Source organism: Dromaius novaehollandiae, chromosome 1, assembly GCF_036370855.1.
Source record: "Dromaius novaehollandiae isolate bDroNov1 chromosome 1, bDroNov1.hap1, whole genome shotgun sequence".
NCBI lineage: Eukaryota > Metazoa > Chordata > Aves > Casuariiformes > Dromaiidae > Dromaius > Dromaius novaehollandiae.
Genome location: NC_088098.1, coordinates 29,822,869 through 30,399,584, shown reverse-complemented (window position 1 = coordinate 30,399,584; position 576,716 = coordinate 29,822,869). Strand labels below are relative to the sequence as shown.

Here is a 576,716-nt window from a genome sequence, read left to right as displayed (position 1 = left end):
GCACAGCTCTCTTGGCACCAAACCTCTTCCTTTGGAACACCCTTTCCACACCCACTCCAACGGCGCCTCTACGCTCTCTCTTCCTCTCAGCCCTAACCCTAATGCTAACCCTAACTCTAACCCTATTTGGGAACATGTTTTTCAGGCCCCACCTGGCACCAGGGTCCCTTAGGTAACCCAGATCCAAGGTCCTCCCAGCACAGCTCTCTTGGCACCAAACCTCTTCCTTTGGCACACCCTTTCCACACCCACTCCAACGGCGCCTCTACGCTCTCTCTTCCTCTCAACCCTAACCATAACCCTAACCCTAACCCTATGCCTAACCCTAATTGGGAGCACGTTTTTTAGGCCCTGCCTTGCCCCAGATTCCCGTAGGTAGTCCAGATCCAAGGTGCTCCCAGCACAGCTCTCTTGGCACCAAACCTCTTCCTTTGGCACACCCTTTCCACACCCACTCCAACGGCGCCTCTACGCTCTCTCTTCCTCTCAGCCCTAACCCTAATCCTAACCCTAACCCTAATTGGGGACATGTTTTTCAGGCCCCGGCGGGCACCAAGCCCCATTGGTGGCCCAGATCCAAGGTGCTCCCAGCACAGCTCTCTTGGCACCAAACCTCTTCCTTTGGCACACCCTTTCCACACCCACTCCAGCGGGGCCTCTGTGCTCTCTCTTCCTCTCAACCCTAACCCTAACCCTAAGCCTAACCCTAACCCTAATTGGGAACAGGATTTTCAGGCCCCGGCTTTTGCAAAGAGCCCCGCTGTAGCCCAGACGCCAAAGTCCTCCCAGCACAGCTCTCTTGGCACCAAACCTCTTCCTTTGGCACACCCTTTCCACACCCACTCCAACGGCGCCTCTGTGCTCTCTCTTCCTCTCAACCCTAACCCTAGCCCTAACCCTAACGCTAACTGGGAACATGTTTTTCAGGCCCCGGCTGTTGCAAAGAGCCCCCGCTGTAGCCCAGATCCAAGCTTCTCCCAGCACAGCTCTCTTGGCACCAAACCTCTTCCTTTGGCACACCCTTTCCACACCCACTCCAACGGCACCTCTACTCTCTCTCTTCCTCTCAACCCTAACCCTAACCCTAACCCTAACCCTAACCCTAACTGGGAACACGTTTTTCAGGCCCTGGCTTGCCCCAGGTTCCCTTAGGTAGCCCAGATCCAAGGTGCTCCCAGCACAGCTCTCTTGGCACCAGACCTCTTCCTTTGGCACACCCTTTCCACACCCACTCCAACGGCGCCTCTACACTCTCTCTTCCTCTCAGCCCTAACACTTAGCCTAACCCCAACCCTAATTGGGAACAGGTTTTTCAGGCCCCGGCTGGCACCAAGCCCCATTGGTGGCCCAGACGCCAAAGTCCTCCCAGCACAGCTCTCTTGGCACCAAACCTCTTCCTTTGGCACACCCTTTCCACACCCACTCCGACGGCGCCTCTGTGCTCTCTCTTCCTCTCAACCCTAACGCTAACCTTAACCCTAATTCGGAACACGTTTTTCAGACCCTGTCTGGCACCAGGGTCCCTTAGGTAGCCCAGATACAAGGTGCTCCCAGCACAGCTCTCTTGGCACCAAACCTCTTCCTTTGGCACACCCTTTCCACACACACTCCAACGGCGCCTCTACGCTCTCTCTTCCTCTCAACCCTAACCCTAACCCTAATTGGGAACAGGTTTTTCAGACCTGGGTGTTGCAAAGAGCCCCCGCTGTAGCCCAGACCCCAAACTCCTCCAAGCACAGCTCTCTTGGCACCAAACCTCTTCCTTTGGCACACCCTTTCCACACCCACTCCAACGGCGCCTCTACGCTCTCTCTTTCTCTCAACCCTAACCATAACCCTAACCCTAACCCTATGCCTAACCCTAATTGGGAGCACGTTTTTCAGGCCCTGCCTTGCCCCAGGTTCCCGTAGGTAGTCCAGATCCAAGGTGCTCCCAGCACAGCTCTCTTGGCACCAAACCTCTTCCATTGGCACAACCTTTCCACACCCACTCCAGCGTCGCCTCTACACTCTCTCTTCCTCTCAGCCCTAACCCTAACCCTAACCTTAACCCTAATTGGGGACAGGTTTTTCAGGCCCTGGCTGGCACCAAGCCCCATTGGTGGCCCAGACCCCAAAGTCCTCCAAGCACAGCTCTCTTGGCACCAAACCTCTTCCTTTGGCACACCCTTTCCACACCCACTCCAACAGCACCTCTGTGCTCTCTCTTCCTCTCAACCCTAACGCTAACCTTAACCCTAATTGGGAGCACGTTTTTCAGGCCCTGGCTTGCCCCAGGGTCCCTTAGGTAGCCCAGATCCAAGGTCCTCCCAGCACAGCTCTCTTGGCACCAAACCTCTTCCTTTGGCACACCCTTTCCACACCCACTCCAGCGGCGCCTCTACGCTCTCTCTTCCTCTCAACCCTAAAGCTAACACTAACCCGAATCGGGAGCACGTTTTTCAGGCCCCGGCTGGCACCAGGATCCCTGTGGTGGCCCAGATCCCAACGTCCTCCCAGCACAGCTCTCTTGGCACCAAACCTCTTCCTTTGGCACACCCTTTCCACACCCACTCCAACGGAGCGTCTATGCTCTCTCTTCCTCTCAGCCCTTACCCTAACCCTAACCCTAACCCTAACCCTAATTGGGAACAGGCTTTTCAGGCCCCGGCTGTCGCAAAGAGCCCCCGCTGTAGCCTAGACCCCAAAGTCCTCCCAGCACAGCTCTCTTGGCACCAAACCTCTTCCTTTGGCACACCCTTTCCACACCCACTCCAACGGCACCTGTACGCTCTCTCTTCCTCTCAACCCTAACCCTAACCCTACTTGGGAACACATTTTTCAGGCCCCGGCTGAGACCAGGGTCTCTTAGGTTGCGCAGACCCCAAAGTCCTCCCAGCACAGCTCTCTTGGCACCAAACCTCTTCCTTTGGCACACCCTTTCCACACCCACTCCAACGGTGCCTCTACGCTCTCTCTTCCTTTCAACCCTAACCCTAACCCTAATTTGGAACAGGTTTTTCAGACCCAGGTGTTGCAAAGAGCCCCCGCTGTAGCCCAGAACCCAAAGTCCTCCAAGTACAGCTCTCTTGGCACCAAACCTCTTCCTTTGGCACACCCTTTCCACAGCCACTCCAGGGGCGCCTCTACGCTGTCTTCCTCTCAACCCTAACCCTAACCCTAACCCTAATTGGGAACAGGATTTTCAGGCCCCGGCTGTCGCAAAGAGCCCCGCTGTAGCTCAGATCCAAGGTGCTCCCAGCACAGCTCTCTTGGCACCAAACCTCTTCCTTTGGCACACCCTTTCCACACCCACTCCAACGGCACCTCTACTCTATCACTTCTTCTCAACCCTAACCCTAACCCTAACCCTAACCCTAACCCTAATTGGGGACAGGCTTTTCAGGCCCCGGCTGGCACCAAGCCCCATTGGTGGCCCAGACACCAAAGTCCTCCCAGCACAGCTCTCTTGGCACCAAACCTCTTCCTTTGGCACACCCTTTCCACACCCACTCCAACGGCACCTCTACGCTCTCTCTTCCTCTCAACCCTAACCCTAGTCCTAATCGTAACCCTAACCCTAACCCTATTTGGGAGCACGTTTTTCAGGCCCTGGCTTGCCCCAGGTTCCCTTAGGTAGCCCAGATCCAAGGTGCTCCCAGCACAGCTCTCTTGGCACCAAACCTCTTCCTTTGGCACACCCTTTCCACACCCACTCCAACGGCGCCTCTGTGCTCTCTCTTCCTCTCAGCCCTAACCCTAACCCTAAACCTAACACTAACTGGGAACATGTTTTTCAGGTCCCGGCTGTTCCAAAGAGCCCCCGTTGTAGCCCAGACCCCAAAGTCCTCCCAGCACAGCTCTCTTGGCACCAAACCTCTTCCTTTGGCACACCCTTTCCACACCCACTCCAGCGGCGCCTCTACGCTCTCTCTTCCTCTCAACCCTAACCCTAACCCTAACCCTAACCCTAAGTGGGGACAGGCTTTTCAGGCCCTGGCTGGCACCAAGCCCCATTGGTGGCCCAGACACCAAAGTCCTCCCAGCACAGCTCTCTTGGCACCAAACCTCTTCCTTTGGCACACCCTTTCCACACCCACTGCAACGGCGCCTCTACGCTCTCTCTTCCTCTCAACCCTAACCCTAGTCCTAATCGTAACCCTAACCCTAACCCTATTTGGGAGCACGTTTTTCAGGCCCTGGCTTGCCCCAGGTTCCCGTAGGTAGTCCAGATCCAAGCTCCTCCCAGCACAGCTCTCTTGGCACCAAACCTCTTCCTTTGGCACAACCTTTCCACACCCACTCCAACGGCGCCTCTACGCTCTCTCTTCCTCTCAACCCTAACCCTAACCCTAACCCTAACCCTAATTTGGGACAGGTTTTTCAGGCCCCGGCTGGCACCAAGCCCCATTGGTGGCCCAGATCCAAGGTGCTCCCAGCACAGCTCTCTTGGCACCAAACCTCTTCCTTTGGCACACCCTTTCCACACCCACTCCAACAGCACCTCTGTGCTCTCTCTTCCTCTCAACCCTAACCCTAACCCTAACCCTAACTGGGAGCACGTTTTTCAGGCCCTGGCTTGCCCCAGGGTCCCTTAGGTAGCCCAGATCCAAGGTGCTCCCAGCACAGCTCTCTTGGCACCAAACCTTTTCCTTTGGCACACCCTTTCCACACCCACTCCAACGGCGCCTCTGTGCTCTCTCTTCCTCTCAACCCTAACCCTAGCCCTAACCCTAACGCTAACTGGGAACATGTTTTTCAGGCCCCGGCTGTTGCAAAGAGCCCCCGCTGTAGCCCAGATCCAAGGTGCTCCCAGCACAGCTCTCTTGGCACCAAACCTCTTCCTTTGGAACACCCTTTCCACACCCACTCCAACGGCGCCTCTACGCTCTCTCTTCCTCTCAGCCCTAACCCTAATGCTAACCCTAACTCTAACCCTATTTGGGAACATGTTTTTCAGGCCCCACCTGGCACCAGGGTCCCTTAGGTAACCCAGATCCAAGGTCCTCCCAGCACAGCTCTCTTGGCACCAAACCTCTTCCTTTGGCACACCCTTTCCACACCCACTCCAACGGCGCCTCTACGCTCTCTCTTCCTCTCAACCCTAACCATAACCCTAACCCTAACCCTATGCCTAACCCTAATTGGGAGCACGTTTTTTAGGCCCTGCCTTGCCCCAGATTCCCGTAGGTAGTCCAGATCCAAGGTGCTCCCAGCACAGCTCTCTTGGCACCAAACCTCTTCCTTTGGAACACCCTTTCCACACCCACTCCAACGGCGCCTCTACGCTCTCTCTTCCTCTCAGCCCTAACCCTAATCCTAACCCTAACCCTAATTGGGGACATGTTTTTCAGGCCCCGGCGGGCACCAAGCCCCATTGGTGGCCCAGATCCAAGGTGCTCCCAGCACAGCTCTCTTGGCACCAAACCTCTTCCTTTGGCACACCCTTTCCACACCCACTCCAGCGGGGCCTCTGTGCTCTCTCTTCCTCTCAACCCTAACCCTAACCCTAAGCCTAACCCTAACCCTAATTGGGAACAGGATTTTCAGGCCCCGGCTTTTGCAAAGAGCCCCGCTGTAGCCCAGACGCCAAAGTCCTCCCAGCACAGCTCTCTTGGCACTAAACCTCTTCCTTTGGAACACCCTTTCCACACCCACTCCAACGGCGCCTCTGTGCTCTCTCTTCCTCTCAACCCTAACCCTAGCCCTAACCCTAACGCTAACTGGGAACATGTTTTTCAGGCCCCGGCTCTTGCAAAGAGCCCCCGCTGTAGCCCAGATCCAAGCTCCTCCCAGCACAGCTCTCTTGGCACCAAACCTCTTCCTTTGGCACACCCTTTCCACACCCACTCCAACGGCACCTCTACTCTCTCTCTTCTTCTCAACCCTAACCCTAACCCTAACCCTAACCCTAACCCTAACCCTAACTGGGAACACGTTTTTCAGGCCCTGGCTTGCCCCAGGGTCCCTTAGGTAGCCCAGATCCAAGGTGCTCCCAGCACAGCTCTCTTGGCACCAAACCTCTTCCTTTGGCACACCCTTTCCACACCCACTCCAACGGCGCCTCGACGCTCTCTCTTCCCCTCAACCCTAACCCTATCCCTAATTGGGAACACGTTTTTCAGGCCCCGGCTGTCACGAGGGTCACTTAGGTAGCTGAGATGCAAGGTCCTCCCAGCACAGCTCTCTTGGCACCAAACCTCTTCCTTTGGCACACCCTTTCCACACCCACTCCAACGGCGCCTCTACGCTCTCTCTTCCTCTCAACCCTAACCCTAACGCTAATTGGGAACACATTTTTCAGGGCCCGGGTGTTGCAAAGAGCCCCCATAGTAGCCCAGACCCCAAAGTCCTCCCAGCACAGCTCTCTTGGCACCAAACCTCTTCCTTTGGCACACCCCTTCCACACCCACTCCAGCGGTGCCTCTACGCTCTCTCTTCCTCTCAACGCTAACCCTAACCCTAATTGGGAACATGTTTTCAGGCCCCGGCTGTAGCAAAGAGCCCCCGCTGTAGCCCAGACCCCAAAGTCCTCCCAGCACAGCTCTCTTGTCACCAAACCTCTTCCTTTGGCGCACCCTTTCCACACCCACTCCAACGGTGCCTCTACGCTCTCTCTTCCTCTCAGCCCTAACCCTAAGCCAAACCCTAACCCTAACCCTAATTGGGAACAGGCTTTTCAGTCCCCACCTGGCACCTAGCCCCATTGGTGGCCCAGACGCCAAAGTCCTCCCAGCACAGCTCTCTTGGCACCAAACCTCTTCCTTTGGCACACCCTTTCCACACCCTCTGCAACAGCGCCTCTACGCTCTCTCTTCCTCTCAACCCTAACCCTAACCCTAACCCTAACCCTAACCCTAACCCTAAATGGGAACATGTTTTTCAGGCCCCGGCTTGCCCCAGGGTGCCTTAGGTAGCCCAGATCCAAAGTGCTCCCAGCACAGCTCTCTTGGCACCAAACCTTTTCCTTTGGCACACCCTTTCCACACCCACTCCAACGGCGCCTCTGTGCTCTCTCTTCCTCTCAACCCTAACCCTAGCCCTAACCCTAACGCTAACTGGGAACATGTTTTTCAGGCCCCGGCTGTTGCAAAGAGCCCCCGCTGTAGCCCAGATCCAAGGTGCTCCCAGCACAGCTCTCTTGGCACCAAACCTCTTCCTTTGGCACACCCTTTCCACACCCACTCCAACGGCGCCTCTACGCTCTCTCTTCCTCTCAGCCCTAACCCTAATGCTAACCCTAACTCTAACCCTATTTGGGAACATGTTTTTCAGGCCCCACCTGGCACCAGGGTCCCTTAGGTAACCCAGATCCAAGGTCCTCCCAGCACAGCTCTCTTGGCACCAAACCTCTTCCTTTGGCACACCCTTTCCACACCCACTCCAACGGCGCCTCTACGCTCTCTCTTCCTCTCAACCCTAACCATAACCCTAACCCTAACCCTATGCCTAACCCTAATTGGGAGCACGTTTTTTAGGCCCTGCCTTGCCCCAGATTCCCGTAGGTAGTCCAGATCCAAGGTGCTCCCAGCACAGCTCTCTTGGCACCAAACCTCTTCCTTTGGAACACCCTTTCCACACCCACTCCAACGGCGCCTCTACGCTCTCTCTTCCTCTCAGCCCTAACCCTAATCCTAACCCTAACCCTAATTGGGGACATGTTTTTCAGGCCCCGGCGGGCACCAAGCCCCATTGGTGGCCCAGATCCAAGGTGCTCCCAGCACAGCTCTCTTGGCACCAAACCTCTTCCTTTGGCACACCCTTTCCACACCCACTCCAGCGGGGCCTCTGTGCTCTCTCTTCCTCTCAACCCTAACCCTAACCCTAAGCCTAACCCTAACCCTAATTGGGAACAGGATTTTCAGGCCCCGGCTTTTGCAAAGAGCCCCGCTGTAGCCCAGACGCCAAAGTCCTCCCAGCACAGCTCTCTTGGCACCAAACCTCTTCCTTTGGCACACCCTTTCCACACCCACTCCAACGGCGCCTCTGTGCTCTCTCTTCCTCTCAACCCTAACCCTAGCCCTAACCCTAACGCTAACTGGGAACATGTTTTTCAGGCCCCGGCTGTTGCAAAGAGCCCCCGCTGTAGCCCAGATCCAAGCTCCTCCCAGCACAGCTCTCTTGGCACCAAACCTCTTCCTTTGGCACACCCTTTCCACACCCACTCCAACGGCACCTCTACTCTCTCTCTTCCTCTCAACCCTAACCCTAACCCTAACCCTAACCCTAACCCTATTTGGGAGCACGTTTTTCAGGCCCTGGCTTGCCCCAGGGTCCCTTAGGTAGCCCAGATCCAAGGTGCTCCCAGCACAGCTCTCTTGGCACCAAACCTCTTCCTTTGGCACACCCTTTCCACACCCACTCCAACGGCGCCTCTACGCTCTCTCTTCCTCTCAGCCCTAACACTTAGCCTAACCCCAACCCTAATTGGGAACAGGTTTTTCAGGCCCCGGCTGGCACCAAGCCCCATTGGTGGCCCAGACGCCAAAGTCCTCCCAGCACAGCTCTCTTGGCACCAAACCTCTTCCTTTGGCACACCCTTTCCACACCCACTCCGACGGCGCCTCTGTGCTCTCTCTTCCTCTCAACCCTAACGCTAACCTTAACCCTAATTCGGAACACGTTTTTCAGACCCTGTCTGGCACCAGGGTCCCTTAGGTAGCCCAGATACAAGGTGCTCCCAGCACAGCTCTCTTGGCACCAAACCTCTTCCTTTGGCACACCCTTTCCACACACACTCCAACGGAGCGTCTATGCTCTCTCTTCCTCTCAGCCCTAACCCTAACCCTAATTGGGAACACGTTTTTCAGGCCCCGACTGAGACCAGGGTCTCTTAGGTTGCGCAGACACCAAAGTCCTCCCAGCACAGCTCTCTTGGCACCAAACCTCTTCCTCTGGTACACCCTTTCCACACCCACTCCAACGGCGCCTCTACGCTCTCTCTTCCTCTCAACCCTAACCCTAACCCTAATTGGGAACAGGTTTTTCAGACCTGGGTGTTGCAAAGAGCCCCCGCTGTAGCCCAGACCCCAAACTCCTCCAAGCACAGCTCTCTTGGCACCAAACCTCTTCCTTTGGCACACCCTTTCCACACCCACTCCAACGGCGCCTCTACGCTCTGTCTTCCTCTCAACCCTAACCCTAACCCTAACCCTAACCCTATGCCTAACCCTAATTGGGAGCACGTTTTTCAGGCCCTGCCTTGCCCCAGGTTCCCGTAGGTAGTCCAGATCCAAGGTGCTCCCAGCACAGCTCTCTTGGCACCAAACCTCTTCCATTGGCACAACCTTTCCACACCCACTCCAGCGTCGCCTCTACACTCTCTCTTCCTCTCAGCCCTAACCCTAAGCCTAACACTAACCCTAATTGGGGACAGGTTTTTCAGGCCCTGGCTGGCACCAAGCCCCATTGGTAGCCCATACCCCAAAGTCCTCCAAGCACAGCTCTCTTGGCACCAAACCTCTTCCTTTGGCACACCCTTTCCACACCCACTCCAACAGCACCTCTGTGCTCTCTCTTCCTCTCAACCCTAACGCTAACCTTAACCCTAATTGGGAGCACGTTTTTCAGGCCCTGGCTTGCCCCAGGGTCCCTTAGGTAGCCCAGATCCAAGGTCCTCCCAGCACAGCTCTCTTGGCACCAAACCTCTTCCTTTGGCACACCCTTTCCACACCCACTCCAGCGGCGCCTCTACGCTCTCTCTTCCTCTCAACCCTAAAGCTAACACTAACCCGAATCGGGAGCACGTTTTTCAGGCCCCGGCTGGCACCAGGATCCCTGTGGTGGCCCAGATCCCAACGTCCTCCCAGCACAGCTCTCTTGGCACCAAACCTCTTCCTTTGGCACACCCTTTCCACACCCACTCCAACGGAGCGTCTATGCTCTCTCTTCCTCTCAGCCCTTACCCTAACCCTAACCCTAACCCTAACCCTAATTGGGAACAGGCTTTTCAGGCCCCGGCTGTCGCAAAGAGCCCCCGCTGTAGCCTAGACCCCAAAGTCCTCCCAGCACAGCTCTCTTGGCACCAAACCTCTTCCTTTGGCACACCCTTTCCACACCCACTCCAACGGCACCTGTACGCTCTCTCTTCCTCTCAACCCTAACCCTAACCCTAATTGGGAACACATTTTTCAGGCCCCGGCTGAGACCAGGCTCTCTTAGGTTGCGCAGACCCCAAAGTCCTCCCAGCACAGCTCTCTTGGCACCAAACCTCTTCCTTTGGCACACCCTTTCCACAGCCACTCCAGCGGTGGCTCTACGCTCTCTCTTCCTCTCAACCCTAACCCTAACCCTAACTGGGAACCAGTTTTTCAAGCCCCATCTGGAACCAGGGTCCCTGTGGTGGCCCAGATCCAAGGTGCTCCCAGCACAGCTCTCTTGGCACCAAACCTCTTCCTTTGGCACACCCTTTCCACCTACACTCCAACGGCACCACTACGCTCTCTCTTCTTCTCAACCCTAACACTAATCCTAACCCTAACCCTAACCCTAATTGGGAGCACATTTTTCAGGCCCTGCCTTGCCCCAGGGTCCCTTAGGTAGCCCAGATCCAAGGTCCACCCAGCACAGCTCTCTTGGCACCAAACCTCTTCCTTTGGCACACCCTTTCCACACCCACTCCAGCGGCGCCTCTACGCTCTCTCTTCCTCTCAACCCTAACCCTAACCCTAATTGGGAACATGTTTTTCAGACCCGGGTGTTGCAAAGAGCCCCCACTGTAGCCCAGACCCCAAACTCCTCCAAGCACAGCTCTCTTGGCACCAAACCTCTTCCTTTGGCACACCCTTTCCACACCCACTCCAACGGCGCCTCTACGCTATCTCTTCCTCTCAACCCTAACCCTAACCCTAACCCTAACCCTATGCCTAACCCTAATTGGGAGCACATTTTTCAGGCCCTGCCTTGCCCCAGGTTCCCGTAGGTAGTCCAGCTCCAAGGTGCTCCCAGCACAGCTCTCTTGGCACCAAACCTCTTCCATTGGCACACCCTTTCCACACCCACTCCAGCGTCGCCTCTACACTCTCTCTTCTTCTCAGCCCTAACCCTAAGCCTAACACTAACCCTAATTGGGGACAGGTTTTTCAGGCCCCGGCTGGCACCAAGCCCCATTACTGGCCCAGACACCAAAGTCCTCCCAGCACAGCTCTCTTGGCACCAAACCTCTTCCTTTGGCACACCCTTTCCACACCCACTCCAACGGCGCCTCTGTGCTCTCTCTTCCTCTCAACCCTAACCCTAACCCTAACCCTAACCCTAACGCTAATTGGGAACACATTTTTCAGGCCCCAGCTGTTCCAAAGAGCCCCCGCTGTAGCCCAGACCCCAAAGTCCTCCCAGCACAGCTCTCTTGGCACCAAACCTCTTCCTTTGCACACCCTTTCCACACCCACTCCAACGGCGCCTCTGCGTTCTCTCTTCCTCTCAACCCTAACCCTAACCCTAACCCTAACTCTAATTGGGAACAGGCTTCTCAGGCCCCAGATGTCGCAAAGAGCCCCCGTTGTAGCTCAGATCCCAAAGTCCTCCCAGCACAGCTCTCTTGGCACCAAACCTCTTCCTTTGGCACACCCTTTCCACACCCACTCCAGCGGTGCCTCTACGCTCTCTCTTCCTCTCAACCCTAACCCTAACCCTAATTGGGAACACACTTTTCAGGGTCCGGGTGTTGCAAAGAGCCCCCGCTGTAGCCCAGACCCCAAAGTCCTCCCAGCACAGCTCTCGGCACCAAACCTCTTCCTTTGGCACACCCTTTCCACACCCACTCCAGCGGCGCCTCTACGCTCTCTCTTCCTCTCAACCCTAACCCTAACCCTAACCCTAACTGGGAACAGGTTTCTCGGGGCCCGGCTGTTGCAAAGAGCCCCCGTTGTAGCTCAGATCCCAAGGTCCTCCCAGCACGGCTCTCTTGGCACCAAACCTCTTCCTTTGGCACACCCTTTCCACACCCACTCCAACGGCGCCTCTACGCTCTCTCTTCCTCTCAACCCTAACCCTAACCCTAACCCTAATTGGGAACATGTTTTCAGGCCCCGGCTGTCGCAAAGAGCCTCTGCTGTAGCCCAGACCCCAAAGTCCTCCCAGCACAGCTTTCTTGGCACTAAACCTCTTCCTTTGGCACACCCTTTCCACACCCACTCGAACGGCGCCTCTACGCTCTCTCTTCCTCTCAACCCTAACCCTAACCCTAATTGGGAACAGGCTTTTCAGGCCCGGCTGTAGCAAAGAGCCCCCGCTGTAGCCCAGACCCCAAAGTCCTCCCAGCACAGCTCTCGTAGCACCAAACCTCTTCCTTTGGCATACCCTTTCCACACCCACTCCAACGGCGCCTCTACGCTCTCTCTTCCTCTCAACCCTAACCCTAACCCTAATTGGGAACACATTTTTCAGGCCCGGCTGTCGCAAAGAGCCCCCGCTGTAGTCCAGACGGCAAAGTCCTCCCAGCACAGCTCTCTTGGCACCAAACCTCTTCCTTTGGCACACCCTTTCCACACCCACTCCAACGGCGCCTCGACGCTCTCTCTTCCTCTCAACCCTAACCCTAACCCTAACCCTAACCCTAATTGGGAGCATGTTTTTCAGGCCCCAGCTGTCACAAAGAGCCCCCGCTGTAGCCCAGACCCCAAAGTCCTCCCAGCACAGCTCTCTTGGCACCAAACCTCTTCCTTTGCACACCCTTTACACACACTCCAGCGGTGCCCCTACGCTCTCTCTTCCTCTCAACCCTAACCCTAACCCTAATTGGGAACACGTTTTTCAGGCCCCGGCTGTCGCGAAGGTCACTTAGGTAGCCGAGATGCAAGGTCCTCCCAGCACAGCTCTCTTGGCACCAAACCTCTTCCTTTGGCACACCCTTTCCACACCCACTCCAACGGCGCCTCGACGCTCTCTCTTCCCCTCAACCCTAACCCTATCCCTAATTGGGAACACGTTTTTCAGGGCCCGGCTGTCACGAGGGTCACTTAGGTAGCTGAGATGCAAGGTCCTCCCAGCACAGCTCTCTTGGCACCAAACCTCTTCCTTTGGCACACCCTTTCCACACCCACTCCAACGGCGCCTCTACGCTCTCTCTTCCTCTCAACCCTAACCCTAACGCTAATTGGGAACACATTTTTCAGGGCCCGGGTGTTGCAAAGAGCCCCCATAGTAGCCCAGACCCCAAAGTCCTCCCAGCACAGCTCTCTTGGCACCAAACCTCTTCCTTTGGCACACCCCTTCCACACCCACTCCAGCGGTGCCTCTACGCTCTCTCTTCCTCTCAACGCTAACCCTAACCCTAATTGGGAACATGTTTTCAGGCCCCGGCTGTAGCAAAGAGCCCCCGCTGTAGCCCAGACCCCAAAGTCCTCCCAGCACAGCTCTCTTGTCACCAAACCTCTTCCTTTGGCGCACCCTTTCCACACCCACTCCAACGGTGCCTCTACGCTCTCTCTTCCTCTCAGCCCTAACCCTAAGCCAAACCCTAACCCTAATTGGGAACAGGCTTTTCAGTCCCCACCTGGCACCTAGCCCCATTGGTGGCCCAGACGCCAAAGTCCTCCCAGCACAGCTCTCTTGGCACCAAACCTCTTCCTTTGGCACACCCTTTCCACACCCTCTGCAACAGCGCCTCTACGCTCTCTCTTCCTCTCAACCCTAACCCTAACCCTAACCCTAACCCTAACCCTAACCCTAAATGGGAACATGTTTTTCAGGCCCCGGCTTGCCCCAGGGTGCCTTAGGTAGCCCAGATCCAAGGTGCTCCCAGCACAGCTCTCTTGGCACCAAACCTCTTCCTTTGGCACACCCTTTCCACACCCACTCCAGCGGGGCCTCTGTGCTCTCTCTTCCTCTCAACCCTAACCCTAACCCTAAGCCTAACCCTAACCCTAATTGGGAACAGGATTTTCAGGCCCCGGCTTTTGCAAAGAGCCCCGCTGTAGCCCAGACGCCAAAGTCCTCCCAGCACAGCTCTCTTGGCACCAAACCTCTTCCTTTGGCACACCCTTTCCACACCCACTCCAACGGCGCCTCTGTGCTCTCTCTTCCTCTCAACCCTAACCCTAGCCCTAACCCTAACGCTAACTGGGAACATGTTTTTCAGGCCCCGGCTGTTGCAAAGAGCCCCCGCTGTAGCCCAGATCCAAGCTCCTCCCAGCACAGCTCTCTTGGCACCAAACCTCTTCCTTTGGCACACCCTTTCCACACCCACTCCAACGGCACCTCTACTCTCTCTCTTCCTCTCAACCCTAACCCTAACCCTAACCCTAACCCTAACCCTATTTGGGAGCACGTTTTTCAGGCCCTGGCTTGCCCCAGGGTCCCTTAGGTAGCCCAGACGCCAAAGTCCTCCCAGCACAGCTCTCTTGGCACCAAACCTCTTCCTTTGGCACACCCTTTCCACACCCACTCCGACGGCGCCTCTGTGCTCTCTCTTCCTCTCAACCCTAACGCTAACCTTAACCCTAATTCGGAACACGTTTTTCAGACCCTGTCTGGCACCAGGGTCCCTTAAGTAGCCCAGATACAAGGTGCTCCCAGCACAGCTCTCTTGGCACCAAACCTCTTCCTTTGGCACACCCTTTCCACACACACTCCAGCGGAGCGTCTATGCTCTCTCTTCCTCTCAGCCCTAACCCTAATCCTAATTGGGAACACGTTTTTCAGGCCCCGACTGAGACCAGGGTCTCTTAGGTTGCGCAGACACCAAAGTCCTCCCAGCACAGCTCTCTTGGCACCAAACCTCTTCCTCTGGTACACCCTTTCCACACCCACTCCAACGGCGCCTCTACGCTCTCTCTTCCTCTCAACCCTAACCCTAACCCTAATTGGGAACAGGTTTTTCAGACCTGGGTGTTGCAAAGAGCCCCCGCTGTAACCCAGACCCCAAACTCCTCCAAGCACAGCTCTCTTGGCACCAAACCTCTTCCTTTGGCACACCCTTTCCACACCCACTCCAACGGCGCCTCTACGCTCTGTCTTCCTCTCAACCCTAACCCTAACCCTAACCCTAACCCTATGCCTAACCCTAATTGGGAGCACGTTTTTCAGGCCCTGCCTTGCCCCAGGTTCCCGTAGGTAGTCCAGATCCAAGGTGCTCCCAGCACAGCTCTCTTGGCACCAAACCTCTTCCATTGGCACAACCTTTCCACACCCACTCCAGCGTCGCCTCTACACTCTCTCTTCCTCTCAGCCCTAACCCTAAGCCTAACACTAACCCTAATTGGGGACAGGTTTTTCAGGCCCTGGCTGGCACCAAGCCCCATTGGTGGCCCAGACCCCAAAGTCCTCCAAGCACAGCTCTCTTGGCACCAAACCTCTTCCTTTGGCACACCCTTTCCACACCCACTCCAACAGCACCTCTGTGCTCTCTCTTCCTCTCAACCCTAACGCTAACCTTAACCCTAATTGGGAGCACGTTTTTCAGGCCCTGGCTTGCCCCAGGGTCCCTTAGGTAGCCCAGATCCAAGGTCCTCCCAGCACAGCTCTCTTGGCACCAAACCTCTTCCTTTGGCACACCCTTTCCACACCCACTCCAGCGGCGCCTCTACGCTCTCTCTTCCTCTCAACCCTAAAGCTAACACTAACCCGAATCGGGAGCACGTTTTTCAGGCCCCGGCTGGCACCAGGATCCCTGTGGTGGCCCAGATCCCAACGTCCTCCCAGCACAGCTCTCTTGGCACCAAACCTCTTCCTTTGGCACACCCTTTCCACACCCACTCCAACGGAGCGTCTATGCTCTCTCTTCCTCTCAGCCCTTACCCTAACCCTAACCCTAACCCTAACCCTAATTGGGAACAGGCTTTTCAGGCCCCGGCTGTCGCAAAGAGCCCCCGCTGTAGCCTAGACCCCAAAGTCCTCCCAGCACAGCTCTCTTGGCACCAAACCTCTTCCTTTGGCACACCCTTTCCACACCCACTCCAACGGCACCTGTACGCTCTCTCTTCCTCTCAACCCTAACCCTAACCCTAATTGGGAACACATTTTTCAGGCCCCGGCTGAGACCAGGCTCTCTTAGGTTGCGCAGACCCCAAAGTCCTCCCAGCACAGCTCTCTTGGCACCAAACCTCTTCCTTTGGCACACCCTTTCCACACCCACTCCAACGGTGCCTCTACGCTCTCTCTTCCTTTCAACCCTAACCCTAACCCTAATTGGGAACAGGTTTTTCAGACCCAGGTGTTGCAAAGAGCCCCCGCTGTAGCCCAGAACCCAAAGTCCTCCAAGTACAGCTCTCTTGGCACCAAACCTCTTCCTTTGGCACACCCTTTCCACAGCCACTCCAGGGGCGCCTCTACGCTGTCTTCCTCTCAACCCTAACCCTAACCCTAACCCTAATTGGGGACAGGTTTTTCAGGCCCCGGCTGGCACCAAGCCCCTTTGGTGGCCCAGACGGCAAAGTCCTCCCAGCACAGCTCTCTTGGCACCAAACCTCTTCCTTTGGCACACCCTTTCCACACCCACTCCAACGGCGCCTCTGTGCTCTCTCTTCCTCTCAACCCTAACCCTAACCCTAACCCTAACCCTAACGCTAATTGGGAACACATTTTTCAGGCCCCAGCTGTTCCAAAGAGCCCCCGCTGTAGCCCAGACCCCAAAGTCCTCCCAGCACAGCTCTCTTGGCACCAAACCTCTTCCTTTGCACACCCTTTCCACACCCACTCCAACGGCGCCTCTGCGTTCTCTCTTCCTCTCAACCCTAACCCTAACCCTAACCCTAACTCTAATTGGGAACAGGCTTCTCAGGCCCCAGATGTCGCAAAGAGCCCCCGTTGTAGCTCAGATCCCAAAGTCCTCCCAGCACAGCTTTCTTGGCACCAAACCTCTTCCTTTGGCACACCCTTTCCACACCCACTCCAACGGCGCCTCTACGCTCTGTCTTCCTCTCAACCCTAACCCTAACCCTAACCCTAACCCTATGCCTAACCCTAATTGGGAGCACGTTTTTCAGGCCCTGCCTTGCCCCAGGTTCCCGTAGGTAGTCCAGATCCAAGGTGCTCCCAGCACAGCTCTCTTGGCACCAAACCTCTTCCATTGGCACAACCTTTCCACACCCACTCCAGCGTCGCCTCTACACTCTCTCTTCCTCTCAGCCCTAACCCTAAGCCTAACACTAACCCTAATTGGGGACAGGTTTTTCAGGCCCTGGCTGGCACCAAGCCCCATTGGTGGCCCAGACCCCAAAGTCCTCCAAGCACAGCTCTCTTGGCACCAAACCTCTTCCTTTGGCACACCCTTTCCACACCCACTCCAACAGCACCTCTGTGCTCTCTCTTCCTCTCAACCCTAACGCTAACCTTAACCCTAATTGGGAGCACGTTTTTCAGGCCCTGGCTTGCCCCAGGGTCCCTTAGGTAGCCCAGATCCAAGGTCCTCCCAGCACAGCTCTCTTGGCACCAAACCTCTTCCTTTGGCACACCCTTTCCACACCCACTCCAGCGGCGCCTCTACGCTCTCTCTTCCTCTCAACCCTAAAGCTAACACTAACCCGAATCGGGAGCACGTTTTTCAGGCCCCGGCTGGCACCAGGATCCCTGTGGTGGCCCAGATCCCAACGTCCTCCCAGCACAGCTCTCTTGGCACCAAACCTCTTCCTTTGGCACACCCTTTCCACACCCACTCCAACGGAGCGTCTATGCTCTCTCTTCCTCTCAGCCCTTACCCTAACCCTAACCCTAACCCTAACCCTAATTGGGAACAGGCTTTTCAGGCCCCGGCTGTCGCAAAGAGCCCCCGCTGTAGCCTAGACCCCAAAGTCCTCCCAGCACAGCTCTCTTGGCACCAAACCTCTTCCTTTGGCACACCCTTTCCACACCCACTCCAACGGCACCTGTACGCTCTCTCTTCCTCTCAACCCTAACCCTAACCCTAATTGGGAACACATTTTTCAGGCCCCGGCTGAGACCAGGCTCTCTTAGGTTGCGCAGACCCCAAAGTCCTCCCAGCACAGCTCTCTTGGCACCAAACCTCTTCCTTTGGCACACCCTTTCCACACCCACTCCAACGGTGCCTCTACGCTCTCTCTTCCTTTCAACCCTAACCCTAACCCTAATTGGGAACAGGTTTTTCAGACCCAGGTGTTGCAAAGAGCCCCCGCTGTAGCCCAGAACCCAAAGTCCTCCAAGTACAGCTCTCTTGGCACCAAACCTCTTCCTTTGGCACACCCTTTCCACAGCCACTCCAGGGGCGCCTCTACGCTGTCTTCCTCTCAACCCTAACCCTAACCCTAACCCTAATTGGGGACAGGTTTTTCAGGCCCCGGCTGGCACCAAGCCCCTTTGGTGGCCCAGACGGCAAAGTCCTCCCAGCACAGCTCTCTTGGCACCAAACCTCTTCCTTTGGCACACCCTTTCCACACCCACTCCAACGGCGCCTCTGTGCTCTCTCTTCCTCTCAACCCTAACCCTAACCCTAACCCTAACCCTAACGCTAATTGGGAACACATTTTTCAGGCCCCAGCTGTTGCAAAGAGCCCCCGCTGTAGCCCAGACCCCAAAGTCCTCCCAGCACAGCTCTCTTGGCACCAAACCTCTTCCTTTGCACACCCTTTCCACACCCACTCCAACGGCGCCTCTGCGTTCTCTCTTCCTCTCAACCCTAACCCTAACCCTAACCCTAACTCTAATTGGGAACAGGCTTCTCAGGCCCCAGATGTCGCAAAGAGCCCCCGTTGTAGCTCAGATCCCAAAGTCCTCCCAGCACAGCTTTCTTGGCACCAAACCTCTTCCTTTGGCACACCCTTTCCACACCCACTCCAACGGCGCCTCTACGCTCTGTCTTCCTCTCAACCCTAACCCTAACCCTAACCCTAACCCTATGCCTAACCCTAATTGGGAGCACGTTTTTCAGGCCCTGCCTTGCCCCAGGTTCCCGTAGGTAGTCCAGATCCAAGGTGCTCCCAGCACAGCTCTCTTGGCACCAAACCTCTTCCATTGGCACAACCTTTCCACACCCACTCCAGCGTCGCCTCTACACTCTCTCTTCCTCTCAGCCCTAACCCTAAGCCTAACACTAACCCTAATTGGGGACAGGTTTTTCAGGCCCTGGCTGGCACCAAGCCCCATTGGTGGCCCAGACCCCAAAGTCCTCCAAGCACAGCTCTCTTGGCACCAAACCTCTTCCTTTGGCACACCCTTTCCACACCCACTCCAACAGCACCTCTGTGCTCTCTCTTCCTCTCAACCCTAACGCTAACCTTAACCCTAATTGGGAGCACGTTTTTCAGGCCCTGGCTTGCCCCAGGGTCCCTTAGGTAGCCCAGATCCAAGGTGCTCCCAGCACAGCTCTCTTGGCACCAAACCTCTTCCTTTGGCACACCCTTTCCACACCCACTCCAGCGGCGCCTCTACGCTCTCTCTTCCTCTCAACCCTAAAGCTAACACTAACCCGAATCGGGAGCACGTTTTTCAGGCCCCGGCTGGCACCAGGATCCCTGTGGTGGCCCAGATCCCAACGTCCTCCCAGCACAGCTCTCTTGGCACCAAACCTCTTCCTTTGGCACACCCTTTCCACACCCACTCCAACGGAGCGTCTATGCTCTCTCTTCCTCTCAGCCCTTACCCTAACCCTAACCCTAACCCTAACCCTAATTGGGAACAGGCTTTTCAGGCCCCGGCTGTCGCAAAGAGCCCCCGCTGTAGCCTAGACCCCAAAGTCCTCCCAGCACAGCTCTCTTGGCACCAAACCTCTTCCTTTGGCACACCCTTTCCACACCCACTCCAACGGTGCCTCTACGCTCTCTCTTCCTTTCAACCCTAACCCTAACCCTAATTGGGAACAGGTTTTTCAGACCCAGGTGTTGCAAAGAGCCCCCGCTGTAGCCCAGAACCCAAAGTCCTCCAAGTACAGCTCTCTTGGCACCAAACCTCTTCCTTTGCACAACCTTTCCACACCCACTCCAACGGCGCCTCTGCGTTCTCTCTTCCTCTCAACCCTAACCCTAACCCTAACCCTAACTCTAATTGGGAACAGGCTTCTCAGGCCCCAGATGTCGCAAAGAGCCCCCGTTGTAGCTCAGATCCCAAAGTCCTCCCAGCACAGCTTTCTTGGCACCAAACCTCTTCCTTTGGCACACCCTTTCCACACCCACTCCAACAACACCTCTACGCTCTCTCTTCTTCTCAACCCTAACCCTAACCCTAACCCTAACCCTAACCCTAATTGGGAACACATTTTTCAGGCCCTGGCTGTACCAAAGAGCCCCCGCTGTAGCCCAGACCCCAAAGTCCTCCCAGCACAGCTCTCTTGGCACCAAACCTCTTCCTTTGGCACACCCTTTCCACACCCACTCCAGCGGTGCCTCTACGCTCTCTCTTCCTCTCAACCCTAACCCTAACCCTAATTGGGAACACACTTTTCAGGGTCCGGGTGTTGCAAAGAGCCCCCGCTGTAGCCCAGACCCCAAAATCCTCCCAGCACAGCTCTCGGCACCAAACCTCTTCCTTTGGCACACCCTTTCCACACCCACTCCAACGGCGCCTCTGTGCTCTCTCTTCCTCTCAACCCTAACCCTAACCCTAACCCTAACCCTAACGCTAATTGGGAACACATTTTTCAGGCCCCAGCTGTTGCAAAGAGCCCCCGCTGTAGCCCAGACCCCAAAGTCCTCCCAGCACAGCTCTCTTGGCACCAAACCTCTTCCTTTGCACACCCTTTCCACACCCACTCCAACGGCGCCTCTGCGTTCTCTCTTCCTCTCAACCCTAACCCTAACCCTAACCCTAACTCTAATTGGGAAAAGGCTTCTCAGGCCCCAGATGTCGCAAAGAGCCCCCGTTGTAGCTCAGATCCCAAAGTCCTCCCAGCACAGCTTTCTTGGCACCAAACCTCTTCCTTTGGCACACCCTTTCCACACCCACTCCAACAACACCTCTACGCTCTCTCTTCTTCTCAACCCTAACCCTAACCCTAACCCTAACCCTAACCCTAATTGGGAACACATTTTTCAGGCCCTGGCTGTACCAAAGAGCCCCCGCTGTAGCCCAGACCCCAAAGTCCTCCCAGCACAGCTCTCTTGGCACCAAACCTCTTCCTTTGGCACACCCTTTCCACACCCACTCCAGCGGTGCCTCTACGCTCTCTCTTCCTCTCAACCCTAACCCTAACCCTAATTGGGAACACACTTTTCAGGGTCCGGGTGTTGCAAAGAGCCCCCGCTGTAGCCCAGACCCCAAAATCCTCCCAGCACAGCTCTCGGCACCAAACCTCTTCCTTTGGCACACCCTTTCCACACCCACTCCAGCGGCGCCTCTACGCTCTCTCTTCCTCTCAACCCTAACCCTAACCCTAACCCTAACTGGGAACAGGTTTCTCGGGGCCCGGCTGTTGCAAAGAGCCCCCGTTGTAGCTCAGATCCCAAGGTCCTCCCAGCACGGCTCTCTTGGCACCAAACCTCTTCCTTTGGCACACCCTTTCCACACCCACTCCAACGGCGCCTCTGTGCTCTCTCTTCCTCTCAACCCTAACCCTAACCCTAACCCTAATTGGGAACATGTTTTCAGGCCCCGGCTGTCGCAAAGAGCCTCTGCTGTAGCCCAGACCCCAAAGTCCTCCCAGCACAGCTCTCTTGGCACCAAACCTCTTCCTTTGGCACACCCTTTCCACACCCACTCGAACGGCGCCTCTACGCTCTCTCTTCCTCTCAACCCTAACCCTAACCCTAATTGGGAACAGGCTTTTCAGGCCCGGCTGTAGCAAAGAGCCCCCGCTGTAGCCCAGACCCCAAAGTCCTCCCAGCACAGCTCTCGTAGCACCAAACCTCTTCCTTTGGCATACCCTTTCCACACCCACTCCAGCGGCGCCTCTACGCTCTCTCTTCCTCTCAACCCTAACCCTAACCCTAATTGGGAACACATTTTTCAGGCCCGGCTGTCGCAAAGAGCCCCCGCTGTAGCCCAGACGGCAAAGTCCTCCCAGCACAGCTCTCTTGGCACCAAACCTCTTCCTTTGGCACACCCTTTCCACACCCACTCCAACGGCGCCTCGACGCTCTCTCTTCCTCTCAACCCTAACCCTAACCCTAACCCTAACCCTAATTGGGAGCATGTTTTTCAGGCCCCAGCTGTCACAAAGAGCCCCCGCTGTAGCCCAGACCCCAAAGTCCTCCCAGCACAGCTCTCTTGGCACCAAACCTCTTCCTTTGCACACCCTTTCCACACACACTCCAGCGGTGCCTCTACGCTCTCTCTTCCTCTCAACCCTAACCCTAACCCTAACCCTAATTGGGAACACGTTTTTCAGGCCCCGGCTGTCGCGAAGGTCACTTAGGTAGCCGAGATGCAAGGTCCTCCCAGCACAGCTCTCTTGGCACCAAACCTCTTCCTTTGGCACACCCTTTCCACACCCACTCCAACGGCGCCTCTACGCTCTCTCTTCCTCTCAACCCTAACCCTAACGCTAATTGGGAACACATTTTTCAGGGCCCGGGTGTTGCAAAGAGCCCCCATAGTAGCCCAGACCCCAAAGTCCTCCCAGCACAGCTCTCTTGGCACCAAACCTCTTCCTTTGGCACACCCCTTCCACACCCACTCCAGCGGTGCCTCTACGCTCTCTCTTCCTCTCAACGCTAACCCTAACCCTAATTGGGAACATGTTTTCAGGCCCCGGCTGTAGCAAAGAGCCCCCGCTGTAGCCCAGACCCCAAAGTCCTCCCAGCACAGCTCTCTTGTCACCAAACCTCTTCCTTTGGCGCACCCTTTCCACACCCACTCCAACGGTGCCTCTACGCTCTCTCTTCCTCTCAGCCCTAACCCTAAGCCAAACCCTAACCCTAACCCTAATTGGGAACAGGCTTTTCAGTCCCCACCTGGCACCTAGCCCCATTGGTGGCCCAGACGCCAAACTCCTCCCAGCACAGCTCTCTTGGCACCAAACCTCTTCCTTTGGCACACCCTTTCCACACCCACTGCAACAGCGCCTCTACGCTCTCTCTTCCTCTCAACCCTAACCCTAACCCTAACCCTAACTGGGAACATGTTTTCAGGCCCCGGCTGTCGCAAAGAGCCCCCGCTGTAGCCCAGACCCCAAAGTCCTCCCAGCACAGCTCTCTTGGCACCAAACCTCTTCCTTTGGCACACCCTTTCCACACCCACTCCAACGGCACCTCTACGCTCTCTCTTCCTCTCAACCCTAACCCTAACCCTATATCTATAGTAGGCTTTGGTTGACAGTAGTAAATACTGGGTTAGATCATTATACTGGTATAGCTCCACTAACTTTGATGAATTTACTCGTGGCTCATACTCATGTATGATTGGATTCAGGTTCCAAATATGTGTTATTGATAAGCATGCACAGTTCAAACCCGCAGGGGTAGTTCTGTAATGGCAATTGGAAAATACATGCTGTATCCCCTGTTTAAGAAATTAAATTATTTAGAGAGTTTAGTGAAGTAGGAAAGAAGACCCTGGAATTATGTACAATTTTTATATTTTTTTTTTGCAGGACTGTCCACTGATTTGAAGTGATGTTTCAATTAAATTGTGACTTCCATCTGACACCATATTGGAATCATCATTGCAGAAGGGAAATATGTCAGGGATACCAAAGTTCCAAGCTTTTTATAACTGTAGTATAGTTGTGTGTTAAGAGCAGTTCATTTAACATCTGGCTAGTGACAGATGTTGCCAGGCTATGTTTTTCCCACTGGCATAATAATATTTTACACCATGAAGTACTTGGCAAGATCTCAAGCTTTGCAAGGTTCACAGGGAAAATAACATACATGTGTCCTCCATTTTGCCAAATTCTTTGTAATTTCTGCAACATTATTTTCACAGCCTCAAATATTGTAAAGAAATTTGTTATTATAAAATGTTCCTTGCTTCAGTTGAAAATATTAAGTATGCTATGGAATCTTCCTTTGTATTCCTTGTGCATACGTGTGTAATAGCCTTTAATTATATGACTGAAAGGTATTTTTCTGACTGGGTTTCTGCTTGGTTCAGTATACTATGTATAGCTGAATAAGCAGTTATTCAGTTTTGTTTTTCTCATGTTTTTCACTGTGTGCTCCTATGCATTATTTACTGCACACTATTCAATCCGTTCTGAATACATAATCATTTTCCTCCTGGATTCTCTCTATTGCTCTTGAATATCTGGCTGTACACAAGCATTAATTAATTGATTATCACACCATATTCCTGAGGTGAGGGGATGCTATCACACCCATTTTACAGATAAATAAGGAGGCACAGTGAAATTATTAATCTATTTGGATGGTCAAATTGACATGCAAAGGACATGATGTGTACTTGAGGAACTGAGGAATGGAAAACATTATATTCAAGTACTACCCTTACTGAATTCAGATATAAAAATCTTTTGTTCAGGTCCCTGCTCTGCTGATATGCTTTTCTCCTGGTGTGGGGAAAATATATCTAGCTGGAATCACCTATCTCTGCCTGGAACCCTGAGATCTGTTTTGAGACCTTTGCCTTTCAAGCTAAGAAACTGATAGCAGTCATAAGTCGTCATCCCTTTGTGGGGAAAGGGTACAGATATTTGCTGACAGCAATGGCTTAGTGAGACCTGGGAACATTTTTTTCTCTCTCAAGCTCCAAGAGTTCAACACCTAGAAGGTATGTAGCATGTGTGAAAACTGGTTTCCTTTTTCCAAAGGGTTACAACTTGGCCACGTGAGGGTTAGATTTGCAGAAGGATAAAAGATTCATATCCCAGATATGAAATCATCTCCTGATGCCATCTGTCAAATCTCTACTTCGAAAGAGGAGAGTGAATGGAGACTACTGGAATTTCTAGTGAAAGCTTATTGTTTTTTGGACAACTTTTGTTTCCCCCACTCTTTAGGGAACCACTTAGGCTGGTCTTTCAGAAAAACAACAAACCTTTGCTAGATCAGAAACATTTACAATCTCGACCTAAAATGTAAGGCTTGGCAAAGTATAAGGAACTAGGAACAAGGAAAGTAGTGAGAAGCCTTTATGATAGGCAAGCAAGCTAGTGGGCATTTGGCCCCATTATACCTGCAGAACTGAAACCTAGTAGAAAATCTGCTGAAATTCTGTGCTCTCCTTTTTTTTTTTTTTTTTTTCCATTTCTTTCCTTTTTTTCCCCTGACCTTTCCTAATATGGGCAGACTAGCCAGGATTTGATACGTGCCATGTTTCAGGCTGAGTATGTGACAGGGACACTCTTTCTTATTTTCCCTGACATACGTCTTTCCTGGACTGGCAGTACCCCTAGTATTCCCTGTCCTGAAGCTTATGGGAAACCTGTGTAGGGCAGCTTGTAGCTGTCCTGTACAGTCTCTCTGCCAGAGAAATTCTGTTCCTGTAGCTGAAAGGCTTTTTTTTTCTAATCCCTGCTCACCACATCGGCAGTATTCAGGGAGAATCAGATCTTCTAGGGAGAATCAGATCTGTTTCTAACAGGAAGTAATAACAGAATGCAATAATGCACTTAGGGGTTAGGAGGTGTTTTTCAATCATTTACAGATGGAAGAAAAACTGAGTGGAAAACTGACTTATCCAAGGTGGTACAAGGATTTTTCCTGGCTAGGAATAAAATCCCTGCCTTTTGCTTCCTGTGCTCTAACCTCAGGAATCCTTATCCTGAACAGACTGGGTACTCCTTGCTGAAGCAGGACTGTTGCACATACTTCTGACATCTATGTTCTGTGATTTATATACAGTTCCAAATTATACTCTTGTAGCTTTTAAATATGTATTGTAGAAAGTGGCAAATTACTTCTATTCAGAATTAAAAAAAAAAAAAAGTTGCTCTCTCTTGTTCTCTTAATGCTGTCTTCCTAGAGGTTTTTATTTTCTTTCCAAATCACTGATGTGTATTTCCATTTATAGTCACATGCTTATGGGCTTTATCCTGCCATCATTCCCTGACTGCAGCCACATGACAGCATAACGATAGTGAGAAAGCCTGCAGGTTTTCTTACCAAACTGCTGCAAACCATTTAATAGATTGGAATAAGTGGCTAACTTTCCACTTTCTTATGTAAGATGATGAACATAGATTATTTATAGAGGCTGCTCTCTCTAAATTTGTTTACTGTCACATGGAATACATGTCTCTTTCACATGTCTCTGTGGAAACTCCTTGGAAAAAATCAACCTACCACCAAATGCTAAGAATTCACTGGTCCTGTTGTGTGTTTTATTTTACAAAGATAAAAAATTACATATTTATAATAAAACAAAGTGGAATGAGTAGTTGCATATATATATATATAGATAGATAGATAGATAGATAGATTTTATCATGCTTATATGTTTACATTTAACTCATGGCAAAGGAAAATCATTAAATACCAAATTAATGTAATGTAAGTTAAAGCTTCATTTCAGTGTTTCCTAATAATCCTTTGCATTCTCAGAACAGGAGATATTTAAAATAGATAGTCAGAATATCCTTCCAAAATGAGGAAGCAGTCATACAAGGTAAAATTTGTTTTGCCCTCTGTATCTGGTGTAAATAACACTGATCCAGTGCTCTCCTTGCTCTGTCAATGCTATAGCCCTGTGCCTGTGGGGTACTTGGTCCTGACTTGGACTTCTAGGGAGTACATCAACAAGAGCCGGTGCTATTTGAATAGATAACAGCATTTAAATCATATTCCAAAGAAGGCTATGATTGATGGGAAGAGTTCTTCCCTACAAAATGTTCTCCTCTAGAGAATATCTTTTGATTTATATAGAACTATCACCTTTTAGTCCTTACCTGCTGCTAGGGTGGAGTTCCAGCTGCAAGTAGGCACCATGAGAATTGTCAGAAGAATGGGGAATCACAGCTCCCACTGGGCCACAGCCGAAGGTAACAGGGGCCTAGAGGAGACTCTTCCCCTCTTGACTTCTGCTTCTGTTCAGGCTGATATCCCTGACTCCAAAATAAAATAGAAGGAGGAACAAAGTGAACAGAGACAATGTGGCCAAGGGAAAACGTTTCTGATTAATTCCATGTCATTACAAGACTCCAAGCCTAACCAGTCGTGTGTATTTGTATGTCATGAGGTCTGACCATCCCACTCGGCCACATCCCTTTCGGGGGGTTCAGGAGCCTGTAAAGGCCCAGGCTGGCTGTTCTGCAGTGTCCAGGCATAGCTGAGCAGCACCCACTCTTTTCCCATTGGGTGTCCCACGTGGTAAAGAATATGGTGTTGAAAGCAGGAAATGAGCTAAAAAGTGGTGTAGAATGACTGGAATAAATTGGCTTGGGCTAAGAGAAAATGTGAGGAAGAAACAAGTAACGAGCTAGTGTTACAAAAACCCTAAGTTAAGCTCAACTGGAATGAGCTAATGGACTTTCCTGCAAAAATGGCTCTAATTGCTTTTCCCCACCATAACAAAATAGCCTGAAAGGAATGGGACAAATAGGAAGGAAAACAGGTTTGGGAGCTGGCTAGTCTGCTGAAAGGAGGAGGATCCCAAAGGGCCAAAATTCTCAGTATTTCAAGCTCACCACGCAGACTGGTCTGTCACTCGCCAAGTGGGAAGAGTGAGCAAAGTTTTCCTGAGCTCTGAGATAGACTGGAGCAAGCTTTGTGTTCCCATCCCTTCTGTGTTACATTTCCCATTTACTTGACAAGTAGGCTATTAAGGGTGCTGATATTTTTTAGCGTCATCTGAAAAGAATTGTATAGGAGAAAAAAAGACAAGACTGTGCTTTTCTCAGAGATGTCCAGTGGATGTGTTGTTGGAATTGTTTAGTTGTTCTTAGGTACGCAGGTATTTTAGTTCATGTGCAAAAATGAATGCTCCATCACATGATCACATGGAAAACTATACATGGCATTAAGAAATAAGCTATAATTGTGTGTCACCAGCTATGAATGCTCCTTAAGAACTGACAATTCCTATCAGCAAAAAATTGTCCAAGACTTCATAGTGGAACATGTGAACCCTGAAGGAACCATTAGAGGCAGACTCATTAGCAAATGCTCATTTCTTTAAACTACAGACTGAGTATGTTGACAGTGAAACTTAATTGCCAAGAATGTATTTTGTTTAGAATTACTGAACCAAATACCGGGAGACTTTTACAGGGAAGTACACTGTCACACCATCTTTCTTATTTAAATAGGGGCCATTAATCATCATGCTACAAATTCAAAGCTTAGCAAGAACTGTTCTGTTATTTTAACTGTATACATATATTGAACTATAGTTGTTTCATTATTCTTCTCTCCTAATGTGGTGTTAATATTTTCCTCTCTATCTCCCACTGTTAGGTCTGTCATGTAAGTGTATATTATCAATGTACAAGGCCTAAGTGTGAGCTTAAAGAGCTGTACTGAGTTGTAGTAACTATTTGCTTAAATAGCAGTAAAGATATGCCTGAAATAATGTAACTAAAATGACATGCTTGCCTGTTTCTTTGTCAGTGTATGTCTTCAGAAGGGAAAAAAAAGTCAGAAAAATTGAATATAAAGACATCAGCTCTGCAGAATATGAAAGCAAATGTATGCTAGTTGCTCCGATCAGTCTGACATCCGTAGGATTACTTGAAGTTACACTTGAATACCTTCTTGAATTGAAGCCTGAAATCTTAAGGGTAGATCCTGTTAAGACCTCTGCAGCTGTGGAGAACTGAACATGGTTATGTGAAGGAACAAAGAAGCTCAGCAGAACCATCTCTGATATTTTAGGAAGCAGCAGATGAAATTAAATACTCACAGTTGAGATTTTCCTTTGTACTTGAGATTCTCGTTCACATGCAGGGCTGATAGAAAACTAACTCCAGGCTAGAGTTTTAAAAGGAGTTCTTCATTTCAAGTTATGACTATTCATAATACCCAAGATGTGACAAACTGTATCAACTCAAATGAGTACTAGTAAAGACTACACTGTTAATGAATATGTTGATTTACAGGTTTCTCCCTGCTGTGCATTGCATATCCTTTAATGGGAGAGGTCTGTGTTTTGGGGTCACATTGTTAGGTACAAGTAGTCTATCATTTATGGGATGATTTTTCAAAGGCACAGAACAGAAAAGAGATAGGAAAGTCAGTGGGAGTTGGTGTCAGGGACTCTTGTCTTTGAAATTGTTCCCTTGTGTTGGTTTTTTAGCAATGGATAAATATTGTCTGAGAAGTTCAGTCTATTGTTTGGCAAGTTAATATTTTCTCTTTGCCCATTAGCAAATATTTGACTCATGCAGCTCAAATCATTAAAAGTGTGCTTCAAGCATGCACGTGTGTGGAACTAATTTTTGACTAGTGTCCTTACCATGTGAAAGGTTTTAATGATTAGGAGGCATAGCATGAGTCACTTCATAATGCAAGGTTAAATAAGGATGACCCTTACTGGGGTTTGTGTTCTCTCAGAGAGAAGGAGGTCACAAAACAGGGTTTTCTCTGTTGCTCTGTAAGTTGACCTTAATTTTGACCCACAGCAGTAGCCTCTGGTTAGGCAATAGGGAATTTCAGCTTTATACTTAATTAATTTCTAGTCATCTTTTGACCAGGGTGCTGGCCTTACTACTTTTGTAGTAATTTGTGATACTGTCAGTTGCATGACAAAGTGAAGTTGATTTGAATTAAAAGGCTACCAAAAGCCACTAAACTCATGTCAATTATAAGCAATAAATCTAAGGATGTTACAGAATATGTGGTTTATCTTGTAACTAGAAATCTTTTCTAAAAGCAAGCGTGCTTTCTATTGCATATCATATGTGCTGTCTTTACTGTTAGTTTGGCTTTTTAATTATAGTTATTCTACTGTGTTCTGTATAACATGCTGATTCTTCATTAAGAAATGACTGTTAGCAAAGGCAGGGAGAGTGGCTGCGTTCAGTAGTTTCAAATGTGATTCTGAGCAATATCTTTGTTCCAAATGCAAAATAATTCTCTGATGAAAATTCTGCTTTCAACACTGCTGTCCCTAGGTAGAATGTGCCTCGTTTGCTCACAGAACAGCTGTGTCAGCACAAGTCTCAGAAGATACCCTTTTATCCCTTCAAAGCTGGTATAGGCTGAAGCGTAGCTGGTATAGGCTGTAGCTGGAACTGCTTGTAACTAGCGTTGCTGACTTCCATAAGGTTGTGTTTGCTTATATCAGCTTATCTTCCAGTTCAGACAGGGCAATTTTATACTTTTGCCTTGCAGATTAGAGTTCTCTTCTCTCTTCTGCAGATAACTACTTCATAACACCTCCAAAAAGAGAAAATGAAGAAGGAGATCAGTGAACTGAGTGGAGGTAGGTGTTGGACAGAGAGAGCAGCTAAGCAGCAGCCTCCTGTTATTCACACCCCAGTCAGGCCTTGTCTCAGCGGTCAAAATGCTGTGGCACAGCATTTTACACTCAATTTGAAGAGCTTCAGGAGGATCATGGCCCAGGATGGCAAGGCTGAGAGTGATGGCAGTGTGTTGCTGGTGAGTCTGGCCCTAGCACTGAGCACCTTAATGGGCATGGTGACACTGAAGCTGATTAAAGGCAGTATCAGGGAGAACAGTAACAACGAGATGCAGGGAACTGTGGTGGCGAATGGGAAGAAAGGCCAACAAAACCTGCTTTATAGCACCATTTAGTCTTGATGGAGGGCGACTCAGGGGCCGCAGGGGCTGCCATGGCAGGGATCGGCCATGCTCCTCCGAGGGCTCTCTGGGAATTGGAGGGGACCTGACTCACTGGAAACCCAAGGTGGGAAGATGGGGTCTTCAAACAGCTTGTAAAAACATTCATGGACCAGGCTGGAGAGAGGAGTGCTATTAAGAGACAGCAAATGGTAAAGAAGGCGCAGGGCTCCCTTACGACCACAGTGGGCCACCGAGAGAGGCAGAGCTGCTAGAGGTGAACAGGCTTGCAGGAGTCAGGAGGCCCCCCGCTTTGATGAAAGTTGTGTGAGAGATTAATGCAAGGATAAAGCTAACTGAAATTACATGGAATTCAACAGCCAAAAACCAAAATAGTATTGTTTCCTCCTTCTGGCAGGAAGAAATGAAATGCAGAAAAATGTGGCTGTTTCCTGATGCAAAGGAAACACTAGTTCAGTATGATTTCTAAACATGAAACCTAGAGACTCATCTAGCCAAATTAAAAAGCCATTCAAACACTGGGCCCTTAATTGAATATAAACATGTCAAAACTTCATTCTGTCTATGAAAAAGAGGTTTTAGTTTAATGTGTGTATATGTTCTCTTTTTTCCATAGAAATGTAAAAGGTATGTAGATGAAGAATTACTTCAAAATAAAGCTTTTATTCTCAGAAGAGTTTAGCATTTATTTAATTCGGAAAAATCTTTAAATTATATTTCCATTCATAAAGCAATTCATGCCATATCCATTCTATAATTGTGTCATTCACTGTAGAAGGGCAGGTTTGGGGGGCTATCAGAAAGACCCTTTTCTAGCAGTCTGTGTATTAGGGAAAATAACCTGAAATACATTGCAGTATTTGCAGAGAGTTTGTATTATTATAAGCTATAAATTGTGTGAATTGTTTTTAGAGGAAAAAAGTATTAGATAGTTCAGTGCTCATATTTCACTTCAGCTAAATGGCAAAAATAATGCTATTTTGATATGTCACTCTGCTTTGTGATCTCAGACCACACTTGTGTTTGCAATCAAGAAGCTGAATGTCAGCACTCTGCTTTTTCATTCAGATAGGAAGGCAGAGGTCCTGTTGAAGGCTGTTTGGAAATGTGACCTACACATCTAGAATGTAAGTGATAATGCATTTTTAAAGACAGGAAGGTAAAGGAGAAATTGAGATTCAAACTAAGCTATCGCAGTTAAAACATAATGGCAGCTGGGAAAAGGGTCATGGTTTAATGAATTATTTTGCTGCAAATTTATGCCTTGTGCCTGTAAATACATAGGTAGATAGTTAATGGAGAATTGGTAAAGTACAATGTATCTCAGAGTAAAAAAAACCCACACCCAAGTAAGTAAACCTTTCTTTCTTCAATTCTGAGAATTTTTTTTCTCTACAGAGGTAAACACTGAAAAATATATTTCATTCTCTTTTGTCTATTTTTCCTTCTTCCAAAAAAAAAAAAAAAAAAGAAAAGAAAAAAGACAAGACAGGTTATTTTTTCATTTGGAAAAAAATTCAGAAAATTTAAATCAGAACTATTTTCCCAAATGCTGTATTTCAGTTAAGACAATCGGTTGTATTACTTTGGCCTGATAGTTGTCTATCTAAGTATCTAAATATATGAAGGGCTGGAGCTTTATTCATTGTCTTTGATTTCTTTGGGAGGAACTGGGTATCAGAGCATTAGTCTTTAGGCCATTGTTTGTTCTTATGAGAAAATTTATACACAATGATAACCAAAAGAAAGCTTTCCATCCAAGTCTTTCAGCTTTATTACCTTGTTTAACCACCTGTTCTTTCCCCAAACTTCAGTTCTATCTTTTTTCCTAGCCCTGTTTTATCACTAGCAGGCTTCTGGGATGCTGATCTTCTAGTTCTGACCTACTCAAGCCCATCACATTTTCTACCTATCTTGTCTTTCTTTTCTTTTTCCCTTTATCCCTTTCATTATTTGGTACTGCAGTTATCTCTGCCTCTAACACATATTTAACCATCGCCATCACACGTTGTGCCCTCTTGTTAAATACCTGTAAAAGGACTGCTCTAAAAAACTAACATTGTATGATGCATTTTATCTGGTTGTGAGCATGCTGGCATTAGATCTTGTGGCAATTAAATGTTCTCAGATTATTGCACGTATCAGTTGTACCTAGTCAACTCTGTGTGCTTTGTCTCTGTCTTTGGAAATTGTTACAGATTATGATGGACTGGGAAGTTCTGGGTATTTGGCATACTCAAAAAGGGGGCGCAGGCTCAAGCTACCTGAATAGTTACAGAAAATTCATCATCCTTTAAAATAAAGAATTCCACAATTTGCTTGAAAGGTTTTTCTGCTTTATGCCACAGAACTAATAGTCCAGCATAACTTACTTACTTAGTCTAGACTGCTGGAATGCTAATTAGTCTTAGCAGAACTAAGAGCGAACACAAATGGTTGTGTTTTGTTTTCTCTTTCTCTAGTAAGGGACTTACCCTTGTTGAGAGTATCTCCAGTATCATGACTGACGTGACACACCACTACATATGAGACTTTCTAGCCTGCAATGATTAGGCGTGGGAACACCTGCTAGAGGAGCTCAGCAGGGCTTTCCAGAGATCTGGCCAGGAGTCCGAATCTCTTTGTGGGAGGGCCTCTAAACAGACAAGTTGCAGGAAAAGTCTCCAGATTTCTTCCTGGTAGCTCACATGACTTGCAGGATGCGCACTGGGAATTGCCTTACGATGGTAGTAGCTGTTCTAGCAGAATCTCTTAAATGGAAGAAATGCTTATTCAAGCAAAACCAAAAATCCTTACTAGCAGGAAAGCTCTCAATACAACTACAATATAATAGTCCATTTTTTGTAGCATCTTGCATGACATTCTGTGCAAGCAAGTGTCTGAGATTTTCCTGGTTAGAAATGTGCAAGTGGAAATTAAGCATGATATCATCCACACAGCCTACCCAAAATAGTGCACATGTCTGTGTCTGTGCGAGAGGAAAAGGTAGGGAGATGCTGCAGGCGGGGAGTGGAGGCAGCTGGTGATGGGGCCAGTGTGCAGCAGAGGAAGGTGAGGAGCATCTGGGCTATGTCGGTGGTAGGTAGCGCCTGGCAGGCACCTGAGGGCTTGCTTGCAGCACTGAGAGCGTGGCCAGGCTTTCGGTGGGTGGCATAGATGCCAAATGCACCCAGAAAACTTGAAGTGGGGATTCCTAGTTCACAGGGCAGCACCACAAGCTAGGGATCATGTCAAGATGTTTTTTTATTTCCGCTCTTTATTATAAAAAGCAATCTTTTAATGGTGGATTTGACATCCCAGCTCAATGGAAGAAGCCCTTTCCTGTCAGGAAGAGATTTGCACCTGGGAAACCTTTCATGGAAATAGGATGAAAAATGGATGGCACTGCTATCTTGTACCTCTTAGAAAGCCTCCAGTATAGGACAGTTATTCCTTAAGTCAGCTCATATGTTTGTTTAATTTTTAAGAGATTCTATTTCTATTTCATTGTCTTAATAGCCACAAATGATAGCCTATTGGCAATTTTAAATGGCTTTTCTTCCACAAGATGGCACTACAATCCTTTCGATAATTACAAGGGACAGTGGAGAGCATTTTCTCTTTATCTCTTTCTAGATACAAACTTTCACAGCATCCGCACAAAACAGCTCTTTGAAGAGATTGTTTCCTATAGCTTTCAGAGGCTAACCAAAAATGGCATGATAGGTGCTTTAACTGTTATTATTGACTGTTAAGGTCAAAATAATTACCCCTGCACTTGAACATGACCAAGTGCTATTTAATTACTGAGCACATAAAACCAATTCAATTAAACAGATTTACACAATAAATGAGGGATTTTGTGGTGATACACTTTATATGCAGCACAGAATGTTGCAATGTAGAGATGGCCTGATACAGTAAATTCCTTTTGTGCGTGCTTAACGGCAGTCTCCTGCTGCCCAGAAGGGTGGGGTGTTTGGATGTGCCTACTTGCTTTGCTGAAGCAAGATCTTAGACCACTCTAGCATAAAGTCTGGGAGTTTCAGCTTCCCAACAATCCCCGAAGTAAAATTAACTTCAAAAGCAATGTTGGGTTTTGTTGTTTTTTTCCCCAGTGGCCCAGAATTTTCCATATAGTTACCAACTGGGATAAATTCTGTGAAGAAATGCAGAATCCCAGGTCAGAGAATGAATCAAAGATGGCAAGGTAAGAAAATAAGATGTGCCAAGGACCACAATTCACTGCTCAAAGTGCTTTCTTCACAACTTTGTGGTAAACTTTGTAAGTCAGAAAGCTCCATGAAGGATTTCTTTTTATATACATTCAAAGGCACTCAAAGATTGTTTTAAAAGGTTAACTTAAAAAATGCTTTATTGTTACAGATTTCAGATACAATGTCTGCCATCAGTATATAAGCAGTATATAATGAAGGCTATTAGGACACAATTTTGTTTAATTAAGTAGAAAAAGATATGCCCAAATGTCTCATTTTTGTTGCAGCATTGACTTCCAACAGCTGCATTAGGTAGGATATGGTTAAGGTGCCAAGTGCAGTTGTGCTTAGTGCTGTGCTTCTGCATGACCTTGGTGTTGAGGAGATGCAGAGCAGAACAAAAGTAGTAGTTTCTCTCTTAGTGTCTCAGCCCCCATCTCTGAAAGCGGAATTACAATTCATCCCCACTTCTTCATCTAGATAGCCCACCTATTTTGAACATAAGTGCTTCAGATGACAGACTGCTTCTGATTCTACACGTTTACTCCACTAAGTCTCATCTTCCAGCTACTACTGTGACACTGTTAACATTGTAATTAAATAGTGTAAGAAATTAACTGGGTTGTGAATTCCCTATTGGTCTTGTGTTAGATAAGGGATTGTCTCATATTTATTATACTAGTTCAGTGTTACACACTGTTTTTGTCTAGGTGCTTGTTAATTTGGGGAAAGTCTTTCTTTCCTCAGAATACTTCATCTAGCCATTTTGCTCTAACAACAACACATTTCTCTGGCAATTGAAAGTGTTATAAACAGGCTTCTTATGTACCTGAATTACTGTCAACAGTAAGGACAGGAGCAAGCGAGGTTAACAGGAGCTACTCTGACACGTACATCAGTGAATACAGTCAACTACATGCTCTGTAATAGATAAAAAAGTTCAACTTTTAGGTAATTGCTTTCATAAAGTTTATCTTTGGTCATTAAAATCATGCACTGTTAATGTGTGCAAGCCACGATATTTTCTAGTGTAAATCTTTCCGGGCAAGCAGACCATGAAGCTTCCTCTGGCGGCAGGTGAGGGCAAGGAGCCACTGCAGTGTGCCTACATCTCTGCGATGTGCTGTCCAGCCACTCTGGGCACCATTCGCTGTTTCAGGATTCACCGCCCATATGTATAGGTAAACAGCAGCTAAAAATTGTGTTAGTAAACAATCTCTAAAAATTCTCAGGCTTAGAAGTAATAAATGACCATTTTTTACCGGTCACCTTGTCTTGTCTCCCTGTTTTGCACTGGATGAGGAAGAGGCTGCCATACATGAGACCTAGTGGGAAAGAGCTGAGGTAGTGTCAAAAACATGTCCACTTGTTAATGAAGCATGAAATAAAACTGAATGTTGTAGCAAGAGAAAATTAATATTTGACCACGAAACTTTCCGTTGTATAAACTGGAGTAAGTTAAGTTACAGTGTATCCAGTAGAGAGCTTTCAATAGATTACATTGCTTCAGTAATCTCAGAGAACTGAATTTTCTGTATATCTGATGTCATAGAGCCCGTAGCAGTGCATACAGCTAAGCCGTCCTGATTATAAAAGGCCATTTCCACTGATTTTTATGACCTAGCTAAAGTCTGTTTTGTTTGAAATTCTCCATAATAGCCTCTCAGTGAAATTATTTTAACAGTTTCAGCTAAAGCAGTTTAACCATTCATTGAGAAAGATTGTTTTGCCCTGTAGTCTAGGGAAGAATGCCAAAAACTGAGGAGGAAGCTGGAACTAACTGGGCAAGGATATTGCAGAAATTTTAGATGGCTCTAAACTGAAGACTGAGACTTGATATTACTTGGCGAGAAGAGACAGACCGAAGAGAAATTGAAGGGAGGAAAAGACTTTTCTGGAAAGAGTCTGACCCAAAGATATGAGGTTGCTCATGTCTCTTTCTCCCCTCAGGTTCATAGCTATCTCTGATGTTTCTTAACAGTCTGCAAATTCTCTGTCCGTTCTGTTCCTGAAACTGTTACTGGCTACACAGCACTTCAAGGCAGTGTTACCTGTGTTTTCTGAGACTCCTCCTCCCCTTTCGAATACTTCCTTCTGCAGGATTTGTGGGACGCACTGAGCAGTGCATGCTCAGTATGAACTGCTACATGTGCTTGGCAGCACCTCATGCTCCCCCTCCAACTCCAAGTTCCTTGTCAGGCACTGAAGAAGATATCCAGGTTCCCCAAAATACAGCTCTCCTCAGATTAGTCAGTGATTCTCGCCCAGATGCCCCATGCATATACATTATATGCAGAGGATTGAGTCTAAGCAGGGATAATGAACCATCATATTTAGAAAATGCATTGAGCTTTGAAAATGTTTACTGTGCATGAAAAGAAAACACCCACACAGAAGAACATTTGATTTAAATAACGTGCATTTGTTTTTACTAATGACTTTTCTTCCCTTGTGCTCCTGATGATTAGCTACCAAGCAATAATGAGAAGTTCACCAGGGCCCAGACCATTCCCGTGCATGTAATATCATTAGGTTTATTAATCATTAGGCTTTTGTATTCTCCTCCTTCACCAGAGCAGACCAAGCTACAAGCTGTTATGTCACCCATCAAACACTATCCTCTTTAAATATGGCTCTGTGTCACCAGAGCCACACAGATTAAGAAGTGCCTGAAAAGCCCTTGTTCCATTTTATTTCTTGTCAGTCTCTGCTTTAAAAATGATAGCTCCTACAGCCCTAAACATACATTAAATGAAGTTATTATGTCTGGAGGCTGAAAATTCATACTCAGTGACCTGAGTCGGGTTGTTGTTGCGTCTCTCATCTGTGAATGCCTTCTACGCTAGCAGAAGAACCTTTTACCAGGAGCTTCTGGTACTATGATATAAATATGCAGAGATAGTGAGTAAATGTTTCTAAAATTACAGAGTATTTTATTGTGTGTCCAATCATAAAATGGCTTCAGGAATTATTGGTTGAATTTGCATCACTTGGACAGATTTTGCAGGAAATTGATAATTCTTACTTTAATTTTTCTTTGCATTGTTTTTGATTAGGTCCAGGAAGGTCATTAATTCAGTTTAGCCAATTAAGTTCTGAGGAACTGCATCTTTTCTCCTTGAACCAGAGTAATTACATTGCTGTACTACCATTTTCAGGCTCCCCTGCTAATAAAAGCCTGGAAAATACAGTCACAGAATACTTGTTGAACATAAAATACTTGGGAATCCAGCAATCTAAACACACGGCTTTCTTAAAGAAAGGGGAGTGGTAAGGAGGAGGGTGTTCACCAGCATGAAGTTAATTGAAAAGCACATATTGGTTCTTGCTTTGCTTTTGCTGGTCTATTAAAAAAAAATCTACAAACCCTCCCCTTGCATCAGGGCAGCAGGAACAAAACTAGGCTCTGGGGTAATCCTCAGAATGAGTTGCAGCCAAAGTGGAAAGCCTGAGAAAACACATCTGAGCACTTCACTTTTTCTTTTCTTCAACTATTCTCTTTCCCTTATCTCCATTTGGGATAAATTGGGAAAGCCACAAAAAACAAAATTACTGAAATGAGCACAAATATAGAAAAAAAGGAAGCTGCAAAAATACAAACCAGTCAATGTAACCACACCAGAAGGAGAAGAATTAAAAGAGTGTATTAGAAATTATGACTTTAATTCAGCTAAAAATGTGATTATCATTTGGGGTATTCAACCATAGTGGCTGAGAGTCCTTCACTGAATGAATTGTAAGTGCTTGAGGCTTTTTATAGTACAGTATCTGTTACCATTTCTATAGGATCTGAAAATGGGCATAGTTCACAGCTGGTCTTTTCAGTGGAACCAAAAATAGCCAATGTTGGGGAAAGGAGCATGGAGGGTGGCAAAGCAGGGTCCTGTGGCCTTGAGCCTGCAGCACTGGGTGAGAAGCTGCTGTCCCCACTGCTGCAACCTGCTTCCGAGGTGAACATATGCTATGCAGTGCCCAGAAGAGCAAACAGCTCATGGGAGGTGGTTTTTAACAGTGCAGAGGGTGCAGACCGTCCCTGTTGGTCTTTGGCCCTATAGGTTCCTCAGTGGATCCGCACCTAGGGCTAAGAGAAGCTGTAGATTATAGCTAAGGCTTTAGCAGTTTGGATTAGAGGAAAGTGAGGTCTCCAGATGATGTGTCTTTAAAGTGCAGTGCACTCTCAAGTTCTCAGAGTGCAACACTCCCACTTTCCCTGCTAGGCCTTGCTTCTACTCCTGCTCAGTGTAGCCAGGTTAATGGTGCCTTGGGTTCATCTAAATGTCCTGTTGTCTCAACTCTGATACACTGTAGACATATTCTTTGCCAGTTATGGTTTCTTTATTTCTGAGAGGGATTCTTTGGGGAAAGTAGAGCTCTTACAATTTCATCAAAGTGATTAGCAAGAGAAATCTAGTTTCACCTTCTCTAGGGCTTCGAAGACTTTAATCCTTTAGCTTGCCTTGAAGGTTTTGGTGATTTCATGGTAAGAAAGATGCAGAGAATGGTTTCACAAAGGCGACTGGGCTGCAGAAATGGCTATCCAGATCATAGGACAAAATTGAACAGAATTGAACAGAAATAAGCTCTCATACAGGATCTTTGTGAACTATCACTTGGTACCAGAATTCCAGAGAGGGAAGAGAAGTTGATACTAGGAAATGAAGTGTAGCACTGTATTGCTTTTTGATGTCAGTGTAAGGAAATACTGGTTCTTGAAATCATTCCGTTGCATAATAAAAGCTCCAATTAAACACTTTAAAATGACCAAGTTTTTGAGAACAGTCCCATACATCTCTGGCAAGTACAGGTGATTCATTGCATAGGGCAAAGCTGGTGGTGGATCTTGGATCAATTTTCTAACTTTACCCTAGGAAAACCTTGCTCTTCCTTATGATGCACTGAAGAGAGGTAAGCATCTACATCCAAGGTGGTCATCTAGACTTTCTTTATAGAGAGAAATGGGGTCTTCTAAGATATTACTAATCTCACTCTGAAGCTGACATCTAAAACAGGTCAGACAAATCAACCCCTAGAAGTGTCTCTTTCAAATAAAAGGAGCTTAGTATGATTAGCTTAGATGCAAGAACTTTTATTGCAGATATCTCAAGTGAGGTGAAACAAATCCTGCCTATCCATCTTTCTTTCCTGGACTGTCTTGTAGAAGACTGAGAAGACTTCTCAAGAGGAATTGCATCTCTCTACTTTATTGCTAATCCCTATAGCTCTACTGGACAGCATTTCCTGGGCTCTGCTTTGAGATCATTGGTTGGCAAAGCAATAAGAACTCGATTCTGTAGAATGTTCAAATTTTCTTGAATTGTTTTCTATAAGAAGCACAAAACAACTTATTTTGCACAATACTTTGTTGTTGAATTGTTAGTCATGGTCCATATTAACAAAAATCTATTCAGATAATCGATTCTTCTGTGACAAGAGTAGAGCTGAAAAAAATTACATGCTTTCCTCCACAGGAAGATAAAGCTGCAATCCAATCAAGTGCAGGCAGTGGGGTTGTGTTAGCTCACAAGATGTTATGTCCTCGGACCAGCAATATGGGTGCCGCAGTAAGTCATGCTCATGGCGAAGTAGGGTGGTTACAGCCCCTCTGAACTTTCCTCTCTATCCATCCACTAAATCCATACCTGCCTTAATCTTATCAATGGAAAATCAAGCTATGTGAGAGCTGAAACAAAAAAAATAGTATGCTATTCATCAATTGCAATGCAGGAAAAATTCCTTTTTTATGGAAAGGAATTTTGTATGTCAGCCACTCATTTTGCCCTGCAACCTGTTCATCCCATAGTTACATAAATGAAGCACCGGTATATTTGTTTTGAGTTCCAAGATGTGCCATGCCATGCCACTGTGGCACCATGTACATATCAGCCCATTCCAAACAGTGATTGTAATCTCATATGAAACATCATAAATTTACACATTATAAGCTTACACAAGAGTATTGACATTACCCCCAGATTTTTAATCAGTTCTGTGTCATTTTCTAAGGCACAGAAATACTTACTCTGTTTTCTCACATGCAACATTTATATGACTTAGAAATCTAAGCAGGCAGAATACAGACACAAACAGTGGATAACTGTATAGACACTTAGCTGTCAGACAGAAGATCTGAGATGCAAAAATCTGGACATCCAGGGGATGCTGTGATGTGGTTTTCTTAATATTCCTAGCAACAAGTGTACAGCATGTAGAATATATACTAGAAGATGAAACAAAGCTCTGCCTTCCTAAAGAAAATAGAAGTTGCACAGAATGTTAACTAAATTCTTCTTTTTTTCTTTTTTTCTCTTCTGCAAAGGAAAAAGCGATTTTTTTCCTGCTCTCCTAAAAATAAAAGATTGATGAAAACGATGCATGACATGCACATCAGGAAAATGCACCCTGACATTTTTGCACAGAATATGCATTGCATGCTGACAGATATTGGCCATAAAACTGACAGTTTTGGTGCAAGCTGTTCCTGCCATGACTATAGGGAATAGATAGCAAAAGGGAAAAGTATAATTTACACTATGCACACTTGAAATGAACCTGACAAGCTACAAGGTGGCTCAGTTGTTCCATGTGAATGTACCATAAGGTATCTAAAACTAGTTCCCTTTGCCCTTTATGGCACAACATTATACTTGTAATGTGGTGAATTGGTTACAACAAAAACACAATCTCATTTACTGATCTTCACATGTAGTTTATTAAGGTGTGGGTCAGTGAGTTGAATAGTCTCTCTGTGATTCCATCTCTCCCCAAAACATTTGTAGTGCAAGACCACATTTCCTTCAAAAACTGACATGAAACAAGACTGCTTCTTTATGAAAAGATTAACAAAGGTGACCATGTTGTGTCTGCATAGTTCTAGAGACTTTCTACAGGAAATAAAAATGGCAGCAGTTCTTGTAGCAAATTAAACATTTGGCTGCACAGAATGTATATCTATTAATTTTAAATGAGAGTACATCCAAAAAAATCTTTCTTGTTGTATAAAGGTTATCATCAAAGCTGTAATGCATTCAAATTCAATTCAAAATGTCATTTTACTAATAAATTCCTATGCTTTGAAATTTCAAAGAAGTGGAAAGATCTTTAAAAGGCAATGATTAAATATGCAAATCAATCCTTACAGCCTTTTTTTTAGAAAAATGTACCTTTTAGAAACCTATCTGCAGAGAAATCTTACTTTTTTTCTCATCTTATTTTTCTCCTCTGCCTCTTCTATTTTTAATGATGGATTGCTGTACAGTAGGCTGAACAGTACGCAGCTTCAGTCTTCCCTATTTAGATTAATCTAGGGAGAACATTAGATTTCTAATCTTGGGCAGTCTCACTTCCATTCTCCCATTGCTTGAGGGCTTACCTCCTGTCACCTCAAGCTAAATCCTTCTCATTTATTCACATGAACCATCGACTTTCATGAGACTGCCAGAATAAATAAGACCAGCAGGATAAGGCCCCGTATTTATTTCAGTAACACCTTTTTTCATTGTGTTATGCAGAATGACACTAGGGTTCTGCTCTTCACATCCATTAGTTTCTAGGGGAACAACTTGATTTTTGTTTTCTTATTGCTTCAGATATTTAGTAAAATTGCAAGAAATGGATAAATGAAGAATATCCTCCAAACCCAATTCAGTTTTGAGGTATCTTTGTTTTCCTTGGCATTATGTTCTGCCCCAGTTCTGCTCAGTTATCCCTGAGGCCGCTTTCTTTTTTGACTTTCACATGCCTGTTCCAAGTTTGGCTCTTCTCTGGAGCTCTCTCAATGGGCCATGTTTGGAAAGGCACATGTCCGATGGAGGTAAGTAGAGCTAGTCTGATGAGGTAATGGGGATCAAGGCTAGAATTTTGAAGCCTACCCTGAAGCTGAATGAATGTGATTCTTCCAGTGAGAAGCTGTCACTGGCAAGCATCAGAGATCTGTAAAAGGGCTGGAGTTCAGCTGCATCCTTTGCTGTTCATCCCACTTGAGTGCAGGGAATGAGTTCTGCAATTATATAGCAGAAAGTTGGGATTAGAGTCATAAAACAATTTAAATGCCCATAGAACAACTTGTGATCCTGAAGACCTCACCTTTTGGGGCCTCTTTATTTGAAATTAGCATTTCTCTGGACCCTGAACTATGCATGTACCCTTTTAACCCAGCAGCCCTCCTGCACCTCGATGGCCAAGAAAGCTACTGTGGTCCAGACATGCTACTTACTGGAGCTTGCAGCACAGGCAGATGTGAGGTGGCTGGCATTAGATCTGGCCATCTTTCCCTTTCCATCTTTAAAAGCCCTAAGTCCAAATAGAAAAGGCAGCTACTGCCCAAGGCACAAGGGGAGGCAGAAATGTGGAGCGGGGGCGGGGGGAAGGTATTCTGAGCCAACAACTAGCTCGGAGTCCTGGTGTTCGACCAGGTTGCTTTGTTTATTACTAGAGCAGTGGCTCCCCAGCTTTTTTAACAGTCCATATGGCATCTGCCGCCTTCTGCTTGGTAAAAGGGACCCAGGACAAGATCAGTCTTATCATGCTCTCTCCCTCCTCTTCTCTCTTTACTGGAGCTGCAGTGCTAAGTGTCCCAGCACTGACGCTGCCTCTGTGCCTCCCTCGCAACGAGCAGCAGAGCGCCAGCACCAGGGCTGTGAGGCAGCGCCGCACGGCTGGGGAAGGAGGGAGCGGGGCGGGGGAGAGGCAGCACAGCTGGTCCACAGTGCACACGGAGACACATGCATGGAGCATTAACCACCCTGACTTTTGCCTTTTCCTTATGCAGCTGGTCGACTTGTAGCACTGTGGCTTGTTAAAGAGGCAGAAGCCATGCTGGAAAAGGGCAGGGGTGCTGCTGCTGCCTCCCCCCATCTCTACACTCAGTGTTAGGATGTCTCACTTGGAGGGACCCCCTCTGCCAAGGAGGCTGCTGCTAGCTTCATGCAAGCAACAGCAGTGGGAATGCAAATCCTCTTCTGGTCTACCCTGCTCCCTCAGGAGATGATACAATCTGGGGGCAGCTGAATCTTCAGAGCTGCCATCTGCTTCCCACAGAGCTGTGAGAAATGTATGAAAGAGACTACTGCTGGTCAAAAACACAGATGACAGATGAGTACAAGGAAGAAAATCTGCTGAGCAACCCAAGAGAAGACAAGTTTCTCTCCTCACAACAGAATGCAGTAATGATCCTAAAGAAATCGAGGCCATGTAGTAAGCTGTTCAAGAATGTTATTCTGAATGATATTGAATTACAGTCTGAGAGCTAGAAGATACATGCAGAAGATCGTTCCCCACTTTTCTGAGCTCTATCACTACAGCAGTTTCATCTTGGTTACTTTCTCTAAGAGCATTAGAGACACTGTCTGGCCACCTTCCCTCCCCCACCACATGTCACCCAGAAGGCAGAGGTATCCTGTCTTATGGACTAATATCCAAAAGCATCTTCAATGTGCTACTAATTTGTTGCAGAGCAATCTATCAAGAATATGAGCCAGGAGGAGGTAGGAAGAAGTGGGAGTGGAGGGGAGAAGGAGTGACGCTTATCGTCATGGCAACATTTCCCCACCATATTGCTGGCCAGCACTTTACAGATGTGGCTTTAAAAGCAGCAGGACAGACCCAAAGCATCCATCAGCAGTGTAACGTGTGCCCTGGTGGATGCTGGACAAGGTATTTGCAGTTTAGCTACCCTTGCAAAGCTACTTGTGCATTGCAATCAATAAACTACTTCAGCCCAGTACTCCAAGCCACTTGCAGCAACCTGGATACTATATTACTGATGAAGACAAATGCAGGATATCTGCAGACAGCAAAATCTGTTATGGGGCTGTTCTGCATTCTAATGCTTGATTCTACGTAATGTATTTTCTGACCTTGAGCTCTGCATTTATTTTTGAAGAAGCCTGAGAATCAGTTTCAAATTATTGGAGGGATAGTTGTAATCTCCATTTTCTTCCAAATGCATTGCATTCAATTGCCATCTGTCCTCTCAGACACCTCCTCTATTAAATGGTCACAGAAGATGAATAACAGTCGTGCAAATTCTTCAAAATTGCATTACATGTTATTCTGCTCCTTATTAATGTTCTATGTTGTTTTATATATGATAACCTTGTGAACAGTAAGATGAAATGGCATCCACATGGTCTCTACATATAGCTGAAAAACTACACAAGTGTATTATTAACATCCAAGGGAGGGGGAAAAAGACAACAAAAAACAAGGAGCAAAGAAGAGAAAGTACTTTTTGAAAATTAGGTCAGAAAGTAAATGAAGAATGTTATTGGTATATATTTGGATAAGCTCTTAGTTGCCAAGGTTTTAAAGATCTCTGTAATTCATTTAATTGTCAAATGTTCACCTTCTTCTAACACCTACTGTATGCTAATATGTCTTTTTCTAATGGCTTTTATTCAGAGTTATTAAATATACAGCAAAATGAACTCTGCAAATTTTGTTTTGCCTTTACTGGCTCCAAATACAGCGTACCACAGAGAACTCTGGGATCAAGGGAAGACAGGTTTTTCTTCTACTATATATTTGCTTTGTAGGTTGGACCATTGTAGCATTTTCACTATTAAGATGGCATGTTCCATATACCATATTCTGAGTACCTTAACATTATGGTAAACATTACATAGATATATAGGAGCATGTAGTAGGCAATTAAACAATTTTTATTTTAATAATATATTATTAAAAGTGTGCTATAAGTGAAACTATGTTCTGTACCACTTTTCTGAGTACTTGAGAAGACTTTCAGGTTGTGAAACCTGCTTCATCCCATAGTTCCTGGTGGCAATGATAGAAGGATATTTGCAATTTTAATACAGGAATTGTGATTCTGCAAGTCTCTTGGGGGGGGGGGGCTCCCCCTTTCCTTTTCCACAGCGCACACAGACATCAAGCTGGGTCAGGGTATAGTTCTCTCTCCCTCCATTTATCACAAAATTGCCACCAAGCCCAATGCTCAGAAACCATGGCTCAGACTCCAAAAATCTTGAGATTGCCTACACTTGAATTTTTAATAAATGAATTTCAGGTATCTTCTCATTTTCTTTTTAGCTTCAGAGTGTTTAGGTACATCCGAGTCATATTTTCAAGCTTTTGTCTACAAACATGAGTGACAAATGCCTTTTTTTTTCTTTAATGAGAGCTGATAGCCTCCTGCAGTTGATTGCTGCTAGCAGTGGCCTTCAGAAAAACAGCACACATCCCAAGAGTCAAAGGAAAATATAAGTGTTGCTGAGATGGCTGTCACATTTCTCTGCTCTTTAGGCTTTTTTTAAGATAATTGCATAATCATGAAGAGCAAGAAAAAGTGTTGGTAAGTCAACCAGAGATTTATGGTGGGAATAAGAGGTACAGGAGCAGAAGCTTTCTGATGAACAGAAGGCACAAAGTAGAAAATATGTTTCTATCAGAGCCATCTGCTGTGGATCTCCCCAGGCTCAGTTGTGTATATGGGTGGAGATCTCTGTAAAATGATGGAAGAAATACATATTAGTGGGAGATTATGGGAGTTTTTAACTTGCACATAGAGATTAGAAAGTTTTCTACCAGTAACTGTAAGGTCCAAGTATTCTTGGATGTAAAGGTCTGCACATGCTTCTGCTACAGAGTTGCTATACCAACAAGAGATGATACTGCTTCAAAACCTTACAGACCTATAGAGGAGCAAAGATGATAGAAAATAATCTTTGATCCAGTGATTATAAATCAGTTAAAATAGGTCTGAAACTAAGGTTTTGGATTCAGAATGGCAATTTTTTGTCTATGAAATAAGGCTCAATGGAGTGAGGAGCTCAAGAATTTCAATGTTAAGGAGGCATGGAGTTAATTTAGGTCAGAAGTGCTTATTATTTCATAGCTTGACTATGTATTCCCAGCACAAGGGGAAAATGGTGGGAAAGGAATACTGATCAGCCTGGCAAAAGTAAGCACCCCTCAAAAAGTGTTTAGGAGTAAGGAGAACTGTTAATGGAAAAGGAACTGACAGTAAAGAGAGCTATGTCTCAAAGGTCATAAAATGCAGAGATAAACTAAGAATGTTCAAAAGCCCAGCCACTGAGCCACTGAGCTGGGCCTAGTGAAGAAAATTAAAATAAAGAGCAGGAGATACTAGAGCCACTGAAATAAAAAGAGAATTAGAAGAGAAGAAGTGAGGGAACTGCTGACTGACAGATGGAAATGAAAGGTTAATCTAGGTATGGCCAAACACTAAATGAATCCTCCTCCCAGGATCTGGGAAGTGGATAGTGCTAGGATATGACTGAGAATGGCAGGGTGATGGAAGTCATCCTTTCCTGAGGCAAAAGCAAAACAGAGGGCACGTTTGCGCAGCATTATTGCAGTCAGGCATGAAGCAGCTCTGCCGCTGCTGAGACCTGGCTGGGTGGGAGCGAGCTGCAAAGCAGGCACTTTGGAGCTGCATTCGCGCAACACTGGCACTGAGCTAATGTGCCCTGCTGAGAAGGGCTAACAGGGCCTGTGATTATCTACATCTTTCATCTCTACTTTTTTTTTTTCCATTTGCTTGTTCCACAAGGCAGCATGTTTCTCCTTGAGGATGACAGGAGAAGAGGTGCCAGTGGAGGACAAGTGTTGTCCCAGTGTCTGCTGGGGAGCAAAGGAGCTGATGAGCTTCTGTAGTGTCAGGCTGGAGAAAAGTAATGTTCAGGGCATGACTAGTGGTCCCAGTCCTACTTCTTTTTCATTAAAATTTAATTTCATTAGAATATTTTTAGCAAGTATGCCTGTTCAATGATATTGGGGAGCATTTCTGTCAAAGAGCACTGAGAGACTTTTAATGAAAGGAAAGAGTGTTCAGAAAATCTCCCAATATTGGCAAGAATGACGAGTGGTGAGACAGGCATGCTCATCAACCAAAAGAGTTAGCAGGACCAGCTCACAGCCACTATCTCCTGCACCCACTGGCAGTGAAAGCAGGAGCAGGACAGCATCAGTGAAAATGGAGGCAGCAGGAGAAACTATGAACACCACTATTAGGTTAGACAGGGTCAACAACGGCTCTGTTCACGTGCACCCAGCACATGCACTGCTCCTGGGAGAGGTGCAGCCCCCAGCAGGGGTGCCTCCAGGTGCCCGGCCTGGTGCTGCTGCCAGCCTGTCAGAGACACAGGAATCTGCCGGGTTGCCTTTCGTGTGTGGGCACAGCCCTGTTGCATGCATGCAGTGGCTCTGACAGCCCAGGATCTGTGGAGGTTGCTATATATATATATATGCAGCTGTCCTCGTTTCTATAGAGCAGGAAAGTGTCAGCTCTCTGGGAGCCTCACTACTCCATTTTAAGTGTCAGGCTGATGGCCAGTGGGGCTCTCCAAGCCTAGATCCCCAGCTGCCCATGCTGAGTGTTGGATGGACAGTGCTCATCTTGCCCCACACTCAGCGATGGAGGAGACGATGTGGTCAGAGTTTTTGCCTAAGGCACGGTTTGGGAGTGGGGAGTCTTTACCATATCTATTCTGGAACATCATTAGCTGTTTTCACCCCAGAAAAGATTTTAGGGGGGAAATAAAGATGAGGAAGCAAATAAAAAGTGGGAGTGAATTTATCTAGATTTAAGGAAAGTGTTGACAGAGGGCATGCCTCACAGGAACTAATATTTGAGTTAAAGATGATAGGGGATTAATTCTAAAATTGTCGAACAGAGGAGCTGCAGGATGACAGGAGAACAGACTAATAGTTACGTTCCGTGGAAGGGCAGCCTTAGGCCCAGGCTGGGTTGAGGTTTTCCTTAGTGACCTTGGTCCAAGAACGAGATGAGTGCTTACAAAATTTGCAAATGACACAAAGCTGGTACATATTGCTAATACAGACCAGAGGAAGACTTGATTATCATGTAGGAAAAATTAGATGACCTTGTTGAATAGCAAAATAGAACAGCATGAAATTTAATAATCCAAAGTGCAAAATCATGCCCTTCAAGACTAATCACCAGAACTTTTGCTATAAGAAAGGGGTTCATGAACCGGAGGAAGGAGAGATAAATTAATTGGTTGACCACAGGATGGCCATGAGTCCCCTGTGCGATATGGTTGTGAAAACAGCTAATGATGTTCCAGAATAGATATGGCAAAGAATTCTCTGTGGAGACAGGAAGGAATAACTAGCAAGGGAAAAAGTACTGGGTTCAGAATATCATATACATCTTCGCTCACCTGTGTTTGAAAGATACTTTAGACGGTAACAAATGAAGAGCAGGGCATGTATGTGTGGGTAGGAAAGGTCAGACTGGATAGCAGTGATTAGCATTTCTGTGTCATGTGCCCTTCATTTCCTCCCCCTCAAGCTTTCATGCACTTAAAATATTTGCTGCTCTGCATTTATAGTGTCCTGATTGAGTTAATCCCAGCCCCAAGGGGTAATCCTAGTCACCTGAAGAGGTGATGAAGTGAATTCCCCTTTCCACTGAATTATAACTCAGATATAGGGAAGGGAGATTTCCCTTCCTCTGCTTCACCACAGGTTGGCTATGAGCAAAGAGAGGGTTTGGGGGCAGACACATGGGGTCTCCCCATAGTCCTGAGAAAACAGCCTGCACCTGTCAGCTGTGTCTTTCTGAACTAGCCCCTCAGGTAGAGCTGACCCACGAGGCTGAGTAGGTGGGACAGATGCGAGCAGAACCCGCGCTGTGGGGCTGGACACCTGCAACGCCAGGGAGGGACCAAGGTGCTGGCCCAGCCGCACAGTGCCCTCTCACACCCGGCCGCTGGGATGTCTGAGCTATTCCACATTACATCAGTGACAGGAAAGAAAGAGGACTGCGTGCACTGTAAGATTTTCAGTGCACCCCGGCCACACTTGCGCATCAGGCCTGCTTTAGAGATTTCTCTCCTCTTCCTCCCTCCTTTCACACCTACCCGTTCCATCCAGGGTCAGAGGAGGGAGAGGAAATGCTTCAGGGGGTTGGCCAAAGTGAACTTTCAACAAAACCCCTCCCGTCAGGACTGTAGTCTGTGAAAAATATCTTGCAATAAAAGCAGGCTGTTCATTTTCCTCTACGCACAGTAAGCAGAGGCTATCTTTAATGTGTCATCAGTCTTTTTTATGAAGAAATATAAAAGCTCCCACAGCAGGAGTCCTCTGGCTCTGAGGCTGGGTGAAGGAAGGCGGCTCTGACAAACTGCTTAGCTGGCCGCACTGCTCAGAGCCATCTGCTTGCCAAGATTTTTCTCAGAGGGGCAGACACTGTCCTTTGCAGTGGTGATATGTCACCATATGAATTGAGCACTACTAAGAGATTCAGAAATATTCAGATAAAATGAAACACAAATATTTTAAATAGATAAACAGAAGACACTACATACTGTCTGCTGTTTTAAAATTATCCACTTAGTTGTAAGTAAGCAACAAAGCATTGTGATTCTCCTCTCATAAATGCAAACCAGCCAGGTTCTCCCATAATTGGTTCAGGACCTGTTAATGAGCAGATGCAGCTTGTTTTATAGCTGTATCTCTGCAGTTGCTCTCGCTAAACATCTTTTCCTGTCCTGTTGCTAGTTTTGCAACAAGTCCCAAGAGTTATTTACAGACCCCCTTAGTTTTATCTAATTTAACAGCTTTGTGTTGTCAGCAGTTTTGCTGTCTCATTGTACTCCCTCTCCTCCTGGTCATTAATAAATAGATGTGGATGGAGAAAGAGCGAAATTAATCCTAGCAGTGATCCTCCAGTACAGTCCCCGTGGCATCACACTGCTACCACCTTTCCATCCCAGTGATCTGCCATTCATCCCCATCCTTTTTTCTCTCTTTCCTTTAATCCATAACAAAGACTTTATCTCCTACCCCAGGGTTACTGAGTTTCCTTAAAAGCTTCATGTGAATGATATTATCAAACATCTCTGTAAACGTATATCCACTGATTCTCTTTTATTCAATATTTTACTAACTCTTTTTATAACATCTGAACAGGCTAGGAAAGCACAATTTATCCTCATTGATAGGGATATCAATTTATCTGTGCTGACTTGCATTTTATTCATCCTAATTTTTTTTCTCTCTCCTACACAGGTGTTTTATAACTAGCTTAAATGATTTTCTGAGCTATTTTCCCCATTACTGAATTAAGGTTCTCCAGTTTTTAGTTCTCAGGGTGAGCCTTAAGAGCTTTCTAAAAGATTGCTACAATGTGGGCCATTTTCCAGTTATTCAGTGGAGTGGCTATTTTAATAAGTTACATATCTTTAATGATAAATTATGGTAGGCTGGAATTGTGTTTCATTCTTAGGATTCCTTCAGAATCTCCAATGAATTCCGTTTGGTCCCATGAATTATTGGAACCTTTATTTCTTGAGTTGTCACACCACCATTTTAATACCTTTTATCCAACAGGGCTTCAACATCATTACATGTAACTTCAGAATAAAGATTCACCTCCACTCCCTCTTTTATGACACCCAAATAAATCATTTAGCTTCACTGCAATTTTTTCTCATTCTGTGCTTTCTTCCTTTACACTTAGCAGCCTAGCAGGCCTAAGTATAATAGTCAGCTTACCACATGTGATTTACTTGTATCACTTCCTATTATTTATCATCATGTGTTTGACTGTTTCTGTGTACCTTCTGAGCTGCCTCTTACTGTATGAGTTATATCTTGCCTGCCAAATGTGCCATTTTATTAACAGTGCTTTAACTGGGTATCCATTTCTGAAAGGTGCTTTGGGGACCAAAATTAATTCTTGTACTCTACCATTTAATTATTCTGTGCTTTCCTTTCTTCCTTCATTCTGAACTGAGGAGATCTCGTAAAGCACAGGTCACAAATAGCTCCCACTTAAAGTGATAGATCATCATTTTTAACTTTACTTATTTCTCTGGAAGAAAAATCTTGCTTTAAATGCTGATATTTTACATATTGCTTGATTTACTTAGCTGTAATGTGATTCCTTTTAGCCATACTTGTCATTCTATCAGCTTGAAGGGAGATACGTAAATGAGGGTATCATAATTATTTTTATCCTAATTATTGTGTTTGGGACCATACTTTCTGAACCAACCCTCGTTGTTACTAAGCTAATGAACTCTGTTACTCATACTCTTTTTTCACGCTTAATCATTTCGATCCGTAGGTCTGTATTTACAGTATTGGATTTGTTTTTCTAGGATCTAGAATTTGTGTGCTAACAGGATTGTTCTGGTCAGTTCCTACTAAACACACTAATATACTTGAGTTCCTGTCAATGGTTTAGTTGGTGCACTTTACTTCCTACCTTTTTCCTTATCTAGGAAAAATGGTCATCACTGAACATCTCTTGAGATTTCCTTCTAAGAAAGGTTATTTATTCACAATTTCTTCATTTATTCCCAACATGATAATGCTTTCTCAACCATCAGTATACCTACATGCCTGTATCTGTGCACCTTTCTGTTGCTTACCCATCTGTATTTTAGCAGCCTGGCTCCCCTTCCTCATCCAAGAATAAAGCAGTAATGTTATTTTAGATGTTTAATTTATTTCCTAAAGTTTTATTGCTGTTAGTATTCAAAATGAAGAATGTAAGGAATTCCCATCTTCTAATTTTGTTCTCCCTGTGTGATTAAACCCTAAAGTTATTGATAGTCATCTGTCCCCATTAACAGTCTAATTCCTGTAGGTAATCAAGTACATTAAAATAGGAGATTTCTGTCTTTACATGTGTTTGAACAAGTAAGGAGTAAAGCCACAAGTGATGATCATGAGAAATGTCTAGTGCTCAGACTTTTGAAAAACAGGCCACTTAGATTAGGACTAATCAAGCATTTTATGGTGAAATAATCTGCTAGAAATACCTCAAGAGCTGGGCACTCACTAGCAATAGAGATAGCTCAGAACGAAGCATCTGCTGTAATCAGATGAAGCAGGCACTTGAACCCAGTCTGCCTGGCCCTAAGTGCATTTTTGCTATTAGAGGGACAAGGAGTGGGATCTAAAATATATGTTAGAATTTGTCTATAGATGTTATATTTTAAAAAATAATATGGGTTCAAATCTTTCTCTTCCTTTTGTTTGTTCAAAAGAGGGAATAATGAGATGTTTACTATCACGTCTAGTAATGAATTAGCTCTAATAGTTAATGGAGATTTTTTTAATTTTGTGGCCTTAAAAGCAATATTAAAATCATACTATTTTTAAAATGCATAATGCACATTTACACTCTGGAATTGCTGATCAAATTTAACAGACTGTTGGGATCTAGCTACTTGGAACTCGCTATTTCCTATTGCATCTGTAAGACTAACCCAGCAAAACCTGGGGTTCAAGGTGGAGTGCGAATTTCTTTTTTATGATGATGCAAATAAAGAGGTTTCCCTTCAGCTGAAGGAAGATTTGGTGAGGCTGGCACTGGGCATGTTTACACAGTACGCTGAAGCAGGGTTCAGAAATCCCCAGACTTTGCCATGCTGGAGTACAGTGCTGTTCAGACTTTCTTTCTCGGGTCCAAAAGCCATCCAGCATGTCCCAACCTCACGGCACCTGTGCTAACACGATTTTATTACAAATCTCCCAGCAGTGGAGGCAGATACAGCTTCAGTGTCTGCCCCACAGTGTAGACAGGCCCCCTAGCACTTGGATTGTTCCCTTTCTTCTACGTTTTTCACTCCAGGCAATAGAAACCCAAGGTCATTTAAGAATTGGAGTTTGATGATATAGTAATGCTACTATGAAATGCTGTGCTCCTTAAAGGCCTTCTTAATTACGTGATGGACTGATAGAATCATTGAAGCTATTCCAGTTTGCCCAATAAATATTCCTTTGGATACGGAAACGGCACAGATCAAGTTTGAATAGCCTATTATTTGTCAGACAGTGTAAGAGATCCTGTGATACTTTCTCTCCCAATATTGCAGAAGTAATTAGACTATACTAGAGACTGTTAAATTTGTACTTTTGAGGTCACAAGCACATTTTAAAGCTTTTTTCCCTCTCTGTACAATGCAAAAGCCAAAATCTGGCTTTGTTCAACTGAAAACTAAATGGTTGGATGACAGGTATTAATATTCTGTTCCACTGCAGTCCCACTCATGACACACCAGAGGGGTTATTTTTGTTTGAAATTGTCTATGTTGGATTTGGGGAATTTGTGGATAAGGCAGTTTGTACACGATAAAAAAGCAGACCCTTTTACCACAAACTGCCACTCTTTCGAAGCAAGCAGGGCCTGGGAATGGCCTCTGCAAGGGGGCCCCAATCCAAAGTTGCCAGGAATCTTTGCACTGACTCCAGGGACTTTTACAAGTCATCCTTCGAGGCATTCTGACCACCACGGCAAGCTGCAAACATCATCCCCTAATTTCTGTGTCGAACCCGTAAGGATACCATGTTCCCCAAAATGGTGTCTGCTTTTAATGAAAATAAAGGGTGGAGAATTCATCAATCAATGATCAATTTGTGGTCGTTAACTAGTTACGCCATCAAGTATGGATTTCTTCAGATTTTATTCTCAGCTACTGGATTTTGTCCTGTCTTTATTTTCCACAGCAGAGAGCCTTCGACTACCAGAAATCACCTCTCCAGATTGCAGATGGAATCACTGTATTCCATTAGATTGCAAAAGAAGAAAAAAAGTGCACCCATCCTCTTTTACTGACTTCTACTCCAGCCAGTGTCTGGCTCCAGTGAGGACTGTGTAGATTTTTTTTTCTTTTTCGGAAGTATTACGGAAGTAAAACATACCAAAGTAAAGTCTTCCCGTGCCAACTTTTTTATCATAAATATTTGTGATGGATATGCTGATCCCTTTTTAATAGGGGTAATATTTCAGAAGGCAAGATGATCAAATCACTGAGTACATTTGGGTCAAGATAATTTAACTATAATCTTGCTAATTGTTATGGTAGCCTGGTTTGACAGAACTGAAATAATTAAGTCCTGATCATGAACTATCCTTTCCTTACTTCATATGGTTTCACATGCCGATGTGAATACAATGCCACAACTTCTAGCTGACATTTTCTATGAAAAGACATTTTAAGGCATTATAATGTGTGAAGGCTGTCAGCAGGGCAGTCTATCACTTTTACCTTACATCAAAGGGATGTGCATGTGCATCCTGTTGGAGGAAGAAAATAAAGCTAGTATAAGAAACAAGACTCTAGCAAGGAAGGTTAATGTGAGCACCTTGTAACTCTGAAGATCAAGGTTCAAATTTGTGAAAAGCAGAATGCAGACTGCACCCCCAGCCTTTCTTCCTTGCCCCTGAATCAAATAAGAATCTTTTGGAAAACTTCTGAAAAATGCCTTCATCTCTACCTCTCATTAATGTAATCACCTGCATTTCTCTTTCTGCTCTCAGAAGAATTCACTCATAATTCTAGCCTTGTAATTCCCAGCACTTTTTCTATGTTCTGCTTTTCCACTTCTGGCTGCACCATTCAACTTGCCAAAGCTGAGATGTAAGATGTAAGTTGTGAAGCATCCCCAAGTGAAGATGGTATAAAAAATGAGGAAGACATGAAACTTGGAGAGACATAAAGTGCTTTCCTTTGGTAGCTATATCCTTTGTTTCACAGCTCTATTTTTATGATGGTAAGTAATTTTTGAAATTACAAGTGAAGCAATAGCAAATTTGTATGAAACATTCATAACTTTGTAACTAAAATCAGTGATGTGTCTTCAACGGATGTGTGTTAGAGAGGAATGCCTTTGATGCCATGGCTCTTTAACTGGGCTAGTATTGTCATGGTAGGTGTGCGGCTTAGTCAGTTTGACAGTCTCTGCTGGGCCTTAGCCAAGTGCTAAATTTAAATCTTAAGGTCTCTCAGGCTTTCCTGGTGAGAAACACATAGTACATTTTTGAGATGGGAAACCTGCAACATGCAAGATTTTAATACAGATACCACTTCTGACCCAGCAGAAACTGCAAGACTGACAAACTGCAAAGAGGAGTTTGGCCAAGAAGTGTGTGTGCATCCACATTTGTGTATGAGAAAGGGAGAAAGGGGGGGGGGGGGGGAAGAGGGGAGAGAGAGAGAAAGAGAAAGAGGGGAGGAGCATGAGCATTAGCGAGCTGCTAAAGGTCAGAAAGCATTTGGAGAGTCAGGGAGAAAAGACTATGTAAGAGAGGGAACTATAAAGAGGCTAATGAAGGTGCAAAAGTACATCAGCTGATTTATATAAATAAATAAATAAATTGATGTGTGTATGTGTCGGAGGGAGACAGTGCCACAGGTCAAGTTCACATAGCTGGTCAGGAAGCTCACAAGCAAAAATTCTAATAAACACCTGAGGTTTATTCAAGAACTGGAGAGTATCTGAGGTTTGTTTCTCTTTCTGTTGAAACCTTCATTTAGAAAACAAGAGAAAATGAGTTTGGTGGTCTCACCTTAGTCCCACATGGCATTCTATACATCACACAATGACGGTATGGGTTTTACACGGGGAAGTTTTCATATAAGGAAAACCTGGATTGTAATGATGTAATAGTGCAGATAGGAGTCCACACTGAAGGGTATTAACAGAAACTCCTGCAGCATAATTTGCCTGCATTTTCCCTGACTGTAACTAATAAGAGGCCTCATCCTCAGCAGTATCAAATTTACTCACATTAAAAAGCTGCTTCTCTATGACAACAGACTATTCTCCTTATTCCACTTCAAAAAGTAGTAATTATGGAACATCATGTTTTACAAATATTTTTCTGTACAAATGCTGCATTAAAGCACTATAATGTTGAGTAAACATCTACCTGTGTTTTGCAATATAAGGAAGATTGTTTTTTATACTCTAAGAAAAAAGTTGCATCAGTGTTTTATAAGTAGGTCAGTGACAATTCTTTATGTATTTCTTAAATTCACATGGACTCTCCAGGTCCTGGGGTAGAAATACATGGCTAAAACTACTGTGAATAAAATATTTATGTTTTTCTTTAAAAATAAATAGACCCAGTTAAGCTGCAGTAGGAGAGGTAACGCTTTCTGAGTGCAGGACTGTCATCTGCATGTTTTAAGAGATTTACTCAGTTCAGTTTATTAGCATATAATTAATATGAGCATAATTAATATGAGATTCCCATTGCACTGAAATCATTCATGAATTTGGGGCTTGCAAGACATCCCTTAACTTTTCATTTGTCATGACAATTGTTGTGAATAATACTCATTATTCAGAAGACCTAACTATTTTTTAGAATCTAGTAGGGGGGGTTCTGGGGTCAATATCAGAACATTCATTTCATCCAAAAATCTTACTGAAATGGAAACATTTACCGCCTGAAGACTGTTCATAAGTAGGTTGTACTACAGCGCATCAATTTGGTTTGCTCCTGTCCATCTGCCTACTAGTCCTGCAGGCTCACCTGCCTGCAGGGGGGCAGGAACAGCTGGGGCAGGAACATCACCACCAGGGCCCTGAGCACATTTTGCTGCCCGAGTCCAGGGTCAGCACGTCGGAAAGCCTTTTCATTTATATTTGTGTGGCACTGTTGACATGTTCATTGCTGTGGAATTACAGGATGTCATGTCACCCTGTATATTTTGTAAAGAGGATTGTTTTCATTCCACTATAAATGTGGAAATATCTCTCACTGGTTGGTATTCAGAAGAGAGTCCCATGAAAAATCAATGCAAAAGATTAGTCTTGTTGCCTACAGCTCTTTCCTTGGGCAACGTTTGCTTTAGTGTTTATATGGATCAGAACTATGTTAATGCACAAAAAAAGAAGATATGTCTAAGATATCCAGGTGTGGCAGACAGATGAGTGAACTCTTGCCTTAAATATTTCTTGGGTGCTACCAAGGGGACGGTCTCGTCTGCTGCGACCCCCGAAATGGTCTCCCTGCGACCACCCGGGACACATCGAGCCTGCGCTGAACCAGACCACGCCTCATCCCACCCACCATGCATATGCATGAAGTTTCTTGGAATCCTGTGGAGACTTTGGGACTTGGACTGTATAAAAAGGGGACCCACCTACCACCAAATGGGACTCCCACCGCCAAGACACCCAGGGTGAAGAGGACCAACGGGACGCCACTGGATCCATAGGTGGTGATCTCTCTCTCTCTCTCCCCCCTCTCTTTTGATGAATGTTGGTAAGATCTGTTCAAAACGTGCGGCACAGGACTTGTTTATCTAGTTGAAGTAATCGTCACTGAGTTATCATATTTAACTACATGCCTTGTCTTTTGTGTTAATGAATCATAAAACTGGTTGACTGGTGTTGTTTCACCTTAACTCAGTCCAAGAGCATCGCGAATTTGGTCGTTGGTCCCAAGGGGAGGGAGGTTGTCCTAAACGACTCCTTTCGGGCCGTGACAGCAGGCTCTGGAGAGCCTTGAAACCTGCTGAGAGCCTTACAGGTTAATATCTGGAATGGGTTGTTTTAAGCAGGGACCTTGTTTAATATATAAAGCACTGGAAGATCATGTTTTCATCAGTATGTGGTTCTTACTGGATATGTATATGCTGTACCATTTTCTTCAGGCTTCCACCCTTTGCTAAGCACGGAGGAGATTACAGTGAGCCTTGGTGTGATGCATATGTAGATTTCTGGCTCAAAGACATTGTTTGCATCAAAGGGAAGAGCATCCTGGGCACCTCAAGACATAAAGAGTATTTTCATTTCAGTATATCCGTAATACCCAAATTTAGAAAGTGACATGTCCAAAAACACTGTGAAACTGTGTGTTTCTAGGGAGATCAGAAAGCGATTCCCCTGGATAGAAATATGTACTAGTTTTAGGCAAATCTTTGAAAGGTTACTCTCTACTCACCAACACCATATTTCTTGTATTGGTAGAAATTCTCATTCAGCTGTTCACTTGCCTCTTGGTTAGCTGAATTATGTCACTATATATACCTCACATAATGGAAATGCAGCTCTATGTAATGGGTATAATGTGGCTACATAGTGCTAACAGGGAATAAAGTAGGTTGGATAGAGTTGGATGAGTGACTTCTCATGTACGTGACATGAAGATGAGTGGCTGCTCCCCAGAGATCTAGTGCAAGAGAAAGGGGCAATTACAGAGGAGGACTGCAGCTACTTCCCAGGCTTCCTCCACTGAGCAATTAGGAGCAATTAATGGAAACTGTCCGCAGCTGCTGGCAGATTCAAACAAATAAATGCAGATGTTTGCCTATTTTCTTCTGTTCATTTGCATGCCTGGCTCAAGTGGTGGTGGGGTTCATTATGCACCATTATTGCTCTGGATTATGAACCTATTTCTTCCCAAATTAATTGCTTCTGGTTCAGTTATCTGTAACCAATGTGATTGAAAGAGCGTGAAAGAAGCCACCAATGTGTGACTCTTGTCCATTAATTCTCACAACGAAACACATCTTCCATTAGCTTGCTCTGAAAGCAGGTGGATTTCCTGAGTTCTGAAGCACAGCTCCACTTCCTCAGCGGGCTGGAGGCAAAGTTTTCATGCAGGAGAGGTGTTAGTCTGTTTAGGATGGGGCTGTAACGTCACTATCTCCTATGTCTATTTAAGGTAGAAACTCGGGTATATTGTGGCGCTAGTTATGCAGCTGATATTGGCACTGTTCTCCTTTTGGTTTTTGGGTCAGTTGCAAGGAGAAGGAGTTGTCGAAGCATCTCTTCATGTGACCTTATCAACCCCAATACCTGGAAGAGATGGCTGCAGCTCTTCTAAGATTACGTGGGCCGTCAGAGCTGTGTGTGGACACCCATGGTGTGTATTTGGGTTGACAGACGGATTTCATTTTCCCACTCTCATTTTTATACACTCTTCCCTCCCTTTTTTTTATAGGGAAGGTGACTTTCACATTAGCAGCTGATTGCTCTTTATGCTGCTTAGGATCCGAGTAGGTCAATCTAGCCTGGAAAGGAGATTTGTCGCTGAGCCCCATGGTCTGCTTTGAGGAAAAAAAAGAGAGAAAAAAACCATCTTCCCGTGAGTCTTTGGAATTGTTTTATTATTTGTAAAGATCACAGAGAATAAATTGATGATGGTCAATAAACAGTACAGGAAATCACAGGCTGACATCAAGGTCTTACTTCCATGCACAGGAAATTGGCAAAAATTTGAAAAAAAAACCCCCGTTTTCATGCAAAATGTGACTAACAGGCAACAAGACATTTCTGCCTTGCACTTCAGAGTGCTTACAAAAGAGCAGGTAAGAATAAGGCTATTCTTAGCCCCCTTTACAGGCACGAAAAGTAAGCCACGGCAACGTCACTTGCAGGGGGCCTGCTGGGGAGCGGAAGACCGCACCGTTGCGCGGCTGCAACATCTCCCTGCCCCAAAGGGCGAACGGGCACCTGCCGCTGAGCCCTGCACCAGCAGCTGTGTCCCCGCATGCTCCTGCCTTAATGTACTACCAGAACCGTTCTGTACCCCTCTCTTCCCCCTCTCAAGAATAAAATTGTTTTTATTTCAGCTCAAAGATCAGACCGAGATTTCGCCAGAGCCTAGAAAATACTGTCCCGGGACGGGAATTACAGCGATTACTCCAACATGCGCACGCAAAACAAAGCGGAGGCAGGCGACCCCCTGCCACCCAGCAGGAGGCTGCCCGAGGGCTAATGTCCAGCGCCGCCCAGCCGAGAGGAAAAGGCACCGGGGGGGACCCGCCGCTTCCGGGGCCCTCCCGGCCGCTGAGCTGCCTAACGGCTTCCCTCAAACTTCCCTAACGGTTTCCCTTAAACGGCCCCGCCGCGCGCCGCCTCAGACGAGGGCGCCCCCCGCCGCGCCGGCGGCCGCCCTGCCTCGCCCCGCGCCGCCCCACCGGGGTGTGCGGGCCGCCCCCCGCCCGGGGCCGCCCCCCGCCCGGCTCCGTGGCGCTGCGTGGGCGGCGGCTGCCCTCAGCGCCTCGCCGGAGGGCCAGGAGCCGCGGCGGCTCCGCAGGCGGACGGGGCGGTGCCTGCCCCTCCCCTCCCGGCCCAGCCCGGCCCGGCCCGGCGGAGGCGGTGGGCGGCTCCCGCGGGCCGCGGCATAAACCGGCGCCCCGGGTGTCCCCGCCGGGTGGTGGCAGGTTGCGGCGGCCACTCCCAAGCGAAGGGGCCGCGGCGCGGAGCCGCGGCGCGGCCGCCCCCCTCCCTCCCCCCCATTGTCTGCCCGCGGGCGGAGGGCAGCGCTGCCCGCCCTGCGCTTTGTGTGCGCCGGCCCGGCGGCGGCCGCCGTGATGCGCGCTGCGGTGCGGTGGGGGGTCCGCTCCTCCCGGTGAGAGACGGGGCGGGACCCAGCCGCTGCCCGGAGGATTTTCCGCGCCAGCTGGAGAAGCGGGACTATGGACTGAGCGCCGCGGAGTGCCATGGAGTCGGGCATCGGCGCCAGCACGCTCTGCCTCCTCCTCTGCCTCCGGGCAGGTAGGCGGCCGCCGGGTGGGGCGGGGGGAGCCGCGGCGCTGCCCCGGCCGCAGCGGCCGGCTGCGGGGCGGAAAGTTGCGGCGGCGGCGCGGGGGTAACGCGGAGTTTGTGGGTCAGTTGCAGGTTTCGGCGTGGACCCCTCGCTGCAGATCGACGTGCTGTCCGAGCTGCAGCTGGGCGGCGCCGCGGCGGGCGTGCGCCAGGTGCCGGGGCTGCACAACGGGAGCAAAGCCTTCCTCTTCCCAGGTAGGGCGGCCGCTCCGCCGGACCGGCTCCCTCCCCTCCCTGCCCCCTTCCTTTTTCCCCCCTTTTCTTTTCTTTTTCTTTCTTTCTTTTTTTTTTTTTTTTTTTGACGGAGAGGCACTTAATTAAAGTACAGCAGGAGCGGGGATGGCAGATGGCTTATTTTGTGAGTCGTGGGGCGCAGCGATGATTAATAGCACCACCCACTCCTCCGGCTTCCTCGGGAGGCGCCGAGCAGGCCGCCGCGCCGGCGGGGGCAGCGCCCGCCGCGGGTTCCGCGTGCGCCGAGCGGGGCGCCGGAGCGAGGCGCTCCCGAGGAGCGGGGCAGATGGCCTAGGGCACAAGCAGTGTGCCTCGCCCAGGGAGGGTGACCCTGGTGAGCCGCAGTGTCGCACCCCTGTGAGGAGACAGAATGAATTTTGGCCTCTTAGTGCTTGTGACTTTTTTTTCTTTTCTCATGCTGGGGAAGGAAAGTAGCAGTCGTGTTCCCCCTCTCAAAAATATGCTTAAGAGGATTATTCCAAAATAAGAAAACACTCATTATACCGAAACTTACACAGGTTGGTAAAATGACTAGCAGTTCACAGTTGAACTTACTGGGGTAGGCTGCTCATTCTGTTTGCTCCTTTCAGTGCATTTTTTTAAGTTACGCTTTAATGGTGTATTGACACATGAAGCTGGAGTCAGGAATATGTTTTCAGGGAAAATCTCTGTCCTCATTAAAAAAAGCCTAAAAATGACCTTTAAAAGCAAGTCTCTTATCTGAAAGCTAATGAAAGTTTTTTTAGAAACTTGGCTGAATAAGAGTAAGAAACACAGCTCAACAGCTGGTGGAGTCAGAACAAATTTCTGCATCAATTTGTAGTTTTAAAATATGGGGATGTGATTATTGGCTTCTTGTGCCATGCTAGGCGTTTCAGCTCTGATCTGGAAGAATTTCTGGTGCAACAGGCAAGAGGCTGTGTTTCCCATACAGAGCAGTTATAATTTCAGGGAGATAAGAGCTGGAGAGAGAATTTCTTTCATGTCTGCATTAATGAGATAATTTATCAGAAGCTAATAGTTGCCAAAGGCTTTAAGGTGATCTCTATAGTGGTGTTCTTCCCTGGTATAGCCAGCATGTGTCACTGTGGACGCTAATGTGGAAGCTCATAGGCAAATGCATTAAGAAACACTGGCACATGCTGCTGTTAAACCTCAGTGGTGGGCTTGCTGCTTCAGAACAGACTTCTGTGAAGAGGGCAACTGCTTAGAGTGGCAGCATGTTTGTATGGCTGCGTGGTTCATGTCCCAAAATAGCTGTAGTGCATAAGGCCCCCCTACAGCATCAAAATAGAAAAAAGTCAAAACTCCATCTGATTCAGTGATAATAGGATTGGAGGTTTGCAAGAATAAGTATTTTTATTGTATGTTTTCCTAGTTTTGGGGTAAAAAGATTACTAGGTTACTAAAGAACCTTTAGGTTTTCTTTTTTTCGGTTGTTGCTCTTGCTTTGTAAAAACAAGTATGTAATTCCCAAATAGTTTGCTAATTTAGTCATAACAAAAGAAGACAGGACTTTAAATTTACACACAAACCTTTTCTTTTGTTCAGAGGAATTGGGGGGGGGGGGGAATAACAAGGACAAAAGCACTTTGGTCTAAAATGGTGGTTGAAGTCAGCCAGTATCCTTTGGGAAGTCTTTAGCACCCTGCAGGATTTGCTACACTTCTCATGTTACTGCATAATTGGACAGCTGACTTTGGTAGAGTAAATGGAGTCTTCCCTGAGTATATAGATTTTCATTTTCTAACTTGCATTTAGGAATACAGAAATTTCCATGTTCATTCAGACCACTTTTTATTTTGCTTTTAGAGCTAACACCTTGGGAACATTGCTGCAATGTATGCTTTTTAATGTATGTACTTGCAATGTGTAAATTCGAAATGTATGAACTGCTGACTTCAAATTTATCTTTACCTTTTTTTACTTAAATCAAAGCCTTAGTCATTAGACTCAAGTTACTTGTCTAAAAAGACACAAATGGCTTTAAATGATCTATGAACTTATTCTCAAAGCTTTAAATAACGTTCCTTTTTCTTTGTTTTCTTCAGAAATTGAATATTTTCTTGTACAGCATACATTTTTGTGTCACTTCAGTATTTTGCCCTTAGACCTTTTTCATAGACATGTTCTTAGCTTGCATAATCCCTCATTTGTAAATCCCTTTCAGATGATTTGCTGTTGTTGTGCTTCTTACTGGCCAGAAGTTCTTGCTGGCACTGTCAGCCTGAGAAAGGTTGAAACTCAGAGTCCTCTTACATTCTTCTGTGCAAAAAAATCTTCCTTTATGTACACTTAAACATGCAAAAGGGCTAAATGGAGGTCTTTGTTTTAGAAAGTAATCGTAACTGTTGGCAGCTCAACCTGCTGACATTTAACAGACAATTAAAATTGTACCTGCAGTTAAAGCAGAATAGTCTCCTTCCTTTTCTAGGTGAAAAGTCAGTTTTGACTGGGTAGAAATTGCTTAATTGGGTGCAGTATCAATTTTCAGTATGAGAAATTGTTCCTGTCTAATTGGCTACTCTGATAAATTCTTCTTTCAATAATTGATTTTTTTTCAAAGGAATTTCTATTTCTGGACCATAAAGCAGAGTACATGCTTCCTCAGTGAAGGTACTTTTGTTCTGTTATAGTCCATTCAAGAGACCTTACGTTACTCCTTGCACAGTTTCTGATTTAGAAATAAATCTAGCCATTTGAAATTTGCAGTCAAATTTGCATACAAAGTAAAAGACTTGTGAAACAGTCTTTTTTGCCTTTGACTTCAGTAGGATTAGATACCATGGTCTTGAATTTTAAAGCTTTTTAGATTCCTGATGCTCCTTGATTGTAGTGGATGATAGCACCTGAATACCACTGTAATCTGGCCCTATCTAGCTACAGGGATTTCTTTTGCTGTAGAAATGTGATTTACAAAGTAATTGTAAAATGTTCTAGTGTAGCTTGTGGGAAGATATAATTATGAGCAGGAAATAGGGGGGAAGTCTTCCAAAAATGTTAATGTTGCTATATATGAACATCTGCCAGCACTTCTAGCCAACAGATTATTATGTCAAAATATGTTGAGAAGAAAATTATTCTTCTGGCCAGAGTATCAGAACAGAAATCAGAAGATCTATGGCATAAACTTCTTTTTGCTGGTGACTCTTCTCATAAGTTATTGACATTCTCAATGCCTCAGTTTTTCCCTTTACAAAATAGGGATAACATTTAAAGTAACACCTAAATCAGATGGGTGGACTGAAGTGTAATAAATGTGTTTGAGGAAGGCTTGGAGTTCCTTTTGGACACATGCCAATTATTGTCATACTTCTTTCTTTGTAAATATACCACATTAATACAATTAGAGCAATACCACATTAATACAATTAGAGCAGATAAGTGGAGATGAAAGTAAATGTAACCATTTTCCTATGAAAAATATAAAAAATTTAATTGATGCAAGAGTACTTGTTGCACATGTAAGTGTTTGTCAACCTCTTGTGAATTTTCATAAACACAAACAACAGGCTGGAGAGCATTAGGGTTTTTTGGATGTATCAGGAATATGACTTAAGTCTGAGCATGTAATTAACATTAAGCACATGAAAACTCCCACCGAAGCCAGGTATTGCAACTTGTAATAAGAAATTGCTCTGAAGTATGTGAATCTAAGTAAGGGCTGTAATAGTAACTTTGTTTCTTTCTGACAGTCCTCTATGCAGCAACTTTTTCTCACCCTCCTTTCTAATTTCAGACTCCATATTACAATTTTCTTTAAACTGCCCCTGCAAGTAAATACTATGAATCAAACTAGCTTTGCCCAAAGAATTTGTGCAGTAGTGGGCACTTCTTTCAACCACCTCCAGCGGCTGTGTAGAGTGGAAGGTTCCCACTAAATCAGGTGGAGAGAGGCACAAAGCATCATGAAAGCAAGGTGATGTATAAGGAAAATATGCACCCATCAAAGGAGAGAGCATAACGGGAGGATAGAGTAGTAGAGTTAGACACGTGCAAATGCAGGAACTTCTTATTTAAGGCAAAAGTAAAAAGGCATGACAACATGAATATGGGAGAGCTTGTGTATCTTTGGAGTGAGTTCCAAATTTTGTATTCAAATAAGCTTTTTTGCCAGTTAGGATATGTAAATTTTAACATAGTTATAAACAATGCTTATGTAATCTTGATGAGGAGGGACAGTGCTGGAGGCAGTATGTGGTAGATTATGATGGGGAACAAGAAGTGCTATAAAACACCAAAGAGCTGATTTAATCTGTCAGTATGATGCATGAAAGGACTTAACTGTACTGATTTTTCTCTTTTTTTTTTTTTTTTTTTTTTCCCCCCCCCCCCCAAATTGGGTCTTGCTGGCATAAACTACTGGCAGAAAGTAAATCTAAAACAGGCCACTTCATGTAAGTGTTTTGTTACATATTGCTGCATGGCTAGATGATTAGCCCAGTACTTTAAAAAAAAAAAAAAAAAAAAAACTAGCAAGACAATATTATTACTCATATATCCAGTATCTCTTGGACAGACCCCTGGCTTCTGACCCATGGTATCATCTCCTAATATTACTAGAAGAGCTAGAAGAGCAGCTTTAAAACTAGATGGGAGTAAACTTTCTCCTATTATAAAAATAGGATTTAGATTGGCTATGCATTTCACAGGCTTTTTTTCTTTGCCAGCTGTCACTGGAACTATGGACAGATGCTCTCTCCTGGTTCCAGCTGAGCCTGCTGAAAATGTTACTGTTCCCAGCTGCTTGTTGCTGCCCAGTAGCTAGAGGTTACTGTCCCCACAACTCTTCTGAAGCAAGAGATCATATGATCACTCCCTAATCTGCTGATGGCAAAGCCAGCCAGCTTCTGGAGCTAACCTGGCTGCCTGCAGTGATGTGCATTAGTGAGTCCCATAAGAACCCCTTCCTCCAGTTGTGCTAGAGAGCAGAGTCCTCTCCTAGAGGAGCTGTAGCAGACAGCTGGAGGAGAGGATGCTCGCGTCACCAACTGGTATAGACATTCACTTTACAGTCAGCTATCTGCAATGCTTCTTGTCTCGCAAGCAGTCTGGTTTCTCTCAGAATCAACGAATCCTCAAAATGTGGGACCTCCAGCATAGAGGTCACCTGTAAATATTTAATATTGCCAGACCTTTAAGGGACAAAGGAAAACCCCTGTCCTATTGTTTTGGGAAAGACTGAAATAACTCCAATACTTACTAAAATGAAACTTTTCTTCAGTGCTAGAAATGTCTAGTGTAACCAGTTACTGTGACAACTCAGTAGCCAGAGAGATCAGGATCTTGAAATACCTGGAGCAGCAGCTTACGCTTCCCACCGCTACCCTCTTGGCCCTTCCACCTTCTGCGCCTTTCAAAGCTGACTCCTACACCTCTGCGTTTGCTGCTGATAGTAGCTATTGGGGTAGAGTGCAATTTGGGTTGAGATTACTGCTGGGATGGGGCTAGAGGAGAGAAACCTGCAGAGCTGGGCGACTCCTGCTTCTGCTGAAGCTTGTGAAGTGGGGATGGCTGCTGCAAGGTAGCCTCTTGCTCCACAAGTAAGAGCTGAATACTTGGCATCTGCCTTCTCTTGGCAGTAGCAGCAGGAGGTGGTGTTTGGGCAGCATTTGCTGCTTGAAGAGTCTGCCCAAAATGTAGGAAGTGATATGTGAGAATCCTGTGTGCAGTTCCTATCCTGAGCCATGCTGAATTAACGTGCACAGAGAGCTGTCATGTATGGTTAGGCAGTAGATAAGTACACATTCTTTACTGCTGAATAATGATAAATATATCTAATATTGGAGATTGTGTTGTGCTGCATGATAAACATTACCATGTTAGCTTATTTATAAAAGATGAGAAAGCTATTGAAAGAACAATATTGTTGGCTTGTGAATAAGAAGAAAGAGTATAAGGTAGAACTGGAATGTGAATGTGGACCTAATATACTGCAGATGCCAAAGAAACTTGGATTTCTAGAGAAGAGATGCCTGTAATTCCTGTATATAGTCATTAATACCTAGTTAATGCAGAATAATGTTAGGGAATGATAGAAAACTTGGCCTGTAGCATTTAGAGACTGTAATTGTCTAATGCTGAAAGTTTCAAATAATGTCTTTGAGAATGTGCATTAGTCATATAAAGCATTGTGAAGGCTTAAGTGTAGAAGCAATAATGTTGTTTTAAGGATGGCTCTAAAAATGATGTCACTGTTCATTGCAAGAAAAGAGATTTTACATAAAAACTTTCTGTTTTGCTCTGTATGTTTTATTTTTCCTGCAGTGGGCTTTTTTGGGGGGGGGGGGAGGAGAAGAAATAAACAAAAATTAAATATTCCCTCTGAAGTCCTTGGAATTTCTGCAGGTATTGGCATCTCTTGTCATTTATCTAAGTATAGGTGCTTGGCACCTTCTGGTGTATCCAAACAGCTTAGACTCTGCAGGAAGACCAAGTGTGGGGAGAGAAGATAGGTGCTTGCTGATGTGGTCACCATAACTCATCTGCCACGATCCTGGGGGGAAATAATGCTAAACAACATGGTTTCCACGGCTTTGGTTCAGCTTAATGGGCCAGCTAAAGCTTCCTGCCTCTGCCACTCTGCCCTCCCCAATAAATTTATACCTGCATTCAGTAACCAGCTAGCGTGCAACTCCTGTTAGGAGGAATGTCATATTTTGCAAGTAGTCTCATTGACTTCAGTAGGATTTGTTGACCTGATGTTCTTCACAGCCAGGTTGCTTCAAATATCTGCAATAAATAGAAGTCTCTGGGGCTCTTTTTTCTATTGGGACAGTATAGTTTTGAAATATTTTTTCTATGACAGTTTTGTTTTGGTTAATTCAAATGACCATGCTCCATGTATACATACACTCAGTGTTGCCAAAACCAATTCATACTTACAAGTAACTGCAATTCTGGCTGTTAGTATCTGAGATATTTTACAAGAGGCCTGACTGCAAATCTAATAACAAAACCCAAACTAGGGTAGTATTTTCCCAGGGTTCAACGTGGCACACTTATTTGGAAGCTGAAGGCCAGTATGAGGTGTGGCCTCAGGGCATATGTGGAAGGAAAATACAGGAAGACAAATCTTGGTGTGGTGCTACAGGGGTGAGCTGCTTGTGTCTGGAGAAGGGGAGCCAACCTCTCCTGCCAGTGTAGCAGGGTGCAGTGGTCTCAGCTGAGGTTAAATGTTGTGCTGGCAGTGAGACCACATCTGTTTTGGGTGCCGGAGAGAACCTGGCACCTTGCTGCATGTGTGTCATGAGAGGAAGGGGACAGTGACTGTTCTGGGCAGCTGGGTAGCTGTCAAGCACATCTTTCCATATTGCTGGGGGAGGATTAAATTAGCAAAGGGTAGTGACGTGGAAAGGCAAGGTCTTGCTACCCTTATGTAACTGTTTTGTTGTGACATAGTTCTGTGGTGGTGTAAAGTAGCTGAGACTAGCTGGGCAAGGGTTTTTTATATTTTTATTATTGCAGCAATGTTTGCTCTCCAGCAAGGTTTCAGAGAGGACAGCAGTATTTCCTATACATTCCTTTATGTTGTGGATTAGCCTTAGCGTCTGTTTCCTCCCCTCTTGTTCACACAACACTAACCTTTGCTTGTGAGACCTGGGAAATAGGTTTTCTATGCTCCCCTTACTGCTTGCGTTCTTCTAGCCTGTATTCACCAGGGCATAGGGATGCTGGCTCAGAAAAGTAAGAATGGTTAATTTTGCTGCTTCTGCTGCATCTTAAGGAAGGTGCAGAACTGAGCTCGTAGCTTTTTTAAAACCAGTGGATAAGAGCTGGAGATTATATATAGCTGTCACGGGAAACTACACTTTCATGTAGTTACTCTTCAGTTCTCTATATGTTGTCATGTTTGGTTATATGCCAAAGTACAAATCCACTGAGCAGCAATGTTTTCCTACCTTAATTTTTAAGGTAGAGCTGGGTATGGGGTGAAGCATTAGACAGAACTTTGAAAAAAAATCACTGAAAAATTGCTTGTCACTGAATTCTTCTGTCTGTCTGTTTTTCTAAATCCCTCAACATTTTGTCTCAATGTTTAAAATGTACTGGTTTGTCCATCTCCATGTTATCCAACAACTTTTCACTGGAAAATCTGAGGAAAAAATATGATAGGGATACTTCTATTTTAAGTTTTTGCCCGGTCACATTTATTGTTTTCCATGATGAATATCTATTATGACTGCTCACTTGGATATTTCAGGCAGCTCTCACTGGACTTAAACATCTTCAAGTTTGCCTTAAATTTTTAAAGTCATGTTCCCATTCAGAGAGTAATTTTTTTTTTCTTTAGAACACTTTGGAAAAATTGCTGTAGCAGTCTTTAATGTGCAAGAACTCTGCAGAAAAAAAAATTCAATATTTATGTTAAACAGTATCTTTTAGTTTGCTTTTCTTTTTTCGTGCACACTTTTCTCATGTTCCTGGTGACTTCAGAGACAAATAAGAGTTTAGAAAATTGACTTCTGTGTTTTGCCACCTTGGGAGATGCTACTCGCAACTCTGTACTGCAGGAAGGTGCTAAAGTAATGGGCATGGTATAAAAATATGACTGCACTAAAAGAGAATTCTGAAGATGGTGTTCAGAAGGGTTTTAGCAGATTAACATATCTGCAGCAGCAACAATATTGTTATGATAGACCATAATGTTTCCAAAGGAGCCATTACAATCAATATTGCTAATGATCCATAACTGAGAACTCTTTTAGTGGAATTTGAGTGACAATTTTCCCTCTAAAAACATAGAGACCTACAGTTTGAGTTGTTCTCTGTTAGACTGGGTAATGTTTGTACTATTTGCCCAGTATAAATGCTTATATAATTTGACAATGGTAATGTCCTTACTGTTTATCTGATCAAAAAGTCGCTGTAAAGAAGGCACGAGCCAGCCTTGACTCCATGGTTGGAATCTAAGACTCTCTAAATACAACAGCATAATGAACCAGAAAGGTTCCAAGGGAACTTTTGTGGTTTTGAGGTCAATAATCTGTGTTTTAATAGCTCCCTAAACATGTATTTGTGTAATGGGCCATGGCTGTTCCAAAGGTGCTCTAAGATTTCCTGTAACACTAGTGAAATATCTCTTGAACTTGAAACAGTCTGCAAGTTTGCTCAGTACCCATTCAGGGAGTGGGATAAACGTGAGGAAAAACATGTGTACTCTGCTCAGTAATGCTCTTAATCTCCACGTACACCATTAGCATTTGAAGTACAAGTAATGCATGTTGTAGGAAGATCTGGAAGGTGGTTTTTTTTTTGTTTTTTTGTTTTTTTTGTTTAACTGTGATTGTGTCTGGGTTACTGCATTCACTTCTGGGTTTCTCCATTTCCCAAAAATACCTAAAACGGCAAACCTGATACAGTAAAAAGGCCTGGCTTACTAAGACAGATTCTGAAAGAACTATGTACAGCTTGTCCAAGCAAAGACATAAGTGTTGCATGTGTCTAATATTAGAAGAGTCTCAGAGGTTTAGAATGAAGGAGTTTAGTATTCAAACAGCTAGAACTAAAAGTAACATAATGATATAAGTGGAGAGGATTTAAGATGAAAGAAGACTTTTCTACCACTTCCTTTCAGTAGTTATTCCAAAATATAAACTAGCTCACTATGAATCTCCATAATTTTGATTTTGTACAAGATAGCTAATGCTTTTAGAAATGTTCTTATTTCATGCTATGTTGTAGTCATTGTGAGACATTCAGTTAATAAGCTGAAGACAAAGTAGATGATCCTGTAAGTCTTCCTATAGTCTGGAAATCTGGGTTGTTCCAATATAGGGGGAGATTTTCAAAGGCATGGAGTATCGAGCACATAATACTCATTAAAATCAAACTGGTGCCTTTGAATATTAAAATAAATACTGAAACTCTCCTTAGGTGCTCTTGACTTTATTTTAATGGTGCTCAGATAAAAACAAGCCTACAAGAGCAAGGAAATCAGGGTTTGTATGCATTTCTAATTTTAACTCATCCAAGTTTATAAATTGTGCATGTATTTTAAAACCTGTGACTAATTCACTGGGGCTAGCAGCCAGATTCATATAAAGCATGGATCCATTAATATCTCACTTAAAAACAAATTTCGTGCAGAATCTGAACTTTTGACTTCCTTGGTATCTCTAGGAATTGTAGCTTGAGTCACAGCGTGTATCACAAAGCAGGTAATTACTTTACTTTGAGATTCGCAATTCAAAATTTTCCTAATGGTTTTCTTTTCCTAGCATCTAAACAAATACCAGATTAGCAGAGATTTTTGAGAGTCCTAGTAAGATATTTTGGTGATCCAGGTGCTATTTCCCTCCCTTCAGTCATGACCACTGTGCCCACTGGCACCGTTCCCCTCATTTCATCAGTACCTGATTTCTCTTTATGGTTTGTTCTCCTACCTTCTCTTTCCATCTGCTGCTGTTTGCTTAGCCCACTGCCAGAGACCTGTGGCTAGCAACAGAATTGTTGGATGTGTCTGACATGGTTCAGACTTCTTTTTTTTCTTTTTTTTTTTTTCCAATGGTGGCCTTGCTGTGCTGCTTTTGTTGCTCGGATGGAGGTTTGGGTTTTCTTAAAAATAAATAAATCTAAGTTGGTGACTGACCCTTTTCTTCACTCAGAAATTAACCTTTCAAACAGACTGCACCATTGTGGTTATCTGGAAAATAAAGATCTATTTCATATTAATGCTTTCTTAAGCTCACCATTGTATACATAGACTGAGAATAATTAAGCTTTAATGCTTAGTTTGAGCCAAAGGCTTTTGTACCCCTGAAGTGAGTACAAAAAAATTGTACCGCAAAAGCTAGGATGAGAACTTCCAACACTAATCCCATTGCAAAGAGGGAGAAATCATTAGGTTTCTAATAGGGTAGAAAAAAGCTAAACCCTCCAGGGCATCAGGAAATGCAGGCCTCAGGTGGTAGCTCCTCTGGAGTAGCCTTATAGGTCCCAGGGAGAGGAACTATTGAGAGAAAATGACTGATCAGAGACCATTAGTAGGTTTGAGTCTTACTGTTACTTATATAACAAGAACCAAGTGAGGAAGAGATGCGGCATGTTGGTCGAAGGATATAGGAGCGTCTGCACCCAGCAGCATCCTTGTCCAGAGGTGCCCTGGTGGCTGCTAGTCTCCTACCATCTGTCATCCCATGATCCAATGCACCATCCTGGCTGTGACCAAAATCAAGCCAACAAAGAAGTGTTGAAACATGATACATTTGAGAAGCTTGAATTGTGCAGTATCTTCTGAGAGGAGGGTAGTTCATACAATCCAACTTGATCAACATACAGTGTAATCTGCTTGTGTGGTTTATTAATGCCTTTAGTTTGCACTTCATTGTTTGTAATTAATTCCACTTCTTTTACCTTTTGATAACCTACTTTTTCATTTGGAAACAGCTAACAGCACTGCTTCCTCCTGTGGTCTTCTCCCCATGGTGTGACTTGCATAACTTTATAAATCCTGGCCGTGCTACATGATGAGGAAATAAATTCAGTCTCTTAGAAGTTCTCATGTGTCATGCCTTTATTGCAGTACCAGTAGGACTGGAAGACAATATATTATTTTTCTTGTGCTCTTCAGTCTGTGTCCCAGTGTTAACAGCATTGCTTGGTGCAATATTTTTGTTTGTTGTTAGCTCAGTTTGGTGCAATGTGCTCATATGACAGTATGCAGCCAAGCATAACTAGGTGCATATGCCACAGATGGCAGCGGCAAGGAAAACAAGACAGGCTTGATTTTTCTCTGCAGGTTTCAAGGTGTTCTCAAAGCAGCTTCTAGAAAGCTGTTTTGTTCGTAAAGGGGTGAGTGTATGTATGTGTATATACATATACATTTATACAGTTATACTAGCTGCAACCCTTTAAATGTAGCCAGAACCTAACTTAAAATGAAGAAGCAAGCAGAAATCCCACTCTTCACTAGTTCTGTATCCTTGTTCAAACATAATTGGTTTTATATTGGTGTTGGCCCCAAACAATTTAAACAACTTCGTTGCAAGTAGCAGCACTTGGTATTACCTACTAGGGAGCGAATAAAAAGTCTTCAGAATTTGAAGAGGGATTGATAATAGTGTTGGAATACAGACTGGGGAGAACTAGTAATCAAAATCCTATTGCATCTTATAATTGATAACTCAAACTATAAATCAGCAGAAAACTTTACAATAATAAATATCGGATGCAGAGCTTTACAACACACTTTAATTTCCGAAGAGTTGAATGTCTATAGCAAGAACAGAAATTGTCTTTTATCTTCGTCATTTTGTTATCATGTAATATGTCCCCCATTGAGTAGCACCTGCTCTCTGGGTGATCGTATCTTTCATGGTGACATTTACAGTGAAAGAGAGTATTTCTTGTAGGCAGGGAACAATGGTTTTCTGTCATGTACGCATTTAGAAATGCCTGATAGTACTTTTGCATGGTGCTTCTGCTGCATTGGTGCACTCATTACTTTTCCTTTCAGAAATAAATGCTCAGGAGTGCTCGTATGTTGTTACTGATTCACTGCTAGTAGATTTCAGTGTGAATAAACCCCATCTTCGTTTTCTGTGACAGTTTGGGAGTTAGTTGTTTTGGTAACAATCTGGAATGGCAGGATCTGTTTCAGCCTCCAGTGTGAGGAATACAGACTTCTAATCTAAAGCCTGAGAAATGTAAAGCTCAAGTTTTCTTAAAATGAGGTTTCTCATCCTTTTATTTGCTAAAGCTTGAAAAACTACCTATAGAAATATGCTATTTTACATACTGCAACTAGAACTTTCACTGTATTTATTTATATTTTTTGCCCGCCGAGTCCGAAAGTCATGAAACCCTCAGATGTGGATCCCTTGTATTTTTTGAATGAGTGCACATGACTTGTTGCTGTGATGCCAGGCTGCTTTATCTTACAGTAGATTGCTCCTGTTTCTAGCCCTGGTGGTAATCCTTTCCTTGCCAAAGGGACCACAGCCTGTTGCTCAGATGGATTTTTACAGTGGTGCAGATCTAGCCACTTGATGTCTCTGAATTTGTTTTCCTGCATTGTAAGTATCGACTTAAATGGAGGTGCTGTAGCTGTTAGAACTATGCTGCTGACAAACTGAGGCTCACTGCTACTGAAATAATGTTTCCTTGATCTGTAATCTAGAAAGGAAATTGCCCTTAGCAGCAGCACTGTTAATTTGAGAACTTCACAGGGACAGCTGGATTCTGCTTGTGCAGTAGGTGGCTAGGGGTGGAAGAAAGGATCCGCCTTTGCCATAATAAGATATAGCTAAATGTTTTTACCACAAATAATTGTTTCATGCAGTAAATCCTAATATCATCAGGGGTTTGGCCATGTTTGAGTATGTTTTAGTGGCTAACACCTGACCAATTGTTTTTGTAGACTTACAAGGATGCAAAGGAGGCCATTTTAGTAGGGGAAATCGGTAGTCGGACTGTGAGAAGATAGGCTCAGCATTACAAAAACATTCCGCTCGATACGACTTTCCCTAGTTTCCAGAAGCTGCCAGTACATAAACTTGGAGGCTTAATCTAGTCACTACAAAAACATTCCGCTCGATACGACTTTCCCTAGTTTCCAGAAGCTGCCAGTACATAAACTTGGAGGCTTAATCTAGTCACTAGTATAATGAACCGCAAGCTAGCATTGAATCATCTTTTCTGCAGAATGCTTCTAGGCAGAAACAGATTTTCAGTGTTTTTATTTTACAGTGAATGCATAATATATTACAGCCATAGTTTGCCCTGGACTGCCTTGGTTTTGCAAACTCTGTCCTAAAGTCATCCAAGTCAGTGCCAGGAGCTGGCAGAAATGACTGAGGGCTTGCTGCCAGTCAATAATCAGATTCTACCATATCATGTAGTGGGTTCCCCCCTCCCCTCTATTAAATACCTTCTGTTTTTGTTTCATTTGGTGTAGTTGAAAATTTTGAATATCCCTTTATTTAAAAAGAAAACAAACAAAAAAAAAAGACCTTAACAAACCAAGCAAAAATTACCTGGGGACTTTGACCATGGAGAACAACACATTACTAACAAAGCACTTTGAATGAAATCATGATTGCTTATGCAAATACACAAGCTACTGCAGATTGGAAAAGGGACTTAAGTGCTTAATGATGGTTTGGTTACTTCAGGCCAGAAACGTTGCAGTAGTATTCAAGCATGTGTGTCCAGGTGCAAAGTACCTTACTTTCTCCTCTTGTTCCACACTGGCTTTGTCTTCTCAAGCTAAGCCAAAATGACTTTTTTTTTTTTAATGTTACATTTAACATACCTACAAGCTATATATTTGTGTGTAAGCCAGAGTCTTGGCTGGAAGTAATATGCTTAATATTTCTGAGGCTGTCAGTATGAACAGTCAATATAATTGGGGGGAGAAAACATGAGTGTTCAGAGACAGGTCCTTCTACAGTCTCAGTGTGTTGTGACTCCCTGTAGTGTACAGTTGTGAGGCTTTACAAGTATAGCCCAGGTCTGCCTATTTTAAACTGGATGATAGCCTTTGCTGGTTGACACATCCAGTATGTAGTTGTTGTTCAAAGTAAGGAAAGCTGCAGAGGAAAGGTGATTGGAACCTCCTGCAAGAACAAACTGACACTTTTGCCATTGCTTTTATTTGATGCAATGGTTTGGCTTCAAGTCAGTTTTGATTGTTTGGTTTATTTTAAGTGCATTTTGCCCTCCTCCTTCCCTTGCTCACATCCACTGCAGTTCTTTCTGCTTGCATTTTTGTTTAGCCACTACAGTGGAGGTAAGACTGGAGGCGCACAGAAATGGGGCAGACAGCGTCCTGCAAGGGCAGGCACAGCCTGTGGGGTATCCCAAGGCCCTGGTCATTCAAACTGTGAGGCTTACTGGAGTCCTTCCCTGCATTCACAAGTTTTTGTTCTGTGGAAACAAGCTGGTAGCCAATTTAAGGAGCACCCAGGTGCAGGTGGGTCTAGGAATACCCTGGCTGGATGTTGGCATATGATTAGATCTCAGTATTCACCCAGCCTTGAACTGGGCATTGCTCCTGGGCCTGTCAGGTTGCATATAGCCCTTTGGAAGGGTGTGAAACTCTGGGCCCAATGGGAGCCTTGTAGGGCCAGTATTTACTCTCTGTTTTAGTCTTTTATGGTAGAACTTCAGAAAGCTTCCTCCCAAACTCCTCTGCTTTGATCTCCTAGAGCTTAGGAGAAACTAAATCAGGTTGGTGTGGTTTTGAAACATTATAGCTGCTCCTGTTCTGCTGTTCTTCCTGGAACATGTGGGAACATAGTGGGAAGGAATGAACAAATGTATTGGACAAGTAGCTCAAAATGTTTTATCAACTAATGTCTTATGTATCAGTTCAAATAGTCAGCTATATAAAGGAACTAAACTAATCAACTGTCCCACTGCAGTATCTAAAGCATATCATAATATTGCAGGGTTTTGGTCTAATAAAGATTGTTTTACTTCTTTCTATTTTCAGCTTTCATTAGTCATTGTTACAGGAATGTGACTCAGGAATTTGGATGCTCTGTGCTCTACTTAAAAACCTGTTGTACCTTTTCAATCTTGTAAAGAGTCCGCACGTGGATTGGCTTCCCATTCTGCCTCTTTAGCTAAGAGAAGCTGTGCCTGCTTCAGCTACTTAGATGAAAGCACAATGTAAGCAGTCTCAAATATTGTTGCCCTTTGTAGGCTGTGTGAAATTCCTAGTTAAGAAAACATTAGCTAAAAATTTTAATAAGGAGAAGTGACATTGTGAATTTATGCATATGACACTGATTCCACATAGCTCAGTTTTGTTTTATTTTCCTGCACTAGCCTTATTATGTTCTTGAGACTGTTTTTACCCTGCAGCCTTTCTCCTTTGCTCACAAACCACTAGGATTAAATTTGGGCAGTTCAGCAAACTTAGTCAGATACAGAGTTGATTTATAGATGCTGCTATTAAAAGCTGGTTGTGTGCGCATGAAACTGGAACTGTGGAGCCCAATTAATTAGAATACCCCCTTCAGAGGTTCTTCTGCAGAAGTCTGAGGGTTTTGTAGTTCAGTTCATACTATATGCTTAGCTCTAGATGCACTTAAAAGCATACCCGTTCTTAAGAGAAGGTACACATTCCATTTAATAACTGTTTTTATTGTGAACTGGAAAGCATCTGTGATGAATGGCTTGCCTTTAACCATTTTTGCATGTTGTCTTTTCATCATGTAATTTAACATGCTGGTGGAGCAACTCTTTTTTGGAGACAAAAAGGATTAATTATAGCTGGCTCAGTTCCCTGATACAGTTCCTCCTATGTTTGTGTGAATCCTTGTGCTATGATAGGTAAGAGGGGAAGGAATGACAAGCTGATGGCAGAGGAAAAAGGGTAGGATTACCTCTTTCTGTGGCACCAACTGGAACTGCTTTTGGACCTTTGAGTGAGTGCTGTTGAAAGATGGACTTACTGTCCTGGCTATAATGCAGTAATTACCACTTCATGAGTCTAACTAAAATGGGTGTGTCTACACTTAGGTATATAACACCTCCAAGAAACACATGGTTCTGGTGTTCCCTGCAAAGCAAAGCTCTGAGTGCAGATTTTCTGAGAGGTGAAATCTATGCTGGGTGCTGAGCCTGAGAGCATCCTACTGTTTGGGCTTGCAGTTGCAAATGCAGTGCAGAGCAGCCACTGAGCATGCCCTCTGAAGGGCTGAGGTTCTTTAAGTCTTATGGTCACCAGTTTTTTCACTGAGTGTTCAGGCTGCTTTGTTAGATCTTAACCAACTTGGTTTTCTGTGTCTGCAGTTGGCTGATCATCTCATAACTGGCTGTGAAAGCTTAGTTCTGACCACTTCCCACTTTTTGTCAGCATCCCTTCTGGAACTATATCATATAAACTCTCCTCAATTACTGTGTGCAAACTTAGCTGAATTAATTCTAATTATCTTCAGCAAGCTAAGGCAGCTGGCTTGGACTGCAGCAAAGAAATGCTCAGGTGATCAGTTCTGCTGAACTTGCTGTGGGGCAGTTACTCTAGAAGAAAGGCAGAAACAAACAGCTGGTGAGGGAGATGAGGGGAGATGGGGCATCACAAACTGCCACTTCTGGGAGATGTGACTGTAGCCTAGCGTTTAATTTCAACTTCATACTAAATGAAATACCTATCACTGATGACCACTTCACTGACCATTTATTCTCATGGTATGAGAATGTTGCATATTCTGCCTTCCCACAGCCCCCTACCCCAGTCTATTGTGGTATTTTCAGTACTTTTGCTAACTTGCATGTCTCAAACCTAGCTCCCTTGCTTACTCCATCAGTATTATAATTCCTTCTAAAGGGCATTTTCATGCCATAACTTTTAAATTGAACAAGGAACAGACATGCATTGTATCTTGAGATTGGATTTTTGTTTCTTTCATTGTCACTTTACACTATGGTTTTATGGTGGGTTAGAAGTCAAACATATGTAACGTTCTGGGAAAGTAAATCCACTACGTAGGTATCACGGCTAGAGGTGAATTTCTCATTCAGACTGCTAGATCTTTCCGTACTCTTGTACTCTAACATGAAAAGATTTAGGCCTTCAGTTTTGTGTATTAAATTAAAAATGTTCACAGTAACAGTTTCTGTTCATGCAACTGTTGAAATAATAAATTATGTGAGATATGCCAGTTTGGTGTATGTTCCCCCACAAGTTCTTATGGAAGTAGTCCTGTTCCTGTAAGGTATTTTCCTTCAGTCCTAAAATGATTGCCAGAAGTCAGATGTCAAAACCAAGCTTGCCTCAGTATTTGTTGAGCATAGTAGGTGGTCTATCAGGCAGCTACATTAGTGTTCAGTGGTAATTGGAATGAGGGATTTGCACTGTTGTGTTAGTGTAAAAAGAATGGATCTAGTGGATCAAGGACCTTTCAGTGGCTTCTTTTAGAAATCCACCTGATACTGGTCCTGAGCAAAGGGTACTATGCTTCGTCAGTCTAGTAGTAACTTCAAAAGGCTGTGTAGGTTATTTGGTACAGTAAGTATGAACTGACTTATTTGCAGTAGCACCTCCAAATGGCCCTGTGTTTTGGCAATTTAATATTTGGGCAGGTAACATGACAACAGTCTTATATCCTGCTGAAAGCCTGTATATTAATCCACTCTTGAGCAGAGTGGATAGTATTGAAAGGTACGGAGAAGAATAATACTTCTGCCTGTATTTGAAATGCAAGTCTAAGGTCATGATGAAGGGACTGTAGGGTGCCCAGTTATGGTTTTATAGATAAAGGGACAGAAAACTCTCCACTCTATTGGGTAATGATTCACAGAGGGGACATGAGTAGACCTGAGAAAAGACTCCTTACTTGCTGAGGTAGAAATAACTGTTTTTTCTGTGCCTCTCCATGTTAGTGTAGTGATGAAGAGTGGAAGGGTTGTGGACAGATGCTCTTGATATCTGGGGTTTGTTTCCTTGCTAAAGCATAGTTCATCTGTAGCAATGTGTTGCATTCCCAATAACTCCACTTGGAATTAACGGAAGATAATCATCTGTGTGCAAACAGAAGTGGTCCTATATAATGGCAGCTGTATTCCCATTAGCAACCAATGAAAGACAGTATTTGGTAAGATCATATTAACTTGGTAGATATTATTTCTTTTCTAACTGAAAAATTGTGGATTCTATTTTTTAAGCAAAAATAGTGTATGTGGACCACTTTCCTCCTCCAGCACAAAACATTTATGAGATTACCACTGTTAAGATGTGACAGTAGTTAAAGCCAGGAATGATGCAGAGGGATATAAGAGTGTAATGGGGCAGAGATGCACCCTAATGTCTTCCAGGATTCACGACTGTGCAGAGAAGACTTTCTAGGTTCTTAGTGATCCTTGGGAAAAGGTGGTGGTTCCACAGTTCTCATCTTCCCTCTTACTACCATTTGAGCATGTTGAGGGGAACCTGAAAGAAACCAGTCACACCCAGACAATGGAAGCAGAACAAGAACAGTTAAAGAGTTTTCTGCTCTTCTGCTATTTCTTGACATTCTGATGTGTCTTTCTCTTTTCTTTTTGTTGGCTTTTTTCTCTCCCACCAGCTCTCTTCCTTTCCCCTCATCTTCTCATCTCCTGTTTTCCTATCAAACTCACATTCAATACATTTCCCTCCAATCATTTTCTGCTGCCGTATTAAACACTAAACGTTTCGTGTCCAACTCAATGTACATCCATAGATAGCAGTATTTATTCAGTACTCGCAATGATTCAGTAGATTCCTGCATGCTTATTCTCTAACTTAGAGTGAAACTTATGGGACCAAACACAATCTGTTGAATGAGGGACTTGTGCAACTTCTTTGCTATCACGTTAGTGTAGATGTGTGCTTTATCAGCTCTGTATAAGTGACAGGTGGGTGAGAGATGATGTGGAAGCGAATTAACAATCATCATAGCCCTTCTTCACCCTTCACTTTCCTTCTAGCAACTCTGGCAGTGTTTCAGTTGAGGGGGAGTCAGCCAGAATTAACATGGAGTGAAAAAGTTCAGGGTGTTCAAGGTATATACTTTACACCTTTTGTTTCTAGGATCTTATCTACTGCAGTCAAGGCAAAATATTTCTATCACGAAAATAAAAAAGAAACAAAGGAAGTTGGAGAGACAAGAGTGTTATTATGATGTAGTAACAATTAGTACAATATAAGCAAGATTTCACATTTCCAGTGGTCTCAGCTTGCTCTTGTTTTATTGTCATCTTCATCTAGTTTGAATTGCACTGATCATCTTGACTGAGACTGAGATTGCAAGCCCTTCAGGCAGAGGAGCTCTACTCATCAAGGCAGACTCTTGACTATGCATGCAAGCATGTAAACAAAGCCTTAGTACACCTCATCAGATCTTCAGTCATCAATCAAAATGAGATTGTTTTAGTTTCAGTGTAAACATTTAATGTGGCTGTGGGCCCCAAACCAGACTGTGTTAAGGGCTCTAATTATGATGAACCTGCAATAGAAAAGGATGTTGATTGGGCTTCCTAAGGTGAGAAGACAACCTGCAGACAGGGTTGGAGGATGTGCTTTGCACCTAAAAATTGGTCTCTGTATGCTTCTAAGCGAGTTCCACGTTTGCATTTTCCTGTATTCTTCTGTATCATGATAGGGAAGTTGCTGCTAAGAACTTGAGTGCATAAGAGCTCGTGATAATGATTAGAGAATATGTTCCATGTGTGTCCTTCCTCTGCTCTGTCTGGTGGGAATAGACTGTTTATATTGCTGGAATTGTTAATGCAGTTAAACTATCTTCCAGCATGCAAACCAACGTCATTCCACTCTGTTAGTGTCCCTTGGCTAAAAATGAACACTTTGATGTAATTGTATTTGAGTTGCTTTATAATTTATTAACAGCTCCATTAAAATACCATGGATGTCTGCTACAATGAGGGAGTTGCACAATCCACAGTAGAAAAGACATGAAGTTTCACAGAAAAGCTTTAAAGTGCTTTTTTTTTTTTTTTGTTTTTCTGTTTTTCCATTCTCTTTTGGATTCTTCTTTGTAAAGAAAAATGGATCCAATTCAGCCTGATGTGACACTGTGTAGGAGCTTGGCTAGGGCTTCTGGGGTATAGAAATTATTGCCTTTCTTAAATATGTATTACCAAATATTCCTGTTCAGTAAGCCACAATAAACTGTTAGCTGTCAATATGGTGCAGCATTATTATAGATACAGCTTAAAGTATAAACGAGTTTTTGGAACAGTGCTTACTGAGAGCTCAGCTCCAGTACTGCCTACAGAAAATGAATGCTTCTATTGCAGTTAGCTCCCTGCTTGTACCTGTCCCTGAATGAGTGTCCCTGAGGTAGAGCTGGATGGTCAAATTGCAATGATAAGAAGCTTATGAATTGATTTAATTTCTACACAGTTGATTATATACTCTAATGAATTGATTTTATGCATTAAAAACATAATTACACTAGAAAAAAAATTAATATATTGTGGAAAACCTGAGAATTGTTTATTTAGCGTTTGACATCTTATTTAGTAAATTATCTCTCCAGAGGGCTGAAGGTTGGGCCTTTTGTATTCTTATCTTCTGTGCAAATTCAGCAGAAGCATTGTTTCAGTCTTGGTCATGTGTGGGCTCTTGAAAGCAAAATCGTTTTTTTGTGTGCAGTTACTCTGTGACAAATGTACATGACATCCTGTGCAAGCAGCAGCAACGTTATTGTACAACTGGAGTATATAGTGATTAATTTTTGACAATATATTTTGAGAGATGGTGAATTTTAAAGCTCACTTACAACTCTTACTTAAAGCTGAGTAAATTGTCCCTCAAGAGCTGCTGCTTTTTGTTTTTTAAAATTAATTGTGCATAGATATTAAACATAGCATTTTTGTAGATGTCATAAAATAGTTGCTGAGGTCCCATTTCACAGCTTGGGCTCATAGCCAGTGTTGTCACTCTGCAAGAAAGTGCAGAGGAACTGCACTGCTAGTCGGTCTCTATTTTGTATGAGATATTAAAGGTACATATGGCCATCTGTGGAGAGAGTAAAATAGCTATGACCCTGTCTTTAACAAAAAAAAGCAAAATAAAATGGATGTCTTAAATATTTTTTTCATTGAAATGACTCATTTGATATAAGACCTGGTGTTCAAAATACCCTGGTCCCTGCTTTTGCTGCTTTTGCCTGTCTCTGCATTGTGCCACCAAGATATAGCTCGTTATTTTGTCAACTCTTTCAGCTGAGGGTGTAAAGTAAAATAAGATTGCGTTCTGAGTGTCTTTTCTGTATCTTCTTTATAGATACTTCAAGAAGTGTAAAGGCATCTCCGGAAACAGCTGAAATCTTTTTTCAGAAGTTAAGAAATAAATATGAATTCACAGTCTTGGTGACCTTAAAGCAAGCCCATTTAAATTCAGGGGTTATTCTTTCTATTCATCACTTAGATCACAGGTAAGTACTGTTACCTGTATGCTGGTAAATGAAAGCAGATATGTCTGTACAGTCAGAAGTTGAACATAAATTAGGGGAAAAACTGTTGTGTAGCAGGTCATTTGCAGATACTTATTGTGTGTGTATGTGTGTGTGCGCATATTATACAGATTCATAAAAATTCACAAATCCAAATCTGCCAAGTGAAAGTGGAACAGCTGTCACTCTTTAAATGTCTCTTGCCACTAAGGGCATGAAAAGCCAGTTCTCTCCGGTTATAACCATAAGGACCACATTCTGAGCTGGTGTAAAACTGTCACATCAATATAGCTACACTGATTTGCAAAGCCTGTGGTCCTGGCCCTATAACTTCACTTGTTCACCAGTTAGCTTTTAAACACTGAAGATGGGGGGGGTCGGTCTGTCTGTCTGTCTCCCCCTCCCCCCCCCCCCCCCCCAGGTTGTGGGCGTACACCTACATTGAATGGCAGAATGCTTAACTGGAAATTCTGTCAGGCTTTAAAGGACTAAAGCAAACGATACTGAGCATTTGAGGATTAATTCTTTATGACAGGATAACAACTGCTAGAGATGAGTTATTCTTTATATTTCCATCTGAGTAACAGCTATTAAAGATAACCACCTTGTGATTCTGTAATGGAGTAAAAAGGAGCTTAAAAATGTGCACTTTCTAAGCAGTTATCAGCACAAGCAACAGATGATCTCTGCTTTCAGTTCATGGTCCTATTATCTTCCTCTGTACAGTCCCATGATACTTTTTCTTGACAGTCTCCCTGCAGAAGAAAAGAAAAATTAAGACAAAGACAGATGTTTGAGGGAAAACAAAATATCCGTTGCTCTTATGAATATACAAGTTTTCATTAACGGGCCTCAGTTTTGTGCCAGAAAATGGTACAATAGTAGCTTTGTACCATTTCCCAGAGGCCCCATCTTCTGCAAAATCTTTTAAAAATGTTCCCGAGGATCATTATGCCAAGTTTATAGAAGCATCTTTAAACAGTGCAGGGGAGTGCTTGAATGCCTCCTAGATTATGTTTATTGATCTTCTTATCATAGAAAAGCCAAGTGGCTCCTCTGTTAATTCTTACCTACTTCTCATCTTCAAGAGTGGGCAGTGTGTAATGGACAGAATTGGGCAGCTGTGATTGAGTTTCTAATTCAGACTACATTGCAATGCAGAAACATCCCAGATGAAGTCTATTCTGTCACAAGTGACAAAGTCTGTCTGCAGGGCCAGCTGTGCCCTATCAAAGCTTGCTTTTGCATTTGTGAGAAGAACACAGGTTGGTAAGAGTTGGCTGTGCTACAGATGTGACTAACACAACTATATACTGAAATTTGAAAATGCAAGATGAAGTCTGTGTGCCAGAATAGCTGCAGAGGAGGGGAAAGAGATCACCAGCATGAAACTGAGTTTGGAAAAGAGTAACCATAGTCTTTTTGAGAAGCACATGACTTTTAACTGTGACTGGTTTCTTGCCGTTTTTGGTAAGTTGGGAACTTGGATTGTCACCGAGAAGGTGTGTGCTGCCATAAGGAAGGTTCTTGCCTTGTATTTGTTCTGGCTTATGGACTGAAACAGGTAATTGGTGGCTCTGTGGACAGGGACAATAGAGAGCACGTGTTCATGTAGACATTCAGCTTTCCTTGCATTATGTTAACAAAAGGGGCCTTTTCTTTTTCCGTCATCCGTCTTCTGTCTCTATCACATTCATATGTCAGATTTGCCAAGGTGTAGCTGTAGAAGTGGTGAAAGAGATCAGGAATATGAAACTGTCTATCTAGAAAAGAGTAATCATAGCCTTTCTGAAAGGAGGCAAGGCTTGCTAGAAAACCCTTCCTGGCCTCAGGACTGGCATGAAGAAGGAGACATGCCAGAGTAGAGCAAAAAATGTAGGGTGTGTTGAGCAAAACTTGACAAACATGACCTTGCAGAGTGGCCAGCTGGAAGGAAAAAGTGCTAGTCAGTCAGCAGAAGAGTGATAGTAAAGTACAAAAAATGTGTTCAACAAAATTTAATGAAAGGGTTGTGGAAGAACTTGGGGTATCCCTTGGGAAAACAACCAGTCCTTGCAGTAAGTAAGACTGGACAAATAGACCTGCTGTTGGTCTTATGAGATCAAGAATACATTAGATTGGTTCTATCTAGCTATAAGAGAGAAAAGAAGAGGTTAAAGCAGTGCTGGTTTCCAGATCATGTGGCCATACAAACATAATATTTAGTGACTGGAGTCTGTTTCAACTATATCATCTGCTTATGCTCACTTAAAACATGATTGTAAAAAGGATGACGAATAGGACTGAGAATCTAATTAATGTATATTGGTATATTCTTAGGAATGAATGATTAGATTTATTGCAATATAGGAACAGCATCCTTTCTACCTTTTCAAGAAAAGTCAGTCAAGACTTAAATATTTTCAGGTTCTGTGGATACATTTTCATTTCCTCTTTCTGTTTGTTGGCATCTTTGAATTTCTAATGTCTGACTGCAATGAAAAGCAAGAAGCCTGCCCTTTTTTTCCGAGGTTTCTAACTGAAAGCAGTAGGTTTGCATTATCTAAGTAGGTATTTTAACTATGGATGAATAACTTAATGGCATCACTGAGTATTTTTGAGGCCTTTTGACTCTTAATTGTGGAAACTTTTTATACCCTGTTTCTATGTTAAAATGATAGATGCATGAAAACTGAAGATAATACCTAGTTCAGACCCTTTTGAAAAAAATTCCTATCACCATTTTAGACAACATGGTATCTTTATTTTACTATACGCTATTAAGTGATGTCCAGTGTTTTCAAGTTTTCTCTGGAGGTGTGTGCTTTGTTTTATTTTTTTGGCCTTCTTGCAAGCCTCTGGATGACCAAACAAGAAAGGAAGAAAAGGGCCTACTAGATTTATGCTAATAAAGATTCATTCATCAGGGCAGGTTTGGATAAAGTAACTAAAGAACAATCTTTTTTTGAGTATTTTATTGCTTTCTTGTGGAGAATATTATGTAGTCTGATGGAAAAGAAACCTGAATTGGTTTTAAAAATGATAGGCCTAATCTGATCCCATTACAGTTAATGGAAATCTTTCTTTAGTAGGTGTAAAATCAATCTCAACAAGAGTATGGTGAGAGAGAATTTGTGAATATAAAATTAGATATGCCCTTTAAGCTTTTAATAAACAGTTTCTGCTCTACAACACTACGATGTACAGAATACTGTCTGTGTGCCATAATGGTGTTTGTCTAATTTATTGTGCTAAACAGAGGGCTGACTTAGTTCAGTGCTGATGATACTGTAATTAGGCTAGCATCTATAACTCTTGTTTAGTATCTCTTATGGTTTCCATTTTTCTTTACGAATGACAATAAAGGTAGCTGTATTTAGGAGTTAAAAGGCAACATTTATAAGGGTTACATTAAGTAACTGCTGTTTCAGGGTCAGATTTCCATCTCTTTTCATCATCTGTTTCCATCTCTCTCTAAGCTTGCCCCTTTCTGGCCAGGGACTTGTGTGTAACAGTCCATAGTTCTTAAACAGCTTCAGGGAACTCTCCATGTTGTAAGTCCTCACCACTGAAAGGAGAAGCAGCGACACAAGACCTGATTCTCCACTCCATTGCACCAGGTTTAGCCTTGTACAATTCCTTTGAAGTAGAAGAAGTTGCACTAGTACTTAACTGTTGTGTTGCAGGATAGAATCAGCCCTAGCTGTGTTTTTGATTTACAAGACTCAGTACTAACTCTTGCTTTTCTGCAGTGAGAAAATAGGATGGTGGATATAAGGAAAAAGGATATAACCAATCATCAAGTAGCTTTTCCCATATTTTATCTTACAGTGGTTTCATAACACCTGAAGGTTCTAATACCTAGGGTAAAAGAAAATCAAAATGTTTGTCTGAAAACTGGAAAAAGCATGTTCATTGATTTAGTGTCTTGGAAAATATTTCGTGCATTTTGGAAAACGAATGAGAGTAGAAACTCATCTTCTCTTTGCATAACTCTAGGGACTTCAGTGGAGATATGCCAATTTATGGCAATTGAGGACATCTCCTAAATTAGTTATCTCTTAATTTTGTAATTTTACTTAAAATGGTATACTTGAGATTGAAAAGTAAACTGTTGTCTAGTCCTCTGGGTTTTTTTGTTCGTCTTTGCTGGTTTCCTTTCAGGGATAATCAATAGCAAATACTTCCACTGAGATAGTCATGCAGCAACTTAAGACTTTAAGTCTTAAGAGTGATCCTGTCAAGTTCTTATGAAGTTTTCCCTCTCCATATGGTGAATGCCGTTCCTTGGGTATCAGATGCAGAAATTGTCCGTATAAATCTGAGGCTTAAGTGTTTGGTGAGGCTGGACTGTTGCTGTCACTACAAAAAGTAGCTTTCTAAAGGATTTACTGAGGATAGTCATCTACTCCACTAAATGCTCCTATTTTTATTTTACCAATTGAGTATTGAAGCTGTCTTCCTTCTCCTTTTATGATCACTATGCTTTTCTTTAACACTTTCAAATCTTTTAAAACTGATTTTAAAGTGGATCTGAAACTGTATCTCTAATGATTCCTGTCTACTTTGCCTGTATTCTACCATGGAGACTTTTTTCCCCACTGACCAGAGCACCCAGAGTTTTCAGGTGGTCGTAGTCTTGGATACAGCTGGGAAGAGATACTTTCAAGAAAATACTGCACAACAGTAACTGTTCAAATGGGTTTCATGCAGCTAAATACTTATTTCCAGGCACATTTGTGTATGGCATATATTTGAAACATGGAAGTTATGAATGTTTACTTGAGAGGATCACCTTGACTACATATGGTGCACTGTCTAAAATCCCTTCTACTTTACAGTAACAGGGTAAATATTTTGAGTGATGTTAAGAATGATGCCTTCAGTCTGAGTGCAGACACTGTTAAACACTGATTGCTGTGTGTGCTTGCTCTCAGCATTTGGTTTAAGCTGCATTTTCTTCACTTCTGAATTCATCTCAGCTTCATCTTGATGAAGGAATCGGTGGAGAAATAACTTTAATCTATGACAAGTTTTTCCATATGTTAGGCCTCACTACTCCATCATATTTTTTCATTTAAGTGGCAACAGTGAAGCAATATAATAAAGCTTTTTCCTTCATGTTATATGGCTTTATGCAACAAATGCTATATTCATATCTCTTTGAGATGCTTCATTTTAGGGACCTTAAAGGGTGAAATCATTGGATTGTAGTTTAACCATTCTTTCCTTTAGCTAATGTGTTTTTTTTATCCTGAAACAAAGTACTAAAATCAATAGAATATTGTGGAGCGGCATTCCCTAGACTTACGTACATCTGCTAATTTATTCAATTACTGCCTTACATAGCATTTGTTTTCATAACACCTTGTGATTATCTATTGTCAAATATGCAGTACTATACAGTGGTTTCGGACCTCTTTCAATGTCTGCAAGGAAATTATCTGAGACTATTTTCTATGGATACAAGGAGATAAATTGCCAGAGGTAACCTCCTGATGCATAAATTTCATTGTATCATTTGACTGTCATATTAAAGGAGTCCTGGAACTGTATGTTCCCTGCTTTTGAAATATGAGTGTCTGTATTTCTGGATTGCAATATTAAGCCTCTTCTATCTGACAAATTTGGTGTGGACATATTATACTGAGGAAAAACTTTAGCTGTAGAGTTATGTTGGTTTTGTCTGAGGGGTGCTCCCTGCCCCAGTAACTTGCAGAGTTTACATTAGGTGAGAATAACATGGGATTCATTTCCAAATGTTAAGCTGTATGTGGCTGTTTCCCATGGCAAGAAAAGTCCTAGCCTATTTCTGCTTTCTAAACTGCTATATGTGGATGTATTAGTGTTCTTTGAGAGACTGGGTGGTTGTAATGCTCTGTACTTTCTTGCAGTAAATCTTAGTTAATGTTTCTTATTATTGTCGTAATAATTATAAACCTTCTAAAATTTGTTTAAAATGTAATCAGTTGCTTTTGAATCTACTTGTTCTAGCATTTTAGAGCTCTGCTAGGGTCAGCCATGTTTCCTTCTGATAAAGTTTTCATGTGTTATCACAGATGTCCAGAAAAAAAAAGTATTTTCTTTGTTCTTTTTATTCATTCTGATGCTTTTTTGAGCACTGAAGAAAATTGTGAGACAGAAGATTCTTTATGTAGCCACTGACAGTTTGGTTGGGCTCTTTCCTTCACCCCAAAAGAGAAAGATTCCTTGTCTCAGTTTGGGAGATTATCTTCTATCCTTGAGTATGTGGTTGAATGGAAGTGTTTGTAAGGCAGTTGAAAAGTTTTGTTTTATATTCAGTTTAACCTCTTCATAACATTGGGAATGACCTATTAGTGTTGTTTATAAAGGAAGTTATTAAATTGATTGATGCCCCGTCACTGTAGCCTGTTTTCTTTGCTTTAGTTAGTTTGTGCTTCCTGCCAATAAAAAAAAAATGTTGGCAATAAAATGTAAATTGTTCAAACTAGTGAATGTACGCCTGTTAGAAGTACTTTACTGTAACTTTTGCTAAGTCAAGTTAGGTGAGCCTGTCTACTGAGGTAAATCGTTACAGTACCAACTAATCCAGTGTGATCTGTTTGAGAATTTGTTCCAAAATGCTCCTATGAGACCAGACCCTGTAGTTTGAATTCAGTCTGTAAGACTAGTGACAGATTTACTTGAATAAGGGATGAAAGATTTGTCCTGGACTATGACACTGGAAAGTACAGATGAAATAGGTAGTTGAAATGTGAGTTTTGACAGCTGTCGTTATTCTTGTACTGTTGTTTGAAAGGGTTTCTATTAACAGATAAGTAATAAATATCTTTATCGTGTTAGGACAGGAAACAGGAGGAGTTGAGTTGAAATTGTTTTTTGCTTCTACTAATATATCTGAAAGTTGTTCATTGGGTTCGCAGTCATTTTGCTCTCCATTGAGAAAGTCTGTCAAGAAATGGAGTCACAGAGGGCAGAAAGGTTTCTTCCGTTTCTTTTTCCAGTGTTTGATCTGAGAAATTCTCTTCACTCCTTGATTCTGGTAGGAAAGGAAGCTTCAGAGAGGCAAGACTGACATTAATGAGACTGACAGAACAGAAAGAGAAAAAACATATTGATAAATGGGGTTAGTGAGGTAAATGGAAAGTATGAGAGCAATTGCTGAAAGACAAGGATTCTGCTTCAAACAGTATTTCCTGGTTTTGGAATTTGATTTCATATTCGCAGCTCAAACTGGGACAGTGTGGACAATGTGCCATAACACCAGATTTGAATTCTTACAACACCAGAGCAGTACTTTCCAGGAGACTGGCTCTTCTTGGACTGCTATGGGGAGCTCAGTGGGACCTCAGCTCCTGCTTCTAGCTCCTGCTGAGTTCCTCCAAGTGCTGGGGGAAGGCTGGCTAGGAGCCCTGGCTTGTCAGCTGTGAGATTAGAGGGTCTTGGATTTCTGGCTTCTGTGACAGGCAGGGGCTCTTGGATCATAGCTCTAAGCTCAGCAGAAGCTCTGAGGCTCTGCACGTGGGAAAGGCAGAATTTTGCCTCCCTGATTCAGTGGTATAGCTGAGTTGAGAATTTAGGAGGTGGGCAGAAAAATCCCTCGAAGGAAGCAAGTTCTTGCCTTCAAAGCTAGCAAAGGCTTCTGGATCACAGCAGCCCCACTGAAATCAGATAAGGGACTAGAAGATCTTGACAGAAACAAGATCCTATTTGCATATTTTTTTTCTCCTGCATGCTTTATTAGCTTGAATCAGGTACAGACTTTGAGGGGGAGAAGGCTGAAGATTTGAGCAACCTGGAGTGTGATTGTTTCCCAGATTCCTCTGCATCATGGTATTGCAATTCTTGCTCTCCCGGCTGCTGCCTTGTCCTGGGGCTTCTTTCTGGCCAGAAAGAAGGTGCAGTGCTGTGTGGTAGCCAGGAGGGTTTGTGCAGGTGAACGTGTAGAAATGGTGTGTCTCTTACACAAATGCCCTGGTCTCTTACATGAACACCCTGATGTGGATGATGATCCCAGATGCATGTTGCAGCATGGGGCTCAGTCTCCCATTCACATCAGGAATGTACCTTCCCGCTTTCCAGCTGTCTGTCCTCCATAGCTGTCCAGTGTGATGAGCAATGGTCATGCTGGAACAAGCTGAAATGATTGGCCTTCTTGGGAGGGAGTGAGGGTGGCAGTGGAATAAACAGTGGAAGAGATGTAAATGCTTGAATAATCAATAATACACTGGCTGGAGTACTTAGAGACATCTTCCTTGCACCATTAATCTTTAGTCTGCCCACTTTGGAAGAGGAACTTGGGTGTTTTGCATCTGAGACAAGTGTCCTGAGGAGTATTGTTTTCTTTAATGCAGGAAAAAGTTTCAGTGGCAGTGCTTGGCTATGGCTGTGCTAGTAAAAACAGGGCACAGGCTTTGAGCACTGGCCTGCTGTTGTCTGCTCTGTATAATTGTTAGCATCTTCATTGGCATGGTCTTGTCCCCTGCAATTTGCACCTTCCCAGATGATGCTAGGTCATGGTCTGTGAAAGAACATGGGTCAAGGACTACTCCCAACAGGTAGTACAGAAAAATCCATCCATTTCAGGGAGGAAGTGGGAGAGCACGCTCACATGGATGTGAGCCATGATGGAGCACCACTGTTAATACTTGTCTTCAGGGCCAGGGAATGGGCCATTGCTGGCTTTATTTATTAGTATAGGCATAGGACTTGAGACCAACTTACTGAGCTTAGGTGCCTATTGTACCTGATTTATTCTTTTTGATTAATAAATGATTAATGAATTCTATGTAATGGAAGAGCCTCATCAGGTCAACTGGTTTTACTGTCCAGTTGCGGGTGCATGCTGTTTGGATATGGGAAATACAGGTCCAAATCTGCAGTCCCTCTGGTTTTAACAAGTAGTTCATTCTGGACACAAGTCTTGCTGTTAGAACATTTCTTTCTATCAGAAGACTTGGTTTTAATGAATTGGCTTTTTTGAACAGAGGTATCTCATGTCAGAAAATTCCCATCCAGCTCTAAAAATATATTTGGAAAAGGAGTGTACAAAAACTGAATTGGTGGCTTTGCTGCTCACTGTGCATTTGTATTAAGTGCTACAAAATTATCCAGAAGGGTGAAGACCAGCACTTTATTTATCACTCTGGCTAAATTGTCAGTCATTGCTTGACTAGGTAGACCTGTAGGGTAGTCAGCGAAAAGAGCAAAGTCAGTAAGGCCAAGCAGTGTAGTGAGAGATGAGGACTAGGTTTTTACAGCTACAATGCAGGTACAACCTGGCATTTAAAATTCATCTGAGGATAATTTGATGACATACTGTTTCAAGGGCTGCAACATAGAATAAAAACTCATGCTTAATATTTAAGAACATTAAAAGTTCTAGCTCCCACATGGGGGGGGGGGGGGGGTGAGGAACCAAAGGCTTGGTCTCCTGGATGCCTGGTTATCACACCATGGAAAATAACAAATAATGCATTGTTGAACATGATAGCAATGTAACGTGGACTGCTTCAACAGCTTCTTCCGTACTCAGTAGAACAGGATTTGCTTACTGCTGTTGTAGCCATAGTTTACAGTGAATAGGGTCTACTGAATAGGATCTTTTTTGTTATATTTCATATAATTATACCCAAGTAAAAACAACTTTGGAATTAAAGATCTTCAGATAAGACTTTTATAAGTAATGGAGATGAGGATTTTTTGTTGTTGTTCTTTACATATTCCTCTAATTTCTTTGGCTTTCCTTTTTTTCTTAGAATAGATCAAATAGCTGCGGAACACTGTTTTCACCCTGTACCTATAAATGTGAGCAGTAAAAATTAAAAAAGAAAAAAAAAATTTAAACAGCAGATATGGTAGCTTGTCTTCAGCTTCTAAAATATTTGCCTATGTACTCTGAGCTGAAGTAGATTTCTTTATTAGCTGTCTGGAATAACAGCGGGCAGTTGCAGTATGCCTTTTCTGTCTGAGCAGGGATGCCAAATAAGCGAGTGAGGCACTGAAGATCTAGAGTTACCAAAATGGCTGGTGGTGGTGATGAGTGGGAAGGGCTGTGCACCAGGACCCACTGTTGCTTCACCTCCCCAAACTAGCCTTTTGCTCTGCATCTGGACTTTAACTCCACAGTCCCCTTCAGTGTGTCCCAGCTAGGAGCGCGGGTCGTGTGGAGGCTTGGGCGATGTGGAGAGGACAGCCTACGTGCCCCTAAATGGGACATGCAGTAGCGCACCAGCACTTCTTGGCTGCACACTTGGGATCTGTACACAGCAGTTCCTGTGGATCAGCGTGGGGCAGCAGCAAAAGCATCGCTGTTGTCTGTCTCTGCTTCCTCCGGGGCAGTTGAGACAAAAACTCCTTCCTCTGATGAGAATAGGCTCAGCCTTAGGGCGTAAGGGATTGCAGTCTGGCTAGTTTCCAAGCAGACTGGCTGATCTGACTTTGGCCTTGGCAGCTGCCTTTGAAACAACTGTGCCTGCACAGAGTGATCTGCAGAGATGTTACAACCCTTTGTTCAAGTTGGCATTTTCTTCGTTGTATGTCAAACATAGCAACCCGAAGCACGTATCATCTCCCTACAAAGTTAAATTCCTTTGACCAAAGGATATGTGTTTTTTCGAGGTTAAAATCGGGCAGACTGATATTGATTAAACAGTGAGCCTACATGCTGTTAGTGAAGGTAGAAGCAGGTTCTCCTGTTGCACAGTGCTTATCACTGAGGTTTGTTTTTACTTAGAGCTATTTGTCTTTCCCAGCATAGCAGGGTGTCTTGGAGCTGCTGGGAGGAGCAGTAAGGACATTAGTATTGGGAATCCTGACTGCCCTCCCTGAGACGAGTGGTTGGGGCTGGGAGGGGGTAGCTAAGAAACCAGGGACTCGGCTGACGGGATTCCCCTGAAGCTCTTCAACAGTGAGATTCTTGGGAAAGACAGAGGCACAATGCAGTGATCATTTCCCTTGGGAGCAAGTCCTTTAGGAAAAGAGATCACTGTCTTTCCTCTCTCAAAAAATGAATTATCGTAAGCATATAGAGACATTTAAAACATTTTTGTCACTGTAAATGAGCACTTTAAAGCCAGGTGTGGGCATTAATGCTTCACTTACTTTCCCAAAGGTTTGGGGGAGTCTGAGAAGCACGTGTCCAGGGGCACTCTGTTAGGTGCCTGTAGGCTGGCAGAAGGCACTGCGTGTGTAGTCTCAGAGAAGGCAGGAGCAGCCCTGCTGGGGCTAGGCCGTGCATTTCCTGCCCTGCTGTGTGACAGTCCTGAGGCTGTGCTCCATCTTCTGAAGTGGAGAAAAGCCAGATCTGTTTAAGTCTGGGCAGTTATATATGCAGATGTTTAATATCAAGCACAGTATTTTGAAAATAATGAAGCGGAAATGACTAACCTTCACTTCCCAGTGTTTCTGTGTCACAGCATTAGTTCAAGCTGAAGGGAATATTGTTTCAGCTGTTGTTCCACTTGCTTTTCTGATTGTGTTTTCCTGCTGCTTCTACAGATTATTAGTAAACCGTAAATTATGATTGTTAATGGCTATTTTCTTTTTCATTTTGCTGCCCTTATAGTTGACAAGATGAAGAGGAGGAAGAGTGCATAAGGGATTAAGCTGGCTACCATAGTTCTATATACATGCGTGTAAAAAGGGAAGCTGCTGTTTTTTCTTCTCCCCTTTGCTGAGGAAAAACTTAATTCTGAGTATGTTACAGGCTTACTTGTTTATATTGCCATTGCTGGCAAATAGCTTCCTCAAAGCTCAAAAACTAGTCTGGGGACTTTTTCTTATTTTAATTTGATTGGTTTCATTAAGTCATGTGAAAAGCAGCGTTACCAAAGTGGGTGCTAATACATAATCCTCTCTGCATTTAGACAGAGTGTACATTCTCTCTCCGGCAGTCACCAAGCCTTTAGAAGGTAGATGCACTTGTTTACAATTTACCAAACAGAAGAGATTACCTGTAGATCTCAAACTAGTGAGTTAGTTGTAGCTGAAACAGAACACCAGATGTCCTGAGTTTTTTGCACAACTTCCTATAGGAAGTTTTCCTTGGTTACTGTGGCATCATTAAATGTCAGCATCGTCTCTCAACAGTTCTGCTTAATTTTCTGAAATCTTGCAGCCATGTTTTGTTTATTTAGCAGTTCATGTTTCATTCTGAGATCTCATTATCCCATCTGTATGAGGGGCAAAAATCAGTGTTTGTTTTATACCTTGTGTACTGAATGTATGTTTATTTGTTTCCTGCATGCCTGCTTGCATAGCTGTGTGTTGGAATCAGTTTTGCCATTGACTTTGAAGAGAGCAGGAGCTAGCTCTTGGTTGTACCGGGAGACAATGTTTCAACATATCCATGCCTCTTTTCTCTGGATTATATCTGCAACTGGGTGGAGAAAAGTTGCTGAAGGAGTCCAGTTCTGTAATGTTCCCTTTCTTTGTTCAGTTGAGAGTGACCTTATTTTTTTATCCTTGAAGCTTGAGTTATGAAGGAGGTTATTAAGTTGACTGATGTCCTACCACTATTGCCACTCCTCCCCCCTCCCTGCCAGACTGTGAATTAGTTTACACTCCTTGCCAATGCAAAAATTATTTTGGGGACATGAGGTGGTAAATTATCTGAGATTATATTGCTGAATTTAGATAACTGCTTTGTTAATACTGAGGAGGAAGGGGAAACTGCCCTTTGGCAGTTTTGCAGAAGGGTGGTAATTCTTGTGGTGTTGCTAGGCTCACTTCACTGTAAAAGACCCAGAAGGAAGGAGAGAGATGCAGTGAGCCCAACCTTCTCCTAGGGGCTAATGATTGATTAATGAAAGATGAGGAGACCGCATCAAAACTGTCATATACATGATAGCTCTTCATCTTCAACTATCTTATGCAAGACTGAAGATGAGGACACCACATCAAAACAGTCTTGAAAACTACAATAATTGTCTTGTCTATTCTTTATTAAAATGCATCATCCTAAAACACACATGCACACAGATTAACAAACCACCACTATGCTTAACTGCAGATGTAGTAGCAAAAATGTACAAAAATGAATTGTTCATTCACCGAGTCTTTGTGAATTTCACAATGTGCTATGTTTTCCTTACTCTTGCAGGGTTGTAGAAGGTTGTAGAATGCATATGATTTAAAGAATTTCCACTTCTGTGTTTGTGTTCTTGTTTTAAAAACTTTAGGGGAGGGGGACTTTAAAATGAGAAACTTTAGTATTTAGAAGAGTATTTAGAATTTAGAAGTATTTTTGCCATGGAAGCTTGTGTTCATTGTCTGCGGATCTGGTGTATGTGGTGTACCCATCTTGGCATACCGCAATGCACTTTTTTTAACTATATATATCTATATATCTATATATCTATATATCTATATATCTATATATCTATATATCTATATATCTATATATCTATATATCTATATATCTATATATCTATATATCTATATATCTATATATCTATATATCTATATATCTATATATCTATATATCTATATATCTATATATCTATATATCTATATATCTATATATCTATATATCTATATATCTATATATCTATATATCTATATATCTATATATCTATATATCTATATATCTATATATCTATATATCTATATATCTATATATCTATATATCTATATATCTATATATCTATATATCTATATATCTATATATCTATATATCTATATATCTATATATCTATATATCTATATATCTATATATCTATATATCTATATATCTATATATCTATATATCTATATATCTATATATCTATATATCTATATATCTATATATCTATATATCTATATATCTATATATCTATATATCTATATATCTATATATCTATATATCTATATATCTATATATCTATATATCTATATATCTATATATCTATATATCTATATATCTATATATCTATATATCTATATATCTATATATCTATATCTACCACAAATACCACATATGTATTAAAATGGCTAAGTGAGTGTGTATATATACATATATAAATTGTTCTGAGGAGTCTAGCAGCTTTTGATTTTGAATTTCTTTGGAGACATTTCATTATGAAAATAGGTGTTACAATGTATCCAAAAGCAAACAAGTGTCCAGCTTCTGTTCTTGCTTGCCTCTTGGGTAATGGCTAATGATGTTCCTATCACAGCACTTGGTGTTGTCATTTGCGTTTATGCATTTAGAGTATCCATACTTTACTTTCAAGATATAATGCAATTATTTATAATAGGCTAACTGTATTTCCAGTGAGACCGTGTTATGGAAAATACTGTTAAAGGAAAAAAGACAATTAACTTGGGATCTTGTGTGCTGAAATAGTAGTTGGATGCTGCTGGTATACCTGATTTAGAAGGAGGTTACAGTACAAACCTGTAGAGTGTCAACTTTTGTCTTTATAATTCCTTCCCTTTTTTTTCCTCCTCTCCTGTGAGAAGTTGTGTGATGTAAAATGTTACTGTGCTGACTAGAATGGTTCATGAAATGTTGCATTTTGATGTAGGTACCTGGAACTGGAAAGTAGCGGTCATCGTAACGAAATCAGGTTGCATTATCGTTCAGGCAGTCATCGCTCCCATACGGAAGTGTTTCCATATATTTTGGCAGATGATAAGTGGCACAGGCTTTCCTTAGCAATCAGTGCCTCTCACTTGATTTTACATGTGGACTGCAATAAGTAAGTAAACAGTATTGCTTCATAGTAAGTCACATTTGGAACACTTTAGCTCTGAGTAAATGAAATGATTATAACTCAATCTTTTTTTTTTTCCCCTTGCCTTTCAAATAGGATTTATGAAAGAGTTGTGGAGAAGCCCTTCATGGACTTACCTATAGGTACAACCTTTTGGCTGGGACAGAGGAATAATGCACATGGCTATTTTAAGGTATGCATTCCCTGAAAGGAGGAGAGTGAATTTGGATTAAAAATGGCTTCAGCTTATTCTTCCCTGAGGCAAATACTCTGTGATATAAAGGATTTGTCAACTAAGGCTGATTTTTGGCTCAGCTGAGTTGAGGTAAGTCTTACTGTCACAAAGACATGTAGACTGGATACGAGATGATGCTTGCCGTGTTACTTCTCCAGCAGGAGTTTGGGTGGAACAAAAAAGCTATACCTTGCAGACCAGAGATGGGTAAGAGTCATGTATGTGTAGCACAATCTGTTGGAAGGACTCAGCAGAAATAAAGCTGCATTGATCAATTTGTTAGAGTAGGTTGAAAACAAGTTACTGGTAATCGTAATGCAGTTCTTATGCTATACAACACACCATGGCACTATCAGATGCAGTGAACTTCTTGTTAGTCATTCATTCAGTTCTGTTTCCATCAAACTGGCATTCCCTGAATAGGTAAAACTGTACAGCTAGATATATAAGGCTCAGTTTTGCCAAATGCCACTGCCAACAGCAGTTTAAGCCTGGGAAAAGTCAATGGCCAAGTGAAACAGAGTCATAGAAATAGGTTATTGTCTGTTTTACAGCTAGATGTGTCCCCCCCCCCCCCCCCCCCAAATATTATTTCATCAGGGTGTGGATATGGAGTACAGTCTAGGGGACTCAGTTTCATTAGCTCTGTAGAGTTTAATTTTTTTATAACATACCAATCACTGGTATCACATCATCTTCTGGGGTAAGAAATTAATGAGATGACTAGCATCAATGAAGAGAATGCTTCTTCCCCCAGAGGAAAAAAGTCTGAATGTGCCTTTTGCTCACTGTTTCAGCTTTAATGTGTATATATAGCAAGAACCTTGTGTATAGCAAGGTTAGAGTGAATTCTATGTTTGGACTGGAGTGTAAATTTTATGACTCTTGAGTCCATTAGGTAGCCTTCATTGGTCATGGCCAATATCTGTGGTTTGGCTTTGGCTCTCTCTGGGGCTGCTTTGACAAATGATGGCATCCCTGTGGATGCCTTGCAGCACTGCAGTCCCATTTACTTCTGTATCGACTTTTTTTTTCTTTCTTTTTTTTTTAACTTAAGCTGCAAAATGTAATTGATGCCTGTCACAGGCCCAATCACGTTGTTAAATATGGCCTGCTAAATCTTTTCTGGGATGAAACACTTTGACTCTGACTCTCACTGCAAATTCTGTGCTTCTGTGCTAAAATCAGGTTTTAGGTGTTGAAATACTGTACTCTATGCTTGAATGCTAATTTATATGCTTGGTAGGTATGATGTATGGAGGTCCAGTGAGGCACTCAGATTTGAAAACTGAAGCATGAATTTATTTTTATTCTTTACTTTAGTATGTGTTTCCTTTTCCTGCAAAAAGACTGAGAGGATGCCTGGTAAATGAGTTGCAAAAGTGTATCTCTGGCTTAAATAAACAATCGAATGTGAGAATAAAATCAGCAAATATTAGTGCATTTGTTTAAACTGATTTCAGACCCTTCCTTTTTTCTGTGTTTACAATTAATATATTTTTAATATTCCTTTAATTTATCTGTGTCTTCCTAATTCTTGGTTTGATTAAATTCTTCTTTCCCAAGTCATAGTCACTGTGAAGGAGCTCATTTGGTGTAGAAAAATAAATAGTCCACTTGTGGATGGTATTTGTTTCTTTGTTTCTGGGAAAGATAAAATGAACTAAAATACAATGAGAACTGTGCCTCAGCTGCAAATATAAGCCAATTTAACAGAAATAGAATAGGGAATTGTTAAAATAACATCAATATGTCCAAAATACAATGTTCTAATTGATTTCTCCAGTATAATGTAATACAAACGGTCTGACCACATCCAAAAATGTGACACACTAAGAAAATGCATCAGTGTAGAAGACAGCAACTTTCAGTCTGTCTTACAGTTTTGGACTGCCCATATTTTTATTCATTCAGTGTGGGATATCTACTGATCTGGTTTTCAGAGGTCTGGGTTCTCAGTTCCTTCTGAAAATCGGACTGCTTTGAGTGTATCTCAAATGGATTGTCTATATAGCAAGGTACTCAGAATCTTTAGTCACTCTGGAAAATGTTTTTCTGTATTCATTTTGGACCTAATCTTGCTCCACTAAAACAGAGTGCCAAGATTTTTGGGCATATTCACACTAGGATATGTTTATACCTGTGTCATTTTAAGTGCTTAAATCTGAGAGGGCAATTCTGGCTGTCTGCTTTCTGGTACTATGAAACATTTGTAGGTACCTGACAACCAGTGGTGCTTTAGTTCAGGAGCCTGTGCATAGCCTTTCATGTACTATCAGAAATTCCTGATTTGGGAGCCCATGTGGGCTAAATGTCACAGCTCTCTGTTACCTTGGGGAGGATGAGGAGGAATCTGAATTCCTGGTAAGTGGCAGTGTCCAGCTTGCATCACAGCTGATGTGTGATGAATAAAGGTCCTTATGTAGGCTTTCTTGTTAATTAATAACTAAGTGACTTGAATGCTTGGCTGTGTAATCAGAGAAAAGGTGTGTTTTAAGCTCTTTGTAATTCCTTCTTTTCAGGAAAGTGCCATAACTTGAGTTGATATGAGTTTGAACTTTGACACTGAGGAGAGCAGGGAAGTGAGGTGAACACCAAGAGCTAATGAGTGTGCTCTTGAAAGAGGTCTTTGCTCCTGATTTCCAGCACACTTGCTCTGGGAGGTCCTGATGTGAAGTCCTCTCTTAGCCATACCTATTTTACTATTAGCTAATAACTGCAGCTCCTTGCATGGCATGGAGAAGTGTCCAGTTACCCTAAAACATTGCTTTGTTGTTAATGGGAAGGGTAGGCATGTCACTTAAGTGTCCTCTCAGTTGCCCTTTAGTGACCCCCTGCTCTTCTCAATAGGTCACTTAGGCTATTAATGCACCCTGAATCATGCACTTGAGGTCAAAATTCTGGTTCTTAGGCTTTGTAACAGAGATACTGAATGCCTTGTGTAGTTGGATGAAATATGGCCTTTTGCATTTAGTTTATATTTTTCCTAGTGTCTTGAAACATTCCCTTCATAAGCATGCTGAAGCATGTTGTAATTACTTTGCTTTCTCTTCTAAGAATGAGTGTAAGATACAGGGAAGGAGTCATGGATGAAAGGGACATCTGGAGCATATATGACAGGATGGCTCATTTTTAAATAGATATTTGGTCTTTGCTTTCAGAGAGGAGCAAAGTGGCTGCTAATTATATCTTAATGACTAAGCATGCATGTAAATTCTGCCTGTGAGCATGTGATCTATTCTTCTGGGTGAAATTGGGCATTTCCAGATGGCATATTTAAATTACATGCTAAACTTTCTGTTCTGTTAAACTCTTGCCAACATGCAGGTCTGCAACTGTATAACAGATATAGTTTCCCAGCATTCTCCATGCTTTATGAAGAGATCCACATCAAAATCATAAAGGGTTTGCATGAATGTTTTTTGAGTCAAATTTCTTTAATCTTAACTTCTGTTTGACAGTTTTAGTTTAGTAAAAAAATTGCATCTTATTTAAGAGTTTCAAAGTCACTGGAACTGTTCTTTAAATTACTTTTAAAGGTCATTTTCAAGCTTTTCTGCAGTGGCTAACTAAAAATAACAATGAATTCAAAACAACCAACTCTTGCCACATAATTATATCTTGACATTTAATCTGATGTCTTCAAAAGTGATCCTCTGTCTGTACATGTACATCTATCCATTTCACTTTCTCTTTATTCTTCTGTCACTGCATTGGGTCCAGACAAGAAGCTGTGTATTCATAAATACTGCTTTTATCAGACAGCTTTTCTGTTTGGGCTTTAATATTTTGTGTGGTGAAAGGAAAATATAATTTTGACAGGTAAAAATAATAAATCTTTTCTTTTTTTCCTCTCTACTTACAGGGAATAATGCAAGATGTGCAATTACTTGTCATGCCTCAAGGATTTATTTCTCAATGCCCAGATCTTAATCGCAGTAAGTCTATTAATTCTTGCACCGTAAAATGAAAGGTGTGCTTCTTGCCTAATTTCTGTCCTGCAAGCTTTCTTAAAACCTTGAGATTCAGTGTATTGATTGTCAGTGTCCACATGATTGAACTTATTGTGAATACATCTGATGAATATGTATTTGTAATTGTAGCATGTCCAACTTGTAATGACTTCCACGGACTCGTGCAGAAAATTATGGAGCTGCAAGACATTTTAGCCAAAACATCAGCTAAGGTAATGGTTAGTAGGAGGCATGGCACAGGAGAACTGACAGCTTAATTGCTGTCTTTTTAGATTATTTGTGTGTTTGTGTGGATGTGCATGTGGGTGTGTGCAAAATATGCCTGCATGCAAGTGTATATTTGTATGTTTGTATTTAACTATGCCTAGCATCCAGTTCAGGGAACTTCCTTATATTACAATTCTTGAAATTTTTTTAATCATACGTTCTAATCGTACATTTTAATAGTAAACAGAATTCAAATCCCTGAACAAGGAAAGGGGCCGTAAATATTTAAGCTCTATCTGTCAGGCTAACAATTCAATAAAACTGGACTGAAGCAGGTTGCTATGCTTACAGTGTTTATTGCAGCAAGGTTTATTGGTCCAAGATTTTTCTAAACCTGAGCTGCTAAGGGAACTTTCAGATAAAGTATATGCAAAACAGGCAACTGAGAACCCTTTTTTCTTTTGGAATATCATGCTGAAAACATTCATGACTGCCAGTAAGCATATACTAGTTAAAAGCATTTCTTAGCGTCTGTTCCATAGATGTCTTCAGGAATGCAATTACCTGGCTAATTTGATACACAAATTATAAAAAAAAGTCTTAGCTCAATTGGAGGAAGAATTGCTAGCATGTTAGTTTTAACTTTACCTCTAGTTTTGATTCTACTCAGATTCAGGTCTTTTGTGTATAACCTATTATCTGTAAGAAGCTTATGTAGACCAAGATTCCTGGTCAGTTTACATATACAAAGATGACAAATCAGGGGCCATATCCATCTTAACCTACTCTTTATCCCATGATGTTACTGATGTTGGTAGTGAAAGATAGAATGCATTATGTCTTGCTGCTTAATTTTATTCTCTGAATGACTGATCATTTAATCATTTCATATTTGACAATAACCATTTTATCTTTGACCGCATATCATACATGCGTTTTCTTGTCTATGTGCTTGATGGGGGGGGGACAGTTCCAATTAGATTTGTAAGTGGTTTCCACATTATTGTAAACATAAAACCTACTTTTCTGAACTATGTATACAGCTGTCCCAAGCTGAGCAGAGGATGAATAAGTTGGATCAGTGCTACTGTGAAAGGACCTGCACAATGAAAGGCACGACTTACAGGGAATTTGAATCGTGGACAGATGGTTGTAAGAACTGCACTTGCATGGTATGGCTACAGTTTGAGTAGAGACTCAGGAACCCTAGCGTTTGCTTTAATTACAGTTTTATTGAGGCCAAATAATGAGAAGACTTCCAGTGTGTAGTCTAGATAGTAACAAAGTGTTAGAAAACCTGTTCTAAATCTAGAATACTATTAATTGATAAATTTTCCTGTTATTTCAGCAGTGCCAGCATGTGTAGCTATCCCAGATTTTATGCCTGCATAGGCAGATGCTACGCAGTATATTTTTCTATCATGTTATTCCCATGCACTGAATTGCAAACAGTTTCTCGTGATAATTAATTCCCTGGTTCTTTTATCACTACAAACACAGCTTTGTTCTTAGCAAATGATTTAATAGATCCCTTGTGTCTGATTCCATTTAGTTTCCTTTGGTTGCATCTCAATAAGTAATAAAGAGTAAAATGTCAGGGTCATATGCATGTTCTATTGTATCACAAATAAAAAAAAATGTGAAGCAAATGGAGGACTTCCTAAGGTATCAGAACTCCAGAAAAGGTTGCAAGTATGCTTTCAAATACTGAACCATGGTATCTTGGTTAATGAGTTTTAAATGAATGGGCGTTAATTCCGTTTGGACTCATTAAATGCCTAATCCAAAAGACATCAGAAATTGGTGGAAAGGCTGCCATTGCCTGTACTGCAACTTAGATTAGTTTGTTGCTATCTGTTTTGCTAAGCTGTTCTCCTTAAGCATATTTTTATATGTTTCTAGAGGGATAGTAGCTTTGTTTTTAGCAGTTGTAGTTAGGTAGAAGATGATTTAATGCATAGTATCAAACCTGGCCAATTGCTACCTAACAAATGCATTCAAATCATTTTAAATGCAGTCTATATTTTGTCTCAGACTTTTCTTGAAGCTATGATATTATCTTTTAAAAATATGTTTGCTTATGTAAAAATCAGAAGGTAGAGTATTGCTTTATAAGGCTTCTATATTTCAGGCTAATTTGTCAATTTGCTGGTGACTAGCAGAAAATACATTTTTAACCTGCAAAAATAGATTTGCCTCTTAAACAAAAACACCAAACACTTAAATCACTATCATCTCAAACACATCGTACATGTCTAAAACATTACAAATGATATTTCAAAGGTATAGTTTCTATTCCTGTAGCTGTTAAAAGAACCATGTTAAAATGGCTTTTTGGGTGTTGTCAGAGTTTACTTAAAAATAGCTTGCATGCTCACACCCTTGAGGAAAATCTCTTCTCTTGCTAAATGTAACTATCAGTTAAGCACTTTTTATTCTTCTAGAATGGTACTGTGCAGTGCGAAGCTTTGATTTGTCCCTTCTCTGACTGTCCACTTAATTCTGCCCTGGCATATGTGGATGGCAAGTGCTGCAAGGAATGTCAATGTAAGTTCTACTGTGGTGCTTCCTTCTAATGAATGGTTTGAAATCTGTGAAGACAATGAACCTTTTAGTAAAAATATCCCTGACAGAATTGGTCAGGCAGATACATATTTGGGTTTGAGGAACAGGAGAATTCTGTGAAATATTTTGAGAAATTGATAACCAAAATGCTTTCATTTTACAGTTGAGGCTATTTTGCTTAAGTTCAGTTATTTTTCTGGAAATGGATTTCTTATGAATGCTTTAGCAAAAATGTTGATGTAAAAAAAACAAAAACAAAAAACCTGCAGACTTTACCTAATTTATCTTCTAGTGAAATCTGACCTAACAGCTAGAGACTTCGAAGTAAATGTCTTGCGTTTTTGACGAGTGTTTCCAACACCTCTAACCTGAAGAATGTACTTTCCATTGTACGTTACAGCATTAGAAATAGAGATTCCAATTTATGATTCTTGATCTGTAATTAAGAGAAAAGCAAACTCCTACTAGACACAAGAGACCAGCAAAACCCAGTCACCTAGAAATGTTCTTTCAGAAAAGGTCAGACAGAATTATACAGGAAACTGAACAAGGGTAATTTCATGTTGTCATTTAAGATAGGTGATTACTTCTCTGGTTTCATAGGATTTTGCATTTGTTGCAAGTAGGGTCAGAGAAGAGGAATTTGAGGTTAACCAGTTATCTATCTAGATGGACCATATATAATATTTCAGCTTGATTATGGATGAGTATCACATGTGATGGATATTTACTTTAAGCTAGGGTGGGAGCCATTCTTGAAATTCAACTTGAGATGTGTACACTTAATTCTGTAATTGTTGAGGCTTTTCTGTGTGGCTTCATCACTCTTCAGCTGCTGTGTAAAACTTCTTACAGAGTATAGAGAAATACATAACTGGTTTAAATGAGATGTTGTAAGATAAAATTCAGGGAGACAGTTTGTAGTCCATTTGTTTTGCTTCCACAGGAGTTTATTAATACTTAATTGTATTAGAAGTTACAGAAACCACACAGTTTTAGGAAGCCTTATTAACTTACTCTAGATTAATTCAGAGGAAACTAGAATTCAAATGCCCCATCTACACAGATTTTTCCGTGCGTATTATATGGCTCAGAGAACTGGTAGCTCAGGGATGTAAGATGCACAGAGTTCAGGCCTCTGTTCAAATCTTTGACCATTTCAATGCAGTTTGAGGACTTGATCCTGTAAAGTGCTTTTCTGTAGTGTACTGCATGTGACTTGAGTTGGGGAAGCCTGCATCAGGTATTAGTGGGCAAGTGCTCACATCATAAAAGACTCCATATGAAGTTGTTATTTTTATTGGGAGTCTTGACAAAGGTCAAGAAACGAATGGGCATATGGACATTGACATTGTACAGCACTAGTACTTCTTGCATTTAAGATGTAGCTGTGCTGCAGTACAATATGATTACTCTGATAGTCCCTTTCTGATATTCTTAATATTAGCCAAAGCTTTTGAACTTCCAGTGCTATTAATCTGTTGCCACTACATAATTCAATTTATAACTAACATGCATGCATAAAACTTTCTGACAAACTACCAGAAAAAATGATTAGATCATAAAATAAAAATTTATTTTCAAAAAATTATCTCTAATTTCATCTGGAGTATGTGAAGTGTTTTGGTTTAGTATGTGTTTTCCTCTTTTTTCTTTTTTTTCTTTTTTGTTTCAAGAGGCTGACTTTCTCCAACCAAAAGACTGAGAGTGCAAACTGACAAGATATTTACTTTCCAGTGAAAGAGTGTAAAAAGTGAAGTTAGAGACATTACAAACTGTGGGACCTTGTCTATTCTCCAGGCCCATTTGGTGGAAATGCTGAGTTGTCACTAGTTTATTTATATAGTGCCAGCTGTATCCTGCCCTCTTGGCATCTTCAGTTCATGTCCTGAGTTGATTGCAGTCAGTGACCGTAGTTCTTGCTCAAGGGTTCAGATTTGAGTTCTTTAATTTGGGTAGTTTCTCAAAATAGCTTTTTTATTCTCGTTTCTTAGAACAGTGTCAGGGGACATAGCATCTGACTAGGTCATGCAGGCTGAGCACAGATGGCTTATAATTGGGAAAGAAGCTAATAGTTGCTCCTTAGGCAACACTCCCCTATCCTTAGCATTAGATGATCATAAATGGTGAGGAAAAAATAATATGCCTGATATACTGTTCTTTGAGTTTAATGTTTGTTGCAAGACAGAACGTGTATGGCTATTTCTGCTTCCTTCCTGTTATGGTGCCTTGTAACAGTTGATGCACAGTTTCTGCCAAACTGTCGCATGAGTAAAGCTGTCTAGTCCATGGTAGCTGTGGTAGCCTTGCTCTGTTGCACCCAGGGGTAAATTCTTCCCTTTCCTTTCTTCTGCTGGTATGTTAACAGAGCCATCAAACTGAGAAGAACAGGGTCTGATTTAATGACAGGCAGCATAAAAGAGTAGAAATGTACTGTATTGAAGACTTAGAGTGACTAGCAAGCAGGATTCACTGGTGGATGTGTTGTGTGTGGGTGTGTGTATTTTTTAAACTTCAGGATAGATTCATTTGACTTAGCTTTACCACATATAATTTAGGAATGTAGTCTGAACTCTTCACTTATACTACTAAATAAAACAGGGCAGGTACAGTCCTGTGGCCCTGGAGCTAGCAGCACTTTGTGGCTCACACCTATATGGCTATGCTGTCCTTCTCTTCCCCCAGCAGAATATCCGCACCCAGATGGCTGTTTGGGAAACAGGCTCTGGCAAGTGCTGTTCCCCAAGCCATGCCTAGCATCGTCTCAAAACATGCTAGTTGGTCCAAACGTTTTCATGAAGTGTGCTAAAACTCAAACCATGTGGATGATCACAGACCAGTGCTTAAGCCTGTGCCCTGCCCAGTTTCATCTACAGGTATGGCTATCACCAGTTTGCCTTCTAGGTGCTCTCGGCAGCTGGTTGGTGATTGGCACCTCAGGAGGGCACTGATACGAAGGGGTGGCTAGAATAGTTGGACTGAGTTGCCTTATGGGGGTGTGCATCTCTAGCTCCAGTGACTACACAGGGAGCCCAGATGGTTCAGTTGGGTACCACACTTCTAGAAAGCTAAAGTTTGGTGAGATTAATCTTTCTATCAGTTACTGATGGATATCGGTATATCAGTCATGTTGTGTATAGGAATAGGAAGTGCTGGGTTTTCAAAGGTTGGCTCTTATATTAAGCAGTTGTGCTAAGAGACTTGTGAGAACCTACCACACTGCCAAGCCCTGGGAAATTAATTTCAGCCTACTATTTAAATGATTACAGTGCAGTTTTGTCGTATCTCCCTGGGTGACATTTTCAGTGCTTAAGAGTATGAACTTCAGCACAACTAACTATGTTTTTTTCTTAAATGTATACTTAATGGAAAAACATTTAGTATAGAATCTTGTAGAAAATTTCTGATACTGCATTGACTTTAATTCTTCATGTATGCTGAAAGAGAACAAAGTCAACAACAAACGCTCACCTTTTCCCCAAACTCCATACCTTTGAGGACATTCAGAAAATTTGGTCTATTTTGTCTACTGTGAAGACAGATGCTGCTGTCAATCAGAATGACAATGCATGCAAACTATCATTCTGTTTTCTGTTAGCCAGAATGGGTTAAAAGTAGTACAGTCTTCCGAGGCACATAAATTGGACAACGTATTGGATGTGTTTCAGCTACAGGCAAGCTATTCAACAAAGCTCAGTCAAGCTGCCGAAACATACATCTTAGATCAGTGGGAGCCTCCTGCAGAGACTTGTTTGGAGCTGGAAATCAGAGAATTTTCTTTCCTATTCCCAATGCCATTTTAAGCCTAACTGAGAAGGTATGTGCAGGAGCCCATTAACTTTTTTTTCCCCTCTGCAAAGACAAATGAATTGTGTGGTGATAGGCACTGATACAAAACAGGGAGAGATTAAGTTCTTCTACTGACCCTATAAAATATAACTTTACACCATGGACTTGGCTTAAAAAGTACAAGGAGAAGTTCATTTATTTTAAGTGAGTTGTGAAAGGACTGCCAGTGTCTTAGTAGCTGAGGCAATTGGTACTTGGTCAGCAAATCTTTTTATGGTAACTTTCTTATTAGTCAGGGTATTAACACTATGGCATCACGTAAGTAGCCATGTGATGTATGTATTTCTTAAATGGAGCTAGTGTATTTTTAACAGCCTAGCTGATTTTCATTTTTTTTAATGCCAGCAGTGTGTACCAGTGTCAGACACAGTAATAATTCCCAACTCCATGACCGATTTCCAGGAAGAAATTGTTCTATTCTCATCACTGTCCTCCTCCCAGTGACATTGCAGACATTTACAGACCTAATCTCAAACTACTTAAATATGTCCCAACCATTTTCAGGGGAGTTGAAAGTCTGCGCCATCATGACCAAATACGCAGGTTGTGATTTTTCCATGCGCTGTTTTTCTGAAACACATCTGATGGTTTTCTGGTACATTGTAGCCTCATCTACACTCTAACACAAGTATCTTAAGCAGCTGTAAAAAACACAGGACTGTATTGGATCAGCTCATGCTTCCTTTGCTAACAAGTGTGTGTGTGTGTGTGTGTATATATATATATATAGGGGGAGAGAGAGAGAGCGTGCGCATGTAAATGGGTTATATGATTCAGAAAGGGTTTCTGAGCAAGATGGTTAAAAACATGCATATGGACTTGGTACTTCTTAACATGGATGGATTTCTGATTTGGTGATCTGTCTTGCTAGCTTGCAGGAAGACTTAATACTTAGAAATTAAGAGGATTTTTCCTTTCCTCTTCATAATGCTTCAGTTTTTCCCCAAAGCTCCAGATACTTCTACAAACTCCCTGCCCTTTCAGCCTGCTGACACAGAGAAGGAGCTATAAAAGCCTGTCTGCTTCTCACTTGCACACCACTTGCCCATCAGCAATAGTACAAAATATTTATCTAGAAATGTAAGGAATATAGATGAAGCTTTCTAGCAAATCCATTAATGTTTGTCCAGGTGGACTTAAGCATTACAGATCTAAGCTTGTGCTGCTCACTAAATCTCATCTTCTCCCCAAGCTGCTACCTTTCTTCTTGTCTGAAGAAGCAGTACCATCTTGCCTTAGATGTATCTATGGCAGCATTGCATGCCAGCCTCAGCCCCTTTCATCAGTGTGCTGAAGGAACTTCTGTTGCATTTAATGTGGCATAAGAGAAGAGGCTGCAGTTCAGAGAGATCTGTTTGACTGCCAGGATTAGTCTGTACTTGAGTGCTGAATTACATCTGTGCCTGCTGAACAGGCCATCTTACCTATACTAGCTAAGTCGGAGTCCAGCAGCCTGGAAACCAAAGACCATCTCCAGTAAGCATGGACATGGCCTGCATGTTCATGCTGTAGGGGAGACAAACTCCCTTGTTCATTCAGGATGAGAGAATTATGACTCGTAGTGGAGAAAAGAGTTGTTGTAGTTTGTGGAAAACTGCATGTGTAGGGCAGAAAACTGAGTGTAGTTGGTGTTCAACTGGAAGTTATGATCAAGGGAGACAGGATAGAGAGAATGTGTGGATTCAGAGACAGGAACAAATGATAGAAGTATGTTGAAGCAGCTCATACAAAGTAGAGGAGTACGAAGCTCACACAACAAGAACACTGATACTAAAACCAGTAATAACTAGCTAACAAGATCTGTTGGAGCAAGGGTACCATTAGCAGTATTTATATATGACAGTGGAACTTAACTCTCTTTGAAAGCAGGGGAAGCAGTAGAAGTCACATGAAGAGAACTCATTAGAAATGATGATGAGGTGGGGCATGGTTCCTGTCATCACTTGTCCAGTTTTGCTCCCTGCAATTTAATATAGAATTAATATGGGACCTGAAATACATTAATTAAATCAGTGCATGTAGGATTTGAAGATGAAAGCAATTGCAGAGTGCTGACAACTGGACCTTCACAGAGACTGCCTACAGTAAAAAAAAGCCTGTACTGATCAGACTAGTCTGCGCTCTTGGATACCACTGGTCACAAAGTGGTGATGTATTTTTGTATGGTATCCAAGGAGAATCAGTGGTTTTAGTTGGTTGTTTTGCTTTCTAAGGTAGATCTCAGAGGGTAAATCATAGCATACATTCTTACTTCTCCCTATCTGTGTAGAATTATGTCAGATTGCAATATCCTTCAAAGAGGATGTGAACTACTAAGGGATACTGTGAAATACTTTACTACTTACTTATGACTGCATGTACATGATTTTACGGTTTTCTGTTCCAACTATAAATTCATACATCTGAAGTCCTAGCTCCTGACAACACATTAGTTTTCTAATAACATGCACTGTAGGTTATTGTAGCATAATCTTGTGGAGAAGTGTTAAACATCGCTAACCCTGCAGATACTCAGGATTAGGTTAAAGGAAGGCCCAAGTCTATTGAAATCAGGGCTTCCCTATAGAGATTTTAGACTAAGCTGTTGGACTATTGACTAGATCAAAACTATGAAGAAGCTGCATTGAGCCTAATCTCTTTCTTTAGCACTGAAATAATGCTCTTCATTTGTCAAAGCTTTTTTTAAGGACATTTTAGAATATAGAGGACAAGAAGCATTCTGTCCAGTGCAAAGGATTGGTTGCTATTTGATCATAAATATTAATATGCAGCTTTCTTAAGATACTGATGCAAACAGAGCATAAATCCTTTTATTTTGAGGTGAATTTTTGAAAAAAATCAGATAAATTAGCCTACTTTCAGAATACTACTGAAACAGGTCAGGAATGTAGCTGGCATTGGGTTATTCCCTAGGACTGTGGCATTTTTTTTTATATCCTCCTGCATTCAGGATGCAGAATTTCTGAATGCTAGTTAGTGTTTTAGCAGAGCAGTGTCCCTTCAGACTCTGCTTTTTAGATTTTCTGTACTGAAATGATTCACATCAATTTTATTCCTCAGGCCTTTGAATCACATACAATAATAGTATTACATTATAATGACAGATGAAGAGCATTGTATACAAGCTTGTAATACAGAGATGAATAACACTGTATTTTACTGCCTGTTAACACAGGTTTATTACTTCAGCAACTATATGTCTCCAAATGAAAGGCAGTGTTTTTATTAATTTAGGAATAGCACAAATTTTTCTAAAGACATTTTTGTGGAAAGTGTCTTTGAACTCATGCAGGTTAACAAAATTGGTGGAGTAATTGTAGATTTACAAAGGCATAGCAGAAAAGCGTAACTGATACGTATATCATCTCTGCAACTCCAGCACAGCCCATGTGATCTCAGGAAGCTTAACACTGAGATACTCCAAGAATGTCCTGGGTGCCTTTTCTGTCCCAAACTCAAAGCCACTTCAGTTGAAAGCCTCCACTTGATTTCTGTAGACAGGGCCGGTCCCCAAAGGCAAATGAAGTTGCGAAAAGACCCTTGACCCAAACTGCTCAGTCTCTGCTGTGTTTTTCCTGCTAAAGCTGCAGAAATTGTCTGACTATTCTTATAATCATAGCAATATATTTAGTTTACAACTGCCATATTTCCAATGCTGGGATTGATATGGGCTCTTTGGTGCAGAGTTTGTAGCCTCCAATGACCTTTGTTTTTTGTAAACTGGGCAATATGCCTGTGTGAGAGGGAGAACACTGAGTGTTTGCACCTGTACGTACTTGCAGTTCCTTCCTGAGCCGGAAACCCGCTCCTCATATGTCTGTTTTATTGTGTAAATTAAAATACACCTTACAGTAAGTGGAGTTCTCCAGAATATCTTGCTTCTATGTTTTTCCTCTTTCCTCATTTCCTTTGGGTTTCATTGTTCTGAATAAGCACAGGAGAACAGAGGGAGTTAGCGCACTGTGTCTAAATTGAATTTTTCGTGCATCAAAGTGTGTGGCTGCCTCCTAGGCTACTTGCTTTTTAACTATTCTGGGCTTCATGCGTCATGGAACTCAACTGGAAGACTGGAGATCTGCAGGCAGTGTGTCAATACATTAAGAGAATTTCGGTTAATGGTAAATAACTCAGTTTTAGTGTTATTGCGTGCCTGAGGAATCAATTATAAAATCAAATGTTTTAAAATACCATTACTCATTAAAATACATTAGTGTATAGCTTTGTGCACTAAAGAAATGGAGGTATAATATTAGTAATTTTATATTTTACCAGTAGAGAATTAAAAATATTTTACATTAAAATCTTCCTGTAGAGCCTACTTCTCTTCCTTCTCCCTAACCCATCCTATTTTGCCAAGAGTGTCTGAGAAAAGAACCTATTCTTTTCCTTTTCATCACATTCTTACCAGGGAGCTCACAAAATATAAAATCCCTGTAGCAGCATATTATTTTATTTCCAGTGCAAATAAAATCTTAACATATGTTAGATATGAATATTTTGGCTTTCAGACAACTGGGAATGGATGGATTGGCAGCATTCCAGTTCTAGTGTGTCACTACCTCAACTTTAGTAATGCTAATTTCATCAGAATTTAACTAGTGAGGTGGTTATGAAATAATAAGAAAATTCTGGTTCAATTTCTAATTGCAAAAATCATGTAGGATATTGGTGTTCATGTGCCTATGTGGTGATTTCAAGATTTTTTTTTTTTTTTGCACCAGTAATGAGCTAATGTCACCCTGCACCTGTGTCATTGGAATTTTTTTTTGTCCCCTAACAAGAAGCACATTTACAAGCTGCTGATTTGGCAGGGATGTTCAAATTTCTGCCTGGACATCTTGCTTTGTGGATTTTGCATATTTCTGTAGTACCAGTAACAATGATACTTAATGGGCATGTGTTCTTGAAAGGGCAGAGGTTGGCTTTAGGTGAAAACACCGAAACTGCAACATTGGGAAAAGGCCACAGCACATCATGGAGGTGGACAGAGCAGGCTATCAAATAACTAAGCAAAAGAGCTCATTGAGGCTTCTGCAGTTTTGTGAAGAAGGCTTTGTGCTGCACTGACTCCTCTTAACAGCAGGTTTGCCATGTTGATAAAGGTTATCTGTGTGGAAAGTTGGCCAAGAGGAGTTGGTGCTAGGAGTCATGGGAGTGTTTAAAAAAAAAAAAAAAAAAAAAAACAGTTGTCCAGCATTGCCTAGGTAATGTGGGAGGAATAAATGGGAAGGATGAGGAGATTGAAACTCTGTTTAAAACAAAATACTGTAGTACAACAAAACAAAAACCCTTAAGAACCCTAAGGATTGTGATTTTTATTTTCCTGAGAGTGTAAGGAAAGGCTGCTAAAATACATGTGAAGTTAAATCGGTGGGATTAACATAAAATGATCTGTAATGTTATCCTTTATTTTTCTTTACAAAAAATAATGATTTAAATCAGTGTTTTTCAGTCTTTGATTGCAGGAGTTTGAAAATGTTGCAGGGATTTAACCTTCTACTGCTTGGTTTACTTTTCTTAGTCACCACTTGTAGATACCTAATAGTATACAGACCCTCAAGGCTGTTACTGATCACTGTTTCTACATCCATTGGCTCATAAAATGCATTCTGCCTCAAACCCTGCCAACTTTTGTGCATGGGAGGCATGTCTTCAAAGTTGAAATCTAGATGGATATGGTGTAACTGTCTATTCTTACTTCCCTCATCTGTTCCCTTAAAAATAGTCAATGCAGTCCTCTTCAGGGGAATTAGAAGAACTTCTGCTATTTTACTTCCTTTCTTCACTGTAGCCAGGCACAGGACTGTAATTGTAATGATTCCCATATTTTAAATTGCTGGTCTGCATCTCTGCCAATTTAAAGTGTGTGTTACTGACTTTTGTTGTTGCCTTTTTGGTACCAATTTCCATTAAGAAGAAAGCTCTGTCCACTCATCTAGGAAGGTAGTTAGCCAACCTAAGGCTTTCTGTACGGAGTAGCTGACTATTATTTTGTCCTACTACTTGTTGAAAAATTATATGAATAACTTCTGCTTGTAAATGAAAATTCTGGTACTCTCCTGTTTGCTCTAAGTAAGTTTAAATAAACCTTTTTCAAACCCAATTTTGACTGGTTTCCCAGGTTTCATTTTAATCTTGTTTAACTGGTAACATTTAGTTCAAAATCCCCTAAAATTATTTGACATTTTTTCCTAACAGATGAGTAAAACTTGAAAATATTAGCTTTGCTGTTTTGCATTTTCTTAAGTTGCTGTGAAGAACAGCACTCTTTTACCTTAATAATTTCTGATATATATATTCTGATATTTCTGATATATAACAGAACGGTATTACACTGACATCACTGTTTGTAATAAATTGGGACAGAAAACACCTGGTTTCAATGATCAGATTTTTTTCCTGTTCTGAAAATAAAGCCAGAAAATATTCTTAACTCATCTGGCAGATAGGCAAAAAGGCATCTGCAAATAGGCAGAAACTTGTATTTTTCTAGTGAGTGATTACTTCAAATGCTTTGGAGGTAGGGAAAGATAAACTGGCATGATTCTCTGTATATCATTTTGGGAGATGATACCACTTTGGAAAGAGCTATAAATTCTGGTATTATTTCCTTAAGCTGTCTCTTTGAATGTGAACATAACTTAAAGTGCAGCATCCTCTCTAGGCCAGTTTTACAGGGTTGTGAAGTGGGAGTTTGTTTTGTACATGCTCTCATTGTAGATGTTTTCATATCTGGAAGCCTAGCAGATCCTTGAGGCACCTAAATGAGAAATAAAATTTGAGTATAACATAGGAGATGAGAACAATCCTGCAAATGGATGCTGTGAAATTCAAAGAAACTTTTTAGTAGGAGCAGAATGATGTCAGAATGCTTAAAAATTTGTCTGTGATCTTTTGTGGCTCTGTATGTATACAGTTGTTAGTATGGCAGAAATGCATAACCAGATTTTTTTTTTTTGTCACTGAGTTTTACATTACATTATTGCAGAGTTGCTGTAAAGAAATGTGGGAATAAATACATGCACTTTAAATATAGAAATTTAAAATAAATATAGGAATAAAGGAATCACAACCTCATATTTGGTCAGTCATGCATAGATTAAAACATCTTGCTAGATCACCCATTCCACACATTTGCACCCTGTGTCTTTGTCCTGTTTCCAGTGTGACAGCTTGAGCTCTGTGAAAGCTTGAATCTTGGTGTGAGCAAACAAATTAAAGATTCTCACCTTGGCTTCTCTTGTACTTAAAAATCTAGTTATGTATCTTGCAACATCTTTTTTCATTGTCTGGGAAACTATTTACCAATATGATTTAAAGCAGGTCTCAATCATTCTTTTTTGCTGATAATTGATCATAGAAAGAAAAAGCCCTGTCCTTCAGGGTTTTGAAGACTAACTTCATCATCTAAAGGTATCTTGATAGGGCTCAAGATCTGTTAAGTAAAATCCCAAGGAAGTAGTATAAATAATATTCTGTAGAACAGAAGAATCATTCTCTCTGGGAGAGTGACAGTCCTTTGCCAATACTCCCCCTGCCCCCCTACCCTGCCAAAGCTTGAAGGTCATATCACAAAGCAGATGAGATTCTGCCTTTTGGAAGGCGTTTCTTACCAGACCATGGTTGACTTGCAAGTAGATAGATGCAGTGAACAAATTCATTTAATTTTTTACTTGTTACTATCAGTTACTTGTATGGTAGTAGCATTAAAACCCTCAGCTTCGAACTGAGAGCTGTCACTGTAGTTACTGCACACTGAAGACAACACACAGGCCCCTGTTCTGCAGAGTTTACAGCTTAAATGCAGGATGAGATGAGACCTATCTCATATCTGGGGTGCAGAGACACAGAGCGGGGAGAGTAAGGGAGGACTGAGGGGAGCCATTGTGCTGTCAGACTTCTCTTAGGTCTGTATGTGCACTTCTGGCTGGCTAGTCACAGGCTCAGAGTTGGAGCTGTTGGTGTTATGGGCTGTATCTAGTCTTCATATTCAGGAACATCTCCTCCAGGAAATGCACATGTTGAGTTACTGATACTTGTTCTAGACTTGAGGGGAATGTTTCTTTTCTTTTCTTTTCTTTTCTTTTTTTTTCCCCTCCCCCAATAACTTTTCTCTCAAGATACTTCCCCCCCCCCCCGATCTTTTTCTCTCTTTTTTTTTTTCTCTCTCTCTTTTTTGGTCAACTCTTACAACAGTAGAACTTAGAAGGCAAAAAGGGAAAAGAGAGGCCAATTTGACTTTCCCATATAATTCAGTATTGTAAAAAAGTTATTGTATATGTTGAAAGCACATTGCCAGCATTATTCTTGCTTGCTCCTTTCTTTTCTTGTGAATACTGAAGTATTGTTCATGTAATGAGGCAATGGGAAGTGAATTCATTTTCTCAGTCCTTACAATGCTCCCTATAACAAAGCTGGGTAGTTCCAAAGGAGATGGGACTTATTCTTGCCAGGACAACATCCCAAACTTCTTATCCATCAGGTTTGTTCATCATAATTCCACTGTTGCTTTTTAATTTTATTAAATTTTCCCACTAGACCTCTGCAGCTAATGAAAACAAGGTGTTTGGTGGTAATATATCAGAAACAGATTCAAGAACTTACCAATACAAACTGGTCTTTTCTTTCTGGTATTAAGAGCTTGAAAAATGAAAAATACTGAGAACAGATTTCATAAAATTCATTAAGCATCTTGTCTTAATGTTATTTAACCCATTTCAGTCATTGCTGAGAGTCTTAGTGAAGAAACAAATTACATTTAAAGATGAACTTATTCCTCTTCTACACCATTGGAATTGCAGCGTTGTACTTTGTCTTCTGCAGATTTGACTCTAATAGACTATAATTAAAAAAAGAAATATTTTCTTAAACTGCACTTTCTGCACTCTTGGCTTCCATAGAAATGGAATGGTACATAAACAGAGGGGAAAAAATTGATTTGGTTGACACATCTGTAAGACAAAAGTAATGCAGCTCTCCTAGATGCAGACATACACTACAACTCCATATAGACACTGTACAGCGCTGGCTGCACAAGCATGCAAGGTCTCAGTCTAATAGCTGGAAAGGTCCTACTGAAAACAATAGGAGTGTTAATACAGATATTGCATATCTTCTGCAGAAGCAGTGACTCTAAGGCTTTCCCTCAGTGGTGTATTTCACAGACAGAAAAAGCAATATTCATATTAATAGTTTTTATGAACTCCAGTTTACCATTTTTCTATAAATGGGTCAGAGCTTTTCTGTGAATGGGTCAGAGTGCATCAGCTTGATGCACTCTGGAGAATTTAGCTGTGACACAGCAGAGCGTGAGCATCTGGTCCAGCTACTTTTTCATTTTTAAATATTTCAAATCCTGAACTGCCTCAAGATGTGAAATAACCTATTGTTTAGGAATGCGCAACAGATAATAGCAGCTTATAACTTTTGGCAGCCTTGAGAAAAAGGGGCATGATGTTAGGCATGCAGGGGGTTTTATTAAATTTTTTTTTTAGTTTCTAACTCTATGGTAGCACTTGCTTTTTTAATTATTTTTTTTGTTTAAATCTACTTCATAATGAATGTTGAGAGTGAGTATATATCAAGTTTGGTAAGCCAATTTGTGTAACTGACTTTAATCAAGATTTCAAAAAATGTGTTTACCTTGCTGTCCATTTTAAAAACCTTTTGCTGAACTACTGCTGAGGACTTAGTTCAGGTGCATTCAGTGGAGTTCTTGGGGGTGTTTGTTAGTGCCCAACTAATCCCCTCACTTCAAATCAAGTGAGGAAGATGATGGGTCTCAGAAGGGCAAAGGGAGGGTGGGCAGGTTTGTCATACAGAAATGAAAACGGAGAGAGGAAGAGGTGGGAGTGTAAAATTTGCTCAATTCCTCTGTAGACCTAGATGCAGAAGTACAGGTGTTTTGAAAGAGCTGTGATCTAACAGCAGCTATAGATGTGACACTCCATCTGCGCACTAATCCACTCCTCCTGGGATCTGCACAACACACTAGGCTGCCCTGTGTCATTATGCAAATAAGGCATATGTGATTATTAATGTAATATCCCAATTAACAAGGGGCTGCCATTTAGAGGGGAAGGGAAAGCACTTAGATTTGGGAGGAAAATAAAGATGCAAAGATGGAACTATATAGAACTATACAATACCAGGTGACAGGATGCTCTGCCTTTGCCCAAGAGGCATGTTTGTCAAAGGCGTGGTGCAGAATTCCTCTGTAAGTGTGGTGGAAATTGTCCAGGTCAAAGGAGGGTCTGGTTGAGCATGGGAGCGATGGGGGGAGCGATAGGATCCCTGATAGTCATTCAGATATGGGTGTAGTCTATGGGCACTTAAATAACACTTGGGCAGACTTTTGGTCAAAAACAAAATGTTGGCAGTGGCTGTAAATTTTTGGACCCTGTATGGTTTGGGTGCATGGAACCATCACTTTAAAGTTCTTTTTACCCAAATTTATTAGATTACTCTTTTTGGATAAACTGAGTAGCTATGCTAGCTGTGTAACTCTTTTTTTAATGCTGTCAAATGAAACAAAGTATAAAAATCTCTGAAAGTGCTGTCCTTCAGGGAGACTCACCCTGTATTTGCTCACATGATGGCCTGTTTGCTCAAAGGCTACAGAAAACAGCCATCTCCCTGGTAATGCACAGCAGGGTTTTACGTCTTAGAAAAATTATGCATAATTGGTGCACTCTTTTTGATAGTTAATCTTAGCAAAAATATAGGTAGTATCCAAATAAAATGCTTTATTTTTTTTCCCCCTGTTTGATGGAAGACTCTGGAACAGGATAAGAGTTATCCTGTATCAGTGCTGTTTCAGGAGTAGCCTCATCATACTGATGGGTGGCCTTAACTTATGATGTGACAACAGAGAATGCAACCTGCTTTTTATACGGTAGATTACTACTGATGGATGATGACTATATCTCTCTCATAAATTTAAAATAGTGATTAAAAAGTATGCAGGCTTTTAGCAGATCTTCATTACTTTCTGAAATCCCTAACACTTGGTCTTAATTACATCATCAGGTTTTAACTTGCTGCCTTATGGATCCCTGTTACTTGAGACTTTCTGATGGGGCTGTGAGGTGTTTTAAGGAGGTGTCTGTTTATTGTTCTACATTACACCATTTTCCTATAAACAAAGTTCTTCGGAAAAGCCCCTTTTACAGTTAGCTTCTAGCAATACCAGCTCAGAGAAGATGGAACTGAAGTAGAAATTTTGCTGCCATTAGTTGCTGCTAGCATTTGGCACAATACCTCTAGTAAGAAAAAATTCAATCACTACTTTTGAGAACAGCTGACATAAGGGGTCCATCAAAAAATGTCCAGTCCTGCTTTTATCAGCAGGCATGTAATGACGGGTCCATTAGAGTTCAGTTGGCCTTGCAGACTGTTATGCTATTTATAGACCTTTAATTGAACTGTTAATACAGTAGTCATATAAAAAAACGTTAACTTTAATTGCTTTTTTTCTCTTGACACCCTCTTGCACTTTTGTCTTAGCATTTGATTTTATTGTTTGATATTCTGCTGTGAAAGTTGTTTGAGTACTGAATGGCCAACATAGTTTGACAAATGGATAGCCATTTTGATTGCATTAGTCATGCCTGAGTTTTCAAAATCCTATGTTTAGAATCCAGAATATCCCAGTTCTGTTTAGCAAGCAGAATATCGTCCATTACTCTAAAGCCAAAGTTGTGCATGTCTATCAGTATGTATTTAAGCAAGTTAAGTTGCTATGTGATGTTAACATATAATGACGTTTTTAAGAAAACGTGACACCAAATACATTGTCCAAATTCCCTGTGTATAGATATACTTCATTTACACTACTTCAGATAGTGTTGTTGCTTTTTCTGTGGATGTAGACAGAATATCTAATTTTGTCCTAATTAGTGTTTGCCAGCATGTTAATAGCATTGTATATGCTGAACAGAGTAAAAAGGAAAGCAAAACTAAAATTAGTAAATATGAGGACACTGCAGTCAGCCTCAATGTGAGGCTGTAATGTGTGATTATAACATAGTTTCCTAAGTATTTTGATCCTACAACTTCACAGCATCACAGAATGGTTGAGGTTGGAAGGGACCTCTGGAGATCATCTAGTCCACCCCCCCTGCTCAAGCAGGGTCACCTAGAGCATGTTGCCCAGGATTGTGTCCAGATGGCTTTCAAACATCTACAAGGATGGAGACTCCACAACCTCTCTGGGCAACCTGTTCCAGTGCTCAACCACCCTCACAGTAAAGAAGTTTTTCCTTATGTTCAGATGGAACTGCCTTTGTTTCAGTTTGGGCCTGCTGTCCCTGGGTACCACTGAAAGGAGTCTGGCTCTATCTTCTTTGCACCCTCCCTTTGGATATTTATACACATTGATAAGTTCATCCCTTGGTCTTCTTTTCTCCAGGCTGAACAGTCCCAGCTCTCTCAGCCTTTCCTCATACGAGAGAGACTCCCATAATCATGTTAGTAGCCCTGTGCTGGACTCGCTCCAGTAGCTCCATGTCTCTCTTGTACTGGGGAGCCCAGAACTGGACACAGCACTCCAAGTGTGGTCTCACCAGGGCTGAGTAGAGGGGGAAGGATCACCTCCCTCAACCTGCTGGCAATGGTCTTCCTAATACAGCCCAGGAGGCTGTTGGCCGCCTTTGCCACCAGAGCACGTTGCTGGCTCTTGGTCACCCTGTTGTCCCTGAGGACCCCCAGGGCCTTTTCTGTGAAGCTACTTTCCAGCCGGTCCATTGCCAGCCTGTACTGGTGCATGGGGTTATTCCTCCCCAGGTGCAGGAGTCTGCACTTCCCTTTGTTGAACTTCATGAGGTTCCTCTCTGCCCATCTCTCCAGCCTGCTGAGGTCCCTCTGGATGGCGGCACAACCCTCTGGTGTTTTGGCCGCTCCTCCCAGTCTTGTATCATCAGTAAACTTGCTGAGAGTGCACTCCGTCCCTTCATTCAGGTCACTGATGAATAAGCTGAACAATACTGGACCTCGTATTGACCCCGGGGGACACCGCTAGCTACAGGCCTCCAACTTTTTGCCACTGATCACGACCCTCTGAGCTCGGCCATTCAGCCTGTTCTCAGTCTGCCTCACTGTCCACTCATCTAGCCCGCACTTCACCAGCTTGCCTATGAGGATGTTATGGGAGATGGTGTCAAAAGCCTTCCTGAAGTGGCAGTAGACAACATCCACTGCTCTCCCCTCATCTACCCAGCCAGTCATTGCATTATGGAAGGCTATCAGGTTGGTAAAGCATGACTTCCCCTTTGTGAATCCATGCTGACTACTCCTGATCACCTTGTTATCCTTCACATGCTTGGAGATGGTGTGCAGGATGAGCTGTTCCATCACCTTTGGAGGGATGGAGGTGAGGCTGACTGGCCTGTAGTTCCCTGAGTGCTCCTCCTTGCCCTTCTGGAAGACTGGAGTGAGATTTGCTTTCTTCCAGTCATCAGGCACCTCTCCTGATCTCCAAGACTTTTCAAAGGTGATTGAGAGTGGCCTAGCAATGATGTCCACCAGCTTCCTCAGCACTCGTGGGTGCATCCCATCGGGGCCCAAGGATTTGTGGGTGTCAGGTTTTCCTAAACGATCTCTAACCTGAACCTCCTTGACCAAAGGAAAGTCTTCCTTTCTCCAGACTTTCTGTGTGGTCTGCAGGGCCTGGGATTCCTGAGGGCCAGTCTTAGCAGTGAAGACTGAAGCAAAGGCGGCATTCAAAGAATCTGTGTATCCTTTGTCACCAGGCCCCCTGCCCCATTCAGTAGTGGGCCTGCATTTTCTCTGGTCTTCCTGCGTATTTAAAGAAGCCCTTCTTGCTGTGCTTGACTTCCCTTGCCAGATTAAACTCCAAATGGGCCTTGGCCTTCCTAGTTCCATCCCTGCATACTCGGATGTTTTCCTTGTCCTTTCTGGCTTCAGGATCTGCTACTCCCTGGTAAAGGTTTAAACTTTTTCACAGACTTCCTTCTGCAGTAGTTTGAGGGGTGTCCTTCCTTTTTCTGGAAGAGGAGAGAGGCACTGGACTGAGCTCTTTCTAGTCTTTGTGACCTGTCTTTGTGGATGCTATACAGACTTTTGGTTAGCCCTAAGACTCTCTCTTGGACTTTCTTCTGGGGCTCTTGAATTTCCATATTTCTTAAAGTCTGGCTGCAAACTCTTCCATTCGTGAGATTTGGGGTGTTCTGGCTCACTGTGATATTACTCCTTGAAAGTGTTGTGCAGGCTGATATTATGCAGGATACTTTTTTGTCACTATGCCCTTCCTTTCTTTTTCAACATCTATTCCAAGAGTTGGCTTTTCACAAGTTGGCAATGTATTAGACAGTTTGAAAAATTAAAGAGCTGCAGTTGAAAAGAAATAAAGGAAAACTGAAGGTAACAGCAGTAATGGTAATTAATATAGGTTACTCAATAAAAACTTTTAGATATTTTTAAAATGTCTACAAATTTTAGTCTGTTTAAACAGAATAGATAAATTTGTCTGTGAATGAATTGTAGTGCAATTGATTTACATCTCCAAATTGATGATTAACAAATCAGGCCTATAATGTGTAATCTAGAACTTTAAGATGTTAACCTACTCCTCTTATTTCATGATTATCTTTACTTGATGAACCTTGACTGTGTCCTAAGCAACAGAGAGAGATGTCAGATTTTCCACACCTAGAATTTATACTGCTTAGCCTTTATACTTGGCATAATGTAATTACAGTAATAAACCCTTTAAGAAAAAGGAATACAGTTTGCTGTGAAGGTATTTTGTGTAACCCTTAAATCCCAAATGGGAACTTCAGTGAGCAATCCAGTATGCACTTTTCAGCACTGCTGTAAAACTTGGTACTGCCAGGATATAGGACTGGCATGTGGTGAGGTGGCGGTGTAACATCAGGCCTCGGTAAGCTATTCTGTCATTTGGACACTGGACGTCTGATCCTACTTCTATTGAAAAAAAAAAAAAAGAAGGAAAGAAAGGTTGCTGAAGGCCAATTCCTGCACAGTAAAATTCAAGTGCTCTAATATACTTTAATAATAATGGTAAATAACTTGGAATTAAGATACACATATAGAACTCTTTTATACCTGTGTGGGGTGGTGAAACCTCAAAGGGCTATTATAACAAATAATAAAAATGCAGCTTCAAAAATTACCTTTCATCATAGAACATTCCTCATCAAGAAACTGATTATCTATTGATCTGTCACTCTCACTGCTCTCATGTCTCTATTTTTTTCTCTTCACCTTGGAGCTTTTCATACAGGCTGCTTAGAGTGGCTTCCTTCCATGAAATCTCTTCTAGTCTGAGCTGTGTTTCTGTGCTTCATCCTTACCAAGGCTGGCAGTTGTATCTTCCTAGTCATGACCTGAGACACATCTGTTCTGTCCTCTCAATAGCTATCAGTACTCCATATTGCTGCACCATCCTTCACCTTTTATTTATGTGTGCTTTTGTAGTTCTTTCATCTTTTATTTCTTCTCTGAATTTTTTTCTTGTGATATCTGGACTCCTGCAGCTGAATTTGGAATATTCTTGCAGCTGAACTGATGTTTTTATAGGTTTTATGAACAGAGTACCAACACTTTCTGACAAAATCATTGTGATATTTTTTATTTTCTCCTGAAGCGGTGTGCATATTTGAAGGCAGAACCTACTTTGAAGGACAAAGAGAAACTGTGTATTCAAACTCAGGGGACTGCATTCTGTTTGAGTGCAAGGTAAGAACACTGTGGCTGGAAAATTTTTTTGTAGCATGTTAGAAATACTAATGTCTCACTGAATTAAACTGTTGAAATGCAGGGAGGTGTGCCTTGGGAAGTGGCAGCAGAAAAGGCACTTCAGGGTCCTGTGTTTATTTTGTCTTGCTGAGTTCCACAGCAAGTTTTGCAAATAAGTTTTTTTTTGTAGTTGCAAGCCTTGATTATGCAACCTGACAATTGAGCTGCATTCTCTCCTCCTTCTACATTGTGACTGTCGTATCGTGACTGTCATCAGTAATGAAAAACATCCAGACTGCATTATGTTGCTATTTGCACATGCAGCGTTGTTCAAAATTATGTGCTCAGTTACAAGGGATGCACAAATGTAACGGGAGCATAATTTGGAATAATTGTTAGTGGCTGTGAATACGAAATGGAAGGAAAAAAGCTGGCATGTCAGGTGTCTGATTACGTTTCCGCTGTTGGAAATCTGGGGGAGTCACTGTTTGATTTGCAAACAACGCACCTGATGCCTTACCTTGCCACGTTAGCAGCGTTGCTTTTCAGAACACAAAGGCAGGTTAAGGACAAGGCAGTGCAGCCACAGGGCGATGCCACAAGCTCTGCCTCCCCTTGTTGGGCATGGACCATTGCTTCCCCATGGAGCTGCATGCCTGGTGTGGAGCTGAACAGCTGCACATTTCTAGAGCAGAGAGAGGGGGGGGGGAAATCCCAAACATGTTCTGTAGCTGCGGTGGCCCCAGAGGAGTGTAACTGCCATATTCAGCAGCGTACAAACTCCCCTGGGCCTAGGCTGTAGGAAATCCTGACTGTCAGACCCAGAGTAACTGGATTAAAATCCTTCCTGACTGTGAAGGCCAGAAAGCTGTGGCAGATTTTGCCTTGACTTCAGGGCCGGGACTCCTCTTTCAGGCCTCCTAAAAAATCTTTCCCTTCGGTAGTGTGAAGTGTATTGTGCCTTTCCTGTCTGGTCCTGGGGGGAAGTGGGTCAGAGCTACCTACCAGACCATTTTTCTGGAGATTTACAAACTTCATTTATACAGTTTTGGAAAAAAGTATTTTAGAAAGTTTAACTGGTGACTGTTGTCTTCCTGTTGTTGGTTTTTAATCTTTTTGAGCTTAATTCTCTGAGTAGGTACTTTGAAATCCATTTGAAAAAGGAGGGAAGATGCTGACCTGAAATAATTTTGGAAACACTGCTGATTCAGCTGTACAATTTTTGTATTTTCAACATGACACTTGGGACATGAATTCTGTGATTAGTAAATATACATATATAATTAAGAACCATCAAAAGTTATATGGTGTTGCCTTGTGTTTCTTACTGCTGGTAAATATGATATTGTATGAGCACAAGCCTTTGACTGTGCTAGCGCATATTTTGTTGATTGTGCTTGTTTGCTGGTGGGCTGCCTGATTGTAGTGGTAGAAATACTGTGCAGCAATTTTGGCTGATTAAAATTCTGTTTTTCAAGGACTGAAATACATACGATTTCTAATGAGCAGCCTTGTGAATGATGTTTCAGAGCAGAAAGTCTGCATACTGTGAACTGTGTGGGTCAGTTAGGAAGCTGTATATGGGCACTATGTTATTGCCACCACAGTCCTCATAAAGGATGTAATTAATGACCCTGCTCAAGAGACTTGATGGGGAATGGCACAAGTAGAGATTTTAAGGTTAAAGGCTACTGGTGATGTTAGCAAGGCAGCGTAGCAAGTGTCGTCTTTTGCTTTCAGGTATGCGTAATCCTAAACATTGCGTCTCTTTTTTCTTTGCTTTGCTTGGCTTTGCTTTTCTTTTTTTCTCTTGCTTTTCTGACTGCTGCAGTTGGATCCCTTATAGGCATGCGCTTTTTCTGTTTAAATATTATAAAACAAGTGAAAGAAAAAATATCTTTCAAATTAGTTCGTAAAATAATTAAATGTGATCTTGAGTACCCTGATATAATTTCTATTGAAGGATTTGTTGTCTTTGGCTGGACAGGTTGCCGGGTTTTGTCTCTTCTGGTGTACAACCACGCGTCAGTGGCTGGCTTGCTTTTCTGTGTGTTCAGGTTAGGGTTGGGTTGGGTTCTGTTTCGAGTTTGTTTGAGATAAAGTCTGAGAAGTAATTTCGACATTGGCCATTGTGCTTATCATGTTTCATCTTTATATTTTATGCTTAAAAATAGTTTAAAATTAAATGTTACACATGCAATAATAATACAGGCAATGGCACATTCATGATTTTAGACACTGTTCATGTATGTGGAAATAACAGGGTCCTAAATTCAGTGAGCTCATATTTTAACAAGATTGCTGATTTTAATACAAATGCCACCTAGGAAGATGTTTGCCTTGACTTCTCTCTTTGTCATATCATGACTAGAGCGCTGCAGGATACATTCCTTAGAGCCCTAGGGAACCTGAATGCTGCACATCTGCAGTATCCTGACTGCTAAGGCCAGCATTTCACTGTGATCATATTGCAATGACCGTGCGTGTGACCCGCACTGAGTGCCTGAAGATACTCAGAGATGATCTTGGCCATGGCCATTTACAGAGAGCTGATACAAGCTAGGAAACCCTCTTTTTCCTAACAGGGAATCAGTACCTATTTGCTTTAATGTTACTACCACAGTTGAGATCAGAGATGTTCAAGTTCGATTTTTATTTGATTTGTATGAGGACCCTTGATGCTGGGATCCTCTGCCCCAATTTTTGAGAACTAATTGTTACCCTTTCAGGCATTATTTTAGGAGAAAATTTTGAGGCAGGTTGCTTGAGAGTTAAGGTACAGGAAGAGTGAGAACTGTTTCCACATTTTTGCTTGCTTTAAAATGTTTGAGTATGGGGAAGTTCCTGATGATTTTATTGTGTTGAGTTTTCCTTTCAAACAGCTCTCAAAGGCACCTGGAGTTTGGCAGAGGCAACTTCTTGTTTGTAAATTGTAAAGCTAAAACCCAAATAAAGTTAAAGCATCATTCAACTTTTTTCTCCTCCCACAATATTAATGAATTACCTTAATTAAACAGGACCACAAAATGCAGCGTACTCCAAAAGACAGTTGTCCAACTTTGAATTGCCCGGAATCACAACAGATCCCCTTATCTCACAGTTGCTGCAAAATTTGTAAAGGTAAGATAATAGCAGGATCCATATAAGCTCAATATAATTTTCTGTTCTTACAGGTCATACAGACTTTTTTCTGAACATTTGAAATAGGGTACTCCTAAACATTATAATCACTGTAGACCTTGTAAAGCTGAATACGTAAAGTCTGCATCACGACATCTGAAAATTGTTAATGAAGTGTCGAATAGTGTAAATTCTGTGGAACATGTTTGTTGGCATTTGTGTGTTTCATTCTAGCCAAAAGTGGGTGGAAATCCACAGAAGCCTGATACATAATTAGTGATTTTATACCCTTCCTCCATTCCAGTGGCCAAACAAATTGAGATTGGAGAAACGTCTGTGTTCCCCAGCATCTTTGATGTCTCTTTCTGACAATGTTTTGTGCTGTGCAGTTGTTCATAGGGTGCAGTAAATGGATATTGTTCACTTGTTTGTTGTTCTACTTTGTACCCAGAAGTGGAAGATTTGGTGAATACTTTTGTATGCTATGTACCTCTGTTGCACCCAGACAGATCCTTAACAAAGAGGAGAGATGAAAGAAATGCTCTGTGTCTTGAGCCTGCTCTCTTGATCTGGACTAATACCATTACCTTCAAGCTATGAGCAATTGCACTTTCAAGAGGCTACGTCTGTTTCTCTTGTAGTTAAATCATGATAAATTGATACCTACCTTGAAATAAGCCAGCTCTTGGGCTGGCTTTAGATACACTTCAGTGAAGAGTGCAGCTATACTGGTTTCGGTGCTACTCGGTGGAAACACAAAGATTAATGACATCAAGCAGAGAGATAAGAGCAAAATAGACGAAAAGAACTCAACAAAAGTTGATAGATCTTGAAATCTATCACAGTCAAAATGAATTTTCAGGTGATAATTTTCTGTAAACTCTTTAGTGGCTTAAAGAAAAGAGTTCTATGTTTGTTGCACCTGGTGTAGCTTGAAAGTTTTAATGTATGTCAGATTAGTGCATTCTGAACATTTTCAATCCTACCTGAACTGTGCTAGTTTTGACTCTCATGAGCTATAGGTTTCAGTCTTTAAACAAAAAGCTGTTGTACAGTATCATTCAGCAGTGTGTATTTTGTTGATTAATATGGCTGATAGGTGAGTGTAAAGAATCTTAAAACCCACACCACTTCCTGGGTAATATCTACATTCATAATTCTGCAGTACTAAAGTGTGATACGAGCCAGTCTGGGCCAGGAAATTCAGAACTAAGACACTTGCTTTGTCATTAACTCAGGCTTCGATGAGGAAGACAAGAAAAGGGCAAAGAGCAGATATTGCCATGGATGTGGTCAGAGGTTGCTCTTAACACACATACTGTGCCATATCTTTGAATTCTGCTGTTGTCAATGATTTTTTTAAAAGTGTAGCGCTTTTAGGTTCTTTATGTCCTGTATCGGATACAGGACAGCATTGTGGTAGTTATGACGAATTACAATATTCAAGTAGCATTATTGAAGCATATCCCTAGGAGGATATGGGAGCAAGACAGAGAGAAAGACCGTAGCAGAAAATTGAAAAACATCTGCTTCTGTCACAGTAGGTCTGTGACGTTTGCACCATGACCATGTCACTGATTCTAAGCTCCGTGCATCTTGCATTTACTCGCTCTTCTGTTTGTCTTGTCCTGCTTTGCTTGATTGCTGTTCCTTCACACTGTTCATGAACTGCTCGAATGCAAAACAACCCTCTGATTTCAATTCCAAGCAAATGCTGCCATTTTCCTGATTGAAATGTGCATGTAACTGAGCTTCTGGAAAGTGAGGAGTGGAAGCTCTTTCATAGCAAAATATGAAGCAGAAAACAGGCAGTGTGATGAAAAGTAAAGCAATCTTTATAGCCAACAAATATTTGGTAGTTGTTGTTTTATGAGAGACCTGTGTTTCAGCCTAATTCCAGCTTGGATTCTGGAGTTCTTGCTGTTACTCCAAGCCTGATCCCCTGAACCTGACCCACATTCTCCAGTTCCCCTACGAGACATTTTAGACATGGAAGTAGTTACTGGAAAGGAACAATGAAAGAATGCTGCTTCACCAATTCTTGTGATTCAGTTAAAGAAGAAAACTTTAAATAAAGTCACTGAGAAAACAGTGAAGGAGACTAGCTTCACACTTTTTTAGACAGATGTGGAAGTTGTGGAAGCTTCAAGTCAGTTACTGTAACTAGCTTGAATTCATCATAATAAAGGAGGATTTAGAGGTGTTCAGCAATACAGCAGCATTAGATTTCTTGAGAAATTGGGAATTAAGGAATTAAAAAAAAAATCTACTGTGTTGAAAAACTCACTTTAAATCTTCTAGCCTGGAAAAGGAGTTCAGAATCTCAAAAATTTGTAATTAACGTGCAATGGAAAACAGTTCCACTTGGAGGGGGAGGAAAAAAGATGAATGCAAGAAAGAGGGATGGCTAAAAGGTGACATTTTAAAAATAAATTTCTCTGAAATGGAAAGGAAGAGGCAATCAGGGAAGAGTATTCGATCTGTGGAGCTTGAAGGAAAAGGATAAGGAGAAGAGAAAAGCAAAATAAGCCAATGTTAACCAAAGATTTTCAGTGAAATGTGGAAGGATTTTACAAATACACCTGGGAACAAAAAGTGCTAGGAAAAAGAAGGTAATTCCATTAGTAAATGTGCTACTGAGTATCTAAGCTATTGAGCTCTTTTTATAAAAAGGTGCAACCATAAAAAAGAAACTGAAGAAAAATGTGCAATTAAGAAATGTCCTGTAAAAGTACTCAACAATGACAAGGAGACAGTAAGGGGATTTAAGTAAGCCACCTATCCGGCTGCCATCAGATCAATGGCATAACCTGAAATTGAATTGAAGACCTCAAGACAGTCTGTTCTCATGGCCTTTACTACTCCTTTCATCTGCTGCATGCTTGGTACAATTTATTTTTCTATATCTCATGCACAATAGAAAGGTATTCTTTGACCTAACTGAAAAAAGATAGGACTGTCTTTGACAAGGACGTTTTATAATCCTTAGATTCTTTTTAACCCTCAATCGTATTTGTTTTTGTACAGGCCATGACTTTTGTACTGAAGGACATAACTGTATGGAGCATTCTGTCTGCCGAAACCTAGATGACAGAGCTGTCTGTAGCTGCCGAGATGGTTTCAGAGCCCTTCGAGAGGACAATGCTTACTGTGAAGGTAGTACCTTTTAAAGGTGGTTAGCTCCACTGTATAAATTACTGTGGGAAGAATGTATTAATTTGTGAGTTCTCAAAGTGATGGGTCCATTGAATGCAATGAATTAAATGTGCAGCATAGTAATCAGCTAGAATAATTCTCTCTCCAGTTAAGTGTTTTTTTTTTTTTTAATATGATCGGTGTTGAAGTTACTAGTTAATATGGCTGAGTTCTTGAATTAGAAGTACGCTTCCATAGGAAAATCTTGCCTTTCTTTTCATGATATTCTGCGAACAAATGGTACAACTAGTATGCTATCAAGCTGTTCTTACAGTAAAGCTTAAGTGTTGTCAGCAGCATGGCCTTTTACCAATCAGCAGTTCAGTTCAGATTTAGCCTGCTAAATTGAAAGCTAAGCATCTGTGAGTAGAGTCTAAGGTACTCTGTGGTCCCATCTAATGACTGGATTGTTCTCTGGTGATGCACAATTATATGCTGTGAATCAAGGCCTTTTAAGATGATTCTTTTGGCTGAACTCTGCAAAAATTAATGCCTGCCGCTCACTTGAATGAGTAGTTGCATTAACTTCAATGGGAATGCTTATGTGTAAGTTTACATGTGAGAATTCATGATTGTTTTCAGGAATGGAGTGTACAACTAATTCAGCTTCACATACATGTCTGTTTAATGTTTATTGTAGGCTTTTTGGTGGAAGCCTGTTGTCAGGAGTAGAACTAAAAACCATGCAAGAACAAATCCCTTGCCCCTCATCATATCCAAGCAGACATGTGACATGGGGACTTGCTGTACCGCTTATTCTGTGTTGCAGCATCAGCCACTCTTTATCACATAGTCTTTGGAGATGGAGCAGAGGTTTAGGCTTGGATCTGAATTTCTGGGAACTCATCAGCCATTTCCCTTTTGAAAGGATCACTAAAGCAAAGGAATTACAGTGAAATCAGGCTCTTTAAGAATGTTTTTTCCACAGCTCTATTGTTGCTCTGATGACTGCAGAGAGGGCAAACAAGTCATGCTCTTAGTGATCTCCACATCACTCCAACCAGTTAGAGCTTGTTGCTACCTACATGTGGAACTTGCCAGGCATATAATAAGCAAAAAATAGGGAGCTGCTTGATCATCCTGTGGTGAAATGTTTTAGATGAGGGCACGGTAGAGTATCATATGTGAGATCGATGCATCCATACTGTAAGTGGATTTGCCAGTTTGTGCAGTACCTGAATCAATATGATGATTTTGGGGGAAGGTTTCTTAGCCTGAGTGCTTCTGTATTTCTTTTTTATAGTGTAGTGTTTAATAAAAACATTCCATATTTCCCAGTGCCTTTCAAATTTATTCTGTTTTTATAGAAACATATAAAACTAATTAACGTTAAAAGTATGTGGCACATCTCCAGATATGTGTCTTTGTCTTAAAAGTTTCCACTAAGTGCTACTAGTTCTTTTTTCTGTAGCTCCTCATTAATTCCTTCTTCTGTATCATGTTGTCCAAGCTCATTACAGAAAGAACTGTGAATCTTGTAGAATTCCCTCACACTTTTCAGTGTAAAAAAACAAATGTTGGAAGAGGTCTGTCACTTCTATGGTTTACAAGACGGCCTATGAAACATGGTCTTTATTAGAGAAAATCATATTATTAGGAATTCTTGAGGTAGGAAGAAAGAATACAACAAAGAGCAACTATAAAGATGAATTTATTAGTAATATTCAAGAAGCAGTAACGCTTTAGCAGCATCAGCTTTTTAATTCAGTTCTTTGCTTTCATAATTTTATAATATTAAAACTATTAAGATGAAGCAGTACAAGGGATTTTGTTGTCGTGTTGCTAATCAGCTTACAGAATGGCTATATTTTTCTGTGTGTGTACATATATGTATATATGTATCTATGTGCATATATATGTACATATTTTATATATGTGTGTGTGTGTATGTATGACAGATAAATAGTGAATGGTGGGTAAGAAGTACCCCCTCGCTTGTGAGACTGGTAGTTCCTTGCAATATTGTCAGTCATTGTTCTCTTCCTGAAGTTTTTGTTCATAGCCTCATTATCTCCAGCCCTGGAGTTATTATCGCAGCCTCCTCAACACCTGTTCAAATTTCTTAAAAACAAAACACAAAGAAAAAGCTTACCCCGCTGACCCCCCCCCCCATACACACCAAAAAGACCAACCCTCCAAACTGCAAAACCACCACCAACAAAAAACTGAAACCCAACCCCCCCGCAAAGCCCAAGAAAAAACCCAGGGTTTCTTGAACCCTTTTTTCCTTCTCAAGAGCTCATGTTGTTCCTCTCCAACCTTCATAATCACCGTTTTGCTTTTCTTCTGTGCCACATGAAGTTGAAGTTTCTCATGTTTCTTCAAGTTCTGTGTAATTCTACCCTTTCACATTTTCCTATCATTATTTCAGACACTCTGCCCAGCCAGAGATACCAACTTGGATACCAGATTCTCTCCTAACTTTCTCTTTTTTATTCTTTTAGTCCTGTTTGTTTAGAAAAACAGCAATAGCAAAACCAAAAAACCCAACATATACACAGGAGCAAAGGAGGTTGGGGGGAACTCCTGGAAATTCATTCATTTGACAGTGAATTTCATTTCACAGTTCATTTGAGATGCTCTTGATGAAGACTGCTTTTTGGCAGAACCGTATACACACACCAGTAAGTCATTCAGTTCCCTCATTTGGTTATCGACGAAGTGATAATTGCCACCCAGCATGTGATCAGCCTTGCTGGCCCTGTGAGCTATATGCTCCTCCATCTTTTAAGTGTGAGAACCTGGAGGCATGTACTGCTTCTCCAGGGAACAAAAGCCCCCTCAGCAATTCACTGCAGGGAGATGACAGTGGGTCTCCTCAGCTGTGTGATTGCAGGGTGACCCTGGCAGCCCCAGCTTTCTCACAGCCAAGGATGAAGGTAGCTCTGCAGGCACAATGATACAGCTTTGCTGCCAGTTGTGTAGCATAACCACAGTGCAGGAACCGTGCTTGAGCTATACACATTTTGTATATGGCTCAAGAACCACAGACTGGCCTTCCCTGACTGAATGTAGAGGTTGCATGCTGGAAAGATAGGAAATAAGTTTGCAGATTTGAACCTGAGGATTGTTTTTGTGGAAGGGAGGAGCATGGGACCACGGAGACTGAAATCCCAGTGTCTCTTCAGACAGGGGCTTTTAGTACTGTATCCCTTTTCCCAGCCCAGTTGTCTCTTACAAGGGGACTGAGTCCTTTTTATTTCTGGGAAGTGTCTTGATATTTAACAATGTAATAGCGAAGGGCACAATAGTAATAATATAATGCTGAGTCCTTTTTAGAGCCCTGTCTCTCATCTTGAAAACCCAAAATGGTTCCAGTCTCCCTCTCTCAACACATACCCTTTCTTCAGAATGCCATTATTGTGGTTTTCCTTACTAGTAATACCAAATGTAGAAATGTTTCAGACAAGGTATTTTGTAATGACTGGGACCCATGGATGTAATAACTGTTTTTATGTTTGCACTTCACAAACTTAAGATATACTGCAAAATTGGATGTTACTGATTCAATGTCAGAGCCAAACTTACATTCCTCATTCATGCCCGAGCACTGCCAAAATTAAAAGAATAAATAGAAATAATAATGCTGCCATTGGAAGAACTTCATAAAGCAGAAGAACAAAAGTAAAAATATTCAAAGATGGCTTCAGTATGCGTGTAGGAGAGCTGCATGAATTTCATCTGAATGATGGAAGACTTTGGCTTCTGTCCTAGAAAGAACTGATGCTTTTCCAAAACTATGTGATGTCTCTAGATACTGCTATGGCAGATACCTTTCTGTTTTATAATAATGATATTTGTTAATATTTATGTCATGTTTAGTTTTCCCTTGGAGAACTGTTAAAAGCCAGACTTTAAAGAGTTGGGACTTCTTCATTTATATGCTGTTACAGCAGTGCTGTGCTACAGTTAAGTTTGAGAATAAGTTCCACTTAAAAGAAACCTTATTCTAAGTACTCTGAAATCCATTTTCTACCTCAGGTTGTTACGTGGTTTGAGGTACCCTATGGACAGGTTGGGTATGGAGTATGCTGTGCTGTCCAGATGTAGGTGTTTTTGAATATAACATCCTTGGTATATAGCCTACCTAACATCAGCATTTTACAAACTCATATCTTCTAATGATGTGTAATTTATTTGGCCCAAATCTACACCTGCAGTCCTTTCAAACCGACACTGGCCCACTGGGAGTTATCTGAAATAGTTTTCAGTGCCTGCTTTATGGTGGTGGAGTTATGTTGATGTTTTTAAGGATAAAGTGTGGGACTCTCAGCTACAACAGGATAAACTGATGCATCTAGGAGAATGAAATATAGCTAGTTAGCAAGAGTAGGCATCTGCTGAAACAAGCTGGTTTGCAGATAGTCTGCTGGTGACTTTAGGTGTTCTTCTCGGATCCGTGAACTGAAGCTGTTTTTGTGCACCATGGCGTGCACCTTCGGCTGTTCTCAGATGTGTGTGTGAGGAGGAGGTGTTACTTGTATCTTTTGGAGACTGGGCTTGGAGGGAGGGCTTGAAACCAGAGTTTCTAATTTCATACCAGTGCTTAACTCTCTATGTGCAAAATCTGGTTTCACTTCAGAGCATTGCCAATGATCACTGATTACACGGAGAGAAGAGTAGGCTCAAGACAGGAGAATGCAATAATCTTTTGTAAGCACTGGGACCAAGTGTGATCACAGAAAAACAAGTTATTTTGTTATTTATCAAGAGAATTCTGCCTGATGCATAGGCCCTTTTACGTCTACAAATCACAAATTTACATTCTCGTTGTGTGGACCATAACATTTATTTTCTGATATTTAGGAGTTTTGTTATTGTAGCAGTTGCACAGTATGCAACCTAGCTAACCTGTACTAACAATGTTTGGGAGTATTTAATGTTATTAAATACACTTCAGTGAAGCCATATTCCATTTTTCCTTCTAATTCACTCCTTTTCCTCAGTAACTCTCCTAGTTACTCTTCTGTTACCATGGTTGTCCTAGTTTCAAATTCAGCAGCTGAAATGAGACCACAGACTGAGTGACTTTGTCTACATTTCAGAATTGTATCAGCTTCACTGAGCGGAGATTTATGTCACCTGATTTGAGGTGAGATGGTGTTCATTTTAGAGGTCTGCATTTGAACTAGCTGTCTTGATTTCAATTATTGTCAGTGGAGAGAAGTAGGAAGTTCTGGGTATGATTCTTCTCTTTCAAAAGTAATCGTCCAAAGTAGATCAGAACTATCACTTTGCTGGGCTTCATCAGGATTCCCTTAGTTCAGTGTTTGTGTTCTCATTCTGGTTGGAAAGATTAACTAATGGGAGTTGCAGTTATCCACGCGTTTGGGTAAAAATACAAGTAGGCAAGCACTGCATTTCATCGTTCACCAAATATGTAGAATCTGTTGTTAATCTTACTGCTTCTCACTGTTCTTAACTATTGGCTAATCAGATTACAAAAATGAAGTAAATTTGGATGAATTAGATGCTCTCATTCTGCTGAAAATTACCCAGAGCTGGCTGCTTGGTTTCCTTAGATAACTTTTAAAACCTCCGTCTACATGGGCAGTACATGTCTTACGATATGTAGTGGCTCAATCCCCAAGAGCTGCAATGATCACACAAATGCTAGATGTTAAACCAAATTGGATTTAAAGTAAAGATCCTTTCATAAAGTATGCAGAGCAATAGTAACCACAGTGATTATATCTGCTTTGATACTCAAACCAGTGTGACATCACTCGAGAGGCTACATGCGTTGGGATATCGCCATTTATTCTTCTTTATTCATTTATTCTTCTCTTCCCAAGAAGAATCTGAGATATATTTGTAGTTTCAGTACAAAAATAGTCTCTCCTTATTCTCCTTAAAAAAAAAAGCAAAAACATTAACAGAACAGTTGCAAGTGTTTCTAAGTTTTTGAAAATCAGCATTGAAAAATGCTGAGAATTGTCATTAAAAAAAAATATTGTTTTGTAATTCAAATTTAAGCACTTATTCCTAACCCAATGCAGTGCTGAAGAGGGGGAGAGGTCATGAACTGGAATTTCAGTAAGTTATTCTCATTTTTAGAATTCACTAATTAATCATATACAGCATCCTTTTTATTCTTGGTGTGCAGCTACATCAGACTGCTTAGTTGGTGCGTAAGGAAAGCCCCCCTGGGATGTCTTCATGTCTGACAGATAACTATATATAATTACTTGTTTTATCTTGTATACACTACCATATGAATTAATTATAAGATATTAAATAGTAAGAAGGTGCAGTTTGCCAAGTAAAACATTGCAAGATGGCAGACAATATTTGTTTTCAAATGTTTTCCTGTGTGTTTTTTTTAACTGTGTAATGTCTGTAGGGTCCAGTAATGTTTTTATAGGACAGTGATGAAGATTTCAGTTTCTTTCAAGTGTCTCACTTGCACTGGTAACTGTTGAACTATATCTCCTACTTGCACGCTTTAACAAAGACAGTTTTATCTCAACAGTCTGTCTACCCATCCTTTCCAAAAATTGGGTCTAGTTGAAATAAAAACAAGCCAACTTTTTTTTTAATCACATTAAAAATTGCATTTCTGAAATGCTATAATGTTGAACTGTGCTCTTTAACAGCTATATAGAGCTTGTGTCAAGGAATGTAGAACTTGAGTGACTTTGCCTTTATTTGAATAGTATTTTCTGTCTTAACAGTCCATTCTCATTCTGCATGAGGTGGACAGAGAAAACATGAACTTAAGCAAAAGTCAGAAATGTGATAATCTCTGAAGGGAAAAGCACCAAGATAATGTGCCCGTGCATGAATGTGTGTGTGTTCTGTGTAGTTTCATTATGGGCAGAAAAGGGAACACACCTTATATGAGGATCCAATAATTAGAGTTTATTTTTAGTCTCATTAATGCTTTAGCCATTTAGTGAAGCAATAGCAACCTCTTATTAGTCCAGTTACATCAGTGTTAATGTTTATAATCCAACTCACTCAGTTTCTCTTAGGGACCATTAATGTTTCCATAAAATCAATAGACACAGGTAACTGCCCCTTGCCTCTGGTGTTAAGTTCTTACCCCTCCTTTGTGGTCTCACAGTGGGTTGTGTCCCAGGTTCTTTGCTGGGAGCAGTATGATGTTGATGGTGGAAGGTTTTTTTCTCCGTGGTCTTGTGTACACTTAAGATTATTTTTTGGTTTAAACCTAGTACATAGGGGTACATTCTTGTAGTGGATTACCCTCTCTCCTCTCCTGTTGATCCACAAGGTTAGTTATATTGTGATTAGGTAAGTTTTAGTCCTTCTTTGCATGTGGTATGTTTTCTTTTAGGGGAGGAGAATTGCACAAAGACAAGCAAAAATAAAAAGGCTGAAATAAGTTACGTAACAATGTAATTAAAACAAGCAGAGGGATAGACAACATACACCTGACCATTGGGTCTCACTGGAATAAAAGTGGTAATTAAACCATAGGTTTGCCTGGTGATGAAAAGCCTAGAAAGAGTAGTGGAAGAGGAAGCAGGAAGGGCTGTGCCAGAGCCCTCAGATATTTTGTCCTTCCAGACAGGACTTTGTGCTCTGAGGTGAGAAGAAGGGCGTGCACCAGTAGAGGCACACAGAAGCACACTGTTGTGAGCATGCAAGATACGGAGACAAAGTTGTAGCTGAAAGTGAGGGGAGTGTGAAGAGAACAGGAGCTCTGAGATATGGTTAGGGGAAGTGAGAGAGACCCTGCCGAGAGCATTTTCATTGGAGCAATAAATTGGGGGATTTTAATGCCCTAGACACTTGAGGGAGTTGGAAGAGTTTGAGGTTGAGTCAGTGTGTTTGGTGAAAAGAAAAAAACTGTTTTCACAAGTGAGTGAGCTGGTGGGAGCTTGCTTCAAAGCTGTGGAAGAAGAGCCTGTCCTTGTTCTTTTAAGGGGGAAGAGCCGAGGAGGGGAAGGGTTGAAGACTGGGGGAGGAATGTGGTGAGTGAGATCTGAAAATAGGAGTGAAGTCAGTCAGGTAGAAAGTTGGAGGGGGGAAATAGCAGAGAAAGCTTGGTGTCAGAGATAGGTGGGGAAAAGACTATTGTAGGTGAAGGGAAGACAAGGAGAAAGAAAAAAGACAACTTTTTTTTTCTTTGCAATCCTGTCCAGGGTGCAGGAGCTGGATAAGCTTATAGAAGAAAGTTTAAAGCTGCAGTAAATGGCTAGGCTTTAAACAATAGCTACAGAAAAAATGGCAAAACAGTGCTTTGTGGAAAGAAGTAAGGCTTTAAAAGTAAGACTCTTTAAAAAGACTTGTACTATTTCAGAAGTCACATTTACCCTTTTCCCTGGTAGTAGTTGCTATGATCGGTCACTGTTTGTTCTCCACTTTTGTAGTCCCTTAGTGGGTGTGTAGCATCTGCTGATTTTATGATGCCTTTTTTCTGGGTCAGGATCCAAATGAGAAAGTGTCAGCTTTTCCCAGCTTGTCCTTTTCTATATAAATCAGGTCAGTAGTGATAAAAATTAGGATCTGAAGGATCTTTTTATATTGAATGTTGTTACTGGCATCCCTCTTTGGGAATCTCAGCAGAGAGATCCAAGAGGGCACAGGAGCGGTGAGCAAATCGCCCCCTTCCCCTGAGCGACGGAGCCTTCAGCTTGGGACAGAGGTGCGCCGATGCGGCTGGCTGGGAGGGCTGGCCTGCTCCGTGGGTAAACCTGGAGCTTTATGCTCCTGGGCTGTCAAGGCAGAACCATTCATTAACACAAAAAAGGTGGGTTTTTTAATTGTAAATCTAATTTATTTTGCTGTTGGATTCAAGGCACTTTTTGACATGCTTCTCAATGAAATTTAAAAAAAACCAGCTTTCAGTGCTTCTGTTTGGTGTCCTCAAGGGGTATTGAAACTATTTGTTGCTAAAATCCTGCAAAAGCATCTCCCTACCCATCATATGCCTCTGTGGGTGTGACCAATGAGATCACTTATGCTAGACACCGTTGAGTTTTAGAGGAAGTGGCTGGAGGCAGGGCATTCCTCTGAAAGTAGCCTTCCCTCTCCTCTACAGCCCAGATTTGCTGATGTAGTACCAGACTCATTTGTTCTGGCAGGCTTTTGTGGTGGATAGAGGCAGTGATAGATAGTGAGGCCCAAGGAGAGACTTTGTTTGTTAACATCTGTGTTATGAGGCTTTGGTCAGTAATGATTTATAGATTACAAGTCAAATTCTCTTCTTATTAATGGGATTATAAAACATAAATGGGAATTTCACTCTGGGGAAGCAAACTTATTAGGGTACAGAAATACAGAAGAAGGGAAACTCTTTTTGGGTTATATATTTTGTATAAATTTTGTTTAGGTGTTTGGGGGGGGTAAAGGCAGACTGTTGTGGTTTTTGCAAGTATAAATAAACCAATGCCAAATACTTCTGTACCAACCAATTTTCCAGAAATTCCTCTTATATCTGTTCCACTGGGAATAGAGCAGGTTGATCTCCATGACTACATTGTGTCAGTACATCACAGCTGGTGGCTCAGTATCACATCACAGACTTAAAGCAGACAAGTTTTTATTGTTGAATGTGCAAAACCATTGGAGTGATGCATTCACCCTGTTGAACTGATTGACTGCAGGATCTTATTGGGTAAACAGTAAGACATTAATGTACATTAATTTGTCAGCAAGGCTTTTTGGCAGGGTAAAATTAAGATAAATGTTGTAGGCTTGCTTAGATTTTGAAATGCATCAGGTTTTCTATTGTATTGAGTGCATTTGTGTCTAAAGCTGAAGAAAAGTCTAAACCAGTGTTTCAACCAATAAGCAGGGTAAAAAGACTTTTATACTGGTAGCTTTTAAAGAGAACAAATGTTGGCCTCCTCCCCTGCCGCAGTTCAGTCTTCCTTGATTTGTAATGCCTAAACCTAATGTATATGAAGCTTGCATATGGGGTACTAAAGGGGAGAAGAATCACTGGGTTTTTAGTGTGGTCACTCACTGCGTCTAGTTGTGCAACTGCAACTTGCATTTGACGTTTATCCTTTCTGTCTGGACTCTTCTGTGTCCAGCAGCAATGTGTCATTTTGTGCTAAGGTTGCAAACTCTTTTTAAAAGCAGCTTCCTGTTAAACATGTGTCCATGGTGTAGGACAATGCTGTTTTGACACCTGATTAGGGTATAATAACATATAAGTTATAACATGTAGTATAATAACATATGATAACAGTAGTAATAATAATCATTTCTTTTGCACTTCTTACAGGCGTTTTAGAGAGCTAGGTGGAAAAAAGAGTTTTGTTGTCTGGTGCGAATTTAGAAATGCAGACAAATCTTTTCAAATTAGTGGTTTAAAAAAATCAGATTCATTCAAATGAAACATTTCAATGCGAAGTTAACCTGTTCAGTTTTTTGTAGCAATTGAACAAGCACTGTTTTGAAATAAAAGTAATTTTAAATAAAACATTTTGCAAAACCTCAAGATGTGGTACATTAACAAAAGGAAAGCCTTTTTTTTGGAATATTTCCATATGAGGAGGTTTGAACCCAAGTAGCTTTGGCTTTAAACATTTCTTTGTAAAATTTTTAATAAACATTAGAATTTGGGGTCTCCTGTGGCTTTTTACTTGCCAAAACAATCATTAGTATAATTTTCAGAAATGTCTGTTTAATATTTTTGAGGCTTTAGATCTTTAAATAGAATTGTCTGAGGGTGCCAAAGCGTGCTCATGGGCAGTCTGACCCCAGGAATATAAGACGAGTAATTATATAAAGGCTGATATTATTAAATATAAATTTACACCATTGATTTAACATGGAGTTGTGAGCTGAAATTGTGAAAGACACAAGTTGTATCATTTGTGGTAGTAGCAGTGGTGTATGTTGTAACTACTGACTGGTTTTGTGACCTGCACATTTGTTTCTACAGAACTTTGGTACTTCGGGAAGTTTGTGCTACTTTCAACTTTCCGTGGAAAACAGCTGCCTCTATTGGCCTCTTGAGATAGCTTTACTTTTTTACCTTTCTTTGATGGTTTTCAGAAAATGTATTTCCTTAGAATGCTTGTTGTAAATAAGTGTTTGGTGATTGTGTATGTATGTACATGAAAATTCCTACTGCTTTTCTAAACCAGCACCCTCATATTGGTATGATTTTTTTCCCCATGCCTGTAGAGCCTAGAAGAAAAGGAAGGGAAGGAAAATAGCTCAAGTGTGTTGGTCATGAACCTTTAGGTTTGTACAAAACAGACTGGGCCACCAACACTGAGCACTCAGGTCAGCTACTAAAATACAAAGCCTGCCCCTAGATTCTTCAGCAGAATCCGTGAAACAGTGCACTGTGCAGAACTGGAGAAATTAGGGTCAGATAAACTGGGCTAGAAAATAGAAGGGTTTTGTCAAAACTGAAAAATGAGTATGGAATCACAAATGTTCAATGTGCTGCATTGTTTCATGCTGATAAGGCAAATTTTCATGTGGTTAAAGGGGAAAGCAGGCAATGAGTGCGGCTGGAAAGTAGTTGTTTGCTTTAAGGCAGCTGGGAAGAGGAGGAGGAACTGGGAGATGAGCAGATGACGTAAACGGGAGTAAAGTACAGCAGTTAACATTGTTGACATTTAGAATCACAGCATTAAGAAATCAACCCTGATATGAGTTTATAATTCCAGGCTATTGTTTTGAACTATCAGCAAACTCTGGAACACGACACTTTGTTCTGGAGGTTTTCTTTTCAACTCCAAAAGCTGTAAACATCATTGAAAACAGGGAGCAAATCAAAATTGATGAGCAGGAAAAAAAAAAAACCAGCAATCCACCCTTTTGATTTTTAACCCACTTCTGTAATGAGGTTTGGTGACACATTGCATGATAATACAACTAGTTGTAATGAGCATCTCAGTGATACTGGCTTTATCATTAGGATTACAGGAACAGCATGCTACTAATCACTTCCAAATTAATACAGTTTTTCTTCTGTGCAGCATAATAGTGTGCAGAAGTTGCTATGTTATTTGTGATGCCCTGTCTGTCTTTTCATTTAAGTATAACCTGCTACAAGAAGTAGGCCTAATTTTAAACCAAAGTGAGTACCAAAACCAGTCAGGTTTTGAAGTCCATGCCTGCAGTCTGGAGTTTGCTCTGTGACTCCAATAGCACAGCAAGTGTTCCATCCCAAGTTGCATTTTTTTTCTATCAGAGCAGATCTTTATATAAATCAGATTCTTTCACGTTCCTTTCAGATATGGCTATCTACATATATATGTAATAAATTACCAATTGGTTACTTTATAGTTAATAAGAGAAACTTGTAATAAGATCCGGTGTCTTTTCAGAACTTACTGTGTTCATTACAGTTCCTTCCCAAACAGCAATACATGTTAGATCAAAGGCATATGGTATGCATGTAGTAGTGTGTTTTTATCTATGTATTAATGACTGCAATGACTATACAGATACACTGATTGATGACATTGCAGCGCTGAGGCAGTTGGTCTGCTGTTTGGCCCCCGCTTCTGTTCTGATCTTATTTAAATCATAGGAATAACAGCATAGGCACTTCAAAAGGACTTAGGAAAGATCTAAGCCAGTGTAATCTTTGTAACTCCAGTAACAGCTGTTCATGAAAAGCTTGTGCTGCTCCTGTTGTTTGAACACTTCAAACAGTTGTTTTAAGGAAGAGCACAAAAAAACTTTCCAAAATGCTTGGCTGTTCAAGTAATTTCTTAGTCCAACTTAATATTGATGGAAGTGAGTAGTACAAAGTATTGGGAGATCCTGAAGACCACAACTGAATTTGACTCATCTTCCTCTTTGCCTTATTCACAGATATTGATGAGTGTGCTGAAGGACGACACTACTGTCGTGAGAATACCATGTGTGTAAATACTCCAGGATCCTTTATGTGCGTCTGCAAAACAGGATATATACGCATTGATGATTATTCGTGTACAGGTAAGAGATGTATATTTGTGAAAGGAAATAACAGGATGGTGGTATTTAGGAGCATTGATATGATTCTGGTATGATTAATCAGATAGTTAATATCTATTAGATTAACACTGTATGTAGACATTTTGTGAAACAGAGTAAATGCTAAAATAATTACAAGGGTACAGTGTGCACAAAAGCTAATACATTTTACAGATTATGTATATGTTGTACCATTTGCGTGAAACTGTAAAGCAGTCTGGGTTGTCTCATAGATGCATGCTTTTGGATACAGAGAGAGAAGGTAAAGGCAAGAGGCTGAAGGGGAAAAGAAGAGAACAAAAACAGTGCTGTAGGGTACTCAGTTTCATATGGTATCTTAGTACATCTTAACTTGGAATATAGCAATGCTTCTGCAAACTTCAGAGTTAAATTTCCTGCATATTAGGTATAGTTGTTTCCTTGTTTTGAATTTGCCTATAGCAGGGAGATTCCCTGGCTGAATTCTCTGAGTTCAGAGGACAAGAAATCTGTCTGCTTTGTGCCACCGGAGTACACCGTCTGTCTTGTCTCCAAACCTTCCCTTCTGCTCCGCTGCCACTGGATGTTCTAGAGGAAGCATTGGGTTCATGCTGACTTTCTGTGTTCTAGTCTTCTGTTACTGCAAAGTGTTTTAGGTTTATGAAATGAAAATTGAACGTTTAGAACTCTCTTTATCAGAGCCAGGCTGACTATAAGTGTTCCTTGGAGGAATGTGTTTTTTCGTACTAGACAGATAAAGCAAATATGATTCAAAGATGTGGCACGTTCTCTCAGTGAAGAAAAACACGTGTGAACAAAATAATACCTCTATTTTATTTGCACAGGGGAATGCATTAGCTCTTTATATAAAAGGATATGTGTTTAGTAAAACTTTCTTGGAGTTCATGTTATTCACTAATACTGGCTAGAAATAGATGAGAATATTTAGAATGAGCAATAACTGTAAAATTCATTTTAAATTTACTTAATTCTGTTCATTCTGTTTTGGTGTTATTGGGCATCAGGGTATGTCTTGATATAGAAACACCTTCCTTCTAAACTAGCATAATTTCTTTGCCCAAACGTGCACAGCACTCAGGAACGTGGATTTAAAACCACCTATGTGTGATTTATGTGCATACTGCCTTGTATGTACTTGACATTCCTCTCTCATATGCTGGTAAGCATTATTTTACTTCAGTGAGCTCTGTTCTTGAAGGACCAAGTTTTAGGCTGCTTGCAGCAGATCTTTTTCAAAGCAACCATTATGTTTCTGATCACTGCCTCATGTTTTCCACACTCTCAGTTGAGCAAAAGTTGTTTTACTACCTACTGAGCATGAATGTTGGTATTATTTTAGGACTGAGTTTATCTAAATCACGGTGATGACTCTGTGTGACTCGGCTTTGTTTCCCTCAATTTACCATTCTGTTTGAACTCTACAAACAGTAAACCATCATAAACATGGGGGCATTTGGTATATCTGTAAAAATAATAAAGGTATTTCTCAATACTCCACACACAGCCACCCCCATTTTTGCTGAAATCTGATGTTATGAAATTGAATGAACTTTAAAAGCTCTTGACATGCTCTATCAAATGGATGTAAAACTTGCTAGAAATCCATTACAGACCTCACATTTCAAAACGAGTTTGGCTCCATATTTGTAAATAATAGCTTCCAGTGGAATCAGCCTGATGGATGACAAGATGATTTCTTTTCCACCTTTTCAAACAGGAAAAACTAAAATAAAAGAAAGTGAAATCTTAAGACATCCTCAGGCTAGAGGAACTTCTAAGTGGTGTAGTGTCTCTCTCTCTGTCTGAGCAATGCCACTTGGTATTGTTTGGAACATATTTCCTTGGCACATTTATGCTATGTGGAGTTTTTCTGGAGTTAAACTGTAGTGAATTTTGAATATTATGAAGCAACCATGAGAAAGTAATGCCAGCTGGATGGTAGAATTTCCGCTAATGACAACCTGACATAATTAAGTATATATGTCACAGAAAAAATGGTTTTGCTTTTTTCCTGGTCCCACAATTACTCTGGGCATCTCCACTGCAGCCATTTGTCAGTTAGCGAAATATGTAGAGTTACGAGAGTCTTGTGTGACGTTTCCACCAAATGAGAAATGATTGAAAAGTTGATCATGTTTTAATGACTGAGTGAAGCACAGGATACTTTTAAAGTCATTTGCGTTGATCAATAAATGGCAGTTTGCTTGTTTTGGTCTATATGACTGGCACTGAGAGCATTTAAATTATAGCAGCGCATTTGAGCAAGTGGCAAGGGTATATAATTTCTATAGTTTTTTTCACCTCTGGTTAAGTATGTGCTTTTCACTGGCTTTGGCATCTATTAAAGCTCCTAATTTCTGAGACTTTCATGTGCACTCATTTGTTCAGATATAACTCTGAGAGGCAAGATGAACATAAAATAATGAGGGTATGTTGCTGTGGCTTTAACATGGACTTTGTAAAGGTTTCACACTACCTAATTGCTTAACATTGTCTATTCTGAAGAAACTTGCTGTGTTCTGACAAAGAGCAACTCTTCTGTGTAGTAAAAACACTGAATTGGTTTCCATTACTTTGCTGAAAGATGTGTATATTAATTAATCCATGCTAAATAATAACAGGAAAGAGTTAATGATGATAACAGTTCCGTGCTGTCCTACAGACAGTCCAACAGGTTAACTCTAGGCAGTTACATTTATCTATAGCGTATCTTCACCCTCCCCACCAACAAACAAAAAAAAGCTCCAAATGTTCATTTACTCCATGCAGACCCATCACTTTCATCTGCCCCTTATGATTTGTAGAAAGCAATGAGTAAAAGTCTTTGCACTTTGAGAATCCAGGTAACCTCCAGCTTGGCCAGCTTACCTCACTGTGTGCATCCTGAGCTTTTGGACCATTCACTGCATCTGGAAATGATTTTAGTTAGGCTTTGTTTTTTGTCATGGTGGTGCTAGCTGTGGGGGTCAAGAGAATGAGCCAAGTCTTTTTATCTGGCAAAAAAGCCGAACAGTAAGGAGAAAAGCCATCATGAGAGACCGAGAGACATAGAGCTCTGCGAGCTGAGGAAGTGTTTTTGAAAGGTTCTGTGAAGAACCTGTTTAGCTTGGCATGTCTGTGAGAGTAAGGCTGTGTACTGTCCTTAAGAGAATTTTCAGGTTTTCCATTTTTCTTTTTCGCTCTGATAATCAGGCTTATTGTAGAAGCTGCACATAATAGCTGATGTATTCCATTGTGGGTACAAAAAGCTGGTGTTTACATCTGGAAAAAATGAGAAGTGGGAAAGACGTCTGTATAAGGAATGATCATTTAAAAAAGAATTCTGGCACTGATATACAAAATATTTTTAAAATCATTGGATCAGATAGGCTTTGTTTTATGTGATTCTTGCAAGAATTGGGTTTTGTAGGACATAGCTTTTGCATTGCTCCTTTCTGTTTTCTCCAGGACAGCTGGTGCTAGGAAAGCTGATGCTTTCAGCTATTAGCTACTGTAAAAGGGTATTGTAAATTATAAAGATGCCTGTTGCCAACAACTTGTGAGAACCATGCTGCAGAATTGTCTCATACGTCGCTCTCTTGTATGCAGAGAGGATCCTGAGCTGTCTTGGGGGCAGCTTGGTACTAGCAGCATGCTACAAAAGGGACCCCATGCCCAGGATTCTAGTTGATGTGGTCATGTAGTATGCAGTCCTGTCCCAGCCTCTCGGCGCTTGTGTACAGAGTCCAATGCACTTTTAGTTTTGCCAATGTCTGCAACTAAATTTATTCAGCCTTCCTGTATCTTTTATAGAATTTAAAGTGTTTGGCAAGTCTTTGTTCACCTTATAGACAATTTGAGTTTATTGTAAACTGGACCAAAAACTTTGGTAGCCCAACTTTGGTAGCCCACCTTTTGGAGTGTGATTAAGTAGGAAGAAAATGTTCTGTAGCTCAGCATTAATATGTCATTGATTGCACAGGGTAGCTGAAGCATGGGAAGGAGATGTTGAAAAATTATAGACAAACCTTGATTAGACAGGTATTATGTGAGTGATGTCCATGCAGCTTGCTGGCAGACTAATGTAAAATGCCTTGTTGTTCCATTCTGATACATATATGCACGCATATATAATTTAGCAGTCATTGATCAAACTAGAAAAGAGGCATAAAATCAGTGACATTTAGGGGGGCTTTCTCCTACGTGAGACATTTGAAAAGAAATCTGTGCTATCTATCTATGTTAAGAGTCCTGTGCACAAAAGACTGATTTAGACCACATATAGACTGTTTTGGAAGCAGCTAAGTCTCTTTCTTCATGGCATGTTTATTGTGAGTATTACAATATATCTGAATTACATTTTGATTTTCACAACAAAGGGTGTAATGAAGACATCAATTTAAGATTTTGTTATTTGTGCTCATCTTGGAAGCAAGTATCACAGGGTTAGGCTGACTTAGTCATCACCACGTTTACACAAAAATCTATTGTTTGTGACCGATTTCATGTTCAAAAATCAATCATAGCAATGAAAGGGGAGATGAGTGCTAAGCTACACCCATATGCCAAATGGGTGCACAAACTGCAAATTAAAGGCATAAAAATATGCTCTAGGCTACCATACTTCCTGTATATTCATATAGTCTCATTCTCCTTCCACTTTGTCTTGCAAAACCTAAAGCGTTATGGCGCTGCATTGGGGGAAGGAAGGCAGAAAATGGCATCATTCTCTGCTGGAGGAGTTTTGGAAGTTAGCAGCATGCTGCACCATCACTGGTTATATCTGAATGCCCTGGTATTTTTCTGGAATAATAATACTTACACCCTTACTCTGTCTAGGATTTAAAACATGCACAGGCTGTTTTCTTGGCTGAAAAAAAAAAATCCTCCTAGAAGCAAGGATTCAGCCGGTGTCACCTCTAGGTCTTTCAGGTTGCTGGGTAGTCCACAGCCAGCAGAACAGTGCTCTCAACAGCATGATACATCCTCCTTCCTGCACAATTTAAAAAAAAAAAAAAAAAGGAAAAAGAAGAAGAAATGAGAGCCTTCTTTTTCACACTTTGTTCTAACAGTGCGTTCTTACTATGATTAGTGGATGATTAATCATGTCTGCTCAGAACACATCTTTTGTTTCCTGCCTTGGGACCACTCACCTATCTAAGTAACCCATCAAAAAAGGAATGGAAGAAAGAAAACCCTGTGAGATTCTTAGTGTTGTTTACCCCTTAGATCATGTTCAGGTAGAGAAAGATGCATGCAATGGTGCAGAGAAAGCACAGATCTTCCCAGGCCCAGACAATTTGTTTAAAGCTCTGTTTCTGTGCGGTCTTGCAGGCCACCTACTCTTTTTCTTCACTTTCCAGCCAGCTTGAAAAGGGGGACCCGTTCTGCCAGTAGGTGCCTTCTGAGAGGATTCCCCCAAGGGCAGCTTTGTGCTTCACTCTCAGTGGTGCCGGAGCGTGGCACCAGGGCTCCCCATTGATTTCAAGGCAGAGACCCCAATATCCTAGAACCATATCTTCAGCTGACTCTCTCTGCATGTGTGGTCTTGCTAAGATAATGAACAATCCCAGGCAAGGCAAACGCTTAGTGTAGACTATGTTAGCATCTAAACCAGGCTCTGTAAGTACCTCCCTCAGTAAGTAATGTTTGTGCATGCCATAATCTATGGTGTTTGGTAGATTCTTTTCCATGCTCCCCTTCTCTTGCGTGCTGCTCCTTTGCATGCTCCCTTGTTTGCTCGCCCGCTCTCTCGCTCTCTTTCCCTCTCTCTCTCTTTTTCTTAAAAAAAAAAAAAACAGAAGCGGGTGATCTACAAATCTCTACCCTGACATCAGCAAGGTTTTAAAATTACGCTGCAGTTCAGCAGCAAATACTTGTGAATTCTTAACTGATTAATTATTAAAATGTATCAGGCCTGTTGCAAATTGTGGCCTACTTCTTCAAAACGTGGCGGAGCCACATGACTAACTTTATCCATCTCAGCAGTTGCCCCGAACTATGTGGGACTACTCCCATGTGCAGAGTTAGTCACTTACATAAATGTTTTAAATGCTTGCAGACTTTGTAACTCTCTTCATAACCATTTTGCTAAATCCATTCCACATGATTTTGTCTTTCTTTTTTGCTTTCATTTGAGCCAAGTGATGCTGAATTTTTGCTGCTACTTTCTTTTAGAAAGAAATAGCTTTGAAGTCAAAAGAAACGTCAAAATAAGTGGAGATTCCAAGTCTGTGAGGCCACTATTATGCATTATAGCTAAGTACTGTCGTGCTTTTGTTTCTGGATTTTTTTTTCTAGGCTTTCAAAGAAGATTGTGAAGGGTTTTTATATACAGTTTCATGACTGTGGTGGGAATAGTTACAAGGTACATTGTTCTTCAGTGAGGCATAGTTGCAGAGTCTAAATAAGCAGGAGGGACCAAGCATTTCCTCAGAAACAAAAGGAATGGAGGGAGCAGATTGATGGCTTTGGTATTTTTTTTTCTTTCCTTTCTCCCTGAGTTGGCCATACAGAAGGTCTATTGAAGGTAAAGAAAAATGAATGTCAGACTCATTGGCCTTTAGCTGAGTGTATCCAGCTGGACTTTGCTCTTGCCTCCCCTGCCCTTAGCATATCTAAGCCATTTACGTGTCTCAGAAATTATTCTAACAACATTTTTTTCCTAAGTGTTGTCAGTGGATTCAGTAGCATTTAATATTTTTGTGGAATCGCCCCTCATAGGAGATTGAAGTCTAATAATTGTTTCCACATAAATTGCCAAGAAGCATGGCAGTAGTAAATCGAGTGACACCTGAAATATTAATTCTTTGGAATGCTGGCGACTCTGCATATTTTTCAAATCAAATTAAATCGCAAATCTGTTGCAAATTGGAAGGAATTTCAAGAACAGTGTTAAAATAATTGAGGGTCAGGGGAGATTGACTTGACATATGGGAAAGATTTAAAGAGAAAACTACACATTTACCTATGTAACGATGACGGATGTGTAAAAAGTAGGGAATATGATAACAATAATACTAATAATTACTTGAAGGATGTCAGTAATTTGTGGGAAAGTGTAGAGGAAAGGCCTACATGATTGCAGATCAATGGACTGTATTTTTTGACCTTAATTTATTACATCTGACCCACAACACTGCTCTTTGATGATATTGTGGGTTGACTTTGAAACAAAGGCACTTGGTCATAGTGGAATGTTATGTGTAGAAAAACAATTGTCATATTTAGCCTGCTCAGTACTTGTATATATGTATCTCACCTATTTTTGTGCCTTTCTTCCCACGCAGGCATTACTGTGTTCTCATTCAGGTTTTCTGACATGCCAAATCATTATGTTTTATTTTGTATTCGCTTTGTTCACAGTAATCAAACCTCTCCTAAGCCCTCATATTTGGTTCCATTCTTACAACCAGCTGTGGCTTATAAACCTACAAATCTGCTTGGATCTCAGCTAATGTCAGTGCGTAGTCTTCTGAAGATCTGGGGCAGGTGGTACCTCTCCTACAGAGAGAGACAGATCTTCTAAAGGCTGCACTGGGGCTCTGGGAATGTCCCCACTTAGGTAGGTATCTGTTGGCGTTGGTATCTTGCTAAGCATTGATACGTGCTATCTGCACATTAGCATTGAGTCTGGAGATGACTGGCTTATTGTGTTATCCAGAGAGGGGAAGACTATGTGTTTTCTGTTAGAACCACCAAACTTCCATCACTACTTTTGAACATGAAGCGTTAAGGGTAACCTTATAGTCCTCAGTAGAAATAGGAGTTACATTTAGAGGCTTCTCTCCTTCCTGTCTTTGGAAGTCTCAGCATTAGTTTTGCACATATGATACAAAATCTGCTTTATGTGAGTGCCAAGTTTTCACTGTCCTTCTAGCCAGGAAATAAAGGTATTAGCTTTGTCATACAATGTATAGCCAAAAGTAGGGTCTTGCCGCCTTTTCCTGCATTCATGCTTTCTTTACAATGTAAGCCTTCTGAGGATGTCTGTGAGAAAATAGAGGTTGTGCCATTATAATGGTAGTGATGCCCATTGCTATTCCCCAAGCTCAGATGTCCCAGCCTGGAAACAACTAGTCTGGTACTTGAAATTTAAACAGGCACTGTTTGTGATCTGTTTGTGACTTAGATCCCTAGACTAGAGGTTTTGCTAGTTCCCCATTTGCTACTCTGTGCTTCTTGCAAGACAAAACCATTTTTGAGGGGACAGTACCGTTCTTGTCACATAGTTTTTCAGTTTGCTTTTTATGTTTTTGTTACCTTGGTATTCCAGCACACTTTAGATGAATGGTTCAGTTTCCTTATGAAACTGAAGTTCATAAAAGTGCATCTGACCTTGGTCTTCCATGCAGGTTTCATTGGTTTATTTTTGACTTGGGAATCCATCAATTGTTTGGGGCACTAACAGTTTGAAAAATCACCTATTTTACTGTATTATACAACAGAAATGATCTTTAATAGCAAAGATACTGCAGAAAAAGTTTTGTTGATTTGCTTGTGAGGAAACTGAAAGTAAAATGAACATTTTCAGTCCATAGGGCACTGGAATTTTAACAACAGTTAAGGTTCCAGGCATGCAAAACTTTTCTCCCAGGTATTCAAGAAAAGTGCTGCTAGGGGTTCTGACATATGACTGGAAGTGGATTTGTACTGGTATACATTGGTAGGAGATGGATTCCAGTTAACCATGAAGTGTGGGTATTTTACAATTTAGTTATTTTTGCTCTAGCTGTATGTTTCAGTTCCCACAGATGAGTTCTGGGAAGCTGGAAGGGAATGCCTCTCCTTACTTAAAATTAAGAGTAAAATCTAGTTTACCTGTGAGAAATGTGGGCTATGTCTTAGCACCTGCACCATGCTCTTGGATTGGTATAATTGCCCAGGTTTCCATGGAGGAAAGCTGCTATAACACTGATGGAATCCAGAGTTGAATGAAATTATCCAGCTTCTGTGCTTAAAGTTGCACGCTCATTCTTACGTAATTAACAGTACAAAATCGACCTGCTTTTTCAGACAGATAAGGGCATCCACAAGTCATCATGAGGATAATAGGAATTGATGGTACTGACTACATGGGTAAATGAGGCCACTTTTTAATAAGTACCTAAATTTGGCTACAAGATGCAACTTTATTCAGAACTGCTGTATACTCTTCACTGCTGCAAAGAAGCTTAGAAAAGAAAAACAACCATCATGACTTCAAATTGCTGTCATATGATTATAGTATAGCAGCTTTGTTATTTTCAAATATAGTAATATGAGACATTATGATAATAGTAAAAACAATGTGGCTAATTTCTTCCTGTTTTTCACTTGATATTTTTATGAAAGCAGCATTTCAAGTTATCCTCAAGTTCTGCAGCTTGTACAACAGCTGAGCTCATTGACTCTGTTTAAATAAAGCCTAATAATGATTGTACAGGATGGTGCAAGGGATAGAGCAATAAATAAGCATGCTCAGAGTGGCTTGTTATAACATCAGTGTAGTGAAATCCTATGGCTTGAGTAAGGAAATGTTTTAGTCAGCAAACCACGAGAGAAAACAGGATGAGCAATTCTGGATTTGTAATGATGTGGGCAAGATGAACCATCTGTCTTTTCCATCTCTGATGTTCGTGATTTCTCTTTCCCTTGCCCGCCAGTGATGTTAGCAGCAGTGCATACACATGCCTTATAAAACAGTATAAATCTCTGTGTAATCTAAAACTCACTAAAGTAATGGTGTCTGGCTATACATTCAGCATTGCCATTAGCAATAGACACTCTGAAAGTTGGCTTGTATGCACAGAACATTTTCAACTCAAAACCCATTCGATTCTAGTTTCCTTCACTGGGCATACTTTCCTTCTGCTTCATAGAATTTCAGCTCACGTGAAGTGCTCAGGCCTATTTCAGGAAAAATTCTGTCCTATGTTCTACAATTTTAACTTTCTAGCTGTAGGATAATTTGCAAAGCTAATAGAGGGTTGATCGTTCAGACTGAGCTTATTGCTATGTAACTGCATTACTAAAATAACAATGAAAGTCATTATTATATGTCTGCTATATACATTTATGCATTTATACATTTATGCTTTATTTGGATTGAATCAGGTTATCATTGACATTTTAGTTCAGAGGCTGTTTTAACTTGGAACCAGACTTTTTGTCTTTTTAGAGCATACTTTTTAGGTTCCATTTCCTCCTTAGTTAGTGACCCAGTTCAGAACTGTTCATCTGGCTATTCAATTATACCAGGATTGCTTTCTCAACTGATTAAAACCCAACATGTTTCAAGTGGTTTTGATAGAATGTGATTTGGGTTGGTAAACAGAACATGTATTCATTTGACAAATGCATGTATGAATGTATGCTCTTGCATATTGGATGTTTAATTCTTTTACAGAGATAATTTGTTTACAAAATATGTAAAAGGGTGTTACTGGCAAGTTCAGTGACACTGTACCATTGCATAATAGAGCTAGATTCCCTGTTGATGTTAGCAATAGTCTGTCCAGAACATAGTAAAAGTTGTTATATCAAGTGCAAGTATCTAGCTACTTTGCATTTCTACATCTTCTGTATACTATTCAAACTCTGTATTTATGCAGGAGCAGACATCAGAATTGATTCTTTTGTTTTACATAGAATGTATTTCATGTTCTTAGAGTTGTGAGGAAGCTTTCCATTTATAAAAGAAGGTACAGATATCTACTTGAGAATATACTCAGTTTGAAACAATACCTCAGAAAGGAGTGAAGTCTATCATTCATCTAAAAATTCCGAAACATAACATTTTCAAACATTAACACTGCTTAATATTTCTCTCAGGTGTACATCCCATTTCTCAGTGTTCTGAATCCCTCCCCAGCTCTCAAGCATCCACTCTCCCTTGACAGCTTCTACAATGCAGTTATGTGCTGTGTCAGTACAGTACAATTGAAAAGTAAAAATGTAGTGCAATTAGTGAAATTAACAGAGTATATTATGAAAATAGGCAATCTAACAATACAGTACTGAGTGAATTATTCATTTTCATAACTGATTGCATTGAATCCTGGTATTAGAATCTTCCTGAGGCTGACTCAGGAGGTGGGAATCAGTCTGAGAGTTTAAGACACCTAAGTGTACATGTCTTCATCTAAGCTCACATAATAAACAGAGATCAAGGACACAACTCAGTTGGGCACAACTCAGTCATCCACTTGCAGGTTCCTGATGCTATTTGAGATGATGTAGGGTACCTCAGTTGTCATCGTGGGATTACTAGATCTGATACAACACCTACAGTGTTGGTCTTATGCCTTTCTAGAGTGATAGCTGGGTGCAAGCAGAGACTTGAGACTCCAGTAAGTGGCAACTCAATCTAATCCTAGTTATCTATTTTTCATTTGCTGAGTTGTTGTACAGGCTGCCCTGACTGAAATGGGAACTTAGAGATCTATAGCTCGATTTGGTTTCCCAGTTACAGATCTAGTATTATTTTAGGTGCTGTGGTGTATCCTGCCTGGTTTACAATTGCTGTTACAGCCTTTCTGTAGAGTCTTCTTATTCTGCCAGCCTGTGCTGATGCCTTGGATAGATACCACAGGATGCCAGATTAGGTGTGATTCAGTAGATACAAGTGTGTTTAGGTGGTGGAATCCTGCCCATAACACACAAGCAGACATTCAAATTTAGGCATCTTAATCTGGAGCTGAATAGCACCCAGACTTTCTAGCAACCAAACAGCAGCATTAGGGTAAAGTAAGGGTTGGTTTGCTTTTAAAGAGTTTAAGTCCAACAGATGGGGTATTGTCTGTACCAGACTTCTTCATCTGTTCATCCCAACTTTATGAACTGTGGAAATTAGTATGATGGTAGTGAGAGAAGATGGCCAATACTGAAGGAGATTCCTGTGGTTCCTGAAGATGGTTCTTGCTTTGGTCAATATTACATCTGTTGGTAAGGTAATGTGAGAGTATTTGAGAAAAAAAAAATTCAAGCTGTAATTTCTGGAGTCAGTTACCTGGAGCCTTTCCATTAAGTATTTTAGGGCTTCCTATCTGGAAGTTTTAAATTATGAAGTAGTTACCGTTCTTTGTTTATCTAAACATTACTGCCTTGGCTTTGTCACTAGACTAGTACATTAACCTGGACTTGTTCTAGCTTATACCACCTGAAAACTAATGGAATAAAGCTTTTTCTCCTTTCAACATAACCCTTTTGTCCGTTAGTCTGTTCATTCCCGTGGAATTGGGAGTGACTGATCTGGGCAAAGAGGGTTGAATTCGGGCTGCCGGTTATCACCTGTCGTACCTCTTTCTGTTGAGCATACTGGAGCCGGCACTTAACTACTCTGGAGAGCAAGCAATCCAAAACAGTTTCAGTTCCTATGATGTTCAAGATCAAGAAAGTATTTATCAAGAGAGTATTGGTTCAGAATACCTATAGCAGTGGACCTCAAAGAGGTACCACTGTTAAATTACCTGTGCCAGGTAAGCCATACTTTGATACTACAGAAGTGGACATTTGTCTTTACAGTTAGTTACCTGGTAAAAATTACCTATTAATAGCTCAATAACACATTAAAATAAATGGTGATCAAACAGTACTAACTGCACATAAATTTGTATGGAGTTTAACTTCATAACTTTGGAGCTGAATTCCTTCTAAGTGACTGATATGCTGAATACTGATGGAAGCAATAATAACTTGCAATTTCTTAGAACTTGGCATCAGTTATCAGTTTATTGCTTAATTGTCTTAGTTGCTTTTGGTTTTTCGCAGTCTTTATCCTAAGTTGCAAATTTTTTGATCACAGGCAATTTTAGAAAATTCAGCTCCTAATTGTGGCTGCTTCTGTTTTTATTCCTCAGGGCAAATACCTACCAAATGTCACAAGCTTATGTGGAGGGAGGTTGTGGCAGAGAAACACAAATGCAATTCTGTCTCCTTCCATTATCTGGAATTGGTCACAGAATGGCTGAGGTCGGAAGAGATCTTTAGAGATCATCTAGTCCAACCCCCTCCCCCCCCCCCCCGCTCAAGCAGGATCACCTAGAGCACGTTGCCCAGGACCCTGTCCAGATGGCTTTCGAATGTCTACAAGGATGGAGACTGCACAACCTCTCTGGGCAACCTGTGCTCTGTTACCCCCATAGTAAAGAAGTTTTTCCTTATGTTCAGATGGAACTACCTGTGTTTCAGTTTGTGCTCGTTGCCTCTTGTCCAGTGCTGGGCAGCACTGAAAAGAGTCTAGCCCCATCCTCTTGAACACCCTCCTTTCAGCTATTTAAATGCATTGATAAGATCCTCTTCACTCTTCTCCAGGCTGAACAGTCCCAGCTCTCCCAGCCTTTCCTCATATAAGAGGTGTTCCAGTCCCTTAATCATCTTAGTAGCCCTTTGCCGGACTTGCTCCGGTAGCTCCATGTCTCTCTTGTACTGGGGAGCCCAGAACTGGACACAGCACTCCAGGTGTGGCTTCACCAGGGCTGAGTAGAGGGGGAAGGATCACCTCCCTCAACCTGCTGGCAATGGTCTTCCTAATACAGCCCAGGAGGCTGTTGGCCGCCTTTGCCACCAGAGCACATTGTTGGTTCTTGGTCACCCTGTTGTCCCTGAGGACCCCCAGGGCCTTTTCTGTGAAGCTACTTTCCAGCCGGTCCATTGCCAGCCTGTACTGGTGCATGGGGTTATTCCTCCCCAGGTGCAGGAGTCTGCACTTCCCTTTGTTGAACTTCATGAGGTTCCTCTCTGCCCATCTCTCCAGCCTGCTGAGGTCCCTCTGGATGGCGGCACAACCCTCTGGTGTTTTGGCCACTCCTCCCAGTCTTGTATCATCAGTAAACTTGCTGAGAGTGCACTCCGTCCCTTCATTCAGGTCACTGATGAATAAGCTGAACAATACTGGACCTCGTATTGACCCCGGGGGACACCGCTAGCTACAGGCCTCCAACTTTTTGCCACTGATCACGACCCTCTGAGCTCGGCCATTCAGCCTGTTCTCAGTCTGCCTCACTGTCCACTCATCTAGCCCGCACTTCACCAGCTTGCCTATGAGGATGTTATGGGAGATGGTGTCAAAAGCCTTCCTGAAGTGGCAGTAGACAACATCCACTGCTCTCCCCTCATCTACCCAGCCAGTCATTGCATTATGGAAGGCTATCAGGTTGGTAAAGCATGACTTCCCCTTTGTGAATCCATGCTGACTACTCCTGATCACCTTGTTATCCTTCACATGCTTGGAGATGGTGTGCAGGATGAGCTGTTCCATCACCTTTGGAGGGATGGAGGTGAGGCTGACTGGCCTGTAGTTCCCTGAGTGCTCCTCCTTGCCCTTCTGGAAGACTGGAGTGAGATTTGCTTTCTTCCAGTCATCAGGCACCTCTCCTGATCTCCAAGACTTTTCAAAGGTGATTGAGAGTGGCCTAGCAATGATGTCCACCAGCTTCCTCAGCACTCGTGGGTGCATCCCATCGGGGCCCAAGGATTTGTGGGTGTCAGGTTTTCCTAAACGATCTCTAACCTGAACCTCCTTGACCAAAGGAAAGTCTTCCTTTCTCCAGACTTTCTGTGTGGTCTGCAGGGCCTGGGATTCCTGAGGGCCAGTCTTAGCAGTGAAGACTGAAGCAAAGGCGGCATTCAAAGAATCTGTGTATCCTTTGTCACCAGGCCCCCTGCCCCATTCAGTAGTGGGCCTGCATTTTCTCTGGTCTTCCTGCGTATTTAAAGAAGCCCTTCTTGCTGTGCTTGACTTCCCTTGCCAGATGAAACTCCAAATGGGCCTTGGCCTTCCTAATCTCATCCTTGCATACGAGGATGACATCTCTATATTCCTCCCAAGTGGCCTGTCCCTACTTCCACCTTCTGTACACTTCCTTCTGTTTGAGTTTTGCCAGGAGCTCCTTGTTCAGCCATGCAGGTCTCCTGCCCCTTTTGGTCATTGTTGTTTGAAGAATTTAGGGCTTTGAGTTAGAACGAGTGAAGGAAAAGAGAATTCACACGCTCATTTTCTATGGAGCTCAACCACAACACCACTTCCTATCACAGATGGACCTCTCCTGGTTCATCATTCTACAAATGATCACGGATTGCAAAAGATAGACTGCAAAGATCAAGAAACATTATAGGTAGCCTTGAGGACAGTTTCTTTGAAGTTGTAAGGATCTTTCTGGATCAGGAGATGGGAATCTGCTGCTGTCTTGCTGAGCCAGCCAGAAGGGAATGCAGTTTAATAGAGGGAAGTTGGATAGCTCACAGCTATTGTGTCTGAGCCAGCTGGTGATCTTGTCCTGCTGGCAGAGCTTAGCTTGTCCTCAAAGGACTCCAGCCAAGGTCAGTGGAGCTACTGCATGAGAAGAGACAGTTTTTAAATAGGAACAGTGGAGTTATTTAAGGTTATGTGGTTAGTCAGCAGTTTTCTATGCATTCACAATAAAAATCAAGGTCACTATAGCTGTGACAGAAATTAGCACAGGTTTTGAAGGCAGTAGATAGAGCTGGCAGTATATGGTCATCATGTTTTAGTCTGTTGGCATTCTGCTGTTGAAAAATATTTCCAATCATAAGGTAACGCAGTCACGAGAAAAGGCTGAGGATGAGAAAGATACCTGCCTGTCTGTCAAGCCTCATAAAAGGAGATATGAATTTTTTTAGTTTTGTCCAGTGCTTCAGAGGCCTTTTCTTTTAATATTATAGCTAAAGGGCTTTTCTTTTAAATGAATATGGAATTTTCCTGTTTGGGCATATAGGAATCTCTGAATTATTTATGTTCAGACAATCGGCAAGTATGGAAACTTTTAATTCTTTATAATTTGATTTCCAATGCATGCAACACGGCAAGTCCAGTAAGCAGTGACTCCTGAAACAACTTGTAACCATCCTTTGTTTTTTGTGAAATCTTTAAAAGACCTACCCTGCTCTATGCTAAATGGCAAATTGTTTCTTTAACTCTTGTTTTATACTGGCAGTCAACACTGAAAGTCATTGTAATTTAGTATTTGTCATGTTTTGGAAATCCTGTGTAGGCTTGTTTCTGGGACAAATCTTACCGATAATATTCGCTTTTGTTAGTGTTTTGTACTGATTATTTTTGACTTACTGAAACAAATTAACTTTGCATCGAACTGTTTTTTCAAACTGAAAGCTTATTGCTGCAGCCAAAAGAACTCAGAAGTAGCCTTTAGGGCTACAGACCTCTCTTCCAGTGTGTGCTGGAATAGTGGCCATACTTAACCATGTCGTAAAACCTGTTAACCGCAGCAGGAGCTGCGTACTTGCTAGTGCTTCTTTGCACATAAATTATGCTGAAATCTACCCTGAAACGTCTTGGCTCACAAAGTAAACATATTGGGCTTATCCACTTCACTGACTCACTCGGTATCTGTGTTCCTATGTGTAATCCCAAAGAAAGGCTTATGTTTGTCGTTCTGCGTGTCACTTCTACTCTGCACTGAAATTTGCTGATGATCCTGCAGCCAGACCGTGGCTGGGCCTGCACAAATGCATAGCACCAATAATTTAGAGAAAGCTAAGCTGGTGCTTTTTCTGTCTTTGTATTGCTGTCTAAAGGTAGTTCCAGCTCCAGAACTTGCCCTGCCTGAGTTTGTCGGTTCACCTACATGAACAAAGACGCCCGAGCAACAGTAAGGCCTCTCTGTGGCAGTTGGGAGAGGCAGGCTGACAAGGAGGCACAAATACTGCCATACTGAGAAAAAAAAATATCAGAATACATCCCCGAGGGGTTGTTCTGGTGATGCTCAGAGAAAGACTGGCCAAATCGTCATCTTTAATTTGAAAAGTCAGGTCGATGTAATAGGAAGCATTACTGTTTACACTGTACAACATAACAGGTACAACTGCTTCTCTGCAACATAATCCCAAGGCTTTGGGGTGAAATTTCACTTTTATTAGTTAAGATGCATATCGTGAGGCAGTATTTCTGAAAACATTGCATTTCTAAAAGATGCTTGATTTTTTTTTTTAAGGCAATTCTCAATATACAGAAGTGTTCTATCTTCTCATAATTTTTTAGAAAACATTAGTGGTTTTGAGGCATCTTCAGGTCTGAACTAGAAAACTGAAAACAGAAACCATTGCAAAAATTGTAGTCAATTTACGTTCCTAAAATTAGCCCCCTTTATGATTTATGTAGTTGGATGTGCAAAAATGGAGGCCTTCCCCACCAAATCACTAAAAACAGTGTGAAAGTCTTGATATTTCTCTTGCATTGAGAGTTGTATCAACAGGCTTAGAAATAAAAGAGCAGGGTATTCTACCTAAAGGTTTATAGGAGTTTTTCTTTTCTTTTTTTTTCTGATAAGCTTCTAAATCCTCTCACAAAGACTACAGCGGTTGTCTACAGTCCCTGTACGTTGCAGTCTTTTTAGATTGCCATGCATATATTCATAGAAGAAACATAGCACGGATTTTTACCTAATTTATATTTTAAAAGTGAAAGGTATTCCAAGGAAATACTTGCAGCCAGCTAGCTTGATTAGCCTGTAACTCACAGTGCTATCAAAGTCACTGTTGTCTTCTATAAGTGTTCTTTAAAATTTTCATGAGAAGTCATATCTTAATATGTTTATCACATAATTTTTACCTTATTTACTTATTTGCATTTTTCCTTCATTTTATTTACCTGTTTCAGTGAGTGTGTCTTGTAATATATTAATAAAACAAATGACCATCTAATTTACATGGAAAGCAGATTTTCATTATAAATGCTTATTTTCTAACGCAAAACAACATTAAAGTGGTAGAGTGTGTTGGACTGTTTAGCCATGTAATAGAAGATGAATTTTTACTGTCCTCACCATCCCAAATATCTGTCTTGGCAGATATGGAAACTAATTCTTAAATACTTACTAAGTTAATGTTGAAGTCACGTGCAAATGGAGATTTGGATTGGACTAACAAAGATAAGCAGCTCTGAATCTTATAAACCAATCACCAGGGAAAATACATTGTCAGCAACAGGAATTACAGCAGGTAATTGTGTCATTTACCCTGTTACAGACCACTAAATGTGACGAGTTTGGAACATAGCAGCTGTCACACAGTGCTAACTTTGATATTCAGGGGTTTGGAAAACTGTGGAGTCTTTTAGTGATGGTGCATTTAAAAAAAAAAAAAAAGATAAAGATTTCACAAGGTTCAAAGTGGACATGGATGGTCAGTTCTTGATTTCTGGAAAGGTGGCTCCATCAAGAGTAATCCCTTTTAATTGTTTTCTTGTGCTTTTAATAAGTGTGGAATGCGTGCATGTTTGGTAAATTGAATTCATTACTTTCCTTCTAGCTTTTCAGAAGGTGGAGCTGGAGGTGGAATTCAATGTAACTTCTAGCTACATCATTTTAACGTTTGTGGAGTAAAAAGAGAATGTGGTCAATTGTAGCCTGAACAGGGATTTCATTATGTTGTGAATATGCTATGATTATTCACTTACTACCCACCCTAAAGTTAGTGTGCTCCAAAGTTGTTTGCAACATCTGAACATCCCCTTTCCAAAGGGCAGACCTGTAAAACAGAGGAACGCAAAGCCAAATTCATCCTGGGATGACAATAGTATTACAAAAATGGAATATATGACTAGGATTTGCTTTGTTTCTTAACTCTATGGTTTAATTCTAAATTCAAAATTTGTGTTTCAAGCAATACTGAGGACTTAATATCAGTCTTGTCTCTGTTTAATTGGGTAATTCATGGTGCCGTTAAGTAGGACAGAAGATTTGATGGTAGAATTTTTCAAATATGTAAAGTTTGTTAACATGCACTTATGCAAACATTTAGTTATCAATATAAAACACAAATACACGTATTCATTTATGTAAGTACAGAAATCATTATTTGTAAGTGTGCTTGGCAGCAGCGGTTAAACTTTGGCAACAAAAATACAGTGTGGGCTGCAAGATCTACCTATGAAACGAGTAAGTTAGCCTGTGTTGCAAGGAGGAAGAGGAATGTGAAAGCCAATTTCATTGCGTCTCCATTACTGTGCTGTGCTGTGCTTTGCTAAGAGCAGCGCAGATGTATCCTGCGGCAGCCAAGCCCGCTTCTGCAGCACCGCTGCCAGCTCTTGGCATCAAGGGCTGTGTCTAAACTGCAGAAGCCAGGGAGCTTGCTGGCTTCCAAGGCTGGGTCTGTGTGCTAGCGCTTCCCTGACGCTGTGATGTGCTGAGAACGGGCTGTACCGTTCTTCCCGAGGCACGCTCGTTCCCAGGAAAGACAGCTTGGGTGCAGAGGTCTACTGTGCATAATAAGCTCTAGGGAAAATTAGGAGCATCACTAGAGACAGGCCAGAACTAAGGGCAAAGTATCAGTATCATTCTGCTTTCCCTTCACTGAATCTTCACTGAACCTTCACTGGGGACATCTCTGTCCTCATTTTCAAGTAGAGACCCCTTTCTGAAATTAGGTGAGCAGCACTGGAGGAAGTCCCCTCCCCAGTGAGTTCAAGTCCTACAGTTGCCTTATCAAAAATAGTGCTGCCCTTCTAGATACCCAGTGAGTCATCTGTATTCCTGTGGCACACTACCACTGGGGAGCTAAGGTGAACCATCTCCTGTATCAAGAACTTGCTCTGCTGCATAAGAGAACAGATTTTTTTCCCTAGTATTTATGGTTAGATAAGTTGCACCAGAATCCTGAGGACAGCAAGAGCAGGATCAAAGCAACATCCACCAATGTAGTGTGTCTCATTTTCTTCACCTATCCTCCAGTCAAGCACTGTCCTCCATCATGGCAGGGGTCCTGTATGGTGTAACTGCAAGTTCCCTGGCAGCCTCCTGTAATAATGAGCTGGCCAACTCTGGTCATGATGATATCCCAAAAGAATAGAAAAGTGGCGCCAACTGTTTCCAGAGAGCTCTGAGTACTTTTATAGTTTATCAAACCAACTTTGGACAGCACTTGATTGCTGAGACATGTAGATCATCTGTAAGTTGTCAACCGTGAGATATGAGAATAGACAGGAAGCTATGAGCCTTAGCAGCTTTCCTGGTTCCCCTGTATAACAAAGATGTGCAAGATGGAGGCCAAGTATCCAATACACATATCTCTTGCTGGTGGCAGACTTGTATAACATGGAGTCTTTTGGTAGGGAAACAATATATTAAAAGAGTTGGCATTAGGAGAAGTAGTAAAATAAACAGTTTTCAGCTGGCTGAGGAAATTGGAGTAGGATATTTACAGTTCTAGGCTGGCTGTTTTTCTACTAGCGATAAAGTAGGAATCACTACTATAGATGCAGAATTTGCTCTCATTGTCACTTTTGACAGCATTATAGAAGATTTTGAAAGCATCAGTTTATCATAAGTACCTGGGAGGTTTACAGTACAGGTTGGAATTGAAAAAGATTTATCTAGGAACAAATAATGTATCTGCCTAGATTAAAAAAAAAAAAGAAAAGTAAAAGGAATATATGGAGAAACACAGGCTATGATGAAATATCTTTTAAAGGATAGAGACATTGTTTAAAAAATGTCAGTGATAAAAGAGACAAGATATTAAGAGATCAGTTTGCATTAAGGCAAGAAAGAAATGGGTGACAAGGTCACAGACCTGATGTCTAGGCTGAAATCTCTTAAGGTGGGATTTTCAAAATCATTTCAGATTTGCATTACAGTCCTGCCATTGAAGTCAGTGGGAGTTGCAGTCTTTCCCTTAGGGGAAACAGTTAGACCTCTGCTAAGTGCCTTAGAAAATGCTTCCCTTGAACTTTTCCCTTCAGGAAGGAATATAGAAAATGGCAGACATGAAGGAAATTAAAGCTTATTTTATTTTAGCTGTTATGTTACATATTCTTCAACAGATTTCCTCTGCTTAAATGGTTAAAAAGTGTAAAAAGTCATAGGATGTTATATGAAGCAATAATGATTAATATTAAAGTAGAACCCTCCATGAGAGGAACATGAATATTTTTCAGTATTGCACCTATGAAATGGGAAATCACAAATAAAATACAAATTTTGAAGATGAGGAAACGTAGGTGGGTTAAAGTAGGTTTAAGTGGTTTGCTCAAGAGGTGTGGAGGAAGGTGGAGTGAAGCAGTGGTAGACCTGACTTGAAATACGTATTTTAGCCATCGCCTTGTCCATTGCACCTGAGATGGAGAATATTTTTGATCTTCCCTGAGTTCTAGGAGATCTTAATACTGATTTCTTGTTGAAGAGATACCACAGGAAGGATGGACTGGTTCACATTCAGCTTGTGTGTTGCGCTTTTCAGTTTAAGATCTGGGTGGGACTATACCCTGCTTAGAGCCATAAAAGCCATGATTAGTTATATAGTTTAGAATTACTAGTGTACAATGCAGAAAGACTTGTAGATAACAGTTATATATTTCTTCAGTTTAGGAGAAAAATCCAGAATTCCAGTTTTGGAATAATCAAAAAATAAGAGAGTTTTTATATGAAAATCACTTGCATAATGTTCTGTAAGAAAAAAGTCTTAAAGTGTAATTAAGGGTATAGAAAAAAATGTTTATGCCTCTTGCACACTTTGTTGTGTGAAGTAGTACTTCTGTTTTCTTTAGAGGAAAGTCTGTTGTTGAATAATTTAAAAAAAAAAGTGAAAATCTTAGAATATGTTTTCAAAAAACTCTTTGCTAGGATTAGAGTATCCTCTTCCTTATTTAAAAAAAAGATGTATTTGCATATCAACATGCAGCATTTTTCTTGGATTTTATCGGCCTCAGAATCTTTCTTATGTTCTCGTGTTGTTAAAGAACACGGCATACTTTAAAAGTTTTGGTTCTCCTAGTGAGTAAAGAACATAGAAGTGGGAGATGTTTTGAATGAGGTGACAAAATTAACCTCTAAAGTGTCAGGATTTCTGTTTATGAAACAAAATTATGCCAGTTAAGACCCATAAAGGTATTACCAAAGATCAAGGTAGCTAAAATTATAATTAAAAACACAGTTATAGGAGTGAGCAAGACTCAAAGTCAGCCTCCTGGTGTGATTCAGCTAACTCTTTATGCTGAGATAAGCCTCCAAAATAAGTAGCTCTCCTGGTGTTTGTCTGTCCAGCTGGTTATGGGCAAAGGCTATGCAGACACACAAAAATAGATTCTTTTTAGTAAGCCAACAAAATATCCTCATTTGTAAATACTTCTAATCTGCTCTTCTACAGGTGTCAGCCACAGAGCCCCTATGCTGGACCAAAGCCCATCAGTCAGATAATTGTCCATTTGGGGGGCTTTTTTGCAGACCTGCTTTGAGATAAATCAGTGTCGCACAGTTCCAGTTTAATTCACATGACATGCCAGACTTCACTTAGTTTTAAACTGAAATAGATTGAGCTGCACACATGCAGCTCCCGAATTCCAGCCCAATCTTGTCTGTCTCTAGTGTCCTCAGAGTCGCAGCCATCTGAGCTTTCTCCAAAGCGCTCCTGACCTCAGAGACAGCCTCAAGGAGAGCAGGCACATGTTCTTGGTATTGCGCTCTCTCGATCAAGTATTTTTCAGCTGCTCTTACTCCTTAATCAATAATTGCTAATAACATAGGTTCCCCTTTATATCTTCTTAGTAGTATAAATATAATGCAATCCTGGCACTTTCTCATAATGAATACGAAAAGGGATACCGTGTTTTCTTCCTAAGGTTTGGTTACAGTTCTCTTGTTTTTCTTTTTTATCATATTAACACCAAATATAGAGTAAGTAAATAAGCTAATAAATAAAAGAGAGAAGTAGACATCTGGATAAGATGATGGCAGCTGTTATCCCCAAAGAACAACAATGGACCAAGTAATTACAGTCAGAAACAGCATTTCAGAATGCAAGATGGTCTCTAAGCAGCCCTTGAGAAAAGAACATGCACATGCCAGAGCTATTTTTATTATCAACATAATTAAGAGAAGAAAGTAAGAAAAAATCTGGACACAAGTTCAAAAAAAGAGTTGTTTATGACTGCAGTGAAGAAAGAAGTAGAAAAAGAGGACCAAGAGCAGCATGGATAAGGGACATAGAGGAGTGGATGAAAGTGAAAATCAATCAAGAAACAAGATTAGCAGTGAATAGACAGTTGTAGGGAGACCTTGCCTATCATATCCCCAGCCTTGAATTGAGGGCAACTGTTGGTGGTCACTGATGCTGAAGTCATGAATCATTAATTAACTAAGGGTGAACCATGTGATGGTAACTGAGTTTTTAAAGGGTGGGTTCCATTTTGCATTTAAATTGTGGATATTTTTAAAAAAATGTAACTTAAGTATATGGAAAACCAAACCATATCATCAATAAATTTCTTCTCTTTGAAAACAGTGTTCATATACTGAGACTTTAGGTAACCCTGCTAATTAGAGTTTAAACTAGTTAATGTGAAGTCTTTAAAGAAATTAGCCATCTGTCACTTCCCAAATGATCTTAATTGAATAAGTCTTCTGAACTATCCATATAATTAATGCAAATTTTTATCTTGTACAGGAGCAATATGAGGAAAAAAGCTTGCAATTAAGATAAACTGTGAGTGGGTATTTAAGTGTGTAGGGTAGTGACGATTAAAGTAAATCTTACCTGTTATCACTGCCATGTCAGATTGCCAGCAGGTCACCATGTTTCTGTTTATTATACTAAGTCAATTGGAAGGAAACAGGAGACAAAAAGTAATTGGAACTCAGGAATTCAGAGACATCTTAAGGAGAAAACATCTAAAATATTCATTTAAAAAAAATTTAATTTAATCCTGGTCCACAAATTCCTCACTCTAAAATGAAAGTCTGTTGCATGGCATTACAAGATTCCAACTGGAGGAACATGTTTTATTTATATATTTGGGTACTTTTATGCTTTTCTGTGTTTTAAGTGTGGTCTTAGCTCTTAATCGCCCATGTTGGTAATGAGTGGTTTGGAAAAACTGTCAGCATAATATTCCTCAACCATTAGTAACTGATACAACTCAGGCATAATCCTGTTTGCTGTCGGATTGGATTCTGTTTGTCGGTTTCTTTTTTTTCTTAGATGTTTACAAAATTTGGATGCGTGAGATAAACATCAGGAAGTTGGTAAAAGCTTACAGTACACAAGCAGAATAATGCATAGCAAATACTATATAGCTTTTCTGTTTATTTTCAATCGTGAAAAACATGCTAGAAAGGACAGAGGGACTGAGTGCTCGCTCCATAGCACTAGGAAAATATAAAGAGAAGACAGGTGATATACCTCATGGACAGCATGTTACTTGGTTCTGCAGGAATCTCCAGACATAATGAAATTGGTAAGAGAGATGCCCAGCTGATAAGCATTGTAATACAGTGTAGGAATTAGTGGGTCTACATCAGTTTATAGCAGCAGTCTCTCCTTAGGACTCCGTACTTCACTGTGAATATCTTCCTGTTAACCTTGATTGTCATGAGATACCATACGCTTAATTTACGTTCCAGACCTTAGAGAATGTAACTGTCTCTTTTTTGGTATAAGCTAGTAACATTTTTGTCAGACAAACCATATGAAATATTCTGGAGGAGTATTTCATAATGAATCAAAGTAAAATAAAGCATGTGTGAGTGTGTGTGTGTATTTTTATAAATATATATATTTATATGTACATGTGTGTGTATGATCTGTTTGCTACACATACAAATACATAGGTGAGTAAATTAATTGTGTAGTCATGTGCTTTCTGCATTTCTTTAAGTCATCTGTGTCTTGAAAGCTATTTAGTGAAACATTCATATGCACTTACTGTGGAGTAATAACAAATTTTGGAGTTGAAAAATTTTTTGCATGTAGCAAGACCTTATTCAAGAGATAGTTCAGCTAATACGAATACTCTATTTAAGTCTTCAGTCAATTCCCAGACCAGAGGTTTTATGAATTTTAATACTGTTGAGCATGGAGCCCTGGCCAGTGCAAAATGGATTTTAGATATATTAGATAATGTAGCTTTAGAAGTAATCATTGAAACCAGTACGTTTGGTCTTTCTGGAATATGTGTTTATGCAAATTCAGGTTTGTGAACATTACAATCTCTCTGCAACAGTAATTTTTATTTTTTTGACTCTGTAATACTGTTGTACCTGGCCTGTCCCCATCATCATTATGGTGTGTACTGAAATGAGCATAAGGATTTTGTTAAATCTGTGTCACATTATTTCTAAAGATGCTTGAAACAAATAGCCTCAGCGTTGCTCCTTGGAGCATCAGAAGTATATTTGAGCAGTATTTACATTTCTAAACAATGCAAATAATGTTTCCATACTATTTTTTGAACTTAAAATAGAAGACACCATATTCTTAGTTTTCTTTAAATTATTCTTTTATAATTGCTTTTTTACTTCTTTGTAATGTATAGTCATACCTGCTTACGCAATTTCTGGTTTGCTGTCGAAGATTACTGAGCTGAGTTTCTGCAATGCCCTCTTTATTTAAAGTGACTTTTCAAATGTTTGATTAGAAAGGGAAACCAAAGCAATAGGCATGAGTTAATGAACAGTTATCAAGAGAGGCACCCTTTTTATCACAAATAAATACTTCTATTTTTAATAAAACTGGACAGACATACCTTGTAACAAATAGAGAGTTATGGAAAAAGCAGTTTTTGATGGTTTCTCGAAAATGGCTGTGGATAGTGTGCCATATATGTTTTGGGACTGAATGTAGTAAGATGCTTTGTGTACACGATTTTTTCTGTGTAGTTTAACTGTACAAATGTGTAATCTGTCCACAACAGAGGTAGTCTTCAAATGTAGGCTGTTTGCTCTGCTACCTGCTACTGAAACAAGGAATATGAAGAACCAGTGCATTTAATTTTTTTTAATTGTTGTTAATTCAGATGGTGTAAGGCAACAAATCTAGATGGGATTTGAAATATCATTGCTGATTCTTTCCATTGCTACCATTTTAAAGTGTCTGTTTCTTTAACTGAATCACAAGTTTTCCTTTTACTCAGAGACATTTTCCTCCAATTTAATGACATGTAAACTTCAATCCCAGAATCATTTACCAGGACCATGAATTTTTCATGAGTCACTAATACTTGATTTAAAAGAAAAATAGACCTGAAGTTTGAGCAGATAGTCACAGTTTTAGAAACGCTGGCTTTTTCGATAATACTACGGTTTTGATTATGTGCAGGACCCTGTTGCTGAAATGTTAGCAGGCATCCTCCATGAGCTGTCTTACAGGAAGATATGAGATGCCAAAGTTTCTTACTGCCAGAGTAGGGAACAAGGCATATTGTCTTGGAATCCAGGTTCTGTTGCTTAACTGCTAGAAGGTTAACTTTATCTGTACCATACACTTGAAGAAAAAATCATCTTAAAAGACTTATTAGTTTGTCTCTGCTCAGAGACTAAATATTATGAAAGTACAGTAAAGTGTAACATAATCCTTTTTTTTCAAAGGACAGTGCAAATGGTCTTCAAGGCCACAGTTCTGCAAGGTGGAGTTATGCATATGTTTAATACCTTGTTGTATTGGAAACCTGAGAGTAAGTTTGCTTGGCAAAAAGGCTGCACCAGTTGCCTTGCCTTTGGATGCCTGCACAGGCATTCAGAGCTGTTGCAGGCATGTGCTTAGAGCTGTTCCTTTTAATGTGACAGCCTGTGATTAGCTGCTTTTCTCTCATACACTCTTCTGCACAGTAAAGAGGTGTTGTGTGTGCCAGGGATGCTGTTACATCCCCAAGGACTGGGGTGGCTGGTTACATTCCTTGTTCAGCATGATACTTAATTTGCCAAATTCAGTGTTTTGAATCAAGTCTACCAGTGTGATGTATTTTTATATATACCCTACCTCCTGACATACTGGCTTTGCAAGATATTTTGGCCTGCTGAATGCATAATGTTTCTCACATTTCCATAGTTAATTTCCTATTGTATGTTATATAGAACTTTTAAAAATGAGAAAATAATAAGTATTTATTATTTAAATAGCATACCATACTTAAATAGCATCACAATAGTAACACAAACCAACAAATCCAGAGTATTATTACAGCATAGATGATACTTGTAGCTAATTTATGTAATCATGACTTTTTTTTTGTTTTATGGACTGATCTAACAAAAATACTGTTTCAACCAGCATAAGAGATTTCACTGTGGCAGGCAGTCAAGAGTCGAATATTTTAATGGGAGTCTAGAAGGGCCGGATCATTTGGTGAATATTAACAGCTTCAGTTATCCATGCTGAGAATAAAGTAAATAAATCTTATGCTTCAGGATTGAGGCCTGCAGCCCATGCTCTGCTGCATTCAGTTAGAGACTTGCTCAGAAGGGATGAGGGCTGATAACAGCATTATTGGTGATGTTAGAGGCACTTAAGTCCATGTTTATAAGTGCAGTATCAGGTAAGCGTTATTAAAAAAAAACCCTCAAACCCAACAAGAAAAAAACCCTTGTGCAGTATTTAAAATTAGTTAGCTATATTTTGGCCATTTCCCCCCCTTTTTTAAAACTGGTAATTGCCATTGCTAGAGGTCAATTTACAGCGATTGACGGATTAGAGATGTAAGTCCATTTTGCTAGTTTTATACTCCTATAATTTATGGCCAGTATTGAAATAGCAAGCTGCACATTTACATAGTGATTCACAAATGTTAACAAATTAATTTGCACAACCATCCTGTGGGGAATATGTAGGATTCAGCTCTTATTTGTAAAGTGGAAGTTTCAGAGCAATGTGAAATACCCAAGGCCAGGGAAGAAAGAACATCCGATTCCAGATTTAAGGCTTGGGTCAGAAAAACAGAACAAACATAAGCTGAACTAATAAGATTTGCTAGACAGTGGACAGAATGATGGCTATGGAAATCTTACTTGCAGGTTAGTCCACATCTGCTGATTGAAACTGAGTAATTTTTATTTTCCCCAAGATTCCAGAGAGTCTGAAATTATTTATGGTTACATGAATTAAAGAAAGCACAAGGAAGATTTCCAGAAGGCTGAAATATTTCATTCTGATGCGTTCAGACTAACATATTTCATTTCAGAAATGCTGGATCACTTTATGTGACCTTTTGAAATGATAGTTTACAGCATCTTATTTTGAAATTACATTTTACATTTTTTTTAAATTGCAAGCTAAAACATTAAAATGTTGAGTAACCTAAACACTTACAGAATAATTTTTTTTGTTTCAGATTAAGGAGTACACTTCAGGTTAACACAAAATCATATTGTCTTTATTGTTCATTTAATCCAAAAAGTGGTATTTCCCCAGAATGTCGAAGTTTAGTCACCAAACTGAAGAGTCAAACCCATTGGACTCTGGTGCTGGAACACCTCATGATGAAAGTCCCATACTCTGAGCAGGAGGTAGACCTTTGTTTTCAGTTTACTTAATTCACCTGAATAAAGACAAGAGCTGTGTACACAATGAAGTGAAGGAAAGCGTGGGCTACATTTTGAAGTCCTGCCTTCTGCTAATCATATTTTTTGCAGTTTGGAGTGTGCGACTCGCACCATTAGTCAGCTTTTCAAAGGAAACCCTGTGAATCCCGCTTAAGATAAATCGGCATGAATTAATTCTATAGTAGATCTAATGTATGGATTTGTAGTATGCTAGCCATTTTTTTGGCAAATCTTTACGATTACATGGTAGCCAATATGGAAAATATAATGATGGTAGCTCCCCAGTATTGAAGTGGAGTTATGCTGCAACACACTTAGCATATACAGGTATGTGCTAAAAATGTATACTCTTGTTTATTCCATGGTTACATGTTCACCTAGCCCTGTCTTCAGTAACTGCTGCTGTGTTTGTCTCTTTTTAACATTGGAACCTATATAAAGCTTTTATTTTGTTGTATATTCAAAATTCAAGAGCATACTATTATTGTTTCACTTTTCAGAGCATGATGAATGTATCACAAACCAGCACAACTGCGACGAAAATGCTCTCTGTTTCAACACTGTGGGTGGGCACAACTGCGTTTGTAAGCCGGGTTACACGGGAAATGGGACCATATGTAAAGGTAAGCTGTTGAAGACCCTGGGGTTCAGCAGTCTTTGAACTGGATGAGTTAATGCCAGTCTGTTCACAAACCTTGAAGAAGACAGACAAAATGCTAGACATTTAGGTTCAGCACCTAGGAAAAGGTCTTCATGAGTGGATATAGAGACTTTGCATTTTACAGCATTCATAGTAATTTGAGGATGATGCAAATATAAATAGTATGTTCTAAAATCTGGAGTAACTACTTTTCACTTCTGTCCCAAGGTGAGTTTCCATAAATGCTTCCCCATTCAAGAAAACTCAGTGTTACCAACAAAATTACAGTTGTGCAAATATTGTCAAATCTACATTCTCCACTGTCAGTCACTTGCTATTTTGCTTGGATGAACTGAAGATTGTTTGGTATGTTGTGTCTCTCCATTGTAAATGAGAAAAGCAGTAGACATTCGTACACAAAACCTTTGCTACCCTAGAGCTGTTGCCCTGTTTTCTAACATTGCCATCCACTGGTGAACATTAAAAATTATATTAATAGTCTTAGATGCTTTTCCGGAGATACAGTGCTGCTTTTATAATTCCTGTTGTATTTCACATCAGAGGAGGTAATACTTGGTACTTGGGCCCAAATTCTCAGAAGTCCTCAGACTCCTAGCGTAGGATTTAGGGATATCTAACAGCATAGGTAGTACAGCTGTAAGTGAACTGGCTCAGAAATGAGAAGTGATCTAGCTGCAGCAATGGCATACCTAGGATCCTCTGAAACTGCACCTCAGTCCACCCATCTATTAGGTGTTAGAATATAAGAGACCTGAATTAACACTGATGATATTCCGTAGATACATTCTGCTGCTATTTTTTATTTTAGATCTTGGTTCTATGCAAATTATTGAGGCTAAGCAGCCCAGTATTTCTATAATTGCTAAACCTGATTAAGATCTTAGCACTAGCTACTCCTTCATCTTATTGCCAGTATGTTTTTTCTGTATATTCATAATATATATGAATTCTTTGTAAAACACAGTAGCCATGCCTACTTCCAGTCAAACGCATGCCTAGAGGAAGAGATGTCAGCCAATACCCCTATTTATGCCATTATCCCTCTTTTGGGATGTGGGAAAAACCACCTCAGGCTAAGGAGGTTCAAACCCAGTCACTCTGCTCAGAAGAGCACCTAGTCTGTGCGACTGAGCCCTGTGCTGTGCTTGGGTATAGTCCCCAGTCCTTATGTGTGTCACTTCACAAACAAGTAGTTGAGACTTCTTTGGGTCAAAGAAAAGGTGCCTAACCATAGAGCAGTGTCAGCTCTTCTGTGTCCTGGATGAGAGCTCTGACTGTAGATCTAATGTTTCAGAGAGCCTTTAGCCCCATTGTAAAAGAAAAGTGTCCCTCCCTCCCTTCTTGGTATTCAAAAGACAGTATGCAGGAGAAGGCTCTGAGACTGTGTATCTTTTTCTGAGAAAGGTACTTCCCTACAGCCGTAGCTTGGATACTGGAGTCCTTCAAAGAGGTGGATGCACCTCTTGACCACTATGGGTTTGGCAGCTCTCCTTGCCCATGCTGCCAACTGATGCTTCAGTCTGTCTCGTGCCAGGAAGCTTAGGTGTCCCACTCAGTGCTGTGGGTCCTACTTCACAAGCCCTGTGCCTGGAAACTGAGTTGGAAAGGTCAACTTCATAAAATTCATGTTCTCTCTTAGGTCCACCTTAGGACCTTTTCAGTGATGCTGCCTCACGGAGCAGCTGCACACCAAACCTCATATCTCTTATGACTGTTTACAAACGTAGGGGTAACCCCAATGCCCTTGGGCAGAATTCCACTCTTTGCATTGGTGATAACCTTCATCCACCTAGTTTTGCCTGCAGTTTTCCTCTGCAGTTTCTTGTGAACACAGCATGGCTCACTCCATAGTACAGATACAATCAAAGCAATTAAACAGCTGCCATATTTTATATCAGAGCTAGTTGCATTTCTGTGTCAGCAGAAGGGATTCTTGTAGGCACACACTTGTTGACGGCTGTATCTGGATAATGTTGCACTGAAATATGTGAGCACAGCTTCTCAGATTCCAATGTGAATCAAAGAACAAATCCAAGGATGGACCTCAAACTGTAAATGGTACAAGCTTTAAAGCTCTTTAAAATCCCTTGAGACAAAATTAGTATTTTTATTATTTTGATCTAATTGCTGAATTTAGGAGTCAGGTAGGCCTGTTAATTTAGTGCTTAATTGTGCCTGTTGGGTTCAGGCCTTTATTTGGGAAGCAGTGAAGAATAGCAGTGACTTAAGCAGGGTCTGTTGCTATGGAAGACGTTCCCTTTCACTGCTTTCCAGTGCATGGGAAGGAGCACATATGTGGGCTGTTTTCTTCAGATGATTTACTCTAATCTCCCTCTTCATCTTGTCAGACCATCTGGCCGATGAGGCAGGGGGGCTATAAACCATCTCTTAGTGACCTCTATCCTTAGGTGAAAACAGTATCTGTGCTCAGCACTACAGGACTGTGTTTTGTGTCACTCTGCTAGAGGCCCATGAACACCTGCCAAGTTGTTGAGCGTAACTTTACTAATTCCTTCTTAACCATATATTGTGCTTTTATTATTTCAGCATTTTGCAAAGATGGTTGTAGGAATGGAGGAGCCTGCATTGCTTCCAATGTGTGTGCCTGCCCGCAAGGCTTCACTGGGCCCAGCTGTGAAACTGGTAAGATTATAATTGAATTTATGATGAAGGTAATCCAAGAAAGATGCTTGAGGTAATCCAAGAATAAAGGAATGTTTTAAGTGTGTGCCCTGAAAAAGGGAGCTGCCACTAAGTTACTCACTTTTCTTATATGCCTCTCAAGAGAATATATTACAACAGTTCTAATTAGAAGCATATTGACCATAGAAATTAGAACATGGGTTTTGACATCTCGAGTTCTGATATTCCATAATTAAGAAGAATATTGTACACTTGCTTTTCACCTCTAATGGCAGATAATCTGACATCTAGAAATAAATCCAAATAACTGATTACTTCTATGCGCTAAACTTGTGGCTGGCTCACTAGCCGACCTTCCCTTGCATTTTTATTTAAAGACTTCTTTAATTAACTCAGCAGTCTTTACTTACTGCAAGACAGGTTTCAGTGTTCCTATTATTCTTAGTTTCTCTCACAGGCATTCTTTTCTCTTCTTGTTATCCCTGAGAACGGCAGTACCACAAAGCCTTATTTTAAAGTTTTATTTTAAATCTTGGTTCTATGCAAATTACAGTAGCAGGCACTTTGCCCAGCAGACTTTGTAGAATGTTAATATTTAGCATCTCAAGTGCCTGTAAATAATTTCTCAAAGTTCAAATGAGTAGTTCCAGCACCTTTATTTATTGCTGTAGAATTTTCAAATGCATTCTAACAGTACATGCCTTCAGGAGGTGAAGGGAAAAAGCTCTCTTAGATTAATTGGCTTCACTATGCCTAATAAAAGGGCAGTCTGCCACCTATGATTGACTATTGTTGCCATTCTATATTGCCTTCAATAAATCTTACAAACAGAGGAAAGGAGGTCATTTCAGCAAGTATTGCTTTCATCTTACTTGTAAATATGTCCAGTTTAATGAAAAACACAAACTGATCTGAATTCTGTATTCTCTGATCCATTTGAGAGGTGAGAAATGTGATTGTTTTCATTCTTCTGTATCTGAATGGATATTACCATAGCGCACATGAGGGGTGCTATGTGAAAAGCAGCATCTGGATTGTTGATCTGTTTCTAGAAAACTGTCAAAAAGGCAAGTTTTCAAGTATTCCTTGCTGTTTCACAGACTGGAAATGTTGTGGTGCAGAATATCAGGTCACTTCACAACAGTGTTATGTTTTTACTTGGAAAAACTTTTGCGCTAAGGTAATGCTCAAGTATAAAAATAGCTACCTTGTTTTAGTGGTTTGTCTTAAATGCTTCTTGCAGCATTCTACTGTTATCAGCTAAACAAACTGAACGCACAGTTTCAGGGCTAAGATTCATCTTCCCTAGATTTACATTTACCTATCTGACTTGTGTAGATTAGAAACTTACTTGCTTTAATCTCCTTGCATAGTCAATAAGGAGCCACTGTCAGAGGTAGGTCTTACTAGCTTGTCTGAATTGCTCCCTGGAAGTCCTGTGTCTGCTCCCTTGTTCAGAGAGGAACCCATGGCCCCTCTGTTCCCAATTTAGGAAGTTCAGATACAGGCCTAAACTCAGGTGGAGTGGATTCAGGCTCAAATGCCTTTCCAAAGCACTTCTCAGTGGTCTAACTGCCCTTCTCTTCTACCCTTTGTGAAATGCATAGGAGAGGGACAGCAGAATTCACTGGGTTTGAATGCCTTTGGAAACTGCTTTCTGAATATCTAATTTCAATGTTTAACATAAAGTTAGCATCGTAGTTTTGACTCAGAGCTAGTGATACCATTGTGATTTGGAGCCAGTGTGACAGCCCCAAACCGGTTTTATAGGTCAGTTTTGCAAGATGAGGCCCATCTCTAGTCCAGTGGACCTCCACAAAAATAGAGTAATTTTTTCTGCTGGTAAAATTAAAATAATGTTGGAGGTCAGTCACAGAGATGTAGATCTCGTCAGGTGATTTGGATGCTAATGTGCAGTAGTGGGATTGTGAGTGACTTGCACATGGCTTTGAAACACGTATGCTCTGAAATACCCTCAGAGTGGCAAATGGAAGAGCTATCCCATTCACAAAAAAGCAAAGCTGGTTAATTCCAAGATTGAATTTTCATAAACATGGTGCCCTATACACCCACTAAGGAAAATATGAGCTTCAGACAGTGTACTCCCAGTGAATATGACCGTGTCCAGTAGGTGCTTCTTGTTAGGATCAAGTGATCAAGCCATACATATTACAAATAATTCATGGTGGAAGCTTCCCTTTATGAACAGTTACTTTATCTCCAAAGAAGATATTACCCTTCTAGGCAGACATCTTTAGTTGTGATCACATACAAGGAGGGAGGAGAATTGATTTAAAGCTGTCAAATGTATTTTTAAATTGCATGTTACTTACTTCTGTTTATGCCACATTATATTTAAGAACTGCTTATTGAAGAGTCTTGGTATTCTTAACTTAAGATAAAAGTTTTTTCTAACATTTAAATGGAATTTTCTGTATTTCAATTTGTGCCCATTGACTCTTGTCCTGTCACTGGGCACCACTGAGAAGAGTCTGGATCCATCTCCTTTACCCTCCCACACAGTCATGTATTTATATACATTGATAGGATCCCTCCTGAGTCTTCTCTTCTTCAGGCTAAACATCCCAGCCCTCTCAGCCTCTCCTCCTATGTCAGGTGCTCTGATTTGTTAATTATCTTCATGGCTTTTTGCTGGACTTGCTCCAGTAGGGCCATGTCTCTTTTGTATGGGAGAGCCCAGGACTGGAGCCAGCAGTGCAGATCTGGTCTCACCAGTGCTGAGCAGAGGGGAAGGATCACCTCCCTTGACCTGCTGGCAATGCTTTTCCTAATACAGCCCAGGAGGCTGTTGGCCTTCTTTGCCACAAGGGCACATTGCTGGCGCATGTCCAACTTGTTGTCCATGAGGACCACAAGGGCCTTTTCTGCAAAGCTACTTTCCAGCCAGACAGTCCCCAGCTTGTGCTGATACATGGGGTTATTCCTCCCCAGGTGCAGGAGTCTGCACTTCCCTCTGTTGAACTTCGTGAGGTTCCTCTCTGCCCATCTCTCCAGCCTGCTGAGGTCCCTCTGAATGGCAGCACAGCCCTCTGGTGTATCAACTACTCCTCTCTATGTTGTGTCATCTGCAAACTTGCTGAGGGTGCACTCTGCAGCGTAGTCCACATCATTAATGGAGATGATAAACAGTATTGACCCCTGGGTGACACCACTGGAGACTGGCCTCTAGCTGGACTGTGTGCTGCTGATCGCAACCTTCAGTCTGGCAGTTCAGCTAGTTTCCAGTCCACCTTATTGTTTATTACCTAGCCCACACTTCATCAGCTTGCCGATGAGGATTTTATGGGAGACAATATCGAAAGCCTTACTGAAGTCAAGGTAAGCAACATCCTCTTCTCTCCCCTCTTCGCTGAGCCAGCCTTCTCATTGTAGAAGGCTAGCAGGTTGGTCAAGCATGATTTCCCCTTCATCAATCCTTGCTGACTACCCCCACTCACCTTCTTGTCTTTGATATGCTTGGAAATGGTTTCCAGGAAGATTTGCTCCATCACATTCCCAGGGATTGAGGTGAGGCTGGCTGGCCTGTAGTTCCCCAGATGCTCCTTCTTGCCCTTCTTGAAGATATCAGTGACATTTGTTTTCTTCCAGACCTCAGAAACCTCTCCCCCTCAAGGACTGGCAGCTGTCATTGCGAGGCCAATCCCTTAGCACTTGCAGGTATATCCCATCAGGTCCCATGAACGTGTGTCTTTCCAGTTTGTTTAAATGTACCCTAACCTGCTCTTCCTCCACTCAGGGTACATTTTCCATGCTCCAGCCTTTCCCACTGGTCTCAGGGACCTGGTATTGCTGAAGGCTGGTCTTACCAGTAAAGACTGAGGCAAAGAAGACATTGACTACCTTGGCCTTTTCCAAGCCCTTTGTCACCAGGTCCCCTGCCCCTTTCCGCAGTGGGCCCACATTCTTCCTAGTCTTCTTTTTGCTACTGAAAAGACCCATGGAAGCCCTTCTTTTTGCCTTTCATATCCCTCACCAGATTGATCTGCAGATGGACTTTGGCTTGCCTAACCCCTCCCTGCATGCTTGAACAGCGTCTCTATATTCCTCCCCAGGCCTGGGAGGGATGATGCTGTCCCCACTTAGTCCCTGCTGATGGGCCGATGCCCAGATTCCTGTTGTAGAACCAGGCCATTGACTTAGAACAGGAAGAAACCAGAACTGGAAAAGCTGGGGTTGCTGGTGTTCAGAGCACCACCTGAAACTTTTGGTGAGGCTGAGACCAGCAGAGACCTGGTCTGTTTCCTTGGCACTGTGTGGGTTGGGAAGATACACTATTTCACCATTGATCTATGAAAGATGTATATGGGAATGGTTGGTGATAACAGACCAGTCCTTTTGGCACCAGTTCAGGTAAATAGTTGATGAACTGGCTACAGCTGTTGGCTTAGAAGCTAAAAGATACAGCCTGGAAATTAGATTGGGCTGGAGGTGATCAGACTAGAAGCCCCTCTGAGCCTTCCAGTGGAGTGGAAAGGAATCGGTGACTGATGGGGCACAGCTGATGAGAAGTGGGCAGCCTGATTCTGATGGGGAAGTCTGAAATCTTCTGGAAAAATTATCCTGAGATTGAACATGATTTCAGGGCAGGCCCATTCACCCATGGCTCAAAGCAGCTTCCTAGTTCTGGTGGATTAGCACTGGAAGCTTGTTCGTGTTTATGGGCATAGCTGTAACTCTTCACCTTACTGACATACCAGCTGCCACGGAAGGGTTATATCAGATTCCTAAATACAATGCAGTTTTTCAAAGAGAAAAGAAACCTTGTGTAACTAAGCACTGTAATGGGCATTACATTTCCTAAAGTTTTTTGCTTCCCAGTGGATGCTTCTGGAGTGTCAGTAGGAACCACTGCTTTCTTGGTAACATAAGGGTGAGAATCAGCTAGGACTGTATGTTAGTCAGCTATTATTTCCGTGAGAAGAGGCAGTCACTGTGAATGCCTTGCAATTCACAGAGCTGTTGCAAAGCTTTAGAACTATTTATCTATTGGAAGCACTGTAGATTAATCGTGGCCCGAGCCTTGTTGAAATGGATCAATGGAATGAGGAAGCAGATGCAAGAATCATGTGCAGATATTTCAACCTCTGGCACTTTTTGTTTTTATTGGTAATAGAACATAAAAATGAGACATGGGAGAATTCCTGTTTCTCTTCCCAAAGGAAGTAGGCTGAAGCAATGTTAATGCTGGAGATGCAATCGTTGGCTCAGGAAAGGGGAGGGGATATGTGTGAAGAGATTTTCAAGACTTACAAGACACAGTAGGAGTTAACCTGGTAGAGCACAGTCTTTTTCTATATAGAGAGCTGAGATTACCAAGGGAATCTGAAACTGTTTGTGCCTGAGACACATTTTCAAAATACCCGACTTACTACTACCTTGTTTTATTACAAAACCATGATTTATTCAGTAGACATTTTAGCTATCTTAAATTGTACTTGGAAAATGTTTTGTATAAGAATCCAGCATAAGATGACTTCGTTAGAGCTGCTTGACACTGCTCTAATTCCCCTTTAATTGGATGACAGAACTTTAAAAGTGGATTTTTCTCCTACTATATATGTATATATGCTAGTGCGTGTATACAAGACTACTGATTTTTTCTTTTTGCCAGCTTCTTTTGGAGTTCCCACACTCATTTTGTGTTTTGAGTATTCCCCTGAACCATTTTTAATTATGATGTAAAAGCAAATAGCAAAGTTTAACTACTAGTGTTTTGAAATAGTTTTTGTAACAAGTTGGATGGAAATATATGGCCTTTTTGTGGATGATAGGTTGTAACTTGCATTTTCCAATAGTGAACTTTCCTTGGATGTCATAGGAATCTTGTCCACCTACTACGTAACAATCTGTGGCAAACTACTGAAAATAAACTGGCACACAAAACTATTGTATTTGAAAGTAGCAAGCTTAACTTACAGACTCTACATTCATTCAGCCATAAATTATTAGTAACAGTTTGCTTAATGACATGGGCAACTGAATTTGAGATCACACTCTTAGCAGAAATAGCCAAATTTAAGGAAAATACATTATTTGGCTCTTCTCCATGTTTTTCATTTTTTTCATGGATGGAAAGCTCAAACAAAAAATAAGTAAGCTTTGTGAATACTTCATGGAAAATGAAAAAAGTTAATATAGCTAAAACAAATTTTTCTAACTTTTCTTAACATTTGTGGTTCAAAATATTAAAATACAACTCAGATTGACTAGCTATATGCTGCAGATCAGATCTCTAATGTTTTGTGCCACTTTCTGTACAAGCTAAATGTTTAACATGTGTGACTGTTGATCTTTTCAGCAAATGCAAATTAATTTCTTCATGTGCATTGACCATGATAATAGCAGGCTTCAGCTTATTGCTGTTCCAAATGAAGCTTGTGAAAATCTTTTAATTCTGATACCCTAGTTGTTAGGAAAATAGCTTTATTGATATTGGATCGGAAGTCATTGTCAAAGTAAGCAGAAAGCTTTTTAACTTTGCTGGTATTTCTAATACCTGATTAAGTATTTTAGTACTTTTAACATCACAAGAGAGTTGCTTCTGTTTAAGCCCTTGATTGCTGGTGTTCAGCTGAAACAACCACAATCAACTTGTGGCCAGATAGGCTCTGAAAGTTAAAACTGTGAGACAAATGGCATTTGAAGCCATTGATCCCACTGTAAAAGAACTGGAATTACTTTTGGCAGAACTCTTAAAAGTTCTTGGCCCCTAATCTAATGAAAACTGTCTGGAAGATAGGAAAGTGTCATGACAGGAACTTTCCCAACAGCTCCAGAGCCTGCCATTTGCTCAGCTCTATATTTTAAAATGAAAACTTAAATTGCTGATAGTGGAATGGGGATTTACTACAATAATGCTAAGAGGCTCAATTTCATGGGCCCAGTATACAAGGTCCTGCACAAATAGAGTAATAGTAGTGCCCTTAAAGAGTTGATAGTCTAACCGGACCAAGCAGGCTGCATGCTGGGATAAGTAAGTATAACATACAAGCTGCTTGAGCAGAAGGCATATTGGGATTCATGATTTATGAAATCCTCAGGGGTTTGTTGGGCTTTTTAATGAAGGAGGAAACAAAAGAGGGGAGCAGGAGGAAGGTGGTGGAGTGAATAGTAAGGGGTGGGTTGTCCAGAGCAATAGCTGTACGAAGAAGTGCGACTGTCTTTGTCCCTCTGCCTCTTCGAATGTCTGCTGCAGCTCATTCATTTTCACATCTTGCCTGGCTTGCTCCCTCTGGGATTTTTTGTTCAGTTGATGGTGTTTCTGCGTGTGCTGGAGATGGTGGTGGTTGTTTGCTTTTTTACAGTGCCGCAGGTCTGAAGCGAGAAGTGGTGTCCTGGTGTCCTGAGAAGTCAGATTCCCAGTTTTGGGGAGGCTCCCAAGTTTGAGGCACAGGACTTAGAGAATACTTTCAGCCAGCAACGCCTTAGTGGCATTAAAAGCCTGACTTGAATTTACAGAAGTGAGAAGATGTTACACTTATTTACAGATCCTGGATGAAATTTTAAAAAGCGAATAGTGCTTGAGCCTCATCTGCAGTGTACAACATTTTAATAGATCCTAATGTGCAGTGAATTGGGATTCATCACATTCTGAAAGTCAGACTTTTAGAGTTACTCAAGTCTGGCATTTCAGCTTATGACAAGTCATTTCCAAAGTCTGTAGGCTACTTGAAACTTTTGCCCTCAGTGGAAGCAAAAACAGAACAACCCCTTTCCTCCCTCCAATTAAAAAAAACCAACAACCAAACAAAAAACAAACCACCCAACAACCTAGGACAAAACCCAAAAACCCATGCTGTAATCAACCATGCCCAAATTGTGGTTTGCAGGCAGCAGGGACCTATCTCACTTGCTGGGCTGCATCCTTGATGGACACTACAGTTGTCCTGAAGTTGTGCCATCAGGTCACTGTCACATTGTCACATCCAGGTCTCCAGCTGTGTAAATGAAGAGAGATAGTGGAGCTGACATGGCCAGGTTGTCACAGGACCTAGCTCCATGCCCAGTCTAGCCCTGGGGAGCCACAGTCATTTCTCATCCAGAAATTATTCCCAGAGCGCTCCTCATTTCCTTGGTATGTCTTCCAGCTCCCTGCCCTGTGGAGATTTGGGTATGTTGCATATTGGGTCAGGAAATTTGGCCTTTTCTGCCATAGTTCAAGTGTATGTACCAATCAAAGATACAGAGTTCTCAGTTTCCTGTTTAAGCTGATTTAGCTAAAACTCTTAACAGTAAATATCTGACCGTACTTTCTATTCTCAGGGGCTGAATCTCTGAAATAAAAACACTTCTGAGTTACTGTGTGCACCTGCATTTAATTAATATTTTCTGTAGTTTCCATTTCAGCAGAAAGAGATGGGACCCAGCTGCTAAAAATAATGAAATGATTTTGCTGAGGATGCTGAAACATCTTGTTTTATAACTTGCATCTGAAGAATACACATCTTCAGCATTGTTACATGAAGTCACTACCCAACTGCACTGATTGAGGTTAAAAACACGACTGTATCAGAGCCTTGGTCTTCCCAAAGTTGGTAGTTTTTTTTATGTCAATTATGGGTTTCAGAGGCAGGAGCAATGTTCTTTGAACTATCCTTGGTTTATCTAGGTAATGTATATCACTAGTCTGTTTAGTGATGCCACATCTACTCTCTATTATTCCGTTTAAAAGCTCTCTCACTGTAGGAAAATCAGATAGTAAAAATATAGGCAAACTCATGGGAAGAATCCTATGCCATCAGCTTCTTTGTCTTCTTTAAATGTAGTAGATAATTCTACTTCAAAAAAATAATGTTATTGTCACTGATATTTTTTCAATATCTTGGTACAGAACCCTGATACTGAATTTTGAAATAAACACTTTGTTTTGCACTCCTACCACTGAACTACAATTATGTAATATGAAACAAGCCTCTGTACCTATAATTTTTGGTGGCTTGAGAAGTTAGCAGGAAGCAATTGTATGAGATGTTTCCTTACAAAGCCATTCCAGTATATCAGTCATCTGATTCATAACATTTCTGCTCTTCTTGTAGTTGCAAAATTTGTAAATGCTTCCAAAATAACCAGTGATTTTTGTGATTTGAACAAGCACTAGTAGGGTGTGGAATAAAATCACCATGTTAATTTGCATGGTTGACTTAATGTAGTTTTCCTGTTGCCATGGGTGAAATGAGTGAAAGCCATTAAGGTTTACCTCCTGAGCAACTGTGGGCAAGTAGTGCCTAGGAGCAGCGATTCAAATCCTGAACTGTGCCCTCGTAAACCATCTAATCATCTAATCCAGTATCTTGGTTGTGTCCCCAAGTCTTTTCAGTACTTGGAGAGAATTTCCATTCAGTTTTTTCTTCTTCTGGCTTGCCTCAAGTTCAGATAAATAGTTTGAGGACAGTCATTCTATGAATTTGAACCTCCACGCTGCTTACTTGCCCTGCATTGTTTTGTTGGGTAGGTCTGGTTTTGTGATGTACTTGTTAGGGCACAGTATATGTTAACTACTATTTTAATTATATATATTGCTAACTGGTGATTAATACACTAAGATTTTTTGGCATACATGTACAGAAATATCCTGGGTTGACTGGCTGTTCCAGCCAGATGGGCCTAGTTTGTACTATGTCAAATCTGAAATTCCTAGAAAGTCTTCCAAAAATCGTGTTTGGCTGATGCAGAGCAGAGAGTGCAAAGCAACTTTTGGTTCCCCCCTTTTTTTTTTCTGCACTCCTATGATATACTTTACATAAAATTATGAGGTCAGGAGCTACAGTCCTCACAGCTTCCATGCTAATTAGAAGCTTTGTTCATGTGATGCTTCTGGTGGAACAGATGAGACAAAGAAGGAAGGTACAATATGGCCTTGATTTCTGTGCATTTTCAGCTCCCTGAGACTGAGCAGGGAGTCATTTTTTTGTACCTCACGGGTTGAAGCTCCATAGGCTTTACTGAAAAGCTGGTACTAAATCAAGCAGAGTTCTGCTGATGATTGGTTTATTTTTCTTACTTGTGATCTTAAGTCTTCAGTAGTTAGCCCAAAGTATTTTATTCAAAGCATAGAGTATTTTAGAATTAATGACTCTCTTGTCCTTATTTTTCTCCATATTCCTCATCTGTTTTGTTTTTTTGACAAACCTGATAAAAGTAATTGTTTTTCTAACCAACCTCCCTTCTCATACTTTCATCTCACCAAAACTAGCCCTTCTATTCAGCTGATACAAATTGATAAAGTTCTTGCATGTCTGGCCTTTTTTCATTGCATCTGATCCCGTTTCTCTTATTTGTCTCTGTCAAGTAACAATAATAATGAGCTGTAATGAGTCATGCTAAAATGTCCACTTGAACTGATGCAGAAACAACATTTCGCAATTGATGGTTAAGATCATTCTGGTATCTCTGACCAACCCTAAGAAAAACATGGGCAGTGAGGCATATTGTAGTGCTGACTCTTTAATATAGTTCTGGAAGTCAGACTTTGAGTGAGCCAGAGTCCTGTTAAGCTAGAATCTAGTTGAAGGAACTAAAATATGCAATGTGGTCTCAGCTTTATTTGTAAATCATTTTCCTTCCCTACAACTAATTAGTATTCTAGGTGAATAGCTGTCCAGTCCAACGTGTAAAAATAAAACAAGTTGCTACTAATGTTTGTACTTTTACAAAGTAGGAAACATACCAGGGTTTAATAAAAGACAAGCTAGGGTTGGTTTTCAAGTGAGGCTTTACCACCTAAGGATCTCAAGTGTGGTGCATTTTTCTAAGCTAATTAAAAAGTGCTCATGAAAAATATCTTGAATTTGCCTGACTCTAACGTCACTGCAAGCATTTAGTATATTACTTCTTAAGGAACACTGAGCACTAAAGAGGCAAATGCTGCAATCTCTGCTTTTTTAATTGGGCACCAGTTGCTCTCATGAACATAGGCAAATAGACTAGAGCAAACACGGGCAGAAGCTAAGTAGAGACAAAGGCTTTAACTCTCTCCTGGCTGTACTTCTCTTTTAACAGAGATCTCCTTTAGCGCTGAAGTCTAGCAGAGGTGGGGGACAGGACGGCTTGTGGAATGTGTGAGACAGCAGCAGCTTTACCCCCAAGGGTTGCAGGTGGCAAAGGGCATGTCCCTCACACAGTCCAAACTGTACATGCTCGAATAGACAAGTGAAGGTTGAAGGAAAGGTTGAGGAAGTCATCCTGACACAAGGTGAAAGCTGATGAATGATTACATTTTGCAGGAGGAACATCCCAGATTTGTGTTTGTGTTTGGAAGTCAGTAAACTACGAACCCTCTGTAGAGTTTGGTTAGTAATCTGGCAGGGAGTAGGTTACAAAAGCAGGTTGTCTAGGCTGCCGTCCTATCTCTGTCCCCTATGACTTGTCTGAGATTTCTCCATTGATTCGTATAAAGGGTGTAAACTGGCTGTTTTCTTCCCTCAGCCCAAATGAGTTCAGAAGAGCCTTTTCAGAGAGCAAAGAGCAAGAAACTCTTGGACGGAGTTTCTGCTGAGGCTGGAGTTTCTGCTGAGACTCTGCTCCGAGAGCCTCCAGATTAGTTTTTCTCAAGAAAAAAAAGGGGGGGGGATTCAAAGGATTTCATTCATAAGATGATTTGCAACTTTTTGTCATTTGATGGTTGTAGTCTAAGAGTAACTTTAGGTTCAAAAAGAATTGTCACTTAGAAAAAATACTGCGTATTCACAATACTGATAAAAGATAGCCAACTGTAAGTGTTGGCTGAACTGGCATTACAACTGATAATTCCATCATATTTCAGCTAACTACCAGCAGATAAAAGCAGAGCCTTCATATTTGTTGGGAAGTTCAAAACAAAAAAAAAAAAGAAAGAAAACATGATTGCCAGTCTCAGAAATTGTAGCAAGGAAGAGTTCAGCTAACACCTGGACAATGAAACTTTCCTACAAGGAATGCTCTATTTTAACAATTTTCCAAGTGCTAATTAAGGCTGCAAAAATATAGATATATGCAGCCAGTAGATGCATTACAAACATGGCACATATGATATGGATATGCTGTATACAGGTGAAATTATGAAATTCAATTTGCTGGTGTAAAAAGTAGTTTCCTGTACCTCCCTCTCTCTAAATATTTCCTCTGAACATATACAGTAATATAAAGTTAGTTACACATGCTGATGCTGTATTCAATCACTGTTTCAATTATGCATAAAATTAAATATCCTCAGAGTCCAGTAGAATTGTACAGGAGACTTTTATATTTTTACAGGAAATAGTACTTGTGATCTACGTTGAGAGTTCTGCTTAAAAAAAAAGGCAACACAAATTAGTATCAGTATGCTGGTGATGAGTTGTACAATATGTCTGTGCTGCTGAACAAATAAGGCAAGGGAGTAAGGGCAGGAGGTGCAGCTCTCATCTGTACAGCTGAACTCTGCTGCTGCTCTCTCATCTCCCCAAAACACATTCGTCTTGTCCATAGTTCCTATTCCCTGGTCTGTTGCTTTTCCCCAAAACATGCCTGGGCAATGTCACGTGATACTTACGGGGTTAGTACCATTACTAAAAATTCTTCCCCCAGAGCTCTTTGTAGGCAAAACAAAACAAAAAAAAAAGGAAAAATGGCTGATACGAGCACTTTCTCCCTATTTTACAGAGCTGGAAATCAAGACACAAGGCCAAGTTGGGTAGATGACAAGGTTTGCATAAGAATAAGTCAGTGACAAAAGTCTGGATAAGATATAGGTCCTCCCATTTCTGCTCCTCTTGCTCTTCTGTTCGACTAAGTCAACATCCGAGAGAAGATACAGAGGATTTTTTTATCATATTACTCCAAAAGGAAAGCTCAGCCAATTCATAAAAGCTGAGAAAGTATGCTTCCTTTGACTTTTAGAGAGGGCTTTTATAAAATTGTCAGCTCATTAAATTGCAGAAGAAGCTGTAAAGTTTCTATACTGTAAACAGATAAGATCTGCAACAAGCCAGGGGAAAAGCCAGGGTTCTGTGGGTGAGATGCTTTTTGCCTGGCTGCAGAGTCTGGCAGAGAGGTCACACTAATTCCAGTTATCACCTGTATTTTTCTGAGATATGAGAAGTGAACTCAAAATGAGAAGAGAGACGATGGCTGGTGACTTTAGAAGTTTGGAAAGTTTTACTTTGCTTCACATGTTTTACTTCTGTTTATTCATAAAACTCTGACAGCGATTAAGCAAAAGTGTCCATATGGAATTTGGTGAACTTTCTGGATTTAGGCATGAACCTTACTACAGCATCCTTTTTGTTTTGTAACTTTTTCTTTTTTCATTTTCCTTGCCTGACACACTTTCTTAGTTGTATATTATTTCTTTTTCCCTCACACTTTCTTAGTTGTATATTATTTCTTTTTCCCTCAGAGTATTTGTCAGTTTAAATAACAAAAGACATTTTTTCTCTGCTGAAGAGCCAAATACTAACACTTATCTTTTTGTGTCTACTTCAGCTTGTTGCAACATTTCATTCCTATCTGTAGCAGCTTTTAAAAAAGCATTTGAGAAAACAGAAAAAGGAGAATTTTAAAAGAGAAGTTTGAGGAGACAGGATTTTTTGTATTTTAGTACAAAAATAAAAATGCATCTTTGGAGGATTTTAGTGCATCCACAACTCAGCTATTATTTTACTGTGGGAAAGAACCTCCTTTACTAAACATGCAAACTGAAATTTCGGTTAGGTTCTTAAAATACTGTAGGCTATAAATAAAATGTGAATAATGCAGCTGGACAGTATTATAATAAAATTTCCTTCTGTTATATAAGGAAAATGAGGATGACCTTCATAACTCAGTGCAAGCTCTCCCTTTTATGAATTATGACCTATTCAACTATTAGTGGAATTAAAATCTATAACACCGCCAATCATTGCACCATATCCCTACGGAGCCCTTTCTCTTGCTGTCAACATGAGGGAGTCTGCAATCTCTGCAGATAATATGCCAATGATATGTTTATAGCCCAAGCAAAGAAATAGTGTGTTTACTCCATTTCTGTGGTTCAGTGGTTTTGTATGACCTCTACATGATTTTACACTTGAAGAACAGCAACGTAGTTTGATGGTCACTGGCATATGGGCTGAGAGTCACAGTAGTAGGTCACCAGTAAGAAAATGTAGGTAAGACTGTTTTAACATTAGGCATGCACACACATAATATGTGTGATACCCTGACCAGCAGCAGAAGACCAAGCTCAAATCAGGATGTCAAATTAAATCCAAGACAGAAGCTTGAGTGAATTGTTGTTTGTTTGTTTTCCTTTAATGTCCTCTGAACTTGAGTCGTTGGAAGTTTTGTTTAATTCATACTAGAACTGAACTTGAACTAGGTTTTTGCAAAGCTGAACCCAAACTAAACTAAGAATACACTGGTTGAATCCCTGGTTCAAATATGTAGAAGTTGTTCTTGCACCTCACAATTATCAATGACTTGATTCCTCACCTGATAAAATTCAAGGTCTTCATTCAGTACATGGAGCAAGTAAGGCCTTCCTTCTCACTCTTCACAAAAGAAAGCACCTGACAAAATTAATTTTTCTCTTTTCAAACAGATTAATATAGCCATTTTCTTTAGAACTCAGCTATTGTTATCCAGTAACTGACAGTATTTTTAGTGATCAGCACTAGTGCATTAGTCTTATTTCTAATCTGTGCAAATCGAGCTACATAACTTCGAAAAACTAGTATGTAACTAAAATGAATTTACCTGTGTATTTCAAGGTATTCAAGTGGTTTTGGTGTCTTGAGGAAGATGATTATATTTGTTTCTCAAGGTAGGGCGAACAAGGGAACATAAGCATGTACTATTTTTAAGATGAGTTGCTATACTGAGAATTATGGCCAAACTGAAAGCAAACCCACATCTTATTCAAAATCTGAAAACAGAAACCCAGTATTGTCTCAATTTATCTAACTCTCTAATGAGGATTGGCATAACCAGTTTCACAGGATCTCATGGAAAAATATATTCCTTACATTTTTTTTTAACTATTCAAGCATGTACCTAGTTCATCATGGCTAATTAGGTGTTCTGAATTATCATGTTCAGTTGTTACAAATGTCATATCCTTTGATGGTATTGGCTGCATAATGAGAAGCTGTCATAGTTTCAGTTATCTGTGAGGTCTGTGATTGATCAATTTCTGATAACAAAGAATTGTTAACAGGGCTGCATGGTGAAGCAGTCAGTGGAAAATTCCCTTTCATAATGTTTCTATCTAATTTTGGAGCACTGCCACTGCCACATATGAAATAACAACATGATTGAATTTCCTTTTGCTGGCATTTAGCAGGACCTATGGGGGTGTGCAGAAATCAATGGGGGATCAGGAGTCTGGAAAATTACATACTTGGAGAATTAATGAACCATAATTCCATATTACATCCTCAATCACATTTTGCTTCCTTTTCATTAATGGAACTAAATTAGTTTTCCATGGACAGGGTACTCAAAAAAATGCAATCATGCTCTTGCTAGAATAAAAAAAAAGAGCTGTTTTAACGATAGGTTTATTTTTTCATGCAACATGACAGTTGGAAACTTATAGTGAAGAACATATCTGCAGCATTGACTCAACCTGTTGAAGTAGTTTTAAAAATTACTTTTGTAGCCCTTGGTCTAGGGTTCCTGCCCTTTGAGCCAGATTATGGTTTTAGGCTGACTGGGCCAGAATTTCTGCTAGAGTCATGGAGGTATAGAGATAGGAGCAGCAACTCCAAAGGCATGCAAGATGAGATGCATTTCTTCCTGCACTGGCCTGATCCATTTTCCAGGGAAGCAGGGGAAGGAAAGACCATGGTCTTCACTGCTCTCTGAAGACTTTATCTGAGATAGCCAATGTTTCTCATGCTATACTGAGAAAATCCTTCTACTCATGAAATTATGCTATGCTAGGATAAAAGGATAGGTGACTCCTCTCTTTCCTATACCCCATAGGCCAACTGTAGTCTGGTCCTTCATAATTTAAACTTACAATTGAATGAAATGTTGGAATACAAATACAGGGAAACTCAAGAATATTCCGTAGTTCAATGGGAACTTTGTGAGAGCCCATACAGTGAAAAGCGTGTTACAGTAGTCAGGGTGTGTCATCATATCTTTAAAGAGTTACTGGAGGCTGAACAAATCGGAGTGAGATTCTAAAGAAAATCAGGTTCTGGAACTTTTATTAACCAAGGAAGAAAGTTCCTTTGGGAATCAGCAGCAGCAGCAGTGTTAGAAGGAAGCAGTTGATCAGTCTTTACAAAACAGATTTAAAGTGCATTCTAAACAACTTTGGTTTTCTGATATAACTGGTATCTCCCTGAATTGTTTCAGCAGTCTCAGCTTCTATATTCTTGTTTTTTATCCTTCTGTATGATGTTTATATGCCTGCAATATATAGGAATGTAGTGAGATGGAAGTCCCAAAGGCAGATATTTTGTTTTAACAGTGAGATAGCTCTAGTATATTGAACCAGTTTCAGGCTGTTATGTTTCTTCAGTGGGACCTGATTTTTACATAAGTTCTCAAATCAAAGGTCTGATTGAACAGCAAGGTCTTCTCAAGTATCATCATATTAGAAATCTGCTGTCACATGAAAACCAAACAAAACACTTTTTTCTTTTTAAGTGTAGAGATGGGACTCTAGAATTTGCAGTAGAAATAATGAATCCTTTTCACAGCTACTCCAGAAAATTGAGTTATGACAGCAGATACATTATACAGTATAATGAACTTTGATTTTGTCCTACTGAATAAGGCTGAAGCCTTTTCTCTATTGTGTACATACTTATTAAAATCCTATAACTCAGACATCCTCTTAATCCTACCAGACATTCTATTACATGAACATAAGTCTGAAAAGTCGGGATGTAGTCTTTTATACTGAGGCTGGACATAGCATCCTTGAAAGTAAGTTGACATATGCAGAAACTTACTGCAGTCTGAGTGTTCCAAGTGTACCAATGAAAAAGCACTGAAGGTTCATCTTTATGAACAGCTTCGTAGTTCGTATGTCCCCTAATTGCTTACTTCTTCAGTGATCTGTGTTGAAGTGATACTTCTTTCAGCATATGCACTTTATTTATGCTGGGCTGGGATATAGGGCTGGGATGTGGGTGGCTCTGGAGGTTAGCCTTAGACTGGGAAGGCTGTTGCCTTTGAAATGAGATTTCAAACTTAGCCTAATGCAGTAGTGGCTGAAAGTTATGGAATTTGCTGGCTGCTCGTTAGTCTTTAAAAATCTATCTGGTGATGATAACCCAATTAGCACTGGGCCAGATTACTTCAACTGGAAGTCTCTATCGCTTGGCAGTCTTAGCTGACTACTATAAGCTATACTGTCCCAGAAAAACTTCCAGAATGGAAATAACTAAATTCTAAATATTCACAACTTTGAATCAGCGGATGTTTCCTTCTTGAATGGAAAGGGCTTTGGGGGCTTTGGTTTGGAACTGGATGAAGAGGTTTATGAAAGAAAGGATTTTAGAACTAAATTGTGCTCTCCGTCTCTGTAACCTTGTGCTTGATGGTGGCATACAGACTTTTCTGAGAGCAGGATCTGGTGATTAATATTTCAATCTTGAAGTGAGAGTGATGTAAAATGGTATAATTCCCCCTCCTCTTCCCCCACACGGTGGTTCTTTGTTGAGTGCAGCCTGGCCACATGAGAGAGCTTGGGCCTATCGCTGGATGAAAGAGCACAGCTATCTTTCAAATTGGCAATTTTATAGCACTTTTGATCTTCAAAAGCTCTTATTGTACAGAAATTCTCTAATAATATTCATCAGGCTGCCGGCTTTTCTTTTTTCATACTGTACCAGTGGATAATTTGCTAATGATCTTATTTGACTCTTCAGGGAGCAGAGTTTTCTCAGTCTCCCCAAGAGCAAGGGATATAATAGCTATAACTGTTGCCACAGTTCAGAAAATGAGTGATTCAGAGGTGCAAAGAAGGTGATTTGGAAGAGCAAGTCTTTTTTCCATCTCAAGCGAAGCTAGTTGTATACCATCCTTACTTTCAAAAAGCCAGGCATTGTAACTATTTTATTAGAGTGGCGTTTCAATTAGCAAAAATTTGAGGTGTTTTTCCAGTTGAAAAATGGGTAACATAATATGGAAGTAACCAGGTTGGCTGATTTTAGTTCAAGAAGAAAAACTGAATATTTTAAAAGCAAACTGTGTGCAAGATAAATGTGTAATAATAAATTATGCTGTTTTGTGGCAATAGGATATGTATGCTATTGCTATGAGTGCATTCAAAATTCTGTAGCGCAGACAGAGTCCTCGTGTTCCTGATGTTTCATAGTGCTCACCAGTATCACACTTGCCTGTTCTCCAGGCACATTGTTTTAAGAGCAGAAATCACAGATCTTCTGTCATGCAAATTCCTCAGGGTGGAAATGGAGCCGGACAGGAGGTGCTGAAGTGCTGTGCTGCGCTACCAGTTGTGTAGCTGCTCTCCAGTTTGGGGGTGAAGGTTACTTCCAGGGATTGTCTCAGTATTACTTTCTGTTCCAAAGGTGGCTACTTGCACCAGTGGGGTGGGAGATTTGGAATGTGCAATTGTACTGTTTGTTTAAGAAGGAAAAAGAAAAAAAAATGAAGAAAATACTGCCTCCATGATAGTCAATGGGAGTTCTGCCATACATTTCAATGGCACCAGGATTAAACCTGTAGACTGCATGCTTTGAACCTTCACACAGATGGGACTGACTCTATTTTACCTCCTAAATGAGATGCTTTTATTTTTTTTCTCCTTTGCCACAGCTTCTTATAGCTAATAAAAGAAAAGAACTTGCATACTCAGAATAAGATGTCCATTTTGTGTATTTGCTTGCAAATATCATCACCTGCTATTGAAAAAGTGACATCACTTCTTTACTTGTACTTTGAAACTTTGTTTAATTTCTTTCAAAAGTGAAAATATAATGCCTTTTCAGCAACCACCTTCTATAGAGTAGCATTTCATTTTTTGTGTCTTTCTAGTACAGCATCAAACAGGACTTCATTAGTGCTGTTAATGTTCCATATAGTCCACTGATATACCATAGCCACTGGCTAAGCAAAACTTCAGTCAGTTTTTCTTCTCCCGTCAGCTCACACCTCTGACTGAGCAGCTGTGAGATGATTCATCGGGGAATGTTTCACCATAGGAAAGAGAAAGATTATTTCTGGCTGCTTTGCCCATACTAATAAGATCCTTTCAGTTGTAGATCCTTTCACAGCACTTCCGGAGCCATGCTATGCCCATTTGAAAATAGAAATCCTTTTATGCAAATGTCAAGAAAACTTTCCATGAAATCAGTGCTTTAGTTCTGCAAAACACGTTTCTGCTGCATTTTCTTATTTAACAGAGTCGCAACAGTTATTTTATCCCTTTACAGTGCAAGTCTCTGTGAGAGTTAACGATCAACGTTATTTGGAAGATTTAGAACAAAATTTTGTACGTAACATTTATTTTCTGGAACCCACCAGCACATGCTGTAAAATCTTTTGCATAAAAAGTTAGTGGTGAGAAGAAATTTTTTGGACTTCTTGTTTGCTACAAAATCATTTAAAGAATAATGGACTATTCAACACCAATGCAGCAGTGGTTCCAATGGAGTGGTTTGCAGGCAAGCAATCTGTCAAGAATATGACATTTCTTAAAGACCAATGGTATGCTGCCATCAGCATTTTATGGTAGGCACTCTTACATACTCCACTCAACAGCTTTGCATGCAGCCATAATGAAGCTGAGGGAATGTATTTCTTTGTTTTTTGGCATCTGATGAAGCATTTCATCCCAAGTAATATTTCTTGTGATACAGGTTTGCCAGATAGTTTGCAAATAAATACAGAAGAGCTACTTTGTTTGTCAGTTTACCAATACTGACATGACATTCAAGGTTTGTTTTCCTGAATAGTCAGTGAGTTCATCAGAATGTATTCAGCCTGTGCCTGCAGCACGCTGCTCATAATCATAAAGCTTACAGATTCACAAATAAATTGTTCTGAAGAGAGGAACACAGGCCGCCTTTAATTCATATCTGTTACTTTGACTTAAATAAGACTTTTTCCTCCTCCTCGTCACTAATAAATAAATTCCACTTTCCAAGAGGAGAAATATATGCTATCCAGTGTCTTAATACATGTTACTAGGTAGTGAGTATAAAGGTCTGAACAACAGCTCTCTGCTTTTTCAGCCTCAGACTACACGCTTCATTGATTCTGTGGGGCTTGTAGCTTTGGCCAGTCCCAGCAAGTTATTCTCTATTGAGGAGATGATCTCAAGCCTTTAGCTTAGTGACTTAGATCATGCCTACCAACCAAGCTATCTTTTAGCATATTCCCCAATGGTATGCTAAGTTCTAGATTGTAGACCTTTCTTCTTTTCCTTTCCTTTCCTTCTTTTTTTTTTTTTTTTTTTTTTTTTTTTGAACAATCTGTGGGTATATAAGTGAAAAACAGTAGATAAGGCATAGACTGCAAACCAACCTTTTCTCACTCCAGCAACATAATTTTCATTGATCTTCCTCTGATCTCTCAAACACTTCTGTAGTCCCCCAGGCTCCTGCCTGCTCACAAGAAAAAGGCCAGAGTTTATACTGAGTTAGAGATGCACACACTGAACAGCTGAAGGTTGTAAAAGTTTGGCATTTCTTAGTCCTGCATCAGGAGTTATTTATTATATGATTATCCTGGAATTCACTGTAGAGTTGAAAATTCTGTGTTTTAAACCGGTTGATACCGATTAATTAATTCCTGATACACGTTTGATGCAGTATTCTAACAAGAGTACTGTTAACTTTCATCATGATAAATACTGATAACGTACACCAGGAGCACCTAGCCAAAGAGACTCTTGATAGAAAATTGGGCTGAGACCTAGTAATGAAAATTTCTCATGAATTTTCCTCAATTAACTATAAAGCTTTTAAAACCCAATACAGTGATGAAATGACTGGTTGTTCTAAGACGACTGTACCAGTCTTGTAATACAAAAGTGTAGTGTCAGAGACCAATTGGCTTGTAAATAAAACACCCCCAAACAGATTACCTCCCTCTCCTCAGGGTATATAAGAAAAAGTAGAACTTGAAAACAAATGCAGATGACTGAGGAAATACCTCATAGTTTATGCAGGTGTCCCCCAAATACTTAATAACGTTCTTTCCTGCAAACATGAGATGAAGCATTTTGGATGGGTGAAAAGGCCTCATTTTCTTTTAAAAGTTTATTTTTGAACAAATTTCATAGGAGACTTGAGTGAGTATATCTGTATCTGTGCACTAACTGCTATGCTCTATCTACATACTTATATTCTCAGAAGATAGAATTGTGCCCTTATTGTGGTTCACAATTGATTTTTGTAGCCAGTGTACATTTTCTCCTATGAAAATAACAGATGACATAAATGGGAGCCAACAGGCACTATGAGCAGAATTTCAATGCATTTATACATATAATTTCAATGGTCATGTCATGTCTCTTCATTGCACCTGCATCCCAGAGGATACTAGATGAATGGCTGGTGTACTTTTAACAGTTTGAGTCTTAAATGAAATTGTTATTTTAATATTCAGTTCTAAAGATTCCTGATTGAGTCTTTACTTGGCCAGAAGGGGCTTATGAGGGCATGAGGGTTTATTCAATATTCAAACTCATAGGGTTTTTTAGAGCTTTTTATTTCTGAAGGACAACTTTAGGATGTAAGCATGCATGTTTGGAATCCTGACTACTCTTTTTGGTAGTGAGAGGGGAGGCTAACTCTTGGCATAGCTGGCTGCAGAGGCACTGGTATAAGTCAACAGGAACATCACAAGACAGGGAAATGCCACTAACCTAAAATTGATGTTACCAAGAACACAAATGAGTACTGGAATAAAGATTTAATGTTTTGATATGCCCCCGGAAACAGTCTTGGTTTATCAGGCAGCCTGCACTCATCGAAGGGTTAACCTCCAGAAACACAGCCTGACTCCTTCTTTATCCTCTGGGCAGATAAGAGATAACACACAGATGTACAGATAACATTATCTGTTACACAGATAACAGATAATCTATCATGTATTGTGACAAAATGAGTTGCTAGTGTGTAAACAATAAATAGGATTAGCAGAACCTCCATTGTTAGCTGGGCCAATGCGGTTAACTAAGACCTTCTATGGAAAAGATTCAAAAATTTACCACAAATAATTCTGGAAATCTAAGTGTTAGTAATTAGAATACTTCTGTGAAACTCAGGAATACTACAGACATGCTTCTTCCATTGGGCAAGTATAGTACGTTCCTCTAAGTGAATTTTCTTTTTCTTTTCTTTTTTTGTTCTTACTAAACAGACATTGATGAATGCTCAGATGGCTTTGTTCAATGTGACAGCCGTGCTAACTGCATTAATCTGCCTGGTTGGTACCACTGTGAGTGCAGAGATGGCTACCATGACAATGGGATGTTTTCACCAAGCGGAGAATCCTGTGAAGGTCAGTATCTGAAAAAGATGGTGCAGTGTTATGGCTTGCATTACAGTAACATCTACCATTTCTAACTGGTAGTGGGCCCTGCATCAATGAAAGTTAAACTTTGACCTAAAGAAATTGTAGTCTACGTAAGCATGGTAAACAAGAGACAAAAAAAGAAAGTATAAGTATTCCTAATTTATAAGTGCAGCATTGACCCACTGGAAGATTCAGTGACTTGCTAAAGATAATACGTGAAGTCGGGAGTAGTGCTTAAAACAGAATCTCTCTGGCACTACCTCTGCTTCTGTACATGCCCCTTGCATAAGGAGCTGGGAAAAGGAGCTCATAATCACTGATCAGTCTCCTCCCATCCTCTTTGCACAGCTAAAGTCCTAAGGTAGAAGAGCTGAGGAATTTTTTTTTCCCTCTTTCTCCCAAAAAGGGGAGCAAGGGTTGTTTAATTTTCTCTGAAGGCTGGCTTTTCTCTGCTAGATAGCTGCAAAGGAAAGCTTAGATACAAGATCAAATTACTGCATGATAGGAGGTAATCATTTGATCTTCAGTTTGTGCTGAAGGCTAAACTAATGCAGGTGACCTCACATTTACCATGGGCTGATAGCATGCGCTGTAATCTGTCACTCTGCAGTAACCTGGTCATATGTCAGATTTTTTACGTGTGGAAATGGGTATCAATCCAGACCCCCATTCATCCACTTTATTTCTTGCATACTGAAATAGGCTGTGTTGCACATCTTTCCCATTGCAAAGAATGATTATGCAGCTGTCACACCCCTGCCCACACTCAGGTTATTACCACGGTGCTTTTCCTGTGCATAGACCAACCACTTTTAGAAAGCTGCAGTTTGAAGAATAACCTTACAAGCTGGAAAGCTCCGTGGCCTGGGGACAGGGAAACATGACATGGGAGAGTAGCAGGGACAAGGAGATGGGAAGATTTTCCTTGTTTTATGAATGACATAAGAGGGAACAGCAGCTTTTTAAGTATAGAATTATTTTCAGACACAGATCTCTTAGTATGAGATTCTTCTGCTTTTAAGGTTTTACATACTGCTGTTCTAAAAAAGGAGAACAAGCCTGTCTGTTTTGTCATGGACTACTTAAGGCAAAATTAGTAGTCTTTCTTCCTTCTTTCTCTGAATACTTAAATGTTCAGTGCTTACACAGTGTAAGCCTCCCCACCTTGCTGTTTAAATTCGTGTTGGTGGGCAGTATCAATCCCAAAGGGAAGGCATTGAATTAATTTTAGTAAGGCAGACACACAGACTTTTCTCTACTGATAGGAGGAATGACCTTTGCAGGATCCCCATCACCAATGCTTTATTTCAACACATTTTCACCACAGCTGAAAGCCTGTATTCCCAGGAGGAACCAGCGATTTGAATCAGCGACTGCTTTCATAAATCCAGCTTTCTTTGTTAAGAACGAACTAAATGTCACTGTTAGCTGGCCAGGTGTTAGAGCAGAAAGGTGCAAAGACTTCTGAAGAAGCTGTGATTCCCCTGATTGTAAGGTCATTCTTCTGTCACTCTCTAGGCACAAGTAATACTGTAGCTAGGCTTTTGTGGAAATACTTCTCAATACCTACCCCAAGATTTATCTTCAGTTTCAAGATCCCATTTGTCTTGTGGGTTTAAGATAGTGGTTTGGCACATGCCGTCTTAAGAGATACATGGTTCCTCACCCAAAGTGAAACTTCTAGCAGTACGTCTGTTGCTAAGATGTGTGCAAACAAGCAAAAATCAAGCAACAATTTCTAAGCAAATGAAAAGCCAAGGAAAAAGATTGTTATATGTATGCAGAAGTGGCAATTAATAATATATCTTGGCCTTTTCCACAAGGCGTCAGCAGCTCTTTTAAAAATATACACAGAGGCTAACAAGTGGTTAGAATTATTTCACAGATACCAGGAAACTATCTTCAAGTTGTTGCTGACTCTAGTCACTAACGATGGAACACTTTCAGGCTGATTGATTGCAGCTCTAAATTTTGGAATATGTAACAGCCTGAGATAGGAAGGAAGGTTAGATATTTTATTGGCGTCTTACTATATCACTTTTTATTGGATTGAAGCCTGTGACATTGTGCCTTGAGCAGAAAATAAAATCTGAAAATAGGTATGAAGAGACAGCCTCAAATCTATTGCAGCTGAACTTTCAGTGGCAGAGCATAGTAGTGCAAAAGCAACCGTTTTCTCCACTGGCTGGTCCTTCCACTGTTAGAGATTCCCCTACTGGTTTTAAAGACAATTTGGCCGTTTCTTATGTTACTTCTTCCATCTCCCCTAGGTTAGAGGTGATTAGATTGAGACGTTGGTAGGTGGCCTTTCAGACAGTCACTGTAACAGGGTAGCAGCTTCCAGGCTATACTAATCTCAAATCTCAGTTTTCCGTGTTGAATTGCATGAGTTTCCTCCTGCAGCCAGGATTAGTCCGTGCTAGGATGTCTCTGGCTTTTGCAAGCCCTACAACTTGCAGAGTTATAGAAGATATAATGCAGAACTGCACAGAAGAGAAATTGGTCCTACCTCAATTTCTTTCTTGGTGGAACAAGGAAGTAAGGCCTCATGGGGCTTAGGAAATGTCCTTGAAGGGCTTGCCCTTTTTTCTTTCTAAGAAGACTAGTTCAGTACAGTGTTTATATAGAGTGCATAACTAGCTTATTGCCTTTGGCTTCTCTTCTTTTATAAGCTTTTGTTGCTTTGAAGAAAGTTCCCTCTTTCTCTGCAGAAATGCTTTAAAAGCCAAGGAAGTCTGGATTCAAATGTTTTCTTTCTTGATTGCTCTGTTGGGTCTGTCAGTGTCCCTGGGACATCTACCTGTAGTATTACAGAGAGCACTTCTGAGATTAGTGTGAGTCACCTCCTTGTCTCCTTCAGCAAAGCCTCCATTTTTAAAAGATGCAGATGGAAACACCCCTATTAAGATCACAGAGGCACAGGAGCTTTTCTTTAAGAACCTTCTTTTAACAGAAGATGAAAACTGCCCCTTACGCATTTTGCAGGAAATGGTTCCATTAGGACCTCTTGCTAGAAATTCCTAGCTAGAGGTGGACTCCCTGGTAGCGTCAGACTTTGTCAGTGCTTGATAATGAAATAAGCTGCTGAATTTCCTGCTTTACACATATATTGACCTTGGTTACTGCTGCTTCTTTGGCAAGACTGAGAATATTGAGTATTTAGACTAATGCTGTACTTGAATGTAGAAATTTAGAATCTTATTTTACTTGGTACCTAGAAACGATCGAAGACCTAGAGATTCCTTTGCTATTAGTTTTGCTTCACATTATATTCCTAGGCAGACCTGTAGTCCTAATAACAATGACCGGGAGAAATGATGTGAAAGGCAGCTGCAGGGCTTTAACGCCTTACCCCAGTGCTTGCTGCTTCTCCCTTGGAAATGGAATTATGTTATTCATCATCTTATTTCCAGGAAAGTGGTGAAAGATCTGCTGCTTTGTCTGTGTGAATTGCATGGGTTCAGGAGTCTCAAATTTTATAGAGATATAAATATAGCATTCAGCATGGTATATTACCTTCCTCTTCAGCCCCCTACGGCTTTTCTTTACACAGTCATACGGGTGCTCTAAAGCTTGTCTCTCACCTACTATTTCATAAAAGAGAGCTAAGCTGAGATAATAGATTTTGCAGTCTCAAGCCTCATTGTATTCAAAAATTGGAACCTCTGAGGGCAAAATCCTAAAATAAGAACATTTAGGCCCAGTTACCATTTGCTCTTCAGTTCTGTTTAAGATCCTGATTCCTTTGAATCTGTGCCCCTCAATGTCTAAAAAGCTTCTAAGATCAGATGAAGAGAGCGACTGTATTAGTTCATACCAGAAATAGTGCAGGATGTACCTCATCAGGTGCTGGACATTTTGCACACTTCTGTGTCAGAAGAGTAGCTCACCTAATTAATGAAGTCCCTTTGGACTTACCAGAAGTATCTGACAGATACCAGCTGTTGCTGATATATAAGGTGGGAGCAAAATATCTTCACTCTCAGCAGACATCAAATTCTTTAGATGAGACAGCTGCAAATTAAAGCATTGGAAAGCATCAATCCAGAATGCCCAAGCTAATTCAAAAAGAAGATCCCAGACAGAGCGGTAGGGCCCTCCTTGAACAATTTTTTCCACAACCCAGAGTAATGAGTGATGGAGGCTAATTACAGACGCCAGAATGCTCCTCAGTCTTATTGAATGAACAAAGTCCAAAATGGCCACTTTGGCATTCACATCTCTGGATCTAGGAGGCAGAGGAATTCCTTACCATCAGGATGTCTGATTTTGTATCACAGTATATCCAATGTACTAGCAGGTTCATGAGATTTCACTTGCTTCAAAACCACTGTCAATTCATAGTTCTACACTTGGATCTTCCTACAGTCACAAATAAATTATTCACAATTCACTTGCTATTTGAAGAATGGTTACATCAGTCAATAGATTGCTTTGGGGTAGACAAGAACAGAAACCAAACTTTCTATCTAAAGGAACTTGGGCTCCCTAACAAATACACGCCTTACTGTTTTGCCTTAAGCAAAAAATACTCTGGGTGTCCTTATAGTTGCCCCCTTGCTGAGGTAACACTACTCCCCAGAGCTGAGGTATCTGAGTTACTTCAGTGGCTTCAGGGCAAAGGAAGCATCCACTGTTCCAGCCCATCCTCCAACAGCCTATTTCTCCTTAGTAGAGATGCACAGCCCTCTGACTGTTAACGGAACAATTGTGTTAGGAAACCTTGTCTGGGGGAGATGCTTTCTGGCTTTACATGAATGTCGTGAGTGTAAGTCTGCATGTCTTATAAGAGGATGGAAAGTAGAAACTTACAGTCAGTTATATCAGAATACATCTCTGAGCTCTTTGTCACCACCTATCAAGGTGTGCATTTTTTTCTTATTGTGCTTTGTCCACATTCCTTGCAAATTGATTGAGAGTTTTCTCATCTATAGTTTTCAATATTTTATTTGGGTTTTTTGTGTCTGACAGAGTATTGAATTGACCTTTTTTTAGAGCTATCCGCAGTAGCTCCAAGATCTCTTTCCATAATAGATCTAAAAGTCTGATTTAGTTTTTGAATGGGTATTGCCCCATGTGCCTTGTATTTGGATCTGATTTGCCATTTTATTGCTTACTGAGTCAATACCACAAAATATTTCTATATCTTCACAGACAGTTTTTGTTTTCAGTACTTTATTATCAACAGCCTTTTTCATCTCACTGTTCATCCATTCCTCCACATCAATTTTAAGCATAGTGAACAGCATATGTTCTAGCACAGACTTTTGTGGACCTCCCCTGGGACAGCTGTCCATTGTGACAGCTTGACCATTTATTGCTGCCTTTTATTACTTACTAATTAACCAGTTATTAATCTGTGAGCTGAGCTCCTCTTTTATTCCATGGCAGATTCATTTCTTTAAGAACATGTAGTATGTAAGGGAGATCATCAAAAGGTTTTGAATAAAAATATACAAAGGGGATCTAGATGATATAATTAACATAATTCCCCTTTTGAAACTAAGCACTATCACAGTGAATTTTTGCAGCCTTTTTAATACCTTTAAGAGTGTTGAATTTGCATACATTGTGGTCATTACTGGTCACCAGTACAGAGTAGTTGTTCAGTAGTGACAGTTTGTATCAGAGCCTGCCCACTGCTCAGGGCCAAGTCAAATGTTGCTTTCTCCCTTTGGGATTCTTTGACTATCTGCTCCAAGAAACAGTCATTAAATCTGTTAAATGTAGTCCTGGGTCACATCCTGGTGTAGCACTAACCCAGTCTATGTGGGGCAATTGAAAATTCCATTTTTTATGGAGTTATCTACCCTTGCAGACTCTCAAATTTTAGAAATGGAGTTTAGTCATTCCAGTTATTGTCACCCTTTTGTATACCTCTAGTCATGTATTTTTCCTGTTGAGGCATTAAATTAATTACGATACATTTAACTCCTACCTTTTTTTAACATATAGCACTGCTTTTGCATCCAGGGGTCTCTTTTGCCATTGCAATACAGTTGTACCCTGGGATGATAATATTAAAAGGAAAATCCTTAAAAATGTGCCAGATAAAAGCTGTTGCAGTTTTTAATACGGATTAGATAAGTAAGAATTGGTTCTTAATCTAGCACTAGATAACTAGTGACGTTTTGGTTGTTTTTCTGAGGCAAACCTTCAAGTCTTTTGAGACTCAATGTTCTAACATCAAAACACTCAAGCTGCTTGATTCCTAGGCAATGTGTTGTAAATAGCCTGAAGTAAATTGATATGTTTTTAAAAAAATTATATGGGAGTGATAATAATAAACCTCTGCGACTCAGTATGCTGGAAATATGCAACCCGTAATCCTCCTCCATCCCACATTATAATCAGCAGCAACAGATGCAGGGGCCAGTGTACACTGTCCGTATAGGTACGGAGTTTGGAGAGCTGGTTATAGCTGTAAACAAAATGTCAGTAGCATAATTCACCATCTCATGGAAATCCAAAGGAAAAGAGCTGAGCGAAGTTTTGCTTGGGGTGGATGACTTGTGCATAAGTTCTTTGCAGATAATGACGGCAGTTTGTTGTGGATGCATGATGCCGATGAGAATTTCATGCATGTAAGTTGGTGTTTCTCTTGCTGCATGATAAACACATTGCTGTTTTTGATTAGCTTAGAATCAAAGCCTAAATAGCTTCTGCTTTGACCTGGGATATATAAATAACCCTATCCAGAACATTCATTTTCATCAATCAAACAACTAAAGTTGGGATTTTTCAGAAGTGCTTGGATAAGCAGCAAGTCAACGATAAAACCTTGATCATTTTCAATAACAGTGCACTAACCATTACTGAATGCTCTTGAAAAACATACCCCAGAAACATTTTCCCCATGATCAAGTTATGAAATGCACTTGTACATAAGCACCAAACACAGGCTTAGTGTTTATAGGGTCACTGCGTGTTGTTTAAAGGAAACTGTTCTTATTTACATGACAGCCGAGTTTTGTCCAAGTATCTCATATAATGTGGTTGCTTTGAGTTGACTGGCCAGTTTGAGAAGTGATATTACTTGTTTGTGACATTAGCTATGTAAAAGCCTTGTAAAAACACGTGTTTTAAACAAATGAATACAGCTATCTAAAAGCTGTTTATTAAACATGGCTTGAATAATAAAGAGAATCCTGCCGTTAATCATTGTATTTAAATGGTGGGGAGGGGGAGGAATTGTTGTTCTCTTCATTGTGTAACTTAGATTGTGTTACTTTCAATATAGAGTTAGAGAAAACAGAAAAAGGGGAGAGTAGCTCTTCCATCCCTCTGCTCTGCCCAGACCAGCATCGCTCAACCATTCCTGTTAAATGGTTGTCTAAAAATCTTTAAAGCTGGAGATTCCTCAGCAGCCCCTGGCCGTCTATTCCACTAATTATTTTTCCTTACAGTAAGGAAGGGTTTTGCTGTCTAATGTGCCCCCGACGTTTCAGCTGTTTGGGCCGCTGTGAACAGCCACACTGAATTAGGTTCATGATCCCAGTTGTCCTCTGCCCTCTTACAACAGTGGCCAACTCCAGATGCTTCAGAGGATAATGAGGTAGGAGATGTGGAGATATGAGAGGATCTGCCTATTTTGGATTATCTCATTGGTAAACAAGGCCACTGTAAACCCTAGCGCAAGAAGTGTAATCTTTCTTCCAAAATCTGTTACCATTGCAAGTCTGGATATTCTTGCTAGCTCTATACATTTTTGGATATGTGATTTTTTTTCTTCTCCCTAAACAGCATCTTGTAGTAGTGAGTGTCATAGATTGTTTATGCATGTTTATGCATTGTATGAAAAAAATATTTCCTTTTGTCAGACCTGAATTTGTTGTCTTTCACTTTTTTGTACTATCCTTGTCTTGTGTGTTAGGGAACATGGAGAACAAAAGCTCTCACTATGTCTTCTCTGGAGTATTCTTTTTTTTGTTTTTTGGTTATGTCCCTTCCTGCTAATGTTCTTTTAGAGATGAACAATCCATTTCTATCCAGATCTTCTCAAATGATATTTTATTCATCCTTCCCAGGGGCCCTGGTAATTTTGCAATACTTTTTTTAAGATGAATCCACCATTATTGCAAACAGTATTTGAACTAAAGCCACAATGCTGATTATTTACATATAAAATTCTAATAATTTCCATGCTGTTTTTCATCCCAGTTCATATTTGTGTTAGCAGCTTGTTTACTTTGTATTTGATTGCAGCCATATGGAATTGAAATAATTGAATTATTTTGCTTTAAACTTGAATTGAATTGAAGGAGGTTTCATTTGCATTGTTGAAACCAAAACTGAATGTTGAATTAAGTTTTTATGCTGATTGTGAAGGATACGTGAATGACTCTACTGCTTATTTTGTCTCGTATCGATCTATTGGACAGTTAAATATCACAGTGTTACTTTTTAATGAACTCTAATTAAAGAGCTTGGGCCAGACTGTCATGAAATTGAATTTATAATTGAACTCAGTGCAGCTATTGCTATTTACACTTGCCACAGATCTAGCCTCTTCTTACTCTTCTAGTATTTTCCACATTTTATTTATATCACATATAGTTGTTTACGTCATGCCATTCAAAGCTAACTTTTTTCCAGCTAACTTTTCTCCAGACAGACATCTGAAGAAGCTAAATGAAGGCTATTCAAGTATAAGGCAGAGTATGCTACTAGTTTGTCCTTGCAAAATAATTATATGTAGATTGATGAAGTAGGTCTTTAAAGCTACTCTTGAATTCTTTGAGATATGATTGTTTCAAAGTCATTTACTTTTTTCACTGGAGACATTAATTTTGTTCTGTATTTTCTATGCTACAGACAAAGGCTATAGATAACACTGCAACTTGAATAGTTAAAATATTCTAGTTTGTACACCCTATAAATGATGCAGTTCTTACTTAAATGAGCTTACAGGCCAGACATCACCTTTCATGTTAACTTCTTAGCAGGTGAACTCTAATGTGCTAGACAGAACCAGTAAAAGGTTTTGAAAACAAGTTTCTGCAGCTTTCCTGTTTAACTGAACATCTCTCATGAATGTAGGTATGTACCACAAACTAATGGGCTTCGTGAGCTAAGTATTATTTTTTCCTTCTTGTATTTCTTCTGATTTCCACATTCTATCTAGCTTGCCCAGCAGCATTTGTGTAGAAAAATATATATGAAAACTCAAAATGTAATGTTTTTCTTTTTAAAGTTGATGTGACTTGAAAAATGTTTTTATGAACTTCGAAGTTATTTCTCCCTGTGCTGAAGAAGTACAAATTAATTTTCAGCTGAAGTCTTTAATGGCCAACAATCACTTATAGTGGGTGCAGCAAGAAAATTTTTGTTTATTGAATATAGTCTAAAAGCATTGCATGGTATGTTTTTGCAGACATTGATGAATGTGGAACTGGAAGGCATAGCTGCGCCAATGACACCGTTTGCTTTAACTTGGATGGTGGGTATGATTGTCGATGTCCCCATGGCAAGAACTGCACAGGAGACTGTATCCATGAAGACAAAATCAAGCACAATGGTCAGATTTGGGTGCTGGAGAATGACAGATGCTCTGTCTGCTCATGCCAGGTCAGTGGAGATGAAAACTAGCTGTTTCTCGAAGATAGTGGTAGGGGTGAAGGGAAGACCATCATGATTCCAGTGAAATTCCTGTTTTAGCTGCCCTTTCTGCTGTGCAGGTAGTGCTACATAAAAGCATTATTTTATAGGGTGTTTTGAGGAGAGCCTCCTCTCTCCAGCCTGCACAAATACAGCTGCCTTCGAAAGTCTATTATGCAGTACTGGGAGAAGGATGTAGTACTATTTTGTTAGCAGAGATGCCAACCTATCTTTTCTTGGTGGGAGTAAAGACATTGTCACTCAAAGATACTGTCTGTCTAGACACATATTGGCGTTGGTGACTGAACCCATTATCTCTAGCAGATGGCTATAAATATAGATGGATTCTATATCTGAAGGGTAATTTAACTTAACTTTCTCAAATGTCTGCTGTGGGATGCCGATCCCAAGCTAAATGTAGAGGAAGTTCATGCAGAATGAAGGGCCATTATACACTGCTGACGAAGTACTGAGCATTTCAGAGACTCAGGTTTCATTAGCATGAATTTAATTTCAGACTATACATCGTCTTACGTAAATAATTACACAAGAGAGGACTGATCTGAAAGTTTAAAACAAGACTCAACTAGCATTCATATGAGAATAGTATAGGGTTAATGCAATCCATTCAAATTTGACACTTGAGAGAAGCACCCTTGGGTTTTATCACGTAGGTGAGGGCTGTCTGAAGACTGGTTGTATGAAGGATTTACACAAGACACCGAGAATGTGCAGTGATCTGTTAGTCTGCAGGTGAACTTGCCGTACTTACTCAGTGTGTACTGTGGTTTCTGCCTCTGTTTAAATTGTACTTTGAAGAAGTTATATAGTGGAAAATTTCTTGATCTGCCAGTGGCTTAGAATTGTACCAGCAAATCAAGTTTTTGTACAACTGCTTTTGGAGTTACGCAAATTTCTGCTGTTGCTCTATGTCTTGCGACAATAGAGTGGATACGTGATGTGCCGGCGAATGGTCTGTGACTGCGAGAATCCCACCGTTGACCTATTTTGCTGCCCTGAATGTGACCCACGGCTCAGCAGTCAGTGCTTGCATCAAAGCGGAGAGCTTTCCTACAACAGCGGTGACACTTGGATACAGAACTGTCAGCAGTGTCGCTGCTTGGTAAGTCTTCTGATTGCAGCACACTAGACGGAAAGAATAAAAGGATGCAAGATATTTTGATGTGTGCATTTTGGTGCATTAGCATGCATTTAGTTCCCTCTGGAGTATATGTATAACCAAAATCTGTTTTTCATGGATATTTGTCAGTATTATCAAGTTCCAGTCAAAAATGCATTTGGACACAATAGACAGTTGAAATTATTTAATCATGGAGATTGTTTTAGCAGAGTGAAGGTCATTTGGATGTGGAATGCACACAACAGCACATGAATTCAGAGACCAGTGAAGCTTTATAAGGGGATTCTGAACATATATGAAATTATTATCACAGTTGATAATTTCTAAGATTTTGATAGACTAAAATTTATTCATTCAGACATTTCCAGTAACAGAAAAAATAACAAGACTTGATGCATTCTTCAAAATAGTTAAATTAGGTTTGGAAAAAAGATATTTTAAAAGCTTGTGATCTTTTTCCTAGGCATGTATTTCAGAGTCTGCCAAAACCTCTTCTGCATAATGCAGCTAAGGAAGTTACCATGACAGAAACAATCCCAAAATAAAAACGAATAGTTTTTACCTCAAGTTAATCTCCAAAGGTAAAGCCTAGTCCATCTAGCAGCTTTCCCTTGTCTGAACATCATGAATAGCAGCCAGAAACCAATTCCTGCAGACAAACTTAGCTTTCAGTGTTACCACTGCTAAAATACAATGAAATAAATTCCTAGGTGCTTTATTAAATGTCTTCAAAACAAAACAAAAGACAACCTACAGCTTGGGACCTCAATAGATGTCTCTTCTTTATTCAAGATTCTACTTCTGTAGCTAAAGCCTGCTTTCCTTCAATTATCACAGGGATATTTTAGCTGGTAACTTTTTGTTTACTCTTTATAGTGTCCTTCAGTACAAGAAATAAATTGAAAGTTCAAGATCAATGACAGGTTTTAAGATTGCTTTCATTCTTAGCATCATTTGATTCAGAAAAAGAGGAGAATTGACCCGGATGAGAATTTTATAAAACAGCAACTTCACAATGCTTTCTACAGCAAGAAGAGTAAAGTCAGAGCTATAACAAATTCCAGGGGATCTTTCTCAGCTTTTGCTCTGGAGACATTTAACTCACCATTGCTCAGAGCATTAGATACAGTTTTTGTGAATAAATTTCTTTCCTGGGCCAAATGTTGCTTTTTTTCTTTCCCCCCTCCTTCATAAATCCTGACTACTCATTCTGTGCTCAAATGACCTGAATAAGTTTTTACGTCAGAGAGAGACCTGCTCCAAAACAGACGTGAATTTAAGAATTCTGTGAAATCTTTTCTTTGACCAGTAGATGTAAAAATTTGGCCCTTGTTCAGGATTGAATGGAAGTTGGCCCCAACTTCCAATAACTGAAATGAGTAAGTAGACATCTGAAGATTTGTATACAGGAGTATAGTAACTTCCCCAAAGAATATTCTGGCTCACTGCAAGTCTCTTATTTGACCTTCTCATACTCTGATTGCACTGAACCGAGTGCATAAAGTGGGATTAAGTTGGGAAGTCAGGTAGTTCAGTCATAATACAGAAAATGGATAGTAAGTGGGTGGAGGTCCTTTCACTTTCATTCCCTGTTAAACTGTGTTGCTGATAGCTTTACATCCTTAATACAGCCAATAGATTTGTAACCGTAGGAAAAAAAAATGTAGCCCATCCAGAGATGAACAGTTGAGGGCTTTTTATGGCAAATCAACAATCTGAATAGAAGTCAGAACTAGAGGAAAGAGATGTCAAAGCAATTTCGAAATGTAGTCCTGTTACAGCTTCTGCCACTTACAGAAGTAGGACTTAACAAGAAAAGATGCATATCCTCTATTTCATGAAGTTTAGGGAGAATTTTCAGTTGCAGCTGATGTAGGGTGCATTGAAATAAGTTAAATCTAATATACTTCCTGAATAGCATGCAGCAAAAAACACCCAGCTTGCCGTTTCCCACAGGCAATGAATATTGGTGTTCTCTGCACTAGCTTCTGAATAGGACCAGATGGAAAAACATGGTTGGCTAAGGAACATAATGCGGAGTCAGAGAAACAGGTAATAAAATAAGTAATGAATCAAAATAATAGCTAATCATCTTCTCTTGTTCTCGAAACATTTTTTAACAGCAAGGAGAAGTTGATTGTTGGCCCTTGTCATGTCCAGAGGTGGATTGTGAATTCAGTGTTCTCCCCGAGAATGAGTGTTGCCCACGCTGTGTCACTGACCCCTGCCAAGCAGACACCATTCGTAATGACATCACTAAAACCTGTCTGGATGAAACCAGTGTCGTTCGCTTCACTGGATCTTCTTGGATTAAGCACGGCACAGAATGCACCCTCTGCCAGTGCAAGGTAAAGAGCATAAAAGTTAAGCTGAGATGCCTCTTTCCCAGCTGGTTCTGTGGTGTATAAATATTAATGCATTGGGTCTGGTCAGTGGATAGTCAGTGCCTACACTTGCTTTCAAAGCAGAGGAGGTTAGAGTAAAAATGTTCAGTTTTGTTAACTTCACTCTTGCACGCACTAGAATGATGGCTTTAATGCACAACAGGTGAGAAGTAGGACAACAGCCCATGCTGCAGTGTGCTTTGAACAAGTTACAGGCTTGTTTTTTCCATCAGACTAGCTCATTTTAAATTTGATTGCAGTACAGCTCCATGCTATCTTGCAAATATACACGGTAACAAATAGGTATGTAAGATGAGACCACAAAAAAACGTGCTCTGTTTGGTACTATAAAGTTATCAGAATTCATTGATTTCCTCCTTGAGGATTGTGATGATCAAATACTTTACATTTTATAATGGGACTTGTTACATAGGTATAGTTTTCTTGCTTTAAAATTAATAATAGAATCAACATAATGTTTAGAGCATCTAGGAGTTTCCGTAGTCAAAGGAACTCATTGTCTGAGGAGAAAAATTTATGGCTATAGGCTTACATGAATTCTAGCATCTCTTTTTAAAGATACAAGAGAGAGGGAAGTTAAAATAAGTTTTTCCTATTCAATATAAGGCTCTAAATACATTGGATTATATTTTCGGCAATCCAATAGTGAAGAAGGACAAAGAGTGATTCCACAGTAGCCAAGGAGAGAGGTACAGCAGGATTCGTGCAAATGATGTGTAACTCCTCCTGAAATTTGCCATTGATTTTGGTCTTTATCCTATGTCCTTCCCAAGGAGGAAACTTCCCAAACTCTAGTACATGCTACCATAAACTACTTCAAAAAGGTGCACATAAAAAATAGCATAATTTTACTACTTGCTCCTGGGAGAGAGGGGGAGTAACTGATCATGTAGCAGAAACTGTTAAGCACCACCACTTTCTTTCTCTGGTTTGCCTGACATAATACTGTGCACAACAGCAGTTGTCACTGCTGTTGAAAGCATAGTCCTTTTGTTAGGCAAGTGGTATGTGCTAAATCAAGTGTGGGTATTTGTCTTGATGTCGGAGTGGGTCTATGGTTAGGAGAAAACTCTATGATCTGACATGGTGGCCAATGGTAAGAAAGCCAGCTATTGCAAAAAGGACGTTGAGACAGGCTTATGTGCACAAACCTCTATCAGTGAGGTCCATAGCTGGTGGCATATACCAACTCTAATGGTGAAAGTTATTCTGGGGAGAAGAAAATTAAAACAAAGAAATGAAAGCTGCAACTAAGGGGTGAGGAAGAGGTGATTTTCACACTGACCCAGTCACTTCCCACAAGGTCATGTGGAAACACTGCTACTGGGGTTTCTAGATGCCAGACCATGAAAAAACAGCCCGGGAACAACGTGGGGCTCTGGGAGTCACTGCCAGGGTGGCCCAGGTGATGGGTACAGCACTATGGGGGGAAGGCCCTAGATGCAACAAGGCACTGTTTGGGCTTGGGCAAGTCGCTGAGGTTTCTGTGCCTTGGTTTCCCTTTCCCGACCTGTAAAATGACTATTATGTGTCTCTAAAGCACATTGAGATTTAGTGATGGGAAATGTGTGTTTCATTGTTATATTGCTAATCAATGGCACTGCAGAAGAAATCTGTGTTATATCAGTTCTACTGATGTCTATCCATCTGCTGCTCCCTTTTGCCCTTTTCTCTTAAGCAAAGATTGAACCGTAAGCCTGGACTAATTTGTATTCAGTGTAAACACACACATAGATTACTAAAATCTATTGCTGCATTGTGAACATATATACAATTAAAACCGATACTCTGCCAAACCTCATAGATTTAAAACGGCTCAGGTAAGAATCTGCTCTAAGAACCCATAGAAAATACTGTTGCATTATTATACTTCAGTGTTCCAGCTACCTGGAATTAGACATTTCAATGCGCAGTCACAAACATGAGTCCTTGATAAAAGTTACTGTGCTGTTTAAATCAGATTTTCAATATTTAGCTGTTTTCCACATTACGGATTCTTGAATATCACAGTGCAAAACATACAACAGGGCAGTGATGCTTAACAGTGAAGATGTACCACTTTGTCCCTCAGCAAGCAAAATCTTACTCACTTCTCTTTACAGAGCAGTAATCTTTTTGAAATACAGTATCTGTTCATATTCGTGGCATTTTAATATTTTAGTTCTGCATGCAGGCAGCCCTCTCCCTTCAGATCAGGTTAATGCTTTGCTCAATTTGTATAGTTCTGTCTCATTCGTCCTGTGTCACCCCACTCTTTTCTTGCAGAGCATCACATGGAAGGTCAAAGCTCTGGGATAAGCCTCTCTAACCAAGCTATAGCAAAATAGGTTTACACAAATCCTTTAAGAATTCAGAAAGCCAGGCATCGTCTAAAGCTGACTTAGCCACAAAACCATTTCAAATCACAAGCAGAGAAGGTGAACAGTAGCATTGTCTCACCTCCTGTCACAGAAAGAGTGAAAGAAAACATCTGAATGATTCAGACCTTGGTCTTTATTCAGTCCTGGCAGTTCAGTCATCTAAATGTATTTGGAGTAATTTAAAAATAATGCACACTTTTTATTTGCATTGTGAGAATCAGACTGAGGAAAAGAAGTAATGGAAATGTAGGAAAGATATTTTCATGTCATAGGCAATCTGTTCCCTTAATTGCTAATATTCTCAAAAAAAAGTCTAGACTACCAGGGAAAACCTTACAGATTAACCTTTGCCAGTGTTATAGCCTGGATGTATTAATTTGAAGCACTTAGCGCTAAATAAATCTCATAGTCCCTTCTGTCTAAGCTAAATAAAACACAAAATGCTCTGTCTTGTTCAACAGCCTGATGTGTACTGTGGGCAAATACCTGATACCTTCAAATGAGCTGGATGTCTTTCACCAATCTCAGCTTCTTTCAGTTCGATTGTTGTAACTTTGTGATACAGACAACAGCAAAGTGCGCAATTCGAAGAACCATCCCATCCCTCCCCTGGGGTGAGGGAAGAACACAATGACAATTTCATGAATCAGATCAAAATTTGTATACGTTCCTATTTTACAAATCTGTTTGTTAAAGTCTGGTGGGTGATTGCAAATGACTGATCTTCTTAAATTGACTAAATTTGTATAAATTTGTATTAATTACTTCAACTCTTCTTTTTGTTGTTTCTTCCCTTAGAATGGCCATGTTTGTTGCTCAGTGGATCCACAGTGCCTTCAGGAACTGTGACGCTAACAACCATCCCTCACAAGCAGTTTCTGGTTAAAGAATTTCCTTCACAAAAAAGATCTTTAGACCAAAAATTGTACAAAATCAAAACTGAAATTAATTGGTTTTGTCCATCTAAAGTGCAGGAATGTGATGAACTCAGTTACCTGAATCAGAGTGAAACTTATGGGACTCAAGAAAATCTCAGATGTGTAAACCTTTGTGTGAGCTCAGGCCCAACTTCTGGCTACTTGTCTGTCTGACATCATTATGCAGAATATTAGGTTAGTATAAAATGACACACTGTAATGATGTACATAACGATGTCAAGATCAAAAATCAACTAGGAGTGCTTACGGGCTTTTCCAAAGCTTGAGGGTCCAACACTTGACTAGGTTCAGAGTTTTTTACCTAATCATATTTGGATCTGCATAAATGTGTTTGCTCACTGCAGAATTCAGCAGACATTTGAGTAAAAGGATGAGGCCTTCAGGAATAAAGAACATAGCAGCTAAGATGTGTTATGTACAGTATGTGCTCTGAAAAAAAAAGATACAAGTTATTGTAAAAAAACACAAAAACAAAAACCGTGATGCACAGGCATGGCTTCTTAATGTTTTCTGATGGGAAAAGTCATCAATATTTCCTTGTTTTACTGCACTTACTATTATTTCTTGATTGAATTTGTTCAGTATAAGCTCGTTATTGTGCAAATTTAAATAAATATTTCTCTTACCTTATGTTTCTTTGTGTTGCCTTTCCTTTTCAGAGATGTCATTTTGGTATTGCTGTTGTTCCTTCTTTGTCAGCACAGCTAGACAGCTATACTTTACAGATAATGTATATCTCCTGTCCAGCTCCTATACATGTGGGAGTTTCTGCTCGGCACATTATGCCCATCATTTCATATCTTTGCTATTCTTCTGAGAGCACATGAAAAACTTCACGCAGGGGAGGCATTAGAGTGGATTGAACAAAACAATTCGTGTGCCTAAAGATCAGACCCTACATGCCAGCCAGATGTCACTGTGACGAGGTACACACCATTTGTGCGTGATTGCATCTGTTCTGGTTTATGTGGGGTGTTCTCTAGACTCCTGGTCTCTCCAGCTGCCACACTTTGGTTTGTCTTTCTGTAAGCTCCTCAGCTTGTTTTTGTAAAACCTCTCAGTGCATGAGGATCACTTCAATGTATTTATTTTTATTGATAAAGAGGCAGTTATCCATTAGGAGGGATCACTTAAATTTGCAAACCCTATTTTCACAACTGTACTGTTGTGACAATAAATAGAAGAGGCTACATAACCAAATCCATGTTATTCTGGGAAGGAAATAAAGAATAAGGCACTAGTTGCAGAGCAGGAGTTGCAAAGGCTGGATGTGTAGGGATGCATCACAAACAGTGGAGACAAAGCCTGAGAGGAGGAAAACATGCAGAATGGCAGCATTCTTTTAAATGCTGCACTAGTAGTGTTTTCAAGGTGCCTCATTCCTCTTCAGCATCTTTCTTACCAGTTTAATAGATCATCACGCAACCCGAACAGGCAAAACTTCTGTTAATACTGTCCCTTTATGTTACCAAGTTACAAGGGAAGTCTGTGTATATGTTTTTTCACAACACAGAATATTTGCCCTCAAACAGATGCTACTTTGCAGTGTTTCATATACAGAAGGAGATCAGAGGAATGCCATGCAACCACATGAATTTGATAGGTATTCTTTTGCACCCTAGTCCTACTGAATATTGGATGTTTTTGGAGCAGGAAATACAAGAGATGCCTGGCCAGTGAATGCAAATAATACAGATAACAATAAACTAAAAATCTGAAAAAATGTAAAAAAAACCCCAAACCTAGACTGATATTCTATATTGGACCATTAAAGCTATGAAGATTTTTCAGTCCAAATAAGCTTTTTTCCTCTTCGACACCTTGTCCTTAAATAACAGGTACTCAAGGGATTTACTGTTTTGTCCAGTTTCTGGCAAGCTGCAATCAATGTTCTTAAGGAGAGTGTGAGCTCCTTGAAAAAGAGGCTGCTTTCTGTGCAGTGTTTTCCTGCTTCCTTGTAATTGCCTGGAGGTCATGCCTTGCCCTCAGACACAGAGGCACAGCCCCAGTTGGTTTCAGTGGCAGCTGCATACCTATTTCTGAGGGAAGGTTTAACAGAAGATATTTTTGTTTAGGAACTGCACTTCGATTTCATTAAAGAATAGGTATAAGATAGGTATAGGAAATGCATGAAAACTAGATGTTTTTTCTTTTTCTTTGAGAAATACATAAAAAGAGCAAACATTTTTCAAGGGCAAAATCCTCAGTCTCCGTCAGAGGCTATAGAAAGCCTTAGATGAAAGCAATAGAGCTGGCACAGGGAAGGTCAGATATTCACAGCATAGCTGTAAGTATCCCCATTAATCCTGTTTTTATTCAAAACTAAAAGGATGTATGGATGGAAAACAAGCATCTCTTTTCCAGCCTGAGTGTTGTAGGGTCTTTCTGCTATTGTGAGTTTAGCATTGGGCAGTGCAAAACACTTAAGAACAGGCTAAAAAATGAGGAGTTGAGACATAATAGTTAAACCTTGAATTAAATCCTGGGAGAGTCAGTCAATATTACATGTATGTAAGAGAAGTTATTCTGCTGAACAAAGCTAAAATTCTCTGCTGAATAAAAAATGAGAATGGGTTGAGTGAATATTATCTAATTTATCAATGTTCAAGGTTACTAATTAATTGGGAGTTCTTCTAAAGGTCAACAAACCCCAGTGAGACATCCTGATGACCCTCACTTTCATCCCCTTCCTATCTCCTTTCTCTTCTGTCAACCCAGCAATAAATAGTTCATGTTTCTGATTTTCTTCAAGAAGTAAATTTAAATATTATTTAAAATTGATGTCTGAGTTTCAGGCCTAAATTATCTATGGCAGCCAATATTACCCATAAAAAACAATTTACATTTCTGTCTTTCTAAAATATGTACTTAGAGTGAAACAGGTATATTGTGTTCTCTTACTAACTTTTCTTTATTGATGTTTTCAGTACTAGAATTCAATAACTTCCATGAAGGAACTGTCACCTCTCTGCAGAGTAATTGCCCTAAGTTAATAGACCTACAGATAAAAAGGCAGAAATGTCTTCAGTTACACTGAATTCAATTCCATGGTGAAACAAGTTGATAAAAACCAGCAGCATTGTAAACTTCTGAAAATGGAACTCTTCAGCTGCAAATTTCTGGTACTCACAAATTTAGGAAACTGGGCAAGAGCAGGTGGCTGGTTGTCTCAGTTTTCACAGCTGCCATGAAACGACTGTATCATGGCATATTCATGAGTCCTCAAAGGAAATATCACTAGTTGCTCAGGAGGTTTATTTCACAGAAGCTGAATTTTGGTCACAAATATTTACCAGCATGTCCATGTGTGTGCAGAAATGGACAATTAAATAATTGGTGCAGAAGGACTCCAGAAGTTTGCATGAGTTCAAAGGGAGACCAGACCAGTTCGTGTAAGGGCTGGTTTCATATGTTACTAAATATGTAGGGACTGTATCCAGCTCAGGACCTTCCCTGGTCTGAAAAGAGAGGGAGACTGGAGTAGTAGAGACCTTGTTTTCTTCCTATGTGCTATTTGGGGCATCCGCTTAGGCCACTGTTGCCAACAGGATACAGACTGGATTAGCAGGGCTGTTAGTCTGACCCACAGCAGTTGTACTAATGCCTACAAATTTCAGCTTAATGGGAAGATCTAAGACTTCAAAGATGTCAAAACTGACTTTATTCTTCATTATTGGAAAGATCTATTTCAGTACTAGTGGGAGTGCTTTACAGTGAAGAACATGTCTTTGTCTTCCGTGAGAGCTCCACCTTACCCAGCCGCAGAGTAGCCCAGCTTCATGAGCCCAGATCTTGGCTCCCGCTTTAGTACAGCAGCAGCCGGCTCAATTAAGGCCATTCATGGGGTGGCTCCAAGCCAGCCTTCTCCTCCTTTGTGGACACAGCTATTCTCAGTGTGATGGTTTCCCTGTGTCTACACTCTGAAGCAAAGGGTCAGCGGTGAGGGCAGGATGCCCTGGGCACCCGGCACTGATGGCCCCCAGCTCATGGCTTCGCTCAGTAGGCATAACCACAGGGACTCCCTTGATTTCACAGCTAAACGTAGCCTTAAAATAGAACTCAGCTTATTTCTTTTAAAATACTGTAATTTATTTCCAGGCGAATGCAGTTTCATTTGCCCCTAAACCAGTTATTAAGTTAAACTCACCAAATAGTTTTTGCTAAATATGTAAGGAAAAAGTTTCAGAGTAATACAAATAAGGAGAGCAGCATGGCTGTGGCATTGCCAGAGCACCTGAGCAGCAGCGGCGCCTGTCCTGCAGCACGGTGGTGAACCTGCTGCAGTGATATCTTCTGCCCCAGTCAGAGCAGCAGGGTTTTTTTTTCTTTATTCTCCATATTCACAACTCTGGCAATATCTTTTCTATTTTAATTTTTAATTAAATACTTAAAACCTCTTGATGCTTTAGTGTGGTGGCCAAATCTCTGACCTGGAAGGAGAAACACAGAGCACCACTGGATTTTTGAGTAAAAAGAACTGTTTTAAAAGGAGAAGAAAAGAAGACCATGTTGCAAACACCATTTCTGAGTTAAGCTTGGATCTCTGCACCCTGGCCAGCCATGACAATGGCAGGTAGGGTGTCAGTATTTCACCTTCTTGTTTTCTTCAGCATGGTGCTGATGTAAAAAAAAAAAAAAAAAAAAAAAAAAAAAAAAATCAATTATTTAAAATCAATTATTCATATGGGCCTGCAGGTAAGTCCACGTTGATTAGCATTTTCTTATTGCCAGAGTTTACACAGTAAAATGCCAGATAGACATTGTTTAATGTAACTGGAGATTTGCACCCTCTACCAATATAGTTTCCATAGGTCATTTCTATAACATAAAACTTTAACTACTAGAAAGCATAATAATCTATTGATCACATTATATTTCAACCATAAAAGAGCCAAACTCAATTACTATGCTTCATCTTAAAATCTGTTTTTGTAAGTAATAGCATTTTATGATTTTAGACTTCAAATGTAACTCCCTGGATGTCCTTTATGTATCAGCAGTATTTCTTGGAACTGTAAAATAGAGGTCTTTGAGAACTTATTTTAGGACTGAGTCACAGCTGAAAACCAAAATAACTAGCAGTACCTCACCGCAGCTAGAGCATCGGGCTAAATAGACCAGCAGAAACAAGGTACTGAATCAAGTGCAATTTCCCGGGGGGGGGGGGGGAACAAAACAAAACAGAAAAACATCCAATAATTTCACCAAGGCTAACACAGTCCTCTCCCTGCTTTTTTATGACTGCTGATTTGAGTGAAAACAGGAAATTAAAATGCAGCCTTTTGCATGGTTACTGTATTTCTTACAAGCAGCTCTGTAGCTGATGCTACCTTTGAATATTTCGTCTGACTTAGTGGGCCACCGCCCTTTATTACTTATTTTCATAGTGACTTTGTCTGGTAAAAAGATCAGAAATGCTTAGGGCCATCACAATGCAAACATTATTTCCCCAGGATTGAGACTGGCCCGCTTTGAAGCCCGACACTGCACGGCAGCCGCTGCAGGCTGCTCCCGCCGGCACCACAGGGAGCAGCGCGCCCACCAAAGGCGGCTTCCAGCCCGTCTGCTGCCTTGCTGGGTACCTGCCGCCGGCTCCTCCGTAGGCTGCAACCAGAACGGCCCAGCTCAGACGGGCTCCTCTTGCAGCCGCCCAAGGCAAAAACTCCCTGTTCAGCTCTGGAAGTCAACTGGTGCGGCGGTGTGGTGGGACAGCGGGGAGGAGGGTTTCGCCGGTGCAGTGAGATGGTGGGGGAAGGACTGGGAACGCCCAGGAGCTGCCACCTCACACGCCACCGTGCAGCCCAGGGCCCTGGAGATGCCTGCAAGCCTGGCTGGGACTATCAGAGCGCCCTGGCATGTGGCCACGAAGCCTTGAGGAGCTACAGCCGACCTCCACGTCAGAAGGAGAAGGGCTCATCAACTGGAAAACAGGTCTCCCTGGGAATAAGCAAGAAACCAGTCTTTTAGTTGTTATCCAAGGGGAAAAAAAAAAAAAAAAAAAAAAAAAAAGTAGCCCTTGGTTCACCTTACTCACGCTGGTTGGGGACAAAAATTAGGTGCTTGCGACGGAGTGTCGAAGGGCAGCCCCCCCCGGCCAACAGTACCAGTGTCATTGTTAGGCTCCAGAGATGTTGTCCCAGACAAATGAGAGTGAGAAGAGGGCACCGTGGTCCTGCTCACACCGTCGTTCTTCAGAGCTGAAGGGCACTAGGCCTCAACCACCTGAGTCTTGGGGCAAAGCTGCCTCCAAACAAGAAAACTAGTCCAAGCACTGGTGGCTGCATGTGGACATTTTAGGCTGGGTGTCCCAAGGAAGGCTGTGGCTTTGGGAGGTGCAGGGGTGGGGAGAGAAGGGCAGCCAAAGAAGAGATGCGACCGGAGAAGCTGTTAGGTTTTGGGCGCCCCATCTGCATGCCCGTGGCCCTGCACCATGGTGCTGCTGGGAAAGCTCACTGCTGACCCCCACCCCCCACCCCACCCCCGACAGCCAGTTCACCCACGGCAGAGCCTTTGCAGGGGAGATATTTCTTACATTTCTTACATTTAAGCTGTAGATACAGCTTAAATGATTCTTAATTAGTCTGTTCTGCCAGTTTAAGTTTCCACTGGATAAAACTTTGTTTGATGGGTCTTGATGTTTCTGCAAAAAAAAAAACACTACAGCAGGCAAGGAAGAAATAACTCTCTGTGGGAACTTGAGAGGCGGCGCAGCTGATGGTACCTTCAAAGGAGGGAGAGCTGCAGCCCTGGAGCCTATGATCCTGGTGACACCAGCACAACCCAACGAACACAGGCAGCACCTGACCCCAGCTCGGTGCTGGAGGCAGGAGCTGCTTTCAACACCCTGCCACCACAAATTAACTCCTTCACCGCAAAACCATTGCATTGCCGTCCCCTGGCTGGAAACCCACTGGGGAGATGGCAGTGGACTGTTCTGTCATGCCCATAGAGAGCTGATTTTATTACCCCCTGCGTCATAGTTTATTCAGAGACTTGTGCGTGATTCCTTCTTATTTCTCCCTTATGAACGTAAAGGTCAATACCTGGCAAACTGCTTTGAGTCCCAGCCTGGCTCAGGCCAGCACTGACGTTTTCCATAACAGATCATGTTATTTCGTCATGCCTTCAAGCATTCGTAAGTTGAATTCATCACTGCTAGTGCTAGAGATCACTAGCGTTGCTATAGAGGGTTCAGTCAGAGTTAAACATCTGTTTACAAAAGCTAATATATATATATATTCCCATTGTACATTTGTAAATGTTCATAAGGAGCTGTACAATTAGCATTGCCTGATGTTCACTAAATTTGAGTAAGTTTGGAATCAAATTCTTATTTAGTCCCAATTTTCACAGTTTAGATTCATCTGTGTTTGCTAGTGCTTTGGGACTTGAACCAGGCTGAGAAATTGGTTGCTGAAATCTTTTATCTTTGTGTTTTCTCCTGAATGAGGATTATAGCAAATCAAGGTTCCTTTTTCTTTCTTTTTTTTATTTAAAGAAACAGCTTCCAAAATCCACAGCCCAGAAGGCCAATTTGCACCATACTTCCACAGGTTTAAATCCTTCAGTCACCGCACACCAAATTTTTAAATGCTTCATCAAATCCCAGCAAAGCTGTAGATGTTCAGACTTTTATACAGGCCACTTAAGTGATCTGTTTTATTTCTTATATAGCAAGTTTTCCTCATTCATGCAGCTTTCAGATGATTTTTGCATGCTTCATGTATTTGAATTGCTTCTTATGGGTGATATCCACTTGCACATAAAGCTTCTCAGCTGGTGCATTTGGTTTTTTTAAGCTATTAGAGTTTTAGGTTCACGTAGCCCACACCCTGGCATACGCCTGCTCAGCAGATGCTGAATTTGGCCCATGTGCATAATAATGAAGTCAAACTTTTGTTTGATTTAGCATTTCAAATAATTTCTGTATTTTACAGTGTTCTTCAGCGCTTATCCAGTTTACAAATGTAAATCTGGATTTCTGAACAATCAATCACTACAAGGCCAACTGCAGGCATTTCTTGCATTGGGTGAGTCAAAACTTAAACATGGGGACATTTATGATAGTATATGGAAGCACAGATTTCACTGTTAACCAAAATGCTTTTCATGTAAAAAAAAGAAATACATAGAATGGTTTCAAGTGAATAAGGTAATATTTTTTTCCCCTGGTTTAGCGAAAGCTTAGATGTGAATTTACGCTGTATTTATTGAGTGCTGTACTGCTCTAAATCAGAAAATCCTGAGAAAGCACCAACCTTGTAGCCCAGATATTGGTCACCTGTTAAAATATTTTCTCAGGATGAAAATGTGTCCTGGACCGAAAACGTCTGCTGCTGAGCTTTTAAACACATTCAACAACTGATTAAACATACCTGAATGCATAGCATAGATACATGATGATAGGGGAGCAGTTTTGCGCTACAGCAGGATGTTGTCACCTCCTGTCTGCTGTTGTCTGGATGAATCCTCTTTCCTTGCATTACTGTGGACAAGGAGTGTGTGCATGACAGCTACTGAATTTTGACTGGAGTTCTTCAGGAAGTTACTAGCCCGTATTATTGTCACCACTTGTGACCGTCTAGCCAAATCCTTAGAATAGGTACGGTTTAAATGCACCTAGTTTTGAAGGAAAACATCTGTAACAGAAACCTCCCAGTGTTAGGAGAATATGCAAAAACATGGGCTGTAGCCACCGTCTGCCTGTCACTGATGTGGCCACAGCCCCTAAAATTTTTATACACATGCTAAATGAAAGAGTGCTGTTGATCTCGGGTAAGCCTATGTTTCTTTGTGAGGCCTTGGAGCACTTGCCCATCGTAGCCGGCATGGTACAGATGTGCTCCTCTTCCCTTCACTTTCTCCTCAAGGATGATGTTCAAAGACATTATAAATATGTCAACCTGCAAATGAAGCTGACTAGGAATAAAGTTAGTCTATTTTGATTGTGTGAAGCGCAAAGAAAAATGTCAAATCTCTTTTAAAGCTTTTTTGTTTTCTAAGAGGTAGTTTGGTGTTGGTAACATCAAGAAGGGCCTGACTGCATCCCTGTTAGCGCTGCAGATGTTTGGATGCATTCGATACAGGGCAGGCTTTTCAAAGAGCGGACAATCAGGGGCAGCGACGCACAAAATTGCGCACAGAAAGAGGCAGAATGACTTGCAGATGTGGCTGAAACCCCACGCATCTGAAAAGAGGGCGCTAGCCTGGCTAATTGTGTGCCTTGCTGCCCCCAATTACACATGCAACCTGTGTGCATGTTTGCAAAGGCTTAGCAGGAAGATTACTTTCACAGTGGCTCCCTGATAAACGTCTCCTTGCTCATTAACATACCTGACATTTCCTAACTCCGCTCTGATTTGTAGCCTGGGCTAATCCTCACGCTATTTAGTTCATAGGCGAAAGTTCAAATGGAACAAATTCTGATCCTATTTGTACGACTGCTTATAATTTCCCTCTTCCTTTTGGTCAGAATAATAGCTTCTATCCCAGAAGGAAAAAAAAAAAAAAAGAAAGAGAAGAACAGAAGCAGTGGAAAGCTCATTTATATTTATACTGAGACAAAACGGTGTTTTAACTCCAAACAGAATTTTCCCTCTTAATCGCCTTTAGTTCCACACAATAACAGTTCTTCAGCTCTGTATTTTTTTCGCACTTGGTCTGTGTTATTGTTTTGCCCATGTACCCCATTAAAGCAACAAACGTTTTTTCCACGCAATTGATGAAACTATCTGTAGACGATCACCAGATAATGTGTATCATCAGAACTGAATTTTTACGCATGATGGTGCAATAATGTGTCAAATCATAGTCTGTCCTTGAAGAATGTTATTTATCGTGGCCTGAATCTGTAAGGTATGTATCTCAAAATGTTTAGCCTAAAGAAATAAACAGAACTTGATAATTTTTCGCTGAAGCATTTCCTTCAAATTGTGAGTTTTCACAGAGAAGTAATGAATGAGGTGAACACTTTATTTCAAGGACTTTTTGGGCTGAGTTACAATTACTCACCTAAATCAAAAGCCATACTCGCAGGCAGCTCCATCCCAGTGACAGATTTCGGTTCCCTTCTGGGTTGTGGGAACCTTGAGTTTAAGTCCCTTCTCTGCTTCGTTGGCTTTGGGACCTGCTCCTTCTCCCCGCCACATTAATGTGAAAAACATTTCTCATTTTGCTGAAATGACAGCAACGACGAGACGCTGGATGCACCCAAAAATGTGTGATATGACCTTCTTTGACATTGTGTAGAGCCTCATCATGCCGCCTTTTGCTGGGTCTCATTTTTGACCGCGGTGCTTGTGTCCTGCATGCCCAGTTGCAGCCAGGTGTGGGGTGGAGGGAGGAGAAGCGCTGGCTGCCGACACGTCCCCCAGCCCTGCGGTTCGGGCATTCCCACCCCATTTAATAAGCACCCATCGGAGACGGAAAGTTGAATGCTGCAGACTGAGGGCCCAGTGCTAACAGCGTCTCAGCGTTCACAGCCCACATGGATTTAGGGTTAATCAAATAACAGAGTGACAGTTGATCATGAAGCTGCCCCATTCGTTTATGCACTGCTAAATCTTTTCAGATATATTGTCTTGCAGGAGAACAACAAGCATAAAATGAATGATTTTTAATAAAAAAACAACCCACAGGGGATATAATCTCAGTGTCATTTTGAACTTACTAGGTAGCTTTTATTCACTGGACTGCACAGTCTTTTGTTAACATCTGTAGAATTCAAAAATGTTAAATTAGTCACTGGAGAGCTCCCGCTTTATTCCCTGTCTACACTAGAAGCAAATAGAGAATTAGAAGGGAAGCATTAATAAAAAATCAGCTATAACAGCTGCAAGGACTGATACTAAGTGCACTTCCTAGCTCTCAAACTCATCAAGATCTAACAGTATAAAAAAATTCCATGCGATTCATGCTTAATACAGTGTGGTTTGTTTTTTCAAAAAAAAGAACAACGTATTTCACATTAGAGCTAAAAATGTCTCCATAAATAATAAACCATCTGAAAGCATTAGGTCGATGAAGAAGAGCAGAAACAATGGCACAGTAGATGGCACCTCTCAGATTTAAGTGATAACAGATGGGCAATTTGCCTGGTTCCCCCTGTTTGATCACGACTGATTTGCACTAACATGGAAGAATTAAAGCCAGTGAACCCTCGTAGAAGGTATGGATTCACACGGGCTGCTCGACTGACCAAGAAGGAAGTTAATTTAAACAAAAGCAACTTATCCCCTTCACTTTAATCGTGGTGTTCAAACTCTGTGTGAAGGACTTTTCTTCTTTCTTTGAGTGTCACTAATAGGACAGAAAAAACAACCAGTGGCCCAGCTTGGGCACTTTTCCTTCTCCCTTTTCCTTTCCTCTCTCTTGATTTTCTATATTACTGGGATTTATTCGTGGAGGTTCCTGGCACTGTATGCACGAGGATTTCACTCATTAGGCCTGCATTGCTTTCATATTTAATTCTCTGACCACTAAAACAAAACAAGACACTGAGGAACATCCAACATGCCTGGGAGAGCTGATAGGGCTGCTGAAAAATTAACACATAGATTATGTATTGCATGAATAACAGGCAATTTAGAGGCCCAGCATCCTGCCTTCGTAAGGAAGAGTGGTTGGCTTCCCATGTTGTGGCATATTGGTGAGCCTCTCTCTTGTCTCCCAGTTTTGTGACTGCCAAAGGTAGAGCCAGAACATCACAAGCACTTTACCTTGCTCACTATATAAATCAGTCAACCCAAACAACCACATCTTAGTGCGTTTCTATTATTTATTACTCCAAATCTAGTTGAACAAATATGCTTCTACACCTGGACCTGAAAGCTAAAAGAAGAGAAAACTAAGCATGACAAATCAATAGAAATGGGGAACACCAGACTGGGGAATACAGGCTCCCTAAAGTTAATAGGGAGAACCCCCCTGACGTGCCTTCACTGGATGACAAGTCATGGGTTGGGGGGTCTGTGTAAAACATAAGGCATTCTTTACATTATTTGGAGTGTGCAATTGAAACTACACAGTCCTGATCTTTTTTTAACATGCTGCTTAGAGGTACAGCTCAGACATACAAACATGTGCACTCATCCCAAACAAACACACTAGATTTAACTTGTGTCAGACTATACGTACTAGATAGCTCAGCACCTAGGTCCTGCTGAAAACCCAATGGGAGCCAAAGCAAACATCTCATCAGCTATGTCTGAGCTGATCGATACAATCACAAATGTCTTTGCCCAGCTCTCAAAAGCAAAGGCTGGAGGCAGTGCTCCCTACCGTCACCTATCCAAGAGCATGCTGGCAAGGATATGAACTGGATGAGGATCAGGTGACTGCTGGCTTGAAGGGGGTTTCAGTGAGTTCTCACACAGTTATCGTGGATACGTCCTGTAGGGAATTCTGGAGTGACGAGCTCTCATCAGATGCCGATTATAATAAACTATGCATTGGCAAAGAATGGAACTGAAAATTAGTCAGGAAAGTCATTCCCCTGCACCTTTCATTGATGTAATGAATTTTTAAAGCAAAGAGGAAATACTTCAGTAGAATGAAGAGTGTCAAGCTCCTGGGAAGCTTTCCAGTCGAGAACAGGCTGCTTTTTAATAGCTTTACTCTGCTGAATGACAAAGTATAATGGAGGCATACTTGTAGATGTAGCAAGTGTTTTGGACACAGTATTTCAGGCGAAAAAATAGAGCAGCTCTGTCATCATTTTCCTGGGAAAGCCCTAATTCCTCCCTGGGTTTGGCAGACGGGCTTACCTCCCAAAAAAGACAACACAACTGTGAATTCCAGCAAAGAACAGGCATCTCAGTCCCTGAAAGACAGAGACTGATACATTGGTTAGTTCCTACTGCCCTCCTCAACACTCCTTTGTAGCCAGGTCAGCCTTTTTCTCATTCAGGAGGTTGGTTTTTGCAAATACCGCCCTTGGGCACATAGCGTTTCCCAAGCTTTGTGCAAGGACTATAAGCGCTTAGCGGGGCTGTGAGCTCCAGAAGGCAGCACGGCCTTAGGGGCAAGTAGGCATCCCGGCGCTGATTGTCACAACCGCTGTGCCCCACTTGTGAACGCAGCACCAGGTGTGGACCGCTGCTGAGGACGGGTGGGATACTCACAGTGCCAGGTGGGCGTGATGAGCACTAACGCATGTGCATGGGCACTGACCAAAACTGCACCTGTGACAAGTGCCTAGCACAGAGGGGTGCAGGCTTTGGAGTGGCAGTAGCTTTTTGGAAGACACTGTAGGAGAGAGAAGCTCTTTTTATTATGTGCTCCAGAGGCATGCACAGACCCTTGTTAGACAGCGTAGATGACAGCATGAGATAAGGAGCAGTGAATGAGAAGCTTCAGAGGAAGGAAAAGCAACTTGCACAAACTCTGTAGGTTCAACTTAGTGCTAATAAAAAGTTGGAGCTGTCTTTCAGATTTTCCTCACATTAAATACCTGTGTAGATGAACAGGCTTGTTTCCTGACCCTTCACCACGAAGGTTAATTGCTGGGCTTGGATTTTGTTTGCTTTAGTTCCTCTCATTATTATTGTGAAGTTAAATTTAGTCTGTGTTTCTGCTGTTTTTTGGGGGGACTATCAAGCAGCTATTTTCTTCAGTCTTATTAAATACCCTGAATGCTTGCAATTGCCCCAGTACAGAGTTAAACACAGGGCCTGATACAGAGCTGTAAGTTGGTGTCTAATTGACCTAGTCCCTTCCAATGAGAGAAGCCTCAACTCACAGACCTCAACTCTTGTTTTCAAGTGATAAGAGGTGAGACTGATCTGGAAGGGTGCTGAGTGAGTAGTTCTACTTTCTGAATAGGCTTGATTTGAAAAAAAGAACAGAAAACTGCCTCTTGTCAGCAACACCACCACTTTTTCCCGTGTTGCTAAAAAATCAGTTGTCAGCCTGTAGCATTTAAGATGAACAAGCTGTAGGGCTTGGGGTGTGCTGCTCCACCCGGGCTTGCGCCATTCACTATGGCCTTCCAGCTGGTGTTTTGTCCATCTCAATGGTAACGAAGTTCTGAAATCAAAATAGGCCTCTTTATCTACTTCCTGATTTAAATGCAGACAGACTGAGTGGCTATTTAAAGTAATGGCAGTCAGCAGAACAGATGCTTACAGCGTGAGCACCGGGACATCATTAAAAGACCTCCTATGGAATACTTCAGCCACCTGGGACTCTTTGGCTTATTAGGAAAGTTCAAACTACTGTGTCTCTTTAGCAGGGATAAAATAACACAGACTTGCTAATGATGTTAAATATCGTGTTTTAGCTATTGTAGGTAAGTGACTTTGAGCTGAAAGAATTAAAGATCTTATGGTGTTTTATATTATGGTCTTCATTTCTTCCAAGTAAAGCAAGTAATAATTTAAGTAAAAGTAATGTATGCATTCTATTGAGATGAGTGGCAACTGTTCTTCTAATGTTATGGAGTGATTCTGACACAGACTTACAGCTTAGTCTTGACAAATGAATTTTTTTTTTTTTAGTGAACAAGTTATCTGTAACATGGAAAACCACAGCATGCAAGTCAGTTCTTGTCAGTAGCAAATCTAGCAGTGTGTGTTCTATAGTTCCTCACTTAATACCGTGAATTAAATTGTATTTGCTAAATAGAAGGATGTGTGTTAGCAAAAGTTCTCCAACATCTCACTTAGAGTGTAATAAATTGTATTGTTTACTAGCTTTGTGGCTCCTCTAAGTTTCTGATCATATGCTATAAGAAAAATCCATATTTCATTTCTTACATCAGCCAGATGGATAGGCCAGGGAGGGCTTCAGCCAAGGCTTTGTGCCATTCTGACAGGGAGAAAACATGTTTTCCCTATTTCAAGCTCTACTGTTTACAAGCAGCTATGGACAGCTTTGCAGTATTTTCTCCAGATAAGATCTATCATGGTAGAGCTTTAAAGTCTTGCTGGTTCTGCTGTATTTCTTTACCCCCCTCACTCACCAAGTGTAGTTATAAATTCTTAAAGTGGATCTTACCTTTGAATGAGCTCACTAAATGTTGAGATTAGCCAAGGAATAATAGAGGTGGTCTGAATTTACAGTCAATCTGACTTCCACTTATCCCAAAAAGAAAGGTGTCATCAGAGTTTGGCTAACAAAATCTGGCAACTACATTTTCATACCTTTTGATGCAAGTAGTTTCCCTGTATGGCTATATGGTGCAGCTCTTTAAACCTGTTACAGGACACGTTGGTGGAAAATCAACTGACAGCAGGAATGGTGTGTTTTTCAGCTCTGTGGATCTCATGGAACATGTTAAAATAACACGTAATTTTTAATATCGGGTATAGGTAGAATACTAATATTCATATAAATAAAATACCTTAAAAGTTAGTAGAGAACTGGAGAAAGCCTCTTTTTGTCATACTCTCACTGATAAAATTCAAAACATTATTAGTGAAGGTATTGATTTTCTACTTATATGCACAATATATCATGATCACATCCAAAAAAGTATTAAAATATAATTGAACGTTGTGATTGCCAAGTGAATCAGTCATTGCATGGGAATGCCAAAAAAGAATTATCCCCTTAGCTCAGGTTGGCCATCACACTCACAGTGCTTATTACACACTATCTTCCCATAGAGAATGGCTGCTTGGCAAAGAGAACCTGAATTCTTTTGCCCAATTCGTAATCTCTGCTAAAACCTTTGTATTAGCAAGCTGAGCTTATGAAGAGTCCTCCATGACTCTGTTTCTTCATAGCTACGTCACTGGCTGTAAGACAACTGTCTTATAAACTTAGCTTCGAGAAAGCCAGTGCTAGCATTTAGTATCTAAAGCACTTTGCTATCAGTAGGGCCTAATTCCCCAGTAATACAAGAAATTTAAAATTCAGATGCAGGTACTCCATTTTCCACATATCACCATCAGGAGAGCTACAGAGGCAGCCCAATTCACTCAAATCACAAAGGGAATTTGTGTGCAAATGCAGGCCCTTCATATTCCAGCGGAAAGCAGCAGAATACAAATGAGATCTGTGGGACACTTTTATATTCAATCCTCCTGAAGTGCAAAACAGTCCAATCATTAACCCAAAAGCTCAGGCTGGGCCTTGCCTCTGTGTTGTCACTGCCAGTTCCTGCAGACCTGGAGGTCCCAGGGAGTTGTGCAGACCCAGAGGGTCAATAGGCCCTTCTGGACTGAGCTCTGTTGCCCTGGACCCTCACTAACACAATCCTACATTGGCATGTGTTTTATCAAAGTGCAGACTACAAGCTCAAGGGCTTGGCCTTTTGTTTCCCTTTGAGTTTTCAGGTTCAAAATTTTGAATGGAAACCAAGAGGGAAGCTCAAATCTAAGGCAAGGTCTATGTGAGTCTCAGAGAACTGAAACCATTGAACGTCACAGCAAACAATCACACAGTCCTTGATGCCTGGTCAAATCTATGAAACATGATGAGACTGCATAAAACTTCTTAAATAAATGAGAAGGGGCTGTGGAAGCCAGGTTTTGTTTTGCAAAATTAAATATATCAAGGCACAGATCCATGATCCTTTTATTTGTAACTTCTGAAGCACAGCAGATTCAGATGAAGGTTTCTATTTTGGATGATTTTGATTGAAAGCACAAAATCAATGATACCACATATCAACATAGGCAAAGACAGAATATAATGTTCTTTACTGTACCTTTTGAAGTTTGCTTTTGTTGAAAGTATACTATACGTTTCTTCTGGAAAGGGAATTTAAAGATCGTTTTGTCAGAGAGGTCACAAGATGCAAAGTAACAATATTCGCACAACTCGTTTTAGCTAGTCTAACTTCAAGACAGAAATCGAAGTTAAGGAAAGAGAACAAACCGTGACTTAAAAGCAATGCTTCCACCTTTCCTGGCTGATTGCAGGCTCAAATTGCAGTTAAAATTCTCAGGAGATATACAGATTGAGATGAAACATTGGTTTGGTATACTGGTAGCATGGAGATCATAGCTATAAGCTACAGTGCCTGAACACCAAACCATGGGAGTTTAGTATTCAATTCATATATAATCCGTGATTACAATTTTTTGCTTGATGATATATTATCACTCATGCAAGTAGCTATAAGCTATTTTTTCCACCCATAACCATGCAACTTGTGTGCAAGGCAATGACTCCTGAAAACTGCCAAGTGTAAATAAGAAAAAGGATATTTTTTGTTATTGGTTATTCTGGGCCCAGTTGAGAAACTGTTCCTACTCACTACAACCCAAGGCACTGAACAGTTCTTTTCCCAAAGAGCTTATTTTTTAATAAGGCAAGACAAACACAGGCTCACAGAAAGAGATGCAGCAGCCAAGAAGCGAGACTGAGTGACAGTTTGCAGTCAGCATGTTAATTCAGTTCTCTTTTTTTCTTAAAAAAACAACATTGTAAGCAAGGATGAAGTACAGAGACAGTGAAGGAGAATCCTGACAGAGTTGGAGCAAGTGACTAATTAGTATGGAGGAGGAAACGTCTGAAGTTCAACGTGGTGTGACTTGTTTCCTAAACTGTTAGCCGTCTTGTTCAGTTAATTTTCAGCATTTCTCACCATGTGCCCACATCCTCCAGCTTGCAGCTGAGAACATTGTATCTTTAATTGGGTTCTGTGGAGCAGGTGCCAGCACTTTTACTCTGGGCTCTCAGCTCATCAGTGGCTCACAGATGTCTGCTGGCAGCAGCAGCAAATGTGATCCTTACTGCAGTCCTTGCTGGGGTTGTCTTTATCCCTGCTCCTCCTGGCTGAGCATGTCTCTGATCTGCTATGCTGGATCCTTTTTCTTTCTGTCCCGCACCCATGTAGGTCAGAGCATGGTGTGGACCATTCGGTCCAAGTGTCCGAGAGTACCTGAGGACTGTTGCTGATCAACCTCACAGTGTTTTGTGGAGTTTTTTTTTGGAAGGAATGTGTTTTCCCCTTGGTGGGACAATGTGGTTGCAGCAGCTCCACTAGCTGGAATTGCTCTGATGGGACAAAGAGTTCAGGAGGCAAAGTGGGCTGAGCCTCACCTGTGTCACTTGTTTTTAAGCCATGACCAAGGCTACTATGCTATAGCAAAATCTGGCCAACCATCCTGCGTCGGTGAATGAGAGCCCATTGGCCCCAGCCAGAACTGCAGGCCCCTGCTGCCCAGAGGGATGGTGGTGTGGTGGGTTGCCCGCCCTGCTGTGCTCAGATCTCACTGGCAATTGCTGCAGTCTTCTGGCCACCCTTATGCCGGCAGCATCAGCACATTTACTACCCAGCACTAGTAGCTGCTGTGGGCAAGTCTGCACGGCTCCCTCTTGGTAGCGTGCCCAGAAAACAACAGGTTATATGACAGCAAGGTGAGCATACACAGTGTATGTGAACACAATACCCCAAACTGTGCCTTCAGAGGTGGTGGTTGCCCAAAACAGATAACACTACAAGAGAAGTAGCAATGGTGAAGTTTGCTTAAGATGACCATCAGCTGGATTAAACAGTAGCCAGGGGATTACCAGGAGACTTCTGAGAGAAGGAGTCAGGAGTCTTTTGGAAACAAATTCAAAAGAAGCATGAGAGCATGACAGGGGCAAGAGCTGGGAGTAAGAAGGGGGAAGGAACAGAGCAGCCACAAAAACCAGATGCTGCCCACTGGCACTGCTGGACACTGTGAGCAGCCCAAATCCGGCTAGTGCAGTGGCACTGATGGGGTGCAACACATAGGGACCCATGTCTTGGGGTGCCACATGACTCGTGGGGTGCACTCTCACCAGCTAGTTAAGGGGTTTATCTGCCTACATGGATCCTAAATGTGTAGCTCACTAATTGCCCATTAATTATGTGCTGGTAATGAATAGAGAGGCTGCTTTGATCAGGACGGCCGCGGGCTGGCGGGCCGAGCCGGCTGTTCTTGACACAGTGACCTCACAAACCCCAACCTTACGGGCCCCGGGCAGCGCCTGGCTCCTACTCGTCCCTCATGTCAACAGTGAAATCAATCAAGCTGGTGCTGCCCAAGCATGAGGTGTACCTGGCAGGCTCCAGCATAGCTGGCCAGCTGGTTCTGAAGCTTCGGAGCACCCTGGTGGACCCCGTGGTGAAGGTGGAGCTGGTGGGAAGAGGCTACCTGGAATGGAATGAGGAAGACAGCCCCTACCTGGACTACAGCAGGAGCATTGTCTGCAGGAACCAGGCTGTCTACATCTCCAAAGCACAGAATTTTCACGTAGACGGTAAGACCCAGGCACCAGTTAACATAACAGCTCCTTAGCTTGGACTAGTGGAGATGGGATCAGACCTTTTCTAGTGTGGAGGAAGTCTTCCTTGTGCCAGTGTCCATGTGCTCTGTTTCTGTCCTGTGGTATATTCCTTTTCACTATGTCATATAAGAGCAGGGGCCTTGGGATGAACTGAAGCGTTTTGGTGGGCGAAGTAGTATTTCAGAGTGTGAGTAGCCCCTCAAGGTCTATGGTTGTGGCTGTGGCTACCACAACCTGCCCAGCAGCAGGTGGAAAACCTCTAGTCACAAATGCATCACTGAAGCTTTCTTTGGTCATCTAATATGCTTACCTGCAGTTTCTCATTGACTTAGATACCACTGGGGTTACAGGCTCTGTTTTATTTGCAAATATAGTAAAGGCATTATTAGGGTTACTGCTGTATCTTTACTGAGAGACAAGAAAAATCTGAGACATGCACTGAAACTACCTGCAGAAGTATGATGTTTTCATCACCACCCCAACACGCACAGACATAAACTCAGAGCTAGCCACTAAAACTTATAGGTTTATTAAAAAGAATAAAGTCAGTGGGAGGTACTGATGACCTAAAATGTATTTATTTGCAGATCAGTGAATTATTCCAGGGGGTGCAATAGCAGTCGGAAGTCTCCAAAGATGTGCATTCCCCTTCCTCACCCTTCCTTTCTTAGGATCTGTTGGGAATCCTGGAGATCTAGTCTGCAGATCACAGGCTGAAAGTCACTGCCTTAGATTAGTTTAGTGCTGAAGTTAGACTGTGTGCCAATACACAAAAGCTGCATTTGAGCTACAACCTGCAGTGGTCGGGCTTCCTTTCTTCCCAGACTTGAAGGCTCTACCTTGTCCAAAGGTCATTTTCCCCTTTCACATGCATAATAGCCTTAGCCTTGACCTACTGCAGCGTGCAAACTTTTCCTGCAGACAAACAGATGTTACCGCCCTGATGGGGAACAGGGATAAATCATTCTAGAAAAATCTTTTTTTGCCATTATAAGAACAAATAAGCATCTCAGTTCTGGATCTTCTAGGCCAAAGTTCAAATTAGTGTTGCTTAAAGACACACTTCAATCCATGTTCTGTCACCTACACCTGTGTCCTGATTTTCAGAAGACTTGAGCCCCCACATACCTCAGGATTTGCTAGTGTAGGACAGTTTAATAATGGATTTTTACTACAATTATTCAGACTTTATGCTCTTTTTTTCCAGCATAGCACTCTATAAAAGTGTTATAACAAGTCCAAGAAAGCCATTTTAAAATATGAAAGATATAGACCTGACCCTTCTTACCCTGAATACTCTGTGCCCCCCACCGAAGCTGACATATGAGAAATGTATATTTGAATAGGCTGCTGCTTGTGTCAGCTTTTGACACTCAGCTGCTATTATGCCCTTGGTAGCACCTTACTGCCTGGTATTTGACCTTACCACATGCCCTACTTTGGTCCCATCCTATGTCCACATAAGAAATGCATATACCTGGATCTGGGTGCCTAACAGACATATTTCTTGTTAACCCTGGCAACTCCTTCCACAGCATAGGGAGATAAGGGTTGTCTAAGGCATTGACTCCAGCCAGTTGTTGAATATGACTAGTAACATCTCTAGGATTATTAGAGACAGAAAACAAAAAGCCAAGTTTCACTGCTACCACAGGTCGCCATCCTCATCATCAGCAGAAACCCCTGGTCAGAGTGAACATTGGCCAGAAACTCCCCAGAGCTACAGACCATTTCACACTCTTCACACACTGCCCTGCAAGGTCAGTCACACCCCAGGAAACCCCTTGTGTCCTTCACAGAAAGGTCATCCCTCAAGTTGCTCCTACCAGCAGTCTATTCGCACTTTCTGACAGCCACAACCATCATTTTCCTAGCCAAGAAACACAAGATGGAGCTCTTTTTGAATTGGGTAACAAAAATAACTTACCTAGAAGTGACTGAAATTTCCCAGTGTGACTGAAGTTCCCAGGCTTTGCTGACCGGTAGATACACAGCATCTGTAGGTGCCTCCAGGGAGCTAACTCTTGGGAGCACCCTCCCGCCTCTGCGGAATAAAGTTTTGGGAGGCCACAGAGGGGCCGGTTCTCCTGTGCAATGGGACTCATGTCCACCAGCAATCAGGAGGCAGGGCAGGTGAGTGCACCTTCACTTCCAAAGCGAACTCAATGAGACTGATTAAGGCCACCGTGATTCTTAGTCCGAGGACCTATGCAGGAGGTTAAGTGCAGTTTTGCGAGAGCCTTTTTAGAAGTGATGCAAAATAAACCAAAGAAAACAGGCTTAAAGTAAGTTGTACACACACTGGAATAAGTACCTGCATGCATTTTTGCACTACCTGAAGGCTGACCTGCTTCAGCTCTGCACACACAGCCAGGCTCTTAAGGCCATACCTGCAGCAGAGATGGAGAAAATTGAACTTTTCAGTCAATTCTCACACTGCAAAACCCCTACTGCATCCTACACCCCTTTCAGCTGGGGCTGCAAGACAGACCAGTCATCCTAGGACCCAGCTCCAGATCATTCCAGGAGGGAAACACTGGTTTCTTTTGAGGTTAAATTGTACATTTGCTCCCACTTTAACATCCTCCCTTCTACTAAAACAAGAACATTTCCAAAATAACTTAGAGAGCACTTGGTGTGAGTTTCAGGTTTCTACAAACCACCAGAATAAAGAACATGACTTCCTTATATTGCAGCTACCCAAGAGGCTGATGAATTTTAGTTTCTTCCCTATCAGATTGTTTTAGGAACTTCTCTTCAGAGTTACAATCCCATTGATTGAAAACACTGTTATGCCAGCTGGTAAATCCCCCACACTGTGAGAAAACAATATCTGGGCTCTCCTGCCAGCAGGAATATCCAGTTTAGGTTATTAAAACTTGAGGCATTGTAGAATTCATCTGCAAAGGGATGAAGTTAGCAGGATAGAAGTGTAAAATTGTCACATCCCCTAGTAATACTGTTCAAAGGAAAGTTTTGGCACAAGGTATTAGGAGGAAAGAAAGTCCAAGTTTGGACAATAAAACTGCCAGCAGATACATGTAGTTAAAACAAGTAGGTCTTGGATGAAGAAGAGTCAAGTGCTGGTCTTGTGTGAACAAAAGGGGCCGTATTTGACCCTGCATAGCGGGGACGGTCTTTCATTACAGGCAGTGGAACGTCACCCACAGAAAACTGAATTAGATTAAGAGGAAGTAGGACAGAAGCAAAGACGTTAGAAGGAATGGACCATGATTTTCCTGTCTCACAGTTGTGCAGAGGAAGGGTCAAATGTTATTTTTACTGTACACGGGCTCTTTTGCACAGGTGAAACAAAATGCTGGACAAAAGGTTCAGATCTTGTGCACAGCTGTGGTTGACAATGAGAGTAGCAGAGCAAGAGTTATTACACTGTTTTACTCCCTGAGAGCCTGTTAGTGCTTGCCTGCAAAGTTCAAAGTTTGTGGCACTCCATGTCAACAAGTCAAGGTGCTAACAAGCTTGCGAGGAGCTGCAGGTTTGCTGTCCTTGTGACAAGATGACGCCGACTAGCACTCCTCCAGCCTAGTGCCTGGTAGGGGCCTGTAAATCCGGCAGCTGACCTGTAGAGGAGATTCACAGTCCATTCCGTACCATGCCTTTATGGCACTTTTGGTTAAATACTAGGTGCTAAGGACACACTGAATTCTGGGAGAAATGTCAGGTTTTCTGGAAGGCACAAACATCTTCTGTGTTTAAAAGGCTCCTGGTAATGGCGCATTGTCTGGCTTTCAGATGGCTGGCTGGATTCTGGGGACCACACCTTTGACTTCCACTTCAGCTTTCCTCCGGGGCTTCCCTCGACATTCACTAGCAAAATTGGCTTCATCTCGTATTTTATTCAAGGGATTTGCAGCTGCCGTGAAATTGTTTTAGCTAAAGAGAAGAAATATTTACTGTTGCAAGGAACCTTTGGCAGCCATGGAGAAGATTTGAAAGACATGGTAAGGAGAACAAACCAGCTGAGGTGAGGACACACAGAGCTATCCCCTATTTCAATTCAGAGCCTCTTTCTACTACTTTCTACTTTCTACTGCTGAGTGTCCATGAACTTTTAGCTCTCAGCTGAACCTTCTTCCTTCTTTTAGTGTTTAAATGACACCTTCGATATGTTCTGCCATCTTTGTCCTAGGGCTTTCACTAAGATGTTTCTTTACTAACACATAAGGTACATTGTAAAAGTTCAAAAGTAATATGCAGGGAGTGCTTTAAGATCCAGGAAGAGAAAGTGGGAGGTTATTCTCCTTTGAAGTCTAAGCCCTAGAGCAACCTTCACACCAAATAGTAAGTCCCTTTTTTACTTAGGCACTTTTGTTCTACCCAAACTGGCCAGTCAGCCACCGGCCATCAAGACAGCTAGAATATACTGATTTTAGCCATTTTGTGGCCTCCCTCTAAATTCAGGTACAGATGGTTAAAGGCGATAACATTTACATGTGCACATGTGTATGGTTGCACAGGTGCTCAGGAGGACTGTGACAATTCTGCCATGTCACATTCAGTGCAGCAATGGAGACTGTCCTCTAGGTGGGCAGCAGGGCTCATGGGGAGGGTTGGGCAGTCTCAGCTGTGGTACTGGGAATTTCTGCAGGCAGCGCTAAGGGAGCACCCTGTATCTAGCAACAAGAACTCAGTGTGCTTTGCCTTTCATCTCCCCATCTCCATGCAGGATCCGCTGGTGGTGGAAGCTAGGAAGGATGTAGTTTATCTCTGCTGTTTCAGTCGTGGCTCTGTGATTCTTCGGATTTACTTGGAGAAAAACATATTTTCTCCTGGTGAAACCATTGTCTTCATGACAGATATTTCCAACAGGACATGCAAGTACATTAGAAAGGTAGTTTTTGCGGTGCACTGCATCGTCCTGTACAGGGGCTTCGACGGCAGGGGAGAACAACGCTCCTTGGAAAACCGAAGTGAAGTGACGAGGCTGGAATCCTGGACAAACACAGCCCCCTTCCAGGTCATGCGAGTCACCAGCACGCTGGTTCTGCCAAAGCCGCTGCCTGTCACCAGCATGCTCACGGGAAGTGAAATTATGTCATTCAGGTATGAACTGGTAGGAACTTCTAACCTTCCTTGTACCTTATCCACCATGGTAGGCAGGGTGCCCCTCATTGTAGCAGTACCTGAGAATTCCTCTGGGGAGCAAAGCACCGAGAATCCGTGTGAAAATGAAGGTGACAACTCAGAGGGGAATGCCCTTGACAGAGACATTTCTGGAAAGGACCCAGAAACAACTGAAATCAAATCCAGTGAATAAAGGATTTTTCTGTGAAATTCATGCACACTAGATGTCTGCTTTCACAGGAGGAGCCTGCATTTGCAGAGATGCTCCAGTGATTCCCAAAACAAGAGGGCTATAGCTAGCCAAAACACAAGGTCAAGGAGACACATAAAGGGAGCCTGTGATTCTATTAAAATCACTCCTGATGATTGGATAAGGAAAATCAGGAGACTCAGCAGAGGCCTAGTCAGAGGACACACTTTGCATGTCCAGAGAAAGGCCATTCTTCTATCCCTGGGAAAACAGCCCTTCCCAGCCTTACCTAAAGGTATGAAGTAGACATGCAGACCCCACTGTGGGGTGTGTGGAGAGCCAGAAATTTGAAGACCAGCTGTGAGATGAGCCACATAACCGGGAGAGCAGCCAGGAAGCTGGCACCTGCTAGCTGCAGGGCAGGCAAGGCCAGCTGAGGCATGAGAGAGCTGACCAGCTCCTGTGGCAGGGAATGAAAGCGGGGACTGGGAAACCCCAGGCTGAGAGGGGCAGCCAGGCAGCAAGGGATATGCAGCGCCTGTGTCTGCTGATGCAGGGCGAGAGCAGTGCGCCCTGAGCTAGGGAATAGCTTTCAAGACTTCAGAAGTCAGTCAGGCTGGCCAGGAGGGAGAGCTAGCATGAAGCTCTTGGCATCTGACCGGGGAATTGTTTTAGCAAAGCAGTAGCCCTTTGAGGGCCATTGCTTAGGAGTTCCTCTATGCCATGAATGATGACAGAAGCTAATAGGTAGGCAGCGTAGGACAAGACCCAGCAAGCTGGAGCATGTCCTGCCTCCCCCGTCCCTCTCCCTTCCTCTGGTCTAGGATCCAGGCACCCAGCCTGGCATGACTAGCACAAACCCACTCCATGGTCATTCAGGCTGTGGCCCTGGGAAAAGCTGCTGTAAGGAGTAGCAACAGCTTCTGCTGCTGGGAGAAAGCTGGGAGAGAGGGGGGAAAAAGTACTTGGAACTGGCATTCTCACTGCAACTATTTTTACAATTACTCAGCATCACCTCTGCAATCAGTGGCTAAGATCACCAGCCTATTTTAGCTGCAGGTGCCACTGTAGGCCAGCTCCTAGCAAAGGGACCCTTAAGTTCAGTGGCATGGAGACTCTCAAGAAGTTTGCTGGAAGCCCTGGCACTTTTCTTGACTAAAGTGAGGAACAGAAGTCCAAGCGATACCCACCTCACTCATGTATCATCTTTGCTCTTCCTCGTGTCTGCCCTGGGGAGGGGTGAGCATGGCACCCTGGCAGATCAGTAATGCAGTAAAGGCTGTAGAAGACGGGCAACATCCTTCCCAATGCAGCGGATCAGCATTTGCAGGTGTTGCCCTGGTCTCCAGGCAGAGGATGCCGGGCCCTGAGGCACTGCAGGGTGGAGAAGGGAGTTGGGCCTGACACTGAGGACTCAGCATAATGTCCTGCTGCTTGAAGTCCTCTACACACCTGTGTGCTTTCCTCTCAGTGGAAATCCGAAGGAGACTGGGGCGCCCGAGGAACGCATGTCTGGAAAGGCCTCTTCCACTTAGGGACCCCTCCAGCACCAGGCAAGGTGAGTGATTGAGCATGATACAGCCCACAGCAGGACTACGGAAGAGCGGGCTTGCCTGGCTGTAGCGTTCATGCAAAGGTTGTGGAGTTACTGGGGAGCAATGGTGCAGCACTGCCCAGTGCCACAGGGCTGCTTTTTTCTGGCCAATGAGGCTCCCCAGTATGCATGCTTCTCTGCTGTCTCCTAAACCATTCCCATGCTCACAAACCTCCTTCAAAACAGAACTGAGTTTATCTTGGTTTTGAATGTATAGTATTCATAGACTAACAGGGAACCACATCAATGCAGATGACGACCATGCAAACTTGCTCTGGAAACGCAGGGCATGCTGCAAGAGCGCCAAGCTTTCATACTTTGACCTCTGTCACTACAGCCACACTTAAGATACCATATGTTGTCTCATTAATAATCACCAGAGTTATCACATGGAAAGCACCTGCCACTTACACAGCATGTGGGAATTATAACGTCTGCTCACTTTCTGCTCTGCCGCATTACGAGTCACATGAAGGTGTGTTGCTCAAATGCTACTGTTTTACTCATTTAGGTGATGAAATCTAACCTGCCTCATGAGACAGGCACCATCACTGCTGCAGCTGGCCTCCTTAGGCACCTTACTTCCATGAACCAATGGACAGTGCACATCATTTGACACTGTAACTGAGGACAGAGCCCACCATCCATATTTAGGCCAAATATTCAGTAAAACATACAGCCCACTTCTTGATGCTGGTCCCTGCAGGAAATCATTTCATTAGATGTTCAGAGGACAAATAAAAATACATGCTTTCTCCTACAAGCATCACAACCCACAAAAGCCACCCTACAATACCTGATAAGCAGCTTAAGACTCACTGCAAGAGACCAAACCCTTCAAAGCTGCAATGTACTCTCAGAAGAGAATAAGAGATCTAAGTAACCATCAATGCCATGCATTGCCAGAGAACTTGTCAGGTTCCTGAGTGATGCTAGGAAGTGAAATGAGGACTGGTGGAACATCCTAAATAAAACATAGGATGGCAGATCTTAGCAAAGGGCAAGCAGAAAGAGTTTATGTGCAATTCAGATATGGAAGAACTCCAAATGTTCCTGATAACTGGATGTATTCCTTAGAATGGTGTGGGGGAAGCAGGTGTCTGTTTTTGTCTTTGAACAAAAGGAGATATGAGGGAGAAAGTAAGACGGCCACCTTTTGGGTGATACTGTTTGGTTTCATATGGGGGATATATGTTGCCAAATCCTCCAGCACCATGAATGCATACAGTAATGCAGCTAAGCTTTGGACAACTAAAGCCAAAGCCAAAGCCAAAGCAAGGGATTTGCCTTCATCACCTCCATTAGCAGAGATGGAACAGCCAGAATGAGATTACTTTCACAGGTGAAATGGGGTGATGGGGAAATCAGTCAAAGGTTGTAAACTTGCTCTCTAGTGGAAGAACCAGCAACACCAGGGAAAGTCAATCTAACAAGAGTGTTTATTTAGATTTAGGAGGTAGCTTGAAAGGACAATATTGGGCCAATGCAATAAAATCTGGGTCTAGTTTAATTACATTATATTGTGTTTGGGAAACTGAGGTTAAAAAGACTAATGTAAAAATCTGGCCATCATTACAGTTAGGAAAAGAAAGATATGAGGTATGTTACGGGCCCTCCAGGTGGCTATATTATTCAAAAGAAATTTAACAAAACCATAGTCATGAACAATATTCTGCTAGGATGTCACAATCTCACAAATAGATCTTTTCTGGGAATGATGAAGGGTCATGGGAATTTACAAAAAGCAGGAAACCTTTCAGGCACTCTAGGTGTTTTGGAAGGTCTCGATACAGAAACCCAAATGAGAAGCCCCCAAGCCCAGGTCCAAGTTTTAGTAGCATTTACAGGCACAGGAACAGAATCAAGCAAGGTTACTCTGCAAGAAGGTGTGAAAGCTGTATTTTGGAATAATTGGAACAAAAATTGTTTAATGCCACTACTATGGCAGCTTGCCACTACCTCAGCAGCTTCTGGTTTGGCAGGAGCAATAGATGATTCCTTTAAGAATTTAACATACTATAATAAAACAATCAAATTGCTTGAACCATGATACACAGTGGTGCAGTGTTAAACCCAACAGACATGTTATACAACAAGTTGATATGATTAGTTTAGGCAATTATGAGATGTATGGGGATAGAAAATGGCAATGTCCATGAACAGTATTAAAAGTGAGACCCAATAATGCTGTGCATTGGGATTTGGTTTCGGTTCAAATGTCAGAGTCTGAAATTATGGCAGGAGTAATGCTTGTGCAGGAGTAAAATCAGAATTTGTATTACAGACAGATAGGGGCAGTATTAAAGGCATAGAGTGTAGGAATAATGTAAGATAATGGGTGTAACTGGGACAAATAGAAGTGGGATTGATGGATGTCTGATCCCTCCACCGAAAGAAGTAATATTCAACATAGAAACAGGTCTGTTCGTTGAACTGGACTTATGGTACCTCCGATGCAGTGATACACTCTTAGAGAGCACCGTCAAGGCTGGTGCCAAAAGAGCTGTCCAGACAAATGCAGCAGGGACAGGGCATGCTCGAATGGGACATAAGATTTCTTAATTGCATTTTGACCGGGGAAAAGGATGGCATTTGGATTTAACAGGATTTTTGCAAGTACTTTTGAACCCACAAGTATGAATTGTAGCAGAAGCTGGCTTGTGTGTAATATTGATAAACATGATCCTGTGCTGAATTAGGAAGGCATAGCAGCAAAGTGGACTTGCATATACAAAATTAGCACAAATTCACTGTGAAGATGCTGAAGTCATGTTATAATCTGGCTAATGGCCAAGAGATGGAAACTGTGGGAGTCTGCATGGATCCCCTTGGTAGCGTGCCCAGAAAACAGCTGATATGATGGCGAGGTGAGTGTACATAGTGCGCGTGAACACAATACCCAAAACTGTGCCTTCAGAGACAGTGGTTGCCCAAAATTGATAATGCTACAAGCAAAGCAGTAAGTTTACTTAAGATTACTTAATTTTATGTAAGATGACTGGCAGCATGGGGCATAGGATCAGGGTGCCCGCATGGCTTGCAGGGTGCACTCTCATCAGTGTGTGGACTGCAGAGAGTGATGCAGGCACACATAGAGCACACACATCCGCCCCCAGAGGGGTGTGCAAGCGTGGGAACTGCTGCTCCCAGGGAGGGGATGTGCATGTCACTCACATTGCAACCACAGGTCCATGTACATGTGTGTGTGTGCGTGTGATTAAAAGTTTCGGGGATTAGTCATAAAAGGGTGTTCAGAAATTTGTTGGCGTTTATTAACACTTGGTAGAGTGGCTGGTATTGCGGTTTATCTGCTGTAATGCTGATACTGATCGCAACGTGTCCCTGCCTCCAATCCTTCCCCATGCTTTTCTGCACCATTGCATTCTCACGTGCTGTCTTTGGCAAGAGCCAAAAGCCTTTTGTGGTCTCCAGAGCAAAAGTGGTGTTCCCCACTGGGCTGCGAGTGAAGGAGCAGCCCCAGCAGCCTGCCCCACGGTGCCCCAGGGGCCCTGGTGTCCCATGGCCTCGGCAGTACCCGCTGCGTTTTGTGAGTGAAACCTGCGGCTCAGCTGCCCGTGTCAGTGCATATCAGTGTGGGCAACTCACTGAACACTGCTCAGAAACGAGATTATTCAAGGCAGCAGCAGCTCTATCAGCAGCAAGTTCCCATATGCTTTCAGCTGTCAGCTGCCAGGCAGGCCCAGCCAGGCTGGCTGGGTGCTTTTGTATGTCCCCAGCAATTTCCATAGCTTTCCAGGCACAAGGACTGGCACACTGCATTGACAGAGTCCGGCACTGCTCACGCAGCACAGCTTGCCTTTCATGACTCACTGTGCATGCACAGATTGACATTGATTGGCAAAACACCCCGGCCGGGGGTGCGTGGGCTGAGACATAGTACTGCGCTTGTCACAGTTCTGCTGCTCGCGCATGCTCTTGCTGGCCTAATGCCTTCCCTCGTCTTGTCCCTAAAAATAGTGTTTGTCACACTGACAGTGGCAGGGCCCTTTCGCATCTCAGATGAGGCCATACATCAGGATGCTACGTACAGAATCCTATTACAAATAGACTGTTGTTTTACAGGTCTCCCTGTTTTATCATTCAAGCAAAAATTAATGCACTCACAGTGTACATGACAGCAACATATTAGAAGAATATTTTTCACTGCTTCTCTTTTGAACTTCCAGCATTGCTTCTCAGTGACATTTGATATAACTGAAGGAAAAACGCAAGTGGGTGTAAATTCTGAAGTTTCCATCACATAAATACTGGCAGTGCTTGCATTTACTATTAAAAAGAAGTTAACTACTTCCTTTTTGTAAAATCTCATTTGCAAAGAAACAGTAGGATGTCAACATTTGAGGGGTTAAAGAGCAGCTCTGCAATTCTTTTACATGTTACTTGCTGTGATTTGGAGCACTGCTGAAGTCTGCTTTCCTGATTCGCAATGTCTGCAGTTGGACTGAGATCAGCAAACTTGGGATGGCAGTGGGGAAGAAGTGAGGTATTTCCACTTCTCATTACCGTTGCCCTGCAGGCATTTTGATGGCAGGAGAAAATGGGTGTCTTATGTTAGCAAAACTGACTTCTGGTTTCAAAAACTACATTCCTCCAGATGGAATATATGCCAGGGTGAAATATGCCTAATCCCACTCCTGGGATGTTTTCTGCTGTGCTTATGTGTGTCAGCCTCATGAAACAAATAAAACTGTTGCCATCAACAAGCTAGAGACCTAATAACACAGGCACATTACACCCAGTGGGATACCTAACTTCTGGGAACTTAGGCATGTAATTTCATGTCTTAGAATTTTAGTTCTCCTTCCTGACTTCTGCATGTCTCTTGTATTGCAAATTCTTCAAACAGGGAGTTCCCTTCCCCTCTGTGTAGTCTCAGGCATAATTTTTCTCAGGCACATTCTTGTTACTGCAGTATAAATAGTAACAAGAGCAATACAATGAGAGAGTGGTTTCAGTAAAGTATGTTTTTCCAGCAGACCACATAGAAGATGGAGCAGAAAGGCCTCTGGGAAAAGTTTGTCAACTGCCTGGTTTACTTCTCCAAAGAAACAGTGGACATTTCTGTCTACCAATGGTGGTGCCATCAAAACACCAGGAGGGACATCTGGGTTATCCAAAATTTACCAAAATGAAGTACCTGTCTTTGAAGGTATGCCATTCTGTAAATGACACTAAATGCAATTATTTCTATGAATAACCAGTGGTCACACTGTGTCTGCAACCAGAAGCAGTTGGACCAAGATGATGCTGTGCCTTTGTATCACTGCTTAGAGCAGCCGGGATAACCATTCAGGGGCGATGAACTAAAATAGCCATATAGCTCTTGGGGACTTGAGCTTGTACCTTTGGATGGCCCCACATGAATTTCAAGCACCTGTCAGCACAGGCAGGTACCAATTGAAGACTCTGCACTGTCCTCCATTATGTGATTTAGGTACACCCTGGGCATGAAAACTGAAGAAAACAGAGCACTTTTTTCAGTGCAACTCCATACATTTTTGTGGAGGTTTCATTAAATACCCCATACTGAGCCTACCCACAGTTGAGAGGTTCAGCAAATACTACATTGGCCTTACTAGGGAGACTTACTGTGAGAATGGAGCAGGAGGTTACTGGCAACTTCTGTCACATCTGCTCTAGCTATGTTTATATAAATAATAAACTCTTTAGCTCTTTGAATCGATAGGCTTTTTTTGTTTCCTTTTTGACTGAATGAGGCCTAGAGTCTCTCCAGGTCCCTGTCGGAAAGAGCTTGATGTCTGCATCCTTTGGGATTATTTCTGAGAAGTACCTTTGCTGTGGATCTGGTGGGGTTTGTGTAGTTCAGAGGTGATGGGAGAGGTGGAAAGAGAGTGAAAGGATGGGACACACAAAGGGAAAATGGCTATTTTGTCTGCTCATAATTTAACTTTGTTTAAATTTTGGAAAACATTCCATTTTTTGTACAGTTTCATGAAGCAAAAATAGTGCATTTTCTCTCCTTTCAGTAGCCATGGAGATGTAAAAACAATGATTATTGGAAATCACCCGTACTTGCAAGAACAGGTTTGCGCTATCACTGGATGACACTGAAAGTAAATCACACATGCCTTCTAAGCAGCCTTACCTGGCAAAGCTGTCATAGCCAATGAGCAATGAACCTCATAAAGGTCCTCTAGCATCTGGAACAGCTGGAGCCCCTGCAGTTCTAGAAAGTATCAACTCTATCCGCTGTTGGCTCAAGGTATACTTGTTTTCAGCAGGGATTTTTATGAGTGATTAAACAGCGAAATCGTGACCATGTTTGCATATGTTTTGTTGTCAAGAAGACTTAGCAGCCACCAGCATATTGACTCATTTTATGTCCCCTTCGAACTTCCCACCACAAAGCCAGCAAGGAATTCAGCATCTCAAAAGCAGTCATCATCAACATTTATCTCTGTATAAAAGGTAGGGGAAGAGATCATCAATATTTTTTTAAAAGCTTTTTTAATACGTCTCTCATTAACGAGTTCCCCGACTTTGTCTTTGTATGCTTTACAGTTACCCAGGCTCTTCAGATAAGTTACTGCTTTAAGACACAAATGTTGATTAAATTGTATTGATTTGTTCGATTTTTGTACATCCATCCTCTTCTTTACTTCTTAAACCTTTTGCATTTCTGCAAAGCCCTCTGCCATCCTTTCGCATTTCTCTAAGTAATTTGCCACCTCCCTGGCCAAGAATTTGGACTGGGCCAGCTTTCTTCTGATTGTATCAGGCTAGGAGGGAAGGGGTCCTTAGTCTCATGAGGTAGACCTTAAAACAAAATAAAACCCCGACCAGCCTGGGCTTCATCCACTTTGTAGGTAGGCATTGGTTTCTATTCTGTTTTTTCTTCCCCTCCTTTTTCCCTTTCCTATTCTGTTTTTCCATTTGGAGATAAATACATATCTGTGTGTGCAGACATGCATGAGGCTCATGATGGAAAGTCAGTATGAATGGAAGTGTAAGAAGAGAGCAGTCTTTCTTTCAGTTAATGTAAATGATTTTCCAGTTAATAAAGATCATAGTAGGGTTATATAGATTAGTGACTCCTCAAGCAATGCATAAGTTCAGCTGTTCAGTATGTTTCCTACTGACCCCTCCAAACAGGTTTTCCAAAAATGTAATAACTCATTCTATTAATGGATGCTACTAGTTCTTCTAGATGAATTATAATAAAGTATGACTCTTTCATGAATAATTTTAAACACTGACTCAAGGTAACTGATTACATGAGCCAAGGGTTGCAAACTGAAGAGAGAATTGACTTCGTCAATGTGCAAATACAGTACCAGGCAATAAACAGATACCAGCTATATCAGTATGAAATATAATTACAATTAACTTCAGCATCACAAATAAACTTCCCCAATTTTTTTCAATTCTTACATGCCTTTTTCTTCTGTCAGTTATGCCTATGCAACATAGAGTATGGTGTATCTCGCACCAGTGAGAGCTGGTGTCGATTCATTCTCACAGGGCTGGGCAGATGATACTTCAACACAGCGCTCACATCTTGACAGTTTTGTCTTCACACACTGTCACTTGTCATGGTTTACAGAGTTTGCTCATTCCCTCTTACCAATTATTATTGGTAATCTTTTCTTACCCAGTGGCAGCATTTATCCAGCAATATTGAAAAAGTTTTGGAAAAGGCTGCCCACGGAGGTTGTGCAGTCTCCACCCTTGGAGGTTTTCAAGAGCTGACAGGACAAAGCCATGAGCAACTTGGTTAGAACAGAGTGCTGACCCTACTTTGTGCAAGAGGTTGGACTAGAGACTCTTGGAGGTCCCATCCCATCTGAACTATCCTATGATCCAATGAAAGTGAAGGAGATGTAAGTAGAGATGAAAGAAAGGCCCAGAATGGAAATTGTAGATAATTTTGAGGATGTTGAGAATCAAAGAGATTTAAATGGTAGAAAATGGGGAAAAGGTTTCTATGGGAAAAAGAAAAGATTAAAGGAATGAGAAGCTGACAACTGAGGAAATAAGAATATACAGTTCCAACTAAAACTGCCCCTGCAAAAAGGAGGGAACAAAATGCAGTCAATACTGACTTTTTACAAGTAAATATTGCATTTATATTTTGACTATTATGGCTCTTCTCTGCTTGTCTTTCTCATTTCCTTGGCAGTAGGTAGGAGTCCCAATATGGCCAGCCACAGCAGAAATGCTTGTCTTTCTGAAGAGAAGAAAGAAGCCTGCTCTTTTTTAAAATCCCCAGCCTTGAAGCTATGTGGGGCAGGACACACTGGGACTTTGTGCATGAGCAGACTAAAGCCCCTTTTACCCTAGGAACTGAACAGCTAGAATTAAGGCAAAGTTGAGGAAAATATCCATTGTGTTCATTTGGCTCATGTCTCCTTTGAATGTAGCAGAGAGCAGGACAAGTTACTTGTAAGAGCAGAGAGATTGCTATGGTTGTTTGGAAGCTGTACAGTCATGCATCTTCTTGAACAAATGTAACAATGAATCATAAAAATAATCCTGCCTGCAAATATTTCTTTGTAAAACTCCATGGATGGACCTGGTTGGAAGGACAAAACACCTTTCTGCATGTAACATACAGTATTGCTAGCAGCGATTTTTACACTAACTCTGTCCCTAGATTGTTAATGCATTAGGAAAGGTACCTGTTGCTTCTTCGGCAGAATCTCCTTGGCTGGGCAGAGGCTGTGTACAGATGGTATTTTATCAGTAACAGCAATTATGGGCCTTTGATGGGTGATTTGTGTTTTAGGCCACTAAAAGTAAAAATTGCTTGGAAAACAATAAAACAGAGGAACCAAACAGACTTCAGGAAAAAAAGAAAGAGAAAAGAAAGAGAAGGAGAAATTCCATATGCAGAGAAGTGCTCCAGATGTCACAAAGCAGCATGAGACCCAGATCTGTGACCTGCCTGCAGCAATCAGGTAAGATGGTCTTCTGCAGACCCCAACTGCCAGACATCAAAGGAAAAGTGTGAGATCACAAGTATCTTTGTGGCCATGCTGCTGCTGTAACATACATTTCTGAAAAGATTTGATGATACTAGAATCCTCTTTGCAAACCAGCTAGATTCACACTTCTCGCCAATAAGGAGTTTCTATGGAGGGGACCAGTCTCATGAGGTTTCTCCTTCATAAGTTTCTTCCCTGCTTCCCCTTCAGAAACAAGCCCCTTCCTCCAAACAGTGAAAAGCTGCTGACATGTCCCATGCAGAGAAAGTGTTAGGAGGGAAATAAGATGGTGTGGAAACCTAGTCACCCAGAAGAGCTACTCATCTGGAAGTCATCTGGAAGCTGAGAAGGGCTTATGAGCATTTGGGAACAGGGACTTGCTGTTTCTCCTTAAATATGTGAAAGAGATAGAAAAGATTTATAGTAATTCACAGTCTCTCCATTTCTCCCCCAGTCTTCCCATGAAACAGGACTTCCATTTAAATTAATTTGCCTCTGAAATGCTCACATAATGGGTGCTTCATTAGCCCCCAAAGCCATCTCAAGGCTGTGGAACTCACGGAAGAGACTCCATTCTTCTACCTGTCCTTGGTTGTCCTATTTGTGTATTTGGCATCACTGTGACACAACACATAATGTTCAGGAAGCCCAGGTTCCCCACAGGACAGTTTTGCGTGCACAGGGAAAGGAAGATGAACATCCCCTTTGTCATTTGAGACTCACAGTGGTGGGCCAGCAGGGAGACAGGATGGTAAACAGTTGGTAAGTCTGATGTGTGCACCGGCATCTCTGTTGAGAAAAGGACTGCAACAGTTTGTTAACAAACAGTTTAAAATTTTGCCTGTCGCCACCCATAATCCAAAGCACAGGATCACTCCAACATCTGATAAAGTATGTGATTTGTCTATATGCTGCACTGGACAGCTGCAAGTGAATCAACCTTATGGTCTTATTTACAGTTTGGCCTATCTAATTTTTACGGTTCTTGCAATCTGCTCAAACATAGTTACTTTTAAATGCAACCTAAAAAGCTGCAATGCTCTGCTTGCAGGACCTTAATTATCTTGAACTTTATGGCTTGGCATAAAAAGTTCTCTCCCACTGAGCCTCTCCCAGAAGGTTGTTAAAATCAAGGATAGTGTGTTAAAAATTTGTTACAACTTTTAATAGTAAGCCATAACATGTGCACTTGGGGGTAAATGAACTTGCCAGTCTAGTAGGTATCTGAATTCATATCTTTCCAGTGTCTGAGAGGTGTCTGTTCTTTGTTTTCAGCTGGTTGTCATGATGGAAGCTATTCGCTGGAGGAAAAGCAAGAAGTAAGCACATATTGTAACATAGTGCAGTAGCTCAGAGTATGATGTTACTAGCTGCAGAGGAAAGAAACACTTAAAACAGACCAAGTTTACTTTTCACATAAATTACACCAAATTAATTTGGGGAAGCAGATAATGCAATTACATGTTCCTTTTTGGTTTTGCACTTTCTAGGCAAAAGAAGTGGAGGCAGAGAAAATTAAGTAACCTGGAACACGTTCACAGAGCAACAAGGAATAAAGAGAACAATAGCGAATTGTCTGCTTCAGAGAACTGACAGTTTCCCCAAGACAATCAACCAATTCCTAGGCTCCTAATACACATACGCATCGTATATAGTTAGATTTTAGATGTACGTATATGTTTTCATACGTATGAAAATTATATTTAGGGCACTTTCTACAGACTTACCTTCTATGTTCTCCATTTTGTTTCTATCTCAGCAGAGGTAATTGTTGAGGATGCTACAGCAATTTATAGGTACCTGTGAACTCATAAATCTTATGTGCTTAGCCCCGAGATGTCTCCTCTTTGTATGTTATTTAGGAGTATCTATTATCCATCACTGTACGGTATAGCTATGTTAAAGAAAAAGCTACTGTACCAAGTCCAATCTCTGACAAAGCAGACACAGGCCAGCCCTGTAGTAATGGTAACTGTTAAATGGCTTATTATAGAGAGCAGAACGGAGACTAGTGCAACATATGTGAATGACTGGACACTTCCTCAAGCTTAATAGCTTCCATGGATTCCTCAACTTCCACAGAAAAAGAAAAAAAAAAAGACTAAAAAATTTGTGTGATAGTTAAGCTTTCAGAAAGAGCTCAACCATCCATAGCAAAGTTGTGCTGGATACTAGAGAGGTTTTCAGGAGTGTTTTGAGTTAAGGAAACAGTTGAGAATGTTAATTATGAACAACAGTTGAAAACTATGAGTGTGCTTGGGGAAGAGTATTTCCAGTAACTATTTTACGTAACCAATTTCAGGCCCCTAACTTGGAGAAAGACAAGTTGCTTCAAGAGAAGACTGAGGATGAATCTACATTAGTAACCTCTATTAGATCAGCTCAGGAGTGCAGTTTTGATTGTGCCCACTTACTGCACTCTAGTTCAAACAGTATGTTCTCTGTACCCAAACCAGATTTGACTGAATCATACTCTAACCACTAATGGGCATGCAGTTTACAGGACCAGACTAGGGCTAGTGTGAAGTAAAACCATGAAAGGCCCAAAGCGTGGTCACTGGGTCCTCAGCACAACCAACAAATTCATCCATACTGAGTTGCACTGCTTACTACTATAGACATAAACATCTAAGTTAGGCACTGAATCACCTTTTGGCTATTCCTATTTCAAGTCTCTGCCTACATCAGAAGGGGCTCAGGGTGAGACAAGCCTTCTCACTTAAGCTTCTCAAATTTGATACCTAAAGTAGACAGTGGAAATACTCCTTTCTTCTCCCATCTGTGTTTCTGTTTACATTTGAAACTCCCACACAACTAAGCAGTCCTTCCTCCTTTGATTCAAGTGATGAGATGATCATGGCGAGTGGCTATACTGAGTCTCTTGGCTCCTTCTGAATTCATGATATAAGCAGTCTCTCTGCTTGGGCATTAATTGAAATACTCCTGCAAAATCTAGGATTCCTTTTTTTCTTCTCTTTTATGCAGGCTTGTGATGACCTGGTAATGATCTCAATGTAAGGTCACAACTATTTTAGCTGTGATCAGTTGCTTAATAACAGTTTTCTCAGTCATGTAGTCATGCAGGCTGTAAGGCTCAAATTTTCTGCCTACATATTAATAGATTTAAGCACTCCCATGCACAAAAAAAAAAAAAAAAAAAGGAATGGGGTTGATGTGAGGTTTTCAATATTTGGGTTTAGAGTATCTAAAACATACAGGGAAGCATGCATCTGCAAAATTAATTAGCTATATCTGTAACTACTTACCAAATGCTCTTACTTTTCTAAATCATATTCTGTTTGAAAGTCAAGCATCAGTACGATCACCTTCTATATAGTACAGGCAGGATCTCACAGTGTTTTACCAGAACTAATTAATAGTCTGGCTTTGAATATATTTTAAGTCAACAGAACAAATTTATAGGCTGCGCTAGGCAAAACCTAATCATAGCGTTATTTTTATTTTTAATGGATATGCATTTAGCCTGATTAAAAAGGGAACTTTCGTCTGATGAAATATAAAATGTTCCATAAGCAAAATCTTTGATTTTGACATTACTACGATGCTATCAATCTTTTTTTAGTGTCGGAAATATTTATAACTTTAAATAGGACAATGCATGGGTAAAGTGTTAAAAAAAAATCCCAAAACTAACGGGATATGTTCCCACCTTATAATAAATAATTGCCGAATTATGTTTATTAAAATTGGCTCTCAAGTGACAGTTAATAAATGCATAGTTCTCTTATGCATGCTAAATTCAGCATTCTGAAAACTTAAAAGCAGATAGATCAAAACAACTGAGATAAAAAAGTCACAAAGACAAAATACAGCAATACCAGTAAATGACAGGGAAATAATTCAGACTTAAAAATGACTTATTATTTAGTAACTTGTAACAACAATTCATAGAATAAATTAGAGGCAAATCAGAGTCTTTGTGATATTTTAGATACGCAATTTCTTTACTGTATATAGTCTGATCATACAGCAGAGGAATTCATATTCCAATATCCCCTTCAAAGAAGCAGAAAAAAATGTTGCACCACATTCTTGCTTCCAGGTTACACTCATTCATGGTTAATGGATGAAGGAGGGGAAAAAAGGATACAATACAATTCATTATTAATCTACTTTAATGAAAACCCCTGCACATTTCTTCAATCTTTGGAGCAATTAGACTGTCTGTGTGGTGTTTCACACTAGCATGTATCCCCAGACCATATCTACACTTAACTGCACAAATACTGGATTTAACAGGCTCTGTATCTATTATTGTAACCACTCCATTGGCCCTTTGATGTTGCCCAGGTTTGGTGTGATGATGGAAAAAGCTGCTTCAGCTATGTATTTTCACCTCTGTTTCTAAAAGGTGAAGGGCAGAATTTTTAATCAAGGAGCAGTTTATCTTTAATTATGAAAAATATAATTAGGCATTATCACCTAATTGCAATTACTGATGGAGAAGTCATATTTTCGTAAGTAGTGACCCATGCTGTATTATCACTCTATTGTTTACCACATAATGTATCTGTACTTGTGTTTGGCAACTAGCCAGCAAAAATTAAAAGGTAATCAACATGCTTCTCTGCAGTCTGGTCATCAAAGTCACTGACTCCACAGATGAGTAAACAACAAAGTCAAGTTGTGATGTCCTAACAGAAACCCTTCTTTATGAATAACTACATTTGTCTCCTCTGTTAAGACATCAAATGATACTTGAAATAACCATATACAAAAAACTTCGCAAAATAGGTTAGAACTGTGCTATACATCTGGTGTTCAGTTAAAAAAGTTTAATGTCTCAAGGCACCACCACGGCAGAATTTTATACCTGCAAGTAATCATCTAATACACTACTGTACAGTTAAGGTAATGTATTAATAAATAGCTTGTGCAATTTTGGGAAGCAATCTATAAAGGAATGTTAGATATACAGTAGGCACATGTCCTATAATACAAATAGAAAACAAAATCCCTAGAAAAAGCATGCTGAGCACCTTTGTGGTATAGGTTGAGTTTCTTATTCTAACCACTATGTAAATCTTAACTTACAAAAGGTAAAACTGAATTCTTATAATAACTGCTTACTTAACTGATTTTCCTGGGTATTAGGCTTTAGGTCACAAGATTACTCTTAGGGACAGAGGACTCTGGTACTGGCTGTAAAGGGCTATCTTGTTCATTCAGTTGTGCGTTCAAGTTTTCAGAAGTTAGGAGAGAAGAATTAAAAACAATTTCACTTAAGTCTGATTTTATGGATACTAGATGTGGTTCTTGAAAACTCAATGGTTCTTCTACTAATACCTGTGTATTTTCTCGTGTCATTCCCATATCTGATGGTGACTTTCTTTTCATTCTTGTGTATGATTTGTCTAAATTCTCCATGCCTTGATCGGTTTTCTGAAATCGCCCAAAAAACCAGATGAAGAAACCAAACAATGCAAAAGCCAGCAAACTTGGAATAAAAGCCAGGCATTTGACATCAAGGCTAGAGCCTGTGTATCTGCTGTGCAAGAACATGTCTCCTTCGGCATAGGTCCTGTTGGTCAATGGGTTAGTGTTATTGGATCTCCATTCCCAAGATAACTTAGTTCTGTTAAGATCTTTCAAGCTTTCTGAGTCCTTCACTGTGTAGATCTTCTGTCCAGGACCGATATATTGACCATATTCATGAGGTTTGTAAAATATTTGGTTCTTCCACATATTTAGATCCAAGATTAAAACCAGAAAGATAATTCCATAGTTAAACCATTTGCCTGTATTGGAAAAAGAAGGCTCTGTCATCTGACATATCCGTTTCAGAAGCACAACAGATGTAGTAATATGTAAATACTACTCAGAGAAAAAAAATCTGTTTTTCATTAATCTGTAAAACAAAGTTATAACAAAATTTTCATCATAGTCAGATTTATGCTGAATATCCCTTAGTGTTTCACAATTATATCTGAGCACATAATAAAATAATTCTGTAATGCAAAACAATTTTGTCATGCACAGCACTCTATCAACTGAATTTACACTGCAGTGTGTAAGTGACCTGTTGGTTAGACCATTAGGTGATGTGATCAATAAACTTAAAGGGTATTAATTTCAAGGCTTTAAAAATATTCAGGCGGCAATTCTTGAAAAGGCCATGTCTGATAGAACTGCTCATATGCCAGGAATGGCTAAGCTGAGACTTTTTTTGGGGTCGGTAATTACGTAAATTTTAAGAGTAGACACTTAAATTGTTTAATATACCACCCATGGGGCACAGGCATAGGCAGGTAGAGACTATTGGATAAACTGTGATTTAGAGATGTTACTCTCTCAGAGCAAAAAGATCAGCAAGGGCTGATTTCAGTCTTGGGAGGCTAATCAGTTTAGCTTCACCTATAGTCAGTGTGGTGTGAAACCTCTCCACAGAGTGACTCAGAGTATAATATTAGGCTCCTGCAACACTGGAGAAAATTGTTCTCCTTTGATTATTGAAGAGGTGTAAATTTACTCTTTTGCATGCCTCCTCCAGGTATGCAAAACATATAAAAGATAACTCAGTGTAATTGCAAAGTTGGCCTGGCTTTGAGCAAGGTGTTCGAAGAGATGACCTTCACCTGTCCCTTCTAAACTAAATTACCCTATGATTCCACAAAACAAATTATACCAAAAAAAAAAAAAACCCCAAACAAATTTCATAGTTCAAGCATTTTGTACATATTAGCTGAACATGTTAAGATCTTACCTTTGCAGGGATGACTGACACCACCCAAAACCCACCAAATCTACATGTCATCAAAGATGTGTTAGGACTGAGGATTTGTGACTGCAACTTACGACAGCATTGTGTGGAAGGACATTCAATGAGGTATATCCCTGCTGATGATGAACGACATTGGTCTATGCTTTAATCATAATTAATTGTGTTTCAAGTGAAAAACTAAAATAATCATATCAGAGCATCTACAGAATGACTTATGTCACAGGTATAGTGAAGAATAAACGGATGCCAGTTCCTGAAAGCCAGTGTGTTGAAGCTGTACCATGGACCAGAATGCTCCAGGGTAACTCCTTGTATTTCAGCAATTGTTCTTTAATGGTCCTCTTCAATCTAGGTTATACTTAGACTGAAAATGAGTAAGAATGTTAATTCTACTGTGTTATTGTCATTCTCCAGAAATCAAACTGCACAGTTCACAGTTCACCTTAATAACTCTTCTAGCTTAATTCTGTGTTTTCATCAATATTATAATTGACCTGATGAAGAAGTGAGTTTAGAAAAGTATGGTTTTAGATGATTATCATCACATTTTACAGTGTTTAGTTTCCTTAAATCAACACCAATACACTGGAAGTGATGATAAAATATGAAATATAATAAAAATAATACTGGTAGTTTAATGTCATTTCCTATGGATTTCTGCCATATATTTTCTGTGTTTCTCTCCATCACCATAATCCTAGCTTCTCCAACAAGCATGACCTTTCAAAAAGCAGAGACAATAGATACGTTGCATTGTGTGTGTTGATGGGCTGGCTGCGACACACACATTCACTGATCAGTTGGCTATTGTCAAACAGGATACATAATGGCTGATTTCTACCTGCTTTTCCTCAGCTGGGCACCAACTTAGATGATTCTCCTCTACCTAACCACTATATCTCAGCAAACTATGGGAATGTAACTATCTTTCAGATTTCTACCCTCTGAGAAACGGTTTTGAAATTGGCAGTGGGTTCAAAAGTTAGTTGAAGCTGATCAACTGAGAGATGGATAAAGAGTGAGACTAACCCATACAGAGATCATAATCATACCTCATTTCCTTAGGAAACCAGGTTAAAAACAAATGACAAAGAGACACAAGTATTAGAACTATTACCCATCCACAACCAGTTTGAAAGAGAACATGATTTACTGCATTCAAAACTTCCTTCCTGTTTTATGGTTGTACAGGTAGTGCACTTGGACATTTTGTGGAACAAAAATTTGTCATCAAATATTGCTCTGCCTTTCAATGAGAACGTAACACCCCTTGCAGCACTGCCCCAAAGTTATTTCCTAATCCACATTCCTTTCCCAGGAAAATGTATTATCAGCCTGTCTGGAGAAACTTCCTTCCACTTCTTTTGTTATTGGCTCCATCAAAAATATATTTGTGGTGGGACTTTGTGTTTCTGCAGAGCCAAGATAGGTGACTCTCCAGAGAGATCTGCTAGGTATGGGAGATAGTAGGAAGTGGGAAAATTCATGTAGGACCAATATTGCTCTTTCCTTTCAGATTGACAGGGCAAGAACGAAGATGTGTAGGGAGAAGACAGGCAACTGAAAAGAGCAAAACACTAAGCATAATGCAATGGGGATGTTATTGAGAAGGCCTTTGTAGAGGCTAAAAGGGACTGTTATGGTTATCTTGATTGCAGGCTTCAGGTAGGATTGACAAAGAGGACTTAGATTCAACACTGAGCTATGCAGCACCTTATCTTTACGTATGATGGCACTTAGTGGATTTCACTGCAATCAGCTGGGTGACCAGGTTGTCCTAAATACTACATGTGTAGAGCAACCCACCAAAGGAGACTTCAGAGGGCAGCCTGCTGCTGGTGATGGAGCTGACTAAGCTAGCAAAAAACACTGAAAATGTTGAATAGAGGTAGTTAGGTGCCTGATGTTAGGCTTCATGTAGTATCTGTCATACACTGTGGTTTTGTAATTGTGAATCTATTCTGAGATGGATTCTAAGAGGGCCCTGCCCCTCTTACATCAAGAATTAGAGTACTTGCTTGATACAAAAGAGATGTTCTGCCTGTTTTATTTAAAGCATGAACTTGAAGCTCCCTCACTCAGCTCCTAGATGAGGTTAGGCAGGCAGGACAACAGTCTTAAGCTCCACTGATTGTATCGGTTGGGTTAGTGGGATTATAAAGGCAGCCTAGATAAATAGCTTAGATGCAGACAGCCAGGTTAATTAAGATAATCTTACCCTGTATGTCTAAGTGGCAGCTAGCTATATGAGACCTGTCTATGTTCAGTGGTGGACCTACTCAAAACTCCTTAAGCTTCTCATTTCTAGATAATTTTTACACACTCTGCATCATCACACTCCTCTCTGAGCTTCGATTTTTCCTTTGCTTTTGAAAAGTGTTGTCACCAGAAGAAACACTGTATTTCAGTAATAGTCTCACTGTAACCATATATGAACACAATGACATCTTCCTACTCCCACTCAGTATTCTCTGTAGCCAAGGCTGTGTTAAAATTCTTAGGCACAAAACTTCTTACTGGGAGCTCGTCCTGTCTTGGTTACTCACAGAAAGTGTTTGCATCCTTCTAGAATACAGTGTCTGCTGCTGTCTATCCCTGCTCCAAGACTAGAATGTGTGACAGCTGAGTAAGACTGGTTTATCAAGCAACCCAGACAGCTGTGTAGAAATAAAACATTCTCACCACTTGTTGCTATTCCGAAAATGTGCATGCTTCTGGAAACACTACTGAACCAAAAGGCCTAGAAGCCTCCACTGACAAACAGATACTTGATGATAATTCTCCAGGACAATTAATTTTTGAGTCTTATTGTATTGACCTGTCTTTAACACTATACACATGTATAATTTCTCTCTATATATAAAACGATTTTCTATCACAACTTAAATTTAACAAAATGTTATTTTGTTTTAGAGCAAACTTTAAGTCTTTTAATGACAGCAACTCATCTTCGTAGCTAAAGAAATACAGGTTGATCAGCACAGGAAATGGATTTGGTAAATCGGAAGTCTTAAATTTTGAAAAGCTACAGCCACTCCTGACTTCTCACCTTGCACATAGACCAGCTCAAGTCTCTAGTTCTGCAGAGTCAGAATATATATAATATATATAACATACATACACAAATATTCATTTTCTAACAATAAAATAAATTGTTTTTCAGTACTTCGAATTTCATTACAGAAGTGGAAAGGAAAAATTGAGTCCCACACAATGAAGTCTTCATTTCATTTGTTTCCTAACCAATACTTTTCTGTAGGATCAATACCACTACTGATCTAGCATTGGTTCAACTCCAGTGAGGTCTTCGTGGCCAAAAACATTGTCATACACCTGGCACTATTTAACCCTTCTTGAAACAGGTGGCTTTTTCACAGACACCACTTGAGGAGAAGAGTGTAGCAGTAAGTTCAGCTTTGAAGACTGGAAGGCCAGTCAAATATGGTTAATATGCATTTCAGGAAACAGCAAAAAAATATACCCAGACTCCTCAATGGAAGTTACATGCTGAAAATCAGGTGCTAAAATAGGATGTGACACTCAGCCCTAGGCACCTCTTCCTAGGCTTTTTAGCCTACACCCACTATCTGGGCATGAAAACTGCATCCCTATTTTCTGAGAAAAAACAGCTGTTGGGGAGCATTGTATCCTAATGGCTAGGGCACTCACAGGATGGGAAACCTTGGCACTAGGACTATCTCCACCTATGGCAGTTTGGAGACACATTATAGGAATATGCTCTAAACTTTAGTCTATAGGGGACTGTTGCTTAGAAAGGCAAGAAAGGCCCTCTCCCTACCCAGCTCGCTGAAGTGAGCAACTGTGCAGTGTATGTGAATCCAGGGGCTTTCTCACAGTCAAAGAGGTATGGATTTTCTTTTCCTTTTTCCAGTAAGGCACCTATACCTACCAGAGCTAAACAAGACATTTGGACAGCACTCATTTTTTAGAGAGGCCAATACGGACTACAAGGGGTTAAACAACCAGTCAGAAATGCAACTGATTTGCTGGGCAATTGAGGCAGATCCCATAGGTCCAAATATTTCGAAACAGCTTCTGATTCTGGAACATTTTTATTTTTGTATGTCCACTCAGTAACAGAACAGTCACATCCTCAAAACACAGGCCTTGTGTAGAAGCCAGCCCTGAGCATCCCTCCTGAGGTCAAGAGGAAATGTGAATATCCCATTTATTACAGCCAGACTCTAGTGGCCTCATGATGTGCAACCACAGCCAGAGGGTAGCGTAGAAAACGTTGACTTTCGACTCTTCTATCAATTGCAATTTGCGTATAAAAACATCCAGACACCTCTGTAAAACATTCAGGGATCTATGAAGCATTATTCATTTCTTTTGTTGTGTTAGCGTTATTAGCTAGATACAGGCATACAGACCACTCAGCTGAAATAAGCAGCAAACCCTCTGAACTAAGCAGCAAACCCTCTGAGATTTTTCCAAGTCTGTGTGCACGGACAGCTTTGTTTTTACCTCTAACCTTTCTATTTTTGCCCACAGGCTCCCTCAGGCATCTCTGTGTAGGCAGTGCTTGGCCTGGATCTAGACACACTTTTGGTTCAACTCCACAAGCCAGCCTTGCTAGGCACTTGACAGCCATGAAGGGAACAATTTCTCCTTTAGGTGGAAGGGCACTCTGGCTACTTCAGCACTCAGAAATGCGTTTATAAATGGTCAAAAAAATCTCCCATCTGTTTTGATTCCTAAACCTTAACATTTCCTATCTGAAACTTATCCACATACTTGATAGCAGATGCTCTTGGATCTTCAGTGCTGCTGTTAAAGGGGACCAGCCAGGCCTCTGAGTGCCTTTCAACAATGAAAGAATCTGAAGTAACAAAATTTACTTTTAAGTATCACAAATTTCCCTGGGTATTATAGAAACTAGGCTAGACTGTGTATTTTCATAAACAGCAGCCCAAGAAAGAAAAAACACACACTTCAGTGAACCATCTGTCAAGGGAAATCCAGATGAGTTAAGTAGATGCAGGAATTCAAGTCATTTTTGATGTTCATAGATAAAAGCAACTAAAAAAATAGGATAAAAATATTTAATACTGACTAGATGCTTGCTAGAAGTTCCTAGATGCAAAGAAATTTGAGCAAGATGAGGCACTCAGTTTCCAGTAAAAATAAGATATTCTTTTGATAGTGAATTTAAAATTACGCTGAAGCATATCAGCTACAGGCTGAGGATGTTAATTCAACATTACTGCCTATTTACAACGTTTAGAAATCAAAAGTCAGGCCTAAGAAAGCAAGTTATTAGTTTAAAGTAGTGAGATGGGCTAAAAATAATATACTTAGTACTGCTTTATTTATCTGCTTTTTTAGACAGTTATGCAGAAGTAACATTTAATTTTTCTTCTGCAATCATGAGGTATATTTTAAAAAATACAAAAGCTGAAATTCTCACATAGTCACTGAATCCAGGAGCTGAGACATGAAGAAAAAAAGCAAAAAAGCAACTGTCTTAAGACTTGTGATAAAATCATGAGACCTGGCAACACAGATCATGTAGCTGTGAAATCCTTCATCTGTACTGAACTTACACAAAGCCTGTAACCACAAAGCAACAGAAAGGTTGTTTAAATTACTGTACCTCTCTGAATACCCCTATGCTTAGAGTTGCCTCTTTGTGGTACTGCTGCTCATTAGAGCAACCCAGCACTGAACAGCACTTCTCAGGGCAGTCCTAGTGCTGCTCTTATTTGTATCAAACAATAGCAACCAAAACAGACTGAAAAAGAGCAAAGCTTATAAAGAATAAAATTTGCCAGGAAAAAGATGGTAAATGGGTGTTTCAGCCATGCTTTCTTTGTCCTTGCTATTTGGGAGTAAAGGGTATTCAGTCTGGGAAATCAGGGCACAGGTCATAGTTTTGCAGCTTTATTTCATCCCTATAGTAAGTACTAACATAAATGATATTCAGGCCTCAGTCTTTGCTTCCTCCTTTGTATTAATTAGAAGTAATATGCTTAAATAAAACATTCTTGATCCCATGTATTAAACAAGGCTTAAATAAAGCAGTGGCCTTTACCTTCCTGCCATTATCAATGTCCTGTCCTCATGTCATCTGGTGCAGTTGCATTCATGTGCACCACTCTCTCATTACAGATTGGAATACATTCACCTTGTTACATATACTGAACCAGTTCTTTCTTTTATAAGCTCATTGATTTGAATAGAAAATTACAAGTTTCTACAGCTTCACACAATAACTTAGAGCTTGAAAATGATCCAAGATGATACCCTAACCTAAGACAAGAACTGATGGCAAGGACAGATGGTTCAAGCAAAACTTACTCAAAGGGAGGTTCTTGTGCCATGTGTTATGGCTGTTTATTAGATCTGCTAACGGGTGGTGTAGCACTGAGATAAAACAGGCACTCAGTAGACAGAGTACGTGATATGCAGTCAAATAGATTGATTTGTCTAGTGAATCTAATAAATGGATCTTGTTAATGCTGAGCAGCGAAAAATATTCCTCAGCTCCTATTCATTAGCTCATCCTCATTAAAGAATGCCTTCCGCCAAAAAAACACAGAGGCCTCCAGTTCTCTCTGCAGAGGACTCTACAGTGCATAAATACTGTTTTTTCTCAGTTGGTCTGTTTTCAAAAAGCAGCGCTGCAAGTAGTTGTAATTCCAATCCCTAATTTATGCTTTTTGCTGTTGCTTATTCTTTGCTCTTCTCTGACCATCATCAATATCCCCAACTCTTCTACAGTGCAAAATGGTTCTGCTTTGCCTTTCAGTACATCTTACACTAGGTACCGTTTTTCACCTACTTTAATTATATCCAGACTTCCTGTATCTGATGGCATAGCCCACTGTAGCGTACCTCAGCTATTGTTCATGCTACTCAGTTCATCCATTCACTGCAGGGCATCTGGGATGCTTGTGGGATTGAGCCCCTTCAAATTTATGCTTTAGTCTTGAGAAGCAGCAAAACAAATTTTTTTCACTGTCCCTGACTCCTGCACCTATAGCTCTTATCAAGTATTTGATGCTTATATTCTCTTTTTCTCTCCTTTCCCTTTTTGCTCAAGATTTTATTCACTTTCAGAGAGAAAAATCTGCATTCTTATATCACCTGCACATCCCATCTCTCACTTTACATTTTCTAGTCATTGACCATGAGATCATTTACCTATTTCACTTCATCCTGTTCCATAAACCATCAGTGGCTCAAAGTGTCTCACTCATATGTACCCCCAAGTTTTTCTTTCTTATCACTGGTTGTCTATTCTCTCAGTATTCCAATAGAGTTCCTATATCCAGCTTTGAAAAACTTTCTATCTTTCCATCTTTCCAACCGTACTCACCACCGGCCCATTTGCCTTCTCTCATCCAATAACCAGCCGGTAACTTTTCCACCTGGTAACTTTTGCACCTGTTTTCTCTTCTGGTTTTCAATCTGACCACTCAGATTTCTACCTTCTCTGCTAAAAATGCCTTCTCTAAGGTTTCACTCTCAGCCTATCTTGACTGAGTCCTGGGTTCATCATTGTTTCCTCCTTGGCACATTTTCTTCCCTTAGCTTTTGCAGCCTTGTGAGCTTGTGGCTCCCCTACTAGTTCCTTTTAGCGTCTTTGAATGCTCCTTTGGTCCTTGCTCTGCAGGAATTTCATAGAGTGGTGTCTTTGGATGTTCTCATGTATCTTTTTCCTTTACAGTCTCATGTCCCATGATTGTTTCTATTAGCAGTTAAAGACCACGGTCAATTCATATCCGCATTTTTTTTGCTCTATCCAATTATTCATCTCTCTCTTACCAATATATCCTTCTGCACAGCTTGAAGCTAAAACCAAAACATTTACCCTTATTTAACCTTCTTCTCTTTTTCATTCGCCACTGTTACTAAAATAGTGTCTCATAGTATGTAAGTACTGGGCCCTTTATATCTATATTTACCATCCATTTGAATAACTGCAATCCTATTTTATTTGAGGTTATTTAACTGTCTGCTTCTGGTTAGCTGACTGATAGAAATGTGGTTATGAGTGGCCTTTGCCAGACGAGAATGACTGAAGTTATGAAAAGATATTAGCATAAATCATAGTAAAAGCATCTGAAAGCATAGGAGATTTGAAAATGAAATAAGCTGCTAATTCCCCTGGAGAGTAGTTTTAGATAAAAGATCTCTGAAGCTACAGTAGGTATTACTTAGTGTCACAAGAAGTTGCTGAAATCCATGAAGAACAGCAGGTCTCTTTGGTTTGTATGATATAGATTCCTCATTTCCCTGAGATCTTTGTACACATACATATATATGTATACGTATATGTATATGTATTTGTATTTGTATCTATATATAGCTGGACAGACAGACAGATAGCAAGTGTGTGGGTGGGGACAAAAAAGAATGTGGTTAAGGACATGTTAACATACATTTACTAAACAGAAACAGTTAACTGTGTGACTGTATTACAATTGTAAGATTACATACCTGTTATATGTATGTGATATTCTTCTTTGAAGATCTTTTGGAAGTAAGGTACTTTGAACTGCATATGCGCAGATGGCAAACCTGGGAGATTCACTTCAACATCACCCATAAAATGTGGGAACTCCCAGTCCTGTTAAAGAAAAAATATAAGAGCTTAAATATAAGCTTTTACAATAGATTTTTACCCTTGAAAACGATTTAACTTAATAAAAGGGAAAGGATACTGCCATGCCTCTCTTTTTAAGTCTCCCATTATTAGATTTTTTTACTTTGACTGAACCACTTGAAATAGAGTATCTTGTTTATATTACATAATGCAACATAATTACTTCAACTGCATATAATTATGCTTAAAAATTCACTTAAGAATGGCAATAATGAACCTACTGTACCCATTTATAATACAAAATTATCTAAATATATGAATACCGATATGCTGCATGAAAAAATGAATGAATTTTCATGAAAAATCATGAAAAAATGAAAACAGGTTTACCAAGTACCTATTACAGCAATCTTGCAATACTAATTATAGCTTCTGTGAATAATTTGGCAAAAAAATTACATATAAGAAATGGGCAAAGAAGGCCTGACACTTCAAATGTTTGTATTCTACTTGTAAGGCATTTTCAGCATTAGGCCTTAATATAGCTAAATGAACACTGCTTGCAAGTGAAGGTCCTTCAACATAATCTGCCTGCATCAGTTCAAGTACTGCCTTCTCCACTGCTACATTTCAGCTGAGAAAGTAACACTGGAAATGTGGCAGCTCTTACCTATTATTATGTGTATTTTGGTAGCATATAGTAACCCAGCTGAGAAGGCGTGGAATTTAATGGAACTTTTCATTTGGTTACCTGCACCTACCATTGGTCACTTCAAAATGGGTATTATAGCACGGTTCATTACAGACAAAACTGAAAGTCTAGCAATACTGCTAGAAACATTATAATTACTGCCTGAGTGGCTACTCTGTGAGCTGCAGACTGTTGGAGATCTGCTGTGAAAAACATACTGGCCCTGTTCCCATGCATACACCTGGATTTCTAACCCACAAGCTAGTGCAATGTGCTGCAAGCCTCTGAATTATTAGAAGCAAGATAAAGGAAACTGAAATGCAAGGAGCCCTGTAAATGGCTTATGCTTCCTTTGCATAAAAACTACCTCAGTGTAGTCATCTCTCTAAGACAACCAATTCCAATTTTCTTTAGTTTTCTAAGGCTGGAAACCTTCCTATCAGGCCAGAGTAATGAGAAAAGAAAAATATTTGAAACTAAGAATCATCTTTGAAAGATAAACCACTATACACGACTTAACCTTCAAGAATTGCTAAACAGCTCCAACTTTTTCTACAGTGGAAGGGAAATGGAAGACTGAGTTTTACTAGAAAGGAATATATAATACTAACAGCAGCTGATTTGTGCCAATAGATCGTGATATTGAGTTAAACGGATTAATAGGAGTATAAGCAATGAGAAATTCTCTGTACCTGGTTCTCAGTGTTCACAGGGATACTGGAGATACAGAAAGTGCTGATGTACAGAGATAGAAAATAAAAGAAATAAGGGTGCTCTCCTCTTCCCTTATCACTAATGCAGCACACGTACTCCTGGTCATGAGATATGGTAATTACTGCCCAGCTGCACAGTCTCTTACTTACATCACATCTGCAACCATCCCCTTCTACTTGGTACACACTGAAAACTGTTCAAAGATTAATATTTTATGGTTGTGTGTTTTCAGTTCACAATATCACTTACCCAATATACATCTCTGGACTTGTGTCTCGTGTTAACTCATACATACCCTTACCCCAGTAGGAAGACATACATTACATATCCCTGAAGAAAAACCAATGGAGAGCTGTGGACTCTGCATACTCGTACTAGAAATAAGTAAACATGTGATCATAAATTTGGTCTCCTGCTCACCTTTCCCACTGCTCCTAGTGTTTTAACTGCCTTCCGCTGGCTTACCCACAAAATTTCACTCTGCAGAATTTTGTATTAGACTGTGTCTTTGCATCAGACTTTTGTAAAAATGTTCAGGTTTTTTTGGATCTAAATGCATACTGATAATGAGTAAGCAGAACACCAGCTCTGTCAGACGTGCAATTTACCTTATTATTTGTCTCAATAGACAATTACTGGGACTGGAAAATATTTCATCAAAAAGAACCCAAAACAGAAAAATCCAATCCCAGTGCAGGGTGCTACTCTTCACATTACACAAAACAGGTAAGTGACGAACTCACCAGAAAATACATATTTAACACTCCAAACTACAACTACCTTTCACATGTATGTGAAGTGTTCCACATTTTCTACATATTTACCACACACTGTGTGAAGTTTGCCTGAATTGTACCATGACCTCTCTTACTCTGTAGCCCTCTAATACGGTATTGCCATTGCTAGCAAGAGACCATAGGCTTTGTACTGAGTTTGCCTCAGGACTGAGGCTTGTTGGGCTTGCTCTATCTGAACTGCTCTTGACCTGCCTGCAGTTCTTTTGACTTGGTTTAAACGTAACAACAATTTTTCTAATTGAGCAGGTGGCTATGGCTAATTTGTTTTATTTTTGTTTTTCTCTGTATGGTACCACCATGGTTGTACGACTCTAACATAATGATATAGTACAGAGAAATACCAGCCTGGCAGGGTAACAGAGGCCTTGAGAAGGGGAGAGCCAGGATGCAGCACAGAGGAGCACAGGCAAGGGATGATAAGAGACAGAGCGCAGGCCTGGCTCTGGGGATCCCACAGTTATAAATGACTCACCAACAGCCAGTTAAAGAAATGCAGATCTGGAGCTGGACAAAGCAGTTTTTTGAAGTGACAAAGAGAACAAAGAAATGGTATCTAACTCATGTAAAAGGCACCATATTTAGTACATTTGGATGTTACATGGAGCTTCAGACTGATGACAAAAGAGCAAGCAGAAAAACTGTTTAAGCAAACATAACAAAGACCCAAATAGATCCTAGAGTGAGGAAGCAGAAACCATCAACATCAGCATCATGTTTCTCCAGGTGATGATGGCTTGTGGTAGCACTCTCCCCCACCAGAATGAAACCACCATCCTCAGGACCCAGGGGAGCAGGGCAGGGGTGAGCATAACATCGGTACAAGGACAGAAACCAAGATGCATGTGCCTAACAATTTTAACTGTATTTCTATTATCATTATTACTGAAATCTGTTCTGCACAGAAATATTCTTTCTTTTTATGTAATAATTAGATCTTAACTAATAATAATTCTTGGATTAGCCTGTTGAGATTTCAGCTATGCTAACAGTAAGTTCTTGACTTTATCTATAAGGTGTGTTTACTCTTTGCCCATAAACAAGATTTTCAGTGTAACACCTCTATCAGTCTGATTATACAATCTGTTATTTAAGAGCAGTCCCACTGGAAATAGAGATATAATATAAAACAAAACAAAACAAAACAGAACAAAACAAAATAAAAGGCCATTATTTTGAAGGCAATATTAAAAAATAGGATCCAAAATAATGAGTTAAACCTGCAGACTTCCATGAAAGCACAGTCACAGCACCTAGGAAAACAAAGCTCCAATTTAGGTGATTTAATACCCTTTGGGGCTTCCCTTTAGTCATAGCTTTGATAAATGTGCATGTGTGCTGTCCATGTATTAACACATCACCTGAGAACACATTGCTGTGTTATTACTAATGTGTAGGAGAGGACTATTAACTTTTCTGGCTAATTCCAGTATCAGCATGTCAGTTCTAAGCCCAACAAAGTGGCCATTTTGCTATGCAGATTTTAAGAAAGTGTTGTCCCAAATGTTTTGACTGTGTTATCAGTATTTTCCTTACTGACAAACAAAAGGCAGTTTAATTTTAATGACATCCAGACAACCATTTTTTCTAAGAAAGTCAAGGCACCTAGTAAGAATAATCTGCATCATTTGTTAACAGGTACACTAATAGCTCCAATGTACAACCTCATAAATCTAAATGCTTCCCTCTTTGAAATAGCTCTCAGATCTGCAACATGCTTTCATGCACAGTATTTTCCCCCCATGGTCTCTGATCATCAGTCTGTGATAACTGCTCTTCTTCGGCCTATGAGTGACATATGTGATGTCCTTTAAGTTCTCAGCTGGTAATTATACAAAGTTCACTTGATCAGCTTTAGTACTCATTACTGAGGTGCCTGTACTCTGCAGTACCTATGGTCTCATTAGGAACAGGGCTTAAAATACCATATTTAGACAGTATTTGCACTTGCACAGTTTGAAAAATAAATCTATACAGACATACTGTTAGTTCATATTTGTTTACCTCATACTGCATGAACAGATTGTTTCTTCTTTAAATTCATCACCACCAAATTTCTAATATTCATCTAATTCAGCATTTCTCAGCCTGGGTGGGGGTTGTAGACTACTTTTAGGCAGTCTATGAAGAAGAAACCAACCCACAACAAGGAGGCTCAAATTAGCTACACAGAAGTCTGCAACTTCATTGGCAAGTTTTAGGGGATGCACAGATCAAATGTTATTGCTTGGTTTCATTCTGTAGTAATGGGTAAAGGGGCACCAAAGAATGAATTTCAGATCACTGAGGGGTTCATCCTCGTGTTGCAGTGGGCAAAGAGAGCACCTCTGATGTCCAGCTGCTATCTCATTAAATGTAGAAGTACAGAAGAAAAACCCTGACTACTGCAAAAGAGGAGATGGTATTTTGACTTTCTCTCCCCAGTTTTTAGTTCCTCAAGCCAAACAAATGCATACACTGCCTGCTGCAGAGCCAGGTACCGGTTTAAGATTCCACACTAGTGCTGGAAGCACCAATTTGGTATCTCTTTAGGCAAAGATATTTTTGGTAACGATAACTGAGCATCAAAGCCACGCTTCCCAATGTGAATGGGCTCATCTCTGCCATCACCTGTGCAAAAGCAATGGCAACAGCCATTGGGGGAGGCTCTGTCCTGATGCAGAGGCAAACACAGCTGTCCCGCGACTCCTCACCAACTGCAGCCAGGGTGTGCAGGGCACACTAATAGCGCCCAGTGCTCTGGCACGCTGCGGGATTACTTCTTGCTGCTTGGCATTTTTTATTGCAGGCTCTGGGCCATGCCTCTCAGCCCCAGGGAACCGGGACCAGCTGCCTATCACATTCAGAGAGGATATCACGCTCTCTGGGAGCCCAGCTGCAGCTCTCAGGAGACAGCATCCTGCACTCTACTCACACAGCCCCCCACCACTTTGCTCAGCCACCAGCCCCTTTCCATCCAGGGAAAATTGCCACAGAGAAGGTGGGCCTGGGGTTAACAGCTGATAATCATTAATTGTAAACAAATGTGTCATGCTTTCTGTCTTTTCTTGTCTCTTCGTAGCTCATGGGGTGTTTCATACACTGTAAATATGAAGTAACGCTAAAAATAATATAAGCACTGTTCAGATATAATCATGACAGGGGACAAACACACACCAAATATTTCAGCTTTAAGTAGTGATGATATAAGCTGAAGTTAAACCTAGGAATAAGTTGGTACTTAATCCCCTTAGAATAAGTAAGTAAGTAAAAATACAGGGAAAGAACTGAGAAAATTCATAAATGAGTGTGTACATGTCTGTTTGTTCCAGAAACTGCCTAGATGATTTTTTATTTAATTTATAAAAATCCTATTAAGTTATGAAGTAGAAGGGTGTGTTTTCAGGTATCTTTGGATCTCTTAAATAGCTTTGTTCACCTCTCAGAACATGGAAGACAAGCACAGAGACAAAATCTAATGAGAGGTAATAGCTATACATTTTTGTAAGTGTTTGAAATAAGGAATGAACTGCTGGAACTCAGAGACAAAGGCCCAAGTCCTCTGTGGTTACCTCTAATTTCATCGCAGTGGTGCAACTCGCACTGATCTCTGCAGCTGCGATCTCTGCAGCTGTGAGTAGCTAAAATGCAAATATCATTTTAATATTTCATATAAATATACATAAGAAGAGAAGTCACCAGCCATGACTAGAACTCACTTTTATACCTTTGAGATCAAATCTACAGCTCAGTTTGTGGCCTCCCATTCTTTGCCAACACCTTATTTAACTAGGCAGAAAGCTCTGCAGACACTGTGGCTTTAGCACTCACTAAACCAAAAATATTTATCTGCTTTTAATCTTATCCACCTGTATACTTGGATGACTTCTGCGGTGCTACTTTAGTCCCCAAAGTGAAAGGTGGAGCCTTATTTGTCATAAAGTATCCTGCTTTATGTCAGTATTATTAGTGCCAATCTGTTCATAGTTTTCAAGGTCAGAAAGAGTTCTTTGTTCATCTGTTTTGGCTTCGTGTATAACAACCATAAAACTCCACAAGGAACTTTGGCACAAAGTCTCTAACTGCAGATACAACTACACCCTATCTTTTATTCTTGATTTAAAGACTTTAGATATGGAAAATCCATGATAACACTACAAACTGTTTCAGTGCTTATCCCTGCAATGCAAGGCATGGACATACTCACAACCTTGCTGTTCTCCATCATCTTTATGCTCCTGTCCTTCTCAGTCTTTTCTTAGGGAATTTTCCTCTGTCCTCATCAAGCTCTCAGCTTTTCTCTAGAACAACCGCTGCAAGTCTTGCTCGGTCATTTTCTCACTTGAGAAAATGATAATGAAACAGCAATAGCCCCCTCCTTGAGAGTTAGAGCAGCAATATGGCCTCTCTTTATTTTTTCTGTTTGGCCTTGGATTACCCCTTCCATTAAAAGATCATTACAGAGTCCTTTTGTCTGCTATCTATTCCTGCTTATTTAAAGGAAACAATTCCGAGGTCACCCAGGTCCCCAGCTAGCCATTGGTCTCTGCACTTTGGATCTACATGTTAATGCATTTTGAGCCTAGACAAAGCTTTGTATGCACAAGTCCTCAAAACAGTGACTCTTGTTATTAAAATGTCAGAATTGGTCTTTAGCTTCTCCACAGCAAGCTCAAAGTAATCTCAAATTTTCATATGGTCTAAAATAAGAAATGCCTGCATTTCACTGAAAGACCTGTATCCATGCCCATATTCACTGACAGATGGCTTTTTGTGACAGACAGCACTGATTCTCTTTCTCCTCTGTGACTGTAATTTGGGTATCATCTTCTGTTCACTTCTCACAACCTGGTAATGCCTTGATGCTACAGATCTTTCCTGTGTAACGTATCACAGTTATGACTATTCCTATCAAACCCCACAGCTAAAATTCTTATCTATTTGCTTATTTGCTGTTCAGCTACATCGGCATCTTTTCCTCTGGCCTTCAAAAGTGCAACTGTTCACTGATAGAGAAATGCTGCTGCAACGACCATTTTCCTAGTTCGTTTCTTTGACCATGTCATTCCTTTCTTTGATCATATTAAATACAGGACACTTTCTTTCATACTCAGATCCCTTCAGACCTTTCACAATTCTAGGTGCAGGCTCTCTACATGACAGCTGCTCAGCTGATGGAAGAATCAGTCTATACATCCAGGCTATGAATCTTCTCAATATTTAAAGCTTTCTCCTATGCAGTTCCCTATCAGCTGCACAGTTTTCCCCTCCTCCTCCTTCTCCCCCACAACTCTCCTTTGCTGACTATGAGAACACTTGTGGCTGTTATGCATCAGGTACCCAGGATTACCTGTCACACTGAGCAGTGAAGTCCAAAGAAGTCACTATTGCCTACATCCCCTGTCTGACCAGAGACAACTCTTGACTGTTTTCATTGACAATGAAATGCTTCAGGACCAGAGCTGTATTTTGGTTGTCTTTGAACATGAGCTAGCATAATATTGCCCCAGTGCTTAGTGAGCATTGCTAGTTGCTTGATAATACTAATGCTGCTAGTAGAGTGAAGGGTTAATGGCTATTAATTCTTTCTATTCCATTAGGAACAAACTGTGTTTTATAACAAGCCTGTGCACCAGGAAGGATGGGTACTATGAAGATATGTAGTCACCATTTCCCTCTGAGGGCAAAGACTGTTCTTTCTTACAGACTCCCTTCAAGTTTTTGCTGCTTATCGGAGTCAAGAAGCACAGGGTGAAGCAACTTTATCCATGCCAGAATTAGAGCAGACAACACTAAGCACACTCTCTTGCATAGTAGCATGTCCAGGGAGCAAGTCCACCAGCTTTTCCATCAGGCAAATGTGAGGTCTCATTATCTCAGTGACACTGATAGGTTCTCTTTCTATATAACACATTCTTGCCTGTTGATTATCTATTCACAACTACTGAAAACAGTGATTAAAAAAAGCTGCTCAAAAGTAAATGTTCTGCTGTTTTCTTCTGTTCTCCGAGTTTCTCCAATTTTTATAAGCCTTTATTCTTGCTTTACTGTTTCAATCATATCTGACCTTGGTCCAGCTATGTGGCTGTCAGGTAACTATTTTGGATGAGAAACACCAGTGTGAATTTTTGCAATTAATTCTTGAGTTGGATAACCTGCTAAATAAAGTAGTAATATTACAATATGCTGTACATGCAAGAAACAAAGAAATCAGCTCCTGAAACGCAACTGTATCTTGTTCCCTACATGAAACTTCCCTAAACTACCAGCAATTTAGTCATAATGTTTTTTTCTAATTACCTCAGCAACACACTTTATAGAAGCCATTTGTTTGGTGAATAGGAGAAATGAACATTCACTAATAATATGCTACATATATGGATTTTCTGAGACTACAGCTTCCTGTCACTAGCCATGACTAGAACTCACTTCTATGCACTTAATCATTTCTTATATGCTAAAAGACCATATATCTGACTCTGATTCTGATGTGGAGAATAAAAGTAAATTTTAAATACATTGCTATGTAATCATCTTCAACAACACGAGTATATAAGCACTCATACACATACCCTTGCCTTGTGGAATATGTACCTACATCTCAGTTGAACAATAATATGAAATTTGGATCATTTCAGGATTCTCAAAGACTGGTAATTCCATTGTTATCTACTTGAGAATGACAGGCTCTATCTTGAGTTCTAAAGTCATTTCACACGAAGTGAACTGTCTCCATGTAATTTCAGCTGCATTAAAAAGTATATTGTCCTTTTTCTTTCCAAACACCCATACGAATGGATTTCCTTGTTGCTTGATACGCAAGTCTTAAGGGTGTTTTTCAGTGTTGCCTAAACCCAAGAAGACAGACTTTCAATAAAATACCTAAGCAGATATTTTCCTTGCTATGAGCTTTGCAACATAATAAAAATCATGTTATAGAAACGAAGAGTATCTGGGGCAAGGGGATTAAAACATGTTGTTCACTGTAGATGGACGGTAAATCAGCTGTCTCAGCATTAGAAATGGATGACTGAGGAGCTGTTCCATTCCAGAAAAAATTCCTTAATATCATATATGCTCTGAAATGTTCTACCATTGTCTGTTCTGACAGAATTTGCGGACAATTACAAACAAAACTATAAACTTGCTCTTTGGTATTAAGTGCAATCTAGGATCAAGCCTGAAGCAGTAGGCTTGGACCAATGGTCTCAGTCTGAAACTCCTGTCCAACTCAATTTCGTTTATCTGCAGCTGCAAATTGCACAAGTATTTGTGCACGGTTCAACTTGCTGTGGTTAAAGTTGTGAAACAGTAATATTCATTTTCCATTGAAGAAAAAAAGAGCTACATGCTGCACTTGACAGATATTGAGAAAGCTAACACTGCTTAAAAAGAAGACAGAAAGTAAGACTTACAGGAAGACAGGATGCATCTGGAATGCATGGCAAAAAATCTCATAAACTTAAAAGTTGGTTTTACACAAAAAAGCAGTGCAAATTCCTTTTCCTTTAAAATCACCAATGAGTCTCTTTCAAAATTATTTTTCTCCTCATAACTTTTGGTAATTCAAAGTACCAGTTTTAATATGTAAGGAAAGAAAAAGAAAATTGTGCACAGCTATTAAAAGAAAGAAGGCTTGTTTTGCAAAAACTAGTAATCTGCACTTCAGTTTTTGTATTAGAGACAACAATAATATGGAATTTGGTTTTCCCAGCTCCCTCTCTTGTTTTTCAGTTGAAGCTGAAATAATTTTCTATGTCCTGAGTTTTTAGACTGCTAATAGGATTAGCAACAGCATACTGTAGTTGCTAATGTATTGACCTGTAATTCCTGAATGCAACATACTGCATTCCTGAATTCCTTCCCCATATGCCTCCCAGCTTTATCTTCAAAACCTATGGAGTGGCATTAGGCACATCTGTTCTAGAAGTAACAAAAGGCTGTTTGGTATCAGTTGGGGTGCAGTACAAAGTGCACACACTATGTTTGCGTGTCCGTTGTGTAAACACATCTGGGTAGTAAAAGAGGGTATAAGGAAACATATAAAGGTTAGTAGCACATAAAAACAAAATCACAAAGCATCACTTGCATATCAGTATCTTTGGAACATGTTTTCAAATGATCATCAACAGTCTAGAATACAAGTGAAAATGCACATATATTATATAGATGTTTATTTTGTCCATTCTTATTTGCATCATACATGCTACTAATTCAGTCTCCAGTATTTGCTGACTGTATTGATTAGATTTCCATTCACCATGATGGGAACTAGCATACAGATAGCTCCCTTGTAGACACCTATGTTTAGGCGTCCTAAATTTCAGGCCGAATCACACTATGGATATTTCGGCTGAGTCCCCCTCCAAAAGTCTGATGAGTTGCTCTAGGCTTATCAGTATATGCTACAAAGGAGATATCCTCTCTCACACTGAAGTCCTCTCCCAGAACACCCAAGTCCTTACTGTTTGGAAATGATGGCTGGTCTAGTGACCTTGGAATACCTTTTCAGTATTTGTAGTGATCTACCTATTTTTTTACATGGATCACGGTGATTTTAATAATCATATAAGATAGCCTCTCTTGACTCTCTCACCAGATCAGAAAGATAAAGAGCAAAATGCTCAATGAGCTCTGCTGGTGACGTGCACCCTCATCAGATGGGAGCATCTATCTTAGCCACCTCAAATTAAATCTCAGTACAAGCCACTATTTCAGAAGTTTTTATATGGGAATGGCCCAGCTGTTGGATACAAACGGCCTGAAAATTTTCCTGGGAAGTATAAATCCATGAAAACAAAAGGAAAGAGCCTTCTTAACTGCATTGGTGTGGAATACAGGCTCTAACCAGTGTGTGAGATACAGATTACCAAATTCAGTAACAATGGACCCAAGAAACTATGTTTAACCATAGAAATAAAAATGTGTTCCACGCATCCTTTTACTGCATTGAAATGCAACTTCTGTTCTCCTCACTCACTGCATGAGCAGGGCACCCACGCCAATTCCCCAGCTGATGACATTCCTTGGTGTGAAGGGAAGTGAAGCGAAGAGACAGTGCCCTGTGGAGGTTGGACATGTCCTGCTCCCATGGAAAGAAGCCTTTTGCAGCCTGAACAATGATGACTTGCTTGCCAACCTTCTTCCCAGTGTTTGGAAGAAATATCAGTGCGGCCCTTAGGTGAAATCTGGCTTGAAGGGTCACATAAGTAGAAGGGGCCATGAAATCTAAAAGGGACAGGCACTGTTTCCCCAGGGTGTTTGGCCAGGAGGTTAACTGCAGAATTAAGCTAAATGTGGACTGGAATCTATCCTTTCACATCTGACAAATTGAGAATCAGCTCAGAGAGCTCTGCAACTTGCAGTGCCAGAGGGCACTACCCTGCAGACACGGAGATGCTGAACAGCCACTGGGTCTTAATAAACCATCTAGATAAGGAAAAAGAGATATCCAACACTAAGGTATCTCCAGTCTAACACAAGAGGCTGTGAACAGAGAAAATGAAAGGTTCCCAGACTGGTAGTGATCCCCTCTCAGATGGTTTCTGGTCAAAAACCTACCTCAGCACTGGAGCAATGTCTCAGAATGATGGGCAATATGTTTATATTATTATATTACATTCTAACTATATTATTCTATTATATTAAATAGTTTCGTATTTTTCTAAGAGAAGCCATTCTTTAACTACAAAACAATCTACTAAATCAGACCCCAAACATCCTCATCAACACGCACAAGCAAAATTACAGGATAATCCAGTTGCTAAGAACCCTTGTAAGATCTTTGTCATAAGATATCCTTATTTCTTTTAATCATACATCATTTGACTAAAGAGGCTTTGAGAAAAATAAGAAAACAACTGTCTCCCTACATTAGTACAGGCTATACTAGCTTTATTATTCTCAGTAATAATAAGAGGCTACGTAAAACTAGTGCACTGTTTGGATTATTATACTGTATCATCCACATAGACCGCAATATTACATTAGTCATTCACTGCAGTTCAGTGACATGAAATATCCTCTAATTACAGAGACTGTACGTGACTTAATAGTTGCAGAAATTATTTACTTAAGGTCTCCCATGCAAACTGCTCTCCCCTCTCCAAAAAGCCATTCATTTTCTTATCCCTTTGGGAAATGCTGCTAGGAATCTCTCTCTGTTATGCATACATAAATCACATGCCTTAAAGAATGAACAAAACCATAAAACCAAAAATATAGCCTCAAATGTGAATAAGAACGAGGGAAGATAACTCTCCTCTACAGCATCCTCTCTGACCCCAATGCAAAAGCTCACTTCCTGAGTGCGAAAGAGGAAAAATGCCATTTCAGCTTTTTATACTACAGCAATATATCTGCCTCTGCCAACTGCATGCAGAAAACATGAACTTCATCCTAAAAGGTTTTCAATGTTTAGAAATCTCCTGGGAGAACTTGTCAAAAACAGTGAACCAAGTTCTAATTGCACTAGCTCACCGCGTTCTTGACAAACACAACAGTTTGGTTTGAATTTCAAAACTATTCCCATCAAAATCCTTGGGAGGAGAGAATGTTGTTAAGGTTTCTTTTTGAATCCTGAAGACATATCAGAGGTTGGTGGTGTGCTTTGAATGAATTAAAGTGTTCTCAGCGAGATTTGAATCTAAATATAGCAACTATTCTGATCACAAGGAAAAACTGAATTTTAATTTTAAAAAGCGACAGACAAGACAGGATGGACAAACCTCAAAAGGTTTGGAAATGCAGTGTACATAAGGAACCATATTTACAGTGCTTGGCAGAAGCTTATCCAAACTAACAGATCCTTCTGAAGGATGCCCTCCTGCAACCCACCTGCTAACTCTTTATTTTTGATCTGCAAGAAATCCCTCCTCCAACTCACTGCCATTGCTACTTTTGGAAGACCACTTGCCAACTTCCTCTCACAGAGAATTTTATTTGGGGTCAATTGTATATGCTCCATGCCCACCTCTTTTTGAAGGGGAAGATGTTCTCTTCTGCTGTCCGTCATTTCAAAAATCTGGCTCTATCTTTCACCGACCCATATGACCTTACATCTCTGTAATCTTTCCCACTACAATAGTACTTGTGTGCGTTTCCCCTTACTGTATTTTCTTCCATAACTTCCTCCTTAACATCTACAAGGGGTAAACTTAATTCAACACTTCATATTTTTAATTTTGGAATCTTTCCTGACAAAGGTGTTGCAAAACGCACAAAGCCTCGAGAAGTTACATGTTGCCTGCTCTTGGAGATACTTTTATGGGAGAAATACCAGATGCAGTAGACTATGTACGGCTAAATGTATAGCTTCCAAACTTCCAAATATAACTCCAAAACTTTAATTATTGGCATCAATGAATCAAGGGAGCTACATTACAGCACCCGAGTGATTACACTCTTAGTGTGATTAATAGACCAGGTGGGATTTTAAAGGATGGTTCTGCATGTGTATATGCATGCAGAGGAGAGGTGGATGAATGTCTTTGCTGGGGAGTTTCAGTTTAAATAGCCAAATCCATATAATGCAGATAGCTATTGAAACTTTCTGGGCAGGGAAACATAAAATTCAAGCTTTATTTTCAATTGTTTAAAGAAACGCTAAATCAATTTTCTCATCAGAGGAGCTGTTTTAGAGCAATTCACCAAGCCAAGATAATGAATGATCTGTTCTTTCACAGCATTCCTCAAGGAGGAATTATCCCAAATGATACGGTTACTTAATAGGAACATTTATAAAGGGACAGTCATTATGTGAGTTATGTATTTTACATAATTTATTTCAACTTACAGTTTATAGCAGCACTTTTATCTTTTTTCATTCAGTGATAAAAAAGGCATCAATTATAATTCTCCTAGTATGTCTGCAGAACAAATGTCTGTTAGTGAAGTTGCAGTGCTCGTTCAAACACATAATTATACATCGGAGGGTCCTGGGCAATTTACATTTGCTGAAATAATGAATAGATAAAAAAATGCACACTCAAATGTAGCAATTGAGGTATGAGAAATGCATTACAAGACATATTTAGGAGGGTGTCGGTCTATAGCAGTGCTACCTAGCATTTGATAACTGTTGCCCAAAGCACTCCTGTTGTTAAATATGTAAACTCACTTACAACCCAGAGAGCAATAAACCTGCTGTCATGTTTTCAGAAGAAAACACAGATTATTGCTTTCATGTTTCCTGAGACTCAGTATATTTTTACTGAGGTTTATCCAGTTTACATGTACAAAGCATGACTACAAAGCATGCAAATATGAAATAAAATAAAACCAGAATATAACGAGTATCACTGCAATTTCTAAGAATCTGTAATAGAAGGTGGAGAGGTAAAACACAGGAAAGCAATTTAGAACCATGTCACAGGTCATTACTATATCACTGTGTTATTTAAGGATTAAAGACTACCGGGCTATCGGTCTGCATCAGCAAGCCTAACAGCAGAGGTTGGCCAAATGTTCTCATCTGGCCTAAAAGCAATTCTACTGGCTTGTACAAGCAAAAATTCAAAATCTAAGTTACTAAAGTAACACTTGCCACTGTACTTTGGAGCAGACCCTGCTAGGAGACCTTGCAGAGGCTGAGTGGATGTGAGAGGTCCATCCTATAGTATCTTTCCACACCAAACTACAGATATCCACAAAAGAAAGTTTCCAAAGGAAGTCTGAGATGTACTCGGGTTTTTTTGGGTGACACTTTTTCCAAATGATAAAATCCCCTGATTTTGGCTCTAGGAACCACTAACTAGAAACATATTTTTGTTTAATCACAGCTCTCATAAGAAGCGTGGACAATTAGAAGTTGTGATGATAAACACAGTGGGGGTATCCATGAGGCTTGGAGAGAGAAAGCTCATTGTAATGTTTCCCTGTCTTCTTGATCAATATAAATTAAGTTTGATCAAAGTCTGACAAAACTAGTACTTGTTAACAACGACTTAGAATGGCCAAACCTCTTAGAAGAGACTCAAAATAACAAGTGCCACAAAAGGCTTAGGAATTACTGTCTTTTTCTAAAATGTTCATGACTTTTTCCCTACTCATTTTATCTGCATTTCACAATTTCATCTCTGAGTTTTCCTGCAGTCAGCTGCCAACTCCTTGTTTTGACTGCTGAGTCAAACTACAAAGATAATATCACTCATGTCACTCTTGTATATTTTGCAGCAACCACTTAAGAAGCTAGCAGTATTATTTCCTGTTTGGTAAACATACACAGTTCCACTATATACTGTGTTACACTTAATTCTAAAAACTTAATCTTTTATTATGTATTCTAATTAGATCCCTGAAAATCTGGTTTCTCTTCCTTAGTTTAAACGCTTATTTTTATTAAAGCCCCAAGAAACAGTTTCTTTGACAGAATACTGGGTTATTCAAGGCTCTGCTACTAAATTGGCACTAATGACAAAATTCTACTCCCTTGAAAATAACAGCAAAATCTTTCACTGATTTTACTGATGTAAACTCAATTACCAATCACATCTTTGATCTTTCAATCTCTATTTTTATAAGTATAATTCTGCACAAGCATTTCTACCAGAATGGGGTACATTTTGGAACTGGATGACTAAGGAAAACTGAGTTCATGTTCTTATCCTGAGTTCAATGTTATACTAATCTATAATTTCTCCATAAAATATATTAATTTTATATTTAGTTTTGTGACAGAACCTAGAGGTCCATCTACCCAGTATGCCAGTGTGATACAGTGTGAATATACACAGATGGTTACTCCTTACCCAAGTGAATTTGTAGTTTAATTATTACCTTTTAAGACTCCCACTATTTTTCTGCATTTGCAATAACAATCGGTATCTTATAAATTAAGAATACTGGTAATTGATACAGTAAGTAATTGCATTTGACAGATAATATTGTCTTGACAGATAGTTCCCCTTAGCAATACACACCAAGGCATTCTGTACAGAACAAATGTAATTGCCTACATTTGTGTTGGGACGCTTTGTGTAAATTTATGGACCAGCTCTCTGCGGGGAATGAAAATGTGTTTTTTCAAATATTTCCAGTGTTCATAGTTGCTTATACTTAAAAGCACTGTGTAAAGGACAAGCACTGTATTATTGCTATGAAAATGAATATGAAAATGAGGTTGAGAAATGATTACATGGAAGCAGCTACCTAATGATGTGGCTGAGACTCTGAGTGTCACTAGTATTAACTAAGCATTTTGCAGGCAAATTAACACAGTTGTGTCAAGTTGGATCCACTGCCTGAGAGCAGAGGCTAAAATTGAGCCAAGGTGTCAGAGAACAGTTCTGGAGAGCTAGAAAGAGCTTCACCTCTGTCAATCTCCTGAAACGCAGCAGGTGAAGGTGCACAGAGCCCTCCAAACGCAGACTGTTTTTTCTGAAGCCCCCAAACACAGGAAGGAAGAGCAAGAAAATTCTGTATGGGAAACCCTGGTGATTTTCTCCTTTCACAGTCCTTAGGTGCAACTTGTAAGTGCAAAAGGAAGAAATGCAACAAATTATAGCAAGAGAGCCTTTTTGCTTTCTATTTTACTGTGAAATGGCATTAGAGGAATAATTCATATAACCCATATCTCTGGCACCTGTTACCATTGTGACAGGTGTCATATGGAACAGACAGAAATCACAGTGCTGCTTACTGTTAAGGTATGTCTGTGTATAAAATACAACTTTCATTTGCTTTTAAGTTTTCCAAATTTAACCAGGTGGGCTGAACACAGTCCATGTCAGGTGTTTGCCTCAGGTTGTTTTTTTCTGTTTGGTTCTATGTTTCTGTTTTAGGTTTTTGACATTTTCAACTAGCACCATTCAGACACTTCTCAGAGTGACACCAAGGGAAAATAAATTGCGTTGTCTACTGTAAAAAGCCTTATGCTTTGAAGTAAGTATATATAGTTTAGCAAGGGAGTAACTTTGTGTCAGAGAAGTGCCTTTTGCTTCCCTGTGAATATCTGCCCAAAACTGGAAGAGTTGTAAGGTGCCTTTGAAAAGTCTTAATTTTCACACTTGTGAGAGTTCACCTAAAGGTTCAAAAACAAGTATTTTCACAAACTGTGTATCACTCAGCGTGCCTAAGTGTCTTTCAGCTCCTAGAGCTCACCAAACTATTAAAGTGCCACTCAGGAGAGTCAAGAGCATCCTCCATTCCCCTTTCCCTACCACCCTCATTACTGCTTGTGACAGGACTCTGAGCTATTTCCAAAGGGGGACTGAGCCTGCACTAGTACAGAGGTTGAGGGGCACAGAGACAGCTTTGCTATAATTACTAATCCCAACCACTCTGAGCACAGATGAAGCTGGGAAACTAGGACTGAAGGCACAAGATGAGGATGAGAAGACTTTGAACTCTAGGCCTGAGTCTAGGAGGGACACAGGGACCTAAGCCTTTCCTCTTCCCTACCCATCAGCTGTCTCTGAGTCCAAGCTGCCAAGGTGTAAGGTCCGGCATATCCTTGTGTAGGCACCCAGTTAAAGGAGGGATATGTCCATGTGGGCCAGCCTGTGAAGGGAAATGAAAGCAAGGAAAGACGGGATATACGAGATAGGAAAGTCAGAATAGGCTACACAAAGAGCCTGGGAGGAGTGGAGGAAACTGAATCAGGGCAAGAGCGTAGAGTTTTAGAAAGCATAGTGATGACAGAAGTAATAAATTGAGAGTGGCTGGGTAAGAAAAATAGGACTGACTTGGGGAGAGAGGGAAGGGAAAAAAGGAGAGATTTGGATTTGGACAGCAGGCCTAGAGTGGAGGATTAGGATTCTATGGGTGGAAAGACTAGAAATGAGATGCCCAAAGACTAGTATCTAGAATCGGTAAGAAGAATGGGACTGAACCAGGGATGAGGAAGACAGGGGCAGGGGCAAGGGGCAGATGAGAAAAATACAGGCAGATAGTTTGGAAGTGTCAGGAAGGAAAAAGCCAAGTCTGGAGAAACGAGCAGAGAGAGTCTGTGTCTCTTTGCCTTTGCAGTAGGGAGTGGCCATCCCGACTCCAGTTATCATCATCCTCTGCTGTTAACACAGAAGTGAAGCCCACAGGCAACGTATGTGTCTCCTCTTTCATTTGAAGCGGCTCACAGGAAGAATAACGACATACTGGTTACCTGCAGCTGGTTGCCTCACATGCAAACATCTGTGCAGTGGAGCTGCTGGTTCCAGTACGCTGATATGCACGACTTCTGATTTCAAGGTTTCTCTCTTTCTGTAAAACCTCAAGGAATTACACATACATAAAGGCCTGCATTAAAGGAACTGTCTTGAGGTTTCTAAGTTAAAGACTCATGAATTAGGAAATGGCAAAGCTAAGGCTATCTGTACCATGTGTGTATGCATGATACAATTGTTATTTAGTTATATGATCACACACTGTTTGTTCCAGAGAACCCATTCCTTTTTCAGTGAACAGGACCTAACCGTTCTCATTATCAGCTGGAAACCTAGCGAAAGAGACTCCTGCAGTTCTCCTACACAGCATCTGTTACAGGAGCTGCAAGGTGTGTGGAAAGCAGGGTATAAGCCGAAGAGAAAAAAAGCGGATGTGAAAATATTATCCCACTGTTAACGGAAGTCACTGCTGTCAGGAAGGACTGAATTTTGTCTATGCTGCTGTGACACTTCTCTGAGATACTAAGTGAATTTATAAAACCAAACTGTTCACAGGCAGTTACAAATTGTGGTTTTGCCCTTTTTTTCTGGCACTGGTACATAGCACTACCTAGACAGGAGTGCCCTGTCTCCTTTGAGATCAGCTTAAAAAGCAACCAGTTGTTTTTATGGAATCAAATATATGACACAGTCATAGCCATCACTCTAAACAAGCACATGGCAAAACATCAGTAGGAACAGATCCATGGATCTCTTAGTCAGAGATTTCCCCAAAGACTGAAATAGCAAAAGCAGGAGTGAAGTATTGACTGCTGACTCTCTGGGGGAAAAATAAGCAACAGAGACACTCACCCATCACAGAAAAGGACAAGGAAACACATGCACAATCAGAAAAGTCCTGCAAGTGCATGAAAAGCTAGCCAAGGAAGTAAAGCAAAGAATAATTTTGGACTAAATTTTACATAAAGAAAGGCTTTAAACTATTAGCAAAGAAACTGCTTCCATAACCATTTGATTTCTACAAGGGAAACAGGGCTGTCATATAACAATAAATAAGATTACATCAAATAAATATGTGGCTCTGCTCCTAATGAAATAATATCCTCCCCCAATTAGCTAATTGCTCAGTTAAAAGATGAGTAATAATATAAATTTTCAAAATAATGTTCTCAGACATCTCAAACTAGGGATGCTTTGACCTTAATTTCTTTGTGCCTCAGTATAAAATGTGGACAATAATACTCCTGTTGTGAAGACTATTGTGAAGATAAATACATTAATGCTGGAGAAGCCCCTTAGGAATCACAGTGATGAGTGCCACAAAAAAAGCCCATGAGGAAATGAACAATTCCATCTTCATATCAAGGTTTCAATAGTGTGTGGTAAGTAAGGCCTGGGGCCACACACAGAACAAAAAGGATAAAACAAAATATTGAATTGCTGCTCATTAAGTGAGCACCATTCATCCAGTTCAGCAAGGGAGACAGAGGTCCTGTGGAAAAATGGGATGTGAACAGATAATTAAAGATTGTATCATAATGCATATACATGATGGCAACGGGGGTGAAAAGTTTATACCAGTGATCTTAATTCTAACATTTCCTAACTTTGAATGTATGACTCTGCAGCCTCATTGTTTGTATTGTTTCATTTTAACACTTTTTTTAATGTGTAGCCATATTTGTGTTTGCTTAAATTTTCATGCGCTCATTTCTGATGTTAGTCTTGTTTGTGCGATGTTTTTCTTTGTCTCATCTCCTGGACTTGGAACACTTTGTCTAGATATGCAAATCTTTGCAGCCTGACCTTGATGAATAGCAGGAATCTGTATAATTTAGATTAGTGCTGTAATTGTTTGGCCCAGATGCCAGAAACATCCCCAAGGGTATTCAACATTCATTGAGAAGATGTGGCTGTTGCTTCGCAATTAAGGTCAGGACAAAGGTACCGACTTGCAGCCAAGAGAGATTCTGCTGATCTCGCCCAGGCAGCAGCAGCCGCAGGCGGCTGGTGCAGCACCAAACAGCCTGAGTTCAGAAGTGCTGCAGGACACAGAGGTTGGGTGCTTACAGCAGCCTTTTCCAACCAACAGTCTGTAGAACCGAACCAGACCGAATCAAAGTCATCAAAAAAGTGCTTTTATGGACTTAGATAGGACAAAAACATTCCCTATTCCTGCCTCTAACACTAGCTGCCAGATAAAGCAGACCACTTCTTTTTTGTTCTGCCACCTAGTCCTACACAGATTACATGCTGTACATGGTATCACTGTAGCTGTTGAGGACTGCTTGCTTCTCTGCTTTGGGCATCCAGTTCTGAAGTGGAATGAAATTTAATTATACCCTTGATGTGTGCTACGTATTGTATATTGTCAAGCACAAAGACCACCTGAGAGAAACTAAAAGCAAAGAGCCATCCAAGAAGGATTATAAGATTATATTCTTAAATCTATAGTAAGATACATTAGAAGAGATGTACACTTTTTTCTCATTTTCATCTACAGGCAGTGGAATGGATTACTAGCCACAAATTTCTATCTTTTAATTCCTCATGCGGTACCTGATGTGGGAAGCAATATCATAACAGAACTCACTGAGAACTGATGCAGAGTGAGATAGAAGCCGATTTTGTACAGAAGGAAGAGCTCGAACGTCTCTCATAAAAGACTGTATAAAATCCCTGTCCAAAATGATCAGTATCAGTCAGAACGGCTCTAGTACAGCGTTCTGGATTCCCATCGCATAAATAATGCTGATGGGGGTGCAATCCATAAACACTGGCAACATGACTGTAAGCTTCTAGGCTTGTTGAAGAAGAGATAGCAACTAAGTTGGCCAAGGCAGGATAAAGGCTTCTTGGAGGTGTATGCCAAATTCGGCTGGTGGCAGCAGAAAAGCAGCTCCACCACGTCTGGATCACTGAAACCAAGTGAGCACCCTTGCCCCAAGAATGGGGCTCTAGCTCTAGGGTCTCTCCTCTACGCCTGCCTTTCCCCTGCCTCCATGCCACTCCTGAGCTATATGGTATTGCTGGCTGGAGGAAGAAAAATTCAGATATCAAGTCAGCCTCACATCCTTCCCCTGCTTCTGTGCTACTCTGTGGTCCTGGAACAGCCAGCTGCCACCACGGCCTTTCCTCCAAGGCAAGAAATGGCTTGGCCATGGCTGCTTCACGCTGAAGGTGTCCGAATGCGGAGCTGCAGCCGTGGCTGCGGGGCCTGGGTGCGTCTCCCCCTAACGGCCCCGATCAGTGCTTCAAACCACGTTCAGCAACCTGCAGTCTGGGGACACGGATTATCTTGCTCAGAGCCAGTCCTAAAAGTGGCTCTTTAACACTTACCCTATCTTTCTCCAGGGACAGGTAGGTGTCGATTCAGTCCCTGGTGCAACCTAGTACAAAGGCCCTGGCAGAGAGAAACTTTAAGGTCTTTTTTGCTTCTGACCTGGAGGAGACTAGAAGCCTTGCTGAATTAAGGATGCTACTGTATAGCACCTGGGATCCATGGGGACATGTCTCCAAATGCAATACAGGTGAGTAATTAAACAATAGTTTGAAGCCAGAAATCACTGCAACTATAACTTCAAATCAATATACAGCACTAGGGAAAACTTTCCCTCCTCTATACCTTGTGAGAATGAATTACTTATTGATGACCATGATACAGTCTGACTATAACAGGTGCAAAAATACCTAATGTAATCATTATCTCAAGACACTCCATGATTAACTACATACATCCCCTTTGTAATACCAAAAACAAAGGACAACAGCTTTATTGTACCTTAGAAGAACATTATAAAAATAAGCATGTCTTTGCTTAATGTCTCTCATAATAGCCTTCAAACTTTCTACGAAGTATGAACAATGGCCATTTAATCAGCTTAGCAGAAACAATGTACTTAGATCAGGAACATCAGGCATGTTCTTGCTGCTGTTCCACTCTAAGGTTTGATTAAAAGCAACTAAGCTGTTTTTGTCCCTTCTCTGTACTTGTATTCAGTCCTGTTGCTAAGTGGATCTGCATGACCAGATAGCACCTGTCAGTAAGTCCTCTAAATTCAGTGTTCTATGTAGCTAAATGCAAAATATGGACAGGCATAAAACTATCTTAAGGTAACACTCTATCTAGAGATGGCAAGCTGAGGTTTTAATCCTTCTGTTTTAATTCACGTGGGTTCGCTAACAAAATGCATGCAGTTCTAGCAGTTAAAAAACAGCTGAATCAGTTCAATCACATTTCAGATTTTTCACTTTGGGATAAAAACCTGTGTAACAACTCTCACTGCAAAGCACATTTCTACAAGCAAATAATTTATTCCTGAACATTGCTGTGGAGAGTTGAAATTATCTGAATGTCATCATTACTGTTATATCAACGTATGTCACTACAATGGAATTTTAAACAATGCAGTTCTCATCTGACATACATCCCACGGCAATGAAGCCTATCACACGCTGATGATAGTAGAATCTGTGGAAAGACTCTTTTTTCGATCAAAGATGAAAATGGTGCTGTGAAGTAGCTGCCAACAATATGTAACTTTTCCTGTTCCTAGAATTTCACTCTTCTGTGTATTTGGGCAGTAATGGTGGTTTCAGAGGGGCAGGTTTGCCTTTGGAGAACTGCTCCGTTAAGTAAGGCAAATACCTGAACTGTAATAGAATGGGTTCAGCATCACATATATGGCACATACCCAGTGATAAGGTAAAAGGGAATGACTTTGACAAATAAGAAGCTTTTTGAGCTAATTCATTTTGTGCGTATTCATATCAGAGTAATACAAGAGGTATCAGCTGGGACTGGTGCTTGATTACGCCAGAGTCCGTACCAAATCAGACAGGATCCTCTTCTGAACACCATAGGGGCTAAACAGGCAAGTCAGACAACCAGTGAAAGAAAAGAGTATTAGTTGTTCCTTTTTAGCAAATGGGGAATTGAATCACAGAGCTAAAAAAAAGGCCAACCCTGGAGCTGATATAAATTTGGCACAATACTATGCAGGTCAGCACAAATGTACCAAGTTACAGCAGCAGAAGCAGAGTCTGGAACTGAATCTATAATGCCCAAGACAAATACGATGCATTCCAGTAAGATTTAACCACCCTCAAGTGGGGCAAAAGGAGGAAATGGACTTAAAAACACTGTACTTTGCAAGTCTTGTTTGACAAAATCCACAGCATAAAATGATGGTATTACTCCTCAAACCAAACAAGCACAGAATGAAAACACTGCAATGTAAACCACACAGCTCATTAAAAAGGTACGGTATATAATGTGCAGTGAGGAACAAAATACACACACCTTTTCCCAGAGGAAAATTATTTTGCTCAGCATTTTCTTAGTCCCAAAGAAAATGAAAGAGTTGAAAAAGCAAACTGCATTTTATAATGGGGTCTGGGCAGGAGCAAAGTTTCAGGGATTTTCAAAAGGAATTTATACATCCACCTGGTTGTGAAAAATATTCCATCATAAGCTTCTGGGTTATAACTACACATATTAATACAGTACCTTTGTCCCCTCTCTTCGACATCCATTTACAAAAATACAGAACACAACAATGTAAAGAAGCAGATGGGAAGAAGGTGTGGAGGGACCATGCACAGGTTACTCACAGTTCATACAGGCAAACTCTCCTTTCCTTGCTTATCTGCCGGGAAAGGGACAGTTTCACTCTATGGGACCCTGACTCCATTTTTAACTGCTCAAATCTGAGCTGTCAAATGGCCACTTCTGGGACCACACTAACTCATCCCTCTCAGTACACAACAGCTAGGAAATAACCTACTCCCTTGATACCAGTCATAGACAAAAGTTACAGGAAAGCTGACAGAAGACAGATGTCTGATGGGATGAAGAAGGAACTCAGAAGAGCTACTGTTCTGGAGAGTTCAAAATAGCAGGGAGTAAGACTTGACCCAAAAAACCTCAGAGACTTAGGGAAATAAAATAAGCACTTTGGGACTAAGAGATTTAATGCAGATGTAAATGCAACAGTAGCAGCTGTGGAGGCACAGGCAAGCAAAGCAGCAATTCTAGGATGGGTGAGAAAGGCTTGTGACTAAAGTAGTGGAAAGAAATGCCATGGTACCAATAATGCCATGAGAAACATTATCAACATGTTAAACAGTGTTTAGGAATGTATTCAAGCCTGTCACTTGAATCCATATTAGGTACAAATGAAGGGAAGCTGTGAATCAACAGATGTACCCTACTAGTCTTTCTAATTGGCTTTTATTTTTCTGTATTGTTTGTGGAATGTTTTACCTGAGTGCTAATAAGGAACACCTCCACGCTCCACAGAGGGATGGGGATGTAGGAAGGATGTATGAAGAGGGGGAACTCTTTCCTCTGTAGGAGAATTTGAAGGAAGGAAAATCTATTACCTTCTATAGAAGGTCCCACTCACTCCTAGACTTACTCCAAAAGTGAGTTACCTCATTTCAGCTTGTCCCCATTTCTTTCAGAGATCCTGCAGGCCACGAGAGGTCCAGTACCGCAGAGCTACCCTCACAATAGGGCTCTTCGGTAAACACTGCACAATTAACTGAATACAGCATGTCTCCAAAGTACGTACTCATTTTTCTATTGCTGTTTGGCAGGCATGTCTAAAATCTGCTAGTGAAGAGCAACGTACACTAAGCTAGATGAAACACAGTTGTTTGAAACAAATCTTTTAGTATCCGTAATTTCTGAAAAACATAACCCCAGAGTTTATGGTTCTTCACTGTAAAATTCTGCCATATGGTAATGGCTACGGACATCAGTAAGAGAACTGTCAAATTTTTTAAAAGTGAATTCCCATCTGCTTGGTTCCTCTGAAAAAGCTGCCACCAGACACCTGCACTTATTTTACATCCTCCTCCTGAAAGAGAAATTAGTATATGAAAATACAATGTAATAACCTCTCACATATAGAAGGCCTAAATGTCAGAGAGGGTCCAAAAGTTGTTTATTAACTTCACTAACACAGATGTTTCTTAGAGGTTATGGGTCATGTTTGCTCATTTTCTTGTGTTTTCAAATGTTACAAAACCCAATAAAGGTATGATGGAAAGTACCCTGATATTCAAGTACTCGTTTCTTCAGAAGTTTTCATGCTGAATGGGAAGTTTTTAGAAGGACATTTTCTGAAACCAGCTCCAAACAAACAAAATGCAAATTGGGAAAGGAGCATATTAAAGACAGACTGACAAAAAGGGTGATCTTTTTTCTCGGCTCTTCATTCAAACTTTGGTAACTGACTTGGGAAAAACTACACACTGGCACTTTTTGCTGTTGCTTGTTCAGAAACAGGGAAATATGTACACCATTCCTGAACCAAACTGGGAAGACCTATTCTGAAAGAAATGAGAAATTATTTTGGTTTGTATTTCCTGCTTTGTCTACCCACCAAAAAATCATCCCTTTCTTATCTGTTTCAAAGGAATGCTACTTATACTTGTGTATTCTGCTTAAAGTATAAATCAAGATTCTCTTCTCATTTATACAGGTGTAAATTAATTCTATCAAATTACTGAGTGTAAAGCCAGTTAAAAGTCACAGACAGATTAGGTTTGCAAAGTTAAATAGATTTTCTAAAAAAAAAAAAAAAAAAAAGCCTAAAAAATCAAGTTCTTACCCACTTTAACTATCCAAGCAAATCAATATCTTCTTGTCTGTACTTGACGTTGTCGTCGGCAGTGTTTTTTTTAATGTACTCAGGCATTGCACTAGATTTTAATCAAAGCAGCCTGTCCATCAGTGTAAAGCCAGAGTAACTCAAAATAAATGGAACTGTTCCTGCTTTAAGTAACAGTAGACAAGACCAGAGTCTGTTCCATTTTGCTGATAAAGGATCTGTCTTATTGCTTGATAATGATGACATACACAAAACATAACATTACAAAGTAGCTACTTAAACTATTTTTTTCAGTGAAATATGAAGAATTAAAAGAAAAGAACATGGGAAAGCAAAAGTACATATTTTTTCAAACTTCTAATTCTCTTTTAACACTCTACTAAAGCTAGAGTATCAGATATACTGCAGAAAAAAAAGTGACAGGTTACTCATTAAAGATACTGATTATCAACTGCAGCAGCAAGAAGCAGTCTACAAATGGCTACATGTGACAGCCATTTACATATAAAATATTATGAAAAATACATTTGGAAAATGGGTATTATTAAAACCTTTTAATCTACAGATATCCTATAACTATATAAACAGATTCATCATTAGTCATAAGGAATGCTGTTAATTATCTAACTCTGTTTGACTTGAATTATTTTCAAATTATCTAGAAGGGCAAAATGCTATTGTGCCTATTTACAACAGCTTTCCCATTTGATATTAATGGGATTATTTTAGTAGTTTGGTTTTAGATTCACGAACCAAAGCTTTTTCAAAGAATCTTATATATAAACACTCCCTGGCTTATGTCTATTTCACTCAGCTGCTTCAGAATTTATTCAGTTTACTGAAGAATAAAATCTCCTTTTGGAACCAAATAGCATTTTTAGGTAGCTTTTAAATCCTCAGACATTGTATTTCGCTGTACCATCAGATTAAAAGTTGCAGTAAGTCATAAAAAGTGCAAGAATTTACACCCTGGAATTTGCAAAGTGCTCAGCAAGGCAGCTACAGCACGTAGCTCCGCAGAGATGTTGAAAAACTCCACAGTCTTCCAAAAGTCTGAGGAAATCTGTAAATACTGACAATAGACACAACAGGAATGAAAGAATTCATCTCTTCTGGACACACAAGATACAATAATCCAGCCACCATAGACTCCTACTCATCAGCAAATTCACCAAGACCATGACGCCAGGAAAAAAAAGAAGCAGTACATGGACTAATGCATGATCTACTGCCTACTTGCTCAACTAGAGTTCTTTGGAATCTGGAATTATAGACTATTTTCATACTTACTGCTTTAATTAACATCTTTTCCATTAACATCTTTGACAAACAGAACTGAAAATGTAAAATTTTCATTACAATAATAAAACGCAAAGAAGTTAAACTACATGAAAATAGCATCGTTACATATCTAGCTTTAATTAATGTGTGGTCCTGCACTCAATCTGAAATTAAGGCCAAAGATAGCATGATGCCCATGTAAAGCAGTGAATGCTATAGACAGATCTCAATTATCAATGCAGGCTAGCCATGTTGGCTCTGCTTATTCTTAACGGAGAGAAATGTGCACCTCTAGGGCATGTCGCATCTCATCCTACTGCAGATGTTTAAAACAGCGGTGATGAACGGCACTCCAGCCACACCTCTATCTCTTCATTGACTGTAAAGGCACAGTGATTAAAATCAGGTGGAGATGTCCACACAGCAGACATCTAAAACAGGTGCTCAAGGTCTCTTTACCTTCTCTCCAAGGATGGTGATCTGAAGTGAGGTGTCACAGTGAGATCAGCAGAAGAGATAGGAACACAGCCTGATTCCTAACCCAGCCACACTACCTATGAGGTCCTACTTAAGTCCTGCAGCCTCCTCCATGATTTGTTTTCTTGGATTCTTGGATGACTATGACTTTCACATTTACATTTCAGTCACTGGTCTTGTCTCTGACTCTCTCTGACTTGTCCCCTAAATACTCATTACCACTTGGACTGAAGGAGCCTTTGCACACTAAAAGGAAAGTGTGGCTGAGAGGCAGCAGTTTCTTGCAGGATGGAAACCAAAGCAAAAATAGTGCATGTACCCTTAAGCATGGCTCGTGTATAACTGTCTGTATAACCGCAAAAATAGTGCATGTACCCTTAAGCATGGCTCGTGTATAACTGTCTGTATAACCTTCACCTGCCTGTGTTCTCGTCACAGGTCTGCCTGCCTTATGTCTAATCAAAAAAAGGTAGCTCTTCAGGGCAGGGACTTCTCAGTCCTTTATTTGTTTTTTACACTCTACACAGGGCTTTGATAAATAATAAATTCTAATAATACTAAGCAGGCAAAGAAGTTCTTTACAATTACATAATTATTTTTCACAGCATTGAGAAAGGCTTTCCAAACTGAACCGGTTTTCTCTTCTTCCTAAACACAGTCATTTTTGTAGTATTAATGCTACCACTTGAATGGACAGAAAATATCTGTACTGCATTTAGCTCAAAAATTAGATTAGATTTCATCTGTGCTCTTGGTTAACGTCAGCCTCAAACTGAAATTGTAGCACTTAATCCTAAAGGTCTTTTTTGCTAATTTTACCATTTTGTTGTCAAAGCTTGTTAAGTCTGGAAAATTCTATGAAACAGGCAATGCTATTAAAAAGAATTTATGCAAACATTTAATTCTAAAGTATACTTCTACTTCAGTCAGATGATCATGATTCTGATTGAGGTTTTTACTTGGGATTTAATATGTTGCATTCTCAACTTGATTTTCAGTGGCAATGCAATGATGCTAGCACTACACTAAATAAAATATGACAACTTAGCTGCACGTTCCAAATAAATAACTTAAAATAAATAACTCCATCACATAAACATCCGTCAATAATGCAATTAAAAAGAGCCTCTCACTTTGTGTTGTAAAAATATGAAATAGTATTCAGGACAGGCTGTTTCAAATGAAATTCTTCCCTATATGCAGCAACTCCAAGGTCAGAGTACTGTGACTGCATTTTTCAGAGTCGAAAGGATGATTTAATAATTATTTGGTATCAGGACAACTCTGTTTCTCTACCTGGTACACAATATAAAATTCAGTATAGCTTGATATATTGTACATTTTCATTCACGCTTTCATTACAGCCCTTGAAGTACAATAATTTATTATACATTCTCTTGAATCTTTCTGAAACACCAAACAAAATGTAAAAGCAAAGGGAGAGAAAAGAAAGCACCAGAAAGCTCATTAGAAACTGAAACTGAATTCCATTTCCTAACCTCCTTCTAACCATGGACAGCAGTGAACACTGAGCAGTGGTGGCCACTGGAAAATCAAATGGAACTACAGGACTTTTTACTGCTTTAATGTCCTAGTACAGAGGTGATAAATTCTGAGTGCCATTACAGTTTTGCCTCTATGACAATTACTCACGCAATAGATACCTCAGTAAAGAGAACAAGGTGTCTCTCAGAAATGGTCTTTGCTGGCAGGCTTAGTTAATAATTTATTTGAGAGAGAAGGTCCCAACAGTTCTCAAATTCCTGCTAAACTTTAACAGTCTAACACTTCTAGGACTAATAGTAAAAGTCACTCAGGCCTTTGATGTTACTTTTACTTCTCTCAGCCCAAATGGCCTAATTCTTCACAGAGTAATAGGTGAGTTATTCACATAAAACTCAAACCACAGACAAATGCAAACGGTAGGGCACAGCATCATATGAAGGAAGTGTTTGGCCGTGTATTTGTGACCCAGACCCCCTACTTAACAGCTAGACTCAAAGGAGCAGACATCAGGCAGACTGTAAGGAATTATCTCCCTAGTTACCCTCCCTGGCAGAACACATTACAGTAGAGGGATCCGTCACAAAGTAAAAACAAATGTTTATGTGACAGTAGAAAGTCGAATCTCAATAGCAAATATGAATTTTCATCTATTTAAATGCATTCCTATATTGTATGTATATCAAATGTTGTAAATCTTTGAAATATGGGAAGTATTTTTCTTTGTTTTGCTAGATTTCTCTCATCTGCCTAACAAGCTTTTAATTTACAAAACAACTAGCTTCTGTTTCTTTTTCCAATGTAACTTTTGCAGAAAATGCCTTCCAATTTGGAAAGTCATTAAGTTCTCACCTGACAGTCTAAGAAAAGAAATCAGAGATGTTTTCACAAATAAAGGCCAACCGGCTTTTTGCAAAGCCCCTCACAATGGTGTTATAAAATTTTCTAATAATAGTGATTGCAAACTAAACATTTATTTACCTGTATGAAGTTTTAGCTAAACAGTATTTGCTCTAGTGAAAACACAGTGACTAGGCAGCCTCAGCAGCTTGAATGAAACATTAGGACAGTGTACCTGCATGACAATGAGAAGGTCAAACACTAAGATGAAAGAAGCCAAGAAGGCTCTTGAGACCTCATCACTTGGCAGAAATCCACGATTCAACTTGTCCCAGCTGATCCAGTCAGTTGTGATGACAAGCACAACTACAGAGGTCAGAGTAAATAGAACCGTCCTGCAAGGGAAAAAAAACAGTTCAGAGAGAATACTGTAGTAATAAAGATATATCATGCTATTTTATCTATCGTCTAATGGTCAGCTGGTGCTTTAACAGTACTCTTCAGCTGATGAAAGGAGATTGAAGAAAATTAAGTGTACAAATAAACCATTTAATTCAAAATAGGAAAGCAGTCAGCTATATCCATAGTAAAAAGAAAATTACTGGCTATTACTAAGCATGCTGGGATATATCGCTCTTGTTCTTCACTCCATTTTTTTCTTTTATGATGCAAACTTGTTAAGTAAAATAAAGGGGAATTAAGCTGCAATAATATGACAAAGACTGTATGATCTATGCCAAATTCAAATGAACAATTTGAGGGAACATTTTTTTAAGGCACCAAGGACGTTAGGATCCAACTCCTCGGAAAAATCTTTTCTCAGCAGTAGGAGCTATGATACATTAACAGTGAAGGCTAATTTTTACATAAAAATACATGTCTGTATGAAAGACATTTTCATTATACTAAAATTAATCTTTAGTACGTTTTGTGGGCTGTAGAAAGACTTTGCTTTGTGTCTCCTAACATGTCCTTTGTATGAGTTTTCAATGCATCTTATGGCATTTCTGATGTCAGTGAACAGTGTATTAAAAAAGTAATAATGCCTACATATGAAGGCTAAGAGTATTCCAGAAGACACATTTGGCTAATTCATATAATTTTGCCATATGGTATTGAAATAAAAATCTTTCTGAGCTGTTTTAAATAGTTCTGCATAATTTCCAGCAGCATTTCAGTTCCACAGAAGCAGGCAAATTCAGCTGGTGATTTGAGGGGGAGCAAGGCTTCTCCCAGTAGCCCTTGCTGTGAGCAAATACATGTTATAATAGGGGCATATCAATGTCTGAATGCATACATACAACTGAATAATTGTGGTACTTTGGAGTTTGTTCTACAGCAATAAAGTCTCATTCTCTTCAGCTACAGAATACTGTAAAACAATGTAAAGAATATTTCCTATGCACTTCCAAACAGGAAAAATACTTAATCAGAGTAAAAAATCTGTACGTCTGTAGTCACAGACTACCAGTCTGTAAGCATTTATTATTATGTATCAATCTTGGCTGTGTCTGTGTGGAGGAAAAAGCACAAATACGCACATAAACAGTAGTGTACACATTTGGACTCCTAAACATCATTCTTCTGTGGCACGATGGACTGTGTTTCTTCATAATATCAAGAGACAGAAAAGGAGTTGATTGCTACTTTTACCTTATTATCTAAATTGCACATTTATTTTTATTTTTAATAAATAAATTCAGTTACATTCAAAACCGTGGCTGGCATCATAATACAGTATCCCTTGAATGCATTATCAACAACCGGGTCAGAAGAAAAATGAGGCATATTAAGCTTAATTAGAGCTAAGCAGGATTCAAGCCTGCCTATCCCCAAAACATTTGCTTAGCTACCATCTAATCTGTCAGTACCTAAAGTGGACAAACCTTTTCAAAAGCTCCATTTTGGCCTATACCCACAATGGCTTACTTTGGAAAGACGAATCATTATGGTCCTTCTCTAATGCGTACAGTCTCCTGAGACCCACAAAGGCAGCTTTTCCCCACTTATGTTGCCTCAATATATGGAATTCACATGGAGACAGATGCTCTCACTTTAGCTGAAAAGAATGGACCTTTCTGCAGAAATAACACAGTCCTCAGCACTTCTCTACTGACTGCTGTAGGCTGCTCTTGGTGCCGAGCTCACCGATTTCCTTACCTCCCATTCTGAGGCACTCACATCTCTCAATGCGTGAGGAGTTTAGAAATGTAACTCAAGGCTGCATAGTTTGCTATGGGAACCATGCACCCAGAAGTTATGCTCAACACTGTTCTGCTTCGGACCTCCTGAATTATGCATTTGTGTTTGGGGGCCAGAGTTCAAAGCATTTAAGGTAAGACTTTGGTATGTATGCATGCATAGGCTTACACGTATTTTTATGCATGCTTCATCTGCAGGCATGTAAAGACCAATGTCTGTGCTAAGCTCTGATTTCCATAAGGAAATGCATATGCACTTAAAAAACTGTGCTTCTTTATTCATTCTTAAGTGTCAAATAGGAACGTAAGAAAGCAGCAAATGGGCTGCTAACAGAATAAGCAAATGTGAGAACAATGGTAATAGTTAGAAATAGACATTTAAAATGTTTGCATTAAACAACATAATTAGTGCTTAGTTGTATTTTTGACCTGTAATCTGGAACAGAGCAAAATATTCAATACATGCTTTTGCAGTTACTATAAACCAAATTTGTCTGGGTTACAGTTCAATGTGTCATGGGGATTAAGACAAGAAGCTGAGGATTTAGTCTAACTTGACATAAATTGTATCAGATGACACCACTGTGAACTATCCTGCAATATCCTGACCAGTGTAGTTTGCCCTTTATTCTGCAATGCACATTACTGAGAAAGAGCTACACCATTAAACTCTTCACAGCAGTGCTGGCAAGACCTCTCCACCTTCTGCTTATGAAAGGGCTATGAGGGGAAAGGCAAGAGAGGACTGACTCTTTTCTGTGCCAGACATTAAGAAATGCAACTCCTTTCTGTACTTTACAGAGGAAATGCCCTTTCATAATTCACTTCCAGTTCTAGTTTGCTGTATTGAATGATTATGTGCCTTGGGCACCTATTCAGCTGTGATAACACACATTTTACAGCCTAGCCTATGTTCTTCAAGATACAAGGTTGCTATGAAGAATAAACAATGCCTACAAAAAACATGGCCCAGGCCAATTGCACAGTGAGAAGTAAAAATTATTAGGTAGGCCCAGAAAAGTCAATACAAGGATTATGACCACCAGTGATGGTCTAAAATCCCGTTTTACACTGAACTAAGTGAACACTTGGAGAAAGGGACTTTTTACTGCTAGGGACCTCTCAAGAACCAAGTAGTTTTTTAGACTTTATCTCCATAATATTTGGTAGCTAGGACTGAGCTTGGTCTTAAGTTTCTCAAACCAAGTCATCTATGCCAAAACTAATCCACACCGCTGGCCCTCGTTTGCCAGTAGTTCATTAATTCTGTCCTCACACTCTTTGTAAGGGCCAAACTAGATGTCTTTACCTTCCCACAACAGCCCTTTCTTGGACCATAAGCCTTGACCACATCGATCAACCACTCAGTACCTATCACCCAGCACGCTCTACGCTACGAGAGGTTGTGCACAACCAAAGCCAGAAGCTTAGGCAGGTCTTTGTCACTGGGGGTGCTGCAGACAAACTCTCATGGCAGACAGGGTCATAGCTTCTACTTTGCACTCTTTATTATGTAGGAATGCCATTTCTGGAGGAGACAGGCCAGCATCCAGTGATGACACCACACCTTCCTCTACACTACAACATTTTCTTGTTGTAGCCGTCGACAGAATCTTCCCCAGAAGATGTTTCTGCTCCTACTCTCCAGGCCTATTTCATGGGTGACATGACCCAATAGTGGCAGAAGCAAAGATGACTTTTCCCATTGCCTCCAGGAAGGCCTGGCTTGTTTTAACTTTCGAGAGGTAGGGACAACTTGAAACACTCAACTTCCTGCGACATCAGGAGCAGGAGCTGCCTCCCTGCACGCTGCATGCAACAACTGTGTTAACAAGACAGCTTCCCAAAGGAATTTCGTAAGCTCAGTCTGGCATTGAAGGCTCTCAAAACTCTGCAGATTCCCTTCTGATCTTGTTTTGCCAGTGTCCACATCTCATTGCAGACATCATTTTCCCTGTCCCGGCTGACTGATCTGTAACTCTTCTCCCTATGCCTTCTATCCACTCAATACCAAACTTACGAAATGCAAGTTCCTTACAAATGGGACGAGCTCAAATTTGTCTGTGGAGAAAACAAAAAACCATTAATTCCTAGGATGTGCAGTTCTGTCTTCTTTGTTCTCTAAATGTGTAAGTGCATCCAGATACATCAATAATTCTCTACATCTGTAACTAGCAAGAAATAAAGACACCGTTCCATCAGAAACGAGCAATTTGGGAACATCTCCTCAAAGAATGTGTCAGAGAACGTCAGAGCGTAGCTTGGTAAGCGGGCAGACTGCCTGGTGTACTGAGGATTGCAGTCTGACTACCCAAAAGGAAATCTCACCGCTGCCATCTGAAATGCCACCTGTCCCATCACATGCCTTAGCTGGCCCTGCCTTGAGAGAGAACCATGTGCTAGAGCTGCAGATGGACTTCTCTGAAACACAAAGGTGGGCTCTGGAGGAAGAGCTGTGGGAGACTGAACAAGAAGTGAAGAACATGGGAATACCCATGCTTTTGCAATCTAATGAAACCAAAGTCAGTTGATGCAAACCCAAGTCATTGCAACTTTTTCTCAGGGCGAGGTAGGGGTACATCATTTAGTTTGTAACAACTCCAGAGTAACAGCACTACCTTTCTGGTAAAAGGCATTCCTGGCTGTATCTGTAAACTGCTCACATCTGGTAGCAAGTGCACATATTGTAATTGCTCAGTAGCATTATGGTTCATGGCAAAGTTCACACTGGAAGGCTGGCTTGCCTGTGCTGCTCTGTTAAATCAGTATTTCAAGAATGAGGTTACTGATGCTCTCAGAAGTCTTGGATGAGAGAAGACACCATGTGGTGTGGAGATCTTAGGTCCTGTCTGCTTGGGGACACCCCCGTCTGGTGTTTCCCATGTCCTACCTCCCACATCACAAATTTGCTATGCAGAGTCCATGAGGCCTCCTGCTATCCAAATACAGTACCACGAAAATGTCCTCCTAGGACATCTCCTCCAGATCTACGACAGAGGTACCTCCAGCTCCATCTGACCATATCTTCAGGAAGGGCAGCAAACTTCTTGTCTGTGTTATTTAACTGTACTGAGTAGAATATTGGACAAAACATAATTTGTCCTTGGGAGGATAAAGACAACCTAATAAATGCATACAAGTTCACAAAACCTGTAACGTTGGAAAAAAGGACTGTTTCTAAATGAAGTGTCCTGTTTCTTACGTTCATGTCTAATTCAGCAGGGCAAAGTATACTGAAAACAAATTCTGGTCTGTGATGGGCCCTCATTTCTCATATTGGCACATAGTCAAAGTGAAGCTTTTCACTGCTTAAATTTCAGATATAAATCTTTGCCCAACCATACAAAAGGGGAAGATAGTATTACATTCAATTTACCAGCAACTTTGAGCTGCTCATTGTTAAAGCTATTTAGAATTTTCTTCTGTCTTGCATGACCCTCTGCCAAATCCTTTATGAAGCTGCAGCTTTGATGATCAGAAAGCAAGAGTTCTGCCATGATCAACTGAAGAGAGGAAAGACAAACTTTGACTATTTTCTTCATCTTAATTTTGTCTTTTCCAAGAGGCAAAAAAGTAATATCTTGCCCTTTCACTAAACCTCTTCTAGAAAAAAATAGCTATGCTTAGTCAAAAGTAGCTTTTTTATATGACATACCATTGTGAGAACTTTTCATCACAGCCCACCATCACACACAATTTCCAGAGCTAGATTACTTAAAAATTGTTAGTTAATAGGCATTACAGATACTGGTTAATACTGTGTACACTTGGGACAGAAAGACACATTAATAAGGAAATGAGATGTTAAATTCTGTATTGCTATTATTATTCATTAAGGAGATAAGCATACATGCATAATAAAAAAATTATATATATATGTAAATGTGAAATTATTAAATTAAAAAATTAACTAAAATATACTCTTGGTGTATTTAAACTCTAAATAAAAACAACTAACAGTTAATCAGCGTTTATCAAAAGCTTTCAGTTTTGTGAATGATGGTTCAGTGGGAAAGAAAAATAAAATTCTAATCAGTGTTTTATAAACTACTATTCATGTTTTCAATTGCAGTGCTTTATAATGGCAACTTTTCATTAATTTGTCAAAATAGTTAAAAAATGCCCTGTGAAAACAGATACAGAAAGGGAAGAACAAATTTTACTGCTCTTGATGTATGAAAGTACTTTCCCAGACTCAGGAAAAAAAGATCATCAGTCAAATTAAATACTCTCCTTCTATTTTAATTCTAGAATCAGCACTGGCCAAACATACCATCCCACAGTGTACAATAACTATAAAGAACAACGCTACTGCAGATGTTCATATGCAAATGCCAACACTTTTTATTCCACTTGTTTTAATTAGGAGGGGTTCCATTATCAAATCTGTCAAAAGTAGCAACTCTAAAACCATTTAAAATAAAATATGGAGCCTGCCTGTTGCTTGATGTCTGCATGACTTCTACAATTCAGCAAGTGCAAGGGACAGATGCTGGTGAGAACCAGGTGGGTTGTCTGGAGCAGGAAGGATTCCTGACCCCAGATGGCCTCTGCTCTCTTGCCCTGGTGGGACAACGATCGGAAAGGGAGGAGGGCAGGGACTCCAGAGCTCTGTCTGTATGAGCATGTGCTGCATTGTCACAGAGTACTGCAGTGCCGTAAAGTGGAAGCAGTTGGTGCTGCAGACCTGATATTCACACTGTAGGCATCCTGTGGGCTGTAAGCAGCCATCAGCAGCTGGAGCCCATTAGCTGGGGTCCCGGCAGGCACCTTTCAGTTCTGTTTCATCCCATAGGGATCCCTTCTGCACTCTCCAAGATCAACGCACAATGTGAAGCAACATGCAGCTGGAGAGATGCCTGGGACATCCACTTCAAAAGTGTGCTCCTGAGTTGAACTGAACTGCTAACATAGACAAACCCTGGAAGAAGAAAGTCATGCATACTGAGCATCTAGGAATATCTGGAAATCTAATTATACCAGATCTCTTTTATTAAAATACGGTATTTGTTTTCCTGATGAGGATATATGTGTGGTGGAAATAATAATGCTACCAAATTTCAGTGAGCCTGTTAACTGCCCACATGGCATGATTTGCAGGCATAAGTCAGTGGGAGAAAGCATATTAAAGTAGATTACCCTTAAAAAGACCTAATTAAGCAAAGTTAAATACCAATTAGAAGAAAATATTGTTTAATTCCAACTTTGTATTGCATTATTCTTTTTAAAAAAATTGCCATAACAGTATGTGTTTCTAATTTTCATCCTACAATAGGAAACAATGTGTAAGTAATTCAGTATTTTCTGGTAATTGTCACTTCTGAAACACCAGTTCTGAAATTGTTAGTTCTGAAATACTCTGTATTTAGAATAGGTAATAAGAAACAGACCTCTGTGCTGGGACTGGCTCATAAATGCTTATTAATAGCAGCTACTGCACATTTTGGGAACCTTACAGTCACAGTTAGTCTTCTAGTCGGTACTTGTAGTTGTTCCGCCTGGTGAGCTGAAGAAACCAGACAACACACAGTATAAAGCACGCTTCAACTTTGGCAAAACTGGAATTGTTTATTCTGCATTTTTATACATCCAATATGCTTAGAAAAATAAAAAATGGTTTTGTGAATACAAGCAGTGCTAGTTTATATTTTCCAATTACATCAGTTTGTCAAAGAAGGGATATTGCTTCTCCCAGAAACCTTGCTTTGCTTATATCCTTAGACTGTCACAGTTGTAATTCTATTACAGTATATCAATATGATTACAGAGCTATTTGGGATTTTTGCAAAAAGATTTGTATAAAATCTAAAATTACATTTATGTTAATGTACAGAGGAAACATTTTACTGTGTTTCATGGAATAAAATGAATCAGATTAGGTAATGTAATCATATGGTGAATATTAGCATTCTAGAGAGCATCATTTTTTATTACAGGTAGAAGGATCTTTGAGTTTCCTTTTGCCACACCATTAATTTACTAAAATGAAAGTGTTATCTATTTCAAACACCAGTTCATTTAAATTAAACTCATCAGCCATAAGCGTTAAGTTTCAAATACCATTTCCTATCTATGACACAGAAAACGAAAAACAGTTTAAGAAAGTTCATGGTCTTGCTTGTAAAAGCATCTTCAGTCAACACATATCATATGCAAGGTAGTATAGGATTCACATGAGTTATAGCCAGAGAATTCTGCTCCACGATCAGCTTCAGAAGTTAGAAGTTAATTGCCTAACTCCAGCAGAAAGTATTTTGAGAAAACAGTTCTATATAAAGTAAAGGGAAGTCACTTCTCTGGTTGACTTTCTGATGGATACATCATTTACTCTATCAGCAGAAGGGGGTGGTGGGTGGGAGACAGCTAGCTCAAGAAACAACAAAAAAAAGATTTTCAGAGCTGTTTTCAGAGCACAGAATATGCCTTAGGATAAAGCTGCCTGCCAGTGAAAGGACTAATTTCTGTAATGTGAGGGAAGATGTATCAGAATTGGGCATGGTTCCTACACTTCACTGCAGCTGAGGAGCCAGGAGTTAACAGCAGCATCTTAGATGCAAGAGATAAGGCAAACCAGGGACCAAATACCAGTTCTGTCTGATTCAGACGAGGAATCTGAATATCAGTCCTAAAGAGACCAGCTGAATGCCATAATCCCCAGGCTTTCAGATACCATACAGGATTATTCAGTCAGTCTCTCTAATTGGACCTGTTCTACTTTTTATAAACAAGTAAACATTAGGTCAACTTTCTGGACACAGATTTTCAAAATCCTGAGTGCCTTAGTGACTAGTTATGAAGTGTTTTTTATCTTATTTTCAGTCCCTAGTAAGAGTGAACTAGAGGCTTACCATTCACCTTGGGGAGAAGAACAGGATCATATTCCAAAACATACAGAACAGAGATTTTGGTTTCCCATGTTTTCAGCATCCCAGGTAACTATTATGAGAAATAATTTTCTTGGCCTCCTTTTCTCATTTATCATGACATACTCAGTAAAGTCTTCATTTCATTGCAATGTAAAACGGGAAAAAGCTTTTGAAATGGAAAAAACATACAACACGTTTTTTCATTTAAAAGACGACTCCTGTTTCCAATACATTTAGACGGTAATGAAATGCTATTCTAAGAGCCTAAAATTAGGCTGTTTAGATCTATAGCAAGAGATAGAGATATATACCAGTTCCTTCTTGATTTTCCAAACGTAAAACGTGACATTAAATTGCAGTTTTAAAAACAGGCAAGAGCATAAGCATGCATTTTATACCATATTTTTGAGCCTACTAATGATCTGGGGTATTTGGATTTTTAGATAGTCCATTTAAGAAACACCGATGGATTTTTCAAAAGGTGTTGAAGATGCAATTAAAAACATGTAATTTAGAGAAATACTAAAATTCAATGAACTAATAAACCAATTATTTAATGAATAAATTGGCTTTAATGAAACTTTTGTCTTGATCAAAGGTTTTCTACATAGGCAACATTGTGGATCTGAATGTTTTCTACGAGTACTTCAGGGAATTATAAACTCATACTTCTTTCCTGCATTTAAATTCCTCAAATTTTGTCATAACTCAGTTATGAAGTCTGCTGCATTTTGGCTGGAGCTATGTGAATAACTGATTATTCAGGTTCTTAACGCTAGAGTATTTTTATGTTTTGTATAGTTCAACTACAATAAAACACTTCATAAAGGATTCAGCTCCACAGTCAGACACTTAATCATAGGTGTTTTTTGTAGACATCCACCTGTGAGCTGGCATATCTAATCTGTTATTACCATCTATAGAGATGTTCTATGGGATTTTGTTGCCTGAACAAAGATGTTTAGTGTCATTTTGGGCACTGTGAAGTATCTTGCTTGGCCTTCAGATGCTGTGGTAGAAGGTTTCACGCTGACATAGGCGAGTCCTATGTCAAGTCTGCTAGGCCTATGCAGTTTTTGAATACCCTAAAGCATTCCAAATTGTGGCAGGTGGCTATGTTTCGGCACCTGAATGCCACCTCTATTCAATACAGGCAGTGAGGTCTGTATTCTCCATCTGAGAAAATGATTCAGATGACCAAATGCAAGTTTCTACTCAGGACGAGCTGAACTACCCTTGTCTATGTTGGCTAGAGCTCCACTGGCTGCAGCAGGAGCTGGCATGTTGACAGCCACAATCAAGGCACATAAATCCCAGGCACCTGAATCTTGAGATGAATCTCAAAATTGAAGTCAGTTTCCAATGTTTTAATTTCTTTTAAGAAAACAGTGAAAAGTCTGCTTGAACTGAAAATACAGATACATTTTCTATAAGAACTGTCATAACCCACCTCTGAATAAAATCACATTGAAAAGATGTATTTAGAAAGGGTCAAATGAAAAATTACATTACAAAGTTGGGGGATTTTTGCTTTTTAAAACACATTTTAGAAAAACTGAAATGATTTTGCAAAGCATTTTGATATTATAGAGTCTTAAAATTTTCCTTACAGGTGGGGGCAAAAAAAAAAGTTTTCAGCCATATTTGGGATCATGAGTTACAAAACATTAAGGACAAAAACAGATGATGATTTTATCTATGCAGAACATACACAACAGGTTGTCCTTAACCAGATGCTATCATGTTGCCACTCTTATACAAAACTTTTGATAAAAGCAGGTGGGAATGTTGTATAATACTACACTTATATTCTCCCTGCTTTTCATACAATATATTTTATCCACAATGAAATTTAAAAAGTACAGTTCAAACTCAGAATAAACTAATCATAAGAGTTTAACAGCTTTGTACATTCTGGATTACATTAGCTATATATTTTAGCCTTACAGTAGTTTAATGTAATAAGAAATTTCTTGTTATTTTCGATTTCATACAACAAGATATCTACAATTTGTAACTTCTCATTCATCAACATGTGCTGTGTCTTTTACAATGATGTTTGTGCAAACCTTATCAAAGTAAAACATAATTACAATTGTTTTGAACTTCTCTTTAATGTTTTTTTTTTCCAAAGCACTCTGAATAAATGCAGGCTCTTTCATCTAACAAGTTGATTATATTATGATTAAATGTATTTCTGAAATGAAACAACCCCAAAACAAAAACCAAAAAGCTTTACTCTCTTTCTGAGTAATGCGTTTTTATCTTAAAAAATTTCCAAAGAGTATACACTTTATATTAGTAAGAAAGGGGGCCCGGTGGACAGTAAGCTGGACATGAGCCACCAGTATGCCCTAGCAGCAAAGAGTGCCAACAGCACCCTGGGCTGTATTAACAGGACCACAGCTAGTAGGTTGAGCGAAGTGATGAGCTCCATTTCTCAGCACTTGTTAGCTCACATCCAGAATATCACAATATCACTGTTTTGGACCCCTCAATACAAGAAAGACATCAGTAAGCTTATGTGGAGGCCACCAAGCTGGTTGGGGGCTGGAGCAGTGCAATGTGAGTAGAGGCTGAGGGACTGGAGCTTGTTCAGCCTAGAGAAGAGGCAGCTTTGGTGGGGTCCTGACAGCAGCCGCCCAGCACCTACTGGGGGAGGCGAGGTTGCAAGAAGATGGAGCCAGCATCTTTACTGAGGTGTATGGCAACAGAACAAGGGAGAGCAGCCTGAAACAGGGGAGCCTCCAGCTAAATATAAGGAAAATCTTTTCCTGTGAGGCCAGTCAGGCAGTGGAGCAGGTTGTCCAGAGAGGCTGCGCAGGCTCCATCCTTGCAGGTGGTCAAGACTTGACTGGATAAATGTCCTGAGCAATCCGGTCTGACCTCAGAGGTGAACTTGCTTTGAGCAGGAGACTAGAGACTTCCTGAGGCCCCTTCCAGCCTGAATTATCCTATGAAATTATGATATTTTTCTTTGAATAAAAGAGTCCTAGTAACCAAGCAGACTAGTTATACATCATTCACGTTTGTGAAAGAAACATGATCTATCATCCAACAAGCAATCCTATTCACCTATGAATGAAAAAGTGAGCAGCAAAGGCCCTAGCTTCAAACCAAAGTACTGCAGTTCTGACTGAAAAAATCTGTACAATCAAAACAGAAGGGATTTTTTTTTTTTTTTTTTCATAGGACTCCTGAATTTCAGGTGATAGTTGCTTCAGCTAAGACTTTACCAATGCAAGCACTCAAAACTTCACTTGATATTAACTGTAACATATAATACTTTTTGCAGATGATTCAAGAAGAACTGATACCAGTACAAAAGTGGCTCAGGAAATAAAAATTAGTATGTGCATTTTCCCACAGGCTGAGCCAGTTCCAGCATGAGGCACACATGTTCTCAGAAGACAAACAAAACTCACATCCAGATTACAGTGATTTTGATCTCCTTTCTTTCCAAAATTTCCAAGAACAGAACATGGTTAGAAAGAAGAATGACTGAAAAGAAGCTTATAACGAGAATCACCAAAACGCATTCTGAATACCAGTGCTACTGTGATAATTATATGCCCAGTGCTGTAAAAATATACATATATCCACAAGCAACTTCTAAGCAGCAAGGAGCACAAATAACCTGAGAATTGATATGGCTGAATTCACTAAGATGCCCAAATACATATTTGGCTAAACTTTGAGCTTGTCAGGAAATGGTTCTCCACCTCACACAAAAACTTTTCAGTATTTCAGAAAAAGCCCTGTGTTCTATCCTGAGACTAATCTGGGCACTTTTCCAGCTTGCTATGGTAAACAGAAAACTAACCAATCCCATAAAAAGCAATAATATTCAGGGAATTCAGCAAACGTGCAGTAAACCCAGACTGATACACACACAATCCCTTAATTATAAAGTGCAGGGGCTCAGATTAATATTCGTGCCCATGAATTTGATTGCCATGCTGTTGGCTACTCTGAGGAGACTTGGTCTCTCGCTGTTTTTGATCAGAAATTCTCTCCCATAGATGAGAAACATTTCTCAATGAAACTTTAATCAAAAGTGATGCATTTCTGTAAGTTTCAGTTTCCTCAAAAAGAATAAGAAGTTTTTTGGAAGAACTCCAAACAAGTTCTAAGCAAAGTTCCCGCTCCTCCTTTCATAATTTGTTATCCTTTACTTTCCAGCCTCAGTCAGTCTCTTCAATGTCTAATGTAAGTTCAACTACTTACTTCAACTAGCAAGACCCTGGTGTGAAGATGCGAAGAATTTGCCAGAATGAGTTAGAATGCATACAAATGGCCAAGAATGCCTTGCAGGACTTGGCACTGCCCAATGTCAGATGACACTGCAGAGTTCAGGCAGTGGTGACTGACAGCAAGTGGAAACAGGCTTTCCATTTTTTTCCATTTTTTTCTGAGGTACAAACAGTGGCCTTGAGGTATCAGGGCCTTGTGTATAATCAGTTGCTTCTCCACTGGTTTCCTGCTCTTGTGTATCTCTCCATTAGGGTTGTGACCATCTTGCAGAAAGCATTAAGAAAAAAGCAGATGGTATCACATCTTTTTTGCCTGTCCAACACAACTCCACAGTACGTCTTTCATCAGAAGGCAGGCTACAGGTTGGGGACAGCCCTTTTCTCCTGCCTAAGGACTAGGTAAGCTGTCAGCAACAAGACACCCATGAAGAATCAGGTTAGGAATCCACTAGGAAACCATTCAGATCAGGTTAGGAATCCACCTAGCCAACCTTCCAGAGATGGGGGCAACCAACCCACACACTACATCAACTTTTGCTTTGCCTCCATCATTACATAAAGTTCAAGGTAGTCCAGACAGCACTAAAGAGACCCTGAGTTTAATAGATATTTTGCTGATCTACATTTTGCTAAATATCTATTCCATTAAACACTTTGGATTCAGTCTCCCTGAGTTTGCGGCTACACAACCTTTTTCTTCTTGCAAAATACTTCCATGTATGTGTTTGACAAGCGTAATAGCTTACAGGCTGCATCCCCATCACTTGTATGATTGTTCAATTCACCTCCGGCAAGCACCTACAGGGAGCATCTAGAGGAATTCTTTTGGAAGGGCTATATTTTGCAGTGCCTCACCTTCCTTCAAAACATGGAACCTTTGTATTGTTGATGAGACTTTGGCTCAAATCAGCATTTGGAATAGATGGATGTACTTGGCTCCTTTGACTTTTGGAGAGATTGGAATCAGGTAAGTTTTTGGACTTCGGCAGTGCAAATAACTACATCCATTTCACAAAGGCTGTCAAATGACAGACAGCTTTTGGGACCGATACAGTCTCTCGGAAAGCTTTGTTTAGTCTTTTTGGTTAACTTTATTAGTATTGTCTTCAGTGTTCCCCTAGATCATTCAGTCATAGTACAGAGATGACATTAAATTGCTCTAAAACCAAAGTTAAAGGTGATCAGTAAAATACGCTGTTTAGAGAAAAACTTTGGTTGCACAGACTATATGCAAAATTAGAGAAGTATGAATTTGGCCAGTTCTTCACTGAGATTTTTGGTTTTACGTTCTTCCTGGGAGCCTTAAAAAATAGCTGTCATCTCTAGTTAGGAGGCCTAGAAAGATGAATGTGATTTACAGTCATTCCTTAGCCTTTCCAACCATTATCAGAAATCTATCAAGGACTTTTCTGGGATGGTAAGCCCATCAATGACTACTGGAAAAGGAAAATACATTTCATCTGAAGCAGTGGCTGCCTTCACTAAGTTAAAGCAGGTTTTCACCTCTGTGGTGGTGTTAGTTTAATGCTGGATTTAGGGAAGAATGGACTTTACGCTTGAGACGCTCAAAGTGTTGTGAAATATTTGAGTTTGAATAATGTCCATGAACCCTATAACAGCTGATTGCTTATATCTGCATATGCTATTTAACATTTAAAGCTTGCTTCAGTGATGGATTATACAGAACTGGGGTAACCAGCAGTTGTGGTAGGAATAAGAATTGCAGAACAATTTGGGGTGTGATCTGCTACAGCTGCTCTTGAGAAAATGCGGCAACATAAAAAAAAATCTAAACAGTGCTTCCACTGACTACTTCCACTTTCTCTACCAATCAAATCATAGCTTCCCACAGCTGAATTTGCTTAAATCTAAAAGCTGGGACAAATCATGTTGAATTCTACTTAGGTTTCTGGAGTTACATTAGTATCTAATTGGTTTGAGACACGTGGATCTGTAATGAATGACACTAGCAAAGGCTCTGTTGCTCTGTTCAAACGGGCGAAGTTGAGCACATGAAGGTTTCTGGAAACAAGACAGAATTCAAAGAGCGTTTATATATCACATGTTTCCTAAGGAAAAAAAAACAACTTTTCATTATTCGGTTTGTAATATCAAGACTATCTGCTAGCTGGACTACCCATGTGGACAAACATCCTCACATCTCTTTTAGAAAGGTAATAACAGAACAGCTTATGATGTCTAGAAGTTTGGAACGGACCATTACCTTATCACTGAAGAAAGCTGTTTAAAAACTCAGCTGCTGCTTAATGCAGTATGCTGGCAATGTGTGCCTGCTGTGCTAACAGATTCTCCCACCTTGGACTACCATGACATCAATTTGATTAAAAATAGCTCTGCTCTAGGAGCTCTTTAAAACAGAAATGTTTAAAAACATTTCCAAGAGCTTTCTACATATGTTCTTGCACTTTGCATTACAGAATAATGATTTTAAGCCTGTTTTTTTGTAAACTAAAGCCCGTTAACGATTGTTTAGTTTTAGTTCATATACTACTAAAAAATGTAATAAAATATAATACATAGAAATGCTTCTTCATTTTTGGGTTGTTTTATAATATAGTTACATCTGCAGCCAACACAGAGTCTTATTAATGCTCGCCCAGCTTGCTCATGTTGCAGAGAGAACGATAAAATTGAGTTCCAATAGGCAGTGGATGCTCTAATGAGCTCAGGTATGTCACAATGCCAAAGGTTCCTAAAATAAACCAAACCCCAGATCCAATATTGTATTACCTATATCACCTCCATACAATCAGAATTTGCAAATGGCATAATATTGACCTTTCTTTCTGCTCATTTAGGGAGTTTGTAAGCTTTTTAGCTGTTCAAAGGAAGCAGTCTGCAAAAGGAGTGGATGTTATAATCATTATGGGTAGCAGTAGAAGGACAACAAATCACATCTCGCACTGTAGCTGTCAGCTCTGTAGGTGACAACTATAAAGGTATAGCCACTGTACCAGGGCCTGTGGAGCTGAAGTAGCCTAGCCCTTGTCCTTGAAGACGGGCAGCAGAATGAGACAAGGAGCTTCATCTTTGTCCCTGTGCCAGGAATTACCTCACTCACAGCATGCAACCACACTGCACATATCCAAATAACATGAATGATCTTAGAAATTAAAATGGAAGGTAAATTGAACAGAGGTGTTACAAAATATTGGTTCATGTCTTGGGATCGTTCCCCAAATCAGAGGTATAGTCTCCTAAATTTCTGTGACCCACTTCTACTTCCAAACTGATCAGAAGGCATAATCATGAACATCATGCTTACATGGCTCATGAACAACATGGCTTAACAGGATGGACAGATAGTTAAAATATGTGAAAGTTTCACATGGTTCAGGGAAAGACCTTATGGAAGTGTTTTTAATAAACTACAGCTTTATCTTGTGTCTAAAGTAAGGATCCTACAGCTACAGCTAAGCAATTGCATTTAAACGGTCTGATTTTCTAAGTAGTGCATGCCCCACAAATCTCATGGAGGTCAACTTCAAGGGACATTTTTATATATTTAGATGTTTACAATACAAGTATAGAATAGTAAATTCAGATAATTAAGGTATAAGTATTTTGGCAATTATTCATTCTCCCAGAAGGGTGAAACATGTTTTTTATATGCATCACTATTTCTGAGTACCACATATCTAGATCTAAGTGTGAGCATCCTTTTATTAATCTGACCTTGTTACTGTGTGGCATAATCTGCTGTCACAATACACATTATAGTTCAAAACTGCATGCTACAAAAGGTACAAATGCAACATTTTAATTCATAAAGCCAGATTATTTTCCCATTTCTTATAAGAAATAACTTGATCAGGTTTCTGATAAAAGATCCTAAAGATATAAATGATATGAGTATCATTATTGCTCAAAATCAGAACACACAACTTCAAGAAAAGCAACAAGCCAAGAGCAAACTCACTAAATAGATAGAAAATGGAGACTGATGAAGCAGAAACAAAAAACATAATGAAAAACATAAACTAGAAGAATTAGTTTTGATGGGAATTTTGCTTAATGAGTAATGGGAAGGTATGTATCAACACTGTGAAGTAGGTAAGAGGGAAATATTATCAAAGGTGTGGAAAGGAAAAGTTTAGGCCTAAACTAATCAAAGAGCATACCTGCCATTGAAACTCTGTAAAACTCTATTTGCATGGGTGCCATGGAGCTTGTTAAATGCTGGGGAAAAATCTCCCCTAGAACTAACTGGGGAAAAATCTCCCCTAGAACTAACTGAAAAAAAAAAAGGTGTCAATATCTACAAGAGTATCAGAGCTTCATGGAAGACTACTGGGCTTTTACCACTGATTTCAAAAAGGTGAAGGTCAAGTGCTTATTTCAGTATACTTATGGGGGTGTTTTTTCTCACTAGGAAAAATCAATCATCTTGACTGTTAAAGCTGATATCAATACCCACTGACTACAACTTCTCACGAGCACAGAGGTTTCCTTAATTCTGCAACATCAAGATCGTTCACTCTATGGTTGTAAATTGATTCAACTTCTATACAAACTGCTTTGATTTTGGGGCAAGTGACATACTCCTGGCATCTCTGCTAACAGTGGCCACATTAACACCAGATATATTTTGTAAACATTATTGATATTATTAGCAATAATAGATTCAGGTAGGTGTATAAACAGAGATTTTTCTGCAGGCCAGAAGAAAGTCTACCGGGAGGTCTAAGACCTCCCAATTCCATTACATTTAACAAAAAAGAATTACTCTGTCACTAGAAAGTAGGTTTTGTTCCAGTAACAGTGTTAAAATTAGTTAAAAGAAACAAACCCCATGTTTCGTGCTTCAGCTCAGTGTTCACTTTACACAAATGCCTTTGCTTCACCACGTAATTATCCATCAGTAGTGCATGCCATTACTGGAACACAAGCTCTCATTCTACTAAGGTTATTGCTTGAATAACACATTAAGATGGTGTTGTTCTGATATGGGAGCTATCCATACATCTTCCACAAGTAATTACATTACCAGTAATCCTTTTAAAAGGCTGTCTTTGCTCAGTTGCTTTGTCAATAGCACTAAGCTTAGATATCTGACAATCCCACTTACTCATAGTGTATGACTTGATAACAGATGAACCAACCAATATGCTGGTGTGCTCTGATTAGTGACAAATGATGGCACTAAAAGCACTTTAAAAAAAAGTCTTTATAAAGCCACAAATAGTTTGAGTTTATTTATTACTGAAAGTAGTAGAGTGAGCAGACTTACTGACCCTCGAAATAGCAGATATTCTTTTATACATTTTGCAAAGAACCGTAATTATCAGGAAATATTACCACTAACTTTTTAAAGAGCTCCAGTATTCACTGATAATATAAAAAAGCAGCCTCTAGCTATAGTACAAGCAGTTCTTTTGTAAAGGATAGAAGTAGTGATCTGAAGATATGGTATACAGGTCATATCATGCAATACTCTGATTTGAAGACCTAATAATGCCAGCATATCCAGGCTAGAAGTTTTGTTAAATACTCAAACATTCTCAGAAAAACTGTCTGAATTAATTCTGAAGACTACTCCCCATATGATGTCAAAAACATTAATGAATAGAATTCTGTTAACCTGAATACTAACACTGCACTCTCCCACTACAGATGCTACTCCTCGCTCCTGAGACAGTGATTAAAAATAGCAACTGTCACTGTATCTGTCAGTCAGTGGATACAAACACGATGCAGGAGGCACAGTGTTCAGAAGTGTTTTTGGACCATCAAGCAGCAGTACACAGAAAGGCTGTGAATAAATTAAACCAAAAATATAAGCCTCAGGCTGATGTGTTTGAACTTCACTGCAAACATTCTTCATACATATTTAATTGCTCCACTGAGACTGTGACGGTTCTGGAGATGTTCCAGGCATTATTTCCATTCCATTAGTAAGCTTGCAGTATGTGTGCTCCTTAACCCAAAATGATTGATTCCATAAATGTCTTCCCACTTACTGACCTGAACACTAATTGAGGTTGTGTATAGATTAAAAGAGACTGTATGCTTCTTGAAACCAGCCAAAATATACAGTAGTCACTGAAATATCTTGTGGGGTGAAAGTGCTACTTCTAACTAAAGGCACCAAAATTCCTCTCAAGGACACCTTTCAGGTAATAACGGCTGGAAATTATACAATGGGTCGAAAAACTGGTAAACAGAACTTTAAACAGAAGTTCAAACAGTTTTCTAAGTACAACACCCCATCTTCATGAAACATAGCATAAACCTTCTTTGAAATATTATTACATACCAGATGCTTTCATCTGGTGGTTGAGTCTTGTAAATTAATTTGTTTTGGGAGAAAGTATAAATTTTTTGTGTTGCATAACGGTAAAACTAAAGAACCTAAGATAATTTTATCAATTCAGCTATGTGCAAGGGGAAAATCTAAATTTTTTTTAATGTCTTGTTCAAACAGAGATTATATTGTGAAGTGTAAATTATTCTACTATGAAAGCAAAACTTCCCTGTTCAAGTTATTAAAGATGACGTATGGTTAAACAGTGCCAACTCAAATCTTAAGTAAACCACCCTGAGGAAACAACCCTGCAAATCTCCATAAGCACTGTCTTGCTTCGTGGTTAGCCTGAAAACTACAGACAGTTTAAAATCCTCAGTACTTTAGATATTTAAATTAAAATCAGTTATATCACAGTCTGAATGAAAAGTGGCTACATGCAAAATACACTTCCTTAATACAGAGATGTGCTCATACTGCTTGGTCAAGCTTGTATCACACACTGGAAGATTCCCTGGGAAATGCTTGAATTCATATTCTATTTTATTTATAAAGTATAGTAGCATGAGTGTGTTAGACTTTGTGCGACAGAATATTGCAGAGCAGCTTAGACATGACATTTGGGCCTGCCTTTGACTGAAGTTTCATCCTGAGAACTAATGCGCTAAAAATGACACTGCCATTCTAGGAGCAATTTTTCTCCATGATTGTCCATATCAAATTTACTCAGTATAAAGATGATTGTTTCCCACCTAAATTCCAGCTCTATCAACTCAATCTATCATGTGAAAGTCAAATATGATCCTTCCAGCTTGTTTACTCCCATTAAAAGCATGACTGACTTTATTTCCTCCTCCAAGATGTACGCATCCTGCACTATGCCAGTGGGCCTTGAATATTTCAATAAACAAGGTCAGGTCAGCTGTCAAAGCCTGCAAACGACTGGAAGCTGAGGATGTGGCAAAGGCCTTTTTTTCACTGACACACTACTTTCCTGAGCAGGGAATGTGTGTTTGTACATGATGGATTTAACGCAACTCTGAGTTATGTTTCTTCTAAAATTAGAATTGCAGATTGTAACCTCTCCGGAGCAGAGTGTTCATTTGTTCTCAGCCTGCGCAATGGCAGCACAATGGCATGCCCAAATGAGGGTACTTTTAATATTTGTTTGTTTTGAAACAATGTCTATGGGTGATTGCTTACACAAAATTAATTCACTAAAAGTCTTAAATGTATTATTTGTTTTAGTTGGTAATAGAGATACCTCAGGGCACTTGCTTATTTAAAGTTCCAACAATTATGTGTAAATTCCAATTAAAATTAAAACTAAGCCACCTATACCAAGAGCAACTAACCAACCAGAACAAGAAAGAAAAGAAAAAGAAAAAATATCATACCCATTTTATACATCATGCAATTCCTCAGCGTACGAAAAACTACACAGGCCTCAGAGCTTGCACTGGAGTTAACACAGTCACACTATCTCAAAGAGAAAGTTTGTTCAGCACTGGGAGAAAGCTGCATGTAACATCTTTAAAGTAAGAAATATTTTACTCTTTTTATTTCAGCATATCTTTGAATAAGCTAAAGCTGTCATAGCAAATAACGGAATTTAAATGAATGCCTCCTCCATTTTAATGTAATCTTTTGACTATTTCTTGGCCTTTGCCTCCTTCCTTCCCAATTGTAACACATTCATTACTTAAATTAGATTCAAGTTGCTCTGTGACAGAACTAGTGGATTCTGGTAGGATATGCAGAAAAGAAGTGAGGAGGGGAAGTGAACGAGAGCATCAGAAACAAAGCTTCCAAAGATATGGGCCTCTCTCAAGGCTGAACAGATTTTTTCAGATTGTGTTTCCTGGCTTCGCTTTAGCCCTTCAGCCATCGCACACAAGAAAGGCTGCTGCCCTTCCCATTGAAATCCACAGAGATTTCTTCTTTGTCTGTATTAGGAAGAGGACTGGGCTCACCAATGTACCAAGGTAATCAGGAACACAAAGCACACTACAGCAAATTACAGTCAAGGTCTTCTTCAAGGGAAGGTCATTCATTTCTGTAGGTAAAGAATCTGAAAAGACGGAAAATACTTTGTACTGTATTGATACTAGCTTTGTTTACACGCTGTTTACTAAAGCTCTTGACTTTGATTAGAGGGTATGGCAAATACATTATGCTCATCAGAACCGAAAAACTTTCTGTTCTGACCTCAAATATGTGTGGTCTGAAAGTTAACTAGTATCTGTTATCGTAAGGACTTAACCGTTAACATGATTTTTTAGTGTTGCTAAAAAAAAATAAAAAAGATCCAGAAAAGACAACAAAGTATCAAGATATGTTATGAAACAAAGTGTCCTGTACGGCATCTTTTGTTAACAAATGAATTTATTGACAATTTAATCTATCCTCTGTTTTAGCTATTGCTTTTTCTACTGTCACAATTATAGACAGACAACATGCAATTATTTGAAATAAAAATATGGCCACAATATTCTCATTATTCTTTGTAGGCTAAAAGAGATATTTTAAAATTGAATAGCTCAATGTAGACAGCTGTCAGCAAATTCTTTTAATTTAACAGTCCTACTGATTTTTTTAAAGTAGAAAAGCAAGTAAGAAACAAAAGAAATGCTGCTTACATTCTAGATGGAGATCTCATACAAGAACTAATTAATCATATGCACATTCATATTTATAGCTACGTTAAGCACATCCTGAAACATTTGTTTTAATCAAGTTTTCATTTTAATTGACACTGAATTCTGATAGTGGTCACTGGGGCAGAAGAATCTGAATGGGACAGAATGGAATAGGTGCGCAAGTCTGACAGCACTTAAGTCATTATTTCCTCCTCCATCTTTAATTCCAGTCTTTGCAATAGACAGACTCTCATGCCCACATGCTCACATTTTTCTGTTAGCCCTAAACAACTCAATTTGGATGTAACCATCAAACCATTTCCCCCTTCTTTTAAAACATCGCTGAGTAAAAGGAACTGAGCAGAAGTATGGCCACATTATATCCCTGTGCAGCACTTTAGATCTCAGCGTATGCTTCCATTGGAATCACTGTTATTCTGTTGCTCTTTGTTTGCCTCTTTGCACCAGCAGAATTGAATCCGTAAATAGAATTTTGCTAAAAATTCTGTTATGTCCAAGACAAAGCAGAAGTCACGTCATCAAGGACCATCAGGAAGTCCAAAGAAATAAAACATTTTTAATCAGATCTTCAATGGATGACAACTACTATCTCCTCCTCCAATGAAAGCCATTTATCCAAGCTAATAATCTGATCCAGTGTGTCCCATGGGACGGCATTGTCAGTCCCCACCATTGAACAATTTTGCTAACTTCAACAGAACAATTTCACTAGTGCTTTCAGCTACAAATGAAAACCACAGGCTCTAAAAGCAGATATACTCTGAACTGGTTTTCACCAGGCACAGGCAGTAACGGACTGGTGACTTTACATGCATCTGAAAACCAATGAAATTTTGATATGATCAACATTTCTTGCAATCTTTGCCTGGATAAAAAAGTTTGTAGTTGCATGCATTCCAGTGTGCTTTCCAATCCAGAATACGTAAATACTCAGTAATGAAGAATATGGGAAATATAGGAATATGGGAAAGAACATGATTCAGGAGTGAGCTAAACACCCCTGCAAATTCTAATGCACAAATTTAAATGTACCATTACTGAGAAATACAATTAAGAAAAAGTACTCCAGCATTCCAGGAAGGGAAATAATTTAATTGCTTTAATAATCACATTTATTTTATAAAACTGAACTGATTTTTGGAGTACAGCCATCACAAAGTCTGTGAACTATGTATGGCTGCAAGCACTGGCAGCCGAAGCACTCATATTCTGACCTGCACTGAATTCTGTGGGCTTTTGGAATTCAGATCCTGTGTAAAACCATTGCCTGCAACTCTATCTTCTATACGCAGCCTGTCTTTGTTTGATGGATTCTTTAAAGCTGGTCCTAAGAAGTTTAAGTTTGAGTCATCCGAACAAAGTTTTGGGCTAGGATTTTATCAGCCCTCTGCACCTTGATGTCAGGAAGAAAGACAATGAATTCCTGCCTTGATAATCTGAAATCTAGTTTTCTTCTGTGTGCTTAATTGTCCACAGTGTGTATGCTGATCCCATTGAAATACTCCGAATTTCTGTATTGGGGTGGCAGTCACAGTTAGCAGGTTACATATTGCTATACTTTAGCTTTCAGTATCTTTTCTGCCTGCATGATCACATAATTGCTTATATTCTGACAGGTATATTCATCCTATTTTTACAGTGGATCTAGAAGCAGTAAATGTTACCGATGATAGACAAAGATGCTTTTGCAAACAACAAATGGATTTATATTGTGGAAGAGACAGGAGGGGAAAGCACTTAACCAGAAAGAGGGCACTGACAGAATGACCAGGCACATCAGTGATTCTGCTGTCCCCCAGGAAAAACTTCCATGGGGCCTGAGTGGAAGTAGGGATGTCTCCTGTTCAGCAAAAAGTCTGCTGAAAGTGAGGAGAAGTGCTCAAAGACGACTTGCTGCAACAGCCCTTCTAAACTGGCCCTGCACCTGATCTGAGGATTGTATCTGCCTATTTCAAAAAAAAAAAAAAAAAAAAAAAAAAAAAAAAAGGAACTTTTGAAACCTGCTAAGGAAAATTTTAATTTAAGAATTAGAAGTTTTCAGTTTTTGGCAAAGAATGTGATTTTGTGAAGGAGTATTTTCATTTGGAAGGACCATTATTACTGAAACATTGCAGACGCTGCACTTTAAGAAGTTTTATTAAAGCTACACATTGGATAAAATATTTTTAGTAACTGTTCATGATATACCTCTTGCTCACTAACAGGAACAGAATAAAATGTACTTTTTAAGAGGTGAAGATGGGTTGCCATATCCATCCAATTATGAAGGCTATACTTAGGGATCTAGCAATTATGTAGGAATAAAAACAGTCTCTTTTTCTAACAGGCTATCAGCCATTGAATTGCAAGCAGATACCAAATACAGCTCAAAAGGTTTAAACCAGGCTCAGCAACTGAAAAGATATGGTATAAAATACATATGTACTACAGCAGTTCAAAGAATTTAAGCCAAATCCAAAAAGGTGAAAGTGACATTTATGGGCCCGATCCAAAACCCACTGTAGCTAATGGATGCTTCTTCCCTCCATCGTCTGTAACTGCCTTTCAAACAGACTGAGTGCTCCATAAATCTCTTTTACCGCTCTAGGACATGAAATGTTTCAACACTAGACCCATCAGGGGAATGGTGTTTGTGCAAAGGGTGCTAAGAAATCTCTCTCTCTCACCTCTATTACTGTCTAGGGTGTTTGCATGTGTGGATGCCTGTGTGCATGCAGGTGTCCCATGTCATATGAGAGAGGAAAGCTGCCATGCTACACTCATGCTCCCTCTCTTATTCTTTTATTCATACAAGCTAGAAACAATGTATCTTTTGCTCCATCTGTAGGACTCTCCATCAGAAAAAATTAAGAGGATGAGATCACTTTATGTAACTTGAACAAGACAAATAACAAACAATCTTCATGCTAGACTGATCTCACAACGATCGTATCTTTTTAATCTGATATCTCAAAGCTCCCTAAGCCTGATTTTGTCTCACTGAAATGCTTTTCCTTCTGAGAAGAAAACTGAGATGAAGAATGATTCTTCTCACCATTCCTCCTGTCACAAATAGAGTGGGGGAAAATGCATGATACAGCCCTTCCAAATATAGACTGGCACAGTCAAGATACAAATTTCTTCCTTGATGGGTGGAGACAGATGGGAGACTTTCGCATACACTCCCTTACATATGGGTACGTTCTCCCTGCTCATGCATAAGTAATGCTGCGCAAAGCATCTACCTCTCACACAGCATATTACTAGTCCGCGAATAGCATACTCCAGTGGACAACCTGTTGAATGAATACATTTCCTAGGATACTTCTCTCTCCTTGTCTTTTCCTAGAAAAGCCAGGGAAAAGTTGAGGCAGTCCATGATGTTACAGCAGCAAATGCTATCTTGGAAGCCAGCCACCACACATGACTCAGAGCCCAAAGTTCTGCTTTGTCTTTTCCCTCTTGCTTTCGCACACGTAGGCAGAGTTTGGGGCTATTGCTGTGCTGGAGGAAGGGAGGGAGCAAAAGGACAGATATGTTCTGCCACAGACTGGAGCTGTTGCTTGTACTGGGAATCAGTGGGGAGGCAGGATCATCTTAGAGGAGGACGGAGGAACTCTTCCAGCTGAGGACAAATGATCCTTGGATAAGAGCCAGCTGATGAGAGAATGCTGAATTGCTGACCGGTGGTCTCCATGAACAGAGGAGTTGGGGGAAGGCATCTGAGAATGAGGTCCCAAAAAGGGTCTGACTCATGTGCTTGTCAAGCTTGAACTGTTCTGGTGAGATCTCACCACTGTGACTGTTCCAAAATAGACAGTGTAAAAGCACTTTGCTATCAAAATGGGAAAATATTCCTTAGGACCTGAACCAAAGAGTCTGCATGGGATCAGATTTAGGTCTGAACAAAATCAGTCTGAATGAGTATTTAAGATAATACAGTCTGTTCAGATAATATAGTATAGGATGGGAAAACGAAAATGAAGAGGAAGTAGAAACCTTGAAGAAGTACCATTTGTATGAAGGAATGCCCATTGGTCTGAATTATGATTTTTTTTCAATATATTTTCATGTTAATTAATTGTGATCTTATAATGTTTTTTCCTCATAATACCTAGCACAGAAACTAAATAAATGCTACTGAAAACATTTTAGTCACCTCTTCAGAAATGGTAATCAAATGTTACTTCTTGATTTCCAGACTAAATGTAACAATTACTATACATGGACAGTTTTATCCTCTCAGAATACATTTAACAATGTTTGCCCAGACTAGTAGTCAGATTACGCAACATAAATCCTTTACGAAGGATATTAGTGAATCTTTTGTAATATGTATTGAGACAGAAAGGAAATAGCAAGGAACTTACTTGTTGACTTGTTTATGAGGAGTCTGAATTAAAGTTATTCACTTTGACTATAGCATAAGGATAAAAGATATACTGGGAACAAGGATACTGTCAAATGATTTATACTATTTACCAGGAAATCTGCCTCCCCTTCTACATGATTCTAGGTGTCAGTTCAGTACTGAGTATCCTACCGCAAGAGAAAATATTTAAGAATGAAAGAATTAATGGCCAAACCAAAATAGGGGGCGAATAATGTGTGTGTATATCTAAAATACATATATCTAAATATTTTGTTTTGTGCGGTTGTATTTGTAGGATTGCACTGTAACAAAAACCTTTACTCAAATTTAAAGAAAGGTTTGTTTTGTTTGGTTTAGTATTTAATTTAGGTTGACAAAGCTATAATGTCTAATTATTTTTTCTCAGTGCAGCCCATAATGAAAACAATGGATATTTTAAGAAGCTGTCTTTTCAAACAAATATACAAATTACTTTCATATACGTAGCAAGAATGTAATTGTCCAGTATGCATTTATCATCTTGACTGTAAAAGCACAGAATATGAAAATACAACTTATCAAGCCAAACACTCAATTAAGCATATAACAGAAAATCACTTTAAGAAACTAAAATTTCATTTCTGTGCTGGAAACATCGCTATCTATCTCATAAGGAAGTTTCCTCTACTTGCACAGTACAAAATACTGTTGAATTAAGAAAACCCATACTAAACCATGTTTAACATAATCCTCTATAAATATAACATATGTAAATGACTTAGCACCTTGTAGCAATTCTGAACAATTAATTTGAATAAAACCTTTTACAAGTGTATTACCAACTTGCTGAATCAAAGTGTAGTGATTACCAACATACATTTTTGAGCATGTGCAGTTTTGGGTTTTATTAAAGAAAACAAAAAATTGGTTATGGAAACATATACTAAGTGAATATTATTTAGCTTGCAAATTTAAATACTGCCAGATTTACAATTCTCCGCACTAACTTTTTTCCTATGTTGTTACGTCCTCTATTATTTCAGGCAAGAGTCCTATGTTACAGACACATTATTGCACCAATGAAGACTGATCATTGCATACACACTCAATGAATATCCAGCCAGGCATATCATAGAAATGAATTCCAATCTGCTACTAGCATATTCAAATTTTCAGCTTGAAAATATTATTCTGTAACCCTTTCTGCAACTAATATTTATCTACACAATCCACTATTGTCTCTGAGTGCCACTATTTTGATAACATACCTTTGCATATAAATCCTTTTTTTTCTTGGCTTTACAGACCTTAGCACTCCTTGTCTTCTCTTCGAGTTGGCTACCATTTCTTTCTGTTGATAGTCTGTTTTTCCCTATTGCTAAAAGTTCACATGAGGAACTCTCATGTCTTGCTCTGTGCAATCTGTCCTCTGTTAGCAAAGTTTGGAGGAAAAATAATACTGAAACAGTTATGCCAAGAGAAAGCATACTGGTCTTTCTTCCACTAACCTAACCACATGCACAGCCAAGGCATTCTGATGATTTTAGTGCAATTATTCTTCACAGAGATCTCATAACTAATTATTTGATTTGCTTTTAATAATTATTCATAAACTCTCTTAACATTATTCTCTTCCATCTGTAGTTTACTCTTTAAAGTATTTAGTTGCCTTTCTTTTTCTTAACAAGTGGGCTCACATCCTTATAAAAAGAGACCTTCAGTCTAGGTAGGAGTTATTCATTGTTCCAGGGAGAATCATAAATTATTTGCAAAAAACCCAGTCTTCTAACACTGTGCTTCTGTCTGTGTCTCCTCTAATATTCAAACATTAAAAATAACGGAGTTCTAAGGTATTTATTTAACTTATCAGTAGCTACTGTTATTGCCTTGTAGTCAGTCTTGTCCCAGAGCTTTATTTAAAAACCTTTTTTTCTTCCTGCTTCTTTCAAACGCCACTCTACATCTGTCATATATAATTTGTCTCTCCTAAAATAGCCAAATTATCAATATATCCAAAAATATAAACCACTCTATTTCAGTCTGCACTCATAATTTCACCACAGAGCACTGGAGACAGTTGTCTCTCTACCATGGCCTCATACGAATGCCAGATGGTGCAGATATTTAACTCCTTATTGATATATGCCTTTTTTTTTTTTAAATCCAAACACGTGGCTGTATTATATTAATAATTTTACTAGGATTCCAGATACTTCTCTTTTTTTTAGGATTCTCTTTTAGTTTACGCTTTTAAAAGTCATCTTGCCAACATGCTTTCTTAAATCTGCAAGAAAATGTGTCTGTCTCTCCATACAGTGTCACGAAGAATCTAACAGCATTACACGGAAGTGTCTCTGTGTGGAGGAGCCAGTGAGCAGATCGGAAAATGACTAAAATGGAGATCTTTTAATTATAAAGAAACCATTGTAAAAAAGGTAGAAAGCACTTCAGTGAACTCTTTAGAGATGGGGTAGACTAAGGCAAATAGAGAATGGACATTTTTGAGCTAGCTGAGCTGTTTGTGGAAGAATTACATGCTGAGGACATTCAAAAGGCAGCCAGAAGGCTCCGGAACAATCTAGCACCAGTTGCTGATAATATTCCCAGGGAATTATTTAAAACAGGAGATGATAAGCTAAATCAAAGCCTTCACTAATTACTTTAATTGCATTTGAGAGCTGAAAACATTTCCAAAGGAGAAATACAAAGTAGTTGCATGTCCAATCTTGAAAAAAAAGTGGATGGTGTCTTCATCCCTATGACAGTCCACCTGTCTTTGTTGCTTTATCATAGAGATTTTCTAGTTTTACAAAGAAAAAACTTGAAAATATAAGTGAAGTTACCAGAAAAAGAAGCCCCATGTCTATCTAATATTTTCATTTCGTCAACCAATGTACACAGTGCATCACCTATCTAGTATTTGGAATAATTAAAATACTGTGCACTGAATTACACTATCTCTATTAAACAGGTGTGCCATTAAGAAATGTCCTGAATAAACAAATTTTGGCACCCCAGTATCTGTGCAGCACACACCATTGTGGATGCTTCATTGAGAACATTTCAGAAATGAGTCTGCTTACATCACACTAGTTAAGCAACAGCAAATGAAATACAAATACCTCACTTCAACGTGCATAACATTATCGATACTTTAATCCGCTTCCCCTCCATTTTTCCTAATCATTAGGAAAAAAGTCTACTATTACTAATGCACTACGTAAATAATGTCTGTACACAATGTAGAATCTTGCCTAGGGCAATTTTATTTCACTGCCTAAAGGTAAAAATAAAAGCATTTATGTCACCTTTTAGGATTCTAAAGCCTCATTAAGCATACTGTTTACTATGAGAATCATGCATGAAAATCTTTTTTTACTTTACTTCCATTTTAAACTTCTGGTAGAATTTTTTAATGTGAATATTATTTGAAAAGCGAATACAAATTTATAACCTACCAGACCACAAGAAGTCAAAACATCTTTTGTAGCAATATTAATGTACCTTTAATAGTGTTTTAATGTTGTCCATATCTGGCACACAAATTTGAAAAGAATATGCTCTATCATGTCACCTTGCATTTATTCCTTTCTTCTCTTCTTCCGGTCTTTCTGTATAATTACATTTTTTCTTGACTCTAATTATTCTCTTTCCAGTATGTTAGAAAAGGCTATTTGTTAGACCAGGGTAAACAAAACTCGGTGATCTTCTAGGCACTTTACAGACTTAACCAAATGACACCATAATCATTGCTAACTCATTTTTTATGTATCTGAGCATTTTTTTTTATTTTTCCGCTTTACCATTTTGCCACTCTAGCACACTGAAACAGAAACTTCCACTGCGCTTCCTGCGATGATGACAAGTTGTTTGAGCCCCTCAGCATAACTGACTTATCAATCATGCTATTTCTTCACTTAGCTAAGATCTCTCTTAAATGCTAGCATGCGTTAATTAAAATTATTTCCCTCATCTTTAAAATCTGCCATGCCATTAACGTACATCATGCATACAAATAGTGAACACTTCTAACATTAAAGAATGGGGCTCCCCACTCTTACCAGCACAGCAGAAAACTACTACTTTATTTATAGCTTTCATTCCACATTTCTTAGATGATTCCTAAATGACTTCAGTACACTCCATGGGGCTAACTAGTTTTTTTAATTGCCTTCAGTGAGGAACTTTGTCAAAAGCCTTTTGAAAGTCCAAAATAAATTAGATCAAGCATTTCTTCCTCATCAATTATTTTGATGACATGTTCAAAGAATTCTAACAGATCACAGAAGGTCTTCTGTCAGCAAAGCTAGTCTGGTTTCTTTTAGTAGGATTTAATCTAGAGTTTTGTTCATACTTCTATTATTAATGACGTGTTCCAGCCATTTAGCTAATACTGACATAAGACTTACTAGCCAGTAGGATAAATCTAGGATGCAGAACAAAGCAGTAAAAACAAAATAAAGGCCAAGGTCCAACATGTATTAATCTTCAGTTTTTCAACAGGCAATTAGGTGTTAATAAAATTTGCATCAGCTCAGCCCCTTCAGTTCCGTATAAATCTTTTTTGTAGCCAGTCAGCCATCCAATGCTGCTTTCTTTAGTCTTTAAATTTCTCTTAGTACTTCACTTAATTGTCCTAATTTAATAGATCTAATCCTTACTAGTATAGATATCTCTTCGCATATTCTGTAGCAGAATACATGTAAATATATCTTGACTTCTCTGTAACACATCTTTCTACATGTCTCTCTTCATTCTTTACCCAACAGCAGGTCTAATGATATTTTCATAAGTTTTCTGTTCCTGAAGTATGTGAAAATTATCTTTGTAAACTCTTTCATCTTTAGCTATACAGTCTTCAGACTGCCTCTTAGACTATACACTTTCTACTTCCTTTTCTTTCTGTCATAGTTCATGTTGTTTTAGTAGTTCCACTTGGTTTGAATTTACCAGGTACAGGATACATTTGGGATCAAAATAACTACTTACTCCTTGCAATTTTGTATTCATTTAATCCATTTTTTAATATTTTTCTTAATAATATAAGGGCTGACTCACCATTTGCAATGCCATTCAAATGTGGATTCAAAGTTATTATAATTAGTTCTAAGCTCACAAAAGACATTTACATATCTACTTACCTTGATTACAAGGACTGACAATTGGACATCTAAATAATATCACATATGGCAAAAATTTTGCAACTCTGTTACAACAGTTACAAGGATAGAGTAAAAGAAACACGGTAAATCAATTTAAAATTAGATTTTTACATCAAATATTTTGATTAGAAATGGTTCATCTATATATAGCTTTTTTTACTGTGTGATTTTGTGTTAGACAAAGCTTCATTTTTTCCATTTTTCTTTCTTAGCATGTATTCCCTTTATATCTCTTCCTGCCACAGAGAATTAGAAGATATATTTTCGGATGTTCCGCACAAGGTTCATTTGCAATAATTAGATTTTACTCCTTTCCTACCAGAATAAAATGATCCTAATGTTTCCTTTCTTCCAGAAAGCTCTGGCAGACTTTCCCCAGTCTGGGTAGGGTTTGTCCTGAAGCATCATATCAGTGACCTACAGAGAAAGACAAAATAATACACAGTTAAACTGGTGTCACAAAAGCAAGCACTAACTAGAACATTAAATACATTTTTGTTTAGATATGAGGTGTCTGTTTCAGTTCTGATAATTTTAATAATTAGACCATATAAAAATAATCTCTCCAATGTTCTTATTCACAATCGATATAAAGTATATTGGCCTACATATTCTGTCCCCTAGAAATGCACACAGTTCCTTTAGAAACAAGAAAACTTGTGGAGATCCAAAGATAAGAAGAACAGAGGAACTAATCTAAGTGAACAAACTACCTGAAAAAGTTAGGAAACCTAGGAAAAAAACAGTATATGGACTACTTGCACATTACAGCTATAAAGCTGACGTATGTGTGGCTTTCCTGGCCTGATTCACTGACAGCAGCATCAATATAATTTTGACTCTGGAAATCTGAATTGTATTCCAGGGAATGCAAGTCTGTGAATTAAGCATTCTATGCCATTTACAATCTTCTCCTGATTCTTGATATCAGAAAGAAAAATGCATTTGGGACTAAAGTCTTGGAAAACCCCTAAATCTTGCACAATTTTAAAAAATATGAAATACTTATACCCATTTTCATAATTCTTATCTAAATGCACTATCTAAATTCCTATACTACTTAAATGCGTGCACTATTTCTGGATAGCACACACAAAAAAGAGTAGTAACTCTAAACTAAATGAAGGACCCCTCAGTCCCCTGCATTTCATATCCATTTATTTCAGGTTAACTGTACTATAAAGCAAAGAAAGTTACATTAGAGTAAACTCATCAATTCTGTTGTGCAGAAGAACTAGAAGAGTGGAAAACCTATGTATACATATACATATAGATTAAAAAATAACTGAACAAATAAAGGAAATAGAGAAGAGTGCTTGCTACAGAATACAACTAAGTAAAACAAATTCTTACTGTCATTGGTATCAGTACACAGTGGAAAATTATTAATTATTTTGATTAATATGAGAATAACTCTTAATAAGATTTCAGAAGGAAAAAGCTTGTTTCCATTCACTTCATTGAAGTGAAGATTTCTTATTTTTATTTTCCAGTATATTTATTTTGATATACAGAATTTCAAAAATCTAGATTATCATCCAGAGTGTGAGCTGCTAATTTCAATCAAAGACATTTAATAGAATGTCCAAAAGGAACACACAGCCCATGACTGAAGTAAAAACACAAATTTAACTTTTAAATTTTGGTTCCTAGCCCACTTGGGGTTAAAAGAGCTCAGTCGCTTGCAGGACTGGGTCCAAATGAATATTTCAAGCATATATTGATTATAAATAGAAATACATATTCTACGGTTTTATGATTCCATTATCCCTAGCCTGAAAAAAGAACAGATTATATCCTGAAATATCACCTTTACTAATTGTTTTCTTTAGGTAATTCTTTTCTCAAATTAGCATGCTGTGATATTTTTTATTTTAATGACCCCTATTAGCTAAATAAATATTTTGATAAATATTAAATGCCAAATAAGACCTCTGTAAAGATGTAATTCACTACTTAAGTAATACTTATTCTCTTAGGAAGAGTCTACGTAGTAATAAATATTTGCAAAGAAGTACAGTTATTTGTAAAGGTTTCATTCAGTTTTCAAACTATTTTCTCCGCGCGCTTTCTGGGAAATACTTATTACAGTCGGTAGAAGGATGCAGTCCGCTGCTCTGTGACCAATTATGAGAGCAGTATGCTTCATAAGAATGACATTCAAGAAGGAGACATTTTCTGGGGAAAATGGCAAGATGAGGCAGGAAATGTTCTTTCTGATAGCAGACAGCTGGTCTTTCATCTCTTAGCTTTGGCATTTATTTAAAGTCATATCACCAGATCAATGTCAGGTCAGTTGCAGCTAAATTGGCTGAAGCAGAGACAGTCATTAAAGGGATGCATTCCATAAAGAAAAATCCAATTACCTTTTGCATTAGAGAAATCAAATTCATTTTCTGGTTTGGTCAAGGACAGTCATTGTGGAAAGTGGCTTATGGGAGAAGAGTACTCAACACTGTCACAGTGCAAATAATGTTTGAATAGGAACACCAAAACCTCATTGCTGCTGTTAGAATGATGTTTTTAGAAAAAAAAATGTAAACTTTAATTTAATTTACACAATTTAATATAAAGACGAGTGTGTGTGCACCTCTTTCATCTCACAATGCAATTACTGGCCAGCAAACATTTCTCTCTGTTTTACAGGGCTATATTTGAAAACACTGCTGATATTCAGGAATAGGAAATAATTGCTTACCTTGGTAATTCTATGCATGCATCTTATTTAATCAAGATCAATTGGGGAAAGCCACTTACAAAATAATTAAGTAATGTATTTTTTTCTTGGAGAACTATGAGATGTGATATTATACTTTAATCGATTAATTACACTGATTCAATCCAGAAAGGAATGGCTTCTTATAATGACTGAATACTCTTTCATTTTTAGTGTCTCATGAGAGAAATAGCTACACCGTATGAAAGTGCACAAATGAAACTGCATAATACACATTGACTGACTTTTTAGGTTACAAAAGGCACAGCAAAATATTTTCATTAAAAAAGAAAATTAGCATGCCTTGTAATATGTTATGGAATCTTAGATTTCACTTTGCAAAATCTAGATATGACTACTAAATATTCATATTATTCACTTTATATTAACTATGAAGATAACTTACAATGCCTTTTTAAAGGAATTTTATCATTAGACCTGTGACAAAATATTATGATTCACAATTTTTATTACAAAAAATTAAATGGTTCCTTCTGACATGACAGACTACAATTGTTCGAAAAATGATGCCACATCATGTAAATGGAAGAACCCAGGATTCAAAATCATGTTCAGTTCAAGTAATTTGCACAGACAACATGTGCAGAAAGTGAAATCATAAAAACCTTAAAAAGCAACAATAAAATACCCTAAGACTCATTTATTCCTTTCCTATAGTTGCTACTAGAGCACATTGCCCAAGATGATCAGCACACACCTTAGGTCTTTCATCCCTAGGCAGCCATGTCAAATAACGCAACAGGTAAGTCACACAACCCTTCCCTGCAGAGGCAATACCCGCAATGGGAGTTTCACGTAAGCCTAGCTGCTTTTTCTACTAATAAGCTAACAGCAAGTGAAACTTCCTTAAAAAAGAAGAAAAGAACCTGATACTGTGGCCATGCCTTCAACAATATCTTCCAAATTCTTCACTAATAGGAACTATGCTCTGGCTTCAGAGCACAAACTGATAATTCCTGGAAAACAAATGTGTCATGGGCTGCTGGCCAAGCTGTTTTCATCTGCCAAATTGCATTTTAGAAACTTAGAAGTATAGAAGTGCATGGAATAGTTTCATATTAGCACTCCTCCATATAAGCAACTGCAGAAACTGTATCTTGAAAGAGAAGTGGGCTCTGGACAATCTCTTAGGCGGCGACATAGTCCGCACAAATGTCTGTTACAATCATTAAGGACTGACCAACATTCAGTGGAGGATTGTAATTGCTATATTCCTACTTTGATAAATCTTTAAAGTAGGACGACAGCAACCCTCCAGAATTTGACAGAATATAGAAGAAGCCATGATCCACAGGAATACGGTGAACTCTGAAATCTTGTTTATTTTTGGATTCAGTCATGAGTAGCGCGAGGTCTAATGGACAGCAAAACTGCAACATCTTGAATCAGTAAAGAAGTTGTTGTTTATTCACAACTACTCAAACAGGAGGGCAACTTCATGGGGCTATTGCTGAGAAACAGAGCAGCTTGAATAACCTTGTCTCTGGCAAAATTAATAATAAGCAAGTAAAAAATAGGTAGGATGATCACCCTGCTTGCATCGAAAGAACTGTCAACAGTATATTCTAAGCAATGTTTTAGAATAGCAACCTTTATCTTTAGCATATTACATATTTTTCTCTCAACTACACATTTCTACCACTGTCACATGTATGACTCAAGTATTAGAAGATAAGTTAATGTTGTCTATTAAATTAATGATGTTTGCTGAGATCAACACATGGAGGCAGCGAGAGCTAAAGTGCACACATCCAGTTCCATCTGGTTCGCTTTGTGGCCACGTGTATTTAGGTAAGAGGTATATATAAATAGCCCAGTAATTATACATCAATTCTTTATTGTAACTCACTCTTCAGGGGAGCTATTACATCATGGTAAACGTACACAAAACCAGAGGAACACTAAGTATTCAGTCACTAAAAGCTTTCAGCCATCGGTTTTGTTTTCATCTTCTTTGAAATATTTAAAAATTGCAGAGCTGTTCACTTGATGTACAAATGTAACTTAGATGGAAAATGCTCTTAAGTGTCTTTCAACTGGATGTTAGGTATGTCCCTATCTTCTGTGGGACATACCTCAACGTTTTTATGGCTTACACATTGCTAATATGAAATATCTCCTCCAATTACAAAATTCTTTTGGAAGATGAGCAAAAGTGTCAATAACTTTGTTACATAGCCCTCAGAAATAATTGCTGATTTATTTTAATCCACTCTGCTGCATTTTGGAATCAGAAAGTGGGCAAATGTTTGAAAACTAACATTTTTACTCATGCTTACTGATCTATGAGGGGGATGACATTTTTCAGGCTTAATATTTGTCAACTGCAAATACACTCGTAGACTTTAAAGTACTTTTACTCTGTTTTTTAAATTTTCAAATATTCCTAATGCAATTTCACTGCTATTCTGAAAACAATCAAGCTGGTGTTATATTACTTCCCCCTGAATTAATTTTAAGAAATTATTTCTATACTTCCATTTTCAAAGCAACAGCAATCACAGAGACAAAATATGGCCTCTTCAATCTACTCTTTAATTGTTTTCTCAGTTTAATCAGAGCTAGCACTTTGTTTTTACCTTGCCATCATTTTAACAACAGGTAAATCCTGAAAAACAACATATTAATTTGCTGTCACAATTAAGTGACCGATATGCATGATAAAAGATAATATTATGGTTCACTTCTGTTGCTTCTGCAACAGCCGCCAATATTATTTTCTGCATTTGCACATCTCCTATCAATAAAAAGTTTCCAGAGTGTTGCTCTTACAAAATATGCTCTGTGAGAACTACTCTCCTGATCCACACTCTTTGCACACTTGCACAGTACTACATCTGAGTTTCTACCAAAACCAAAGACCTTTTCTGTACAAAAAAAGCAATGCTCATATTAATTATATCTATCTTTACTGATCCATGCAAATCTATTTCTTCACCTACTGAGGAGTAGAAAGCCTCTTGCTTTTTAGCCAGCATATTGTGATTTGGGTTTTTTTTTTAATATAATCATAGCAGTTTCTGCTACTGTCACAATCCATGCAGGGATACCAACTCAAATAAAAATATATATGTTTTAGGCTCAACTTCAGAACAGTTACCCCATCAGTACTTTTCATTTTCCGAATAGAGTTAGGACATAATGCGCCACATATCCAGTGTTTAGTCCACAATCAATTTGTGGAAAAAAGCTCCTCTAGCTACCAAATTGCAGATTACGGAGGACTCTTGCCTGCCATTATTTTAGGGAAGAATCTTGCCTGTAATTAAAGTAGATATATTCAAACTACTCTGGAAATTATATTTAGGGTTTCAATAGCAACAGAAATAATTCCTGAATAAATTCTGAAAATAAAAAACAGAATAATTTGTTTTTTATTGGAAATTCTTTGACACTTGATAAATAGAAATAACTTGTTTAGGAACAATTGTACAGCAGAAGTAGGGCTTCACTACAAACTTCTAAGCCATGCCAGCTCATTTTCTACTGTTTTTCAAGGCCCTACTGTGAACACAACTCACTGAGCATCTGCAATAAAATATACTAGTTGCCATGTGGCAAGCACTTACTGTTTATATAACTACTGACACCATATTTCAGGAGATTTTTTTTTTCTTGCTTTACTACCCCTTGTTAGTGTTACAAATGCATATGCAGAGGCCTGGGTAATGTCATGCATTACAGACAAAATGTAAGGCATAAAGCCACACCATGATTTTTATTTAAGGCATTCAGCTCAGTTCCATCTACAGCATTTTGGAATGCTGAAGAAATGTGAGCATTTTCCCATGCACCTACAGGAATGTACAGGTTCCTGGCTTCCAACTGTATCGTCACATCACACAAGCACAGGAGTCTGTTTTGGCATATATGAAACTATCCTTCAAATGGTGGCACACAATAATTAAGGTGTGAATCATTCTCTGAGGCTGTCTTAATCTAAGCAAAATTTTGAACTCACAGATGACAAGTTCAACTGATGGGTCTTATAAAGGACATATATCTTAGCAAGCTCACTATCAGCAGTAATGAAAATCTGGAAAAATCTGGTTTGATTTGGCTTAGATATGACATAGATGCTGAGTTGTTCTAGCCAGATTGCCAACAATTCTGGGTATGCCCACAAATAGTACTTCTGTCTCTAAAGAAGGTTCTTATGAACTTTGCAAACAGAAAGCTTAAATGTTTAGAGATAGGGCCTTTAAGATCACAGTCTTCAACTTACATGACAAAATTTCATCTCAGTGAATTGCAGTCTTGTAGAACCTAGATAGTACTGTAACTCCATGGAGCTTCCATGGAGCATTTGCATACCAGCCTAGCCACGCATTTAAAGACTATCAGTTCCTAAGACATGGAGGAACCCCATGCAAGACATATTCACCAGAGAAAGGTTCGACTGCTCAGATTTAAAGTTCATGGCTATCTTCTTTTAACATTTCCATTACATTTATTCATGTGCTGTAACAGATACAGACCGCTTCCTGCATGGGCTATTAACTGTTACTCTTGGGCAGTGGCATCATTTGTATTCATATCATGACACCCTTAAGGACAGAGGCTCACAAACTGTGAATGTAAACTGTCAGTGCAACTATCCCTGGCTTCTCTGTGTTTTCATGTGTCAGAAGGTCATCATTTGCTTGTCTGACAGTTGTACTTGTGAAGTTCTTCCTTTTCAGAAAAAAAGCTGGTGTTCATAAATGCCAATAAATACGCTATTTGGTGTCTCTTCATCTGTCTTTTCCTTGCCCTAGTACTTTTTAACTATATTTGATGAGTTAATATATAAAAGAAGCCCACAAATTCATAGGCATCTCTTGCAGAGAGAACATAGTATTAGGGTGATTCTATGGTAGAAAAGGGAGTGAAAGAAGAAGAAACTTTTGTGACAGTAAAAAACTATTATTGAATACTTTGGGGTTTTCAGTTTTCTTCTCCATGTAACTTCTATTTAGTGACTTGAAGTATTTTCCTGTAGATAGGGCTAAGTCAATGGGAGATAAAAGATAACAAGTTCATTTTGCCACTTGATTGTTGGGAATCATATTCACATTACGCAATGTGTTCTTACTCAACAGCATGTGCTAATTATAGTAAGTATAAGCAGCGTAAGACATCATAACATCTTTCAAAATCTCTGCTGGTATGTCCACTCTCTGGTTCATGCAGAATCTGTTTGATCAAAATGAAAAGGAATGCATCAATCCAAACGAAGGATGCAGTTCCAAGCTTGGATGCTCATCCTCTGCCATTTTCTCTCCATTTCTCTCACACCCAGGACATAAGCCACTGGAGAGCTATCTGAACGTGGGAGTTACCAATGACCTCCAGTAGGCACAGAGGCTACTTTGTGTAGGAAGACCTGTAACAGGACCTGCTTCCTCTTGCCAGAACACAGAATCTGATCGAAAGAATATCTGAATGTGACACCTTGCTACAAGTTGATTCAGATCTGTGATATACTGACAAATCAGAGCAGTTTCAATCCACTTTCACTTCTATACAGTGACTGGCATAAAGAAGTCATAGCTTCAGAAGAAGAAATGGAAGATTTGCACTTGCTTTCCTTGGTCTTTCCTGTTCTGCTTTCATAGAAAACACAGCTAAGTATCTGGCTGTATTTTCACTCATAAATAAGGATGAGAACAATTCTGCACAAAGCAAGTTTCTCAGTTTCTGGAAACAGCAACTAGAAAATGAAAATTGCTAACATAAAAACTGCAGAAATTCATGAAACACTTCTGACACAACTTCCCATGACTTTTTATAATATTTTTTTCATCATATGACAGGATTATACAACTAAATGAGTTTTCTGCTCAGCTCTTTGTCCTTTGTCAAATTTCGGTGCAATGCTACTATTGTTTTCAATTGCCCTTGTGAATTGAAGCTACAACCACACTGATAAAATGAACCATTAAGCCAATTCAGAAATCTTTCTGTTAAGCAATGGTTCACCTCATTTACAGGGCAATTCCACACCTGAGGCACAAGCGTGATCAGAGTCTTAGCCAACCCCTTTAAAAAAATTACTTTGATATTACTTCCAGGGTAAAGATTCTATGTGGAAGATTCTGTTAGGACTGGTCCCAACTCAATATGGGAAACTCTCCAGACTCTTTCAAATCACATAAACCTTACTTGCTATTTTGAATAAGAAATATTTGTCTTTGAAAAAGTCAATCAACTATCTTTGTGTCAGACTTTATTCTTTAATAACATTTCAGACAAATAATTTTTAAACAGCTAAAATCATAAGAAAAATGTAAAAATGCCCATTAGAACGGTACAAACAGAATGTACTATGTTTTCAGAAAGCACAGAAATAATATTTTTTCTTAAATTGTATCAGAATTATTCAGTGTATTCTCAGTGCTGAAAGAAAAATACAAAATGAAGTATGTTCCTATTCCCTGAACAGGGAACTTCTGGGACTAATTGTTCAGAAAATAGAGATCATCATTTAATTTGTCTCTACTGAAGAACCATAATATTGGAGGCCTTTAATGTTTCAAGCATTGTGGTATTGCTTTTCCCATAAAGTCATGTGGTTAGCTCAGAAATACCAAATTAAGAAAGATGATATACTTAAATTTCTTTTAGTTGCATTCAGAGTTTAAGGTTCATGTTTTCAAAGACTTCCCACCAAATACAATGCCCAGCAATTAACTGGAAGATAAAACTCTCTTATAATTCCAAGCTCAGGCTTTCTGATAAAATTCCTACTACTGCAGAATCAAGATAAAATATCATTTTAAAATAACAATTTTTGGCAACAGAGTATATTGATACTTTGTTGTATAATAAACATCAAAGGGGGATGATGGTTGGTAAACATTAACGGGTACAACTGAAAATGTTTCATACTTCTCTTTGGGAAGAATATCGAAGGCACACAGGGGATAATGGTTTATTAAGGATTCTTAAACTCTAGTTGGGTTGCTAGAGGGATTTTGGAAAAGAGATACAGCAAGACTGGATCTAAGAGGAACTGCTGTAACTCCGGAGATAGGATTTTATACTTCCTTCTGGACTTGTGCTGAAAGATGTTCCACAGCCAATCTGACAGAAAGTAGATACCTGTTTTTGCTGGCTAAGTCAAGTATGGCTAGAAATGACTGTTAGTAATGCTGGTCTCTTGCATCCCCTCGACTATAGAAAATAACATTCTTTAACCAAAATGCACAGTTACCTGAGCATAGGCAGAACTTAGGACTTTTGTTGCCTTAGTTCAATAATGAGTGAAAGAACAGCAGGACCTCTAGGGAAACAGAACAGAGAGAACGGAAGGAACTTTGCTCCATAGTTTAAGCCCATTTGAGAATAAAATCTTAAATAATCAGTTGTTACTAACTCTTCTATATCATAACATCTGTGTTCCTATTATACTTTCATTTGAAATTCAATCTCTCTTATGTAAACACAGAATCAAGATTTCTTTTAGATTTTCTTTCCTGGCTTCACCCACATCACTATCTGTCTGCAAATGCCCATCCCATCGGGAAGCAGGATTGATACCATTTGGAAGAGAGCAAATAACATTAGATCATGGTTGCAGTTACTCACCATTTGTTTGACATGCTTATTTGTTATCTTCTGTTTACATACAAAGCCATATGAAGTCAACTAATGGTCACTCATTAAAATGTACTTTTACCTTATACATAATCATCTGACACACTGTAAAGACAACTAGCTGATTCTTTAAAAAAAGAAAATCTCAAGGAGACCAACTTTAAATGAAAGGGAAATTGCTTTTCTTAAAAGCTCAGATGCTACAAATTAAAAAACGCTGTTTTATCAATATGATGTAAAGCAGATATTTTTCATCAGATTCTCCTTTGAACAATAATTTTTGGTCAATTATTACTTCTCATGTGGACAGCTCTCAAGTTTAAGCCATACTGTGTGCACAGCTGATATGGCACAATCTTTGCTCTACAGATGGTCTTGTTTGTCATCTCAGCTTACTTGATTAAGCATTTTAATCACTGTTTTGCATAAGACTGTGCACCTTCTGTTGAAATTGCTTGGCTGGTATTCAGCTGAAAACCAGTTGACTTCAACATTTTATTTAGGCTACCTCCTTTTCTCATTCCATAGCTTTTAGAAAGTGTACAATAAATATTTAACATTCTTTCTTTCTTTATAAAGCCATAATGAATATTCTCCAATCATTTCAAAATCCTGTACTAATAATGTTGGTAAGCAGCTTCCAGTGGTGCTGGTAAGCTGTTTTACATTTAGCATAATGCTTTGGAGAATAAGAGGACTGCCTTCTTTTGCCTTTCTTAAGCTTTGACCTTTCTGCCTCTAACATAAAATACTAGTTTTAAGTGCTATATCTATTTCTTCTGACTGTTTTGTTAAGCTACCCCTTTTCTTCAGCAAGATCAACTGTTTTATTTATATTGATGAAGTAATGCTGACTTTTTCTCCCCGGAGTTCTCAGGAAATTGAATGTAGGTTATATTTACATGCTCGGATTAGTGACAGTGTACAATTTAAAATCACCTCTATTTCACTCATCCTATCTAAGTTTATATACATTTCACCTATGGTATTAACATAACTCAGGAGCGCTGACTTCTGGCTTTTCTGAACAGGCTGCTTGGCTGAGTTCCAGCTCTTGGCCCTATTCTCCTAGTACAAGGAGGGAACCACCGTAACTTGGGAAAACGTAAGACTCTCCTCCGGAGCCCAGCTTGCAGTGTCTTAATACCTTCTAGCATAGCCACATTTTTTCTTGATCAATGAGAAACAAAAAGCTCCCCAGTGACTAAGCATAAACAGACCAAAAAAAAAAAAAAAAAAAAAAAAAGAAAAGAAGCAAAAATCTGTGTCTTACAACCATAAAGAGAGGGCAGAAATTCAGTTAAATTATTAGTGTTCTTGAACAATAACTGCATGTTCTCAAGGGTAAGAGATAGAAAACTCTTTATCTGTGAAAAGATAAAGCTACTATTTTTACTGGATATCCACTATTGCAATAATAGGTAAAGTAATTACATATTTATAGATAATTTGTAGATTTAAGTTATATTACCTTTTTATCAAATACGGACTTTACTGAAATCTCATCCTCCCTGCCTTAACTATGATGGGTCATCTTTAAATGAGTCCCTCATAGACTTAAGTTCCAAAGTCTCTGAGTTCCTATTGTTAATAATTTCCAATAACTTGCTCAGAAAATTGCATTTTAAAGTTGGACAGGCCAGGACTGACTAGTCTGATTATATCAGATCACTGTGACACTGTACCTGACAATCCCATTCCACCTCCAGTCTTCAAAGACTGGAAAACCTAAGCTAATATTAACGTGCTTGCATCTATAACAGGTACATATTAGCCTAAGATTTATACAGTTAGTTTAACGACTATCTAGCAGAGGTCATGTGGTACACCTTCAAGCACAAATGACAAATGCAAGTGGTGTGCATTTAATGCATAAAACTGGAATATAGATTCCCTGATTTATCTTGTCACTTAAACAGTAATCTCAAGTCTACATCAATTTGGGTTGGTTTGAAAAACTGGAACAGATTTTTTATAGTTCACTTTTATATAAAGAAATTATATTTTGCTTGAAAACTAGTGATTTTCATAAACATTGATATTAAAAATGCACCTCCTCCCTGAATATTGGCAAAAAAGTTTTATAATAGATGAGGAATTTAATATAATTATAGCTATGGATTAGCTGGAATTGGTACGTTCTTAGATCTAGTATGAAGTATTTCTCATGAAGTCAAGGTGCAAAAAATACAGTGTATACAGACTTTTCTAGTTTACACTATGACCTGCTGAATCCTATACACAGAAAAACAAGGTTTAATAAAGACCCTTATCAGCCTTCAATAATCTGATGCTTTTGATGGAAAATGAAACAAGAAAATAGCCACTCAGAGATGACGAACTGGAAAAAAGAGTGAGCCTGATGGAAGTCAGGGAGAGAGAAGTGTGGAAATGACATAACACTATGAATGAGAGCATGAGGTTGAAATAAGCTCAGTAAACAGGCATACTAATGTATAGCTGCAAAAGAATGAAGACGCAGTTTATAGCTTAAAAGTACTTCTTACACTTCTTTCTGCAGAAATGAAAACTGACAGTGCTAGGTAGATTATCCCTACATATCAGAAAGCTACTGCTTTAAGCTATGTATTAGAACACTGTCCAGGACATCTTGGATTGACCATTAGTTCCTGGAGTGTCCAGAAGAGAATCCAGCTTTTCACACAATATATGAGATCAATCCACAGGACAAGAATCAAGTCAAAACAAACTGAAGACAGAACTTCTGGGAGCAGAAAGTTCAGGCCTAAGACTCCAGCCTTATCTTGTACTTGAGAGTCTGCCACAGAATAAACATTACCTGAAGTTCTCAACTATGAAAGTACTGCTAATTAGAGTGGTCTCCAGATTTTTCACTTTCATGCCTAATTAAGATACCTTAAAAATGCAGAGAATCCAGAGCTGTCATCTGAACCTCTTTGCTGTCTGATGGAGAAAAGACATAATAACTGCTTAGTAATTTATAAGCTTTACTATCTCTTTTGATAAATATATAAAGAGACTTTAGTTGAGGCTCACTATACCACACAGAGGAACTCAGCAAAGAAATCTCCAAACCGGCATCAATACGAGCCTGTATGCCCTCTCAGTGCACCACAATGCCATCTGGATGTACTTACTTGGGTCCACAAGCAGCTAATCTAAAATGCCCTGGCCTCCTGAGAGGCACACATATTAACTTCGATGTAGTACCACAAAACAGCTTGCTTTCTTATGACCCATCTACCCAATGCGTATCCTTGTGTTTCTTATATGGGGGCTGGCAAATATGGGTTTGGATTTAGGGTATACCCTTGCTATTTTTTTTTTCTAATTGACAAATGGAGTGTAATGAAATTAAATTGGTTTATAATCTGAAATTTTGGTGAGTTTTTCAGTACAGAAAATAGGCTATGGAGTTAAATTTTGTTGTAATCCTGTATTCAACAGATAATAATTAGATTTGGTTTAACATGAGTAGAATCTTGAGTTTTCTGTCTTTGCTGTGATTAATGACATCAGATTAATTCATTTGTGCTTTTTCTGTAGCAGGGCTACAAGCACAAAGGTGATTTAGAGTGTTGAAAGTAGGCTCCCTGTGCCAAATACACTCCCCCTTTGTCTCTTCACCAAGCCCAGACCCATCCCAGCAACCATGAACTTTAGGGTACCAGGAACACAGGACACGGATTTGAACAACTCTTGAATTCTGTCTTGCAAAGCTACCCCTGGCTTATTACACAAATGTGCCTATTGTTTTCACTAGAAAAATGAGGATTTGAAAGGTCTGGGACAAACCTGCAAATGATTTGCTCATAGAAATTGTGGACAAGCCAGGGATCAGGCAGTGGAAGGAGTGACTTACAGAATCACATTTTTCAGTCTCACTTCTTTAACCACAGCACAACACTCATACAGTCAATATTTGAAAATGATATTTCTGCCAGCTTTAGTAAAATTATTCTTTCAATTTCTGACTACACAATTACCACAAATATGTTGGCAGCTACAAATGACAATAAACATGACATACTTGTAGCTGTCACTTATGACTCGGCACATAGTTATTGATGAAAATGATCAATAAAGAGATTATCATTTGCTAGCTGTTTCAGTGTAACAACAAATGTAGCATAAAACCAGCAAATGATAACGTTTAATTTCTTGCATCATGGAGATATGGGATGCAGGCTTTTTGAAAAATGGATGATTTGTGGGGTTGATATTTGTAAAATCACATTAAACAGTAGTTTATTTTTAGTAGTGACTTTTTAATAGCAACTAAAATAGATAGTCACAAGTGTCATCCTAGTACGAGAAAATGAGTTTATTCTTAAACGAAATGTGCATTTCAATTTCTTGCTTTATCTTTTTGTATACATTTTTGTCTATGCACAGACATAAGATTATCTGTTTCATATACCCATATGCCTTTCTGGCCAAAACAAAGTGCTGTTTAAAGATCAGACTGTCAGAGACTAACAGCACAGAAAAATGAACTCAGGTCCCAGTCCCACAAACACTTTTGTACCAGCAGCAGTTTACACCCTGCAAAGTCAAGCACAGAGTCCACAATCACACTCTCAAGCTCCTTCTTGCCCCAGTGTCCAAGGCAGGGCAGTCTCTTACACTGGACGACCTATCACTCTCTTACTGAATAACTCTCCATTACCTGCTTGCCATCTGCCTCCCAGTGGCGTGCCATCCTCACTGTGTCCTCACTGCCTAGCTCTCCATTCCTATTATGAAATAGTATTAGCTAACACATAAGTAAATGATCCCCAGGCTCAAGATTTTTTGCACAAGTTCAGGACTTGTTTGTTTTCCATCACTCCAGAGGGATTTTCTCTATTGAGTCCTCTGATTGCACAAAGTGGTCTAAAAAGTGTCCTTTGGCAGTCAATGAGAGAGGACAAAGTGTGTCAATTTTCTGGCAATCTGCATTGTCCCAGTGCATAGTCACAGCTCCACTACAATCCATAGAAACAAAATAGTTTCAAAATGTGAGGGAACATAAAAACGTGCAGTGAGAAAGTGCTTGTATACAGAGAAGGAAGCAGAGACTGAAGGCACTATGTTGCTAAGAAAGTGTTGCAAAAGCAAAGACTGAGCTATTTCATATGGAAGAATTAGCACCGGGTTTCAGTGTGCACCCAAGGGAAACAAGGAAGCAAGGAAGGTGTATGTGCATACATGCTTTTGGCTGTAACATCACAAGAGTTATTATTTGAGTACTGAAAATGGTATTTATGAAGCGTGCTACTTATAAAGGGCATTTATGTGCCAAAGATGTTATACGACATCGTAAATAAATAGTATGTACACATACATGCTATTTTACACTAGAATGCTCAATAAGCACAGACAGCATATATATAGTCTCTGCTACTAAAATCTTTTAAAATATGCATTCTGCTGTGGGAAAATATTAAAATGTTGTTAACATACATTTTGCCTCTGCTCATTTTTGTTTTTATAACTATTGCTTAACTATTTGATTAGTTTAAGTGTGAGGATTTTTAATTTTTGAGCAAGAAATCTGGAATTGACATGAATGAATCTCAAAATCACCTTTTTCAGCCCTTTGCCTTCTTTCACATATTAGATTCTTTGTATTTTTTCTGTCCAAAGTTTTTGGCTTTTTCATTTTTGCAGTGCCTTTATTAGCATACACTGTACAAATGTGCTCTGTTTCAGAGAAGATCCATTAATGATAATTATTTTAGCCGTTTTATAGAAGTTCCATAGATAATTCATTTGCAAAGATTTTTTTCCTTCTGATTAGTAGTATGATAGCAACAAAATTCCAGCTTGAAAATAAGTCCTGTGGCTTTTAAACTTTCGTTAATTGCACTATAAATTAAAAATCAAACATTAAATATTATGACACAATGATTAGAAATAGATTGTCAAGTGGAACACAACCAGCAGCAGATTCCTATGGTGTATATTGTTTTGTGATCTTTTCTATTTATGAATAGAATTAAGGGGTTTAAAACCTGTAGTTAGCTTTATCAGATCAAACCAATGAAGATCTGGCAACATTTTAAGCTAAGCCAGCTACTTTGCACTGAAATGGATGGAGAGTGTTCATGTGAGCCATTCTGCTGCCTCACATGTGTGGTGGTAATCTCCAGCTGCAGGATGGCAGAAAAAAGTGAAGAGGAGATGTGAAAAAGTTCAGCATGGCCATGTTCATTTCTACACTTCTGTTTCACCCCAGTCCTATCGTCATGGCAATAAGCAGTTACTGCTGTGCAGCTCCTGCAGGATGCAAGAAGAGAACTAGGCAAACAGTAACAGCCCTGCAGAAATGTTAAGGAAAGCAAATGAACAAAACCCATTTATCTCTGGCCTTTTCCCTTTATAGCTATGTGAGCTAAAATGAACTTCCTCAGACAGCTGTGCCTGTTTGCAGTACTGGAGATTTCGGCATTTTTGCCACAGTAAATATCAAGTTATGGGCACGTTTTGAATATGCGCTATTTTTTCTGGAGTTGTCTCTATAGACAGAAGGAAATTCTCTCCTAGCTGAAAAACAGAGTTTAATGTGACTTTTATTTTAAACAATTTTCTGAGATAACACTATTTCTTGGCCCAGATCACTAGTCTGGATGAACTGCCCTAGGTCTGAGATTTGACCGTGAGAGGACAGTAAAAGCTTCAAAACATGCTTTTGCCGTTCTGCTCTAACAGTCATTCAAGTTCTCATTCAACCTCAGTGTTCACACTATTTAACTTTATATGCCCCTTTCCTCAAGACATCATCATCATACCAATTTGCCATGGATCAGCCAGGCAAAGGGTGTGACCTGTTACACCTACAGCTCCGATTATTGATAAATACGTAGGATTCATCATAGATACCTCACACCTCCAGACCAGTGAAGCCCACAGCTCTAGAGCAGTGAGGCTCGGCTATGGCTTGACAAAGACTTTGTTCATCTCCTCTTCTGTGTATTGGTAATGTGAGTAACAAGATGCTGCAGCACGTAATGGAAGCAGGGCTTGGGACATCAAGATATCTCCTGGAGGGTAAGTTGGTGTGAGACACTTTCCATAAAAATCCAAGAGGCTGTCCATGCATGAAAAGTAGAATATATTTTAGTATGGAACTGCCCTTCGCAAAGTTAACCTCTTGATGTTTGATGTGGAAGAGAAACTTTAGCTGTTTTACACATGGCAACAGAAATATGTTTGCCAGACTAAAAGAAAGATGGAATAATTTATGATTCACAAAGGATCCCGAAATATCTTCTGCTCATTTCTGAGGGTTAATGGAAATTCTGACTCCGGATTTTTGTCTTGCAAAAAGCAATAGAAAGTTACTATGAAAAAGGATGAATGGGATAAATTCTGCTCTCCGTTATACAGCTCCTGTAATCAATGTGAATGTATGGCAAGAAGGATCATTATTTTATACCCATCTCACAAAGAACAGAGTTTAGCCCAAAGACGTAACTGCTCTTTTTGCATTCTGGCGCATCATCAGGCATTCAGATGTTTCTCTCACAGTTCATTATACCGTCATCAGAACTGTTTGATGTACATTACAGATCTGATACTCTTGGTGTCTGTCATTTGTTCCTAATGAACAACGTGTAACACATACAGCACAAACAGAATCTGCATGGTCAATTTAGGAACAGGTATGCTATAAAGATGCTGCGAAATACATAGGAGATAAAGAACTCTTAAGAAGTTATCAATCCTGCATTCACTGAACATTGAACAAAATTAAGAAAATCATTCACATCTAATTATGGCACACAGTTTAAGAAATTAGATACACAGTTTCAGAAATTAGACCAACTGCAAGATAGTTTCTAAATATTAATTAAAGGTTTTATTTAAAAATACTTCACACATGACTTCTTTACCATCTGTGTTTGTAAAACTTCAGAATATGAAAAATGTAACAACATCTGGTTAAAATTATTTGAAGATAATAATGCTACACTGATTAAATCTAAATTCAAATAACAGTATTCAGCCTCTCTTGAAAACATATCTTTCCATAGATGAAAAGAATACCAATATATTCTTTGTGTAGACTTCTCATATGTCTAAAAGAAGTGCCAAACTGTATTTTTAGCTATGGAGTCTACTTAATCCCCTATGACTTTATCTTGTCGTTACGTTCACAAATGAACAAGGCTGAAATATGAGGGATCTCAGCTTCTGTCAAGATCCACTGTGTTTCAAAAGTCACTGTTCTTGCACAGCTGTTTCCTTTAAGCTATTGACTTTAAAACAGTTTTATTATTCTTCTGGGTTTGCTATTGAACTCCTCAGCACTTGTACTTAATTGTCTCCAAGCTTTACTTTTATAGACAAGCCAATGAGATGTAGTAGAAATACAACATGATACCAAGATGTGAGGAGGTGATTTTGACAACTGTCACTCAACACACAGAGCTGTGTTATAGCTAGATTTTGTTACTTCCATTTTCCTGTTTCTCAAAATATATTCACGGTTTATCACCAGATTAAAGGAAAAATGTTACCTGCATTACTCAGAATACTTTTAAGTTAGCAACACATGCAGTAATTATCAGAAGTAGTAAATTATGCTTTGGATCGCATCTCAGACTTTATTTTGTCTTTCATGTTTCTATACTGAACAATCAAAAAAGACTCCACCAGCTGTTTGTTTCAGTTCATTCTTTTCTGTACTAATAAACAGCGTATCTCCAGAGTTTCTAAATTTATATCATCTTTTAGGAGATTAACTCTGAACTTTTTATTTTAGGTTTTACAGAAGCTTATTTTCTCAAACACTTATATTCTTGGTTTAAATTAGCCTGAGAGGATCCCTAGAAGCTTCCCTGTCAAACTAATGATTTTTAATACAAACCAAATACTGTGTGTCTGTCTATTTTAATACTAACATAGACAACCTCTGCTAGACCTCTGCTAGAAATATTTTTGGTGAGGAGGTTATCTGTAAATCCAGTAAAATGCATGTACAGCAATTATGTTCATCTTACCAACACAGGCCAAATCTGGGAGCCCTGCCTCAGTTTCCAGTTTATGTTAAAATAAAATCCTGTAATTGAAATCAGAGAGCTGAGAAATTAAAATGGCCAGTACCTGTATTGTCAGAGGACTAACAGAAGTGCTTCTGACTGCTGGAAGACTTGCTCTGGACTACTCCATTGCCCATCAGGATAATGGGTCTTCCTTCATCTTGCAGAGAGAATTGATCATGCAGAATTGATCAGTTTGCCAATTTGCCTGGTTCCTATGGAACCAGAGCAATCCCGTTAACCTGGCACTGCTACTGGCACTGGATTGCCTCTTCAAGTCCTTACCTGGATTTGGGACTATTAGAAGCATATCATCATAATGAACTATATCCTCTGACTTGTTTAGAGCTACCTTGCTTTTGGTGAAGGGAAAAGTAGCTGGTGTGCTTCCTTATACTGGCTCTGGGATCATCTTTATTGATCATCTTACCTGAGCCTGCGGAAGGAGAAAGGGAAGGACGGTGGAAGGGAGGAAGTGAAGCACCTACTATTGTAAAAGACGTATCCATTCTGGGACAATCAGGGTTTTCCTTAGAGAGCTCAAGGCAAAGTACTAAACCAGAATTGCCCTGGTATACTAAAAAGATCATAATTCTGGGGGTGAGAGGGGAGGTGATAACATTGTTTCCACTCATTGGAAAAGACTAAAGAACTATTTGCATCAATGATAAAACAGTGTGTTTTTTTAAGTCAGGACCAGCTAGTGTAGAAAATCAGTATGTGAAAGCTTAGCACTCCTTAATTCTTCTACTGACACATGAAGATGCTGCAATAAACTGCAACATCTGTACAGCACAAAGGGGATTCAAGATCCTCAAGCCAAATCATTTAACAACAACCAGTATAAGCACAAGGAAGATATGATGGGAACAAGAATAATGTTTCTCTGCAGTACTTATATATTCAAATTGCTTTGCTTCTTGTAAAACACACATTAATTGCAGAAGCCAGGAAGGATGCAATGACTGAAATTATTATCAGGAGAAAAGTAAAAGGTACAACCCACCCATCTCTTTTGGGGGTTCAACTCAGTCCTGTAGTACATAATATGCCTTGCATATAACAGTGTGAAGTGCATGTGCATGTTGATTCTCCTCTGGGAATGCTCAATATTCTATTCTTTTAGAAGGGAAATAATATACTTAGCTACATCTTCAATGTTGTCTTACTTATCCAAACAAGGGCCTGGATTCCCCTCCTGTAGCTTTAGAAGTTTAACTGTTGTGTTTGACTCCTCTATAACCAAGGGGAAAGATAGGCATCTCCAGAGGAGATTCAGCTCTTGGAAAGACTGAACTGTCTTCTGAAAAGAGACTGGTATCGTCTCTTTCCATTGTCTAGAAAGGGATACAAAGATGGTGATACTTTGCACATGTTAAGTGTTCGAGTTAGCAAGGTGGTTGTTTGAACACAGCAGCAGGAGACAGATTCCTGGCTTCTAATTCCCAAGCCCTTTCTGACCGGTATTCTTCCCAAAAAGAAGTTCTCTCTCCTGGCTTTTAACATGTATGATAAATCAAGGGTTGTTAGGCTGCCTATAAGAATCAAAAAGGTGTGCAAATACTTAAAAATAAGCGATTTACTTACTGCCACAAACATAAACCAGCACAGCAATATTTACAAAATACTACAGCAGTGTTAGTGGTGTTGGTGGTGGGTTTTCTTCTTTTACTTGCCTGTGTGTGGCAATAAATGCTCAACAGAAATGAGATTTTGAATAATTCTTCAAGGTCTTGTTAGCTGTTCTATGCAAAAGCATTTTAAGAGTATGACATGGAAACTCTACAGAACAGTTAGTCTAACTGTCAGACATGCTTATGAGCACCAAATCTTCTCTTTTTACATTTAGGAATGTGCTATAGACATTTTTTTCTTAAAGCACCAGTTAGTTCAATGGAAATACCTTCTTCTTATTTTCAAGCTAATTAAAAGCTAAAGGAAACACTGTGTAGAAAGCCAGGAAAGCAGTAAGGCTACAGAAGGACTTTGTTCTTTAGTTACACAGGTATGAATATCTGGAGCTATATTTAAATCATAGGTCTTAAAAGCACATTCTTAATCATCTAGTCAAAAATGGCCACCCTATGAGCAAACTGGGGAACACCTAAACCTCAGTCTGTACACATGGAAACTGTGCACCCTTGGGATATGCAGGATACACAAGACAAAAGAATTATTCTCCTATCCTGTCAAACCACCACGTCTTCCTCTTCACTCACAAGACAATGACGAAATGCAGAAATTCTGCCACCCTACTAAACATCAACATTTTGTTCCAGGAAGTACTGAAAAGCATACTTCTATCCAGCACCTGTCAGACGCAGGCTCGGCAGCAATGATCCACATGTGTACGACCTCCAGGCTTGATTACAGCATCTCATTGTATTCAAGGATGAAAAACACACATTGTGAATAAACTCCCGCTGATACAAAAAGCAGCTGCTAGTCTGCTTAGCAACACAAGTCACTATGAACACATCGCCCTGGCACGCTGCTTTCTGCACAAACTCCCCACTGATTTCAGAGTCCGGTGGAAGGTCATTGCCATGTTCCTCCAAACTCTCTGTGGGACTGGCCTTAGCTACTTGAGAGGCTGCCATTCCCTTTGCAGCAATGACCTTCTCTGACAGCTATGTTCCCCTGGAACAATGAAACTGCCAGCCCTGGGAAGAGGCTTGGAAATGCAGAAGACCTAACTTTCACAGAAGCTAAATCTCCACGAGAGCACTTCCACTCAGAAGAGATGAAAATGACTAAAGCTCCTCAGCTGCAAATCTGAGACCTTTGACTTATCTTTGCTTACAACTGATTTGTCTTCACCCAACAAACCACGCTGCACAAACGCAAAAATATATTTAATACTTTTTTTTCTTATTGGCCTAGGAAGAACCATATAAGAGAAAGCAATTCTAATTTAGCAGAAATTTTAAGTATCTGCTCAGCCTAAGTGTTGGATCCACTCAAGCCTTGAATGGACTGGGTACCAGCCACCATGCTGTACAATCTTTGCTAGGTGTAAATGTGACATGTAAATAAATAGTAAGATGAGTAAGATCCTCTCATAGCAGGTGTAAAGATGTAGTTTCATTGCAGAGAATGGACCATATTCACCAAGTTCACCCTCATCCGACTCTGTTAAAGACAACAGTTACACCTAGGCTTAATTTAGTCCACTGTGTCTTCTGTAATTTGCTTTAATACTGTTGTGAAATTATAGCCATTAGAACCGGCTAGTGCAACAGTGTGGACATGTGCCTGCTTTATTCCTGTCAATCTCCCAGTTTCTGTTACATTTATACAGTATTGTGGGCTGCTCTGACTAAAAGCTCAATAAAGCGTGTTCAACCGTTTACATTTTACTGACATGTTTGCCAGAGAGGTCTCTCCTGGGCTGAACAGGAGCACACAGATAACAAAGACCATGCATCAGCACTGCACAGCAAGCATGGTGCTTGGTGCCAGGGAGAGCTGTAATCTTGTCTGCTGTACCCCCAGCGCATCAGAACAAACTACCTCACTGCAACAGAGACAACATCATGCACGTGGGTACAGGATGTACTCCATTGCCCAAGATACAAGAGGAAAGCAAAATAACTCAGCTAATGTTAAAAAATTCAGCCAGCACTAATGTTTATAATTACTATTATTACACCAAACTTTCAGTGTTTTACAGCTTGTGATAAATGAGTCAGTAAAAGAGAAAGTGCCTTGAGTGTTTACAGTGTAAAGGTATCAAAGAAAACAAAACACAGAACTACAATAAATGAAGTCATCATAAACTAAGCTGGCAGATTTTCACTTGCTTGTGAAAGAGCTGGAGCTCAATGTGCACTGAGAGGCTGTTTAATCTAAAAATACAGGGCAAGAAGAAGAATGATTTGGAATGAAGAAATGACAAAAGCAGAAAGAAATTATAAGGGTTTAAGATCCTGCTGTGTGGTGTAGAGAGGGAAGGCAGGCAGGAGTGGAGACAGGTGGAACTTGAAATAAGAGCTATTTGGGAACCAATGGTAATATCCCAAAATAGTGATGCACACACATAAGAATGGGAAAAGACTTTTTGCAGCTACAGTTTGAAACAGATGACAGGGTATGAGATGCAAGAAAAGCAATAGGAAAAAGCTAAAATCTGAGGTAATAGATTATGATAGCATGGTTCAATAGCTACATTTCAGAGCTTTAATATAAAATCCACATTACAGCCAACTTCTCAGTATGTTCCTGGTCATCTCTTCTTCCAAAATAGCTGGAATTTTGTAATACTTATTAGTAATTCAAGTTTTCATTACAGCAATACAAAGCTCCCTTCCACTGAGTACCAAACAAACCTTCTATAACCCAACAGAGCAGTAGCACTCAACTTCACTTTTAGAGTTTAGCTCAGTGTCAGATCTTCAGCCCCTGGATCTTTATGTCTTTTCCAAGTTAAAAAAAGACGCAAAGCCGATCTGACAAGAAACCAGAGGTATGTCTTCACGGAGGAATAATTAGGCAGTGTTAGCATCTTTGCTGAAGTTATTCCCAAATATCTGGCTTGGAGTGTCATGTGGCTGATGTAGACCTATCATGCTACCTTAACTCATTTAATAGGCCTTAGTTTATTAAATGGTGTAAGATAACCTTAGAAATAGGTTAAATCAATATACATAGTAGATAAGCAAAGCATTAATAAATATTGTAGATGATAGAGGCCCAGCATGGCTTTGGTCACACTAATAAGACTAAGATGCCTGGAAATCACTGCAGGATAGGAGATTTGGAAGAAAGCAGTGAGCCACAGCTTTCTGTGATCTCAGACCAGCTTGTTAATAAGCAAGCTATATATATTTGTTTGCCTTCTACAGATTAGGATACTTTGGTGTTACTATTATTCAGTTGCCTCATATAGATTAAGGCTGTTTTGTATTAGTAATGGAGGAATACAAAAGGGTTTCAGTACCGGATCTGTGCGTACACACACACACACACACACACACATACTGGATTTTATCTGTAAATGCCCAGAGACATTGTTTCTCTCCATTGATTATTAAGGTAGTCCAGAGAACTAGGTCAGATTTAGAGGTCAAAATCTGTAGCTGTCCACATACAAATCATATCATTTCTATGACCAAATCACCACTTGGTCATACAAACCCTACCTTCATTCTCTGGGTCAGGTATTAACCCAAACAAAATGCAAAGATCCCCACTTCCCACTTCTCCTACAGTGAAGACTGTGTGGCAAATGGATAACTTGGAACTTCACTGTTAGAGGAAGCAAAGCCATACAAGTATAAAGCCTGTTCCTAGGCTACTGTGGGTATTCTGGCAGCTTTCGAGAGAAAGAAGGGAGTGTGGGCAAAACATGCGTCAGTCTGAAAACCATGGGCCTGCATAAGATAATGCTTAAATGACATACCTTGAGCTATATCTTGCACTAGTGCTGCAGCTTTGCCAGCATTACACTGATGTAGTCACATCTACATGCCCTTGTTTTGATAACCCTTTTGACACTGCTCTGTCCATTATGTAGCAGTGATATCTAATAACTCTACTTAGGTTGTTTCTTTACTATAAAACTGTTTTTGAGGGTAGTAAAACTGGTATTTGTGACACCACATGAGGGGTCAAAAATGTAAGCAAAGATCCATTTAACTTCAAGTTAAGGGAACTGGCATACATGCCCTGATTCTCCACAGTCAGACAGCAGTGTAAACTCCTTCACTTTAGATTTACACAGGCATAAAATGAATGCAAACCACAGGACAGGCCAAAGCTCTCCAGAAATGGGCACAGAACCCTCACAGAAAGAAGCATATATTCTACGTTCCTACGTAGGTGAAGCTAGGAAAAAGGCAAGGAGAGTCCAGGGCATCCACCACTTGGAAGCATCCGTTCACCAGTATGCAGGTATGGAGAAACCTTAAAATATCACAGACTCACTGGCTAGCATAAAAACCCAGAGCAGCTCCTTCCCTTTCTAATATCCTCAGGGCCCTTACAAATAACCTGGCATTCTGGTTTTCCATAAAAGAAGTTATTAGTAACTTTGCAGAGACAGATACCATTTAGATGCATTGGAATGCTGCCACGCTGCCATCAATGGAGAAAGAGAAAAAAATTCTACTTAATGATGGAAAGAAAAGTGATGGGACAAATACAGAACTGAGAGCAGGTTCTATTCTGAATTCCATCACTAATTCCCTGAACGACCAAGGAAAGCATCAAAGCATTTTCAATTGCAAAAGATATAAGGATTGAGAATCTGCTGCCCAAAATAAATCTTTTTGTCACTATTTACCCTAATATAAAGGTCAGTGTAACTTTATTGGCAGCCCCAGGTAACATTTGATTAATTTGGCCTCAAAAAACTTAATAACTTCCTTTTTCCTCTTTTCCCTTGCTTCAGTTCTGTATTTGTAAAATGGGGGGTGGGGGGGAGAGAATTAGCACACCTATCTCCATGAGTTGCTATAAAGATCAATCCCTAATGTCTGCAATATGCAAAACCTTTTTTATTACTGCCAGTGTAGGAGGCAGTGATTTCTTTTGTGATTTGGAGAAGCGTAGTACTGTAAGAAATTACAAAAATAGCTTTTTAATGGAGGTTTTAAAGGTACTTACAAAAGTTCAAGTGAAACTCAACAATCTTTCTATACATTTAAAAAAGTACTTGAAGTTCCCATTTCAAGCCATGTAAAATAACAGTAAAAAGAAACCAAGACAAGATTAGACTGATCTTACTGAGTCTTTTATTAAATGAAGTTTTACAATGAATTTTAATGCAAAACCACTGAACCTTTTTTGTTTTAATATCTCAGTTTTTAAGGAGCAATTGTGTTCTTTGCATCTGCTACAGTCAGCAGAACTGCAACAAATTTAAACTTGGGTTTTGGAAATAAAGATTTTTCTGAAGCCAACCTATTTCAATTTTTTCTGCAGAAACTGTTTTTGAACATGTTGAGTTTTCAGTGTTTCTTGAGCATAATCACAAGCACGGGTATCAAAAATCTGACCTCATTAGAGTAACTTAAGTCTAAGTTTCACAGTTCTTAAGGTTCCTCCATTTTGGACTCAATTTTACTGCTGTTTTCCTTATATACAGGGTGGAGTTAGTGATTTCACTAACACACCATTAATCTTCACTCAGTTTGATGCAGGGTTCTAATACTTCTTAGCTGAGTGGATTAAGAGAAGACTTCGCACACCATATTACAACAAATCCATACTGTATGCAGTACCACACAATAAAATTAAATCTACACTGTATTTACACAATCACTTGCGTAATTGTTCTTCTGATGTACTACTCTTGAATGTATGGGTTGAATGTATGTATGGCACTGCTGAATACTGTTTTTTAGATACTGCAGCTGTTGTGAGAATATCCTTCATGTTTAGGCATACTCCAACACAAAATAAATGGTACTCTGGTACCCTGGGCATTTAAAGTGTTTAGTTCTGACCATAGTCTAAATCTATTTTCTCTATAAAACAGCATCAGGGATGACATACTGACAATAGGAATTTATCATTGATTTCAGAGATGATGATTTCACTCTAGTGAATGTGAAATGAAGAGAGTAAAAGAGAAGACAAAGTCTTTATAGTAGGAAAATGGACACCAGATACACCCACGGCTTCTATTTCCAACCTCGTAATAAAGTTTACTTGGCTGAACACCCATCCCTCAAAATAATGTAGTGTAAGACTAGCAATAGTCTCTTTTTTCTTACTTTATCAGTTTCAACTGTGCTCTCTATTGTAGGGAAGCACTGATTTTATACATCATTTTGTTAGTCAAGAGTGCTGTGATATGCTTTTTCATAATAAAACGTCCTTCCTTCCATTTTTCGCTTAACAGAATTTCCAGTAGTTCATCCTACAGACCCTGAAAGAATTTAGAATTAAAGAAATGCTTTGCTGTGTACCACTGCCATCTGCTGCTAATCTCTCCCTGTGGATACAGAAGGTCTTATTTCACCACATATTTAGTGGACTAAAAATCTTCAGCTGAATTTGCATGGTCAATTCAATATTTCTTTTATAATACTTATCCAGCTTCCTCTTCCCATTCCATTATAGAGTTTCTCACTATAAATCTTGGCAGACTTATTGAGGTAATAACTTCAGTTCCAATTCTAGGAAGAAAGGTCTTTTTTATCAGTTGGTGAAAAAAGTTTGTTCATGAAGTCATATATGGAATCAACTGTTTTAGATAGGAGTTGTCCATCTTAGAGACTCCAACAGCTTACACATTTGCCATCTGTACTCAAAGATTTTCAGTAAGAACATGTTATTTCTAGAGCCCATTTCTGCAGCACTTCTGACACCCACTCATTCACACCGTTTCTAAGAAGTACATCATGTCATAATGCAAAATTGCTGCATAGTTACTTTAATTTATATGGTACTCTGACTTGAGTTTCTGAGTACATGTAATCAACATAAATGTTCACATAAATATCATCAAGAAGCATGTACAATTCTATATGAAAGAGTATGAAAAAGAGGAAAAGAAAACATAAAGACTCCAGATCTCACTGATTTATAACTGTATGGCTAACCAAAGCTACAAAAAAAATCAACTGGACAAGATTTGAGATGCAGGAAAGTGTATCTTCTCCCTTCCACCTTGTCTTTTGAAAAAGATGGAGTCATATCTTTCACCTAAATATTTGGAGAACAGAAAAGCTCACATTAATATTTGACATTATCCTCCATTCATGTTTAAAGTATCTCAGACTCCTAGAGATTTCAGAATGCCTATCAGCACAGGTCTAGAATTAAAAGAAACTTTATGTTCAAAATAAAATGCACAGATAAGTCTAAGATAAAAAGGAAACATGTATTAGGCCTCAGTTTCATGTTCACCACAGTCAGAAGAGAATCACCTTAACTTCTAAGCACACCACTGTGTAACTGTCCAGGTTATCAGTTCTCAGCTTTCTAGATTGCATTCCCCTTCCATCTGGAACAGTTCAGCTGACAGGAAAAGCCATCATAAAACTTTCACTAACTACTGAAATCAGTGAGGTATACTATGTCTATGCAGTCTTCCTGGGCAAGAATGTACGGATTTTCTGACCACTTTAGCAGAACTCTCATCCGCCTGCGGGACGTACTTCTTGCATTATTTTGTTTCTAAGATTTTTTTTGGAGTGTGTAAGGGAGCACTAAGACAATAAAGTCAGAAACAGTCTCCCTGTGTTTTAACAGTGAAATCAATTACAATTCATTGACAAACAGAATCTTATCACACATACAGAGTTTTCCCAGAGGTCCTGACAAGAGATAGCAATGGTTTCAATTTCATATTATTGGAAAATCACACAGTACATGCCATCTAAAAAAATAAAATAAATTTGACTTCATTTTTAAAATCCCAGCCTGAGTTCTGAATTCTCAGGAGGAATGTTTTGTATTTCAGGGCATTCAATACAAAACCTGCAGCTTCTAAACAGTAAACATCTCTTTAACTTCCCTGCACCTCCTGAGCCTCCTCCTACACTCTTCCTGTGCTGAACTTATCTCCTCCCCGATGAAGAAAATACACACTTGTTCCTACACAAGTTTACTTTTTGTCTGTTTGCCTTCCGAGGAGGAAACTTTTCTTGCTTTGGTTATGAAGAGCTCAGCTAGGCAGCTGGAGCTAATGAGCTCTGTGCTGCCCCTGTTGACAGTAGCTGAGGCCCCACTCTACTTGTTGAAGGCTTCATGGAATCACCCTCTTTTACTTATTATCTTCTTCACCTTCCTAGAGAATCTGAGGGTGCCACGAGAATTTTCACTGTGAGCATCTCACAGTGATCATTGTAGGATGCAGGATAGTAGTTAAGATGAACGAGTGGTATGCTGCAATACTGATTTCTTGAATTAGGTTGAAATACACTTAGATGGATTTTTTCCTTCTCAAGTATCTTCACACAGAACTACGGAACAACACTGTGCTTACAGACAACAGGTATATATTGTCTCTGATTCAGGCTAAGTGGAAAAAGAATACTAAAAATATATCTCTCCCTCTGTTCCAAAAACCAAGAAAAACTATTTCCATATTCATGTGGCTGGATAAGATACATAACTGTAATCCTCTTTATTTACTATCTCTTCCTGCCTTATTTTAAGTCCTCTGCAGAACAAGAAAATCTTTGTTGGATTAAGTCTTGCTTTTATACAAACAACTGCAGCTTCTAAACAGTAAAAACAGGTTAACAACCAGCAACAGAACTATTCAAAACATATAGTTCATACGTGAACTCACATTATTGTTACCTGAGTGTGCTAGCACAAAGGAGCAGATATTTCTGAAAGGGCACACTGCTGTTCAGCATATGTCCCTTTAGTTCCTTTTTGCCTACAGGATTCCAACAACAGATGTTCTTTAAACATCATCATCATCATCATCTGCAAACAGTAAATGAAACACTTCCTGAGTGGGGGGATAGTAATAAGGATGGAAAATGAATGCACACAAGGCCCACACATCTCAAAGGGCTCCAGCTACAAGACAGTCTCCTCCTTTTACCCTCAGGTGTATGTCTACTTGGACTATGGCTGATGCTGGGCAGAAAAGCAGCACACAGAAAAACAATAAGCCTACCCAATTAACGACCACATCAATTATGGACACCTGTATACAGCATATAGCCTCATGAATGTACAAAGAGAGTTCTTGGTGGTCATCTGGTTAATGCTAGAAGCACACACACTTTCCAGAAAGAATGCAGCTTGAGCTATAATTGAAATGTGCTCTAATGACAGAGGAAAGTTCCAAAGCAACCTCATAAAAGGCAGGTCGCTGTCACCATGCTCAGTCTCCTGAAGCAGATTCTAAACTTTTGGTTTTGTCAACTATTCACAAAAACAGTAGGAATTTCTGGTCTTGTCAACTTAAAAAAATGACATCCACCTGGATGCCTCAGCCTATGGATATGAGATGAAGACGGGAATAACAACTATAGTAATTTCTCTGACTGGGGAAGAAGCTGGAAGCTGCAAGGGGAAAGAATTGTTTAGGAGTGTTTGTAGAGAGAACAAATCCAGGAAAAATAACCATATTAGAGAAGAGAAACATTCACATATACTTGTATCTTACGTACTTTGCTGCAGAAGATATCTGCAACAAAGAATGGCATTTTCATCAAAAGATGCAGAAGTGAACAAATCATTAAGGTTGAAACAGTGAGCCCGTAAGAGACTTCAGCACCAGGTTCAAGTCCTTCTAAGAACCAGATCTTTACAAAAAAAGAATGCTTTTATTATGTTATTATATTTTATTTTATTATATTATTTTATTATATCATTTATCATGCTTTTATTTTATTACTTTACCAGAAAATTAAGTAAGAGGGAGAACTGAGCTGAGAACATGGACTACTTTTTCCAATAATGATCAGAATTCTCTAGCCAGCGTGAAGCGCCTGGATTCTTGTGGTACAACCGTTCATCATCCACTACTACCCTGTCTGGTTTGGAAGCAGAAGATCTGACATTACTAAGGCAAAGATATCTACTGTGGAATGACCCTAATCCTGGAAGATCCATTTTCAGACCATTGTTCTACATTGCCAATTCTGGACCAAAAGTAAAGTGTATCAGAGTGCCTGGAATATTAATCACATACAGATTAAGCTGAAAGTTGCTAGACCAATCCTAAAAATCTATAGAGATGCTGGGGACTTGTATCAGCTTGCTTTGCAGGGTACCCCACTGTGTTGTGAGTCATCATTTAGACATGGAGAATGAAAGCTCAACATGTGTCTTCTGCTGTCTTGCATTTCAGGACTCTGTTCCTTCACTGATCCATAATAAAAACTCTCTGTCCTTATGAAAAATCATCACCCAAAGACTGCAAATACGTTTGCCTGCAGAATAAACTGTGAGAAACCAAGCCTGCAAATGTCTGAGATGAAGTCTAGCATGAGGTGATTCCTTCTACTGTTGCCATGAATTCCATGGCTGCCACTGCTAGCACCGAGCTAAAGACAAGCCTTCTGAGAATCCAGAGCACTCAGAATTGTCCTGACCCATCTTGAAGTAAAAATATGTTTTGCAACACATTCTGGTGGTTGTGTCAAAATGGACACCCTTAAGGTTAGGAGACACAAACCAAAACCCTTTCTCCAGAGCTAATACAAGAATTAGCATCTTGAATTTGAGTGACACATGAAGGCATTCAGTGTTCTTTTTCAGCAGGAAGTCCCTGTGGTTTGGGGAAACCAGTGCCAGAGAATCTACCTCCTATTAATGCAGACTCCAGTAAGAAGTGCCCTTGAAATGCATAAGTAGGAGGACTGCAGAGTGGCAAAAAGGAAAATTGGCCAAATATCCTCACATTTCTGCATCCAAGAGTCAGTAGCGATAGCAAAACAACAGTGGTTCAGCCTGTCCCTGAAATGTTGAAGGACAGAGAATAAGGCAGTGAAGTTAGAGGAGTTTGTTCCTGCTTCCCAACTGCGCTATCAAGGTGCTGCCTGGAGGAGGAAGAATGGGTCAGCCTCTACTGAGATGAAAGCACTGAACTTCCTTTGATGTTGCTGTTCCAGTTGTCCAGAGGACCATAAGGCAAAGCAACTTCCCTGCCATTTGTGTAATGAGAATGGAAGCTGTGGCTTTTATTGGGTGATTGAGTGAAGATGTCCAAGGAATGGAGTGCAGTTCCTGAGGTCCTTCACCAAACAGAGAACATCATCAACAATAATGGTGGTAATGGTGGACATGTGTTTTTGGAAAGTGGATAACAGGGCAGCAATCTCACAGAATCTTTAAGTTACACTCATATACTCACAAAAAAGACCGGTAACTATTCAGACAAAACTGCAATGCAGACCAAATGTACAGCCTTTTATTGAAGATGCTCAAGTGCTACAAGCAAAAACTGCTCAGTTCACATGGTTTAAATCAAATCAAGATCAAAGTGGCGTATTGACTTATTAATGACACATAATAAAGGAGCAACCAGTGAACTATACATCCAGGATCAATATCAGGTCTATAACAGATAAACCACAATGCTAGACACTTACCAAATGTTAACAAACAGCCACAAAGACTAAGCCCCAAAAGTTCTAATCATCACACACACACACTGACAGGTGCATATCTCCTCTATCAGTGTGGATTACAAACACACACACCCTTCCAAGTCTGCACACACCTCCTGCAACAGATGTGGGTGCTACTGCTTTATGCGCACTTGCGTTGCTCCCTACGATCTGCTAATTCATACAGTGGTGAAAGAGCACCCCGCAAGATCATATATGCAGACTCAAGGTGTGGACTGCTGCTTGGTGCACTATGTAATGTCAGTCCACTAGTTGGATGCAGGATGCTCACGACAACCAGAAAGGGTGGAGGCTCTGTATGGCCTAGGCAGACATCATGACGCCAGTTGAGCAACTAGATTTTGCCTGCTGGTCTGTTACCCTCTTCTCTCTCCTCACTCTTTCAAATTTACATGCTTCATTTATACTTCACTTCAAGCTGATTTCAACTGACTTATTTTTTTAGAAGTCTCTTGGTAATTCTGTGTTTACTGGTTAATCCAGCTGATTGTCATTTTCTTCAGTATTATTAGGTTTTTGGCAAACACACTCTAAGATGGTTGTGGGTACTGTATATATGCACACTGTTCACAGTCATGTTGCTCTCATATCAGCTGTTGTTATCCAGGCCATTTTGCCAAGATAGGGACATATAAATTCCCCTGCACTGAAGTACTTATGACCCATTTCCTGGATTCCTCAAAAGCCACTCAACAGGTATTGAAGGCATCAGATGAATGAGGAAGATTCTTGCTGCATAATCCACATACTCTTCTTGACAGGCTCCAAATATATTCTGGGTTTTACTACAGTGCCTGCCAGGTTCAGAATTACTAAACTGACAGGAATGGACACACTGGTGGAAAAGAGATAATGATCCAGACAGACCAGAAATGTGTGTACAAGTTCAAATGCCTTCAAAAATAGTGGGGAAAATCTCCTACATATTTGAAAGAACTCCTAAAATGATTTCTGCTTGTCATAGAAAGCTGTCAGATACTCATTTCAAGACACATATGCTGCTGCTTTAGAGAAACCCTAGAATAAATTTGGGGGGCCAACTTCAGGGCCTCCAAATTCTTACTCCTGAGCTCTGAAATAGAGCTGACTATAGCCTTCTTCAGAAGAAAATCCTGGGGCTTCTAGTGCTAGCAAATGTTCTACCAAGCATATGTTTTAAAGCCCAGAAAATGGTTATCTTCATGTAATAAAGATTATCTGCTGTGGGGATGAGTTGAAGGAATTCACTGGCTGGAAAACATGAAGTAACAAGGATGAAGTAACACCTCTGGCAATGCCTGGTCAGAACTCAAATAAGAAGCTAACGGGAGAATTAAAAAAAAGATAAAGCTGGGAGAGGCAGATAATTATAATATAGAGCACATGAACAGATGGCTACACTATCAATCAATGAATAAATAATAAGACAATCTGACTTGATTGGATGATTGGATGAACTCAGATGACACAGGCACAGTCCACTTTATATAACTAAGTACCAGCCCATAAGGAAGAACACGATGTAAATTCCTACCCCACAAACACTGAAAATACAAAATTAGCAAGTCTCCCATGACTGAGTGTTTGAACACCCTTGTGTTTCCATGAATTTTCTTGTGAATTATCATCTGGAGATAGAACAATTAGCTACAGAATGGCTTTGAAACTTGACTGGCCCTTAAGAAAAGGAAGAAACACAAAAAGAAATACAGAACTAAAAGTGCAACCAGCATTGTGCCTGATTTTCTGAATGGAGAGAAACATGTTTTCTCCAATGGTGTTATTAGTCACATTCCTTTGCAGTCCTGGCAAGTGAGCTTAGTAACATATATCATGCTCCTTCCATTTCATACTTCACAGTTTAATTTCATTTCCACTACTGAAGTACAGCAGAGTTGTTAGCTACACAGTATTTCAGATGCCACAGCAAATTCAATTACAGTTTTATTTTGTCATTTGATATGTCAGTGTAACAGAAACAATCAAAAGATTGACACTGATCATAATGTGAATTGTCATGCCCAATCCTTGACAGAGGCATGACTCAGAAATGATGTCAGTCATTCCAGACTCCTCACTCTCCAAGCTGTCATGGAATGTGCATTAAAATGGTAAATTTTTCACTGCTTGTGAATAAAACAATATACTATACTTTGCAGAACAGTATCTCCTGCAGAGATGGATTATTCTTTCAGTCTCACACACATGATCTAAGAATAAACATCTGTGGCTGTTCAGACTCTCCTTTTATTAAAAAGATATGTACAATAATTTAGAAACTTTATTATTTTTAGTGGCCATATTACACTTTGTTTCAGCACTTTTTTTTAAACTGGTGTCCTGCCCTGTACTAAAACAGGTTTAATTTTTAGCGACATTAGTATTTTATTTTCTACCTATTTTCATTGCTGTGGTTTCATATACCTGCCATTTTCAGCAACATGAGTTTTTATAGCATCAGGGTTACTACTTTGAACATGCACTAACAACACATACACATCCTGAGACAAAAACAAAGAGGTAAATCAACCTAATTTTTGCCTAGTGGCAATGAATCATTCCTCTAGGATATTGAAGTAGACAGTCATGTCTCAGAGGAAATGAGGACAAGAATAATGTTCTGCCTTAATAGACACATGAGAAACACTTCAAGATCATTTAATATCTGGTTCTCCTATTGTACAGGTAATTTCTGGTTTTCAGGATCACAATGGCAACAAAACAGTCAAACGTAAGTATCTCCAAATACTGCTAAAATTCTTGCCAGCGGAGTATGCGAGCCATCAAAAATGGCTTAATGGGCTTAATCCATTCTTATTACCAAAACGGATAAAGAATAAAGCAGAAAGACCATAGTCTACAGGTACTGGATATCTATCAGAAGATAACATCAAGCTACGGGTTTATTAAAGTATAATATAGGTGCTCCATTACTTCACCCTACACGGTATAGTATATTAAAGCTTTATGTTGCAGATTTGTAGGGGAAGGACACAGAAGCATTTACAAGGTCAAAATGAAGAGCTAAGCAAGTGCACAACATTTACTGCTGTTGAACGTTTCTATGCAAAACTATAGCAAATATATTCCCTGCCTGCAAGGTAGGGAAGGAGCAAGGCCAAGAAGGCATCAGATTCAAAGTAAGACTTAAGCAGATGTAGGTGTCTGTGTCCAAAATTATGATTTAAAAAAAAATACTCAGAATCATGTAACTATATAAATAACAAAAAACTGTTAAGAGCCTCCCTGCTCAGCCTAAAAGATCCATAGACTATGGACTATACTAATAAAGCACTGTAGTTATGCCTTAATTCTGTATTATAGCTAATTATATGTCTTACAGTTATTTTTTTCAGAAAAGAGAGGTTATACATCAGTGGCTAGAGTACTCCGAAACGTGTAATTCATGCACACATTCAGAATATAGGTCCCACCACAAGGAAATCAGACACATTTCTGTCTTCAGGGTAACTTCAACAGTCATGCTCAGGCCCTGTTGCCCCCTGTGCTTTGTTCAGGAATATAGAAAACAGAATGTTCCTTCATTTTTGCTCACCTGCACAATGTGAGCCATTGTGCCTGCAACCTGGCCACAAGATGAAGGGGTTTTGAGGGAAAAAGAAAGAAACAGTGAATGAAAATGAGGGAAAATGAACATACTAAGTTTTACTGCTTGGAAAAAAGCTCTGTCTTTTACTGACAAGCCACATGAGGATGGCCACAAACTGTTCTACATATTCATAGTTTCCCAGTTGGGACTCAGAGTCTTCTATGCAAACAGCACTTTCAGGACCACCCAATATTGTTTGGCTACTTCTATAATGGCAGCATGAAACACTGAGGCTGTGAATGGAGTGCTAAATGGCTCGCTCAGTAAGTATCAGGAATGAAGATATTTCACAATATGATTACTGAATGAGGTCAACAAAGCACCAAAAGATAAGGGATCTCTCCTTATCTTTTAAGATCTTCCAAAAGATAAGGGAGATGTGGTTGAAACAGCCTAACCTGAATTTCCTGTAAGGCTTTAGACAAATCGTTCATTAAAGAATTCTATGGAAACCCAATAGCCAGAGCTTTAGGTCTTTATGTTGATAAATAACTGGTTAAAAGACAGCAAATGGAAGGTATGTAGGTTAGACAGACAGCTCCTGCAATGGAGGGAGGTCATCAGAGGAGTTCCACAAGGATTTGTGCACTGCATGCAGCTGTTCATCATATTCCCAAGCAACTGAGTACAAAGGGTGAACAGTGAGGTGAGAAAGCTTTATAATGATCTTAAGTTATTCGTAGTAATAAAGATGATGGCAGACTGTGAAGAACTGAGGAAGGCCCTTATGGGAAAAACTCCTTGGCCAAAAAACTGGCAGATGAAATTCAATGTAGATGAATGTAAATTGTGGCACAGGAGAAAAAACAATTCTAGCTTCATATATATAAAATGATGACCCCTGAGCTGACCGTTATAGCCTAGGAGCAAGATCTTGAAGTTATGACAGACAATACCACGAAAACTTCATCTTAGTATTCCATATTATCGAAAAAACCCAAAATGTTAAGAGTTACTAGGAAAGGAACAGAAAATCAGAGAACATCATTATATCACTATAAAACCCATAGTTCATTCACACCTTGAATACTGGAGGAGGCTCTGGGTATACTCTGCCCTCTATAGCAATGCTCAATACCATCCACTCCTGAAGGCATACTCTTGAGCATTCCTCACCTCACATGCTCAGGACTGGGCCCCTCACAAAAATATATCTGCAGCTGTTCGTTCATTTTTACAGATATGGTCAGGAGTCTACCTAAAACTAATCATCAGAAATTTTGCCCTGGAATCAGTTCCTTCTTCAGCCTGCTCACATCCTCCCAGAAGAAGGTCCTAATTGCCAATTTATAGGCTTGTCTGGGTGAAATCCAACCTTTTTTCAAAGCTATCCTACTGTGCCAAATCTTGTGGTTTCTGTCTCAAAAGCATTCTTCATGAGAACAGAATGCACATTTTATGAGTGCAGGAGAGCATGTCAAGGCAGGTGCAAAATATACTTCCCTGGCTGCAAAGATGAAAAAGTGTAGAGAGATCGTGTTTTGAACTCATTCCCCTTTTCACAGTCTTATTTAGAACATCTAACACTTCCTACAGACTTCAGAAAGGATGATTACTAGTCCTAGAAACTCCTATCTGGAGGTACAAAGGAAGAAGCTCCTTCCCACACTCATTCCCTGTGCAGCTACAGTGCGGCCCCATTTCTGTTACACACAATGGGAAGAATATCACTGATTATACCAGGAATTCAGTGACAACCTGTCGCCAAACTGGCCAGTGAGCTAAGACATGGTCATTGGAGTGCCTCATTTCTGCCTTTTAAATTCAAAACAAAGCACAATCCAAAACATATTTTCCCATTTCAAGTACTTTCCTGATTTAATAAACCTCTTCTTGCTGTACTAGGCCAGTATTATTTTCTACTGAATGTAGAAAACTTAATCCCATCTGTTTTGCTTTATCCTTGCTTACTTCCAAAGTTCCCAATTAAATGGAGAATAAGATCTTAATTCCAGCATGGTTCAAATATATTGAAGTAAAGGCAACATCCACTTTTTCATCTTCTGCTTTATAGTGTAAGGATGGGTGACTTCTTTGTAGAAACTTCTTAAACATTGGAAAATATAACCACTGCAGTGAATGTGAAAATGTGTAAAGGTTCCATATGGCTTTTTCTTTTCCCAAACAGGATTGGAGACTTCATAATAAGCAAGAATCCCAGAGATGATTCAATTCACTTTGATGTCACTTCCATTCTGGGTTTTGTACGCAGCAAGTCAAGCAAATTCAAATACTATAAACATCATGATAAAGTATTTTCATATAGAATAGGATTGTTGAAGTTAGGGAAGGATGAAGCCACTTCACAGTGATCTAAGTTACCAAGTTATGTGACTATATGACCCAAACACTCAGGCTCTGTGGGAGGTCTGCATCAAGGCATGTACTGTCTGCTCTCCTCTGCTACTAATACCCCCCTGCCTGACATTTCTGCTTTTCTTCATGTCTTTTTTTTATTTCTCTCTGCTCTGCTCCCACCTTCATCTTTCTTCTTTTTCTGAGTAGTCCAGCAGACACAAGCAGGTGAGATACAGTTTTGAAGAGGACCTGGGCTGCGAGCAGCAGTAATTGATGGGATGGGGGAAGGTATTTGTTGGTGCTGGAGGGAGAACTGGCTGGGTGTGGGATCCTATATTCAAAAGAACAGGGAAGAAGAGCAGTAAAGGTAATATTGGTGAGAAGATATGTGTGGGAGGAGAGGAGCAATAGCAGGCATGATCTCTGTCAATCCCTATCCAGAGCCTCTTAAAACTTCACTGAGTTTCCTAACTCCCTCCTCTGCAACCACCATGCCTCTTAATTCCCTTCCTGCATCCTAAGCATTTCCTAAAACCCACTGATCTTCCTAGCCCATGCCCTATGCTCTTCCTAAAAACTAACAGAATGAGCCTAGTTTACAACCAACCTCCCCTTCCAAATCTGCCCCTGCCAAAACCCAGTCTCCCCCCAGTTCTTTAGTGACAACCCCATCCACCGCCGGAACTTGCTATGGCACAATCCAGTTTTGCCTCCATTGCTGAGAGAACCTGAGAGGACTCTGAATACATGGAAGGGGATCAGGATTCTAATATCCCTTGAACTCAGCAATTTCCATATCACTTGAAGACTTATGTGCTTTATATAGTGCTGCATGTTTCATTGGGACAATTCTTTTCCAAGGAGCTGAAGAAAAGAGGAACTGGGAAATTGGAATGTTTCCTAATGCAGTGAGACCAATACAAAATCTATCGTTGGAGCCCTAAGTCACATATGTGTGATGAACATGACCCCTCTCAATTCAGTTTAGCTCATCAATCACCTTTTCTCATATATTTGTATAAAGCCGTGGAAGCCCATAAAAAAAGGATGAAGCTAATGGTATTTAGAAGTAGCCATGAATTTTACTACTGATTTGCTAGAAATCCACATTAATTGATAACATCAGTCATTGCACCAATTCTACAAAGCCCATACTGTAAGCTTGTTTGGACAGATAATTTGCTATGTACTCAATTTTCATGGCCACCATTTCACAGCACGTAATTTGTCTCGGAGAAGCCACTGACACATAGTGCATGATATGCTGAAAAAATCCTTGATGTTCTTTACTTTTCCTTGTCTGTTGTACAGTAAGCTCCAAATATAAAATAACATGGAGGATAAATTGAGAGAAACTCAAATGACTTTTCTGAGATTATTCCTATAGTCTTACAATCTTGTAGTCATTCCTACGATAGATATTCCTACTATACATAGTACGTATACTACTATTCCTACAGTATATTCTCCTAATGCATACCACAATCCTGAAATTCATCCACCTTGACTTGTTTCTTTGTCTACACTGAGACTGCTGCAGTCACTGGCCACATTTTACAAATGCTGAGATTTTTTTCCATTTGTGCGAATGTGATATGTGATAAACATTCACTATCAGGTAATGTTCTCTGTGTTAATGAATTCTTCCAAAATTATGTTGATTATTTTGAGTTAACAAACTGAGGTGTCACTGAATCATTAGAAAAAAAAATAGAGATTAATTTAAACCAATTCTGTAATCTTAAAAATCATGGACTACTTCTTTCCCCAATTCAAATTAACGTCCTACTGACTTCAGCTACTAATGTCACAGTCATAACTGTTAAAATTCTTACCTACATTAATCATAAAAATCTAATCTTACTAAAAAAAAATAAAAATGCATTCACTTTTCATTACTTTGTATTTAAAAAATGCTTTTCCTTAACAATCAAAACACATTTGCATATACTTCATTTTGTTCGTGGTTAGCTGACATTTTCTGTTTATCTTTGACTACATAGATCTTTGGATTGCCAGTATTTCAGGAGAGTGCCTTTGTAAGGACTATAATTCAAGTGAAAAGCAGCTTCATGAAAACACTTAATCTTTTGTAAAAGTTTATTCTAAAATCCTAAATTAGAGACAATCTGATAGTTTCACTTCAAACAGGCTATATTCAGATTCTGGGATGTAACTGGCTTTCCTTCTTTCATCTCCATCTTTCTTGATTACATCATTCAGATAATTTTTCTTCTTTTCTCCTTTTCACTAGACATGTTTCACTTGAGTCATTACTCTGTTTCATTATATGTCAAGTCCTGACATTAGTTCATAAAAAAGAAAGGACACAGTCCTGTCCTCACAGAAGTCAATGGAAAAGCTCCCACTCACAGCAGAAGGAACAAAGTTGTACTCTGATTCATTTTAACTGAAACTCTCCTGCACTCCCAACTAATTACACATCCTACCATTATGCCACCTTGCCTTTGTTAACTCTCTACATATCTGGGTTGAAACACTGGTGTTACTCCAAGACACTCAGGCTTCTCCCTCCTCTTCTCCTCCCACCCCCTCTCTCCCTTGAAACCAACAAACACATTCCTTTTGTTTTTCTTCATTAAATGTAATAGTATTATATTTCTTACCATCCATGCTGTGACGAAATCCCCCATCCAGGTCCCCACTGCAGCTACCTTCATAAAATTTTCATTCCTGATGCCCATGAAGTCTGTTATAATGTATGCACTGTGGAAACAAGAATGCAGACTGTAAGCTACACACGTTTGCTTGATTCAGTTATAGAGAATTTACTTTAGCGACAAAATTTATGATTAACTGTGAAAAATTTCCCATTTCTTGCATAATCACTTGTTCTGCTAGATCTAAGTGTTGACATAGTACTGAACCTGGATGGGTCAATTCCAATTAGAACTGGAAAAGCAAATCTGATTTTACAACCCATGTCCATTTTGAAGGGGCTAAAATGAAGACAGTCAAAGGCTTTAGAATTATCTAGAAATATAAACTATTTTACATTTTTTAACTCTTCCTGAATACAAATGGAATTTCAGCATTCACTGAATCGGTGAATTTTCAAAATCTTTATGAACAAAAATGAAGATCTTTAACTTTTCTTTATAAACATAATTGAGCCACTTGACTTTTAACTCTACCAGTTATACAACCACGTTTTTTAACACAACGTTGCAGGCAAGCTTTGCAGAATTTTAGTGAGAAGCTGCTGTTTCTTGTTTTATGCATTATAATTTCATATATATATTTTACTTAAATCCAAGGGAAGCATCTCCACTCTGCTTAAATAGTATATAGGTAGGATTTAAAACATCATGCAGTAATCTGACCTTTACTCTGAAGTTCAGTATGATGCTATAAGGACAATTTAGGAGCTAAATTTACTTGTGCTGGATTAACATTCTTTTGAGCAAAAGGCATAGCTTTTAATATATTCATTTCCTTTGCTAAAGGCCTTTTAATGTTTTTAGGAAGACATCATCCTCCTCAAGAGCTAGCACACTGAATAATGGTATTCCTTATATTTTAATTTCTCAAGTGGAATCTGTGTTTTGAAGACACAGATTTCACAGCCTGTAAATACAGTTTATATAATGTTATGCATATTTAAGGATGTATACAACTGACCCAGCTGCATGTAACAACTTCCTTGAACAGTGTATTATCCATTATTCAAATCTTACCATTATTATGTACCCAATGTTATCATGCCTAGGAGCAACTGGATCAGTGCGAGTTGGTCCCACTGTCTTCAGCAGTCCTATTAAAACCTAAAGATTTTGTCAAGATACAGGATCTTGCTGGCACAAATCCATGCATAGTACTATATCACTGCTTAGAAGCAATTTAATATGTTTTGGAGCAGAAAGTATCAATGTCAACGGATGGTTTCATAACAGATGTATAAAAGTGCATACGCTAATTGCTCTTTTGATTATACACATTTGGTGACCTTTTAGCTAATATGTCACTAATGAAAACATTTATTTTTTAATCATTTGAATAGCAGATAAATGCTGGCTTAGATTTTCTGTTGGAATTAGAACAAAAACATTTTTTCCAAGCTATTTTTAATTATGTTCCATGTAGTTAATATGATAATTAATACTCTAAATTTGTTCAGTTGTAAACACGGATTTAGGAACACAAGAATGGCTATTCTGGGTCAGTGCAAAGTCTGTATGTTCCAAAGTCTCGTCTCCAAAAGAGAGCAACAGCAGATACCAAGGGAAAGCTGTAAAAGCAGGCAAGCATACACCTCTTAGATACCCTCTCCCAGCTTCTTTATAGCTGGGAAACATTTGGAAATCCCTTTTTCCTGCATGTTGTATGCATGCATTCTTGCAGTACCTGTGAAGGTCAGACTGCATTCCTTGAGCATATGTATCATGAACAAAAAAGGCACAACATGGGTGTCAGTTTTAAGAACTGGCCCCCAAAAGCAGCTTGGTATCTTATAATTTTCATTAGTGTGAAACAGATGCAAAAACCTACAGAGAGGTGACTGATCACTACAAGCAGGCATTCGCAAGTCAAAGAGATATCAAACGAGACATAAATTTTTTAAAATTAAAACTGAAATTCTCCATGTAGTCACTTGTTTTTTTATGAATGGTAAGTATCTCAAGGTTTGCAACAAGATCACAAGAGCTGGATACAATATGCAAATATGTAGAAAGGCCTTGAAAGCATCAGGTCATCCTAACAGTCCTCTTTGAAATTTGAAAGATGAACGTCTGAAACATTACAGCATCCAAGAAGCCTAGTATAAATTGTGCATCGTATTCTATAACTAATTAATGCCTAAATTAAATATGCAAATTGTGACAGACCTTCAGTTAAAATAACACAGTATTATGAAGGAACTATTAAGAACATCATCTGCACATACTTTAAGTGCCTTTACTGATTAAAATACAATTACTACTTTTTATAGAACATGGGAAATATTTTTAGTGCTGTCATTACATTGTTAGAAATAGTAATGAAATTCACTACTGTTTAATTAACTATTAGCATAACATTCTGCATCTTAGGCTCTCTGCAGGATTATTTTCATTTCAAAATACGAAGAGTAATTCTGTGTTTTTGAAAATGAGCATTTTTGGCTTCAAAAGTAAGTTTCAGAAGTAAAATTAATTCTATCACACAAAAATCCCCAGTTTGAAAGCTACTATACTTTCAAGCTTTAGCTAGTGATGACAGCTTTCTTCTTTAACCCGTTACTCTACTTCACATCAAAGACTCATGTCCACACCTTGCAGAAGGGCTAATAGCTGTTGGGCTCCAGTTAAATTTCATAGTCAGTCTGGGTTTTATGTAGTTTGTCAAAAGGCTTCTGTTTGCTTTGGCATATTTAAATCCTGTAGCAAGGCACATTCACAACGCATGAGAACCCCAAGCTACAAAAACATTCTGAGTAGAAAAATACAGCAGTTGAAGCTCATAACAGAGTAAAAACCTCTTCAGAAACATAGAGGACAACTGAATAATTAAAGGCTGAGGAGTCAATACTTGCAAACACTATAGGTAAAGGACAAGTTTATGATTGAGATTTGACAGTAAAACTGGAAGCTGCCAAGCAAAGGAAATTGCTCTTTCCAGGCTAAAAACCAAGACTCTGACGCAATAGCATACAACAGAGGAACCAAAGACAAGAAACCTGAAGTAGAAAGAAACATAGTTCTAAAACAGAGTCCAAAAATGACACCATAGGTTGCTGCCTATGTTCATCTTGTTGCAAAAGACAAGTTAATGACAAGGAACTGGAAAAAATGTATGAACACTGTGTTAAATCACTCTTCTGGACTTAGCAGCAGAGTGTGCACAGCACAGACGAAGAGTAAAACAAGTGCTATCCCAGAGAAATTTTTCAAAGAAAAGAAAATTTCAAAGATATTTCTTCAAAGAAGGGTGACATTTTAGCAGCTGACAAAATGACTAACAGCCTGAAAGCAAATGGAACACTTTTTTAAGTTGGATACAGATGTATGAGCCATTGCAATGCCACCAACACTATTACATGTACTGAAAGAAAGGTCACGGTTCAAACTCAAGGCTGAGGTGATGTCTTCCTGCCCATCACAGGAATTTAAAGGTGGGATTTAGCTTGAAGTTAGACACTTTAAGTGCAAGCAATGGATCCAACCTCCTAATGGAGCCCCAGAGCTTGATTCATCCTTACCCTAATGTAGACGTGCTGGATGAAGCAATCAGTTGCCTGACGTTGCTGTAGGACAGCTAACGCATCAAAACTTCTCATGTACCAAAAGCCATTGTGAAAGCTACGTGACTAAGTCATTCTCGGTGCTGTGACATATCCTGGCCTTCAGTTGATAATCCCAGAGAGTATGGATCTTTTGTATGTCCTGTGACATATTTGACAGCCTAGACACATCTGATCTCCCTAGATCTATAAATGAAAGCTTACACACTTAAGGCACGATTCAGTTGCCAAAGTGTATGCAACTAATGCCATTTTAGGCACCTCAATGCAAGGCCTTACCCTGCCTTCAGCTGGCCTTTTTACACACACTAGGGTATCTAAGGCACAGGGCTGGCATACAGAGTAGTAGTTGAAAGCTCTCCTGAAAGGTAAAAAGGACCAAATATTTCTTATTTTGCATGAGAAAAAGTCTGTACATGTCCTGCATTCTGATAAATGCTTTTCTGAAGCAGTTTTATTACCTGCTAAACTGCTAATTATCTATATTGAATTAATCTTCGTTGGTACACCTGACGAAGTGAAATGCCTTGACAATGGCCAACAGGTGTCAGCATGGGAGTTCATGCAGTCTGCAAAGAGATACTCACATAGACATGTCACCACAAACTTCCATTATTCTTAATTTAACACAGGCAGGGTGTCAAAATAACTGAAAACATACATAAAAGACTGCATATACAGTCCCTGATCCATACTTGGCACTCTAAAATGACAGAATGGCAAATGTTAACATTTTGCTCAGCTGAAAACCTATGCCTCTGCTGTTAGAAACTGAAGTCAGAGTCAGAGGGAATTTGAAGATGCACAGAGACAATAAAACTTGCCATCCTGTAAGCTGGCACCTCATACAGAAAAATGACATAATGCATAGCTACCTGCAAACAGCACAGAGAGCACAACAGCTAGGCCATATACTTACTAGCTGTCCCCCATGCATACTTTGGCAATGCAGGTGAAACTTTTTCTATGACACCAGAATGGAGAGAATTAAGAGCACCGAACCAGCTTTTGGCTTGACAAGGTGTCAAAGGGGTAACGGCCGTGGGAGGCTCAGAAGGCTAGTCTCCAAGAACGATATAACCAGAATTCAATAATGGCTTGACCACAGTGGGGGTCCCTTGAGACAGCTCGATGGCACAGTGCAAAACCTGAAACTGATGGATTGATGCTGTAACTGAACGCTGCTGGTTGGGAACTTGTGTAAACAAGTTTTTGAAATCAAGCAACAGAAATGTGATTCTGAAAGGCTCTGCTCATCAGCCTGTAGACTGCAGGGCTGCCTAATTCGCATGGGAGACTTGGCTTTTAAAGCTCCCAGTTCATTTAAAGTTCTGCTTCTAGGCATGTACAAGAGCAGCTCAGTCTCCACACAAATACGTAATTTAGCTTCTAGCTCACTTCCTATATTGATTGAGATCCATAAAGTGGTTATTCCTCCACTTGGCTTGCCTGCAGAGCTCCATCTGTGAAGTATTTTGTGAGCCCAACTACAAGACAAGGCCATTGAAAAATGCAGTAAATGGCATTTCTGTCTGTTAACATAGAAGACAAGAATGCACCAAACTTAACTGGCAGTGAACACACAAGATAAAATTCCTATTCCAAGGACCACTTGTTCAATCCCTTTCCAAGTCAGAAAACTGTCTCACTGTCAGACCCAATGAGAAAAGGTGAAGATTAACTCCTACTAGGACAGTAGCTTTGTGTGCATGACACTCCCCAAAAAGATGAGAAATGTGAGTTTCAACCTCCTTTAGGTGAAGGGGAATGGAAACTCTAACTTCCATGTCTTGTGTGAGTGCTCCAATTGCTGGATTAAAGAGGGAGCGCCCCTTTCCATCTTTCAAATATAAGAAATGAGTTCTCTTTCCTCTGGTTTTAGAGAAATGAAATGGATGCACTGGGCAGGACAGGTCTCTGGATTAGATCACAAGAACAGTCTTAATTAAGGTGCTTTTAACAAACTGCAACAGGATTTGAAACATATTCCTGTCCTAAGTCTATATCTTTTATTGAAAATTGCAGGAGTTCCTTGCTCACTGTGTAGGTTTTTATGGATCCTGTTTCAACATACCCAACAATCATCAAGCACTTGACACCCAATACAGAGTCTGGACTTCTCTTCAAGGACCAGGTAGGATTCATACAGACTAATGTTAGTCTAATGATGCTACTCTTCCTAGGTTATTTTCCTAATCAATGGATTTGAGAGCAATTCAGAGCAGGAGCCTAATTTCACTTACAGGCATCCCTGAAGGCCAACAGACAGAAATTTCTAAAGGATTTGCAAAAGGTAACTCAGAAAGCCAGGTCTACTGTCAGGGAAAACAAGAGTCTGCATCTCTGCTGGGAAAATCTCAAGGATCTGCAAACTTAAAAAAGCTGAAGATCTCCACTACGGCAGGAATCTAGCCTCCTTGGGCTAAAAATAAACTTTGTGAATATTACCACCTACTCCCAGTGGACTTAAATGATAAGATTTGCTACACCTACCTTTCTTTTTAGGCCTAACCGCAAATGACACACACAGAACCACAGAGCGAATCAGTGGCTGAGTTGTCAGTCCTCTGATCCAGAATGCTGTACTACCTCTACAGTGTCCACCTCAAAGCACTGCCTACAGATGTGATAGTCTGGCAAAAAGCACAAAAGATGCCTGACAAAAGAACTTGACAAATAACAGTTTCAATGGGGAAAACTCAACGCATTATTTAATACCTTCCATTTCAAAACCAGGAGAAAAATCTATGTTCTTAAAATGCAGGATGTATTTAAACTGCATCCTCTGCTTTTGATTTCTGAAATTTATTACATCCATGAGATACTGTATCCAAATTTTCGAGCATTTTTGCTCTTGTGCAAAGTGTATCATTAAATGTATATTCTGTTTAGTCAGACAGAAGAAAAAAAAGCTACAGAGTGCACTTAGCATTTCTCATCAGCAAAAAATGGTTACATTGCTCAGCCAAGGCCAGGTTGTCTGAAGAATTCCTAATGCTATTGTGTGGGCAGATGATCTCTTCATGTAAATATCCCTAGCACAGTCTTACCAAGCCCCACCACACACTCACACAAGCACAAGACACAAGCGCTGCGGCTGTATAAACAGTATGCAGCTGTTTATGTTTCCGCTTCAACTCTTTAACAACTAGTTAAGTTCCTTCACTGAAACAATTAAATAAAAGGTTCTCCTTTGATCTTTATTTACAGGCCTGTTTGACATTGATCTTTATTTACAGGCCTGTTTGACACTAAGGGAGAGGATTAAGGGATTTATTTACTGCTAAAAATAACAAATTGTTTATTGCAAATTGTTTTAGTGGACAATCAAGTTGAAAGAACTGTTTCACTTTTTAACATCTCTTTTAACAGGCTAGTAAAATTCTGTAGCTAACTCTGTATGACTGTACTATGAGCAAATGTCACGCAACATTAAAGTCACACACTATCTGATTCACTGCATTTGCTATATACTATGATACGGTGTTACAGTAAAACAGTCCATAATGCTAGCACAGTTGCTGAGGGACACAAATAGGACAGCTTGCCTTGGGCATATCCATTTTGAGGGTTTAAAGAGGATCTTGACTTATCATATTGTAATGCATTTTACAGACACACAGGTCTGAATCTCAGCCCTTTCCCTAAGCATCCGGAGAAGAACAGCAAGTGCTGTTCTTCAACAAGTTGTTAAACAGCAGGTTAAATTAAGCACACATACATTAAAGGAAAATGGCTGCCCAGAGTTTTAAAAATCCTACATTAAAAGAAATGTTTGAAACGATTTTTTTTCTTTTTACCTCTAACATGTTGTTATACGTTTTAGGTTTTCTTTATCTTAAAATACACATAATTTGTTCAGCAAGTGACATTTAAAAAATAGTTTCTAAAATCTGAAAATAACAGAAACTATGGAATATAAAAGGCAATGCTTTGGGGATGTTTAAGTTATTCTAGTTATTTAACGAGACACAGATATAACAAAACATTCCATTTTAAATAAAGATAATGTTACTTTGTTTTTAAACTTAACAAGATTGTAGCGAGAATGCATTTGAATTATTCTGCACAAGCTGAACTCCTCTGAGTGGGACATTGTTTACACACGAGTGTTCTTGATGTAGACATTTCATTGCAGCTAAGAAGGGGTAAGGACAGATATGCAGCAATATTCTCAGAACTGTCATTTGCAAGAAAAAACCCTTCAATTTAAAAAAAGAGAACTGTTCATATTGTTGCTAGTGTATAAACAAAATTAAATTATTTACTTGGAACTTAACAATGCAACATAAATATACTGGCCAAGTGCTTTGATAATGTTTAAAGTTTTTCTGAATTTCAGCATAACCTTTGTACTTTCTATCAGATTCAGTTTTAGGGATGGCAGAGAAGATTAACTCCATTATTATAATGCTGAATTAACTAGTAACTGCAGCATTATTACTTTTCACAAAGGGAAATTACAATTGGCAGGTAGTACAAATCAGTTCGAATGGATTTGTGAATAGCAGCCCAACTGGGCAAAAATATATTTTACCAAATTTCAGTAAAAACTCTTAACTATTACCAGGAAATGCAACTTATATATATATCAACCATATTTTAAAGTATCAAACCTCCCTGAACCACTGATGAACAGTTTTTAAAAATTAAAATAATTAAAAGCCAGACAACTGCACACAACATGTAATAAGTTAATGAACTGGAACTGGATAAGCAAAGAAATGCCTTCCCAGAATCTCTGTTGACAGATTTTCAGCAAACATAGCCAAAAATAATTCGATCTGGCTCTGCAAAAATTGTAAGCTTATAATGTAAATTAAACCTGTGAAAATGTATTACAATAAATCATTTTTAATAATCTGCTATAAACAGAGTAGACTTTTTTCCTTAGTTAATGATAATGTTTTAAGGCTTTATAAAGACTAATCTTAGTTTGAATTTCAAGAGTGAAGCAAGTACTGTGTGCCTTCTTTCAATGTTTTGTCTTCAGGAACCACTGATAACCTGCAGCTGGATGAGAAGTGGCCGAAGGACGGACCTTTCAGCAAGGCCTAATGGACTCCTGACGTTTCATCAAACACCAGAACACACTGTAAACCTAAGTATTTGTGACTGGAACAAGAGGAGATGCTTCACCACAGCAAATATTAGACAGACAGTCTTTGCTTTTAACTTAAATCAACCTCTTCAATGGGGTTTGAATTTGAGAAGTAATCTGAACTACACATGAACACAATCCACAAATGGATACCCATTTTTAAAGCAGTGGAGACTGACATATGACTCACCTTACAATTTGCATCACAATTATGTAAACCTGTGGGTATACTGGAAACTAAGAAGAGTATAACTGCTACGAGGAAGGCTACAAAGGTTTTGTGTAATACATCAGAACAGTGTGCTAAGTTTTAATTTTGACATTTTTGTTTCTAAAGTTTTGCTGTAGAGACATTTCAGAATATATGAAACAGAGAAGACATCCATTATAGGCTAGAAGCAGGTTTCCCCGACAGGTCTTAACTGACAGTTTCAGATCCATTCACATTACCTCTTACATAAGATACAAAGGCATCTGATTTGTTTTGTGTGCCTATAGTGCCAGTGTTACCGGTACCTCTGTCTCTTTCCTTACAGTTACTATGAGAAAAAAAATGGTCAAAAGATTTTTACCAACATGTTTATTATTATAAAATGCCAGGTCATGCAGACTGTGAAATCACTTGAAGGAAAATGTTTTTTGTAGTATGTTGGGAAAAAGTAAAAATTCTGAAAACATGAGCATATTTTCAAAATGCAAAACTTCCCAGTTCTCAAAGTGAAAATAATCTTGAGTTTTGGTTTCAAAATTTGAAATATTTAGCTTCAGGCTTTTTATCTATTTCTATGATCATATCCAGCTTTCTTTCTGAACTTGTATATCATAAGCACTTTCAAGATTTTAACTTCTTGTGCTGGTTCAGGACAGGAAATTCTTCAAACTCTCAAAGACTCTTGTGAGACAGAAAAAGTGCTTCATGCCCAACTCACTGCAAAGTAGCATTTATTGTGCAAGCTTTTTCTTCTCCCAGAAAAATGTATTTCTACCTCAAACTACAGTATAAAATAAGGTCAGAAACTCCTTTAGAGGATTCAGAGTTTAACTACAGATATGGAAACATTCATCCTGCAAGAGAAGTCAGGTAATCTGAAGCTCAATTACATCATGTACTATCAGAATCAATTTACCAATTTTCTACTTTCCATTTAGATACTTACTGTTTCACAAGAAACTTCTCATCTTATCTTATGAACCAAGTCCAGACCATTTGAGTAAAGCACCGATGGAGTGAGTAGACTGTGTAGGACCTGTAATGACTATTTTAAATTGGCCAAACTAATCTGGGACTTTATTTCATGATCATTAAACATATATTAAAAAATATTACATTAATTACATTAATAAAGTTAAGGTTGTAACTCTCTTGTAGAACAGGTGATTCAGCTAAATTGATTTTTTTTTCAAACAAGTATTTCTTTGAATTATTCTCTATAAAGACAAGTAATATTTGAAATGAGTCAGTCAGGAGCAAGACCAATTGGTGATAACATTCAAAACTGAATGGATGGTGGGGCAAAGTCCTGGTATTTTGCATTGTAGAAGAACAGATTTACTAAAAAGGAAGAGCGAGTATATAATACCTGCAGTGGACTTTGTGAGATGCTGGCAGAAGGAGTATAATGGAGGTTGGACTGTATGAAAGTTTGGTGATAAATGAAGATTTCTGAAGAAGTTATTAGAGTACTTTAAAAAAGGCAGCAAATAAGCAATCAGTAATAATTAAATAAAGCAGGTAAAATCACAGAAAAATGGATTTTTGCAAGGAACCTCAGAGGATGATCTGGAGCAACCCCTCCAACTAAACAGGGCCAACTCTGACATCAGATCAGGCCTTCTCAAGACCTTTTTTAAGTAAAGATAAATTGTTTAAAGATTATTTAAAATTACATTTATTTAAACTTACTTATTTAAGGCTAAAATCTTTATCAAACACGAAGCTTATCTAACTTAATGTCTGAACAAAATTTAAAGGGGTGCTAGGGGGTGAGTGCACTTTAGAACTGACTGCTCTGGTTTCTAGTTCAGAAGGTCCCTTTTCCCACAGAAAGACTTTGCCCACTTAGCACAAAGGCAGATAAGGTTTGGCACAAAATAACTCTATGCAAACAGCCAAGATCTTTTTCTCCCTATCCTGTCATTTGAGTACAATAAAATAAAATATATGCTGCTATACATCCACCTGAACTGTTTGGAGAAAGATGAGAGCACTTTTTTTCTTCACATTGTTACATAGCTTAGGATTTCTTAAATATACTGTACAAAATAAAACAAATGTAAGCATTTTACATTAAAAGAAATAAAGCAAAAGTCAACCATACACTGGCATATATTGCTTACGCAGAATAAAAGGGGGGGGTGGGTTTTGGCACTGAGAGACAGAACAAGTCAAAATAACAGGAGTAAGTTTAAATGAAAATGTAAACTCTGTCGCCTACAGGACTTGTGTGTTGTATATAAGCAAAGTCTAAAGAGAGTAGGGAAAAGGTCTTTGGAGAATCTTAATAGAAACAAATGTTTGTGTCTCTCTGCTTAGTTGACTTTATCATGAACACTAATGGCTCTTGCACTTGCTTTATGGAATTGCACTAGTAGGTGCTGGGATCCCTTGGTACTACTCCAAGTTAGTGAATGCTAAATCTGACAAGGACCACAGAGAGATAGACAATCAGCCAAGACCAGAGAAAATGAAATGCAATATGGGAAGCAGAATATTAACAAATATTTAAAAGGAGAAAGAAAGGTATAATGGCTGGAAAACTGGTCTGAGAAATTTGACTGAAGGGAAATGACAGAATAGGGATATGCAGAAAAACATAAATACATTTCAAGTACAAAATATTTCAAAAAGAAAGAAAGACCAGAGTCCAAAATGGAACAGACATGGTCACAATCCTCAAACGTTTCTAGAAAACGTGTTCATATTCAGCTGTACTTTGCTACTCCTTTTGTAAAGATTCAGCCATCTAGAATCTCAGCATTGCAGAGCAATTATCACTACAAGAGAAAAAACAGAAAGATGCTCTTCATCGGAGAAGCACTCGATGAAAATCTTAGTTTCAAACAAAGGAACAGGTCCCTGCTTTTTATAATGTTATTTTAGTGCTTACCTGCTTTGCTGTATAAGGGTATGTGCGGATAAGCAGAGACTAAAACTACAGTTCTTTCAAGGAATTGAAAGAGTATTGAAAGCTTGCAACATAACTACGCAATGGCACAGAACATTGTGCAGGGGTTTTATGAAGACCAAAAGTGGTATTAACATGTAACCCTTACTAGGCTCTTCAAAGAACCATCCCCACAAAAAGAATTCAGTCTGGAAAACCAGAGATTTACTCAGATGGAAGATCCATACTAAAGTAAGACAGAGCCAAAAATTAACCCTAAAGAACAACCTTCTGAAAGACTTTTGTTGCAAATACTTTGTTCTACAATGCCAAATTCTATAGTCTGCATATACATAGTCAATATTCTGACACGAAATCAAAATGAATTAGGACACTCTTGTATGAGAAAAAGTTATCTGAAGTTATTTGCTTTTGCAAAAGAACAAGAATATCTCACTGTTGTGTATATTTGGTCTCTGTTGAAGATGACTAGAATATCTCAGTCTTGCTGCCGTCCATAAAACCAGATGAGATACGGAAACTCTTGGAGTTGTTAAGAAATAATTTGCTAGCAGTCTCACAGGTACCTTTGAGAGGAAATGAAAGAAAAATGTGGCATGACAACTCAGAAACTGGTCTGAGGGTATGGCTGGCTTCTCTCATAATATAATAACAGCAGCAGATTGCAGAGCAGATGGAAAAGAACTAGACTTCAAGCAATATACAAATTGTGAAGATTGCTTCTTTACTGTATTACTTGAAATCAGTCTATAATGAACAACTGGCTCTAGGGCCAGTCATTCGACAAGAGCTGACATATAATCCAGGCAAAGAATTGCACTTGGAAAATGGAGGGAAGAAAAGAGCCTGTTCTTCAACTTATTGTCTGACAAAGCAAAGTAAACACCATGATCACGACTTGACCAACGAATGGCTGATATCATCTGAAAGAGTCCAGCACTGGATTTGCTATAAATTTGCCCTGTAGTATATATACTTGCTTTTATATTCTCTTATTGTCCTTGGCTAATCATCATTTAAGTAAAATTATCACAGAAATAAAAAGGGGCAAATTGGCAGAAGTTTTTTGAGGATCTGATCCTCAAATTAACATAACTCTACTGTAGACTGTCCACTAACAGTACAGCCTTCTTTTAATGACTTGAAAATGAATTTACAGTATACAGAAGTATGTGAGAACCACACACTGCTAATATTTGTTCAAACACTATCACTTGTACTACAAGTTTAACTCACACACAGAAAAGACACAAACTGTGGTGTAATCTTGAGCCTCAAAAAGAATATTATCCTAATTTTTCCCAAGCAAAGTACTAGCAAGTTGTCCAAAAATGTATATAGATGTGTATATTTGATACTCAGACACTAAACTTCTGACATTTTTGGCTACATTTTCAATGTCAGTTAGTTACTTGCAAATACTGGGATTCATCTCATCCAGCTTTAGATTTTTAAAAGAAGTCTTAATTTCAGCTAGTAATTCTAGGATTCCCTAATTTCTCTCCATAGTCAATGGAAAGTAATGAGCACTTTACAGTTGTGATTCATCTTACACATTGCACGATGAGATGAATCATATTCTGGACATTTGAATTCAGTTAAATGTAAAAGTAGTTGGTTAACTTTAAATTTTTCTTTATTGTATTCTTAAACTCTAAGATGTGATAAAATACAGGTGTTTATGTTTTAAGATTGGTATGGTTTAGATTATTAGCCTGAAGGCCAAGAGACACGGCTTCCATAAAATGTCCCTGTAAGTCTACACACATCCAAACTGCAACTAGAAACTGTGAGATACTAGGGGAAAATATACAGACAAGAGAAAATATCTTTCTAGATGAAAAAACAATGTTTCGTTTAGTCTTAACATTGAAAAATACTGTTCCACATAATGTGAAAAATTACATGCTAAAACATTATCTGTAAGAAATCTTAACAGGAATTACTAAACTGAAATTAAGATTTCACTAAAACAGTAAGTTAAGTCTAAAGCTGAACAGATTGTTAGCAGGTCAGATAAAGCCAGAAATAAATAAACTAGAGAGTTAATATTCTATCTTTGTCTGATGCTTATAATGGAAAACGTTTCAGAACATTACTGTTCAATGATAATCTCTTCCAGAAATAGTTTTATACTGTCTGAAAGTTATTGTCCCCATATTACTGACTGAAGTAAATAGTGTCATCAGCAAGAATGCCTTGAAAACTTTACACTGGATACCGGTAAAAGTTCAGGAACAATGTTAATGTATTTTATGTTGTGTTTCCTTAGTTTAGTTACTGATTTGGTAGGAGATTTTGTAATTAAACTGATATTCTACGATGATGAATGGAAGAAATAGAAAGCTGCTGGATGGCTCTGCAGAGTGATTATAAACCCTCTCTCTGCTCAGGAACAACCACTGTGAAGATTCACTCAGCTTCCCAAACATAGCTGAGGATGTGAGAATGATTAGAATATGTCTGCTCTGAAGCAAACAAGACAGAATGCAATTCTTCAACTAAACCATACCTTTTAAGCTTATACAAAAGTATTTTGTTATTTAAAAAAAAGACAGTAAATAAAATAAACAGCTCAGTCACTTTCAAGCAGTAATGGACACGCCACTAAAAAAGATGTAAGGCAGTAAAATGCTATGAGACCTAATCTACTGTGACTACTGGGCAAAGGTGAACTATGATTAAACTGCCATATTCCAGACTTTTAAATCTCATTTGTAACAAAGATTTAAAATACATCCCTTTTTTAAAATTTGTTTTTCGGAACAAAAAGGCTGTCTTTTACTAGCTGTAAGTCAGATATAATTAATGCCCACTTGGTGATTTTTCAAATGTTTGCACATTAGTATTTTATGATAGATCACAACATTAAGTCAGACATAGTACTGTACAATTCTTTTTGATCTATTAGGATCATGCTGACTTTCTAATTTCTAGTTAATGAAGTAAACAGAGTTCACAATTAATAAAGTATTGCTCTGATTTCAATTTAATACTTCTTTATATATTACTGAACCAGTACTTCAGAGATGAATCACAATTTACCTTGTATTGTGCAGAATGACTGGTAGGATTTTCAGAGACGCCCAGAACCTACCCTTATCTTTTTGAATTTTACTTTAATTTATTTAACTCTCAACTACACCCTCTTAAAATAAATATAATTAGAGATTTCAAAAATGTGATCTTCATTTGCTAACATCACTTATTTACAAAACCAATACCAACAGCTCTGTAAAACTCCATTTTCACATTTTGCTCAGCTCACCTTAACTCTAGATAAAAGTACTCTGTTCCTATTTATAAATCAACCTTATATCCACTTTCATTTACTATCTGGGAAGTTTATAACCTTTAGGTCTTCATTTCAACATTTATGAAGCAGAAACCTTCACAATATCAAATAATGAAGTTCATGATAAATGTATTGACTTAGTGAGAAATCTCAACATTAACAGGACAATGCAGATGATCTGCTAAAAAACTAAAACAGAAATATCCCCAGTTAGTCATGTTTGCAAGTTTATTTCCTGTAATGTTTAAAGAACCTTTTATTTTCTTCCTTTGAAGGCTCTTCAGTCAGTAGTCTGTCTCTCTGTGAACTGAAGTTCCATTTCTTGTTCTGTACTGCAATCAAAAACAAAATCCTCTGCCAAATCAGAGAAAAAGGAATGGCCTGTGACCCCGTCCCCTTTGATTTATTCATCGCACAGGCACATCGTGCATTACACTGAGTCACCACTTTGATTTCCCCAAAGGTTCCATCTCAGAGCTGGCAGGGGATCTGCCCCTTGCAGGAATCTAGTTTCACTTTTTCATGTCCCGTTTTCACATTTCCTGTTATACCAGAGGGTGGTCATTTGTCAGCACTTAAAGCTGACAGCATTTTTTTTCTTGCTGTACTGACTGAAATTGTTCTACAGGTGATTCTTTATTCCAAATAAGAAACAGACAAGTAATAGTACAAAAGAATTAATTTTACATTATTTTCACGTTTATACTTTTCATGGAAACACTGAATAGCTTAAGCTGGAAGGAACCTGTGAAGTTTACTAAATCCAATGTCCTGCTAAAGGCAGGGCTAACTTCATCATTAAATCAGGTTGCTTCATGTCAGCTGAGTTTTTAAAACCTCCAGGCATGGAGATTTTGCAGCTCCTCTAGGCAGCCTGTTCCAGTGTCTAACCGCCTGGCTCCTATACCCAGTTGGAACATCCCTTGCCGCAGCTTGTGACTGTTGCCTCTCATCCTAGCACTGTGTACCCTCCCGAACAGACGGGCCCCTTTTCTCTAAAACCTCCTGTTAGGTAGCTGAAGACAGCAATTACATACTCCTTACACTTTTCTTCTCCAGGGAGAAAAAACCTCTTCTCTCAGTCTCTCTTCATGTCAGGTACTGAGGAGCCCAAAACTGGAAAGAGTACTCCAGATACAGCCTCAGAAGTGCCACCCAGAAAGGAATAATCAATTCCCTCCTACCTGTTGGCTACACTCTTGCTAACACAGCCCAGTATGCAGTTAGATTTCATCACTGCAAGGACACAATGTTGACTTATGTTCAACATGTCCTGCATGTCCATTTTCTGCAAAGATGCTCTCCAGGCCCTGGGCCGCCAGGCAGTACTGCTGCATGGGATTATTCTGCTCCACGCACAGGGCTTCTGTGCATTTGTCTCTTGAATTCCACGAGTTATTCCAAGGTCTCTGTCACCTTATTCCTCCTGCTTGTCGCAGTCTCTCTGATGGCAGCTTTGCCCTCCAGCACATTGACCACTGCCCAGATTGCTCTTGGCTTTGGAGCTGGTGAGGGTAGTCTGTCCCCTTGACCAGGCTGCTGATTAAAATGTTAAACAGCGCTGGCCCCAGTACTGACACCTAAGGAATGCCACTCGCTACCAGCTACCAGTCAGACTTGGAATCATTCAGCAACCATTTGATCCCAACGGCCCAGGCAGTTTTTCAACTACCTTGTAGTCCCATCCAGTCCATACCTCCCTTATCTCACTAAAAGGATATCATAACAGGCTGTGTGGAAAGACTTGCTAAAGTCGAGATAAACAACATTCACTGCTTTCTCCTGCGTCTCTTGGTCAGTCATTACATCACAGAGGGCCATCAGATTGGTCAGGCATTATTTGCCCTTGGTAAATCCAAGTTATTCCCAATCACCTTCTTACCATTCATGTACTTGAAAATGGCTTCCAGGGCGGACACAGTCCTTAACCTCCCAAAGACTACGGTGAGGTTAATCAGTCTGTAATTCCCTAGGCCCTCTTTCTTGCTCTTTTGGCAGACAGATGTAATGTGTGCCTTTTACTAGCCAACAGGGACCTCCTCACTTGCCCTGACCTTGCAAAGATCACAGAGATCACAATGATATCATCAGCACTCTCAGCATTCTTGCATACATCTCATCCAGTCCCATGATCTTGTTACTTACTACATTGTTATATTGCTACTTAATACTTCTTACAGGTTGCAACTTACTTCAGTACAGCCTAACTTGATCATCTTTTACTAAAGGTTGTACTTCTTTATCCCCAAACTCTATTAGGTGCAGAGATGTGGGAGCAGATCCCACTGCTAAACACCAGTTCAAAGAAGACATTGATTCTGGGACCCAGAAAGCTTGCCAACAATTCAAAACTGAGAAGGTCACAGACCAGAAGGTTTGCTGCCATTCAGAGGGACCTCAACAGGCTGGAGAAATGAGACAACAGGAATCTTATGAAGTTCAGCAAAAGAAATGCAAAGTCCTGCACCTAGAAAGGAATAATGCCATGTACTAGCACAGGCCGGGGGCCAATTGGCTAGAAAACAGCTTTGCATAAAAAGATGTGGGGGTCCTGGTGGACAACAAGTTTAGCATGAGCAAGCAACATGTCTTTGCGGCAAAGAAGGCCGACAGCCTCCTGGGCTGCATTAGGAAGAGTGTCATCAACAGGTTGAGGGCGGTGTCCCTTTCCCTCTGCTTGGCAGTTTTGGAGCATGTGAAGTGCTAGGCCCAGTCCTGGGTCCCCAGTACAAGGAACAGACCTACTGAAGCAAGTACATCGAAGGGCCACGAAGATGCTTAAGGCATTGGAGCATCTAACATGGGGAGAGGCTGAAAGAGCTGGGACTGTTCAGCGTCAAGAAGGAAGGGTTGGGGAGGATCTTATCAAAGTGTACAAATACCTGATGGGTGGGTAAAGAAGACCGAGTAAAACATTTCTCAGTGGTGTTGAGTTATAGGACAAGAGGCAATGGGCACAAACTGAAATACAGGAAATTTCATTTCAACGTAAGGAAAAACTTTTTTACTGTAAGGGCGATTGAACACTGGAACAGGTTGCCTAGAGAGGTTTTGGCATCTCCTTCCTTGGATATATTCAAAACTCAACTGGACACAGCCCTGAGCAACCTATTCTATTTACCCTGCTTTGAGCAGGGAAGTTGGACTAGAGACATCCTTCCAATCTCAAGTATTCTATAATTGTATGAGTAACTCAGCTTTTTCCATGTCCTTTGTCATTAGGTCACTCACCCTATTTAGCAATGGGACTATCTTTTCTCTCTTCTTCCTTTTGCTGCTGTTTCAATCACTTTCAACTCCAGGCAAGCCTGGGCCTTCCTAATTCCATCAGGGCACACCCAAGCGATGCTTCTATGCTTCTCCCAGGTAGCTCATCTCTAGATACATCTTCTGAACACTTCCTTTTTGTGTTTGAGCTGTCATGAGGTCCCCTTCATTCCAGCTGGCTTTCTGCCATGCCTGCTCATTTTTACTCTCTCATGAGAGTTGCCCTTGAGGATTAACCTGCTCTTTAGGCTTCTTTTGTCCTTGAGGGCAGCCTCCCACAGGATTCCTCTTACTAGTTCTCTGAACAAGCCAAAGTCCACTCTCCTGAAGTATAGTAGTAGTATTCTGCTACTTGACCTTCTCTCTTCCCTCAGGAGCTTAAATTCTGCCATCTCATGGTCACTGCAGTCAAACAATGCCATGCCATCAACCACCCCGATCACTTCTGCCTTATTCATAAACAGATGATCCAGCAGAGTACCTCAGTCCAACTAGTACCTATACCAAAAAATTGTCCCCAGTGCATTCACTGGTTTTTGCAGAGGATTTCAGTATCTATGCCTTTAAGTTTTCTTGCTCTATTGTCTGATCTAATAAGAAGACTAGAAACATACTAAGATTATGAAATAGAAATGTGACATTGCATAAAATTTATACTTCGGGAGAAACAAACATTTAAAATAGCCTTTATATGAATAAATATTGAACTTAGAGCAGTTCTGCCAAAATTCTGATATGTTTTCATTGAATTTATAGAAATTCCACATATAGTTTTACTCTATGCCTGATCCATATCCCTTTAAGTCATTTAAAAGATTTCATATAACCTTAACATGGGTTAAATCGAGTTCAGTATGTGCTCATGTACATTCATGTGATTGACTAGAATAGCTGCTTTGAAACTTTTCATGAGTTTCAGATAACTGAAGAAATCTGAACAAAGAGTTCCCTGAAGCACTATGAACTCCAGGAACACGGTTCAAGCCAAACCATTAAGGAGTCTGAAACAAACCTCTACATGACATGAGTTAACTTCCCTTTGTGTTAACTCCTTTAGTTGTAATTTTTTGTTTCCTGCTACCACAGGCTCATACATCATCCCCACCTCTGCTTTAGATACATCTTTGGCTAATAATGACCAAATTGATTCAGCTGTCATTCCTTAGCAGAGATTTGGAGACTGCCTCGCAAATTTTTGAATTAAGACCAACTTTTGACAATGTTTTGACTTAGAGGAAGAATGTGCTTAACTAATCCCAAGAGAGATTTATTTGAATGAAAAGTATCTTCTTCTGGATGCTCAAAACTGACAAATTGATTTCTGCCACTGTTGTGGGCATTATGACATTTGATTTTATTTTTTAATCTGGAATGAGGTTTTCATTAAAAGTCATTCTATTGCTATTCTAGCAGTTGAGATCTTCCCTCAAAGCAGAGCAGAGCCCAGAGTCTATTGCTGAAGTTTCAGATCTCCACAGTTCCTGCAGAAGTCTGAGATGAGAAACAGCATAACGGCAAGGACCACGGCACTGAAGAAGCAACTCAGGAAAGTAGGGTTTTATTAAGATAGCAATACAAATATACCTGGTCCTCTTTTGCAGATTGGATGACCCATCTCAAGAAGACTGACAGCAGCAAGCATTGTAAAAGGAAAGATTACTTTTTCCGATTTCATTACTTCATTAGTACATTCGATTGGTCAGATTTGGGGAAAAAAAAACAAATATTGTGCTACTCAAAATTTGCAGGGAAAGTTCTCCCTTTTTTGCCAGAAACATCCCATTTTGCTTAGTTTTTAGTTTGTTTTTGAATGATTTTTGAAATTTCCAGATGAATTACAGTAACCATGCTGATACATAAAGAAAACCACAATCCAAAGTAAAAACGAATGTCTTAATCGTTTTTGGACTGAAAAGCCTACCAAGATTTCTTCTTAAATACAAAATTACCAATTGAATGACTAAAAAATGGCTATACATTTGTATAGATAAAACCATCTTCACTGGACTGCCCCTGGACTTCAACTGGACTGCTGAAATAGAAAGAAATTTGCAACTGATTTTTTTGCCATTTCCTTAAAGGAAAACAAGACTTAGTCATTAATTCATCAATTCTTTCTCACAAGCAGATCACTAAGGGGTGAAAGAAACCATGCCACCGATGAGGAATATTCCGGTCTTCTCTGCAGGATGGCTGAGCTCTAAATGTGCAATGATCTTTCTAATGAAAACGACAGTCTTTCTTTTCCAACACACTGTTTCACCCCCCCATTCTCTCTAATCAGTTGCAGGCTTGACAATCTCTGGCACAGCCTCATATCCATACTATAACTAGTATGGCAGACTAGAACAGCATGCACAGTCCTGCCTTGTTATATGCAAAAGTACCTGTGGGAAGACAGCACTAGCCATATGCTTTTCCCAGCTGGAGGAATAAGTTAGGATTTGGAAAATAAGTACATGAGCTATGCTGGCATCATGCCTGCAGTCTGCAAGAGAAACAGCCTTACCAACATAAGTTTTCTGGGCATTTTCTGTGACGTTTTTTATTGTCCTTTGCTTACTGTAGTCCTAACAGTCAGTTTAACATTACATGTATCTATCTGTATGTCTCTCAGGTAAGATGTGGTTATAAACACTTTCATTACTCATAAAATGTTTTACAACTACCATGAGACAAAGTTAAAAGTTCAAATGAAGCACTTCATTCATACAAAAGATAGAAAAGAGCCTTTTTAGGCTCTTTTTTTTTAGAAAATAGATGTTCATTAAACTTAAGTTTAATAGTACTTCTTTATTTCCTAATACATTTTAATTGCTGGCACTTTTAAGTAGATAGAATCTAATTTTAAAGTACTTTTATCTGCTTATCATGAGGAGCAAATCTTTTTCCTTTGAAATTCATAGTGAAAAATTCATAAAAGATTCAATAATTGCTATTTACAAGAATGACAGTAAATCAGGTGAGTAGCAAGATTTGATGTAGTCTCAAGACAGTGATTGCTCCTTGGGTCAATGTGAAAGTAAAGAAACCCAAAATGGTTTCACCAGACAGGCCAGATAGAAACTAGTTATGTTTTGGATGATCTCCCTTATTAGAGACTTGTTCTTTGTTAAAAAGAAAGACTATTTTTTGCTTATGGAGATTTAGTGGCAGAAATGTCTTCCCTAAACAAAAGCAGACAGCTTACTTCAAAACAATGAAGACAGAAAAGGTTGGAATGGGACTAAGAAGTTGATTCTATTTCTCTAAAATCTGAATGGTCTGTACAGAAACTCAGCATTTTTAATTCCTTCATGAGAGAAAGTAATAAAAAGATTACTGTCTTCCTGATGTCACCAGCGGTGCCAGTTTGGTCACCAACAGTGCCAGTTTGAAAAAAACATTAGCTTTCAATATTCTCAGATGACCTCCAGCAAAGAGGGAGACTGGAAAGCGGAATGGCTTTGAGGTTTTGAGATGGCTTTGAGCATTTACTCTTCAAGACAATTCTAGGATAAATTCCCCAAAAGATGAGAAAGGGGAGTAACTTTATAATACAAATATGATACACACTTGACAGGCCAAATTTGGAATGCTGACACTTTGCATTCTTACTGTTGTAAAACAAAAACTTGCTCATTTGTTAAGATTTCTTAAGTACTTTTTCTAGGACATTTTCAAATAATCCTAAGCACTATAGTCAGCTTGAGTAATATATATAATTTATAAGGTAAAAGTAGTGTCCATATTCAACACATTTCGTCCCAAAGTTCTTCTGGCCAGAGTTCAGTGAAGCAAAAACAATCTGACCTGTTACACAAGACACCAGCAATAGGAAAGAAATGGTAATTAAAAGGCTTGTCATTCATCTACTTTGTCTTGAGTAATGGAGGCACTATAGCGAGCTTTCTTACTGGAAAGAGTTTTTTGCCACAACATTATTACTAGGTAGTTCATCTAAGAGGTGATGCCCTTGGCTACAGAAACAAAGCTAAAGCAGGCTGAGCGTCTGAGTAAGTGACTACTGTTTACTGGAATGACAGCCACGAAACAGTTATGCGCCAAGTGCAAGAAAGGGAAAGTGATACTGAAAGAGAGAAATTCTCCTACATATGTAATTTCAGACTTTGTGTGGCCTCTGGTCTCACTCGTCAGTCTTTTCTTAACGGAGTGAAACTACTCATACCTCATAAATTTATAACTGGAGAAAAAGGAATGGTCCTTCACCTTGAGTTTTGCAGTATGATTTTCATGCTTTGACTGTTATTTCCTTGCAGATGCTGCTTAGATAGTTTTGCCCTTTTCTGCATGCTGTCCATATGTGCTGAACTTCTTTCATATTTCAACTTCTCCAGTATTTGTTTACAATGTTTTGACAGGAATATTTTATATTCAGTTAGAAAAGTAAAGCATGTGATCGTTAGTGGAGTAGCTATTTGTGAATTGGCAGCTTTAAAGGCCATAGGGCATGAGAAATGATAATCCACTCTGACCCACATCATCCAGGTCATGAAATTTTATATAGCAATTCTTGGTGAAAATGGACTGTTTCTAGATGAGATTAAGCAGATCCTTTAGAAAGACTCAATTTTAATACTCTAAGCATACATACAGAGAATGTACACATCACCAATTTTTTTCCAGTGGTTACTTAATCTCCTGTGAAATATCTGCACTTGAATATTTCTAGTCTGAATTTGTCCAGATTCTTGCATCTTGTTACACCTTTGTTAAACTAAACACTCAACACCATTACCAGAAATCTTATCCTCCATCTCGGTAATTATAGGCTGTATTCAAGTTATCTCCTGACCTGCTCTTGGACTATACTATATTCATATCTCTTTATTTCTGTACAATATTTCATGTTTGTATATCCAAGTTCCAGCATTAGCTTATCTGGCCATCATTTTAAAAAGTCATGTGAAATTCATTATAATATATCTAATGTTAGACTTGCCATGCACAAAATAAAAACTAGCATTTCTCTGTCAGCAACAGTGCAGCAGTGGAAGAGTGCTTTGCTGGTACAAGTGCTAATTTTTGAACTTGCTGATGCGGCTGAAACCATCCACAGGGTCATTCACGTTCCGTGCATGTATACATAAGCAGGCATTTGCACCTCTGTAACAAAGGTCAGAGCTGAACATAAATAGATGCTTACATTTGGATGGATCTCTGAGATACAAAGATTCATTGTTCTTCTTAATGAGGAGTATTACAGTTCTCCTTAAACTTTTGCTTTTTTAGAAGTGTACAGGATTAGTTATTTTCTTTCATCAGAGGTAGGAGGAAGTTTATGTGCTTTTTTTCTTAAAACTAGCTGCTCCTTTCTTATGGGATGAAGGAAAAAGCTGTTACACATGCGTTTTATGAAACTGAAGAAAGTGAAGCTCCTTCCTCTTTCTGCTTTATCTTCCTCCTTGCCCAAAGTCAACAAAGAAAAATAGATTATTTAAGCTGACCTTGTTCCTTCCGTAATTTTTTCAGAGGTAGGAAAAGTTTTACAGTATTTGCTACAATTTAGATGAAAACAGTGAAAAACTGCATGCCTTCCCTGAGAGATCCCTAAGAGAAATAGTCCCATGATCCTTGAAAATTGAGTCCCTGCAGACAACAAAATCAAACCCTGTAAAGGAAACAAGTAGCAAGGACAGATCAAAAGCACAGACTGATCTGGGATGTAACTCTTATCCTAAAACATTTACAAGTGCGCTGCACACATCTTCAACAAATATCTTCTAATATCTTTTCCTCTTTTTGCATTGATTTTTGAGAGACATTTTTGAGAGACATACCATAGATGCTTCTTTCCTTTCTGCCAACAGAGACTCCAAATACCCTCACTCAGCCTAAAAGAGTCTTCATTCTTGATTTACAGCTAAGAAATCTCTCAATTACAGTTGTTAACCCATTCAACAGAAAAGCAGACAGAAAGCTTGAAAAACAGAATTTGTTGTGTACAAGGTGGGAGAACTCCTTAAGGCTCAGTGCTGGAATAACAGATCAAAATGAGAAGATAAGCATAACGGATTGCTGAACTGAAACCGTATTTCTCAGATCAAGCTGCCATTTCAGCAAAAAAGAGGAATATGGGCTCTGCAGGTGGGGGAAACAGTTTCACCACCATGAGGTCCCAGCTGGCAGGGTTGTAGCCTCCAACTTGGGATCTCTGAAAAATCAAGATGCTAAAAATAAAAGTGTTCTGGTGGAAAAAGTTGACATGAAGCTGCCTCTGAGAACAGAGGTTGTGTAAGCTGACTTGCTTTGGGTTAGTAGAGCTGCTTCTTAATCCACATGAGATTCAACTGATGATTGCAGAGGAGGTTCTTAGAACCAAGCTCTTCAGAGTGGAGGAGAAACTTACAAGTGGTAACAAAATATTAATCAAAAAGAATATTTAAAGTACCATAAAATAGATTTTCCAGAGTCCAAACAGGAACTGCAAGTACTAGGAGTATCATTATCACTGCTTTTCAGAGCCTTGACTTTTTACTTTGTTAGTTTGTTTCTGAAAAGCTAGTTGCAAACATGCTTAAGATCTGGTGTTCAGTAACTCCTCTCCCCAAGTATAATTCTTTCTGTCTTATTTAATATTTTCACAGTTTTAAGCAATGTAAAGGATACTCCCATGGTAATCTAAAGATACTCCACACTAAAGACGGATTTGTAAAGTTCAACCAAACACTGGGCAAGTGCGTACCCGAATACCTGAATAACGTTCACACTTATGTTCAAACATCAGTGAGTGCAAGATATTTTGAGCCTAGTTTTACTTCAATTCTTTCTGGAAACAAGACTAAGACACTCATGTATAATAGCACTGGTCCCCCTTCCTGCAGTATTTTTAAGTCTTCTTTAACGATGTTGACTATATTGCATTTTCATTCCTTTTACAATTCCAAGTACTAAAATATGCTAATAAAAAAATGGATAAGAGTAGAGATGAAAATTATGCATCTCTTCTGCACTGAGGCATTTAAGTTCATTCCTGGCTGGTGTAATCCAAATAGGCTTTTATTGTAACATTCTTGCACAGAACGGCTATTATGAATCAAAATGAACGTTTCTCAAAATCGAGACACTAGTTCCTTTAAGCTAGTTCTTGTACAGAACCAGCCCTGTTTAGGTGCTAGCAGGACTGACAGCACCTTAATCATACGCAGCCAAGTCTGTCTGGAAAGTTTTTTGCATTAATTTCTGCTTTTCTTCCGATCAACATTACCATTAAAATGAAAGCTCAAATAACATAGTAACCGCATGGATTTCTATTTAATGTCAACAATACTGAAAATGGTTTGTGCAATGAGTTATTAAACAACTGCATTATATTGCCATAAAGTAAGCCTAAAATATCAGTATGTTATTCATTAATTTATTCTGACATGATTTCCTTAATGGAATTGTGAGGCATGATGTTATTAATCTACTAGGCTTCCCTAAAATAACCTGCTTGATGAGATTAGAGATTTATGTGTATACACATTCAGAGGGTTTGTATCTTGGACTCATTCCAACTTGGAAATAGGTCCCACTGGGAATCATTTACTTTCAAACTGGTAATAGTCAATAATTCCAGAAGCTCAATTTAACAGCTTTAAATCACCACAACTAAACAAAAAAGTTCAAAGTTCAAGATGCTTTTTTAAAACTATTAGGTTACAGAATTTAATAATATTTAGACTTCAATTCCCTTCACAACAAAATATAAGTTTAGGAATTACTGGCTCCTATAATCATAAATTGCTTAGGAGAATATCCAGAGTTTGTACATAGGGAGTGTAACAGTTTCAAAATCTCAACGATGTTTTATAATGTTTTGAAATTTTTAACTAACTGCCTTTTCAACTGTGTTATAACCTTTGTATTTTAAAAACCTACACTCAATATCTTTACAAAAACATTGTGTATCCAATGGAAACAACATTCCAGGAGCTACAGTATTTCCACTCGTTTATTAATAACAATTAAGGACAAGCATATACAAAATGATGCAGCAGGTATGTAATAACTTGGTATGTCCAAATGCAAGATGCAGCAGGTCAAGAGTTAAACATATGAGTGGTCCCTATATCCATCAGACTACCAGAGAGAGAAAGGGAGAATTTAGATATTTTACTACTAATTAGGTACTTTAAGATCTTTTGGGGTTTAGTAATAAATTCTGCTGCATACTGACTTCTTTGGTCTGGTACAGCAGAACACCTACCTTCAAGCAGATTATCAATCCTACTGATGTCAGTAAGTGTGCATTTTTTAATTAAATTTAATTTAATTAAGCATGTTCCTAAGTGCTTTGCTGAACCAGGGCATCCTCGGTACAGTCCTTTGGAAGCTGCATTTTAACTGTGGGGGAACAGTCATCTTTTCTTACCAGTCACTATACAGCAGTTATTTCTCAGCTGTTTTAGATTATAAAGTCTGCAGTGACTTCAACATTAACTTGGTAAAAGTGAATAAAAACAAAAGGGAATATACAGACAATAAGAAAGATTTCAAGATCAAACTGTTACAAAAATATAGAAACTGCAGGCCTATTTCTCCACTGTTTTGTGTCATGTACATAGTACTTACATAAAAAAAATGTAAAGTAGCTAAGGAAAATGTTATCTGTGTTCTTTGGCGGATGACTGAACCACTAACAGGAGACTAGATAATAAGTCCTTAGAGACATAACTAAACAATAGAAGCTGATACAAGGTCATAAAAATGTAACCATGTTGGGAACATATAAAATCAGAAAATTATCTATAATTAAATGTAGTTAACTGTAACAAAGTAGAATAATAACATCACATAATCATGTCAGGGTTTGCATGTAGAAACTTGCTTGAAGAAATGACAAATGAAACTAGAAGTTACAAACCTTGTATCAGATATTCAGCTACTGAAAGCAGCATAATTCCTTGGATTCACAGATTTAAACAACTCATGGTTTATCTCAGCTGGCCCTGCTTCAAGTGGATTCTTTACATTTTCAGGGTCATGAAGGCTCAAAATAACCAAAAAGCTTATTTCTACGGAAAGGGCTAAGGCTGAATGTGGGCTTTTAAACTCACAAGTGCAATTCTAAAAACCTTCATGTAATTTATCAGATACTAAACTACCTAGCTCTGAATTTTCACAGCAAGTAAAATAAATAATTGCAAAATTCAGAATATCATGCAACTTTTAAATTATTAAAAATATTGTTAGGTATAGCTGTAGTTGCCTTTGGAATTGCCAGTTTCAAAACAGAACTTGACATGATTGCTACACAAATGTAACTTGCATTTATGAACTGAGTTATGGCTGCATGGTAGCTTTACGCATCAAAATTAAGAACAAAAGAATGATAAAGCATTTAACTCTAATTATGAAACTCTGCACAAGGCTATGGAATGCTGTAAATAGGTATGGACTCACTGAAATCAATTGATCTGCACTGATTTAAATCCAGTGACCAGCTGACCCTACCTTTCACATTTATCTGGTTTCATTAAGGTACAGTAATGACAATGATTATCCAAGAAGGAAAAATAACTTAAATAAGAATCTTAAGATGAGACAGATGATGGACATTAATAGTGCATATCACCTTGTTAATTTGTATAGAGACTGATTTCACCAAATACTAGAATTAACATAAAATAGAAGGCTTAAATAATAATACTAAAGAAAACTGCTGTAAAATGAAGAACGAAATCTCAACAGATTTGTGCATATCATATGTTTGAATATGCTCCATTTAAACAGCGTCATCAACAAAGCACTTAAGGACATGTTTAATTTAGAGCAATCCCCAACAACTAAGGATGCACTTCTGAGCTTTTTTGACTCAGGTCTAAAAATAGCAGACAAATTACTGCATTTTTATTTGCTCTATTTTATAGCATGTCCCAGTAATTGGCACTGTGTTCACATTTCTGTCCAGTATTAACATATAAATGTGGGGAAAACTATCTATTTACTCACTTTCCCATTCTTGATTCTTTTTCTACACCTTTTATTTACTTTCTTAGTTCTATCAGCTGAATCTTTTGATTTTCTATTATTTTTAGGTTTACATTCATCTTGTCTGTTTAGATTGCGGATTACAGTCCTGGTGTGTGAACTAGAAGATGCTGATATTGCAGATCTGCCTCGCTGAGGAGGAAATAATTCTGTTAAGAATAAATATCTCGGATACAGACCAAGGAAACCACCTGGAGCTGAAAAGAGATAAACAAGATTATGCTGCCAGAATCACTTGCCTTGCTTGAAAGAATGCCAAAATCAGAAAAGTTGACATTCCCACTTACATCTCAAGGTCACAAACATAAATAGAAATAACTTATTTTAGCTGCTAGTAGACAGACACTCCCTCTCAAAAAAGCCACTACACATAACTTAGCAACTAAACAGATGGCATTTCAAATGAGTTCTAAGGCTAAAAAAAAAAAAGTTGGGTCCCTACATATTAACACAAAGGTGCAGTTCTAATCGAATTTTACATCAAAATGTGATATACTCTCTTTTTATCTAGGCACAATTCAGATTGTTGCTTACACCTTACAACTAACTCTGACGACAGAAAAGGAGCATGTACTTTTGGGATAATGTATTTTTTAACTTCTAATGACTGCCCTGGATTTCTCCATCCAAAGAAAAAAGGTAAAACTAAACCAAAGCTCAGATGCAATTGGGCAATTGGGAATGTTTCAGATAAAGTAATCCAGAGATCCTTCCCACATTTTTATTTGCATAAATGTCTGGCATCAGAGCAGCTGATAGTAAAAACTTAATACAGAACACCATACAGATGTGCCTCATACAAGCAACTTGCAGCAGGTTAAGAATATTAAGTCTTTGCTCCTGCTGAGTATGGTGGATACTTTCTATTTGTTTTCTCCCTAGGCACTTGTCATAATGTCTCTTGGTAAGGACAAGATGTTTCTACATTCTACGTTCATACAAAAAGGTATCTGCTTGAGATCACTGATGGATTACATATGTCACCTATATGTCAGACCTGCTCTTTGAAAGTCTGACTTTAAAACTGGTCTATAGTTTAAAGTCTTCCAACTGAATTAAGGGGCTGAACGCAATCCTTCATCTTTGGGCTGTACCTCCTTTTAACAGCCAATGTATGCTTGGTGTCTCTTCCTACAGCTGCTTTGACTTTATTTTTGCCTACAAAAGGCTTGTACTCACTATACCAAAGCTACAACTGTTAAACAAAATCATGCTGTTATACTTACATAAGTAATAGTTAACATGGATACTGACACAGAATATTCTTTTGCACAATGTGAATGACTAAAGAGAGCTAAACCAACACTGAAATCTGAAGTACTTAAAAGAAATCAACCACATCATTACACTATATTATTTAGATTTACATATACTTAATCAATCTGAAATACCTGCTGTAAAGAGTTAAAGATGTTTCACTCCTATGTCTCTACCTTGTAATTATTCCTTTCCATATGATCACATCACAAACTAAATGCATTACAACTTCCAAAATACGAAACATGCATTTTGTAAAAAAATAGTTAAAGGTGATTGTTACATCCCATTACTGTACTACTCCTAGTCCGTAACAGACACACTAAATATATAAAATAATCTGTACTTTGTTCCAAGTTTCCCAGAGTTATTACTTTTTGTCTTTTACTTTAAATAATGAACATCTAGGTGTCTGAAGAAATTCTGAACTAATTGAAAAAGATTAATTTTACACACATATTTTAGCTGACAAAAAATAGACTTCCAGCCTTTGGAGAATTTCAATATCTCAGCATTTGTTTTTCCCTGAATTTGGGGCAAAAAGTTGATACTGTGAAACTTTCTGAAGAAAGGCGAATTCTGAAAGGTTTTAATTCCAAACTGTAGTTTTGCAGACACATGTCCTATGCTGCACTGTTGACTATTGCTCTGGCAGCGATGATATAGTACATTGTGAGAGGTATAGTTTGGCTGTGGAGCGCTGGCAGCAGGGAAGTATGAGGACACGACATACCCAGACTAGACTTTTTATAATTCCACTATGATTTACATGTATACAAACAGTAATGGAAAATTGTTTTAATAGCGAACAATTTACATCACCTTTCCTTAAATGAGAAGTGGGAAAAAAAAGTAAAATAAACACTTTTCTGTTGAAAAATTTCAATTTGTCAGAAAACACATTTTCTGTACAGAATTCTGGCTTAAAATTTGTATTCAGTTGTAATACAAATTCATGAGGGTTTTTTTTGGGGGGGGTATTTGTATTTGTTTTTCTGGGTCTGCCTGTAGTGCCAGTCTTTGGTCAAGCAGCACACTGGAGAAGCCAAAGCATTTTTTATTTCAGTATAGCAACAATTCTCTTGACAGCAAATGTCAAGAGACTGTTGCATGGAAATCACAAACATATACAGAGCAAATCTAGGGAAAGACTTCAATAAGGGCAATGTGGAAACATTATTAAGGAAATACTGGTTTCAGGAGGGCTGAAAACCAACAGCTCAAGAGTTCTGGCTCACCTGAGAAAATGGTAACTTTTGTCAAGCAGACAAGTCACTTAACTTCTCTGCCTCATTTTCCCCACTAGCAAAAAAGGAGAAAAGGAAATGAGAATATTTTGTCTTCTGCATTAGTGGCTGATGGAAGATATAATGACATAATGAATGTAAATCTTCTTGTAGATTAAAGAAATTACATAAGTGCTAAAGAGCATTACTGTTATTTTACAAAGGTAGTCTGTTTATTAAGGGGTTAGATTTACTTTTAGACTTCCACAACACATTATTAGTAGAGTCTTGCTAAGAAGCCATAAGCAGAGCTAACCTTTCTCTTTTTTTCTGCTGCAACAGTGAAGTCAAAATGAAAGAAATTAAATGCAGACTATGACGTATTTTTTACGTGGATTTCCATGCATATTGAGAGGAAGTATGAGGAAGTTCAGTGACAAGAAAATGCCATTTTGAAGTATTTATACCATGCTACTATTTTTTTTTCTTTACTTTGCTTCTATTTTCAGCCTAGCTAATCTATCACGCTCTTACTTCCCAGTGTCTGAAGTGAATTCCCAGGAAATTTTCAACATTTTCTCCAGTTTTATGACTGCTGATGCCAACACTGTATACACATATCATACTAGTAATAGTCTCAACAATGTCCATAAATACAAATAAATGCACTTTCCCTGCTCCCTCTCCTATATATAGCCTGCAAACCCACAGACAGATCTGTCTCCTATCACAGCTTCACAATTCTGTTTCTTTTCTCTTTCTCAGTGGTCAACAGGTAGGAAGATATTCTTGGACTGATGGTGTTTTCAATCGGACTATCCTTTCAAAGCCTTCAATATTGAGCAGCAGATAGAATAAAGCCGTTCAAGTCACATCGTAAAACTTCTGAAGAGAGGATATACCATGCAAAATTAATGCTCGGTGGTGAAATTCAATCATCTAATATTCTTCCATAGAGCAACCACTGACCTCAGCAGAACTCATCATCTACTGCATAAAAGAAAGTAGTATATTTTTACTCAATTACAGTCTGAACTATTTTAGTTTTATGCAAAATGGTAACAGCAGCATAATGTCACAGCTAAATTTCATTGCCTTTTACTGCAGTTCAAGGCATTTACTCTTCGAGGTTTCTTCCCTGTTGTCTCTAACTGGTCTCACCTGCAGAGAGCAAGATAAAAGTTTTAAAAGGAATGCTTTGTGATGGAAGAAGCAGGAGTAGGCAAGGATTTTTTTGTTTTTTTTGTTTTTAATGCAGATAACTGCTTTGCAAAACACAGGAAAATAGTCTAAATTTTAGGTTGCCAGCCTTAACAACATCCTTTCCATTAAGAAGCACAGACAGACATAAGGAATTTCTATTGGTTAGAAAAGAAGCAACAATCCTAAACATATGCTGCCTTTGTGTATAAAGAGTTAGAAATGCTGTTACAATAAACAAAAAGCAGAAAAAACTTTCTTTGAAGCACTGTATTTTCAATACGACCATTCCTTTCTGACTTTCCAGCAGACAGAATAATGCTATTTTAGTTGTGATGAAACAACTGCTGAATATAGGAGATATACACAAAAAACTGTTCTCTCTGCTCCACTTTATTCTCAGTGTTGTAACATTCTTTTTTTCTATGGCAGTAAGCAGGAAGTTACTTTTCTTCTACTTTTCTGTCCAGCTCCAGCTATGCTGCAGCACTGATACTTGTGGGAATGACAAACTCTAAGGGAGTTACCTGCACGCAGAAGTAACAAAGGGCAGGCAGATGCAGACTGTGACAATTTAGGGCATTTGTCTACTTATATTGTTTGAATTTCCCTTTATAGTGTGATTTTTTTTCTTACATACGCTTCAGAAAGCAAATTCCATTTCATTTGCATTCTCTCATACCATTCTTTCTTCACCTTAAACTGAAATTTCACCTGGTCATGACCCAGGATGAACAATAACGTCACTAATTCAAGATGTTCCCCCCCCCCCCTTTTTTTAAGCAAAGATGTCCCCACTTCTGTCTGTTGGCTACTGCTAAAGATAACTCCATTTTTCAACCCTAAATTGGCTATTTCAGAGAGAAGAAAGTAAACAGCAGCAGCAGAAGACACACACAGGAGAAACAGTATGAATACAGAATTAATTCTGCCCTTTAACACAAGAACTAGTCCAATGAATTTATTAGGATTTTAAAAGAAGCAAGTATTTTCCATAGAGTGCATAATGTGAGTTCCTAGGTTACTAGTTACTATGTACTGTAGTGGTCAAAAGTTCAGGTAATCTGAAAAAGTGGTATGATAAATTCATTGAAGAAACCCCATGAAGGGCTATTAATAAATAGATACATCATTGAGTTCAGAAAACTCATGAGCATTGCTGGGAACTGAAGGTTTATTGGGAGAAGCATCTTGCTGCTGTGCTCCTTTCCCAGGCATCTGACCACTGTCAGAAACAGCAGGCTAAGTTAGATGAACCAACAGTCTGACCCATTATAGCCTTTCTTATTCTCTTATGAGGTGATGCATATCCACAGGTCATAAAACTAAACAAAAAAGTAAATCCTCTGATGCATGCTAAGTGGTGTAAGAAATATGTTGGTAACTTACTATGAAAGATTCTTTATGCAGTTTTAAACTGGGACAGGAGAAAAGAGTATCATCACAGCAGCCTTTTGTTACTGCTAGCTCTCAGTAAAAACAGACACATAGCACAGTGTTTCATTTATCTATATGCTGGCACCAACGCTATAGTTTACTCATTTCTTATTGTCCTTTTCTGATGTAACATGAAATTCATTCAAAGACACTTTGGAAAAACTGAGAGTAACTAACCACTGCTTGTCTGGGCTGCAGACAGCTCCAGAACTTTTTTAACACTCTGTGATACCACTGTGCTGATTTTAACCATAGCAAATTTCACCAGCAACTCTCTCTTCTATAGAATTTTCTTTTTCTAAAAAGAACAGCAATACAATACAGTCCCTCTGAAGCTGTAATGACCTTTGATACGGAGTTTCCATTAGGTAATCAGAACTTGGTGCCTCTACTGAGCAAAAACTTTTTTGATGAAAATTACACACTGTAAGTATAAAGGAATTAAAACTCACATTATCTCAATCTAGCCCATACTTCTCCACATAATGTTTCATCCAGAGAACCACCGTTCTCCTGATGTCTCATTTTGTTGATGGCCAGAATTTCAGAGAAATCTCACAAAAGAAAATTAACACAACCAGCCTAGAGGCCAGGAAGTAAGGTGCTTCCCTATTTCTCCTAAGATATGACAAAACTGGAACTTTCATTTCACCCAATCAAACGCCATTCTCTTTACCCAAAACATCATTTTCCCAGCTGCTTTGCAGGATGGTGCTGGCTTGGATCCTGGACATAAGCTGCCTCCCAGTGGTGAGGAGTACAGCAAGCAATATGCAGGAATAAATTTACTAAAAGGGAAGAGCGGACACTGCCAAAGTCCCAGCCCACTGCTATACTGGCACCACGAGTGGCACTGCTGCTCTTATGGCAGCTCGGCAGGGCTGCGTGCTGGTTCAGGCAGCAAACATGAGGGCTCCACCTGCCCCTAGAGAAAAGAAGATACTTTGAGAATAATGGAAGTATTAAAAAGGGAGAATTCAGACAGTATGAGAAACAGCTGCAAACTCTGTTTACCTTCCCTCCTAATACCATTAGACTTGGAAAGGTGAGCACTGCTAATAGACACAACTGTGACTGAGGAGACTAAGAAGGACATGCTTGCTATTTGGAGAATTAATTTTTCACATTAGGAAATCCAAAAGATGCTGTCTTTACTAGCACCTTTCACTTAATTACCTTCTGATGTACATGTCTTCTGAAAATGATTTTTAGAGGATATTACCTATATTCATGAAGACAGGAGTTCTTATAACAATTAATATCAGTTTCATAAACATCTTGTCACATAAAATCACATTTATAGAAAATCCTCTTCAGACATCTGGCATGCACACATCGAAAGGAGAGATGTGTCCCCTCTGGAAATAAGTGCACGATGCCGCTCACTCTACTCTCTAGATTAGTGCTCTACTTTGGACCGAGGTGGTTTTGAAGACAATATCCCAATCACCACCACTTAACGCATTTTGGTTCACACCAGAGAGCAGCTTCAGAGTGCCAAAGCTGGTTTATTTTCGGATTAAATCAAATCAAAAAATACTTTCCAGGAATGCACCCAAGATACTTCACCCTCTGATGTACACTGAGTTCACAGGACCAGACTAGAGCTAGACTGAAGTAATTCCCCCCCACATCCCAAACTGTGTATTGTGAAGGTGCTCAGTCCTCAGCACCAATTCTTTTGTTTTACAGATCCACTCCTGTGGATCCTGCGCCACACAAATTGTTAACATAGATGCAGGCTGCACAGGTTCATCTTGTCTAACTGACAGAAAGGAAAATCAGTCTGTGTTTATCTTATCTTTTTGAGAAGGTTAGCAGCCAGTGCTGGCTTAGAACAGAGCCTATTCTTGTCACTTAGATTGTATTTAGTTGTGAAACAGATTACACTTCATGTCTTTCTTCTTCTGTGCAAGGGCAAATTCTGACCCAACAAAATCAACACGGCACAGCTATTTTAGGATAGATGCAGGCTCTCAATAGGAAGACATCTGGATGTTCAAGCTCACAAAATATACACCATACCGGAAGGGTGAACTTTCATAGTGGTTGTAATAATAGGAGCTCGTTCTCCAGAAGTCATAGGGCTCACCCATACTGTGTTGAGCTAATGAGGGAATAAATGAGTATAAGAATAATAGGACTGAGAGCCTAATAGGGGGAGACAGAGAGAGATTTGGGGAAGCAGAAGAAAGACCACAGCACCTGGAAATTAGTGTTCTCACAGGGAATGAGACTAAACAGAGTCCTTCCTGGCTGCATGCATAAAGGCGCCCTGAAGGTAACATGGGCCAGACCAGGGCTACTACATCAATTACTTAGGAGGTTTGTGTATAGATGGTAACTGATGCAAATTCCCTTTTTGCTGCAACTTTGTGGCTCAGAGATGGCCCCAGAAAAGAAGTCAGACCATGGAAAGAAAGTCCATAATTTCCATACTTATTAAGAAATTTGCTAGATTAAATGCATGTGAAGTGATTCACATGAATTCCTTTGCCACTTACATACGTAAGCAACAGCTTAACCCCTGCCTCCTGTCTTGAATGGTCAGCAGTATATTGCAAATAGATCTGCCTATCTGAGGACTTTATGCCTGGTTACCTCCATTCAATCCCACTGCCTTGTTAGCATGTGGAGGCAGAAGGGTCTGCTGCCCAGGCTTGCCTCCTTCCTCTCTTTCAATCTCTTCTTCCATGTTTCAGGCTAGAAAACTCACCTCTAGCCATAAAGAAAAACACCGTTTCCTGAAGTAGGCAAATTATCAAGAAATATTCAGGGGCCAGCCTGCCCTTGTTCTTTCTCTGAATTGTCCCTGAAGTGTCCACATCCCTCACAGGCCAAAGAACTGCCCAAAACAAACTGTGTATCAGTCCAAAATAGCTTTCCAAATACAAAATGGCAGCTCATACACAAATGAAGTCAGATGCCAAGGTGAAGCTTACAAACCCGAAAAGGGTTAAAAAACAGATACATTCCTATCTTTCTATCACAATTGGGTTACAGATACTACCAAAGAGCTGTGGCCTGAAGACTTGAACTATGCTCATCTGCTTCCCACATATGCTTTTACTGTCCTGCTATCTATGTTCATTGTTCCTGAGGTACTTTCATTTCTATCTAATGAATTAATTGCTTTCAATTAATTGACAGCAGCTTCATACTGTATTATCAAAGGATTACAAATTGAATTTTAATTATGGTACATTGTGCAGAAGAAATCATGTATAAACATAATCACAGCCCATTATAAGGTAAGTACACTTGGCATTTTCCATAGCAGATATATACTGTCCAAATTATACTCAACTCTGACATATTGTAAACAAGCTAAGACTAATTTATTAAACTGAAAGTATTGCACCTCCCACACATAAATGCAGGAGACATGTTTCAAGCTTCAAATTTTCACAGATGGTAGCAAGAAGAAAGCACTGTTATAAGAAAACTATTTCATGCCTGCAGTCTTCAACAGTCACTGGTGTTCCACTGAAAGGAAAGCACAATTCCCAGTATAGTTTTTCCTGCATTAAAGCAGTAAAATTACTTAATTGTCTCTGTGAGTTTGGCCCCACATCATGCCGAACATGATTCCTAACAATGGATTACTGTGTGCCTAACTCCAAGTTGTTAAAATGTATGTTTGAAAACAAGTTTAACAGTTGTTCAGAGTGGAAAATATTCTTTGCAGTGTTTAAGAGTATCTGAGTTTGAAAAAAAACTTCAGAGAAGAGAGATTACAGAAGTGGGACATACAGCGCAGATTCTGCAAAAAGATACCATCATTAGTGTTGTCTAGGAGAGGATAGCTCTGTTTTTTTCTAAGGCTCTGTGAAAATTCGTCCTCTCCTGGCGAACAAACAGAGTATTTTTGGATGTAGTGGGAGGAAGAAGGATACAGTAGAAACACGTATCTGCAGAGCAACAAATTCCTTTCTTAAAAAGTTGAGTTCAAAATATCTGACTGTCAACCTAGTCTGTGAATTAAAAGCTTATTATACAAACTAGGCCAGATTCTTAGCTGATATAAATTTATGTAGCTCCACCGATTTGAGTAATGGCAAAGGTGGATTTCTGGGCATCTGAGAAAGAAAGCACCTTTCAAAATCACCCTGTAAGAATACAGCCTATAAGAATATCAGATTTGATTGTCTTTAAAAAAATACTTCATGCATAAACAGCTGGATAAAGTTCTTAACAGGAAAAATTGAAATATTTTGTAATGTTTTATAAGGACTTTTGACTCCACTGATTATCATTAAGGGCTTAATCTTGACGAGAACTAGGAAGGCATTTCACCATATGATAGACTTTATGTAGCTGAGCATTCTCAAAAATTCCCGTTTGACAGTCTCACCTATTAGTAGCCATCTTTCAAACAGGCACAGCACCTGTAGTAGCAATAGAATACAATCCGTCAAAACCATCATGTTGTCTGAATGCTAAAAATACCAAATATTTTAAAACTGGGATCTAAAAGAATAGGCAGTTAATTCTTCCTCCTTATGTGATCCTCTACATGCTTGTCCTGCACATCCTGCAAGGGATTTGGTTTTGCTCTAGTGCTTCTTGGTACAGTTGTCACGGATTTGAAAACACTGGAAGTTTACTGTTAATAAAACTGCACATGACACAGAATTGTACAGCAAACCATAAGCCCAATTATATAATCTTTGATATACTCATTGTAATAATTATTCATTATATTGTGTTCATTCGAATAACATTTTACATTCAAATAACATTTTATATTCAACAAAATAGTGCTAATCTGTAAAAGATGAGGGATATCATCTGAGAGAGCACAACATGAGCATCTGGATGGCCAATAAAACACAAGCTCCCAATGCAATACTGCAGCTAATGGCTAACACCATCCCTGGGAACATAAATGGAGGAACACCTACCACGACTCTAACGATGGTATTAACCTTAGGTGTGGAGGTATTTTTGGACAGTGTGCCTATTTACAAAGTGCTGTTTCAGCACTTTGTTCTTCTGATGTTCCGATGGAAAATACCCAAAAGGAGGGAAAACATTTATACAGAAACGACTAGATGATCAGAGGATTGTAAATCCTGCCTTACAATGCCAGACGTAAGAATCTGTGTCTACTTGATCAAAAAAGAAGATTAAGAGAGGACTTTATTACACTATACAAGTATCTACATGGCAGATTATTGATAGCAGAGAACTCTTTAATCTAGCTAAAAAGTGAATAACATTCAATGGTGGAAAGATTAAGTTAAACAACATGAAGTAGAAATGAGGTATAAGTGTTTAACTGTTAAAATAATTAACCTTTGAAATGACTTACTAAGAGATGTGGTGGAGTCTCCAGTTTCTGATATCTTTAAATGAAAAATGTGTCTTTCTAAATGACAAACCGTACCTTAACCAGAAGTTACGGATTTGAGAGCAAATTGCTAGGTGAAATTTTATTTTGTTTGGTATAAAACCATTATTAGGGTATGACCCTAATAATGCCATGACTTTAAAAGGGTATCAATTATATACAATGTAAGCCAGTTGAATATATCACAGTTAAGAGAGGTGCCTCTGATATGCCTCCAAGTTCTAAAAACTGTATGTTTAAAGAAATGTATCAGGCAATAAGTTTACTGACTTCTTGGCATAGGTGAACAAAAATCAGCAACATGTTCATTTCATCCGTATTACAGTAATATTCTATTAATTTCACTGCGTTTATATTACATATGTGTATCTAAAATTTAATCTATTTTCTTGTTGCCATACCTTAAGACTCTCAGCAATGTGTTTCTGAATACACAGGTACACATGATTAGTGACGGTGGAATACTACTTTTCAAAGGCACAAAGTTTTCTACAAGTTCTCCAGAACAAGCAGAACTATTTAGATGCCCTCTACTTGAAATAATACCATTGCAGTAAGTAAAAGGTTGGACTACTAACTGAAGTTAATAATACTGTCGCTGATCTTCATGGACTATTTACAGTGATATACATACAGGTATGTCAAAAAGAAACACATATACACATCATAATCAAATGATTACTGGTAATTTTTCAGGATATACTGCTGCTCCAACTTTAAATGTAATCATTGTAAGTTCTCACATGGGGTCTGCAGTCCATTACAAGATGCTGCTTTATGCACACTGCAGATGCTTGACTGTCATTTAGCAGTCTGCTGACATAAACAAAATTATACTTTATCTATGCACAGTGACATGCAACAAAAATGTGTTATCTGCATGACTCATAAAAAGGAAACCATAATGTGTACACTTGTGGTGATAAACAGTATGAAAATTACAAATATGAGGACAGATACTGAACTAATTTAAGGTTTTGAATGTTTAATATGTTGTGTGATGCATAAGCATGTGTATGTGTGGGTGTCAGAGAGACTGAGAGGTGCAGATTTATCCTGTCGGGCTTTCAAATTTCATCTTCTTTGGATGTTTATAACAAGATGTCACTCTTTAGGGTCAAGTTACTGATGGCTTATTTAGCTAATATTTTAGGAGAGCAGGGAAAGTATTTGATGGAGTATATTCAGCCCTGTGTCTGATACATGCTGTAAAAAGTGAATGAATGAATGAGTGAGTAAGTGACTGAATGAAATGGGCTGTTTCTCTTCAGTATAAGCTTGTAAGTAAACAGAAGGATTTGGACCACAGAACACCATTGGCAAATGGTGTACCTCTATGAATCTACAGTATGATCTCTACTACAGCACAAAGGACTTTCAAAATGCCTTTACACTTTCATTTTCTCATGTCCATGTTTCTCATGTTTCTTTGATCTGAAGTCTCTTTTAAAGGAAACATCAAGATTTTATAATAAAGGGATGGTAAATAATCTGACAGAAGTCAGCTCATTTATGTAGCATTCACTAATCTGGAAATCTTTCAAAGATGGGATTTTGAAATGGTAAGTTAGTCACAGGACCAGATTCTCAGATGGGTAAATAAACAAAGGCCAGCATTTCCAAACCATCTTCCCATTTGTAAGTCCACATACATTAGTCATGAGAGAGGAAACTTCATTTCTTTCTACAAATCCACAAATCTAGGAAGGATCTGGTTAAGGTAGATCTGTGTATGGAACATCTTGGCTTGATATGTTCACTGATATTGGCTGAATGCACTGTGACTGTCCCAAATTTGCTAAATTTTCTTTCAGCATCTCCAGATTTCTAAGGTCAACACTGTTCGCTGTATCTGGAAGAAAATTTCCATCTTTCATGAGATTATTTAGAGGATACCTCCAAAACCATGAATTTTCTGTTCAAATAATGGTAGGATGGGCATGTTGGGGATGTGAGCTGTAACGCTCTTCAGTATGTATTTCATATGGCTTTATATGCATATGACACTATTTGAAGTATCTCCTTTATTATGATTTAACATTTAAAAAACATATGCAACCAGAACAATAGGAATATAATAATGGCTGTACTGTGCCAGATCCAAGATCTAACCTTTCCAGTATTCCAACAGTCCATCTCTGACGGTGTCCAAGGAAAAGATTAGAATAGGGAAAACCCTATACGTGATACTTCCCCACTATAGATTCCAGGATTATAGGTCCAAGCAACCTAAGGCTCAAGGGCTTTCTCAGCCAAAGGTGGTATCACCATGTTTAAAACTCCAATATATTTCTGTTCCACAAGTTTATGAAACATTTCTTGCATCTACATAGACAACTGCAATATTCTGACAGAGTCCCCACAGCCTTTGTGTTTGCGTAAGCACACATGTAAAAAAGTACCTCCTTTTGTTTCTTTTCATCCTACTGCCTGACATTATTTGATGATCCCTAAATTTCATAGTATGAAGAATAGTGAATCGTTCTTAGTTCACTTTCTCTCTGCTACCCATGATTTTACAGACCTTCTTCACAGATGCTAGTCTACCTAATTGCTTCTCATGTGGAAGCTGTTCCTTTGATCATCCTTGTTGTCCTTCTCAATGTGTTTTTGAGTTCTCTGTATTATTTTCTGAAGGGGGAACAGAATCACATATACGATTCGAGACACAGGAGCATTACAGGTATAAACGGTGGCACAGTGATTTCTGTTGCTTGTCCTCTATTCTTTTCCTACTATGCCTCACATTCTTTTCTTTGACCTCCGCCCACCTGTGAGCTGACATTTTCATAGGACTACCTACACTAACTCCAAGTCCTGTTTCCTGAGAGCTAATCTTGTGTCATTGAAGAAACTGAAGAAACTACATGCTCGACTTTGCATTTATCAACACTGACCTTAATCTGACACATTGTCATTTGGTAAGTTGGGGCTGTGAAATCTTTCTGTAGCCCTTCACAGTGAGGCTTCACTTTTGCTACACTGAACAATGTAGTAAAACAGTAGTACTGTTTTAATTACTAACAATGTAGTTTAAAACTTTGCCATTCCACTCCCTATCCTTTTTTCCAATACCCTTCTGCAGATACCAAGCAGTATAGATGTCAGCACAGACCAACCTCCCTTCATTCTGAAAACCGACTGTTTATCTCTACCCTTTGTTTCCTGTCTTTTAACAAGTTGTTAATCTCTGAATGCATCTTCACTCTAATGCTACCCAAGCTTCTTAAAAGCCTCAAATGAGGGACTTGTTGAAAGACTTGGAAATTCAAGTAAACTGTATCAGTTGGACTTATTAGTCCACATATTCAGTAACTCCTTAAGAACTCTAATAGATTTTTGTAAGGCATGATCTCCCCCTGCAGAAGGATTATTTTAGAGTCTTCTTTAACGAAACGTATTTGTCTACAGTCCATTGATCCTACCAACTTGTCCGGTACGAATGTCAGATTTCTGCATCTGTGGTTTCCCAACTGCACCCCAAAGTGCATTATAAAGGATTAACTGCAGAAGTGCCCAAAAGCTTATGTTCATACTGAGATTTTAAGTTTTTTGATTTTCAAGCTGTGCACCACAAAAAGCTTTCAACTATAGCAACAAACTCCCTCTCCAAAGCATGCTCAGTGAAAAATCCAAGAACTGTGTACCTCGACTTCCCAGAACACTTTCAGAAGTTTTGAAAGGTGTTGCTCTATAATTCTATTACCATTTACTGTTCTTTCAAAGCACACTTCATTTGCAAGTCTGCCAGCCTGTCTAATGTGATGTTAGAGAAGAAGAAATTCTACATACTTCTTTTGAAGGTGTATCTTTTGCACAGTTTCCATTCCCTCATCTAGAAACACACGCTATACTTTTTAAAATATATTATCCATTTGCCAGTGTCTCACTAACAGGCTTTTCAAAGTAACATCCAAAATAACTCATGCCTAAGCAACACAGAATTTGCCTCCCTGTTTCACAGTAGCAACACCGTTCTATGAGATATGAGACCAGAAAGTAGGACTATCTCAGATCTCGTGAAGATATCTGGAGGAATGGCAGTAAATACTGGATGCTCAAACCAATGAACTATTACTCATAAGTATGTTTTAGGACTCTCTGGAACCCAAGTAATACTGAATTTTCAACAAGTTAGTAATAGTCACTTTTATTTATGGATGCGAAAAACAGAAAAAAAATACTGTGTACTACAAGAGAGGAAAAAAAACCACGAGTACTGAACAACAAATGCGCTCAGCGGGGAAGGAACAAGATAATTTCCCATAACTATAAAGAGCTTCAAGAAGCCTTAACAAACCCTGCGATGGTCAGAAATTCAAGGGATCAAGAAAGCGCAATTATATGTGAACCAAACTATGATAACAGAATACTTTAAATTTAAAGTGACTGCCACCTCTACAGTCCCTTACTAGCACGTGCAGTGCTAGTACACAATTCAAACACGCTCCCTGAGCTTTGCGCCGCTGGCTACACCTTGACTCAGCTCCTTCTACACAAATCCTGTTACTATTTCCTGTCATGCTACGCAGTGTTCTTGCAAGGCAGCCAGTTGCTGGACATCAAGGTGTACAGACTTGCAAAATGCTAATTTCAGTATTTTCTCTCTCATGTATTAAAATACGTTACAAGGAACCAGCTACTGAGCTCTGTCTCCATGGCACTCAGCTATGCAGTCAACAAGGTTCATTCTTCGCCCAACTCCCATCCCCCACCTCTTTCCTGAAACTCCAGGAGTAGCTCATGAAACACCATGTATTCTAGCATTACCCAGATGACACTCAGTCTTAACTCACTCCCCTTCAAAACACAGGCACCACTGTTACAGAGGTCAGAATACGTTTAAGCTGGAAGTCCCTCTGGCCACAGAAAAGACAACAGACAGAGAAAATTTGACGTACTATGGAATGAAGTTGCCCAGTGTAAGCGTATCCTGGCATTAACCGATGAAAATTCAACTGTCAGATGAGCACTAATGGAAGCAATCAAAATACCAGGGGTGCCAAGTGCCTCAAATGCCTTTCTTTATTTCTCTTAGTACCTCTGATGGCTCCAGTACTTCAATTGTGTGACTGGGGGTAATGCTAAGAATCACATTTTGCACCTACCTCCTCATACATGTAGAGTCAAGATATATCATTGCTCCACTGAGGTGGTAAGCACAGGTTGTAGAAAACTGTTTCAGAGCAATTTAACTGGTTATCAATGTGGCAATCTCCTTAGACGTTGCCAACTTCAAATTTGGTACAAGCTCCAATAAATAGATTCTAATGTGTATTTCCAAGGGCAGCACTGTACCCAAAAGTGACTAGAGGAAAAAGCAGCTACAGGTATAATACAGGATGCTATCTTTCCTGATTTTTTTTCCAAAAATTGACACTATAGGATCAATTGCCTCCATAGGGTGAGCAGTTCAGAAAAGAAACAGTAAAATACAACCATTAGTAGCAATTGGTCTTCTTATTCAAAAATGCTGTGTAAGGCAGTATTTATCAGGGCCTTTCTTAGTGCTTTCCCAAATACCCAAAGGTAGCGTGAGATGAGTCCAAGAATATATAAGAATGATCTAACACACAGTTTATAGCAAGAACAGTGTTAGCTAATTGATCGGTGGATGTGAATGACAGATTTCACTAGGGAAGGGTGCAGGACAAAAGATTTAAGGATCTGTCAGGCTAATATGCATCAATAACAGAAGCACTATGTATCATTTTGCCTTCAAACAGAACACTGGTAAGACTGGTATCAAAATGCTGCCTACAGTTCTGGAGTCCACATTTTTAAAACATTAAGAATGTGCCCCAAAAGGCCAAAAAAGGAGGCTGCAGAAAACACACACCGAGTTTTAAATAACTTATCTGTTTAGCTGATTAAAAATAGGACTGAGGGGTGACCTGGTCACAAAGTACTGGGTACAGAAAGATTCTTTAATCTGTTATGAAAAGGTATAAAAATAATCAGCAGTCAGAAGCTGAAAATCTTTCACACCGGCAAAGCAGCACAACAATTCTTAAAACAGTTTAACAAAAGAAGCAGCAGATCCACTGTCCATTGACATATTTAGATGATGAACAATTTGGAGCTGCAGTTTCTCCTCCATCAGATACTAGAGCGCATGCACCCCAGCGTGTGTCACCAACACAGTGCATGACCCTAGGGGCTAGTATATCTGACCTTTCTCAAATGGTAAAAACCAGATAATATTTAATGGCCTTCAATACTAGGCAGTCAGACTGGATAAAGTGTACATAACATCTTCACCAACACAGCCTGGGAAGCTGAGAGGACGGAAACACAAGTTCTTTCCCATCAGGAAGCTGAGGGAGGTGTCTGACCTGAATCGCAGGTTAGGATATGGTGGGAACTTGGTGACTGGAAACTTGGACCCACTTAAACACCAGGTACAGGAGACGCAGGGAACTGGATACACATAATTCTCTTCTAGCATTTCATTAGGTAAAACACAGCCTGACATTTAAATCAATCCCCATCTGTCTTCCTTTATCTGAAAGACTTTTATCAATGTAAATGGAACTTGGATTCATCCTGCTTTTCCAATCATCTATTTGACTATGATGTATGAATGAAGAAAGAATAGGTCCAATAGAAGATACTTCTCTATATTTGGTATTACAATACCTAGATCTACAATACATTGTCAACAACTACAAAAGATTATTATAGGGACCAAAACTGCTCACGAGGCTTAAAGGATTATCAAATGATCAAAATAGAAGCAGCTTTCAGGTTTCATTACATGTACATGAAATTGTAGTTTAAGCAGTTGCAAAATATGGGTGCAGAGCAAAGTTTCCTTTGGTTTACACTGACTTACCTAAATAACAAAGGAAAACCTATTCTCTGTGAGTATACAGAAAATATAGTCCACGATTATGTAAAATTACACTTACAAAATACACGTTCTGCAGAATGAATGGCTAAGAGTACTTCTTTTTAAAATGTGCATTCTACTGATTGTACATTTACTCTAACTTTGACCTTCAGACCACAAGACAGAAGGGACTCAAACAAGTCTCCTACTGGCTAGAGGAAGGGAAAAAAGATAAAAACAGTCCATCGTATGTTAGGCTGCCTCAAACATACTCTAGAATTGACAAAGTCTTAATGTAAAGAGTTTACTCTCACATTGAGGCTCTGAGTTACTACAAGAGGAATCAATTGTTATTATATTTTAATGGGAACTTTCTCTGTGAACTAAAGATTCTAGTAAGTCAACACAATTCTTTTCATACCTACTTCAATAAACTTGCACTTCTTTTTGGAGGTTTATTATAGTAGTATTTCTCCTTGAATGCAAAGAACAACTGAACCGATAAAATCAATTGCCTTTAATTATAGATACTGAAGGCTAAGCTGGTTACAAATCTTGCAAATCATGAATTTAATATACTTAGAACAACCATTTGATTAAATCAGAACAGTAGGTTCCAATTAACATTTTTTTAAGTGTACTTTGCAGGATAGTCACAGAAATAGAATAGCTTTTGGTAAGGTGACAGAAATTCATTACTGACATTTACTATTTGCCAGCCTACTTCAAATTCAGATGTTCTAGAGGATATACTTAGAGCTGCTGCAAAGGTGCAGACCATATTTTTCAACAACAGAAAATAACAAGGTCAAAAATCAGGAAATAGGCTAGATTATAAGCATCCTGAAAAAAAAAAAGCCCAGCCCCTACAGACAGAAATTATTTTATCTTTGCCTTGAGCATGGACTCAATCCACCAATAAACTCAAGACTGATAACTGGCTCAGCTGTTACCTACACTGTTACCTCCTTGCATAAAACAGAGACAAAGGAGAGAACAGTTGACTCATGGTGCAGCTGCAACACCCAGCATGAAACTAATCCCAGCTGAACCACACAATCATGAACAGTAACTGGCACACACCAAATTAGGTTTGATTAATAAATGATTCCACCAAATAGATGGTCTAATTAAATAACAAGAGTTAATTGGTACATGATTTATGCAGATAAAAGCATTCAGACATGTCAAATGTAAACCTTGCCTTAAAGAACCATATGTATAGCCATGTTGCATGCTGATGAGCCAACAAGCCAACTCTGGAACTGTGAAAAATAATGTAAATGCTTTTTTTGATTATTAGCCTTTCTATATAGGAAACAAAAGCCAGCACTCTGAGTCACTTATTTTAAATTGCACCATAGCCCATAAGTATCTCAATATACTTTCCTGTATATACTTAAAGATAGACTTTGTACAGCCTATTTATTTTCTCCATTAGCTATGCATGTATGACATATCCAGCAAAGATTACCTGGTGATCTGGAGTGAATTATCTGACACCTGACCTATTAATTCACAGCAGTTTATTTACGGACAGATTCAATGTATTTTACTCACATGAGTAGCAGTTCACTCCAGGTTGTTCCACTGGTTTAAATGAGGTCACATGAGAGCTAAGACATTCCTTAAGGAAATCTGTATTACAAAACCTGGCTGTAAATCCAACCTTGCGTGTTCAGAAGCTGCGATTCTCAGTAAGTCAAAAACCTTCTTTGGTAAAATTTCTCTGAGATTCATTTCACAGATAAAACATTGTTAGCTATGTGTGAAGGGACCGATCAGCTTATTGAAAATAATTCTTGTTTTATTCAGTTTTGCAAACATTCAGGGTAAAGAGCAAACAAACCCACAAACATTTATGCACTGCACTGAATTCTTAATCGATTTGAGAGGCAACTTTTGGCATATATAGAAGAATCCCATCTGTCACCTATTTACACACATAAAGATCCTGATACAGCTTCTTCCTTTAACATCTTCCCTTATCAATTATTTATTAATTAGACAGATATGATTAATGGATAGATATTTTCAAAATCTGAAAACATGCAGATGGCAGTATAAATATGTATATGCTTTACAGTGAATATATTCTTTTGTGGGAATTCAAAAATATCCTGTACTGTATATTTTTGGCTCTTCATTCAAAATCTCACCAAATATGGAAACAGTGTATCTTTCAGATGCTTTTTATAGTATTTTGAACCATCTCATGCATTCTAGAAATGACAAAAGACATGAGGGGCATCTTCAAAGCTATTGTCAAACCTGAATTATAATTAACGTCTGGCAAGCAAATCAGGTCTCGTTAAAAAGCAGATTACAAATGTTTAGCCACAGCGCCCTCTAGCTGCCTTAATTCTGATTTTATAATTTCAGTAGTGTTTTCCATACAGAGATGCAAAAAAACTCTTAGATGAACCACCAGCTTTATAACAGTATAAAATGAATTTGCATCGGCACCGGAGACAGTATGAGCATTACCAGCTGTGATCCATCTACCTGTTTTTCCTTACATGATGCACCCTCCCCCCCAAAACATGTCCTCCAACATTCAAGGCACAAAATTTATTTTCCCTACTGAGTTTCCTAGTCTGAAGTGTGGAGCTCAGGAAGCTGGTTTGGAGAAAATAAAAGCAGATTCATCTTCTTTAGGACCCAAAAACAGCCTCAGATGAAAATGGACAAAATCTGTCTGTTTCACTGCTTTTCATTTGCTTGTGTGCTCTGCACTGACTGTTTCAAATCAGAAAGCACCAGCAAACAGTGGCGGATCTGGGCTGAACTGAAAGCGCACACTGTTACATCAAATGAGAAGTCCAGGCTCTTTTCTTGGATGACTCCAGTCAACTGCAAACAGATAAACAAAGTTTACCACGTATTTTCCTAGTCCAGCTGAATTGGGGAAGTGCTGGGTTACTTTTCAAAGTCTGTACCTTTCAGGCACGCTGTCTGATGCACGCTTGCTTTTTTCCTGCTCCTCCCTTTTCTTGAGACCCCAGGCATCTTCTGTCAGCCACTAATTGAGTCAAAGTATGTGATTATACGGACCTGCCTCCTGTTTCATGTTCTCACATTTCCTTATGCTCTTGATACGGTCCATGTACACATGGTAATGTTTCTTGAAACAGCATTCTACACAAGGATGTCCTAGGCTTTAAGTTATCTAGCTTGGATATACAAAATGCTCCATTTTCTCTATTACTTGATTCTATCATTTGCATAATTTTGAATTTTACTTCAAGTTTCTTGGCTATTACTTCCCAGGACTTTCCCTTTTCCTTGATTGGTAGGGTCATTTTAAGAAACAAATCTTGATCCATTGACCTCAGTAAAAACACTCCTGATATGTCACGTTATTAGAGATACTCATATAATTCTCAGCTCAATCAGTAACCTCTCTGCTAGAATTTACCAACCATAATATAGGCCGGTTCAAGTACCACAGAGTCTGTTTTAAAAACAAACAAGCATTCGAATCGCAAGCTTTGCACTGGGAGCTAACAATCCCCAACTTGATTCTTAAAGATGTTCCCAGAGCACCCTCATCAGACACGAGGCTTCCCTGTTGCCAACCATAGCGTCTTTCCGTGAGACAGTAAAAATTTTACTAAGAGAAAAGGTCATATACCATCAACTGCAAAAACCTAGAAAAAGATTAGCAAGGGTCCTAGCACCATTTTTAATTTTCCTAACCCATCTTGCTGTTATTTTTAATGTGTAAATCCTGAGACTTTAATTTTAGCATAAGTTTGTGACAAAAAAAGTTTTTATTTATTTACAGCCATTTTTACTGCATTCTCATTTTCAAATGGAAAAGCATCTGCAACCAGTATTAGCAGATGGGCACATGCATTCATATGCAATGTTCATCACTACAGAATCCAAGCAATGTTTCTGACACTCTGTGCACTGCTTATGAATCACTCCATTTATGCAGCTGCAAAGTAAGGCAAAGCAGAACAGGCAGAGCCTGGATCTTAACAGCCACTGTGCGGAAATATCCTGGACACAAAAAGCTTTCAGCAATAGGAGATGAAAACAAGACTTTCCTCTTGTCAACCTTGCCAACATGAGAATTGAGCATTTATTCTCCATTTCCTGGAGGAGGCAGATATTCTTACTTGAAAAAATATCTGAGATAACTAAAACAGTGGCTGTTTCTGAGTCACGAGACCTAACCATAAATCGACCAGCTGTGGTGATGTTATGCTCTAACCTATTCAATTCTGGTTTCAATTTACTGACAGGAATTTTTTCCTGTATTTAATTTTTTATATCCTAACTTATGTCCATCTTTTTATACACATATCTGACTACTACTTGGGCATGGAATGCTTCTAGTGGGTAAGTTTTGTGAGAAAGCCATTTTTAATTCTCAATAACATAATTCCAAAAAGGCTAAAAGTTTCCTTTGGAGCTCACAACACTGAGTGGTACAGGTTGCTACACATGACAAGAGGCACACAGAAAAGGCGTACTTCAGCCCTGGCTTTTGTGACACATATTTTGGCAGTCTACTGGGGAAGGTTTCTTTTTATCTTTCCCTGAGCCAATCTTGCAAGCCTTGGCACTAAGTCTGAGAAACACAGTACACACAGGCTGCCAGCAGCTGGTGTCACACAACCACAACGGCAAGTTTCTGCCACTGCAAGGAACTGCCACATGGGGAGGCATAAGGGGAGACTGCATGGTACTGGCTTTGGCTGCGCTAAAACAGAGCCAAGTCCCTCTGCAAGTTCCCCCACTATGCCTTAGACAGCACATGGGGACCCTCCTGTTTTTTCAGATGCTCAAGTGCAAAAGGAATAATCCCTTTCTCGATTTTGCAAGCTTTTTTAAGGCTACTAAAAGGTTTTTTGATTCTGTTATTATTTATTAATCAATGGAAAACTAACTGTAGGTGTCAAGTGTTACTGTTAACCAATATCAATTCATGTTCTCAGTTACCATCATGTGTTTGATTGAATGGAGGTGTTACAATGGGTCACACAAAAAAAGTAGAACCTATTGTGTATCTTTATTCTCCTTTTCAAAGCATGTGTCACTGAAAGCTATTTTATCACAATTCTTTTTACAAGTTGCTGCCATTTAGACAGGTTCTAACCATGTGATTTTCAATGTTTCATTTTAACTTGTACAAGCCGCGGTGCTCTCCAATCACAGTCATGCTGTTTCTTTTACAGGAAAAATGTCTCTAAAAATAACTTCCCAACCTACACTTTGCTACGTGGGCACAGGTAAGAGCCACATATTTCTAACCTATCTGCACAGCATTCAAGAATTTGCAGTAATAAATCTTTAGATGGAAAATTTTTGCATTGGAAGATGTTTATATCCCAACTTATGTTAATCTTCTTGTATGCATATACAAATACTATTTAGGCAGGGAATGTCGTGCTCAGCTGTTTTCAAGCTCATTCATTCCTAGATTGGTGAACTGCATTAAGAGCTTTACTCATTTAAATAAATCTGAGGAAAAGACCTTGAAATAAGGGACTCCCAGTAATGCTTTCAGTCGAAGGCATTCATCTTCAAAATATAAAAAAGCCTTTTCATTTTCTCGGGAATAGTCACATATTGCTAATATTCCTCTGTCTCTCCACAGGTATGGGCATCCATTCACAAACACACACCAGGACTCTCTTAAATACAACCTTCAATTCTTCCTTTCATAGAATATCCCTGCGTAATGGACGAGGTGAATACCTCAGTGAATGTAACTGCATTTTATCTGAGTAATACTGAAAATTTCACGTTAATTATAATACTTTAACATTAAATGTAATAGAACAATGGTAACACAGAGAAAGCTCAGTGAATATTCATTATAAAAAGTTCTTTTCATTAATTCAGCAAATTTTTCTGCCATCTGTTACAACCATAAGTAGTTATTTGTACATTATTTAAAATAGTCTATGAATTCTTGAAGAATCTTGGACTGATTGTTACCTTTTTATGGCAAGCATTCAACGTTTCATTCAAAATTATAACTGTGTCAATTTCTTATAACTGGTGTTTTGGCTACCTAGTTATATGAATGCATTAATCAAGTAAGTAAGTTTTTAATTGTACAGTAATGTTTTGACCTAAAACTAATTTTGTGAATTACAGAAGACCTTATCTTTTTATCACAAGGAAGTTACTGAGAACATAAGAATAAAGTTGATTAAGCAAATATAACATAATTGAAATCACTATTGTAAAAAAGACTGTAACAAAGCTTCCAAGAATTTATTCAAGTATGAAGTTTCTTTGGCTGCTGTAACCACAATAACACTCCATTTTGGCACAAATACCAAAAAAGAAAAAAACAAGGTAAGAAGTCCTGTCTCTAAGCTTTCTATACTATTGCTGCACAACAAGTAGAAGCTTTCACTTCAAGATCTGATATGAGAGTGCAGTTGGAATAAGGGATAAAATGTATTTCTGTGAAGAAGGAAGAAGTTCTAAGACACTAGTTGTTGTTTACCAGTAGAAGAAAACAGGATTTTGCAGCTATTACCAAGCAAAAATCCTCGATCATTCAGTGGGTATTCTGACTGAAGAACTCAGGATTTTGCACAAAGACTCACAGAAATAAATGGCCAACATATCTGAATAACGAACTGAGAAAAGAACTGAAGCAGAAAAGCCTTTAGTCTCCTCAGCCTTTTTTGTAGACTGCAAATTTTCTTCATCAGGTCCTGAAAATTTCTCCTCTCTTCCCAAATTGACTGTATTTTTCCTGCTGGGGGACTAGAGCAAAGGGTTTCTCCATACTCTGAGTATTGCTCAGAGAAGAGTAATGATTCAGTCCAAGACCATAGTAAAAATAAACTTGCTTGCTTCAGATAAAAGATCAGTTCAGATAAGCATCAATTAAAATCATGCAAGTAATGGGAATGAGATGAGCTATTGCTCTACCATCTTTATTTACGCCCTTTACTGTCTGGTAGTCTGAATAGTTCCCATTTCTGCATGATATCCAAAGAGATCAAAAAGTTTTTACCTAACTTTTGGGGGTGGGGAGTTGTATCAAAAAAGTGGATTTCCAGCCATTTTTATTTTTACTGGAATGTAACTCCAAAAAATGTTCCTAACTTCCAGTCCCCAACCAAAATGTGAAATCCTTCTAGTTTGGGTGAAAATCATACCTTTTTGAACAAAAATACAGTATTTCTAAATTAGAAAAAAATATTCAATTACTGTTAAATTGAGTGAAACATTTAAAAGTTTATGTGTATAAGCACATCTCTTAATATGCTGATTTGTATAGGTATGCATGTATTAATGAACAGGTGATACCTATGACTTAGGTACCCTGTTTTAAAAATGTGACTGTAAGAAAATTGCAGTAATCCTGCAGGTTTATTTTTAAAGCACAGTTTTAGTTACATCACAGTTACAGGTTCTCTTTAAACAGGCCTAGAACACGTGCAATTGCTGAAAAATTGAGGTGAATATTTTTTTACCAGGACACCTTATTTTTGTTACAGTTGTAGTTTTATGTTGACTGATAGTTGTAACATTGAAAAAAAGCGATAGGAAGATATGTATTACCACTTGCTAGACTCAGATATTTTGATAAAAATTTCTGGCTCTGATTTTTCAGGATGACAACAAAATATGTTTTACAAATGCATGTACTTTTTGGGAGGACTGCACTCATGGATGCTTGAATAAACTCAAGTATCATTTTCTCAGAAAATAAATCTGATCTTTCATCTTCCTCCATTTTCTTTTGTGCTACTGAAAGATAAAGAAAAGAAATAATCTCAGATTGCCCTCTCCAGCATAAGCAGTGTAACCATAAGCATTAAGGCCATAATCTGGCAAGGACTACCCAAGGTGCTCAATTTCATTCACACAAGTAGTCACATTCATATAGGAGCCATTACATACATGCAGGGGCACAGGGAGGGCGCTACATGAGGCTCTTATTCCAGGTGTTAGTTACCCTGTGGGAGTTCAAAGCACTACGGAGGCCAAATTCCTCTGAGTCTCATCAGCTGCTGCCACCACTGCTGCCAAACAGAAAAAAGCGGGCACCTATTAAGTTTCTTCCTGCACTTTCAATTCCTTCTCTTCTCCATCATGGCTTTCCTGCTCAGCAATAGGAATCACAATTAGGGCCTCCACGCCAGCAGCCTCACCTGGGGAAGAGGTTTCCTACCCATCCGCTGCTACCGTCTGCTTCGTCACTGGTGCAGATGCAAGGGGTGGGTGGGCTTTCTGCTCCCCAGTTGTGTTAGGATGATAAAAAAGAGAATACAGTAGTAGTATCTAGGACAATGAAACGTCTCGCTAGGGTTGGCAGTTGTTCTACATGTCTTTCCATTCCAGGTGCTTGATACCTTAGGGGTTTGCAGCCAAAAGGAAGAGGAATGAAAAGTTGCAAGAAGCATTCTCCTTCTTTAGTAAACTGCCTTGCATTGAAGTGCTCATTATTCATTTCCTTTTTATTAAAACTTTTTTTTGTGTTTATCTGATTGTTCTCATATGAACTGACTAAAAGTAAATAGGAGAAGGAAAGGGGAAGTAAGGCACCAGCTCCTCAGCCCATAGAAGCCGGCACTGGTTCCGCACAGTGCCCTGCCGAACATATGGCCCGGTTCTAGTTTCATGCCTCGCAAGGGACAAACCTCTCTTACTATTCCAGATTATAGCTTCACAGATTTCCTAGCTTACAGGAAGAGGAAATCCTCAGAAGACCTGGGAATCTGACTTCTTATACAAGAAGACAGTAGACTTTACCCAGATCATCCCGACTATAACCTAAAATACCTCTGGAGGCGTCTTTCAGCCTCCTACACTGCAAACAGCCATAGACATATAGCCCCACATCATGAAGTGCAGATGTAACCTAATGGCTGTGTAACCCAGCAGCATTAGACCAAGTTATTTTTGCCCTTTGGAACTCAGTATTCTGGGTTAGAGCAAAGCATTTAAGTATTCAGGAGACTGAACTCATTATGTGTCATGTGCAAAGAAAGCAAGATACATGGGCAATAGCATGCTATGGTTCCTGAACTGGCAGACACCTGACAGAACAGGGTACTTCCATACAATCCTAACAGACAATGCCATGTCATAGTATGTCACAGTCATAGTATGATTAAGAAAAAACACTACCAGTGCCTACATGTCAATGCAATTGAGAGTAGTATGAATTAAAAAAAAAAAGTCACAGCCTTTGCCTTTGAAAAGGATAGAAGTTGTCAATGAGTGCCCACAGGATGGTCAGAGGAAAAATCTGCTTTTTCACTGCATTTGTGATATGAACACAATCACTTCAAATAGGTACAAATTTTTCTATATCATCAAAAAAATGAACTAGGTAACATTTCCTGTTTTTATACACAGTTCATATTAACACAAATGCATTAGTTGACGTTTTGAATATTTTAAACTGTTTTACTTTATTTTAAACTCTTTACTTTAAACACAAACATAATATTTCAAAAGAAAAACAAAAGAAAATTTGAAATACATAACAGTGCTATAAACAAACTTTGGCATACGGTATAAGTACGTAGTGCCATGATCAATTCCTGTAGACAGATATCCATAGCACTGAAAAGGATGTTTATGTCAAGGGAGGAAAGGGGAGTCATTCTGGCAGAGCCCTAAGACACTCCAGAAGTCACACGAGTGTCACCAAGGCACCACTGCAGGACCGTGGGGTCACTGTCACAGGGCCAGCTGCTCCTCTGCTGAACCCAGTGCTTGAACGCCAACCTGGAGGTGCTGGGCATTCCTTCCTCCCTCACATGCTTTTCTCACTGCAGCCTCCAGCATCCTTTCTTAGCTAACCGGTCTGGCTGTGTTCAGCACTCACAGTTCCTCCCCTGCGGCATCTCTGATCAGTATACAGCGGCAGCCTTCTTAAAACCAAAATCATTAATTTTACCAATAGGAAAAAAACAGAATAGCACAGTGCTACAATGATAGTTCTTATCTAAACATTTCCTGACTCCCTGAGACTAATTCAGGCAGTACACACAAGTACCTAACCCTCAGCCCGGGTCCTCCAAAAACCTGCCTGTCTCTTTACAAAGAGCTCTTTCAAGATTGATTTGTGTAACTTGAACCTCTGTGATTCAGCACTGCTCCTAGGCTACCCAAAAGAGTTTACAGAAAAACGGCTTGCATGGATAATTCTTTTCCCTTCCAGTTTGGTTTTCTGTACAGTGTCTTATTAATTTCAACCATTCTATTAAAGTAATTTGCATTGCACTCAACCCGATCAACTTACATTACTGGTACTCCATAATAACACAACTCCAACTCTGCCACAAGGTTTTCAGCAGCCTTTGGCCCTGGTGACTTCTAAGACATCTTTCTGGGTAAGGGAGCTCTTTTGTAGGTTGCTCCCATCCATCTACCCTGGGATCTATGACCATTCTGCTCTAGTTGCTCAGTGATCTGCAATACCTACCTTGTCCTCTGCCTGCACAGAGTGCACGGGTTGGGGAGCAAATTTCTTAGACTTTAAAAGGTTTTGGATTTCAGAACCATCATCTTTTAACGGCATCCAAACTAAGCATTTTATTTCCGTTGCCATTTCCTGGCTCAGGAGGAACAAAAGCTTGCTGAAGTCTAATTTACAGAAGATATAAGTGATATGGCAGATTTAACACATGGAACCAATAGGTGCTTTTTCACCAGGTGATGTGATTATGTTTAGCTATAAAGGTTAAAATACCTTGAACTCCTTTGGAAATTCTTGAGTAAACTTCAATTTTCAAGTAGTAATGCTGACTCATGAAACTCTTCAATCACAGTTACTAGCAAAGCATGGTTTCTTTTGCTGATACGATCTCACTAGATACCTGAGCCTTAGGATGGTGGCTAGGATGATGATCTGCAGTAAAATGCTTCGCTGGAAGACCACTTAAAGACTGCAGCTTTCTACTTTCTTGGAGCAGCACTTTACGACTGTGATTCTTACAGCTGCATTAAACTGTCTGCCCTCTACGCACATTTACACGGTTTAAGTCTGTTTCAGCTTATGCTATTTAGAACCTACCTGTCTAAGGGAGTCCTTGTTTTCTGCACACCATTTGGGAAAGACTCATGATGCCCTCAAGGGATTAGTCTCTGAGAGTGATATAGAGGACTCATGGTTTTGAAACCCATTCCTTCTGGCACTTCACAACAGCTTAAGCTTTCCGCAGCTCACAGTACAACATGCAATAATTTTTTCCATCTGAGTAGGGAAAATTATTAAACTCTTTCTTCTAGCTGAAAGCTTGAAGAAGAAGGAGCAATTCATGCTTTGCCTTATGATACAGAGACATGACTAAAACAGATAAATACAAAGGATACATTAACATAAAGGTCGTGAAACACATAGCTGGGTGGACACACCTTACAATGAAGGTGGTCTGGAGCCCTAATTTAGATCCACTGTGGACCTTACAATTCTACAGAACAGTAACAGTATTTAGGAAAATATATTCCTGTTTGTTGCTAAAATTTGCTCTAAAAAAATGTACTAATGATGCGTATCCCTAGACTCATTAAAAAGCAAACAAGCAAACTAAGAGACTGAATCCTGAATAATCACATTTCTAGGGACACAGTAATCTGTATGCAGGTGCAACAGGAAGAAAAAACAAAGAGGAACTGTAACTGTTTATGATATTACTGCGTTTTTTTAAAGCTATTATTGTGTTTTTTTAAAAAATGTATGTAGCTGTTTCTTTGTTTCAGCTTGTTAAATCGAAATACATATGCTCTTTACACACATTTGTCAGCTGGAGATTTGTCTGTAGTTATGTCCAAATTCATTGAACAACTTAAGCAGAGCCCTCTTCATAATAAACCTTACATAAAATTGACTACAGGAATACCTTCTATCCCTAAGGAATTTCTGTGAGTAATATAAATTGTGCTGGAATGTCACACTTTTGCTGCAAAAGAAATGAGCAGTAATAAGAGATACAAGTACACCAAAAACACGTACTCTCTCCTAGTTCTTTATGAGAATAACCAAAAGCCATTGACAGCACGGGTAAGGAATTCACTCCAAACCTCCTACTGATACATTCAGCACTCAAAGGAGACAGTCCTGACAACTTGTATTATTATCATAGTAACGTCACAATTAACATCAAAATAGAAAATGGTTTCTGTCTACAGTTTTAATGACACTTTACAATGCTGAATAATAATGCACCGGAACATCCTTTGGTCAATTTAAAATTGATTTATCTAAGACTAGACAGCTGACATTTGTGAGACAAGCAGTCTCAACTCTGATTTTAGGACACCACATGAAAAACACATCATTGTGTTGTAATTTTAAATATAAGGGCACTATTTACTGAAGCAGGCTCCCAGAGAAGAGCCTGGATTTCCTACAGGAGATATATTCTCCATTGTCCTTCCACTAGATTTAGCCTTCAAACTGTTAAAACGTGCCCTTTGCTGCCACCAAGTGGCTCTTTCCAAAATACATTAAGAAATTGCAAATACAGTACCACAGAACACTGGTTGTGCACGTTTTTTTCTTCCCTCTACAAATCTCTTCTTTCCTATTTGACTAAAAAAAAAAGATTTTTTCCTTCCCTGTATGCTCCTGTAAGTTCTTACATATTTAAACTAACAAGCTCTGGTTCTTAGTTGTTAGCTGTTACACAGCTCAAAATCATCACTGAAGTCTAAGAATCTAAATGACTTCGGTTAACTAGGGAATACACAAGCGTCTCACTTTCTAAAAAAATATTCAATGGTACTGAGATAAAAGGGATACCACAGCTTCTCACCTGTACTTCAGCCCTCACATAGACACTCACTCTACTTGTTCAGGTTGTTAACGGAAATCTTGTCACCCTTCAGGTATCACAGAATTAATCTTTGTTCCAAAAACTGACTGCATAGGGTCAAGAGCTAGACAGGACTTTGAGCAGTGGCCAGTTATTTGATAGGCGTTAGAGCACATAAGGCCTGAACCACAGGTATATAGCTAATGCTTATGACTAAAATAGATGCTGCTCTGATGTAAGATGGCTCCAGTCTGGTTGGGCAGGAGAAATGGGCATTGCAAATTAAATTTTTGTCCTTGAATTGAAAATGTTGAAAACAGTTACAACTCCAGGCACTGGGCTGAGAGTTTAACCATGCAATGTAGGCTCTTTTTAATTGTAAAGCCTCCTTGGATCCACACCTGGTGCGCTCCACAGCACATTGATTCTAAACACATTTGTATTAACCTCTACCATGCAGGTAAGAGCCTGTCTTCCTCTGAAACCAAGCTGGAATTGCATGCTAGAGTGCCTCATAGTGTGTAGCGTGCCATTGGTAATTGGTCGTAAGTTAATGAAACATGGAATGGACCACAATAATGCCAATCAGTCTTCCAGCAATGGCTGTGGACATTTGTAGGAAGAGGATTCTTGGAAACATCTACAGGCTCCTGCTGCCTTTCCACGCAGCTCCCCCACCTCCTTCCCGCTGAGCAGCTCCATCTGCTGCTCCGTGGGCTCCTCGGGCCCTCCCCACCATCCCTCACCCCAATATGGTGGGACACAGCCTCCGTGCCCTCACAGGGCAAACTGTCCCCTCTCTCAGCAGCTCACCATGGATCTGCCTTTGCCTAGTGCTTGCTGCCTCACTATGACATAGTGACACATTGCAGAAAGTCATATAAAGATGAAAGGTCCTGATGAGAATTAGGCAGAGCATTACCAGGCAAGTTGCAGTTCATATACAATGCTGTGAATCAGGGTCACAGAAATCTAGGCCAGAATGGGTAGAAACAGAATAGAAAAGCAGAAAATATTTCAGAAATTAAGTTAATTTTAACCACAAAACACAGTCAGAAGCAAGGAAAATTTCAGAGAGAAAAAAATTCATCTGCCTCTGAGAATTAGTCATTCATGTAACAACACTGTCACCACCATCTTCAGTGATAAATCTACAGATGGCATCTGAGACTGACACCTTCTCAGATACTGCATCCTCTTCAAGTGGCTGCAGTAAACTCAGAATACTGCAAAACTAGTTAGCTGTAGCCCAGCAGGGTAAATCTCTCCCTGCATTGTCACAGTGATTGTGAAGGACAAGGAAGGCACCAAATATTGGTACACTGGCTTCCAGCATGTCCCTCAAACATCTCCACCTTGCAGAAAGCCTTCCAAAAGCATGCTCTGTGTCCCTGTGGCACACAGAAAGGACATGCCTGAAACAGCAATTTTGGCTGCCATTGTCTGGGCCAGGCCGCATAATTCAGAGAGAAAGTACATATGCTACCTCAGCCATGGAGGAGAGAGAGTACCATGCCATTATTAACTCTGTTGTCATCAGGGAAAAAAATGTGGAGTTACCCTTTAATTCCCAGCCTGAATTTTGGAATACCCATGTCATGGTTCCTACTGGAAAACCCTGCAGCAATTTCCATGACTCTCTCTCTCCAGACCATGAAGGCCTGCATCTCAAGACAGTGATATCCTTATAGTTGGGGTAATCATCTGAGTCACGTGCCAGGCAGCCAATGGGATTTGTTAAACCACTTGGACAATTCTGAGAAATAGCATGCAGATGATGAACTTAGCCACCTCCACAATGGACTCCCCCATGGCAGACTTGCCAAAACCAAACTGTTTAGCCACCAACCCATGCAGATTAGGTGCTGCAAGACTCCAGAGAATGATAAATACCATTTTTGTAGGGGTTTTGGGTCCTAGAACTTTTTCTTTGATGCTGTAGCCATGGGGATGGGTCCCACTGGGTGGTGCCAGTGTGCAGCCACTGTTCATTGTCACTTATCCTAACCACAGTGTGCTTTCCCCAGCCTCACCCAGCAACCACTGCCAATGCTGCAGTTGATTTTCTGAGCAAACTGGTCCCCCTTCCTCAGACCACTGGCTGAGGAAAATTATACAACTAAGAGACAATAGTTAACAGTCGTATTTTAAGAGGGGAGATTGGCAAAGCAGAAGCTGGGTTCCATGAGAGAGAAACCATTATCTTCTTATTCTCTATAATTACAGGAAAAAACTTCATTATATGCAGGCCTGTCTTGATGGAAATCATGTTCAGAGCAGCTTTAAAGAGCAGCTAACCTCTTCGCTAGGCCTTCTGGGCTCACCGTGCCAAGGAATATTGTGCACAGGTGTGATGGACCACAGGGTTCTGACCACTGAACTTCGTCTGTGTGCACAAAACCACCAGAAGACTTGTGGCATGAACAGCAGATCGTTGGGCCAACGTATGTCAAATTGTGCTGTACCAGAGTCCCTCTCAATGCACCACCTTGCTGGCTAATGTAGGCACACTCATTGAGAAGTTGTAACTCACACTGCCCTTCTCACTACTTCAAAAACGTAGAAAGTCCAAATTACAGAGGAAATCAGATGGCCTCACTCCCATGGCACAGTTCAGCCTCTGGCATCACACAAGGTAATACTTCTCCTGTTTCTCTACAGCTGTTTTTACCGTTCCCCAAGTATTAAAAATATTCCAGAATAAATCTTTTGACCATAAACCACTCCTTAAGGTTAAATTTGACTTATACAGGAACAGCAGTTTTCTGGCTCAATCCTACAGCAGTTTAGACAAGGCCTGCTCTCTAGATGGTTACTAGTCTGTTCTGACTTAATCATCCTGCTCTAATTCCCCAGATCTCTAATCCTAAATCTGAATAGTGGCTGAAACCCTTCCTACCTCCAGATCATTTTTACATTTAGTGTCTGTATTCCACATCTTTCTTGCACAGCAGGACCAAACAGGCCAAATACCTTGTCCCTGAAGCCTGCACTTCAACCCTACCAGACCTTCAGACAGTTACACGAACTCCCTCATAATTTCATCTTACTGTTGGTACTCTGTGCCTTTTGAATGACTGTTCAGGAACAATTTGGTAAGCAGTGAAGATCCTGAACCACAATCACCTTATTCTTAAATAGCACCTGAGAGACTAATCGTATAGTATGAGGGAAGAAAACAGCTCTAACTTTAATCTTAATCCCTTGTTTAGTCCTGGGTCGAGTTATCATGCATAAATGAGGCACCCTTTCTTGTTTTCTGTCTCCATAGCCTGGTTTTCCGCTGTGTGATAGCGGGTTTGCCACAATCCTGACCGAGAAATTCTACATTAAATACCTACTTTTTTGGGCCCTGTGCCAGCTAGGATTTTGCTTATTGTTTTAACAATGAGAAACAATGAGAAGTAATAGCTCCAGATCATTCTCTGACAGCTTTTCAGACATGTTTCTTCAGCCAGATGTTCAGCTCTGACTAAAAGAACAATGACCTAATGTACAATGGATTAGTGCAATAAACTGTGAAGCCCCTAAAAGGAAATGGCACTGAAAAAGAAGAGGGACTTATAAAATGATACATCCCAATGTGTCCCAAAATTTTCAATCCCAATTGCCACACTTTCACCACACAAACAGCTGTGCAGTACATCTTCAAATACCAGCTACTTGTTCAGTTTTCTCTCTTCCCAGCAAAGTACAGTCCTTACCATTATCCTTTTTAAAGGGATATATTCAGACATTTTTAAGTTTGCCAAATTAAGACATGCGTGAAGCATCTTTGAAAATACTTAAAAAGAAAGGCCTGTCAACTGTAAAATGTACATTCTTAGAGATGGTAACATGAAACAACTTTATAGCACTCCTGGCATGGGTTTCTCCAGCCCTCAACAGGATATTGTTTCTGCAGAGATCATCAGTGATGGCATGCACACGCAAAACGCATGATTCTCCTACTCTAGTGAGCCACAAAGGAAGTTCCATTTATAAGATCAAACATCCGACATAAGAAACTTGTCAAAATCACTCTCCTGCCAGCATGCGGGGCAAGCTGATACAGATACAGAACGATAAGCAAACACACATAAGAATTGTTTTCTTTCACTGAGCCTCATAGCCATTAATTGTAAGATTTTCATAGCCCTTGTTTTGGAAAGATGTGTATTTTGGATGCGTGTATTTCAAGGTGTTTATTGCACAGGAGTCCACAGGCACAAAAGTCAGCTTGTCCCTACAGAGACTGTAACCTTCATGCAGATAGATCCTGACCTTTATCCTGGAAGCCAGTCCCTCTGATGTTGGTCATTTCAATACAGCACTGTGGCAAAGTCTGTTGCCAGAGGTGTTCTTTTATACAGAAGTACAAAACATGAAACAAACAGCTTTCATAAAGATTTCATTTACTCAGGAAAAAGGAATCCACTCCCTAAAAAAATTCTGTTGGGGCAATGTGAAGTAGTTGGCTTTGATGATGTTTGTCTTTTGTTGTAGAATCCTTCTGTCCATCTTTTCAAAAGTGCTCTACCTGGACTTTGAGAGGACTGATTCAACAGCTGTGTTCGCAGTTTGAGACTGACATTTTTTTTTCTGAATTTTCTTAGTGCTTTTTTTGCTGAAATGCACCCAAAACATTCTTAATAAGACTTCACCACACTTTGAAAAGTCAAAATGATTCCATGGGCCTAGCAGAGTCAGTTTCCCATAACGATCAGTGACAAATACAGGGTTGGCCCAAGCGCTAGAAAAGGAAAGACTGCACTCCACCTTAGGGGAGAGTATAGATTGACTGACTCCAACTATTCTATTAATAGGCTGTGCCTATTTCCATGCACTCGGTCAGACACGGCTCGTCATGGGATCTCCTCCATGCAGCCAACAGGATGCAGATGAACCATGGAAACTTGCAACAGATACGGGGAACAGGAATGTTCACGAGGACACATGAACTCTGATTTCCAGACATGAGTCAGGCTTTCAAATTGGTTAATGCTTTGCCTAACAGCTAGTGGAGCTTCTGGAGTTTTACAAATATCTAACAGAAATGACAACATACTACCAAAAATAGCACAAATATGTAAATAGGGAAGCCAGAAGCCTGTAGTGCTCCCACCTTCCCCAATGGAGGAGGATGATTCTCCCTCTTATTAGATGCCTATTCATATCTACTACCTTGTTGCCACGACCACCTCCTGGTCATATGATCCTTTTTTCTCCTAAAATAGCAAGTGATTCTTTGTCTTACTCACCTTGCCTGAATCAAGACAAATTAATAATGTTTGGTTTTATTGTAACAATCGTATGATTAGCCCAGCTGGTCTGTGTTCATGTTCATTAAGCGACACCCAATCTGTCTGCTACTCACTTTTTGTTTTATCTCACATTGTTAAAAGTTCTTTATACACTATGCATTTTTGTTGGCACACTAAGATCTGTAATATACCATACCACAGCAGGGTCCATTAAGTAACACTTCATCAAATCTTTTGGTATGCCTTTCCTATTCTGCAGAGTAAAGACAAGTTACTCACTTATTTGCCCTGCTCTTCAACTCAAATATAGATTGGATTTCTTCTTCCTTGCTAGAAACTCTTCAGATGCTATCTTCCCTTTTCTAAACAACATGTCTGTGCAGCTTTGCCCAATGAACTCATTTAGTATGCATCAGATGACTAACAGTGTAGGTTTTCTCAGGACAATCAACATGTGAAACAAGTGTTAATTTTGAGAATAATAGGAAAAAGCCAGTTTCCTTAAGGCAGAAAATTCAGATAATTCAGATAATTCAGATCTCAGCTTAAAATAAATACAGGCATAATAAAAACATAAGTGTTGTTCCCTAAGCCAACCTTAACTTTGCCCTGTAGGAGCATCTTATGGAAAAAAACAAAACGAATAGGTTTTTAAGACTATTTTTATCAAACTGGATCAGTGAATATTATTTTGCATAACCAAAATAGCATTGCAGTACACATTTATACAAATATAATGATCATTTGTATCATGATGTAATAGTTGCTATAACTGGTCAAGATCTCACTTTTTATAATTGATACTTTAATCTTCTTGGCTAATTAACCAATTATACTACTATTCTACCTAAATTTAGAAAACAGAGGAATAAAAAAGGTGGTGAATACTAACACCTTGACATTTTGCTAAGCTCTTGTTCCCTCTAAAGCAGTGTAGTATGAAAAGAGTTTCCAAAACAATATATTCTAGAGAAAAAGAGACAGAAAAAAAACCCTGCTGCTTACCTCATATTCCCTGCCATAATCAGGAATAGATTATAAATGTGAGAAAAAATGAAGAGGAAGAGGATGGTACTGAAGAACATTGTCATCCAAGATCCATGGTCCTCTCGAAACATTTTCAGCCGGAGCAACTGACCTGTGGTATGAATATTATGAGAAATCATAGTTTAGACAGCCAGTAAATAAATGTCTACATAATAACAGAAGACAAACAGAATGCTAAGCTTTATTTCTTCTTAGGTCCAATTCCACTTTGTGTGGGAAGGGCACAAAGATTTCAAGATCATGCAACCTAACTACTTTTTTTGTACTTCAGCATGAAGAAAGATTATTCCTACAAAATTATAAGGCTGTCTCCCACAGATTGATGGCTAACTGATTTGGGCTCTGATTCTACAATCAGAATCACTGAACTGAACCTCTCTCTGAAGGAGTCTTCATCGTAACTGTGGGACTTGTTCAAAATGTGGCTGTGGTTTTACACACACTACATGTATATAGTGAGGCCACTGGCATCTGCACCCACTCCACTCTCATATGCTGGCACAGCAAGTCGAGCAGCCACATACAAGTGAACAACAGTGTGGAACTGACCCATCTAGAAAAAAAAGACATCTCACCAATTTTTTTTGCAGTTAAAACAGTTTCATCAGCCTGCTGACCTTGAAGCTCAATGAATGGTAGTATACCACATCTGTGTGGGAATGGGAAGGAGTGATGGACGAGAAGGGCAGTGGCTTAAGCCATCACATCCTCTAGAAACCGCTATGTTCTAACACTCTAAGGCAAATATTGCAGGGAAAATCTCCAGGAATTAGTCTTGACTTCAAGGCAAGAACCATTTTTTTAGTGGCATTCTCACAGTGTTCTGAAAAACCTGTGTATTTCTAAATTGTGAATTCTGCTTGACTGTATGAATTTTAAGTGTCATGAGTATCTCAGGGCTTGTGAAATCCACTATTTGCTGCCAAGTATTTCTCTAACAGTAAAAACAGAGTCATTAAATCTTGAAGGTTACCTGTCTCTTTCCACTGACTATAGACAGAGACAAGATAATCAGCTCAGACCAGACAACTATCACACAACAAAAATTAGATAAAAGTCACCTCATAATAGGTGTTGGTCTAGCTTTTGAAAAACACAAATGTGGAGCAGAAGTGGAGGGGATTCAGGACGGCTGGGCACATGAGAAAGAGATGATACGCTTTTGTGATAGAGTGACTTCAACTGCAGGACCGGCTGAGGAAGAAGGAAATTGCCTGGAATATGCTAGATTAGAGGGAGACTCTATGTATCACGGGAAAAGCTATCTTAAGATGATTCCTACTTAAGCCCAAAAATAGAGAAAATAGATGGTTAGTAAATAAATAAATAAATAAATAATCACCGCTTCCTTTCAATGACATTGAGTTAACAGTACTGAGCCACCTCACTGCTTCCTTGTTTTGTGAGGTTGTGCAGGGCTGCCATGTGTTATGTCATCATAAGACACTCTGAGAAAGTCTGAATTTCCTGAAGTATGTTGGAGGGCTTACACTCCAATGCTACACAGCTTTTCAGCTGGCATGACCTCACTGAAAGGTGTTCTGGATCATAGTATGGACTAGGCAGTTCTTGGGAGACTTAGGTTCGGTTTTGAATCCTACCAGAGACTTCCTGTGACTTACAGACAAATAATTTACTTTGCATTCAAGTCCTTGATACACAAAATGAAACATAATATTATTCTCTTTCTCTTATAAATTATATGCTTTGCCCATCTGTACTGTGGACTTTTGCTATGTTATACCACAACGAGGCTCCAAACTGATTAGACCTATAGGTGCCAGCAAGAAAAGAATCTCATTACAAAACAGAATAGAGCTTACAACCATACTGACAGTGTAATTATTATTCATTTTCCAGGCAGGAATGTACACCAAATGTCACTGCAACACAGAGAACTAAAAGATCCCTAGAGTATTTGAGTTATGACTGTTTTTCATGGTAATGTTCTTGCCATTTCACAAATGTAGTATTACAAGTCTGTCAGAGCAGGATTGATTTTATTGTCATGTCCCCACAAATCCTACTGCAATACAATACTCCCTCCCATCCTACTTTTTATAGTTTATACATCGTTCTAGTGGTTCCTATTTTTGTAAAGGCTATTTATTTCTACTGATTAATGATGTAAGTAGAAGTGGGTGAGTGGTGGTGTAGAACTCTTTTTTTAGTGTTTGAGTTCCCAGAAGAACTAAACCTAACGTCCCAGATGGGATTTCAAAGAGGTTTGTACTAACAGACTGTATTTAACATGTTTAATAGCAATACATTGGCTACAGTGGTCATTTTTACTTAAAGGCAATATAAGAAAACATGATCAAGTGCTAACTGCCAAGCAGTTTATTACACTAAAATTTGACAAATACCAACTTTAAATGCCTTGCCGTAGGCAGCAATATTACAAAGCAAGCTCCTATGGTCTTAACATTTTTCTTTTTACCATTCCCACATGGAGAAAAATCTCAGTTCCTTATGCACATTTTCCTGTGTCCTATTTTCAAATGTTACACACTAAGTATGAAATTCAAAGGAAAAAAAATTCAAAGAATGCAACAATAACATACTAATAACAGCATTTTTTAAGAGGAGCTGGGAAAGATTACAGACCATTACAATTCATTCCAAGCACTAAAAAAAGCTTACTGACTCATGCATCAATTTCTTTCTCATCTGTTTAGCAGAGCATTTATCTTATGCAACATTTTAAGCAGAAGTATGTCCCCTGGCATATATTGTATGCACCCCCAATTTCATCAGGACAGCAAAGTATGAGCCTGTGAAATACCTTGCACTAGCGTTCTACTCAGTTAAAACTCTGCACTTTAATCAAGTGATGTGACATATTCCTTTGTTTTGCAGAGTACCTTTTCCAAAGCACACTAGTACATCTTGTTGCTTGAAAAAAGCTCTGCTTACTCTCATCTTTGGTGCAAGGCGAAACTTGTCATGTTTTCTTCAGGAACATACTTTTCCCAGACTAGCTTTCCTTTCCTCCCTTCTCCTCTCACCTCTTTTTCTCTGTCCTTCTCCATTATCATTAACATAAGAGTTTCTTATCTGTTCATTTCACATAGCCCTTTACCCTTTACACTTGCCCATTCTATCCAATTTCTGGATCCCTCCTTTCATCTTCTGAACCTCTCAGTCTCCTCCAGCTCCTTTCTTTCCTAATACAACACATCTATTGTTTTCTAGTGTCCTAATATTCTCCATACTTGCTTCTGCAAGAATATACTATCATTCTTTTGTCTTTCATCTCTAAACTCTACAGGAACGCTGTCTAAATCCACTGTCTGGAGTTTTTTCTCCTGGATCTCTGCAAGTCTGATGCAGCCTCTTGGAACCATTCCTACCATTTCTAATCACTGCTTTCTTAGTTAAAGCTCAGACCTACTACTTCTTCCTCATCTTCCTTGAGTGCCACCCACCTCAGTCCAGTTGTTCATATGCTTCTTGAAATCTGGACCTTCTTTGGTGTTCACAACTCTGTCCTCTGGCAGTTTGCCTCTTACCCCTACTGATTTTAGCACAAACTGTCTGTGTAGCTCACCATCTCTCATACTTGCATTAACCTATAACAACTAACAAAGTGTCACTGTTTTATCAAGGGTTACCATAGACAGTCTAGTTTTTTTCTGGATGTAATACTCCTTTTAAAAAAACTGATGGATTTTTTAACATGTTCTCTAATTGTTTGGAATACTGAAAACATCACTAGAATAGGTGATGGGAATTTCTTTTTGTAAGGGAGAGAGGACCACAGCAGAAATCAAAAGAAGGAAGGAAGGCAACCAGTAATTGAAGCAGTCAGATAAAGGAGCACATCTAATGAAGAGACAGCATTCCATACATTCATGTGCTAGTAGATGTCAAGACAGTGAAAAAAAGAGGAAGATAAGGGGTTGGACAGAAGATATCAAGACAGATGATATGGCAGACGGAGGGGAAGCAGAATGGTCTGGGAGAGAGGTAGTCTTTGGGAGCTGTTGGTGAACTGCAAAATCTAGAATAGAAAGCTTGAGGGAGCTCAGGTGCTAAGCTTCCAGTATGGGTTGGTATGGAGAAAGTAACAGTGACTGGAAAGGGATTGGGAAATGGGACACCTGGATTAGGAAACCTACAGATCTTGACTAGACCTGGATGGATTTGAGGGCACGAAGCCTCTGCTAATTCTAGGATGCAGAAGTGGGCACTCTAGCTTGAAGGACAGGAGAGCAGCCCTCTGATGCTCTGGCATGAGTTGGAGAGGGGATTAGGCTGAGAGCAATAAAATATTCTGGAGTGAGAGTGGCTGGGAATGGGAGACCTGTGGGTTGGGAAGTCCACAATTTCAGTGCGACTTAGAGCTGGACACATGGGGAAGCTATAAAGTGGGGTGAAACTAGTGAGAACTGTGGGATGTTCAGGGAATGGAAAGTGAGGATCCTGGGACTCCTTTGTGTCACTGAGGTCTGGGGACAGAGACTTGGGGATGGAAGACTGGAGGACCTGGAGCGGACCTGGCATAGCTAGGAGGGTTTGAGTCCTGGAACAGAAGAACGGGAGGATGGGAATTCTGCAACAGGGCTGGGACTTTGGAAGGAGATGGGAAGCTGCGGGGCAGGAGAAGTGGCAGGCAGGTAGGTGGGGTGAACGAAGCTCTGCAATGGGCGAGATCATCACTGGTCCATTCCCCAGATCAGAAGCAGGGCAGCAATAGCTAGAATTCTGGCAGTGAAGAAGGGAGAGGAAAAGGAAAGTGCAAACACACACATATGTATGCCCCAAGCTCCCGTTCTCTTCTTCCTTTTCATTTTTGGAAACAATGAAAGCCCCAAGGCCTAGACAGACTGGGCATTTGTCACAAGTCCGTCTTTCCCTGAAAAGTGAGTGGAAGCTGCTATAGTAATAGCAATTTATCCTGCCTTATTGAGAGGAGGGGCTTAATGATAAACGGCATCTCTCTTGCGCAGTTTAACACCTGCTCTCTAATTCTGCCATTTCATATGGAATATTACTGAAACCTTGCATTAAAAACAGTACTTGCAAAATAGAGTTGTGATTTCAGAAGATCCAGATTAATGGAAAGGAAAAGCATAGTCTGGAACCTAGACTTTTGTAATACAGATGATTCCAGCATTTTCAAACCAGGTAAGAGAAAAATTTATTAAGTATTCATTCCACCTCTACTCTCCAAAGTAATATAATTTTCCCTATTTAGCTATCACATACTGATTAATACATATACACATGCATAAATTTCATATTCTTTGAGGTAGTTTTTCATAACTACTGCTTTCAATGGGCAAACTCCTAGATCTTAACTATCCCTCTACTGTAGCTTATGTTTGCCATACAGGATTTCATTAACCCCAACTCCTAAGTAAGTACATACATGTCATTTTTTGTTGACAGAAAGAGTAGCTTAATCACAATAAAATTGTGATTAAATTGAGTAAAATGTAAATATAAATCAAATCACTGAAAAAAGAAAATGGGTATTAGCACAATACTTACTACTTAATTGCATACAGATACAGCCTTATATTACTTATCGTCCCTTTTGTTCTAGTAAATATAATATGCTTAATGCAGTTGAACTAAAACATGTGAAATGCTCCACTTAATAGTTACAATGCATTGCATCTTTTTATATCAGCTCAGTTGAAGATAAGAAAAGGGAATGCATGACATTATTAATAACTTATCAGGTAAGATATAAAAGTAAAAATTGCAAATAATAATTGATGTTTTTAACAAAACTTACCACTTTCTTTATAATGCTTTATTAATTTTATAACACTGTCTAAAAGATAAGCTAAAGCGATTCAATCTCAGAGCATATGTTACACATGGAAATATACTTTCATGTGGATAGACAAAAATGTGGAAGAGACACAGTGGAACACTACACCGTAAACCTATATGGTAACTGGAATAGATTTGTGCTAAAATCAAATGTGGATGTAAACAGGCAGGCAGAATTCTCAGAGTAATCCAAATAAATAAAACAGTTCATGTAAAATAAAGGCATTTATTATAAAGAACTGCAAGCAGAGAGGAACAAGGGACAAAGAAATACTGGATAAGGAGTAAAATTACATAAAGTAAACTGTAAACTCTGCTTAATCTTTCTTTTGCTTTGGGCCAAATTCATCTGTTACTATAACCCTGTTAAAAATGTCAAAAAACCACATCTATGCCAGGGAAGAATATGGTTCATAGTATATATTTACACATATAAAATCAGATATTTTAAAAATACTAGCTAAACTTAGCAGAACTTTCCCAAATAAAAGTTAAATACCATAAGAATGACTACTAGTGATAAACTGTGAATGACAACTAGCTACATACATAGGTCAGATTCTTTTTCATGATATATTAGTTTCTAAGCTCCGAAAGAAGTTTCCTCAAAAAAGAATTTTTTACTGAAACATGGTCTTCTACCTACTCCAAGACTTTGGAAGCCACATCACAGGCACAAAGAGAACAAAGAGAAGCAGAGACCTCAGGATTTAGGGGATTGTGACAAATGAGGAGGTAACCTGCTTATCAGTTACAACCAATATACTGAGACACACTAAGTCAATTTATATGCGGATCAGATATTATATGTTCTATACAGTTAAAAGATTAAAGACACGTTTTCTTCTACAAAGAGAAACCCTCTTGACTCCTATAATAGTGTGTAGATGCTGCCAGGGGACACCAGGCAGGAGCTTGCAGAAGATATTCATTGTCAGAGAATATCGTCAGTTCTACACCATGTTCATTTCAGGTCCAGGAGAAGAGACAACCCAACAGGTAGACACAAAAACTGAGTCAATAAAATAGGTCACCTTTCTAAAACTACAACTTTTCTAGCATCTTTAGAGCCACAGCACAGAAGACAAGCTTGCATTTACTATACTGCTTACAGGAACAACACGAAACTCTTACCTGTGAACTTCATCATACTTTCTTGTCCTTTTTAAAAGTGATGGAGCCCCTAAATAAGTCAACCCTTTCATGGGCACATGTGTAATATTCTAATATCAACCCTTTCACCAAATCAGAGGTATTTGTTTAATTCTGGATGCCCCATCATGTGACTGGTCTATCCACTTAATGCTCCTGGCCATGTCCATGAACAGCTGAATCTGTTCAGCTGAAAAATTAAACACAATAAATCGGAAGTATTTTTTAGCCTTGAGAACCCAATTCTGCTTTCATCAAAGTCTAGCATATCTATTTTTAGTCAGGCAGTAACACCATATGCAGCTGCTCACTGGTCACAGTATAGTATCTTAGTGCTGTTGCCCACTGTTCTTGTCACAGCACTAACAGTTTCTTTTCCTTTTGCCACTGCTAAGGCTCTGTGTGTGTGTTGGGGGGCTTTGGCTAGTAATAGGTGGAATCAACAGTGAACACAGTAATTTCAGAAAAAGAAAGTTTTCTGAAATTATAGGTGCAAAGTTTTGGACTTGAAATCTGAAGATGATCTAGTCATATCCTGTAGCTTGCTTTGTTCTGGTGACGCTAAAAAGGTGGATGTCATTTGTCTGATTTAAAAAACTTGTAACTTCTGGAGATTATTAACGCACACATGCAGATGTCCTAGATACCAGAGTAGCTCCAATAGCCTCAGGATGTAGCAGAGCTATTGGCCATGCTGAAAATGTCATGTGCAGTGAAGCTAGGTCCTGACAACAGAAAAGTCTTCAAATTCTTCAGATGGAAGACCAGGACTTCTTGTTACAGCATTAAGCTGGGAGAAAACCACTTGTGTCCTTTCCTTGCTTACTGTGGTACCTCAAGAAAGGCTCTTTTTCTCCCTATACCTGTTTCCCTGTGTCCATCTTGTTTGACAGACTGCAAATCACTCAAGGCAAATATAAAACATAGTATTTCAAAAATCTAGTCTTGGTTATGGCCTCTAAGCTCTACTGTAATATAAACAATAAAAAAGAAACAGCAAGAATGGTTTAGAAAATCAAAATCAAAATCACAAAGTAGACTCATGAGAAATGTCTACACAGACAAATGCTGACAGATTTTTTAAACACTCTGTAACTTCAAATACATTTTATACAGCTGTGCAGGTCCAACCCCACCAGATGTACAACTAACTTCATATAGCTCAGCCCTGAGTGCAATCTAGTAAACTGAAGGGGATGGAAGGGAAAGGAGATTTATCAGTACAGGTCTGTAACTGGCCTAAAACAGTTACACAACTACACATCCAGGCTGTATCTGGCCAACTTACAGCAGAGTGGAGCAGGTGGCACAGCTGTCAGTCTCCCTCCATTTAAACATGCCTAATGTCCTTTTCCAGAAGCTTGATGAGATCAGGAATTGCTGGCATTACAGTACCTTCATGCAGGTTTGGCCATATCATTTACAGCCAATTTAGGGCTTATTTATATTGCCAACATAACTTGGAACCAAGTGCTTAGAGCCTTCATTTGTAATTATTGAAATGGAAGTCAGAGAGGAAAGAAATACAATTGAATTAAAAGCATACATGACCTCAGGCCAAGATGATTTTAGGATTCTTTTTTTATTTTTATGAATTTCCATATCTACATTTAGATCACTTTTAATACCACACATTATAAAGGAAATGTTACTTAATTGTATGGTACCCATCAGGGTGGCTACATTTTAAAGAATTTATAGGCATATTTTAAAAACTTCAGTTGATGAAAAATCCTGCAAAATTTGATATTCACAAAAGCTATGCAGAAGAGCAGGGAAAGAGAAAAATGCAATTCCCCCAGATCAAAGTGCAATGTCTCAATACTTAACAAAAGACATTTAGAGAACAAACATTCCCCACCTGTGAAACACGCTGGGAACTGAACAGATGGTTTTCTGTTCATACTCACTTCCTAGAAAATCATTTGTCTGCTTTTGTGGCTTAGGGTCTAGAGAAACAATTTTCCTTCTTAATTTAATTCACTACAGTCTGAACTAGTTTTTTTGTATGTTCATGTCTAGGTGAGCCATGAATCTGGAAAGCACAATTAGTCCAGTCACTGTTTAGCAATCTTCACTGGTAGTTCATATTTGTTGTATTCTGACCTCTGTCTGTAAATGTAACTTTGGAAAAGTCATATTGTAAGTATTAAGAAAGACTTAAAAGCAAACCATTATGTTCCAAAAAATACACTACTATTAACTTAATGGTTGAAGCTGTTTGAAGCTTTTCAGGGAACCAGCAACATTTTGAAAGAGAGTTCTTTCTTCCATTCAAAGTGGGTTTTCTCCTGAGTAAAAATTCATACTGTCTTCCTAATATCACTGTATATATATGTCTATAAAGATATTTGTATGACCCCCAAGTTCCTGCTTGGACAGACTTTACAGTTTGGCATCTGCTGCATCATTTAGAGACACGTTCTAAAAACCTAACAAACGGAAATTGATGATAGCTCAATTTGGCAAAACATTTCTGTCTTTATTTTCTTAGGAATACAAAATCTTTGGGATGAAAAGTTAGACTTTAAAAGCATAAAAACCTTGCTTTGAAAAATTCACTATGGATCTATATTGTCCATCCATAATGATGCCTGATTCAAACTGGGCCATGAAGAGTGAGACAAAAATAATTCTTTCTAACCCCACCATAAGCACCATGTTTTTAGGCTGGGATATTCATTTATAAAAGAACACAAAATAATAAAAAGCAGTTCATTCAGCACTTTAAATGGCAAGGTTGCTGCTGCCTTCAGCACAACCAGGATTTCATCCAGATTTGTCTGGATTCGATGTTCTGGACCTTAGTCCCAGCCTGCCGAGCAGCCGGACGTATTACAGGAGAGGACATAAGCGGTCAAGGGGAAGCTGCTGCTCCCGAGGTTGCATGCTTTTGTTCTCTCACCTATCATGCACTACACTCAACTGTAAATAGTAGATCAAAAAGCATATAAAGGTTTTGATAATAGATCATGGAAGATCTGCCTGTGCTAGTGTTGCTTTAAATCTTACCTATTTGGAATTTACAGTTGTTCAGGCAGAGAGCGAGAAGAGTCTGTACATCATACTATATTCCGAATTCCTTTTGCCAATTCAGTCATACTGTATTTAACTTGAATTGGAAATTCAATATATGTAATTCATTTTTTATTTTTAAAAGCTGTTGGTCTCTCTTTCCCCATCAGGCATACTCCATGGACCGATGCTGAATGGTACATGCACTATTATCTTTTGCAACAAGCAAAACAAACTGGAGTGGTACTGTTATTTTCTTATTCTGGTTTGCCTTTTTACTTTATCAGTGGGATTGCTAGGCAATACACTTGCACTAGGACATTACACATACTGCATGAAGACATGGACTACTAGTACTATATTTCTATTTAATTTGGCATTGTGTGACCTTACTTGGATTCTCATGTCACCTTTTTCCGTATATTATAGTCTCCAGAAGTTAGCTGTGCATTCCAGTCAAACATTTTATCAGGTTAGAAAGCTATTTTTCAACATTAACATCTATGGAAGTGTCTACTTCCTGACACTCATCAGCTTCGACCGATATGTGGGTGCTGTCCATCCTATCACTTCATTAACATGGTGGGACAAAGGCAAGGCAATGTTTTGCACCATTGCAGTATGGATCTTCATTGTTGTTGAATCGGTGCCTGAGATCTACTACACATTTGCCGCTGGAAGACACTATGATGGTATCATATCCCTGGATAACATTGCAGGACCTTTACGTTTTGTCGTGCCACTCACGCTCTACAGGTTTTTATTGAGATTCCTAATTCCAGGCACAGTCGTCTTTACATGCTATATGTTGACTTTCAAAGCATTAGTACAACTCAGTAAACGTCAGCAAAGAAAGAACAGAATTGTTAGACCTCTGTTACTGATTTCAGCTGCTATGATTGTATTTGCTGTTTCTTTCATGCCTTATCATGTTACGATGTTGGTGATACTAATTTACAGAATAAATTGCCAACTACACTGTGGCAATGTAAGCACAATATTTGCCATTTATAAAGTCACAGAGATCATCTGCAGCATTAATAGTTGCCTTGACCCAATCATTTTTATGGTAGCAAATAAGGCATTCTATCAAAGACTGAAAACTATAAAATGTCATCCCAAATGCCAGTGCCGCTGCTGTCTGACACAAAGGGTAAGGGACATCAGTCCGACCCCAAGAACAGTGACTTAAGTTCCAGTCTACAGAGACATTTATCTCTTTCTGCCCATTCAGCTTTGTGCCATCAGACCCATTTAAAACTTGGTTTCCTGTACAGCACGGCAATCTCTTGAATAAGCAAAAATAGATAGCAATGCAGAATAAAACTTACCATGCAAGTCTACCAGAAAAGAAACAGTATCAACTCCTGGCTTTCTAGAACTGGCATTTTAAACATTCTTGTCATAAATACACCAGAACTTACTGTGAAATAGCACCTTTTACCTGTATGTACATTTGATGTGGAATGAATAATGAATAAAGGTCCTAGATAGCGGCTTTAACTCTTGGCAAGAAAACTGGCATAAGGTTAAGAACATATAGCATTGAGGAGCCTTCTTACAGTTTCTGATATTTTTCTATATGTTTACAAATGCCGTTGCAGCTGGACTGTGTAATTAATAGGAATCATGATGCTTATGACTGATCTTCTTGAGTATTTGTAGAGGTGCTTATTTGTAAAAGTACATTTTAATATTACTGACACTGCCAGTGGAACTTCATTAATGTGTGCAAGTGCAGCAGATTTCCAAAAACAAACACACAAAAAAACCAGTAACAAACAAACTGCTGAGGATAGTCAGAGCAACAGTGAAACTGTCCAGGAAGCAAACAAACATGGACTGAAGAGCTTTACTGAAGTCTTCCCCGACGCTGTGGTGGTTCCAAACTGATGTGCAACGTTGGATAATTAAACACTGGGTAATTCCAGCTGTTACTCCTAAATAACAGCTCCTAACTCCTAAGTAACTCCTAAGGCTGTGTCAGTCAAGCGTGCCGTTCTGCAGTGAGCTCAGTATTCATCACTGCAGAGAAGTGTGCAAAGAAAAGGTCCTGAAATACAGAAGTTGCTGAGCTGTAAGAAGAGTAAGTGTCACTGCTACACAGCCACACTCTCCCTCTCGTGAACTTAGGATCTTTGCGCCACAATTTCAAGACAGCCTAAGGTAATTAGTACAGTGCACTGTAGTAATTAAAAGAGCACAATGTATAGTCGCTGAGGAACAGATACCTTCATGTGTTGTGAAATACACATTCTCTCAATATATTATACAGGCAAAAGAGTAACGTTTCATGTTCAAGTCCCTTCTGACCTGCTTTCTTGCCAAGTCTCAAACAGCATATTGTTTATTATTAAAGCCCATATATCAGTAAGCATGTTAACTTTGTTTTCAGAAGTTACTAACGACAAGGTAATTTTTAAAATACTTTGTACATTTTCTTAATTTTTTAAATTGTCATAGTTTTAATATGATTTTGTCCTTACATGTATTTATGTAAAATAATTCTGTGATATACTGAAATCAAATGTCTTCTGCTGCATGTTTCAACTGTATTCAGTAAAAATAGATACATAATATCTAGAAGACAGACTATTTTTAATTGTCTCTGTGACATCAAATGAACCAAGTCCTGATAATCTGAAATACTTTAAGTACGTTAGGACATTCTACATCTCACAACAAAACTGCTTGTCTATATTGTGGTCAAGGTCATGGTGAGTGGTCCTCTTTTTCCTTCAACGACTTCATAATTCTGAATTTTCTCTTATTTTAAAAGAGAAAAATATTGAACTACATATTTGGCTTTGTTTTATGCATGAATTGCCTATGAGGAACATGACAGATTTATTAACAATGCATCGGGTTCCTTAAAAAGAAGAACTTGATAGTGCATGAATGGCCACATATTGGCAATTATAATAGAGTAGTATATGCTTACATCTCACATAGACAGAGAACAATGTCAATGCCATTTAGTGATAAAGGTGCCCTCAGCATGAAAAGGATACAAGAGAGCTCAGACTGAAGAACCACACAGCTCTGGGCTAAATGAGTTTATTGCTCCCACCGGATTGCATTGCCAAGTTTGTAAATAGGAAGACGTTTCCAACATCAAACACTTGTCATTTTTATCTTTCAATCTTTATCTTTAAAGTTACAGATACAATGCTTTTTCCTCCTTTCTCTACTATCGTATTCCTTTTCAAGAAGTTAATTTGTCTTTGCTCAGGCTAGGTAAAATTCAATGTGAAATCAAAATTAGCTTTTTTGGACACATAAAGATATGTAAAAACTCGCAGCAATCTTGAGCTAGGAAAGATAACTTTACACCACTGGGAAGGAGAGATTTCCAGGTTTCATGTGCCAGGACTTTAAATCTGTGAGCTTTTTCAGAAGAGAAAATAGTAAGTTACATAAGTACCTCCTCCGAATTCTGTAATGATTTTTCATAGCAAGACGGTTGTTTTTCTGTTTAGACAGACGATTTAATTCTCACTCCCCACAATCTTACTATACAGATGTTAATGTTACTATTGCATATTAAGCAAGTGACATTAGGAAGTCCTTTGTGTTGTTAATGATTAAAGAAGCACTTAATTCAGAAGAAATTATGAAAACCATTATGAAAGTCACTTCCTGATTCTTGGAAAAATTTGAATTGCTTCATCTTATAATTGCAGCTTTTTTTATACTTATGAATGTAGCCTGTGGTCACAAGCACCCAAGAGTTGATAAGAATAAAACAAAAAATTTCAATTAAAGGTTGGATTGAAAGCAATCTCCAGATGAATATAATTAAAAAGCTTCACAGACTGCCCTTCCACAATTTATATGCAATGCCTTTTGCAAGCAGCATTAACACAGTTTGCAGAGATGCTTAAGCAATGTCTAGGTTTCATCTACCTGTGTTCCACTGCATAAAAAGAAAAATGAAGGCAACTGTGAGGAAAATGTTTTAAAGTCTGACTCAGAAAAAAAAATCTTTATGTAAGCTAGGGAGAAATCACTGTCATTTCATTCTGGTCAGGTAACAACATAAAACGCATTTAACTGAAGAAGAATGACCTTTATATTCTCCCTGTGAGTGGCAGTACACTCACACAAAAAGATGCAAAATGATCTGCTTTTCACTTTCTGTCAGCATCACCTTATCGAAGAGCTGCATGGGCAAGCATGATGGAGCAGGGCCAGCAACTGCCATCAGAGGCCTGGAAATATCAAGGAGTGCTTGGAGGGAGGTTACTGCTTCCTAACACCCCTCCCACCCCTTTGTCTAAATCTGTGTCTGTGGCCAACGACCAAAGAAGGACAAGGGAACCAAACAGGCAGGGCATTGCTTTTCAAGGGGATAATCCAGATCTCAGCCAACTCAGAAGATAAATTTTCAGTGAAATCATACAGATCAAGCCAGTATTGATTCCTGCTGCATACCCCCTGATTGTCCCTGTATCCCAAGAATGTGAGCAAGAGAAATCGGCAGTGTGGATGGTAGCCCTGCTCTACACACTTTGCTGGAGAAGAGCAGGACCAAGCTGGAGGTCCTCTAGTTCACTTATGTAGGACTGACCAAGGCAGATGTCCTAGTTCCCCAATTCACTGCTAAGCTTTGTCGGCAGAAAAAGAGGCTCATAACTTTTCTATCAGAAAAGTCATCAGTAACAGAAGTCCCAAAGTGCTTGCAGACACAAGAGAGTAAGTGGAAGGAATAGCAAAGAAACCACCTTATGCTTCTGAAAAAATTATCCCTAACCAACCCCAAGTAATGAAGAATAGGGGCAAAAAAAAGGGGGGGGCATTCCTGAAAAAAGGTATCTATGCCACAAATCCTCTGTCATCTATTCTGGTACAGGCATCTTACGCAACATGCCTTGTGCTGGGTTGAGTCTAAAGGGACAATTTAATCTTCAGAGATTATCTTTAGGATACAAAATTCTTCTGAAAAATCCTTCCCTCTCTTATCTTCAACTGGTCATGCTCCTCATGATATTCAGTTGTGAATACCTCCCTAGTAGCTGACAAGACTTTCGGACATTCATTCACCTGTTCATAAGTGATGCTATCATCAATTAAACATACTTTTAAAGTGTTTTTATTCAATCAGGCTGAACTAATGCTAATGTTGCCCTGACTGAAATCAAAGGTTTTCTACAAAATAAAAGGCACAAGACATCTGTTCTTGTTTACTTGGTCATATTTTTATTTGAAAATACATGCTCCTAAAACGTTTTATTATAATATTCCCCGTCTAGCTTGACATACACGAATAAAATTAAATAAGATTATTCCATGTTGCTAAAATAAGCAAACGATAAACTAAACTGCTAAGAGCCAAAGTCAACATTTTCTATTATTACAAGGATGTTGAAATACTGACTTCTTACAAGTCACTGTTTGCACTAAATCTGAGGACACAGTATCCAATTAAATGCTCAGCTGTTCTAATGATTTGAACACACTAGTTAATATTGTACTAATTTATTAGCCTACAAAACGAACTGCAAGATATGGGTAGCTTTCACGTACCATACCTAGTTTCTGAGCTATTACAGTGATGGACATCTTCATAATATTCTAGACAAATAAAAACTAGACGATGGTCTGAAAGATTGGACTGTTTGTATATGTGACCAGCTGTGTTCAGTGAAACAACTTTATTACTGTAAAACTCGGAATTGTTTTGTAAGCAAAAGTCAAATTGTTAAAAAACTGTTAAAAAACAAGTAAGTTGAAAAGGTAAATTGAGCTAGAAATGTCTCAAAGCTGCCTTGCAAGGAAAGACATCTTTATGCATCTGCTGTTCTGCATTTGGCTTTGTAATACTTCCATCTCACAGACACACAATCTGAAATTTTGACATGTATTAAGAAACGAGCCAAGCTCATCCCTTCCCTGCAGCTAGGCTCACAATTCCCATCCATGCCTGCTCCCAAAGTCTTCCCCACACTGTGACACTGGAGCCAGGCATAGGTGGCCAATGATCAGGTGTGTCTAGAACCCGGGGTCATGAGGAGAAGGCACTGTGCTGACCTACCTTTAGGGTGTTGCTAGCTGTGGACGCCCCATGCTCAAACTAGATTTCCTTTAGGGCATTCTTCTGACCTATCACCTATCAATTCAGTCCTTTCTCTTCCCACAATTTGGCATCGCGCTTCTTTAGTCTGAGAAAGATGAAACATAGTCTGAAAACTGTAGCTCTCAGCTTTTGCAGACTAAGGTAAAATGCAGCCTGATTTCACAAAATGTACATATTCAGGGTCTCAGCTGCTTATCTAGCTGGAAAAGCAGTGTCCTTGCAAAGTACATTGTGTCCTAGGGCAACAGGAGCCTGTGAGCTCTGGTTTCTTACTAGTCCAGACAGTGTGAGTCAGAAGACAAACAGCAGCAGCCAGAAGTCTTTTTGGCAGGTTTCTCGGGCAGCCTGTCTTAGTGGTTTTGGTGGACTCAAGGGTCTGGTGTTAACCAGAAGCCACAGGTGAGCAGATGTAGGTGAAACGTGCAGCCCTGCTGAGTTAGTCTAAAATTCCACAGAGTCTTTAAAAATGGTTATTTCTCATAGAAAAAAAGTAACAGAAATACGAACATTGAAAAGAACACATGTTCTTCTTTTAACAAGAAGATAACAACAGGAATATGGACTTCTGGTGCAGCAAGGAGAGGACTGACACTTTTTCTTCCTTAACTGATTAACCAAATGGTTTGCACAATCTAGAGCATTGTAGTAATGGTCAGTACCACTTGCTTTAGAGAACACGGCAGGTGAATTCATAAAGGCCTGTTAAAAATATGCCACAAAATATGAAAGGATTCCACATCACACCTACCTCTTTGCTCTCCATTAATGTCATTACTGGCACCTGGATGTAATACCTAGAGCTGCTGATGTAAAAAAACTGTAAAATACAGATAATATGGAAAGACTTAAAAAGCTATGCCAGAATTACAGTGTGCAGGCCGGCTTAATCCTGAATTTATTTTTATCTGTCAATTTGCATTATACAGATTTAAAATGCATTTTTAATTACAAAATTTACTCTTACTGCTTTATTACATCAGGCTTAAACAATTGTGCTGACGTAGTTAAGGGGAAAGCAGCAAAAAACAGCTATTGATTTCCTATGATGTTTTAGAACAATTTTCCGAAGGGAAGAAATTGAAAAACCTGCGTTAGCAATAGAAAATGCTAACATGTTTGTTCCTGAGGTGCAGATTTTTTAACTCTATGTGACTGTATCCCAGGTTATAAACTGATTACGCAAAAAATTCTCTTTAGATGTCCTCGTTGCTCAGCTAAACAAAAGTTGGTTAGAGGGCACATAAATATGAACTGTATCCTTGCAGTTTTTATCCTTTAAAAAGTTTTGGCGTTTCTAAGAAACTTGCTTTTTCTTCATTGCTAAATATAAAATATTCACCGCATTCTTATCTTCTCTATTTCCAAGCTATTTCATGATCCTCCTCCTTTTTCTCATTGTAGAGTTCCAACATGCAAGTCTTTACTGTCTTGCTTGCAGTATTGAATAGAAACTACATTTTTCTTCTTTGAATTTATTGGAATTCAAATTTCACAATAGGTAAAAGAAACACAACAGTATCTGTATCTCATATAATGCTGATGCTGAACTCTGCAGGACAGCGCTGTAATCGCTGTCTCTCAATAGTACTTCAGTGTTACTCTAGAATGACTTGTCAAAATAGTTATTTCAAAACTTTTTTCCCATAGTTAGTTCTTTTCTCTTGAAACAGTGCTAAAATTGATTCACAACTACTTTTAAAACAATAAATAGATTTGCTTACACTGTATCTACCACACAGACCTTTTAAATGCACATTTATAAAGCATTTTTGAATCAGGAAATAAAACACCTTTTGCTCCCACCCATAAAGGAACATCTGTAGATTTACAAATGGACATTGTGCTAAACTGTCTAAAATGCAGTACTGTAGTGCAGTAAATCACAAACCTAACTCTGGTGTTATATACAACCTCAGAGGAGTCTGAAAAAGCTGTATTTCAAACAGGCAACAGAAGAGAGTTTTAAAATGGTTTAATATGTTTAAATGACAGCAAATACGCATAATAAACTTCTAGCATTGTCTGAATGAGAAATGCTGCTTTCTATCAACCACATGAAGCCAAGGTTGACAGAAAAGAGACCCCACAAGTAGCCCCCATGCTGAACTGGAACTCAGAAGATTGGGATTTGACCACAAGCTTTGCCTTAGATTTTTATGTGACTTAGGCAAGCTACCTTATCTCTGAGACTTGGCAGGGAATGGAAGGTTCACAATGAAACATGCACACCGAGCCATCAAAGATGGACAGAGAGCAAGAGAGAAAAGAGAATTACACTGCCTTGAGGCAAAAAGTAGTTAATTGGTCAGTCAAATATAGGACATTGCACACGTTCTTATAAAGAGACATCTGTGTTTAAAAAGTAATGAAACAATCCTTTTTTAATTAAGAAAGGACCTAGACTCTCTCCTGGTCAAGAAAGAAGTAAATTACTTTCATGAAAAAAAATTAACTCTGCCTAGAGAGCAGCTATGGGAGCAGACATGCTCCCCTGCAGGACCTTCTCTCTACAGGATTCTAATCTGAGGCATAAAGCATGCAGAAAAATAGAAATCCTGACCAGATTCACCTTTCTGATTTAATCTCAGGATGTACAATTAAGGATGGGTTTTGTTTATTTTTAATAAATATTTGTAATTACATTGTCTATTTTGGACTCTGAATAAACATCTTAGATCTTGAACAGGTACCCCAGAGGGTTATAGTGTGTTTCAAATGCACAAGATAAGTGGAGAACGGATATTATGGGATCAAGAGGAAGATGTATATTCCAGTGAAAATCAAGAAGACTCTCTAGCCTACAGCGAAATACTGGGGAGCACACTTGAACCTGAGTGTTTCCTGACGGTCTTTCAGATGTAGCGGAAATTATGTTTTCCATGAGCTATATATATCTCAACTAGAGTCTGTATATGTGCCCAGACAGACAGCGCTGTGAACACCAGAACGAATATAATCAGTTAATCAAATCCTATGCGCATGCTGCATACTGCATAGATCTCACTCAGAAAAGCTGATTACTACTATATAAGACTGAAAACAACCTTAGGGTTAGCCAGTCATACTTATAACAAGTGTCTGCATGGCACTTTCATTATTTTGCAGAATATTTTTTCCACTGTTACAGAAGCAGTATAACAAAGTCCAACTCCATTAACTTTGTCCCAGGTTTCCAGCTTCCTTAGAATCACTTACCCTTATACCATGGGACAGAGGATGCTAAAATATCAGTTACTTCAACAGATCTATTCAATGATGGCACACTTGAAAACAGTGATATGGAATGAGTTTTCACTGGATAAAACATTTACAAAACATATTTCAACAAGTATTAGGTGAGAAGGCTATGTAATGATGTCCGAAAAGGAATATTTACTATACAGAAATTGACAGAGTAGAAACCCACAATGCCAGCTGAAGAACAAGATCCATTCTGTGTAGCGGCATCTGTGGGAAAACTGTATTTTAAGTTTATTTGATATATACTACTTGCAAAGTAAGCAACCAAGGCAAATGCTATATTAAGAAATGTATCTTTACTAGAAATAAACAGGATGGAGAAATTGTGTTAACAATCCATGAAACTTTCAAAATACTGGTTCTGTATCAAACTTCATTTGAAGCTAAATCAGATATATAGTGAACATAAATTTCCATTACTAAAGAAAAGCCAGAGGGTGGGAAAAACATCAGTAGAACACATGAAAACACTATTTTATGTAATATGCATAAAAAGCTTGTAGTTTTGTTTGGGGTTTTTTTGTAATTGAAAAATATTACAAATTTTCCAAACATATGCTTTCCCTACTTACGTTCATTTTTTCTTCTGTTTTTAAATGATTTATCAATTCAATCATAAAAATATTGTATACGAATAACTGTTACTACTCTTTTTCCACTGGCATATTTAAATTTCCTTATTTAAAGAAAGTAACTTACACTTCAACTGTCATGCTCATTCAATACCACTAGAAGGTGCTCCTCTGTTTAAAGATAACTATTTCTGTCCAAATTTCTTTTCAAAGTTAACTTTCCCCTAATAGCTGTGGTTCTGGTCAGTTTTTTACACAGATTGTAGCTGCAACAACCACTCCTATTATACAACAGCAGGACCTCATATGCCATAATAATTACCACAGCATGAGAATAATAGATCTGTTGTCACTCAATTTTTTCATAAATTAAAATACCAAATGAGCAGGACTCCAATTAGTTTTGATGAGAAGTGAATCATGGAATCTGTGGTGGAACTGACACATTTTGAGGAACCTCAGTTTGTGTAACGTTAGTAATAATTCATTCTTAAGAGTAACTTAAAGCAGAATTCATTCTTAGACTGACATTCTCACGCTTATCTGAAGTCTGGAGACAGAAGAAGGGTCCAACATAAAAAATGACTATAGGACAACCATACAAACATTAAGAGTATGATATACACCAGTTCCACACCAATAGTATCAGGAAGTCAAATTGTAACCAGAATTCCAAGGAGCAGTAACTTGAATTTCATACATAACCTCACACAAGCTTTAACCAAGTTGAGATTTAGTTTGCTAGACATCTGACAATCAGAAAGTCATTCTGACAGTCACTGAGTGTATACAGACTACATCTGTAAGCTCTTCACAAATACAGTAAAAATCTTAATTGAAAATTGAAATAATTGCAGTTTGTCCAATGAAAAGCCTTAGCCTACACAACTGTCTGAAGAGTTAAGTCTATATCACCAGGGGTCCAGTGAGATTTTGGGTGAGAAATGCAAAGGAAAAGGCAAAATGAAGATGAACTTATTGGCTAAGGTGAGAGTCTCTCTTTCAGCTACAAACTTCAAAAAAAGTCTAATAGTAACTGTAAGAGAACACAATATTTGGACTTACTTTAACAGCCTGTATTTCATCAGGTCCTTTAGCTTAGACAATAGCCACTCTAAGGGTCAGTTTCACTGAAAAATGATAAAAGAAGTCACCATAAAGGTGACTTCCATGATAAAGTCAAACAGTGAATCTTTAAATCATTAGAAACTCAGGTCAGCTGCCAGGGAGAAGCTTCCTGCTGCTGAGGAGACATGCATGATGCCTTCCCAGGTTTCGGCTTCGCAAAGGAAGCAAACACAGTATAATCCTCAGCTGGAGCACTTAGGTTGCAAGAGGCAACCTAACTGAACTTAGAGCCTACTCAAATACACTTTGACTCACCAGATAGGTCTGGATGATCAAAACTGAAATAGTCAAAGGAGAATGGTGCTGGTAAGCTGTTTGGGAAGAGAGCCTTTCCATCTACCTCTATATGTTAATCTGATAAAAGGTTGCTCCCTGGGGATTGTGCTACAGAAAACTATTCCATCCCAGAGGCTCACCCATCCAACTTTTAGATGCAGAATAACTTAAACAGTTCTGGACCTCAGGGACTAAATGAAAGAAAAAATAATAAAGGCATGTTGATGATACAGCTTTGAGGTCTAGAATGGTTTCTATGCAGCATGACAGTGCACAGCATGTTAATCTTCAAATAGTCAGAAAAGAACTCCCCATCTTGAAATGCTAGTGTCTTAACAAGGAATAGGCACAGAAAATGGTACATGGCACCATGAGGTTATGCAGCACTTTCTCAGTATTCCTGCTGAGTATTTCCAGCTCGTTCAGAAGAAGACCCTTTTCCAACACACCTCTCAAAGTAAGGAATTCAAACCTTTCCAATAAAGTGAAAAAGGTCTTCAGCTCGTGTTGAAGTATTTATTTTAGGAATACCTTCTAGACTAAATTCAATACATCTCGTGTGATGGTGAGGAAAAATAACTGTAAATGCTGTCTTGAGGCATTCATAACCACAAAATGAGAGGCTCTTTAAAAGGTCTAGATAGTTATAAAGGAATGTCAGTTATTCAGCAACAAAATGAACAGTGCCTTTCAGAGCACCAAAGACCCCTAAGTGATCTTGACGCACTCAGGAATATGCCTGCTTTTCCTTCTCCAGGGGAGTGGCCTTTGAAGGATGTCATCCTTCCATAACATGTCACACCAAGTAAATAGCTAGAACAGGCTTAATTTGTTTCTTCAACATGAAGATGTGGCAAAAGATGGCTTTATGGCATGAAGGCTCATGTCTCCTGAGGAATAAGTTTTGTAAATATAAAAACAAAAAAGAGGGACTGAATATAAAGCAAGTAATGCGTGAATCTTGATCTCGGTCTTTGGCTTTCTAATGGAGTTGTATCAGGCATCAATCTGATTTCCAATGCAACACTCACAATACCCACAGCAGAAAGTGAGTGAAGAACCTTTAGTCTTGAGCAAATGGAATAACTTTTCCAGAGGTAAAGTTTTGTCTGGAATAACTGATCTATGAGAAGGAACTCGTGTAGTATAGGTAGAAACAGAAGTACTAAAAATGCATAGATTACTGCCTAGGACACACCACCAAATGAGACTTTTGCACCAAATGTATGACAGTATTGTAACGCTTGATACAAACAGGATCTAACAACAGGGTGTTGTTAGAGTGCTTTGCTAAGACATTTTCAGGTATGTTACGGGTCAACCCCACACTGCAGACAGCACTGCTGCAGTATACTCCTTTTGGCTCTAAAGAGGCTATGATGTATATATCTGTTTTGATGTATGCCACTAGTATAGCAATCAGAAACACGGAGAATTTGCCTTCTTTATCCGCAGCCTAAGTGATGGGAATCTACAGACATCCTCAGGACAGCACTACTCCTGTTTCACTCTGCATTTACACAGGTCCTAGAGAAGTGACCTCTAATTTAGATAAAAACTGTTTCATCTTTGGCTGCCACACGTAAGAGGTGAACAAGATAAAAGCATGGCCTCAAACCATTTCAAAATAATCTGAGCTGGCAGGAAGAAGCTCATCAGGCAGAGTGGAAGGTATGACGAAAACCATTCAAATAGATTTTACATTTTCACTCGCTATATATGAAAGTGATACAGAACTGACTGCTCTACTAAGCCATAAATTCTCTGGATCAGGAACTCCATAGAAGTTCCACATAAAATATTACATATTAATATATTTTTCACTTTCTATAATTCATGAAATTCCAACAAATTACACTGTCAGGAGTGAATTAAGATTCATATTTTTTGTCACTTAACCTATGAATCTACATTGCCACAGAACAGCAAGACAGGAGGCTATTTGTGTTTTATTGTTAATTAAAGCTGGGATGTCTCAAGTTTTAGGTCTTGTTTTCTTTCTCTCAAGTAAACTAAAACTAAATACCACTGCTGCTGTGACTCTCCAGAAACAGTTTTTGCAACCCTGCCTGATCTCTTTATAACTGCTCTTCCATGGTATCTTTCATTCTTTATTGAGTATATTTGACTCCCACTGGATCTTGCACAACAAGTTTAGTTTCTTTTTTGCTTTAGTATAAATAAAAATGTTTTTCTTAATAGATGCACATTTCATCAGTGTTCCAGAAACAGAAAACACTATTTAGCATGTGTATAAGTGAACCTATAAAGCCTTAAGCAGCCGTTCACTTTGAAAGATCATACTCCAGTGTTGCAGATGAAAAATGAATTCAAGGTAATTTAAAAGAGACGAAGACCTCAGTAGAAGAATCTGCCTCTTTTCAACTAACTGACAATTTGTTTTGAAACATTTTAGTTTTCCTGACCTTTAGTGAAGTGGCCAAAACCAACCAGTTTCCCATTATCTTAACTGAAGTAGGAGGAAGGAGGATTTGATAAATACTAGAGTTTATAAGAACATGAGAAAATTTGTGAAGGAGTTGCTTCTTAGTAACAGATAGACAAGAACAAAGACTACTGTTAGCTTTATTATTTGTCTTCAGAATGGCTGTCAAAGATATCTAAAAATAGACATATTTTTGTTCAAACTTTGAACAAATTGTTGGAGGCTGGGAAACTATTCTGGGAGGTATCATTACAGTCTTGCCTATTCTTACATCCTTACCACAGCATTCATGTTGGCCTACTGTCAGACAGAATATGGAGCTGGAAGCATCACTGTTTTAACACAAAATTTTTAATGCTCTAAAATCTTATGAATTGGAATAATAAACAATTGATAATCCAGGTGATCAACTGTATATGACAAAGATAAAGAGAGGAATTACTGTGTCAGAAGTGGAACAGGAAAATGAGGCAACGTGAAAAATTGAAATCATGGTTGTAGTTTGAGATATTTAACTGATGTGTTAAATGATTTTTCTACTTCTTGTTTGGGTATATAATCTCAGATATCTTAAGCTTCTGCTTTGCTGAGTACAAGGGAAGCATTGCTTTTCACATTTTAAATGTTTTTGGATATTTAAATGTCAAACAGAAAATCACCAGTTTTTCTAATTGCCAGTGTTATCATTAAATTACCATCATAACCATCATTAAATTATCATCAGCATTTTTCACATGGAAATTTCAAAAGAAGAGTCTTGCTCTCAAACACCTATGTAGTCATCTACTTCTATGTTGTGACTGGGCTCTGGCACAACTGCCAGCGACTTCGCAAAGCAAAAGTCAATTCTAACTAAGCCTTCCTATTGGCACCCAGGAACCATAACATGCTAGTGTTTTGGCAATAATAAATAAGGGCTATTTGTGGATTAAGTGTCAGAGCAATCCTAAAAGGTAGTTACATTATATATGGTGGAATTCACTCAGCAAAGTACTAAAATGGAACTGTTTCTGGAGTAAAACATGACAGATGCATAAGAACACTTCACCTTACCCAGAAAACAAAGCAAAGTATAATGCTTTATCTGAATCAAGCTTAGAAAACAATCTGGACTAAAAACTTTTTGTAAAAGCTTCATGGGATCACTGTTTCTTACAACAATGCTTAATGTTCATGTCTCAGTTCACCCTGCCCTGCGGCTCTGCGGCTTTCAAGTCTGCCCCAAGGAAAATCCTCTGATACCTGGAGGCACCAGTCTGAACCTTAAAGCAGAAATGTCTCTGCTGTTTCTGCCATTCCTCTGCCAGGGGCTACGCAGTGGGGAATGGGACACTGTCCCTTCTGAAGAAAAAGATATAAGAAAGTAGAAAACTTTTTTACAACATCAGAAATGAGTTATGTCCCTTGTCTGTCTCAGTAATCCCCTCAGGAAACACTGTGTCACTTCCCTTCCTGTCCCATACAGAACAAATACTGATCGCTCCTCTTCAAACATCACTTTGGTTAGTAAGTACATTTACAATTTTTTCCATTTTTGGTATGAAAAATATTTTAGGAAATGCATAAATCACACTTACTATTTGTCAAATATTTCTTAAATCATGAGAACATATTTAGAGTTTTCAAAAGCCCACAACAGCGCTTTCATTTTCAAAAATACGCAATGTATAACTCGAGAAAGCAAGGCAGTCACACTGGCTGATTTGGAGTCCCAGTAAGATCACAGAAAATGAAATGTCATCAGGTACATGAAGAACTGTCATGCCACTCTGACAGTCTAAGGGGACCTTTAGGGGCACAGGCACAGCATGACTACGGAGAGCAAGTTCTCCTCAGGTCTCTCCGTGCAGCACACAGCGAGGTGGTCATCCACTCAAACCCTGTCTCCATCTCCCTACTGTATGGAATAAGGAATGGAATAAAGCTACCCCTGCACTAGGTTACACCTGCACTACACCCATCAGGTTACTCTTGTTGGAAGAAAGCACACTTCTGTTTCTATAGAAGAAATCAGGGAACTAAGACGTAAGCCTTTTAGTTACAAATATATAGGGATTCCTACTCTTGTCCTTAGGGCACAGTGTTGCCTCAGGCCAATTTTTAAATTGCCCAATCACCTAATCTCTTTTTATTCTCTCTTCAAAGAAAAGGCTCCATGTTACTCTTGTCAAATGGCAGGCATCATTTCAACCACACTTCCAGTCTCAAATGGAAATAAAAATCTGAAAGTCACGTCAAAGAGATCAAAACATAGGGTTGACATATCAGTATTAAGTAGCAATGAAATTATTTTTAGTCTTCAGTTACTGGATGCTAAATATTCTCTACAGCCTTCCCATGACAGATAATCTGACACATGGAGCTCTTTTCACAGTTTCTTGCTGCTGCTTTGGAAATCGGAGCTGTGCCTCAATGGAATTAAAGCTTCCACTGAAAAGAGCGCAATTTTTTTGTAGCTACTGTCTTTACCTCTCCAATTAAACTCTATAATTTACCACCTAAAAGTAACCTGATACCAGACTGATTCTGTAACTAAAGCTAAGTGCAGACAATGGAAATCTCATTGAGCCTCATGAGAGGAAGCAAAAGCTGCACTTCTAAAAATACTAAAGTAAAAGACAAAATCAGGAGGTCACTTACATGCTTTTTATTTATGTTTCAGAGGTCATTTGTGGTCTCCCTAGTGAATGTGTGAAGTTCAAACTGACATCTTGTTACTGGCTACGCACCAGAGCTGGAATGTGATGAGCCTGCACTCACTCAGTGGCTGGCTGTAAGTTTCTCGGTTTTTTGTTTCTTGTTGATGATTTTGGCTTTTGAAAATGCTTGCTCACAGTCATTTGTGCATTATTATTAGCTAACGGTTAGATTAGCCCCTTGGCACACATTTTGTACGACCAAAATAATCTTATTGTATTGCTTCAACACTCTATGGGAAACAAAAGAGGTGAACTGAAGCAATCACAGTAGACCTTGAATGTCTTCAACAGCATTAACGTGCTACTGAAATTCGTACTGAACAGACTCTTGAAGATGGTATTTTTTTACCCACTCACTATCACAAGTTGCTTTCTATTAGACTGAAGTCATCAATGGAAATGAAAAAGCCTCAGCAAAGTTGCTGAGTAATTAGTGACACGTCTTATTGTAATGTAAGATACAGAACTGACAAGGGAAAAGAATATACTCTATCAGTCAGGTTAGAATTTATGCAAGTATTGCCATACACCCATCACTTGTTCCTACAGATGGTGGCACAACTGTTCATATAACTACTATCACAAGCCAGAATGGGAAACAATCTGGATGAAAAATTACCATGCAAAAATCGTATCACTTCTTTTTTTCTTTTTTTTTTTTTGGCAAACCAGACTGCCTCCTTCATTAGGTCTGCATGCCACGTTAACACCACTGAGGAACTGATATGCCACAGCAACGCTAGCAATCATAACCCAGCTTATTATTGCCACCAAGCATTTCACTCTGTTCAGCTACAGCCCAGGTTTTACACCAATATGACCCTAGATGTTTCAGAATTTTCAAATTAAATGGACTATTTTATGTATTTATCCTATGTCTGTTAGCTGCCTAACAGATTCACTTTACTCATATTTAGTGCATTATCATCCTGACTAAATTCCATTCCGCCTAAATTCCTTTTGCAATCTGCATACATTCGGTGCTTAAGCTGTTATATACTTTAACTTTTGACATAAAAGCAGATGCTGAAGAGTCTGTTTATAGGTTTGTAATATCTTTTAGAGCCTTCCAGAAAAGATGCTTGACAAAAACCTGTTCTGAGACAACAGGTCTGCAGTGGGTGTTCTGCTTGAAACTGACTGTCATAAAATAGTTCCTGGCATAGCACTACTGTCCAGCTAAAAATCTGCAACATCAGTGTCGGCCCACAGCTTACAGCAATTCCTACAATGACTGTTTTATTCATTCACTCCAGTGTCTGTGACGTTTAGGTTATCATTCAATTCTAAACAAGCTGCATACTGTGGGCATTTATAATAGAGCAAGCCACTAACCTTGCTTGCAGTATTATGACGGTTTCCCAGTTTTTAAAAACATGGCTCTATTTCTATATATTTTGTTTCCCACCATTTGTTATGACATTTTAAGCATTTACTTTCCATCCATGTCATTTAGAAAGGAACTTCAAATCATAAATTTATGCACACTCATTAGCAATTGAATAAAATCCAGTCTCTGTAACAACAGACTTTCAATCTGTTTTTAATATGTCTTTACAATCATCTAGAATCAGAAAAATATGCAGGTAGATATATGTGTGTTTCATAGTGTACTTATATTTAAAAACTGAGGTATTTAGTACGCAGCATAAACTAAGGATTATTATATATTAGTCAAAACAAAGATGCTGAACTGAAAAAAAAAATACTACCTTTTCCAAGCATACTGTCCATTTTAAGAAGAGCAACTGTCTTTCAGACTGCTAAAAATCTATTCGAATATAAGACAATTTTAAATTAACATGATAGATCAAATTTATACAAACAGATGGAAAATGCACAGCCTGAATTTTGGGCCAAAACATTTCCACCGAACTCAGAATTTGGGCCTGAGGCTGGACTACAGAACTGCCAATGTACATAAGCTGAGAAGGTGCCAATTAAAACATACACTTTTTAATGAACACAATCCTATGCTACTTTTCCAGAAAGTGCCCCAGAGAAATATGAAAAACGTGCAAGAGCTTATTCAGAAATTTCTTTTAAGTCAGTATTGAAGATCTGAATGCATTTTTTGAATGCATAGTGTCACCTAATAGGGTCAGTTTGTAAGTTGTTTCTGCTTTTAAAAAAGCAGAAAACAATCAAGAAATCTCTCACTAAGTGAGATACAGTTTTCTGTATCTAAGAAGACACAGTTTTCCCCTGCCACAAATAACTGTTATAAGGAACAAAAAAATGGAAGGGTCCTTATCTTTATTTTTTATTTTCCCAAACTTCCAGTATTCATCTATGACCATTCATTTTCCAGTGCAAAATAAAAAGTATGGCAGAACACAGTAGCTAACTAAATACAAAATATGCTCAGTGATGAATCAAAAGAATATAGTGGATAATAGCCAAAAGGCAATTTTAAAATTCCATTTGTTCTGACCATATGCTGTAAAGATATGAAGAATGAACTAGATAAACACTGTTTTCATTGGAAATATTTATCACTGGAGATGTTTATGAAATGTAATGTTATTTCTTGACTGAATAGCAAGAAATGTATTTGTTTTCTAATCTTTGAAGTTGTTAGCTGTGTCTTGAAGGTCCCTGAAGAGGTCACTGTTCAAAGGTTGCAATGAATATTACCAACTGAAAACATTTCACCATGTTCTCTAGACTCAGGATTTCTTGTTTTCAACAATATAGTTTACCTACTCTTTTCCTTCCTCAATAATGCTTAGAGGCCGTTGCTCATGCCAGTCATGACTGTCAGACATTGTCTGTCACAGATGGTAAACTGTATTACAATGTAGTTCTAGCCACACTACTTTTCTAGCTTACATGCCAGTCCAGCAAAAAGAAATACAGAAGAGGAGGGAGGAAAGCGCCGGAAGTGCATAGGGAAAGAAAATCCCTTTAACTCCTCTTCAATCTATAGTGAGATGTGCAGACTAATCCTTCTCAATTTCAATTTGCAGCACACCCTCTGAGCCAAGATCTGACACAGGAAGTTAGACTGGGGTTATCTGCTTTCCTGACTGCAGGAAGTTATGCACAAGCCCCCAGGAACAACTAGTCACAATTCCCTCCACAAACAGAATCTGGAAGAGAAATACAAGTAAGTAAACAAGCAAATAAAAAAAAGAAAATGGTTCCAAATAATCATCAATGAAAGAATAAGATTAAATGGAAAAGATGGCAGAAGCAGCAGCTATTTAAAAACACAGACCAGGGAAATTAAAAACAATAACAGGGTGAATTTATAAAGTGCTTGACGTTAGAAGACCCAGAGGGCATACTGGAGGATTTCAATAAAAGGCGAGATTTCTAGGCAGTAGATTATTCTCTATTTACAGTAGGTATAACACAACAGAAGGAAATTTGTTTAATCATAACCATGCTAATGCAGGTAAAGCAAGACATAAAAATAGTGGCAAATAACTGGCAGGAAAGATTTCAGCATGAGCTGTACAAATGGCGACCTAGAGACACACTCAGGCTGCAAGCCTGCTCTGAAATCCACATCATTGTCCCCTCCATGCTATCACTATCTGCACTAGCTTGGTCACAGCTAGCATGGCCAGCAGCAGCACAGTCACGCAGACCACCATCCGGTCTCACTGTATCACAAGCAATAGCATGTTTACACTGACACACTGTGTGGGTGCAGCTCCCCAGCAGCTCGCACCAACGCAAGCTCAGGCTGCTGGCGCCCCCAGCTATCTGGGCTGCACAGTCCCTGGCCACTGCATCAGCAATTCAAGCGACTGCATCGGTAGACGACAGCAGAAGCAATTCATTTTGCATGGGATCAGCTCCCTGTGCTGGCTCATTGCTCAATCACATTAACATCAGCGCTGGCTCTAGGGAGGCATCAAACCCACATGGCTTATGTTAGGAGAGGACTGGGGTAGGTTTACACTGCCTTAACTTGCCACAAAACTGAACTTGCAACAAATACCCGCAGATCAGACTGTATCTCCATCCCATTGCTAACTCAGACCCTTGCTTTAAATACAGTATTCCTAAACCAGCACTGCTGTCAGAGGTAGGAAAGGCAGGAATCTCTTGCCTGCTAGCTTCCTCCCAACACTGATCCCTCCTTTGTGCTGCCACAAATATCTGTATGATCAGATCTTTATTTCAGAAACACTGATGTCTGTCCCCCCAAGGACAGAATTAGCCACATCACTGACCGCAGAGATCCTGTTCCATTGAATAGCCATCAAGATGCTCAACTATTTTTCAGAATCAGTGCTTCAAGAGAAGTCTATATTAAGAGAAGTCTCCTAATATGGCTTATCTTCTTTGTCCCTAGACATAATAGCTTTACATCTGATGTACTGAAACACTTGATACTGGTTTTCTTTCTGTCTTAATAGAATGAGGCAAATGAAGGAAATGGCCAATCACTCATGTGCTCAGAGATGTTCCAGTAACGATCCATCTTGCAGCTCTATCAATTTAAGAATACAGCACTAGTCCATGCAGACCAGCAACCTGTCTTTGACATACGTGGAGTCAAATGCTCCAAAGAATGGTGCAAACCTTGCACCTGGCAAGAATAAGGTAATCTTCTCCGTATTTTCCACTTTTATCTAAAACTTAGAGATAGCCTTGAACCCTAGGATGCAACATTTACTAGACCCTCTAAAGCTATGACTCAGTTAACACAATGGTAGATATTTTTATATATTTATATATTTACATTCCTTTTCACCTTAAGTTCTCAGACTCAGTATTCACTCCAGGGTCATTCCATTCCTTTCAGTCATTCCACAGACAACAAGTTCTGCAGTTTAGTTACATCTTGGGTATAAAAATATTTGCTTTTATCATTTTTCCTTTTCCTAACCTTTCTATTTCATTGACTTGTTCTTGCACTAGGAAACAGAGAGGACCTGCTTCAATAGTACTGCTGTTTTCATAAGCGAGGTCCTTATCACAGTTCTACTAAAACTGCCTACAACGGCTGCCAAGGTGCAGACCACACCAGTCATGCCACAAAGGTTACCGTGGTTGGGAATCTATACAGCCAGTAGGTTTATTTGTGCTTGAAGTATCATATTAGGAACACAATGGATAATTTTTATTTTTCTAAAAAATGAATGCTCATTAAAATGGTACCAAGGATTTAGCAGGCTGCATTAGAAACAGGAATCACCCGTTTACTCATATAATGCATTCAGTGAGCAATGACAGTGCTCTGTTGCAACACCAATCTGCATTGGTTGTAACAGTCAAGTCAAGCAACCATAGTGTCAACACTCAGACATCTTTGCAGCGAAAGAAACAACTAGTATTTCCAGTAATTGCAAACTGTGGCAGTTCAGTAGCTTCTTCACCAGGAGCTTATCCCTTTATGTAGTAAATGAAAGTGGTGGACAGCTGATGGTGGTAACCTTACTCTCTCAGCATAAGCTGTCCCTGTTTGGGCACAAAAGCCCTAAACAAAAAGACAAGATCAAGGAAACCAGAGCAATTCTATAAATCCTAGAGCTCTCCAACAAAAAAGAAAAACATTTAAAACCAATTATTTTTTTCCCAGCTCCCATACTTAGTGCCTCTGCCTCCATTCATGTGATTCTTGGCAAAACATTTAGTGTTACTGCCCTTTTCTACCCTCTGAAGATGCAACGCAGTATTTTTATGATATTGAAAATCACTGACTTCTCAATTATTTCAAACACATCAGCTTTTGCTGCTTTTAGCCTTTTTGACTGAAATCATTGTTCGTTATGCTTACACATGGCATTAATTTCCACAGTGATGTAAGCTCTGATGTATCACATTCTACACAGGTCTAAACATTTGAACTGATTTATGGCAAAGTTTAAAAAAATTGCAATGAGCAGAAATTTTAATGCAGAAGTCACAAAGCTACTATCAAGACATCAGTAGGTGCATCATATAACTTACCAAACAGACGCTGATGGAACAGAAATTTCCCAGCTATCAGTCCTGTGAGAATGGCAAGCAGCCATAGAAGAACCTTCAGAAATCTCCAGCCTCCTCCTTCAGGGTATTTATTGGTTACAAATGAGAAACAATTACCAACAACAATAACATTGGCTTCTGTCTGACTGTGAGATACTGGATCTTCAGCAAATATTAAGAAGTTAAAGAAGATCACTAAGTAAGCCACAACTAAGCGAGACCATGGATGCTGGAAGTAGTAGCGGAAGTCTTTATCCATCCTCAGATACTTCAGAATTTTTCTGTGCCTGTATATAAAGATACAAATGCACAATGTTATACATACCATGAATTCTGGGAGCTTAGGAAATACCTGCACATTACAAAAATCAAATCACTATCACCTTTTAATGAGTCACTTTTATTATGTCAGACTTGACTGACAATGAAATTTCCAATCAAAAAGCATTATTAGATCCAGACAGAGAAAAACTGCAATTTCTGTCAATTCCCACATAAGAACAAGCAAACATACATATGTAAAAATACTGTGCTGTAATGTAATCTCAAGCACTTCTATATTAGCCTTTTAAAGGTACAGCTCCATAGACATGGCATGAAAATATAGCACATAAGGACATGATAGGCTACATGAAATGCAAGAGTGTCTTTCCTTCCACATTCCAAAAATACGACACAGATTCCACAAATGTTCATGCTACATTACTAAATTGAATCTTTGTCTTCATGTGAAAAGCATAGAATGAGTCCAGCGAGGTCTACTGCCTCATCTCCTGGAAGTTTATGAATATAAACTCCAGTCAGCCGCACCACAAATGTGTGTTTATATGAAGGAGTAACGTAATGGAGAAATTCCTAGAATTAATCCTTACAGTTCAGACAAGTCTGTGGAAATTTTTCTATTGATTTCAGACAGTACACCAATAATTAAGCATATTTTCATAAACCAAGAGTACCCTGAGCACAGACTGTTTTCTGTGAATACAAAAACTGTATTTTGGAACTTGATTACTTATGTAGTAAAGCTAGTGAAAAATACAACTAAGAATGGCTAAAGTTTCAGTTGTTTTGTCATTGGATTTCTCTTTTATTCAGAACAAATTACTTGCTTCATCCTGTTGAATCACTTTGTATTCACAAAAAAATAAAGCCTTTGTGTTGTGGAATACCACAATTATTCAAGAGATTGAGAGGGTAGGAAGAAAAAAATTAACTAATAATATCACTTGTTTATTACAGCCTGATCCTTGAAAAACATACGGTACTTAATTGAACAGTACAGATTTTTGTAAATGTCACCTGCCCTGCAGGAAAAGGAAAATAAATAAATACATACATACATACATACATAAATTACCTGCTGCTTCTTGGACCATGGACTAAATATTACAAATGGCCTGTCACTTAAAAACTATTTAATTCTATAATCTGAATTATTTTTGTAAAAGTACACAGAATCCTGTGTCCATCAAAAGCAAACAAAAGAATAAATACTCTGTTGGCAGATTTAGACAGTACATCCAGTAAATAATAAAAAGGCAGCTTTTATGCTGATAGATTTCAAATAAATTGCATATGAAAAAGCAAAAAACATACTAGAGTTAAAAAGTTGACCCAAGGAACTATGAGCCCTTTGAAAACTATGAATAAAGTGATATAAATCAAGAGTCACTGCCCCCGCAGCCTATGAAAACACCAGTTTTGAGAGATGCAATCACCTTTAGAACTGTAAGGACACCCAAAACTACCTTATCTTTTCCATATTCATGTTAACAGAAAGAAAAGTTCTGCTGTTTTTCCCATGCGTATGAACCATCTTAAACCCTGAACAGGGCTGGAAAAAAACAAGTGTATGCCCTGGTATTTTTGGCCGCTCCAGCACACCCTACAACTCGAGGGCAGGCAGGCAGCAACTGAAGACGCAGCTTCCTGGGAAGTGTCTTACAGCCTTAGGAACCAACACTTTAAGCAGCAGTTATGCTAAAGCACTAACAAAAAGCCCCGTCTTGAAGCACAGCCCCATTTCAGTGCCAGAAAACTGGGGTGCTCAGCAACCCGCGCACCCTACGCGCATCGCAACCTGTTAAATCGCGCTATTCCCCACCGCACCGCATCGCCCGCGCTACCGCGCGCAGCCCCCGCGCAGCCCGGCCCGGCCCAGCCGAGAGCGGCCCGAGGCTCCGCGGCCCGGCCGCGCACATGGAGCGGGCCCGCAGCGCGGAGCCGGGCCGGGCGGGGGCTGCCCGCCGCCGGCGCACTCACCGCGACGGGGGATGCGGCGCCGCAGGCGCGGTGCCTCCTGCGGCGCGGCTCCGCCTCTGCCGCGCCGCCCTCTCAGCAGCGGGCGGCCCCCGCGCCGCGCCGCGCCGGCAGCCCCGCAGCAGCGGCCGGCAGGGCCCCCAGCCCCTCCGGCTCGCACAGCGGCGCTGGCGCTGCGTCCCGCCCCCGGCCGCCGCGGAAAAGGCGGCTGCGGCGGCGGGAGGAGGAGGCCGGGGGAAGGGAGGCAAGGCGTGGGGAGGGGAGGGGAACGCGGCCCCGCCGCCCGGGGGAGCGCGACCGCGGTCGGCAGCCGCGCAGCCGCGGCGCTGCGGCAGGGTCCCGGCATCCCCGCCAGCGAGAAGACGCGGACCTGTGCGGTGCTGCCGCGGGTGCCTGCCTCCCCCTAGGAAGGGGGGTCCTGGGAGCCACGGCTGTCTTAAGCCGTGAGGAGGCAATGAAGGAAAACGGGTCCAAACTCAATTCCCGCGGGCCAGACTTCAGCACTAAGTAATTAGCTGTAGATTACAGATGTGGGGAGTACGGGGTCAAATTTGGAGGCATATTACCCAGAAGCAGAAGCACTGGGGTGGCAGTACCTGCCAGCCAGCGTAGGAAGGTATAGGAAAACCCTCAGGTTGGGGGGAGGGTAGTCTAGACCCATTTTTCCCACAGTACAGGGGCCTTCGTGAGGGCAGGGCCAGTCTGCGGGCTGCACCCATATTCAGTATTGTCACACTATTGGCCAAAACACCTCTATGCAGCCCAACAGAGTTCACGTGGCACTTCAACCTAATTGTAGACCAAAACCTTTTTTTGTGGGATTTGGTCCATAGTGCTAGTTTACTGGTATTGCTGATATCCCAGAACACCTTTGCAGGATGCTTTGGCAAGTTCATAATGCAGAATGTGCAAGGTCTGGCTGATCCTGAAGATGGGTGAAGCCAAGTTGAAGCTGATACACACATTCTTAATAATTCATTAAGATTGCTGTGAAAAGTCATGTAACTGTTGGAAGTAAGTAGCTCAAACAAGGCTTCACAGTTAAAACATGGATATTCATTTGGTTGCTTTGGGCAGGGGTGTGTAAGTCCACAGAGGAGTGTGTAAGGGCCTTTCAGTGCGTCACGTAGTGAAAGATGTCAACACAACCAGAACAAGCACCCGAAGAAAGACTTTGAGTTAGGCCCTTTGCTTGGTGAAGGCTGAACAGGGTTTGATGCTGTTTGCAATACACTGTCCCCAGTGGTTTAATCTCTTCTATACTTATGGCAATATAATTTTATAGATTTCTGTAAATAAACATAAATGTATTGAAGGTGCTATGGCCTAATTATCCTCCTCAGTGGAATAACCTATGAGACCCTCAATTTTTGGTTACCTGCTTAGGTATAAAGATGCAACATTCAATATTTAACACTAAACATCCTCCCCCAAACTATCTTTACAGTAAACAGAAATTCAAAATATCCACAGACAAAAAATCATGTGCTGCTAGAGAGGACAGAAACACAACATACTACACTGCCTGTCCGTGCAACAATTCTGTGTGCACTGCTGCACTGTAATCAGTCTCCTGACAAATAACCATCTATCTAGAAGGAAGCAGCACCCACCACAAAAGGAAGATCACACTCTTTTTGCATCTACACATTACAAAAAAAAAAAAAAAAATCTGTTCAGCTCAGATGGAGACATGCTACAACTACAGAAAGTTCAGTTTTTCAGATGATAAACCAGCACGTTTTTGAAGCTATTATAAAAGTCAATCAAATGAAAATCATCTAGATTTCTATTAAAGTAACCAAAGATGGAACTGATCGGTATACCCCCACTTACCAAATTTCCTGTTTCAATCGCTTCCTTAGGAGAAGCTAGTATTTTTCAAAGAACTATACTATTTCACTCATTTATTAAACATAAAAAATAGCTGGACCTTCCTGATCCCTTTTTTTAATCAAGCAGTCAAGTCCCATTTGATGAAATACATACCTGAATAACAACATTGAAGAAATAACTCAGGTAGACAAGAATAATCAGGCCCAGTCACTAAAAGACAGGAACTGCCAACAACAGAAAGAGAAAAACAAGCTCCATCTATAAAGCCGTCAATAACTGAACAGGCCAGCAGTAAAGCCAGTAAGTTGAACCTAAAAATCAGGTTGAATCAAGACAATGAGTCATCTTGAAAACGCTAGTTTCGATGCTTGTGAATGAAATTATTTTACCAGCATTCCTACCATAAAGTGGCATTAGTTTAAAGGAACTATTTTTCTGCATCGAGTTTCCAGCAGACTTGTGGGTATTGAACTGTGTTATCTTACTACAGTATCAACTTCTGCAGCCACTTTTACACTCAAATCTGAGGAATCGGCCTTCTGCATATTATCCTCTAGCTGGAAAGTTATCCTAAAAGAATCTGCTGTCTCAAACAGCACCGCCTGGTACAAGAAAACACGCCAAGCTACTGCACATTCCAAAACAATGACTCTGTACAAGCAGGCAGGTTTGTTTTTTATGCCAAAAGAAAAATGGTAGTTTTGTCAGTGAAAAGGCTGCAAGCCCAAACTAAAAAATTTGTGCACTCTATTCAAGAGCAATACATAAGGAAGATGCAATCTGTAATAAAACTACCTATTCTTTTGCAGTGTATCCAAGACTGAAGGGTAATTCTGGACAAGGAAAAAAATGCTATAGCTTCCTCCTAGAAAGCTCTTTGGTATCCCACGTTGTCTGTACGGACTGTGAACTCGGCTGCTTGGTCCACAACCTGTGGACCACTTAACACCCCTCAAATTCTGCAGCATCACTGAGGCTGGAAAGTACCTCTGTGAAAATATACAGACTATGTATTTTAAGGTTAATTCACTGTTACAGTTTTTAGAAGACAATCTTACCTGAGGCCTATTATGGATGTTTCTTGCCTGTTCTAGCACTTTCCCTCCCAGACACCCCGCAGGCAGACTCACCAGTTAAAACCGGATCCAAGCAGCCCTGCTGCGCCAGGGCAATATAGCGCTGGTGTTCCATAAAAGGAAAGAGGGGTAAGCATCACCTCTGATTGGTTAGAAGCTTCTGGAATATGAGAGGAAGTGCATAAAAGGCCTCGTTCCGGGCTGGTATGGAGAGTGCATATTGGTGAGGTAGAGTGTTGGTTGTGTGATTTCTGGTATAGCTAGGTATAGTAAGTAAGGTTTCTCTTTTAGCCTAGCCTGAAGATATTGAGAATTTCTTTGACAGCAGGTTGCTCAAAAGCCAGGTCCAGCTGGCTTTTGCACTTTGCCAAGGACAGATACTGCCCAACCTTCCTGGGCAACTTCTGCCAGTGTTCAACCATCTTCAGGATAAAAAAGTCTTTTCTTACATTTAAATGAAATTCCCCATATTTCAGTTTGTGCCCATTGCCTCTTGTCCTGTCACTGGATAGCCCTGAGGAGAGTCTGGCTCTGTCTTCTTTACACCCTCCCTTCAGCTATTTATACCCAGTGATATACCAGCATTTATACCCAGAGCAGCTGAGCCTGCTCTTCACGTTGAACAACGCCAGCTCCCACAGTCTCTCTTCCCGCTCCTTTCCTGCGTGGTGGCACAAATGCGTCTTCCCAGGCTTGCTGCTGTGGAGAAGTTCTTCATTCCCTCAAACCTCAAAACCCTGTTGTTCAGGGACGGTGCTCCTTCAATGTATTTTTCTTCAATCCCTTAAAACATTATTGGAAACCTGTCTCAAATTTCACAGGGCAACCAGTCTCTGCATTGTAGATCTACTCATTATCTGCATCCCCACTTTTTTCTTAATAAGAGAAGGGAAAGGAGCATATTAAAACATGAAAAAAATGGAGATATAAACAGAAGCTGATAACAGTTAATATATAAATAAGAACTTGAACAAAAATCAACATTATATGCAATACACAGATGAACTAGTAGACTACCAAGTCATGCGAGAGATACTTTTTTCTCTTACTATTTAACAGTTTCAGTAACAAAACTAGAAAAAGATTGCAAATTACCTAAACATGGGGGAATTAAAAATAATGACGAAAGGACACATCTCCAGTGCGAAGGCTCTGGGCTCTTTGATTTGCTGTGAACAATCTAAAACATTTCAAAACAAATGCGAATAGGAGCAAACTCTATCTGCTATTTTTATAGGGCAGAAACACCTGAAAAAGCTGGGGTTCACATTTTAACAAATATGCATTATGTTCTAGTTAAAAATGGTAGTAGATTCTTGGGATACATAACCACTGTAGTTAGAAACTACAAGGTACTGTCTTTGTTAAAAAAGGCTTTACTGTGCCTTCATATAATTTCCCTGTGTCTTGATCTCATTGCTATCAGAAAAAATTAGGTGTAACATGACCTACATAAAAATTTTCCTTCTTTACAAAAATAGTGCTTTCAAATTCAAGCACAGTGTGATAACTCAATTATTATTTTCAAATCTGTACATATATGAAATAGGAGTAAGTTATCTAGTAGGGTAAAAGGAGTTCAACTGCTGATCATGCACTGTCATATTCAACTCACTGGACCCAGGGAACAGAAACCCAGCTAGGACAGATAGAAGCTTTTTGGCATTGGTTATTGGGTTTGGGTGAATAGATACAGATTATAGCAAGCTTGACACTGCACCAGTATAACTGCAGAGCAAATTTACCCCCAGTGAAGCAGACACATACAGGTGCTTGTGTTAAGCATGGCGTGGCCCAGTGGATCAAACCCCAGGAATACGACTGAGTTGTACTTGCTAATTAGTTCAGTAGGACCATCCAGATGGTAGCACTTGAACAACTATAATCTCACTCAAAATAATCAAATATATTAGTATTAAACATAGGAAATAGCTAATCACAGTCTGAAAATGATTAATAAAAGAATCATCTATATCCAGCAAAGTCTAGAGATCGGTTTTTTGCTGTCAAATTTCTAGCTCTGGACAAGTGATGAGAGGACCATGTTTTGTGACCTTTCTTTAAAGCTTTTTCTCATCATATATAGAGATAGGCAATGTCTGTTATGCAAACAGACTTCTTTTTAAATGGCCAGAGAATATCCAGTGACAAGGGCCTGCTATTTTTAACCCGCACTAATACACTGTGAAAAAACATAGTTATGCAAAAGTTTTACAATGATAAATGTAATAAATTATTCAGGAAGTGGGAATCCATGGAAAATGGACAGGCACTCTGAATAAGTACCCAAGAGTACAAGTAAGAACGTACGGTGCAGTTAAAATGCCCTTTGTTTATTCAATTTCCTTTCATCTATAAAAACACCAATGAGTGCACTGTAGAATATTTTGGAACAAATACTAAATATTGGAGACCTTCAGCTTTTCCTGAGACATAGCAAACATGATCTTCCATGTGTGTGTGCATTTAGATACTAAATGGAAGGAGCTGAGCACTAATACTGCAGAGTCTTAGATGCTGAAAGTGAACTATTCAATTACTTCCGGGTTTATTACAAGTCTTTCTCCTCTCCTTCCGCTGCATTTCTGCCTTTTCAAACACTAGCACTGTAGAATAAGGATCTGTAATAGAGTTTTATTCTGCCATATGTCAGAACGCTTTATGCAATCAGTAATAAAAGCCCTAATTGACATCACGGAGCGAGCCCTTTGGAGGATAAAACCTACACTTAAAGGATGTTTTCTTACTCTTTTTGTTAGAGGTTATTTAGGGGCGTTACTTGTCGTGGGTGACTCCCTTTCAGAAAAAAGGTCTCTCTGACTGATCTCCCCCACCAGTGGGACGCCAAGAGTTAGAATCCCCTGTCCCGGGTGCTTCCTTCTTTCACCCTAGCTTCAGCATATCTCAGGGGAGCTTAGCTGTGCTCATGATGCCTGTGTTGAAAGGTAAATTGATCTAGCAGCAATTTGAACCTTTTCTTAATTTCTTTGAAAATTTGGATGAGACCTTAAAACAGCAATGAAAAGCACACTAGGAGCTAGAGGGAACCCGAGATTTGATCTACTATGTTCACAGCTATGTATGCCATGGAGAAATAGGCAGGAACATGGTATCTAAGGAAAGATACGCAAAATGTCAGAGGAAATAGAGAAGAGACTGACTTTTGAAATACTGATTTTCCCACATCACAAGGTAAACAGCCTTAGCAAGGTGCAGAGACTCTGTGACTAATTAAGACAGGAAGTGAGTTAAGGACTTTCTGTTTTCAGCACTGAGTGTGAGCAGTGTCTTGGCCAGTCACTTTTGCTTCATCCAGCATTAGTTTACATTGACTGTACCTCATCAAGAGAGGAACCAGCACTTGCATACTGATGGAAAACAGGATAAATAATAGTACATCATCAGCACAGTGTTGCTGTTTGAGTTCAGTCTTTCACAATGTCTCAAGCCAGTCAACTCAAGCAAACGCTAAAAGGAAATGGAAATACGTATGAAAACAATGCTGCCCAGTATCTCTCTTTTGAGTTCACCTGGAAAATGACTGGATCTACGCTAGTGCTGCACCAGTGCATCATCCTAGATCATATGCAACAAAGAGATCTGCCATTAAAAGCAGTTCACATACTCTGGCTCTACTAGTAAGGTCCCATCTATACAGAATTCAGTGAAAGATTTTTTACAGATTTCAGTAGGGTTGTGATTTTCTCTATGTAATACTCAGAAAAACAAGAAATTCCAAAATTTTGTCCTATCCGTTTTCACCTAATTACTGCATCTGCCTTGTATTTATTTATTTGTTGTTCTTAACAACAGGAGAGCATTTAATTTAAGTAAAGAAACCTCAGAGAACATAACTACTTTCCAGAGTACTCAGAACTAACCACCAGCTCATCAGATTATGCAAACCTCAAATTCGGCTCTATGCTCAAAAATGACTTCTGGCCAGATGACCCACCCACATACAGGAGGTAATTTCTATTCTTGGCAGATAAGGTCTATTGTAAATCTAGGCAGCATTGTGTTAGGTGGATGTCTGCCAGGACCCATTAACTTTCTGAAAAAGGTCCTGCTACAGCCACAAATGCTTGGTTATCAGTACAGTCATCCAAATGGGACTGAAACAGTCTAAGTACATCTTTTCTCTCATGAAGAAATAGCTACCAAATCCAATGGAGAGGAACACGGAACAGCCTTAATCAACAAGAAAACATGAAGAAATGGAGATGCTGATGGAAATTGTTGAATGTACCCAGTCTCATCAACAACAAATGCTGTTTTCTATGCAGTTTTCTCCTGGAATCCAGTCAAATTTAAGATCTCAATATTTTTGTTCAGTGTATGATGGTCTGGGAAGAAAGCACCCCCACACAAGCTCTCCCCTGACAGCTTAAGATGGAAACTGCAGTTCATAAATCTGTTCCAAAGGCCTAATGGAGCTGTCCAGGCCTTCACAAAGTTTTTCATGCTTTCTTTGATCTCAGAATCACTTTGAGCATCATCTAATATGATTATTAAAAGTTAACTTAAGCATTCTAAGCACAAGGGAAACATCTTTGACCTTATCGACAATTTGCAAAGCAAACAGGTTTTAAATAATTAAAATTTTTCCCTTTGGAGAGAAAAGGCAAATCCAAGAACCACAGAAATGCTAGTCATACTGTTTAATGCATTTCTGGAATGTGTTCAGACAACACATCATGGAGGCAGAACAAAAAATCTGAAAAGAGCGACCCAAAGGGTGATTGGATTGCAAGTCATTTTTCACATTAGGTAGTCACTACTATTAGAGTAAATCTATGAAGGAATGAATCACATATGAAGAATTTAATAATTTAAAAATTACTGAGAACATGAAACAATGACCATCACATTGCCCTTTACACTGTGAAGGTGCATAAAAAAATGTAGATGCTATGTATAGTGTCTATCTACAGATTTACCAGATCAGCATAATGGCCAGAAATGGACAAAAAAAAACAGTAAACCATATTCAGAATGAGCTCTTTAACAGTGTGAGGAAGCACTTAACAGAAACATGTAAGAAATATGGGAATTCCCACCAATTGTGCTTCATTCAGTTTATTTTGCAGGATATTTGCTTCTTATTATCAAAGTGTACCAAAACATGCCAAGAATCAACTCTCTGTAACTTCCAGGATAGCAAAGCCTATTGCTGCAAATCTGTTATCACCTATGGCAGTGGTTAGAAAACCCACAGTAACTCAAACTTGGCTACCCACTATATTTCAATTCAGTTTAAAATAGTTGTCTACTAGCATGTTCCTGGCCACCCTGGATCCTGGCCACTGTTTAAACAGCCAGAAAGAAAAGTTTGTCTAACTAGGAATTTTAAGGGACAGAACTTAGATAGTTTATTTGCTCATATTTATGAGAAACATACAGAAATACCTTAGAGCTTATAAAATGTAGAACTATATTCATAGTGTTACGCTTACTAAAATACCCAAAAGAGAGCTGACCTTTATACTGTAACAAAGAAACACTTGTTATAATGGCAAGAGAGCATTGTGTTCTTTTATATGTACACATAGCAATATATGTATAACAATATTTCTTCATCAGTGACTTCCCATAACTTTTAGCCATTACAAAGAAATACCTTTCTATTTGATTTGAACATAATGTGATGTGTTGGTTCCTTAGTTACATTTTTTGAGACTGACACACAGCAAGCGCTGGCATGTTCAGAAATCAAAGTCCATTTTGATGTGCGTAAGAGCACCTTTCACACATATCCTCGAAGTTATAATCAAGTGTGACTGTAGGAGAGAGCATGATTTCTTTGTTTAGCTAGCTATGGGTGTATGGGAATAGAGACTACTTAACGTAAACAGTTGAAGTTTTCATGTATTTCTGAAAGAAGTAGTTTGCATTCATTCTTATTCTGTATGGAAGAAAGTTGGTCTTGCTGACAGAATAACTGTCTAATGCTATAATTGTTTTCATGAAAATATGGTTATTTTTGGAGAATATGCTCATGAGGGAGAGAACAATCTAAAATGAGTTTTGAAGAGCATCTGGATAGAGACCTACATGCAATGGAGCTCCACAGAAAGAAAGTGAAGTTGTAATATTGCCCAGTAAAAAGATTTCCAATTTTCAGCTAGTGGAAATGTGTTTACTGTTTGAATCATCACCTGTAGATTGGTATGGATGTAGTAATAAGAACTGAACATAAAAAAATGTGAATTTCCATTGTCAGGGGGACAATCATAGACCTTGTACAGACCTTCCCAGCACCATCACAACAGAAGAAAATGTTGGCACACTACACTATTATGAAAACGCAGATTAACTGAGGATTCCATCAAGACTGTAACAGCCGCATTTAATAAACAAGAAGTGAACAGAGCATTGTTAAACAAAGAGGAAGTAAATGTAGAGGAAAAAAGATAGTAAAGACCACAAAAAGAAAAGACCCAAAGGTCATACAGAAAATACTGTATCAAAGTCTAGCAAAAATGTTTCCTCCTTGTATATGTTGTGTATTGCCCAGTTCAAAGAATCTTATTACAATGTGGGCTATTTTGCAGTATGCGCTCCCTACCAAAACAATCACAGCCATAACTATGTGCAAAAACTAGTGTCTGTTGAAAAACAATACAAGTATAGGGTAAGAAAATATAACTAATAAAAAAGGCAAAATTATAATAATGCTTATGCCTATGCTAATAAACCTCTCTATTCTTATCCTGAGACTTTTCATAATGACTTACAATTTGGATAACAGTTTAATTATCAAAAATACTTTAATAAGACTGAAGCACACTAAAATTGCAAGGCTTAGCATAAACAAATATAAAATCTTTGCTCAGTTTTGTTTTTCTGGAGCATGTTTCTTCTTTGTCAAACAGGAAACACTGATACAGGAAAACATGTTTAATACTCAGATTTAAAAAATACTTTATGCTTTGTTTGCCTTTTTTTCCAAAAGGTCCTATGAAATGCCAGTGTATACAAGCCCTCATTTTTTTAAATCTTCTACTAAGCAGATGTTAAAATCCTATTTCTGTACTTTATTGTACATCCACTCCCATTTTCTGTACTGTACCCCTCTGACAGACTGGTTGGATTGATGTGATGTCACCTCAGGGAGTCAAGGTGATCTCAGTTTGGTGACAGATACTGCAGTCTCATATCAGTCCAAGATTTCCAGTATAAGTGTGGGCTGCCATTGAAACCAGAGTCCCACAGGCTTGGCCACGCATCCTTATTGCCACACTGTGCCAGTACTAGTGCTCCTGGGCACACATGTGTCTGAAAACTTTTCCTCAAGATATTTTCAGCCAAATCAGTCCTTCACAAATGTGAGTACCAGCACATGGGAGGCACCAAGAACACTGCACCAGTGATTTAAAGTAATTGCGATAGTATCACATCTTTGGTTGCCACTCTGAAGCTCTAATACTCTTTTTCCTCTTGGAAGAGCTCTTGTCTAAGAGTTGCTTTAGCTTTTAACGACCTTTCTGCTCTGGGAGGCTTATAACAGAGGGATTGGAGCTGACTTCACTGTTCACTGGGAGGTATCTGCTGTGTCTCATCTCTTGGTTTCATGTGAACTCTCTCTCCCTCTCTTTCAGCCTCCTTGCTAGAAGAAAGATAAACTGCAGCTTCTCTACAGCCCCAGCAGTCCTCAGTTAGTTCCAGCTGTCTAGTGGATGACGTGTCTCCATGGTGACTTATTTGCTGGACTAGCATCACACAGTAGAGCTCATATACTGCAATTACAATGCTAGTTCACATTTTGCAGATGGGACACTGACTCCCTCAGCTGGTGTCTTCCAACTTGGGGACGTGACAAGGTGTAGACACCCACGTCTACCAACTCAAATCAGTTGCCTTCAGAAATCCCTGAGCTACAGATCTCAAGGCTGGAAAAGTATACTGGGGAAGTATTACTATCTGCTTGCCTTACTCTTTTCTTTCCCGTGGGAAATAAAATGCCCACTGGTGGGGATAGGCTGCTGGGTTAGATATTTGGTATGCCCTGTTACTGCATTTCTTATGTTCTTACGTTGAATAGCAACCCATAACGCCCCACTAACTCCTTGTGAGTCTGAAAGAACATCAGCATCAAGACACGAAGTGCCCGCAGTCCTGCTACACCTACAAATGCCTGACTATGTTACCTGTGGAGTCTAATCTAGATCACAACATAGATCAAAACCACTAGGTACAGTACAGAACGCAGAAGAACACTTCTTTTAAAGAAGAAGAAAGAAGTAGTAGCCATCTTTTTCTCATCGGAGGATGGTGCTTTTCAACCTGTGGACAAAGGTGCCTGTGAAAAGTAACTATCAGAAGCAAACCTACCATCAGAGCATGCTTAAATTCACAATACTTGACTCTCTTCCAGTGGGAACTTCAAAAAAAAAGTTTAAGAAAACTTTTTTCCACACAAGTCAAAAAGGTGTAAAAGCCATCAGTCTTGTGGGTAGGACACGCACTGAGAAGCAGGTGCCTCCCTCCTCTGCCTGCATTTAGACGTTGGCAATACAGAAGAGTCACATGCTGGAATAGAGAAAATCTTCGTTGTTCCTGTTGGAGCTGTGCCACCGAGTAGCAAATAATGCAAAATTAACTCCCTCATCAGGAGCAACGGCTTGAGTTGACAGGACTGTGGTTGTGGGCTCCGCTCCCTCATCTCTGGGCTGTTCATCTGATGACTATGTAATGCAAAATTCACGAAGCACATCAGCGGCTTGGCGTGCTCCTTTGCCAGTTCCCTTGCGGCCCCTTCCCCGCTGCCCCGCGCAGGAGCTGCAGACCCGCCCGGCGGAGCCCGCGCTGCGGGGGGCGGCAGCCCGGCGGGGGGCGGCGGGGCCCGGCAGGCGCCGCGCTCGCGGCCGCTGAGTGGCGCGGGCGCGTCACGTGCGCGCGGGGCCGGGCCCGGGCGCAGGACCCCGGGCGCGCTGCGGCTCGCGGGGCCGGCGCGGGCGCGGCGGCTGCGACATGTCCCACCAGACCGGCATCCAAGGTACCCGCGCGGTGTGCCTGCCTGCGCCGCGGGCAGGGCGGGAGCGCGGCCGTTGGGCGGGCTGCGGCGGCCCGCCCGGGGGAGCGTGCTGCGCGATGCCGCGGCTGTGTGGCGGCGGGGAGCGGGGAGGGCCGCCTCTGGCAGCGGCTCCGGGCGGCCGCGGCCCTCCCGGATTTTACCCGTAATAGGACAACGCCGCGTTTCATTATGAACTTCAGGGCTGGGGGCTGCCGCACAGGCGGCTTGTAGGTTTTATTTATGTGGCTAACCGCACTTGTCGGCCTTAGAGCGGCGGGGAACCAGGACAGGAAAGGCAGAAAAACTGTTGAGGGCGAAAAACCCCGAAATGACGTGGAAGGTATCCTTGTGGCTCAGGTAACTTCCTGTGGCCAGGTGTGCCCGCCGCCCGGGCAGGAGCTTTCTCTCCTGGGGTGGGATGACTGCTGGAGTGGGACCGGTGCCCTGGGACCGGGGGATGCTGCAGGGGCGCAGCCTGCCCCCCCCCCCCCCCCGGCTTTGGAAGAGGCTGGTGTCTGCTCAGTGTCACTGCAGCTAGTTTGAGATGGTTTGGAGAGCACTGAAAATGCCGGGAGTCGCTGCCAGGCTCCTTGTAGGGAGAAGCTCTGGGAAACAGCAGAGACAGAAGGGAAACTGGGAAGAACCAGTAATCCGGGAGGAGGGGAGCCCAGTAAAAGCCCTGCTACAGGAGGCTGTGAAGGGGGGAGGTGCAGGGGAACCTGTTTTCCCATGCTTGCAGGCCGTGGAGAATGTGAAGTGCAATCAGAAGAGGAGATATTATTTCTCAGTATTATTAGGCCCCTTAAATCACAGAATTAGTAAGAAAGGATTATGCTGCAGGATTATGGGGGTTTTGAGTTTGTGCCTTGGTTTCTGCAGTCTGCTTGTTCAGTGATAGTACAGTGTACTTTGCCTGCTGTCCCACATTTATTGTTGCAGGTGACTTTTGTACCTGCTGTAGAAGCTCTTAACTACCTTTCCAACCCCTTTGTTGTGCATTTCTTATGTTCGTTCAGCACCCTTTCTGCTCCTTTTCCTTCTCCTGCATCAATTTTTGCTCTTATTTCTCTTCTTTGCCCCTTCTCAGACCTGAGGTGCATCCCAAATAGCTTTTATTCCAGGCCGGGGAGGACTGTTGTCGTGGCTCTTCCTCCCCTTTTCTTCTTGGTGGTGTTGGAGAGGGGACCAAAAGAATTACCCTGTTGCTTACTGCAGGGGCTGAGGAGCTAAGCCTTTCCTCCTTCGTGTCTCTGAGAATCTTTTTGTTGTCTGAGGAGACCTGCGGAGGACGCGGGTGGTTTCCTGTGCTGCTTCTGCCTCGGCAGGCTGGGATGCAGGCCAGCCCACTAATCAGGGACCCTGTTTGCAGTACGGCGTCCGCTTCCCTCTTTGCAGGGCTGCACTTTGGAAGATGAATAGCACTTGTTGTGCCATTGTGAGACTGGCTTTAGCTACAGTCAGACTAGTACCCTGGAAAAATAATGGCAAGGTTTGACAACATGCACGGGTCTTTTCTGGAAACTGAAATCAAATAGTGGGAACCAGTCATGCTTCAGGTGTCTGATAGGTGCTAAAGGGCCTAGACTTTCAAGCAGGGCAGTAATAGTGTAGAAAATCACAGAATGTTCACTTGCATTGAGCTGTGGAAAGTTCACTAGATTGTGCTTGACGTTTCCTAAGTTATTTTTAAATAACATTTGCCGTAAAATATTTGTGCAATAAACCTGATTGTATTTTAATATTCCATACTACAGATGAGTCACTTTGCAAGTGCAGCAAAATAAATCTAAATAGTTGATACATGAATATGTTTACAGGTAGTGAAATGCAATCTTTTGAAGATTTTAACGAGCACTTACAGAGGACTGTTCAAATGCTGAATAGTTTATTTAATATAAATTTGCTTATTGAAGAGTGTGTCTCAGCTTGTCTATTTTAAAGTTTTGTAGGTTGCATATTTTTAAAAATCCTGTCGAGGATAGTGCTGAGACAGCAGACCATGTCCATTCCTGGATAGGGTAGGGCATGTGGAACTGTATATAATCACCGTGTCTCTTTCCAAGGATTTAATTAAACATTTCTGCTACTGGAACTCAACTGCACTAATAGAAGCAGTTATGTAGATGAAGAAAATGTGTTTATCATCACGATTTTTTTGGAAAAAAATTCAAATTAAACTACAAGCTGCACAATGAGATACAAAAATTTTAATTCTGTAAATCTCTGCTCTGCAGAAAGCTTAAGCAGAGACTAGTACTGTTCTGTTCTGACTTTTAAAACCTTTGCTAAAAAATCTAGATCACTTCTTAACAAGAGAGTTTCTCAAACACTGGTGTTTTGTCTTCAGCTGTTACTTCAGGAGCTGTCACAGTTCTGGTGTTGGTGCAGTAGTGACTACTGTGTTTTGGTCTTGTTTAGTGTGTAGCCTTGGTGCTACAGAATGAAGAACAAAAGGTAATAGGCAAGAAGAGGACAAAAAATGTCCCAGGAGAGTCGTAAGGTCTAGAAAATGGCATAATATTTGTGTGCTGAATGGGATTTTGTGGAAAAACTGACAATTAGAAAAACTGGGAGTAAATTACACTGAGGGTCAGCACTAGTTAATGGGAAAATACTAACTGAGATAAAGCTGGTGTGGGACTGGTAACCCAATGAAGTTAATTTTGCTTGATGCTCTTCTTGTCCCCATTCTGGAATTGCAGAATGGGCCTTCACGCCGCCTTGATAGACATAAATATTAAATGTTCTGAATATGGACGGTAGTGTAGCCAATTGCAGGCTGACCACCTGGTGTTTGGCCTCAATGCGACTGCAAATAATCTTTTTTGTTTCCTGGTTTGATAGCAGATGTTTGTGTTGCTGGTGCTATGCTCCATGTTGTGGGATTACTTAGAAGACTGGCTCGCAATAAATATTCTTCAATAAATGCTGCACACGCCCTTGTCTAGGGTATAATTAAATGGACTTGCACTCAGAATGTGCAGCAGAGCAGTTGAGATTAGAATGATCTTCTGGATTCAAGCACAGTTTTTTAATGTGCTTTTTGAAATGCGTCTGCCATGTTTACATTGTATTGTCAATGTGAAATATATAAATTGAAATTTCTAGTTACTTTGTAAATTCATTATAAATTTACCCTATTTGCTAAGTCAGGGTTTGACAATTGTTATTAAGAGCCATATAAAAAGATGAGTGTGTATGGAAGATGAAAGAAGGGTGGCAGCCTTCACTGGTACTCTTCAGAGCAGCGTCCTTAGGAAAGACTAGCAATTTTGCAGACAGGCTCTAAAATTTTCCCGGCAGGTGTATCATTTATACGTCTGAAAACATGTACGAAGCCGGCAGACTTTGTAAAGCTATTGTAATCTGAGATGTGCCATATTTTACTGTGTTTTTGTATTAACTCTGAAACCTGAGATTTATGACGTGACAAGTCATCTTTAATTTTCACCATATGGAAAATTCTATGGTATGTAAGAAAGCAGGGCTGGTTGTTTTTCGTCTTTTTTTTTTTTTTCCTCAGATGTTTGTAATGTTATCGTCATCTTTTTGTTGCATCCCGGTGGTTGGAACAGGAGGATCATAGGGGGATATCACTTCTCTATTTTTTTCCAGTCCAACTTTGTAGTTAAGATGCAGCTGTATGCTCTTTTAATGTACAATACCATTTTTGCCTTTCTTGATTATTTCCTGTTCTAGGGAAATAAAAGTCTTCATTCAGTTACTTTTATTTTCTCTTTTTTTCAGCTAGTGGAAACCTTAAGGACACCTTTGTTGGAGCCAGAAATGGACGATACAGGCTTTTAAAAATAGTCATTGAAAATGGTTAGTCAAATTTTAATATTTTTTTTGCCTGATTTTTGGGGGTGTTTTCTATGGGGATGTTTAGTGACCTACATGTACAGTTGTTTACAAAAAAATTGTGAAACTTAATTTTACTAAGGTCTTTTGTATACTGAAAGTAGGATTTAATTTTTGGTAATACTGTAATTTTCAGTATATTGCAGGACAGTGTGCATATTTTTTTCTAATGGCAATGCCGAATTGAAATTATAGTTGAACTGTATAAAATACTGCATGGTTTAGTCCATCTTTAAAGTGTATGAAATGCTGACCTCACTTTCTTGGTTGTTCCCAGTGTTCAGTCATTTACAGTGCACTGAAATAGCTGTTAGTTGGAGAACTGTATGTTTGTACATACATACACTCATGTAGTTTTATCCTTAGATAAATAAACCTGCTGATATCTTCTTTGCATTTGCTTTTGTTAGGAAGTCTTCCACCGTTTTTATATTGCTTTTCTGAAGGAAGCAGCAATAGTAGTATTATAGGCAGGTCACTGTGGTAAAGTTTCATCAGCACAGGTTAACAAATGCTGACATACCTTTGAATTTGATTTTATTAGGCCCGCTAAAAAACGGTGCTTTTGAACATGCGCTACTTTTTCAATGTAAAATGAAGGCTAAAAATGGGGAATGTTTTCCATTTATATCAAGTATTTTTCCTTCTGTGTGTGCATATATATATATATATATGCATTTCATCTGTAAGTAGAAGCAGAATCAAGTCTTTAATACTTCTTTCCACAGTTCAAAAAGAAACTTGTAACACTCCAAGAATGGTGGAAGAGGGACAGTGCATCATCTGTCTGCAGCAGCTCTTTTTAGTCAATAGATAATACTGAAATTGAGTCCTGCTAATTTGAGTTACTAACACAATTAGAGGAATGATACTGCCCAGCAGCAAACTTGTATTTTTCTGTCTAAATCCAAGTGAGTTCAAAGCCATCTGGAGTTTAAGATTTGGCAAGTATATTCTGAAAACTTCAGCTACTTTGAATCTGCTGCAGAGAAGTGCCAAACACTCTCTGAGCTGCTCATGTTCAGTGCCTTGGAAAATTAATGTGGAAGAATGGCTTGTTTTGAAAGATTTGCTGTAAGGGCATCTGTATTGTGTTGCGCTCTTGTCTGAAATATTAGAAATTAGGTCCTGGTCTCATAAAAAAAATTTAGTCTGTTTTATAGACTAGATATTATCATGGTCCTCAAACCATTGTGGAATCTCATTTAAACAAAGTGTTTCTCTTCTGGGCGTGGGGGCTAGTATTTAATGGGAGATTGATAAATATTTTGAAAAATACTGTGGTAGTATTTTCTTCTGGAAACTAAGATGTGATTCATAAGCAAGGGAGAGAAATCTTATTTCAACTGTACACATAATTAAATATCATTTAAAGTATTCTGTGTAGAATTAAGCCAATTATACATAAAAAATTACTTTAATCATTTAAAGAGTCTGTAGTTTTGAAGCTGTATTAAAAAGGGTTTTATCTCCTTAAATAGTCAAGTTAAAGTGATTAGTGCAAGCATATTCATTCCAAACTCTTCTCACTATATAGCTGGATTACTGACTCCTTACAATAAATGCAAACACTAATATGTTATAGCAAGAGTAGCAATAATTCTAATTCTAAAACTTAAAAGCTTACTCTCATCTTGCTTCTACCTAAATACTCTGATATAAAAATAAATTAACTGTCACAATATAGTTTTTCTTTCTCTACTGTGTGGGCTGTGCTGGAACACTAACATCAGTCTTTTCCCTACAGATCAAAGAACTCAATGACAGCCAGCACATTGCTTCTCAATTTTTTGCATTTGGGTCAAAGTAAGTTAGGTGTTGAACATACGCAGCTTTTGCAGGAGTTTACCTGCTTCGACATTGACTGTTCTTGACTTCCATTCTTGTAGACGTAATTATGGAAAACAAAGTGACTTAAAATTAGTCTTGTTAGTAGTCCGGTGTATTTAACTCTAAGTGCTTATTGTAATTGCTGATTTTAATAACTAGTATTAACAATACTGTTGCTAACCTGTAGCTTTGGTTATTGTTTATAGAACAACTTGTTGTGGGATCCTCTAGGCAGCCTGTTGGATCATGGGAAAAGGATTATGATTACTTTGTTCTTCCCCTTCTTGAAGACAAGCAACCATGCTATATACTGTACAGGTTAGATTCTCAGAATGCTCAAGGATATGAATGGATCTTCATTGCATGGTCACCTGATCACTCCCCTGTAAGTAACAATCATTGAAAACTTCACATTGGTAATGATTTTTCAGCAGTGCCATTTGCTCTAAATCATAGGTGAGAACGATTTGGGGAATGTTTATGAAGCATTCCCATCCCCTTCCCCCAAGGAAACTGGGGAAACATACTCATCTTTCCTTTTGCTGATCAAGGAGCAGTATTAGTGTGTCTAGATAGAGTCCAGCTGATCCAATTTATTTTTAGCCTGATTTAAGGAGACAAAACACATTTTTGCACTGTTTGTCTACTTTTCCATCTACGTTGTTTCATGAACATCCATGGCAAGATAGAGGACAGAAATCTCCATTAGTGCCATCATAGAAGGAAGGATTACAGCATGAGCTCAAGCTGTTTATTCTGTTTGGCTTTCAGGCTGGCCAGTTGGCACTCATGCATCTGTGGCCGACCACAGCATGCACTGTTTCTTACACAGCGAGTAGTTACAGATCATAGGAGAGAGCTGAGGTTAGAGTTACAGATTTCTAGGAGAACTGGAATATTGTGTTTGGGGAATGTGAGATAAGGGAAGACAGGAAGTAAAGTTATTCCCAGATGCCTACTACTTTCACTAGCATTTAGGAAATATTAAGAGACCAAGGGGTGGAATATAGAGAAGAGATTGGGTGGAAAAGGTGAAGGTACTGTGATGAGCATAGCATGGTGGGGAAATAAGATAGTGAAGATGGGACTGTTGGGAGGGGAGTATGTTGGCCATAAATTGATAAGGGACAGGTTTCGTTAAATCTTCTGCTCCCAGAAAATGTTATTTCTTTGTTCTGTAGTTGAACTAAAACTACTTGGTCACTACCAAATCAAAAATAACAATGGGCTGTTTGCAGTTTGCTCTTTCTTTGTATATTGTATGCATCAGTATGCAGATCCATGACAAAGGATCTAAGCAATTTTGTTTTTTTCTGTTCAAAACTAGTTAGGGTTAGTACTGATTTTGTGTTATTAAGGGAAAAAAAACCCCTTCACACCTACTCTAATTAAAGCTGCAATTTTGAATTGCTTTGTTGATAATGCATGGTAAAAGGTGGTCTTGTACCCTTGAGAATTGAATAGCTTATGTTATTATCTTGCACCAGAGCTCACTCTGTGGAATTTATTCTTTATTAAGAATTACAAATTTAAATTAGTTTCCACTGTAAAATATTTAGAAAAATGTTTTTTAATAGACTTAGCATAGAAAAATGCTAGTTTTTGTGTATACATCAAAAAAAAAAAAAAGACAAGCCAAGATTATCTTATGATATACTAGGTTCGTCAGAAAATGTTGTATGCAGCAACCCGGGCAACACTTAAGAAAGAATTTGGAGGTGGTCATATTAAGGATGAAGTATTTGGAACAGTACAGGTATGTTTTTAAAGTCAGTGTACTGTTTTAAGAAATATTAAATATAGTTGCTGATTTTACAAGTATGAATTTGTGGTGTTTCTGCTCCTTTTTGATTAAAGGGGAAAAAAAAAGCTAAAAGGTATGTGTTTTATTCCAGTGTTTAAATGTAATTATTCTTATTTGAAAAAGTATGTAAGTGTATATAATAATTTCAGGCTAAGAAGTCCTTGCTTCAAATGTCTATGAAAAGTAAATAATCTAGGAATAATAGGAGAATCTTTCAAGCTCGCTACATGCATGCAAATCCTCAAAAAAGCCATTACACTAAAACTTTCAGGCCAATTACTTACAAAGGCCTTTTCAGATGTATGGTTCCAAATCAGAAATTAGGCTAGCATGGCAATCTGTAGTCATTAATATCTAAAAAAGAAAATGTTTATCTTAAACCAAAGATATTAAAGTGTATTTTCTAAAATCTGACCATAAAATGTAGCTGAGGTCCATGGCTACCATCTTTATTTAGGGAAACAGAATTTTAATGATCAGTGATTTGTTCAATGAAAATATTAATGGTTGAGTGTTGAACTACCATATAATAAGGTAACTGGAAGTTGTATGTAAAAAGTCTAATGAACTTCTAAGGAATGTTCAACTGCTGTGCATATAAGGAAATATGGGGCTGTTGCATTACCTCAGTTACTTTGGGACATGATTTTACATGATTGTAATGTCTGCCTGTTTGTCCATCCTAGCACAATCTTGACTTTTTAATGTATTGCCAGTTTTAAAAAAACACAGATTAGAGTTCTCGAAGAAGCAAAATTCCAATAACTTTCCTGAAAACTGATGATTATTTAAAGATCCAAATTAGCGCTCCTCTTTTTTTCCTTTAGCAAACACAGAGTGCAGCAGGTATGTTCTGTTGGTTAGTTTACCATATGCACAAATCTGAACCAAAGCACAGCCACTATTGATTCAGGGATCTAGAGGTGAAGGAAGGGAAGAAGTTGGAGATTTGGGGAACAGGGGATACTGGAGAAAAACCTTGGAAAGAAACATGGATTGTTGGGTTGGACACATTAGCAGAAGATGCAAATCCAAAAGGAAATGAGACTAATAATTTTACTGCTCATTAAGTAACTCGTTTGTTATATTCAGCATTAACATGGAACGGAGGCTGTGTTATCCTAACAAACACACTAATAAGCCTCTCATGGAGAGGCCGTAGTCTAAAGCAGCAGATAACCCAATTGCTAAGAGGGTTTACTGGTAAAGGTCATGTTATTTCTTGTTGCCATTCTTTCATCTAATCTCCTAGCACCACATGCAGTGGAGCATTAGCAGCTGAGTCTGTGTAGTAAGTAGAATTTGCTTTTAACCCTGGAACTCAGAGCTCAAGGCTGTGTTTCCAAGGAGCATTGCAATAATTTGTTATAGTTATTTCAGAACATGTTTGGGGCACTTTGAGGATGAAGTCAATATAACATAGCATAATATGCTTTTTCAAGTTCATAGTGTTATAGCTTATTGTATCTCCAAATAGATATAGTTGGTTTTAATGTCTTTTTATAAAGTTATTAATTGCCTCTAATGTTCATTTATGTGAAGATCACAGCTTCTTCAAAGTATTTGAGTCGCAAATCTCGCCCAGAATCTCGATCATCAGTATCCAGTGGTCTACTCGTGTTTCTTTGTCCCTCTGTTAGACACAAGGATGGTTTAGGTACAACCAATTCTGGTATCTTGGTGGAACCTGGCTATGATCCCATGTGGTCCTTCACCTTCATATATTAACCTTTTGTTACCTCTGAGCTCCAGAAGCAAGACATACTGGACTATTGGCACTGGAAATTGTATTTGAAATGGTCTGCCTCCTTCAGAAAGAGAAAAGCTAAAAAGGAGCTTTCTGTTTGCTGTCAGAGCTGGAGTATAAAACCACGTTTGTATGATAGCATAAAGTCCTGCCCTTTTCTGAGCGATGCCTTAATTATAAAAGCAGAACAGCATTTACCTCGGATATCAGAGTCTTTGCAGAGAGCCAGAACTGACACTGAGCTTTAATTCCCCAGAGTGGCTATCAGAATTCATCATTTCTGTGAATTTGCATGCTAAACTATTTGTATCATGTGCATGTGCTTAGTACCTGTCTGCAGGTAGTATTTCTGCCTCCCATTTTCTAGGTAGAAAGCTACCAGTCAGCTACCAGTATACTGTCTGGACATGCAGACTTTATAAAAAGATTTTTTTTTAGAAGAATTGTGACTCTTCTCTTTTTTGAGGTTTTGTTCAAGCAGACTGAATAACTTCATGCACACCTCAGTATTCATGAAGTCTAATTTTTTGAATTAGCAAGACAATTGGGGGCTGGTCGCAGATATGCTGCCCACTGTACCATTGGGTAAGAAGGGCATCAGAGCAGCCCAGTAGACCCTGTTGTTCAAGAAGCCAAACTGAATTTGCAAATGCTCCTGTGCTTGTAATCCATCAAATAAAATGAGCATAACAACAGTGTATGTAAATGCTTTTTCTATTCTGCATAGAGTATCTTTGAAGAAAACTTTTATTACTGTAAAATGATTGATACTCACACTGTGCTTTCAGGATGATGTTTCACTGAATGGATATAAAAAATACTTGATATCACAGTCTTCCCCTGCACCTCTGACTGCAGCAGAAGAGGAACTTCGACAAATTAAGATTAATGAGGTACCTACATGGCCTTAGAGCATGAGTGGGGGGGGGGGAACTGGGTGCAGAGTTCTTTAATATCATAGGAAGACATCTTTTTAGAATGAAAAAAGCAGAACAGAAAATGGGAAGTTTCTGAAAGTTGGAGTGGATGAGAATATAAATTTTCCTCCCAGGAATTCCAGGATGATGATGATTGGAGTTAGAGTGGCGTGATCTTGCTGAGTTTGCAAGGCCTAGTGTCTGGGTTGGAGGCCTAGCAACTGAAGAGCCGATCTTTTGCAATTTTGTCCTTAAACATGCTTAATATCACTGGATGTACTTATTGCCCAGATAAGTTTCCCATAGTAGCAGAAATTGTAGAGAAAACGCAAAATAGGAACTATTGCAGTGAATAATCCTAAAGAGTATTTCAGCAGCCTTACCTGTGGATGAAACTTTCTTATCTTCCAGGACCAGTTCACTGTCTTCATAACAGAGAGGAATTGAATAGAATTCCAATTAAAATGCCTTTTTTTTGTTTGTTTGTTCTAAAACAAATAGCTAGCCATTTTAAAGGACTAATTTGCTTTGACACAAACTCTTTATGGAAAAATCTCTGACACCTTTAACCAAATAATTTGACGATTGCTAGTTAGTTAGTGACTGAAATGTTTCATTGTTATTTATGAAAGAGGATTCTTTTCTCATATTGTTTCTTCACTTGATCACTGTTTGTGTTCATGCATGTATTAAAATAGGTCTTGTGTTGAGCTTAATAGTTCTTTAGGCTTATATTTCACAGCCACTGTTTATGTGTTTGAGAAATGATTTATTTTTGCAGCTGGATGCCAGGAAACCATCCTGTTAAATGCAGCTCTTTATCTTCTCTCTAGTGGTTTTCACTCTCTAACATGCTTATGCTGCATTTCTGTTGTTTTTCTTCTTGACATTTATTTTTGTCCTTAGGGCCTTTTGATATTTTCCATCCATACAATAACTCAATGTAGAAATGCATTCATGTTTAGGATATAAAATTTGATCATCAAATACTACATTCTACTTGAACAGCTTTAAAAAAAACTGAAGAATTTAAAACTTCTGTGGTATTGATGATCATTTACTTCTAGTGTTAGTATTTTATGTAGTGCATGCATTGTATTTAATAGCTGATTCAGGCAGGCTAAAACTTTATATGTTATTATGAAACTTTGGCAGCAGTAGCTGTACTTTTCAGAGAGAGATAAGCTGTAGATTGCTGTCATTTTGGCTTTGTGTGAAGCATCTCACAGTATGTTAGTTTATTAAGCTCTTCATTGTTTCCACCTTTGTGAAGGCTATAGTTAGACTCCCTGAAGCAGTGTTTCATTAACCTTCCTCCTTTAGCTTCAGAAAACTAAAAAGCTTTCTGACAAAAAAACAAAAACAGAATGTATTTTGAATTCAAGTTTTCCCTAGGTATATTCTTCCAAAGTTACTCTAAGAAATACTTTATTGTGTCAGATCACAGGCTCACCTGGTCCAGTGTCAAGTCTGTAAGTGGGCAGCAGCAGGAATCTAGGAAGGGTGTAAGAGCAGGGCAAGAAAACCACAGTAACTCCCCTGAATGCTCTCTCAGTGTTTGCAGGCAGGGATCTTTCTGAGCAAGAGGTGATGTCTTAGTATTTAATTTTTCTTGATGGGTTTTTCATCTGTGATGTAGTCTTGCCATTTTTCTAAATCCACATAAAGTTTCGGTTGTCCACAGATCCTATGACAGGGTGTTCCACAGCTGACTAAATGCTATGCAAAGAACTACTGCCTGCTATCCAATAGTTACTGTGATGCCCCTACACATGTATGGGAAAGACAGAGAAAAGTCATTCCTCACTCTTTTTTTTTTCTCCTATTATATCCATGAGATCTCTGTTGTATTCCTTCTCAGTTATCTCTTCCAGGCTGAAGAGTCCTAATCTACTTAGTTGTTCTTCCTAAAGAAGGTACTCCATACTTTTGATCCTTTTGCCTTTCTCTGTGTTTTTTCCAGTTCTACTATATAATTTGTGAGGTGGAGGGATGGGGAAGCCAGGACTGCATGTGTTATTTGAAATGTAGGCATGTTACTGATATCTACAGTGTGTCACGATGTGTACTGTTCTTGTTCTCTGCTCTTTCTCTAACAATTCATAATGTTTCATTTGGGTATTTTATTGGAGGGTACTTTTGGTTATTGTTTTGAGTGTTTTTTTTTTTTCTTGACCAAGACTGGGCTGACGTTTTCATAGAACTACTTATTGCGACCCCAATGGTCTTGCTCCTAAACAGTAACAGCCAGTTTCAGTGTCCCTCACTGTATAAGTAGAATAGGGGTTGTTTTTCTCCTGTGTATATCACTTCACATTTATGTGTACTGAATTTCATCTACCATTTTATTACCCACTCAGCAGTCACCACTAACAGATCTTAATATGAATTCATGTATTTTTAAGTGCCTTATGTGTTTCATTTTGCTTTAATGATCTGAAATAATTTACAATATAGACTATTAAATCTTCAAAATATCCCTGGAGTGCAAGGTTCCTCTCTTCCCCTTCTTGTCCACAGACTTCACAGCTGGCTTTTATGACTTTGTTTCTACTTTTATATTTAATATGTTTTGTTATTTTATGATGCTTATTTATTTTTATTATGTTTTTTATTAATCGGGCTTTTATGCAGATATATATTAAGAATATATTTTGTAAATATTTGTCATATAATCTTGTTAATAAATTTATTAATCTTGATATTAAAGTAAGCTCTTTCACCTGCTTTCCTCTCCTCTTCCATAGTTACGGGAAAGCTGTTCTTTTAAAAGATGCAGTCTAATTTAGTATTGCTCCACGTATCTTTGATTTTTCTTCTTTTTCTATCAGTATGTTTCATACTTCATTAGCATCCAATTTTAATTTACGCTGAAAATCTTCCAGTTGATAGATCTAAGACCAGTCCTTTCAATTTTGTACTTTTTTTTTTTTTGTGGCTGATTAGCATTTTGCTGCTTCATCACTGATGTTAATGTAATTGTGGATTTGAAAAAGGAAGTCAGTATATTCAAAAGCTTCTAAAAAGATAAGTAGTTCACTGGTCAGGGTCAGGAAAACTGGAGACCAGAGCTTACACTGAGAGAAAATGTGCATGAACATTGATACATGCATATTTTTGAAAAGTGGCTTTAAAGTAACTGTCCTTTCCTCTTGAATAGTTTATGTGATTAACATAACTAGATTATGAGCAATTGTCTGACTTGTAGTTAGCCTAGATTTCTCTGTTTGATGTCAGAAGTCAAAACCAGACTTTTTTTGGATTTGCTTTCTATTTGGTATAGGGGTTTTGTGGGGAGGCTGAAGCGGGAGGGAGGGAAGTTGGCTCTGCAAAGCTAGCAGTTTCAGAGATATGAAACTGTTTTCAGGTAAGCAAGCAAACAGGACCTATAAATTAAAAAAATGCAAATCTGTTGAATGAGGGGATAATGTTTCAGGGTATCTTTTAATCAGAATACCTATTGCTATCTCCGTGTGTAACCATATGCAACGCATTGTCAGTTACTCTATGAAACTAAGCGAATGCTTGCAAAAGTTTCTATTTAAATCTCAATTGACTTGTATTGATTCCAGGTACAGACAGATGTTGGTGTAGATACTAAGCATCAAACGCTGCAAGGAGTAGCATTCCCCATTGCTAAAGAAGCTATTCGGGCTTTGGAAAAATTGAAAAATAAGCAACTCAATTATGTGCAATTGGCAAGTATAAAATACTTTCATTTAACTATTTTAATAGTATTGTACAAATTGCACACATATTAAACAATGTGCGTATATGGCATAAATTGATATTCTGAACCAGATTAATTAAATCTTTTTTTAATCTTGTCGTGTTCTCTGGTTTGCTTTCTGGGTATTAACTATATTGAGGTTTGTTTTGTTAACAGCAAATTGATATGAAAAATGAAACTATTATTTTGGCCAACACACTTCATACTGAACTTAAGGACTTGCCAAAAAGAATTCCAAAGGATTCTGCGCGTTACCACTTTTTCCTCTATAAGCATGCCCATGAAGGGGACTATTTGGAATCCATAGGTATGAGAAAATTTCCATATGTGAAATTTCATTGATTTATTTGAAGCAATTTAATAACCTTGAGGCAGAGAGTGTTACCTGTTTAGCTTCAAGAATCTGATCTTTCAACGTGACCATAAATTTCAGTGTCATTTGGTTGTGAAATTGAGACTTCTGAAGAGTCCTTATATTTAGAAAGTACAGAGCTATCCATTTTGATAATGAAAACCTTTTAAACTTCCAGAAATCAGTGCTCATGTGAAAAGACACTGGCCAGTCTCTGATCCCACATCTGAAATGAAACATCCAGAATGATGTTACGTTTTCCCTTTCAGACTGCATAGTCGATTTCCACTGCCTCTCTGCTGTAAATGATTTAATGATAAAGGTTCTGATACAGTGTATTTTGCTCTGACTTTTTTTTTTTTCTGCCCCTCCTGCAGTTTTCATCTACTCTATGCCAGGGTATACCTGTAGTATACGAGAACGGATGCTGTACTCTAGTTGCAAAAGTCCACTGTTAGAAATTGTAGAAAGACAGTTGCGGATGCAGATAATTAGAAAAGTAAGTCTGTTGGTATTTTCTCCATCCTTCTGTCCCTTTCTTGATAGCTAACCATAGCTGTCTCTGCCACAACTTTCTGTAAACAATGAAAAGTGTTGTATAACTGTTAAAGTTGTGTGTAAATGCTTGTCCTTAACAGGAAATACATATTGATAAAACCTTTATATTTAAACTTAGGCCATGAAAGTTTTTCTGTAGTTTATAATTTCTGCACTTTGATAGATTTAGTAAATAAATCCTTTTGCCTTAAGGGAGTGTTTGATAGTATTTTGAGGGAGTATTTAGAAGTAACGTTATTTCTTACTAAAAGGCCTGTTGTACTATGGACCACAACATACTGTTGTTTCTGAACACTGAATTCCTTTAAGGCCAAAGTTATTTGAGGATTTTCAAAATAATGAATTTCAAGCTGCAGATCTTGAATATTAATTGCTATCTTACCAGTCCTTGACAAGGGCAAATTAGGATTTGTAAGCAAGCTGATCTTTTCTCACTAAAGATTTTACTACTATGCATAAAGAATGAGTACCTCACCACCTCTAGCAAAACAGACCATAGTAATAGTCTGTTCATCGAATATATGACCTTTGGTTACATTCTTAATAGTTGTGCTCTGAATTTAGGAGAACTTTCAGATTTGGTTTCTATGGGGATTACATCTGCCTAAAAAAAGTAACAGAATTAATACTAGCCATTTTTATACCTAATTGTTTCTAAGAAAGTTCCTTTTTACAATTAAGCAAATGTACCATGTGACTCTTGAAATACCTGGTAGACACATTTCTGAAGTGTGTATTGTCACAGCATTACAGTGGCTAGTGATTCCTTCAAGCGCTATGGTTGGCAGGCCATGAAGTGCTAAATACTCAGCAGGACAGGGTCAAAGCATTTCTCTCAATGCTACATTCCTACAGTTAAAAATGGTGGGGTTTGGCTTGAGAACAGTATTTTATTTCCATTCAGGTTCATATTCTTACATTTAAAAGATAACAACAGCAACAAAGCCCTTATTAAATGGATTTCAGCATTTTCCGTGGCTTGAATACATTCTCTTTGAAACCTGTTGAGCTGCAGTAGTCATGTAAGCCGTTTCTGCTCCTCCCCTCCAATCTCAGGAGACAACAGTGTGTTATGCATGTTGCTTTCACAAGTTTCAATTTTAAAGCAGTCTTCTAGTGAAAAAATTTAATTGTTAGGATGTGATTATTACATTGGGACAATGAAAAGTTTCTCTTCAGAGGGGAGAATAAGAAAGTAAACCTTAGTTCTGAAAGGCCACATGTTGCTTTCTTGTATATATTGAGGAAGTTACTTACAGAAAAGGAGTGATAAGCACTTGTTTCCACATGGGATGTTTATTCCCAGTATTAGTACTAACATGTACACTGTCCTGAAGCTTGGGGCTATGGAAGTTTCTTGGTGTATGTACTCTGTAGTTGTGCTTATACTTCAGGAAGAACAAATTAAGTCAAATCACACTTAACTGTGCTGTTTAAGAGCAAGAGGGATCTCAGGAAAAACTATCCAAGATTGTTGAGGAGATTAGGCACAAGTAAGTTGGAGAACACTTCATCCTAGACACTGAACATTCTTGCACATACTGGTTTTAATATAATATTGAGAGCTTCAGCAAAATAAAGATTTCTAAATGTTATTAAATGTGTTTTTGAGATGAATATGATGAAGAACTGCTTCTTCTTTTTGGCAGATTGAAATAGATAATGGTGATGAATTAACTGCTGACTTCCTTTATGAAGAGGTTCATCCAAAACAACATGCACACAAACAAAGTTTTGCTAAACCAAAAGGTCCTGCAGGGAAAAGGGGAATTCGGAGACTGATCAGAGGTCCAGCAGAGACTGAAACACCTACTGATTAAAAGCTGTTGTTTGCACTAGCAATAAGATACTACAGCGAGAAATGAAATTTTGGCTTTTGCTAATGAACTGAAATCATTCCATTCATAGATGCTAGGAAAAAAAGCTCTTTTTACTCTTCCCTCTTCTGACCTCAGCACTACTAATACAGAGTTTCTATTTACCATGTTCGATGACATGTGGAAGAGCTAATTATTTCAAAGCTAGAAGAGGAAAACTAAACCTGTATCACTTTATTTTAAATTTAGAATCCGTTATTTAATAGCTATACATGTGATCATAAACTTCACAGACGGAAACCTATTAAGGCCGTGTATTCTGTGGTTAGTTTCATTGTTTGTCTAGATAGCAGACCTGTATTCATATGAGTAGTAGCCTATTGAAACCAGTAAGACTTACTATGTGAGTAGACTTGAAGGACTGCAGCATTGTCCCACATAAGTCTTTTTCCTTGTAGCTCTCATGGATACTACTACAGTAGAGGCCTTTCTTCTGTTTTTGACATGATGCATTGTTTGTTTTGGTTTTCTTGATAGAAAAGTTGATTTAAAATCTGTTATTTAAAAAATTGATGCAGATGTTTGGGAATGGGTGGAATTTTTTTCCATGAAAAAAAAGCATGGTCATTCCAAATTAATAATTACTTTTGTGGAATTGTCTTCTAAAGAAATCTGACACAAAAGCACTATAGCTTTTCCAGACTTTGATACCACTCTTAAGCCTTAGACGTTAAGTATCAAGCTATCAAGTAAAATGTAATTAAAAGTGCATGAGTCAGTATACTTGATAGATTATGGAGCTGCTTTCAAAACAATATACTTAAAGTTTCTATAAAAACTGATTAGCTGTGCACTGGGATCTAAAACTAAGTAAAAAAAAAAACTTGCTTCATAATAGATTGCAACTTAATAGATTCAAGATGGTCTGAAAATGATTTTCTGAAAGTTTGAGCTTTAGTAGTAACTTAAATTTGTAACAAAAATCCAACTAGGTCTTGAAAAACTGCTGGCAGCGCCTGGCTAGGATTTGGGGTTTTTTCTTTTTCTTTTTTTTTTTTTTTTTTGCTCCTACATACTGAAATCAGAAGAGTATTGATTGAAACATGTTTAATCTGTTTAATAGGAATAGGAAAAATAGATGCATTTTACAAGTAGACTAAAGAAGAACTAGATGTGAAAATCAGGTATACTGAATGAGCTTAAATATTTAAAATTATATAATGAGGCAGATCTCTACTGGATAAAATATATTCCCCAGTGGGGACTTGCTTTTTGGTGTCTTGTGTGTGGGTTTTGTGCTTTTTGATTTTTAAAATGACACGAGTTGCAAGTCTTTGTTTACTGCATAATATTACCATAAATTGTGGTTGTATGCATTACATAGCTGCATCACATTGTTCTTGCCCGATGGAAGATGTATTTTAACCTGTTGTGTAGGGAAGTAATGCCTTGACACTACTAGTTCTTTGTAAAATTTATCTGTTATTTCATTTGGAGATACTAGCTTGTTATCCACCCTGTTGAGATTGGGCTGTGTAATGTGAAGATTGTAACAATTGTTGGTTTTACTGTGGTTTTTTTCATCTGCAGTAGAAATTTTACACCTCATCTTTTCTGTTTAATCTTATACACTACATCAGTCTAATTCAGTAGCTCTTGACCCCCCAGCTAATCTCCTCGTCCTTAATGCTACCCTGTTCCTTTTCTGCCTCTTGCCTTCTCCCTCTAGGGCAAGGAGCTGGTCTTGGGAATTTTTGTTCTACCTACGACCTGTCAGGCAGGCGTTGTTGTCTTTTAAACACAGTTAAGGTCTGTGCAGCTCGCTAGACACTGTAGCTAAGGGTATTTTTAGTTTAAGTCAGAATCTTTTTGGCACACTTAAATTTTTTAATTTGATTTATTAAGGTTAATAAAGGTTGTTAAGTTATAATAAGGTTAATGGTTGACTGTAGCAGTTAAAAATCACTGCTAGAGAGCTTTTTGTTTGGATTCAGTGTTCCTGCCCACATGCACGCCTGACCTGGCTGACACATAACACGTTTATATTTTACATTTTTACAACCATTAGAACCAGTAAAGAAGTTCAGCTTTTTAATACTAAACGTTTTAAATAATGAACAGCTTGACCTGCTATGGATATGTGCATGTTGTGGGGGTTTTTTTTCTCTAAATCCTGCCCTAGGTATGTGGAGGAGTGTTTCTCCAAATTCTGCCCAAAGCTCATTTGAGCATAGACTCCCATGAGTTTATAATGAGTTCAGCCCAAACCAGACATCTTAAAATACCTTATCTTCAAATATTTTACAGGGTCAGTTCACAGTCACTGCTTCTGCACAAGTCCCTGACCAGCCCACAGAGTAGTGTCCTGAGCAAATTTCTCCCTCACGTCTCCCCTAAAAGAGAAACACTGCTGCAACAGACTGTTCTCTTAAATCATGTGGAGCCTCACAGCGCTTGCTGGCTGTGCCCTTGGGGCTGCTTGTAGCTATTCTCCCGACAAAGCAATAAGAAGCATCTGATCTTTTGAAGATCTGTCATGTTTACATCTATGTAGTTGCCTCACATCACACTACATATGCTCACTGTTACTGACTGTTCAGAGCCAGCACAAAATAAGGGCATTAATAAAAGTTGTTCCTTGAACTGCCTGTAGTCATTTAATAATTGAAAGTGTCCACTCTTAAGTTGTTGGTCTTCATAAAGATCCAAAGCAATGCAACTGCTTGCAGTTAACTCACAAGCTATTTAGTAGTCATTAATGAAAATGACAACAAGGTAATTACTTTTGAAATGCTTAGATTACAAAGGACTAAAGTAGGGAAAACTGGATCTCTTAACACAACATCTCCTCTGGAGGTTTTGTAAAACTAACTAGGGTAATAATTGCTCTATTGCTTGGATAAACACACTGATAAAGGAAACTTTTGATTATGGTATCTATGTATTGAATGTAAGCCACCTTCAGATGCTAGAATTAAATAAAAGTTTACTTCATTATCTGTTTTGTAATTTACTTTATAAATAAAGAGTGACGCTTTAGTGTGGTGGTGTCTGGATTTTGTTAAATACAGGCTACAAAAATACACATCCTAACATCATTGTGTATAAGTAACTGACAGCTACTGCAGGATTAGAAAGCAATAGAGAAAAAGTGATTACAGGGAAGAAGAGAGGCTGACAAAATTTCTGTCTTTTGATACTGAAGAAAATGAGTTCGCACCCGACAAGAAGCAGCTACTTTCCAGTTGCTTTGTGGAAGCAGCACTGAGGGCTCTATAGCAAAATCCAAGCAAGTGCTGCCCCCCCCCATCCCCTTCAAAAATAAACTGCTTCAAAAAGTGCTTCTGTCCTTTTAAAGTGCTGTGTAGGCACTGAAGAAATTGTTTAGAATGACTAAATTACTGTCTGCTATGGTATTTGCTCAGCATGAGTTAATTAAACTATTCAAATTATGATGCTTGGTTAACTTTGTAGACTTTCTATTCCTCTCAAAATTCAAAATGAAAATAACTTGTAGTAGTTTGGCTTCTCTGACTGTCCTGCTAACACCCCTGCCCTCATGGAGATATGCGTGATATGGCAATTTTGAAGTTAAAAGAGGGAAATCTGTTTTGAACTACAATTTAAGAGGATGATTTTAATGCAAAATGCCATACAGAAAGAAAGCTGCTCCTGTAGTAAACGGTAAGAGAGGTAGGAGGAGAGATGCATGCTAGTTGTGTATGTATAATCATGAATATCACAGAGACGGTGAACAGAAGTTGATTTGTTTGCCTTTCAGTGAATGGAGTATTCAACAAAACTCAGCTGACCAGCTCAAAAATAGAGATGAGGCAATTCTTCACATTTATAGCAAGAATATGAATGCTATGGCTCATAGGTGTGTGGGGGCTCAAAAAGCAACTTGACAAATTGATTGAATAAAGTCAATGGAGGCTTAATAAATACAAAGACCTCACACCTCTCAGAGTCAACGAGCTGCAAGCTGCAGCAAGCCATTAAATTCCATGGAGTAGCACTGTGTAGTTGCTCTGTTCTCGTGCTCTTTCCTCAGCAGCCATTTCTGGCTGGTGTCCCAGACACGAGGACTACGCAGCCCTCAGCTCTGACTCACTGCAGCCAGTCTGTTATTGTCTGCTGGGGGCAATGGTAGAATTGTTGCCTGCTGTAAGAGGCTTTCTTAACAGAGATTTTTCTTTAGCTCAGTTTCTAGTGAATTAAGGTCTTTTTTTTCCTTTAGGATTTGCTTTTATCCTGCTGCTACTTTCTAGAGTCTCAGCTGAATTGGCAGCACCTCACTTGCTATTTTTTTCATTTATGTTTCATAAATTGCTGCAAGTTACAGTTTTCTGGATCCTCAACATGCAAAAGGTTTCAGTCTTTCCCTTAGGGAGATGCTTCCTACCTCCTTCCTCTCCAAGACAGAATCTACAGCAACCATATTAGGCCTTAAACTCTGCTGAGAGCATCTTTAGCCCAGACCTTCACATTTTCTCTAAGCTCCACTTTTGTAAAACTAGGTCATCCCTTTACACACAAAGAATTTGAATGACTAAAGAAGTTTTGACTAGTGTCCTGAAAATCTTTACTTTAGTAATTACTGCAAAGAGGTATGGCTGCTGCAAGGTACAAGCTGCATATGAGGATGGTTTTATGTTTTTGCATGAAATAAATGAAGCCCAAGTCAGCAACTCTTAGCCCCAGGAAATAGCTATAGGTGCTAGGTTTGCCATTTGAAGGCCTTGAAAAAATTCTCTGGGGAGAAAACCCCACAAACCATAAGGTTTCCTTCTTGTAACCTGTGTTTTTTTAAAAAGATATTCTAAGGTAACTAGCTAGGTACATTTCACATTTTCATTCCTCAGTAGACTGATAGCAAGAGAGATTTCTGAAAAATCTCCCAAGTTTTTACCAAAATTTCTTTAGCTAAAAGCATCTTTACTCCTTAAAACACCTTTACTACAGCTACACACTAAATAGCATTCCTGCAGCGTAAGCATTTTCAAGGATAAGCATTTCTGACTCTTGATACTGGTCAGAGAGGAGAGTAAGGTGGAGGCATGAATAAAGGAGGCATACCCACACAACTTATTAAATGAAATGGTAGCTACCATGCTTCATTTTCAGTGAGTAAGGAAAGTTAGTGTCACAATTTGGGTAGGGACAGACAGCAGAGGTCCAAGTGATAGACATAGTCCACTATGACAAGAACAGAAATTCACACACATGCAGCTAAGACTTTCCCAAGGCTTAAAACCACTTCTGGCACATGAACAAACTTACTCTACTGTATTAGATGTGAACAGAAATATTTCCTCTTGTTTCAGCACTGACTAGGGGGAGTCACTACAGTAAGTACTTCAGAACAGCAATATGGATGTATGCTAGATGCAGGGATAATAAAGAGCAGAGATACTCTAATAAGTCACCTTCAGGTAAAACTAAAGCATGACCTTAATACAGGGATTTTATTCTGATTGTTTTAGAACAGTTACTTTCTTTGCCACATTCATTTCTGTATAGCTCTAGTCCATGCAGTGAGGCTAACTCAATGCTATTGTTAGAAGCACAAGCAACATAAAACGACTGTTTCCAATGCCAAAATTTTATTACCAGAAATAAATATCAGCAACAATAATGCCAGGTTTTGTGTTAACAGCTTTTCCAAATTTGTGTTTTATAAAACTAAAGTTGTACAGGTCGATACCTTTTTTAGAGTTAATAATGAGTTAATAGCCAGGTACAGTCCTAATGATATAAATAGAAATGTTAGAAATCACATGCTTTCTACAAAAATGTATACATCCCTGAATGTAGTCAGATCAAGTCTCATTTTTCAGTTTCCTTTGTTCTTTGATAATCATGGGTTTCAAACAAGACTATTCTCCCACCCCTAAGCTGTCAAGAAAAAAACATTCATGAGGTGCAAAAAAGATTTACATGAAAGTAACATCTGTATTTACAAAAGTAGCATTTCATACCTACTTAGTCCAAAGTATATGGAATTTTACTATTCACTCTCGATTCCTGTTTTAGTCTGCTTTCATCTGTCAAAGTTTCTCTCTTACAAAACGTTCCATGCTGTTATATAAATACTTTTTTTTTTTTTTTTTTTTTTTTTTTTTTTTTTTAAGATAAGCACTTAATTACTTGACTAAGGAGAATGCATAATTGCAATGGTATTATACTGACCCCTGTAATATAAGAAACCATCTGTATTTATAATATACTATAGTATATTATAAATATACTGAAGCATAAAAAGAATATTAAAAGTAATTAAGAGTCTTCCTCCTAAACAAGTGAGTTTATGAACAAATATTAAATTGTTTGTCATTATACAGTGTATATTGGAAGAAAACCATATCTAGTTTTATATTTGCATTGCAATATAATTATTTTGCTTGTAAAACATCTAAACCAAAGAACATGTTTTGCTTTGCAGCATTTATCTATCTGAATAAAACAAATCCTGTGAAGACTTTTTAAAAAATAAAGTCTGAATCCAGACACTTGTCACAGTCACAAATACTGTCCATTCACATTAATGTAGATTTGCAAGTTAAAATTTTAAACAAAAGAAGTTTGTTTTAAATGGGTACTAGTATTGTCTTCTCACAAAAAAGGAATGTAAGTGCCATTAACATCAATTAAATGTTTTTGTCTCCAGTAAAAAAAAAAGTCTAGTCCATCTGCACAAGAAAGTGATTTGAAGAAAAGCAACCTAGCCTCTTATTGTTATATGCCTTTGCAGAAGATATACTTGATACTTGGAGATCTAAAGACAAACAGATTCTAATACAGAAATGCATTTAAAAAGCTGTGGAGAAGATGTACCAGGAATGCAATTTGTTAATTGCACTGGCCAAGGACATGTGAAAAAGCTAATCTGTTAATAAAAATAGCACAATGGTGACAGGCCAACAGCACACCTTACGTGCAGACCAGGAAAGTCTGGAAAGCAGACAAGCTGATAATGTCACACTAAATACTAATGAAAGTCTGTATTTGCTACTGGTCTCTACTCCACTCAGAAAACGTTTGTGTATCAGAAGACACACTTCAAGTTGCTATCTCCTGTAGATGCTGCTGGACCTGCAAAAGAACGGATGGCAATATAAATAACTAATCCTGTCATCAAAAGATCAATGGCTAAAAACAACCCTTTAAGGTGAAAGGCTACATACCATCTTAATGTCTGGCCTCCTATTTTTTTTTTCATTCAGACACTGATTAGCAATTGAATACACTTTGTCAACTGAAGTAGCATCCCAGTCACTCATCTTTTCATCAACATAATCCTCAATAGTTGCTTCCTCGTCTTCAATTTCATCTTTGATACTTAACTACAAGAGAAGTTAAATTGTATCTGAGGATTATATATTCCACACTAGTATTTTGAAAACTTGCTTGTGGATGCTCTTTGTTTTCTTTCTCCTTCTAGGCAAAGAAGGACAATTCTTCGTGCAACAGCATTAGAATTACAGCAATATTATCTGCAGAAACAGCCTCTGAGACTATAAATGAACTATACATATTTACTGTATACATATTATTTAATAGCATTATTTCTCGGTTTACACAACATTGTAAAGCCATTTTCTTTAAACTGCATCACAGAGCCACAATTTTCACCCAGTTCAAGGCTCAACAGTTTCTTAGTATTGCATCTTTTTATTTTTTAAGGTAACAAGTGTGCCCAACAAGTGTTTCCAACAAAGTATCTATGTTTACTTAAAAATCCACAAATATGCAAGCCTAAGTATGAATAACTCCTTTCTTTCTCTGTGGACTTTGTAAAGCCCTTTTTCTGGAAACTAATGCCTTCTGTCACCACAGAACTATTTACTCTAGTGATGAACTGACCAAGCTAATGCAGCTTCCCCAAAACAGATCTTGTGTTTTTCTCCATCTTTATACTGAGGCTTCAGTTTCTAATTGGCTGCTATGGCTATTCTAAGCAGACTCCTGGTTTGAACTGAATTTTCAAATCTTATATATTAGTCTGAAGCGCTCTTGCTTCAACACACTTGAAATGCAGTAACTGTAGTTGCAAATAATGTCTGAGGAACACCTCAGTGAAGTCAGTATTGTAAAGGAAGCAAGAAATGCCAGTCAGCAGGTAGAGGCAGGCCTTCTGCCTTTCCCTGGGGATCAGTCTGAAATTGCTTAACTGACATTCAACTACCCCAAAATGATCAAAGCTAAAGATGCCATATCCTCTGCGTAGGGCTCTTCCTTGCCTCGACCATTCTCTCCATGCTCCCAAAAGTACATTACAATGATAAACTGTCCCAATCAAATCGTACTTTATACTCCTTTTAATCCTATATATCTGAAAAAGCCCACTTAAATAACACAACGCTCAGGGCTGAATTTAGACAGGGACGGAGTTCTCCATGGGCATTACAGAGCTAAATAGGATGAAGTATTACGTCACTCCAGAAGATACAGCTTAGAGGAAAAAATGTTATTAATTCCCAAACCTGTGGAAGAAAATGATCTACTATCCCACACCATGGATCAAAAAATCCAAAACTCAGTGCTATTTCACACTTACTAAATAACTAAGACTTTTATAAAAACTCTTCCAGGAAAATTTGGATTAAGTGGTTAGGAATTAAAATTTAAACTAAATGAAAAATTAAACAAAAAGCAAGCTTTCAAGATTTTTAATTCAAAAGAGTAAGATCCAAGACACTAATTTCCTAATTAGTAGGCTGAATTACTAATTGAAAAGTAATTACAAGAATAAAGAACCACCACCTTACATCCTAAACTTCCCTAAAGGTATTTGCAAAACAAGGTATTTGTAAAAAGGTAATTTCAAATTATTAGTAAAGTTGGAAAAGATTAGAACTGATACAGAAATGGCAAGAAGCATAAAGAACCAACCGAGATGAATATTTTAAAAGTGTTCTGGTGAGAGAGGAACTATAAGCGTATATGGGTAAAACAGGAATACAGTGATAAAGCTTAGTATCATCACAGGCAGAGACAGTACCAAAATAAGGAGAATTAGAATACCATACCAGAAAGATGAACTTGATGAGTGGAACAGCAGAAATGAAATGAAATGGAGTAGTACAAAGTATACAGTCATGCATTTTTGGTATTAGTAGAAAGAACCTTTATTATAAATTCCAAGCAGTAGAGCTTCAAGAAACAGAATATTGAGAAACACCATAATTTATTAGCTGATTATAAGACACAATATGCCAAGAACAAAAGGTGCCTGTGAAAAAAGACAAACGTATATATAAGGCAGGTTATTCCCAATAGGAATGAATACTTCCAATAAGGAAGCACTGGAGTCAAATTATCAACATAAATAGTCTTGTCATCACATTGAAGAGATACAGACTGGAAGAGTTACGAAGAAACTCCAGAATTAGAATAACCAGAAAGACAGATAATCCTGCAGGATAATACCTAACCAAAAACAAACAACAGAAATCTGGCTTGCAGGGAATAGCAAAATCTGTAGAAAGAGAGATTTCTCTATAAAACAAACAACAAAGACTGAACAGTCTTCTACCAGTGAAGAAATAAAAGTTTCTGCTGACTTCTAAAACAAATACTGATACAAGAGCTGTTTTAAGTAACTCCACCTTCTTGCTAACTGAATTGTCTCAGAACTTGTTGACCACCTATGACTTCATATAAAGGAATTGGGGGGGGGGGGGGGGGGGCGGCGAAAGGAAGGAATAGTAAAAATAAAATACCAGTAACTGTGGCTCCCGGTTTTCATCTACTGGTGGAAGACCCGTTATTATTTCTAGTAAGACCTAGAAGAGAAACAGAAAAGAAGAGAAAGTATACAGTAATCCTTAGCATATATAGCATTTGAAAAAAGGAGCACGATCCTCAGTCTTTGGAGCACATTCTCACAGAATCTGTCTTTGTCCAAAGACAGCTCTCTCTATACGTTTGATTTTTTTTTTGCTGTTGTTCCTACCTTTATTTTCATTATCGCTTATTAGTAGCGTGGTCTGGGAATTTAAAGCAAGATTTTCCTTGCCCTACATTGTGTTGCTTCAAAGCAAGATGGACAGGTTTCCCAGGTATTCAGATATACTACCTGCCCTACTTTCCCTAGAAACAAAATGCCATGAAGAAGAGGGTCAACATGAGTTGGGGTCTTGGATCTACTCGGAATGGGTTCATCGTTCTCCTAAATATTAAGGAGATGTCTTTTTTGATTGGATAAGCACTGTGCTCAGCTTTAAGGCAAATCCCACATGGACAGCATCCACCTGCTGATGTAATATAGTCAAAACACTCAATTTTGGATCATCATTCTCTTAAAAAAAAAGTTTTCAACCTGAGCTACATTTATGTGTAATACTGTTCAAAAAGAAGCAATGTTCCATATTACTTCAAACTACACTTAACTAGAACTTGGCCTAGTCTTCCATACACAAATTCACATTTTAACAGAATGGTAGTAAGTACTAGCAGATACAAAATCAAGTTTTAATCAACATACTCAAATGCTTTAAAAGCTAATCAAAAAAGTTCAGAAACACTATCCTAAGGGCACATTATGGGAGGGGAGGAATGTGTGCAAAATGAAAACGATAGATCAGAGTGGCTTGTTTAATTTCAGATATTCTTGACTTTGTATGTTTTTATCATTTACAAAATGAAGTCACATACTGTTTCCCACATTCTACTTACAACTCCAAAACTGAAGATATCAGACTTAGGTGTTATTTCTCCCCGCAGAGCTTCAGGTGCCATATAGGCTGCAGTTCCAACAATTCTGTCGGTCATGATGGTTCGTGTGAATGTTACAGATGCTCTTGCAAGTCCAAAGTCAGAAATTTTGGGCATGTAAGTATCAGTTAGTAAGATATTTGCACTGAGAAGGGAAGAAAACAAACAAACAAAAGGTTGTTCTCCAAAACAGTACAGTATCTAGGTTTCCTAACAGACTAACAGTTCTTTGATAACCAAATGCAGAGCACTATTTTGATTGTTTCTTGAAATTTAAGACACTTTTTTGCACAACAAGAAATACAAAAGCCAACTTTGTTGGAAATTCTCAACTTCAAAACAAATTGCTCTAAATAAATAAAATAATGTCTGCCTGGAAGACAGATTGACACACAGTTATTCTTGTGCACGTAAAAAAAAAAAAAGTCTACAAATACAAAGAATTCTTATAAAATACCAGTTATGTTACACCTATGTTTTGGATTTGAATATTCTTCCTTTAAGAAGGATAATATACAATACTTCATTTTGGTAAACTGGTATTGGATCACAATAGAATTTTTACCTGTCTAAATCTTTACCCAGAACCAGTAAAAGCAGATTTTGTGCCTATTATCCTGTACAGTCAACCATTACAAATTCACATGCCAAATGAACACTCTTATTCCTCACTTGAAAGAGAAAGAGAATACATCTTAAGGCTGGAATAATTATATTTGCCGTGTTTCCACTTCATCTGCAGCGTTTGCTGCTCTTGCAGAAAACCTGAAAAATTGGGCCCATCTAATACACCGGGAACCATATTAAAAACACTTGACTTTAGATTTATGTAATCTTCATCACTTTCGGACCCTTTTACTGGAACCATAAGCAAACCACATAGCCAACTACAACATGCAATGCTCATTACAAACTTTTATTCCTAGCTTCTCCTTCCTGTTCGCCAAATCTTCTAAACAAAATTAGCACAGCTGTAAGTTATGAAAAGGTCTATTAGAACTGCTGTAAAAAGTCTTAAATATATGATCATTGCAAAAGGCCAGATGCTAATCAAGGAACTATCCACCAGCTGGTCTCATACTTCACGCACAACTGCTACAGGAAACTAGTATATCATCATAACTTCAGAAGTCTTAGCTTTTCAATTTGAAGAAACAAGCCCAAAAGAGAGCTCACATTTTGATACACCACAAAGAACACAACAGAAGCAAGTTTTACTGCAAATGTTGGGCTTCCAAAGATAAATCAATTATCTCCTGGGTATAAACAAGCAAAAAATGATGGACAATTCTGAAAACACCAATTCAGTCATTTCTGGAAATGAAATGTCTCTAACCTCCACAACAGCTATTCTAGTGCCAGCATGGTTACCAATTGTTTCTACATGTCATATGTAGAGACAAATGAAGAATGAAGTAAACCTTCTCAGATATCGAAGTTTTCCACAGAAGTGGCAGCACTATGAATAGTACTGGGCATACATACTCATTGAACTGTTCACAGTGCAAGAGGCTGCAAAACAGAATCCAAGCAAAAGAAGAAAAAAAAAGCAATATTGTAATATTATCAACTCACAGCAGTTAGAAGGGTAGAATAGCGTAAGGTAAAAAAAGACGTCCGTTCCAGTCAGCTGTCCAGAGGCTTAAGCAGGGAAGGAAGAAGAAATAGGAACTCTCAAAGCAGCAAGCACATTTTACAGGAGACCTGAAGCAAAAATCATCTCGTCTTTCCTGACGTGCTGGAAGGTCACAAAACCTAAGCGATGCAGATATTTAGTGGAGTGCCAGAAGGCTATTTAAATATTCATCTGTAATATCAAACCAGTCAATTATGCTCCTTCTTAACCTACAGGAGAAATATGGCATCTGAGCACTTCTGTAAACCTTTGAACTGATTCAGTATTTCAAAAAGAAGCAAACTGCTGCTGGGGGTAGGGGGAAGAGGAGAGACACAAACCAACCCACCCTTGTTCTGAGCTCTGATATCTCTAGAAAAATTTCTGTTGCAACCAACAAGTGAACATACATTAACCCTGAAAAGTCCTGAACTTCATAAACCTGACTCAAGTCAGTTTAATGTCTTTATAATAAATAATAGTAAATCAAGGAGACACTCAGAAGAAATGTTCTAGCAAAAGAAAAAAACAAGATGGAGTTTTAACTTAATTTTTCCCCATTTGTAAACTCAATGTTCTCTAACAGGAGCTTTCTTGTTAGCAGCAGCTGCAAAAGAACAGAGTTTCTGGGTTGTCTGGTGCCCTCACAGTCCTCAAGTAACTATTTGATAGTGGCAGATCACAACAGCTTCATAATTATCTTCAGAACTGTGTACTGGCAATGTCCTTGGGGCACAGACAAGATTATGATAATGGGTGTCACTTGCAGAAGAGATTGTGTCCTTGGCTGAAGCAATGATTATTTCAGTCTGTTTTCTCTAACATATCTTTACCAGAAAAAAACTGTACAGTGATAGTCAGCAGCTGTTACCTTTTAATATCTCGGTGAATATGATTATTTTCATGCAAAAAGTTGATGCCATTTGCTGTACCTTGAGCAATTTTACACCTTGTATTCCAAGGAATTGGTGGAGTGCCATCCTTTAATGAGAGGGGAGAAGGGGAAGTACAAAGGTGAAAAATCTATCAAATACATATACATATATAATATATATGTAAAAGCACATTACGCCAGACTTTAAGGCAGTTAAAGATGTAAGCAGATAGCAGCCTGCTTTTCAAAAGTCTGTTCTGTTCAGAAATAAAGACACCTTGATAATAATGGAAACTTAGTGAAAAATACAAGCCATGACATTCAGCACGCACACTGCTTCTGTTACCTTCTGGATCTCAAAACAGAAAATAATGTGGTTCACTGAGCAAAGTAGTGGCTCTAAAAAACTGGTTTCAGCAACTCAGGGAAAAAAAAAGATTTAATTCATCTTGAGGAAAAAAAAAAAAAATCCACAACTGTCCGCAATCTTCAAGACAGATGATACCGAAAATGGAAGCCAAGAGAGTATCAGCTACACCACTGTTACATCTATCCTCATTCCACTTGTGGCCAATTAATGTCAGTTATAAATTGACATACTTCTTGAATTTTAAACATCTGTAGTCATTTCCCCAGTGCTGAAGGAACATCTCAGTATCAGAAAAACAATTCCATATCTCAGGTCAAGATCTAATATCAAGAAATAGGTTTTGGACCTCAAGCACTTTAGCAGAGGCAATATGTAATCAATAAGCCCTGGCATTTTCTTGACCTCCTAAATAACCTATGAACAAAAAATTAGGGCTTGTCTTTTTTCCTTTTTTTTTTTTTTAATAAAACAAACTAATTTGTACAGTCCTTCATCTTCCTTGCACAGTTTAACACTTGCCTATCTTTTGCTTCTTTCAGTAAATCATTTAAAAGACTAACAATATAAATTTCTTAATCTATCCAGGCAGATATACATGCATTTGTCACATTCATTCTTTCCCCCACACTTTGCCTTAGAGTAATTTGGTTGCTGCAAAAGGTATTATCAATAATATTTCATTCTGACCTTGTAGGCCAGCTGTACTGCAAAGAACTACCTGTATCTACCATATCTTCCACTTCCAACACCAACATCAAAGCCATTTAACCCAAAGCAAATAATTCCACGTAATAAGCAGTTTTTGCTAATGTAACTGAAACAATGCAAAATCAATCTTCTAGCATTACTAGACTTATCTCTACACAAAGTGTTTAGCTCAGTTCATGCTACTAACTAGACTTTAGAAGTTAAAACACCTACATATCAAAACCTCCCCTTAATCTTGTCAGCTGCCTAGGGAAGAGGACTAGCACATATTTTACCCTTCTGTCACCTCTTGCCCCTGCTCCTCAAAGCCCAGAACAGTTCAAGAAGCAGTGACAGAAGGCCCTGTACCCCAGACAGGCCAGTAAAATCATAGTGAATGCTTCTTAGTTGGCAAGTACACACATGCAGTATGCACGTTCCCCACCTGTTCAACTTGATCAGACAAAGATACTTTCTGAATCTATATCATAAGCTTGTGTCTCCTATTCCTTGCAAAGGCCTAAGTTACTCCTACTTTAGCTTTCAATTACCACCACTTTTCAGCTCCCTTGGTGATAACTACCAGAGTTACATGGATGCACATTTTCATATACATTCCTGCCAAAAAATATAAAAGGGTCATTTCTACAGATAAATTTGCACTAGCTTAACTGCAGCTTTGCTTCTCTTCTACACTAATTCAGTTAAAACAATCAAGTGTGTACGAGTGTGAGAGCCATCAACCAAGCGAGCCCAAGCCAGCACTGCTGCCAAACATATCCAAGGCCTTTCCCCACCCACTGCTCCTCGTTCCAGTCTCCGACAGCACTTCCTTCCTGTTGAGGCAGAAATGTTTGTGCAGCCTTACAGAAGGAATCTCTTCAGGTGAAAATGAAAGGTTTCTGAGTATTATTTCAGCCTGATCAGTCCCCTAATCCATCTCTCTCTGCAACTTCTACTTGTGCCAGTGTAAGAGATAGATCAGTGCAGAAAAAGGCAAAACTACGTTTTTGGGGCATATGGTGTGGAAGTAGCACCAGTCCAAAATGCTCCTCAGATTACAACGTCATAATTGCGCTTGCTTAGTATAAAGCAATTTTTGAATTCCTTTAACAGACTAACGGACACTCATCTACTAGGTTAAGTCTGGCTTACTACTGATATCACTGCGCCAAGTGACAGTTTGTCTCTCATACAGAGTTGCATCTATCAAAACGAAGGCAATTTATTACTTAAAGGCCAAGGCTAAAAGATACGTCATTTGATTAAAGAAAGTATTTTATTTACACAAAATACTACCACAAAAGATGAATTTCACATTTGTTTAGGCACTACAGAAACAGATATACAGACTCTGAACACCATGTTATAACTGATATCACAAGGGCAGTGAAAAGAAAGCACATTTTTGCTGCAGAACCTTAAGAGCTAGCAGTGAAGAAGCAAATGCCAGAACCAGGGACAATATCCCATAGCACCCGCTGCTCCGCATCATACAGGCAGAGTAAGTCCAAGTTCCAGTACCGCTTCCAGTACTGGTATACCACATTATATAGTTAGCCTGCTTTGACTAAGTAACATTGGGTCTAAAACATTTGTATAAAATAGTAATATTAGTATTTTATATAAATATAAAATGTTATTGGAAGAAAACCTTTTATCATACTGGTCTTCCCTCTGGAATACACTAGTTAAACATTGTTTGGCTACTACAGTTGACTACTCTTTCACAGATAGTTACAGAGATATCTTTACCTTAAGAAAACAAGATATCTAGAAACTAGAAAAGATTTTACTCACCAGACAGGCCAGTCTGTCCAGCAATGAACCATTGGGCATGTATTCATAAACCAGACATGGCTGAGCACCATCACTTGAAAAACCCAGCAGTTCTACTAGATTCTCATGCTGACACCTATGGCAACAAAACGTCTGATCAGATATGCTGTGCAACACTCCCAGCATCTGAGGAAAAGCAAAGCACAGGGAACTTGATCCCCAAATTCCAAGTTGCAGCCCTGTTGCACACTGTTATCAACTACGTATTTGCATGGGCGCATTAACATGAACAAAATATAATCACACTTTATATGAAACATTCTCACTTAGTATGAAAATTTTAACCTATGCTAGAAAGACAAAAGTAAGAAACCATGCTAGTAAACAGGCTAAATCTGCCAACTTAGATTCCCAGAAAAAGTTATAGTGAGATTGTATGACACTGTACTCACTTTGCCATCAGTTTTATTTCTTGATCAAATTGCTGTTTCAGATCTTGAACACTAACATCAACCATCTACAAAAAAAAAAAGGATTTGACATTAATATTGCTGGCCATATTAAAATGCAAGATTTTTTTATGCATACATTTTTAAAATATGCAATATTTTTTATGCAATAAAATGCAAAAAAAATTTGAATTGTAAGCCTTACTTTCAATTAGTTAAATATAACAGCAACTTAACTGCTTACCACAGTTTTTACTGAACTCAATAATGAAGTATCAGAAGACTATGTTTAATTCCTTGGAACATGACATTATTGGACAAATTGATCCAGTGTTAGTGACTCCAGCGGAGTCACTAACTTAGTGTTTTATTTAATTGCTCTTACTTACCAACAGCCCTTACTAGTTACAAAAGAAATTATTCACACAAAACATCTACTATGAAGACTAAAACCTTACAGCAATATATATTCAGCTTGTGAATCACTCATCTGATTGTGTCAAAGAGAATTTAAAGGGGAAATCTCCCTAGTGCCACTTCCCATTGCCATTTATTGTGCATTGGTGGTAGGTGGAGGGGTGTGCTGGGGAAGCATTTTGCTCTTCCAGATGACTGCCAGGGCCACACAAAGGAGAACTACAGAGCAGGCAGCACTTCATCTTTGGTGACTGTGGCAGCTCACACTATTCATGAGACTACAACACAAGGTTCTCAACCTAACTAAAGTTTAAAATGGTGACACTTTTTGAAGTATAACATTCAACACTTTCCATAGATAAACAAGTCTATACTATAAGGCATGCAGTCATTTAAAAAAAAAAAAAAAAAAAAAAAGTATACATCCAGGACAACTCACAGCAACAAGTTTCTTGACAGCCACATTTCTGCCATTGATGTAGCCTTTGAACACAACTCCAAAGCCACCTTCTCCCAGTTTATTACCTCCAGCTGATTCTGGTCGTGCATCAAAATTATTTGTAACACTTTCCAAGTCATGAAACCAAAAACTGCGGAGATCTAAAAGACATATTTACTATTTAGCACAGAAGTATATTTTCATCTTTTGGAACAACTGTATCAAATAGATCCTCCCTCTGCTTCAGTTCTATTAAAACAAAAATCTGTAACTAGACAAACACTGACACAGTGGAGCCCTACTTCCAGATTCATGATGAAGGTATCAAAGAAAATGAAAAGTAGATAAATTATATTTAGCTAGGAGTAATTTTCTTCACAACTAGCAGTGTAACAGCCTTCTGATTGTAATTTTCTGTCATTTGAAGTAAATGAAATTTAATATGCAGCAGATTACAGTTGATCCAGTGTGCTTGTCCCTGTGAAAATGTATCTGGCTTGTATCATGTTTACGGCTGCAGCCAAAAAGTGGAGCTCTAGGAAGGTAAGAACAGACCAAGCATATGCTTTCCTAGAATGCTCTCCTAACCTCCAACAGTTTGATCCAACTACTTTTAAGCCAAAAATGATGCTTCTCTATTTAACAGACTATGGAGGAGGACTCCATCAGAAGCCTGCCCACCTCAGTCATGAGTTCATATAGCCTTTTAGCAACCACAGAGTACTTTGGCATGAAATAAATTCCATGAAGAATCACCTCCCTCCCCTTTCCTTTTTTTTTTTTTTTTCCTGAATCTACCACCTGCAAGTTTAATTTGACATTGGCCATGTACTGTCTGCTCTGATACAGGAATTAGGCGATTTCTAGTCACCACTTCTATGCTTGCAATGGTATTAGAAGGTTCTGGAGTTAGCATCTCTCTTCAGTCGTCTTTTCTCCAGACTTCTTAGTCACCTCTTCTATGCAAGATGCAGCTTTAAAGCACATGATGCTAAACAGTCCACAAAATCAGTACTGAAAGAAGGCAACAGGACTGTGTGTAGTACAAAATAAAGTACAATTTCATTAATACTCAAGTATTTCATCACAGTAGCCTTCTTAGTGGCAAGGTACACCTCACCTTCTGATCTCTATTACCACTGGCCACATTCACAGTCACATAGAACAACGTGAACAAAGACAAAATGCTTTATACATTGATGCACAGTGATAGCAAAATACTTGTTGCTCTAATATGTTCCTATTATTTACTTCACATGGGGTTAAGGACAGGTCAGCAAAAGAGACTGTACTTTAATTTGACCAACTCTGTGCCTACCTGAGTTACTAGATTGTGAACTGCTATTCTCTTGACTTAAGTAGGAAGGAGCTGAAAGTTGCTTCTCAGTATCCTGAGCTAAAACTGGCATTACAGATGCCACTTGTTTTTCCTGTACAGGCAGTTGTTTCTCATGTATAGACAAGGTTTCCTGTGAAGAAAGAGGTAATGTAACTTCTTCTGCCATCCTTACAGCTTCTGAAAATAAAATTTAAAAAAGCGTAAACTATATTACGAATCAAAAAAAAAGATAACACCAATGCCAACATTTATTCAGATTAGAAAACATACAAGCTTCATGAAATGTTATATTCTGCATGCATGCGTAAATTGTAGAACTCTAAACTTGGAATACACTAAACAATTTCTATAAAACTGTTATTAAATGTATACATAATGGAATAATACATAATGGAAAAATACAGCCACTTTGGTTATTTTGAGCTAATCTTTTCTGATTTTCAAGTTACTGTGAAGCTGTTTAACATCTCAGAAAACTGAAAACACAGTAGAGAGTATATATGGGTAGCACTAACCTGGAAGCAAAAGGTTTGCTGGTGCTAGGAACTGATTCCTAATCAGCAGATCCACAAGATCACCAACTGTACAGTTTGTTGTTCCCCAGTCATAGAGTAATTCACAGGTGGGGCTCTTTCCCATTTGTACAAATGCCTCAAATCTCCTGAAAAAATAAATTCAAATGTACTTTTTAAAAAAGTGACCTGGAGAAACATAAAGAAGGAAGAGAGATTAATGGCAAACGAAAAGAAACTAAAAAATGAGAATGTATTGAATTGTACAGTACAATTATTCACAGACTTTCAGAAAATGCAAGTAAAAAACAGAGATTTAAACTTAGGTAAAATATGCATCAACATTTGGCATCATCATCAACATTGACATGGCTTCAACATTTTCTCTAGAACACTGTACATCTGCATATGGGACTAAGACATGAGAGAGCACAAGGGTAAGACAGCAAATGGAAAATGTTTGTTTTTCTCCTCTTTGGCCTTCACACTTCGTTTTGAACAGTTAAAGACAAGACTTGAGAAGAAATTGCGATCTATTATTCTGATGGATTCATTATTATTCTAGAAATGATATAAAATGAAAGCAAACGAAAACCTAATGCTAAGATCACAAGAAAGGCTGTAAATCCAAGATGATACATAGTTCAAATCATATAACCTTTAAAACAGCCTGAAGATTCAACAAAGTCTTCAAGCAACAGGAAGTTAATAAAATGTTGCTGATGTTATGTTTCAATTAAACATGTTAATTTCTGGCCTCAGGCACCCACATTTCTGAGAGGTGGTTTTTATTTGGGGGTGGGGAAGTGTATTGTCAGGATCAGAAGTTATGGTCCAGTTACCTGTCTTTGCTGTTCTTGTCTAGAAGTGCACAGTGAAATCAAAGTCTTTAAGCCACTGTTACAGAAGCTTGCCCAGCCAATACTCTATTACTAAAAATATTTATTTCCAGGGGTTTAATTAATTCTAATTTCCTTAGCCAATTTTATCTGGCTATGGCTTATCTGAAAAACTGAACTACAGCACAATTAGGATTAATTATCTTAAGCTCCCTAAGGAAACAGTGCTGTAAAGTCAGTCTTAAAAGTACTCAAAGGCAAACAAATGGCAAGAAGTTATAACATGAAGACAGTGATATTTATGTCAAACAATAAGCAAGATTATGTTACATGACTTCTACATAAGACCTTATATGCATTTGGTTGTATCTGCTTTCGCCAGAAGGGTTGGTTATATCCACTGCCAACTTCTTCCATCCTTCTTGCGGATCGATGAAATCTGCCAGCTGCCTCATCAGTCCATACCGAAGACAGCGGACATACGTCGAGGTCGTTACCGGCATGCTCATCTTCAGGCTCTGAGAAACACAGGGAATCTCTTCAGTAACCGGATCGTTTGTGCTTGTGTTACCAGCGAAAAAAGTTTTAAGACTTTTTACGGGACGGCCTCAGCCAAAACAACCGCCAGCCGGTAAGCTGGGCCCTAGCCCTGCCGTTGGCCCCGGGGCGGGAGGGGGAATGGGGGGGACGTAACGGACGGGCCGTTACATCCCCCCCCATTCCCCCTCCCGCCCCGGGGCCAACGGCTGGGCCCGGCCCCCCCACCCTTCCCCGCGGCACCGGACCCTGCATGTCGCAACATGGCGCCCCCCTTCCCGAGACACCTCAACTCCCGTCGCTTCGGAGCCCCCGCCCTCCCCCCCCCCGAAGTGGGGGCCTTCTCGATATACCGCTTCCTCTTTAGGAGGAAGTGACGGAATCGCTAACAACACCAACCTCCCCACAGCACCCGCGACGGAGAACTGCCGCTCACTGAGAAGAAGCCGGAAGTTCCCCCAGCGAGGCTTTCCCATAGGCTGCCCGGCGCGCGGCCCGCCTCCTGTGGAGCGTCCCACGGCCGACGGGGGGGCGGTCTCCTTTTCTCTTGCCTCGTGAAGTTGGTACCGACCGTGCGCGCGCCGCCGCGGCGGCCCCCGCGGACCCCCCGCCGTGGACAGGGCGGGTGGTGGCGTCGCCTGGCGGCCCTGCGCGGGCTCGTGGGGGCGGCCGGGGTGGGTTGGGCGGGGGGCGCGCACGGCGCCCGCGCCCTCCCCCCCTGCGGTGCCGCGCGGCGGAGCCTTTGACGTAGCCCGTAAAGGCGGCGGGGCGCGCGGTCCTACTGCCCCACCCCGAGAGCCTTTCAGCAGCGTTTTTCTTAGTGATTGATAGTCTCCTTCCTGTTTTTTTTTCCTTCCAGGTCGCATGATTTGTGGCGGGGCGCAGAGGAGACATGCTTCATTCTTTCAGTTACGTGACTGATCACCTTGGCTTCTGTGGCACTATAAAAAACTCGCCGAGCGACTTCGTAGTGACAGAAATCGAGGTGCCCGAGCACACGCTGAGGGACGGCCGGGCTGAATCTCTCCCGAAAATCCGCGAAGCGCCGTTAGAACAAAGTAGCTTGTCTGTGCAGCAGCCCAAAAAGCTGCGAGCAGACCCTGCTGCCCTGTGTGCCAGCCGTGACTGTCGTGGCGCTGTACCCAGCCCTCCCGAGACCCCCCCAGGCCAGGCAGGAGTAGGCTGCTTTACATCCCGTAACAAAAACCATTGTGAGAATGAACCTGAACTGAAATGTAGCCCCGAGGAAGCCAATATATTGGATTCCTTGTTAGGCAAGCCCGTGAGTGAGCTGCTTAATAAATTTGCTTATGAGCTGAAGGCTGCTTGGAGCTCGGGGAATGATTCCAATGCCAGCACGTGCGAGTTCTCACTGGGACCTGTACTGGACAAGCAAAATCGAGCTGGTTTGCACAGTGTCATTAGACAGGAATTCCCCTTTTTAGTCACTGTTACAAAAGACAGTGAAATGATTGTGAAAGGAAATGCTGATTACAGGGAACTCTGTCAGTTAGTGACTGAAAAGGAGGCAAATGACTTTTTTAAATTTTTAGATGCAAAGCTGGAAAATTCTACATTTTCTTTTGAGCCTGATGGAAACAAAGAGCACAGAAAAGCAGTTCACCACTTTATCAGTAGAAAATTTGGAAAACTCTTAGAAACAAAGTCTTTCACTGTGGCAAATGTCAATGATCAGCCAAATATGTCAATAATGGTAAGATTTAGAGAAAAAAGTTGGTCCAGAAAAAGGCCTACTGGTGGTCCCCGGGAAAACCAAGATCTTTACACAGGTAAATACTAGGTTTTTAATGAAAGTGTCAAGTATTATGTTCTTTTGTAAGACTGAGCCTCAGAATAATTTTTCTGTGATACATGGGCTTGATTCACTGATTGTTTATGCCCAACATTATTAATTCAGTGAAGTTACATCACTGGAAAATAAATCTGAGATGAGTGAACCAAGTTACTGCAGTGACTTACATAAACTGTTCTGTCGGAATGGTTGCAGTTCTTTTAGCTGTACCACTTGCTCTGTGTTATTCTATGTATGCTCATTCTCCCTTGAAAATAACTGGGGGATTTTAAAAGATGCAATTAGATGTTGGACAGGTTGGTAAGGTCAAATCTGATTTATGATCTCATTTCATAAAGTGGTTCATTTCTGATATACAGGATGTTTCTAGCATTAAGTCAACATATGTTACTTAAATTGTACGATGGTGTTGCATTTTATCAGGTACTGTTTTTAAAGCCAGCTGTGGTTTCTGGTTGCTGTAAGAGTTTTGTTTATTGTCTCTTTGTTTTTCTCTTTCAGTACTGAGGAAGTCCCATTTCCTTTATTTTTTTAGGGGTGAGAGAGGAAACAGGGTGGGATGACACAGTTTCTTTGCAGTTTCCATTCTCTTACAATTTGAAGGAAAGACTCTGCCCCTCAGTCAGGACAGAGCACCTGTTTAATTTAGAAGTGTAGATTCCTAATAATTCTGAGATGATTGTTTCAGCTTTCACCCTTCAGAAAGAAAATCTGGAAACACTAGAAGCAATCGGCTTCTTGGCTTCTGAACTTGGCATCCTTGCTTCAGACTTCAGTTACACTGGCATCAAAGATAAGAAGGCTATTACTTACCAACCTATGGTTGTGAAGAAGGTGACTCCTGAGAGGTACTAAAAATCTGGGAGTATTCAGTGTAGGACATATTTTTATATGTTAATAAATGTCACTGTAATAGGATCTACTGAAATGTTCTTGTTATAGTGTCTTCCCTCCTCCCATACTAGAGCACAGCAGCAATGGCTGTTCTGCCATTTAATATTTTGAGGGGTTAGAGTATATACAGTTTAGTACTGAAGTCCCTCAGCGTGGGAATTTAAAAAAGAATCCTGCCTTTCTGTTTTAGAGAGGTTCTCTTTCCTTTCTGATGGACTAAATGATAAGGGCACAGTATCAAGGATATATGGTTTGGTAGAATATATTGTGCATTCATAATGCTGATCAAAATGAGTTAGTTAATAGGGAGGTGGGAAGGCTGAGGAGCCTGTAACTGACATATCTGTCAGAGCAGCACGTACTTTCTGCTTACCCCAAAATCTTAATCCTTCTGAGTCTGAATTGACTGGGAGGAAGCATCCACTATTTGAACTCACTGTTTGACTCTTCTGTTTGAAAGTGAAGAGCTGCATGTTACGTCAAGAGGTGACTTGTATAGTCACTATGCTTTAAAGATGTTGAAAAACATGCTGCTACCTCTCACTTTAAAAGAGATCACAAAATAGATACATGGTCTACAGGCACCAGGGTTTCAACTCATGTGGGTTCTCTTCAGTTTTAGATTTTTTCACAAACAGCAAGTTCTCCTACCTACTACAGGTAGAGGACAGGTTATTGATCCCTCTAAGCTGTACGTAGCATATCCTCAAGCACTTACATGAAAAAAGCTCTGCTGCGTGCCAGCCGCCAAGTACTAGGAGGGAGCCCAAGAGAACAGAAACCATGATTTTAACTCACACAGACTTTTTCCTACATAGCCTAGTTGACTAACATTAAGAGATGAGGTGGATGTAAAATGGAGGACAGAATTCCTCTTTTGTTATCTTGCTTCCTCTGAGCAGGAGCAACATAGCAACATGAAGCAAATGCTGCAATTTGGTGCACTTGTAGTGTGCTATGGTGACAAAAATGTTTGTAATCCCTCAGAAGGGAATAACTAATGAACTTAAAAAGTGCTCTTCAAGGAAAGAGAATCCTGTTTCAATAGCAGAAGTATGAAACTATGAGTTTTTTTATATATATATATTTATCATTAAAGCATTAGAACACTGAAACTCTGTAGTTAACTGTAGCAACTTTGTGCCCGGAACCAATTGCCGCATAGATTCAGAAATGCGTTCTCCTTTCTCTCTTGTCACCTCAAGGACATCCTTGTTTAAGGGCCAGACTACAAATTCTTGAGATCTCGTTGACTTTTGTAGGGTGACATGTAGTAAACAATATCTGGAAATGAGTTCATGCAGGATTGGTATCTAAATCATATCTTTTCCAGCAAGTTAACATATTAATTGTGGGAAGATAACAGTCTACTAGTGCTTAAAATATCAGTTATAGTCCAGAAGTCATACTTTTAAAATGTTTGCTTCATTTGTGCTTATATCCTGTAGCTTGACAGGTATTGGAATGAAGCAATTGGTTGTACATTGTCAGGGCAAGCAAATCAACTTTTTATTTTTATTGGGAAACAAATAATTTATTGTTCAGTCCTGAAAATCTGTTTTTCATTAAAAAAAAGTAATGTCTGTGCTCTAGCAGTCTACAAAACACAATTACTCTTTCTTGGACAGCCTTATAAAAACAAACTCGGAGCATTGATTCTCCTTGGGTATGCTTGCACATGCTTGTAATTGGAAACACAGCTGACAGTTCAAATACTTGCCCTTTAAAGTATCCACTTAATCTCTTTGTTCCTATGTATAAGTAATAGTCATTCAAATCAAAAGAAACTTTCTGTATAAGATATTGCATTCTAAGCAATATTTCAGTAATTTTGTAAAATGGTACTTTACTTTTATCCTGAGATACTAGTGGCTCAGAAGCATTTAACTATTTTGTTTAAACTTTTAAGCATTAATGCAAAGTTTTCCTAATTATTTCTTGAGCAATAGGCTTTTCAGCCCAATTTGCAATGGAATTTTACTGTTGATACATACTTATGCTACTTATGCTGTGTTGATATATACTTATGCTAAAAACATACATTCTACCTTCCTTTATTTGCAAAGTATACTATTTTGTTGCCCAGACTAAAAACCACTGGGAAGTTAAAGTTGATAAAGAGACAGGAAGAAATAAGCTATGGTTTTGATTCCAGCCATTTTTTATGTTACTACTGCAGAACTTAATGTACGTTTTTTTTTACCCGCTGACCTGTGTACAGAGTGTGGCAAAAACAGAGAATGGAAGGGCATGTCTTGTATTGTTGATGTGTTGTTTAGAATGTGCTTTTTGCCCTGAGTCTCACTGATCTCTTCTTTACTTAGTCTCATGTTTCTAAAATGAAGTACAATAGAAGTGGATATTTATGAGCATCTGTCGAAAGTACATTTGTAATAACTTACTTTAGTTTTGTATCTTTGTCTCTGTATAAAGGTCTTAAACTGTTGTCTGTGTACTACCAGATAATATTTTGACAGTGTGGAAACCTGTTGGATCATATAGCATAGGTTCCTTCTTGTCTCTGACTGATGGATGATATTATAGAAATTGCAAAGTTGGCTACATGATCATGAATTGGAAGAATACTGGCCCAGACAATATAGGAGTTCATATTATAAAAAATACAAAAAACTCTGTAAATGCATTTGATTTGATTTTCTCATAATGGTCTGTTTTAATTTTCTTTTGAAAAGTTTTAGATGCTTATAATTCTAGTGCAAAAAATGAAGAAGACATTTATTAGAAGTTGTCATGCTTGAGTAGAGGATGGTGCATCAATTTCTTCCAATTATTTATGCAGGTTGAAAGAAATTGGAAGCAGAATGGAAAAAAAGGGAATGAGAATACACAACATACATTCAGCATGCCAGCACCTTAGACTTGGTCAGCTGAAAGGAAATCACTTCGATATAGTTGTGAGAGATCTAAAACATCACAGTCACGACTCTTCTGCAGATTTGAAAGAGAGAATATGTGAAGCAATAGAAAAAGTTGAGGTAAAAAATCCTTGTGGTTGTCAATAATGAACAGGATTGTAATTCTGTGCTATAAAAATGTACTTTTTAAGAAAATGCTTTTAATGGCACAATAATGGCAATATTTCACTTGCTTTTGATGCTTTTTACTATTTTATGGCTTTCCTGCATTATCCAAGGGACCAACAGCAAAGTTTCCTTCCAAAGAGGGTCCACAGTGAATTTATTCTATGTTACAGACTTCAGATCCCAGAACTGTGCAGCGTGACAGATGGGAAATTTGGTAGCAAATGAGTATGAACATATGAGCTATGATTACACAGACCTAAGGACAACCAAAGTGATGTGTTTCGCTTTTTTTGGCAGATGATAGGGTGAAAAAATACAGTTATATATGTCAGCTGGTTGCCTCTGTTGGTCACATGGAGAAAATGCATGCTTGTTTCATGTGAAAAAATGTATGTTTTCATAGCATAAATACATGTGAAATGCCAGTAGCAGAGAAAGAAGATCCCTTGAAATTCAGTGGATTTTGATTGCTGTTATCCATAATCTCTGAAGAAAAGCCCATCATCAGGCACTCTAAAGTTTTGGGGAAAAGTAGAAGTAAATCATGGAAAGGAAAAACTGTGTTTTGTACAGCAGCAGTTATCTTCCTCTTTCTTTCTAAGCAATAACCATAATATAGGTTACTTTAAGAATATTAATCCAGAAGTAAAGACTTGAATGAAGAATATCCAATGTGCAAAAGATAAATACAGAAAATGTAGTATAGAAAATTGCTGAAAATTCATTTTACAATTGAAAAAAATCATCTTAACTGCTGTTTCAATGTTTTTCTCTCTCTTCTATTTCTGATTTTTTTTTGTTTTATTGTTAGGAAAATTAACACCAATTCCTTTGATCTTGTGTCCAAATTCCTTATGTTTTTTGAGCTTGGCAGCTCCATGCATATTTATTATTTTCCAAAAAATGATGTTCTCATTGGGTCATATGGCTGTGATTTTACTGCTCACATGTGACCAAAATCCTATCAGGAGACTTTAAATCCTAATTATCAGAAGTGTTTACTCTTGGTCTTCACTATTGTACCAATCATGCAAGTGATCTCACATGTAAAAGAATGAGTGTTTTTAAGAAAAGGTGTCCAACAGCAGCTGTTACGGTTTATTGTCTGTGTTATGCTACATTTGCTTGAGTAAAAATTTCAGAATTTGGCACATAGGAAAAGCTCAGTTACTTTGACTTAACCTATAGTCGTATTTATAACACAGATAATTATTTAATCGGAATGATTTAGTTTCATTTACTCATTTTTTCGAAAATAAGAGAATAGAACTTCATTCTCTTTTTAGATGTTTCCTGGCTGTTTTGGGCTGGAGAAACCATCCAGATCCTTAATGGTAGCAAAAAACAAGTTAGTATAATGTGCTGAAATCAGTGGAAATTAGGTGCTAAAATATCGTAATGAATCATGAGTTATGGTTTTCTTTTATACTATTTCTGATTAAAAACACTTTGTATGCATTTTGAATGTAAATGTGGCTGTATGTATGTTGTGTGCTTAGTTTTCTTATTAATACCTGGTACTTCAATGCTTTTAACGTATTTATTCTTTCTAATTACAGACAAAAGGTTTTGTAAATTACTATGGACCTCAACGATTTGGACAGGGACAAAATGTTCAAACGGATCAAATAGGATTGGCTTTACTGAATGAAAAAATGGTATTTTCATTTTGTAATTTAAGTAGTTACTGGCAACTTCATTTCACATTACTGATGCAATGTCTGAGTCTAGTTGTGGAGTGGACCATCCCAGTGAACAATTTCGTTTGTGACATAGACCCATATGTATGCTGGAAGTAATTACCAGATCAATTTTGAAAACAACCCAAGCATCAAAATCTTAATAAAAAAACAGTAGATGCAATTTTAAATATTTCAAGAAGCAATCTTTCTGTCTATAATTGGTGGCCAATTGTTATTGTCATCATGTCACTTCTCAGGAAAGCGGCTCCATTTAGTACATAGGTTGAACACTAATATGAGGCAATCTTTGTACAGTTTTTATTGATGGTCCTGAATGTCTCCTAACTTGTAACTCTTTTATCCTGCTGGGGTTCTATATAAATTTCTTCCTAAAAATGCCATATTACATAAGATCATGTGAAAGGATTTGCTTTTTCGATACCACAATAATTTATCTGCTACATAGAGAAAAATGCTGCTTTTCATCATTCCTTGTCCACTTACCCTAACTCTTAATTTTGAGAAAGTGTTCCCATGTAAGCTAAGGAGAATTTATTTGTTTAGTAATAATTCCTAAGATAAGAGTCATACACTTTGCAATGTATATGGTATAGTGTTTGGCACAGGTTTAAAACAATCAGGCCCCACAGAGTCAAATGAATACTGGAGTATCCTCCTCCTTCTCTTCTTGTTCTGATTCTGAGAAAAGTCAGAAAAACTAATCCTCCAAATACAAGAAGAATCAAGGTTGGAGGGCAACCCACAGAAGTAACTGTTGATGTATCTGAGATTCTGAATTCTGATGCGTTAGCGGTTGACACCGTATGTCAGTCGTTGCAGAGTAATAACTTAAATCTCTAGTCTTAATTCAGTTACATTTTAATTTAAAACTTGTAGAAACTATTATTTATGTTTAAAGTGCACAAATATGTGCTTCTCGTGCACAGTCCAATACTGAGCAATTCATCAACAAAAAGTTAATAAAACTGATCAACAGAGAGAGTCACAGATAGGTTCGTATACATGCTAGAGAATTGTGTGGCTGCACTGGTGGTGCAAGCAACGAAGGCTAATATAGTGTTTTCTCTGACACAGTATCATCTAACCTAATACAGATCAGTATTAAAAAAAAGAAGAGATTGTTGTCTCTGCATGGGAGAGTGTGGAAAGCAGTCAATCTAAGTCCTGCATGAAACATGCTGGAGGGAAAGAGGGGGAAAGAACATTTCTACTCAGGGTAGCATGATGGCATTGCGAAGTGGAGGAGTTCTAACTGGACTCTAAAGAAGAGTGACTAATTCCTTGTAGGGCTCTGAAAGCCTTTTTTTTTGCCTTCTGTGTAGCTATAAACCTTTCTTTAATTTGAGAAGAAACAGCCACAGTGGTTTGCTGTCCATGCCATCTTCTGTGAAAGGGAGCATTTGGTTTAGTCCTTGAAGACCTGATCAAATTTTGAGAGGCTGCAAAATATGAAAACACAAAAGGAGATGTGTGATTTTCTGTTTTGTAAAATTTGTTATGTTCAAATGAAAAACATATAAATTGTTGATGCTTAAAGGTGGAAGCTGTGAAGTTATTCTTCATGCCTGAAGATACTGATGACACTGTAAACAGGGCAAAAAGATACTTTCTTCAAACTGGTATGTCCGATTTTAAATTTCTGTATATTTATTCAGGATGGGTATTGTGGGGGGGGAACTATGGTGTTGTTGCACGGAGAATTGCTTCTTGTTTAGCTGCTGGTTTGTACCTGTTACAGCTGTTCCATTGAACTTAGTAGAGTTACACTGTTAAAAGTGAAATGAGGATCAGGCCTGAAGTGTGCAAAATAGTGGAAAATAACGTATTTCAGGTGCAAGATGGTACAGAATCAAAGGCATTACATCTTCATGCTGGAAGAGATTAATATAATTTTCGCAAAGTGATTTTAGCCTCATTCCATCTGTTTCCTTTTGGAATATAAACTTATGTAATTAAAAGAAAGAACACAGAAATGAGACACCCAACTTATATTCAGTCCCAGTCATGTCTGGGCATCTAATTTTCTGAGATTTCTATAAAAATCTTAGCTCCTGTTTTTACACCTTTGGACTTTGCTTTTATGTTTTATTTAATTCTGTATCTTCTTCTATGCTTTCTTGTGATCTACCTTCTTTCTATCTTGAAGTAAGTCCAATGAAATATGCCAAGGACAGAAGTGGGGCCTTCTGAATAAAATGGTATTTGTGATATTTATTGTTTCTGTCATTCAACTTAGCTTTCCCTCCAAAGCTAAAAATCTTGGAATTGCTCTTGAATTTGAATATATTTGTTCTTTTCAAATCTCCCACGTATGTGAGCCTGCTTATCATTGTACATTGGTGGAACAGCTACCATATATGGCTTCAAGGGAAACAGATATATTTCATTTCACAGAAGAGACAAGATGAATCATTCTGGGCTGTACATTGCTGTGTGATGCATGAAAAGAAATTGATATGGTCTCTGGAAATGCTGCTTGCCTTTTCCTGAAAACAGGAAGTAAAAGGCTACACAAATGGCTCCTTCAGATACTTACTCTTAATGAGAAAAATTATGAAGGAAGAGTATGTAAAACATAACTTCTTAATATATAACTTTTATATAACATATTTGCAGTACAAATCTGACTAAATATATTTTCACTTAGGTTGAGGCTCAGATTTCCCAGTGGCCAATGCAATTTCTACTTGTAAAATAAAGAAATTTGTTTACCCCTTATAAAACACTTGTTCTCAAATGATATAAAATAGAGGCTTCAAGTTCTTTTATAACTTGTTTTTTACTTTCAGTTACATGATCTAAAAGGAACACTTTAGAGTAATGCATCATGTTTCTAAGAAACTGCAAACTTCTTAGACTAAATAAGTGAATGACAGCTAGTTTAATATATACCGTGTGAATTATAGAGAATAGAATTTATGGGAATGTGTTGATAGGCATATAGATGGCATTTGTTTGACATAACACACTGAACGAAAGGAATTAATAACCTAAAAGTTGGCATAAAGAGATTAGACTGATACCATTTTTTCCTGCCTAATTATTTCATTTTCTTAAGTGTATTTTTTCCTGACAGGTAACATTTGAAAAATCAGTGATTGCTCATATGATTATTTTTGTTTATATCAGAAGATGCAAAGGGCACGCTTACAATGCTGCCAGAGTTTAAAGTGAGAGAGAAGATGATGCTACGTGCTTTGAATCGCTATGGTGTAAACCATGAAGGTTGTACCAAAGGGTGGCTCAACATTCCTCATTCCATGCGCATATTCTATGTGCATGCATACTGCAGTAAAATTTGGAATGAAGCAGCATCATATAGGCTGAAGACTTACGGTTCAAAAGTTGTTGAGGGTGATCTAGTCCTCTCTGAGGAAAACGATGAAAACTTTTCTGTGGATGACAAAGTGAGTCTTTACAAAATAGTTCTTGTACAAGTTAACTTAATGCATTTAAATACATTAACATAGGTCAGACAGATATTCTAATGCTTTTATTTTGATTCATTTATTATAATAGTTACTATTTGTGACAAAGGTGAAAAAAAGCGATATATCTCTTTTTGATTTACCACAAATAGGTGTATATGCTAGATATATATTAACAACTCTTATCTATTCTGAACATTCATTTTATTCATGGGAGGAGAAGGAACATGGCAGAATTGATATATGTGTAAGAACTTAGCCTGTGTGTTAGCTGATGCTGCTCCTAGGATCTGACTGGGGAAAGGCTTCAGAGTGTTCTGGGTGTGCTTATATTATCAGTCAGTGCAGGTCTGAGTCTTGCTCTAAAGGCCAGATCCTCCCACTGTGTACATTAGTAAATGCAAGCCCATGGTGAAAGGTGATCACGGACAGAACTGATAATCTTGCTGCAGCTACGCAGTCAAAGCATGTTTAGCACAGATTCAAACTCTCATACTCAGTCAGTTAGAACAGATTGACGATGAGCCTAAACCATTGACTACTGTTTGAAAAATACAGCATTCCTCCTGAGAAGGTTCCACATCTGCTATAGCAAAGGACAAGGGAATGCTGCTTCTTTCCCATAGCACATTCTGGATGCTGTGTGTGGAGCCGCAGGCAAGTGAAACGAACAAAAGCCAGCAGTGTGTGCTGGTCACAGGCTTTGGTGTGCTCAAGTCCATTTCTGAAATCCTCTCTTCTCTGAGAGTTAACATTGCTTTTTTTGCCTTGTGAGCAGTTATCTTTCTCCTGCTCATCAGGTAAAGTATAGAATTTTGCACTATTTTACTGGAGAGTAAGAGCTGTGTGCATAGGCAGAATGTATCCCAGATTCTTCTGGGTGAATGTCTCATCAGTATTTCTGAAAGCAAGAGCACTTAAAAGGTTACTGAATAACCTTCCAGTTCCTGTAAACAGTGTTTTCTGTTTTCATTGTGATTTTGCTTCACAAAAAGTTTTGATTGAATAAATGTAAAAAAACAAATAGATCAAATCCAATGAAAAGCAGAACTATCACATTTAGTACTAAACTATTGAGTTTAATATAGATACATTCTTATTTAACATAAGACATTTTTATTAGTGTTTTTTCTTTCACTGATGTAGCATGAAATTGAATTGGCACAGTTAACCTCAGATAGCCAAGAATATGAATCTGGAGTGATAGTTTGCTAATTAACAGTAGCTAATATCAGTAAATATGTAATGGAAGGCCATTTACCAGTAAATTGGTTATTTCATATTAAGCATCTCCAGGGTTTTTGGTAGCTGAAATAGATTATTTGACTTTGTAACAGTCAAATAAGCTTAGAATCCTTTATTTAAAAGGAGATTTTGGGGAGTACAGCGCATGATTCAAAATATAATTTGTGTGTTTTATAAGAGAAAGTGGCTTTTTTAACAACTTCTTAAATCTCTGTCAGGTTCACATAGTCACTGCTTCAGAAGAGTCAGCTAACAAATATTCTATACACCAAGTAAGTTGTCTATATGAAAAATTCTGAGTTATTGATCCCTTTATTTGATTAAAATATTTTGTTTTAAAAATAATGTGATTAAGTTAACTGGTACAGTCTTATTTCTTGCCAGAATGCACGTTAAAGTAAACACACATGTGAACTAATCCCCACTCTCATAGCAAACAGAAGGAAAGATTATTTACTTTGTACTGGAAATAAGTACACTGTCATTTTTCAGTACGTGGGCAATATTTGTCTTAAAGCTGAATCTAGATTCCTTGAAAACTTTTTCAGTCTACTTCTGGGAAAAACATTCAGGAATAGTTGATATTCTAATTTTTGAATGTTTAGAGTGTGTTGTGAAGTCTTACAATGGCAATTCGGTGTTTTTTAGCTCTCTTTCTTTCCCAACAAGCAAGAAAATTCATGTTAGTATATTTCTAATTTGTTACTGGAGTCCTGGTATATTGGGTGGTTTTTGTGCTTTTCATTTAAATTGCATCCAAGATACCTGCCTTGCACAGCTTTGTTTTATAGTGTGCAGGAGAAGCTGCTGTTTCAGGCCCTAAAACACAAGAATTAAACACATTTAAAATTGTAATCACATTTATTTGAAGGAACACTGATGGGCTTTATTTCAAATATGTTTCTTTTCTTTTTTTTTTTCTTCTCTGAAGGTGGTTCTTCCAGTGGTGGGACACAGTATCAAGTATCCTAGTAATAAAGTTGGGCAATGGTACCATGAAAGGCTTTCTAAGGATGAGCTGCAAATGTGCAAATTCAGAGTGTCTCCGTTACAGCTGAATATACCTGGATGCTACAGACCCATTTTGAAAAATGTTCAAAATCTGTCATATTTTTTGGAAGGCAGTGAAAAAGCACTCAGAATTGAAGACAACCATCTGAATGAATCAAAAATATCTCTTTATATATCATTTGACCTCGATCCTTCGTGTTATGCAACTGTCTGTCTGAGAGAAATAATGAAATGTGATTTTTAAGATTCCAATTAATGAAACATTACAGGAATATTATACTAATGATGATATTTTATGTACAATGCCAACAAAATGAGAGAGAATCACAGTTTCAAGCCAGAAGTAGGGAAAATTAGTAAGATCGAGATTCATACTGATAGGAAAAGAAAAGACCCAAGATCCTAATTCAAAAAAAAATTCCAAACTAAATGTGTCTTCGATGCACTGAAGTAAACATTGCAAAACTACATGTAATGTCAGGCTGGCTTAATAAAGTTTGACCAGGGGTTGCAAACATGATTTTCATATTTGCATAGCCATCTGACTCGCCAAGTTAAAGCCTGGAAAAATGTTTGCAGCAAACAAACGTATCCTTTTGTTTATTATCATTTCTTAAAAGCTGGTTCATACTTAATACTGTTCAAGAACAATAACCAACAGCTATGTCACAAGATTACAGCCTACAGTTATCCAATTGAAATGTTGCTGTACTGAAGTTCACTGGATCTATTGTGTTTTCATTATCCTGAGTCAACAGTGACAAGTCATCCTATGGACACTTGGACACAAATTGTACTATGGACACATCCTATGGGATACTTGATAAAGCCTGTAACTTAAGTTACTGCTAACAATTCCAGAATTAATTAGTGCATGGCTTTTAATTGGTGCCTGTTCCAGTAAGATCCTCAAGACCAGGTGTGGGTATGCAATTAACATGATTGCAAAAGCATTTTTAAATAAAAAATTTGTTTTATTGTTTACAAGATGCAGACTCTGTTCCTGTAAAGCCTTATGGTGATGAAGAATTTTTGATGGAGTCATCCCTGGAAGAACCATTTATATTTTTTTTTAATTAAAAAAAAATGCTAATTATGTATTTCAGTGAAGAAATGGATGATAAACTAGCCTAACTGCCTTCTGTGATAAAACAAGTGGATTTGTGGATGACATGAGAGCAGTAAATGTCATTTACCTCAACTTCAGCAAGGCTTTTGACACTATACTTACAATATTCATGTATCCAGGTTAGGATGTTATGGTCTGGATGGACAGACAAACAGATGGGTAAAAAAGTGGTTAGATGATCAGGTTCAGTGGTTAATGGATCATACCGTACCTGGTAACAAGCATAGCACTGGGGATCTCTCCTGGCTCCTGTCCTGTTTAAGGTCTCTGTCAGTCACCTGAAGGAGGGAAAGGGGTGCACTCTTGAGTTTGCAGGTGATACCAAACTAGGAGGAAGAGTCGATACACGGGAGGGCAGGGCTGCCATCCAGGGTGACCTAGACAGGCTGGAGGAATGGGCGAACAGGAACCTTATGAAATTCAACCAGGAGAAGAGCACAGCAGTGCCCCTGGAAAGAAAGAACCCCCTGCAGCAGCATGGCCTGAGGACAGATGGACGGGGAGCAGCTCTGCAGAGAAGGCTCTGGGGGCAGTGAGCTGAGCGTGGGCTCAGGAAGCCTGGAAGGAAGACACACAGTGTCCTGGGCTGCATTAGCAGGAGCACAGCCAGAGGATCGCGGGACGTGATTATCCCCCATTTCTCAGCACTTGTTAGTGTCTGATTTTGGTCCTCTGGTGCAAGAGGGGCATTGATAAACTGGAGCAAGTTCAGCAGAGGGCCACCAAGCTGCTTGAGGGCCAGAGCACTTGCTCTGGGAGAGAGGCTGAGGGACCAGGGCTTGTTCAGCCTGGAAAAGAGGCAGCTTTGGGGAGATTAATTAGTGGCCTGCCAGTACCTATGGGGAGATTATCAGGAAGATGGAGCCAGGCTCTTCTCAGTGGTGCATAGCAGGAGAACAAGACATAATGGGCATTAATCGAAACAAGAGTGGTTCAGACTGTAAGGAAATACTTTTTCCACAGGGGGACAGTCAGGCATTAGAACAGGTTGCCCAGGGAGGTTGTGCAGTCTCCGTCCTTGAAGGTTTTCAAGACCCAACTGAATAAAGCCCTGAGCAATGTGGTCTGACCTCAGGGATTACCCTGCTTTGAGCAACAGGATGCAGTAGAAACCTCCTGAGGTCTCTAGTCTAATTCCAGTCTGTGGTCTTAAACTGAGTATTGCAAGGGTTTATTCAATCTGTAGATGGCAGTATGACTTAAAAGTAAACTGGAGAAGTCTACTCGATTTTACTGAGAGAGAATTAATATTATAAATTGAGTTTTGTTTATGACCTCAGTCTTTCAGTTCTTGCTAACAACTGAGCAAGATAAATCTCCCAAGGTTTATAAACAGTTTATTTATTCAACTTGTGGAAAAATATAATTCCGGTGCTTTCAGTGCTGGTATAAAACTGTGTACTAGTGAAGGATCCAGATAATTCACTGCCTTAACTAAGAGGATTATTTTGTAAGTCCATATAAGTAATTCAAAATTTGACCCTTAGCTTTTATATGGGAAAATAGACTGTCATGCAAACAATAGCTACAGAGTGTGCTCTGTGACAGTGTTTACACATCGGATTTATGGTATGCATCCAAAATGATTTAAAGTGCATTTCCCTGCCACTGCCCCATCTTAGACTGCTTTGTTCCCGTCTTTCAGCTTTTCGGTATCACCTCTTCTGTATTCCACCTGCCCTTATAAATACCTCTCTTCTGGAGAATTATTTTTAACCCAAATCTTTTTGGTACGGCACAGCTTAAAAAAGGTTGTCCTGTCACCACTGAAATGGTGAAGTGCTATAGTGCAGAAAGGAAGCAGTTACATTGACCAGAAGAAATTAGCACAGAAGCACTGAAGCTTTATTTTCACAGACTACTGTGGTCTTCTTCCATGTGGCTCAAAACAGTCCTGAAAACCATTTTTAATGGCATCAGCATCACATATGAGATTTCAATACATAAAATATTAAAAGTTGATACATGATTTGAAAAAACACAAAAGGTCAGATTAAAAGATTTTTTACTGAAAGGCATGTTCTTTAAAAAAAAGGATCAGAAGATGGTGTTAACAGAGTTCCTCTATAATCATTTTAGGCTCATTTGTCAGTACTTCTATTGAGCACTAAAAGGACTAATCTTCTTAAGCAAATCGTTCTTTCAGCAACTTTAACGTGAAAGAGCTAATTATGTACTTCCATGGGTTAAATTCCTGTAATAGAAATGTTCTACTTGGGAAAAATCAAGTCAGCTATTGAAGTTTTTATATGGTAAACATCCTGCTTATTCCAGTGGGTATTTGGGTGTTCTTTTTTTTAATTCATTCTCATAATCTTACTAGCTATTTTGCAGAATTATGCATATAAACTGTTGAATTCAATGACAGTTGTATGAGTGCAATACTCAGCTCTTGAAGTGTAATCTGTATAAGCAAAACAGCTGTGCCCTTGCATTTAGAAAAGAAGATAATCACTGTACACTGATCTGAGGAAGAAGATTGATACGTTGGTCATCTCTCATCTTACTATATGCTTCTATTGCTACTCCCCTTTTCTGATAAGCCTTAAAGCACTTTGCTAATACTAGTGAAGACAGGTCTCTGATTCTGTTTCTAACAAAAGAGGTTTTAAGTTCAATGGCCTGTTGAATTTTTCCGCATAGATGATAGATAATTGGGCATTTGAATGGGAAAAATGCAAATGTTCTTAATCTGTGAAATCCTGTTACTTTTAATTCATAACAAATTTGACAACTAGTATTATCCTCAGTGAGAACGTACAAATTTTCAGATCTTTCAGAATGAGATGGATTAAAACTGTGTTCCCATCACAAAGCCAATTCAGAAGCCAGGTAGATGTGTGGTTATTGGCTCAGGTCACCCATTATATAACTCCATTAACTCCCCTCTTAGGGTCTGTCAGCTGGTGATTTGGCCTGTTATACCCAGGTAATGAGCACAGACCTCCTTTCCTTTCTCTTGCAGAACTTCTGCTCATAATAAAGTCTCAAGGGACCAAGCTGAGAAACTATTAATACTTTCACTCATATGAAATTGGAATAAGATTTGAAGGCTGCATTTTCAATAGCAGTTTGGTTTACAGTAGCAGTATGGTTTTGAGGCAAAGTCCCAAATCATCCTCCCTTCCCACATGTTGGTTCAGATCACAGGGCAGCTTGATGCGCATGAACTCAACTCCTTTCAGAGGAACCAAAACCAGAAAGCGAGCTCCAAGTGCATGCCAAACATGCTGCATCCAAATGGAGGTACAAGGGTCCAAACCAGAAATTAGTCATTTGGACTGCATCAGACTCTACACACAGATACATTTCATTGTGGATCATGGACTGTTTTTAATCCAAAGTAAAACTAGTGTACTGCATATTGTATAGGTACAGGGGCCTCAGTGCCACTGCTCCAGGAGGCTGGTTCAGCTTGTCATCCTGAATGACTCGCTCATGTAGACGTCTGCAGATGTCATGTTTGCAAGGAGGCAGAATCAGCGAAGTCACAGGTTTACAGCATTTGAAATTACTTACTGCATCGTGCTGAGAAGTCAGAATCTTATATTGCAGCAGTTTAAATGTGTTTTCATCTTATAATAATTATATGCTAATGCTCCTACCTGCCTAGAATAATAAGGTTTTTAATTTGTTTTAGAGAGGACTGATTTTAACAAATTGATTCTTTCTGTCTTTCAGAACATTTCTTCAACTGAAAGGCCAGGCCCCCCTCCCCAAAAGCACTTGTCTTTTTACCTTCACAACTCTGTTGAAATCATTAATATATGTGTTGAGCTCATAAGCCGAATTTGAGAACTCCACACAAAAAGAGCTGGAATAATACATAGCCAAACCATTAATTTGTGAAAGCACAACAGGAATTTATATTTAAGAATTTATTTGTTATGTAGTGATTTTAGAATCAGTTTAATAGAATTAAACTGTATTTGCATTTATGATTCGGATCAGTGCTCAGTCTTGCACCTTATCCTGTCTGCAACTGTTCCTGTAAGTGGACAGCTAGGAAAGGGTAATGCAAGGGAAGCGTATATGGTACTTCCTGCCTTAATACTCTCTTAGCCTCCAATTATAGCCTCAACTATTTCCTGAGCCTCATGTGGGTTGGCTATGTAATAACTCTCAGTGGATTTCTTTCCCATGTTTTTTCCAGTCTTCCCTTGCATACATTTAACTTCTTCCCTGAGTTCCATGTCTGCTACCTATTGTGTGCAGAATCACCTTTTCTTTGTTTCAAAATTGCCTCCTTCGGACTTTATTTGATGGCCCTTGGCTCGTGCATTTCAATACAAGGAATAGTGATCATCCAGCCCCTCCTGGCCACCTGGCAATTTGTCTGCTTCTATTGCATCCCCCAAATCAGTCGTTTACTGCAGCGGAGCGGCTGTGCAGCCTCTCCTCCTATGGCCATACCTTTCATACTGGCTGTCCTTCTGTGAACCTTTTCCAGTTTCTAATATACCCTTTTGGACATGAGGGGTCCAGAACGGCACACAGCTCCATATTTATATTGTGGATTTCTACACTGCCACAGTGATACCTGCTGTGCTCCTATACCTTCCCTAATATTAATAATTTGCTTTTTGACACCCTCTGCTTCCCCAAGCATCAAAGCAATATTTTGTCAGAACTAGCTGTCATAATCCCAAGATTTCACCGCTGAGTGGTGAGTGATCGTCAGGTCAAAAATTATTTTTTGTGTGAAGCTGGGATTGTTTTTGTCTGTATGAGGCACTTCACAGGTGCCCAGCATTTTGAATTTCATCTGCCAATGTATTTCCCCATCATTAGTCTCAGAAGGATTTTCTGCAGTCCATCACTCTCTGCCTTCATCTTTATTATCCTGAGTAACTCAGCAGCATCTGCAGTCTCAGTCACCTCAGTGCTACAGCCTTAATGCACAGCGAAATGCATTGCAGGGCCTTCGAGCTTATGCAATGGCTGCTTAAAGGTGCTTGGTGAAGGACTGTCAAGCGCCTGCTGGGAGCCCAGGTACACCTTATCAGCTGCATCGGGCATTGCTGTGTGGCTGCTGTCTTTTCCACACAGCTCCAAGAGCAGCACTTGGCAGAAGCCATGGCAGCTCTTTCCAAGGAGATCACACTTACCAAAGTGCCCACTCATCCTGTCCTCTCAGATGAGCCCACTACGCCTATCTGGCTTATAGACCAGAACTTTTTCATCCCTTTCACATAGTATGTAATACACAGCTATATACTTAAATAGCTTAGATATCTACTATATAGTGAAGTAACTCTGTAGAAAGTGCACATTACAGCTACCAGTAATCTGAAGTCAAGTTGAAGATGTAAGAAATACTTTGAAGAGAGAGCAGCAGCTTAGAATATTTTTTAGCTACTTAAAGTGTTCATAGGATTTGAAAGCTCCTGGTTTGGCTCTGTACTCCACTCAGTTCGTTGTCGTCACTATGTTGTTTTGGAACAAGGGACCAGCACATCTGCATGCCCATGCTGAGCATTTTGGGTCCTAGCGGTGAGAAAGGTAAAAGATTGTCTCTGATGAGGACCTTGTTTCAGAGCATCAGAGATCTGCGATGAGAAAATGAGGAAATATTTAGTTCAATTCCTACATGCCCAGCAGCAGCAATGAGCTAGTGAGGGAATTCAGACTTCTCAAGGATTTTGCTTATACTAAGAACGAAATTTCTGACCCCAGTTACTCTCACCAGCCCTGGCCCCCTGGTCGGCAGTGCCTGATGCCCTGGGGGCTGGGGCTGCCCCGGCTCCCCCGGGCAGAGAAAAGTCTACAGAAGAGAAAGTCTACAGGGTCAGTAAGAGATAAAGAATTAGATCTACTTGTGTAAATGGACATAGCTCCATTTAACTCAATATTTCTCTGTGCAGGTGCATCAATCAGTTCAGCTTCTGACTGGTAGTAAACAACTGTTATCTTTGCTTGAAAGAAGGCAAATAAGTTCTGAAATATCAGCTCTGATAAAAGCTGGGGTGCAGAAGAGGAATGAAATCAACAGTACTGAAAAAAAAAGCAACAGGGATTATCACACGAAATGTTGGGAGGTGTAGAAACTGGATACTTATGCGCTCCAATGGATGCTGCCTTGCAATTTAAATAGGCTTTTGCCCCTATGGCAAAGCAGACCAGAGGGAGTGTTTTGTACTTGTGTCACGGACGGGTGGATGAGTGTGCAAGGCTGTAAATATGCTCTTGAGGGACAGGAATGGTTGGCTGCGATCACTTCAGGATCTGGCATTTCCAGAGCTAGTCGTGAAAATGAAGAGCTATCTCTTCTTGCTTTCTGGCATGTCAGCTTGACTGACAGGAGCCAGTTGAGATACTCCAGGGAATATATAGCACAGGGGAGTGTGGGCTTTCAAGGAACAAAGTTGCCCTGATTAAAGGGGTAGTTTCAAATAAAAGAGAACCTAATGGAGAAAAAGCATGATTCTGGTCTGGATCACTGCAGCAGCAGCCTCAGTGTAATTATAGTATTCCCAGCTTCAACCGGTTTTATTTTATGCTGCTCATTTTATTTTTCCGTTTCTTCTCAAAAAAAACCAAAAATACCTTGGTTGCATGCCGTTGTTGCTTTATAGCTGCTTTTCACTGCTTGCTAATCAGTTAATTGAGGAAAAAACTATTTCACTAACTTCCCCCTTCTCTTCTCCCCACGTCTTGTATTTTTGCAGTAAAAGAGTAAACTCTTATTTAATGCTGAGTTCTTCATTTCACCTTCCACCTTCGACCCTTGAGAGCTTCCCAATATTGGGAATATTTCCACTATTGGACTTGAGGGAACTGGACAGAGCAAGGGGAGATCCAGCAGCTCCCAGAAACTTGTCCCAGAAACAAAGACTTTAACAAAGATAAGAAAAATACTCTTGCAGAAGCGGGGCATATTTGCTTTGGCAAAGCAGCTGGCCTACGGCTGATACCTGCTTTTTCTGTTAGGACCTTTGTGATGCTGGTTCTGTTCAGGAGCTGTGAAGTGATTTGTCATCTTCAAAGGACAGGTTTGTCCTTAGTGCTTTCAAGGCTTAGCTGAGCAAACAGATGAAGTGCTTTTCCCGAAATGAAGCAAAAAAAGGTACTCTGCACAGAGTATAAAATATTCTAATGAATTAAAAAATGAGAATCAGATGAATGTGCAAATTTTTTATGCTTGAAAGCTTCTCCCTTTTGCCCCACATATTAAAGCAATGCAGACATGGAAGGTAAATCCCTTACTGTGTAGGATAACTATGTTTTATGCTGTGGCCTCTTATGCTACCATCAGGAAAGAATTGTGAAAACATTATATCCAAGCCCTTTCTTTTGTGGCAGGCAATCTTCACTTTCATCGTAACTCTCTTCTAATGTTACAATGCTGAGAAGGGCAACCCAAAGAGAACAGATTAACGTTTCTGCTCTGCCAGAACCTCAGCTGTCTTCCAAAACAACAGTATTTACTAGCCCCTTTTATGTTTTCCTCTGTAATACACAAGTAATTTGCTGTGTCTTCTAGCTTTCTTATTTTCAGACAGACAAATTATGCAGGTGCAGCAACAATTCATGACTCAGTTTATTATCAGCATAATTGCCCATCTGAGGTAAAAACATCACAAGAAATTTGATTCCTGGATTTAAATTGCTTTTAGGCATTGAACAGGAGATTTCCAGACTGACCTATTTTTTAACAAGTGAGTGAAGAATAAAACAACACATTGTGCTGAGGTTCCTGATGAAAGACCACCATGTGGCTGTGTAGGAATGCTGAAGTAAAATCAGAGCCAGACAGACAAATTCACCGCAAGTATGTGTGTGGGAAGGGCATTCGATTTTGCGTGCCTCAGTTTCTAACCACAAAGGTTACAAGGAGACCCACATGGACATAAAGTGCAGTGAAACAAGGTGATCCGTCAAAAGAATTGCTGCTCTCCAGGGGTGCGTGTATGGAGAAGAAGGCGTGAGATTTGTGAAGTGTCCCACTCCTCCTATTCTGTGCTGTAAAAAGTACATTGACACATGCTTGCTATAAAATAATTTGATATGCGTTCCTCATTTCTAAAACATCAGATTGATAAAATTCATATGAATCCCATTCCAGTAGAGACTGCACATACAGACACACACGCACATGCATGCTTCAGAGGAGCTCTCGGCCCCGTTTCTGGTTCCCCAGGACGTCTGAGGCAGAGAGGCTCTTCTGGGGCTCTCTGTTGACTCTTCCATGATTGAGATCTCTGCATTGGATCCCCACGTTCATGTGGATCTGCTTATCTTAACTGCATACAGATTATTCCTATACTGCAGGAGAGCAATTTGCATGACAGTGGCTAATAGGAGTCAGAATGTGTGCACAATTTACTGCAGTTTTTCCATCTTTATGGCTTAATTACCTATTTAAGAACAGATCTATATAGGGGGAAAAATAAAAACACATATGTATTAATAGACTCAGAAATGAATATGCTGCTTTGTGGGGTTCCTAACTGGTGCAAAATACAGCTCCATCCTGTTGATGTTTCCTCTATACCAATTAACACGCACAATATAGTTATTTATAAAGAATTTACTAGGTTATTGTGGTACTATTTTGTAATGAGATAATCAGGAAATCTGTAAAAGTCTATTTTAAGGGGCCCTGGATGTGGTATAATTTAAAGGATAATGGGTAAGTTCCTGGGGCAATAAACTGGGAGGAATATAGAGAAATTCAAGACAAAATACTGAATTTCCATTAAAAACTGAGGTGTTTCTTATGTTTCAGAACTGCCCAAGCAAATCAGGCCTCTCTGGAAGCCTTGCATGAAGCCAGATCCAGAGACTTCCCGAAGGGGAAGGTTTGGCTGTTCTAGACGTTTTAGAGCAGAGCCAAGCTCTTTATCTGGTTCGTATGGATCAGGGCTACACTGAGCCAAGAACACTTACAGATTCACCCCTAGCGGATAGCTTGAGGCTGGCTTTTTCTAAACAATATTAATGTTCTGAGCCTAGCTACAACAGAGACCACGGTCAATAATGTGGGCAGACCAAGCAAGGCTTTCCTAGCCTTGAGCCTGGTCTTAACCCTTGCTATGTATGTAGGGAGATTATGTGTATAATTTGCATTATTATGTTGCATAATTTGCAATTCCACATTAGAGGATTTGGGGGTTTTCTGTGTGTTTTTCTTAAAAGCCTAGGAAATTACTGCCTAGAAACTGCATTAAAAGAACATGGTTGCAAGAAAAAAAAAAAAGTCAAAACTGAGATTCCCTGTGCAAACCTAATGGAATCTTCTTGTGTGTCACTGTTATTATACAGTTCTTCATCAATTATTTTTCCCACAGGAAACTGCAAAGGAAGGATAGAGCTCTGATGAAGACTAAGAACCGCGTAGTGAAAGAGGCTTTGTCTTGTGATCTCAGCTTATGATATAGGGGTCCATAGAGAAAGAAAAAACGGTCTTTTGTTTTGGGCAGTTGAATATAGAATTGTAAAACATGGAATTATAGCAGCTGAATGCTGTGGGACTAGATTCTGCCCTTGCCTCTAGCACAGAATTCCTGTGTAGTATTTGTCAAGACATTTACCCACAGACTTTATACAAATGTTTCCTTGCTTTCAAGGGAAGCTTTTTTGAGACCATGGGATCTGATCTGCAGAAATGCAGAGTGGTGAACTGAAATTGAAAGTAATGATCCTTGGACTTTCTTTATTGTGAATATTCAACTGTGGGCGTCAGCTTGGGCACCTAAAGTTGATGTAGGTTTTTTTATTTAATTTCTGCTTCCCCATGGGGGGATGAATGATTCCGCAACTTTATTAACTTTTTGCAAAAAATTGCTTGTTGTTTGTGAGGCATGCATGGTGCTATAATGTGATGAAATGCCCTTGAGGAACTCAATAAATCTCTTCAGAGCAGGGGTTGAACTCTGGTATGGAGCCTAGAGCTGTGCACTGAATGCTGGGTATCAAAGAACATTTTGAATAACTGCTTGTGTGGAATCACAGGATGCAGAGATTTTACTAAAGTTATTTCCTAATGCATTGTCACAGTAGTGTTTACTAGTGTTTTCTATCTCTGTGCATTTGGCTATGGAACCTTAACATTTCCGATGCAGTTTCTCCTGTACAGTATTGTTAAACAGTTGCTTTGATAGTCACTTTGCTTTAACAAACAAGTAAAATAGATCCTGAATATTACAGCCCTTTTCAGAAGTAGCCCCAATGCCATAATTTATTTTGACTGAACAAGCATCGAGGGTCGAACTGTTATTCAGAGATAGACTGAGAACCTGATCTAATTATCACTGACACCAACATAAGTATCATGTTTCTCAGCAAAAGGTGATGGAGCTGACTACTGTGATGTGGGCCTTAGTTCACAATTTAATTTGTCTGAATGTATATAGTCATTATCTCAGATAAAGAAACATGCAGTCATATGGTGATGGCTTTCATCTGCTGACATTTTAGGCACAAACCCAGAAATTTCTGCATTTTTCCACTGGTCACTAATTTTGTAGCCACCTGCAGTATCTGTTTAGATGATCTTTTAATTATGTGAGATAATTGAATGAAAGTGACTGGCAGAAGCAACTGGCGTTAAATGCAGTATTCTATAGGCGAAAATACTCTGTCCTTCCTCTTTTGATCCAAATTGTGGCTTTGTCAAGCAGCAGCTGATTCCTGAAAATAAGAACACTTGATTTAACTGAATTATAAGATAACATGAAATAGCAGGTGAGGAAATCCCTGTCATTATGAAAACAATGCCACCCCTTGTATTTACACTACAGCTGTCTAAATCTCCAAATAGAGGTATTAACTGAGATCAAAGATATTCATACAAATGAAAAAGGAAGGCCAAATCTCCAAGTAATAAGCCAGGTAACTATACACACTGACAGCACAATGATCTACACACACTGATAGCACAGTGATTTTCATTTAAATCAGCAATAGCATTGGTATCTTATTTCTGGGGGCTATAGCACCTTTCATTCAAAAGGATTTTCCAAAATATCCAGAAAGGAATCATTTCAAGTGGTTGAACCACAGCAGTGCTGACACCAGGTTATAACACAGCCTGCAGCAGCGTATCAGGTTGCCCTGATGTGGTCTTCTTTGAAACCCTGTCCTATTCTCCTGTGAGAAACAGAAAGGATGAACTGCAATGAAGGCTTTGGACTAGGACTTAGCAGATCCAGGTTCCCAAGCATTACTCCTGTGTCCTTTGGCAGCTCTCCTAAATACCTCTCAGAGCTTAGCATTTAGTCTTTTAGTGCCTATGATTCCTTCTCATATTTTGGAAGTAGTAGAAAATCTGTTTTCTTCACACTGAAGACAAGGTGGGATATAGGATCAGTGTAACATCAATTCATTTAGCATTAAAAAGAGCTTTTTGACTCTCTGGTTTTCATAAGGTGCTCACATTGTAGAGGAAAGCTTAGAGTCAAAATATCAGTCGCCCATGAAAAGAAAGAAAAAGGAAAGGAAAGAGGCACAAAATATTAAATACCAGCTTGACAGTTAATGATTATTTTAGTCAGTGCCCTGGTTCATCTGCAGTTACATCTGCCAGAGAACACTGCAGCACCCTTAAGGAGAAGAAAATGGTGATCAGCTAAACAAGTCCCCATTTCAAAAGCAAGTGATTCTGTAAGCTGTATATCTGCATATATGTGACTCAGAAGATGAGGAACAGACTTGACTGCTGCTTGACAAATCAGTTTGTTAAAAACAAGTATTTCCTATGTGATGGGTGGAACAGTAAGCCTGAATTCATTTGACAATGAACTGAGACAATTTTCCATGTTTGCATTATGAAGAGTAATACAGACAATGAGCAGTGCTGGACTGTACAGCTTGACTATTTTTACATTTCAATGTGTTTCAATAAAATAAACATGTCTTTGATTAAACCAGAGCAAATCTAAAATTTTACAGCCTGGCTTCATAACTGAACATGGTCACCCAGGAGTACCTAATGCCAAGACATGTGGCTTGCAGCGTGGCACCCATGCTCCTGAGCAAGTCCTTATACAATGCCTGAGGAGAAATGAGCACCTCAGAACGAGATTCTTGACAGTCACCCAACTGAGTCTAAGCAGCACCAGCATGCAAGAAAGGCAGAAACGAGAGGTGTTTCAAACATCTGTGTCCTTTGGTACTTTGGTATCTGATTTGGGGCTGTAAAAGTGACTCATGTGCCAGACTGGAATTTGCAGTCTAGGCTCTGTATAGCTTCTGCTGTCCAGTGCCTCCACGGTTTCTTCTAAACTCATGGACCAGCTATACCCTTCTTTAAAAATGCAGTCACAGAAAACAAAACCAAACCACCTGGCACATTTGTTCTCCTCAGCTTGAGAGCATTCAAACCTCTGTCTTCCACCTCCTAGTTTACAGCCCTGGGGTGGATATATCCTCTGCCTCTTTTTTTGAAGCAGGGCCACTCTGCAAATAAAGGAATCACGTAATTGTAGTAAATTGTAATTGTATAATTAAATGTAGTATTTGTATAATAATTGTAGTAATAGACATAGTAAGAGTGAGCACAATTCTCTAGCTCCATGATGAGAGATTCCCTCGAAGAGAGGACACCTGCTACAAAGATTGCTTATACATTTCACTCGGAGGTTATTTAATTAAAAAAATATGTTATTTTATTATTGTTACTGTGGGAAAAAGAACAAGAGGATGGGAACTATCAGGATAAGAACAAATCACTGATCTGGTGACTTGGTTAGCTGCAATGATGGGAACAGATAATTCTGTCATCAGAGAGGATTAAAAAGGGACAAAGTAATGTAAAAGAAAACTTTGGAAGTAAATTTAGGAATAAAAAATAAATCATCATCTGGTCAGAAAGATGTTAGAAGTCAGTTTTCTTTGGCATTTTCTTAATGTGAACCCATTATCATGTGGAGGGAGTGGGCGTAGGTTAAGGGCTAGTAAGCTATATTCCCATGTAAAAGTAAAATGGGATAATAGGAACGGCATAGTAAGAATTTTTATTTTTATTATATATATATATTTTTATTATCTTATTTTATAATCTTATCATGAAAAAGCCCTTATTTTTATGACAATGACAGGAAGGATAGGAAGAAGAATGGTGCTCCATTATTAGGGTTATTATTCTCAAGTAAAGCAGTGAGCTTCCAGAGCATGGCAGTCAGCTTATACCAGACTGCCAGGGCACTCTGCCAAAGCATCAGCACACTTTGAGCCTAGATTCACCCCAAATTAAGGACATGGTTTTACAGAAGCTCTTCTGGCACTATCTTGATACCAGTGCTGCAGTGGGCAGCTGATCAGAGGTCTTGCCTTGTAGCTCAAGTCAGCCTCTGGCCTAAGTTTCAGCCCACTGGAGCCATTATCAGGGCAATATGTTAGAGCAACCAACCAGAAATCCTAGTGCCCACCAAGGAAGCAAGCATGAACAGAGCAGTTTGAGAACCGGGGCACCACGAAGATGACTGTGTCATCTTCTGCCTGGATTTGAATTCTAAAAATCTCTCTCTAAAAGGTTACATCTGCATCTGAGCTTGTAACACACAGTGCAGAAGTTCCTATCTGAGATACTGAAGCCAGGAAAGAACTGCAGGAAAAGCAAATTGTAGGAGAATAGAAAGAGCATGTTATTGCTCAAAAGATAAAGGGATATAGGGATAAGATGGTGCTACTGAAGACATGGAATGAGATTTCTAGATAGTAAGATAAAACAACTACACACTTCAAACATCCAAGTATAGTGCTAAAATGTACTTGTGGAAAGCAACCTGCTGTGCAAAAATATTTCTAACTTTACTTGTTTTTGTGAAACAACTTCTTTCAAGAATTTTGAATTTACTTATGGATGCAAAAGAAGTAAAAACTGCTGAAGGATGTGCATCACAAACTAGTCCAGGAGAAATGGCATAGAAAATAGGATAGAAATAGAATTCGTTTAGAGACAACCATGGAAATCTCAGAGAGATAAAAGTACAAAACTATCAGATGGCCAAAATGATAAGTGAATATTGCATGCGGTTGTGAAGAAAAGGGATTTCTAAGTATGCAACTAGGAAAATGCATTCAAATTCTGCAAAGAGCTGAAGAGAGTTTCAGTCTCCCCTCATGACCTCACTTGTTGGATCTTTAAGACCTGATGAAAGCTACTTATTTTCGTAGCTCAGCCTCTTCATGAACTCCATCATTGCAACTCCACTTTGATGCTTTTCATTCCAGTTCAGACGCCTGTACTGTTTTGCAGGGCAAAGCATTGCTTGCTTTCACTTAGAGCATCACTTCAGATGAAGATCACTTAGGTGAAGCCCAACTTGGTATGCAATTAAAGGGTAAGCAGGCATTCCATTTTGCTAGGCCATAATTTCTTAGTTTTGGATATGTCAAAGACTGATGTTCCCACTGGGGCAGAAAGTTCTGCTTGTCCTTCATCTCTAATAGAGATGATCGTTCTTACCTTCTGCCTTGATTTTGCTCTAAAGTGAACTCATTGTGAACTTATAACATTTTCTTCCTCTCCAAAACCCTCCCTTACTATGAATTTCCTCTGTCACAAACTTCAGAAAGCTGATTAAATATAATGATCCTTCTTCTATATCTGTTTGTTTACTGTAACTCTACAATATTTACATCCTATTAGAATTTCTTTCTAAAGTCTTTCTGGAATCCTTGCATCAATGGATTAAGACTGCTGAAAGGAGACTGTTTTATCCATTCAGAAAGTGGCTTTTTATCCACTGTGAACAGCACACAATTGCTTTCCTCATCACAGTGTATGAGAGAACGTAATGAGTTTTCAGAATATATAATATTGCATAAGATCTTCAGATTACATAGGTATAGCATCTTTTGAGGCATTCAATATTCATTTGACCAGAAAGAGTGACTGTAAGTCCGTTATCAGCATCTAGGACATTCATAGGGTGGTAGAGGAGACCTAGATTATATTCTTATTACTAAGAATTTGCAGCTTTTATTCATAAAAACATAAGAACTGTGCCAAATCAGACCACAGATTCATTTAGCCCAATAGCTTACCCCAATAGTGGCAGATGCCAAAGGAGGTTAAAAACAAGCTAAGGATGTAATAAAAATTCCCCAGAATCTTTTCCTGGCCTCCAACAATTAGTGGCTGTCTCTTGCCAAAGATACTTGTTTTTTTTAGTTGTCTGAATGGAGATGTCTTTCATTTGTCCACTTCTCCTTGGGCTGTCCTAGACTTTTATCAGTGACCGCATCTTGTGTCACTGAGATTTGCAGCTCAGCTACAAGCAGTATGAAGAATGGCCTTCTTGTTTGCTGTGACCCTGTCTCCCTCATTTGAGACTCTGTCATTCTCTAGTGGAAAAAGCAGTAAACAATAATTCCTTATTCACCTTATCCACGCCACTTAAGATTTTACAGACCGCTTTCACGTCAACCCCTGGTCATGCCTAGTTTGAAAATTTTTGTCTGATTACTTGTTTCCCATAGGAATGTTGTTCATCATCTTTGAAGATCCTCGTTATTCTTCTCTGACCTTTTCCCATTTCCATTACAGTCAAGTCTAAGCAGAGCTAATTGTCTTTGATTTCTGACTTCCACCAGGGAAATGAGAATTAGCTCTTATTACTTGCTGCACATCTAAATAGCGAAGTATAAAGGAGCTCTACTCCCTTTTCCTGCCCCTCCACAATGGCATTAAACAGTCATTGCTGTTAGAAAAAAATTGGTTGTTTTCCAACCAGTATAAAAAAATTTCCAGTTCATATTTACAACCAATTCTAAGTAATATATTCCAGAGGAAGTGAGCTTTTGCCAGTAACAAACCATCATAATTTATTGTTTTAAGTTATATACTTCACTTTATTGCAATTACATTTTGTAATTAACATTACAATAACAACTTAGAATAAATTGACTAAAACAATAAATAAAGAATAATAAAATTCCTAAGATTTTTTCAATAGTTCAAAAAACCCTCATGTATTTTCCAATGCCTTTCTCAAAAGGCTGCAATGCATGATTTTAGAGATTAGGATGCCATATAAAAGAAGGCCATGAGCACCACCCTCATGGCTTTTTTTCTTTTTTAAGTAAAGACAAAGTCTTCCACCCTATTTTAGAAAGATTTGGAGTACATGCATAAGAAACTCCAGGGTGGTCGCTCTAGAGTAGTGGAGGACCTCTGTGCAGCCCTGGCTGAGGGCCAAAGAGCCAGGCAGGACCGTGTTGACTGTTTTGGTGTTACTCTGAGCTGCTGCAGAAGGGGCTGAGTGCCAAACTCCCAGTTCTGGATTCCCCTCTGGGGACCAGATGCTGAAAGCTAATGATGGTAAAGTTACGTAACAGAGAAGTTTTAACATATTTCAGTGTCCAAGCTCCTTTTTGGATCTAGCTCTCTCTTAGCATGTAGAGCATGGGGTAACAGCTACCACATTCACTGAAGAGAAGCTTTGATGTATCTCATGCAGCCTGCCTAGCGAAGCGGGGTGGGAGGTGGGAGGTTGGCTGATCTTAAAGCATTTTCAACTATTTCCATGTTTAACTCCCTTTTCTGCAAATGTCCCAGATATGAAGCATCACCAAAAAACCCAAAGAACTACATTATCTTAAGAGAAAAAAACTGTATAACAATTTATTATTTCAACAAATGCTACATGTTGGATTCAAAGAACACAGACTCAGTTCTGAATAATGTTAATGTTTTCTCCCTCTGATACTGCCTTTAGATGTTGGTGTGTCACTCATCTGAGGAAGAGGTGGTATTGCAGCCCCTGGTAGTGATTATTAGATAAAGGTTGCAATTGTGTACTTACTTTCTCCCCAAGAAAAGGGTCTGATTGTTAAAACATTCTCTGAAGAAGCCGTTTCAAGCTTTTCTGCTATGCTAGACTTCACCCTTGGTGATTAGCAGCCTCTTTGCTTTGAAGATTTAGTGCCAGAAAACTATACTTCTGTGACCTTTCATTTATGTTCTGAACTCTCTAAAAATTCCTGTTTGGCACAAAAGAAGCAATACACATGCCAGCCTGACAAAAGGAAAACAGATTTCTGAAATGGAAAGGTATAAATCAGAAAGCAATTTGTCATCCTTATCTATTTAGTTATTCACTTTTTTCTTTCTCTAGCCCAGAGAAGGCTATTTATTTTTTATCAGGTAGTTGCTAGTCAGAGTTTGCACCATTTTTGCTCACAGCATTTGCTGGAAGACAGGATGCCATCACGATGGAGGCTTTGATTTGACAGAGCAGAAATCTGTTTTCAGTTTGGGCTCTGATAAAGACTTGCCGTACAGCCTCGTCAAGTGACTGAGGACAAGAATAATCAGCCCTAACTTCGGCATCCAAAAGATAGACTTTCAAGTCTGAGTGAGTCACTGGGAGGCTGCTAATCTGAACTAAACTCTCCTTATAGACACAGATTAATTTCCTCCTCACACAGACATGTAGTACAAGTCAGATGAGCTGCTTTGTGGAGATGCCTATTTGTCTCCGTTAGCTATGGAGGGACTCCAAGGTGACATGGTCAAATGTAGCATCAGACTTTTGAAAATTAGACTGCAGGTGAAAAGGCTGCTACCTAAAACATGTCTCTGTCTCCATTTTCCATCTGTAAAATGTAAATGATGATAATTCCTTTCTGTTCTTTGTTTGTGTCTTCTCTTCAAATAGGATATTTGTGGGGAAAATTCAGTGTTTTACCATGTGAATTTGTGGTGCCTACCATGGATGGTGCGTGCGCGCGCGCGCGCGCGCGCGCGTGTGTGTGTGTGTGTGTGTCACAGGTTCAGGCAGGCCTTCTTGAGAAATACAAATAATAAGCAGCAGCCACAGACTTTAACTGAAATAATTCTGAAAGAAGATGCATCTCAAAGAGACTTGTAGCATTGTTAAAGGGTCCCAGTAAAGATTGCAAATGCTACAGAAAGCACTGCCAATTCATGGAATGAATCTAATAAGAACCTTTCATTCTGAAACTTTGGAAACCTTGAAGTTCATTACTAAAATCTTGATCTCACTTGATTTATTGAGGCCAGAAACTTGGCCTAACACCAGTGATTAGTATACTAGAGAGTGATTGCTGGAATTAGATTCCAATTTCCACTACTCAACTGGTGAAAAGGTGGGAATGATTTACCTGGCTGGAATAAGCTTACATCTTGCCACAGTCCATGTCTAGCTTTTTAAAAATGCACCACCTCTGATAGGTAAGTAAAGTTATTTTATAATTATCTCCCTTTTGCAGGGCCTTGTTCATGACAGAACATTTACAGATAATTACTTTGCATTCCTAAGTCTTGCTTAAATGAAGCCATAAGATGATATTTGAATCTGCTTGTAGTAGTTTAATTCAGTTGTTACTTAAAGATTCTTCCCATTAAACTGTATAAATCTTGTTTCCCATCTCCAGCATCCAGATTGGCTTGAATTTAATTTTTCACAAGTTCTTGTCAAAGTAGTGTTATTTTCTTTCCTCTCCAGTGGTTTGTAAATAGTTCACACTGCCTGGTGATAGCTTGTTGCTATCGAGATTGTTCATTTTCCCTTCCAGAGAACTGCCGCAGCAGAGTACTACAGTTCATTGGTTTTCATAAGTGAATAAATCAGATAAAGTAATTCCATCTGTTTTTCTCTCATCTAACTGCAATAGCTGGCATAAGTATAACTCAAAGTATTTCTAAAAAACGAAGAGAGTGCAATTACTGACTCTTCATACATGCCTGCTGTTTAGCTCTATTATAGAACTGGGTTTTACTGGTCCAAAATAGCCCAGGTGGAAATAGTGCCTGAGAACAGGCCAGATAGTTGTTTAGCGTGACCTTCTTTAACGAGTAGATGTCACTGTTTGTCTCCTCAAACTTTGTTCTCGCAAAGTAAGAAGCTGTAGAAAGACCCTGGTCCAGGAGAAATGCTTGCTCCCTGATGTTGTAACTGAAACAGAAACAGTCATTTTGACAAGAGATGTGGAAGAGACCAATCCACCTGGTAAGGTAAAAAAATAGCACCAAAACCCAAATCCAAGAAATTGAACTGGATGAAAGACACAATGTGAAAAAAAATCAAATTAACACTGGTGTTTAGGAATAGAGTGACATGGAAGAAATGAAGAAAACTAAGAGAATGAGCTAAATGGAAAGTAGGAATTAAAAATTCTTGTGTGAGTACGTGGAAGACTTCTCAGAGGGAAAACATGGGAAATAAAAATACAAATGAATAAAGGGGATTAAGCCACATGTTGTGAGGTAGTTGGGGAGATCATAGTTTCATGCAACATGATGAAAGCCTTTATTTATAATGACATACTCTGCCGTCATTTAACTAATTCCATTGACATCATTGGCTTTTCATGGAAGAGTTTTCAAATCAAAAAAAGTCTGAGGTCAGATGACTCTCCTGGAATCCCTGGGATGGGCAGCCGTGTAAACCGAGAGCAGAACTGAGCAAAGTAAGTTGAGTCAGTGCCAGTAGTAATCATTTTCTTGGCTATGTTACTTTGGGATTAGTCTGATAAGGACATGAGTTTTGTGCAATGTAAGTATTTAAGCCTTTCTTTGTGTTGCTACTTTCATCATCCTAATAGGGATATTTTCTAGAAAACACTCAGGAAAAACAACTTCCAGAAATAAGCCAAACCCAGATAATTTTTATTAACTATTTTAGTAAATCAATGTAATGAATACACATTTAGTAAATACATATATATAAACCAACTTTTACCCAGCTACTTATCCACATTCTTATTTTAAGATTCAAACTACTTTTTCCTCCACTTTTTCTAAAAATACTATTAAAAAATATTTTCATGTCTGCTTTTTGCATGGTTTTTAGGGGGGGATCAATAGTGCCCTGAGGGTTACTAGAGCTCAATTCGTCTTTCTTGCTGGAGGTGACTGCAGGTCCTCGAGACCATCTCTCTGAAGTTGGAACAAAGCATACTTGAGCATATCCTTTCTAATTGAAACAAAACAGTGGGAAAGAAAATTCCAGACTCGGGGACTGGGGTGAGAGGTTGGAGTGTGGGAAGAGTGTGAACTTCTCTTTATGCTTTTTGATACACAGAACAGAGATAAATAAAGAGCAACTATTATCCAACAGATGTCCTCGGTGCTAAGCCTTATCAATCCAATCATCTTTGCATTAATGAAATGGGATAAAGAGTTTGCTCTGCAAAAAGTGACATAAGTCCTACCCTTTTCCCAACTCTCTAATAATTTCCTTCCTCGATTTTCTGTTATTGCACCGTCCCTATTATTAGACACCAAAAGTTCAGAGGATTTGGCAGACTGCTGCTATCATGTGGCAACCCCCTTTGGTGCGCAGTGGATATGTTGTGGGTTTACATTGTGTGCCTCCTTTCCACATGCTTGAATCAGAGCAGTCTTTTTATCCCATACAATGCTGAAACATTGCCACAAAACTGCAGCTGAAGCTGTAAAGCACACTATAGGCTTGAAGGCTAGGCCTCAGAACAATTTTGTTAGACAACAAGGCAAAATTTTAAAAAGAAAGTAAGAAGAAAAGACGACAGGCCCAGCAGGCCTTTTTTCTGCCATTTAGCAGAACTGGAGCTTCCAAGTGGGGCTGCAGATTTTGTTCAGCAGAGGGTTGTAATAGTTTTCCAACTCGAAGCGCCTTTAATACCACCAGTGTAACTACAGAAAGTTTTATTCAGAATATGTCAGGCTCCATTACTGTAAGAGAACAGAAAATCAGGTATTGCCTAGACCCTAGGGAATATAGGGATGATTAGACTCTTTGTAACTAAGTAACAAATCCCATCCCATAACTTTAAGATCTGCAGAATGAGGAACTTTCCATCTCACCGTATACCTATTAAAAAAAGAAAACATTGGAAATGAAGTAAATATAATAAAGGAAAGCATTAGAAAGCTGTGGAAAACAAGTCTCCTTTCAGTAACAGAAAAATTTCAAAACATTAGGGTTAGGTTTAGATGAGCAGCAAGAATGTTTAAGACTTTATCTGAAAGACAATGAATGCATCTGTAGTTTAGATGGATTGGTAGATAAATCCAGCTGTAGGGATGGATAGATTCTCTTTTCTTCTATTATCAGCTGGAGAATGAACTATTTTGTGTCAGAATTAAATTCAGGTATGACCGGAATCCCCTATTGTCCTCTCAATAATTATAAGAATTTATTTTTTCTCAAGATTAAAAATAAGTCTGTTTGCAGCCTGGTTATATTCAAAGAGGAATTTTGGAAAAGTTGTTTCAGTTCAGTAAGAGATGCTAATTCTTACCCTCTATGACTTTTTGCTGTTATTCTCACTTTATGCGAGGAGATTCCATTTCCTATACGTGTTGCATCTACTGATCAGCAGGCTGTAAGCCAGTCTGGCAATTGCATTCAGTCTTTCTCCTCATTTTCACTCTTTCTGGAGGGAACAGCAATATGGAGAGAGCCTGCAAACTTGAATAGAGGCTTCAGGTGTACAAAGCCAGATTTTATGAACAAACCCTAAATTAGAATATGGATGCTATAATAAAACATTATAATACAATATTATTATTGCTTCTAAGCTCTCTCAATTCAGCTTGAGATTCAGCAAAATTTTAAAAGTTGTGTACTTCACCTTAGCAAAGATTCCTGCAGTGGAAATTACTGTGTCAGATGTATTTTTGAGATGTTTGTGTCATAGAACTCAATTATACAGCTCCAAATGTTCCATAAAGAAAAGAATTGGGTAGGTTAATACCCCAAAAACTTAATTCTGCCTGAATTTTTCTGTATCTTGTTTATGTAGGGGTTATACAGAACTTCCTGTGGTATAAACTTCTACAAATTATCCCCTTTAAACTCCTGTCATGGCTAAAACATGGTAAGTTTCAGCAGTAAAAGTTTATTTCTTTCCATTTAAATAGAAATTTGTTTCACAGCCCACACCTGCAATGTGCTGATATCCTTCAACTGCCTTTGGTGGTGAGAACATTTTCACTTTGAAGGACTGGAGTCAGCACAGCTGAACAAATGCCCTGGATGGACAGTCTAAGAAAATGATGGCTCAGATTTTAATCTTCATTAAATGAGTATAATTTTGACAATCTTTGATCTTTTCCTTTACACAGTCATGACTGAGATCAGAATCTGACCCAAAGACTAAGGCAAGCTTGGTTGGGACCTGCTAGCCCAGAGTGAAAATGTCAACACAGGCAGTAGAAGCGAAGAAGACAAGAGAAAATGTAGCTGCTGGGGTTAAAAGTGTAAAGGGAGAGCTAGAAGATGCCTTAGGGTGAAAAGAAGTCTAGGTAAAGCCAAAATGTGCCCCAGATGCCCCTTCCTACAATATGAGGTGACTGGGCACCAGATGGGGCTCTACAGTCTGACTGAAGATGTATGTGAAGAAGTTGGGCCTAAGAGAATTATTTTCACAGCAGAAGAGGACCCTACCCCAGAAGGAGAATCCTGTGGACCTTATCTGACTCTCCTCTGGTACCAGCATGGAGATTCAAGGGATGATAAGAGTCTGCTCTTCACACCCACCTTTGTCTTCTTTCTGTGGCTGAGATATAATTGTGAAGATGGGTTATCTTCCTCTGTCTCCCAGGTCTCAGAGATCACTGCTGATCTGGAGGCTAAGTATACTTCTAAGCTGATGAAAGGAATACACAGATTGCTACCTATAAAAGAGCAACTTGTACTGTCAGCCACTGGCAGGGGCCACCTGAGATAGTCTGTCCATCCTGTGAGAGAAAGCAACATGCCACACAGACCTGTTGAAATGTCAATGGAGGACGTGAAGTACACTGTCCTGCTGTGCTGCGCCTGGGTTTACAGCCTACCTCACATCCATCAGGTAGCGGCGCCGCGGGAGCATTTTATTCCTGAGTAACAGCCAAGACCCAGTATCTAACTCAGAGCTTTAAAGCAGGTTTCTCAGATCATCTGGGACAGACTGACCACAAACGTCGTGCCCCAGCAAACCAGGCTGGGAGACAGGAGTGAGGTGTGGTGGGACCTCCCATGCGGTGGGTCTACAGCACAAGGAAAAGGGGAAGAGGAAGTTCAAGGATCTGTGGGTTACTGTGGGCTCTCACTCAGTGAACTGTGAAACCCTGATGTCTCGGCTACAAATTCGATCACATAGACCTGCCTTGTGTGGACTGAGAAGAACAAACATCAGGAATGAATACGTAACGCCATAGCTAGAGAGGAGGAACAAACCACGTAACGAGGCCCAGCTTATGAACGGTCTTTAGGCTGAGTGAAGGCATAGTGAATACCGGCCAGCTGTGTGGCTGTGGCCTCACCAGAAAGCCCGGTCCTGCTGGGGTCTCTTTGATTCCTGGGTTATACAAACGCTCCAGGTCCCCGGGGGCAGGCCGTGTTATGGCAGCTGATGAACGCGCTCTCCCGGCTCGCAGACACCGTGCAGCCCATGGCTGTGACGTGGGCACTGTCCGGGGGGCAGACTCTGCAGGCCCTGAGAGTCGGACAGAGAAACCGCTCTTGGAGGCAGGTTTGCTTTTGGGAAGAGGGAGGTATAATACTTGCTGCACCTGTGGAGGAATGGGCTAACAGAACCACTAACCAACAAAATGTAGGACCTACCAGCACCAACAATCAAGAAGCAGATCTGGTCTTTCCTAGATCATAATGTATGTATTTGAAAAAAAAGTGGTCTTATTGAAAAAATGTCTTTTTTAATTATTTTAAACCATAGAATAGCTCTTACTAAAACACAACATTTCTTTAAAATGTTTTTAAAGCAGTGGTCTTGACTGTACAAGCAGTTACTGCTTATTGGGTGAACAGGCCAAGCAAAACATGAAGTTATTGAAGTAAACAGGACTATTTCTTATACAGAACAGTTGCAGGATTACGTCTTGCATTGTGGCTTTAAGAAGGTAATAAACAATGGAATCAGAGGTTATTGCAAATGCTGAATTTCAGGGTGATCACTTCAGAACAGCTATGGTGTAATGACATAAAATATGTAGGTTCAGCCCTTGATCCACCAAGTAATACAAAGACTATTGGCTTTGTGTTAGGGAATTACTAAATACTGAAGCTAAATAACAATAGTTTGCATTTTTAAAAATTAAGTTAGATGGAGCTGAAGAACAGATTCTGGCTCACTGAATTTGCAAAGGCAGAATCTAGCAAAAGAAAGATTTAAAACACAACCCTCCTCAGAGCACCAATAACTGCCTGTACAACGGTACAGGTGAAAGGCAGCAGAAGGGTTTAAGCATCATAGCCACGGGGGCAATTTTAATGTCAGAGTTTGAACTCAGTTAATTTCATCTTCAGAAGAGGAAGAAAGTTAGAGGCCCTTTAAAGCTGAAAGCTATCAGTGAAGCAATCGATATGATATTGTACCACATAGATTGCAGATATTTTTCCAAGACTCAAATTAGCAATTTTTAAAAGAGAAATGAAACCAATGATTTTCCAAATTAATTAAATGAAGATTGAAAAACTTTAGCTCTCAAGAATGATAAGAAAAAAGGGCTAAGTTAGAAGAACAAAGTGAAAAATGCCAAGATCAGGTTTCTTTCTGAATCAGCAAAGCCCAAATATTGTTACTTGAGAGTCTGGATTCTTTGCTGCTCAGAAGTGGTTTCTTAATCACATTTTGCACTGCAGTGTGTCTCTATAAACAGCTTCGTCTTTAGAAGTGAAGAAGTGAGTGTCCGAATGGGAGGAGTCATTTGACTGGATTTATTCCACGAGATTTAGGGCTTGATAGTAACAAGAAACAAGTATTATATTGTTAGTTTTATGATAACTGGTGATAAACATAAGGCAGTGCACTGTAGAAATACACAGGAAAACAGTCATACAGTGACTCAGATTTTCACTAAAGTCGTATTTTTTTGCTTATTTAAATTCACTAGCAGGATGAGACAGGCTTAATTTTCAGGAGAAAACTTATTCCATCAGTGCATAACGATAAAAAGATTCACAGACTGAGGATTTCCAGCTATCACTCAGTAACTGTTTGCTGAGATTTCAATAAATAAAATAAATATCTATGCTGAAAGAGTAATGCAAAGTTTGTGATGTAAAAATTTTCAATAAATTTACAGAATTGCTCTTAGTAAAATTTGTGTTCACCTTGATAAAGCTTATTATGAGAAGTATAAAAGTAGTTGCCAGACATTGGTAAAACCCTGTGACAATCTTGGTAAATTTCTGTCTCGTTAAATATAGAGAGCCATATTGTAAAAATTAGGAAAAAGACAACAAAATGATACGATTGGTTGCTCCATGAAGTGTGCTTTAACAGATAATAGGCAATGTACAGTGCCTATCTGAGTGTCTATCAAAACCCTTCGAAGAACCCAGAATAAAGAGTAGCCTAAACAATTTCCGGAAACTGAAATTCTCTTGTATAATGATCAAGCTTTCCATCAGACTCTACAGAAGCTCAGCCAAAAAAAAGTAGATTCTTATGTTTATATTGCATGGTATCTCTGTGACTTCACCCTGAATTAGTTCTCATTTTTTACTTTCAGAGCAAGTTGGCTCAGCTATGCTTGCAGACTAATGTGAAACATACTGGGGGTAAAACCTGCATGAATTTAACAAGAGTAGCAGTTATCTGAGTAGCTTGGAGCCCTGAATTAAAACCAAATTCAGTACATCATATATCATTTCCTTGATTTATTTGAACTCTATTATTGTTTAATATTGCTACTTTGAAAGGTTAACTACATGCTTGCTTATGCAGAAATGTTAATTAAGCATTAGTGATAGACACTAATAATGCACTTCCTAATTATTACCCTATATGTTAGGGTATATAGGTTACCCTATATTGTTTCAATATTTGAAATATTCACTGTTTATATTTTTTTGGAAAGGGAATGCCTTAGCAATACTGCAGATACTGAATGAATGCTGTGTTTTTGTTGGCAGTGACCACCAAAAGAGTCTAAGGATGCGCGCCAGTAATTGCAACACTGCTTATTCTGGTATATATTTCACCACGCTGCTGTTCTTGAAAGGCTCTTTCTTGAATGCCACAATGCAGAGACAAAAGCTTTATAGTCACCTATTTATAGAAACTTTATCAGAGAATTAATTTGAAGCAGAGATTTGTGAATCTGATTGATTGGCAAAAGAAAGCTTCCCTGTAGAGTCTTGTGTGCTAGAGCATGGGAGTTCGGGAACATCCTGTGGGAGACGGAAACAGCAGCTGAGGATAAAATGAAGGAGAGAAAGAAGGACTGGACAATGCATTTTGCAGATCAGAGCCAGAAGGAAGATGCTAAGCCTCAGGATAGTAAGGGAGGACAGGGATACTCCATATTGTTCCTCAGTCAGCCCTGCTACAACGTGATGGTCCCAGTACATCCTCTCCCGAAGTCACCAAGAGGTAGGCCCAGCAGCTTTCCAGCCAAGCCAAATCTCCCTCAAGTTGTTGAACTGGAAGGTGGCTTGAAAGCCACAAGTGTGTCCCACAGTGACATTTTTGATATGGGCCCTTCTGTTTCATTTTTTGTTAAAATCCAGACTGTTTTCTTTGAAATCATTGGAACATTTTTGCCTTTGGCTTCTGAAGAAGCAGAGTGAGAACAGTGATTGTTTCAGTTTTGTTTGCTTTTTTTTAGATACTGCTAGGCACGGGCAATGCAAAAATTAGTGGGTTTGTTCTGTGATCTTTTCAGGTCCACCTCCTCAGCTCTGTCTCACCATCCCCACGCAGCTAGCCCGGATTGCCCTCCGAGGAGGGGAGAACTCTTGGAGTATGATGACCAAATGGCAAATAGAGCACAACATGTGCAAAGCTGCATCATTCCTTAGTTTAGCCTCCCTGACAAAACCAGATCATCTGTGTACCAGTAGATGTTTTAGGTCAAATCCTGGCCTTGCTGAAATGACAACCCCCCCCGGTGAATTAGTGGAGCCAGAATTTTTCATCCTTGTGTTCTCTTAAGGGAGCATTGTGTAACGAGAATTAATTTACTGCCATAGAGGTCAGAGTACATCTCAGTGTGAATAAAAGTTAAAATTAATGAATAAAAAAGCATAGGAATCCTCCTTTTTTACCCACATTTTTAACTGATGTGGCAATTTAATAAAACAACCCATTCTGATTTAAGGAAATAATCTGTTCTAAATAATAGCTCATCTCATTCCTTAATAATAAATGGAGTAATTTACTATCAGAAGACACTAAAAATACCCCACCAACACTGTCAAAAAGAATGACCTGAAATTCCAGAAGTCTGGAAACATATGTTGTTAGCAGACAAAGCTGTGTTCATTAAGGTATTTCTTTTATACTTGCTTGGAGTACTAGTATATGCAATACTCATCCATGGAACAATGAAGAATTTAATTAATGACTTCTGTTAAATTAAAACAATATGAACATAAAAATAGCTCACTCAGTTAAAGAAATACAAATGTCCTTTTTCAGAAACTGGCATTTGAGTCTACTTTGAGTTTGAAGCATGGGAACTGTTTCACGCATCCTTATCTGCAACACTATTCTTAGCTAATAGTTTTGAGTTTATTTTACTTTAGCAGAGCTGCTCAGGGGGAATTTAATGCTCATAGGCTGCTGGTATGTTGAAAATAATAAAGCTTTATTTCAGGCTGCTACTATCATTATCCCTATGAAGTATGAGACAACAAGAGCATCAAAAATCCTATAATTCACTTCTTTGTATTGGGTGGTCCATTACTGTGTGAAGAACTGAATCCCACTGGTTTTGATCAGCTGTAGTATGCATGAAGTATTGGACTATGAGTATGAGCAATATCAGCAGAATCCGATCAGCATTTGAAAACACACTGGCTAAAAGTATAGAAAACTTTTCATTACTTTGCATGCAGGATTTTTTTCCATTTAATCAAAGGCAACTGTGTACCCTTTTTCACATTTCTTTGAACATCTGGTAAAATCGCAGATAGAGAATATGTAAAAATGCTTTCTTGTCTATTTGCCATTGAAATAACATGTCCTTGAAAAAGAATAATTAAAAGAAACCTGAGAGGGTAAAAAGTTAAAAGGGAAGTTTTATCAGGGTAAGATCAAACATTGTTGCATCTTGCTTTATGTAAAAGATCTATAATCTGTTCAATGGGAGCTGCTTTCTTTAAAGTTGCAACCCTCTGTTATTCTATCCCTCACACAGGCTTCATTTCATAACCAAACTCCTAGGACACTGGTAAAAATTAATCCTATGTAATCCTGTCGCTATGAACAGCACTTGCCATCTTGCTGTCCTGTTGATTCTAGCCTATAATGACATTTAAATGCACTTCAAGTTCTATAATATGTAAGAGAATATCAAACCACTGCAAAGAGTGAACATCTCAAAAAGGGATATACCTTCTATTTGTGTGGACATCTGATCAGTTCTGCCAAGCCATCGCTTCCCATTCTTTCAAATCCGTTCCAAAAGGGTTGTTTCTTCCACAGTCCCCTCAAAAATGCAACAGTAACATTAACAATTGACAACAAGAAGCAGAAATTCTCGTGATACCCTCCTCTGGGCTTACATATTCTGTGCCTTCTGTAGAAAATAAGCTCTTGCAAGAGAAGCATGCACAGTGATTGGGGCCATCTCTGAGTACATTGCTAGCACTTGATAATTTCAGACAACCACAGAAGAGAAATTTAATCTTTCAGAAGGATGACAGGCTGAGCTTGCAAAACTGAAAGAAACAGAGGTTGTGAAGTTCAGAAATCTCCATGAAAATAAAGAGCTCTCAGGAAGTAATAAGTTCTGTTTGCAGAAATTAGTATTGCTAGACTAGCCCAATCTAACAGTAATCTAAGTTCCTACAGGTCAGCAATAAGCAGAGACCAGACTCTAGAATAAATCAAAATAATGTTAGCAGAACAGCAACTGATGTCGACAGAAGCAGATCTGCATGCATTTCTTTGAAAATGCAGATATCTAATACTGTGAGGCCTGGGAATCTGAAAGGCAGTTTCTTGGAAATAACAACAATATAGAGAGCTACAGCCAAAAGTAGCAGGATTTTTTAACCTATGAGAAAGGCGACTTTGCTCCGTGCCTTGATTTTCTTTGCAAACCGCATTACAGTGTAATGGATCAAAGTCCCTGATCCACTGTAGCTTCACTGGCCCAGATGAGATGGTCATTTCTACACCCAAGTCCCAACTACTGCAGAGCTGCTCTAAAGCCTGACAACTTACACAAGCTTTTCAGTAGAGAAAGGATAGCTGCAGTAAAACGTGTGTCCTCCTCTGTGAAACATGGCTCCCGCTACATGATTGAGCTCGGTTTGAAATTCGGTGACTTAAACATAGTTTGAAAAGAGCATCAGTCTTTCCAAACACCTAGACTGCTCAAAAAGATGCATCCCTTTTGCACAGAAACATTGTGTCAATGAATCGGAGTGATCTCAGAGGAAAAAAGGAAGGAAAGACTGCCAACTTCTGCACACACAAGCCTCCCCATCAAAAAAGCCAAGCACATTTTTGTTCATTTCTCTAAAGCTTGATTTTCTGCATCGTTTCACTATGCCATCAAACAGTTATTACCATTTAAGTACTTTCCGCTGAAGAGTTAAAAAAGTGTTTTCACACTTCTGCTGTAATTTAATTCTTGCATAAATGCAGCCTTGACAACCCTGGAGAATAAAGCCTGCTCGTCCCGAGCACAGGTACAACACAGCCAGAAGAGCTGCAATTTTTTCCACATTGCCCTAACAGTAAATCCCAACCTCTGCTCAAAGGGAGTGCTTCTAGGAGCAAAAGGACAGTTTAATCTCCATGTCCATTCATTTTTTGGTCTTTGTAAAGAGACTGCCAAAAAAGTTGCCAATTAGTGCTAATTGTAGAGGAGGTTTTTGTGATGTGCACCCTTGTCCACTGAAAATTGGATTACAACCATCAAACTCATTTCCTATGCGGCTGATGTTTTATTCAGGTCACCAGCACTCCTACAGTCAGCCTATTTTAAAATATTGCCTGATGATACACAAAGAGAACAGGGTTTGGTGACTCGGTCATTCTTGCATTTCACACTCTTTCTCTCAATGTGTTAGATTTATGCGGGGGTTATGTTAGCTGAATTTTCTCAACCACAATACACAAAAACAAAATAAGACTTTAAGAGCCTTTTGGTTCTCATGTGGTTATATAATAATACATTAAGATAAAGGATTTCCATTTTCAGACATCAAACCCATGACAGATGTTTTTGGATCTAGTTGCATTTACTTAGTCTCCATTATTCTGGCACACTTTGATCTGGAACATTCCTTGTCTGTGATCAAATGTAAAATGAATTCAGATTCATTCCCTTTCATCTCATGCGCACAAGATGTGTGAACCATTTACTTCGCCCTGCTACTCTGTATAATGAGTATTGTCTTTTTCATTGGTTCCTGGTGGGTTTTTTTCTTTCTCTGGTAGATGAACCAGCTCCTTTATAAGATCTTACAAAAGACACTGGCAGAATGTCACTTCACATTTGTCAAGAACAAACCCCACAGTCTCTTTAACAAGTGATGTTTTACAATGTCTTGCAGGAGATTTTAGCAAACTGAGGTTAGTTAGCCCAGGAAAAAAGAAAAGATAGCAATTAAGGCATCAAAACTGTCTTCAGATAACCTGAAAGGTTTTACTCAACCTCAGAGAGGTAGGTACTATGCAGGTTAACACTACAAAATATTTCCAGACTCCTCTCTCCTTGTAACTAAGTATAATAGTAACAAGATGAGGAAGATTACCCTTGTTTAGCAGTGTTTGCTGTCACTTTTCCAGCTCAAAAGACTGTGTTGAAAGAGATTTTCAGTAATATTAGTTTCTTTATTTTCACAGGTTTACATCATGTCATTATTGTAGCTGAATGCATTTCCTCTGCCTATATGTTGTTGCTAGAAGGGATATCAGAAAGGAAAATAGGCAAACCAAAAATATCCTTCTCTAAGCAGTTCTACTGTTAGTAGTTTAAAATAAAGCAAAATGCTACAACATGTATTGAATCATACATCAACCATTTAAATTCTGAACTTTAAATTTGTCCATAATATTTTTTTTTAGCCTGTAAAATTAGCTAAAGTTGATACAAGTTTTGAAGTTTTGAAGAACAGGTTCCTTCATATATACCCTGTACATATGCATTTTTATGTATATATTTGCAAACTACTTTATAACTGACTCTTACAACTTACAGCAACACATTTAAAGGTGAGATACTATCATGGACTACCATCCCACAAGTATATAAGCATGCATATAACTTCAGCAATTTAAATTTTTGCTTAGAAATATAGGAGATGACTATAGAGCAATCACAGACATCTTTAGACAGAATAGGATAGCTTTAATGATTTATGTGACAGAGCTGATAGCATCAACTTTTCATATCTGTCATGGTCCAAGAATGTGCTCACAGGGCATTATTGCTGTTCAGCTGACATGTGGAAAAACATGAAGCAGTGGTAACACTTGGATATTCCAGTATCGTTCCATGGCAAAACTGTATTTTCACTTTCTTACTACTTTGTAATACCTTACCTTGCTTTGGCAGAAATTCAACTCAGTGCACTTTCCTTCCCAAGCTAAGCTTTTGGAGGGGATTCTGGACAACATACATTATATTATGGGGTTGTATATAGGTATTATTGATGAGAATACTGGAAGACACAGAAATGAAATGATCGATGTAGTGTGACCTGAAGCTCTTATGGGCACTTGTTTGAAATAACTGTCTTAGTGTCTTCGTTGCTTCAGTCATGTGAACAAGTACCAATCCCCAAATCATGCTGGTAGTATCTTAATATCACAGAATATTTTATCTTGTTTTGGAACTTATCACCAATTTAGACATTTAATATTAGAATGCAAATTCTGCAAATGGAACACTTCCCATCATTTCTGTTTGTTTTACTGATCTGTTGAAAGTCCTTTGCTGATTTTCTTCTTCAGACCTTTTCTGTTTCTAGGGTGATGTTTTCAAGAAATTATTACTAATATTGGTTCTATATTGCCTCTGGATGGCAGTAAAGAGAATGATGCTAGAGGAATTTTTTTCACATGGGGTATTTGTATGTCGCATTGTGTTGTCCACTACGTCAGGCACTTTGAATTCCCACATGTTACAGTTCTGGAATAACAGAAAGGCAGTGCCTATCTCTGCCCCAAACTGCAGCATTCCAGGCTTTCAAAAACATTTGTGACCTCAATTTTTTCTCAACAAATCATAACTTCCCTGGCATGTGTACAGTTCCGCAGGTTGTGGCCAAATAACTGAATGACATTTGAAATCATCTGGATGTCATGCATGCTTTATACAGCAGTGTACATATAAAATGAAACAATCTGATAATTTGCCCCTGAAAAGGTGCATATGCCTGCTACATATTATTTTTTAGGTAACTGACTGCACATTTCAGCAATGAAATTAACTGTTCAAAAGATAAATTTAAATTAAATCAAAAATGAATTCCACATTTTGCATAGCATTACACCCTGGAGAAATGAATGCACAAAGGCTACTTTGCAGCTGTGGAAAAGATTGCAAATAGTTTTGTTCTGCCAACAACTCCCAGCCAGAAAGGGCACACAACGTTACAGTTTGCTATTCTGTAGGGCCATAGTTATATTTTCTGTACATAACAGTAAAGCGTTATGCCCTCGTAGAAAAATTTCATTCAAAATAGTAGGGTGCACAGTAGGCCCATGGTTTCATCGCATAAGGGGTGATAAAAAGGACCATGGATCAGGCAGACAAAGGGCTTTTTGGTGTTCATGAACATATTGGAATTAGTTTGCTATTTTCTTTTTATTGCAGGATGTTGGGCTTTCCCCTTCCTTGTGTTTAGAGGGCAGAAGGAAGTTCAGTGAATACTGAACGTTACCAGCGCAACCAAAGGAGCCCCCCAGAGATCGCAGGGCTGCGGTGTGAGTCTACGAACAGAGACGTGTGCAGCTTCTTCAGAGATGCCCCCAGGACGCAGTGCCAAACGGCCCCCTCAAGGTGCCTCCCGGGGCCCCTTTCAGTCCAGCATGATGAGATTGCTGCAGCACACAGTATTTTATATTTTTATGTTGTACAACTAACCTCTGATCCAGAATGGACAATGTGTGAGTTATTGCCAATGAGTAACGGTCTGATGGCATCAGCCATCCCCATTGCTGCGCAGTGCAGTGATCCCAGGGCAGTTTGGATGCCCACTCAGTGCCAGTGCTGGAGTCATTTCTAACCGTAACAGTTCATAACTCTTTCCCAGAGGGGTAAATTCACGCAAAGAGCACATCTAAGAGAAACCTTGCATTTGGTATGTATAGTATCCAGAATTAGACCTGTATACTACTTAGAATTATTGCTAGATTACCCTTAATTTTTTTGTCTGTCATCTTTTTGAGACATTACATTTTTGAAGGAACTTACATCTGCAGTGATCAGGCTAGGGAGAAATACATGTAAAATAACAATGTTTTCTACACGCATTTTTGCAACCCCATTTCTGTTCCTGTTTAATTCCCAGCTGCTTCTTCTGTTTCTTTGTATGGAAGTCCCATGGAAACAGGATACTGTCCCTATCTTCTTTAGGTCTGGACTTTCTTCACATGATAACTTCTCCTCTGAGGAATGTGGCACTATTAAAATTGTCTTTCAGCTTGCCACGTCCATCAATAAGTGTGGCGTCCTTCAGTTCAAGGTGCAGTGGAATTAAATACTCATCTTTTGACTCTGGTACTCATATATAAAACTGTCTTTCCAGTTGTTTTTTATTAATGGAATAAGATAAGCACATTCTTCATAGTCACCTCTGAAGATTTGTTCAGTAGTTATCAGTGACAATATGTAGAAGAAATTTAGGAAATGTTTTTTATCTGCTGACTTGACAATGTACAAATCTATCAGTAACAGCTTCTGATACAATTTTCAGAGTCACTGTTTACATCAAAGATGACAGAGTATGCTTGTGAGACTACCAAGAGAGACCATTTTAAGCCATGATGGTTTGTGTAGTCCCTGTATATAAAGCCACAAAGTGAATCGCACACATGTAAATGTCAGCAGACAGTTACTCAACTTTCTGAGTTTATTTCTTGTTACTGTTTCCTACTGTAAATCTTGACAGGACAAAATGTCTTTTAAAGTGCTGTTGGAGTGGGACCATTAACTCAACACTCAATACAATATACTTTCGCAATTCATTTTATTTTTCTGCTGCCACAATGTGGGTAGCAAGATGACTTTTAATTGATGCCTCACTATAGAAAGGGGAAAGAAGAGCGCACACACCACTGCCTTCTCATCACTGAGTTAAAATAATGATACAGGAAGCGTGCAGCATGAAAGCTCACGTTGATATGGGCTAACTTGTTTTTGTCATTGCTATGCTAAAACAGTGAAAGTTCTACCAGAGGTCCACTTGTTTGTCTACCCTACATATGCTTTAAGTCTCTTGCTCTAGTCCTTAGCATTTCAGAGTCTCTTAAGGTTTCCCCCTTTTTGTGGAAGCAGTTGCTCTGATTACTGAATTCAGGCATCTTTACCGTGCAAGACCTCTGAAACTGGAAACGCAGATTTTTTCTGAAAGTTACTAAATAAAACACAGCATCACAGTATCTGATAACTCAAGAATGCTTAGGCTACATCTGCCTATTTCTATGCACTGATATTCAAAAAAGAAAATAGTAGTACACTATGATCATCCTTGTGTTTAGCAAGCATGACAGTTAGATTAGTTTTCAATATTTTCCATCTGCCACAGAAACACTTCAGGATTAAAAGACATATCTTGCTACATTTTTTATCCTCCACACTTGGAAGGGAAGGGAAGTGGAAGACATAATAACTTTGTATTGTCATGCTGGAAGAAACCTTACCACATACAGAATTACAACCATTAAAATCAATGTTTCGGGTCTTCCTGAAGCACATTCTTCTTCATAGTGCATGCCTCACATAACCTTTAGTGCATTCAGAGAGGAGAGTAGAAGTGGTCTCTCTCAGATTGGAAGTACAAACTAATATAGCACTCTAAAGAATGTAAAGCCACGTAACTCTCTCTTCACTTTAACACCCTTTCTGACATCCATGCATACTGTAGTAAGTGATATAATAACAAGGTGTTGATGATTTACCTCAAGACATTTGTGGGAAAGGTTTGTTCATCTTATGTTCAGATGAAGTCTCCAGCTATAACAGTTTTATTCTGGGTCATGTAGTATATAAAAGCTAAGACTTTAAACTGAAACTTTAAGTTTGAAGTTCTGGGCAAAGATCAAATATAAAAACACATTGCATTTGAAGTGTAAGACTTTAGACTGAGAGTTTAAAATGTGAAGTCCTCATAACTGGACATGTTTCATGGCTCTGCTATAGATTTCTTGAGTGAAGTTAGCAAGTATTTAAATCATGATGTGTTACAGTGTTTTGATCTCTGAAACAAGGATAATGACAATTGTTCATCAAGAAGATTTTAATGATTAATAATTCATTAAAGCATTTGAAACCTCTGGATGGAAGTTGCTATATAAATACATAGTATTATTATTGTTGTAATTAGGTAATTTATCTACTTGCAGGGGATGCTATGGTTACAGTTTAGATAGCATTTTATTTCTTAAGTCTTTGTTTGCAGTGGCTTTTATTGATTATCTTGGATCACAAATTTACATATCTACTTTAACCCAGAAGTTGAAGGAAAGCCATTCAGCTGTTATCAGAATATTTTAAAAAAAGATTTCCTTCAGCTGTTAGAGAAATTGAGCAGGAGTATTTGGCATTTGGCTTCTAATATGCATGTGCAGTAATCCCCATCATGAACTGCTGCCTTGTTAAAAATAGTTTAAGATCCAAATTCAGTTGTCTACCTCATAGAGAAGAAGTATTTTCTCCTTATCTAAGGGGATGGAAACTGTAATAATAACACACACACACATTTGGGTAACTAAAAAAACATTGGCACCTCCTATGGGAATATATACTAAAAACTTAAGGGTAACAGTGAAGTATATAAGGTACAAATAAGATGTGCTTCTTACATATACTGGATACCAACCTACAGCTCTTGTGAGAACCAGCAGGTCTGAATCTTTACGCTGCAGCTGCTTCACGCCACCCCATCCGTAGGGTGTTGTTCCCTTAGAGTTTTTCTTAGGGGGTGAGTATGTCTGAGTCTATAGATGTAACATCTTGGCATTACACTGCTTTTGCTCCAACTTTCTGGACCTGGAAAGGAAGCATGGTTAGAGCAGGGCTGTGATTTGGCATCTTTAAATGATGCTTTTGCAGGCAGTGACAACTTTGCCTCATTCATAACAGTTCTGTGTTAGTTCTAGGTTGTATCAGGGACCAAATGTTCCCCCACTCAGCCTCAGCAATGTGGAGCTGAAGAAGGAGCATATAATTATTTTTGCTCCCAGCCCCTTGTCTTTTCTCCAGAGTAGCTTAGCTGGACCAGAGAGTCTTATTTCCATAAACTATTGTCTACAAATGCAGTAGCATTTGCAAATACAGATGACATTCTCTGTGGATACAGACAGTTAACCCTATCTAAGTTATATCTGCATCTCACTGACACACCTGATCCATAGTTTTTCTTCATTTATATCAATAAAATCATGCCAGCTTATCCAGGTAGAGTCTGAGTCAAAAAAATATTCTTCACCCCTGTTGCTGATTTTATATATTCAACTTCTTTTTATTGATCAAAGACATCCAGGCTAATTTTGGTGTAAGCGAAATCAGAATCTGATCTTGGGTGATTATTTTTCTGTGAAAAAGTTACTACAGGGAAATTTAGTATATTTACTGCTCAATATATTTACTTCAGAAGTGCTGAATGTAACTGCTGTAAACGAGATGAGATTCACATACTGACAGGTAGAATTTTGGCAGTAAATTCTCAAACTGAATTTGGGCACAAGTCTAAATCCCAGTTGCAAGGACGAATACACTCCTTCAGCTCATTTGTTTCAAAGGCTGGAGATTTTTAAGTCAGGGTATTTTTACCATGAATGCATATATGTTTATTCTTGCTTATATTCACAAGTTGTTTCCACATGACAAGCTATAACAACATAAGTTTGCTCACTAGCACATGGTCTTTTGTCCACACGTCCTACCTGTATTCTGGCGCTTTGGTAGGCTTTCACAGAAATTGGGCCTTTGCAGCTGAAGGTCATTCTTAGCAGTCAGATTGAGTACTGATGTCGATGTACACAGCTTTTCAGTTATGAGAGATCAAGAACTGTCTCTTGGTTTGTACAGATAAAAAAAAAAACCCAAAACCAGCTCTGGCTCATCTTTTCTCTTTTAAAAAGGGGGAAAGAACCAGCTAGCACATGTTTAAGAAAATAATGCAGAGAGTTATGTCATTTTGATGCAAACATCTACAGCATGCTTATCTTTCTTTTTTTCTTTGTCTTTTTTCCTGTAGCACCTGTTAGTATCAAGTTACTTAATCAGACTTTGGGCTGATTGTATTTTTAAAAAATCAGATAAAACACTGTAGCCTTTTCTGATAATTAGGTTATAGAAAACCAGTTTTGTCCGTGCTGAAAAAGTGCTGCCTAACTAAAAGAAAGTTTCTTGGAGCAGAGGCATGCTATATATGCTAGAGGAATGGACTTTGCATTCTCCCAGGTTTTTGCAAATTATAAACCACTGAAAATTCAGAGTTCAGTAGAAACTTGCACATTTTAAGAGCTAAACTCTTGATAGTTCTGTCCACATGGAATCTGCTTTATTCTCTCATAGCTCCCAGTGCTGACCAGATTGCATATACACTATTCATCAAATCAAATGTAGGATACATTAGAGAAAGGCTACAATGAAGCAAAGTTTTTCTTTTAATATCTGCTTTTTGATTTGCCTGTGCTTTCAATGTCTCTCCCCCACTTCCCCCAACTCCTTTTCTGATATCTTGGTGGAATGAAAGAGAAACCTATATGATATGAATACAAAGCAGATGAAGGGGAATAGTAGAAACAATAAAAATTAATGACATGAACGATCATGCTTAATGCTGCAAAGGAAAGCATTAAGAAGTGCAGAAATTTCCACCTAACAGCTTCCTGGTCAACCTTCTTTTGGCTTCCTTGTAAATACAAGTAAGATGCAAATGCAGGAGAGGTTCTACCAAAGTCAACAGATTGTCACAGCAGAATGACTGCCGCCAAAGCTTTAAAAATTATTTTAAAATAAAATTATTTTAAATCTATTTTAAATATGCAATGAAGTAACAGTTTTGAAAGATTACTAAACTGGGTTGTAGGTCATTTCATCTGTATCCTGTCATGTATTTCTGTATTTCTCTTAGCACATAATAATGTGGTTAGCTTGGAAATATATCTATCCCCTAAGAGAGACAACTGAGAACCCACCCAGCCACAATGGCCTTGGACAGCACAGGAGCACTTCACGCTCTAGCCAGGGCTAAGCGGAGAAGGGAGAAGGATCTTCTCCCCTGCTCTCTGTAGTGAAGTTGTGCTCATTGCTTTTAGAAGCATTGGAAATCATATAAAGAGGAGGTCTTCCTTCATTTTAATTAGGTATTATCATTAATATTTAAAAATGCACCACAGTTTGTCAGATAAATGTTATAGATTTCATACCTCGTCCTGCCTGAAGTGTTGTGGGCATTGAGGTGGGACTTAAAGTTAGGCAGAGCCTCGAAGTGGAAGCTCCTCGCTTTTCTGGGAAGTGAGCAAGCTGAGGGTAGCTGAAGGCTCCCAGACTGGCACTTGGTTTATTACAGTGCAAAATAATAAGTAAGCTGGAAAACAATAACTTTTTAAACAGAAAAAGATCAGATCTGGTAGGAAAGACCAATTCAAATAAAAATATCTGAAAGGAAATCTGTCCTCATGGAGAGGAACTTTTCTTCCAGTCGTCCTTTCTAATCCCCCGGCTTTCTGTGCCGGGCTGTGCCAAGCCCACGCAGCCAGCCACAGGCCCAGGGCAGTTCTCCTTTTCGTCACCTCGGATGTGGCGCGATGGGGTTTGGGTGTCTGCCCTGCTGCAGGGGCCAGGAGAACAGAGACAGAGAGTTTTCCTTTCTGCTGCAGTCCTCCTCTTTTAAACAAAAGTACCTATACAGCAAACTGGAATTAGACAAGGGAAAAGGTCATATTTTCCATCCCAGAGCTCAGCAGCAGGCCCGTGGGCCTCCTCACTAGCGTTCAGGCCTCTTGCAAGACCACACGGCTGGGGAATGCTAGATAATCCATTTCTACTCTCTCTCTCAAAATTCAAAAGCTTTCTGAGTCAACGGCAGTGTATTCGCAGCCGCTCATAACCTTCAGTATCCAATTTAGACCTCTTACACGTTCAGTTCAAGATAAAGACAAACCTACCTAAAGCCACACACTGCCTGGGATGACAAAATGACCATATACACCCTGCTTGTTTTGCCTGTGTTACAGCATCTGAAAAAAGGCACTGGAGTTTAGGAGACAGCTGCTACGGAGGGGCAAAGAGCAGTGTCCTAAAGGCAGTGTGAGCCCCACTCCTCTACCGGCAACATCTGATGCAGAAATCCTGGCTCTGGAGCTCTTTCACTGGCTCTCCACTGAAATTCTGCTTTCTTCTTCTCTTTTTCCTTTTCCCTTTCCTGTGTCACCAGTGAACTTTCTCCTGCTTTTCCATCTTTCAGGCAGCAGTATTCTATTTTGCCTCCCGTGATAAGAAGATTTGAAATGGCTTTGACTTCATTCCAGGGGAATCAGGAAAATAAATAAAGCACATTGGAATAAAGCACATTCCACCAACTAAATGTTAAGTTAAACTCAAAAAAAAAAAAAAAAAAAAAAAAAAACCCACAGAATACTTGTCAACCAGTTCTGTTGTGCATTTATCTTAGAGCATTTTAACACTACTAGATTTCATAAAAAGTAGCCTTAGTACATTTGCTCATCGTAATTAAAAAATAGATTGTATAATTTCATCTATGGAATAGTGCAGCAAGTAATTTTTTGTATTATAGAACCCTTTAGTGTCAATCAAAATGACCACAGATAGCTCTCTTTAAAGAAGAGATGTGTTTTAATAATAAACTACTTGTTGGCATTTCTTATAGCAGCTTTGGAGGTATGTTTTAAGCAGTGTAAAGTTATGTTCTGATATTTCTTCAGGACACTTTATTTCTTCTTGCCAATGTTTTATATTATGGAAGTGACAGGTATTGTGTATGTAATCATGGTTAATTTTTAACATCAAAAACCTCTCTGTGATCTTAAAAGCTTTTCATTTGTTCATAGGCACAGGTTTGTACAAGCCCTGTGCAATGTCTGTATGCAATTTTAACAAATAGATATAGTGGTAACTCACTCTTCATCCAAAATAGTTTAATTAGATTTGAGAAGTGGGTTAAATTGTTATATATCTTTGACATTTGTAAACACCATCACAGATGATCATACTTTGAACTGGTAATGCAAGGTGCTATGGCTTTCATGTAAAAATGGTGCATCCCCAAATCCTGCTGAGATTGATGGGTTTCAAGGTGTTCAGCATCTCTAAGGACATGCTTTGTCGAACTGAGCTCAGAGTAAATGGAATAAATTTCTGGGAACTCTTTAATCAGTGCCAAATCTCCCATACACTTTAGTGGACTTAGGACTTTTGGGTCCTCAGCACTCTAATATGAAGCTGATAGTTCAATGATACTAGAGATCAAGAAAATAAAAAACCTAATTGTGTAGACCCTTTTTCCCAAATGCACATTCTTCACTGCTCCAACATGCACTAACGATATCAAAGATACTCCTTTTCAGAAGAAGTTTTTAATTAAAAAGACCTAATCTCTGTTCCTAAGAACATTGTACACATCACCACAGCGGGAATAAATTGTGCTGCTTACCTATTACCATTTGTATCAAGTATTTTACACTTCATTCAACCTGGACAACAGAATGAGAGTAAATTTGATATGCATCAGTAATATTTTTAACTTTGTAGTTAGTTTCATGGTGTTTAAGAAAACATTGCATCTATTTCAAAATAGTTCTATATTTGTTAAATATTTGTATTTTTGGAAGTTGGTATCAATTTTCATTCCTTTAAAAAAATCTCAAGGTAATAAAACTTGTCCTCTGTTTGTAACGTTTAAGGCAGTAGACTGCCTTTAAAAGTTCATGGACATCTTTTAAGAATTACATTTACTTTTTATTAACCAATTTAACATCTTTTTAACATCTTAGAATCTTTTTAGCATTTCTTTAGCCTCTTTTAAGAAATAAATCTAGGATAGTTAATAAACATAATCTTGAAATTTACTGCTTCAGTGGAACTATACCTACTTATGTCACTGGTAAATCTGATACTATTAGTATTTAAGCAAAAATATGTTATTACTCTGAAAAATATGTGAGTGCTTTTAGAATTATTTCACAGGGAAGTCAACCCTGCTGCCCTTGATGTTAGCTGCAGACCGCCCGCCAGCTTCTCTGGGGACAGTGCTGAGCCCACAAGGTTTCCTCTCATGCAGCAGGATCCTGCCCACACTATCCAAAATCCAGGGCAAGGGGTGGTGCTTGCAGTAACTTCTACTTACAGTTCCTGCTGGCTCCAGGAACCAAGACCAGAGAGTGAAGCAGGAAATACTCTATCTCCTATCTGTCCGTTTTTGTGATGGGGAACCCTTAGCGGAGACAAAAAGTGAATGTTTCCAGGGCTCTCAAGGGAGGGACTGCAGTATTGCCTGTGTCTCTAACAGGCCACCCAAAATGAGGTGGAGGCTCCTTGCAGTCCTCCCCCACTGTTCACTCTTGTAGGAGCCACTTGCAGTTTGACATTTACTCGTTCTTGTTTTTGGATAGTTTAGTGTATGGCAGCTTCTGCTAAAAGGTTTAATTCTTAACATTGATCGCTTAGCTGCTCTCATTAAAGTGCTTTTTGGCATACCCTAACAGGAGTAGATGAACTGCAGGTCAGGTTTTGATATAGCCAAGTCACTATCAAAGCTATAGCAATCAAGATAATCTCCCTCGTCACATTAAAAAAGATGAGATAAAAGCAGGTATTAATAAGGCAGCTGTGTAATGTCAAGATTCAGAAATAATGAACCCTTTGCATTTCTATTTTCTATCATGTAGTTGTCTTTAGTGATTAAATGTTTACAATTTAACAAATCCAGTGGTGATGGAGGAAAATATCTCAAAATTATTCACAGCATGTGAAGGTCATCTAGTCAATATTTCTGCTACACGCTACTGAGAATAATCTGTTGTCATTGCTGTATGTGTCCTACAGAGAGTGACTGAGGGAAATGTAAGGTGTGTTCCCTATCCGTCCCTTGAGTCATGACTCTTATGTGCTGTCTAAAAGAGACTCGATTCAACAACACGCATTACTCCTTTTGTCTGTGGCCTGCAGCCCACAGCCCCTCCGTGGCCATTCTTATTACTGGTTGGATCCTGAAGCTGGTGCTCACTGTCACTCCTTTTACTTGTCCCTTCAGCTTAATGGCTTTACTGGTTTGCTATCCACTGAGAGGTACGTGCCATACAGGATTCGTTCTGGTCGCTGCTCTCCTGGTGATACCAGTCTATGGGTTCCCCAGCACGAGTGTCTGGGCAGGACTCCAGCGGGGACAAGATAATATATGAGAGGAGAGCAGGGAGTCCTTGGCTCTGGCGTGCCTGTGTGACAGGGAATCAGCTGCTCCCAGCACAAATGGTTGCATGGTTGCCTCTATGTTGTTCTCTAAGCACAGCGAGCTTCGAAATGCCAGCAGGAGGTTTCCATGGCAAAAATACTTTTGAGTATTTATTTACATATACAGTCATAGCTCCTTCACTTTGCACAAGCATTTTTACTACCAGAAGTTTACCTTTCTGAATATTTGCCAACAGCAAATGAAAGAAACTCCAGATAAAAGGAAGTTTCTCCATTTCAGGTACTTGAGAATTTGAAAAGACACGTTTGCTGTATTTAGCCTGCCCTGCTTTTTAATAATGGCAGGGAAAGTATCCTATGGCCTTGCTTGGACTCTGGCCCGCCTGTCTTTGACATGAATGGCCAGTGGCTCTTCACCTCCTTTTCACCGCCAGCCTGAAGTCATTCCACCTTACTAGGCTTTCTGTCAGGTCACTGGGGTAATCTCTGCGAGAAGGTTATCTTTCTCTCATCTCCTGCCAGGCTCGCTCTTGGCAAGAGCTCCAATTGGATATGTTACAGTTAGTATACTTTTAATTTTAAACACTTCCCGTAAGAGGACTTTATTTTCTAATTCTCTAACTTTAGAACCTTTCTGCTTCACTTCAATATGAAGCTTTCTGCTTCTGTTGCCTCCATCTTTTATGACTTTCACTTATATGACAAGTATATAAGCTAAGATTCATAGAGCACCATTTAACACAATAGTACTACCCAGCAGACACTATAGTTTAAAAAAGAAATCTAATATAAGTTTTTCACAGAAGTTTTGGCTTTCAGTTTATATTTTGATCCACTACATGAATATAAAGACACTTTGGTGTTAAAAAATGGAAATTCCATCTGTGGTGGATCTAACCTTCATGTATATAGGCAGAAGTATTTTCAGAAACTGGAAAATTTTAAAACAGAAAATGGAAAACTAGAGGGAATAAGTTGAGTGAAGCTGAAGTAACATGAACCGTAATATTATAGTGATATGACTGTCTTCTACACGGGAAGAACAATTCTTACTGTTAATTACTGGACCGTAAGAGTTCTTTCCAGCATCCTCAGATTCAGCGTGTCAAGGAAGGAATGTATCTATTGCCCTGTAGGCTTTTTCCTGTGGTTATAGAGATCAAGTTCCAGTTATTTTATCACTTATTTCACAAAAGTAAAATAGGTATCTGACTGTCTAATAGTCTGCCACAGTTAGTCTTTGCTGCTAATAGTTTTCATTTTTAAGAAACTGCAGGAAAGTTATAGATAATTATATTTAATACCACAAGGTATTATGTGTCTGTCTGTAAATTACAATTGACTGGTATCAGACAAATCTGACTAAATTCAACAGGCATGTATGGTGCAATTCACAGAAAAGTTTGGTCCTGTGTATTGTCTAAATGTGGAAGCAGATAATTATTTTCCAAAGAAGAACAAGATACAGTAATAATAGTAGTATTATGTAAGCAACAGGGGTTAGTTTCTAATTTCAGATGCATAATGTGCTTGCCATATTTTTGAGCGAGTCTTTTACTATGCCCGAAGTATTATATAACGCATTACTGAGTGCACACAAGAGCATATTGTTAGGACATTCACTAATGCAAGCTATGTGTGTCAGAGTAGACTGCTAAGATCTGTAGTAAAAGTTTCCATGTATTCTCAAAAATTATCCTTTAGCAATTAGAAAACGTAATTCTTAGCATGCTTTTGAGAAAGCTGGGTGCAAAATGTTTCAGAATCAGAACAACCGTGTTTAATGGCCACATTTTATCGACATAAAAACTATCTAAGTAATAGTGTATGACCTAAAGAGTCAACTATGAGAACAATGTGTGTGTGTGTGTGTGTGTGTGTGTGTGTGTGTGAGTATTTGCTTAAAAAGAGTACATTTAGTAGCAAAAGCCTTTAGAAACAGAAGTTTAAAAGAACTTTGTTTTTGAAAAGGTCATTTTTCTTAGAAAATACATTATGAATAAAGAATTCTTACAGGTTTCCTCTACTGCATTTCCTAAATCTGTTTTTCTGTAAGAGTATGAACTGAATGTGTGTCTTAGTAAATGTGGGAGAAAAAATCATACAATCATAAACTCTATAAATGAAAATATTGTTAGGAAAGGGGGAATAACAAAGCACTTGCCATTATTTCATCTAGGAAATATGACTGCGTATTTTAAAGCAGTATTTGCCTATTGATGTCATGGACAGCAATGCCTACAGAAAGAGCAGAGTAACTAGAATGGTCATTCATGACAATCGGCGAGCAGAGAAGTTTGCAGGCAGGCAGCACACAGACAAATCCACTAAGTAAAATGGGAGAAGGATTGTGGGGCAATGGAGATTTTACAAGTGTACCTCTAACTTCATTTTAAGGGCAAATTATAGATTGACTACTGAAAAAATGTAAGAAAAATAAACAAACTATACTGTGTAGGAATCAAGACGGCTCCCTTTTTATATTTTTTGAGTTAACTGGTTAGAATATGTGCAAAATAAATCACTAAAGTACATGTTAGAGAGGATCGGTGTTTCTATTTATTTTTAAGCTTTCTGATTACCCTTTATAAAAGGCCTGAATGATGCCACCATCTGTTCACCTGGGATCATTGTATCAGATAAGGAACTGTTTCCTTTTACCACCTGCTCGGTGGAATATAGCCAGAATCCAGCTGATATTTTTACATACCGGTGACAAGATTGTAACTGTTCTGTAACCTAGGGTTTCCCTAGGAATACTCTCCTACTTTTAGCTAGTTCGAAATGCTGCAACTATGAATTAAAAAAATCACAATCTAATGGCTCAGGTTTTAAAAATTTTACTTTCTTTTTTCATACTTTCGTTCCCTACTAAATCCAAATCCTGGATTTGCTTTAGATCTTTTACTTTTTTTACTCACTTTGCACCTGTTTTGTTTAATTTGCTACAAGATGCCAAACCATGATCTAGCATGATATCTGTAATAGTATATGTCTTATCTTACATAGGTTAGGATATAGACTGTCCATGTATTCCAGAAATAGATAGGCAACCATCTTGAAATTATGGCAACTTCTCTTTTTGCGTGAATAGTTTCACAGGAATGCCAACATAACAAGACCATCTATAATTTCTCCACATAAGCACTGACTTGATGTGGCCTGGCTTACAGAAAGGCCAGTTTCCAGGTAACTCACTGTTCTGAAGCAGCAGTTTTCAGGAGGACGTGTGCATATAAGCAAAGTAAATATCCCTGTGAAAGGGCTGCAAGCACCTGAAGCCCCTTTCAGGCCATCATATAAGGCTGTGACTCGCAACAGTTATGCAATGCATAGATCTGTTTGTGAGCGTGTCTCTGGTGCAACCTTTAAGAAAACTCTAATTTAATAATATTAAAAATCCTTCTGCATTAGAATAAGCTAGGTGTGGAAAATGTGTACTTGATTCTATAAAAATTACTGAATATGTTCACAGGTTGTGTATGTGTCCATAAATGAAATGTTCTGCAGTTTGAGATGACAGGAGGAGAGGACAGATGGACTAAGATGAGCTTTCAAGGCTAACACTGAACAAAGTTTCAAGATTAGCAAACACATTTCAGAAAGATTCAAAGTTAGGCAACTGCTAGCCAGTTTCTTTAGCAAAGGTGCAGCTTAACAATTTTATTTCTGTAGCTCGTCAAACCCACAGCAGGGAATGCTCATCTAATTTTATTACGCACAGAATGAAACTGCTCATTATTTTCTAAAAGGGTAATGAAAGAGCTTATCATGCATGTGTGGGAGAGTAATGTTAAAATCACAGTGGAATTACTTAGGGCTTCTCATTCTTTTGTAACAAACGAATTATTGAGTACAGAAGCTTAATATATTTTTGGTTTTAGAAATGGAAACATTAAGAAGAAAAGGCAACTGGACTTAGTGGGAAAAAGAGGGAAAGAAAGTGTCTTATTTCTAGATTTATGGCTCAAATTCAAAGTACTTTAGCACTGAACCAAATATTGTCCATTTCATGATCCCCGCTGTCTTAAATCAAATGCCCTGATCAGTTTGCATCAGACCTTAGCTTTGCAGGCTCTACAACACAAGAGCTTTTATTTGGCAGGGAAAACTTAGGATTGTCAATAATAGTTGTTTGGATTTTCCTAGTAAGTAACATTAAAGTTGTGTTCTAGGTTATAGCAAGTACAAACACTATTTCTGAATACTGGTTTTAGTCAGGAAACTGGTGCCTCAGTTTTGCACCTCTCATTTGCTGGAAGTGATGGTGCTTTATAAGCCCCTGGTCTAATATCCAGTGAAACAGTGGTATCTCAGGAAAATGTTACCAGCTTTTACTAAATCAGTTTTTGAATAACTGAGGTAAGTATCCTTGTACTTTTATACCGAACTCCCATGACTTAACAAATTTATCAAACCTGGTTACCTGTCCATTTAGCTGTCTTACGTTCAAGTCTATTCAGGAAGCTAAATATTCAAGGCAAGTATTTCAGGTCCTGCTTGAGGCTGTATGAAGTTATTCCTTTTTTGTTCAATGACTAAACCAATTTTTTTTTTAACTCTTTGGTTCACATCTAACCAAAATGATTTTTTCCTGACTTTGTTGACCAGGGAATGTAAAA

At 39.6% G+C, this 576,716-nt stretch overlaps 7 protein-coding genes across 19 annotated transcripts; 5 read left to right on the top strand and 2 right to left on the bottom strand.

The window, feature by feature from the left end:
* The first annotated feature begins 60,551 nt into the window (after positions 1–60,551).
* NELL2 (neural EGFL like 2) lies at positions 60,552–214,587 on the top strand. Of its 2 annotated transcripts, none has more exons than XM_026117662.2 (20): positions 60,552–60,913; positions 61,037–61,159; positions 82,917–83,067; positions 97,554–97,727; positions 97,839–97,935; positions 101,843–101,915; positions 102,081–102,163; positions 103,202–103,330; positions 104,603–104,705; positions 124,198–124,289; positions 127,307–127,409; positions 130,437–130,565; positions 143,361–143,486; positions 172,249–172,371; positions 174,957–175,052; positions 197,361–197,501; positions 206,890–207,083; positions 208,060–208,236; positions 210,378–210,602; positions 213,818–214,587. In XM_026117662.2, the coding sequence occupies exons 1-20, from the start codon at positions 60,859–60,861 to the stop codon at positions 213,866–213,868; spliced, it is 2,445 nt and encodes an 814-aa protein (XP_025973447.1). In that variant the 5' UTR covers positions 60,552–60,858; the 3' UTR covers positions 213,869–214,587. The 2 variants fall into 2 exon arrangements, with proteins under 2 accessions (XP_025973447.1, XP_025973446.1); XM_026117661.2 differs by having other exon boundaries at positions 60,553–60,913; positions 61,031–61,159.
* An 18,296-nt stretch (positions 214,588–232,883) lies between these two features.
* Positions 232,884–238,441, top strand: ARRDC5 (arrestin domain containing 5). The gene is made up of 3 exons (XM_026117733.2): positions 232,884–233,136; positions 236,917–237,125; positions 237,851–238,441. The coding sequence occupies exons 1-3, from the start codon at positions 232,884–232,886 to the stop codon at positions 238,439–238,441; spliced, it is 1,053 nt and encodes a 350-aa protein (XP_025973518.2).
* An 11,730-nt stretch (positions 238,442–250,171) lies between these two features.
* Positions 250,172–469,223, bottom strand: TMEM117 (transmembrane protein 117). Of its 5 annotated transcripts, none has more exons than XM_064508082.1 (8): positions 466,242–466,365; positions 463,962–464,266; positions 431,619–431,751; positions 366,934–367,033; positions 326,367–326,464; positions 294,546–294,705; positions 264,207–264,336; positions 250,172–250,299 (listed from the first exon to the last, which is right to left on the bottom strand). In XM_064508082.1, the coding sequence occupies exons 2-8, from the start codon at positions 464,236–464,238 to the stop codon at positions 250,229–250,231; spliced, it is 969 nt and encodes a 322-aa protein (XP_064364152.1). In that variant the 5' UTR covers positions 464,239–464,266; positions 466,242–466,365; the 3' UTR covers positions 250,172–250,228. The 5 variants fall into 5 exon arrangements, with proteins under 5 accessions (XP_064364152.1, XP_064364144.1, XP_064364146.1 ...); XM_064508074.1 differs by lacking the exons at positions 250,172–250,299; positions 466,242–466,365 and adding exons at positions 252,680–254,757; positions 469,205–469,223; XM_064508076.1 differs by lacking the exon at positions 250,172–250,299 and adding an exon at positions 252,680–254,757 and having other exon boundaries at positions 466,242–466,505.
* LOC112993804 (P2Y purinoceptor 1-like) lies at positions 436,721–442,806 on the top strand. The gene is made up of 2 exons (XM_026117748.1): positions 436,721–436,790; positions 441,785–442,806. The coding sequence occupies exons 1-2, from the start codon at positions 436,721–436,723 to the stop codon at positions 442,804–442,806; spliced, it is 1,092 nt and encodes a 363-aa protein (XP_025973533.1).
* Positions 469,224–478,011: 8,788 nt separating the features above from the next.
* Positions 478,012–497,821, top strand: TWF1 (twinfilin actin binding protein 1). Its single transcript, XM_064508072.1, has 9 exons — positions 478,012–478,148; positions 481,914–481,991; positions 484,064–484,242; positions 485,518–485,613; positions 488,197–488,305; positions 491,902–492,023; positions 492,212–492,362; positions 492,785–492,906; positions 494,615–497,821. Exons 1-9 carry the CDS (start codon positions 478,124–478,126, stop codon positions 494,783–494,785), a joined length of 1,053 nt encoding a protein of 350 aa, XP_064364142.1. The 5' UTR covers positions 478,012–478,123; the 3' UTR covers positions 494,786–497,821.
* A 2,550-nt stretch (positions 497,822–500,371) lies between these two features.
* IRAK4 (interleukin 1 receptor associated kinase 4) lies at positions 500,372–515,906 on the bottom strand. 6 transcript variants are annotated; one of them, XM_064508068.1, is made up of 12 exons: positions 515,795–515,906; positions 515,170–515,339; positions 513,986–514,131; positions 513,450–513,647; positions 512,132–512,292; positions 511,279–511,343; positions 510,848–510,962; positions 507,988–508,097; positions 505,463–505,646; positions 504,508–504,570; positions 501,970–502,128; positions 500,372–501,877 (listed from the first exon to the last, which is right to left on the bottom strand). In XM_064508068.1, the coding sequence occupies exons 2-12, from the start codon at positions 515,328–515,330 to the stop codon at positions 501,845–501,847; spliced, it is 1,395 nt and encodes a 464-aa protein (XP_064364138.1). In that variant the 5' UTR covers positions 515,331–515,339; positions 515,795–515,906; the 3' UTR covers positions 500,372–501,844. The 6 variants fall into 6 exon arrangements, with proteins under 6 accessions (XP_064364138.1, XP_025973483.1, XP_025973484.1 ...); XM_026117698.2 differs by having other exon boundaries at positions 515,758–515,890; XM_026117699.2 differs by lacking the exon at positions 515,795–515,906 and adding an exon at positions 515,712–515,744.
* PUS7L (pseudouridine synthase 7 like) lies at positions 515,845–529,483 on the top strand. Of its 3 annotated transcripts, none has more exons than XM_026117693.2 (9): positions 515,845–515,921; positions 516,218–517,148; positions 517,860–518,019; positions 520,866–521,061; positions 522,669–522,767; positions 524,350–524,431; positions 525,942–526,219; positions 527,704–527,757; positions 528,417–529,483. In XM_026117693.2, exons 2-9 carry the CDS (start codon positions 516,251–516,253, stop codon positions 528,738–528,740), a joined length of 2,091 nt encoding a protein of 696 aa, XP_025973478.1. In that variant the 5' UTR covers positions 515,845–515,921; positions 516,218–516,250; the 3' UTR covers positions 528,741–529,483. The 3 variants fall into 3 exon arrangements, with proteins under 3 accessions (XP_025973478.1, XP_025973480.1, XP_025973479.1); XM_026117695.2 differs by having other exon boundaries at positions 515,857–515,917; XM_026117694.2 differs by having other exon boundaries at positions 515,903–516,032.
* The last annotated feature ends 47,233 nt before the right edge of the window (positions 529,484–576,716 follow it).

Bases quoted from the DNA above. Each gene is read 5' to 3' on its own strand.
- TWF1 (XM_064508072.1), top strand. From the start codon at position 478,124: ATGTCCCACCAGACCGGCATCCAAG. The intron at 481,992-484,063 runs GTTAGTCAAATT...TATTGTTTATAG, and splicing joins AAAAATAGTCATTGAAAATG to AACAACTTGTTGTGGGATCC. The intron at 492,907-494,614 runs GTAAGTCTGTTG...TCTTTTTGGCAG, and splicing joins GGATGCAGATAATTAGAAAA to ATTGAAATAGATAATGGTGA.
- PUS7L (XM_026117693.2), top strand. From the start codon at position 516,251: ATGCTTCATTCTTTCAGTTACGTGACTGATCACCTTGGCTTCTGTGGC. The intron at 518,020-520,865 runs GTACTAAAAATC...TTATTTATGCAG, and splicing joins AAGAAGGTGACTCCTGAGAG to GTTGAAAGAAATTGGAAGCA. The intron at 527,758-528,416 runs GTAAGTTGTCTA...TCTTCTCTGAAG, and splicing joins ACAAATATTCTATACACCAA to GTGGTTCTTCCAGTGGTGGG.
- LOC112993804 (XM_026117748.1), top strand. From the start codon at position 436,721: ATGGAAAGGAAAAGCATAGTCTGGAACCTAGACTTTTGTAATACAGAT. The intron at 436,791-441,784 runs GTAAGAGAAAAA...TTTCCCCATCAG, and splicing joins TTCCAGCATTTTCAAACCAG to GCATACTCCATGGACCGATG.
- NELL2 (XM_026117661.2), top strand. From the start codon at position 60,859: ATGGAGTCGGGCATCGGCGCCAGCACGCTCTGCCTCCTCCTCTGCCTC. The intron at 103,331-104,602 runs GTATGGCTACAG...TTATTCTTCTAG, and splicing joins GTAAGAACTGCACTTGCATG to AATGGTACTGTGCAGTGCGA. The intron at 130,566-143,360 runs GTAGTACCTTTT...CCTTATTCACAG, and splicing joins GGACAATGCTTACTGTGAAG to ATATTGATGAGTGTGCTGAA.
- TMEM117 (XM_064508074.1), bottom strand. From the start codon at position 464,238: ATGGATAAAGACTTCCGCTACTACTTCCAGCATCCATGGTCTCGCTTA. The intron at 431,752-463,961 runs GTAAGTTATATG...TTCATACCACAG, and splicing joins GTTCCATCAGCGTCTGTTTG to GTCAGTTGCTCCGGCTGAAA. The intron at 264,337-294,545 runs GTACACTGTCCT...TTTCTTTAACAG, and splicing joins ACCTTCTCATTGTCATGCAG to GACTGGGAGTTCCCACATTT.
- IRAK4 (XM_064508068.1), bottom strand. From the start codon at position 515,330: ATGAGCATGCCGGTAACGACCTCGACGTATGTCCGCTGTCTTCGGTAT. The intron at 511,344-512,131 runs GTGAGTTGTCCT...TTTTTTTTGTAG, and splicing joins CTGTCAAGAAACTTGTTGCT to ATGGTTGATGTTAGTGTTCA. The intron at 502,129-504,507 runs GTATTTTATTTT...CTTCTCTTGTAG, and splicing joins ACCGGGAGCCACAGTTACTG to TTAAGTATCAAAGATGAAAT.
- ARRDC5 (XM_026117733.2), top strand. From the start codon at position 232,884: ATGTCAACAGTGAAATCAATCAAGCTGGTGCTGCCCAAGCATGAGGTG. The intron at 233,137-236,916 runs GTAAGACCCAGG...TCTGGCTTTCAG, and splicing joins ACAGAATTTTCACGTAGACG to ATGGCTGGCTGGATTCTGGG. The intron at 237,126-237,850 runs GTAAGGAGAACA...ATCTCCATGCAG, and splicing joins GAGAAGATTTGAAAGACATG to GATCCGCTGGTGGTGGAAGC.